The 505601-nt window shown below is 38.0% G+C and overlaps 5 protein-coding genes and 1 pseudogene across 25 annotated transcripts; 4 read left to right on the plus strand and 2 right to left on the minus strand.

Annotated features, from left to right (window-relative positions):
• The first annotated feature begins 102406 nt into the window (after nt 1-102406).
• LOC121475034 lies at nt 102407-103035 on the plus strand (annotated as a pseudogene).
• Nucleotides 103036-141008: 37973 nt separating this feature from the next.
• LOC121475035 (thymosin beta-4-like) lies at nt 141009-162639 on the plus strand. Its single transcript, XM_041728163.1, has 2 exons — nt 141009-141066; nt 162446-162639. Exons 1-2 carry the CDS (start codon nt 141009-141011, stop codon nt 162637-162639), a joined length of 252 nt encoding a protein of 83 aa, XP_041584097.1.
• Nucleotides 162640-178223: 15584 nt separating this feature from the next.
• Nucleotides 178224-186468, plus strand: TAC1 (tachykinin precursor 1). 5 transcript variants are annotated; one of them, XM_041727895.1, is made up of 7 exons: nt 178224-178309; nt 178691-178831; nt 179844-179940; nt 180400-180444; nt 180947-180970; nt 182517-182570; nt 185895-186468. In XM_041727895.1, the coding sequence occupies exons 2-7, from the start codon at nt 178709-178711 to the stop codon at nt 185942-185944; spliced, it is 393 nt and encodes a 130-aa protein (XP_041583829.1). In that variant the 5' UTR covers nt 178224-178309; nt 178691-178708; the 3' UTR covers nt 185945-186468. The 5 variants fall into 5 exon arrangements, with proteins under 5 accessions (XP_041583829.1, XP_041583832.1, XP_041583831.1 ...); XM_041727896.1 differs by lacking the exon at nt 178224-178309 and adding an exon at nt 178330-178449; XM_041727898.1 differs by lacking the exon at nt 182517-182570.
• A 9011-nt stretch (nt 186469-195479) lies between these two features.
• On the minus strand, nt 195480-258564 carry LOC121475036 (transketolase-like). Its single transcript, XM_041728164.1, is given in 2 exon segments — nt 195480-197162; nt 258523-258564. Coding segments are annotated over 2 exon segments (1725 nt in total).
• A 14298-nt stretch (nt 258565-272862) lies between these two features.
• Nucleotides 272863-419202, minus strand: ASNS (asparagine synthetase (glutamine-hydrolyzing)). Of its 13 annotated transcripts, none has more exons than XM_041727290.1 (22): nt 418268-418445; nt 417065-417134; nt 367863-367959; nt 327913-327970; nt 306922-307056; nt 300418-300491; nt 298413-298569; nt 290136-290211; nt 288817-289027; nt 288507-288604; nt 285819-285854; nt 284751-285022; nt 280310-280547; nt 279077-279262; nt 278715-278816; nt 278145-278272; nt 276944-277070; nt 275969-276075; nt 275171-275271; nt 273997-274078; nt 273754-273909; nt 272863-273197 (listed from the first exon to the last, which is right to left on the minus strand). In XM_041727290.1, exons 12-22 carry the CDS (start codon nt 284997-284999, stop codon nt 272988-272990), a joined length of 1686 nt encoding a protein of 561 aa, XP_041583224.1. In that variant the 5' UTR covers nt 285000-285022; nt 285819-285854; nt 288507-288604; nt 288817-289027; nt 290136-290211; nt 298413-298569; nt 300418-300491; nt 306922-307056; nt 327913-327970; nt 367863-367959; nt 417065-417134; nt 418268-418445; the 3' UTR covers nt 272863-272987. The 13 variants fall into 13 exon arrangements, with proteins under 13 accessions (XP_041583224.1, XP_041583218.1, XP_041583223.1 ...); XM_041727284.1 differs by having other exon boundaries at nt 288507-288612; XM_041727289.1 differs by having other exon boundaries at nt 288507-288681.
• On the plus strand, nt 418606-458754 carry C1GALT1 (core 1 synthase, glycoprotein-N-acetylgalactosamine 3-beta-galactosyltransferase 1). 5 transcript variants are annotated; one of them, XM_041727295.1, is made up of 5 exons: nt 418606-418874; nt 442109-442206; nt 443560-443796; nt 446605-447272; nt 453775-458754. In XM_041727295.1, the coding sequence occupies exons 3-5, from the start codon at nt 443577-443579 to the stop codon at nt 453964-453966; spliced, it is 1080 nt and encodes a 359-aa protein (XP_041583229.1). In that variant the 5' UTR covers nt 418606-418874; nt 442109-442206; nt 443560-443576; the 3' UTR covers nt 453967-458754. The 5 variants fall into 5 exon arrangements, with proteins under 5 accessions (XP_041583229.1, XP_041583228.1, XP_041583231.1 ...); XM_041727297.1 differs by lacking the exon at nt 418606-418874 and adding an exon at nt 418969-418997; XM_041727296.1 differs by lacking the exon at nt 418606-418874 and adding an exon at nt 419300-419429.
• Nucleotides 458755-505601: the final 46847 nt, after the last annotated feature.

Consider the following 505601-nt stretch of genomic DNA (forward strand, 5'->3'; position numbering starts at 1 on the left):
GAGACTGATCAATTCAACTCTTACCTCTCTTATCTTAATCTCATGAGAAAATCGCCTCTGAGAAGTCTGACCTCTTCTGAGGCACACAACTTATGTAACAATGAAGGAAAGAGAGATAATCAGCTACTATAAGTCAATGCAGATATAACAAATATTGATGAAACTAAAGCTTTTGCTCTAAAATGATATTTAAGTCCTAGAAAATGGTTTATTTACTGCAAGTTATACTGATATATTTAATTTTAATACAATGCAAAATTGACAAAATTTAATTTAGGCAATTAAAATGAGCTTTTACCTGTGCAGGTTGGTGTGTTGGACAGAATAATGGCACCCTAACGATATTTACGTCCTGAAACCAGAATCTGTGATGTTACCTTACATGGTAAAAAGAACATTGCAAATGTTAAGGATCTTGAAATGAGGAGGTTATCTTGGAAATAATTATGTGTGTGGGCCCAATGTAATCACAAGAATCCTCATAAGAAAGAAGCAAGAGAGTAAAAGTCAGAAGAGAAGATATGACAGCAGTAGCAGAGATAAGAGAAAGAGAGATTTGAATATGTTAAGCAAGATGCTGGCCAAACCAAGGAATGAAGGTGGCCTCTAAAGTCCAGAAAAGGCCAAGGAATCTCCCCTAAGGCCTCCAGAAAGAATACAGCCAACCCACTATGGACCTCCATGCCAAACTTTGGGACAGGAATCCTTATTGAAGCTGAGGGCACTAGAGGGTATGTCCACATCCCTGTACACACTTATCATCTCCCCATCTGAGCCCCTGTTGCTCTCCAGAGCACTTTGAAAGATCAGAATCGAAGGCCCATACAATGTCTCTCCTAGTTCCCTTCACAATCTCAGAGGAAGCTATTGACTGTTCTCTTCTTTCAAAGGCTCTTTTTCTTCCCTCTCCCAACCTTTGGAGACTAAGCGTGCAAATCTTTAGGGGAGAGTGGACCCTTTCCTCTCCCTTACATGTATATTTTAAAGGGAAGAAAATGTGATATTAATCAGCCCAGTAGAGATTTAATATTGAGTGATTTTAAAATCTACATCCAATCAATCCATTCAATACCAATATCTTTATCACCTGGGTTGGTCATTGAACCAGGAACTGGGGGTACAAGGCTATCTCTCAAGGCATCCCATCTTTTACTTCTTAGATGCCATGACTTTTCTCTAGCCTTCAGTAGTCCAGCCTTCTGGACTTTCAAGATAACCTCCTGTCCAGCTTTCTTTACTCAGGTCATATCTGCAATCTCTCCTTAATTATGGCTAAAGCATGTCTTTCAAAAATGGCACTGTCTAATATGATAGCTCCTAACCACAAGCAGCTATGTAAACATATATTTCATAAAAATTAAAAAGTCATTTTCTCAGCCTCATCAGTCATGTTATAAGCACTCAATAGCCACGCATGTTTGGTGGCCACCATATTGAACAATGCATATATAAAATAATTTTCATCATCACAGAAAGTTTTATTGGACAGCCCTGTTCTTAAATGGAAATCTAGTAGAGTATCTACTTCCCTGTTTAATTTTTCTATTTGCCAAGAAGAAAATACACTTTTGTAGATGATATAGCTCCTTTGTGTGCTGGTCCTTAGCACTGTTTAGTGTCACCATCCATCAAACAGTATCAAACACTCCATTGCTGGACCCCCATCCTCATTCCCTGCTCCTGCCCTGCCATTCATCATCCAAGTCATGGCTCCTATTGTGTTCTCTGTGAAGCCTTCAATACTCTTCCCCTTTTAGTGAGAGTTATGCTAATTATCTTTAATTAGCATTTTTTACTCTCGTATGTTTGAACATTTGTCTTTCAGTGGCTTGTAAATACCTTGATGAAAGGAACACGTCCTACATACATATACTTACATACACTACATACATATATATGTATGTGTATATTTGAATATATACATATATATACAATGTATTTTTTAATTGAATGAATTGACTATTCAAATACCATAAAGTGTTGAGAAATATTCTAAATCTCTTTCCTTAGAATTCTTTCCAAATGGATTGTTCCATCTTTGGAGTTGGTAAAGTACAATTCTTACAAGAGGCTACCCAATCACTTATGGGATATGAGTTTGGATTCTGAGGAAAATATAGAATTATACATACAGCAAATTGTAATTCTTTTCAGAAAAATCTATTGACATAGAACCACTAACTAGATCACTAGGTTTCTAACTACATAGAAAGGTAAGTTTTGTGCCATGGGTATAACTTTATAGAGTAGTCATACAAAAAAATGTATCAGGAAAAATTTCCAAATAAAACACTTAGTAGGGCTCAATTCTCTACTTTGTTGATCAAATTGCTTCCTCATCCATGCAGAGCCACCTAGTTTAATTTAGTAATGCAAATATCAGTGTAACTCGCCAAGAAATCGTGGTAAAATCCTTAATCTCTAACAAATGATATTTTCATGGCTAATTTTTATAAGAAACAGGATGTTATACACTTGAGAATGTGGAGTAATGATTGTTGATTTTCTTTATATCCGTGAAATTTACCTTGAAATATCCAGAATTTACAACTAAGTGTTGAAAGATTGAACCTTGCTCAATAGCATATTTCATACTGGATTTGCTTCTTATTTTAATTTGAAATAAATAGAATTGTATAAAAATAATACCTGCTTTTTATTGGAGGCCTCTCATGTGGGCTGGCCCTTTGCTAGATGCCTCATTATACTTCTCTCTAATCTTCACAAATTGTCTTTGATGTAGGTGCTATCACCTCCAGTTTCACATGATAAAACTGAGGCTCAGGAAAGGAAAGTAACTCATGCAATACCACACTGTTGGAAAAATGCCAGAGGCAGGATTTGAAGACAAATAAGAAGCTGAAAGCAAAATTTCATCATCCACTCCACATTTCCTCACAAGACAGTAACCTGTCTATTTATACATTATACTTTGGGGCTTAGATGAATTCAGAAAGTGATGTATAAGATTTTTGAAGATAAGAGAAGAATTTTTCTTAGAGGAAAAATCAAGTAACCAGCTAATAGCAGACTGTAAGGCAGCTGTTCACACACATTAAATTCCATGTATCACCAGAGTTTGCCTACTGTTGGTCTTTCATTGTCATTGTATGATGTAATGTAGAGGAAGCAAAAGCAAAAGAGCAGAAGATGAAGAACCCTTTCCCCTCCTCTTGCTCCCATATGACGATCTTCAAAGTCTTGAAATTTACATGGATGAACTTAAAAAATGTAATTATGTTCCATTACAACATATTGTATACTACTGAAATAATAACATCTCCATTCTATAGGAAAATGCCTGGAAGGATGTAAACAAAAGTGATAATACTAGTTATGAAGAGTTCAATTTTGTCTTTAAACTCTGTAATGTAAAGGCATTTTGATATTATGCAGGGTCCTTTTAAAGTAAATCAAGGGTACAAATGAAAGAATTTGGTTAATCTGAAGTAGGTCTCATTTTACTTTTTTCTAGAAAAAGTGATTAATTATTTCTATCTCATTAGATTTTAAAGAAGGTCAAATTTCCAGAGTCTCCAAGTAAAGATTTGAAGCATAACATTTTTTGAGAGGGAGGGCAAGGACCAAATTTAAGGAAAGAGAAAGTTAGCAAATGCCTGAAAAAAGGCATAATGCCTGAGACCCCTTTTAGCAGAGGGTCAGATAATAAACAGCTTGGAGTGTTGTTTGAAGGATTAATGATGATACACATAAACACACAGTACAGTACACTATGTAAGAATTGCTCCATAAATGGCAGCCCCTATTGAACACCACTGATGCTCCAAGTAGAGTATAGAATAGTGACAAGCAAACATCACTAAACAAAAGGCCAATCTGAGGGGCACATGGGTGGCTCAGTCAGTTAAGCATCTGACTCTTGGTTTCAGCTCAGGTCATGATATCAGGGTCGTGATATTCAGCCCTGGGTGAAGCCCTGAATTGTGCTCTGCACTCAGCATGGAGTCTGCTTGGGATTCTCTCTTTTCCTCTCTCTCCACCCCGCCCCCCGTGTGCTTTTTCTCTCAAATAAATAAATGAAATCCTTTTTTAAAAAGGCCAATTTGAGGGGTGGTTGCATGGCTCAGTGGTTTAGCACCTGCCTTCAGCCCAGGGCTTGATCCTGGAGACCCAGGATCAAGTTCCACATCAGGTTCCCTGCATGGAGCCTGCTTGTCCCTCTGCCTATGTCTCTGCCTCCCTCTCTCTGTCTCTCATGAATGAATGAATGAATGAATGAATGAATGAATAAATAAATAAATAAATAAATAAATAAATAAATAAATCTTAAAAAAAAAAGGCCAATTTGAATCCAAGATCTTGGACACCTATCTAAGGCAAGTAGGCCAACTAATGGACAGAGTCTATGAAAGCACACAAAGCCTGGAGAATCCCATAATGGGACTATGGATTTCCCCACTGGGAAGTGAAGTTCACGAGAGAAAATATGTGCCTTGAGGGACTTGCAGTGCCAATCAGAACAGGGAAACTTATGTGATGGTCAGGAGAAAGGCTAACATGATGCTTGTCTGGCAAACAAACACAACTAATCAAATTGCCTCTTTTTAAGACCCAAGAGCTAAGGATAAGGATAGGCTAGAACTCCAACAGGCACCTAAGTGCCTCGAGCTGCCAAAATTAGAGAAAATCTTGAGCTTATAGCCAAGATGACAGATGTATGCTAATGAAATACTCATACAGATCAACAGCTGTACATGATAATTCTTCTGGTTATTGTTTCTAAAATTTAGGCTAACCTTGTACATACTTCTGGTCTGACACGCCCCCCCCCAAGACTGGTATGTTGCCCCATTTCTCAAGTGACAGGTCCTGCTATAAATTCTCTTTGCAAAACAGTGACACTGGAGCCTCTGGGACCTGCTGCAGAGGACTTGCTGGGACTTGCTTTCTCCTCTCCCCAAACCACTAATATTACTATTAGAAAAAACACAAAATTGATTTAAATGTAAAATTTGCCAATACAAATGACCAGAATAAAAGACGTATTCATTTTTAATCATCATAAAATCAACTCACATTTGGTAAGTGCTTCTTGTATGCAAACCGCTTTCTATTCTTGGCCTCTAGGTGCTGTTCTGAGCTTTGTAAGGGATGCTACTTAACACTAGTGACTGGATTGCTGCTCTTACAGAACGCCGTCTTCTACTGGGGGAGCAGATAATGAGGAATAGAATAAGTAAACAAGATGAATTTAGATTCTGGTAAATACCATGAAGCAAATAAAGCGAGTGAAATTACAATGCTCTACTTTGGATGGTGCAGTCAGGCAAAGCTCCCCCCGCCCCGAGAAGGCTTTATTACTCAGGGCAGGGGCGGGGGGAGGCAAGGCTTCTCTTAAACTTAAATTATGAGCTGAGATCTGAATTATGCAGTGACATGTCAAGTTTGAGGGACTGCTACTTATTGAATGTCTGTGCCCCACCCCCATTCACGTGTGGAAACCTAATCCCTAATGTGATAGTATTTGGAGATGGAGAATTTGGCCGATGATTAGGTCATGGGGCAATGCCCTCATGAATGGGATTTGTGCTTTCTCAAAAAGACCCCATGATGATCCTCCATCATGTGACAATATGGCAGAAAACCAGCCATCCATGAACCAGAAAATGAGCTCTCACCAAACTCTGAATCTATCGATACCTTGATCTTGGACTTCCCAGATTCCAGAATAGTGAGAATGAATATCTGTTGTATGTAAGACACTTAGTCCATGGTAGCTTATTTTATGGCATTTTTGTTATAGCAGCTTGATGGCCTAAGACAGGGAACAAAGTTAAAGGCAGAGGGAAACACTGGTGCAGAGGCTCTTCTTCAGAAGAGTAAACCCTGCATGCTCCAGGAACTAGGGAGAAATGATAACATGGAAAGGTTAGACAAGGGACAAGGGTCATGGCAAAGAGCTTGGCATGGGTATTCAGAGCAGTAGTAGTTACAGGCAGTTTCTAAACAAGGTAGTGACGTGATTCCCATTTCCAAACTATCATTCGGGCTGCTTTATGGCAACCAACTTACAGGGGGCAAGAATAGAAGCAAAGACACATGTAAATCTGGGGCCTGCATAGACCAGGCCAGAGGTCACAGAGCCTAGATTAGAGCAGTGGTGGCAGAGCTGGAGAGGAGTAGGAGGGATAAAATTCAGGCACTCCTGGCTAAGATGCAAGAACTGTGGGGAGATATTGGATTGCTATGGAGGTAGACTTGAAACACTTAGTCACGAGTTGGTTAGGGAGTGTGAATGACACACTGATTAAGGGTGACTTCCTGGCTTCTAGCTTGTTGAACAACTTACTGGATAGGGCAAACAGCATGTTTGCTAAGATGAAAAGAAATGTGGGAGCCAGGCATCTTTGGAGGAAAAATTAATCTGCACAACAACCCTATGAGATAGGCACTATTTCCTTCACATTATAGATGAGATAATAGAGCTTTAAGGAGATTGTTCAAAGTTACACAGCTAGATAGGGAGCAGCACAGGGAGACTAAGCCCAGGTATGTGTGCTTCAGAGCCTGCCCTCCTAACCGCTGCTGCACTGGCTCACTATTGCCACATGTGTCCTATTCACTTGGATGGAGACTTAGGCAGCAGAACCTAATGGCTTAAACCTTCTAGCAGTGAAAATTCTTCATACTTTTAAGAAGTTCATAGGCTTTCCAGAAAAGCAAAAATAATTGGGGAATTCTAACAAAAAGGCTGACTCCTCCTCTTGTAAACAATTTTCCAGCAGTTTTGAGCTATAATACTGGTGATATTACTGTCAACTGCCTTCCAGCCTGCTCTTCCTCTATATGATAGAGGTAACATTGGCCAAATGTACTGAGTTTCCTGATTACCAAAGAATTCCAGGAAAACGCAATGAAAGTAGAATGAAAAATACAAACATCTGCTTTGTTATTAAGTTCAAGTGCTGGTTTTCCTTTAGGACTATCTTAATTCCATGAAAGCCAATGCTTTTTTCCAACATGATTCTTGCCCTGGAATTTTTGTCTTATAGGATATTAAATACAACACACCTGTCCCTCTGTGGTAACAGGAATAAGTAAAATGCTCAATCAATCACCCTTTCCCAGCACTGTGCTCAAGGAGAATCCCATGTTCAGGGTTGTTTGTAGGCTGCTTTGAAAATTACTGACATCTGTGTTGGACAGGAAGATTGCTTATCTTGCTCCCTGAGACCCCAGTGTGTGGGCTTGCAGTTCCAAAGGGATTCTGTGTGACCTCTTGAGGAGCCACTAGCAGTTATTTTCACCTGGGTGTGGGGGTGGTTTTGGCATAAGAATGCTAAGCAGAACAAGAGAAAGTTAACAGGACAATTAATAAACTGTATTACCTTTTTAAAACAGGGTCTATTTTTACATTTATTCCTGCGTTGCAAAAAGTTTCTCATTTAAGAAGTCGCTGTTTTCGCTGAGGAAAGCCTAAAATCTGACCACCTACTTCTCCTGGGGATACATTTCCTATATTCTCCTTGGCGATTTAACCTGCCTTTCAGAGTTAAGTGTATTAAGCAGGGCCATAAAGAAGAGCAACACTTACATGTTCCTAATACGAAGTAGACTCTAGGGACTCGAGGAAGTTGGTGGTGGTAGCTAGCCCGTTAAAAGAGTCTCACTTTTAGCCAATTGTGAGGATGCTGAACTTCAGTTCTTTATCCAGTTTGTAAAGATTTGTACTGAAAACAGAGTTTGGCTGGGATCACCCAGGAAGAAGCTTTGTACTTGATTTGTATCCTAAAATTACAAGTTTACTTTTGATGCTATTTGGACTGGTGAGTCCCAATCTTTTTGCAAAGAAATTAAATCCAAATATCTGGGACAGTTTTCTGGCTCTGGAAAGATTACTTTGCCATCCTGTCCTGGTGTCACTTGGGGGACTTACATTTAAATCAAGTGTTGTAGATTTGGTCATTTTTAATGAAAATAGGTTATTTAATTTCCTTCTTTAATTTATTTGTAAGTTTTAGAGAATCTATGGCAAAAGATAATTACATTTCTTAATTTCTTTTATTTTAAATTTACAGTGAAGACTTCATAGAGATTGATGTCCCTAAAATGGGTCTTTCCAGCTGCGCAGTCTGTGGGGCTCTTGTCCTGCCCACATGTTCTGTGAAGGATAAGGTGGAACAGAGGGAGAAGCCATATGGAACTCATGTTACAGCAGCTTGTTGCAACCAGATGAGCAGCAGACACAAGGGACTGTGTTGCTGTGGTTACTCTCAAAAGGCAGCAAGTACACAGTAACAGTTTGGTATGGAGGATAAGAAACACAAGTGATTCAGATGAGCTATGTAGGGAGGGTGATGGGGAAAAGCTACGCTGAAGACTCAAGATAGACTTCATGACTGTGAAAAGAATGGGAGCATGAAAGTGGAAAGATAAATATCTCACGAATGGACCATCTGTCCTGGAAATCCTTCCAAAGTGGTGAAGAGGGTTGTGTTTTGAAAACAAGATATTTTCTCTTAGTCCTTTCTTCTCTGAAAGGTCTTGGCATATAGCCCTACAGATATAGTGACAGAAATGTCATTAAAGAGGCTAAGCCAGAGCCATCTCCAGCAAAGTTAGTAACAAAGATGGAAAAGGACACCATGGGAGGAGTGGCTTTTGGCTAAAAGGAAGAAAAATATGGGTCCTTCTTACAATAGGGATGAGATCGTCCTGTGTGGACTTAGTAGGAGAGATGATCATTGTGGTTGGGGTAAGCACAGGATTTCCAATGTAAGAAAGCTGAACATACAATCTGTCATTTGAAAAATGGTTAATTTGGGGGTAATGACACTATAAAGTCTGCAGTCTGGAAGGTGATAGGTGGCCTTGGTCCCTAAACTAGGGATGGGGGAAAATCTCCACGACAAATGGTGCCGGTAAGGGTTCAGCCCTCATGTAAATGTCCTCAAGGCTGGCTTTCCAGAGTCAGTTGCATTGATCAAATTGCTGAAAATAACACTTTGCACCTAGAAAAGGCAACTAGAATATGGACCTATGTTGAATAATGCCTGGATTCCAAACTTCTTGTCTAATATGTGTAGATACTAATCGTCTAATCTCTCCCGATCACCTCACTGACAGCAATTCACAGGAAATAGAGCAAAAGAAAGAGATGTAATCTGTGTAGGCCTTGATTTACCCTTAACTACAAGCCACACAAAACTGTCTCAAAACAGATTAGTCATAATTCTTCATTTGCAACATTGGACAAAAATGGGATGATAGTAGTCAGTAAATTACTTCTTTCATTCACTGCATGTTATGTAAGCTTTTTTCTCCTCATCTGTTGATCCAAACAGGCAAGCAATTATGCAAAAAGCATGGAGCAGTCCCAGAGATGGCAGACCTAAAAAGGATGGCTGTAAGCTTCTCCAACCTCAGGGGAAGCACCTGGCTCAGGCTTGCACTTGTGGAATGCTCAATCATCTGATCAGCTCACAGAAAAATCTGACCCATAATCTAATCATAACTTGCTGCATGCTAAGTGAATAATCAACCAGAAGTCAATAGTGAACATTCATCCATTCGCATATATTTATGTGAAAGGCACTGTGTTAAATTCTGGGGATCCAGTGGTGACCAGGACACAGTCCTTGCTTTCAAGGAGCCCCAGTTTATTTAAGGAGACAGTCGAAATGAGCCATAATAATACACTGTCCTAAGTATTATGTGGAGAGGTAGTTCTCAATTCTTTTTCTTCCTGAAAGCAGAGAAATTTGACACACTTCTGTAAGTGTTTAGAATGTGTGTAATGCTGGTGCAGCAAACAGGAAAGAATATAAAGAAAGGGTAAGCAGAGGGCGTTCTGGTGGCAAAAGTGGTCCCTAGCACTGGATTAGATGGTCAGGAAAAGCTCCTAGAGGAAGACATCTCCAAACTGAGCCCTAAAGCAGCTAGCCAGAATTAATTATTCTTGGAAAAGTGTATAAAGGTAGGACTAAAATAAAAAAGGTTAGAGCAGAAGCCTTGAACTTTACCTCCTGGTGAAAGTGAAAACAAAAGGTGGCTGGACTTGAAAATGCCAGGCACAGCTCACAGCAAGAATATCATAAATAAATGAAGATGAAATGAAACATTCCCTCTTCCATTATAGTATTTTGATCTCTTGTCAGTGCCTCCATTGGTTGAAACTAACGGGAAGTTAATAGGCACCCAAGGATCCTAGGTGATGTTGTCCATAGAAATCAGCCCCCAGGACATTGAAAGGGCAGAGGATGGTTCTGGAGAGACACATGGAGAATAACCACACAGCCCTTGATTAGTTTTTAAGTGTTAACACTTGGAAATAAGCAGAGAGTCAGGTCATAAAGCAAACAGAAAACAACTATCTTTAATATTCTCTGAGTGACTAAAGAATGTATTTCAGCCCAAGAATATGATTAGAGATGCTGAAATAGAAAAATTCAGAGGAAAAAAGATGTTTAGAAGTAAAAAATAGAATAGCAACAATGAAAATCTTTATGTGATTAGTTTTATTTTTGGCCTAGAAACCAGAGAAAATGTTGATTTTCATGTCTTGGTTGATGTGGAGCAAAACCTACAGCACATGGAACACATGAGGCTTAGAATTTGGGAGGCAGAAGGGTCAGAAGAACATAAACCCCATTAAAAAAAATGTTGGGCAAGAAAGTTGGATTAACTTAAGTCATGGAATTGGAGCACTGAGGCAATTTTATCTTGTTCTTCAAATCCAGGATGACCTCACTTCATAATTGGGTAACATACATTCTTGTGTTGTACAGGTTTTGTGGTTTATTTAATTTGCTTCTGCAGCCTTTTAAAAGTGGATTTTTAGGTAGGACTCTAGAGCAGAGGACTACACTATGTATGCCTTTTAATTTCAACAGCTTTGAGAATGTCCTGACAGCTGGTGTAAAAGGAGGGAATGGATTTTCTTTGCCTGAGGACTTCCTGAACTTCCTGGGGAAGACAATGACTGAACAAGTTGAGTCTTAACTATCTGAAGCAATATCCCTCAGTAACTGGAGTGGGAGAGGCAAGCCATAGTTTCCCAGTTGGATTATAAGGTAACAAAGTTGAGTTAAACAGCTATATTCAGTCAGATTTTCTCTTTATTTGGCCATGAGGAACATATGCCAATTTTTTAAGGAAATGGAGTTATAACAAGTGCACTGATTAAGAGAATGAGAAGATAAGCCACAGACTGGGTAAAAATATTTGCAAAAGACCTATCCGATAATGAACTGTTATCCAAAATATACAAACAATTCTCTTAAAAGTCAACAGTAAGAAAACAAAAAAACTCACTTAAAAATAATTTAACAGACACCTTACCAAAGAAGATACATAGATGGCAAATAAGGATATGAAAAGATGCTTCAGGGAAATGCTGATGATATGGGATATTCTATACACCTATTAGAATGGCCCAAATCCAGAACATAGACAACACCAAATACTGACATGGATGTGGAGCAACACCAACTCTCCTTCATCGCTGGTAGAAACAAAATGTAAAACAGCAACTTTGGAAGACAGTTTGGCAATTTCTTACAAAACAAAACAAACACATTGATCCTCCCCAAAAGAGCTACACCTCTTGAAGTCCACTAGATATGTAGGATGCAGGTTTTCTCTCCTGGGTAGCCTGAAAGAGCATATAACATGAATTGTGGGAAAATCACTCTTGCATGGAAATTATTGACATTGAAAAGGAGAGCACTTATGACCACCATAGTGGAAGACAGCAGGAGGAGTCTTTATGGGAGAACTCAACACTAAGTGTGACCCAAAGTGAAGGTCACACAGTCCCAGGGGAGAGAGAGTAGAGAGACGCCTTTGGTTGAAAGAAGAGGTGACTTAGAAGAGCCGCCACATTCAGTGTGCTGGTCATTTATGCACAAAGACATCCAGTCAAGGTAATTAGAGCAGTGTAGAAATCCAGCTCCAGCTCTACCTTTCATCTGCCTGGAGAAAGGGCTCCTTTTCCTAATTTGCACAAAGATTCTGAATGGGATGGGGCACTGGTAGTTTCATGATCTTTCAAGAGCACCTTTCAATCAGAAGTAAGGGGATCTTGGGGCTGTTGTTCAAGTAGTTTCACTGGCAGGAAGAGACCAAACCCTAAACCAGAGATTTGGGGTTTGATGTTTTTTACTATTACTCAGTGTAAGTCCTGGCTGAGGAGACCTGGGGAAATGTAGGTCACATACATTAGGTATTAATTTAATTAGAAATCTTTATTTTACTTTTATTAAAGGACTTTAACATACACAAAACTTAGGATTCTTCTTTTTTTTTTTTTTAAACGTAAAGTTAATTTAAGGTGACTTTCCAGATGGGAACGTACATTTTAATTTCCCATCCTTTGTCCCCTCCCTACCTTTTATTTAAGACTACCATGACATTAACTGTATGTGGGAAGTTATTTAATCTGCCTTCAAAGAGCTTTTATAATTTGGTTTTGAAGTGTGGAACAGTACACTTCATTTTAAATGTTCAGAACATTATGTAGCTCTAAAAGAAAAAAAGATTTTTTTTTAAAGCAAAGGTTTTAAATACGACAATTTATTTCCAATGGCATTACATGCTGCCTATTCAGATTGTTTTTCAAAAAACACACACACTAAATATTACAGGTTAATCAGACCCCTGTTCAATATGAAAATGATTAGGGCATAAACATTTCATAATAGAAAGTTATGATTGAATGATATCTTCTGACTTGCTCTGTGGAACAGATAATCAAGTTGTCTTTCAAAGACTGAACCTGCAGTGACTGTTTTACTAGGGAAATAAATGAAATTGATTATATATTCTTAGCAGAAAAGAAGAAAAGAAAAGAAAAAAAACACACACTGTAATTACTTTCAATCTCCTCATAAAATATTTTTCCACAAGTAGAGATTCTCAAAATTGTTAGAAAATACAAGAGGATGAGAGCAAGAGCATATTAATCAGGAATTAGAAGTGGAAGAGACCTCGTGGGTTGGTCCACTCTCTTTTCACCAAGATATGCTTGATGCACGCAGCTCAGTCCAACTTAAAGTGACCTAGGTGAAGGACTCCACTGCTTCCCTCAAGGTAACCCTGCACTGATTTCTTCACTGAGTTTCAGGAGACAATTAGGGCTCCAAGTAAGATTTGCAAATAATCATTTTCTAAAACTGCTAGTCTTTGAAATACCTCTTTGGCCTGAAAATAATTTTGAACCAATTCTTCTTGCAAATCTGACCTGTCTCCACTATTTACCTTCTCCCATGGCCATCTCTGTCACTAGACCCAAATACAAGTATCCGCTTATGTCAAGCACTATGGAGTAAACTTGTGCAGTTTGGTTATGGCAAGAGTGAAGTTGTATGTACTCTGGTTCTGCTCTCCCCACCTCAACATATGAGTGCCTTCCCTCTTTTCAAAAGATAATCTACATAACAGGCCAGTCGGGCCACCATCTTCTCTTTGCCTTTAAGCCACTCACTGCTTGGCCATTCTGTATCTCATTGCTAACCTCCCCAAGACCTTTTCACTGAACGCTTTGGGGACACATTCTCAGTCCTTCAAAATCATTCTAAAAAGTTTTCTCATTCTCATTAAACTGATTAAATGTTTCTCATTCTTCAGTCATCTCTTATCCATGATTTTTGCTATTACCTCATGCCATTTGCATAAAAATGGGACTCATTCTCAATTTGAGCTGAGGCAGAAATAGTCCCATTTTAACAAATGGATAAGCAATAAAGCCAAGAATGTACCTTTCAAAGTAAGGTGCTACTTAAGACATGATAGAGTATTTTGAGATTAGTTCATTCAACCTTAGTCCTTTCCTTCTTTGAGGGTATAAATTGGTTGACCAAAAGGGACAAGAGATCATTTTTCCTCCCCTCCCTTGGCCTTGCTTGGAGGGGTGAGGGTGGGGAGGGAGAGATGGAAGATATACCATTAGAAGCACAGGCTAGGGTTTGGAACAAGTGGGAGATAGCTAGAAGAAGAATATTTCTTTGAGTAAGGAAGCTGTAGCCACATCTTCCTTTGTGAGGGAAATTTCAGGAATTTCTTGATAATATCTTCCCATGAAAACACCTCTCAGTGAGGATCTGCCATATTCAGAAGTACTGTTGTCAGATGCGACCTTCCTTTCCCAGAAAAATCTAAGAGGAGTTGAAGGCAGCCCAGTGTCGGATAGAAGAGAGAAGGAGATAAGCCAATGTTGGGTAGAGGAAGTTTATCCTTATGCCCACCCTGCTGTAGACTGTCTGGTCTGAAGCAGCACCAAAATGGCAGAGGAAAAAGCTTTCCCTTTGAAGCAAATTTAGAGTTTTGGTGATTAACTGTGTGGCCTTTTAATTATTGAACTGATGTTGCTCTTTGGACTCTAATGGCAAAGAGTCTTTGTACTATGTAGCAGTATCCAGAACAAGTTATGGATCTGCTCAAGGGCAGAAGGATTACAATTTGACTTCATCCTCTTCAATTTTTCTTCTATTAATGACTTCCTGGGAATCACCTCTAACAATAATAAGCAACTATCAAAAACCCCAGTATGAGAAGCGTGTGTGGAAAAGCTCTTTCTCTAGAATTTGATGACCAAAATCTCAAATACAAGCTATTTGAATTCAATTTGTAAATTTTTAAAAAAGATTTTATTTATTTACACACACACACACACACACCACAGAGAGGGGGGGGCAGAGGGAAAAGCAGGGTCCACACTGGGAGCCCAACGTGGGACTTGATCCCGGGTCTCCAGGATTATACCCTGGGCTGAAGGCAATGCTAAACCACTGAGCCACCTGGGCTGCCCTCAATTTTTAAATTATTAGAAGTTTGTCCTGATTTCATCCTAATGCAAGACATTATTCCATTTGAGTGGGAACTCTTAATATTTCTTGAGAATCAACATTTATCTTTCAGATGAAAAGCACACTTTTATTTTTCAGTTTTGCTTTACCAAGAAGACTACTACACATTCTGAGCTATCTTTTATTGCATCATCAGTATCTTTTTCAAAAATGTGAGACTAAGCCCAATTTTCTAGATGAAGTCTCTTAGACCTAAGCCTTGATGTATATAAAAATAATTCATGATCTATTTTCTTTTTCACTTTGGGTGCAGCCTAGCTGCTGAATAATTTTATAATTCCTTTTTTTTTTTGCCTATAAAATGAAACAGATGCTGAATCTTCATCCTACAAATAAGGAAGATGAGAGAAGTGATGCCTAGAGTAATGAGTTGGATTTTATATAGTATGTTGAGGAAGTGCATAATTAAACATTATTATGTGGAACTACCTTGCTAGTAGAAGTTCAAGGCCCTGGTGGGCTGACAGAAAGAGCACCAGAAGGGCTGGGACTGCATCTCAAGGCTGGAGCTGCCAATGCCAAGTTGCTAAGCAAAGGAGAAAAGATATGAAACCAGAGAAGGAATGTCTGAGAAGCAGTAGCTGTAAAGATGAACCAGTGTACCAATATGGACTGGAAATTCAAAGTTAGAGATGGGAAGTGTGAGGAGGTTAGGGTTAAGGAAGGACATATACAAGAGCTAGAGCATTAATGGACAGCTAGAAGTGGGCATGCAGCCTAAGGCTGGGTAAGAATCATGTTGGTCCTGCCCATACATATTGAAAGGACCTAGTAAGACTCACTGTACATATCAAGTAATGTGACTAGCTTTCCTTTACTTCTCATGGCTCTTTGTGGAGCGATCATCCTATTACATCTTGAAGTTGCTATTATTTCTTGGGCTGAATTGTGTCTTCTCCAAAATATGTATGTTGAAGTCCTAACTTCTAATACCTCAGAATGTGACCATAGTTAGAAACTGGCCTTTAAGATGTTTCAGTTAAAATGAGGCCATTAGGTACCCCACTAAAAAGGAGAATTACAGACCAATATCCCTGATGAATATGGATGCAAAAACTCTCAACAAGATGCAGCCCCGGTGGCGCAGTGGTTTAGCACTGCCTGCAGTGGCGGTGTGATACTGGCGACCCGGGATCGAGTCCCACATCAGCCTCCCTGCATGGAGCCTGCTTCTCCCTCTGCCTGTGTCTCTGCCTCTCTCTCTGAGTGTGTGTGTGTCTCTCATGAATAAATAAATAAAATCTTTAAAAATAAAAAAATAAAAAAATAATTCTCAACAAGAACTAGCTATTGGGATCCAACAGTACACAAAAAGGATTATGCACCACAACAAGTGAGATTTATTCCTGGGCTGCAGTGGGGATTCAACATCCACAAATCAATCAAATGATACACCACATTAATAAAAGAAAGGACAAGAACCACATGATTCTCTCAATAGATGCAGAAAAAGCATTTGACAAAATACAGCATCTTTTCTTGATCAAAACCCTCAACAAAGTAGGGATAGAGGGAATAGACCTCAACATAATAAAGGCCATATATGAAAGACCCACAGCAAATATCATTCTCAATGGGGAAAAACTAAGAGCTTTTCCCCTATGATCAGGAACATGACAGGGCTGTCCATTTTCACCACTGTGGTTCAACATAGTACTAGAAGTCCTAGCCTCAGGATTCAACAACAAAAAGAAATAAAAGGCATCCGAATTAACAAAGAAGAAGTTAAACTTTCACTCTTGGCAGATGACATGATACTCTATGTAGAAAACCCAAAAGACTCCACCAAAAAAATTGCTAGAACTGATACAGGAATTCAGCAAAGTTGAAGGATTTAAAATCAACACACAGAAACCTATTGTATTTCTATATACCAAAAATGAAGCAGCAGAAAGATAAATCAAAGAACTGATTCTGTTTATAATTGCACCAAAAACCATAAAATACTTAGGAGTAAGCTTAACTAAAGAGGTAAAAGGTCTGTACTCTGAAAGTTGTAGAACCCTTATGAAAGAAATTGAGGAAGACACACAATAAAAATGGAAAAATGTTCCATGCTTATGGAATGGAATAACAAATATTGTTAAAATGTCTATGCTATCCCAAGCAATCTATATATTCAGTGCAATCCCTACCAAAATACCATCAACATTTTTCACAGAGCTGGAACAAACAATTCTAAAATTTGTATAGAACCAGAAAAGACTGAATAGCCAAAGCAATGTTGAAAAAGAAAACCAAAGCTGGTGACATCAGAATTCTGGACTTCAAACTGTATTACAAACCTATAATCATCAAGACAGTATGGTACTGGCACAAAAAAAAACAGACACATAGATCGATGGAACAGAATAGAAAATCCAGAAGTGGACCCTCCACTCTATGGTCAACTAATCCTCCAAAAAGCAGGAGAGAATATCCAATGGAAAAAAGACAGTCTCTTCAACAAGTAGTTGAGAAAATTGGACAGCCACATGCAGAAAAATGAAACTGGACCACTTTTTTACACCATACATAAAAATAAATTCAAAATGGATGAAAGATAGGAATCCATCAAAATCCCAGAGGAGAATGCAGGCAGCAGCCTCTTTGACCTTGGCCACAACAACTCCTTGCAAGACATGTCTCCAGAGGCAAGGGAAACAAAAGAAAAATGAACTCTGGGACTTCATCAGGATAAAAAGCATCTGCACAGAAAGGAAACAGTCAACAAAACTAAAAGGCAACCTACTGATGGGAGAAGATACTTGCGAATGACATAACAGATAAAGGGCTGGTATCTAAGATCTATAAAGAACTTAACAAACTCAACACTCAAAAAAATAAAAAATCCAGATGAGAAATAGGCAGAAGAAATGAACAGATATTTCTCCACAAAAGACACAAAATGGCTGACACATAAAAAAAATGTTCTACATCACTCATCATCAGGGAAATACAAATCAAAACCACAATGAGATACCACCTCATACTAGTCAGAATGGTTAAAATTAACAACACAGGAAACAACAGATTTTGGTAAGAATGTAGAGAAAGAGGAATGAATCCTCTTACACTGTTCGTAAATTGCAAACTGGTGCAGCCACTCTGGAAAACAGTACAGAAGTTCCTTAAAAAGTTAAAATAGAGCTACCTTATGACCCAGCAAATGCACTACTAGGTATTTATCCAAAGGATACAGAAATAGTAATTTGAAGGGGCACATGCACCCCAATGTTTATAGCAGCAATGCCCACAATAGCCAAAATATGGAGAGTCCAGATGTCCATCAATGGATGAATGGAAAAAGAAAAAAACGCGGTGTATGTGTGTGTGTGTGTGTGTGTGTGTGTGTGTGTGTATGAATTACTCAGTCATCAAAATGAATGAAACTTTGCCATCTGCAATGATGTGGATGAACTAGAGTGTATTTATTATGCTAAGTGAAATAAGTCAGAGAAAGACAACATATGATTTCACTCATGTGGAATTTAAGAAACAAAACTGATGAACATAAGGGTAGGGAAGGAAAAATAAGATAAAAAGACAAAGAGAGGCTAACTATAAGAGACTCTTAACTATAAGAAACACTCTGAGGGTTGCTGGAGGGCAGGTGGGTGAGGGGGATGGGATAACTGGATAATTGGCATTAAGGAGGGCACTTGATGTAATGAGCACTGGGCGGGCATTATATGCAACTGACAAATCCCTAAATTCTACTCCTGAAACTAGTAATACATTATTTATTAACTAATTTGAATGTAAATAAAATCTAAAAATAAAATAAAATATAAAATAAAATAAAATAAAATAAAATAAAATAAAATAAAATAAAATAAAAATGAGGTCATTAGGGTGGGCCTAATTCAATTTGACCGATGTCCTAACAAGAGGAAATTTGGATTCACAAAGGGATACCAGGGACACATACATACAGAGGAAAGACCGTGTGAAGACATAGTGAAAAGATGGCCATCTGCAAGCCAAGGAGATGGCTTGACAACACCTTCATATTTAGACTTGTAGCCTCCAGAGCTGTGAGTAAATAAATTTCTACTGCTCACTGAGGGGAGCACTTAACGGGATGAGCACTGGGTATTATTCTGTATGTTGGCAAATTGAACACCAATAAAAAATAAATTTACAAATAAATAAATAAATAAATAAATAAATAAATAAATAAATTTCTACTGCTAGAGCCACCCAGTCTGTAGTATGGTTATGACAGATCTAGCAAGCTGATATAGTCATCATATGGATTTCTATATTATATAGAATCAGAAGATTTATAGAAATTAATTAATGGAGGGAATCCTGTAGATTTAGATTATCCCTTTATCTCTTGTAAGAAGAATTAAATAAGGCTGCCTAAGGATGCCACTGAACACTTACGGTGAAATCTATGTGTAGACCTTACTTAACATACAGAACCTGTCTTCCAAAGCTTGCTTCCTATATATGCAAAAGCACTGCTCAGACTCACTAAAGTCAACAACTACTACTCACTATGTCTAATTAACATGTAACTGATTGGTAAAGTCAGACGATCTTTAAATATATCTCTAAAGTCTTTGGCTTTGTCTGTATAAAGCTGAAAGGTGAAGTAGCACATGCAGTATTTTAGATGCAGATTCCAATTGAGTATAATTACCCTTCATCAGATTACCTACATCCTTAGGCTTCAGCCTCACCTTTGAAAGAGAAAAAATTGGAAAAGAACAACTATCTACTTTATTGGTATTGAAAAGGCAAATGTGATGTCCTAGACTTTGGCTATATAAAAATAAGACTTCTATTCTAGCAAAGAGCAGAGGGAATTAAAGTAAGAAAAAAGTGTGCTTGGCTATGAACTCTGAAACTTAATAGAGCTTTAAAATAAATTCATCATTGACAAGCTCTGAATAATGTATAAGAAATGAAAGAATAATATACAGGAAAAAGGTGGAAAGAAAAAGTAATAGTGTAGAGGAGAAAGGGCTTTATAATTATCAGTTGAAAACAGTTGAGCATATAAATTATGGCTCGGGAGAACAAGCATCCTCTAGATTTCACATGATCAATTTGTAAGTGAAATCTTGGAATACAGGTTATACAAAAGTTGGAGAGTGTCTATATAGTTGACCCTTGAACAATACAAGGGTTAGGGGCACTGATCCCTACTCTGTATGGTCAAAAATCCCTTTATAACTTGGACTCCTCAAAACTTAACTACTAATAGCCTGTTGGTTGCAAGCCTTACCAAAAACATAAGCAGGTGATCAACATGTATTTTTATGTTATATGTAGTACATGTTATATTTTTGCAATAAAGTAAGTTGGAAAAAAGAAAATGTTATTATGAAAATCATAAGGAAGGGATGGGTGCCTGGGTGGCTCAGTTGGTTGTGTCCAATTCTTGGTTTCAGCTCAGGCCATGATGAGATTCTTTTCCCCTCCAACTGCCATCCTTTCTGCTCCTCCTCCTGCTAGTACTCTCTCTCTCTCTCTGGTAAATAATTAAATAAAATCTTAAAAATAAAGAAAATCATAAGAGAAAATATATTTCTGGTATAATATTGTAAAAAATCTGCATATAAGTGGACCCACACAGTTCAAACATGTGTTAAGAGTCAACTGTATTTATTTTTACTTATCTCTCACCCTTTCTTCTCACACATATACCATGCTTTCTACCTTCTAGTTTATAGGTTTCCAGAAAAGATAACTGACAAAGCAGAGCATTTATTAAATATCTGCTGGGCTTAAGAAATTGGCCACTAAGGAGGTAAACGACAGGACTGACTATTGATATGGATGTAGTGTTACAAAACAAGACCTATCTGGTTAAGTGGAATTAACGGAAACTTGGGGAGGTGAAAGGGGAAATGGCCAAGTGATTAGGAAGTTTGTAATAAGGAAGAGAATACAAGGTAGATTCAAACTTTAAGATGGAAGAATCAAATATTCAAAGAAATAAAGAACTTCTAAGAAATGCAGTTTTAACTACACAGTGATGAAAAACTCCGATAATACAGCAAAGGAGAACATTTTTTAAAAAGGTGACATGAAAGCATATAATGAGAGACTTAAACATGCATCATTCAGACACTCATAAATCAAGTAGATGAAAATCATCAAGCACATGGAAGAACTGAATTACAGAAGCTTCATATCATAAATATATATAGAACTGTACAACTGAATGACAGTGAATACACATAATTGTCAAGCACATGTAACACTTAAAAACTGATCTCACAAAGGAAGTCCTGACACACTTTAGAGTTAATATAGAGGCACCTGGGTAACTCAGTTGGTTAAGCACCTGCCTTCAGCTCAGGTCATGATCCCAGGATCCTGGGATCAGCCCCCGACATTGGGCTCCCTGCTCAGCGGAAAGTCTGCTTCTCCCTCTCCCTCTCCTTTTGCCTGCTGTGCCCCCCTCACCCCCCATTTGTGCTCTGTCTCTCAAATTAAATATTTTAAAAAATAGTTAATATACAGAACTTCCCTGACCATAATGCAGCAAATCGGAAACCAAAGATCTTAAAGATTACCCTTATTATGTCCAAAAAATTTTAAAACAAACAGTCAAAGAAACAAAAAAAGGAGAAGATCTTCAGGGAGAGATTTGACATAGCTTCATTGAAGGAAATGAGAGAGGACCCCAGAAATGCCCCTTAATAAGATATTAGGTAAATGAAATGGGTCAGAGTAACGTTTTTGCTTAAAGATTAACTAGTACATGTAACAATGTGGATAGATCTAAAAAAAACCCACAGCATATAAAAACAAGGTTCAGGATGAAATGGAAATGTATGTAAAATTTGATAACATAATTTTTAATGAAATAATGCATATGTGAATCTATCAGTAGAAGAAAAAGATTAAAAACAAGTAAGATTAGAAGACTGTCATGAAACTGACAGTCAACATGATTTTATTTGCAATGTGTGGATTTCTTTCCATGAAAAAAAACAAGGAAAATTCATATATATCATATATGTAATTTAATAACTATTAACATAAAAAGTTGAAAATCAAATAGTTCAAGCGCTTTCAATAATTTATTCTATGTGATTTGTAGATAGGTGACGGTTATATTCCCCTTACTTTATTCTATGATTTTCAAGTTTCTAAATGTAAAAAAAAAAGACATATGAACCATTAAGAATAAGGAGGAAGAGGAAGAGAAAGGAAAGAATGAAAAGATGAGCTCATCTTTTCAAACCTCACATCTCCTGTTTTAAGAGATGCATATGCTGGAGGAATACAAAAGGAGAGTGACAAACTTTCTAGTGTTCAAAAAATTGGTAGCACGAGCAAACATGGGATGGTAATAAACATGTAAAAATAAATTAGTCTGATTACTTTGTTTGCTTTTTAAGTTTTGTTTGTTGTATGTATGAGAGAGTATCTGTGTGTGTTTTCTACTTTGAAGAAAGATCAGAGAAGGAATATGGTCTGTGTGTTGCATATAGTGTGGGTTCACAGAAAATGGAAATAAAATCAAGCATTTGAAACCCATTAAAGTTGTATAAGAAAACAAATATGAAAGGCATAATTAATGTGTCATGTGCCAGGAACAAAATTTACAAAGATCTTAACAAACTAAAAACTAACAAGATACTATTTATGAAGGAGAACTCACTCTCTTTGCTATGTTGGTGAGTGGATGGCAGTGGGGCACATTTTTGTGCTCTATGGAAGATAGAAAGAGAAATGTGTAGTCACTGCCAGGGATGATATTAAAAATATCTAATCGCTGACATGGCACTAGCACCAACCAATTAGAATGGAAGCAAACCATCAGTACACTCATCCCCGCCAAAATCCCCACCCTCATGAAACTGGTGAGGTATTAGAAAGAATAATAAACACACTAACTGTGATCCAAGCCAGGAGGCGATGTGTGTCAAAATACTGTGAAGGGCTAGCAGGGTGTGTGTGTGTGTGTGTGTGTGTGTGTGTGTGCATGTGCACACTGGAGAGGTGTAAGTATGGGTATGGAGGAGAAAGCCTCAAACAATGGATGAAATATCATGAGATGGAGATGGAAAGAAGGACATTCCAGAAAGCAAGGGCAACCTAAAAAATTTGTGAAGGCAAGAAATCATGGAAGCTTTGCTAGGAAGTCCTGGATAGTCCAAGTTAGCTAAATAGGTGCATAAAGAATAGACATCAGGATTTTGCCTAGAGCAGGAAAAGTCTACCTGACAAGCAAATGTGTTTGAATTTAATTATTTAGGTAATAGTGAGTTAGGTAATAGTGAGTTATTAATAGTTTCTTGTAAAGAGGGGCAACCTGACTGGAATAATCACAGAGGTGAAAGAAAATATTCCGTCTGGAGCTATTCTTCTCATCTCTTCTCTTGATGAGTAGAATAAGTGGCTCCTAAAGATGCCCATGCCCTAGTCTCTGGAACCTGTAAATATCTTACCTTCACGTGGAAAAGGGATTTTGCAGATGTGGGTGAAGTTATAAAACCTTCAGATGAGGAGATAGTCCTGGATTATCCATGTGAGCCCAATGTAATCACAGGAGTCCTTAAAAGTAGAGTGCCTTTCCCAGCTGCAGTCAGAGAATGATAGGACTTGACTTGGGAGAGATCAGAGAGGTATGACTTGTGAAAGATTCCACCTTTGTTGCTACCTTTGAAAACAGAGAAAGCTGGGCTATGCACCCAAGGAATGCTGTTGCCTCTAGAGCTTACAGTAGCCCTCTAATGTCATGAAAATGGAGATCTCAGTCCTAGAGCTTCAATAAACTAAATTTTGCCAACAATTCCAATGAGCAAGAAACAGATTCTTCCCTAGAGCTTTTGAAAAGGAATGCAGCCCTAGGCAAACTAGTTTTAGCCTGGTAAAGTACAGTTCATCTGTACTGGCTTTCTGATAGACAAAAAAAAAAGTTTGCAGTCAGTGATTACAGCATTTATAGGAAACTAATACACAGCTCTTTTAGGCACATGAATTCTCTTTCAGTTTTTCCAATGCGTCAGGTACCCTCCAGCATTAGGGTCTTGGCTTGTGCTCTTACATCTAAGTGGTCCTGATCCATCCAGCACCATGCCTTTGCATGGAAGACTCCTTCAGCACTTTTTCTTTTCTCTTTTCTTTTCTTTTTTTAATTTATTTATTTATGAAAGACACACACAGAGAGAGAGGCAGAGACATAGGCAGAGGGAGAGTAGGCTTCCTGCAAGGAGCCTGATATGAGACTCCATCCCAGACCCTGGGATCACGTCCTGAGCCGGAGGTGGATGCTCAATCGCTGAGCCACCCAGGTGTCCCAGCTCTCTGTTTTCAAATGTCACTTTCTAAGAAAGACCCTTATCCAATCTAAATTGATTCCCACCACATCTGCATTCCCTATGGAATCCCAACATCTTAAAGAGTATTTGGCTTATAGGAGATGTTAGTAAAAACTTGCTTAAGAAAGTAGGATTTTTTTTTTTTAAGAAAGTAGGATTTAAAAACAAAAGAAAAAAGAAAGTAGAATTCATCAGTAATGGCACACTTCCAAATATTGATTTGATCATGTAATGTCCACCAGATTTCTTCTATGTAAAGGAACTCTTCTGCATTTGTAATTAATGTATTCTGTGTGGCAATAATATGAGACCCTTTGAACGTCCTTTGAACGTCCTCTCCTTAATGACCTTTGAATTGTTTGTTTTGAAAGTCATTAATGATTTTTGCTTACATCTATTATTTTATTATTGGATGCACAAATGTAATATTTTAATTCTGTCCTTTCTTCTACTTCTATTAACTGCTATTCTTCTATTAAGAAGAGTTTTTGTTTTTCCTCTCCTCTGCCTCCTCCTTTAGTATTATATATAATATTTATATTTATAGATAAAGATATATATAAATGTATATGTATATATATGACATTTCCCTCCTGAATGTGATATGATCCATTTTTGCCATTATCTTTCTAATGGGTAGTCGTCTCCAATCTGATCTGAGCAGTCCCCTTCAAGCCAGCTGCTGTGTCCTTCCCATAAGACTACCTTAGATGTGCCTCCTGACACAAACTTTTCTAAACTCATTTTGTGCTTTATCTGCTCCAGACCTAGAATTGGGGAAGCTAAGAGAACAAAAAAAGTGAAAAATTATTCATAGAAAGAAATTTACCATAAAAGCACAAACTGTTTTTGCCCTTACGGTGAGTTTAATTATATAACATAAGCTTGAGGAAAGTGGGCTTAAAAGCTCTCCGTCAAAAATTTTTACTCAAACACCAGAAAACTGACTCCAAAACAGATGCGCAGTCTGGGGAAATTCTTGTACCCCAAAGCATGATAAAACCTAAACTTCCCTTCAAATATTTCCTTGAAATTGGTATAGATCTGTGCTTCTCAAACTTGAGTGAAGATCAGGACACCTGCCGGGTTTGTCAACACAAGGTTTTCTGGGCTTCTGATCCATTAAGGATTGGGATGGGCCTGACAATTTGCATTTCTAACAAATTCTCAGGTGGTGCTGATGAAGCTGCTGTAGGAAACTTACTTGAGAACCCTACACAAGTTATCCCATGTGATATTATTACCTGTCCCTTTCATGTTTTTAAATCTTTAGAACATATCTCTCTGAATGGAATTCAGTGATATACAAATTATTAAGACAGTCACCCCAATATATCTCATGCCATACACTTGTCTACATCATTCCATCTGAGTGAGAAGAGAGGCAAAGTCAGGGATGGGTAGGGGTTTGGGGGAAGAAGCCTGGATTTGTTCATCTGTTGGCCATGAGAGGGAGTGCTGGTCAAGTTAGTGCTGAAGCCGAAGCTGTGTGCATTGGCTCTCTAGGACTGTAAATTATTCTGTGTATATCTAGGACTGTGTGTTTCCAGAACTTCAAATTTTATTTTTTTAGTGGATCTTTACTCTCAGCAAAATAAGTGTGTTATAAAAGCTTCTACATTTTATTTTTTTAAAGATTCATTTATTCGAGTGAGTGCAAGCGCATGAGCATGGGCAAGGGGAGGAGCAGAGGGACAGGGCCAGAGAGAATCCACAAACAGATTCCTCAATAAGCAGAGCCCAATGTGGGGCTCGATCCCAGAACTCTGAGATCATGACCTGAGCTGAAATCAAGAATCCAATGCTTAACTGAGCCACCCAGGCACCCCAGAAGCTCCTATTTAAAACACACACACACACACACACACACACACACACACACACACACACACAAAATCTCTGACCTGCTTACATTCAGTTTCTCCCTTCCCCTTTACAGCTAATTACAGGAAAGAGTTGACTTTTCCTATTTTCACTACCAGGAGTTCCCTCTCTTTATGATCTTCACTCCTCCACCACCTCTGTATTGCCAGGTCTATGATTTGTTTTCACTTCTCATTTTACTCAATCTCCCAGCAGTGTTTGATGCAATTTGTGCCCTCATCTGTTTTTTCTTAATGCTTGATCTGCTCTTCTCTCTTCTCTTTGGGAGATCCTTCTGTCCCAGTGCTCCCAAACATCCCAGTTGTAGATCTGGAATCTCTTCTCTAGGTCTATGAGCTCCTAGGCTTTAAATATCATTACTATACCATACCATATATACCACTGGCTGGTGCCTGTCTCATCCAGTCCACACTCCACCTAATATTTAAAATCTGAGATATCTAGCCTCTCTTCAGAATGCACCTTAATTCTTGATTAACCTTCTATATTCTGTATTCCTGTATTTACATGATTGTAAAATCTTGCATTCCTCTCTCCTGACTTCTCTTTAAAACTCAATACCAGGATATTGTTTTACTTACGTCTCTTAATTTCCTTTCTTCACAAGTGGCCCTGTGACTGAATACTTTAATTTATCCACGTGCCTAAACTCATTTTCTATAATTACTCCCGATGCTTCTCATTGCTCATTTTATTCTCTGAATCTCATTGAGATGAACTGTATATAAAAGACAGCATAATTGTGTATGGAATGGAGATAATTTTGAAATATGAAGCAAATGGCAATAAAAGGATCTTTCGGGCAATAAAAAGAATATCTCTGTGTATATACATATATGTGTGTATATATAAATATATATGTGTATATATACATATATTTGAAAGCCAGAACACTCTTCACTTAGAAAGATTTTTATACTGAAATTTGAGAGCCTGGGTTTGATGATTTAAAATTCAATGTGCCTCTTTAAAAAGATTCATCTTTTTACATAAAACTGAGATTGCACGTGCATGTGTGACTGATGAGTGAACATCAATGTGTATTTGAATGTTCACCAATGAGAGAGCTATATTAGATCATACTCAGAGATGTTCCTCGGCCTTACAGCTTGATTGAGATTCTAGATAAATTTTTGAAATATAATCCAGGTTTGTAGTGTTGACCCACAAACTCATCTAAAAATCTACATTTCAAATCTACATTTGATTCCATTACTGTCTTCATGATTTCCTATGTAAAACCAGAAATATTTACCTAATATCCTTTGGTCAGTATGCGACAAACAAGGGTCTCCCTATTTTTCCTTTCTTACCTTAGATACTAGGACCAACCCCTGGTCTCTGAGAAAGGAGGCAAGTGGTAAGGCAAAGTACACAGCAGATGTATGGTCAGGTGGATTCCAAACACTGACAAGGAGAAGACAGTGGGATAAAGGAGAATGAACACAGGATTTTGCTATAGAGGAGACCTGGATTTCAGTCTCATCTCTGTCCCTTACTAGCTGGACTATTTTGGAGACTTTATTTAACTTTGAACTTCACCTGAAAAATAAGAAAAGAAAATTTATCTCATATGGTATGTAAAATGGAATGAGAAATTATATAGAAGTACATTGTGGAGCAGTCCCAATGGCTTGGTGGTTTGGTGCCACCTTTGGCCCAGGGTGTGATCCTGGGGACCTGGGATGGAGTCCCACATCAGGCTCCCTGCATGGAGCCTGCTTCTCCCTCTGCCTGTGTCTCTGCCTTGCTCTCTCTCTCTATGTATCTGTCATGAATAGATAAATAAGATCTTTAAAAAAAAAAGTACACTGTGAGGGGTTGTATCTATGTTTGTATCTATATCAAACCATTCACCATCCACCTAGCCTTCTAGAAACATTGCACTTTACCCATTTCTGATAGTACAGAGTGAGTGAACTCTTTTAAGTTTTGTGCACACTGAGTACATATACTATAAATATAAAGGTATAAATAAATAAATAAATAAATAAATAAGTCAACAGATAACCAAAAACCTACTTAAGTAGTAATAACTACTTTAATCCTTCACAGCGCTTCCCATGTACATTTTTTTAATAAATTTATTTTTTATTGGTGTTCAATTTACCAACATACAGAATAACACCCAGTGCTCATCCCATCAAGTGCCCCCCTCAGTGCCCATCAACCAGTCACCCCCACCCCCCCCGCCCACCTCCCCTTCCACCACCCCCAGTTCATTTCCCAGAGTTAGGAATTTTTCATGTTCTGTCTCCCTTTCTGATATTTCCCATTTATTTTTTCTCCTTTCCCCTTTATTCCCTTTCACTATTTTTTATATTCCCCAAATGAATGACATCATATGTTTGTCCTTCTCCGATTGACTTATTTCACTCAGCATAATACCCTCCAGTTCCATCCACATCGAATGCATCCTTCCCATATACATTTTATCATTGCATTTTCTAGATGATCCTATGGGGTCACAGATGGGGAAATTGAGGCTCAGTTTCTGATTAATGTCCACATCTCGTGGCAGAGCTAGAAACCCCCATGCTGGTCCTCTTTCAGTGCTTTGTGATTGTGTTTTTCTTGAAGTGCATGGATTTCACCTAGTATTTAGGTCTTTAAGATTTTTTTTCTCTTCCTAGTCTATATTCAGAAAGACTTTGTCAAATATTCCAGCATAAAATAGTACTATCAGGGATGGAATGCTGACACTGAGACAAGATAACATGATTGTAATCAATTTATTTCTAAAAAAAAATTTAAAATAGAATCATATCAAATGTATAAAAGGAATAAACCATTCTGCCAACACATTTAATTTAGGTGGAAAATATTTGCTTTGCTGACTGGCTGATTAATCACATCAAATAATTACAACATTAAAATAATAATTCATCAAAAAATGATGGCAGCCCTCAAACAGAAATAATCCATTGCCTCTCATTAATACAGCTTGTTTTATTGAGAGCACACTAAAATTTGCTATTTATGTTAATTTATGTTTATCTGAGATTGTGGTTAGTTTAGCATGCATTTTAAATCACTATTTTTAAATACTTCACATAAATCCTATATATTATTGGCCTCCTAGTCTATGTCTATCAAATATGATTAGACTTCCTTGTATATGCAAAATTTCATGACTCAAACTATCATTATCTTCCTGGCAGAAATTAGCCCTCTTAAATGGTCATCTGACTCACTGATTTCCAGAAGTTTTCCAGGGTAATACCCTGAAAGTTCCCCCTTTTTCCTCTACTTTGGTTTCTCCTCTTGCTGCTAAGCTACCTCCTCTGGGAAAGATGAACTCCATGTTAGGAACTCATTCTGGGCCCATCTGGTTTCTCCAGATCCTCAGTGACAATTTCAGTTTCCCTGTATCCCACATACAACTAAGACTAAACCTTACTGTTAAGAGATGCCTGAAAGCCCAGAGACTGGAGAAATACAACTTAGACTGCTGCTAGAATTGTTTATTCTAAGAGACCATGAGACCACTTTCCTGGCATCCTCTATATGATGGGGCTCAGCTCCCTTCTTGCCAAAAGGAGGTGTTAGGCATTTCCATACATTGGCCAAACCACCTCCTATGCAGAGACAAGCAGGCAGTCTCATTCTTCAGGCTCTGCTTATTTTCTGTCCTCGGGTGACTGACACGGGGAAGATCCATTCCCTGCGTTAAATCAACTTCCTTACTAAACAGAATATTGAATACCAGCATCTACTTTCAGGTTAATTCCCAAGAACAGTGAATAGGTACTTCTTTATGTCTGCATGATAAGAAGGGCTGAATAATAAAAGATTCTCCAAGGGTGAATTCCAGCATCAACTCTGAAATATCTAAATATCCTGTACTCTCTTAAAGGGCAGTTTTCCATCTTCAAGTCTCTTAAGATGGAAGTTGTATTTAGGTAGACATGCTACTTCAGTCATAGTTTCAGTGATTCTAGTGAATATGGGTTGCCCAGTTTATTCAATAGTTACTTAAAATCAGATGGAGGAATGGAAGGACACCTGGGTGGCTCAGCGGTTGAGCGTCTGCCTTGGGCTCAGGGCATGATCATAGAGTTCCAGGATAGAGTCCACATTGGGCTCCCTGCATGGAGTCTGCTTCTCCCTCTTCCTATGTCTCTGCCTCTCTCCGTGTGTCTCTTATGAATAAATAAATAAAATCTTTTAAAAAAAAACTCAGATGGAAAACCCTTTTATACTACCAAGAAAAAAAAAAATAACATAAGGCCACCTGGGTCAGCTTTTTAAATAGAGAGAAATATCAACTCTTCTTTTCATATGCTAAAGTAAGAGTGGAGAACACATAGCTTTATCAGATATAAACAAAACAGACTCCAGGTCTCTATGGTGGTCAAAGTCAAGAAGGCAACGAGAAATAAGGGGGAAATAAGGAGAGAGAGAAAGGTAAAAGGTAGTGATATTATTAAATTGTGATTGAAGGACAAGACAGAAGAAAGTAAAATGCCCACCCTTACATTAGAACGCATCACATGTTCAGGACTCCCACAGGAGTAAAATGAAATGGGGAGGAAAACACATTAAAACTAAGAAAAGCACACGGGAGATCATGGCTAATATGATGGGGACCTTGTTTTCCAGTATATGGCCACTAAAAACTTAAAGTAGGGTTATTGGTTTTTTAAACTATGGGCACAAATAAACATAGCTGAATGAATTTAAATCACAATTGATATGATTTCGCATCCCTTAACCAGTACTCATTCTGCTGAAAAAAAAAAAATTCTTTGAAACCAAAATTGTATTTCTAAATCCGTATGTCAGGTCTTTATCTGCCTCAGTAAAAGTTGATAAGATTTTACAGTATCCTACAAGGGAAATTACTCTTTTCTCCAGAGAGATCATCTACTTATTTTGGGAAACCAAATTAGGTATTCTACAGCCACTTTAATATTTTTAGCACAGAGCCCTGTAGCTGAACATTTTCTAAACTTTAACTTTCTGTCTCGAAGTAGTTCTGCACTTAACCTATTCAAACAAAACAGGCTTTGGAATCTGACAAGGCCAAATTTGACGTCTGGCTCTGTCACTTCCTAGGCAGGGGAATTTAGCACATATATTAAACTTAAGGTTCATTTTTTGTTTTCTTTTCTCTTATTTTGGGTATGGGTATGATATGAAGATTAAGTGAGATAACGTATCTGAAATATCTAGCCTAAGATATCTTTATTATGGCCCTTGTCCTCTGCCTCCCACATATACACCATTTAATACACGAGGTCTTTTAAAAAGCACATTCTCATTGAATGCTAAACAAAGGGCTCCTCACGCTATGGCAGTAATATAATTGATACTTGTGTTGCTCTTCTGTGCACCAAACCCTGTTTTAAGTGTTTTACGTATGTAGCTATATAATTCTCATAGCTCACTCTGAGGCAGGCATTATCGTGACCCCTGTTTTATAGATGATGAGACCCAATGAGAGATGTTGACCAACTTGCCAAGACCCTGTACTGCAGCAGGTAGGAGAGCTGGAGTTCTAAGTCCGTGGTTTTGATTCAGAAGCTATGCTCTGATTTTGTAAGCAAAATGCACAAAATATAGTCCAGAGAGTATAACATCTGCTGCTGATCTTAATGCATTCTGGAAAAATAAAACTAGAAAAATTATAGAATTTATTTTCCAAAAATTTGCCTCAATTCAATGCAAAATACATTATTTAGCCTCTGTTTCTATGTGAGGACATGTCTGAAGAAATAGTTTTAAGTATAGGAAGCCTCATATCCCACAGGGCTTACCTTCATCCTTCCAAGTGTTTGTTAAAGTGTAGGAGGTTCTGTTATGGGATGGTATTATATAACCCAAAGAGATATTACAGCTTTCTATACTTAAGATTTTGAGCAAACATGCTAAAGAAAGTAGCCCTGGAAGTTAAGCAAGGCTGTGGCAAATGAGCACCAGAGATAATTCTCATCCTGATTCCTTCATCTGATCAAATTTTCATATGTTTCTCACTTATTCACTCAACAAATATGTATTGGCTGCCTATGTGAGTGCTGATGTCATGAGCCTGCAGGAGGTCTCTACTCTGATGGAACTTACAGTCTAATTGCAAGAGACAGACAGTAACCATAGATCTGTTGCTGGTTATATGCTGAAGTTTCTTTTCTTTTTTTTTTTTTAATAACTCTATATTCACTCCCCAATCCCACCTCCTGTCTCATGGTACCTCAAGTGCTCATTTTCCTCCTCATAGCCATGACAAAGCAAAAACCAAGATTGGAAGAAATCCCTGACCTACCAGCTGAATAAAGATCCTTAGATACTCTTCCCAGAAACCAGAGAAGTCTGAGCCTGGGGGTTGGAGAATGAACATGCTCAGTGGCTGCTCAGATGAGTGAGGATAGAAAGAAGCTTGCAATGGGAAGGGGAAGGGAAACCTTTGGTTATGAGACCCACATAGCATGCAGAAACAATCAAAGAGGATATGTAAGTCCTTGTAGAGCCCTCATGTATGTACAGCCCTATATGCCTAGTAAATAGTAGGTATGCAATAATCATTAACCAGTATAATGATCATTCTCTTTATTATCTTACTATTTTGAGTATGACGAGTCCCCTTAGCCCCAGGAGCCCTGTGCAAGAAATTCCCACGGCTGACCTTTGACTGTTGACTATGTACTCCTCGACATTTCCCAATTGTCTCACTCTTCCAGTCTTGTCCATTTCCTCCTCGGTGCTTGCTCTTCCCGCCTTCTAAGATACTCTGCAAAGTCCTAGCCAAGTGCAATTTATCTCCTGCTTTGGGTTCAGTAAGGCCCTCACTGATCTCCTTTGTCCTGTTGTCAATTGAGCTTGGATCTCTTCTCGTCATATGGATGATCTATACCCATTTCTACACAAAAGTAGGCAGTGTATCTTCAGTCAGGCATAAAAAGGCCTATTTAAATATTGTGTTCACATGAATTTAAATCTGCTGTATCCGTTCAACTTAGAGTCAGCACAAAACCCACCACAAGAGTAAGGATTGCTTGACATAAAGGTTTGAACTGTGTAGATAAAGCTCAAAATAAGAACAGGCACTCTAAGTGTTGTATCTATCTTTTGTGGCAGTGTTTAGGGCTCTTTCCTGAGTTGTGTAGAGGAGCACCCTGAAAAGCCCAGGAGGAAATGATCTAATGCTTTTGATTATTATCTGAGCAGATATAATGGGCTGAATTGTGTCCCTCACTCCAAACTCATAAGTTGAAGCCTAACTCCTAGTACCTCAGAATGCAACTATACTTATAGAACCAACTATAAAGATTAAAATGAGGTCATTTTAGGCTAGATTCTAATCCAATCTGTCTGGTATTCTTAGAAAAAGACAAAATTTGAATACACAAGGACACACCAGAGATGTGCATGCACAGAGAAAAGGCCATGTGAGGACATAGCAAGGAGACAGCCACTGCAAGCCAAGGAGAAAGGCCTCAGAAGGGCTCAAACACACTGATACCTTGATTTTGTACTTTCAGCCTCCAGAACTGTGAGAAAATCAAGTTATGTCGTGTAAGCCACCCAGTCAGTGGTATTTTGTTATGGCAGCCCTCGCAATCTAATGCAGTGCATTAGGGAGTGAATCTGACATTGTTTACAGGACCTACTATTATCAGATTGACATACAGAAATTTCTGAAAAAGTCATTCAGAAAGGAAGCATGATAGAGTAAAACTAAAGTAAATTTTGGCAGACCAGTTCTCAGAAGATAGGTCTTCCAATTTTCAGTTAGGGTTCAGAGGATAATTTATTTAACTTTCATAAACTCCACTTCCCACATCTTTAAATGGGCATCAAAGTTCACATGGAGGTTGTGAGGATTAAGATGTGAAAGTGTCCAGAGCATTGTTCTACATTTACTAGGTACTCAATTAATGATGTCTTCTATCTTTTTCTTAAGGAGAAGAGTCTTAGATATAGTTAGATGCCAGCTAGGCAGTATCTAAGCCATGGATAACATTATCCACATGGATTCTGTGGATATAACTAACATACACTTGAAATCAGTTCATTGTATTCTACTTCAACAGCTTGATAGCTACTTGAGTTGAAAAAAGTCTTTTCTCCAAAACTTATAAAAGACAAAACATTCAAAGTTGGGAAAACATGAAATGTATCAAAGATGGTTCTGGTTTTCCTGAGTCATTGAAGGGACAGATACATATCTCTTTTTATTTGTGCTGGGAATTCTTCCAAATTGCATTAGCACCGAATCTCAACTACTCTGAAGCTAATGCACATCCCCAATGCACTGTTTTTTGAGTCAATCATACAGTTCTTTACCATGAGCCAATCAATTGGCTCATCCTTATTATTTAACTTCTGTCATGGTCTATAGTGGGCAATATATTATATACCAACCAATTACTGTGGTCTCCACTTAAAGTACAAATTGCTTTTGCCTCAACTTTATAGAAAAATTGAGAAAGATATTTAAAGTGTAATGGCTCTTTGGATTTAAACTTAGTGTACTTTGGGTTTGGAGAAAGTACCTGTCAGGAAATCATTGCTGTGTTGAGGTTTGACTCACACATCTATTTCTGTACTAATCTCCCATCAAGGAACAAAATAGTCTTATCTTTACAGTGCCAATCAGCCTGCCCCCCAAATCCATTAGTCAGGTATCATTTTCCACTTATATCTTTATATGGGATTTCCTGTCACCACCACCACTTGATAGAACCCCAAATTACTTGTCTAGAAGTACATGTCTATATATCATTGCTCTACATCACTTTGATCATTGATGAAAAACTGATCTTCAAGAAAAGAGAACACCACAAACATAGGAATAAATGAAACCTATTTTAGTTATGTATTAAAGAATATGTATTTTTTAAGTTTTGTGTCTTTCTCAGTTTATCGCAAGCCTAGAAAAAGCTTTAATAATAACTTTAATAAAACAAATTAATGAAAGCCAATAAATATAAGAAATATCTCTTGTTCTTCCAAGTTCTAAATCATTGAACTAATGATTATTTAAACATCAGAAATTGTGCATGTATAAATGGCTCTGGACTTAAGAAATCTGAGCATCCTTAACTGAACTTGTCTGGGAGGTGGTAAGTTGCAAGCACAAATTTAGCACTCAAATTGGAGCTTTGTCATGAGTAGCTCTTCCATCTAGGATGCTGATAAGAAGTAAAAATGCAATATGAAGGAACACTTGTTTAAGAGATGACTACCAGGATGTTCATTGACACAAAAGACTGAAATATGCAGTATCCTGGAAGGACAAAATAGAGTTGTAACTGAAAGACACTTTAGCTAATTAAATTATTCTTTCAAAAGTGCAAAGAATCAACTATTCACACAAAATCACAGTTGGGTGAGTTTCCTTATGTGTGCCCTTTATAAAAGAAGACTGACAAGTAAAACAAATGAAGTTGGACAAGCTGGCAGAAGAGGATCCAACCTTAGAGGATTGGGAAAACAATCCCATTCACAGGCAAGGATAATATCTTTGTGAAGATAAAGCCATTCATTTTCATTCTTCCTATAAATTTTTGTCCATTTGAAGCTTTGTATTTCTAATGTTTATGTTCTCTGAGCAAGAGAAATTTTGGGGAGAGACAGAGACAGAGAATGTATTTGCTAGATTCCTTTACATCCTCCTTTAGCATATCAAGGTCCAGGACTCCACTCATAAACTTTGCCTAGCCAAGAGTGTGGAGAATATATTCATCTCATCTCTAAGACATAGAAGCTTGCTTTTCAATGACAAAAAAGAAATAGGACTTGCAGTGATAGAGCAAAACTACCTTTTTAATTCTACTCCTGAGAGATTGAGGGAAATGAGAAAAAGTAGATGAGATGAGAAGAGATAAGATACAATAAGATAAGATGAGGAAATGACTGGACACTGTCCTCAGAAGTGAGGAAAAAGTGAGGGCAGTGGGGACCTCCTGGCCTGGTCTCACTATGTGTTTGACGGATGAGTCTGTTTACCAGGAGCAAATCACATCAAAGTAAACCAGGTTGGTAAAGGATAGTTTGAAACCAGGAAAGGATAACCTGATATTTGACTTTTCTACCTGACTCATGGTTTGTATATGGCAGGGACGGGATGCAGAAATTCCTGCAGCCCCAGAGTGGAAGCAATGACAGTGGAGTTGACAGCTATGGTCTGTCATAGCAGAATGAGGGGAAATCTATAGCACAATTGAGAGCCACAGTGAGGCTGGGACAGCAAGGAAGGGTCTAAAAGAGAGACTAGATATTGAATTATGACAGCCACAGACATCAACTATAAATGTGAGCAGGACCAGTACTTGCCAGGTAGATAGATTACATTGTACAGAGCCCCAAGATGCCAGAGGACACTATCCACAAGGACCCAAAGTGTTTCCCCCTACCACGAGTTTGCAGTGCCACATGCACTCGCATTTGTCCAGATAATACTTGGAAAGAAGCTGGAGAAAGAAACAGAAAATAAAAATCTGAATATATTCTTTTCTTAGTGAAACTGAGAGTATCTTAAATTATCAGTTTAAGTTATTTAAAGACATGTGACTGTATTAGTCTTCTCAGGCTGCCATAACAAAATACCACATATTAAGTGTCTTAAACAATAGAAATTATTTTTTCATTAGTGGCTGGGGACAGTCTCAGACCAACGAACTGGAAACTGCACTAGGATAACTGCACTTCATATTCTGAATCCTCCCATGCTTTCCAAATGTCAGCTCTAACCTTTCTATGTTCCTTGTGTGTGTATTATATATCTCTCAATAGATTGAACTGACTGGACAATTTTACCAAATGAATTGTTACTTTATGTAAATGTGTTTGCATCCCAAGAATTTAATGACTCAGGCATTTTCCGAATTTAAGGTTAAAAATAAAACCTGATATTACTGCATGACACAATGCTATAACAGCAGGAAAAAAAATAGATCCCTCTGCTTTGGACTAAATATACATGGTCCTCAAACCAATTCCCACTCTCTTTTTCCATTTTAAAGAAATCCTAACCTCCCCAAAATGTTTTGGCAAAACTGGTCTATAAATAAATCATTGCTCTCTGTAATGGGGATAAATAAAACCAAAGGAATTATCAGCATAGTTTTGTTTTCTCCTCATGACATTATAAGAAGGTGGAAGGGAATGCTTATGGGTATCATGAGAAATCAGGAGTCAGAAATCAAATTTATTATCATCCCTACAGATGGAAAGTTTGGGATTTCTGTTAAAAAGTATTTCTAGATTATTAGCTGCATTGGTGGGAATGAATTTGAGAGCGCCATCTTCTGAAGCTTAGTAATATTTAGAGTTTTTCCTTCAAAATCATCCCAGGCATCATTATGCATTTCTCAACCAAGATCCCTAAGTCTTTCAAGAAGTCTCCATGTCATATGGAGATGCATGGAAGAGTACCAAGAGACTTGTGTTCAAAGTCATCTTTCTACTATTTGCAGGTCACTTTGCTAAGCCTCCTCAATTGTAAAATGGCCCATTCACCTCAATAGGTTTCTCTGAGGCTCTAGAGAAAAATAAAAATTCAGACACAGAGCTAGATACCAAACAGGTATCTTATTTACAGTAGACTTTCAAAGATGTTTTTCTAAGTAGAGAACATATATAGATTGGATTGGATATGCTTAAGTTCTCCTCCATTCCTGCATCAACAACCTTCAAAAAGATCATTCTTTTTGGTTCCACCTGCATTTGTACATCAAAGCATAGAATAAGTCATTCAGAAAATGTGAAAAATGTGAGCTAATGGCGCTAGCTTGGAAGCATGAGAGAGGAAAGTAAATAATTTGTTCAGAGGCAATGACAATTTTAGGATGGTTTCCTTGTCCCTGATATGGTCTTAAGTAATCCAAGAAGCTTGACTGAAGTTAACAGTTTTACATAATTGTGTTTTATTTGGCTCACTTGAATTGCCATTTTGGTAGACTTATTGCTCAACAGCTGCTGGCTCATCTAATCCAGAAACAAGCCAAAACTCAATGAAGAGCCATTTCCTTGCTTTTTTTTGTCATTCCTGTGCTACTAACAATTGAATTACACTTTCAAAATATTTCATATACATAAAAATTTAGAACATGCAATAAAGCCAGCTGCAGAAGACTGAAAGTCAGCTGAAAACGTTATCAAGGCATAAGAGATTTATTTTGGGGATGCCTGGGTGGCTCAGCGGTTAAATCATCTGCCTTCAGCTCAGGGCGTGATCCTGGAATCCTGGGGTCGAGTCCCACATTGGGCTCCCTGCATGGAGCCTGCTTCTCCCTCTGCCTCTGCCTCTCTCTCTCTGTGTCTCTCATGAATACATAAGTAAATAAAATTTTTAAAAAAGAGAGATTTGTTTTGCTTGGAATGGTCATCTATGGTAACAGCATTTTGTAACTGATTTGTTCCTCATTGTTCCTTCTGTAAGGAAATGTACCATTCTGAGTAAAGCCACTGAATTTCTCCTAGGATTAGTGCTCCCTGGTAATACTACCACTCTATGGATTTGGATGGGCTTCAAGTGACTGACTTTCCATAAGAATGGTGGATATACCGGCCTAGATAAGAATAGAATCTTGCCTACTTGATTTTCACGTTAATTCTGCTAAACATCCCAGTAGAGAGTAAGCATGGCAGGATATCCTATTTTGGAGTCCCTAGGATAGGAAAATATTACTTATATGGCAGCATTGCACAAGTCCAGGGGGCACCAATCATATTCTTATATCCATTTATTCTTATATTGATGCACTATTCTTATAGTGGGCCTATAATTGTGTATTTTTCTAGGAAGAGGGTCCATAGCTTCCATCAGACTTCTAAAACTGTCCCTGACACCCCCAGACTTAAGAATACTCATCAGGTTTCAATAAATACAATAGAAAGCGTTTTGTCTTTTTATCTGATTTCTGTTTTTTCTTCATTATGTAAAAAAGCCAATCTTGCAAAGTGGCTTCCTTGCATTTAGGTTAAAAGCTTTGATCTATAGTTAATTGATGATTATTCAGAGGCAAATTATCCATGTGCTTTATTTGTCAGTTTTCGTTTCTTATTACATTTCTGGCTATCTTCGCTAATTGATTATAAGCTTGTCCACCGGAGAGTATACAGAAGACCAATGATGTGAATTTATTAATTATTCATTCTGCTAAAAAGTTGGGTGAAGATATATCAATGTAATCTATTGATTTTCAATGGGAAACTGTTCTATTATTTGACATTTTCAAGTGTTCTTGTTATACGCATCTCCTTTAGCACTGATAATTGGAAGTCAACCTTTCCTGAAAGACAGATATTTATTACCCTACACAAGGCACATGCTCTCTCTCCTGCTTATCCAATAACACGGTCTTTCAAAAACATTTTGGAAGAGAAACCACTAGGTATCAGATGTACAGAAGTGGTTGGTGAGTGACATTCCATAATATCAAGTACTAAAACACATAGGTTGTGTGTGTGTGTGTGTGTGTGTGTGTGTGTGGTTGGATTGGGGGATCTGAAGATATCAAACATTCAGCCTAGAGATCAAGTGACCAATAATTATTCTATGGTAACCCTTTTCCTGATGTGTACTGAGTCGCCTTTTCTCTGTAGTCTGGTACAAAAGAAATAGAGAACTTGCTCATTCACACCAAATAAATGCAGCCTGGAATCTGCATGCAGCCTCCGTTTCTGCTGTAGCAATTTAAAGGAGAATCTTGCTGCTCAGGCAGAAGAAATTCAATGACCTGGTGGAGATAATGAAAGAGCTTTATACTTTTAATCAGATATTGACTGATTACTGTAATACTCTCCTGTAGCAATAGCTGTAGGCATGAGAAATAGGGGGAAAAAATGGAAGAGATTTTCAGGAGGATATGAAGAAAATAAGTGTTTGAGACTTGGAAACTGCAAAACAACAGCAATTGATACTTTAAAAGCTTGGTTTCACTTTTGCAGCCTATAATAAAGCCCACTCTTACAGACTATTGGGTAGCTGATAGAATATGAGCATTCATGAGTGGTTCTCCAATGTTAATAATTGTCCTTGTCTACTAGATTTCCTGTCAATTATCCTAACCAGTTAGTTTATTAGTGGCTCAAAAGTAAATCCTAAAACCACCAGTACTATTTTACTTGATATTTTAGCCTGTGTATAATTGTCATATAATTGTGTCGCTGGACTATAGATGAAATCTATATTTCTTCCTTTGTAGAACATGCAGCACAATGTGTACAGACTTGTGATGGCTATTTTGAATGTGGAAAAACACCAGGAATTATAAGTTGTTGCTAGTTGGAAAAGCTGCTCTGCATATCTCTGAGGACAAGTAAACCAGACTGGCTGTGTTCATAATAAAGAAACAATTCCATTTTGCAAACATTTATAGAATTTTCACTCTCTGCATAGCAAGGTGCTAGGAGACATGATAAATGCATTACTGTTCTCAAAAAGAGTACTGTGAGCCAACAAAAAAGAAAACAGTTTTTTAAAAGAGGTAGATACAGAGTCCTAAGGGATTAATCTAGCAAATACAAATAAAAACATGAATCCATTAAGGAATTTTGAATTTAAGTGAAAATAGAAGGTAGCGGAGCTAGTTCAAAGAAGACAATTGATGAACTAGAATTTATAGCCTTACAGGAGAGAATGTTATACAAGCTATAGGGGTGTAAACAAATAGCCCCTATTTATAAAACATTTAAATTAAAATTACAAAGTACTACCACAACTACAGTCCAGCGTATTTCTCCAACAGCCCAGTTTTCCCAAGGACATAAGTTAAGTGAAGGGTAGAAATTTTTTATGTGTCATCCCCTAACATTTAAATGGAATAAAGAATTACATTATTGGGCTTACTGGAGATGGCTATCCCAAGAGTACATGCTTACTACAACTCTGAAAGAGTTAGGACTCCATCATAAGATGCTAACATTATTCTCAAGTTTGAGGTCTCCTTCCTTTCATTGTTAAAATATCTCTGGAATGCCTTTAGCATGCTTCTGAGAAAAAACATGTAGTGTCACTTTAAAAAAATTAGAAGTTTGTCTGAGAATCACTAAATTTCAGTTTCAGATGCACATATACAATTCCCCATTCTTTCCTATAAATATTTTAAAATCTGGATGACACCCTGAGATACTTAACAGGCTGTCCTCATGGAGTTATAAAGATGGAGTCAATCTAGCGATTCAAGATATAACCTATAGAGTGTGGCCTAAGGATCTAGCCTGTCTCCCCACTGGTCTCACATACAGGTTACCACCATTAGAGTCACTCATTCTCTTAGGGAAAATCTCATAAAATAGCACACAAATGTTTTGATAAAAAGTATGACTGTATATGATGTCAGAAAGATGTTAGAAGTCTCAGCCAGGACAATTAGACAAGCAAAAGACATCCAAATTGGACAGGAAAAAATAAAGTGATTCTGTTCACAGATGACATAATCTTTAAAAACTTAGAACTAATAAAAAACTCAGTATAGTTGTAAAATATAAAATTAAAATACAAAAATCAGTTATGTTTCTATACACTATTAACAAATAATCCTAGAAGAAAATTAAGAAAACAATATCATTAATAATAGCATTGAAGGGAGATCCCTGGGTGGCTCAGCAGTTTAGTGCCGCCTTCAGCACAGCGCATGATCCTGGAGTCCTGGGATCGAGTCCCACATCGGGCTCCCTGCATGGAGCCTGCTTCTCCCTCTGCCTGTGTCTCTGCCTCTCTCTCTTTCTCTCTGTGTCTCTCATGAATAAATAAATGAAATATTTTTTAAAAATAGCATTGAAAAGAACAAAATACTTAGGAATAAACATAACCAAGGAGACAAAGACTTGCTCACTGAAAACTACAAAGCATTGCTGAAAAAAATTAGACATAAATAAATGGAAAGACATCCCATATTCATGGACTAGAAGACTTAATATTATTAAAATGCTTACATTCTCCAAAGTTATCTAGTGATTCAATGCAATCCATATCAAAATCTCAATTACATTTTTTTAATCCCAAAATCCACATGGGATCAAGACACAAATAGTCAAAATAAGCTTGAGATAGAAGAACAAAGCCATAGGCATCACATTTCCTGACTTTAAACTATATTAACAAGTTTGAGTAATCAAAACAGTATGTTATTGGTACAAAGACAGACATATTAATCAGTTGAACAGAAGAGAGAGCCCAGAAATAAACCTGTGTTACACAGTCATCTGATCTTCAGCAAAGATGCCAAGAATACATATTGGGGAAAAGATACTTTCTTCAACAAGAGCATTGGGAAAGTTGAATATCCACATGAAAAAGGATAAAATTGGACTCATCTTAATCATGCAAAAAAATCAACTCAAAATAGACTTTTTTTAAAAGATTTTATTTATTTATTCATGAGAGACACACAGAGAGAAAGGCAAGACACAGGCAGAGAGAGAAGCAAGCTCCATGCAGGGAACCCGATGTGGGACTAGATCCCAGGACCCTGGGATCATGCCCTGAGCTGAAGACAGATGCTCAACCGCTGAGCCACCCTCAAAACGGACTTAAACATAAAACCTGAAACTATAAATCTCGTAGAAGGAAATGGGGAACTTCATGATATTTTCTTGAAAATAATTTCTTGGATACGACATCAAAAACACAGGCAACAATAACAAGTATAGACAAATTGGACTTTATCAAACTAAAAAGCTTCTGCACAACAAAGGAAACAACAGAGTGAAAAGGCACTCTACAGAATGGAAAATATTTGCAAGCCATATAAAAGTGATAAAGAGTAAATATCCAAAATATATTAGGAACTCTTACAACTCAATAGCAAATATAAAACAAAAACAAATAACTCAGTTAAAAATGGGCAAAGGACTTAAATGGATATTTCCCTCAAAGAAGACATAAAATGTACAAGTACATGAAAAAATGTTCTACTAATCAAAAGGGAAATGGAAATCAAAACCACAATGAGATATCACCTCACATCTGTTAGAATGGCCATCATCAAATAAACAAAACAAAACCAAAAATCGGAAAATAAAGAGTTGGCATGGATGTGGAGAAACTGAAATTCTTGTGCATTGTTGGTAGGAATGTAAAATGGAACAGGCACTATGTAAAACAGTATGAAGTTTACTGAAAAAATTAAAACTTGAACTACCATATGATACAGTAATCCTACCTTTAAGTTTTTATCCAAAAGAAATGAATTCAGGTTCCCAAAGAAATATTTGCACTCCGATATTCATTGTATTATTCATAATATCCAAGAGATGGAAACAATCTAAATGTTCACCAATAAATGAATAGATTAAAAATGTATATGAAGGGATATTATTCAGTTATAATTAAAAGACAATCCTGTCATAGAGTACAACATGGATGAGCCTTGAGGACATTAATCTTAGCAAAATAAGCCAGTCATAGAAGGACATATGTTCCCTGATTTTACTTATATGAGGTACCTAAAGTAGTCAAACACATTGAACCAGAAAGTAGAACAGTTTTTGCCAGGGACTAGGAGAAGGGAGAAATGAAGAGTTTATTGGGTATAAACACACTGTTCAACGGGTATAAATTTTGTATCATGCAACTTAAGGTTTTAGAGCTATACTCTATAATATTGTGCTTATAGCTCACAATGCTATATTTTACACTTAAAATTTTGTAAAAAAAAAAAAATTGTAAAAAAGGTAGGATGAGGATTGTATTCCAGACTAAGCACCTAGAGAGAAAAGAACAGAACAGGGTAGAATCGTTCTGAAAAGAGAACTGTGTGTGTGTGTGTGTGTGTGTGTGTGTGTGTGTGCGAGCGCACAGGCGCATGCACACCTGTGTTGAGTGCACAGAACCTCAAGGAACAGGGAGTCACCTCCCTTTAATTATTTTCTAAAATGTACTAATGTCTAATAAGTCCTTGGCACCTTCAGCCTCCTGCTCCATACTGCCCCTTAAAAAAACTGGTCTTTGATTTCCATTGGCTGTTGTTCTTTCTAATTTCTCTACCCTGAACCCTAGCTCTTCCATGAATGACAGGCAGAGAGGAAAGAGCAGGAAATTTGGAGACAGTGCAATTAAAACCTTGGCTCTGGCACTTTACAACTGCATGGACTTGGGTAAATTATTTAACTTGTCTGGCACACAGGATTCTCCCTTCAGGAAATGGGTCAGTAATAATCATGCACAGAACTTCATGTGAATTATATGAGAGAAGTTAGATATAAATATCTAAGTTTTAGAGTTAGAAATAATCTCAAAATCATATTGCCAATGCCTTTCAAATGTTTTTTTACTCGCTATGCCCAAAAATAATTTTTTTAAAATGCTGTACTCTCATTCATTTGAAGTTGGCATCTAACATTTTTCAAGTTTAACTAGTTAAGCCTTAGGTTAAATAGTCACAAAATTAGGCTTTTTGTCATAGTGTAAAAACTGACATTTGAAAATAAAATCATTGGGGCTCCTGTGTGGCTCAGTCTGTTAAGCATCTGCCTTCAGCTCAGGTCATGATCTCGGGTCCTGGGATGGAGCCCCCACCCCCATCAGGCTCCCTGTCCTTCCTGCTTAACAGAGAGCTTACTTCCCCCTCTCCTCCTCTGCTCATGCTCTCTCACTAACTCTGTCTCTCTCTCAAATAAATAAGATATTAAAAATATAAAATAATTAAATCATACTTCTTGGAACCTAAATACTAATTCATTCTAATACCTATCATTGTCTTTTTTTGTCAAATTATCATCCTTTATTTAAAGGAAGATTTCATGGGAACTCTCCTTGCAAATAATTGAAAAGTGGTTGAATTTAACAAAATTTTATGACAATACCAGTAAAGTATACTGATATACCAACAGTTTAGAAATACTTAATTCTAATTAGCATCAGAATAATTTGAGGACTCAGTTAAAAAAAATCTAAGTCCTCTAATACCTGTTAAATTAAAACCTCCAAACAAAAAGCCAGCACATCAATATTTATTTTATTTTATTTTATTTTATTTTATTTTATTTTATTTTATTTTATTTTATTTTATTTTATTTTTTGTATATTTTTTATTGGAGTTTGATTTGCCAACATATAGCACAACACCCAGTGTGCATTCCGTCAAGTGCCCCCTTCAGTGCCCATCACCAAGTCACCCCATCCCCCAACCCACCTCCTTTCCACTGTTCATTTCCCAGAGTTAGGAGTCTCTCATGTTTTGTCACCCTCACTGACATTTCCCACTCATTTCCCCTCCTTTCCCCTTTATTCCCCTTCACTATTTTTTATATTCTTCAAATGAGTGAAACCATATAATATTTGGTCCTTCTCTGATTGACTTACTTCACTCCGCATAATACCCTCTAGTTCCATCCACATCAAAGCAAATGGTGGGTATTTGTCATTTCTAATGGCTGAGTAATATTCCATTGTATACATAGACCACATCTTCTTTATCCATTCATCTTTCGATGGACACCGAGGCTCCTTCCACAGTTTGGCTATTGTGGACATTGCTGCTATAAACACTGGGGTGCAGGTGTCTCAGTCTTTCACTGCATCTGTATCTTTGGGGTAAATCCCCAGCAGTGCAATTGCTGGGTTGTAGGGTAGTTCTATTTTTAACCCTTTGAGGAACCTCCACACAGTTTTCCAGAGGTCTATTTAAATACATATGTGAATAACATGAACAACATAACCAAGCAAAACAACAACAACAAAAAAATGGTGATGAAGGAGAGCAACAATTTTAAATTAAAAGAGACTAAAGAAACATAAGGAGCAAATGCAACACATTGGATACTAGCTTAAACTGGGAAAAATTCACTAATATATTTCTCAACTAGGGATGTTTGAATATACACTATATATTAGATGACAGTGTGGAAAAAGTTGTTAGTTTTCCAATTTTTTTTAGATATGACAATGGCATTGTCCATGCTAACGTACTTAAAAGTAAAATGTCTGAAACTTACTTTTAAATGGTGGAGATGAAAAATTTATACACACACACACATACACAGCAAAAGCAAGTGTGGCACAATTTTAACAGTTGGTGAATTTATTTAAGGGGCTCTTTGTACTATTTTTTAATTACTTCTAGACGTTTGAAATTTACAGATTATGTAATTGAAAGAACTTATTAAAAACATGAACAAGCATTATATTGGGCTGGGGAATTGTATGCTAAACTTGTTTTTCTTCTGAAACTTGTGCTTCTATTTCATTTCCCCACAGAAATTTTTCTTAAAGCATTATACTTTTATGGTTTACAAGATCTAATTGACCACTCGTTATCTTTCTCTCCAAAACATGTTTATAAACTAAAATAAGATTTTTTCTTTAACCCCCCAAAATCTCTAAATATTAAAATAATCTCCCAGATTCAGTTATCACTAAAATTATTATATAATAGATTGAAACAAAATAAAATTTTCCGGAAATAAATTATTTAATGAGATAAATAAGACTCCATTATTCCAATTAGCTCCTCTCCATGGATGAATATTGCTTATTGCTAAAATGATACAGATCTCAATACCAACTATCTTGTTTTTATAAGTAGATTAACAAATATTGTTCACATTTGTTGGTAGATGAGAATGGAAAAGTTTTGTTACAGCAGTGTTATTTAAGTAAATGAATTCCTTTTGAGTTGAGTACTAAAAATCACAAAATGATCCACTCTACAAAACAATTTAATCCTATCCTTCTCCACCTTAATTGAAAGAAAAGAATTAGGAGCCACCTGACTTTCAAAAGGATCTTGTTACTTCGTGATTTGAGTCATCCATTTTCTCAGTTTCTGGGAAGATTACCAAGAAGACTTTGCTAAGACTTATGAAATGTTTATTAATTATACCTTTTTGAAAAATCAGAAGCATGCCAGTCTTCATGGTCAAGGCAGTTAGCCAAATCAGACTTAAATCTTCTCAGAAAAAAACTGACTTTATAATATGCTTCAAAGAATTATATAAAATCTACTAAGAAATAAATTATGAAAGTATTTATTTTGGTTATCTATTACTGCATATGAAACCACCTCAAAACTTAGTGGCTCAAAATAACAATTTCTTATTTTCTATGATTCTGTGGATTAATCAAGTGGTTTTTTTGCTTCACATGAGGCACTGGGATGGCTAAAAAGACCAAAATGGTCTCACCCACATGACAGGCAGTTTGTACTAGTTACAGGCTGGGAGCTCAGACATGGTTGTTGGCCATGTCAGCTCCTAATGTGGGCTTCTCTGTGCATCTACTTGGACTTCTTACAACAAAGAAGGAACCTTCAAGAAAACAAGGCCCAGTGCGCAAGCACTTATTAAACCTTGTATTATGCTTACTGTTTCAGCGGCTAAAACTAGTCACTAAAAACCAAGCATCACTTAAAAGCCATCATTAAAATCAGTGGTCAAACCTCAAGTCAACGTGGAAGGGGACTCTAGAATAGTGATAATACTGGGAGGTATTGAGGGCCTATTGGAGAACACCAAAGAAACAATGTACCATGGTGCCACGGAGCCAGGAGAGTCGACGACATGAGAGGCAACAACATGAAGAAAGACTAGGAGTCTCACTGAAAATTAATCTGGGGGACAAGGGGACTGAGACTCTGACTCCGCCTTAGACTGGACTAAGACCCTGAGGCTTTGTCTCCTCTAGTGTTCATAAAGAGAGCTAGCAGATTGGCTAGAGGAATGATAAACTTTGGGAAGCAGTGAAAAACATGTTTACTTCAAAAGGTAAAAGAATAGGCTACTGACTCAAGGAGGGGGAGCAGAGGAGCTGTATCTGGATAACAATGTGGTCAAGAGTTACTGTGCTGACTCAGGATCTCCTGTATCCCCAGTGTGCCAAGGACTATGAGATTCAGTTCTCAGATAGGCTCCGCAGCTAGTTCCCCACACCATAGCATCTTTTAAGATAGAAAAGTTAATCAAGAAAATTGAAATTGATGTGGAAATAATATCCTTTGAATACTAAATATTCCACTCTATTCTTCTGCAGAATTGCATAGTTTTTAAAGAGAAGTCTGATGTAATTCTTATCCTTGCTCCTCCACAGGTAAGGATTTTTTCCTCTTCTAGATCTGTCAAGATTTTCTCTTTGTCTTTGATTGCTTAGGTTGATTGCTTAGGTGTTGATTTGTTGTTGTTGTTGTTCTTTTGTATTTACCCTGATTGATGTTCTCTGAGCTTCCTTAGATCTGTGGTTTGGTTCCTGTTACTACATTTGGAAAATTCTCAGCTATTATTATTTCAAATATTTCTTCCATTCCTTTCTCTTCCTCTCCTTTCGGTATTTCCATTATACATATGTGACATCTTGTGTAGTTGTCCCACAGTTCTTGGGTATTTTTGCTGCTTTTTTTGCACTTTTTCTCCTTGATCTTCAGTTTTGAAAATTTCTATTTTGGTAGCCTCAAGCTCGGAAATTCTTTCTTGAGCCATGTCTAGTCTTCTGATAAGCTCTCAAAGGTATTTCTTATTTCTGTTACTGTGAGTTGGATCTCTAGCATTTCTTTTTGGTTTGGGGGATTCCCATCTCTCTGCTTACATTGCCCATCCATTCTGAATGTTGTCTACTTTTATCCATCAGAGCCCTTAGCATATTAATCACGGTTGTTTTAAACTCCTGGTCTGATCATTCCAGCATTCCTGCCATTTCTATTTCTGATGATTGGTGCGTTTCTTCAAATTGTGCTTTTTGTGTTTTGGGATGCCTTGCAATTTTTTCTTGATAGCTGCCCGTAATATACTGGGTAAATGAACTGAGCTAGAGAGGCCTTTAGTATGAGGTTCTGTGTTTCTCTGGCTAGAGATAAGGCTGTGCCTTACTGTTTCTTATACTTGTGGTGTCACAGGCTAAAATGTCCTCTGGTCTTTTCTTTGTTTCACCTGTTGTCTTGTAGTGTCCTCAGAGACTCCTTAAACAGGATCTGAGGTTGCAGTTCTTTGAGCTATAGTCCTCTTGTTACAAAGGCATTCCATTGATGTGGTGGCAAGGTGTGGGGGTGGCAGAGTGCTCTACAGCCCATGATTAGATCTTGTATTTTATTTTATTTTATTTTATTTTGTTTTGTTTTATTTTATTTAAGATTTTATTTATTTATTCATGACAGACACAGAGAGAGAAAGAGAGGCAGAGACACAGGCAGAGGGAGAAGCAGGCTCCATGCCGGGAGCCCAATGCAGGACTCGATTCTGGGGATCCAGGATCATGCCCTGGGCCAAAGGCAGGTGCCAAACCGCTGAGCCACCAGAGATCCCCTAGATCTTGTATTTTAATGAACCTGCGTGAGACAATTTCTTTCCATCAGGTTGGCTAGGCTTTGGAAAAAACCCACTTACATTTTGGTAAAATAATTTCCCTTGATGGAAGACCTTATTAAGGAGAATATAGAGTTCTGGATGTATTTTCAAAATGTATTTCCCTTCCTCCTGCTGGATATTCACTGTAAGAATCTAGTAGGACTCCTAGAGGTAAAACAAATAATGGAGGGCCTTCCTAATACTGGGCATCCTCAGAGCTTTTAACTCTGAAGCAGGTCCATGCTGAGCATCTAGCAATTCATCAATTACAGATTAAAGTGCCCCTGTCAATACTGAGCTTCAGCAGGCAGTTTCTGCTCCCTAAAGCTGTGATTCTATATCTCAGGTATTGGGAGGCAATGGCTTGTCCTAGACCTTAATTCTCTGATGGGTCTAAGAAGAGTTGTTGGTTTTTATTTGCTTTTCTTACTGTAAGAACTTCTAAGCTGTTTATATGTTGGACTAGAAATGGAAAGCCCTTGAAATAATTTCCTATTTTTTTTATTTTATTCATTTCAATGAAGATACTGTATAGCTAAAATTATAAGTTAGTATGAAGCAAGAAGTTTGGTAAAAGTCATAGCTTTTCTTCAGTAAATGTGTGTGCACGAGTTCAGCATTTGAAAATAATTCAAAGCTCCATTAATTTTTAGACACAAAGGATAAAATATTACTTACATATTTAACAAAAAACTGAAATAATATTACTAAGAACTAATCAGTTTTACAAATATTTTGTGTTAACAAGAAATAGAAAATATTAAACATTTTATAAGGTAATATAAGAGGATTGATTGTGATTGGTATAAATATTTTATGATATGGTTCAATAACAGGTTTCAAGGACTTCATTGAATAATTCACAGTGTAGCTAAATTACCTAGAATTTGTATCTGTAGTTTTATCCAGTACAGTTTGAAAAATCTAATAATCTATTAAACATTACAATTGCAATTAAGGAATAGCATCATTAATCCCTGCCATTTTGGCTGTTTGAAGCTGCTTTTCTCTCTAGCTAATAAAATGAAATATGAATATAGAGAAAAGTTGAAATAAACCTTTTTGCATTTGAATACAAGATACAAGATGAGGTGGTATAAGGAAAAATTTTTTAAAATTCATTTATGGAATTTTATATGTCTTACCAATGCCTTACCAATTTGGCAAATTACCTAGTACTGCAAAGGCACTGCATTCTCTTACAATGGAGAGAGGATGGCAGAGGTAGGATTAGTAAATAAGTTTGCCATTTCTTTCTTTGCCTATATTCTATAATATATTTGATTTCAGAACTTCCCAACAAGGGCCACAGCACCCCAATTCTAGTATATGTGCTGCCAAAGTGAGCACCACAGCACCCCAATTCTAATGCTATTTTTCACCATTATCAGAAAAACCATAAAGCCAGCAAAACCAGGATGCCCTATAATATGTTGATAAGTCAATAAAGAAAACTTACTCAAAAAATCATTCCAAAATTGCCCTTTCTTTGAGGGTCTGGGTGTCTTTATATCCCAGGGAAATATGTTATAGTAAGATTTAGAGTAGGTAAAGAGGATGCCTTTTTTATATAGAGAAAGCCAGTTGTGCAATAGAAGTGGAAAAGTATATCTACATGAAGCTGGGAAAGTGTACAAGTGGAAATTGAAGAAAAGCAAATCAGTTCTCTTAAAACTTCAGAGCCCACATACCCCTTAAAATGTCTTTGTATATCTGCAGAGCCATGCATACACCAATTTGATGACCACTAATCTAGGCCAACTTCCACATTTTTAAAGTGTAGAAGCAAAAGCTCATATAATTTAAATGATTTGTATAGCAGTACACAACTACTTTGTGGCAGAATTGAGACTAGAACTTTTATTTCCTGTCTGTAACCAACACACTATGTTATTCTCATTTTATCTATGACAGAACTCAGTCTAATGTCCAAAGAAGTTAAGGGTCCTTATCAAGATGTCTTTGTAATCTTGGGCAGAGTGAGAGATATATAAAGCTTCATATACATGTAGATTCTTCATTCAATGAATTTTCTAAATTATTTATTTAACATATTGTTAAAATGTCATTACTTTTAGAAGGAGTAACATCTTCAGTTTTTAGCCATATATATCTCAATAAGGTAGGTTTCCATATGAGAGATACAATAAAAGGAAAGAGCAAGTGCCCCTATATCAGAGTCCAATTAGTACAGCTGAACTATTATGTATTATGCATATTAAGAGAACATGGGGAACAATCTGTACCACTAATACAAGAGTGAGATTTAGAGAGAGAAAAGAGTTGGGGTTTTCAACAAATTGGTTCTTCATAATATGGGCAGAGCTTCAAAGCCTTGGAACATAATGTTTATGCCATGATTACTGAGGAATGAAGAATGCTTGATGACTTAGGACATTTCTCACTCAAGAAGAATAGAAGGGTTGATTAGCAAATGAGGAGGAGAATTCATAAATTGTGAATAAGGCCAAGATTTTATAATGGGATTTGTACCCTTATAATGAGAGGAAGAGACACCGGAGCTCTTTCCACCAGTGAAGATGAAGCAAGGAGGTAGTCAGCTGCAAACCCAGGAAGAGAGTTCTCACTAGAAGCTGAATCAGCTGAAACCCTGATCTTGGATTTTTTCATCTTCAGAACTGTGAGATATAAATCCCTTTTGTTTAAGCTATCTGGTCTATGATATTTGGTTATAAAAGCCTGAGCAGACTATACGTTCAGTGTTTATAACTTTTATAACTTTGGAAAATCCATACTCTCATAGAGAGATACTACAAAATTACCTACAAAAAACTGCTCTACCTGAGTCCTTCAGCTAGGTTTCATCCTCATTATTTCTCATCACTAATAGTTAACAGCTCTATATGCTACTTTCATTAATTTTTAGACAAATGTGTTTGAAAGTCAGATTGCACATTGATCTCTATAAATAAACTCTCATTTATTTCTACTAAATAAATCAGTCCAAATTAGAGCTTGCCACAGGACACCAGTTTCATGTTTGAATTTCAAAGCATATGAAGTTAGAAAAAATACTTCCTGTAATAAATGTTCTCAGGGTTGGGCTAATTCTACTTTTGTAGATTATAAAATACTAGCAATAGTTAGATTTTACACCTCTGATATGCCTATCACCTCAGAATTCCCCTAGCAGATGTGCCACTAATTAATCACATCTCAAGGAAACCACATTATTTATAAATAATTCATATACAGCACATGATTTTGTGGTTCAGAGCACAGGCTTTTCTGGGTGGGGTCAAATCTTAGGCTGATCTTAGACAAGTTACTATTAAATCCCTTATGCCTCAGTTCTCTCATCTTTAAAATGAGAATAACCAAAGGGTAGTTGTAAGGACTAAAGAAGATATGATACACATAAAATGATTAAATCAGTACCTGACTCTTAGTAAATACCCTTGAAATGTCTGCTTTTATTCTATTCTAGAATTGTGCCTATACAGAACAACTATTGGAATGCATGACAGTCATTTGTGCTATCAATCAAATAGAACTCTCTTTCCTTCTAATACAAGGTACTCCCTCCCATCCTTATGACTGAGTAGGGCCATGTTTCTATCTCTGGCAAATGAACTAATCAATGAATTAGAGTATTTAAATGGCAATATGAAATTCTCCAGAGTACCCTTTCTCCTCTACCATGACAACTAGGAAGGTTTGAGGACTGGAGTGGTTAAAGTGAGCAGAGCCTCCCTGCTGCCCTGAGAGACATCTGTTATATGAGCAGAAGACAAACCTTTGTCATTTTAAGCCACTGGCATTTGGGGAAGTTTGTTACACAGTATAACCTTTTCTATCCTGAGTAATGCAGAAAGCAGGCAATTATCTGGATATCTAACTTAAATAATAATATTCTCTATTCAAGTGATTGACATCTTCAGGAATACCCAGAGTGTGGGTAATAACAGTACAGAATAATTGGAAGAATTTTTTAAATAAAGAATTAAATAAAGTATAAGACTCTGGGAAAAATAATATATAAATTATCAAATCTTTGCACATTCAAGGGCATGTGCTCATCCAGTTCTTTTCCAAGAAGAATCAGGGCAGCATTAGAGTTATGCTGGCAGATAAACTTGGAAGGTCTTCCTGATACATAATTCAAAAAGCTATTATGTGTATAGGGGAAATTATAGAGACTGTTTAATTATGGAAATAATTATCTGAACTTTATCTCCACTTCAGATCACGACAAAACCAGTCAACTGCAAGAACTACTACAAGTATAGCTTCAGTGACCCACTCAAAGCTACTTGCTAAGTTCTTCCCAAAGTTCATGTCTGGCATATCAGTATTTTACCCACTATACTCTGCTATTACCTTGCCAGTTCTAAGGCAAGGAGCCCAGAACTGCTAAAGAAGAAGAGGGGAAAAAGCTGACATGCAAGGGCACCTGAATGGCTCAGTCATTTGAGCCTCTGACTCTTGATTATGGCTCAGGTCATGATCTCAAGGTCATCAGATTGAATCCCATGTCAAGCTCCATGCTTAGCATGGAGTCTGCCCGAGTTTCTCTCCCTCTGCCCTTCCTCCTGCACGTGTGTTCTCTCCCTCTAAATAAACACACACACACACACACACACACACACATACACACACACACCACACACAAGAGACCCACATAAAAAGAAAAGAAATGAGGACCAAAGTTAGAGACTGAAACTCTTCTAGTCTCATTCCTATCAATGGGTTACATTGGTAACCTGAACTCCTTCTTCTCTTTCTTTCTTTTGAAGTAGGTTTAGGTTTATTTCTTTAACTTACTGTAGGAGGGTCTTCACTTACATGCTTGATTCCTAGCTATTTGAATTTGGACACTTAACACCTTTGTGCCTTAAGTGTCTTCTCTGCAAACTATAATAAAAATTACTGTTAGAATTAAATAAGATACCAAATACCAAGTGCTTACTTAGCCCATGGCATATAGCATGCACACAATAATTGTTAACCGCTATCATTATTTTCATCTCATTTTCAACTCTAATGGAGTCTTTTTGCCAGAGTACTCCCAAAACACTGGTTGTGTTATGCATGTGAAAATTAGTCATGGAAGATTTTCTCCATCTTCAAAAAGGGGAAGTCACCATGCTTCTTACAGTTACATTAGAAATGCCAAGGTAACAGTTATGTTGTTCACATAAACAGTTGCTAGATTTTTAGATCTTCCATCTAGTTAACCTATACTCTCCCAAAAATTGAAGACTGGACCCCAGGTGGGCCCATTGCAGAGGAGTAACTTAGCATGGTTTCAATGAATTTAGAAAATCTGAATTGTTTTTTACCAACTTATTTTTTACTGTGAGATAAGAAAGTCTGTATATCCCTTTACTGTTGTAGCAGTGCTTTTTGTTGTTGTGATTGTTGAGGAATGAAATAGGGATGAGGCTGTATTCACAATTGAGTCAGAGAGCAGTGTCAAGTGGATACAAGGTGATCAAAAACTAAGTTAAGCAACGAGAAATTTGAAGCAAAATTTGACCATCACCAGGAGACAGAAAGCACTCTCTCTTCCTTAGGAATTCCAGAATCCCAGGAAAGCATATCCAGTGCACTCAGTTACTTTCAATAGAGACTCAAGTAATTGTATTTGGACATTAAAAGGAGAGAGTAAGTTCATACACTAAAGACTTTAGGACCAAATAGCAGGAGCCATTTGTCTGGATTTTCAGAGGGTCGTATTTCACGAGAGAGCCGTCATTTCCTTTAGGAAAGCCAGGAGAATAGCACTTTTACCCTGAAACTAATGACGCTAAATTTAGGGCCCTACATTTGCATAAGTATCTTCAAAACTCTGGGAGGGGTCCTCTCCATGTGTTTGCACAGCCATACATTTTTTGCAAACATAGCAACGGTGTGATATTTTAACTGCATTTATTTAACACTGCTTTCCCTTTCCACAGTGTGAGGTGGCATTGAGGTGGTGATGGGGTTCAGGTCACACTACCCCAAAATATGCCACCTACACATATTGAATATATTAAGCTGAAGTAGTTTGAGCAAATGATGGAAACAGGGATGTTGCTCTGAACTTCTCCTGCCTTTTTTCCCTGAAACAGTTCATAAAACCCTCATGTGAGAGGTGCTTTCCATATACCTGGAAGAAAGGAGAATCCTTATCTCTGAAAACAAAGGGACACTGACAAAAAATCCTAACAGGGCTTGCTAAATTTCCCTCAGTTTATTACAATTACTTCATACCCTTTAATCTATCATACTCTTCCGTGACTGTCCACTCCTCATCAAACCTAGCATAAAACATTCGGGTCTGTTTCTTCAGGTCTTCATTTTATGGCTCCTGTGTCTTACAAAACTTATTCATAAATATATTTTTATGTTTTTCTCCTATTAACCTGTCTTTGTCAGTTTAATTTTTGGGTCTAGCCAGAAACTTTATTCATTTTATTTTATTTTATTTTATTTTATTTTATTTTATTTTATTTTATTTATTTGACAGAGAGACAGAGCACAAGCAGGGGGAGTTGTGGCAGAGGGAGAGGGAAAAGTAGATTCTCCACTGAGCAGAGTCCGATGTAGGGCTTGATCCCAGGACTCTGGGATCATGACCTGAGCTGAAGGCAGACGCTTAACTGATTGAACCACCCAGGCGCCACTGGCCAAGGGCTTTAAGAGAGTTGAGGAAAACTTTTTCTTCCCCTCTAGTGGCCAAGAACACTTTTGGGATCCAGCTGGGGGGAAGCTGAGTTGGGGATATGAGTTTGCCTGTGGTGAAATATGCTCACGATTCACAATCTCTTCCACACATAGTCTGGCTTTCAGGAATGCTGCTCTCCTGCCCCCTTACGTGGAATGCTGTGACAGAAGCAAGGGGTTAGGTCACGTGGGGATAATAATACACTCCACAGTATCTAGAGTACATGGAAAGGAGAAGAAATAGGTTTAAAGCATCAGAATCAGAAGTTAATCTATGTGGAATTTTTTAAATTAGCACATATGAAAAATTGTAAGCAGAATGTCTTTGATACCTAATCAGAGTGGAAGTTCTCTCCTATTAGGTAAGAATACACACAGTAAGGCAGCATAAACACACAAGATTTTTCTTCTTTTCGGATGGAAATTGCAAGATATAAGACGGATTAGAATCCCTTTGTAAGGCATAAATTTGCATTTCCCATACAAAAAAGTGAGTAGACCTATAAGAGAGGTCATGTGTCTGTGCATCTTAATTATCAACAATTAAAAAAACAAACTTTGGTAGGAGTGCCTGGGTGGCTCAGTAGGTTAAACATCTGACTGTTGATTTCTGCTCAGGTCATGATCTCAGGGTCATGAGATGGAGCTGGGCTTCAGGCTCCAAGGTGGAGCCTTCTTAAGATTCTCTCTCCTCTCTCTTTCTGCCCCTCCCCCCTGCTTGTGCCCTCTCTCTTGCTCTCTCCCTCTCTCTCAAAAAAAAACTAAATAAACTTTGGTAAACCCATGTATAGGAAAGATTGAATTACATTTCTATTTTTCTAAAGAAAATATTATAGTCATAGTCCTAAGACAAGGTGACCAAAAAAATGTTGGGTCATTTATAGGGAAACGTTGAAAAGCTATTATTTGGAGGTTTTTGGTGTGCTGTTTTTGTTGTGGCATTTGTCAGTTTTTTTAAATTCTATTTTGTTATGATTTCTTTTCTCAATCTGAATATTCATGTTTATGTCTAACTTTGTATTATTTCTCTTAAAGAGAATGCCTGAAATTACTAAATTTCAGTTCCCACAAAACCTAAGTCAGCCCTCGAATAGGACACAATGCACAAGTTAAAAGATTTCATTTCTCCAGTTATAGTTTGGGCCTGTTTCCTATTCTGTGCCTGGTGGAAATGGCTAATTAATGCCTTTTTCTTTCAAATGTGTTGCTGTTGAAGAAAATTAAATTAATAAAATTAAATCAAAAGGAGAGTCTAAGACTCCTGTTAGAATTGGAAACTAATTACTGCTCTTGAAAAAAAACCATAAGAGATTTTGTGCGTGTATGTATTATTTAGTGCAAAGGGTAATTTTTGAGAACACAAATCATGTATAGATGTAGATAGGTAAATATATATTTGTGATTACTTGTGGGTTCTGTTTTGAAACTAATAATTAGTTTTAATTTCATATTCAAAACAATGAATGGCAATGCAATGTGCTGTAAATGTAATTGGACTATCCCTGCAATGCACACTGGAAGAATAGGCAGTGCGTTCTGTTGGTTCTGATCAGCACATTTGTATTTTTATCAGTTTACTCCTTGGTCTGTACAAATGAGAGAGTAACTTTTAAGAAATAAAAATAAATCTACATGTAGGAGCTAGAGGAACCAAATCATTAATCCTGTTTTTCATTCTAAAACACATGTCATTATCATTTACTTGATAGCAATATACACAGTGCATGAGATAATATTTTCACACTGAACTGACACAAGTTCAAGTCAGAAAAATAACTTTCTAAAAGAAATATGTTATTCATTTATTCATGAGAGACACAAAGACAGCACACAGAGAGAAGCAAAGACATAGGCAGAGGCAGGTTCCCCACTGGGAGCCTGATGTGGGACTTGATTCTGGAACTCCAGGATCACAAACTAAGCCAAAGGCAGATGCTCAATCACTGAGCCACCCTGGCACCCCCAGAAAAATGACTTTTAATAGCTTATATAGATTATCACCAAGTAGGCAACCATCTGTTCAGAATATTACAAAAACAGAAAGGGTTTTTTTCTTTTTTACTGAAGTGTAATTAACATACAATGTTATATTAGCTTCAGGTGTACAACATATTGATTTAACAATTCTACCCATTATTCACTGCTCACCATGGTAAGTCTAGTCACATCTGTCACCATACAACATTATTACAATATTATTAACTATATTCCCTATGCTCCCTGTACTTTTCATCTCCAAGACTTATTTATTTTACAACTGGAAGTTTGTAACTCTTAATCCCTTTTATCTATTTTGCCCATCCCCTCCCCATCCACCTCCTGTCTGACAATCACCAGTTTGTTCTCTGTATTTAAGAGTCTGCTTTTTGTTTCTTTCTTTCTTTGTTTTGTTTTTTAGATTACACATAGAAGTGAAATCATATGGTGTTGTGCCCAAGATTGAGAATCTGAGAAACCACCAAGGAGCCGACACCGATGCAAGCGCACAAGGGTTTATTAGCAAGCTCGAGCTTGGGTCCAAGTATGCCCGACACAGCGGTGCAGGGACTTGGACCCCAAAGTGGGTTACAGCTGGGTTTTTTTATGGGCTGGTCTAGGGGATTTTCAGAAGGGGTGGAGGAATTTCTCAAGTTCTGTTAACATTCTGATATGGGCTTTCAAGGGCATTGAGCTCTGTTCTCATTCTAATATGGGAATTTCTACCACGGGCCTGGGCTCTGTTGTCTTTCTGATAGGGGATTCTCTGCCGAGGACATTCTGCAGTTTTTCCTGTAAAGTTCAGCTCTTATTCACAGGGGCCCAAGATGGCTGTACTTGTGCTAATGCTAAACTTGAGGTGGAATGACCTTGATTTTTCTCAGCCTCCACAATGGTACTTGTCTCTCTCTGTCTGACTTATTTCACTTATATAATACCCTCTGCATCTATCCATATTGTCACTAAAAGAAAAGACTTTATTCATTTTTCTATGGCTGAGTAATACTTCATTCATGTTCTTCATCTTCTTTATCCATCTATCCGTGGACATTTGTGTTGTTTCCATATCTTGCTACTGTAAATAATCCTTCAAAAACATAGGGGTGTGTAAATATTCCCAAATTAGTGTCTTTGTTTTCCTTGGGTAAATACCCAGTAGTGGAATTACTAGGTCATCTGGTATTTTTGTTTCTATTTTTTAAAGAAAGCTCCATACTCTTTTCCACACTGGTTGCACCAATTTCCAATGCCACCAACAATAACAAGAGTTATTTTTTCTCCATATCCTTCCAATATGTTATTTCTTGCTTTTTGGATAGCAGCCATTCTGATTGGTATAAAAATAATAATTATCATTGTGATTTTGATTTGCATTTCCCTGGTGATTAACAACGTTGAAAAAAAAAATAACGTTGAGCATTTTTTCGTCTGTTGGCCATCTGTATGTCTTTTGGGAAAATGTCAATTCAGGTCCCCTGCCCAATTTTTAATTGGATAATTTGTTTTTTGGTGTTGAATTGTATAAGTTCTTTATACACTTTGGATATTAACAACTTCTTAAGTTCTTTATACACTTTGGATATTAACAACTTCTTAGTTATATCATTTGTAAACATCTTCCCCCATTCACTAGGTTGCCTTTTGTTTGTTGATGGTTCCCTTTTATATGCAAAAGCTTTTAATTTTGGTATAGTTCCAAATAGTTTACTTTTGCTTTTGTTTCCTTTGCCTCAGGAGATATATTCATTAATGTGCTGCTAAAGAATTTGCTAGTCAAAATAGGAAAGGAAAGGCATTCAAAGAAAAGAAGAAGAGGAAGAAGAGAAAGAAGGAAGAGGAAGGGGAGTGGTGAGGGAAGGGGAAGAGGAGCAGGAGAAGGGGGAGAAAAAGAAAAAGAACAGCCTGATTCAAAACGTATAGCTGTAAAAATATGGATAGATTGGGAACCAATGTGCCATGAGTATGGTGTGGCTGAGGTATAGACATTACCAGAAGTGGCAGGAAATACAGCTGGAAAGGTTGGCTTGGAAATCTTATTGATCTCTGAATTCTCCAAAGCACTGAACACAATGCCTAATTTATAATTAGTGCTCAGATCGTTAGTAGAATGGATGGATACATGCAAAATCTGAGCAGGCTTATTCATCTTGGCTCAACACTATTAAAATCAGTAATAACTTTAAATCTTCATCTAATATTAATGAGTTGCTTTTTATAATGTTCAAAAAAAATAATTTCCCTATAGATATTTTGAAAAACAAATATCTTGGATTTGTATGTTAGTAAACCTAATTTTCTAGAAAATTTGTTGCTCCTAAATTAATAATATATGATCAATGAAACTATAGCTCATTTTATAATACCATCCTTATAAGAATTTTTATTGGATTTTTTTCTTGGATAATGCCTAAAAATGAATGTTCCTCTGTGGTTGAAAATCTTGTTACAATATAAAAAATAAACTCTTAGCTTCTATCTGATCCCCAAGTCATGCTGAATAGATTATTAATATGATATTCATTTTTATACATCTCATGTTAAAACTCAAATCTAGTGACAGAATTTGGTAGTAAAATGTGAACTGTACAAAAGAAAAAACAGCAATTTGCCTAAGTTGAAACTAAAAGAAAAGAAGGAACTGTAAAGGGAAATCACACCATGAATAATCACATCTTAGAGTACACTCCTTCCTGCTGGTCCTGGGACTCTCCACCCCCACCCAGAGATACCATACTGCTGAAAGCACTAACCCACAAGGAAGATCTCAGGATACTCTTCATCTATGCGGATTGGAGATTCCCTTCCCCAGCCTAGGGTAGCCTGGAATGGGGAAACAGGCAGGAATCAGTGGGCCCCTAGTGGTATGCATTAAACCAAAATGGCACTCACTGCAAAATCTCTGAAAATAAGATTGTCATTGGAACTACAGTCTGCAAATGTATGATAGGATCTGCATGATAAATCTAAACAGGAAACTGCCTGATAAAATTGATATTTTAAACAGTGTCCAGAGCCTACTGCCATAATAACTAAAATGTCCTGGATATAATAAAACATCTTCCATTATACCAAGAACAAAAAAGAAAAAAGAAAAAAAAAAAGAAAATCACAACCTGAATATGAAAATACAATCAACTGACACCAACATGAAAATGAATTTGATATTAAAATTATCCAATAAGAACATTAAAACAATTATAAAAATGATTCAACAAGCAATTACAAATTCTCTTGAAATAAATCAATGAATGGAAAGTCTCACGAAAGAAATGAAATTTTTTAAAAAAAGAACAAAATTGTAGAATCAAAAAGTACCCTAACGGAAATTTTTTGAATCCTCTGTGGAATAGTAAAAATGACAGAAGATAGAATTGGTAAATGTGAGGAAAGATCAATAAATTTTACCCAATCCAAACAGCAGTAAGAAAATAAATTTACAAAAAAGAAGAACCAAGACTTAGGGACCTGTGAGACAATAATGAAAGATCCATCATTCATATTATTGGAGACTTAGAAGGAGAAGAGAAGGGATCCCTGGGTGGCGCAGCGGTTTGGCGCCTGCCTTTGGCCCAGGGCGCGATCCTGGAGACCCGGGATCGAATCCCATATCAGGCTCCCGGTGCATGGAGCCTGCTTCTCCCTCCGCCTGTGTCTCTGCCTCTCTCTCTCTCTGTGACTATCATAAATAAATAAATAAATAAATAAATAAATAAATAAAAGAAGGAGAAGAGAAAAGTGGTGCTGAAAGAGTATTCAATTAAATAATAGGTGAAACTTTCAAAATTTGGTTAAAGATAAAAATCATAGATTTAAAAAAGCTGAACAAACCCTAAATAAGACAAACATAAAGAAATCTATACCAAAGCATTTCAAAATTATGCTTCTGAAAACTAAAGATTAAAAAAAGAGCTTTAAAACAGCCAGAGAGAAGTAGCATATTACTTATAAGAAATACAAATTCAGGACAGCCCGGGTGACTCAGCGGCTTAGTGCCACCTTCAGTCCAGGGTGTGGTCCTGGAGACCCGGGAACAAGTCCCGTGTCAGGCCCCCTGCATGGAATGGAGCCTGCTTCTCCCTCTGCCTGTGTCTGTGCCTCTCTCTCTCTCTCTGTGTCTCTCATGGATAAATAAATAGAATCTTGGGGAAAAAAAAGGCTTTCTCTTAAAAAAAAAAAAGAAATACAAATTCAAATCATAGTGGATTTATAATCTGAAAACTTAGCAGCAGGACAGAAGTAGCATGGCTCCTAAGTGTTAAAAGAAAATAACTGTCAACTATGAATTTGATACCCATAAGATCATTTAGAATTAAAGGGAAATAAAATTCACAGTTACATTCCCTCTCTAGTAACTGATAGAACTACCAGACAGAAAATCCATAAGGATATAGAAGAACTGAATAACATAATCAACCAACAGGATCTAAATGACATATATAGAATATCCCACCCAACCACAGCCAAACATTTTTTTTCAAGCATTCATAAACATATCCTATGATAGGTCATATCCTGGTCCATGAAACAAATCTCAACAGGTTTCAAATAATTGAAATTGTGCAGTGTATGTTCGCCAACAAAGGTAAAATCAAACTAGAAATCAATATTGGAAAGATGATAGAAGAATATCTAAACATTTATATCTTAAGCAAAATACTTCTAAGTAACTATGTCAAAGAAGAAGCCTGAGAGAAAATTAAAATATGCATATAATTGAATGAATATGAATATATAACATATCAAAATATATGGGATACATCTAAAGCAGTACTGAAAGGAAAAGTCATAATACTAAGTGTAGAATTTAGAAAAGAGCAAAGATCTAAAAGAAAAAAATCTAAGTCACTACTTTAAGAAACTAGGGGAGAAAAACCTAGAAAAAAATTAAATCCAAAGCAAGCAGATAGAAAGAAATAATAAGAGCAGATATCAATGAACTTGAAAATAGGAAACAATAAAACAAATCAATGAAGAAAAAGAAGCTGGTTCCTTGAAAAAATAAATACAATTGATAAAATTCCACCCAAACTGACAAATACAAAAAGAGAAAGACACAAATCATTGATATCAAGACTAAAACAAGGGAGATCACTATAGACCCCGTAGCCATTAAAAAAAAATAACTTAAAAAAAAACATAAATAACTTTATGTTTATAAATTTAAAAGCTTAGAAGAAATGGAACAATTCATTAAAAAACCACAAACTAGCAAAACTCAAGCAATAGGAAAGAAATAATCTGATTAGCCTATAATAATTAAATTTAATTTTTAACTAAAAATCTCCTGAAAAGAAATCTCTAGGACCAGATAGTTTCAATGGAGAATTCTCTCAAACATTTAAAGAATTAAAATGGGGACGCCTGAGTGGCTCAGTGGTTGACCATTTGCCTTAGGCTCAGGGCATGAACCCAGAGTCCTGGGATGAGTCCTGTATTGGGCTTCCTGCATGGAGCCTGCTTCTCCTTCTGCCTATGTCTCTGCCTCTCTCTTTATCTCTCATGAATAAATAAATACAATTTTTAAAAAAATAAAGAATTAAAATGAATTTTGTGCCATATCTTCCAGAAGATAAAAGAAGAGATAATACTCCCCAACTCATTTTATAAGGTCAGCATTGCTCTGCTACCAAAAACAGAAAAAGACAATAGAAAAAAAGACAACTAAAAAACCAATATCTCTCATGAACATAGAAGCCAAAATCCTCAACAAGATGTTAGCAAATTAAATCCAATAATATATAAGAATGATACACCATGATCAAGTGGGACTTATTCTAGGCATAAAACGTTGGTTCAACATTTGAAAATCATTCAATGTAAACTATTCTAGCAAACAGATAAAGGAAAAAATAACATGATCATATTAATTGACACAAGAAAAGCACTTCACAGAATCTGATGCCCATTTATGATAAGAACACTCAGGAGGTTAGAAACAGAGAGGAACATTTCAACTGAATATAAAGAAACTATAAAAGTTTTACAGCACATAATATTTAATGGCGAAAGCTAAATACTTCTCTAATATTAGGAATAAGGCAAGGATGTCCACTCTTATCACTTCCATTCAATAAGATATTGAAAAATCTGGCAACTGAAATAAGACAAGAAAAGGAAATAAAAGGTATGTATATTGGGAAGGAACAAATAAAATTGTCATTATTAGCAGACAACATGATTCTCTATGTAGAATCTTAAAGAATCTAACAAAAACTCCTAAAATTAAAAACTGAGGCCAGTAAAATCAACATACAAAAATCAACAGCATTTCTATATACTAACAAAGATTATATGGAAATCGGTATTAAAAATATACTTCTGTTTATAATTACTTAAAAGAAAGTGAAATATTTATATAGGTATGAACTTAAAACATGTACAGAATCTGTATGAGAAAAATTACAAAACACCAATTTAAGAAAAAAAAAAATCAAAGAACACCTAAGTAAATGGAAAGGCATAGTGTGTTCATGAATTGCAAGACTCAACATAATGATGTTTTTCCCCAAAAAATCTACAGGTTTAAGGCAATTCTCATCAAAATACCAGCAAGATTTTTTGTAGAAATAGTTAGGTCTATTCTAAAATTTATTTGGAAGGAACAGGCCCTATAATAGTTAAAGCACTATTAAAAAAAATAGCAATGTGAGAAGAATTACTGTACCTGATTTGAAGATTCATCATATAGCTATGGAAACCAAGGGCCAGGGCATGTAGTGATAGCAGAGAAATGGACAGACAGATCAATGGAATAGAATAGAGATAGACGCACATGAATATGTCTAACTGATTTTTTGCAAAAGTGCAAAAACAATTCAATGGACAAAGAATAGCTTTTTCAACAAATGATGTTGAAGCTATTGAATATCCATAGGCAAAAGTAAAATAAAATGAAATGAAACAAAATAAAAATAAAAACAAACAAAACTCCAAACCCAAACAAAAATGAAAAACAGAAAAAAACAACAGACAGTAACAACAAAAATATTGACCTAAACCTCACACCTTATATGAAGATAAATTCAAAATGTGTTGTGGTCTTAAATGTAAATGTAAAAGTATAAGACAATTAGAAAAAAAGACAGAAGATAACCTTCGGGACATAGGACTAGAAAGGACTGGACCAAGAAAGAGTTCAGTCTGATGCCAAAAGCATAATGCATTAATGGAAAAAGTTATAAACTGGATTTCAGTAAAATTCAAAACTTTTGTGCTACAAAAGACTCTGTGAGGTGTATATAAAGACAAGCTACAGACTGGCAGAAAATATTTGCCAATCATATATCTGACAAAGGACTATTATCTAGAATACATAAAAAACTCTCAAAACTCAGCAGTAAAACAAAAAAAAATTCAATAAAAATGGTAAAATATATTTCTCCTCAAAGGATATAAAGATAGCAAATAAGCACAAGAAAATATGTACAATTTCATTTCACTTCGGGAAATTATATTAAAACCACAATGAGATATCACTACACATGGAACGGCTAAAACAAAAAATTAATGACAACATTAAATGCTGGTGAAGATGCAGAGAAACTGGATCTCTAGTACATTATCTGTGGGAATGTAAGATGGTGCACTCTCTGGAAAAGAGTTTAGCAATTTCTTTTAAAACTAAACCTGGAACTACTATATGACTCAGCAATTGTATTTCTGGACAGTTATCCCAAAAGAATGAAGACATGTTCACAAAAAATTGTATGCACAAATGTTCACAGCAGATTTATTCATAAATTCAAAAAGCGGGAAATAACTCAGATGTCCTTCAATAGATAAACAGTTAAACGGACCATGGTACATTCGTACTTTGCAATAACTATTCAGCAATAAAAAGAAACAAACTATTGATACATGCAACAACTTGGGTTGAATTTTGAGGCAATGATGCTGAGTAAAAAAAGTGAATCCCCAAATATTAGGATTTCATTATTTCATTTATATATTTTTTTATCTATTTATGTAACATCCTTGAAAAGCAAAGTTGTATAGATAAGGGGTTAGTGGAGAGATGGAGTTGGGGGAGGGAGAGGGGTGTGTCTGTAAAAGGACAAGAGGAGGAATCCTCACAGTGATGGAACTGTTCATCTTCTCTGTACCAATGTCAATATCCTGATTATGATATTATATTGAAGTTTTGCAAGATGTTACCATTGGAGGAAATCAAGCAAAGATACACAGGATCTCACTGTATTATTTCATATCTATAATCATTTCAAAATAAAAGTTTAATTAAATAATTAGAATAATAAACCTCTGGAGGATGATAAAGGCAGAGCCTGAACTAAATGATCTCTCTGGATTCTTTCACATTTTTACAAATCATTTTCACCACTTTTGGTGATTCCTAAAGTGGTCACCTTGTATCTTCTCCAAGAAGTGACTCATTCCCCCATTCCTTGTGTAACTTATGACCTATGTGATCTGCACTGGGCAGAAGCTGGTGTGGACACTGAATACCTTTATGGTCTTGGCTCACTTTTCCTTCCTGGGTCTCTGTGAATCAGGTATAATATAAGAGGTCTTAGAGACCTCTTTAGACTCTTTTGGCTTCAAAATCCTAGAATTCTGATCTTTTTTATGTTTTATTTGACTTTTACAACCAATAGAAGTGAAAAGAAGTCAAAAGTCAAACTCCAAGGCCTTTAACACACTTCCCACATTAACTCTATCCTTGGTAGATTGATTCCCAGTAGGCTCGTACACCTTATAGGAAATTCCAAGCCCATTTTCCAAATTACTCTCTGCCTAAAGAGTAATAATAGCATAGCTATTGCTACTGAAAACTGATACCTGAGTTTGAAAAAGAAGGTGAAATCAAACCATGGTCTTTATACAACATGAAGAGTCCCCTGGAGGTGCACATTCCTCATTCATATATACATGGGATCACTTCCTATGCTGATTTTCATCATAGGAACAAAGCAATCTCAGCTGGGATAGCAGGTAGTCAACAACTACCTACATGAAGCTGGATAGAGGAAAATACTGTTCCATTACTACCTGTCATGATTCCTGTTTCCACAGTCAGCATGCCTGGCTACTACATTGTTGTCTTCTTAGAAAAGTATATATTAAATTATTTCAGAAAACCATGTAGCAGATGCTCTGTGTCTGCAGGGAACCAGGGAGAGCAAGCTAGCTGCTTGTCGAAATCCATGGCTACCACCAATCAAATCCCTGTTATGATGTAGGTGAACTTGGCCCAGCTCCAGAAGGCCAGTGAAGGATGTTGACAGGGAATAGAGAACTTGGAACAAAAAAAGAAGTAAAGAGAAGGACAAAAAGGAGAATAGATAGATAGACCCCTGAATGACTCACATTGCCTCAACGGAATTTCATGTTTCATTGATATGAGGCTCTCAAACTTTTTCTTTATTGTTTTTGCCAGGAGTCTCAGTTTTAAACGACTATGTTTTCAATGAAATAAATTACATTGATTAAATAACAACACTTTCATTGTCCATTTTGAATTAGACAACAACATATAATAACAAGGCCTTTCTGGTCAGAACAAGTGTTATAAGTGTTATAAGTGTTATAAAACTGATTAAATTTATATCAAAAGGAGAGAGGAAAGAAATGTATTACTTTGTTTACCTTCATAGTTTTATTATTGATATATATAAAATTTTTGTTTTCTTTTAAATAATGAAATTAATATTAAGACCACAGGTTCAGAAACATGGGATTCTTTTAGAAATTCTCTTTTGGTACAGAACACTCACAATAATAAAGTTACAGCTCTCAAGTTGTCTGAAATGCCCATCTCAGAGCTTTGGGCATGAGGTGATTAATATGAGCACTGCTGGAGTGTTTGAAATAGTTCAGATGTTAGTTCAAATCCCAGACTCACTATTTACCTCTTGTTTCATGAAGGGACTTATCCTCTGTAAATCTTAATTTCCTAATCACAAAACTGGGACAATTATATCTGTATCTTATAATAGATGCTCAAGAAACTATAGCTAAGCCTACTGTTGGATGATCATGGGTATGAACAACAAATGACAGCCCAAAACAGATACATCTAGGTGGGGTAGTGAAGCATTTTAATAAAGTTATTTTTACATGTATTCTCCTTTTATTTCCATCTTATTCTGGTTTTCCTTTCTAGAACCAGGGGTAGAAGTTGGAGCATAAAGGGAAGGACAGATGCAAAACAGGCAAGAGGGACCCAGTGAGTAAAATCTATCCACATAAGTCTCGACTGCTCATGATACTTTGAAACATGATGGTCTCTCATTCTTGTCTTTTTAAGTTGAATTTCTCAAATTTTCACTAGTTTCTCATTGTGGTACTTAAGGAAAGTTCCCAGCCCAATAAACACTCTCTCTCTTTTCCTTCTTATCAGAACTCTGGTTTTGTGCAGGGCAACAATAAGCCCAGTCCACAATACCTCACTCCTCACACCTCCTTACAGATTGAGCCAGAATTCATAGTAGTCTTGAGGTTTAATTTGAGTTGTGCATTTAGAACTTGCAGGCAAGTCTTTCCTATGGTCCTCAGTTCTGACCAATGAGATTTAAGCAAATACCTATTAGGTGGATCTAAGAGAAAACTTTCCTTCTCTGTTTAAAAAGGGATAGATTGAGCTAGTATGCACCTTTTCCTTTCACCATTCGCACACCTTCTTACTGACTGAAACACAGTCACAATGTGTACAGATGGAGCAGCCATCTTCTGGCCAAGAAAACAAAAGGTACACATCAAGGACAGGAGAGCAGGGTGTGGATTACATGCCACTGATGTAATCCTATTTGATATTTTTGTTTAGCCTGATTCCAAGTCTCCTCATGATGTGGATGGCTCTATCTTAGCGGCTTTATATGTCACAGAAGCACCCAGTCCCAAGAACAATGTTCCAAGCATGGTAGACTAGACCAAAGGACTAAAGAAATCTCCAAATCTGTCCTAGAAATCTCCAAATCTCTTGTTTATAATGTCATAATTAATGGTTAAACGGCATGCATCAGTTTCTCCACTGAATTCGTACTTTACTGTCCAGCTCTGATCCTTATTTCTGTATTCAAGCTCAGACATATTTACTCTATTTTCTATATTATAGCCTCTGTTTTCTATAGTCAAGTATTTAAGCCATATAAATTGCTACTAAATTACTTTCTTTTCATCTTGTCTGTAACCTACAAAGCTGCAAACTTTGTGATGCTATATGTTCCAAGGAAGACAAATCTCTTGAGGATAGTTAGGTAAGATTTGCCTACAATTGAACACCTGATACTAAACCTCAAGACTTTACTATCATTTTCTGGTTCAACATCATTAATAGACCATGCACTATTAATGAAAGACTACTCTCTACATTACCAACAGTAGCTTTTTTCTTTTTCTTTTTTTTTTTTTTTTTTTAAGATTTATTTTATTTGAGAGAGAAAGGGAGTGAGTGAGAAAGCACAAATGAGGGGGAGGGGCAGAGGCACAAGCAGATTCCTCAATGAGAGCATGACTTGGGGCTCAATCCCAGGACCCTGAGATCATGACATGAGCCCCAGTCAGTCACTTAACCAACTGAATCACCCAGGTACCCCAACACTGTTTTGTTTTGTTTTGTTTTGTTTCCAACACTGTTTTTTTTTTTAAGTGGATTCCTGATTTTTAGTTATAAAAAGTTTTAACTGCCTTAATTGTGCAAAAATTCAGGAAATTGCTGACCCTCACTTGTTTCCATATGTCAGAGTTTGGGTTCCCACACAAACAGAGCCTAGGACAGGGATGTAGGTACAGGTATTTGGGGAGAATGATACCAGAAAGTAGCTATGTGGGGCCCAAAAGATTGAGATAGAGACCGAGAAGGCAGAAGCCCTTAGTGGGCATGGGATTGGGTAGTTACCACTCTAGGAACCATTCCTCTGAAGGACAGGATGCTTACCATTTATGCACAGTTTGGGGATACCTCTAGAAGAATGAACCCTCCTAATGCCTAGACCATGTCTACCTGTGAACTGAGGGAACCTCCAGAGAACAATAAGACATAAAAAAAGAGTTGTGGCATCCTGAAGTGGGATGATTCTTAGTACCTAGGAACTGTCCACTATAGCTGCAATTGGATTCAGAGTGGATGCAGCCTGGGGCACTGGTCTCTGATTTTGTATTTTCCAAACATAATCCACCACTGTCAGTGGTGACAGTATGTAGAAATTATTGGTGGGAAGTAACCAATAAAAATTTCAAAAGTGCCAAAACATTTGAAAAAATGTTTAATTAATATTAATGAAATTCATCTTGGAAGATATAGCACTATTGGAATTGCTTTATATTAATAGAGTACACTGAAAATCTTTTCTAAAAAAAAAAGATTTTATTTATTTATTCATGAGAGACAGACAGAGAGAGGCAGAGACACAGGCAGAGGGAGAACCAGGCTCCCTACTGGGAGCCTGATGTAGGATTTGAACCCAGGACCCCAGGATCACGCCATGAGTCAAAGGCAGGTGCTCAACCACTGAGCCACCAAGGCATCGCAAGTACACTAAAAGTCTAAACCATCCTTGAGCTAGATCTAATAGGTTTGAGGTAAATATACCCTTTCATTTTACATGTTTTATGCAAAGTTTTTGTTTTCCCTTTCTCTCATCTTTGTTATTGACTCAGTTTTTTTTAAGTAATCTCTACATCCAACATGGGGCTTCAACTCATGACCCCAAAATTAAGTGTAGGATTCTTTACTGACTGAGCCAGCCAAGCACCCACTTGACAATGTTGTGCCCAAGATTGCAAATCCAAGAAACCACCAAGGAGCTGACACCGATGCAAGCACACGAGGGTTTATTAGCAAGCTCGAGCTTGGGTCCAAGTATACCGACACAGCGGAGCAGGGACTTGGACCCCGAGGTGGGTTACAGCTGGGTTTTTTATAGGCTGGTCTAGGGGATTTTCAGAAGGGGTGGAGGAATTTCTCAAGTTCTGTTTACATTCTGATATGGGGCTTTCAAGAGCATTGAGCTCTGTTCTCATTCTAATATGGGAATTTCTACCACGGGCCTGGGCTCTATTGTCTTTCTGATATGGGATTCTCTGCCGAGGACATTCTGCAGTTTTTCCTGTAAAGTTCAGCTCTTATTCACAGGGGCCTAAGATGGCTGTGCTTGTGCTAATGCTAAACTTGAGGTGGGATGGCCTTAATTTTTCTCGGCCTCCACAGACTTAACTTTGTATCTACCTTTTTTAAGGGCTCATTATGGCCAGTATTTCATTTTGAATCATAGCCTTCCTCAGAATGAACTCTTGTCTTGCCCAAATTTAAACAAAATTGTTCAAGAGGGAATCACCTGACTTAGGTCTATTTGCAGACATATGGAAGGTGGAAAGCTGAAGAGTTCTTCCAGAGAGAATTTATCTTCATATGCAAGTACGGAGCCAGTCCTGAGGGCTTGACTGAGTGCCTTAGCCTGAATTCTCCCAAGAACAGAGCCTGAGGTACAAGGTCAGGTCAGGAAATAAGGGGAAGTGACACAAAAAGGTGGAAAGGGGTGCCTGGGTGGCTCCACTGATTAAGCATTGGACTCTTGATCTTGCCTTAGGTCATGCTCTCAGGGTCAGGAGATCTAGCTCGATAACAGGCTCCAAGCTGGGCATGGAGTCTGCTTAGGAATCTCTCTCTCTCTCTCTCTCTCTCTCTCTGCCAGCCACTCCCAGCCACTCCCTGCCCTCCTGTTCACATACTCTCTAAAAAAAAAAAAAAAAAAAAAAAAAAGATGGGAAGCAATGGAATGTAATGATCTGCATGCATATATCTGTAGGTAAATAGATAGATAATAGATAGATCTGTATGTATCTGTCAGCAATCCAACACAAGTTTCTTTGTTCAGGTCTCCTGGAAGTAGAAGACCTAAGTCAACCAATGAGCACTTGGTAATTCAGCACCAGTTAACCACCCTGGCTCCAAGACTTCCCTTTGCTCAATATAAGGAAAGTAATGTTGCTTTAACCAATGAGTAAGTGCCTATTTTCTGCTCACTTTGATCTATAAAAATGTCATGACTTATACAGTTCTTCAAATAGCCTATTTTTTGGACTGCTTTCATTCCATATAAGCCCAACTTTGCATAAAGTTAAAACTGTTAAATAAAAGTCAACTGGATGGGGATCCCTGGGTGGCGCAGCGGTTTGGTGCCTGCCTTTGGCCCAGGGCGCGATCCTGGAGACCCGGGATCGAATCCCACGTCGGGCTCCCGGTGCATGGAGCCTGCTTCTCCCTCTGCCTGTGTCTCTGCCTCTCTCTTTCTCTGTGACTATCATAAATAAATAAAAAAAATTAAAAAAAATTAAAAAAAAAAAGTCAACTGGATGAATAACTCATCTGAGGAAGATTTTTTTAATAGTCATGAGTTCAAATTCAGTCATACAGTTCACAAACCCTGGTATGATATATCTATATTAATATTGATATGTAATTTATAATATAGTAATATAATATATAGTAATATAATAATTACTATATATAGTAATAACACAATTTATTATATATTTATAACATATAATTATAAATATAATTTATAATATATAATATAATTATATATAATCAATAATATATAACATATCTACACGAGTTTATGGACTACATGATTATAAAATTATATATATGTAAAATCTGTGATATATATCTTATATGTATATCCTATGATTATCTTATCTTATGATTATCTTGTAATTTGTGATTATAACTTATGATATATATTTATAATATATAATCTTATAATTGACATATAGCTCTTAAATTTATATAATTTCATAGTCATACCTGACATATCAGGTATATATAGTTATATATGTATATATATATAGTTATATTTATATATGTCTATTTCTTTAAATATTTCCACCTGACTTTATTTTTGGCTGAAACATTTCTTTTGCCTAATGCAGAAAATTTAATGCAGTCACTCCTAGGTGAACTCTATCAATTTCTGTTTTCTCAGGCAACGTAGCCTTAAAATTCAGTCCTTCCAAGCTGCCTTCATGCTCTCTTCCACTGGTGTTGATGCTGGACAGGAGGTTTACTGAACACCTCTGCATAGCTTCTGCCCATTTTGTGCTGGCCTCCATGTCCTCTTCTGAGCTGACCGTCTGCTGCACTGAGGCTGGCTGAGTGGTCCACCCAGTCCCCTCTTTTCAGTCACTACCCTAGAGCTCTACTTGATTCCAGCAAGTTCTCTCTGCCCCCAAGGTTTTATCCATAGCCAATTTGTGGGGCATGTAAAAATCTGACTGCTCTTCTGCCTCCTTCTGGGGGCACCATGGGACTGCAAGACATTACTCTGTCCCATAGAGAGTCTTTGAATTAGATATGACTTTGTAATTTCTAGTCCACTCCTTACTGTTTGTGGGCAGAAGGGGTGCTGAGGAAATCTCCACCAGGATAGGAACTGTTTACAGTTGAAGCAGGAGACTGAGAGGCAATGCATGTCCCAGGAGGAGTCATGGGGACATGGGCAGTGGGGCCTTCCCGGTTATCAGTCCGCTTCTCCACCCACCTGTGGTTCACACCTTTGCTCATATTGTTTGGTAAATATTTTAGAGACAATAAAAGCTGTTGCACTTAAAAATTGTCTAGTGAGTTGCAGTTTGAAAACAAAACAGAACAGCAATATGGTAGTTTTGAATCATTTGGCAGGAGACTGGGTAAACATTTGGATTGATTCCAGGAAGCATGTCTCCATATCCAAAAAACTGATTAACTGCTAGTGACTAGTGGTGAATTGATCCACTTTAATCCAGGACTTCCAAAAACACTTCTGACAGATGAAGAACAAAGAGTTTATATCTTATTTCAGACCAGGCTTCTAACAGGGGTCCCAGTTATCCAAGGAAATCTTTCTTTTCATGTTTTACTGATGATCGTGATACATGAAACTCATGATACTTTGGATGACAGAACACCAAGTAAAATCCCTTTTTCAATATCCCACAGTGTCTTAGTCCATTCTGGTTGATAAAATAAAATACCATAGGGAGGGTAACTTCTAAACAACAGAAATTGACTTCCCATAGTTTTGGAGGCTAGAAGCCTTAGATCATAGCATTGGCAGATTCAGTGTCTGGTGAGAACTGCTTCCTCACTGTTGGCTGTCTTTTCAGTCTAAACACACATGGCAAAAGGGGTAAGCAAGCTCTCTGGGGTCTCTTTTATAAGGGTATTCATTCCATTCACCGTACTCTGCCCTCATGACACAATCATTTCCCAAAGCCCCCACTACCTAATTCTATCACCTTGGGAGTTAGGATTTAAACATGAATTTCGAGGGGACACCAACATTCAGACCAAAGCACATGGTAAGTTTACATGAGAAAGTAACTAATGGTAGCAGGATAATCTTTAGCCTCTGTTGAGTAGAGAGAACAAGCAAATTGCATTGGGCATGAGTGCAGCATTTGAGTGTTTCTAACAGAGGAGGGACCATTTTGAGGTAAATATTCAAACTACATACTGATCTAAAGGCAACTCTAAATCCTGTCTGATAAACTCTCTTACTACATTGAAATTTGAATATAATTGGCTTAAAATCACTTCAGCGTAGAAAGCATGATATATATATATATATACATATGTATATATATGAAAATTATATAACTGTGGAAGCTGGTTAACCTTTGAGATATTCTAATCACAAATACACATACCAGAGGTGGTTAACAAGCCTTTGAAATGCTGTCATCAGAAGTCCTAACCCAACTACCATCAGTGCTTCAATTACTACTATCTGGGTCCTCACTATCAAGTTTATAAATCAGTGCAAATGTAAGAATTAGTATTTCATGATTGGTTTAAAATACTGTACTGATACTTTCTCTATTGCATGAAGGGAGCATAAGAAACTGAGGAGTCTATATCAGCCTTCTTCCTAAAGAGTAATTCTCTAGGTCTAGAATTCCATTTGGTCCAATGTCAACCTCTTAATGAAGTGTTTTGTTACCTGAGCCAATCAAAAATTCGCTTGAGCTATTTTTTTTTTTTTTGAGAGATAGTGTAAGTGCAAGAGCGTGCTAGCTAGAGGGAGAGACAGAAGGAGAGGGAGAGAGAATCTTAAACAGACTCCACACCCAGCGCAGAGTCCCACATGGTGCTCAATCTCAGAACCATGAGCCAAAATCAAGAGTCAGACACTTACACATCTGAGCTACCCAGGAGCCCCTTCGCTTGAGCTGTCTTAAAACATCACCACTTTACAATGTCAGTCACAGTGCATAATGGAGTACTTAGAAGGACATAGAACAGAAATTCGCAGAGCTTATAGAAAAGGATATTTGCTCTGAGGCCCATTATTAGCCTCACTGATAGTAAATGTTTACACTGTTACAAAATTTGGTCTAGAACTTGCTTTCATTGAAACATGCTATCTAGTAGGAAAATTGTGGGAGGAAAGACCTACAGTCATTAATTACTTCTATGTAGTAGAGGATACCTACATTTATAAACAAACACACAAACACACGTTGGGACAACTGTGAGTAGTGGAAATACATGATTTGGTTCATTTCAAAGCACATGTCCTCATCTCAAAAACAGTAGCAGAATACCATGCCCCAGTCTAAATTTTGTATTGTCCCCAGATTGTGCAGTTTTCCCCTTGCTGACAAATTTCTAAAAGCTACCTTTAGTAGCAAATGCCTTACAAATTTGCAAACCCAAATTCATGCTAGTATAGCAATGAATAATTAAGCCAAAAATTATAGAAGAAATTAACACTGAAGATAACCCGGAGCTCTCAGCAAAGTGCTCTCATATCAGGAGATGACTTGAAAACTTAATTAAATCCATATTTTAAGTATTATTGATTTTTCTTATTAGATTTTTCTCACAGAAGCAAAGAAAGTGATGGTTTACTTATTTTCCAGGGCATGAGGTTGGAAAGCTGTGAAGAGAATCAAAGTTGATTTAGAAACTGTAGAAACAGAGGAGAGATGGAGCTATTCCATGTTTATTCTTATTCTATTAGTTGCCTAAATTGTATGCATTTGTTTCAAAACTACTAAACTACTTTATTACATTGTGCTGTGGTGTGTATAAAGAGGATGGTGGAAGAAGACAATGAGCAAACGCCTGATGTATCCATCTGGAGCACCTTCTTCAGGGCCAGCCTGTGACAAAGTATGGACTATAGTTTCTTAGGGCTGGCTTTCCAACTTCCCTTTAAGTAGTCTGAAGGTTGAGGTGACAGATGCTGTCACCACTATTTTGATTGCTGGAGGACTCCCTCTTAAAATAAGTAAACTGACCTGAAATATTATATTCATATCAACACAAAGTCCTGAGGGCTATTTCTGATAAATCTTTGAGTAACTTAAGTGGGTTTCAAGCTTTCAGGTTTACTAACTTTAAGTTGAAAGCAGCAATATTCATCCACATTGACATCAGTTTTAAAAGATGCATTTAGCAAACACTTACTGGTTAACTACTATGTTTGAGGCATACTGTTAAACGCTAAAAGTACAAGTGGTCAAAATGGCACCAGATTACAATTCAACAATTACAATTAATGGTAAGCATAAGAAAAGAGATATCTATGAAGAATTAACCATGTTTGGAATGTGTAGCTCTCCACTTTCCTGAACCTAACCTGTAGGTCTTAATTTGGGCTGCTCACAAGAACTATGTAGGAAGTTGTTTGTTTCAGTCCTGACAGTCATCTCTTCCCCGTCCAGAGCTGCCTCATCAGCATAACCAAAGTGTCAGAGGAGTTGGGAGCAGCCTTCCACAGAGAGTAGAAGATACTACATTTATAAACAAACACACAAACACATGTTGTGACAACTGTCATGGTATATTATGGGTGTTGAGAACCACTGGTCCAACCAAGCAGTTGGGAAAGGAATCTTAATTTCTCCTTATCCTCTCCCTTCTTCAAAGGCTTCATCACCAAGTTCAGTGTGAGCAAGGTGGAAGAGCTACTTGACAAACCATCTTTCACACTTTGAAGATTGGGTTTGTTTCCCAGAATCCAAGTCTCCCTTGAATGCTAATGATCCTGACGGTCAAGTAGATCAGAAGATAAAAATTCAGACTACAGCACAAGTGGCCCAGAGAAATCTGATTAAAGGACAAATGTTGCAACATCAGATCTTAGTTTGCTTTTGCTCTGTCACAATCTGATAAAAGTGATGTAGTTTTGGAATATAGGTGAGGTTTGGTGGGGTGAGGTCCAGAGATGATGACTAAGAAAAAATTCTTGAGATGTCTTTGGTACAAAGTTGTGGTTTTATTAAAGCACAGGAACAGGGCCCATGGGCAGGAAGAGATGCTGCCATGGGCTTGTGAGGGGTGGCTGATTATACGCCTGCAGAGTTGGGGCACATAAGGAAAAGGGAGGTTTCAAAGGATTTTCATTTGCTAAAGAGTACCTACAGGATACTGGATGCCTTGCCATTGTCAAGTTAGGGTTGTCCTTCCCAATTGCAAGGCATTTAACATTAAGACATTGGGAGCTTCCTGGAGGAATGTCACATATAGCTCATGGAGTGGGGAGGTTGAGGGGGGCAGTTTGCAGGGTGTGAGCTTAGCTAACCTTCTGTTCCCTATCAAAAAGATCTCCAGCTACTTCCATGACATTTATTGTAGGAGACAACATACTTTCTATGATTTTACATTCAAATCCTTTAGAGGGTTTCTTCCATAGGCTATTCCCATCCTGGAAATTAGTCTTCCCAATTTATACTTTTTTGAAATCCACTGATGCTTTATGTTTTATTTGCCATTATTTTTAATTTAAAAAATGGTTGAAGTATTTACTTATATTTCATCTTCAGAGGGAAACACATCTGACCTAATTCCTGATTCCTCTTACCAGAAGACATTTCCCTTTGAAAAGCCTCCAGATCACAATGATCCTCTCCCATCACAGCTCTTCATGGTCTTGGTCTTACTATGATTATTAGCACTTGTGTTCTCAGTCCTTTGGGTGCAGTTTAGAATTTGTCATAGGAGCAGGTGCTTCTAAATGCATAAAAACTGCCTTTGTAAAATAAATAAATAAATAAAAATAACTGTCTTTGCTATTATTCTTTCATGTGGTTTTGCTTTGTCTTTCAAAGTAGATGTTAAGCTGTTTGTCTGCTAACTCATTGTTCTACAAAGTCAAGAAGGGGTTGTATCCCTGTAAATTTTACTTCTTAAAAACCCTGAAGTTGAATTTCCCCTGCCTATTGACGTTTAATTACCATTGGTTTTGCAAGTAAACAAGGAAAAAGGAATTATTTTCTGAAATTGTTACTTAGAAGCACACAGTTTTCAGCTTTTTTACAGGCATTAAAGGTTGCTGTATGAATCCTACCATTTCTAAGAAAACACTTTTTTTTTTTTTTAAGTACAGCTGATTTATTCTGTACTCACGTAAAATAAAAATCTCCCAGTATTGTGCTTTTGTTTTTAAGGACATCTTCACAAGTCAGGAAAACTTGGCTGTAGAGTGATCTGTAAAATCTCTCAGTGGGTCATTCTGAAAAGGTTCTTTCAAGGAGATAAGTTCCATTATGGTCTCTGTGACTTAGTTCCTTGTGTGGTTAATTATAAACATTGTAGTATGAATCAAGCATTGGATAGATTTATGATGCTTCATTTCCTTGAGATTCTTCAAAGGCATTTTATTGCCTCATTTGGGGCCTCTATCTGAAAGTTTATCTTAGAAAAAAAGGTCACATAACAGCAAATATCTGGAAAGGATTTTCTGAAATCCAATGAGTTGTTGACTCAAGCATTTTGTTTTATTTTTCTCCCTAATTCAAGGTATTCACCGATTTATTAAGTACCCTAATCCACTATATTATAGGAATTTATAAACTGTTTTCTATGTTTGTACTTCTAATTGCTTAGATCTCAAATAAATTAAAATTGGGGAACAAAAAGAAAGATGTCATAAACTACCAGTTACTCATTCAGATAGAGATAAAAATAAACCAAATGATCAGAAAGTAATGTCATAAAATACCCCTGCCCTGGTGAAAAATTATTTAGATTACAAGGAGTAGAACACATCTGTACTAGCCTTTGCTTAAAAAAAAAAAAAAAAAAGACAGGGGAGGAGATTTAATAGAAGGGCTAAAAAATATCTCAATGCCTTGTGCAGTTAGGTGTTGCAGTTAACAGAGACAGGATCAAGCTCAGAAAGTGAAAAGGAGACTCCATCTCAGGTGTGGCATCACCTGTCTTCTTTGCTTATCTCATGATATCTGTCCCATTTTTCTTCTCTGCAGACTGACTTTTTATGTCTACTATTGACATGGCTGCTTCAGTACTTTTCATGTCATTTTTTCAATTCCACAACTTAAAATGAATTAGAACCTGATTCCTAACTCTCTAAAGAAAGCATCTCATTGGCTCAATTTTTTAAAAAGATTTATTTTTATTTATGAGAGAGAGAGAGAGAGAGAGAGAGAGAGAGAGAGAGGGAGACAGAGAGAGGCAGAGACACAGGCAGAGGGAGAAGCAGGCTCCGTGCCGGGAGCCCGAGGCGGGACTCGATCCTGGGACTCCAGGATTGTGCCCCGGGCCAAAAGCAGGCGCAAAACCACTGAGTCACGTAGGGATCCCCTCATTGGCTCAATTTGTTCCATTTGTCCTTAGGTGTCCGGAGGCACAATGAGCAATGGCCACTGCTTAGAAGATGGCCAGGAGTTGGGCTTTCTAGTTCTGCCAGAGGCATAATTGTAGACTCACCGAAAAGAAACACAGGACAGTCAGCGTGACCAATATAAATGACTCATCAACAGAAGATGCCAGAGAGATGTGGTATGGACAAAGGGCATGAGGGGATGGTGATTATAATCTATGAAACACCTAAGAATAACAATAATAAAAATAACAGTAATAAGAGAAAAGCATTACTTTCTTTAAAAATTTTTATTTATTTATTTATTTGAGGGATCCCTGGGTGGCGCAGCGGTTTGGCGCCTGCCTTTGGCCCAGGGCGCGATCCTGGAGACCCGGGATCGAATCCCACGTCGGGCTCCCGGTGCATGGAGCCTGCTTCTCCCTCTGCCTGTGTCTCTGCCTCTCTCTCTCTCTCTCTCTGTGACTATCATTAAAAAAAAAAATCTGCTATAAACATTTGTGTACAGATTGGATGTGTGTGTTTTAAAAAAAAATTTTATTTATTTATTTATTTATTTGAGAAAGAGAGAGAATGTGGAGGAACAGAGAGAGAGGAACAAGTAGACTCTGTACTGAGCCCAATGCAAGGCTCAATCCCAGGACCTTGAGATCATGACCTAAACTGAAATCAAGAGTCAGATGATTAACAGTCTAAGCCACCTTATCACTGCCAGAAGAGCATTACTTTCTTAATCCTAATTAACTTCTACCATAATAATTTATTTTAAATAAAAATAAAACCAATTCCTTCCTATTTTAATTGACTTGGATTTATTATATCAGCTAGTAAGATATAATTGTGTTCATTCACATTTCAGCTCTGACTTAGAATTTGGGGTAAGGATGAGTGCTGGCATAGATATGTATATGGAAAAATACATAAAATAGCCTTTGCTTGCAAAAAGCTTAGTTTGAGTGGGGAAATAAAAGTTTCCAAGGTGAAACAAGTATAGAAAAGCACATTTGCATATTATCTATATCTATATTTTATTCATTAGTTGATATGAACTGTAAGATCTAGATGAAAACTAAAAACATAATGAGCCTTCCACTTGAACTAATGGAAAGCCACACAATTCAGACCAGCACTCACTCTGATGACATTTTTAAAAATTAACACAATTAAAAAAAAATACATGTTGGCATCATATAGATTTTAAGATACTGAAGAATTCTCAGGCCAAGATTTAGGAGAAGATGAGAAAACAGAGACATAAGCATTTGGAACTGATTTCCAGGAGCATCTGTTGATTGCTAAAGAGGCTGCTTCATCAGCAGCACTTTTGCCAGACTTACTTAGCATGGGAAACAGGAAAAAAAGCAATGTCCCCAACAACTGAGGAATCTGGTACAACCCTGTGTTTGGGTTGGTCCCCCAAATGGCTTAATCTAGAAGTAAGGAAGAATCAGAGGTAAACTCTCACCTACATGGACTATGGCCCAATGTCAAATGATCAAGTTTGATAAAATTCTGAAATTAGATAAGGTAACACCAGCAAGAGATTACACTGACCACAGAGGCACAGCAGAAGCCAAAAAACAAAACAAAACAAAAAACAAAAAACTTTTGATTGGAAGGTAACATTAGCTAGGCCTCAAATTATTTCTACAAGCAGTTTTTCAGATAAAGTATCTGGAACACAATCAGTGATAACCAGGCAATGATAATGCAACCAATGATAACACAGAGGCAGGAAAAAAATGGGTATGAACCAGCAGAAACAATAAATAGTTAGGGAGACCCATTGAGACTTGCCCATGTATTTGAACTAATGGACACAGACTTTAAATAGACTTTAAAATAACTATGTTGGTTATGTTCAATGAGATAATGATGTAATTGAAAATTTGAACAGAAAACTGGAACACACAAAATAATTACATACTTGAAAAGGAACAAAATGGAAATTTTAGAGCTAAAGATCCTAACAAAACTGAGAACTCAACAGATGAGTATAACAACTGATTAGATACAGCTAAAATGAATCAGTTAACTGGGTAATCAGAGGTAGATCAAAAGAAATTATGCAGAGTAAGAACAGAGAGATAAATGAATGTTATGTGCCAAAAAGGGTGTAAAAGACATAGGTAATGCAAATGTGTATCTATTTTCTTTCTCAGAAGAAAAGACAATATATAGCAGAAGCAATATTTACAAAATAATGGCTATGAAAAAAAAAGATTAAAAAATAATGGCTATCAACTTTCCAAAACTGATGAAAGACATCTTCCACAAATTTAAGAATTCCGAGCATGAAAAATACAGAAACGCACACCTATACATATCAAAGCAAAATCTCAGACAACCAAATATAAAGAGACAATCTTAAAAGCAGCCAGAGAAAAAAGAGATACTATATGCAAATGACTAATCATTAGGAAAAGAGATGACTTCTTACCAGAAAAAAATATAGGGATATTTTCAATGAACTAAAAGAAAATAATTGATTCTTATGCTATTGAAAATATCATTCCGATTTAAGCTAAATCCACAGACTAAAAAAGAATTAGGAAATTCATTACCGGTAAAACTACAAAGGAAATAATAAATACTCTCCATGCAGAAGGACATGATCCTAGATAAATCTTACAAAAGCAGGATGAAATAAAAACTAATGAAAATTGTAAATAGGTGGATAAACTAAATTAAAATTAGCCTGTTATAAATAAACCTGTTATAATAAATCTGTTACAATGATATGTTATGGGGTTTAATACACACACACACACACACACACACACACACGTTTTGGAATGATCATTATTTGGTTATCCTTAGAAGCAATCCACTGAAGAGAGATGACAGAAATGGTTCTACTTGAAGCTTATAAAGCTTGTTGATAAGCTTCCTCCCCCACCCCCACTTCACCCACCCTTCCACAAGAATCAGAAGGAAATTTTCCAAAGCAGTCAAGACTGTGACATCCAGGGAAATGGGGTGAGGATTGCCAGCTTGTTTCCCTGAGCAGCCCTAGTTAGCTACAGAGAGAGCAGCTGGCAGGGAAAGGGGTGCAGGAATCTCTGAGACTCCCCGAAATCATGAATCCTGAATCATGCAGTGACTACCCTGACTACGCAGGTATCTTCCACCCCCCCACCCCCCCGCAGGTGTCTTAAAGTACTAGAAAAAAAGAGTATAGCACTGTCTTTAACAACTAATAATGGAAATGGAAATGGAAATGATTCTCTGGAAGCATTTGTATCTTAGAAGAGAAAATATACATATGTACATTTAAGTTTAGAAAACTTTGTTTACAGATTACCAAAACAACATTGATTTTTAAATCATATTTTATGTAGCTCAAGCAAAACATAAATTCTTAATGTTGCAATATGTTTGTCATAAAACAATCATATGGTCTATTTGCAAAGGAACAGTGGTTATAACTGAGATTATATTATTTTTTCCTCTCAGAAACTTCATTTTTCAAAATAAAATGCTATAATCATCACAGTGAAAATATAAGTAGAAAAATACAAACACCTATTTGAACCTACAGCTTTCTTCCATCTTTCTGACTCATTCTTCTCTTCTTTTTTTTTCTTTTTTTAAAGATTTTATTTATTTATTCATGAGAGACACAGAGAGAAGCAGAGACATAGGCAGAGGGGGAAGCAGGCTCCATGCAGGGAGCCGGATGTGGGATTCGATCCTGGATCCCAGGATCATGCCCTGAGCCAAAGGCAAGACGCTCAACTGCTGAACCACCCAGGCATCCCCCGCCTTTTTTTAAAGATCATTCCTCCCTTTTAAATGCAATCATTTTCAAAGGGACATGATGAGGAATACTAAAAGAAAGAATATTGTGATTGTTTAGTAGGAGTTTATAGATGCTGAATACTAAGTTATAGGTAATGCAACGAGCATAGCTTTTCAGAAATACTTTAATATAAGTTTGGCCTAATTCATGCTTCCTGATGCATTAATTCAAACAGACTAATAAAATCAAAACAGATTGTATTTTTAAATTTGTTAAACATCTCTGTAGATACTCCATGTAGATAAATTTTGTTGAATTCTAGGTAATAAGCAGAGAAAGCACCCATTATCTAAGGAACATCATTATATAAAAACCATGTAAATAGGCTAATTGTACATAAAATGCCCTATTTCAGTGAAATAGTTTCAGTGAAATAGAAAATTTTTTACATTTTCCTAAAGAATATTAGGGTTTAAAATAATGATAATTGAGTATCAATGAAGACCCCTGGGGAAATATTTATGGAAATATTTAATGTTTTCTGAACAATAACACAAAAATGTGGTATTTGCTAAAGAGAACCCACAAAGACAATTTCATTCTCGAACTATTGAATGTTTTACTCCTTTTGATCATCCAGTGACTTCGTAATCACTGAGAAAACTGGATTAGACACTTTGAAACAAAGACTTTCTCCTGCAGAATTATCAATGACAGGGACAATGTTAGAGATTGCAGAAAAGCTCTCATCAACTACAACATATCTCAATTTAAAATTCCAGCACTGATATATTGTAACCATGACAGCAAAGAAGCCCTTTCTCCAGTTGTACAATAAAGAGATAGCATGATATCCATTGAAAAGATTAAGTAATGAAACAGGACACATTTCTGTCACTTCTATATCCGCCTGCTGTGCAAGTACATAAGAGAAAAAGAAGCCGTCAGTTTGAACAGCATTTTTCAATCTGGAAGCTTTTAGGAAAATTACAGGGCACTGAAGAATTACAGTTCACATTAGAACTGATTGGTGTCATAGTCAAAAGGGGGATACATTTCTTGTCCTTTTGCAATAGGAATTTGTCTTTCATGAGCAAAGATAATCACCTCCTGTATTCACAAAACTAAAGTTATAGCTAATCAAAGAAATCACCAACTAAAGTAAAGCCTTCATGGGTTCTTGGCTTAATACTAAACTGATTCTAATTTTCATAAATGACAAGCAGCTCTGACTGTGTTGTCAGCCTCTGCACAAGTAATAGTGTTCCTGGACCAAGGTTATTCCAATGTTTGGTCCTGGAAAAATATCTGGCTCCTGTTAATATTGGTAGAAGTTCTGATTCCAAATAAACCAAAATTTTTCATTATCCAGAGTAGCATCATTAGGAAGATCAGATTAAACAAGGCCGATTTCTCATCTTTCCTAGTAGTCAAGGAAAAAATGTTTGAGAATAGCAGCCGCTTCTCTTGAAATCACTGATCACAATTCTTAGCATTGCTTCCTTCTGAATTTTAGCTCAGAGCTAACAGAGAACAGCAAACACATAACTGTGCTATTCAGCAAAGAAAGGAGAGAAAGCTGGCAGTTTAATGATTTAATAATATCTAAATCAATTGTTTACTGAGCACAAGAGGTTTTAACAGTGCAAAATCATGTAAGAAAGGCTTGAGGAAATCTGACCAAGCTAGCGAAGGCATATTTATACCTAATAAATAAAAATACTGGTATACTTGTCAAGCTATCATGCCTAAATTTTGTGAAAGTGTTAAATGATAAGTACATAAACCTACAGGGGTTCTTGGATCCAAAACCTGAATTCTCTATTACATTTGGTAAAGTAAGAAAAAGAATCGTAGAGAAGTCCAAGTCACATTTTAAAACAGGTCAAAAAGCTGTAAAAAATATATTTGAATGATTAAGTTAAATTCCATTTAATATTAGAAATGTGGTTATCATTCTAAAGATACCCTCACAAAGAGAATAAAAATGTCTAAAACAAGTCTATACAAATTACTTGACGGAAAATGGTCAAATGATAGCAACTGAAAACTCTGTTTTCAGATGTGTTGGACTAATTTCATTTTGGTTGCTTTAATAGTAGTAAGGGAAAACTGTTATATGCAATTAGGAATATTGCAGAAAGACCAGGGTGGATCTCTCTTGGTGGGAAACAGCATTTTGTTAAGATGGAGCAATTCAAGATATCTTAATAAAGGGACTATTTACAGAAGTGTGGGCAGAGTTAATAAAAACAGTAAGAGGTGTTGAGGTACCTAGAGATAGCAGAGCAGGAAGCTATTACTATCCTAACCTGGAAATAAGGAAGTAAATAATGTTATTAGAGCCCAAGAAGAAATGAAGTCATGGGGGAGAGGCTGCTCAACAGAGGAGGAATCTACAGACTTGAGTGTCCAGAGCCACTGCCAGAACCCTGAAACAAAGCAGGGAAGACATGGTAAAGAAATATTTCTATCTTGTCTTCCTTTTTCATTTCAAACTTCTGTTGATGGTTTTCATTGGCTAAGTTCAACAGGTTTATCTAGCTAATGAGGGGATCTGGGTAATGCTGGCCCTATACAGGGCAACAATCTGGGAATAGAAGGATAGAAAATGAGTGTGAAGGAAGCAAATGTGGAATAACCAGCATACAGTGTATGTCTATTGGCTGCAAACTAATGAGTAGGTATTTTTACTGACTTGTAGTAATTTCAATTATTCCTACCTCCAAACTTTTGTGGCTATAGGTTAACTCTTTCTCTATTGTTAGATTATCTTATGTCCATTTTTTTACTATTATAAACAATATTGTAATAAACATTCATTACTGAGAGGTAACAGTTACATGAAAGATGTTTTAAAATAAAATTATTGAGGTATATACACTCATAATAAAGCTAACATTGCAGTTAAGTGTACAGATTGGTGGCATTTGACAACTGTATACAACCTTGTCAACACCATACCAACCAAGATAGAGAACATTTACATCCTTCCAAAAATGATTCCTCATATCCCTTTGTCATAAACCTCCTCCAACCATTACTTACTCCTAGCAAGAGTTGATCTGATTTTTATCAGGACTAGAGTTGTCTATTCTGCAAGTTCATAAAATGGCATGTTTAGCCAAACATCTGTGGAATGAGGTCTTGTTGCATATATATTAGTTGCATATATATAGTCGCATATATATTAGTAGAATTCTCTTACATTACTCTTGTGTCATCAGCAATCTGTGTGTGTGTGTGTGTGTCAGTGTAGCTCTATTTTTGTACTCTGTATTCTGTTCCATTCACTTATGTCTATCATAAGAGATATAATTTTACACTCTGATAATCATAGCTTCATAGTAAGCCTTAAAATCAGTTAACCTAATTCCTCCCACCTTGTTTTCTTTAAAAAAAAAAAATCGTATTGGCTATCCTGTCATTTGCATATCTATGTAATTTTTAGAATTAACATCAATTTCTTTAAAAAATCCTACTGAGATTTTTATTGGGTTTGCACTGTAATCATAGATAAATTTGGAAGAATATACATCATAACATTACAGACTATTTTTTTAAGATTTTATTTATTTATTCATGAGAGACAGAGAGAGAGAGAGAGAGAGAGAGGCAGAGACACAGGCAGAGGGAGAAACAGGCTCCATGCAGGGAGCCCATGCAGGACTCCATCCCAAGGTCTCCAGGATCCCGCCCTGGGCAGAAGGCAGCACTAAACCGCTGAGCCACCCAGACTGCCCAACATTACTGACTCTTTTAATCCATGAATATAGTGTATTTTGCCAATGATTTTGGACATCTTTAATTTCTTTCAGCAATGTTTTATAGTTTACAAGGTACTGGTCCTTTACATAATTTGCTACATTTATGCCTAAATATTTTATGATTATCTTGATATCATAATAAATTGTAGCATTCAAATTTTTTCCATTTTTTGTTGCAACTATATAGAAATACAATTGAAATTTTATATGTTGTATGTCTTAAGATCCATTTAGTAGTGCAAATTCATTTATTGTTCTAACAGTTTTTTAGTGTCCTCAGGATTTTTTATTTAGCCACTTATGCTGTCTGTAAATAGTTTTATTTCTTCCCTTCCAATGTGTATACCTTTTATTTATTTATCTTGCCTTATTGCAACAGCTGGAATAGCTGGTAAATATCGAATGAAAATAGTGAGAGAGGGCAGAGAGGGCATCCTCTCAATGTTCCTCATCTTAGGGAGAAGGAATTCAGAATGACACCATTAAGTACGAAGTTTGTTGCAGAATTTTCACAAATGCCTTTTATCAACATGAGATAGTTTTCTTCTATTCTTATATTTTACTGAGAATTTTTACTATACATGAGTTTTAAATTTTGTCAAATATATCTTTTTAAAATCTGTTGAGATCAAAACATGTCATGAGTTACACTGAGTTTTGAATGAAGAAGCAGATCTTGAATATCTGGGATAAACCTGATTTAAGTAGTATTAACCTTGTTTATAAATTGTTGGATTTTATTTACTAAAATTATTGAGGATTGGCCTATGCTTATGAGAGTTATTGGTCTGTAACATCATTTTTTTGGTATTGTCTTTGTAAGTTTTATCAATGTTAGTCTAGCCTCATAAAACTAATTGAGGAATGTTCCTTCCTCCTCTATTTTCTCTACGAATTTATATAATATTAATATTTCTTGAATGTTTGATAACTATTAGTATAACCTTATAAGCTTGGAATTTTCTTTATGGGAAATTTTTGTTTTGTTTTGTTTTTTGTTTTTGTTTGTATATTTTTTTATTGGAGTTCAATTTGCCAACATATGGTATAACACCCAGTGCTCATCTCGTCAGGTGCACCCCTCAGTGCCTGTCACCTAGTCACCTCATCCCCCTGCCCACCTCCCTTTCCACTACCTCCCTTTCCACCACAGTGTTAGCAGCACTGTGAGGGAAAGACACCCTTGAATTGCTGAGTAGGGTTGTGAACTAATACAACTATTACAGAATAGAATTTAACAATATAAAAAAAAAAGAATTTAACAATATGTAGCAAAGCTAATATGTGCATTTATCTTCTTAGCAATATTACCTACTTCTATGAATCTATCCTAAAGATACGTGACAAAAAGATGTATACAAAAAATACAGTAATACATAAGGCTATCTATTCTGTGAAATAGTATTTTTAACAAAATAAAACCAAAAAACAACCCAAATATCTATCCAATGAGCTGCTTAAATGAACTATAGTACATGCATTGAGCAGAGTACTATGGAGCCATTTAAAAAGGAATAGAGGGGATCCCTGGGTAGCGCAGCGGTTTGGCGCCTGCCTTTGGCCCAGGGCGCAATCCTGGAGACCCGGGATCGAATCCCACGTCGGGCTCCCGGTGCATGGAAAGTGCTTCTCCCTCTGCCTGTGTCTCTGCCTCTCTCTCTCTCTCTCTCTCTCTCTCTCTCTCTCTGTGTGACTATCATAAATAAATAAATAAATAAATAAATAAATAAATAAATAAATAAATAAAAAGGAATAGAGAATATGTCTATGCATGTCCTGGGAGCAATGTACAGAAAGTATTGCTAAGTAAAAAAGCAAAGTGGGGAAAAATACATAGTAGTGAATTTTACTTCTGTTTATGAAAGAAAGGGAGAGGAATACATACATTTGTTTTTATACACATTTTAAGTTGAAAGGTAATATAAAAGTTACTTCTAAGGAGTGGGATAAAATATAGTAGAGAGGTAGGATATATACATTTCTCTGGGAGTCAGACACTCTGCAATATGTGCAGCTTCTTATTCCAACTAAGTATGGAATCACTCCTGTATCTGAGACTCAGTTCTTAAAGAAGGAATCACAACATAGGAGAAAGGTCATGTACTCTATATTAGTGACACCAGGGTTAGGATACTGGCTTTTCCTTCACTGGCCAATGCTATTTTGGGCAAGTTACTTAATTTCTCTGGACTTCAGATTTCTCATGTATAAAATGGAGATAAAATTAGCACTTACCATATAAGATTGTGCAAAGGATTAAATCAAATAAAGTGACTTCACAAACCAACACTTCTCAATAGGAATATTAGTGCCCATAGTTATAATCAATTTAGAGATATGGCTAGAAATGTCTTAAAGTATGAAAATATGTGAATGATTTCATTAATAAACATTTTTTAAGTATATTTAAGATATTTTTCTGTGAAGAATGTCACTACTGTAGTCAATTGTTCTTTCTTGAGTAGAAAAAGAAAGCAGTGCGGTTACAGTCCATTGGGGCTGTGAACTCATGGTCAGGAGTGTGTCAGGTGTACGCATACTCATATGCATACTTGTGTTCATTTTAGAGAAAAATGAGAACATGTGTTTTATAGGGTGGAACTCAGCAGTGGAGAATCTGTGAATGCTAGACACTGGATAGCAATCAGAATAGGTCTGTGGATACACTGTGATTACCTCAGTATTCTACACTAATCAAGATGGTCTCCAAAGGAAAAAAATTCAGTGAAGGAGAGAGAAACATAAGGCTTTACAGGTTGTCATAAAAACAAACCATGTAAGTAACTGTTATGTAATTAGCAAATTGCCTTTCTGTGTGACCTAGGGGAATGTCTCAAGTTTTTCTCCCTCCTATTGGTCTTCATTTCCCCAAAAATATCAAAACAAGGAAGTTGGATTAGAGGTTTCATAACATCTGTCTCAGCTCTGCATCTCCTGAGCTGATGATGTAGTAACTCCAAACTTTAAAATTCTCATCTAAACCTTAGAATAACAGGGGAGCAGGCAATACTTAGAGATGAAGGCATTCCCTTGGCATGTGGAAGGGAGGCTGTGTGATTTTCCATCTGGAGTGAAGTCCTGTGAGTTTAATTATTCTCTAAATCTTTTCTGTGAAGAATTACCATGTATGTTTCTGACTTGCGTAATTATTCTTTCTTGGCCCTTAAATTTGAGACTGTTGGGTTTTTGCTGAGTTTGTTCCTAAACAAGAGTCAACCAGTCATATTTTCACAGAATTACATAGAGATAAATAGAAGTACTTAATTTAAGCACTTAAGGTTCCTTTTAAAAAATATGTATATATTATTTATTTGAGAGAAAGAGAGTGCACACATGCGTGTGTGCAAGAGAGAGAGAGAGAGAGAGAGAGAGCACAAGCAAGGGGGAAGAGTAGAGGGAGAGGGAGAAGCAGACTCCCTGTTGAGCAGGGAGCCCAATGCGGACTCCATCCCAGGACCCTGGGATCATGACCTGAGTTGAAGGCAGATGTTTAACTGACTGAGCCACCCAGGTGCCCATCCAACATTCTCTATATTCAATTGAATCAGTTGTCCACACTGGCAGGGCTTTTTGTTTTGTTTTGTTTTTCTTCTCCATATATAACATGTTTCTTGGGCTTGTAAAGTGATACATATGTATAGAACATTTGAAAACTACAGAAAAGAGAAAGTAATAAAAAGTGCTTGTAATTCCTCTGCCCAGAGATAATAAATTTTGACATTCTGGTATACTTCTTACTTTAATTGCCTATCATTTTACAAGGCTTCACATACATTATTTAGAGCAATCATGGTTTCCAAAACCTCCCTTGTCAGCTCTCAAATTTATATCAGGAGACCAATACATTTTCCTTGGCTGAAGTGAACTGAGGAGTTGAAGCATCACAAGAGAGAGAAAAGAGGGAAAATAAAGCTCAGAATCTGTTTCAGTTATGAACTTATTATAGCAAAGGATTAAATGGCCCCCTTCAAAGCCATTCCCAGAAACCTCTCCTTTCATGACCTCATTATTACCTGATTCTTATCTTAAAGGAGAGAAGAATTATGAGAGTAAACTATTAATACTATTGTCAAAGTCAGCATAATTCCTTTTTGTCTTGCATTTGGATAAAATGCCACCTCCCATTGTATTTTGTGGTACCCAGCTAACCCCTCATTACTTTCCCTGATTCTGAGCCCTCTGGGTATCCTCTCCTTGCCACTCAAAACTTCTTCTACACTATTGACTACTTATGTCAGCCTTGGGCAGCCCAGGAGACATGAAATAATATGGATTGATGCTTGTCAAAAGAATAATTGAATACAAAATATTCTCAAGAGGAGACTAATCTGAGCTATGGAAAAATCTACTGATTTTTAAAGTGTAACTTTAACATAGTTATACACACAGTAAAAGATCACTAAGATTCTGCTAAAAACCATTTGAATAAACCAAAATATGTGTATTTGGAATAATTAAACTTATATGCAAATGAAGGATATATCAATGGAATCCATGTTTTCTGGAACCCATGTTTTCAAGAGGAATAAAATAACAATCTGTATAAGAAATATTATGGTAAATTTTACCATATTAAGCAAACTTATCTTGGTTCTTTTTACTTTTAAACTTGATGAGTCACCCAGTGATTTGTTGTTGGTGAGCTTCCCATCATCTGAAAAATTGGAGAACTGGAAAAATTTTCAACTGCCAGTGGGCATAGATGTCAACAATTGCCAACTGGATCATGACAAATATTCAATAGCCAAAAAAATATATATGAATCAATGTTTTGTAATTGGTTATAATTTGTAAAAAAAAAAAAAGTTAACCAGTGTTTTGTATTTTTGAATATGTTTTAATAAAAGTTTGGCATAAAAATGTGTTCTTTTAGGAACTCAATTTAATAGTAGACAATAATAGTTATTTGATATTTTTAGCTTATAATATCAGTAAATCAAAAGTTGCCAATCCTATGCCAGTCTCTCACTTTTATTTCATTTTTTCAGAAAATTTACTGGTCCATAAATCCCAAAATCTGGGACCCACTAGATTATCTGACTTCCATAATTTCTCTTACTTCTCATAGTATACCACTGCATATATCTAGATATTAAATATAAGAAGGATTTTTCTGTAAAACCCAAGAATATTACAGCAGTCTTAACATTCCTTGCAGGTTGTTTGCTAAATGGCCAATAAGAGGTACATGAAAAGTGCTCAGTATCACTAATTATCAGTAAATGCAAATTAAAATCACAATGAGATATCACTCAGATCTATTAGGACAGCTTTCATCAAAATGATAAAAAGATAAGTGCTGACAAGGATGTGGATAACAGGGAATCCTTGTGCTGTTAGTGTGAATGTACACTGGTTCAGCCATTATGGAAAACAGTATGGATTTTCCTCAAGAAATTAAAAATAGAACTACCATATGATCCATAAAACCTACTTCTGGATGTACATCCAAAAGAAATACATGTACTTGTACATCAGTGGATGAATGGATATCAAGTGGATGTATCAAATAGATGTCACACACCTATAGAATATTATTCAGCCAGGAAGAAGAAGGAAATCCTGCCATTTGCAACAATGTGGATGTATCTGAAGGGCATTATGCTAAGTGAAATAAGATCAGACAGGGAAAGATGCATACTGTATGATTTCATTTATATGTGCAATATAAAAGTTAAAAAAAAGTCAAGCTCATAGAAACAGAGAATAGAATGGTAGTTATCAGGGGCTGAGGTGTGGGGGAAATATGCTGGCCAAAGAGTGCAAGCCTTTACTTACAAGATGCTAAGTTCTGGGGGTCTAATGTACAGTTTAGTGACTATAGTAAATGATAACTGGATTCTGTATTTGTAAGTTGCTGAGAGTAAATCTTAAGCATTCCCACTCATATAAACAAAAGGTAACTATGTGAGGTGATGGATACATTAATTAACCTGATAGAGGTAATCATTTCACAAAGTATATGTCTATCAAATCATCACAATGTATACTTTAAATATATATGACAATTTTGTTAACTGTACCTCAATAAAGCTGGAAAAATAAAGCCCTTTGCTTTCGTAGGTAATCAGAATTCTTATCCTGCTGTTTTATCCCATTAATTTATTTAAGAGACTAACTGGATTAAAACTGGCTCTTTAACTAATTTGTTAACTTTTCTTTAACTTCAGAGACCACATCTCTGAAAAGTAACATACCCACCGATATAACAGACTACAAAATACATTATTTCTTTAATCTTATGCTATGAGCCTTATAAGCATTATTACATTTTAGAAGACAGGGCTTAGAAAGGTTAAATAATTTCCAAAATTCACTGTAGCTTCTCCTACATGATTCCCATGCTTCTGTTGCACATATATAAGATTCTATTAAATATTTTTATCCATTCCATTGTGCTTAATATTTATATGGTGGATTCAAATTATAATACAGAAAGATTGTTTCAGTATTTCATGAAATTAGTAATTAAAATTGTCTTTTGTTTCTATTTATATATTGTTTTCATTTGTTTTTGAGTACTCTGAATTCAAATTGGGCTTTCCCTTGTGGCTTATTTTCAACAAAATATTTTCGATAAAATATATCTCAGGATAATTAAAATTGTTATAATGCAATGCATCTTCTGATTCATAAGCAATATGAACTTAAAGAGCTTACCCCTTTTTTAATAGCTTTTGAATACCAAAATATTACAAATAACTATAATTGGGGCATGCATACATTTTAGCCCATTAACTTTGGTGTATTTTTATAGTCTAATAATCTAAATTAAGTTCTTTTTGTATTGGTGAAATACAATTTTTATTTTCTTTATGAAATGATCCATTCTTCCATTTGCATAATCATCTCTTCCATGAAGCCTGCTAAGGGCTTCTCTTCATCCTTGATACTCTTTCCCACTCTTCCAGCATCCATCCCGCTACTCTACATCCAAAATATATCCGAGATGAATTCTTTCCTTTCCATCTCCAATGTTACCACCATCACTCATCCACATTAATGCACAAACTTCCTAACTGGTCACCCTCATTTCCAGACAATTCTTCACACTGAAACTAGAATGATCTTATTGTGATGTGTGTATTGTGATCCTGTTCTTCCTCTGCTTAACATCTACAGTGATTTCCCATTGTGCTTTTCACCATATTTAATGTCCTTCAATGGCCTCAAGTCTCCATGCAACAGCCCCTCTTAATACTTCCACCTCTTCTATTCTCCTCCTCTCCTTTCCTTCTAAACTCCAACCCACCGGACTTTTGGGTCCTCCATCCCACCAAGCTCATTCCTGACTCAGCACCTTTGCCCATGCTGTTCCTTTCGTCTGGAAAGCTCTTCCTTTTGATCTTTATATTGAACTGGCTTTTTCTCATCATTTAGAGCTCAACTTCCTTAGAAAGGTCTTCTTAGAAACATCCCCACCTTATCCCTCTGTATAAAACTGTTTTATTTTCTTATAGCCTTTCCTTTGTGACTGTCTGCTTATTTTGCTTCTTGATTTGTTTATTGGCTTCCTAATGGTTTTGAAACCTAATAGTTTCCCCCACTAGAAGAATGAAAGCTCCCTGAAAGCAGGGCCTTGTCTGCCTTATTCTTGCTTGCCTTATTCACCACTTTGTCTTTCCCTAGTGCCTAAAATAGTCAGAATCTTATTATGACTTCCATGGGCCAGAGTCACTTTTGCCTTCCTGGGCTTCCCCCCCCCCACCCCTCTTTCTCTCTCAGAATATATATATATATATATAAATTGGAGGTAAAAGATCTGTACTCCAAAAGCTATTAAACATTGAAGACAGCACAAACTAATGGAAAGATAGTCCATGCTCATGAATTGGAACAACCAATATTGGTAAAATGTTCCTACTACCCAAAGCAATCTAGAAATGCAATGCAATCCCTATTAAAGTGCCAACAACATATTTTACAAAATTAGAATAATCCTAAAATTTCTATAGAATGACTAAAGACTCCAGATAGCCAAAGTAGTCTTTAAAAAGAACAAAGCTGAAGGTATCACAATCCCAGATTTCAAGATACACTACGAAGTTGTAGTAATCAAAACTGTATGATACTGGCACAAAAATAAACATATAGATCAAGGAAAAAGGATAATGAGTCAGGAAATAAACTCACACTTATATGATCAATTAGTCTATGATATAGGATGCAATAATATACCATGGGGAAAAGACAGTCTCTTCAACAAATGGTGTTGGCAAAACAGGACAGCCACATGCAAAAGAATGAAACTAGACCACTTTCTTACACCATACATAAAAATAAACTCAAAATAGATTAAATATTTATTTTTTAAAAGATTTCTTTATTTACTCATGAGAGACGCAGAGAGAGAGAGAGTCAGAGACATAGGCAGAGGGAGAAGCAGGCTCCTCACAGGGAGCCCAATGTGGGACTCCACCCCAGATCCCCGGAGAAAGCAGATGCTCAACTGCTGAGCCACCCAGGCGTCCCTGGATTAAGGATTTAAATGTGAGACCAGTAAACATAAAATTCCTAGACAGAAACATAGGCAGTAATTACTTTGATATCAACTGCAGAAACATTTTTCTAGTTATGTCTCCTCATGCAAGGGAAACAAAAGCAAAATTAAACTATTGGGAACACCAAAATAAAAAGCTTTGGCACAGCAAACGAAACCATAAACAAAACAAAGAGGCAATCTATTGAATGGGAGAAGATATTTGCAAATGATATATGTGATAAGGGTTCAAAATTAAAAATACATAAAAATTTTATACAACTCAACACCAAAAAACCCCACAAAGAATTCAATAAAAAATGGACAGAAAAGATGAATAGATATTTTTCCAAAGAGGACATACAGGTAGCCAATAAACACAGGAAAAAATGCTCAGCTTTATTAATCATCAGGGAGAAATGCAAATTAAAACCACAGTGAGATATCACCTTCTAATTATCAGAATGACTAGTATCAAAAAGAGAAAAAACAAGTGTTGGAGAGGATATGGAGAAAAAGGAATTCTTATGCCCTATTGGCAGGAATGCAAATAGGTACAGCCACTGTGGAAAACAGTATGGATGTTCCTTAAAAAAACAAAAATAGAAATACCATATATATAGTAATTCCACTACTGGGTATTTACCTAGGGAAAATGAAAACACTAATTCAAAAAATATATGCACCCCTATGTTTATTGCAGTATTTTTTACCATAATCCTGCAAAATATAGAAGCAACCTAAGTGTTCACTGATCAAATGGATAAAGAAGTTGTGGTATACATATACAAGGGAATATTACTCCACCCTAAAAAAGAATAAAATCTTTCCATTTGCAACAAAACAATGTATATGATCCTAGAGGGTATAAGGCTAAGTGAAATATGTCAGTCAGAGAAAGAAAAATACCATATTATTTCATTCATGTGGAATTTAAGAAACAAAACAAATGAACAAAGAAGAAAAAAGAGACAAACAGATTCAAATATAGGGAACAAACTGGTTTGCAGAGGGAAGTGTGGGGGTGGGTGGATAAAATAAAAGGGATTAAGAATATGCCTATCTTGATGAGCAATGAGAAATGTATAGAATTGTTGAATCATTATATTGTACAAGTGGAACATATTATAATGTACATTAATTATACCTGAGTAAAAAAATAAAAATTTGAAACAAAAAGAAATTGGCACAAGACAGATTAACAAGAGAAAATCTAATTATGTGCATGTGAGGAATCTACATAAACATGAGAGATTGGAAAGATAATCAGACAAAATAAGATATATATTTCAGCCTAAAGTAAGTAGAATTGGGTAGAGGCATCCTTTAAAGGAATGAAAAGCCATTCACAAAAAGAAAAAGAGTAAATGTTTGGTAAACAAATGTTTGCTGGACCTTGTCTCTATGGTACACAGAGATGACTTCAATCAAACAGATCTTGCTAGGCTCCTCCTCGTCTCCCATACCTAGTTTAAATCACATGATAGGTATCTGAAACAGGTCCTCTATCTAATTCTTTTAGGCAGTTAGCACAAGGAAAAAAAAACTTCCCGAATCTTCTGTTTCTTAAAAATAATCAGCCTAAAATAATCCACACGCCAAGAGATACATTTTGGGGTGGCAAATAAAAAATATTAAAAATTATATCTTATGATTGTTATTGGTATAAAGACATATATATTAATATCATATATTAAAAACTTTTCTTGGACCTAAAATTTATTTTTTTTCCTTCTGATTGAAAAGAAATTAAAACTTGTTTATGAGCCATGGGCACTGTATCTCCTAATGAAGTCACCCTGAGAACAGTGTCCTGGGCATGGCAGCTGCTCAATTGTTGAATGGATTAAATGGATGGCATGGAATTCAGGATAGTTGGACCCTGCCTCACTTCCACCTAACTGGTTAATAATCATCATTAGTCCTGTATTTGTAAACCAAAAGGGTAAAATCAGTTGAGTTTCCTTTTGTTTTCTCAAATCCTTCTCCAAAATTCAGTGACAGTTATGGTTTGTGCCATATCATTTCGCCTTTTATTACACACATCTACTATCTTTTATTGCTTTTGTGATTGTTTGAAGTGTTAGTCTTATCTCTATGACTAGATTATAGAGTCTTTCAGGACTAGGATTGTATTGTATTTTTCCTTATAATGTTCCCAGAGTCTATAGCACAGGATATGTGATTAATATTTCCTGGTTATTTGTCTGATTACACTTTTAGGTTATTATATACATAAAAAATATAGAAATACATAGTTGAGTACTGGCTCAAGAGAGAAATGGCTTGAAAGGAAGTAGTGGGTGTTCTGAAGCAGGACTTTTCAATCTTTTTCAAGTCATGTCCTGGCACAATAGGAAATGGCCACATTTGCCCAGCACTTGGCTAAATGAATCAGGCTGCTTGAAACCAGAGGTGACTCAGACCCCACCACACCGTTCAACAATACTTTATTTTCGAGGAGGAAAAATAATTTACCTTCTATGTTCTTGGCTGAGACCCCTCTGTAATAAAAGATTAACAGGAGAAAAAACAAACAGATGTTTAATAACATATATACCTCTGGTATACATGGGAGACACCCAGAAAAAAAAAAAAAACTACATAACTCTTAAATGGCCCAAGCTATGACCTCCAATACCATCTCCAGCTAAAGACAAAAGAAGTTGTGGACATGAGGGGTGGGGAGTCAGTTACCAGGCAAAGCAGAATTAACAAGGGTTAAGTAGTTATGCAGATTTTTTTCAAATATTTTATTTATTTATCTCAGAAAGAGACAGTGAGTGAGAGAGCAGGAGCAGGGGTGGTGCAGAGGAGGCAGAAGGAGAGGGAGAAGTAGTCTCTCAGCCGAGTAGGGAGCGTGACGTGGGGCTCAGTCTGGCGACTCCAGGATCATGACCTGAGTTGAAGGCAGATGCTTAACTGACTGAGCCACCCAGGTGCCCCTCGTTATGCAAATTTAAGTCAGCTGCTTTCTCCACTGATTAGAGTTTCTAGAAATGTCGTCATATTTCTTTTCCTGGTACAGAGAGGGGGCTACCCCTAGAAATGAAGATTTTCCTTATTAGTGTCAATGTCTCTTATAAAAGGATAACTTCTGTTGTTTCTTAAAAATAATCGGTCTAAGATAAGCCTTATAACAAACAGACATATCTTGAAGTGACAAATTGTGCTCCCCTGCAGTGCCATAACTGCTGGACAGCCTTCTCTGAGATCTGCCATAATTGCTGATGTAGAATTATTAACTAATTTCCAGTGATATAATAGATATGTCTCCTATCAGCTGGTGAGAGCCAATTGCTAAATTGTTAGGAATTTTGCCAGACCATTGTTAAATAGAACCATTGTTAAAAATTAAATTATATAAAATTATAAATAAATTATATTAATAATGAGTATAATAAATCCTCAAAGCTTTACATTTTGCCATTTTACGGTTGCATCTTTTCTTTCTTTCTTCTTTTCTTTTCTTTTCTTTTCTTTTCTTTTCTTTTCTTTTCTTTCCTTTTTAAGTGGGCTCCACACCCAGCCTGGAGCCCAGTGTGTAGCTTGAATTCACGACCCTAGATCAAGACTTGAACTGAAATCAAGAGTCAGACACTTAACCAACTGAGCCACTTAGGCATCCCAATTTCTTATATTTTATTGTTAGCTATGTTTTTTAAGTTATTTGTGCTTATTATATGCATATGATGGAAACAACATAATGGTGTGCTACTACTCAGGCCCTCCCAACTCCAGTAATGTCAAAATGGTAGATTGAAATTGGCCATGATGAAAGTATTTTCCCCAGGGAAATCAAAAAATACTGAAAATCAGGGCTTTTTCTTTCTAAAGGAAGAAAAGAGCTGTCTGTTAAGTGTCTATCACCATACTACTTTCCTTATCCCTCCTTCTTATATATATTGAAGGGGTTCAGAACAAGTCTCCCCAAAATATGCTACTTTGGCCTGTGGACTATTTTGAGCCAAAGGCAATCAAGACCCAGCAGACTCACGAATAACTTTTACTTCTCCTTTAAATGACCTAAAAGAATTTAGACAGGGGCCTGGCCCAGAAATAAAGCTATTACCAAGAGATAACATTTTTATCTGAATGACCTATCTGTATGGCAAGACAAAAATCTAATTACCAAACATCTGCTCTTCTTATCATCCTGTGAATCATCCTCCTCTCCTTTAAAACCCCAGGTCCCTATTCCATTCCTTAGCTCAAGATGCCATATAAGCCTCAATTGCCCGGGTTGTCCTTGGGTCTCATATTCTCGTTGGCCCCCATACATACATAATTAAATTTGTTTCATCCTGTTAATAATGCTTTATGTTAATTTGATTATTAGGCCAAAGAACCTAGAAAGATAGAATTAAAATTTTTTCCTCCCTAATGTACCTATACCTGTGTACATATCTGTGCATCCATAAACACATATACATACAGCAGGTCTAGATTGAAGATATTCTGAGGGGCTATGCAATCGATAGTCAACAAGAAATGTTAGTAAATGTAGTAGGATCTATGAAATTGGAGTGATCCTCTGGGCAAATGAGCAAAGGGGAAGAAAGCACTTTTAATTCAGCCTTCAATTTGGCTGCTTTCCACCAATTCCTACCCCCAATTCTCTACACCTACAACCAAAACTGTTGTGCTGCTCTTCGGTCCTTGGAACCCTGTTTGGTGACTAATCTGGTGAACTAATTTATACTTAGTTGTTAACAGTACTTTAATGTATTATTTCTCTTAAGTAATACATTTTCATGTCCATAAGACTCTTTCATGCCCTACCTCCTTGAACCAGTGAGAAGAAGCCTATTTAACTTTATTTAGCTTCATATAAACTATGTTGTATTTTGTCTGCTAATTTCAAAGGGTCTAGAAGTTTTGAGATCTTGTTATAAGGTCAGTAACAGAAAGGAGTGATTGCTTACTCACAGTGAAGCAGGCAGTGAGGAGCGGCTATGAAGTAGTAGACCCACATATGAGAATGGGTCTTGCTATCAGCAGTAGTTCATCACGTGGGCTAGTATAATACTTGCCCTTTTTAGTTGCTACCTTTTCCCTTATTTTACAGGTCAGAAAGGCAAGACTCCTAGAAATCAAGGGAATTGCTGAAGATCACAAGATGCTAATCCTAAATTACTAACTGCATAGTAACAATTTACTTCATAACTTAGTGGCATAAAACAATCATGTTATTAGGGTCCCAAATTATGTGAACTTGATATTTGAGAAAGGTTCAGCTGGAAAATTCTGTCTTGGGGTCTCTTATGAGGCTGTGGTCAGATATCAGCTATATTGAAACACTTGGGGGCTAAAGCAGCTAAAAGCTGTCTCCCTTTCTCTCTTGAGAGATATTGATATTAAGATCTCTGTCTCTAGCTATTTTCTGTCTGGAGCCATGTAGGGTGCAGAAGAGAAGAAAAAGAAGTTTCCTTCTTTGCCAGGACCCCTTAAGAAAAAGCAGAGATATTTTGCAAAGTTGAAAATCAAGCATCTGGAGAAAGAAGTTTGCCCAAAAGACACTTAAGCAAGCAGGAAGCTTATAGATTAAAAAAAAAAAAAAAAAGTTAAGCATTATCACAAGGAAGGTATACAGAATTGAAATTTGAATGGTCAGGATGTTAAGAAAAGCTGGCAACTTCCATGTATCTGTGGAATCCAAATTGGCATTTGTCATCAGAATCAGGTATCAATGGTGTGAGCCCAAAGGTTTGAAAGGTGTTGCTGCTTCTTTGTCTTTGCCAGATCTTCAATAGCATCTTTGTTAAGCTCAACAAAGCTTCAGTTGACATGCTAAGGATTGTGGAACCACACGTAGCATAGGGGTACCCAAACCTGAAGCCTGTGAATGTATTGATCTACAAGCGTTGTTATGACAAAATCAACAAGAAGCAAATTGCTTTGACAGACAACACACTGATTACTCAATCTCTTGGTAAATATGCCATCATCTGCATGGAGGATCTGTTTCAGATCTATACTGTTGGAAAATATTTGAAAGAAGCAAAAACTCCTTATGGCCCTTCAAATAATGTTCTCCAGGAGGAGGAATGAAGAAAAAGACCATTCATTTTGTAGAAAGTGGAGATGCTGGCAACAGGGAAGATCGGATCAATAGGATCATTAGAAAGATGAAACTAAGGTATCTACCATGATGATTTTTAATCTGATCAGTTAATAAATGACTGCTTTCAAATTGAAAAAAAAAAAAAGATGTCTATTTATCTACCTACTTAACCTACTTACCTACCTGTCTAGAATAAGAAAGAGTCTCAGAGCTTCTCCACATGAGCCAGTTTGGGCTCCCTCATAGCATGGTGGCCCCCAGCACACTTGGATTCCTTACACAGTGATTCAGATTTTTGTCACAAGTGGGAGGCAAGGGGAGGAGTTACATCGCCTTTTCCAATCTAGCTTCTGAGTCATATAGTGTCACTTCTGTCACATTCTTGGTTACGACAAAGTCACAAATCCACCCATTTTCAACTAGAGGAAAAATCAACTACACCCCTTAAGGTGAGAATGGAAAGGTTCTAGAAAGACATGTGGGATGACAGATACTGTTGTGGTCATCCTTGAAAATACTAGCTGATATAGATGATTATTCAACCAATCTAGAATTCCAAGCATAGTCTGTTTCTAGTCAAACTCTGCTCACTCTGCTGCACCATACACCATTCTCAAGGCTCCAGATGTGTGTTAATGTAGTGGCTGTCCAAGAAAACAGGCTTCTCAGAAAAAAGTAAATGAGGGGAAAAGAAGTGCACAGAAAGGCCACACCACCTTGCCCATCTCCAGGGCCCCACAGTGGTGCCTGCAGCCTATCCACCCCTGTCTCCAAGCTGCAGTGCCAGCTGTCCTGGCCTACCATGCACAAGCAGGGTGCTGAGCCTTTGGCCGCCACTGTACAGGAAGCTGCAATACCCTGAGCAGATATTGTCCATCCTGTGCTCCAGGTTCCAGAAGACAGAGCACCCTGGCACCAGCAGGCTGGAGGTACTCAGCATGCAGACACACGGCAGCCTGAGAGGTGAATTTCCTCTGCTGTTGACAACATGTGCATTCCGAAAGGGTGTTTTGGAAGAGTTGCTGTGATTTATCAAGGGATCTACAAATGCTAAGGAGCTATCTTCCAAGGGAGTGCGAATCTGGGATGCCAAAGCCTCCTGAGCCTTCTTGGGACACCTGGAATTCTCCAACAGAAAGGAGGATTTAGGCCCAGTTTATGGCTCTTGGTGGAGAGGCACTTTGAGGCAGAATACAAATATAAGGATTCAGATTATTCAGGGCAAAAAGTAGACCAACTACAAAAGGTGTTTGGCCAGCTGTCCTGGAGGTGAGGACATATGGGCTTGACTGTGCCCTCCAACGTGTCCAGCTACATGCCAGGCTCACCAATATGATCAATACCTCACAGGCCTGGAGCCAGATGACTTTGTATATACTTTGAAAATGCACATATTTACTTGAATCATGTTGAGCCTCTGAAAATGCAGCTTCAGTGAGAACCAAGATCTTTCCTGAAGCTCAAAATCCTTCAAAAAGTTGAGCTGATCCATGACTTTAAAGCTGAATACTTTCAGATCGTGGGTTACAGTCCTCACCTGACTATTAAAATGGAAATGGCTGTTTAAAGTGACTTTAAAGGAGGTGTTTGAAGGAGATTCAGTCTTCAAGGGTTGGACCAAATGTCCAGGGAAAACTCATTTGCCCTAAAGGGAGAAGGAACTAGGCCAAATATCTATTGGCTGACCAGTAGTTGTAGTTCATTAAAATTTAAGGATGTTGCCTCTGGCAAATGTAACCATAACCTCGAAGGTTCTCTTAGTAACAAAAGGCCTTGATTTTGGTTAACTCAACAAGGATGTGTGAAAATGCTGATGTTGGGAATAAAGTCAGAGAGTGAAAATTTGCCTACTCTTAAAAACATGCACATGCATTTCAATCCCACATTTTTATGAAGAAGGTGAGTGAATTTCAAGAATTACATATAAGCTACTCCCCTAAATTTGAGCAAGCTGAATAACACCAAATAGTCATAAATATATACAGTTGTGGATATAAACATTTAAAGTTATATTTGCTTTATATATTACTATAATAAAAGAGTATTCTGCCAAACGAAACAAAAAAAAAACCACTAAATGATTCACATGGGTTAGTTATTAGAATTAAATTTTAATTACTCTTCCTTAAAGAACTGGCAAAAATTTGGTATAATATGAAAAGGCAATTTTTTTGTTTGTTTCTTTTATGAATTTCCCTTCTGTGGGTCTTCAGCTGTCTTACCTAAAACTATTCTGTGCTGGGATCTTTTATTCCTCATATTGATGATGTCATTGTTTGCAGGAAATTCTTATTTTTTCCAATGCACTTGTTCAAAGTTCACCTTCAGTACTGCAAAGGAGGTATGTCCTCCCTGGAAAACACTTTGCAAAATACCTGCTAGTAGTATTTATAAATGGAAAATTGAACCTTTCTCTATTTGCCTGTCTCATTTTGGTTCTCTCTATATCTATGATCTGGCTTGACACTTTTGTTCTTCCTCTTTGCAAAGGAGAGGTTTTATACTATGTGCCTTTATTGGGTAAAGTAACTTCCTGGTGGGAACCTAAGCTGAACAAGAGCCCTACTGAGCAGAAACTCAGACATTATGTCACCTCCAGTTAATGCAAACACCCTCCCAACATACACACACACATCATGCACTGTAGCTAAATGACAGTTTAATAACTTCTTGCCTAAATATATGGTGAAGGAGGGTACTTTGCCTTAGAACTTTTAGAGCACTATGGGCAGCCCCAGTGGCTTAGCGGTTTAGAGCCACTGTCGGCCCAGGGTGTGATCCTGGAGACCCAGGATCGAGTCCCACATCCTGCATGGAGCCTGCTTCTCTCTCTGCCTGTTTCTCTGCCTCTCTCTCTCTCTCTCTCTCTCAATCTTTCTCTCATGAATAAATAAATAAAATCTTTAAAAAGAAAAAAAAAAGAACTTTTAGAGCACTAAGTGAGATACTGGAAGAGAAACTTGGATATAGGAGCAAGACACAAGAATGAAAGTATAAGACTGGCCAGTTACCAGAAAATACACTGCTAGTTTAGAGGAGGGGCTGCAATTCACAAATGACATTGGGGCTCAAAGGTCACCCCGGTCACCCCAGTCTCATTCACAGTGAGTGGGACCCAATGCCTGTACCACTCAAAGAGCACAGAAGAGATTAAGACTTTGAGACTAAGTGCTTAGAGCAAAATAAACCTGGGTTTTGAATCTCAATTCCACCCCTCTTTGCCTTGATCAGTTAATTTCTGGGGCCAGGTTTATCACCTAAAAAATGGAGGCAAAAATAACTATAATTGTTATAGAAAGCAATTTTGTATAGTTGCTTTCTGGACTACTGTGTCTGGAACATAATCAGCATTTCTTTCTTCTTTCTCCTCTACTCTTCCTCTATCTTCTCTTAGGATGAATCTAAGAAATGGGTTACAACTGAGCCCATGGTGGGGGAATTAACAAGCTCTGCTTTGAGACACTGGGAAGATAGAAGTGGAGACTGACATTCAGCTAATCCAGGAGGGTAGATAGGGAAGCACTGCCTATGACAGCATCTGAAAGTGGCAGTTGGACAATGTAACGACATTTTTTTTTTATAACTACATTTTTTAACAGATACAATGGCAAAATTACGTAAGGACATGTGCAAGGACGATCATTGTGGCTTTGATTTTAATACAGTACTTATAAACTGGAAACATTTTATATATACCTTAATAATACATATATAATGGTTATGCTTAAAAATTATGATATATCCACATGATGGAATGATATGCATCCTTTAAAAAGAATGAGGTGGGGATCCCTGGGTGACTCAGCGGTTCAGCGCCTGCCTTTGGCTGGGGACGTGATCCTGGAGTTCCGGGATCGAGTCCTGAGTCAGGCTCCCAGTGCATGGAGCCTGCTTCTCCCTCTGCCTGTGTCTCTGCCTTTCTCTCTCTCTCTATGTCTATCATGAATAAATAAAATCTTAAAATGAACGAAAGAAATAAAGAAAGAAGAAAGAACGAAAGAAAGAAAGAAAGAAAGAAAGAAAGAAAGAAAGAAGTCAAACTGTATGTGCGAATCAAAATATCTTCAAGATATGTTGTTAAATGAACATGCAAGCTGCCAACGGAATGTGATTTGATTGAGTTAGACTGTTTGCGTGTATAATGTGTTTATGTAAGAATATATATGATGGTGTAATGGATAATTACCAGATAATGGGGGTGGATTTTGTGGAATGGAGTAGAAATGAAAGATGTTCACAGAGGAAGGTGTTTTACTTAAATTCTTGTAAGTAAAGAGTTTTTGCTTGATTTTTTTAAATTAAGCATATATTTCTTTATCAATGAACATTAAAAAACTAAAATTTTCCTTAAAAGCTACATAGCACAGAGAGAGGAAACAAACAAACAAACAAAAATAGCCCCGTGATAGCAAGAGATAGTTACAAAATTAAAATTCTCAGGTGGCATTTTATGCTCACCATTTGCAGCAGAGGCTCCCCTAGAACAGGTTCATGCTGAACATAGACAGGATATAGGATAATGAAAATTATGTAATTGACCTGAAGGAATCCATAGGTAGGATGTTTAAAGAAAATGTCCGGATGTTTGTTCATACTCATTTTAGTGGTTCAGTCCTGGCTGCTGCTCATTAGAATCACCTGGAGAGTTTTAAAAATCTACAAGACTCGCTGGCAAAGATGCTGATTTAATTGGTCTAGGGAAGGGCCAAATGTTTTAAAAGAACCCCAGGCAATTCTCATGTAACCTGGGTAGAAAACCACTCATCTAACACTGTTTATTACCTCTCATGATAATCAAAACGCAATTCTTGACCATCTACTGCCCACCAGCTTCTGTGGTAGCCATGAACTATACAAATATGAAGTGATAAAAAATATATATAAGAATGGGTAAGGGACTGAATAGACATTTTTCCAAAGACATACAGGTGGCCAACAGACACATGAAAAGATGCTCAGTATCACTAATCCTCAGAGAAATGCAAATCAAAGCACAATGACCTATCCCCTCACATCTGTTAGAATAACTAGTTTCAAAAAGATAAGAGATACTGACCGAGTGTTTGCCAAGATATAGAAAAAAGAGATCCCTTGTGTACTGTTGATGGGTATGTAAAAAGAAAGAAATCCTGCTATTTGCAACAATAGATAGATAAATCTTGACAGAATTATGCTAAGTGGAATAAACCTTAAAGACAAATCTCACTTATATATGGAATCTAAAAAAGTTTAATTCATAGAAGCAGGGAGTGGTTAACCAGGGGCTGAGGGCTGGGGAAAATGGACAGATGTTAAGTCAAAGAGTATAAACTTCCAGTTATAAGCTGAATAAGCTCTGGGTACAGCATGATGATTATAGTTAACAATATCTTTTTTTTTATTATTTTTATTTATTTATTTATGATAGTCACAGAGAGAGAGAGAGGCAGAGACATAGGCAGAGGGAGAAGCAGGCTCCATGCACCGAGAGCCTGATGTGGGATTCGATCCTGAGTCTCCAGGATCGCGCCCTGGGCCAAAGGCAGGCGCCTGACCGCTGCGCCACCCAGGGATCCCTAGTTAACAATATCTTATTACAGGGACGCCTGGGTGGCTCAGTGGTTGAGCGTCTGCCTTTGACTCAGGGCATGATCTCGGAGTCCCGGGATTCAGTCTCACATCAGGCTTCCTGCATGGAGCCTGCTTCTCCCTCTGCCTGTGTCTCCGCCTCTTTCTCTGTCTCTCGTGAATTAATAAATAAAATCTTTAAAAAAATTGAATTACATACTTGAAAGTTGTTAAGAGAGTAAATCTTAAATGTTCTCACCATATATACATACAAAATGGTAATTATGCGACTAATTGAAGGTGTTAGTTAATGCTATGATGGTAATCATTTTGCCATATATACGTATTAAGTTAACACGTTGTACACCTTAAACTTACATAACTTTATGTCAATCATATCTCAATAAAGTTGGATAAAAATCAATTAATCAATCAATCATAGGACAAGCCCCCAAATATTTAGGAAAAGTGACAAGATATTTGGATTTGGTACATTTTAATGTTTCTGTAACTGTGCAGTTGGTAGATGACAAGCAGAAAATACTTTAAAAAATAAGGAGTGGCATATAAAATAATATGTTCTATTTTTAATAGTGGATAACTGAATAAAGTAGGCTCAGTGGTATGTGTACCAATTTAAAAAGAACTATCATGTATGTGATAATAAGTATTCCAAGAGCTTGCCTAGTACCTGAGCCATTTTATACCAAATGTGTTCCATGGGCCAGCAACATTATCATTATCATTGGAAGCTTGTTTGAAATGAAGAATCTCCAATTTCAAGCAAACCTACTAAATCAGAGTCACCACTGAACAAAATCTCCAATGATTCATAGGCACATTTAAGTTGAGAAGCATTGTGTTAGCTCTTGAAAGAATTTAAAACATTTTAGACTTCCTTGACCAAATCCTATTTTATTGACATTAACTACAGATTTGGTTATCCTGAAATCAAATGGCTTGCTTTATGGAGAATCATAAATGGTATACATCTCAACCACTGCTGTAACAACAATAACATTAATAGATTGACATTTTTTTAGCAGCTACTATATGCCGGGCACAATAGATACTTTATAAATACTATTTTCACAAAAACTCTAAAGAGGTAGGTATTATTTTTCCCCATTTATTGATGAGTCAAAAAGTCTTACAGCTGATAAATGATAAAACTAAAATTTAAATATAAAAACTGATTAAAAACTCAGTTGTTTTACTATACTCCACTGGCTTTTCAATGCTGATCATAGTTGTGATGCCAGAGCAGAGTATTTACTACACTTTCAAAAAGTTATTAAAAATCATTTTTAAATTATTTCAAAAAATTATTTAAATAATCTCTAATTAATTTAAAGTTACAGGCATTGCAGAACCACACAATAACAAGAGGGGAAAGTTACATCATAATCCATGAGTTGGTCAATCATGTATTATATTTTATTTCACACACACACACAGACACACACACAGACACACACAATTTCACTTTGCATAATTATTTGATCTATCGGTGTATTCAGAAAACTTGCAGTGAAAATATTCAGGCCCTGAAATGTAGCCAAGAAGAACATTTTGTTCAAATTGCAAATAAACATTAATAAAAATAGGTTTATTCAAAAATAAAGATGGAGCTTTTCAATACAGAAAATGTGCAAAGGTATATAGGCTAGCTTCTAAGTGGGTCTTATCTTTCCTGAAAAAATGCCAAAGTAGAAAATCAGTCTGAGATGAAAAAAGCCTTGATATCATCTATCATATATCATAAGATGACATTTAATCCATTTCCTTACTTTGAAGACTGATTAAACTTTAGATGAAATTCAGTTAATAAATGCATATTAGCACAATACATCCCCAAGGCATATCCCTCATAGTAACAAAGCTTCTCCCTGCTGATCTGTGTTAGCTCCTACCTTGGACTTAGGACTTGAACAATTTTGTGGCAAACAGGTGTTGTTCTGGCCAAGTAAAGTCAGTTTTTTCTTATAGCTACTAAAAAAGCAATAGAAGACTAATCACTGACCATAGAAGTAATATATTTTCAGCATGGCTGGACATATCTGGATATACATATGTCCAGTCATGCTGAAAATATTCAAAACAAGGAATTGTACCAGGGTGATGTGAGGAATTTAATTAAACATGAGGTGTCTAAATCCTCTCTTAGATTATGCTTCTGTGGCACATAGGGAATGTTAAAGAGTTAATTGAATTTGGCATTTGTGTTCAACCAGTCGCCACATCTTTTACTTGGCTTTATCCAGAAGAAGAACAAACTCATACATTCATGAAAGGAGGTAGTTTCACAACTTGGAAGAAAGGGGCCACCAAAGTGAGGCTCCTACAGTCTCCCCTAAACCTGGGACATAGGGATGCTATCTCCCTTGGTGTTTAGATTTCAAAGATATGACCCCAAAGTCTTTTTTTTATTTTTTAAAAATGTTTTTATTTTAATTAAATTCCATTTGCCAACATATAGTATAATACCCAGTGCTCATTCCATCACGTGCCCTCCTTAATGCCGGTGGCCTTGCTCTGTCATAAAGCCAACAAAAGGCCTATTTAGTAAAATACTAGCAAACAAAATTCAACAGTACATTTTAAAAAATCACATACCATGATCAAGTGGAATTTATTCCTGGGTTGCAAGGATGGCTCAACATTCACAAATCAATGTGATACATCACATCAATAAGAAAAGGATAAGTACTATATGATCATTTCAATAAATGCAGAAAAAACATTTGACAAAGCACAAGATCCATTAATGATAAAAACCCTCAACAAAGGAGGTTTAAAGGGAACATACCTCAACATAATAAAGACCACATAAATTTTTATCTTAAAAATATTGAGTAAAACGTATATTACAATTTATTATACTATGATTCTCAATCCCCTATTCTATTCCTGGGCCAATACAATACTGGTTGAAATTTAAGGAGAAAAACCATTTACTCTTCTGAATGGAGATTTTAGAAATCTCCATTTAGTAGGCTCTATGCGGAGCTTGAACTCATGACCCTGAGATCAAGACCTGAGCTGAGATCAAGAGTTGGGCACTTAATGAACTGTGCCACCCAGGTGCCCCTGTAATCTCCATTTTGCAATACTCAACACTCATTCATGATTAAAAATAATAAGTAAGTCAGGAATATAAGGAGTCATCTTTAGTCAGGTAAGAAGTATTTATTATTTAAGTCAGGAGCTAAGCAAGGATATCTGCTATGTCTACTCTTCAGTGTTGTTCTGGAAGTCCAAAGCAATGGATAAGACAAGAAAAACTAATAAGAGAAAGAATCCCTCAAAAGAAAAAGATAAAAATCATCACTTTCAAATAATAAGTCTTTCTTCCTATCCAGTCCAACACTAGCAATTTCCCTATTTTTCATCACTTTCTTGGTAGCATTGTTTCTAACTTCTTGGAGATTTCCTCAATTTTATCTTCCATCACTGTTTTAATTTCCAAGAGCTTTTCTCCTTTCTAATGTTCCCCTTTTCCTCTTATCCTGTTTCTCTTAAAAAATGCAATCTCCTCTCATCTCTTTGGCAATATTAGGATAGTTGGGTTTTTTTCTAATGTTTTCTTATGCTCCTTGCATTTTTCTATTTCCCATGAATTTCCTTCTGCCCTGCCCTCCCCACTTTGCTTTGGGCTTATGTTTTTCATTCTAATGGCTTTCCTCAAATGCCTGGTCATCTTGGTGGATCCATTGATAATTAAAAATCTGTTCCTGGGTCGGGGCAGAGTTTGCTGACTTCTGGGCTTTCCTGCAGGCTGACCAAGGCTGACCTCTCTTTTTCCTGCAGGCTGACTCACCATTTTTCTGGGACACCCACAAATCACTGAAAATCTTTCTCTTGGACTCATTTCTTTCTCATTTTTTCTATTTAAGTATTAATCTGGCTTCTAGAGATATTAATACCAAGCAGGAGAGAAGAACTAAGGCATTCCTCATTCAATATGTATACCTTTACTCACTGATCTATTTTCTGGATGTGCCCCTCACCCCTTCCTCAGCTGTGCCAACTTACCCTGAGACCATATCTTGCCTGGTTTAACTTCTCTAGAGTAGAAGAAGAATCCGGCTGCATATGGTGGGAGACTTTTTTTTTAAGAATATTTATTTATTTATTCATGAGAGAGGCAGAGACATAAACAGAGGAAGAAGCAGGCTCCCAGAGGGTAGCCTGATACAGGACTCAATCCCAGGACCCCAGGATCATGACCTGAGCCAAAGGCAAACACTCAACCACTGAGCCACTTAGGTGCCAAGGCAGGAGACTTTTATACACTTTCATCTTCCAAAATTCTCTTGACATCTCTTATTTATTATTTTATTCTCTCCATTTTAATCATATCCCAGTTTTAAAAAGGAGTGGAGACAAAAGGCTTTGTCAGTCTGCCATGTTTAACCTGCAACTCATGCTTGAATATTAGTCCAAAGTCCTTGAATATTAGTCCAATTTCAAGTTTTATACATTCAGCAATTCCTCAGTATGAGTGAATTATGAGTTTTGCAATACCAGAAGCTCAAACCCACAATACTATGAAATGAGCAAGAATAAAAGATGTAGCACCTAAAAGTGTTAAGTTCTGAGAAGCCACTGCAGCCATTGCAAAAACTCTGGCAAGCTCTCAATTTGAGCAGTAAGAGGCCTGAGCAGTAAGAGGCAAAAAAGGGAATTTCAAAGCCAGGTAATCTTGAATCTCTGCACCTCAACAGCAAGGGGTCACTTTTTTAAAAATCTCTTTAATTTACCCTTATTTCATTGAATTATAGATGCCTGCCCTAAAGATTAGAAATGAGGCAGGGCTATCCTACAGAGAAGAACAAGAAGAAGTCCAAAGCTTTTCTCTAAATCCATTATAATTGCAAGATCTGTTAGATGACACCCAAGGCCCTATGCTTAGTTTTGTGTTTTGGACAAAGGTGTTTTGGACAAAAGTAAAAATCTCAAAATTTCAAGGATTTTCAAATAGAGGCCCAGAGATTACCCTAATTCCAGTCAATCACAATTGGATAAGAGGGACTGCTTTAACCATGGGAGAACACAGAGGAGAGCATAGCTGCAGTCAACAGGCGACATAAAACTTACAAGTCAATCACAGAGAATCAAAAACATTCCTTGTTGTCATTTTCACCTTCCCTGAATGTGTTATTGGAATTGTTATGTGGCCTTTAGCTTTCACAGTAAAAGAAGTGGCTGGGACCCAGACAATTATTCCTAGATATGTAGAAATAAAGTGAGGAGGCTTCAGATAATATATAGTTGCACTAAATCAATATTTGTTGGCAGTACATCTAAATATCGAGTTTCCCACTTGATGAAATTCAGACTGCGTAAAGAAGACTAACTGCTACTCAGAAAACCCTTGAAACTTCTGTACATAACTCAATATCTTTTCAAACAAAAGTCACTGCAGGGCTCCTTAAATATCAAAATACTCTAGAATAAATAAGAAAGAATTCAAATTATAAACCTTGAAGCAAATATGATTTTACAGTAATCGTCTATTTCACAAGAATGAATAAGACAGTCCTAACGCTCATTCTGTGGGGAGTTTGGGAAGAAAAAGAAAACAGTCCTCTAGTCAGTAGGACAGGACAGAATAAAACACATCAGCAGCAGCCAAAATCCCCACAACTGACAGAAACATAAAGCTCATATAAATACTAATCAACACAACATGTTAATCCTATTTGTAAAAAGTATTAAGGAAAGATGACGAGGGCTTCTGAAATGATGAAATGTGTGCATTTTAGCTCCAATTTAACATCTAAAAATTGAGAGCATCCCTCTCTTTTATCCCCCATACACTATTAGGCGGTCAATCTAGACATAACTCTTTAAGATTAATTCAGTCTCAACTGTGACATTTTGTCCTCCTGAATCACTTTTCTCTTTTCCCTGTTCCTAACAGTGAGCTGAGGTTTACCTAGTATTCAGACTGTTACATGATTGTTCCACAGGCCACTAAAAGCAATGGAAACAGCCCCAGTTACTATGGGCATTGCTGTCTTAGCCTTATGGGCAATAGCAGCAGGCACATAGACCAATTTTAAATGGAATATTGGCAAGATGTATAGAGATTATCCTGTCAAAAATCAGTAGAAGATACGTTTATGCTACTTACCTGTAGAGAAAGGTATTCTCTCTTAAGCTCATTCATTTTCAACCTAATGTAACCTGGAAAAACCTAATATGGTGCTTCATAACTAAGATAGAAAGTAGGACTTTCACTGGAAAACAAAACAGAAAGACAGGAAGTAAGATATATTTGTTCTCTAAAATTCTTCTTCAGAAACATTGTATCCAATGCTTACTATTCTTTTAGATCCACTTGGTGATATTGCTATCATTTTTTTAATTAATTTTCATAGAGTAGCAGACATAAATCTGACTTTCATAAAATCTCATTTTGCTAATAAATGAAACATCTTTCTCTTTCTTGCAAACTAAGCGAGGGTTGGGGGGTAGGAGAGGTAGTTTCTTCCCAGATTATGTGATTATGATAGCTTAAATGAGGTTCTCCCTTAAGCAGATCCTGAGCCAAGAATGTGGCTACAAGTGATCTATTAAGGATGTGCTATTCAAATAGGCAGTGAGAAGAAGGAGGAGGATTAGAAAGGGGACCAAGTCAAGTAAAGGTGATGTTTCGAGGAGGAAGTCCTAGGCTTGGCCTGATCCTGAGGGGAGACTGATTATACCTCACAGTTTCTCCATATGGAAGCAGAGAGCTGAGCTTTTATACTCCATCACCCAGTTGTTGGTTGCTAATGCCCAGAAGGGATGGGGAGGGACTCTTCTAGGCTCCTTCACCTCTTCATTCTGGCTGCATGGGCAATCCTGTGAAGGTACAGGAGTGGAATGTTAGCAGGGTCAAATTGGGAAGCTGGAGAATTGATCCAAAGGCCTCTAGGCAAGGTACCTTATATCTGCTGTAAAGGGTATTCATGTTGTGTTATTTTAACCTGGAACAGAAAGTTTCCCTTCTTCTTACATCACTATCTATGATCTATATCCTATTCATAATGTCCTGTTGAGGACCCCTGCTTTTGAGATCTGCTACTTGATAGTCTCTAAACTCCAAGTCTTTCACATTACATTACATCTCTGGTTCTGTAACATGAAGCATTTTATGATCAGCCTGTGTCAAAGCCAAGGTATTCCCTAATCTAAGAGTGAGGGGCTAGTTGGGCAATTTGAGGATGAAAGCTCTTTAGATGCTTTACTTGAAGTAGGGCTGAAAGGGAAGAAGATGATTGGAGATATGTCCATGGTCTTCACACTGGCCTTTTGCCAGATGAACTAAACCTGTGTACTGCTGAGTTTGAAGAGAATCCAGATAGCTTCAAAAAGTTCTCACAGAGACTTCTTTGCCTGACTCCCAGAGCGCTTAGGGCCCATGTGAGCTCAAACTTAGCAGGGAAGATAGGACAGAAGGAAGAATAAGTCTTCCTCCCTAATTACCAAGAATGATAATTCCATCATGAATGGAAAAGATCCAAGGATGTTGGCCTCTGGGACATAGTTTGATATTTAATGTCCATATTTCATTCTTTGTTTTTAAAAATGAGTCAGACTATAAGAACTGAATTATGTATTCTCTTCACTTCTACAAACCAAAAAAGTCTTCCCACTTTGCCTTTATTTCCCTTATAAAAACCCTTTTTTAAAAAAGGGTAATGATTATTATTCCATTATGTGTTTACAAAATCTAGGAAAAACTTACAAATGAATATAACACTTAGGAATAATGAATTATTTATTAGATCTTTGCTTGAACTCTGAAGTCTGATCAAAGAAAACTTCTGATACTTATTCTATTAATTATGAATGGCAAACCTTCATGCTTTCTGCTAAGAGTATTAAATGTCACAAATCAGCCCAATTCCTCTTGATTCTTTTCCTCTACATGGCAGGGAAATTTTCCCTCCTCTGAGTTCAGCTTGTGTACCTCACAACCCCACCTGTGAGCTTCCACCTGCTTAAATTCTTCTCAGCCTTCAGGCCAGTAGAAATGCCCCTCCTTGAAGAACAGTTCCCAGGCTTTTCCCACTGAAAGTAATTTTTCCCTCCAATGATTCAGCATCTCTATGAGCTCACCTTTGTACTCTAATCCATGTAGTTAGCTGTTTTCCCATCTCCCAAAATAGATTTTAAGTTCCAATTCATTTTCGCATTTCTATAGCAACTAAAGAAAGGCTTAACATATAGATCTTAACAGATGTTTTTAAGTTGAATTTGCTTATTTAAAGGAATATTTGGGGGGCACCTGGGTGGCTTAATCAGTTGAACATTCAACTCTCGATCTCAGCTCAGGTCTCGATCCCAAGGTCATGAGTTCAAGCCCTGCATTGGGCTCCATGCTGGAAGGGGAGAGCTAGGTAGGTAGGTAGGTAGGTAGATAAATAAATAATTAATAATTAATTAATTAATTAATTAATTTTGCGTCTCTACAACGTACTGGAAAAATGTGCATAAAAAGATGAAAGTGACAGTTCTTGAGCTTCTAGTCAAGGTTTAAAGACAACCATATTAAAAGAAAAAAGGCAACAGATTTTACTAAATACTGTAGAAGGAGTTGAATACAAAGTGCCATGGAGTATCACAACTGCTTACAAGAAGGGTAGTAGGTATCTTCTCCATTAAAGACAAGGAAGATCAGGCTGATGGACATCATATGGTAACCATGGTGGGTTAGGACTTGAAGAGTGCTCATCAGACTCTCAGACCAGTGTTCCTTCTACTTACCGCGGGAGTTCCACTCTAGACAAGAGTTGGAGGGCTTCCCCTTGGAAGAGAGTACACAAAATGGCTATAAGACTCAGGTAGTTTGCCCAGCATGTGTTTAAAAAAACAAGAACCTAGTTTCTGGATGTAGTCAAGTTTAACCTTGAATATGGCCAGAGTATCCAGTCCTGAAAGATCCCCTGGAACAAATTCAAGGACGTGAAATCCCACTAATATTGATTGCTATGAGTTCTTTTCAGTGTGGTTCTCTTTTTTAAAAAAGGAAAATACTCATATTATTTTAGGATATTAAGCTAATTTGTACTCAGGTATTCTAAGATAATTTTTGTTCCTATGGAAGAACCATAATGTTGGTAAAAATACTAGATAGACATTTGAGAGTTTTAAGACTTGTGTGAGCAATTAAAACAGTGATGTGAGCCGTGAGAGAATGACAGAATACAGCCCTAAAGTATTAAGGGAAGCAAACGCTGGAATTTTTTTTTTTTTTGAAAACACACATATCAGAGGTATCTTTTTGGACTTCACAGTTAAGAAAAATAAAGGAAATTATATTAGAAGTAGAAAAATAGCACAAAAACTTAGATTCTCCCTCTTAACATTTGGCTGGAGAAAAGTGAGCATTGGGAGAAAAATAACTATGTAGGAAAAGACACGTTTGTTCACCATCCCTGAGTAGTTTCATGAATTCACCTTCAGTAAATGAAGTCCTGTTACTTCTCTTTAGACTGCTACAGAGCTCATGGCATCAAAGGACCAGTGTTATTCTATTCATAACCCTTTCCATAGTGTTTCATTCTACAAACCTGAAGAGGGCTCCTCCTACTGTTTAAATGGCAGATTACGATTCTGTACCTCTCTGGTGGCAGCTTAAGGTAAAAGAGGACTGTTCCACACTACAGCCTCACACCAGCACTGATTATATCTCAACTTCCTTGTGAGCCTGAAGAATTAGTCACTGTGGATCTTCATTACAACACAGCTAATGAGTAAATAAAATCAAGAGGGAAAAGGATAATTTGGTTAAATATGCACTAGGGATGGAAAAACAGACAGGGACATTAATTCTACTTACAGGGTTTGGCTTCAAATCAAGTCACATCATGACTAGTTATCAGCTGCTATTAAACATAAATCATCAGAGGTTTCACTATAAAACTCTTCAGCTTAGTAAGATGCTGGGAGAACCAGAATATAAGTGTATTTAGGTATCAGTACCAGTTTTTGGTAAAATTCACACCAAAGGTAGTTCATTATAGGTTTCTCCATACGCCTTTATTTAAATGGAAAATCAACCATTACAATCAATAAAGTTGGGCTGATTCTATTGCCTACTTCAAAGCTTTCGGTGGGTGTTCTTTAGCAACTCCCTTCTGTTTGGTCTAAAGGCAAAGGTCATTTTCTCAGGGCAGGTGTGTTCAGCAAGAAAAGAGCTGTGTAACACCCTCTATATGGAAAATTCTCAGCAGAATGAACTTCAATGTTTTATAACCCTGAAACACACTGAAGGCATTCTAGGCAGTGAAAGAACAGTGTATTGGGAGTTTCTTTAATAAATATGAGTCTTGTCAAAATGTAAGGCTACAAAACCAAATAAACACATACTTTTTCTTTAAAAAAATAAAAAAAGACTTATTTATTTATTTGAGAGAGAGAAAGAGCACAAGTAGGGGGAAGGGCAGAGAAAAAGGGAAAGAATCTCAAGCAGATCTCCCACTGAGCATGGAGCCCATCCTAGGACTTAATCCCAACACCCTGAGATCATAACCTGAACCAAAATCAAGTCAGATGCCCAACTGACTGAGGCACCCAGTGCCCCCCAAGAAATACATTTCAAGTCCTTCTGTAAAAGACATAAATATCAGCTGTCTTAGTGCTGGACTGGCCCCAGGAAGAGTTGGCAGCCATCGAGGAAAAAGCAAAATAGGAACATTGGCATGCATCTTCAAAGCACTGTATTTCAATCCTCTTTTCTCCTCAAACCTCTGATCTCATTTCCATCATCCTTACCCTCAGCAGACAATTTTGTCTCTGACTTCACAGAGAAAAGAGAAGCCATTAGATAGCCCTTATTTTCTTTCAAATAAAGAAAAATCTCTCTAAATTTACTTGCATCTGCATATATCCTCCCTCTCTCTCTCCTCTTTAATATTGACAAAAATGTTCTTCTCAAAGGCCAGAGTTCTCTGTGTTCTCTGGGCCCTCCCTTCTCAGCCCTCCCTTGTCTAGGCTCCCCTATCTCTATTCATTTTTAAGGTGAGCCCATCCACTCCCATGACTTCAGTACATTTGGGTCTATGCAGGACTTTTCTAAAGTCCTAGATTACTTACTTATTTGACAACTCCACTTGGACAACCCACTCTCAACAGGAGCTAAACATGTGAATTCTACATGAATACCACTGCCTTATTGGTGATGCCAAACTCAGTAAAACACACAGCCCTCCATTCTGTTGCTCAAGTCAGTTACCTAGAGAACTTGGTCACACTTCCCTGGTCCTTGCCTCCATGTCTAATAAAATACCAAGTTTAAAAATATGACTCAGATTTACCCTCTCCAATTCTGTTATCATCACCATAGAACCATCCACAACCACTGCTCACTTGGACTATTGCATTGGCTTCCTAACTCATCTCCTGTATTCATTTCTGCTGCTCTTCATATAGTAGCTTCTCTGTCCTTTTTAGAAACCAAACCAAACCAAACCATCAAGCTATCATTCCCCACCGCAAACCTGCTCAGTGGTGTTTCACTGCAAATGAGTTGGCATAATGAACATGGTTCTGATGAACTGTCTCCATGCACCCCTCTAGCCTCTTCTAGATCCCCTCCAATTTCTTCAGTGGCTTTCTTTGATCCTTGAATAGGCCTGGCTTCCCAATTCAAGCACTCAAGGGAAGATCTCATCCTCGCTGTTAACCTAACTCCTACTTATCTTTAAGATAAAAGTTTAAATGTCTCTTCATCAGACAAAAATACTCCCCAGTCTTCATTTCTGTACTCTACTCACCCCCTACTGAATTAGATTCTACTCTTGGAATACTTTCAACTTTTTATTCCTTGCGGTCACCAGAATTACATTGTCGTTTTTGTTCATGGGATATTTCTCCTGTTTATAAGTACCCTGGCAAAAAGTATATACTCAGTAAATGTTTGAATGATGAATGAGGAACATCTGGGTGGCTCAGTGGTTGAGCATCTGCCTTTGGTTCAGGGGGTGATCCTGAGATCCGGGATCATGTCCCACATCAGGCTCCTTGCAGGGAGCCTGCTTCTCCTTCTGCCGGTGTCTCTGCCTCTCTGTGTGTGTGTCTCTCATGAATAAATAAAACCTTAAAAAAAAATAAAGTTTGGATGATGAATGAATGTATGTTATGTATGAAAAGCGTTATGTTCCTAAGTATCATTTTTATAATTTTTTTCCTTTTTTTTTTTTTTTCAGAAAGAGAGAGTGCATATATGTCCTGAGAAGTAGGGGAGGAGGGGGAGAGAGAGAGGGAGAATTTTAAACAGCCTCCATGCCTAGCATGGATCTTGATGTGGGGCTTGATATGATGACCCGGAGATCATGATCTGAGCTGAAATCAAGAGTTGGACACCTAACTGACGGAGCCACCTACGTGCCCTTATTTTTATAATTTTTATAATCAGCAAGTAGAAATTGGCTCAAACAACTTCAAATAGTGATTTGAAATTGGAGTTGAGTATATGTATGTGTATACACACACACACACACACACACACACACACACACACACATATATTTCCCATTCTTCTCAAGAATCTTTCCTTTTATTAAGCACTATGCTAAGTTCCATCAGAAATTAGTGGTGTGAACAGCAAAGTAAATTTCTTCATTTCCTGCTACAGACAGAGATTAGGGCATCCTATCAAGTGATAAAAGCATTTGGAATTTCCCTTTCTCAGTAGCTAAATGCCTGCATTGTATGCCATTCCAAACAATGCCCAGTATGGTTCTGGGAAGCTGCTTTTTCCTCCTGTGGTCAGCCTTTTGATCAATCAAAAATACAGTCTCTATCACATACTCTCCTGCCTTAAACAGTAGAAAGAACTTTGGAGGATCTAATTCACCATAGCAATTTATTTCAGAGTGGACCCCAGACTACCTGCCTCAAAATAACAATATGTACAAAAGAAAGTTCTCACACCCCGCCCAGGGCATGATCCTGGAGACCAGGTATCGAGTCCCACGTCGGGCTCCCTGCATGGAGCCTACTTCTCCTTCTGCCTGTGTTTCTGCCTCTCTCTTTCTCTCCTCTCTGTGTATTCTCATGAATAAATAAATAAAATCTTAAAAAAAAAAAAAACCAGGAAACAACAGATTTTGGCAAGGATATGGAGTAAGGGGCACCCTCTTACACTGTTAGTGGGAATGCAAACTGGTGCAGTCACTCTGGAAAACAGCATGGAGGTTCCTCAAAAGGTTAAAAATAGAGCTACCCTATGACCCACCAATTGCACTACTAGATATTTACCCAAAAGATACAAACACAGTGATTAGAAGGGGCACATGCACCCCAATGTTTATAGAATCAAAGCCCACAATAGCCAAAATATGGAAAGAACCCAGATGTCCATTAACAGATGAGTGGATAAAGAAAATGTGATATATATATATATATATATATATATATATATATATATATATCTCCTATATATCTGGAATGTAATATTACTTAACCATAAAAAAAGAAATCTTGCCATTTGCAATGATGTGGATGGAGCTAGAGTATATTATGATAAGTGAAATAAGTCAGAGAATGACAAATACCATACGATTTCACTCCTATGTGTAATGTAAGACACAAAACAGATGAACATAAATGAAAGGAAGGAAAAATAAGATGTAAACAGAGAGGGAGGCAAACCATAAGAGACTTTTAACTCTAGGAAATAAACTGAGGGTTGCTAGAGGGGAGGTGGGTGAAGGGGATGGGGTAACTGGGAGATAGGCATTAATGAGGGCACTTGTAATGAGCACAAGGTATTATATGTAACTGATCAGTCACTAAATTCTACCCCTAAAGCTAATGAAACAGTATATGTTAACTAAATTGAATTTAAATAAATTTTTAAAAAGAACCACAGAGCTACAAAAGGTAGCTTAATCTAGGTTAAGCTGAATTTAGCTAGGTTTAATCCTGAGTTTTTACGAAAGAAAAATACGACATTTTCCACCTGTCATGTTAGACCTAATCCCATTAATTACAGTGTTGACATGAAAAACAGGGAGAGGCTGGGACATGGAGATGGACACATACCCATCCAGTGTCAGGGCACAAAGGAAGTGCAGGTCAACAGACAGGATATAGAATGCTTCAGAGGGGCAGCCCAGGTGGCTCAGTGGTTTAGCACCCCCTTCTGCCAGGGTGTGATCCTGAGGACCCGCGATGGAGTCCCGTGTCATGCTTCCTACATGGAGCCTGTTTCTCCCTCTGCCTGTCTCTCTGTCTCTTTCTCTTTCTCTACGTGTCTGCCATGAGTAAATAAAAAATCTTTTTTTTTTAATTTTTATTTATAATAGTCACAGAGAGAGATAGAGAGAGGCAGAGATACAGAGGGAGAAGCAGGCTCCATGCACTGGGAGCCTGATGTGGGATTCGATCCCGGGTCTCCAGGATCGCGCCCTGGGCCAAAGGCAGGCGCCAAACCACTGCGCCACCCAGGGATCCCTAAAAAATCTTTAAAAAAAAAAAGAACCCTTCAGAAAGGGATAATACATAAACAGGAAGTGATATGGAATAGCCTCTGGTCCCAATAGGTAGAAAAGCTTAGTGATAGGAAATGGCAAACAGGAACTATTTGGAGATACAGATAGAAACACAGGCAGGAGGGGCACCTGGGTGGCTGTCTGTAAGCTTTCTGCTCTTGATTTAGACTCAGGTCTGGATCTCAGGATCCTGGCATCCAGCCCCTCAGTGGGCTCTACACTCAGTAGAGAGTCTGCTTGAGGATTCTCCCTCCCTCACAGGTATGCAAGCACTCTCTCAATAAAATAAACACATAAAACTTAAAAGAAAAATAAAACAGGCAGGGAATCAATGTGGAAGGACATGGTGTTACATTATATTTATGAGAGAATCTACCAGCCCTATATTTCAAGGAGCCCTCATGAACAGCTGACCAGAAGTATATATAAGCTCTGCCTAAGGAGCTAGCCTACATACCTTTACAGGGTAGCAGGCTAATCAACTTACACAAAACAGGTGACTTCATCAATGGAGTTGTGGAATAATTATCACAAAGTGATTTATTTACAGCTTAAGTGAACAAATTTATTTACCTATAATAAACATGGCTACAGATTGTGCAAGTATATTCAGTATCTTATAACTAATGCATTTATAAGATTTGTATTTATAACAAGCTTCATGGTTAAAGGTTACATTTTTGTGGGATTAAACATTAATGAATCAACTTTAAAGAAAGAAATAATTCATGATAAGAAGAAACAGACCGTGAACAGACTTAAACCTGTATAAGACCTTACCCATCCCTCTCCTAAGATGTTCTTTGTTGATGTACTTTAGAGGCCACTGAGACATACAGGTCATACTTGTCTGTTCCTTATTTCACTAAAAGTAGTAATAATCATATTCATTTCCTCCAAAGATCTCTCATCAAATACTATTGTGACCTATGGGTTTTTTTTTCCTTTGTTTTTAACCAAACCTGAATCTCAGGTTTAGGTTCAAAAATCCACATTTCAACGTCAGTGGGATGCACTCAGCTTTTAAGGGGACTGACAAGAGCAAGGCAAGCCCCCCCACCCCCCATTCTAGAATTATACAGGCTAACTAGGCAAGAGGCAAGGCACACTGGGGCAAGATATGAAATGCAGTTGCTATACCAGGAATACAAAAAGAAAAACCACAACTCAAGAGAAAGACAAAGCTCCACTCACCAGAGCTAGAACCAAAGGTAACAGTAGTGCCATAAAAAAAATTTAAGGCTGGAACGGCTGGGTGGCTCAGCAGTTTAGAGCCGGCCTTCAGCCCAGAGCATGATCCTGGAGTCCGGGGATGGAGTCCCACTTCGGGCTCCCTGCATGGAGCCTACTTCTCCCTCTGCCTGTGTCTCTGCCTCTCTCTCTCTCTGTCTGTGTCTCTCATGAATAAATAAATAAATAATCTTTAAAAAAAAAAAAAAGAATTTAAGGCTGAGCCCTGAGTGTTAAACTAGAACTTAATCCCTCCTGCCTAATGTCAAGACTAGGCATAGAAATTGAGACAAGGATTACCCCTAACAGAATCAGGCAGATCCTAGCACTGTTCATCTACCTTTCAACATATTAACCAAAGGTGGGAAATATAAAGTCCTAACAAATCGAGCATGTATGTCATATACATACGCACACACATACACCTGCACACAATTCAGGTCATTATGACCAATTGAGCTAGATGCTCACCATGCCCTCTCCTTCTAAGCCAGTACAGATCACCTTTTAACCATATACATAAAGCCCATAAGCCCAAAGGTAGGACACTAAAAGAAATTCCATTCAAAATTGTTCTTTGTTTCTGATAACCTTTTGAGTCATATATCTAGTTTTCAACACTGAAACTGACTTCTGCGCTTACCATTTGACCTAATTCCCTGACTTTGACCTGCCATTCTGCATCTCCTCACACTTCCTTCAGGTATGCATTTAACCCTTTAAAATGTAAACATTCAGTTAGGCCAGGTTTAGCCTTCCACAAAAGAGATTCAACAAGAAGAGGAGGAGATGCATAGAAAGGAATAGATACAAGATAATGGACTCAAGTGGAACCCAAGTCCAAGCATGCCAGAGACATAGTAACATCATATACTGAGAGTCTATGCAAGGCTAGGAGTCTATAACAAGGCTAGCATTCAACATCAGTGGAATATATAGGCACCAAATATCTTGGTAAAATGGCAAAGCAGGAATCACACTATCAGTTGGAAAAACAGGCATGAGAAAAAGAAGTAAAAAAGATATATGAAATGGATGCTTTCCATGTGTTAGCTGTATAGCAGACATCTGCTCTTATTGGCTGCCTAGCACTGTCCCATGGAATTTGCTTTGGAGAATTCATCCCTCTCTCATTCTTAATCTTATAACTTTGGTGGGATTAGTCTTACCCCAGTTTCCATGAATGAACCCAGATTGGTTTAATCCAATTACTATACCTCTTCTTCCTAGTTACACTGATTAACTTATAGATGTTCATTTAACAAAATCAAAGTCAGTGAGAGTTGAATATCTATATGCTGAGGCTTCTGGAAAACAGATACAGTGTAGAAGAAACCCTTCTTTGGACCCTTGACAGCCTGGACTATGAAGTATAAAGGCATGTGGTCTGGAGTTGATCAGGCCGTCCCACCCCCTCACTCCCATAAAGTAAAATCCTGGAAGAGCAAGAGGGCAATCATTTGCAGCTGGTAGGTAAAGACAAGACCACAGAAAGCAGAACAGAGAGACCTCGACAAAATAGACTCTTGGTGATATCATCTGAATCTCTGATTCAAAAGTGCCCAAAGCCAACATCACCAATGAACTTTTCAGTTATGTAAGCCAGTGACTTTCCCCCCATTTTGCTTAAGCCAATTTGAGTTGACTTTTTTGTCTTCTGTAAATGAAACACTTTTAACTGATACAACCAGAATCTGCTTATTTATTATTGAACACTTCCTGTGAGAGGTGTTGTGCTAAATGTTGTGGGTTCTGTGACCAATGAAACAGGCATGATGATAGTCCTCTAGGATTTAGCCTGTGTAGCAAAGGACATAGCACACAAACACCCCACTTAACCAGCTGTATAAATTATAAACAGTTCTAGAAAAGTAAAGAACTGAGTGATATTATTAAAAATAATGGATGGATGAGAAATTATTTGATCAGGAAGAGAGAAAGTGTTTCTTCAGCTTGGTACTTTACTTGGATTGGCCAGGTGAAATGTGGAGGAAGCATACCAGACAAAATGTGTGTTTTCCCTCCTCCTACCAATCCTAACAACTCCTTTGGTTATAGCAAAAGACTTGTCACAGAGGTACAAATCCAATCTAAATGACAAAAGTTATATCATACTAGCAAGTTGGGTATTTCGTAGGCTCAATGTTACCCTTCCCAGCAATGCCACCATTAGAACCAGTTAGGCAACATACCCCAGTAACTGGTTTATTCATAATGATTACCATGTCAGTAAAAGATCTTTCAGTTTTGAAGTTATGTCTCAGCCTTACAAGTTTATTGTTCAATTTCTGCCTTTCTGAAATGTGTATGACTTTTCTATTTATAATATCACTTGCAGAAGGAGAAGGCAATAACCCAAGAAAGCAGAAGTGACCATTCAATCAAAAGTCTCTGTGCCATTGGGTTGAGCACCAGATGTGGTCCTAGCTCATCTCACTGTGGTAGTTGCTAAAACATTAATATTTTATAGTCTCCTCTTCCCCATTTTAGCTAATTTTTTCTAGTGTGTCCCATGAGCCCAGTGAACACAGCTTGCATTTCCCTTTTCCAATATGGTCTATACTTCTGGTTTATACTTTTCAACAGATGGCATATGTGAAAGCCTTGGGGTAAGACAGAGTCGGATTTCTAGGACATGGAAGTGTATGTCCAGTGGCTGATGGGGGTAGAGAGACTGGCTGGTGCCAGATACTGTCCAGTCTTGGAGGCACACTTAGATTCTGTATTTTATTCTAATGCTAATAGGAAGGCAGTAAAGTGTGTTAAACAGGAATGAGACAAACCTCCTTTTTAAAAATCACTGATTTGGAGTACCTGGGTGGCTCAGTGGGTTAAGCATCTGACTCTTGATTTCAGCTCACAGGGTGGTGAAATTGAGCTCCACCTCAGGCTCCATGCTCAGTGGAGACTGCTGGAATTTCTCTCCCTTTCCTTCTACCTCTCCTCTTCCCCTCTAAAATAAATAAATCTTTTAAAAAAAATAAAAATAAATAAAAATCACTGATATATTTTTTTTCTGATAAATCAAAAACCTGTCAGGGCATTTGTTCCTGTGAGTTCCTTTGAGAGATGATAAAGAGGTTGTACAAACTAAAGTGAGCAGTAAAAGAGCCAGAAATCATAGCTATTTTCTACAGTTCTAAAAAGTAGAAAAGTAGAGAGTACACTTTATTTTACAGGAAAAAGTTATTGTCTGGAAGTTTGGGGGTGGGGGGGGGGTCATTGCTACAAAAGACTCAAATTTCATTTGCAAATTTATAATCGGAGGCATCAATCTTTCCATTCCTGGTACCTGCCATGTGATGAAGGAAGGAAGTTGAGAATAAGAGCAAGTGTACAAATCTGAATATGCCATACTCTTGAAGAAAATATCAGGCAGATGTCATTTTCCATGGGTAGGATACTTCTGGACTTTAGGAAGTTAAATTTAATCCAAGCATTATTTTCTAAATGTCACTTCTCATTGTCCAGTCCATTTTACTGCTGCAGGCACAAATCATTTTTAATAATGAGTAATATGCAGGGTAAAGGACAATTATAGTCCAGAGGTCTTACAAATCAAAGGAATTACACAGATAAAATCCCTGAAGCAAGTCCATGAATCCATAAGTTATGAAATTCAATTTGCTTAAAATGTCACCAATTCATCATCTCCAGTTTCTGAGCTAAGTAAGAGCAGCTCTAGAGAGCGTAATTCTGATCCCAGTAACCACTTCACCCAGTCTGCTGCTATTCGGAGACCTTTTCCCTCCAAATCTAGGTTTCACCGTTCTTTAAAGTTCCCTAGGTGCTGTGTAAATGCATTAGTAACAAGTCAACAATTCCCCCCAAACAAAGCCTTGTTTGAAGTGCAACAGACTTTGCTGCTTCAAAGTCTTAAACCAATTTGACTTAATTTCTGGGGCATAAAACAGAAGGAAGCACACTCTGATCGAGGCACTTTTTTACTGACTAGCAGCCCTTTTCAAGGAGCCTAATGTATCCAACCACAGCCCTTTAGTGCCACGTATTTCCATTATCGTACTTTCAAAATAACACTGTGATGGCCCACAGAGCCATTAAAATGCCCCCTTTTGAAGCAGGTTACTGAAATCCATTACTGTAATGTGTTTTTCCCTACCACCCTCCCGGTATAGATTGCTATCCCTTGGGCCAGGATTTAAGATTATTGCAGGCACACACAAGTAATGCATTAAAAATTCTGACTTAATTAATGAATTAATCTTCCTTTTTAAAGAGAAAGCATTAATGGTATATGTTTTTTAAAAAGACATAAAGCCATGTTATGTTGTACAATAACATAACCAGTTACTATACATTAGGTTTTAGAGGTGTTTTCCTATTTCCTAGAACAAGGTATCCAAAAACCCAACCAGGGCTAGAGCCATTTTTTTCCCCTACATTCGTCTATAGCCTAACAGGATGCCAACAAGGATCCATCAACAAGCATCACGTCAATTCAGGGAAAATGTATCCCTATTTTCTGTCCTAATGGTTACTTCCCTATTTTAGGAAAATGCACCTCATTATCTACTTGATATAAACCTACAGAGTACATTCTAGGATCTTTCTTTCTTTCTTTCTTTCTTTCTTTCTTTCTTTCTTTCTTTCATTTTGCTTATTTGACAGAAAGAGAGAGAGAGAGAGAGAGAGAGAGAGAGAATGAGCGAAAGAGCCACAAGCAGGCCCCCCACCGAGCAGGGAGCCCGATGCAGGGCTCTATCTCAGGACCCTGGGATCACGACATGATCCAAAGGCTAATGCTTAACTGACTGAGCCACCCAGGCACCTCCTAGGATCTGTGTTTCTTAAGCACGTGGCAAATGCTTCTTTTATTTCACTTAAGAAAACAGATCACCTGTAGACACACCAGGGGCCCTCCCAGTCATCACATTTGGGGATTAATCCTTAAAAAAAAAATCCCATAAAATTATAATTTCTAATTGTTTCTCTCAAAATATACAATATGACTCGTAATTATAAATTAACTTTGGCTTCTAAGTTTGCTAAAAAATGATCCTAAGTGTCAGAAGTGTTTGGATTTTGTTTTTATTTTAGCTTTTTAATAAATGACAATGTGATTCATGATACTGAGTCTCTTAGAGAAGCAAGAAGGGGATAGAATTCTGGAAAGGCACACAAGGAGTTTCAAAGATAATTATTAATGTATTATTTCTTAAACTGGGTACTGGTACATAGATATTCACTATAGGACTAATCTTTATTTATAAAGAATATTTTGTATTACTCAATATTTTATAAAACCAGTTTTGAGGGCAGCCTGGGTGGTTCAGCGGTTTAGCGCTGCCATCAGTCCAGGGCATGATCCCAGAGACCCGGGATCGAGTCCTATGTCGGGCTCCCCGCATGGAGCCTGCTTCTCTCTCGGCCTGTGTCTCTGCCTCTCTCTCTCTCTCTCTTTGTGTGTCTTTATGAATAAATAAATAAAATCTTAAACACACACACACACACATACAGTTTTGAATGCAAAGTGCATGGAAATAGACCCTGTTCCAACTTCCACATTTGAATTGTTACAACCTAATTGAAATAAATCAAAGATATCTGTGAAATTTGACAAGTTTACTGACACTTTCATGAAAACCCTATAGGAATAATATTGCCTCTGAAAAGACTTATCCAAAGGTGCCATAAGATACTATTCTAATAATATCATGATACCTCCTATCAACATTAGGGAGAAAAAAAATTACACTTCGTCTCAAAAACATAACTTCAGAAACAACCAGGCACCATCTACCCCACACTGCAAACATTTGCTTACTATGCACCTTTCGAGGAGTTACCTCGTACTTGTTATTATTGCCAATACAGAGACAAATACTCTGCCTTTAGAGTTTATAGTCTAACAGGAAAGGAAGAAAGACATACAAGCAATTAATCTCATACAAGATAACATTAAAGAACAGGGGTGTAAACAGCGTGCTATGGAGTTGCTTGAGGCCTCTCTTGGCACACAGAGTCATGATTAATTCACACGGGTCTAGGGTCAGCCCCTCACCCTTGCAGCTTCAGAATTTGATTTTATCAATGTCCCAGAGTTGATCAGATTCAGAGACAATGACTCATACTCACCAACTCCCAAAAGTCTAAAGAATATAAATCAAAATGCCAATTTATAAATTGGCAATAAGAATTACAACTGCTAGGAAGAGCAGATGTTCTTGTTGCCAACCAGCACACATCTCTCCCCGTGGACAAGCTAAATGACAAGCCCTATATGTGGGAAACGTGCTTGGGATATGAGAAGTCAGAAAAGGTCAGCTAGTAATGTAATTATGTTTTTAAACAGTGTCACTTTGATAACTTGACGTGTCCAGACTCACAAAAGGGCCATGCTCCAGGAAGGACTGCATGGTCCTGTATTCCTAACAAGACACTTTCTCCTCTAGACTGGCCCAGAATGAGCAAGGTCAAAGTCTGCCTTCCTGCCCTTCCTTTTTGTATGCTTCCAGGGCTGACCACATGTCCTTGGGTTGTATTTTCAAGTTGTACTCTTTCTTTGGTTATGTTAAAAATGTTAACCAGGTTAGAGTGAAATATTCTAATGGGGAACTATTCAGCATCTTTACATAGCTATATCCTTTCCCAAAATTCAGTTTATGAGCTAATTCTCAAAGTGCTCTTACATATGGCACATGAAATTGGTTGGGTTTAGGGTCCATGCAGAGGTGCAATAGGAGATGGAACAGGCTATGGAAGTCTGGGACAGATCACAAATTCCTTCATATCTTGAATACTATTCTAAAGAACGGCAAGCCATTGAAGGTTTTCAGGGAGCGTAATGAGCTATTTTACCTCCAAATGCAACAGTCTTTACAAAGTTCTTTTGGGGGTGCCTGGGTGGCAGAGTTGTTTAAGTGTCAGACTCTTGGTTTTGGTTCAGGTAGTGATCTCAGGGTTGTGTAATCAAGCCCTGCATCAGGCTCTGCATTCAGCAGAGTCTGCTTTGGACTCTGCCCCTCCCCTGTGTGCTCATGCTCTGTTGTATGTGCAAATAAATACATCTTTTAAAAAATCCTTTTGAAAACTATTTCATGGGAAAGTATTTCATAATATCTGTGACATTTCAGGTGCACTTCATTCAAGGTGTACATCCTTTAGTAAGAACAAGGTCAAAGGATATCATTTGGAATTTTGTCTCAAAGAAGAGCTGAAACTTACACAGAAAACATGAATTACTTTAAACATTACTTAGAAAATTAATGCATCTATTAGATTTTTCTCATTTGGGTTTGACGGCTAAACCCCAGTCCCTAGACCAAAGATGTCCAATAGATCTATAATGCAAACCACGGACATAATTTAAAATTTTCTAGAAGTAACATTTAAAAATGCAAAAAAATAACTAGTGAAATTATTTTTAACTGTAAATTGTATTTAATCCAATGTGTCCAAAATATTATTTACACATACAATCCATACAAATATTTGTGAATGAGATTTTTTAATATCAAGTTTTTGAAATTCAATATACATTTTGTGATTATAAAACATCTCAATTCAGACTAGTCATATTTCAAGTACTCAGTTGCCACATACAATTAATGGCTATCATATTGCATAGTACAGCTTTATACTATCTATTATCTGCCCCAGGTTACCCCATATTATTAGGCTGAGTTTTAGAAATTCTTAAGGTTGTTTATGGCTACTGAGAACTGAGGGATTAAAGCACCGAATACAACATATAATATAGTATTTAGTATTATAGGAAGAGAGAGGGAGAGGAGAACATGAGAACTCCTTTGAGCAGCTAACTGGTTCACTTACAGCTAATTAGGGAAGCTAGACCTCTAGAAATTCTTCCCTTTGGAAAAGTTTTGAAAACACAAAGGACTTTGTTCTTTGTCCGGATTTTCACAACATGAAAAAGGTTCAAAAGGTAACCTATGCATGTTGAATTAGCCCCAAACTGCTAACTGAAAAATCCCCACTGCAAAAATTTCCCATTCTTCCATTATCCTCTTAACACTGATTAAAGATGAGAGAAATGAAAGCTAAGGCTCACTCATTCCACACATACTGCAATTATGTTGGCCAATCTGATTGCATGTGTATCTTCATATATCCCCCATTCCTTTCCAGCTGCCAAGAAAACATTCTTTTAGGTAGTTCTACCCTCTAAAGTGTTGAGGAGCAAGAATTCTTGGGCCCTTCAATGTCCAGACTAAGAATCAAATTGACTTGAGGCAGATAACAAAAGAAAATCAAATTTAATAGCATACTTATGAGAAATCCATGCAGACATGGAAATTCCAGACTGTCAGGCAAAATGAGGTATATACCTTATTCTGAACCAAGAAGAATGTGGTAGGGGTCTGGGACTTCAGAAGAAAGGAATGCACTTCACAGGGTGATAAGAAGAGCAGATATTTGGTAATTAGATGTTTGCCCTACCATACAGATGGGTCACTCAGATAAAATGTACCTTTGATAAAAGTCCTTATTCTGGGAAAGACCCCAATTTAGATTCTTCTATGTAGTTAAGGAAAGGGCAAGAGTTTCTCTTGAGCCTATGGGATCTCAATTGTCTTCAGCTCATGCCAAAGTGGCCCATCTTGGGGTAGCTTTGCCCTTGGCCCCTACAAAGGAGAGAAGAGTCAGAGTGACAGATAACTCACCTTTTTGTTTCTGTACCTGGATCATCATCAGTGGGTAGACAGTGAGGTGCTGCCAACATTCATCATCCATGGAAAGGATGCTCAGTCTTTAAAAATCACCTTCCCTGCCTTTGCTGAAGAAATTTAGATAACTGTTCTGAAATCATTCAGGACACATGACTGGAGGGCATGCAGGCAGAGAAGAATGGAAGGGCAGGATAAAGAACTTATTTTTTTTCCCTTATTCATTGATGCTGTAGGGGAGGAAAAATACTTTTCCTCCTCTACCTTTCTAGGTTCTTGGCTGAGACTCCCCTATGATAAAAGACAGATTAACAGGGGAAAAAAAAAACCAGAAGTTTAATAACTTGTATACGTCCTATATACATGGGACAGAGACAGGAAAACTGGATAACTCCAAAATGGTTCAAGCCACCACCTTAAATAACATCTCCAACTAAAGACAGAAGAAAAATATTAGGAAGAGCATGGTCCTGGAAAAGCACAATAACAGGGGTAGGTTGTGCAGATTTAACTCACTGCTTTCCCCATTGAGAAGAGTTGTTAGAGCTTTGAGTCAGCGGAGTCAGCCTTCCCTTCCAGTACAGAAAGAGAGACGCCCTTTCAAATGGAGATTTCCTCTTATAAATTGCCTTACAAAGGGATTAATTTATACTTGGTTTTCAGGGCTTTTCCTGTTTCTTAAAAAAATAACCAGCTCAAGAAAATCCTTATGCCAAAGGGTCATATTTTGGGGTGACAATTCAGCTCTTCTTCAACTCCTTGTCCCTTATTTCTCATAACTTTCTTCCTTACTCCTTTCCCTTTGCTTCATCCCAGCCCCACTTCATGCCCTTTGGGATTCCTCCTTCTTACTGAATTATCTGTTTCAGAATCATCTTAAGGCCTGATAATTTCACACCCTTTGGGCCCCCCATGTCACTGTTTTTTTGTTTTTGTTTTTGTTTTTTTTTCTCTCTCTCTCTCTTCTGTTTCACCATCACTCTTTCTCAGCGTCTACTGGCTCTCCTTGAGTGATGGAAAGGAGGAGAGAACTCTGGTTGTATGGATGTGATGATGGGGTGTGTGTGGGGGGGTGTTCCACTCTAGACTGAGGCTAGTTTTATCTATCAGAGAACTAAAGGAAACAAAATTTGTCATCATGAGACCGAATTATCTTTCCCATATCTCTAGATGGTGCACAGGAGAAACATGTCCTCTTCCTATTAACATATTTGGCTCTAGTTCTTGCAAATTAAAACTCTTCTCTTACTGTGCTAAGACTTTCACTGCTTTCCTGCCCTGGATTATATAACATGTCTGTCCACTTTCCTTTTAATCCATGTTGCCAAATGACTTTTTTCTAATAGTTATGATTCTTCCCTTATGTTGGTTTGCAAGACTTGCAGATTTCAGTTCACTCTGCCATACTTCAAAAACAAAACAAAACAAAGAAACAAAAAACAAAACAAAACAAAAAAAAACCTTTTTATTTGAGATAATTTTAGTATAGGTCTGTTTCCTATAATTAAAACAGGCCTGACTAGATTAATCTGTATTAAAATCCACTTGTTTTTCTTCTGTCTAGGAAATATCCAGTGCAGCCAAATTATTGACTTTCAAAGCCACATGATAAAATAACAGAAGAGTCAAATAAGGTCTTTTGAAATTTTCATAGGTACAGAGTCATGGCCACATAAAGGACAGTTATAGTTGGTTTATCCAACATTATGGTAGAATTAGTTTTCAGGTAGCTGTCACTTACTCTTAACCAATAAAACCCTGCTTTTTAAACCTAAAATCTAAATCAAGCTCTAATCTAGCAATGCCTCAAGGAGTTGGAAAAGTGAACAAGTTTGATGGTTTTGCAGCCTTGAGACTGACTTTTTAAGGTGTTCTTATCTCCTACTGACTGTCAAGCTATTACTCATCTCATCTTGTGCCCATCAGAACTCTCGTTTTTAAAAATACATGCTTTTGCCACCTGACATTTATCTTGTAGGCTCTGATTTGTGTTATGGGAAATAGCCCCACAACCAAATTGGTTAGAATTCTATATGAATTACCAGAACTAGTCTTTGAAATTCAGGGACTCACCTGTGAATAAACCAAATGAGCTTAGTGAGTGTGACCTTTTTCTGATAAGAATTTTGGGCACCTACTTTGGCCTATAAGGATTTTTTTGCTTTGTTTTTAGTCTTTTCTAGATAGTGAAAATTGCTAGATAAAGATCTTAAATAATAAGATGTTGCTATTATTATTCAGCAAAATGACCTTTGCCATTTTCCTGTATCTTAAGATGCTAAGTCTATCACTGATTTTAAACTGCCAGAAATACTTTTTGAGATGTATGAAGGATATATGTGTGTGTGTGTGTGTGTGTATAATTCACGTTTATGAATGATATATCCTATTAAGCAGAAAGCTGTTAAACACAATGTTTATAAAATAGTTTGTTCTAGTTCATTTATACAATGTACTAGGCATTTTCTTACCAAAATAAAGAGAGTAGACTGGGGATAACAACCTTGAATACCAAAGATATCTTATTGGAAACATCTGTTTTAATGACACAGGTTAGTTGTCACAGATAAAAGAGGATGAGGACCTAGGACTGGATGTGTATTGGCATCATATGTCCTAGAGGCTGTTAGGAAAACATTAAAATAACTCCTGTCCAACAGTTGACCTATTATTTGTATCTTTTTCATGAGAAGAATTTGCTCATTCTGGTTTTCATTATCTGTTATTTTGGTTCAGGCAAATCAAGGTTTTAATGTGACATAAAACAAGCCCATATATTCCCTGGGTGCCATGAAAGGAAGAGTAAATCCTGTCACTAGATACAAACTAAAATTAAAGTCTACTTTTTGAGGTACCTGGCTTGTTCAGTTGGTAGAGCATGTGACCCTTGATTTCAGAGTCATGAGTCCAAGCCCCATTTTGGATGTAGACATGATTTAAAACAAACAAAACAAAACAAACAAGGTCTACTTTTATGTGCTAATTTAAGAAAGAACAGGGATGTAAGGAAGAGAGAGACATTAACCATACTACCAATAATTCTCTAATGTATACACAGTGGGTTGACAGGATCTAATTACATCAGTCTCCCCAGGTTTTATCAGCTAGATAAACAAGTTAAGAAAACTTTAAAAAAATGGCTTCTTTTCTAATGACAAAAGCAAAACATGATTATTATTAAAACATTCACAGAAGAAAAAATGGTAGAAAGAAAAGGTAAAAACCACCTATCTCTCAGAGAAACAACTATTAGCATTAATATTAGCAACTGTTAATATTTAATGTAAATAAAAACAAGGTGTGTGTATATACATTAAAAAGTAGTTCATATTTTCTTATAAACATCACTTAATTCTACAATATGGACAATGCATTTCAATAAAGACATAGATCTCATTCATTGTAATTGGAGAGAAATTAAGATAAATCTCTAATCTCTTAACAATGACATTCTGGGTATCTTCAATATTTCCCCAAGTAAATAACTCTGATGAACATTCTTTTGCATATCTATTGATCATATCTCAAATTATTCTTTAGGTAAGATGCAGGGAAAGAAGTAGTTGGGTGAAAGCATATATACCCTTACATTTTTTTCCACTTTTTAATCTCTTTTGGAAATATCTGAAATGATCTATTTCCTGTTTTTAAAGGACATAATTTGATACATGACTGTTAAATATTGAGTTATCCCCAACACACCCTACAATCCATTCCTCACTGTCTCATTTCAGACTCAGAGTTATAATAACATTTCTACTTCTCTCTTACCATGCTTATGTGCTGACTCCTTATATCTTTATATTTATCAAAATCAGGCTGCATCTAACACATATTCCTCAAATTTTGTGTCTAAAGTTGGACTTTCCCTTAGTCTCAGCTCTGAAATAATTTTCTTCTCTGTGTGTGCTTTCTTTCATTCTCTTGGTTGGATTAGGATAGTAGCTATGCTATTATCCTTTCTAGAAGTTTGAGCTATCTTGTCTGACTTTTTCAACTACAACCAATAAATAAAAATTTATAAATAGAGGAAAAATATGTTATTTGAATCTTAAAGTACTACAGCATAGATGTTGTTACTTTACACAGACCATACATTAACTTCAACATTCCATTGATATGAAAGTGAAAGTAAAAGAAAATCAACTTTTCCCAAGTCAAATGAAAGAAATTAAAAGAAAAAACCTCTACCTTGTATTAACAGTTGGAATCTTTTATTCTATCACATCTTAAAATTTTACCTACTATAAAAAATATTGGCTTAGTAATATTTTATCTTCAATGTCTGTGCGTTCAAAAACAGCAACTAATTATTTATTTGTTATTTTATATCACCAAGTATTCTATCACAAGATATTGGTTTCCAAAGTTAGATGATGAAAAGAAGACCGGAACATGTCAAACTGCTTATTAATATTATTGATACAGTTGAACATTCGGTTTACTTAACAAAGATCATTAAAAGAAGTAGATTTTTAGTTAAGATGCCTGATTTAGGGTGAGGGTGGAGGAGGTTGTGACAGATTACATTTTCCAAAAATGGTTGCAATAATATATCTGGTTTCAAATTCTCTCAACTAGCCTGGCTGCTTTCTCAAAAAAAGTAAAACCTATTTCTCATCACCTTAAAACTGACTGAACCAATGTTTCCTCAGAAAACAGAAAGTTGTGGAAATGACGTGTATGACTTCTAAGGTCAGTATAGAAAAGGTATTACAGCTCTTGAGACTCTTACCCTGAAAATGAGCACTGTGTTATAAGGAAGTTTAAGCTACAAATAGAAGCCACATGAATGAAGGTGTCTTGGCTGGGTCTTGAGTATCAACCATGTGAGTGTGAACAAATCCACAGATGATTCCAGCCCACTAATGAGTCCCATTCAGCCTTTGATTCTTTAACCCAGTCTGCAAGTTTTGTAGAGCAGAGAAGCATCCTTGCTGTTCCCTGCCCAAATTCCTGACCCACAGAATCCATGAGGTTAATAAAAGTTTGTTACATGCTACTAAGTTTAAAGATACTTAGCTATACAGTAGCAAATAATTAGAACAGAAGAGGAAACCAAATCTTTGCATCATAACTAAGAATGAATTTCTGTACAAATAATCAGGAACCGAATACAGTCACATTTTTTCCTCTATATTAAATTAAAACTATCTTAAATTCCCATTGTCAGATGAGCAGGAAGTACAGTATCTACCTTATGGAGTAAGTTCCCCACTCCCTTGGTTTTATAAACCTTGTTTGTCTAAAATTATCTGAATTTGAAAACTAAGAAGACCATGCTGGTGTCTCATACATTCCATGCTGTTTTCTTATCATCAAGTTGTATTGCTACCACAACTATAGGCCCATTCCATGGGATTTCTCAATGGCCTAACTCTTAGCAAGCAGACAGAAACTTTAAGAGGGACTATTATGCAGACAACTCACACCCGCAGGGCCACAGTGAAACACAGAGCCCCATGGAATTTGCCAGAGTTGCAGAGTCCCATATACCACCATTCCTCCCCAAGACTCCTGCTACCCGAGAGGTTCTGGATCCTGATTACTTCACGATTTGTAAGTGTGTCACATACAGAACCATAAGTACTATCACTAGTTCTAGTCTTAGAAATCCATCCAGAGGTCAGGCTTCTTTTTTCAGTCCTCAAAATGAAAGGGTTTACTCCCCTCCCCACACTAGCAATGGAGGTCTATGCACATCATGACTTCGGACTGCTACTTGGACTGCTTTCTGTTAGCCCCATACCCTATGCCAGTTTCCCCTTTTCTTGCTCTTGACTACAAAAACAGACTACTGCCCTCAGTCAACAGAGAACATCAAGGAATCTCAGATCCTCACAATAAAATAGTAATTTATGCCATTTATAGGGTTTTTTTTGTTTTTGTTTTTTCATGTATAGTTTTTAAAGTCCCAATTATTTTAAAGTTTTTGTTATCCTAATACAGAAAAGTCTAATTCTATTATGTGTGTTAAGTCAGTAATCCAAAGTGTAAGTTCAAGACACCTAAATTGAATTTTATAACAAGCAATACAATGATAGAAGAAAGGAGTTTTCTGCTCAAAGAAATTTATTTTGTTGTTTTTTTAAGGTTTTACTTATTTATTTTATTTTAGAGAGAAAGTGAGCAAGAAGGAGGAGAGTCAAAGGGAGAGAGAGAGAGAATCTGAAGCACACTTCCCACTAAATGTGGAGCCCCATGAGATACTCCATCTCAGGGCCCTGAGATCATGTCCTGAGTCAAAACTAAGAGTAGGACTTTCAACTAACTGAGCCACTCAGGTGCCCCTTATCAGTTATTTTAAGTTTTTTAAAAAAAGAAAAACCAACTATATATTCCTTCTGTTAAATCTCCATTAAAATTTTTTCACTATTTTTATGACCATTTTACCTCTGGAGTGGCTATTTGAAATTACTACCTTAAAAAAGATACTTTACAAATTCAGTTGGGTAACACCAACAAATATCAAAGGCAAATCATCATGCTTACATAGGGATGCCAATTTTGCAAGTGCCTCACGGGGCTCACAATAAATGACCTATCTGGGTACAATAGTAAGGGATTACCATCTCTGTTGTAGGCACAAAGGTTTGGAAAGTTTTCCAGGAGCAGATTATCCATTTCATAGTGTAGAATTCTACAAAGGTTATCAAATATTGGACAAAGGCTAAATAAAGTACAAAGATGTTTCTTGATAAAAGTTCCTATATCTATTTGCTGGGTCTTCTACAGCTTAGTTCTGGAGGTGGGATTTTTTTTTTTAAGTGATTAAAAACATTGGTAGTTTTCTTAACTTCCAAAACAGAATATCCATTGATCCTTTGATGTATGTCATGTTATGAAAAGGGGGGGGGGGTCCTTCTCAAAGGTGAATAGGCCACAAGCTGTAAATATTTATCAATTCTATCATCATAAATTTTTGTCTGCTAACTAAAAATACTTGGCTAAGGAAAGTCATTTTGGTATTACTCTTTTTAAGATATATACTTGGATTATATACTGTCAATGAGATGTATAGATTGGCCACTTTGAGTGAATTGTACTCTTGACTTTTGGCAAGAATACTTATAAGAAACAGGAAGGAAAGTTCCCAGTAAGGTTTACATAATAACACAATCATGGTGAGATTTAGTCATTGTGTATAATACCATAATGGAAACATTGAAGGAGATAGAATATTCCTCAAGGATGGGATCCTCCTCCATCATTACGTCTCTCATGTTCTAAAGAAAAAAAAGAGATTAAATACTATTCCAGTTAATATAATTGGTTATCAACTAGGAAACCAAAAGTAAACAGTCCAGTTGCTCTTTTGAAGATGATGCAGAAATAATCCTATAACCTAATAAACCAGGCACATTCTATTATAACTCAGCAATCATTAAGCTCCATGTACATTGCAGTGCTAGAAGTGGCACATAACAGAGACATCAGAAGAAAGTCCACTGGCTCTTATCTAGTAACTGAATAGCTGAGTAGAGCCAGGAATGTGCAGGAGCTTGAGTAATTATTAGTTTAAAAATAAAATAAAATCACACCACAGAGTCCCACATAAAAAAAAAGACACACAACAGGAGTTTCTAGGCAAGAGCATGGCCAAAAAAAGAATTGGTCTGTTCCAAATAATGAAATACCATGAGTAACCAAAAAATATTTTTGTTTCTGTTCTATTTAGCCCCAATATCCCCAAAATGAATTTTTAAAAAAATACAAGCTCCTGCACATTTCTAGCTCTACTCAGCTATTTAGTTACTACATAAGAGCCAGTGGACTTTCTTCTGATGTTGAAAAGTCAACTTGAGATAAAGGAAGGATAGGCTATTTTAAGTTAAGCTTTTTATCTCCCTGTCATCACACCATATTAAACCTAATTCTTCTAAAACAATTTATCAGTGGTTATTTGAATACTACAACCTATATATAGTTGTGTTTCTACCTTCCTTTTTTTTCTCCCAACACGTTACAGTTCATATCCTTAAATGTTTTAATAAAACAAACACTGTTTGCTTTCTACTTTTACATATCAGTCCAGCAAGTGTCTTGAGTATGTTCTGTATGTCAGATGTGAGGTCAGTGGCAGACAAACTAGGCTGCAGAAACTTATAGGCAAGTAAGAAAGGCAGATATACATCTTGCATTATTTTATTTTATTTTATTTTTTTAGAGGAAAATACATTTTTTATTAAGAATTTACAGATGTTCACAACAGTTAGAAAGGGAATAAAGGGGAAAGGATTATTTTAATATAATGTGTAAAAGGCTGTGTATGAGTTGTCTGAGTGCCTTAAAACAATATAGAAGAGACATTTGGCCTGGTCTGCCATTAAAAGAAGGCTCTCTGTATTAGACAAACATTAAATAAAATCTTGAAGGAAGATTAAAAGTCAACCAGGAAAGAAAAGTTTCAAAGGTCATTCTGAGCAGTAGGAAAAACACATGAAATTATATTGATAATTACTGGAACCCATTATGTGCTACACATGAAAATATCACTTTTAAGTAAAGTGAAAAGATATGAAGGAACATAAGATATATACAGTGTGTTCTCATCAGTCTATATACACTTTTTCTAATGCAACTGCACTTCAAGTTAAGAACCAAACTCTGAAATTCAAAGAAATGAAGGGACCTATTTACAGTCATTTAGCCAGACTTTGAAATGGAATCTATTGTGACAAAACCCCATCTGTACCTCATCTGTGAAACAGGACAGAGAGAGAAGAGTTCTGGAGTGCTCAGTTTTCCATAAGCATGTTTTAAGGGTTGGAAGTCAAAGGAGAAGAGACTGAAATAAGTACAGAGGGTCTTGCATGGTAGGCTAAGGGATTCAATTCTTACTTAGAACCATTATTTTTATTTTTTTAAAGCAGAAGAGCAAAATATTTGTTTAGAGGTACTTGTTTAGAGAAATTATTATCATAGCAATGTGGACGATTTCCATCTATTATCACATGTCTGTAGTACACACTGTGTCAGATTGTGCTGGGCATTCAACATCCTTCTGAGGCTACACATGCATTTAAAGGGAGTTAGACTAGAGGTAAGAAGACCCATTGGAAAATACAGTCAATGATATTGTAATAGTGTTGTGCAGTGACAGATGGCAGTGAAACTTGTGGTAAGCACAGCATAATATACAGAGAAGCTAAATCACTAAGCCATACACCAGAAATTAATGCAGCATCATGTGTTAACTATACTCAAATTTAAAAATTAAATTAAATTAAATTAAATTAAAATATAAAAACATGCAGAAGAAACAAAAGAAGGGGGTTCAGAGATTCAAATTTTTTGCAACTTGAATCTGCATTGCTGCATTATTTTCACCAGCAGCTGATTCACTTCCCTAGATTTGGGAGCTGTGAAGGTAAATAAAAGGATAGATCCAGGTTTATGGTCTATTAGATCAGATAATAGAAAGAGAGTAAGGTAAGGGAGCTGCAATGTTTTTTTGAGGTGGTGAGTGGGTGGTAGATTAAGTATTGAATATTGGGCTTGGGTCTGACTCGATTGGTAAGGGCAGGTGATTGATTGGAAGGAGACTGAAGAATGAAAGGGCTAGAAGACACCCTGAAGTCAACAAAGGTGAGGTGGGAACACAGCTGTGAGTGTACGGCAGGATGGAGGATGACTACAGAGTGTTATACTTGGAGTTAAAGATTGTTGAAATAGAGAAAGGTTGGTATTGACCAGTTTCAGAATGTTTCTGTGAGTTTGGGAAACTAAAGGAGACTGGAAGGAAACATCATTGAGGTGAGGAAGTCAAGGAACTGTGAGATGTCTGTTGACTATATTTTTGTTAGGGAAGAGACTCAGTCTTGTAAGCTTCATTTCACAGAGGAAAGCACTTTCCAGAGTATATCTATATTCGTTCATTCATTTTCTCTCCCTATTTCTCTCTTCTTTCCCACCCCCAATACTGTTTATCCCATCTCCACTTCTTTCCATCACTATATTAGCACTGAAATATATAACTCCAGTCACCAGTAATGCAATCAGTTAATTTATCAGTAAACCACTAGGTAATTATTCAAGGACTGGTGAGTACCCTATTTGGGTACTATTTGTATCAAGTACTTTGAAAGAAAGAAGAAATAAAATAGATGCTCTCTTCCCTCAAGGAGATAGCACTCTAACTAGGCTGTTACATCGCACATACATCTAACAAATCTTGGATAAGAATACATTTTGTATAAAACTAAGAACTAGGTGAGAATAAAGACAATAATGAGATTTATAACAGTTATGTGTGGTTTCATTGAGAGGAGGATGATTTCAGTTTGGGATTTGAACTATCTAAGGAGTAAAGAAGGAAAGGAGACTAAGATATTCAACATCTTTCTTAGTTTTATTTCTTTTGCTCTCAACATTTCCCTTTTCTTTAAGATTTTATTTATTTATTCATGAGAGAGAGAGAGAGAGAGGCAGAGACATCGGCAGTGGGATAAGCAGGCTCCCTGCAGGGAGCCTGATATGGGACTTGATCCCAGGACCCCAGGATCATGACCTAAGTCAAAGGCAGACGTTCAACCACTGAGCCACCCAGGTACCCGCAACATTTCCCTTTTGTAACGGTGTCCTTTCTATTAAAAGGATTTTATAATCATGGAAGGCTCTCAATCAGTCTGACCACAGTCATAGCATTAGAGTCTATTATCCCCCTGTGTCCCTTTCAGCCATAGCCAGGAAGAAACAAGCCTACCTGTGGTTACTTGAAGTAGAAAGTCAACTTGATAAATGTCAGTGAAAACAGTGCACAGTGAGGGAAACAATTAACAAAACTTAAAGGCAACCTACTGAATGGGGGAAGATATTTGTAAATGACATATATGATAAAGGGATAGTATCTAAAATCTATAAAGAACTTATAAAACTCAACACCCTAAAAACAAATAATACAATTAAAAAATGGACAGAAGACATGGATGGACTTTTCTACAAAGAAGACATCCAGATGGCCAACAGACACATGAAAAGATGTTCATCATCACTGGCCATTGGGGAATGCAAATCAAAACTACAATGAGACATCACCTCACACCTGTCAGAATGGTTAAAATCAACACAAAAAATGATTGGTGTTGACAAGGATGCGAAGAAAGAGGAATTGTTGTGCACTGTTGGTTGGAATGCAAACCAGTACAGTCACTCTGGAAAATAATATCCAGTATTCCTCAAAAAGTTAAAAATAGAACTACCTTATGAGCCAGAAACCAGATACTAAGTATTTAGCCAAGGAATACAAAAACTCTAATCTGAAGGAATACATGTACCTCTATTTTATAACAGCATTATTTACAATAGCCAAATTATGGAAGCCGTCCAAGTATCTATCGATAGATGAATGCATAAAGATATGGTACATATATACAATGAAAAACTATTCATCCATAAAAAGGAATGAAATCTTGCCATTTGCAATGACATGGATGGAGCTAGAGAGTATAATGCCAAGCGAAGTAAGTCAGGGAAAAACAAATACCACATTGATTTCACTCACATGTGGAATTTAAGAAACAAAACAAATGAGCAAAGGGGAAAAAGAGAGAGAAGGTGACCAAGAAACGGTCTCTTAACTATAAAGAACAAACTGATGGTTATGAGAGGGGAAGGAGATGGGGGGTGGGTTAAATGAGTAATGGGGATTAAGGAGTGCATTTGTTGCGATGAGCACCAGGTGTTGTACAGAAGTGCTGAATCATTATTTTATACACCTGAAACTAATATTACACTGTATGTTAACTAACTGGAGTTTAAATAAAAACTTAAAAAATAAAAATAAATATTTCCTTTAAAATCAGTGAGGGAAGAGGATACCTGCTGCACAACTTCTATTCAACATTTTTTTGGTTCAGTATCATAAGAAAAAGAAATTAAATATTCAAGAATTAGAAAGAAAGAACCCAAATTTTATTATTCATAAATAATATGAATATTTATGTTGAATAGGTAAGATAATTTATAGGAAAATGTATTAGAAAAAATTTTAAAGTTCCAAGCAAATCATGGACCTAGGTGTAAAATTTAAACTTTAACAATTTTAGAAGAAAACACTGGAGAATATATTAATGTCCTCAGAATAGAGATAATTTTCTAGAACAAAACACAATGAACGCAAACCATAAAGGGAAATATTGATAAGTATTTAGACTGAAGTGAAATTTTAAACTTCTTTACAAGAAAAATATCAAAAGCGAAGAGATAAGCCACATAGTGAAAGATTTTCATCATCTTATAATTGATAAAAATCAGAATCCACCTTCTATAAAGAATATCTACAAAACAATAAGTAAAATGCAAGCAATCCCAGCAATTCAAAGAAGATGAAACCGAATGACTAATAAATGTGTTGGTGACAATTCTTTCCTTCTCTGTAGTAGTTTTATGCCTATGCCATAATTTCATAAGGGGTAGAGTATTCCCCACTTTATGGATATCAGATTCAGTTAAGTGCCTTGCTTTGGTCAATGGGACATAAGCAGAATGTCACAAGCAAAACTTGAAATATCCTTGACTAATGGGGTTTATAACCTTGTGCTCCTGACTTTGGTGCAATAAGACAATCACTAGATAGCTCCCTGGCCCAAGGAGGTTAAGAGACACAGGGAAGAGATATGGATCCACAGACCTGAGTCCTGAAGCAGAGCCATTCCACTGGCCTGCAGACCCACAAAAATAAATGATTGCCTCTAAGTTTTAGGGTGGTTGATTGCCCAACAGTGTTTCAGCAATAGCCAGTTGATACATATATATAAAGATAATCAACTTTACAGTTAATATGGGAAATACAAATGAAACCACAGTGATGAACCATGTCCTATCCATCAGCTTAGCATTGCATAACGCTGAGGCACAACACTGTAGAGAGTAATTTGACAATACTGTGTCATGTTGAAGCATTATAACTTCTAAATATATAGTCAAGAAATCTATGTATTTGTGCACAAGGAGACATATACAAAAAAAATGATTATTATTAAAGCATTGCTTTTAATGCCTTTTTAAAAATCTAAATATTCACAACAGGAAAATGGATAAATAAATTAGAATATATTCACAGTATGGAAAGCAGTAAAAATGAATAAACCATAGCTATACACTTCAGCATTAAGAAAAATCTCAAAAACAATGGTAGGCAAAAAAAAGCAAGCTTCAGAAGAATATAAAAAATATGATTCTACTTAGATACTGTTCTCACCCATGTAAAACAGCCATATATTATATAGATAGATACTATTTATGCATCTTCACATAATAGCAAATTTAGAAGTCAGTATGAGAAATATTATAGTAAAATTTTACGAGGGGCTTTACTGAATCTGGTTGTCTCTTCAAAAAATCTTTTAAAAGGAAGTATAGCTAACAAAAATGATAAGATTTGACAAAACTGGGTGGTGGGTATTTTGTCATATTATTCTCTGGGATTTTTACTGTGACTTAACATTTCATAATTTAAAAGAAAGAGCTTTGAATTATGAGGTAAAAATCCTTTTTTCTGATAAACCAGCTCTGCCATCAACTGGCTAAGTGACCCTTGGCAAAACCTAAGGCCTCTCTGGACCTTTGTTTTCTCATCTGCAAAATAAATGTGTTGAACTAAGAGACCTTTAAATTTCCTTGCACCATTAAAATTGCAGATTACATTAATTTTTCAAACCTTGAATTAACTGCCTATTTCGATCCATTTCTCCAGGCGGATTCACAATACCTACTCGTACATGCAAAACCATCAATAGAGTCCTGTGACCTCAGACAATTAGCTCGGTTTAAGGAATACAAACTGAACTGTGGGAGGAACAGTGCCTCATTCCAAGATCACAAAGGCTCTGAAAGTAAGAATGTTCTCAAAGTCTTGGTGACTAGAAAACTGTTCACATTATTCTAGAAGTTAAACAACAACAAAACAAAGCAAGCAAAAAAGTTATCATCCTACAGAAAAGTTGTCATCCTTATTAATGTTGTTTGGAAATCTGTATATATCCTTAACAGGACCCAACCCACAGCCCAATCTTCTATTCCGCTGTAACAATTGATGGACAATTGTGATCATTTGAAAAAATGTGACAGGCAGGGGTTGGCAAAGTACAGAACTAAATTGGTATCATTTTTCTACTGTAGAAACAGAAAAGTTTCACCCATGATAAAAAGGACATATTAAACCTAAAGATTAAAATGAATTTTCCTAATAAATTTGTGAATTCAGTAGCAGCAAAGTATCATTCTTTCTTCCCTCAAGGTGCATTTTGTGTTCTTCACTCTTTTGTTTCAAATTATTGGGAGAAAACAGAGTTCTTTGGCTACCGAATATATTATGCCTAAAAGTTTCCATTTGCAGTATGTGAATAACAAAGCTATTTATACTAGTGTTTTGACTTTCAGACCTTCTGACATATAAGACTGCTGTTCTAAAATGTGTTTGATGCTCTAAATTTCCTGCAAATTAAGCCAGAAGCCAAGGAAGCTAGGTTTTTTGGAATTAACTTTCAGTGGTTTCCTGGAGACAACCATTTGCAAATACCTACACATGGGCACTGGACAGAAACAGCATAGCATGCTGTAGCCATGTAATAAAATGTTCTCATGGTTAATAAATATGTTTTATAAGAGACACCACACTTAAATCCATATTATTCAATAAAGGCATAACTTATGCTCATTTTGGTCACAGTAGCCGAAAAATCTTGAGAATATTTGATGAGTGGTCCCCTCCTTGTGCATTTAAGAGTCGAAGCCCCTTCTGATCTGAGAGATCTTATCCATTATGATCAGCTGAGAACCTTCCTATGAGAGGAACACCCTGTGGTGAGGACTACTGTGCTCTCCACATCTCAGCAGTGTTATCCTATTCCATTAAATGTTTATACAGTGGGCAACGCAAACACACAGTATTGTACAGCACCTAATAAGAAGGAAAGGGGGAAAAAAACAGAATAAAGAGCTGATGTGCCCAACTTGGGAATAGTCACTCATCATTGTGCAACAGCACTTGGACTCCTCAAAGCTTTTTGAAACTTCTCATCCTCTGTCACATTCCACCTCACAGTGGAGGATTGCAGGCCTTTAAACCATAGCCATGGAGGCGACATCTCTAATTCACAAGTTTGTTCATAATAAGGGAATGCCTTTGTCCCATATTTGTCACCAAACCATTCAATCTGTTCTAACACATACTGCTCACCGAGTATCTGAATAGTGCTAAAGAAGAGAGAAAGTTAATAGTTAAAAGGCAAAGGGGTAAATCTCTCCTCCCATTGCCACCTACCTCTGGGCAGACTGAAATTCCGCTCCTCTCACTACTAGTGCACTTCCTGAAGAACGAAGACATGGCTCAACAAAGATTTCTGCTCTACCTGTTGGAAGTATATATAAGAAACTCTGGAGAGAGACCAAAGGTAAAAATATAAGTCTAGTAGTCATCTACCTGGGGGTAGCCACTGAAACTCTGAGAGGAGAAAAGCATTCCTTCCACTCAGCTTCTAGAAAAGAATATACCAACGGCTGTGCTGGTTCATGGGACCAAAGGATACATCAGCTGGTGGCTCACATTCGGGTCAGTGCAAATCCTATCAAAACAAAAAACAGGACATGTCATCGGTGCCTGCCTTAGGATGGATCATAAGACATTGCTAAATTTCTTCAACCCAATATCTGTCAGAAATAAAAGCTAAACCCATTTCATGGACTTTGGCTGAGAGCGGCCATGTCCATGTGAGAGTACAACTAGAGGAAGTTGTTAGCCCTCTTGCTTAACTAGGGTCCAGATTCCTGCCATTTGTGCTGCAGTGAATAAGTGCATTTGTACTTAGTGCCTCGTGTACGGAAGATGCTAAAAGAATGACAAATCTTTGTAGTCATCTCATGAATTTTTAAAGTGCATTTGAATGGTAAATATGATCATAGTTTAAATTATCTTCATAGTTTGATCCTCAAACACTACTTTAACATAAGACAAACAGCAGTGATAGAATGTGTTGAGAAGAGGTCTTTTATACCTAACACAATCTTTTTTCCATACCACTTGAATATTTGATAGCTTGACCTAAGAAAGGTTGTTCAAGTAAATAATAATAATTCTGCTATATTAGGCTTTTAAAAAGAACATTCCAATTCTCTTAAACTCTCATCAGAAATGTATCTCTGCACAATATGTCACATTGTATATGTGTGTGAAATATTCATGACAACATTGGATATGTGAATAGAAATATTAATCAAGTAATACAGAAGCAATTTTACTGACTAAAAGTTATCTTCCCTTCTGAGGATACATTCAGTACTATCATTATGCCTCTTTAAATGACTACCATCACTACTGAAACCACAAAGTAGAATTTTATTTTTTTTAAAGATTTTATTTATTTATTTGAGAGAGACAAAGAAAGCATGAGTAGAGAAAGAGAGAAGAAGACTCCCAGAGAGTCTGATGTGGAGCTAGATCCCAGGACCCTGAGATCATGACCTGAGCCAAAGGGAGATGCTTAACCAACTGAGCCACCCAGACACCCCAAGAATTTTAAATTTTGAAAACATTTCTATACCCTAACCAATTGATTGTGAATGAAGTTGCCAGCTTCTGATTTCGTACAAGCACATTTGTGGGCTTGTTTTGTCATTCTATTTGATTTTACATTACTTTTAATGCTTCTCTATTGCCTCCTGCTATACAAAGGCAGCTGTGCTCCCAAATGGACTCAACTTCACAGTTACATTGTGATTTCATCTAAGAAAAAAAAAGATGCAGGGATCCCTGGGTGGCTCAGCGGTTTGGCGCCTGCCTTTAGCCAGGGTGCGATCCTGGGGTCCCGGGATGGAGTCCCGTGTCAGGCTCCGGCATGGAGCCTGCTTCTCCCTCTGACTGTGTCTCTGCCTCTCTCTCTCTCTCTCTCTCTCTCTCTGTGTGTGTGTGTGTATATCTATCATGAATAAATAAATTTAAAAAAAAGATGCAAGTAAAACATAGGTAAAATGGAATCCTGGTTTTAAAAAAAGTGAAGGCACAATGATATTGCTCAATTAAATATTTGTACAAGGATACTACTGAGAGTTTTAAGTACATTTCAAGCCCTAGAGAACAAAGGACATTAAATATAATGGAAAAAAATTCATTATCTTTCATGACTCATAACTAGACAGAAGTAGAATAAGTAAGAATAACCAGAAAAACCAAGACATTGATATCATCACTATATATAACTGAAAAATTGTATTTATATAATCGATTATAAGTAAAAATTAATAAACATAAGTTACAGAAACTAAATATAAATTCATATCCTTAGTCTTATTAACAAGCATTGTGATATGGAGCAAGTTATTTAATTTCTGTCTTCTCACCTGTAAAACAAAGACAATGCATGAAAAGTAATTGCATTATAAGCTTCTTAGTTGTAAGAAAACAAAACAAAAACAAAAAACAAAAACAGAAGTCAACTCTAGCTAATTTAAGCAGAAAAAAAATTGTTAAATGTTTTTAAGTAACTACACGAACTATAAGAGAGCCAGAACAAACACTGAGGCTATTTAGCCAGAGCCAGGGCTTTCCATCAGGCTGTAGAGCAGCTAGAGACAGCACCGCCATCCCCACTGGACAGGGACACCATGGTTTGCACCACCAACCTCAGAATCGCTGGGCTCAGGATGCTGTCATTAGAACCTCTGTCACTGCTACTTCTGAGAAGCTGGGTGTATCTTCTATCATCCAAACCAGAATAGATTTTGTAGGCTCTCTTTTCTAGCACAGTTAGCTTCAAAGACTGTAGGAATGTATCCCACTGGCAGGACTTGAGTCACATACCTGTACTTAGCTACATGAAGTCAGAGAAATGAGTTTCTGGTTTCTATAATGAGAGGCCCACTCATTGGGTTGCAATGCTCCTAAACTTTAAAAGGTTGTAAAAAAAAAAAAAAAAAAAAGAGAAGGCAAAAAGAATGGAAAATATCCATCACAGTCTATTCCTTTGGCATTTCAACTTTCTCATATACTCCTCCTCCTTATCTATAAACTTTCAAGCAAATACATCCATTATTGTATCCAGCTCTAAGTCAGGATCTCTGGGATAAGTTTATTTCTCCTTTACTTTATAGTTCCATATTAAATAAGATGTAACCTATTGATTATAGAAATTTCCATTAGCGTAACTATAGAAATTTACAGGGCACAAGGAAAGGGTTAAAAGAAGAAAGAAGAAAGTGTGTATACATAAATGCAGATATTTTTCATATCAGTCCATTTTTCTTCAAGTCACAAAACTATAGGTGATATTTATGATTTTTCTTCTACAATGTACATTGCATATTTTTGTTCCTGAGCCAGCAACACAGCTGGTTGTAGTCTTCACCCCACAAGAGGACACTAAACTGCCCCTGATGGATCTGAGTCCTGCCTGAATGAAGCTTCCCAGTCATCTGTTGACATTTAGCACTGTGCTTGGGAGTACTTCAAGGCACTTGGAAGATGCTTGGTTACATCCATTCTCTGTCCTTTCCTCCCTACCTTCCCTAATTAAGATGAGGTTGCCAGGAGTCTAAGGAGCCTTGGGGCCTAGGACCAGAAGGACTTACTGGGCAAGAATTATGGAGAGATCTGTGAAGTCCACAACCACTGAGGTGTTGGAGTTTGAGACGATATCTGTGGCACTCCTTCCCCCAAACTGTGATTTGTGCAGAGCTCTGTGTCAGCTGTGGTATCGGTGGAAACCAAGTGTGCTGACCAAGTTGTAGCCTCTCATCGCCTCACAACCTTCAAGTACTAATTGTCCACCTCATCTCCTCATTCAAAAATTTTCCACATTATTCTCATCAATAAACTTCAATTCAGGAGTTAGAAGGGACTGGTGATATAGGTGCCAAACTGACAACAACCAGTCCAATGCATCAATCCTGTCTCAACAGTTGCACTAGGAGAATTGTAACCTCAAGCCATGCCCTCATGGATCTTTTCCTAAATTTGCGCTCCTTTCCTACAAAACTTATAGTTAGAAATCTGATTTAATGTAATCTTGAAGTAATTATGTCCAAAGAAATCGACAGAAGCAAACACAAATTCTCTCCAAACCCAAACTATAATTCTTTATGGCCTATCAGCCTCCTGTACTGGCCAGACAAGGGAGATAAATTACAATATTCTGAGTGGTGCTCCTTAGAGATGTGCTATTCTTTTAGGCTTCTATTTCTGTAGGGAAGGGGAACTCTAATAATTTCCTCTCGACCCTTAACATTCTCCATACTCCATCAACCACTGTGCCAGACTGAGAGTAATGCTTGGTGCTGAAAATGTGACTCTGCTCCAGGTTCCTGGACTTTCTTGGTGTAGAGCATCTTGGTTGGCATAGTAATTTTTACAATGTCTTTAGACCAAAAGAAACACCTAACAGTTCTGTGGGTTAAGTAGTTAAGCTTAAACAATTTAATAAATATTTAGGTCCTAAAAAATAAGTGGCTGTCTGAAATTTTTTTAAAAGTATACTTTGTTGAAGGAAAAATATTTTCTTTTATTCTTGAATAAACAAGCCATCGCATTTATTAATGGGATCTATTCATATAGGGCATTGCACAACTTCTCAAATCTTGGAATCAAGTTACAAAATGCCAGTCTCCCTTCCTCTTGCACATTGATTTTTCACGTGGTACTTGCTTTCTACCATAGGCACTACCAAATATTCGGCTTGGCAAAGATATTACATTCTCAAAAAAAACATAGAACTAATGAAACTTTGAGCTACTCTGAGTTAGTAGTTGTCATGATGTCTAATAGATGTCAAATATCACTGTGTTTCCCTCAAAATTTTAAAATATCTTGTTACACCCCTGCCTGTGCTTCCCACAAAGTTTAAGAACTATAGAGATAACCAGTATAGAAATTAAGCTAGTCTCAGGGGCATGAACACAAATCAATCTTATTTTCTCTCACTGATTCTTTAGAATTTACTTCCTAGAAAAATGTTCCCCTATTACTAGAGTTTACTAGGATTCAGACACCATTCTAAGCATGTTACAAATATTAACTGAGTCAATCTCCGTAACACAAAGTAGTAGCAACTCTTATTACTTCCAACTTACAGAGGATGCAACTGGAACAAAGAACAGTTAAGTAATTGGCCAAAGATCAACATGGCTGGTAAGTGTTAATCTAGGATTCAATCCAATCCCAAGTGATCGTCTGGTTCCAAAGTCTAACACTTAATCACCACATCATGCTGCCCCTGGAATGTGAAGTCACTTCATAGTCTGCCCCCATCAAGCAGGAACAGCAAAGCCATTGCCACGCTGGGCACCAGGTGTCACCACTGAAAGCCCTGCCAGCACTTTCTTGGGATATTGCAGATGCAGTAACATCTACTGCGATGCAAACAGAATGGATTTTATTTGGTACCTTTTCCTTTCATTAACAGCTTCTGACTGGGAGAGCCTAAATCAAATGGTCAAATCCCTGCACTCTAGTGAAATGGAAGAAGGGGGAAAGATTTCTATTTCTATAGTGGGAGGTGGAGCCTAATTGGAGTCAGAATTCACTAAATAAAAGAAGAGCACAGGTGTGCAGAAAGAAAGGCAAATGTATTCTGTACAGCACATAACGCTGTGTCTTGCACATATGTAGAGATACACATGAAATATTAGCAGTAATGATTATTCCCAGTAGTTAAATTAAGCAGGGAATGTGTGTTCTTATATGGTATCTAGATCTTACTGTAATGAATCTACATTTATTTAGGCCTTTAACTTCACAAAATGGGCCTTCTGTCCATAATTTTCACTAACACATAGGAATATGTGTGTTACTTCTTTCATTAAATTTCACCAATTTATCAAGCCTACACTGTCACAGACAAAAAAAAAAAAAAGATATAAAAATACATCAACCCACATACTTTTGAACAAGAAAAAAGGTTCTCTCTCTTTCCCACAGTGTATTCCCTCTCCTCCACACTTCTCAGATTCGCAAATGTTGGTCTAAATTTAGGTTTAAATTATTTCTCAGGGCGCAGTGTATTACATTTCAAGATATTATCCACATGTTCATGCTTTCTTCAAATCCATATTAATAGAAACAGGCCCCAAGTCAAGGTTTTTAGACATAGGTAATAACTATAAGGTTCAACACATCTTTGCAGTTGGTGACTCAAGTATTAGGGAAAATTCATACTCTACAAGAAATAACAGAAGGACTCAAATGTTTAGGTGTGTTTATGAGTAAACATATGCACACTAGAAAAAGAGAGAAACCAAATATACAAAAATGGGAAAATGCATATTTTATTGTAAGGCTTCATAAAGTAAATTACTAAATAAGACCAAAAGTTCAACCCACTTCGTATGCTGTCTCTACAGGAGTAATGGCAGTTCCCTCTACGACATGGTAAATTTGCTGGACGCACTTGAATTTTACAGATTTTACATTAAAAAACAGGTAGTGCAAAAAAAAAAAAAGTAGTGCATTAGCTATAGAAAAATGTTTTCATGCCCATTCTAATATCATTAATTAATTTAAAACTCAAAGGATTATCAAGACACTAAAACAGAACGCCCAAGTCACTGAGAGCATCATGTGACTTGAGAAATGACGCTTGAATGCCTATAAACACCTCCATTACTGCTTATGGCGGTCGACTTCCTGTAGGAGGTATGAGGGAGCAGCCTAGAGAAGCAGGCGAGCACTTACAGAAGTAAGAGGTACATTTATTTTCTGTTCTTCTGGGGGAGCAGCTCTATACATAGCTACTTACCACTCCTAATCACACTGCTTGCATGGAAACCATGACCTCAGCAGAACCAGGATGTGCCAAGAGTTCTTTTCACATCTTGCTTCTAACCACTCTCTTCCATCTCCAGCCTCCCCTTCTCCTAAATTCATCTCCCACGATACCTATGACCTACTCAGGTCCTTCCTCCCCAGTGCCACCCTGGATCCTGACTTCCTCCCTCATCATTTCCTCCAGCAACACTTGCTCCCTCGTCAGTTCCTCCAACAATACTCTTCTCTTCCCTTTATGTCTTTTTTCTTTTTTTTAAGATTGTATTTATTTATTTGTGTTTTTTTTTTGTATTTATTTATTTGGGGGAGAGAGAGCACCAGGGCAGTAGCCAGGGGGAGGGGCAGAGGGAGAGGGAGACAAGCAGACTCCCCTGAGCGAGGAGCCCCACATAGGGCTCAATCCCAGGACCCTGAGATTATGACCTGAGCCAAAATCAAGAGTCAGATGCTTAATCAACTGAACTACCCAGGGGTACCCTCCCTTTCTGTCTTTAGAACCAAACTGCTCCCTTTGGGCCTTGCTCTCTGCTCTCCTAGAACAGTGGGTGAACTAATACATTAATGAGAGATCAATTATTAGTGACAAATAATTCTCTGGTAAATTGCTTCTCTAGGATAGCTGCATCCCTAAAGGAGATACCTTAATTTCTATATGGTCTTCTCAGATTCCTCTGGGTAATGTTTCTCCATTTATTGCTTTTATTATCTCACTTGAATGCAACATTTTTCAATCTTATTTTATAAAATTTATGAGCATGTCAATCTCCACTCTCAGCTTATAAGATATGGGAGGGCAGCTACAACAAATTTTATACTCCTCAAACATCCAGCAATGAATCATTGAATTGTATCATCTCTATGAATAAAGCCTGATGGAGCAAGCAGGTTTTTCAGAGTACCTCAAGTCACACTGTATAGGATGCCTCCTATTCTGGCTTTGCATGAAACCCACTATGGAATTAGGCAGTGGGTAGAACTGATATTTAGACTTCCCTGCCTCTGTCTTTCCTCCACAAAGAGTGAAGCTTCTCTTCTCCATCTAGAAGACAGGCTCTTCAGTGTTGGGGTGATATCGGTAATGGAGACAGGCAAGCAGAGAATGAGAAGGAGGTAAGGTTCTTTACAAAAGATTCCAGGGAAAAGAAGAGAGTGAAGATGGATAATATTCTGAAATTTTTTACTTCTAAGAAACTATTGAAAATGACAAAGTAGAAAAACAAGTGCTATAAAAAGTGTTAGATTATTCCTCACCACTCATGTTGTGTAGCAGGACTATATCCAGGAGGCTACTGAGTCATGGTTTTCCTGGTTGTATAAAGTGATGTGTTAAGAAATTACTCCCACAGAGCTGGTCACTTAATTCTAGAAAATAAAATCCCAAGATTCCAATAGCATGGCATATGATATCATGTTACCATATAGAAGGGATTATTTTTGAAAAAATTCCATTACCAAGAAATATGCTTATTTCCATCCAGACATGTGTCTTTGGAGGAAATATGCAAGTTCTAAAATTAAAGCTACCAGACCCTATGACAAGATATAGGTAGTTAATTGTACAAAGAAGAAGGGAGCGATGGGATGGGGGAAGGAGAGAAGGACGAGGAGGAAAGAAAGATCCTAGAGTATCTTTAAGCATTTAAAATATTTCTAGGAGGGACACCTGGGTGGCTCAGCAGTTGAGTGCCTACCTTCGGCCCAGGGCATGATCCTGGAGTCCCGAGACCAAATCCCATATCAGGTTCCCTGAGAGGAGCCTGCTTCTCTCTCTGCCTATGTCTCTGCCTCTCTCTCTCTCTCTCTCTCTCTCTCTCTCATGAAAAAATAAATAAAATCTTTATAAAAAATAAAATATTTCTAGGAGCAAGAATGCCTATGTTTCAGCAACATGTCTGTTATATTAATAATTATTTTGAACTGGCTGAACTCTCTCTGAAAAAGTCTACAAACTTTTAAAATATTACCCATACCTGTGATGAAGGAACTTCAGAAAAGCTGAAAAGGAGTTATGCCTTCCTAGTTGGCTGCTAAGTGCATCAAGGAGGACTGAAAGTAGACTACTCTGTCCAGAGAGGTCTAGCATTCCAGAAAACTTGGAAATAGGAGACATAAAAAAGATCTTAGGAAAGCTCTGTATTTGAAAGGCAGTGAATACAATTTGATGTTCTAAATAAACAATCTATCTAGAGGTGAGGAGAGAGCCAATTCTCAAGGAATCCATTTATCCGTCCTTTGATTCACTCATCTGTTAATCCATGTATCCTTCTATTCATTCAGCAAGTATTTATGGGAAAGCCCTCTACAGGCCAAGTCCTGGAAATGCTGTACTGAGTAAAGCAAACACAGTCAACAGGGTATATATTTTTCATCACATAATAGGGTTTTGCTTTTGCTCCAAGAGAGATTATGGAGAAATAATATATTTTGGTCCTGTCATTAAATAGTTGAATATAGCAGACACTTGATGAACCCCTCAGGGATGTTAATTGGACTCTGTGCCACTAGGAATGTGATAAATTGATGTAATAGAGTGTACTGCCATTAATTATAACTTGCCTCGCTCATAAATATTTCAGAAACCATTCTTTAGTAGAAAAGGGGAAAAAAGGAATAGAATTTTAGAAAACAAAATTTCTTAAACTGAAAGATATATAAAGGAGATTCATCTCCTATTCAGTCTCAGGCAAATCATTCACACAAATGTCAATGGTGACAAAGAATTACCGAACTTTGTTCTCTGTAAGGATTTTACATTCTAAATGTTAGATTTCAAAATAGGTGAAAACCTTAGGAAGTCTCTTAAAAATCAGAAATAAGCAAAAACAAGAATATTCTTTACAAACATTCAAGTTGTCATGACACCCTTCACCTACTGCTTCCCAGTCACGCTCCCTCTTGAACTGATTTTAAATCTCTATACTGCTTTTAGTGTTACTGAGAGTTTATTGCCATAAATTCAATGAACTTAGCCTCTAGATCATGTCTGTCTACTGAGGAAGCTTAAAACCTCAGGCTAGATAGTCCTCATTGATGTTTGTTTAATCAGAAATTCTAGGAGTGAAGACAAACATGCTATTTGTATAAACACCCTCGTTTCTAGCTTTAATTGGTTTCCAGTCATCTATCCAACCATACTTTTCATAGCCCTAACATGGTGCTTAGTCATCCCTTAACATAGGTTTCCCCTATCTCAACGTCTCCATCTTTTCCCATGTTCCTCCCAGCATTTGAAGCTCCCTCTCTACACATTCAATGCCACCTCTTCCTTCAAGATCTAACTCAAACACTTCTCCCCGTGGACCCAAGGTCTCAGGCCTGGTCAGGTTAACAATGGTTCCTCCATAATCTTTGAATTCCTGTAGCATTTTTAAATAATTTTGTTTATTTGAGATAGAACGAGTGAGGGAGAACAAGAGAGAGCACGAACGTGAACAATGGGGAGAGGAAGAAGGAGAAGCTGACTCTCCACTGAGCAGGAAGTCTGGTGTGGGGCTCAATCCCAGGATCCTGGGATCATGACCCAAGCCAAAGGCAAACATTTAACAGACTCAGCCACCCTGATGCCCCTGTAGCATTTTTGTTTGTACTCCACATTTTGATGGCTGGCCAGATATTGACAGCCTCTGTTCTTTGAAGGTGAGGAAGTGTCTTAATCAGTTACTAAAATGTTATAGCACAGAAACACTTTATCCAACACATGCCTAAGTTTTAGAAGGAAAATGAGTCCTCAACCTGTTAAAACACAACAGGAAATACAGAAACTAAAAGGGGAAGGACCCTCTATCCTCCCTTGTTCAAGGTCATTTTTCCTTGTTCCAAGTATGATTGAACTTAATTATTGAATTATTCAAACTAAACTTGCCCTAGGAAATGGTAAAATAAGCAGAATTTGCCTGCAGTACATCTCACCTTTCCTTTTTAACCTGAACTTTGAGTTACTTTTTCTTCCTGGTGATCTCAAAGTAGAACAAATAAATATCTACTGTAAAGATTAGGTAAACTAAATCACTCTCTTGAATGTAGTCTTGAGCCAAGAATCAGGAGAGATCCCCTTCTCTTTGCCAGGCCCCAAGTTAGTTAGCAAATTTTTTTTTCTGGAAAACAGTGAGTAAACATAGTAAACATTCACATCTACACTGCAGTAACCTTAGGCAGAGCTTCCAACAAAACCACTCTATTTCCTATTGAAGGTAGCATTATGGAATAATAACAGCTAAAATTATTTAGACCTTGGCATATAATAGCTCATTTAATCTTCTTGGCCCTTTAATGCAGATCATACTTTTAATGCCTATGAACCTTTGCCCCACACCATCCCAATATATTCACAACACAGCAACCACAGTGACTTTTTAATACCCAAAGTCAGATTATGCTACTGCTCTGTTCAAAATCCTTAGTAGTACCTACTCTCTTGGCTAGTAAAAGCCAAAACGTTTATAATGGCCTTTGAGATCCTCCAGGATCTGGCCCTCCCTTCTCTCTCTGACTCCACTTCCTACTACTTTTTGCTTCCCTTCTCCATGCCAACCATCTGGGTCTTTTTGCCCATCTTCCTACACTGCAGGCACCTCTCCTTGCTCTACTTCATAGGCTCCAATGGCATCTTCCCAAAGAGACCATGCTTTTGAAATTGCAACATCCATTTCTACCCCCACAGTATCCCCTGTACCCTTAATTCTATTTTATTTTTTTCCCTAACAGTTCTCAACATTTAGATATTATATTTTTTGTTTGTGGCTTTCTTTCTTTATTGGGTTTTATTTATTGTTTTATCCCCTTCACTCTGGAATATAAGCTCCACCAGATCAGGGTTTTTGTGTTTTGTTCCCTTGAATTCCTAGTGTTAGAAGAGTGTCTGTAATGTAGTAGACATTCAGTAAATATTCAATGAATAATTTTGTATGGAAGAAAGTGAGGTACAGAGAAGTTGAGAAATTTATGTAAGGACACACAGCTGGTAAGTGGGATTTAAACCAACTCTGCATAATCCAACCACTAAATAACAGCAGAGTGTCTAAGGCTGAATTCCTCAGGGGCAGACTCGCACACCAAGATTTACTACAAGAGGCATGTTAGGGAAATATTCCCAGGAGGAGCCTATAAGAGAGTGGGGAAACAGGCAAGTAGGAGGGGGGAGTCAAGAGGCCTCAGGCAGTCCTGCAGAGTATAATTTCTTCCTGATCCCACTAAGGGCCTCTGGAGTAAGTGTCACACCTCAACTCAGAGGAGTCCTAATCAGACCCAAAGCAAGGAGCTGACCTTGACAGTCATTGGTCAGGGCTGGGAGATGGACAAGGTGGACACTCTGAAGCCCTTCCTTCCAGCTCTCTGTGCATAAGGGCAAAGAAGTTGCTCCAGTAACCTAACAACAGTTAGGGCTTAGTGGGGAAAGGATACCTCAGGATAGGAAGCCTTTGGAGTAGAGGGAGAGCACTAACATGTGTGCTACAGTGGTCCTTCCATGTTACTCATAATGCCTAAATCATGGTCCAAGTCCATGTCATGGCCTCAGACTCCAAATAATCTAGCCTCTGTTAACTGTTCAAGCCACATCTTGTATCATTGCTCCCCTGCTTACTGTGAACTAGCAACTCACTGACCACAGGGCCTTTGCACCTGCTACCATTCCTTCTAGAACATTCTCCATACAGTTTCCTTTTAATCTTTCACAGGCCAGCCAAAATACCCTCAAGGAAACTTTCCTTAAGCACTAAACCATCCCAACACTTTTTATTTCCAAAGGAAAAAAAATCCTTATCATAATCTGTAAATATTTTTTTCTTTATCTGTGTTTATATTCTGTTTCCTCACTAAAATATAAGGCCCATCAAGGTAATGGCAATGTCCATTTGCCTACTGGCAATAGCCCTAGTGCCTGGCACATTATTGGTTCTCAAAATAATCCCTTGAGTGAAAAGAAACACTGAAAGAGAAATCACTAACCATGCAAAGCCATGTAGGTAGCTGCATCTACCTACCCAAATCTGTTTGAGTAGATCTTCAAAAACTTAAATTAGTTATCCAAATAACAAATAAGTCCAGAAAGATAAGGACATATTAGTTTGGTTAGTATTGCCACTTCTTAATTTGGTAATTTTAGCTACAGATAGGCCCAGCTGCTTTTCACCCTTAGAGAAGTCATCAATTTAGTCATCAATTTAGTCTTGTCTTTAGACAAGAGGCTAAGATCGAGAGCTAACAATAAAAAGGCTTTATCAGCCTATAATTTTGCTAGATTAGTTAAAATTACCCAGACTTCAAGCAGAAGCAGCCCAGAAAAAGTACAGAAAACTCCCATACTCTCCAGCCTCCATTAACTTTCTCCTTTGTCTCTTTTGTGAATTAGAAGATAGTGTACCAAATGGAATGTAGATGGAGCATTTTTATCTTTTCTTGTCTCAACAGTGAAATAAAAGCCATCTTCTACCCAAAATAAAAGGAAATAGTAATTTCTTGTCTCAAAAATTCAGTTTCCTGATGCACACAAATTTTACAACAGATACAAACAGGAACACAGAACATGAATTTTAAGAACTCTCTGAGGCCAAAACAAACTTCTAGTTTGTTGTTTTGACTACATAAGCTTCAAAGAATTATTAATGTGCTGTCTGATTTGCCACCAAGAACAAAAGCTTCCAGGGTATGTAGGCTACAAACATTTCCAATTTTCCGATTTTAATTATTTCTGGTAAGAGTAATCTTAGTAATTTCTTTGAAAGAAACACGTATTATCTAATAACACGACTAAGAATTCTTCTACCTAAATTTAAATTTTTCTCCTTTTATCCTAATATTAAAATGCACGCGTCAACTGGGCTTCCATCTTATGTCATTATATATATATATATATTTACATACATATACATATATATACATATATTTACATATACATTTTACGTGTGTGTGTGTGTGTGTAAAATAAAACTAGAATAGGATTAAATTACACCCTTTCTTCAAGGCCAACCTCAACCAGCATCATTCTAGGTAAACTTTCCCATTCCCACAGCCCTAAGTAATCCACAATACCTTTCTTGAAATTCCCAAAATTCCTCTCCCTCTGCCTTCGGGTACTTAGCTCCTTCTGCCACATATTTTCATGATTCTTTAAGCGCATCAGCCTCCTGTCCTCTCTTGGATAGCAGTGCAGTGTATGGTCATAGGCAGTGCTCTGGAGCCACACTCCTGGCCTCCCTGACCAACCAGCATCATGGGTATGTACGAATCTTTCCATGAGTGGTATAAGGAACGCAATGTCCTTTAATTCAACTTAATCTGTGTCAAGGCCTCACTCCACCTGATTCAGAAGTTATCTAACCAATTCCAGGTTTTCTCAATCAATTCAGGGCTCTCTGCCTCCCCCATCAGAAAACAGCTGCTTCCTAGCACTGCATCTGTGCCGGGGGAGGTTGGGGAGGGGTGCCAGCAGTTGTCACCAGCCCCCTCTGGCACCGTGGGAGGAAGAACTTAACTCATCTGCATCCAGTTCCAGCTGCCCGCCATGCTGGCCCACGCTGAGCTGTCTGCACTCCCACTCAGCGGCCTCCAGATATGGTGGCCCTCAGGGTTGTGGCTAGTTTCTCCTGGCTGTCTGTAGGCAGAGTGGCATTGTCCTGGTCATTTTTGTATCATCATAACAAAAAAGTGACAGCCTTGCTCTTCTTATGCATACTCAGATGTACACTATCTTTCCGAGCCCATATATATAAAAACGTAGAAAGCTGAAACACCCACTGTGCCTTTATACCAAAACTACCACCAACAAAACAAAACAGCCAAAACATAGGTGTCAGGGGGACTTAAAGGAATATAATGAGAAAGTATTTTCTGCAACATTTGTTTTTCAATACTAACTTTTAATATCTGTTTATCAAAGTCATACCTGTATAATCATGCCAGTTGCAAGCAGCAGTCCCCAGGCGCATCCCCTCTGCCCCCAGACTCAGCCCCTATCTGTTGCTCCTGGAGCTCCTGAGAACTCTCCAGGCAAGCTGCTCCAGGAGCTCTTTATCAATTCCCTATACTACACATGAACTTCACTATTAACATCCCCCCACAGTACTGCCCCCCCCCCCATCTTCTCTCATTGTCCCAGTTTGTAAGCCTTTCTTTTGTCTTTATTGCCTACTGATACTACCCGGACTCCTTGTTCTATCAAGGAGTTTCTAGTAGTAGCCTACATACCCTGGAAATTTTTGTCCTTGGTGGCAAGTCAGATAGCACATTAATAACTCTTTGAAGCTGCTGTAGTCAAACACAAGCGTTTGCTTGCCATTTAGTATGTTAAACTGTTGGCTTTCTGGTCTCTCAGCTACCCCTCCCCCGCCATCGGCCCTTCTCTGCCATCTTCACCTTCTGTCATCCTTAGCTTAACTGTGTATGAGAAAATTGATAGCATGGATGCTGCTCTGTAACCATCATCTGGTCTTCTGTGTTCTGTCAATACATTGTTCTAGAAAAGGTACAAAATCTTCGGTTAAGCAACTGCCTTTAACTCAGGTGATCTCCCTCTTCCCCTGCCCCCTGCCCCCACTCATGCTCCCTTTCTCGCTTGCTATGTCTCTCTTAAATAAATAAATAAATAAATAAATAAATAAATAAATAAATAAATAATCTTTTTTTAAAAAAGGAAAGAAAAATATCTTCATTTGTCATGTAAGATTCTCATTCCTCTTGAGGATTTTTTTCTTTCATAGGAAAGATGATTCGCAGGTTTATTTTGGTTTTTTACAGTTACTAACTTTGCACAGCTTTGGCAAAGAATGTTGTTTTTGTTTGGTTGGTTTTTTTCCCTTTCAGTTTTATTGAGATATATACTTAGCACTATATAACTTTAACATGTACAACATAAGGCCTGCTTTTTGAGGATTGCTTTTTAATCACCAAAGCCCAGGAGGTTAGAATTCAATGCCACCTTCCTCCCTGTCTTCTGCTCATCCAACCAGGAACAAATGGAAGGGACCGCTGGCACTGGGCCGTATTCGGAAGACCTGCTAACTGTGTCTCTATTAGTCATGCTCCAGGATAAGAACAAGAACACATGTTCTGGACTTTGTGACTGAAGAGGGTCATTTGGGCTAAAACCCCAACTATCAATGTGAAGATGAAGAGATGTGCAAGTGTTAAGAAAAAGAAAACAAACTGTGATCATTACACAACACATACCTGCCTGACCATGTACAGAGTCAGTACTTAATAGCAAGGAAGGCAGTAAATAGAGCTCATCGTCTTAAACTGCCAAAGATTGCTTATATCTATTCTCTCCCATTTTCCAGCTGGATAGCAAGAGCTTAAAAGTCAAATAAGAATCACAAACTGGACTCTGGACTCTGCTTACCTTAACTGTCTTCTCTACTTCCTCTGAAACCACATCTGACAAACCCAATCTGGCTGAGATTGAGAAATTCAATAAGCCAAAATTGAAGGCAGAGATGGAAGAGACAAATCCACTGTTCTGCAAAGAAACAGTTGAACTGGAAAAGCGAACACAGGAATCCTAGCAACACGTTACCAATAGACACTGAACTTTCCACAAGCATTGCCTTCTTATTTTACTCCTTTTAGCCATTTAACTTTGTTCAGATGCAAAGAGATTGGGTCAGATTTTTAATGACAGTGCTGCTCCTTTTCATATCAAAGAATCAAAAACCATGGACAAGGAAGGCCTGTCTCCTCCAGGCAGGTGTGGCTGGCAGAGTAGAAGGTCCTTGAATGTGGGTAAAGCAGCAACTGGGTGGCACCGCAGTGAATTTCAAGTAGAAACCAAGCTAGTCCAAGGTGTCCTACAGCCCAGTTCAACCAGACTACCCTTTGTTGTTGTTGTTGTTGTTCAAATGATTTTAATTATTGAAATGCTTAGTTTTTTAAGTTTGCAAATAAAACATGAATAGAAGTTTAAAACATGAACAGGCATCAGGGTGGCTCAGTCAAAGAAGCATTTGACTTGGGTTCAGGTCATCATCTCAGGGTCCTGAGATAGAGCTGGGGTCCTCTACTCAGTTCTGAGTTTGCTTGTCTCTCTGCCCCTCCCCTTGCTCATGCTCTCATGCTCTGCTCTCTCTCTCTCTCTCTCAAATAAATAAATAAAATCTTTTTTAAAAGGTTTAAGACATAAAGAAAAAAAGTCAGACAACCTGGCTTCACATCTGTGCATCACTACTTCACACTTTAGCATTCCTCAAAGACTTGATATTGATGCAAAGATAAACCATTATTGACAGGATTACAGTACAGGTATGGCTGTGGTTCCAGAGTTTGGGAAAGCGGTGCCTTATAAATGCATAAAATGATCCTAAATGGACCCTGTCTCCCTCATCCACTGTCTTTGTGAGCTTAGGTCAAATTAATCTCTCAAAGCCTCAGTTGCCTTGTCAACAAGACAGAGATAATTACAGTATTCATGTCATAGGGATACTGCAATAATTAAATGAAATAAAGCACTTAGCACAAATCTGGCATTTGGTAAGCACTCAGTAAAAAATAACTATCATTCTTCCCACTATTCTTTATATTCTTATGTGGCCCAGCCTCTCTGGGCGGTGGCTACTGTCACCTTTAAATCCCAGACTTAAAGTGAGCGATGCCTTAATTGTGTTATCTTAACTCATGAAGCCTGTGTTCATAAAATATAGACCAGTGCTGCAGGCTTAGATACAAAATAAGAAAAGAAAAGATACACTGGGTGCATTTAAAGAAAGTGAATGTTGAGTACACTAATTTCATTTACATGGACAGAGCTATCTGCTCCCTGGAAATATTCTTCATAACAAGACACATCTCTGGGCAAAGTGTTGTTTCCCTTAAAAAACCTGAATACTATATTTAGAGTGAACAATACTTATATAATCTTATTTGTAATTTACTGTCTATAATTCCCCAGGCACTATACTATGTGTTTTCCAAACCTTAAGATGTAGGCATATTACACACATGCACACACACACACACACACACGCACATGCACACGCACACACTGACAATCACGTGTTAAATTATACACCCAAAGTCAAACAGCTAGTATATGATAAAAACCAGACCATAAGGCAGATCCATCTGACTATAATCTGTGTTTCATTTCATTATCTATGTTCTTATAAACTCTAATTGATTCTAAGTATGTGTGTATTAGTCACCTCCGAATCTCAAAATTTTAAAATAGCTATGCATTGTGGGTCTTAAAGTAATAAAAGCCCATGACATTAGAATGGATGGGGTGATTTAAAAGAGTTTTCTTTGTAGATTTAGTACATACTTAGGAAACATTGGTAGAGCAAGGTTAAACTGAATCTGCCACTGTAACAAATTTTAAAAATAAAAAAATCCTGGACTCCCTTCCCCTCCATGAAATCTTCTGCTACTTCATAACGTACCCTGGAAAGATGAGAGGGGAATCCACAAGGAAGTAAGTGGAAAAAGGACGAATAATAGCTTTTAAAGGTTTCTCTGAATTCCTCGTTACTGGTAATGCTATTTGCTAATTTTGGAAGAATCAATTCCAAATCTCTTGAACTCAGTTGGCTAAGAAGAGAGGAAGGGAAATTATTAGACCTCTGCTTAAATTACTTCCTTATAATTAAAAATTCATTTGCCCATGATTCTATTGATTCTTGTGGCTAATAAAGATGTAGAATAATAAATTATTATTTTATATACAATTGTTAATCCAGGTAATTGCATCCAGGATAACTCTATTACTGGGATGGCTTTATGACTGATTTTTATGTGTCACTAACAATGATTCATGGCTGATATAAACCAAGCAGAGTGCAGACTGCGGCCCTTTTTACTTTCTGTTTATAGCATGAGCATCGAGGCTGAAATATCAAACTTCCCTATGGCCGCTGCATCAGTGGTTTCAGGTTTCCCTTAAACTTCGAAGATGATCACAATCATATAGTGCTAAATACTTCCCACAACAGGAGCTTATGATTTCCTTTAAGTCCTGTTAAAGACTGTTAAAACCATTGTCCAAGTTTAGGGAAGTCTCTCATGCTTTCTTCCAGATTATGAACCAGATCCCCTAACATCCAAGGTCTTGGGCAAAACTCCTTCCCACTAATAATTTGAATGCCTCCTTGTCTTTTTTTTTTTTTTTTAAGACTTTACTCATTCACTCACGAGAGACACACACACACAGAGAGAGGCAGAGACACAGGCAGAGGGAGAAGCAGGCTCCATGCAGGGAGCCCGATGTGGGACTCGATCCCGGGACTCCAGGATCACGCTCTGGGCTGAAGGCAGGCGCCAAACTGCTGAGCCACCCAGGGATCCCGCCTCCTTGTTTTTTGATCCTCGTTTTCCCTGAAGTCTTCACCACTTTACTAAGGTATCTTGGAATACTGTCCTTCATGTATTCCTTGCTCCTGGTTCCTTTCAGACAAATCTACTAAAACATCAAAGGAATTCAAAGATTTCACAACTAATTAGGCTTATAAATGGTTCTCAAACATCAAAATTCTCAGTGTAAATAGGGACATATGACTTTAGAACAATTAAACATCTCTGGAGTCTTCCCAAGAAACTGTACTGATCATGAAATTCTATTACTAAGGGCATGCTCTGTTAGGGAATTTAAGTATATATGTAAATGTATAATATATAATAATATGTAATGCATTTTATCTATAACACAATATAGATAATACACATTAGGATGTTTATACATGTATTTCTTCTTGCTTTAAAGATTGGATGTTTCTGTACTTTTAAATAAGAAAATCATCTCTAAGCATATGTGGTTTGTACAGTTTTGACTACAAATTCTTTATGGATTTTCTTCTTCTATTAGTTACTTTAATTTTGATATAACTGTTCAATAAGGGAAGTAGTTTTCTGAACTTCTACTTTATTCTACTCAGGTAAATGCATTTTCTCAACAACTGAAGACAAAATGAAGACTTAAGGACTGTTGTCTGCTCTCATCCATGAGACTATATTAAATCACAGATAGGGCCCACAGCGTGGTTATATAGGAAGGGTATTTTCAGGAAAAGACAAATTAGGCAATAAGACAATTAGACATTGCTTAAAATATCTTCAAAAAAGTCACTATGCAAAAGGAAAATGATTTTTAAAAGTGGAAGTGGGAAATAGGACATGTTCATTCATTTGTTCAGTTAACATTTATTACCTACTATGATCAGGTATTATTTTAGAACGGATTAAAAAGTGAAGGACAAAAGTGTATGTGTTCTCTGCCCTTAAGAAATGTATATTCCAATTAAAGATACAGTTACAGGCAAACAATATATAAACACAACTTGCAGTGAAGGTAATGGAATCATAAACTTGGTACAATGATAGAAAATTCAGGATATAGCCTCCTTAGATGCGGTGATCAGGATAGCCTGATACTTAATTTGAGAACTGTACAATGAGAAAAGAGCAGCTATGAAAAGTGCAGGGGGAGGAATACTTTAGCCTGGAGGTCAACAAACATTTGGTAATGGGACAAAGACTATTTCATGTTTTGAGAGCCATTTGTTCTCTGTTGCAACTACTCACCACTGCCATTGACAGTACATAAACAAATGGGCATGGTTGTGCTCCAGTAAAACTTTATTGACAAAAGCAGGCTGTGGGCCACTTTTGGCCAACGGGCTATAATTTGTCAACTTCTACTCTAGTCACACATGATCTGGGCAATGACTGGGGAGGTGTTGCTGTATTCAAGGAACTGATAGGATACCAGTATGGCTAACATAGAAAAGTGGAAGGGAGGGAGCATGAAATGAGCTTGAAGAGGTAAGCAGGACTCAGGTTATTCATGGCTTTGGAGGCCAGGATAAAGACTGGATTTTATTTAAGCAACTTATAGTTTTAAGCATGGTGATAACAAGGTGCCTTTTGTGTTTTAAAAGCTCATTATAATTCTTATGTGGAGAATGGACTGGAAGACTATTGAAGAAGTAGTTCTGGAGATGCCATCATGGCCTGGAGTCACATGATGGCAATGAAAATGGGAAGAAGTGAATATACTCAAGAAACACTTAAAAGTGAGGATCCTAGTTGATGGATTGTATTGGGGTGGGGACATGATGATGAAAGAGAGGGGAAAACTAAGTGTGATGCTCAGGTTTCTGGCTAGAGCCATTGGATTGACTACAGGCACTCAAGCTGAGCTAAAAATTTTCAAAAAGGAAGACTAGAGAGACAAAAGTGTGGCAAGTTAAGTTTAAACTATATTAGGGAATATCTTAAGTAATGAGCTATTGAGATTGCATTTGTCTTAGTAAAAAATAGAAAGTTACTGAAGAATTTTGAAGAGCAGAACAGCTTACCTAGAGATTTGCTATGAACTATGTTGCTGTGGGCAAGGTAGAGGGATGCATATGTCAGGAGGTGGGGAAAATTGTTAATAAATGTTTGAAATCTTATTGAAAGAGATAACAAAGAGCCAGTCCAGGCTTAATAAGTGTTAGAAATGGTAAGAAAGAGGGATGCCTTGGTGGCTCAGCAGTTGAGCATCTGGCGTTTGGCCCAGGGCGTGATCCCAGAGTTCCGGGATTGAGGCCCACATCGGGCTCTCTACGAGGAGCCTGCTTCTCCCTCTGCCTATATCTCTTTCTCTGTCTCTCATGAATAAATAAATAAATAAATAAAATCTTAAAAAAAAAGAAATTATAGGAAATACAAACCAAATAAGTCACACACACACACACACACACACACACATATCTATTTATATTTAAATAAATATGGCCTATATATAAAATATATCATTTGATACTATTTACAAGAAATAAATAATATAAACAATAAAAAATATTTTTAAACATGAAAACATAAAAATAAGAGCCACATTTTTAAGGGAAATGTTGAGTAATTAGGCCAGACGGGAAGTTAGTAAAACTGAGTTCCCAAATTAGCTCTGAGTTCTCTCACACTGTAAAATACAACACATTGTATTTTAAGTACAATAAAAACCAATGGAAAGAGGTGAAAATGTTGGATTATGTAGTTTCCAACTGACATAAGGAGACATCAGTTCCTTGGGGAAGATACACTGAATGAATATATACTGTGTTTAAAAATAATACCCAGAATTATAAAATATATCTCCCAGTCTTTTATGTAAAGAACAATTAAAGACTGACATAAGCTGTGCCAAAACAGCTACTTAATAAAATATATATATACTCCTCATAATTTTTCCTAACAAAAACTTATATCTTACATCCAAATACCTAATTCAATTGAGGACATTATACTGTACACCTGTGATGGTACTTTTTACAGAAAGTAAGAGCAATGGAATCCAAATAATGAGTTTTACAGTGACTTGATTTGATTCAGAAATAAATCTTGGGAAATAGTAACAGATGATCAGTGGTTCCCTCAGACATCCCCCACTCAAACACGAAATACCGTAGTGACATCAACTCTACAGCAGTACAGACAACATGATGAGTAAGAGCTAATGGCATGGACTCTGGAACCAGACAGCCTGAGTTCAAAACCCATTTAGCAGAGACATTAATGGAAGCAGTGTTATTAGAGTGACTATTGATACCAAATGGCAAGGTGTTTGCAGGACTGGAAAAGCTCCAGTATAGATTGTACTTTTGGCTGGCAAGAGAGTTCAAAGTCAATTGTCTGCTACATTAACTATTAAACTACTGCCTAGAGTAAGAAATGAATAAGGTATGGCTTCTCAACTGGATTTCAGAGTTTGACTTTGCAAAATATACTTCCCTGTTTCAGGGGATCTGATGAATCTAAATGTGAATATTTTCATTATGAATCTAATCCAAAACAATTTATTTCTTGATTTTGAACTAGTGTTTCTATGGATGTGCTAGAAACTTGCCATTCTGCTTAGACAATTGAGTTGGTTGCACCTAATTTTAATTGAATTTTTGACCTTTACAGATCCAGTTGAGTCAAACTGGTATTTGATTAGGAGTATTTTCAGTAGACTTCTTAGTCTGGCTCGTTATTTTAAGAATGCAGAGTCATGTTCAATAAGGAGATTATCTTCAGTCTTTTGGCAAGTACATTGGATGTGAATTTCTTAATTGCACCCAGAAGCAATGGAAGGAAAACACATTTATTAAATATTTTTAAAGACTGATATCTTGATTATACATCAGTAGTTCAAAAAACCACCAACTTCTAAACTTTTGATTCTAGAACCCCTGGTGACTAGGAGTTTGTTAGGTGAAAGACAATATCTGTGACTTTTGCACTTCTTCCACAGCAAGTTATTTTTGCTTGCCAGTAGAATCACTGATATTTAGTCTGAACAAAGAATTTATGACAGTTGACTTTATCCTGTTTTACCCCTTCCAATCCCTGCCTCCTTCCAACATTTGCTACTGTGATTCTGGCTTCTCTATGGATATCCAATGCATATTGTTAATTCTCTGCCTTTGGTTACAGTTTCTTTCTAGACAAGGCCTTCTCTACTCATCATCTCCAATTTAAGAAAATTCCACTCTATGTCTCATAATACAGTGCTCACTCCTCTGTTACAGCATCTATTAAATGCCCTTCCTTCCTTTCTTAGGCCTCGCTGGGGCAAAAATTGTGACTCATTCATCTCTAAATTCCCAGTACCATATTTGTTTGGTTAATAGCAAATATTAAATAAATGTTTATTGAGTTGATTCTCCTAATGACATGTAAAGAACATTGGAGGGTTGAAATGATGTGTCCTTTTTCTGGTAACATGTGTACTTTTGACTTTACTATATCAGAAACTAAAATTAGTTTTCCATAAGGAGTGGATTTCTGGACAAAGGAACAGCAACACAAGGACTAAACTCTTAAAGGAGCATCATGAAACACAGAAGGCAGTAATAGATTTAGACACAGCGGATTAGGGTTCCATGATGATACCATGATTGTATTAGCTGTCTGGAGTAGCACTGTTTAAAATCCCTTCTATCCTACCTCAGATGGTGCAGAACCCTGTATCCCTACCTTTGCCTTTATAGTGGTGTCTCTCCTCATTCAGTAGCCAGTGCTTCATAACTCAAGGCCTGGTAACTATAGACTGGAAAGATTCTAAAGAGCGATTGGCACAAGTGTGCTTAAATAAAAAAATATGTCTGAGATTAATAAAGCAAGTTAAAACTCCCATGAGGCAATAAGAAAAGAGAAGTGATCACAACAGCAAGATTTCCCAGGTAAATAACATGGAAAAGGTAAGCGACTGTGTCAGGGAGGAGGGAAGGGACCCGAAGACAACATATTCTTCCAATGTAACACCACAGCAACAGCTATGTTTCCGAGGATTTTCCAAAGTACTGGAGTCTGGGGCAACAAAACAGTAAAGAACTGGCACATCCACTGGGCATAGATGATATCCAACAATTCTACAGACTCTAGTTAGATATATGAACATGGTACTATTCTAGACTTGCTCTAACACCTACAAAATAAAGTAACAATTGTTAACATCAAGAAAAGAAATAAAAATCCACAACCCAGCAATCAAACAAACCAAGAGTCACAATCTAATTATTGCAATATCTTCAAGAATCCATAGCCAGTGAAAGAAACAGAAAATTCTGGAGCAAATCAGAGCCACAGAGCCTCTGTCCTCGTTACCTCAACAACACCTTCCAAAGATTGGTAAACTGACAAAATTCTGTGAATTCTCAATGATGTTATGTATGGAGAAAAAACTGGGTAAGCAGGTCATTATTTTCCTTCAAAACACAAGGAATACAGGTGGCTGAGAGAAACTGGTAAAGCCAAGAAAGAGAACAGAGCCGACTCTTCAAGAGGTGTGCAGGGAGCCTCTCAGGTCACACAAAGATCACAGTCCACGAGGGTCCCTCAAAAGAGAGGAACAGACCTTCCAACCAGAGAACTGACATGGACTAAGACACTGCACAAAATCTCAGGGAAAAGAGCAGTCTAAGTATTCAGATTGCACTCTCCCTTACCCAAGTTCTCTACCCTTTGTCATTCCCCCAGGCTAAGAAAAGTGAGCAGAACACAAAATTCCTAGTCCTCAGTAGAAAAAATATCTCCAGTAGTATAGGAACAGAGCTAAGTCGTCACTCCACTTTCACTTTGTCTGCCCTGAGCCACACAAGCAACATCAAGATGGAGAGAATGGCCCAGAAACTGCAAATATATTATATACTATATTAGGATTCTCTGGAGAAACTAAACCAATAGGAGGCATGGAGGTGGGGGTGAGGGTTGTGCTTGTGTGGAGAAGGAGAGGAGAGGAGAAGAGGAGGGGGAGAGAGAGAGAGATTTTAAATAATCAATTAAGTATTTTAAGGAATTAGCTCACATAATTGTGGAGGCTGGCAAATCTGAAATCCACAGGCTAACCTGGCAGGCCAGAAATACAACATGAAATTGATGTCTTGAGTCCAAGGCAATTTGGAGGCAAGAATTCTTTCTTCCTTGGGGGCCTCAGCCTTTTTCTTTTATTTATTTTTTTTAAAGATTTTATTTATTTATTCATTCATGAGACACACAGAGAGAAAGAGAGGCAGAGACACAGGCAGAGGGAGAAGCAGGCTCCATGCAGGGAGCCCCATGTGGGATTCAACCCCAGGGCTCCAGGATCACGCCCTGGGCTGAAGGTGGCGCTAAACCACTGAGCCACCCAGGGATACCCAGCCTTTTTCTTTTAAAACTCAACTACTTGGGGACACCTGGGTGGCTCAGCAGTTAAGTGTCGACTTCGACTTCGGCTCAGGGTGTGATCCGGGATCCGGGATCGAGTCCTACATCCGGCTCCCTGCGAAGAGCCTGCTTCTCCCTCTGCCTGTATCTCTGTCTCTCTGTCTCCCTCTCTCTCTCTCTCTCTCGCTCTCTCGCTCTCTCTCTGTGTCTCTCATGAATAAATAAATAAGTCTTTTTAAAAAATTAAAAAAATAAAACTCAACTGCTTGGATGCAGCCTATCCATATAATGAAGACTATAATAGTTTTACCCAAAGCCTACAGATTTAACCATTAGTCGCAGCTAAAAATACCTTCATGGCAACACTTGGAGTGATGTTTGACCAAACAACTGGTCAACATAGCCTAGCAAGTTGACACATAAAATCAACCATTAGTAAACACACACACACACACACACACACAGAGCCACCTAGAATAATAGTAATAACATTCATTGCATGGGCTAGACACTGGTCTTTACAGCTCACATGTATTTACTCATTTAATTCTCACAGCAACTTTATGAGGTAAAGTACTAGTTATTATCCCTTTTGACAGATTAGAAAATTGAGGCAGAGTGTCCTTAAGTAATTTGTCCAAGGCCACATGGCTAGCAAGTGGTTTGGTGTTAAATTCAATGTTAAAATTGGTAACAATTGCTCAAAACTCATGCATTCTACCACTGAACTCAGGAAACAGAAGGATATCCCCTCAATTACTTCATACTAAGAACATCTTAAAAAGAACATGATACAATAAAATAAGAGCATGCCAAAAAATAATAAAGCAATAACATGAGATGAAAAAGGAAATTACTAATCCCAGAGAAGAAATTAGAGACTATGCAATGTGATTATGGAAATAATAAGTTAGAAACAGCAAGTACAGAATAGACAAAAGTGAACTAGTGACACCAGGAAGAAAAGGTTAAGATAATCTAAGTGGATGTAGATGAAAAGGACAAAGAATTAAAGCAATTTGGAGGAATATTAGAGACATGAAATATTATTATATTACAATATTACATAAATATATATTAGGATCCAAAGAAAAAATATAATATTCTTAAAGTGGAATTTCCACTTCAACAATATATTCAGAGACATAATACAATATAATTTCCCTAAAATGAAGAAAGAGAATAATCTGCAGAACAAAAGCAGTTCATGACACTCTCAAGAAAATTAGATGTAAGATAATCAACAAGACATATCCTAATTGAATTATTGAACATCAAGTATAAAGAAAGAATTCCTCAGATATTCAAGCAAAAGAGCAAAATATATACAAGCAAGGGAGAAAAACTGTCCTACCTCAGAACTCTCCATAACACCAAATTCCACAAGACAGTGAAGCAATGTCGACAAAGTCCTGGGGAAATGTAATTTTAAAATATAACTAATCAAGATGTTGTATAAGCTTAGAAGCCCCTGACAGACATTTACTAGCATGGAAGAACTCAGGGAATGTAATATGTTTGATTTCTTCTTGAGGAAAAAAACGTGCTTGACAGTGATATCCAGTCAAATAAAAGATGATTAAAAATAAACTCGAGAATGGCAAACTTAGGTTAAAAGGCTGGTGGTGAACAATGAATTTGTTTAAATATAGAACGGACAGTAGATAACCAATGAAAGTATTGTAGTAAAACTAAATGTGAATGTAATAAACCTCAATAGTGTACAAATAATTGTATGACAAAAAAAAATGGGAGGTGGTGGGGAAGGGGGAGATGGGAGGAAGTTTAATACCCTCATCTTTCAAAACAGAGAATAAATATTATCTAAATTCCTGTTGTTTTAAATGTTATATGCTAGCCTTAACTCCTAAAACTTTTTTTAACATTAATAAATTCTTTTATAGAAAAAATATCTTAGGCTGAAGAAACACATTTTTCACTTTGTTTATGTCTATGAAAGTCAAATAAAATACAACTAACTTTCATTAAAAATACTTCTGAAAGTCTCATCTTGTTTTCATAACTTTTATTTATCTATTGCCCTGTTCTTCTAACAACATAATGTGTATAGAAGATATTCAATGTTCTTCTAATGCTTAGAGTGACAATTTTTAGTATGGATTAATTTTTCAAAATATAAATGATTGAACTATTCTGCATTGCTTTATTATAAAGAGTATGTCTTATTTTATAACAACAACCAGATAACTTTTTTCCCTTTAAAAATTGTGAGCAGTATATTAAGACGTTAACAATGATTCATTCTGGGTTGTGATAAAATGGATGATTGTAATTTTTTCTTTGTACTTTTCTGCAAGTTTTTAATTTACAAACACAAATAAGGATTTATTAACTACTTACTTTTTCACCATTCTACTTCTCATATATATATATATCTTATTAATACGTATATTTTTCACAAATTTGATGTTCTGGGAAATAAAACAAATAAAGAGCATGAACATCCCAAATAAAACAAATAAAGAATACAAATATCTGAAATCCTGCAATGTTCCAGGAGAAAGTGTGTCAGTATGTATGATTTCATGAGGAACACTAAACTAGCAATTAATGAAGACATGCAAAAAATGGGAAATGAATTCTTTGACCAATTTTTTATGTCATCATTGTTTGTTACTAAATCCTATGAAAGAGCCAACAGGGAATAAATTGTGAAATAGATGTCTTTATTGTTACTCATACACAACATCAACAACCAAGAAAGGAACATAAAATTAATATTAAAATGCCCCGCTTTAGGTACAGAATTTTACAAGTTAGAGAGGGATATAAATACATTATTGGCTTATATTAAAATAACAACAATAACAACAATAATAGAAATATCAACTAAGAACCTAAAAAGCCATAGTGACTAGAGGGAAGAAAGTAGAGGGACAGGGAGTGAAGCTACATTCTTTTGGATGCATTATGTTTTGAATGTTTGCATTTGGAACTATGTATTTATCATAATGTTAAAGTTAAATTAAATGTAAAAAGCAATCCCTAAAACTCAAGAGCAAACTGAGCAAATGAACTATGTGTATAATAGTTGGTAGCATAATGGGATCCCTGGGTGGCGCAGCAGTTTGGCGCCAGCCTTTGGCCCAGGGCGCGATCCTGGAGACCAAGGATCGAATCCCACGTCGGGCTCCCGGGGCATGGAGCCTGCTTCTCCCTCTGCCTATGTCTCTGCCTCTCTCTCTGTGTGTGACTATCATAAATAATTTTTTTAAGAATTAAAAAAAAAGATTTAATTAAAAAAATAGTTGGTAGCATAACCATACAGATAAAAAAATTTTAAGTGACTTTAAAACAGTAAATTAACCAAATAGACATAATGTGGCATATTCTAAAGACAAAAAATTTGCAAATAAAAACTGTTAATCTGTTTCTAATAACAGTATTGTGAATTATGTTGACATTGTGTATTGAGATAAAGCAAATGAGTAATCATGTTGATGTCACTGGGAACTCAAATTTTTTTTTGTCTGGAAGAAAAGGTGCAAAACAGAAGAAAAGGTGCAGAGGAAGACCATATGATGTCCTGATTTGAATAGAAAGTATCAGTATACATTCTTTCACAATTTTAAACACACCCACACACTCATATACATTTTCAGCTCTATTCATTGAAAAGGTCTTGAAACGATGAGGAACTCAGTGGTAATATGCACCCATAATGCCCAGATTATAATCTCTAATTATCATTTCTAATTCAAAAGAAACATGATCCCTTTAAATGTAAATTGCAGGTCTGAGACAGGAGACATACAACTTAAACCTGAAATACCTTGTCTGACCAAAAATCAAGAAAGTCATTAAAGCCCATCTAAGGCATATCAAAAGTCTCAGGAACCAATTTGAAGTCAGTTGAGCAAATTGAGCATCAATCAGGAGGCTTCCATTTATCCTTCTCTGAAAGAGTGAAATACTTCAAATGTGTTTAAACCCATGAGGTCATAATAATCCTAAATTGGGGGAGAGGAGGCCATATTTGAATATACTAACTTACTAAATCATTATTTTAAAAATTGGTAAAGAGAAGTTTAATCAAGCATTTATCCCATCTTTCCTATATTGACTATGTCTTATAGTAACTAAACAGCTGTTGTGAAAAAAGTTTCCCTTTATTTGGAAGAAATAGTCTAGCCAATAAATAAATAATCAATGATAAAATCAGAATAACACAATTTGAAAGTACTAATGAATTAGTGGATCTAGAAAATGATGATCAGTATCTGCTAACATCTCAAAGGGAGAAACAACCAGGTATCACGCACTTAATGACAATACATGGTCTTGTCAGAAAAACCAAACCTACATGGGATCAAGCTTCTAGGTACAACTACCAAGTAACAGGAAACAGGACAGAGGAACAAGGTAAAAGAAACCATGGAGGCAATCCATCAACTCTAGAATGTAGTTCAAGTTACTGGCCAGTTTTATCCATGAATTGCAAGGGAGTAGTGGGGAGAGAGAGGGGATAACTATAGATTAGGGGTCATTTAAGATATAGATGAAGCAGGGGTACCTGAGTGGCTCAGTTGTTAAGCATTGGACTCTTGGTTCCCACTCAGGTCATGATCCTGGGGTTGTGAGATGGAGCAGTGGTGAGGTTCTGTGCTCAGTGTAGAACCGGCTTCAGGTTCTCGTTCCCCCTCCCACCAGCTCATTCTCTCATTCTCTCTCTCTCTCTCTCTCTCTCTCTCAAAATAAATGAATGAATGAATGAATGAATGAATGAATAAGTAAGTAAGTAAATAAATAAATAAAATCTTAAAAATATATATATGAACCAGTGGACTTCATTAGTATTCTTATTGCAACTTAATAAGTGGAGGGGTTTATTGAAACAATGAGGAACATTTGAACATTAACCAGATAGTTAATATTGTAAGGACGTGCTTTATGTTGTTTTTAGGTAGAATAATGCATGGTTCTCTTTTTATTTTTTTAAACCTTTACCATTTATATAGAAAATTGAAATATATTTACAGTTGAAATGGTATCTGGGATTTGCTTCAAAATAATATAAGAGGGCTAATAAGAACAGTTTGTAGGTAAAACTTGCAAATCGTTTCGAATGAATGATCCTCTCTACTTTTGTATATAATTTTCCACATAAAGAAGTTATAAAAACAAAAATAGAAAGCCTCACTTTGTAAGGCTGGGCCTAAAGAAATGAGGGATGTGGGAATTTCAAAACTCGGGATTATTTAAGAAACAACAGCAAATGCTAGAGGAAAAAATTACTGGTTTAAGTGAATTGAAAAAAAAAAGTCATTTTTATATGCAGTATACTAAAAAATCAGAGTTAATTGAAAAATATAATACTTACTTAACAAGGAGGAGAAAACAACTGCCTCCCTCAAGACACCTCATTTAATTCATTGAGAGATGAAAGAAATGTGTCTGCAAGGTGAAACCGTGGGCTCATGGAAAGCTGAGATTTCTGTACAGATGCTATTTGTCTACTAGTTTTCGTATTGTCAATGACCATCCAATTAGCATCTTCACTACACTTATTTCCATTTACAGGAGAGATCTATGAATGATGTGTAGAGTCCTTCGGTGACACCAGGAAGGCTTCTGTACACTGCCTCGCCGGTTTCTTAGTCTTCAGCGAGAAAGGGTAGGAGAGAAGCCAATACGTCCTCTTCCAAGCCCTGCTCCTGGATGTGCGAAGGAAGAGGGGGTTTTGCTAGCTTGGAATAAAAGACACCCTAGAATGGCACCGACATAAAAGTTCTACGTGTGTCGCCACGTTTAAATTCTCCTTTCTCCAAAAATGTAAAATAAATCTGCTTCCATCGTCTGAAACGCTATGGGACTGACAATCCTTTTGTAACGCTGGAGAAACGCCCGTGTTGGAGCTGATCTGGGAGAAGGATGCTCCGCTCACGGGAGATGCTAGACCTCAGAACACTAAGGCCCTCTGCGGATGAAAGAGAAGGGGGGGAGCCCCCCCCCTTGAAATGCTCTTCTTAGTATGATTTCCGACGACAATATCATAATACCTTAAGTTACTTGGCCGTCCTTAAAAGTGCAACTTCTCCTGACGTCTCAAGGGACGAAAAAGTTGCGGAAGTCCGAGGAATGAGTCACTTCGCTCGATCCTGATGAGTAATTTCAGGTGTCACGGAACCTCGTTCCGAAGGAGAGGGGAGGGGGCGTCAGATCTGCAGACGGAAGAAGACTGGCCGCTCGGGATTGGATGGCGAGATCGTGGTTTTTCCTAAAATTGCGTCATTTCGAACCCAATTGGGTCCAGATGTTTCGGGCACCGACGGGTTACCGTCTCGGAAACTCTCAATCAGACGCAAGCAAAGGAGAAGAGGCGGTTAATTAAATATTGAGCAGAAAGTCGCGTGGGGAGCGAGTCACGTGGTCCTCGAGGCTCGTCGAGCCTCCGATAAATAGCGCGCGGCACCGAGCGGGCGAAGAGCGCGCCGCCGCCGCCGCCGCCGCCGCCGCCGCCGCCGCCGCCGCCTCCCCCGCCGCGGCAGCCTAGAGGGCCGAGCGCCCCGCGCGCGCTCCGAGCAGCCCGAGGAGCCCCGCGGCCCGCCCGCCGCAGTAAGTGCCCGCGCCGCGCCGCGCTGCGCTCCGAGGTGGCGGCTGGCAGCGCTGGAGGGGCCGCCGGGGCGAGGGGGACACGGGGGCCCCAAACGCCAGCGTCCCTCTGTTTTCCACCTGCAGAGCCTCCCGGCTTGGAGGTGCGGCTCGGAGGGTGGGGACTGAGGGAGTTGGGAGCCAAGGGAGACGGGGATTTGAGAAACGCTGGGGCGCGATTCTCTCTCCTAACGGGTGCACGGTGTGCTGTGGGCCCCCCCGCCTCCCCGTTAGGCTTTTTATCTTGGGTCAGTCGGCCCCGACTTGCGTTGTGGGACCAAAAATTACACCGCAAGTCCTGGAGAGCCGTCTCCAGTATTTCTCCCCCGGTCTCTTCTTCCCCAGTCCTCCCAGGAATCCAGCATGAAAATCCTCGTGGCCTTGGCCGTCTTTTTTCTCGTCTCCACTCAACTCTTTGCAGAAGAAATCGGAGCCAACGATGATCTGAATTACTGGTCCGACTGGTCCGACAGCGACCAGATCAAGGTGAGACCCTGCCCCTAGCCGGCCTGCGCCGTTCTTCCCGGCCTCGGGAGCGTTCTAGGAGCCTGGCAGGCCCGGCGACCGCGACCGACCGCGACCGACCGCGACCGCAGGCGGGGAGCAGCGCGGGGAGCAGCGCGGGGAGCGGGACGCAGTGCTAAGGGACGTGGTGCCCTGGGTCCGCGCACGAGCTCTGGTGCGCGCGATCCAAGTTTCCTCCCGGGGACTGCACCGTCGGGTCTCGGGAACTCCTGGAGGAACGATGCCCTCCTGGTGAGCCCGGGGTCCTCCCAGGACTGGAAACCTCCCAAGGCTTCATCCCGGGGTAACGGGGATTTCGACCGCGCATTTGGAAACGCAGGGCAGGGGCAGACGGGGGCGCGCCGGGCCCCGGGGGGCGCGGGGGCAAAGGGCGAGCTGCTGGGGGCTCCGAGCGGCGAGGCGGGTGGGAGCTGACTTCCTGCTTGGACTTTTATTACCGACTCGAGGCCCGGCTGCAAGTTCTCCCTTAGATGGCTCGCGGGCTGTTGGTGCAAGGGAGCGCGCCCCGAGGGAGCAGAGTCGCGCGCTGCAGGTCGCTAGCAAAGCGTTGTCATTCCTTCCCCGCCGCCGACACACACGTGTGTGCACTCGGGGCGGCCACGCGTCCCCAAAGCCGGCGCCTGAATCGAGAGAACCGCAGGTGGCCGCGCGGCACGGAGTGGGGGGCTCCGCGCTCTGCCAGGAGCTGCGGGCGCGCGGGGCTGGGGGGGCCGCGCGCTGCTCACCGCGGGGGCGGGGCTCGGGGGAGGGGCGGCGCGGGACCCGAGTTCCGCGGGGGGGGCGGGGGGGCAGGGAGCTCCCGGGCTGGGACCCCACCGAGCCCCCGCCTGGGGACGCCCGGCCTTCTGCGGCGCCACCGGCCGCCTCCGAGCTTCGCCCCGGGCTGGCGCGCACCGCTGGACTGACTCGGGTTCGCCCCGGGGCCGCGCGCTGGCTGCCGACACCCGCGTTTGTCTGTGCGTCTGTCCCGCAGGAGGAGCTGCCCGAGCCCTTTGAGCATCTCCTGCAGAGAATCGCCCGGAGACCCAAGCCTCAGCAGTTCTTCGGATTAATGGGCAAACGGGATGCTGGTGAGATGGGCGGCCACCCCCCCCCCCCCCCCCGTGTCTGAGCAACCCTCCCAGGCTCCGCGCTCGCTGCGTCGGAGAGCGCCCAGTCTTCTTGCCCTTTGAGAAGAAATTTCCACGCTAAAATGGATACACCCCCGGGGAGCGACTCTGGCCCTCAGCCTGCTAACACACGCACAGGCCCTCGGACGCAGGGAGAGGTCCTGAGAGTGACCCAGATCAAGAGCAGGAAGCGGCCTTAGCTGAGGGCCCCACTGCCGGAGGGAGGCGCGGGGCCTCCAGGGGTAGTAGTCAGAATGGTCCAAGTGCCAGTGGAAACCGATCGGAGACCTTTGGGGTTAGATTAGATTTAGATCAGACGGAGCTCCCTAATGTCTCCTGATAGAAATAGTCAATTTCCTTGAATTTATCACACCATCGGTGGAATGTGTAAATAGTTAATGTCGATTCATCTTTTGTCAGATTCCTCAATTGAAAAACAAGTGGCCCTGTTAAAAGCTCTTTATGGTAAACATTTCTATAAATCTTTATTTTACTATTATGAATGCACATATAGGAAACGTAAAGAAAGCCTTTTATGGGCTCAAATACAGATTCTTGATAATGCCTGTTTAGTAAAGGTATAGATTTGTATCCCTCTTTCCTGAGTGTCAAATGGTGGTCCAGCTTGGAGATGTGGGTTTTTTTTTTTTTTTTTTTATAAGAAAACAGGTGTTGTGGCCTAACAGTTATTATGTTAGGCCTCGGGGGTCTCATAGTCCTGGGTTTGAATCTGTGGCCCATAGAAGGCACTTAAAAGTATTCCTTTTGGTTGCTATTTTGTTTTTATCATTAATAATTTGGTTAGCATTTATGGTATATTCTGCTATATTCCTCAGGATAGTACATGAATGGGAAATATTACATGTTTTAAAAATCAACTTATTTTATAATTCTCTTCTAAAAATATAATGTAGCATCTTTAAAACAAATCTACTGCCTTTGCTAACTTTCTCTTTCTTTCTTCTAGGACATGGCCAGATCTCTCATAAAAGTAAGTTTCAAATTATTTTGACACTTACCAAATGCAAATGTAAATTAGATCGAATTTCATTTTATAGCTTATCTTCTGTTATAATTTAGGACTTAATATTTTCAATTAAGACAGTATAAGAATGGAGGAAACTTCTATTAATTACATCCAGAGCATGATTTTCTTTAAAGCTCTGTTTTAAAGGGATGCATTATGTTAAAAATCCTTTAATTCCTTGCTAAACTGTTGCTGAATTCCTGACCCACAACAAGTGTGAGATAATAAATATTTGTTGTCATTTTGAGCTGCTAAAAAAAAAGAGAGAGCCAGAAGAAATCTTTTAACTCCTATAAATTACCTCTTTTAGATAAGAATTTCAGTCCAGGGATAAAAATCCACCACAGATTCCTCTCCCTTTTCACCCCTCACCATCTCCTACCTCCCACCACTTCTGCAAAAACAAAAACAAAACAAAACAAAAACCAAGCGTTTATAGGCATCTCTTCACATTTCAGTATGCCAGATCTCATGATGATATCATGTATTAGGGTAACCCAGCAGCCGATTAAGAGGATTGAGTAAATGAGTAGAGAATCCATAGTAAGGGTAAAGATAAATAGAAATGCAGTTTTTTGATTCCATAATTGAATGGGGACCCTCAATCTATCAAAGCACAAGGAAATATTCCTTAGGGCAGTAGAGATGACAGAGTTATGGCACTTGATGTTTATTAGATCTGTTTCCCAGTTAATGGAACTGGAATTGACAGGAAGTCCCATGGGTCCATCTCAATCATACACATTTACCCCAGGGTCCTCCCCCAACTCCACTTTTGGTTCACTGGCTGGCAGAGGAGGTCACATTGGGACAACAGTCTTTTTCTCAAGTAATACAGTATAAACCAAGAGACCTTTCCCCACAAGAATTGAAATAGTAACTTTCCTCAAAGGCTTCACCTTTGAAGATAAATCTAATTCATATTTACATTCTAAAGATTTTAATATCAAGGGAATTATATATAGCAAAATTCTATGTAATGAAAATAAATGCACTCCTTTAATGTCAAAATTAACACACTTTTCCAGAAGTATTTTTTAAAATCCAATATAATAAAAATAGTGACCTTCTAGAAGTTTATAATCATCAGGTGCAGGGATCTGACTTAACTAAGGTTTAGTTCCTGAGCAATACAACATAGTAACATGAGGACATACACTTGGATATTTCTGTCACCCATGTGAAATTGACCCCCTAAACCCAAAACTAACTTAAAAAGCCACAATATTTAAAACATTATATATATAAACAGATAAAATGTAATGTGCACAAAGTATACTTGCTAATATGTAGATATAGAATGACGGAAAGTGCTTTCATTGTATTGTTTTATGTCATTTGTAAGACTTACTAGAAATCTTCATTTCTTCAGGCTCACCAAAACTTGAAATGGTTATATATTTATTATATAGGCATATATTTGAAAGCTTGCTTTTCTTCAGTACTAGTTATAACAGTTTATTTCCTCGAAGATATACATATTAAAATACCCCTAAATGTATTTTTCCAGGGCATAAAACAGATTCCTTTGTTGGACTAATGGGCAAAAGAGCTTTAAATTCTGGTATGTATAAAACCATGACTGAAAATAGACAGTATCTGAAATCTATTATTTTCTTTTAAGGCATAGTTTTCAAAGTACTAAAAAGGAATGATAAATTTAAAATGAGTACTTATGGTAAAAAAAAAAAATCTAATTGCAATAAATAAATCCAAGAATGGATTTATAGCTGACTAAGCTAATCTCACCCAGGATGCATCTTACTTTCTCAAAGTACCAGCCTTATCACTGTCTGCCATGTTTAATCATTACCTCACCTGAATCCTTAGGCTAGTCTAATAGCCTTCCCCTTACATTTGTTACATAAGCCACACTTAACGTTCCTGAACTAAGTGGGGAAGGATATATGGGAAATAAGACCAATTTCACTTAATACCAAGGTAATTCAAAAGGCTTATAAGACATTATGTCTGGCAGTCTTCCCGCACAAAAGTAAACAAACAAAACTAGCAAATGTATTTATACTTTATGAAATTATAGAAGCTCAAGCTCGAAACATCCTGATGGATGTTTGAGAGTATGAGAGTAACACAGTCCACTCTAGTGCTTTCAAACAGGAGCACAATGAAGTCACCTTGGGGATTATAATCTGTTCTGGCTGTAAAACCCTCACAGGGAAGGGATGCCACAATCCTCATAACCCATCTTAATCCTGAACAAGTCTTTCCCTTGACATAAAGCATATTTCCTTTCCTCTCTGCAGTTCCTATCTTCTGTGTAAATGCCACATACATATATCTGAAAACCCATTCATCACACCATTTTCAAGGTTAAATAAACACTTTATCATTTTCAGAGACTGATTCTTTTGTAAAGCACATTCAGGCCTTTATAGTGATTAGATTCCTTAGGGACCAGAGCTATTCAGACTCTCCTTATTTTACCTTAAGTGAAAACAGAATTATAGTATTATTCAAGCAATTAATTAGAAAGTAACCAGTTGCCTTAGCCATTCAGAATATTTCAAGTTTCTAGAAAATCTGTAACTAAGAAATGTTAGCTTAATTATCTGGAAAATTCATGCAAAAATGATATATTTTACCATTGGTTCTCTACCTTCCAAATTTAGACACTACGTTTGTATTTCTTTTTCAGTAATTTGGGGGCTGTTCAAGTTTAATTTTTTTTTCAAGTTTGAATTTTAAAGAAGTTACCAGTGTGCCTCATGAAAAACTTTCAATTATTTTATTAACATAATATTATCCTCTACTTTTTGGAAAAGGAATGTAAATTTAAACCACACTGGTGTGGTAGAAATGTACCCTAGTCCTTATATAACTCTTCTTGATAATCATATTAGTCATCAGCTTTTTATTTCCAGAATTGATACAGGTCTCAGAACATGGCTAACTTTACAAATAATATAGATACTGTGCAATTTATACAGACTAAATGCTCTTAAATGTGTGCAAGGTAAAAATGTAATTATAGATAAATAGAATTACTATAATGAATTAGAATCCATTTATGACTAAATCTTCACTCCTCCATTTTAAGAAAATATGAAAGGAAAAATGGGCAAAAATTTAATATACACTCAATCAGATCTTTTCACATGATCAGCTGAGGCAAGGTTACCATTGTGTTCTACAGCTATCTGATTCTTACCCTTTTGTGGTCACAGACCCCTTTGATGCTCTGAGAAATCTAGAAACCTGCTTTGTAGAGAAACCCCCATTAGCTTTTAAACACAAAAATTTGCATATGGTTTCAGAGGGTTCAAGGACCAGATACAATACTCTCCTTCCTGTGAAGAGGATGTTTTGTTCCAGCTAACACTCACCAGTCTCTGGTTACTTTACATCACCATTCACCTCACTTCTCTGAGGAGCAGAACATGTAACCTAAAGTTTGTCAGGAACTGAACTTGTGCTAGGTATCCTCCTCCTAATACAAACAAATCAGGATGAGAAATAGACTGTTTCCTTCCTTGAGAACTTCCCAGTTTGGGGCTCAAACTGTTTTACCCTGAAAGCACAAAGGTGATTGGCATAAAGCATTCAGCTTATTGTGAACCCAGTGCTGGACGCCAACAAGGGCGGCTGCGCAGTGGAGAAAACGGAGAGGTCACCCTACAACCCTCACCTACCTCCTCTCTCAACAGATCTTTCACACTGAGCTAGGATCCCTACAGATCCTCCACTGTTCTTTCTGCTGTTTTGGTTTAAATTCAGTATTTTATACAGGACATACTGAATTTTAAAAAGCAGCATAGTTTCACTAAAATGTCAATCTAAGTGTATAAGTTAACTAAAATGATGAATAATATACTCAAGTATTCTGATCACAGCAGTCTGAGCCTTATCCTTTCATGGTTACAGACCTCTTTGAAATATAATATAATATAATATAATATAATATAATATAATATAATATAATATAATATAATATAAAACTGTGCCTTTTTTCTAGCCTAGCTAGTCAAAGTACTTAAAATTACTTGCTAGCTATATGTTAAATACTTTGGGAGGCAGTGGTTAATCTTTTCACTGGCCATTAGAGTGCTGGGAGGTAAGTTACACTGTTGTATGTGGATAGCAGAATTGCCCTACTGTCAATGAAGTTGTTTTTAGTTTCAAAGACAGTCTGTCATTGGAAGATATCCACAAGGGGATCCCTGGGTGGCGCAGCGGTTTGGCGCCTGCCTTTGGCCCAGGGCGCGATCCTGGAGACCCGGGATCGAATCCCACATCAGGCTCCCGGTGCATGGAGCCTGCTTCTCCCTCTGCCTGTGTCTCTGCCTCTCTCTCTCTCTCTGTGACTATCATAAATAAATAAAAAAAATTTAAAAAAAAAAAAAAAAAAAGGAAGATATCCACAAGACGCCATTATGTACTCCCATAACAGGAATCATCAGACTTCTATGAAGAGCCAGATAGCAAATATTTTGGATTTTGTGAGCCGTGCAGTCTCTGTAGCAACCATTTGGCCTGTAGTTTGTTGACTCTGTCCTAGAATCAGAGTCTCACATTTTGCTTTCCTCCTACTACTATTCCTATTCCTATCATCCTTTCTATAACTCTCCATGGGGGTGTCTGCCACTGCTCAAGAATGTTGTGGAGAATTAAGATTGGAGCTGTGCTGTGGGGGCACCAAGCATATGGCAGATGGCATGAGTAACCAAGCATTCTGTCGTTAGATCACTTCCAATCAGGACAGAGACTGAGGCAAGGTTGGAGGATGTGCAAAGAAAACTCTTAGAAATACTTCAATGAAAGGGGAAAAAGTCATTCATGAGTTTTTAATACATTACTGTGTGTCTTGAAGTTTATTTAGCTCTCTCAGTGAATCATCTTAAAAAACCCTCTGCCTTCTCTTTCTTCTCAGTGGCTTATGAAAGGAGCGCAATGCAGAATTATGAAAGAAGACGCAAATAAACCACCTCATGTGTAATTTATTGAGCTTCGTGTGTGTCACTGGCCAATGAAAGGTAAAATGAGACATGCACCATGAGGAATAATTATTTATTTAATAATAATTGTTTTGAGTGGAAAACTCAAAAAACTTTATTTTTCATATTGTGCCAATACGTGCTGTGAAAGTGTGTTATAATTCTAATATGACTCCCTCAGACGTAGAAATCAGTGGTCATTTCTCAACAAAGCACAGTGTTCAGTGAAACTGAAATATGTTCTTCAAAGAAAGAAATCATCTTCATTTCTTGGAAGCAGTCACATCAGCCACTGCTGAAGGAGAGGAAACACAGACAGGCTTGTGCTTCATCTGTTTTCATGGTGGAAATGTACTAAGATTTGATATCAGACTGTATCCCTGCAGCATGTTTCATGTGTTATGACTTATATAGAGATGTTTTAAAAGTTTTAATGTGATTCTAAGATCTTCACTTCATTGTATAATGTGTTGTGATAGTTAACATTTTAAATAAAAGAAAAAATATCTTGAGAATTGCGTTTTATTCTTTCATTAATATTTATGTCGAACCAGCACACTTTCTTTTAGTAGGTGAAATATATTCAAAGCCATTTTGGCTGCTCAGTAGTGAAACATAAAGCTTCTAAATTTCTCTTTCTTGAAGTAAATGACAACAATATAATCCCAGTTCCTCTCTCTCTCTCTCATACACACAAATACACTTTTTGGGGGGGTTGGGGGTGTAAGGCTCAGTCATTTGGCATGAGATCATTCATGAGGAAAACAATTACACTTTTGGAGTCCAAAGAGCAGTGGATAGGTCCTGTTGATGCATGCCCATGATTTCCTTTTACAAATAGGATAATGATATGTCCTAAAGATGCATTCCACTGGTTATTTCCTTGTGGGATAAAACATTAGCCCACTACCATTTAAACCCTGCTTGGAGCCCAGGTATAAATTCACCAGAGTGTGATTCACACTAGAATTAAGACGCCAAACTCACCTAAAATATGATATAGACAGATGGAGTCTGACTGATAATAGCGCATCACTCCTCCATAACAAAGACAAGAGCACCTTTCTAGCATTTCTAAGGAGGCCTGTGAATTGCTAAGGCCCATTATTCTCTCCAGCTGAAGCATGTGCATCAGGAATAAACACAGAACAATCAGGGGGAAGCTCTTGTGTATTTGTTTAAGGGGAAGGATTGATAAGTATCCTTGAAACTATTTTCAGATTGCAGAGGATGTGGAATATTGACAAGTAGTACAAAGACTCAGGACAAGCATTGTTTGGTGAACTAAAACTCCATGAATTTAGCCTGGATTGGTGACTATTGTTGACCAAGAGTTTGATCAATATTGCTGATCAATGGTTAAAGCCATTCTGGGACAGAAGAACCAAAGCATATAAAACCTTTATATTTTTAAATAATTTGTTTTAAAGAAACTCTAACAGGGGTGCCTGGCTGCCTCAGTTGGAAGAGTAAGTGATTCTTGGTCTTGGGGTTGTGAGTTTGAGCCTCACATTGGGTACAGAGATTACTTAAATAAATAAACTTAAAAAGAAAATCCTTAATCTCATTTCCTTGTTACACAGTACATTGAAATATTACAAATTATAAGTGACAAGCAAAATGGAGATCAGAGTCATCTAGAGCTCCACTCCCAAATAGTAATGTTTAATGCCCTATTTAAGAATAAGTGCAATATATAAATTATATAAATTAATAATTATATAAATATATAAATTATGTAATTAATAATTATACAAATTAATAAGAGATTCTAATGTGAGAATGTGAGAGGAGTCAGTATTAGAGATTATTAGGGGGAATAGAACAAATTAATATCTGACAATGAGATTGATTAAGCAAACTGGCATATTGATACAATTGAATATTATGCCATCATTTAAAATGACATGTGTTTGGGCAGCCCAAGTGGCTCAGCGGTGTAGCGCCGCTTTCAGCCCAGGGCATGATCTTGGAGACCCGGGATCGAGTCCCACGTCAGGCTACCTGCATGGAGCCTGCTTCTCCCTCTGCCTGTGTCTCTGACTCTCTCTCTCTCTCTCTGTGTGTGTATTCTCATGAATAAATAAATAAAAATTTTTTAAAAAATAAAATGACATGTGTTTACTGACATCAAACAACATACATGGTATATTTTTAGGCACAAAGCAATTTTCCTGCAGTATATATACATATATATTTCTGCATAGATGTTATATCAAGAAGAAACAATGTAATGGATGCGTGTGGGGTTCAGAGTCGAACTGCATGGGTTGGAATTCTGGCTCCTTCACTTGAATGGGATGTGATGAAGGGGAAGTCACTTAACTTCTTTCTGCCTTATTATCCTCATCAGTAAAATTGGATTAATCATAGGATCCACCACCATTAAACACTACTCTGCACAGTAGATAGTATCCGCTATGGAGCTGGGCTGGGGATTGTGGAACATGATACCTGTAAAGCTTGGAACACAGTCTCCAGCACACAGCAAGTATTCAGTGAATGTTACCTATTGCCATTGCTAGCTACTCTCCCAAATGCCAGTGAGAAAATTAGCAGTTTTTTAGCAACTGAAATATTTTTTAATAGGCACACTGAAGCAGCAACAGCATGGGATCGTTTTTATATAGCTGCTACACAGATTAAATCCAGGGTTGTATCACAAACTGCTGTGCTCTGTGCTGTTCACTGCTGCACCAGATAGTTCCCTTGGCCCCTTCTGTCTCTGAGATTCTATAAATCTCTGCAGCATGATCTCTCACAGTGCCGCATAAAGACCTGTATCAGGGAGACTTCATTCATGCCTACTTCCCCTCCAGGCCCAGAAAGCCAGCAACAGTGTCAATCCTTATTGGAGAGGAACTTCTTGACGTGTGTACTCATGAAATATTTACTATTATTTCCCCTCTGTCGCACAGTTCCTTTAACAAAAATAAGTTTTCTTCACCTTCATTTTTTCTTAAATATTTTATTCTGGTATGAAACAGCAAAAAGATGAATCTATATAATTAAGTTACCTAAATACTTTATTGCTTTGGGTTTTTTGTCTATTTTCTGGTTTTGCTTTCTCTGGGTTAAGGATGATGGCAAAAACAAATGACACTCAAGCTGAGTAGACAGATTGTAGAGAAGCCAGCAATGGAAGGTGGGTCTCTAGGCTGGCACCCTTGGGAGCCATTTCTAGCCCTAGGCGTGAAGGATCAAGATGAGGAATTGAGGGTCTCAGTGTGCAGAGGACCACCTGGCAGCTGTTGTCTTCAATAGGAGGATAAAACCAACACAGGGTGGTCAGGTATGTCGGTGGGCATGGGGAGGGGTGGATTGGAAAAGTCAGGGAATAAATATTCCAATATTACCTAACTCCTGCTGGATAAACCCAACTAGAAACAGAGGGCTTGGAGCCCTTGATGCTGTCCACACCGGTAAGCAGCATAGACAGGGTATCAGAGCAGGTGGGAAAAGCTGATGGGTGCATTAGGACATAGAAAAGGAAGATATCTGAGGTGCCGGGGTGACTCAGTTGGTTAAGCAAATGTCTTCAGCTCAGATCATGATCTTGTGTCCTCGGATGAGTCCCTGCTCAGCGGGGAGCCTGCTTCTTCCTCTCCCCCTGCCCCTCCCCCTCCCTCTGCTCATGCTCTCTCTTGCTCTGCTCTCTCTCTCTCAAATAATCCAATGGATTATGTATACCATCATTTTGAATCCAAAAGCAAGACTAATATGCTGAAATTCAAATAGAGAAAATTAAAAAGTAAAAATGAATCTTCCTCTGGACAGCCAGTTCTATTCTCTTGGAATATAGTTTCATATGGACCCACCCAAACAGATAAAAATAATATTTTAATTTGAGCACATGCTAAAATCTCCTGTTTTAATACCAAGTCATTTTGACTTTTTAAGTTATATTTTGAAAGAAATTAATAAGGACATTGGGATTTGTGAAAAACAGCATCAGGACTTTGGGTAGACCAGAAATTATGCAGATCCTTACGAAAGAAAGCACACAGAGAGCCACTGTGGTAAGCCATGACCCGCCCTGTCAGGGAATCACGGAGGCTGCAAAGAAAGGTGCCAACCCGAGTAGGAAATGGACTGCTGCAAAACACAGACTTCTCATCAGCATCACTGGGTGCTATGCGGTAAGTGAACAAAATCTAAAAATTCTTAGGGGAAAAAAATATTTAGCCAAACTATCCTTTAACAATAAGAATGAATGTGCAAAAGAAGAAAAACCAGCTAAACCCTGTAAACTTAAGCCTTTATTAAAATCATTACAACAGGGATGCCTGGGTGACTCAGCGGTTTAGTGCCTGCCTTCAGCCCAGGATGTGATCCCGGAGACCCGAGATGGAGTCCCACATCAGGCTCCCTGCATGGAGCCTGCTTCTCCCTCTGCTTCTCTCTCTCTCTGTGTCTTTCATAAATAAATAAATAAATAAATAAATAAATAAATAAATAAATCAGTCTTTTTAAAAAATAAATAAAATCATCACAACAGGACAATTCAAGATAGCTATTCTACTGGAAAGCCTGAGGAATTTTTATATTAAATTTATGAAGGTACAAATTTTGTCTATATTCTGAGAATTAGTCTCAGAAGGTATGGGGAATTTAGGCTGCATTAGTCAGGGGACAGGATTTGGGGACTGCAAGAGTAGAACTAAAGTATTTATAGCTCTTAGGCAGTTTGGATTTAGTAGGAGTGGTGAGGAGGAAGAGGAGAGAACCAGATCTTTCTAGAGTCAGTGCTAGAGCTAAATTCAGCCATTTGGCTTCTTTCATGAATCAAGGACATTTTCAAACAGAGGACCTCAGAAAGTTTACCATCCACATGCTTTGAAAGAATTGCTATATGATATTATTTCAGCAAGAAGGAAAATAAATCTGGGAGAGAGTAATGAGTAAGAAACATTGCAACAAAGTAATCATTTGAAACAACATTGCTGAATTGAAATCAGTATGTGTGTTAAACCATTTGGAAATAAAACTCCCTAAAATGTCAACATGAGAGTCCATGGAGGAAGAAGGAGAGCGTAAAAGGGAATAAATACATGTTAAATTTCTTGTTTTGTTGAAATAGAGTAGAATTTAGATGCATTTGACTCCAGACTTTTGAAAAAGAAAATGTAAGTTACTTATATGAGCTAAAAAATGCACAAGCTGAACAAAAACAATGGATGAATGTACAACTATCAAAACAGAAGAGGGGAAATGTTGCAAAACAAAATCTAACCAAAAAAGTCAAGAAAGCCTTAATTTATTTTTTATTTTTTATTTTTTTTTTTAGGCTGGGTGCCTGGGTGGCTCAGTCAGTTAAGAAACTGACTCTCAGTTTCAGCTCAGGTTGTGGACTGGGGTCCTGGGATCAAGCCCCACATCACGCTCCCTGCAGCATGGATTCTGCTTGAGGATTCTTTCTCTCCCTCTGCCCTGCCCCCACTCGTGCACATGTTCACTTGCTCACTTTCTAGAATGGGTGAATAAGTCTTTGAAAATTTTTTTTAATTTAACATATAATAAAACAAAAAACTATGGTAAGAATAAATCAAAATTCATATTTATGATAAATGTGAGCAGTTTTATCAGACCTATTAAATGACAAAGACTATCAATTTGGTAAAAAAAAAAAAAAAAAAAAAAAAAAGGAAATCCAGCTATAATTATTTACCAGAATCAACCCTGAGAAAAATAATCTAAAAGTACAATTGTTGAAAGTAAAGAGATTCTAAAAATTACCTGCCAAAGTGCTAATACAGTGATTTTATAATACCATGAGACAAAACAGAATTCAAGGTGAAAATTTCCAGGGGATCAAGAAGGATACTTAACAATGATAAAAGGAGTAATCCATTAAAAAGCTTTAACAGTAGTGAACCTTTATGAATATGAAGTATGTTCATATAAAGCAAAACCAACAAATATTTAAGAGGATTATCTTTAATAATCATGACAGACATCACACTCTTTTGGTCACCAACAGAGTGGTCAAGAAGTTAAGAAGGGTAAGAAGAACTGAATAGCATAATTAGCAATCTTCCTCAAATAAGCATACAGAGAATTAAGACAAGTAGACACACATAATTAAGAATCTTCATAAAATAGATATACTTTTAAAAAAATATGGAATGTTCAGAAAATTGAGCAACATGACACAATTGAACTCAAAACATTCTAAAGTACCCATTTCATATAAGCCATAAACACATATGACATTGCAATAGAATAAAAAAACAACATGTTGCCAGAAAATCTATATGGCAGTCAAGTTTGGGACAGATTCTCAAGTAATTCTTGGGATAAAGGAAAAAGTAAAGAGACCGCTTACAAAATACTTTAAACTGAATAACCATGTGAGACATGGGTTTCCAAGACTATCCCCACATTTGGAGGTTTGCTAGAAGGACTCATGGGATTCAGCAGATAGTTGCGCCCATGGCTAAGATTTACTACAGCAATCTAGTAAAGATACACAGTGCGTCATAAGTGAAAAAGGTAAAAACAAATAATAATAAGTGAAAAAGGTGGTGTCTGGAGGAATCTATGTGTAGGTTTCCTTATGCCCTCTCTCTCCCAAGGGAGGTCACAGAGAGTGCATGCTTCTCCCAGTAACAAAAATGCAGCAATAAGTGTGGGATGTTTCTGCTCAGGGAGGCCCATTAAAGACTGAGAGCATCCAAGGTTTTTACTGGGGTCTGGTCATATAGGCACCCTCTACCTAGCACATTCCAAAATTCCAGGCTCCCAGAAAGAAAGCAAATGTTTAGCATAAAGCACTTTATTTGTACAGTTTAGGCACAGTGAGCTACACTTATCGTAGAGGGCAAGTTTTTATATCAGTGAAAGAATGAGTTTACCGATCAAGCTGCCAGATACCAGCCAAGGGCCAAGTTCGCAAGCAGCCCTTTTCAAACCTAACATTCTCAGACCTGCTTTGTGAACTAGCTTTGGCAAAACACATATGGCTTCTGTATCAAAACCTGGGTATGGAACCAGAGAAATTCTCAGGAAGAAATTTATAGCCATAGGTGAATCTCCCTCAAAATAAAAGGGGCTGAAATTTAATGAAAAAGCTTTCACCAAAGGACACTGAAAAGAACAACAAAATACATCCAATAAAAGCAGAATGAAGGGATTAAGTTTCAGCCAGATGTTAATAAGACAAAGATTATATTATAAGAACAAACACAAAAGAAAAAGCTTGATCAATAACATAAATCCTAGTTCTTCAAAAAGGAAAAAAATTTTAAGATAAAACTTGGGAAATCTATAAGAAAAAAGGAAACAGAAGGTAAAACTTGACATTGACAGGAAAATAGCTATAGGTACGAAGGAGTTTGAAATTTCTAAAGATAGTATTGTATAAAATTCTGTACCAATGAATGCAAAAATATCAGTGAAAGGATATTTTTGGACATTACAAGTTATAAATATTGAAATTAGTTAAAATAATTTATCTATAGCTGGAAGAATTTATAGCTGAACTCATTACCCCCCCCACCCACACAGACACTGATACTCAAAAGACTATAGTGCATCAACTAAATATCAACTAAGTAGAATATCAACTAAAATTACAGGAATAAAGGAGTGAAATTTTTCATCTTTTACAGACAGTTTCAAAACTAGGAAAACAGGGCAGATTAATGATCCAATACTATTAACAAGTTTGATCTAACATCTGAAAAAAACTACCTAACTCATTCAATAATACCAACCTAACTCTAAAGACTCAAACTGTTAGAACTAACAAATGAGTTCAGTAAAGTTGCAGGATACAAAATCAACATACTCAAATCAGTTATGTATGTATACACTAACAATGACATATCTGAACAAGAAATTTTAAAAATAATCCTATTAATAATAGCATCAAAAACAATAAAATACTTAGGAAGAAATTTGACCAAGTAGGTGAACAACCTATACATGAAAAATTAGTAAGACATCAAAGAAAGAAATTGAAGAAGACATAAATAAATGGAAAGATAGTCCATGCTCATGGATTTGAAAAATTAATATTGTTAAAATGTCCATACTACCCAAGGTGATCTATAGATTCAAGACAATTCCTATCAACATTTTAATGGTATTCTTTACAGAAATAGAAAAGCAATCCTAAAATTTGTTTGAAACTACAAAAGAGCCAAAACCATCTAGAGAGAGAAAAACAAAGCTGGAGGCATCATACGGCCTGATTCTATAACTATGTTACAAAGTTATAGTAATCAAAACAGTATGATATTGAGACAAAAACAAACACATAGACCAATGGAACTGAATCAAGACCCCAGAAATAAATCCACACATATATAGTCAACTCATATTTGACAAGGAAGCTAACAATATTCAACAAGGGAACATGAGTTCCTTCAATAAATCGTCCTGGGAATATTGGATATTCACATGCAAAAGAATAAAATTGGATCCCTATCTTACATAGCTCACAAAAATTTTTTGTAATGCATTAAAGATTTAAATACAATACCCCAAATTAGAAAAATTCTAGAAGAAAACAGGGGAAAAGCCTCCTTGACGTTGGTCTTGACAATGATTTTTTTTTTTGCATCTGGCACCAGAAGCTCAAGCAACAAAAGCAACAAGCAAAAATCAACAAGTGGAACTACATCAAACTAAAAAGTGTCTGCACTGCAAAAGAGATAAGCAGTAAAATGAAAAGCAGCTTACAGAATGGGAGAAAATGTTTCCAAGTCATACATCCCATAAGGGGTTAATATTCAAAATATATAAGGAATTCATACAGATAAATAGAAAAAAAACTGATTTAAAAATGAGCGGAGGACCTAAATAGACATTTTATCAAACAAGGCATGCAAATGGCCAATCGGGACATGAAAAGATGTTCAACATCACTGTCAGGGAAATTCAAAGCAAAACCACAATGAGATACCACTGCACACCTGTTAGAACGGCTATCATCAAAAAGACAGGAGATAACAAGTAGTGGCAAAGATATAAAGAAAAGGAAACCCTTGTGTACCATTGGTAGAAATGTAAATTGGTGCAGCCACTATAGAAAGCTGCTGGAAGTTCCTCAAAATATTAAAAAGTGAACTATCATGTGATCCAGCAATCCCACTCCTGAGTCTATACCCAAAGGAAATGAAATCAGGATCTCAAAGAGATATCTGCACTCCCATGTTCATTGTGGCATTATTCACGGCAGCCAAGATACAGAAACAAGCTAAGTGTTTGCTTACAGAAGAATGAAGAAAATGAAATATGTACATAAATAATGGAATATTATTCATGTATCAGACACCAGACACCAAATCAGCTTGCACTGTGATCTTGGACTTCCCAACCTCCAGAACTGTGAGCAATAAAATTTGGTTGTTTAAGCCAATCTGTGGAATTCTATTATAGCAGCCTGAATAGACCATGACAATAGAGATAATCACAAATATCCAGAGTGCTGAAGTCTCTAAAGAACAGCACTCAGCTCAACAGATATGTTTAAAGATTAAAAAAAAAAACTTAGAGGCTCACACCCCCTACCCTCCCTAGGCCTTGGCGACAAGGTCCCTCACAGCTTGTGCAATGGCATCCCTGTCAATGCCAAACATCTTCAGCAGCTCAGCTGGCTTCCCGCTTCTTGGTACCTCGCCAACTGCAAGGCGGGAGATGGTGATGCCAGGCTCACCCACCACCACAGAGGACACTGCCTCACCTATGCCACCTTCATAGTAATGGTCCTCCATGGTGACGATCCTGCCCTTGGTCGCATGGGCACTTTCAAGAATGAGATTTCTGTCCAGGGGCTTGATGGTGAAGGGGTCCAACACACAAATGTTGATCTTCTCTTTCTTCAGCAGGTCAGCAGCAGCCAAGGCCTCGTGTAGGGTCACTCCAGCCCCAATCACAGTCACCTGGTCATCCTTGCTCTTCAGGACGACCTGGGCTTGTTTGATTTGGAAATCTTCATTGTTGTTATAGATGATGGCGTTTTCTGGGCGGCTGGTCCGGATGAAGCAGATGCCCTTTGTATTGGCTGCTAATTCCACCGCCTTCTCTGTAGACACCCCGTCGCTTGGGTAAAAGATCATAGCAGTGGGGATGGACCGAAACATGGCCAGATCTTCCAGAGCCATCTGAGACGGCCCATCTTCCCCAATGGACATACCACAGTGGGAGCCACAGAAGTTGATGTTGCTCTCAGAGATGGCCGCCATGCGAATCTGATCAAAGACCCGTGTGAAGAAGGCACCAAAAGTGCTGCAGAAGGGCACCGTCCTGTTGCATGTGGCACAGCCTACCGCGACACTGACCATGTTCTGCTCAGCAATATAGCACTCAATGAAGCGGTCTGGGTGCTTCTTTCTGAAGATCTCTGAGAAGGTGGAATTCTTGGTGTCCCCATCCAGGGCGATGATGCAATCATGGGCATGGCCCAGCTTGGCCAGGGCCTGTCCATAGGCCTTGCGGGTGGCTATCTTGTCCCCAACTTTATAGCTGGGTGGGCTTGGCATGTGGATGTTGGAAATGTTCACAGAAGGGGCATCCTCTTGTGGGGGAGTCATGAGGATCTTCTTTTGGCTCTGGATCTGGTTGTGTATTTCCTGGACAATCTGATCAGCCATGTTTTGGGGGAGGGGCTTCCCATGCCAAGCATCCTTATCCTCGATCCCTGGGATCCCCCGCCCCTTGAAGGTCTTGGCGATGATGGCCGTTGGCTGGTGCTTGGCCTGGCCGAAGGCCTTGCACAGCTCTTCCACGCTGTGTCCGTCCACGATGACGGCGTGCCAGCCGAAGGACTCACAATGCTTCTGGTAGATGTCCACCTGGTGTTGCAGTGGGGTGGGGTCGCTCTGGCCCAGGCGGTTGATGTCAAGAATGGCAATCAGGTGGTCCAGTTTGTAGATGCTGGCAAAAGCCTCGGCCTCCCACACGGCGCCCTCCGACAGCTCCCCGTCTCCCATCACTCAGTAGAGGCGGTAGCTGGCTTTGTCAAAGTACTTGCCTGTGTAGGCCATCCCGCAAGCGGCTCCAAGGCCCTGGCCCAGGGAGCCAGTGGCCACGTCGGTGAAAGCTTGTTTCGGGACGGGGTGCCCGTCCAAGTCAGAGGTGATCTTCCTCAGGTTCAGCAGCTCCTCCTCGGGCAGGAAGCCAGCCTCAGCCCAGATGGTGTACAGGATAGGAGCCGCGTGGCCCTTGGAAGATGTCACCGAAGGCGAAGAAGGAAGCCCCTGCCCCTCCCAAAGCAGAAGCCAAAGCCAAAGCAAAGGCTTTGAAAGCTAAGAAAGTGGTGCTGAAAGGCGTGCACAGTCACACAAAAAAAGATCCACACATCACCTACATTCCGACAACCCAAGACCCTGTGCCTCTGAAGGCAGCCCAAATATCCTCAAAAGAGCGCCCCCAAGAGAAACCAGCTTGATCACTATGCCATCATCAAGTTCCCCCTAACTACTGAGTCAGCCATGAAGAAAATAGAAGACAACAACACACTTGTGTTCATTGTGGATGTCAAGGCCAATAAGCACCAGATCAAACAGGCTGTGAAGAAGCTCTATGACATTGATGTGGCCAAGGTCAACACCTTGCTCAGGCCTGATGGAGAGAAGAAAGCATATGTTCGACTGGCTCCTGATATGATGCTTTGGATGTTGCCAACAAAATCGGGATCATCTAACTTGAGTCCAGCCGGCTATAAATCTAAATATAAATTTTTTCACCATAAAAAAAAAAAATCCTGGTTTCCAGCCAGAGATGTTCAGGAAGTTTGAAAAGAAACTTAAAGATACATCAATCAGCTGTTTTATATTAAACAAATAAACTTTTTAAAAAATTATGAGACAATCCCAGAAGTTTGAATAATGGATATTTGATGACAATAAAGAATTGTTGTTAATATTTAGATGTTATCATTGCATTCAGTTATGGTTAAACAATGTATGAATCACAGTCCTCAACCTCAAGAGGTTCACAGCAAGTGGAGGGAGGGGGATACACAGGTGGAAAAATGATTAAAATGCAAGAAGGCAATACCAGTGAGAAGTAAGAAGTATCCTAGGAATGCAGAAAGGGCATCATCTGAGAGGTATGAGAGAGGGGAATCTTGAAAAACAGGAAGTTTGCCAGAAAAATCAGGAAGGAAAAGCACTTGGAAGCAAGGAATAAATGTGAACAGAGAGAAAGGCAAAAGAAAAAAATTAAATTTCCTTACAAATTACAGTCCATTGACAAGTCCTTGAAACAGGCAGTGACATTCCTCTAGGAACTCAGCTGCCTCGATGTTAATAACTTTGCTAAGGGCAAAAGACATCTTAGCAAAATGTTATCCCCATCCCCAGGATCCTATGAGTCTGCTTTAACATATAAAAATTCGTCTGGAAACTTCCTTTATTTCTAGCAACCCCCCCGCCCCCCACAACATGTATGTTAGCAATCATCCCCCAAGCATATGGCCCACCAATATACATCTGAAGGGTCTCATGACTATGGTTTACTAGACAGTAATAAATGACCTCTTCCTAGTAACAGCTAGCCCCCTCAAGGTCCTGGAAACCTTGCTTCCGAACTTCCTTAGGGACCACCACTACCCCTAGCCTCCTCCCAATGGGAAAGTATATAATCAAATCACCGGTCACAACCCCAGAGCAGCTCTTCCTGCCCATAGGTCTGTCCCCTGCTTTTAATAAACCCACCTTTTTTTAAGATTTTATTTATTTATTCGTAAGAGACACAGAGAGAGAGAGAGGCAGAGACACAGGCAGAGGGAGAAGCAGGCCCCATCCAGGGAGCCCCATGTGGGACTCAATCCCAGGACTCCAGGATCATGCCCTGGGCTGAAGGCAGGCGCCAAACCACAGAGCCACCCAGGGATCCCATAAACCCACCTTTTTGCACCAAAGACATCTCAAGAGTTCTTTCTTGGCTGTCAGCTCCGAACCCCACCATTCCAAACCACACCACAGTAGGATGAGGATGTGCTCCAAGGAGTGCAAATATTTGAGTCTGATCAGGGCACAGAGCAAGTAGGAAGAGACCAGTCTGGAAAGACAGGCTCAGACGAGACCATACAGGGTCTTTCTTGCTTTCGTATCAACACCAATGGAGTATCTGGTTGGTTTTTTAATTATTTTCAGGGGTGGAAAAATGTTGCTGAAGCTCTCTAAATAAAGGACGGTGGCACGCGGTTGGGGGCATGCGGGACCCCCTGGGTATCACTGCATCTCCAGGCTGCCCTTCTCTCCCAGGAGCCTGCCCAGGTGTGGGTGCCAGAAGAGGAAATAAAAAAATTACAAGTAGATTTCTCTTTCTTTCTTTTTTTCTTTTTTTCTTTTTTTTTTTTAATTTTTTTTTTAGATTTCTCTTTCTAAAGATGAAAAGCTCAATGTAACTTGGGAGAAAATTTGCTTTGTTTTATAAATAAAACCCAAATGGGTTGTTTATCATAGAACTATTAAGGCAGCACTGACCTTGGTCAAAGTCATGTGAAAAAATAGTGGTATCAAAGGAAAAGCTTCTTAGACTGAGTTTTATGAGGGAAATATCAGGAACTGCTATATTAAGAAATACTACTTCAGCAGCTTAGCTCTCTACACCATAACCAGGGATCACCAGAGCCACCCAGGGGTTTGTGGACTCAGGCTCAGATGAGACCTGAATTAAAGTTTTTGTGGACTTTGGATACAATGCATCTTTGAGAAAACTTCACAAGCACGCCAATCAATATTTACATCTGCTGTTGCAATAGTTGAGCCATGAATAATTTGCATGATAAGCATTACTTTAATAATTTTGGTAATCTACCTAAATGATGTTTTGAAACATTTGAAATAATAAATAAAGTGACTTTCTGGGTATAGTATAACAAGATTGGGCTTCGTCTTTTTCTTGGTAATCAGAGGCATGAAAACAGTAGGTTTGGTGATAGATAGATAGATAGATAGATAGATAGATAGATAGATAGATAGTCTTTAGACATTTAGCCTTTAAGTACAGCCGCTAACACTTCAATAACAAGAAACTGACTTCCTTTCCTCTCTCCCTCATCCCTCCCTTTTTTTTCCCCGTTTCTTAAGCAGAGTGTATATACTTACATACCACGGCTACGAAGTCACCATTAAGCTGCACTTAGACATTTCATACTAAGAAGTTATGTTCTAATGAGGCAAATTAAACACACCTTCACAACTATTTCCTTTCAAGGTTAGCATTTTTTTTCCCTAGAATTTCTCCACAATTTTGGTAGCCCTATGCCTAAAAAATACCATTGGACAGCAAAGACTATGAAGAGGAACTGGCCTGTTTTCGACATACTGCAAACGGGATTGTTCTCCCACATGTAGTATTATGTACAAAACAAGTCAGACTTGGGAGGACATATGATTGCCTGATGTGCTTTTCTGAGCCTTGAAACCTCTGGGTTGGGATAGAAGATTTCCCCCTCAACTCCCTCTCCCGAATTGCTCTCTGAAGAATGAGCATTTCATTGACAATCTTTCTAGAACAACAAAGAAGAATTAAACATAGAGAGAAAGAAAGCATTTTCTGCTCATGAAGCAGAAAAGAAAAAGCACTTTGGAGATTCTCACAGTAGGAGCTGGTTTGCCTTTCACTGTGGGCCTAGGCAGAAACTTGGCCTCTGCTTTGGGATCTACGGGTGGCCGCCTCTATAGCTTTTTTAATGCTACTGTCTGATTGTATGTCAGTACCAAAATATCAGCACTTTCGCACACATTCGAGTCTGACTACTCTGAGGGGTTTGTACCTGTGGAGCAAAGCTGTGGTGGTATCATACTGTGTTTTCTGTTTTCAGAAGAACCCAGAGTGGAACGTTAGCTATACTATCATTTACATTTAATGGTAGACGAAAGATATTTTCAAACATTCCAAGTAAAAAAAAAATATATATATATATATATATATCTTACACAGACCTTTTCTCAAATATCTTAGTGGTTACATTCGATAAAAAGTTAACAAAGAAGGGGTGCCTGGGAGGCTCAGTCAGTTAAACCTCCAACTCTTGATTTCAGCTCAGGTCAAGATCTCAGGGTGGGGGGATTGAGCACCCCCCCCCGGGCTCCGTGCTCAACAGTCTGCATGTCCCTCTCCTTCCCCATCGGCCCCCACACCCCACCCCGCTGCTCCCAGCACCTGTGTGTTTGACACACACGCTCTCGTCGTCCCTCGCTCTCAAATAAATAAATAAATAGATAGGGAGGGGCAAGAAGGCGGAAGAGCAGGGTCCCCAAATCACCTGTCCCCAACAAATTACCTAGAAAACCTTCAAATCATCCTGAAAATCTACGAATTCGGCCTGAGATTTAAAGAGAGACCAGCTGGAACGCTACAGTGAGAAGAGTTCGCGCTTCTATCCAGGTAGGAAGACGGGGAAAAAGAAATAAAGACACAAAAGGCCTCCGAGGGGGAGGGGCCCCGAGGAGCCGGGCTGAGGCCGGGGCGAGTGTCCCCAGGACAGGAGAGCCCCGTCCCGGAGGAGCAGGAGCTGCACCAACCTTCCCCGCAGAAAGGCCTCCCGGGGAATTGGAGCAGGATCCCCAGAAAGGCGGGGACGCCCTCGGGCTCCCTGGGACAGTACAGGCACCTGCGCCCCAGGAGATGCGCCGAGCTCCCTAAGGGCTGCAGCGCTCGGCGGGACCCGGAGCAGCTCGGAGGGGCTCGGGCGGCGGCTCCGCGGAGGGGGCTGCGCGGCTCCGGGAACAGCTCAGAGGCGGCTCGGGCGGAGGAAGAAGCTCCGCGGAGGGGGCGGCGCGGCCCCGGGAACAGCTCGGAGGGGCTCGGGCGGCGGCTCCGCGGAGGGGGCTGCACCGCCGGGAGCGCGAATCCAACAGCGCAGGCCCCGGAGCACAGGGCGCCGGGACACAGCCCAGGATCCGGCCTCCCCCGGGACAAGCAGAGGCCGGGAGGGCCCAGGACAGCGAGGACGCTCCTGCCCCGAGCTGAGCAGATCAGCGGCCCTGCCCCGGAGCCCCCGGGCCCTGCACACGGAGAGCCCCGGAGCTACTGCGGGAGCTGACTCCAGGGTCCCAGAGCTGCCCCCGCCACTGTGGCTTCCTCCCGGGGCCTCACGGGGTGAACAACCCCCACCGAGCCCTGCACCAGGCAGGGGCAGAGCAGCTCCCCCAAGTGCTCACACCTGAGAATCAGCACAGCAGGCCCCTCCCCCAGAAGACCAGCGAGACGGACCAGTTCCAGGGGAAGGCAAGGGACTTAAAGTATACAGAATCGGAAGATTCTCCCCCGTGTTTTTTTGTTTTTGTTTTTGTTTTTGTTTTGTTTTGTGCTTTTTTTTCTTTCTTCTTGATTTCTGATTGCTTCCCCCACCCCACCCCCTTTTTTTTCTCCTTTCTTTTTCTTTCTCTTTTTCTTCTCTTTTTCCCCTTTTTTTTTCTTCTTTCTCTTTTTTCTTTTTCTCTTTTCTTTCCTTCTCTCTCTTTTTCTCCTTTTCCCAATACAACTTATTTTTGGCCACTCTGCGCTGAGCAAAATGACTAGAAGGAAAACCTCACCTCAAAAAAAGAATCAGAAACAGCCCTCTCTCCCACAGAGTTACAAAATCTGGATTACAATTCAATGTCAGAAAGCCAATTCAGAAGCACTATTATACAGCTACTGGTGGCTCTAGAAAAAACCATAAAGGACTCAAGAGACTTCATGACTGCAGAAATTAGATCCAATCAGGCAGAAATTAAAAATCAATTAAATGAGATGCAATCCAAGCTAGAAGTCCTAACGACGAGGCTTAACGAGGTGGAAGAACAAGTGAGTGACATAGAAGACAAGTTGATGCCAAAGAGGGAAACTGAGGAAAAAAGAGACAGGCAATTAAAAGACCATGAGGATAGACTAAGGGAAATAAATGACAGCCTGAGGAAGAAAAACCTACGTTTAATTGGGGTTCCCGAGGGCGCCGAAAGGGACAGAGGCCCAGAATAGGTATTTGAACAAATCATAGCTGAAAACTTTCCGAATCTGGGAAGGGAAACAGGCATTCAGATCCAGGAAATAGAGAGATCCCCGCCTAAAATCAACAAAAACCGTTCAACACCTCGACATTTAATAGTGAAGCTTGCAAATTCCAAAGATAAGGAGAAGATCCTTAAAGCAGCAAGAGAAAAAAAAGTCCCTGACTTTTATGGGGAGGAATATTAGGGTAACAGCAGACCTCTCCACAGAGACCTGGCAGGCCAGAAAGGGCTGGCAGGATATATTCAGGGTCCTAAATGAGAAGAACATGCAACCAAGAATACTTTATCCAGCAAGGCTCTCATTCAAAATGGAAGGAGAGATAAAGAGCTTCTAAGACAGGCAGGAACTGAAAGAATATGTAACCTCCAAATCAGCTCTGCAAGAAATTTTAAGGGGGACTCTTAAAATTCCCCTTTAAGAAGAAGTTCAGTGGAACAATCCACAAAAACAAGGACTGAATAGATATGATGACACTAAACTCATATCTCTCAATAGTAACTCTGAACGTGAACGGGCTTAATGACCCCATCAAAAGGTGCAGGGTTTCAGACTGGATAAAAAAGCAGGACCCATCTATTTGCTGTCTACAAGAGACTCATTTTAGACAGAAGGACACCTACAACCTGAAAATAAAAGGTTGGAGAACCATTTACCATTCAAATGGTCCTCAAAAGAAAGCAGGGGTAGCCATCCTTATATCAGATAAATTAAAATTTACCCCGAAGACTATAGTGAGAGATGAAGAGGGACACTATCTCATACTCAAAGGATCTATCCAACAAGAGGACTTAACAATCCTCAATATATATGCCCCGAATGTGGGAGCTGCCAAATATTTAAACCAATTAATAACCAAACTGAAGAAATACTTTGATAATAATACACTTATACTTGGTGACTTCAATCTAGCTCTCTCTATACTAGATAGGTCTTCTAAGCACAACATATCCAAAGAAACGAGAGCTTTAAATGATACACTGGACCAGATGGATTTCACAGATATCTACAGAACTTTACATCCAAACTCAACTGAATACACATTCTTCTCAAGTGCACATGGAACTTTCTCCAGAATAGACCACATACTGGGTCACAAATCGGGTCTGAACCGATACCAAAAGATCGGGATAGTCCCCTGTATATTCTCAGACCATAATGCCTTGAAATTAGAACTTAATCACAACAAGAAGTTTGGAAGGACCTCAAACACGTGGAGGTTACGGACCATCCTGCTAAAAGATGAAAAGGTCAACCAGGAAATTAAGGAAGAATTTAAAAGATTCATGGAAACTAATGAGAATGAAGATACAACCGTTCAAAATCTTTGGGATGCAGCAAAAGCAGTCCTGAGGGGGAAATACATCGCAATGCAAGCATCCATTCTAAAACTGGAAAGAACTCAAATTCAAAAGCTCACCTTACACATAAAGGAGCTAGAGAAAAAGCAACAAACGGACCCCACCCCCAGCAGAAGAAGACAGTTAATTAAAATTCGAGCAGAACTCAATGATATCGAGACCAAAAGAACTGTGGAACAGATCAACAGAACCAGGAGTTGGTTCTTTGAAAGAATTAATAAGATAGATAAACCATTAGCCAACCTTATTAAAAAGAAGAGAGAGAAGACTCAAATTAATAAAATCAGGAATGAGAAAGGAGAGATCACTACCAACACCAAGGAAATACAAACGATTTTAAAAACATATTATGAACAGCTGTACGCCAATAAATTAGGAAATCTAGAAGAAATGGACGCATTCCTGGAAAGCCACAAACTACCAAAACTGGAGCAGGAAGAAATAGAAAACCTGAACAGGCCAATAACCAGGGAGGAAATTGAAGCAGTCATCAAAAACCTCCCAAGACACAAGAGTCCAGGGCCAGATGGCTTCCCAGGGGAATTCTATCAAACGTTTAAAGAAGAAATCATACCTACTCTACTAAAGCTGTTTGGAAAGATAGAAAGAGATGGAGTACTTCCAAATTCGTTCTATGAGGCCAGCATCACCTTAATTCCGAAACCAGACAAAGATCCCACCAAAAAGGAGAATTACAGACCAATATCACTGATAAACATGGATGCAAAAATTCTCAACAAGATACTAGCCAATAGGATCCAACAACACATTAAGAAAATTATTCACCATGACCAAGTAGGATTTATCCCCGGGACACAAGGCTGGTTCAACACTTGTAAAACCATCAATGTGATTCATCATATCAGCAAGAGAAAAACCAAGAACCATATGATACTCTCATTAGATGCAGAGAAAGCATTTGACAAAATACAGCATCCATTCCTGATCAAAACCCTTCAGAGTGTTGGGATAGAGGGAACTTTCCTCGACATCTTAAAAGCCATTTACGAAAAGCCCACAGCAAATATCATTCTCAATGGGGAAGCACTGGGAGCCTTTCCCCTAAGATCAGGAACAAGACAGGGATGTCCACTCTCACCACTGCTGTTCAACATAGTTCTGGAAGTCCTCGCCTCAGCAATCAGACAACAAAAAGACATTAAAGGCATTCAAATTGGCAAAGAAGAAGTCAAACTCTCCCTCTTCGCCGATGACATGATACTCTATATAGAAAACCCAAAAGCCTCCACCCCAAGATTGCTAGAACTCATACAGCAATTTGGTAGCGTGGCAGGATACAAAATCAATGCCCAGAAATCAATGGCATTTCTATACACTAACAATGAGACTGAAGAAAGAGAAATTAAGGAGTCAATCCCATTTACAATTGCACCCAAAAGCATAAGATACCTAGGAATAAACCTAACCAAAGAGGTGAAAGATCTATACCCTAAACACTATAGAACACTTCTGAAAGAAATCGAGGAAGACACAAAGAGATGGAAAAATATTCCATGCTCATGGATTGGCAGAATTAATATTGTGAAAATGTCAATGTTACCCAGGGCAATTTACACGTTTAATGCAATCCCTATCAAAATACCATGGGCTTTCTTCAGAGAGTTAGAACAAATTATTTTAAGATTTGTGTGGAATTAGAAAAGACCCCGAATAGCCAGGCGAATTTTAAAAAAGAAAACCATAGCTGGGGGCATCACAATGCCAGATTTCAGGTTGTACTACAAGGCTGTGGTCATCAAGACAGGGTGGTACTGGCACAAAAACAGACACATAGATCAATGGAACAGAATAGAGAACCCAGAAGTGGACCCTGAAATGTATGGTCATCTAATATTCGATAAAGGAGGAAAGACTATCCATTGGAAGAAAGACAGTCTCTTCAATAAATGGTGTTGGGAAAATTGGACATCCACATGCAGAAGAATGAAACTGGACCACTCTCTTTCACCATACACAAAGATAAACTCAAAATGGATGAGAGATCTAAATGTGAGACAAGATTCCATCAAAATCATAGAAGAGAACACAGGCAACACCCTTTTTGAACTCGGCCACAGTAACTTCTTGCAAGATACATCCACGAAGGCAAAAGAAACAAAAGCAAAAATGAACTATTGGGACTTCATCAAGATAAGAAGCTTTTGCACAGCAAAGGATACAATCAACAAAATTAAAAGACAACCTACAGAATGGGAGAAGATATTTGCAAATGACATATCAGATAAAGGGCTAGTTTCCAAAATCTATAAAGAACTTATTAAACTCAACACCAAAGAAACAAACAATCCAATCATGAAATGGGCAAAAGACATGAAGAGAAATCTCACAGAGGAAGACATGGAGATGGCCAACATGCACATGAGAAAATGCTCTGCATCACTTGCCATCAGGGAAATACAAATCAAAACCACCATGAGATACCACCTCACACCAGTGAGAATGGGGAAAATTAACAAGGCAGGAAACAACAAATGTTGGAGAGGATGCGGAAAAAAGGGAACCCTCTTACACTGTTGGTGGGAATGTGAACTGGTGCAGCCACTCTGGAAAACTGTGTGGAGGTTCCTCAAAGAGTTAAAAATAGACCTGCCCTACGACCCAGCAATTGCACTGTTGGGGATTTACCCCAAAGATTCAGATGCAATGAAACGTCGGGACACCTGCACCCCGATGTTTCTAGCAGCAATGGCCACAATAGCCAAACTGTGGAAGGAGCCTCGGTGTCCATCGAAAGATGAATGGATAAAGAAGATGTGGTCTATGTATACAATGGAATATTACTCAGCAATTAGAAACGACAAATACCCACCATTTGCTTCAACGTGGATGGAACTGGAGGGTGTTATGCTGAGTGAAATAAGTCAATCGGAGAAGGATAAACAGTGTATGTTCTCATTCATTTGGGGAATATAAATAATAGTGAAAGGGAATATAAAGGAAGGGAAAAGAAATGTTGGGAAATATCAGGAAGGGAGACAGAACATAAAGACTCCTAACTCTGGGAAACGAACTAGGGGTGGTGGAAGGGGAGGAGGGTGGGTGTTGGAGGCGAATGGGTGACGGGCACTGAGGCGGACACTTGACGGGATGAGCACTGGGTGTTTTTCTGTATGTTGGTAAATTGAACACCAATAAAAATTAATTTAAAAAAAATAAATAGATAAATAAATAAATAAAATCTTAAGAAAAAATAAAAATTTCCTCTCCTGTTATTCATAAAACGATATTCCTTCATAATACACATTAGTGGCCTCTTCCAAGCAGCTGTTAAGTCTGTTAGGTAAAGACATCATCCTGCATTTGCAGCACCCAGCCCCCTCCAACGGGATCCTGATTCAATTCTGTTAGGCTATAAAACATGTGTTCTATAACTCCACAGAAATATCTTCTGATGGTTTTTTAAAAATCTCACTCTAATGGCTCCATTGGCATCCAACTATTTTATATGACTCCCATACATCATGATGGAGGTTGGGTTTGTGTTGCAACATTTCAGAAATATAAAAATTAAGTTGCATTACTTGGGCATAATAGGTCCAAAAGTTTGATTCATTCACTCGCTCATTTATTCAGCCACTTTTTCTTTCATTCATTCATCACATGTCAGTTGTCTTTTAGTTGTAAAACCTTGTGATAAGTGAATTAGACAATGGCACGGACATCAAAGCACTCACTATTTTATAGGAGGTTGAGATAAGCCCAAATGACTAAAGTATAGCAATTGCGTGAGAGAAATACAGATAAAGTATGGTTAGCATGGGACGGTAGATGCGGTTCCCTTTGGCTCTGCGCTAAGGCCTTGCACCTGGGACAGTGCTGGCTCCCACTGCTGAGTAAGCGCCCATATTCAGGAATGGGGGAGGAGAGGAAGGAATGAATGAAAAAGGAGGTGGCAGGCAAGGAACATCAGCTTCAGTGATAGAAAGATCTGGTTATGGGAAGACTTAAAAAGGCAGATTTCAAGAACCAAGATCACCCTTGTGGGTCTTCTTCTGATTGCTCTACATCAGTTCTTTCCCAGATGATAGGGCCTCCATGTGGCTCCAAATCTCCCTTTCTACACCGTCCTATCACAACCACGTGAAAAGTCACCCATGAACATAAGGACAAATGGGCTCCAAAAACTAGGGAAAATTTGCTGAACCGTGGTCCATCAAATGAGGGCTGTCTTTTCAAAAGAGTCACCCTGAGGCTTATGCACTCAGTTCCACGATATTGACATTATTCAATATCATTCAGTTGCCACCATAATCTGCATCAGCTCTTTTTAAGAGCCACAATGGTTACGTGTTTATCCTTTAATTGTGGTTTTGATATTCAGGAGTCCTGATATTTCCTCCACTTAAGTGTACAAATAGATCATTCAGTAAGGTGATTCTTGAATATCTTAAAGAGAAACCACAATTACAGAATATTTCTTCTACATGATGACAAAGCATATAAAGTGAAAAGAAGACTGGTTACAAGGTTACACTACTTATTTAAAAAAATCTTCAAAAAAAAATCTTCAACTACCGACTATAAGGTAATGGCATATTTTTATTTTTAGCAACAGAGCAATGATTTTTTTCCTTCACAATTTGGTTTTTAAATTTTGTTTTATTATCCTAAGAATTTTATTTTATTATCATATCATCATAAGAATTTTATCTTATTAACATAAGATCTACCCTCTTATTGGGACACTTGGGTGGCTCAGTGGTTGAGCATCTGCCTTTGGCTCAGGTTGTGATTCCAGGGTCCTGGGATGAGTTCCACATTGGGCTCCTGGCAGGGAGCCTGCTTCTTCCTTTGCCTACATCTCTCCCTCTCTCTCTGTGTCTCTAATGAGTAAATAAAATGTTTTTTTAAAAAAAGATCTACCCTCTTATCAAAACTCGAAGTGTGAAATACATTTTTGTTGATTATAGGTATGTTATATGGCAGATCTCTAGGGCTTATTATTCTTCCTGCTTAACTAAAACTTTATATGCTCATTGATTAGCAACTCCCCATTTCTCCCTCCGTACAGCTCCTGGCAACCACCACCATTCCACTCTTTGATTCTATAAATTTGAGGGGTTTTTTTTTAAGATTTTATTTATCTCAAGAGAGACAGTGGGTGGGGCAGGGGCAGAGGCAGATGTTGAGAGAGAACCTCAAGCAGACTCCACACGGAGCAGGGCTCCATCTCATGACCCTGAGGTCATGACCTGTGTGGACATCAAGAGTCAGATGCCTAATCAACTGAGCCACCCCGGGCGCCCCTAAATTTGACTATTATAAATACCTCCTATAAGTGAAATCACACAGTATTTATCTTTCTGTGACTGGCTTATTTCGCTTTCTATACTTATCCTTAAGATTCATCCATGTTGTCACATATTACAGAATTTCCTTCTTTTGTAAAGCTTGCTAGTAATCAACTGTGTGAATATACCACATTTTCTTTACCCATTTATATGTTGACAGACATGCAAGTTGTTTCCACATCTTGGCTCCTGAGAATAGTTCTGTAATGAACCTAAAAGTGCTAATACCTCTTTGAGATCCTGATTTCAATTCTTTTGGATAAATACCCAGAAATGGGATTGCTGAACCATATGGTAGCTCTATTTTTAATTTTTTGAGGAAACTCCATACTTTTTTTGATAGTGCTACACCATCTTGCATTCTGACCAACAGTGTGCGAGAATTTGTAATGTTGTGTTTCTAAAAAGCTCAATGGAACTGAAATACTAACAACCCATCCATTGGAACTTCTGAGTTACAGCAATTCAATTAAGAGCTTAAAGTAAAGAGGCTCCTTGATGGGCACCGGCCTCTTATTGAGACAAATGAGGAGTCTGTCTCTTACTGATGGATTTACTGAATGTCCATGAATGTTGAATTGCTGTTATATGTTGGACTCCTACAAATGACAAGTTATTAAGTGTTCTTTATCTTAACTCAAAATTCACTGCAATTTTTAGGATTACTGAACATCTTCCCTATTTTACTTAATATGCATATACTGAACACTGTGTGTATGATAAAGAGGATGAGTAGAAAATCGTAGGTTTTAAGAAGATGGATCAGAAACGAAGCCATAAGCTTTGGTAAAGATGGCAGTTTGCATGTATAGTATGTTCTTCCTCTCCCCAAAACCTACTGAAATTAAGGGAAGAGAAGATATTCGACATATAACTATAATATTTTAACTTAGCTTCCTAACCAAGAAAAATTAAAAAGGAACCCTACTGCTCCTCAGTAAAATGAATTGAGTTGAGACAAACACTGAAGTGAAAGAAATAAGAGTTTTGGTCAATTGAAGAGCCCCAAATCATCTGGCCTCAAACCATCTGAAAACATTTTTCAGGGGAAAATATTGTAAAATATGCTTTTAAATTAAGATAAATCTTGTGATGCTGGTAAGAAAGTAGGAACTCCAGCCTGGGAAATAAGTTTCCAGCCCAATGGCCCAGAGCACCCTATTGGTTCTCAAAGTGTAGTCCCCGGACCAGCAGCAGCATCACATGGGAACATGTTAGGAATGCAAATTCCTAAGCCCCTTCCTAAACTTACTCAATCAGTAACTCTGGGAGTAGAGGCCAGCATCAATGTTTAAACAGAACTACAGTGATTCTGAAATGATAGCATATATCACAATCCTTTAAAGGGCTTATTAATTTCCTCAGTAGTCTGAGAGTCAGCAGCATTGGTAGAATCTAAGGCTCATTCGGAACCTGTAGTTTTAACAAGATACACAGGTGACTCGTATACATTAAAATTTGAATGATCTACAACAGCGTTTTGTAAACATTCTTGACCCACAGAGATTTTTCTTTGTGACACAGAATACACATGCTTCAGTAGTATCAGACCTAGGGGAGGTGAGTGAAATGCTCAGCATGGAAAATTTAAGGAGGTACTATCAGAGCCAATTACACTTGAATGAATGTGCAAATTGGGCTATGGAATATATATATCTTTTTTGTTTGTATTATTATTTTTACTTTTTTTATTTAAATTCACTTTAATTAACAGTGTATTATTAGTTTCAGGAGTAGAATTTAGTGATTTATCAGTTGCATGTAGCATCCAGTGCTTATTATATCACCCAGTTACCCCATTCCCCTCCACCACCCTCCAGCAACCCTCAACTTGTTCCCTAGAGTTAAGAGTCTCTTATGATTTGCCTCCCTCTCTGTTTTTATCGTATTTTACTTTTCTTTCCCTTCCCCTATGCTCATCTGTTCTGTTTCTTAAATTCCACATTTGAGTGAAATCATGTGGTATTTGGCTTTCTCAGACTCCTTTTGCTTAGCATAGTACCCTCTAGTTCCATGTTTGTTTGTATTATTAATAAATCCACAATAAACCTGAATTAATTCTACAATTTATAAAAGAAAAAATTTCCTCTTAGTCTTCAAAACTAAGAAGGGGAGTACGTGAAACAAATACTAAGACTCTTCTTAAGATTGTTATGTTACTAGAAGCCCCAAATCACAGTGTGACAGGCATAGATATATTATAATTTAGGATTTTATTTAGGAAATTTTATTCATTTATAGGAAAACTGGAATCATTGAGTGCAATGAATGATTAGTATCCATTAAGTTGTAGCACAAAACCAGTTTATTGTAAATCAGGAAGCCTGGCTTCCAAAGCAATACAATAACCATGGCGTCATTATTCTTTCTTGGCACTGAGTTGGTATGAAGAGCATCTCACATGTCTTTGTGCCTATAGCAGTGGCCGAAGAGCTTTACACTGGAAATAAATTGTATATTCAGTCTGCCATGCAGCAGAGACAATGTGTCTTGTATGAATCAACTGATCTGTTTTTGTTTTCTTGTTTTGCCTAGTTTGGCCTTGTTTATTTTGTTTTAAATAAAATAATGTGAGGATGATTCTGCTGAGACGATAGACTTAAAACACAAAACTCTTCACTTTTAAAAGACTTACATTAATAAACTCCTCAACTAGGGCCAAGCTATCCGTAAGAGTTTTAATGTTTATTCAGAACGCTGAACCCAAAGGTTTCCATGTGTGCCTCAAGAGTGTAGCACAGGTCAGGAAGCCCAGAAATAGGAATAGAAAGATAAAACCATATCTTTAGTAAGCACTATGGCGTTATTTCCAGAAATTGCACTTCCTCCTTCCCCTACAGTTTTTCAGGTGGATAATGGATTACTCTTTTAGCAATGACTTTCATTTTGTCAGTTATAGGTAGAAGTGGCCAGGAGGGAATTATAGAATGTTTGAACTAGAGAAGCCAGATAAGATCTTAACTCATGGCTTTGTTTAGGGCTAAGGAAGCTGACAACCAGAGAAGTCACATCATTCCTCAGTGGCAGCAATATAGTGAGGAAATAGCCCTCTTCCTTTTCATCTCCAAGATAATTATTTGGTTATAGTTGTGGGAACATGATTTATTGACTTTTCTTAAACTCAGGTTAAAAACTGCTTTATTTTCTCCTGCCATTTAAAAACAACCACAAACTTGGTGGCTTTAAAACAAGTCCTGAGTGTATTAAGTGCTCACAGCTCTGTGGGTCAGAAGTCTATGCACAACATGGAGGAGGCATCCTTGCTCAGGCTCTCATGAGGCTGAGATAAAGGTCTTGACCAGCTACATTCTCATCTGGAGCTCAGGTGGCTGTAGCAGAATTCAGATCCTTGACATTGTAGTACAGAAGTCCAAATTTCCCTGCTAATCATCAGCTAAGAAATGTTCTCAGTCCTAGAAGCTAGCTGCCTGCACTCCTTGTCATGTGATCACCTAATGTTCAAAGCCAACAATGAAGAATTTTTCTCATGTTCAATCCCTCTCACATTTCAACTTTCCCAGACTTTGAATCCCTCTCTCTAGAAAGAACTGTATTCCTTTTTTTTTTAAAAAGATTTTATTTATTTATTTTTGAGACAGAAAGAGAGAATGTGAGCGAGGGGGAAGGGGTAGGTAGGGGGAAGAAGAGAAAATCTCAAGCAGGCTAGCCATTTAGTGCTGAGCCTGAGGTGGGGCCCTATCCCACGGCCCTGAGATCATGACCTGAGCTGAAACCAAGAGTCAGATGCTTAACCAATTGAGCCACCCAGGTTCCGTGGAAGAACACTATTCCTTCTAAGGGCTCACCTAATTAAGTCATCCAGAAAAATCTCCCTTTTTAAAACCCAACTGTGCCATGTTGCATAACTTAATCATGAGAGTGATAACAGACCATATTTACAGGTCCTTCTCATACTCAAGGGTTGGGGATCACATCTTAGAATTCTCCCTACCATGGAACACTTGCAATTCAACAGCCTGTCAGAGCACTGGCCCATCTGTGAGCTCCACTGAGCTGAGTGTCTCAAAGATGAAAAGAGGGCAATCCATGCCTCATGCCACATTTCTGAGGGGCAATGCAACTGAGATTGTGGCCATGGAGATTAATGAGCCACAAATTCTTGCTTACTTGCCAAATCTCAAAAAAAAAAAGAAATCCAAAAGCTCACAGACTTATGTAAAGTATCTAATCTCAATAACATGAGATTATCAGGGGAAACAGGAATGCTTTAAATTTGTTTTGAGAAATCAACCATTCAGAATTATGCTCTCCCTATAAAAGAGCTATGTTCTGATTCTCTCCTTCATCATGAAAATAAAAATGATAACAAATGATGGCTTTGCAAATTGTAAAGACAATGCTCCACTTATGATGATCTTAAGACTCTTCTCTGAGCTAACTCAGTAAAAGATGCACTCATTGTAGAAACAAAATATAGTGCATGCGGCTGCAGACGTCCCATCTGACCATTACCATGGCTACGGCTATTTCACATCTTCTCTTTTTCCTGGACCCTTCCTTAGCCCTTCAGCAGTGCTCCAAGGTCTGTTTGGTATGCCTTGTAATTTTTTTCTTGATAACTAGATATGATGTATTGGTTCAAAGAAAGTGCTGGGGATAAGTCATTAGCAATGTGCTGGTGAGGTGCGAGTGAAGGAAGTGTTCCATGGTCCTATGATTAGGTCTGTCTTTTTAACGAGCCTGTGCATCTGGACTGTGAACTTCACAAGACTTCCTCCACTTTTTTTCTCCCCCCTTAGATGGTACGAGATGGCTAAAGTGGGCTGGAGTTGCCTATTTCCATTTCCCTTTTAGTCAATTAGGCTTTGGTAACATCCCACTAAATTAGGTTGTGTTTGGGGCACCTGGGAGGCTCAATGGCTGAGCCTCTGCCTTTGGCTCAGGGTGTGATTGCCGGTCCGAGATGGGGGCTTGCATCGGGCTGCCCACAGGGAGCCTGCTTCTTCTCCCTCTGCCTGTGTCTCTGCCTCTCTGTCTGTGTGTATCTCTCATGAATAAATAAATAAAACCTTTTTTAAAAAATGGCATCTTTCCCCTCTTCCGGGTAGAAATATTTGGAGATTTTCCTCTGCTATTTGCTGTGAGAAACTAGTCAAGCTCCTGGAGATAAATCTCATAATATTGTGGAGGCCCCCCACAACTAGGCCCCATGGAGTTTTTCCCTCCTAGACTTGTCTACACTGAACCCCCAGCAATTTCTGTTACACTTCTGGTTTTCCTTCTCCAGCTTTGGGTCCTGCCCTGGTATCCACTCATGACTCTGCCCAGGTAAGTGGTGACTCCCTGTATTCACATCTCCAATCTTGGATACACAGCCAATATCAGGAACAAAGTTGCTTTTCCTAAATACTTTAGCTATGATACATTACACACACACACACACACACACACACACACTAAAAATTTTACTTACAACATTGACATTTTAAAGGAGAAGTAACTGCCACTTACGTTTTATGAAAAAAAAATCACAATATGCAACTTCATTTTCCGTTTGGATTTCTTATGCCAGCTATGATCTTTCCTACAGTCTCTTTCCTCATCCATCTACCAAACTTAATCCTTAATTAAGGACCTGGTACCAGTATCAGAGGCCTTATTTTGAATTTAAATCATCATGTCATATTCCCCCATGGCAACTTTACTTTAAACCTTAAATACAAAAGTACAATGAATGGACTGTCCACTGTTGTAGATGCTTGTAGTATCAACCAACAAGTGGGGAAAGTTTTCCGAAAGCATGAGAACAATCCAGACAGACCTGAAACCATAGAACATATGTACCGAATGAGACCAGTACTTAATAAACTCGGCTTTTTTATACTCAAATTTAGTTTTAAAACACAGAAAAAACTCATCGTTTCCTTTGGTTAAAGTTATCAATAGCTCAGGTTTCTAAATACATAGTTTTATTTACAGGTTGTCATTTCCTTTTTGATTTCAAAATGCATGGCTTTCCCGACATCCTAATCTTCTGTCAAATATCAGAAACATTGCCTGAAGTAATTATGCTACTTATTAAAGAAAATGATTATGTTAAACTGAAATGCTTTCTCTAAGGCAGGTTCTTATCATCACCTGTTTACATACTACCATCCAAAGGAATGTATGAAATAGAATAGAAACAGAAGAGGGATATTGTTATGATGTTTGTTTTATAGCACACAAACACCTAACAGCTTCTCCAACAAAATGCAAGATATATACTTACGATGACAGCCTGTATTTGGAATATGCTATAAAACACTTCTCTTAAATAATACTACGTAGGTGGGATACTATAAAAAGAATGTTTTTCTTTTTGTACAATGCACATTGCACAATGTACAATGTTACATTATTTTGAATTTAAAAAAAAAAGAAGAAGCAATTCAGATATGAAGCATTTCTTGTCTCACTCACGCTATTAAATTTATCCTTAGTTTACAAATTACAATTTCAAGGTCTGAGGCTGTTTCCTTTTCAAAAATATAAGCCACTCCCCTCAGAGAAATAAACTACCAAGGTAAATTTGGATCACTGTGAGTGGTTTTATCTAAATAGTACCAAATATTTGTTTCAGTCCTGGTGCCAAAACTATGTTAGGCAAATCAGTCAATAAATACTTATTTAGCTGTATAAGATGCAAGAGTATCTGTTCATTTCCATGCGGATATAGATGCCAGTTCTCTGTTCCTTACAGAGCTAATAGTTGAGTTGAGCAGACAAAATAGACCCCAAAGACAAAAGGGGGCAGTTCAGGCCTAACGCCAAATAAGTAGGAATGGACACCAGAGAAGCTCACAGGAGAGCAAAATTTCTCTTTTTTTATGTGATGTTAATGTATTTTATTTTTAACACACATATACATGTTGATATATTCAGATAGCATTTGTAGAAGAGACACTTGTCATTTTCACCTTTCAATTACACCAATTCCACCTCTTCCCCTACTGCAGAGAAATCTCTCCCACGTAGCCCTGCCGGCGGCCTCCACCGTCTGTTGCTCAGCTTCGGCAAGATGGGGAAACCTGCCTGCCAGACTGCACTAGGCAGCAGATTCCCTGCTATCCCAAAACTTAGCAGGCAGCTTGGCATACAGCAGGTCTTTAATAAAGGTGAGTTTAGGTAATTAATTAATTTATAATTCCATTCTTGCCTAGGTATGAACCATTTCTTTGTTCATAGAATATAGCGTTTTACTGGGGTACCTGGGTGGCTCAGTTGGTTGGGTGACTGCCCTCGGCTCAGGCTATGATCCCGGGGTCCTGGGATCCAGGCCCACATTGGGCTCTCTGCTCAGCGAGGAATCTGCTTCTCCCTCCTTCTCCTTCTGTTGCTCCTCGTGCTCGTGCTCTTTCTCTGTCAAATAAATAAATAAAATCTTAAAAAAAAAAAGGAGTATAGCATTTTACTGCTCACCAGGACCAAGGAGGGACATTACTAGGCAAGGTTCACTGTCTGGTGCATTGACAGCAAAGTAGTAGGGAGTCAAGGAGACAGTGGAATACAAAATACTAAAAGAGCATAAACCTGGAGCTGGCAGAGTGGAAAAGGAGGGTCTGAAACATAAAGAGCAAATTAATGGCATCAAGATCAAGTTAAACTGACTTAAAATATGAGGGAAATTATTGCCCTACCCAAGAAGTGCCTTCTGTTAAAATTATAAAGTCTATCTTATATACATATTTCTATGTATAGAAAACACTAATACAATTTAAAAAGCAATAATAAAATAAACACTCATATGCCCCACTCCCCAGGCCAAGAAATAGAATATTACCGTCTCCAGAAGCCACTTTGTGCCCTTCCGTTGGGCACCCATGGTTTTGAAAATATTTTTTTCCCATGTAGTGGTTTGTCTTGTTCCTCTTTTGACATCTCTAAATGAGAGATAATCCTATTTGGGAGTGAGGAGTGAGGGGGTTGTAATTCATCGGGGAATACCAAAAAAGAAAGAAGAAAGAAAGAAAGAAAGAAAGAAGAAAGAAAGAAAGAAAGAAAGAAAGAAAGAAAGAAAGGAAGGAAGGAAGGAAGGAAGGAAGGAAGAAAGGAAGAAAGGAAGAAAGGAAGAAAGGAAGAAAGAAAGAAAGAAAGAAAGAAAGAAAGAAAGAAAGAAAGAAAGTAATCAAGACAGGCTATAGGGGATCCCTGGGTGGCGCAGCGGTTTAGCGCCTGCCTTTGGCCCAGGGCACGATCCTGGAGACCCGGGATCGAATCCCACGTCGGGCTCCCGGTGCATGGAGCCTGCTTCTCCCTCTGCCTGCGTCTCTGCCTCTGTCTCTCTCTCTGTGACTATCATAAATAAATTAAAAAAAAAAGAGAGAGAGGCTAGAATAAGAAGTCATTGTAGAGTATAGTGTCAATTTATACATAAGGTTAAAATAATCTGGACCAGGCAGCACTTATATTTAAGCAAAGAAGGAACAAAATTATACTTAATTGTTTTCCTCTAAAAGCTTAATCCACATTATTTAATTTCCATTAAATATGATGCTTATTAATATTTTCAAGTTAACTATTTTAGGGGAGGGATATTTTTCTCAAAGAAAGAATGTTGTTTTGTAAAGATTTAATTTATTTATTTGAGAGAGAGTGCAGAGGTGAGGGGCAGAGGCAGAAGGAGAGGGAGAAGCAGACTCTTCACTGAGCAGGGAACCATGCAGGGCTCCATCTCAGGACCTGGAGATCAGGACCTGAGCCACTTAGGTGCTCCTAAAAGGAAGAATGTTTGCCTCTACCTTAGGCCCTTTCTAGAAGGCACTTTCAAAAATTCATAGCAGCATATTAAAACTGCAAGTTTATTTTTGTGGGAGCAGGTAAAACCTATGAAAGCAAAATCCTCATGTCTAAAATGTGACAGTGGCAAGTATCCTGTGACGTAAGGTTTGACTTTTATTGTTTCATTTTCATCCCATTTCTTCATAGTAATGAGCATTAGTTTTCTATTTATCATCTTTTATCAGCCTTTTCCCAGTTCCTTTATTTTTTTTAAAGATTTTATTTATTTATTTATTTATTATTTATTTATTTATTTATTTATTTATTTATTTATGAGAGACACACGCACAGAGAGAGAGAGAGAGGCAGAGACACAGGCAGAGGGACAAGCAGGCTCCCTGCGGGAAGCCTGATGTGGGGCTCAGTCACTCCCTGGGCTAAAGGCACGTGCTCATCTGCTGAGCCACCCAAGGATCCCCCTCTCAGTTCCTTTAAAAATGTTTATTGCATTGCATCACTAGAGTCACACATTAATTCACAAATATTTTGAGCAACAACTAAGTGTCAAGTTCCCTGCCATTACTTATAATAAAATAATAAATAAAATTGGACGCCCTTTTAAAAAAACTTACACCCTGATGGAGAACAATACAATAAGATAAATCTCAATTCTATGTGAGAACAAAGTGTCATGAAAGCAAATAGGAGTCATCCAGCTCAATCTAGCTCAATCTCATTGCCTTATTCTGAAAGTTCTCCAATAATGCTTTTTTAATTCCTCCATCCCCCAGAACCCCTGGCAAACAATGATCTTTTTGCTGTATCCCAGTTTTGCCTTTTCCAGAAGTCATAAGGTTAGAATCACACAGTATGTAGCCTTCTCAGACTGGCTTCTTTCACTTAGCAAAATGTATTAAAGATTCCTCCGTGTGTCTTTTTTTTTTGTCGTTTGATGACCTATTTTTTTATTGCTGAATAATATTCTATTGTCTGGAGGTACTTTGTTTTGTTTATCCATTCACCTATTGAAGGACATCTTGGTTGGCTTCCAAGTTTTAGCAATTATGAATAAAGTCGCTATCAGTGTTTGTGTGCCGGTTTTTGTTTAGGCATACATTTCTAACTCATATGGATAAATTCCAAGGAGCACTATCGCTGGATCATGTGATAAGTATACACTTAGTTTTGTAACAAACTGCCAACTGTCTTCCAAAGTGGCTGTATCGTTTTGTATTCCCATCAGCAATGAATGAAAGCTCCTGTCACTCTTCAACTTCACCAGCATTTGGTGTTGTCAGTATTTTGGATTTTTACCATTTTAATTCGTGCATTGTGGTATCTCGTTGTTTTAAGATCAATCACATTTCTGTTTCAGAAGAAGTAATTGCATTCTCTGACAAAAAGCTTTGCCTAACCTTTCACCACAGAATTTTTGAAAGAGTTTTGAAACTCTCATAAAATTTACATGGGAAAGCAAAAGGCAAATGATAATAATAACCAAGATAATTTTATGGAATAAGAGCAAGTTTTGGGAGGAAAATACTTATATACAATTTGGTGCCTTCTTATGTTTAAGTACTATCCAAACTAGCTGAATCTACTCATATATCAGAAATATATCCAGTATCAAGATTTATCAAAAAGCTATAGTAATTAACCTACTGTGATATTGGCAAAGCAATAAATATGTATATAAAGAGCACAGACTGCCAATATTGAGAATATGTCTACTCATATATAGAAATAGGTTATCTTTGCAGGTTAGTGAGGAAAGCATGGGCTTTTATTTTTTATTTTTTTAAGATTTGATTTATTTATTAATGAGAGACACACAGAGAGAGAAAGAGAGGCATAGAGAAGCAGGCTCCATGCAGGGAGCCTGACGTGGGACTCGATCCCAGGCCTCCAGGACCAGGCCCTGGGCTGAAGGCGGCACTAAACCGCTGATCCACCCGGGCTGCTCAAGGATGGGCTTTTAAAATTTCTTGGTACGACTTGCCATTCATACAAAAAATGTTCATTTGTTCTTCATATTATACACAGCAATAAATTCCAGGTGGATTGAGGGCCAAATGTAACATTTGAAATTAAAGTTTTAGAAGATAATTTAAAAAGAATATCTTTATGATCCTGAAGAAGCAAAGGATATATTACACAAGGTTTAAAAAACAGCACAATTTAAAAGGAAGGTAAATAAATTCAACTACATTAAAAATGTCTGTTTGTTGAAAGACATCATAAATTAAAAGACAAACCACTGATTACTATGCACATAACTGATAACGGGTTAGTGTCTAGAATAAATAAATAACTCCTACAAGTTAACAAGAACCCCCACCTCTATCCCAGCAATCATCTCAGAAAGCTTTAGATGCACTAATTCTATGGTCTAGAATTTCAATTCTTAGGCATTTACTTAGAAAAACTCATGTGTACCCATCAGCAGGAGGATGAATAAAGAATTGTGGAATATTCCGTCAACAGAATACTATACAGTAGTTAAAACAGATTAATCTCAAAAGCACAATGTTAAGAGAATGTTGGAAACTTGTTTAAATGTTGAGAAAGTACATACCCCTTTATTAAAATTTTAAAATATGCAAAACAATACTATATATTGTACACTGATATCTACATATGTCACAGACATAAAACAACATTACTAGCAATGATAAACAGGAAATTCAGGATGGTGCTTACCTCTGGAGATGGGCCTCCGCAGTATGCATTATGTCATTTCTTAAGCTGAGCCACGAATATATAGCTCTTAATAGTTACGTAGCTAGTACCGTTTTGTACATTCAAAATATTTCTAATTAATTTAATTAAAGTTTAAAATCTATAGAGGAAGAAAGTAACAGAGAATACTTAAAATAGAGTGCTGTGTGGAGGACAGGACTTCTGATGAAAAGACTCTTCTTCAAAAACCTAGATAAAGTGGGGGGCCTGGGTGGTTCAGTAGGTCAGCCGTGGGACTCTTGATTTCAGCTCAGGCCATGATCTCATGGTTGTGAGATGGAGCTGGCTTGGGGCTCCGCTGTGGGCATGGAGCCTACTTAGGATTCTCTCCCTCCCTCTCCCTCTGCCTCCCTCCTTCTAAAAAATAAGTAAGGCCCCTACAGTGTACATGTCACACACCGTATGGAGCCCTTCGGCCGTGACCGTGCTCCTGCCTTCCATCACAGTGTTCGACCCCCAGGACCTAGAGCCCTGCTCCTCCTTCCTGAGGACAACCATTGTCCTCAGGACCACAAGCCCTAGCATGCACTGCCCCTACCTCTACTCAGCCACTCCTACCCCACAGCATCTCCGCAGCCCGGCCAGGTCTCTGCCAAAAGGGACCCCACACGACCCGCTTCAGTCCTTCCCACTTTTCTCTGGTACATCTCAACTGGAATGTGGCAGGAGCCATTTTTAAAAGACATTTCTGAAACTATCAGTGACATGGCATTAATAAAACATTCCTCCCAGCATGGGCATTTACTGAATGTTCTCATTACCGAACCTCAGGTGGTATCTGTGCTGTGACTGTTTTACTTGAACAGTCCCTGTTTCTGTACACAGCTGGCTTTCCCACTTGATATTCTGCTTAAATACCTACAATTCTGTGTTTAATGGTTAAGTGCAAAAATGCTCTAAGTTTTATTGCCACCATTGGAACTATTATCCCATCCTCTCTGTGTGCAATACTCAATGCTGAAGTAGCATTGGGTAAAATGGTACAGCAATATATCATCTTTAAGAAGTTTTTTGCTGCAAAACACTCCTCCACTACTGCCAAAGGATGTTTTAGTTTTTGAAAATATCTGAATTCCCAGAAAATTGGCATGGATGTTTCACAGGAAATTTTTGGTCTCAGTTACTCAAATTAAGGAATGTGTTGCACCCAATGTGTACAGAGAAAGAGAAGGTAACCCAAAACCACAAAACAATTTAAAATACAATAACAAAAAAAATGTTATTGGAGAAAAATTGAAAATGAAACTCGACAAAGTTAGGTTTGAGTACATCATCAACCCCAACCTCACACCCACCTCCCTCTTCTGTTCCTCCTCTCACTCCCAGTAACCCCCATCTCACTATGTCCCTGTGTCCTGCTGTGTTCTGCCTCCTGCTGAAATGAATTACCATGGTTGTGCCCCTCTGGCCTTGCTCTTGCTGAATGTTTCTTAACACCCAGAATCTGTCCTTCTTTTCCATGCCACCATCAAACCCACCTCTTCTGTGTCCCACCCACAAAGGTTCATTCCACTTTCTCAATGGAAACTTGTCTTCCCTAAAGGTACCAGTGAGAGATGATGACTCCACATTGTGCATCCATGGACTCGTCTATGAGCTCTAATCCAGACAACTGAAGCTCTGAGGGTGAAATTTTACCTTCTGTAAGAGGCACCATGGGGAGACATTTAGGGGCTGAAGGTGCTTTTTCAGTTTCCCTACATCACACCCCTGGGTAACTGATAACTCCATCTGCTCCCAAGGCTATGGAGTGGGTGGACCTTGCAGGAGTGGACAGAAGCCTACTTTGTCTTCTATTTTTGTGGTTGTCACCCCAAGAAAAATTGGATTGTGCCATGCCACAGGACAAGATGGAACAAATAGAGTTGGTTTCAACACTCTGCTTTTAACTCAGGCCCCAGACTCTGAGTGCTCATCTGAGGCCACACCACACCTGTGGTCTACCAGCTGTGGACTTCTTGCTTGGCTTCCTGTTTGAGACTTTAAAACTTTGGGTCTGATATCCTGTTTTCCATCTCAAGCATGGCTCAGGCTCCCCCAGGCCCATATCACATGTAGGTGCTCCAGGTATTTATCCTATCCACTTTATGCCTGGCCCTGAGACTTCTCTGGTGTTAATCTATCAAGCTGGTGCTTCTCACTGGCCCTCCCAAGCCCCCTACCTCGAGCCCCAACAGTAGTTCTCAGCTCTAACTGTAATTCTTCCATCTCTGATCTAGTGGTCAGGATGAGCAAAGCCAGCCTTAGACATGAGTGCAAAAAATGGCTACCTGCACAATGATTATGTGTTTGATACCATTTGAGGGGCAATTGAATAGAAAAATGGCTAGAAACCCACATTCTAGAGTTGGACCACTTGGGTTTGATTGCCACATGCATTACCTATTAACTGTTTGACATTGGAAAACTTTCTGAACCTCTCCAAGTCTTCCTTTGTGGGAGTCACCATGGCACTTTCCTCCTAAGATGATAGTTAAGGTTAAGTGTGACAGGACACCGGGTTGGCTCAGTGATTGAGCATCTGCCTTCAACTCAGGTTGTGATCTGGGGGTCCTGGGGTCAAGTCCCACATCAGGCTCCCCACAGGGAGCCTGAGTCTCCCTCTGCCTATGTTTCTGCCTCTCTCTCTCATGAATAAATAAATAAAATCTTTAAAAAATTTAAATGTGACATACAAAGACTGTGCCTGGCATAGTAACCACATACAGTAAGTGGTCAGTGCGTTAGCTAAAGCTGCCATTATCACTACAACTAAGTGTTATAGGACCACTGTGCTTCCACTATTAGAGATTCAGTCCTTTATCAGCCTCTTCTCAGACCCATTATACTCATTCACAGAAGAACTTTATTCCTGAGAGGAAGGCAGTGAGTACAAGGAAACCTAAGGGTGGGAGGTGGGAAAATTTGAAGAAAAAGGTATAGATGGGGAAGGAAGCACAAAAGATGAATTTTGCTGATTCCCAGTTGTGCCTGGGCTGATCCCTCTGTGAGGTGTGTGTCTGCTACTAGGGACAAAAGGGGATTTTGTGTGTTGGATAGGTTATAATCATGGTACTTTTGTGTTGAATAACTCAGGGAGTGCCATTCATAGGGGAGATGTGCTAGGAGTGCTATCAAATAAAGCACACTGTAAAGAGTGCCCTCTGGAGTTGTGTGACATGATGGCGCTGAACTGACAATGTTTGCCACACCCCTCAACATCCATTACACACCACCCCACTCCCCTCTGCACTGTGTAAAGCCTTGCTCCAAAGGAAGAATGAGTGATCTAAGCCAATGGTTCTCACCTGGGTGATTTTGACATGCAGGGGACATGTGGTTGTCATAACTGGGCAGGGGAGGGGACTGCCATTGGCAACTCATAGGTAGAGGCCTAGGATGTCACTAAACATCTGACAGTACACAGGACAACAAGTATCTGGCCCCAAATGTCAATAGGGCCAGGCTTGAGAAACCCTGATCTAAGGTAATCATAGCAGTTGTTTCTCCTTGCCATTGTTGAGTTCAGGGACTCAAACCTTCTAACATGAAAAGGACTTGGTATGCAGAGGTGGAAAGTAAACAAAGAGTAGAATTTCACATGAGGGTTGACCTGATGAGGATCCAAGATTCTGTAGATGAAGTGACCTTAAGATAATGAATTAGCTCCATCCTCATTCCTCCCTTTAGGAATTCACCAGAAACTAAATTCTATATGCATTTCACCTAGGTCTGGAGGGAGTAGGAAAGCTGACGTTTAAGTTTCCTTTCTATAATTTATAAAGTATATTTTGTTTCTAGAAAAACATCCATACCCAGCTCCCTATAAAAAGGCTCACTGTCTTCCTAAAACCTACATAGACAAAATCTCAGGGTATGTTTGTTTTTTTCCGCCTCCTCACCTTCTTGGGACTTGCCCCTCATCAAGAATTCATCCCTCCCCTCTTCTAAGCACTGACCTAGGCCATAAACTTCTTAAGAAAGATTCTCTAGCTTCCCTACCTGTCTATTCTGCACACTTAAAACAGTTCCTGGTACACAATGGGCACCCCATAAAGGTTCATTGAATGATCGGATGGGTAAACATATAGATGAATATAATCTGGAATTTTGTTCCCAATTTATTTTACTGTTTTGCTCCTAAGAATTACTAGGCATCTTCATTTTTATACATCTACTGGTACTTGATATCAAATGAGACTTCAATGGATCAATTTCATATTTTTTTCCTAGGACATTTTCCCCTATCTCCTCATATTTTTATTTAATATGCTTGGCAGTGAATCTCTTATCCATCATATTCTTCCTAAGCCTCATGAAATTCACAGAAGCCCTTGCCAGGCTTTCTTTCATCATCTTCATGCTGAAGCTTGTTCTTTCCCACCCGCGGTGTTGGGGCTGTTCCCGCTCCTCCAGGAAGAAGAGCCAGTCCCAGGGCCTGCTCCAGCCCCAGGCAGATCTTTCACCTGCACTGACTCCAGACATGTCTCCCTGTCCCTGGTGGCTGCACACTGATTTTTCTACCCACCATAGCCACTGGGCTGGATCTCCCCGCAAATCCCAGGAATCCCTTCTGTCTGGTTTACATCTTGAATGATTTCCTCCATCCTGTCTCGAAACCCTTCATCCTCTTTAATAAGAGGAGAGAAAGATGTTCTTCTCAGTGCATGCAATTTTTTCCCCCTATTTTGGATTCTCTTACAAATCTACAGAAGATAATGAGGCCCTGCATTCTGTCTGCTTCCTTCCTGTTAACACCTCCCTCTATCTCCTCAAATAGTCTGTGAATAATACAATTTGGAACCAGGTTTATTGCTTAGCCTAAAATTGAGTGCTGATTTCAAAACTGCTTAATTAGATTGTTTTAATAAATATGTATTTTATTTTAACTTTACTTGACTGCACTAAGTGCTAAGAAATTTGAAAAACCAAAAATAATGTAAGTAAATGTCAAATTTAAGGAAAACTTAATATAATGCATGATGTTACAAATAAGTAGAGAAGGGGCACCTGATGGCTCAGTTAGTTAAGCAACTGCCTTCAGCTCAGGTCATGATCTCAGGGTCCTGGGATGGAGCCCCACACGAGGCTCCCTGCTCAATGGGGAGTCTGCTTCTCCCTCTCCCCTCCCCCTCCCACTTTAGCTCACTTGTGTTCTCTCTAATAAATCAATCAATCAATCAATCAATCAATCTTTTTAAAAAGTAGAGAAAATGAGCTCAAGTTAAAGAAGGTTAATGAAGTAGTGACTTGATGTGCTCTGTACATCAGGTGTGAATGAATATGTGTCATTGTCTTCAAATGGAGACTTGTTCCTTATTTCCCTATTTAAGGGGTAGGGGATGGTTTTGCTCTGATAGAAGTACAGGACACACATCATATAATAAAGACTCTGACTCCTTATTTTTATGTTTGCTGACAACTTTTAAGCCTGTTTCGGGTGTGTCCCATACCTGGGCATGCTCAGAAGCAACCCTGGATGCTCCTTCTGTTGTCTCTCTGAAAATTGAACTGCACAAGTTTCTGCCCGTGTGCAGAACATTCCCCATAGCCCCACCCTCTAATCACTATAAAAACCCCCAAGTCGGTCTCTTTTCTTTACTTCCTCAAGCCCTGCTCTCCCCAGATAGTTTCATTATATTAGTAATAAACCTGTTATACCGTGAGTGTGTGTGTATGTATATGTGTGTGTGTGTGGTATCATCAGTCTTTTTTTTTTTTTTAATTTATTTATGATAGTCACAGAGAGAGAGAGAGAGAGAGAGGCAGAGACATAGGCAGAGGGAGAAGCAGGCTCCATGCACCGGGAGCCCGACGTGGGACTCGATCCAGGGTCTCCAGGATCGCGCCCTGGGCCGAAGGCAGGCGCTAAACCGCTGCGCCACCCAGGGATCCCTGGTATCATCAGTCTTGACATCAAAACTAAATTTTACATGGGGGCCCATTCTACTTCTGCAGAGTACTAACAACACATAGCACATTGATATAAAAGAGACATAATCTCAAAGAATAGGCCCCTTCGGCAGTGGTAGGGTAAAGGGAGGTCACTGTCGAGGGCAGAAATTCTTCCAAAGTGTTTAGTAAAACTAGTGGAGATATATTCAATTTATCCATGCTTTCTGCCCTGCAATGTTATTATGAAACTAACCAAGTTCTGCTCTGGATGTTGATGACCATCCCGAGTCTGGCCAGTTTGAATGGGGGGAAAACAAAAAGAAGCAAAATGTGTCACTCCTCATTGCTGTTACATAAAGCAGGAGAAATCCAGCCAGAAGTACACAGTTGGGATACACGTGCTATGGGCAGGAATCATTTTATCAAAGCAGAAAATTTTTCATGCTACCTATAGTCTGAGGTGATTTTTCCCCAAAATTCACAAAAAAAGTATCCATCTCTAAACAGAAGTAGGACATTGTTTGCCTGTAATGCCTCATCCAATTGGCAGGTTTAATGAGATGAATATTACAGGCCCCACAATCAAGTTTATAAGATTAAAATCCAATTTGCCAACTGAGACAGAAGTGTTCATCAATTTGGTAACTATGTGGAAGAGCAAAATCAGTTTGTCAGGCTGAAATATATAGGACACTGCTTTTGACAAAGAGGAAAAAATGTCAGTATCTTTCTCTAAATTAAAGAAAAAAAACTTTAAAATAATACATTTAATTTTCCTTCTGAAATACTTTAGGATCCCTCTAAATACAATATTAGCTAATATGCTAAGAGGACTGAAGCAATGTTTTCTCTTCTTTTCTTTCTTCATCATGGTTTTTTATTCTTTTTTTAAGATTCTATTTATTTATTCATAAGAGATACAGAGAGAGAGAGGCAGAGACATAGGCAGAGGGAGAAGCAGGCTCCTTACAAGGAGCTTGATGCGGGACTTGATCCCAGATCCCGGGATCACGCCCTGAGCCGAAGGCAGACACTCAACTGCTGAGCCGCCCAGGCGTCCCATGTTTCATCATTCTTATATCCTCTACATCCTAGAAGTCAAGAATGGAATGAATAGCTGTGAAAAATGGAACTTCAGGGAATTATTCCTGTCTGTGCTTTGTAATTTCACAAGCCATTCTGTGTCTGGTATTCATTTCCTGCTAGTGGCTGAATGGTTGTCTTTAATGTCTCTTTATAGATGAGAGCCCAGGAGATAGGTAGGCAAAACCTCTCTCACTGATCACCATCAGCCAGCGATTACTGAGTGTCATCTACAGTCATGACAGGAGACAGATGACAGGAAGTTGGGATGGGTTAATCCAGAAGATGTTACACTCCCTGCCAAGTTCCAACTTGCCTTCTGGGACAGAAAGACTTAGAAGAGCAGAGATGGGATGTTTGAGTAATTTTTTTAACTTACATTAATAACCAGTAGCTATTATGTTTTATTCACCTAAGGATTAATATGCCACTTAGCACACAGTAGGGGCGCCTGGGTGGCTACATTGTCTGTTAAGTGACTGCCTTTGGCTCAGGTCGTGATCCCAGGGTCCCGGGATGGAAGCCCATGTCTGGTGCCCTGCTCAGTGGGGAGCTTGCTTCTCCTTCTCCCTTTCATTCTGCCTTTCCCCCTGCTCCTACTCTCTCTCTCTCCCATAAATAAATAAAATATTTTCAAAAAATTAAAAAATAAAGGAAAATGAATGAGTAGCCTTGGAATCATTGGGTATTCTTGTTAACCATCAAAGTTTATTTTATTTCATATTAACATACACTGCTGAATTAAATATTGAGATAGCTAAGTCATTCTAATTTTTTAGAAATTAGTATGGCTAGGACACTCCCCTGCAGGGAGCCTGCTTCTCCCTCTTCCTGTGTCTCTGCCTCTCTCTCTGTGTCTCTCATGAATAAATAAATAAAATAAAAAAAAATAGTATGGCCATCATGACCTAAATTGTGCTCACTGAAAAACTATAAAGAGCATTTGCATACATTTCCCTGGATATTCAGGAAAGAGTTTCTCCAGGCTATATTCTCAGTCTTGGAGGTACCTGGTCAGGGGTTTTCTATCTAGAAGTTTACTAGATACTGCCAATTTGCTCCCCAAAATGAGGATACCAATTCAAATTTCCTCAAGCTGAGTGAAAAGGTTTTCACTAATCCACATCTTTATTAGCACTTGGGCTTATTCATGCTTTTAATATTTTTGTAGTGTGTTGAGTATTGGCTTTTGTTTTTTTTTTACATTTTTGTTGATTTGTGCTGAGGCAGAATATCTTTTAATGTTCTCTTGGTTACTCAGGTTTACTCTTTTGCTCCTCTGTAAATTGTCTCTTAACTTTTCCCATTTTTCAATTGAGTTTTTTAATCTTCTTCTTATTGATTTGTAAAGTTCTTATACATCCTGAATACTAACCCTCTGTTGGCTGTATGCACTGGAAATATATTTAATCGGTTGTCTTTTCCACTTTCTTCAAATGCTTTTGATGCAGTGTTTAACATAATTCAATCCATTGATCGTTTCTTAATCACAGCAGCATTGTTTGTAATAATGAGAAAAATCAAAACAACTTAATACATCACCAGGAAAATAGAAAAATGAACAAATAAATTCAGATATATTCTATATTCAAATAATGAAATGCTATGCAACAGGGAAATAATTGGAAGTACACACATCAGCATAGATAGATCTTACAGATAAAACATTGAGTGAGAAAAACACGTTGAAGACCATAAGCAATAAAAATATATATAAACTTTTAAAAATTTTAAATTATTGAATGTAAAGCAGAAAGAAATACATGAACAAATTCTCAAATCAGGCTTATCATATAGTTCTTATATATTTTCATGTTTTTATCTTTGAAATTGTAAGTTTATGCATAAGCAGCACTGGTGTCTATGTCTTTCTTTGTCAAGCCAGGTCAATCATCCCCAGAAGCTATGTTAAAGAAACACACAGTGGGCACTGCTCCTCTAACACAGATTCCTAAGACAGTATCTTCCAGGAAGACATGGCTGAGTTCATTGCCAGTGCTCAGGGAAAGGAGATTATCATAGCTATGTCACTTTTATAGACATAGAATGATTGATCCCAGATACTGCAAGTAATCAAGTTAGAACCAACTCCACCACATGATTTTTAGTGTCAAATGTACAATTGGACATAGATTTAATTACTTAATTTTCCGGTAAGACAAACAGGCCAAAAATCTAGAGTATAAGGGGATTAAAAACTATTTATTTAAAGTATGGTTTGAACAAAATTAACAGAATTGCAGGGGATTACTTTGGCAAGCTAGCACATCACGCAGAGCTTTAACGACTCCCAGTGCTAGGGTACAAACACTTCTAGAAACATCACTGGTCATAGTATTGTCAGTGAGCCACTGCCAAGTGCCACTGCCACTGATTATGGCTTAGAGAAGATAGTTGTTGTCAAATGAAATGTATTAATCTTGGACACAGGAGATGCTATTTTCATTGTATTAATCCTCCCTTTTGAAGAGTCAACTCATAATTTCTAGTCTTCAGCTAGGGAGTAGGGACATCTGAAAGGGTGAAGAAAACCTTCCTTAACCAAAGGTCAACCTTTTCAATGTTAATGTCAAGAGAAACATAAGAAGGACATTAGAGAAAACAAGAGGGCTATCTGATGCTTCTCTGATGCTTGTGGAACTTTAAACACATACTCTTTCAGCACTCTAGACAACATTTAGATTAATTTCATCTACATCTACCTTACATATTTTCATTTTGATGTCTAAATGCCTGCCTGTGTTGTAGCTTGCTGGACTATGTAGAGAAAACCCTTCATGAAGTAGAATGAAGACAAGCCACAGGTCCATGATCATTTTGGTCCCTGGCTCAGCCCATATCTCCAAGACTCAGAAGCTCTTTCACAACTGCCTCAAAAGTAAGAACTTGGGATGCCTGGGTGGCTCAGTGGTTGTGCATCTGCCTTTAGCACAAGGCATGATCTTGGAGTCCCAGGATCAACTCCCTCTACCTGTCTCTGCCTCTCTCACTCTGTCTCTAGTTAATAAATAAATAAAAATCTTTTTTAAAAAAGTAAGAACTTAGGTGGACCTTAAACATTCATGAGGCCATTGCTTATGGTAGATGTCCAGGCAGCCATCATGGTTGAAGAAAAATCTAAGTCTAGGGTTTGGTGCTCATTGCAGCCCTCACTGTTCCCTGATGATCCCTTCATTCTATGAAGTAGGCACAAATGTTATTACCTAAATTTAATGATCAGCCTGACATTCTCATTCAGGTCTATGAAGCTGAGTGGGCAATAACCAAGAAAATAATATGCTAGAGAAGTTTGAGCTCAGAGATGCTTCTCAGAATGAAAATACATCTGATATAGGTCTCTCTAGCACCTTCATTATATCTGCTGTACACAAGAATATGTAAAAAAGAGGCCAGGATTATGACAACGGCCGTTGGAGCAAGGAAGATATTGAGCAGATAGTCCAGGAAGATGAATGAAGAGACAGGTTGTTCCCCCAAGAACTTCTTTAAATCTTTGCATTCATCATGAAGACCAACAAAGAAGTTGAAGAACGTCAAGGCAAGATCAATAATGATGACAAATAGATAATTCTCGAATAGTGTAACAAAAGCAGTTAGCTAGGCAAGAATCAAACTGCTGAGAAGAAAGAATATGTGCATAAAAGGAGACAGAGATGATCTGAAACCCCATCATTCTCAACTGTATCAGAATGTAGGCAGCTTACCAGGGGGAATGACTAGAAGCATCCTTAGGGTAGATAATTTACATACTCACTACTCATTGTGACCCACCATTGAAGAGGCTAGTCAGACCAGAGAGCAAAAATCAGATTCTACATAATCACAAAATTTGTAGGATTCAAATTTGTAATGAGAAATCCTATGAAAGCTTTTTAAAACTCCTATATGTACAGAGGTATAACTACCTCTTGGATATTCTGAATATTTGAATGTGGGAGCACAGAAAAAGTGAATACATTGCACTTGGTAGTTCTGAAAACAAGTGGAAAATGTAGTTCATATATTGAAGAGTAATGCTATTTTAAAAATAGACAACATATAAAATAGAAATATTGCATAAGACATGCTTTGTAAGGAACCAAAAACAACTAAGTGAAATGTAGCACAATGCTAAAAGCAGTTGTCCTTGGAGTAGAGGATTAAAGTGCTTGCTTGCTTGCTTCTCGATATTTTCTCTAGTTCCCAGTTGTTTTATGCTAAACACATATTTCTTTTATAATCAGGAAAAGACTTGTTTAAATGTTCAAGGTAATTCACAAAAAAGCAAAACGTAACAGCAGAATATAAAACAAACTTAGAGTGATTCCTAAAGGCTGACAATAAAAAGGTGAGCAAACGGACACTAGGAGAGTGCAAACCACAACTTAAGATTGAGACACCTGACAATGTAGAATTGAGGCCAAAAAGCATTAAACAAGACAAAGATGGGCAAGTTTTCATGCTAAAGGCCACATCTACCAAAGGCATAATATATCTATGTACTTAAGTAAAAGAGCAGCCAACTTCAAAACCCAGAAAGCACAAGGAGAAGCAGAATAAACAAAAACTTAATGATATCATGTTGTTTCTCAAGTAAACAGGGAACGCTCATAAAAATGGACCATATGTTAACTCCCAAAGAAAATTTCATCAAGTCTCATCAAGTAAAAATAATATTATTTAATCATGGTGCAATAAACCAGAAGTTCATAATAAAGTTTTTAAAGATCCTTCTACATGGAAATAAAAAATTCAATATGACACAATTCTTGGGCCAAGGTAAAAGTACAAACTGAAATTGCAGAATCCTTATGAAATGCTGATGAAAAATACCACCTACCAAAATCTATGGGCTTCAATTAAGGCAGCAATGAAAAGGAAATGGATAACATTAAATACCAATAAAATGAAATAATAAAAATTAATACATCCAACTCAAAAAATAGGAAAAAAACAAAAAATCACAAGGAATAAATTAATAGCATAAATTAATGCCATTAAAAAGAACACTTAAAATGAAGAAAAAGGTATTTGAAAAGATCAAATAAATTGACAAACCACTAGCTAACCTCATCAAGGAAAAGGGGAGACATCAAGCACATATGCCTAAAATAAGAAATTGCAAGATGGAAGTAACCATCAAAAAACAGGGGAAATTAAAAATCTTAGGAGATTACAATTTTATGCCAACAAACAATAAACACATTGAAAATCTTGATGAAATAGATAATTTTCTAGGAAAATTTAATTTAGCAAAGCTAACCTCAAAAAAGTTTTTTAAATATATATTTAATCATATCACTTCTCCAGAAGAAATAGCAAAAATAACTGAAGAACTATTCCTGCCCCCATGAAAACACAAGTCATCACAAGGGAAATATATCAGCTTTCAAAGATGGATAATATCGATCAATTTTAAGTGTAACATATGTAACATATAGATAAAGAAGAAAAATAAAACTTCTAAATTCTTTTATTGAACTGAGTACAACAGTCATACCAAAACCTGTTGGAGATTATACATATGCACATATAAACAGCCATGGACCACTCCCTCCTCTAACAATGCAAAAATATTAAATAGGATGTTAGCAAACAAAATCCAACAGCAACTTTTTAAAAACATGTCAAAATTAATTTGAGTTATTTAAGAAATTAAAGGAAATATTATTATTGGAAAATCCATTCATATGAAATTATATTAAGGGATTGGGGGAGAAAAGACAATTGATCTTCTCCATAAATGCTAAAATTTATTCAACACAAAACTAAAACCCTTTCTAATAAAATTTAATAAATGATACAGTGAAAAATACTTCCTTAACATGAATTCATGTATATATATATATATATATATATATATATATATATATATATATATATATCTTTGTTGAGTCTCCTTCGAGAGAAAGGAGAATGAAAATATCATTTTACAAATAATGAAATTTGAAGATGGATGAGATATCAAGTGTTATTAAGAAGTTATTGTTAATTATCTTTATTCTAATAACAATGTTGTGGTTATCTAGGAGAATATCTAAGAAGATGCATATTGAAGTTTTTAAGGAATGGGGTATCATGATTTTGAAACTTAGTTCCAAATTATTTTACAGAGAAAAAGTATATATGAAAAATGCTAACAATTGTTGAGTTTTGGTGGTGGACATAGTGATGTTCATTGCACTCTTCTCTCAGCTTTTCTGTTTGAAATTTTTCTAGTAAAATGTTGGAGATTAGATGAAATTTATTAAAATAGTAATAACAGAACTTTTCTTAAAGATTTTATTTATTTATTCATGAGAGGCACAGACAGAGAGAAAGGCAGAGACACAGGCAGAGGGAGGAGAAGCAGGCTTCATGCAGGGAGCCTGATGTGGGACTTGATCCTGGGACTCCAGGATCACACCCTGGGCCAAAGGCAGATGCTAAACCACTGAGCCACCCAGGGATCCCTAAAATAGTAATAACAGAACGTTTCTAACTACTTTAGTTACATTCTTTTGGTTCCAAGGATCAAAGACCCACCTAAGTTACCTGGAGAACATAATTCTCAAGGATGCAGGTGGACTGGACCTAAGATTGGAATCCAACACTCATAGGCACTCAGCTGGCTCTAAAAACTGTTTGCTCTCACTGTGGCCCTGCGAGAGTCTATCTCACAACTCTCTCTGGGTCTCCACTCTCCACTGCCTTCTCAAGTCTCCAATGGACTTCCTTAATTATCTTGAGTTTCAGCTTGCCACATCTAGTAAAGTTTATGCATTTACCCTTTGACTCATCAATCTCACTCCTAGAAATCCACCTCAAAGGTGTGCTGGCAAAAATACAAAATTGCATCTAAACAAGAATAGTAGAATCACTTGTACTAGGGCAAAGATTTTCCATTTTATTTTCACAACACAGCTCCCTTCAAAATGAGACCAGTTTCTGCATTCTGATATGCAGTAACCTCCAGATTATACTGTAAAGTGAGAAAAGCTATGTATAGTATACTAATTATGGTGTGCTGCCTTTTTGAGTATGAAAAAAGGCACATATAAATATATAAAATATACATTTTTATTTCTATTTTCATAAACAATGGAAGGATAAAAACTAAAAAGTAATAAAAACACTTCCCTGCAGTGCGAGGAGAAAAACAAAAATAGGATGGAGGAGCCAGAGAGCAAAGCAAGTTTCCCTAAGTGTAACTTTTTTTATAGCTTTGCCAGGCTTGCTGGAGCCCAGGCTGTAACTGGCAGAGTGGCATCTATTTGCCAAGCAGGGTACAGGAGTCAACCCAGATTCTAGGGAGGGAAATGGCTCCCTCCTCTCCTTGGGGGATGTGACAAAGAGCCTGTGGCCAGTTTTAGTCTGCCACTCTGTTTCTGAAAGAGGGACAACCTGACATTATGCGTTTCTTAAGGTGATATAATAAAAAGTATACAAGAGTAACAATAAAGAAATCTTGTCTTAGAAACTAAAACCAAGATTCTCACTCGCCAGTTTCTGACCATTTCATGGATGGAAGAAAAAGTTATACAGCACAGAATACGGGACCTTCTATAAAACAAATAACCACAGTGGGACTGTTAGAGAATAACTAAAAGGAATATGAAGGTTTTGTTTGGATTCTGATTCAAATAAACTGAACTGTAAAAAGACATCTTTGAGACAATTGTAGAAACTTGAATATGGACTGGGTATGAGATGAAAGGTGACAGAATGTGCCACTCCAGAATATGACTGGAGGAGTTCAGGACATGCCACCCCCAAATATACTGCTTTGGTATATTGATTATTTTGAAACATAGGCCTTAAAAAATGACAAATACTGGGAGGGCCTTTCTCTGAATTCCCCTTATCTGCCTCAGTACAGATCTTCCCAAAGGAACTCATATGTCATAGATTCCATCTTGGGAGTTTCATCAAACAGGATGAATTGACTCTTATAGGAGAGGAGACTGGAAGTCCATGCCACACTCTGACAAACTTTCACAAACTTATACTTCCCACCTATTTTTCCAATGACCCATTCATCTTTCCTAAAATCCTTTTACTCTCCCCAAAAGGCCTATACTCCTTCCTTCTTTCCCCAATTAAGGTGATATTCAAGTCTGAATTCTAAGCCACCTAGGGGAATTATTCATTTTTCCTTGGGGCTCTCCCATGTAAACACGAAGTAAACATATTAATAAATTTCTATTTGTTTTTCTCTTATTAATCTGTCCTTTAATACATGGGTTTCAGCTAAGAACTCAGAGGGGTAGAGGGAAAATTATTTTTCTCCCTTATACTATTAAATCTGTTAAAATGTTAAAAAAAGAAAGAAAAAGAAAAGGAATCCTTATGTGTTAAAGATGTATAATGAAGTATTTAGAGGTGAAAAGACATTATGTCTGAGATTTGCTATACAAACGTAAGAGAAGGAGGTGGGAGTTGGATGAAAAACAATGAACAAAATGTTGACACACATTCCCCCTTTTCAGAGACATCTATTTGGCTACTGTCTCCTTTGACTGCTCATTGCTTACAAGGAGTGGATGGGCATCAGGAGTTACTCTCCTACCTTTATAGCTGAGGCAAGGGGCAGAGTGACGTAACCAAAGTACAGAGTAGTTGGTTCTGGGGGAAATAAATGAATTGTATTTTTGTAAATCAACTAGACTTCATCTTCAGAGAATTGTGTTGCATTAAAAGCAATATTCAAAATAACTTATAATTACTCTTAGGTACCAACCACGCCTCCCTACCTTTTAGAAGTTAAGACTATCCTCTGGAAGATCTGCATTGCCAACACTGATGGGAGCTGGAAATATGTTGGAGAGTCAAAGAATATCCCGTTGATGAAAGATCTGAAGGGCGCCTGGGTGGCTCAGTAGGTTAAGCATCTGTCTTTCACTCAAGTTATGATCCCAGGTGTCCTGGGATCAAGCCCCACCTCAGGCTCCCAGGGAGTCTGCTTCTCCCTCTGCATCTCTCTCTGCTCATGCTCTCTTTCAAATGAGTAAATACAATCTTTAAAAAAAGAAAAGAAAAGAAAAGAAAAGAAAAGAAAAGAAAAGAAAAGAAAAGAAAAGAAAAGAAAAGAAAAGAAATTCCTGAAGAAACAGGAGTATAGATTTATGGCTTTTATGCTGAAAGTGGTGACTAAGAGGTAGGGCTCATAAAAGAATGGGCAAATTAAAAAGAGAAAGGCCTATGAAAGCTGGAGTGCCAGCTAGGAAGTTCAATAATAAAGCCCTGATCTACAAAAGTCAACAGTGGTAATGTAGAGAATGCAAAATATCTGAAAGATATTCCAAAGTGAGAAATTATTTATTTTGACCCTGGAGTTAGGGGTAAGGAGAATATAGTCAAAGATGACCTGAAAAGCATCTGACTAAAATGTAATGCTACCCCAGACAGTTATGGAATAAGAATAGGAACCTCAATGGAGAAAAGGTAGCTACTCAACCAGCCTCTAATTAGTGAGAATTGGGTAAAAAGATGTCTTAAAGGCAATAACTCTTTACATATGACATATGTGTACAAAATTCTCCAATTCCCTTATAAACATCTGTTGAATTGTGAAAAGAGTAGGATTCAGGAGATTCAAACAATTTTCACTATTTTGAGAAGCTAACATTGGGCCAAAACAATCTTAAAATTAATTTATTTTTGTCACAGTTATACACCTGGTGGGCTGGGAGTTTAGGATATCTTATAAAGTTATTTAATCATTCTCACATTTTTTTTTCACACCACTGATTCTAAAAGTTTTACCATCAGTCTAATGATCTTGATCATGGAAAATTAAGTAAAGTGTTTTTTACTTTAAACGATATTTAGTGTGAAATGTTTTAAGTACCCATGGGTAAAATTCAACTGGCAGTGAGAATCATTCCCAGGTTTGAAATGTACAAATCTGAGTCAAGTGATTACCACGGTTGATACTTTTGCTTGCAGAGAAAACAGCAATCTAATTTCATCGGGAAGTCAATGTATTATAACCCGGTGTCAGGATCTGCAAACAGTGATAATATGAGCGAATTGCAGGCTATTTCCCAAGAGAAATGGCTCTAAAGGTACACCTAGCTCTCTAATTTTGTAAACACATATATCTTGTTCCAATTTGATCATCATCTAAAAGTTAACACCTTGAAATTGAGAATGGATCTCCCTGATATCCAGTAGTTTTCAATCTTGGCTACCCATGAAATCACAGGAAGAACTGAAAAAAAAAAAAAAAAGCATCGATAACTATCCCCACTTCCCCTCCATTCTAATCTAATTGGCTCTTGAGGATAGTTTGAGGATCAAGAGTTTTAGATGCTCCTCTGGTGGTTCTAATTGAGAATGTCTACTTTTAATGATTCTTTGAAAGACTGGCTTTTCATTTTTTTCACAATTTGCTGAAGTTATGAAAACTTTAATAGAATATACCACCACTAAAACGAGGGAAAAATGGTGAAGGAATAAAATAAACAAAAACACAATGCAAAGACCAGAAAATAGTTTTTCTAGGAAGTAGGGGATCACAATAGGGAGAAGATTACTTAAACTCCTTAAGTGGACAAAGCCAACACCAAAGACTGCTCTGTGTCAGAAATGTTGAGTCTAAAGGAAGTCGAAATTGTTCAGCATAATTAGGTAAAAGAAGTCTCCCTTTGGCAGAGAAGCTATTTCCTACTGGCTTTGTTATTATCTGATTGGCTGGCCAATAGTTTTGATTCTCTTAAAGTGAGTATTTTGCTGATTATTCTGGCAGCTGAGAAGCTGTTGGTTGGTTGGCTGGTTGGTTGGTTGGTTGGTTGGTTGTTGGCTTCAGGGAGGACATTGGGATGAGAGGGAAGAAATTGAGAGATGGGCTTAGAATAGCCTCCATATGCATGTCAATAGGCCAGGTCCTAAAATCTGGAAAAAAATTGCCAGTGAGAGGCTTCAGTGGCAGGGTTTGGTTGCTAGAGGTTTGAAGCAGCAATATCAAGTACCTTTCTTTTCCATGTTGGAATTCCTTCTTGATTGTCTACCTAGGTCTTCAATAATGCTTTGCTAATAATTAGTACTATTCGTTGTCTATCTTGTGTTCGTGAGGTCTTAAAGAACCAAAAAAGCAAGTTCTGGTCATGTTTATAATGAAGTGGAACAACCTGAAGTAGCAGAAATAAAACATCAAAAGCAAGAGGGAAAGCTCTTGAATTATGGGTGACAAACTGAAATCCTATAAGGACTTCAATGTAATTTTCTGCAGTTATACAGGAACATATCCTGAGATGCGCTATTTAGACATGAATGGAATAGATGACTTTAGAAAGTTTAAGAAATTGAGGAATATGTGCCTCTGAAGGAAGAAGCCTAGTTCCAGATAATTCTAAATGTACTACAGTAGAGAATTCTCAACATCCATATTTTTTCTCTTCTTCCTGAGAACACCTCTAAGCAACATTTCCATCCCCCTTTACTATGAAGTTGGGCCATGTGATTGAATTCCAGCTAGTGGAAATAGGGCAGAAGTAATTTAAAGCATCTTCAGGCTTGACCTCTAGAACTTTTATTATGATTTTCCATGTTCTTTCTCTTTACTCATTAGGCAACAGAATGCAGAGGTTTGTTCCAGTGTAAAAATTTGAGACTACCATAAAGGATGATGGAACCACTAAATAAAAGAGCCTGGCTACCCAAATCATTATGGGAAAAGCTGCCCACCAAACACACTTTGGACTATGAAAAAGATAAAAATATGTATTATGTTAAGCAACTGAGATTTGGGGGTTCTTTGTTACAGCAGCTAGTTTTACTTGACAATATACGAAGTGACTATGCAAATCCAAAGATTCCCATTTTGTACAATGACTTGCCAAGAAAAAATTTTTAAATTTAAAAACAGACCCCCAAAAAGTCCTCAATAAATTTTAAAATGTTCAAATCATGCAAAATGATTTCTGACCAGAATGGATTTAAATTAGGAAATCAACAATAGAAAGAAATCTGGAAAATCCCCAGATATTTTAAAACTGAAACAGATCTAAGAAACTCATGGGTTGAAGAAGTCAAAAGGGAAATATGTATTTTGAACAGAATGAAAACAAAACCCAATTTCAAAATTTGTAAAATGATGTTAAAGCGGTATTTAGGGAGATTCAGGGCACAGTACATTATAGTTATTTCTCTAGTAAATCAGTATCCCATCTCTTCAATTCTGTTCTTCTCTTGCCCGTTATTTCCTTTCTGTCCATCTGAAGATGGAAACTATGATTTGATCTTCTTTGTCTTACCACTATCATAATTTACCCACTAAATAAACATGTGTTGAGAGACTACTGTTGGCCTATAATACTGGTTTAGAGTAAGAGCTTGATAAATAATTGCTGAATCAAAAATGAGAAAATTTTGGCTTGGAGAGAAAGAAACAAAGAAATGAAGAGAGTTGGCAGCTCCACTGCCCAGAGAGTTTTGCTAAATAAAAACATTTCATATTCAGGTTCATCCCACTTATAATCTTTATTTTTTCCACCCATCATCTTGATCTTCATTTCTCTCCTTTTTAAAAGAGGCAGTTATAGAATTACAAATCTAATGTCATTGCATTTAATGCACAGCTCTCTGATATCTACAAAAAGATCTTATCCACCCTCCTCTAAGTACCTTCAATAAGATTATCCAATATATCTGCATTTTTGTGATAGTACAATGTTTTGGATTTACCTTTCTAAACTAATCTGTAATTCTGATCAAAATAGGAATGTATGGGCACTGAGTTTAACTTGAAGTCCTTCCTGTTCAAGTGGTTTGTCCTATAACCAAGAGTCATTTGTAGAAAAGAACTGTTTTCACTCAGTTACTTTAGCCTCAGAGGAGCAAAGATGTATCCCCAAAACTTCCATTTTTATCCTTTTGTAACATGTTAGAAAATAACATGTTTGGGTATATCACCTTAAACATGTTTGTGTTTCCATTTTCTACACACTTTTCTTATGCAGACTCCGTGCATATACACAATTGAAAGCAACACTGCTCTTTATATATCCTATATTAACCTTTAAGGTAAAGCGGTGCCCAATGACCCTGAAAAAATGATTCTCATCACATTCCCACTCCTTTATGATGAACAATCACCTTTTGAATCAACAAGCACATGATTCCTACTTATTTCTCTTGACTATGTTAGTGGACTCTTCCCAGATTTCTGCAGCTCCATTATATCTTCCTTATGACTTTAAAATTGCATATATCATCCAAGAGCTTATATAAAAGGTAGACGGTGCTTGCAGTTTGATTCCCATTGCCTTTCATGATTCCTTCCATTTGAATGGCATCGTTGTCTGCATTCCAGAATGTATCTTGCCAATGTCTTCAAGGAACAATCACCCATTACTGCCACATCCTGCTCTGGAGCTAAAATTTAAAGTACAAAATTTATTGTAACTTTTATTTTGCGATCTCGTTTTCTAAGATGCATTACTTAAGTGTGGACACGATAACAAACTCTGCTCTTAAGCTTTTTTGTCACTATTTGATGTTTTACATATGTTAATTTAATAAGCCTTTTGTGTTCCATGTCTGGTTGCCTAATATTTAAAATGCATAATGTTAAGCATATAAATTCAGCTCCCTCCTTCCAAGGTAGTGTGCGACTCTTAACTAATTTATATTAGAACACGATAAACCTTCCCATTAATATAGCACTTTAGATAGAAGCTGGGTAAAACCAACATCTTGTGTTCAGAATGACAAGTTAATAATCACTGCCATCTGCAGGCAACAAAAACAAAACTTCTGGCTTCTACCAACTTGCTTGATCAAAGGCAATTTCAAATGAACAAAATAATTATATTTCCAGGGAACAATGCACTCATAGATAAAAACAGACTTGGTTATTTCCTGCCCTCCACATTTACATTGGAACAAACAGCACCCAGAGCAAACGGAAGAATAATATTGAGCAAAAACAATTCCACTGGCAACCATGAGGTCACAATCTTTACTAGAGAATATAGAATGGAAAGCAAAATGAGGATGAGAATAGCTATGTTCCCCAGTAGAATTCTTTTGGATCATTACTACTCTCAGCGACAGTCTCTGCTGAGTATCTGTCTGGTGCCCACACTCACCTCAAGCTTATGTTACCCATTATTAGGGCAGGAAATTGATGTGTTCCAATTTATTGTTTGCATATGTAAATACAGTATGGAGAAAATATTATCATATCAACAGGAAACATGTTTTGGCATGTTTTCAAGAAAATATATTTTTTAAGATATACCCTGGACTCCACCCACTGAGTGTCAGTAGAATAAAAATGTGACAATCAAAATGCTGGTGACAATCAAAAATGTTCCCCATTTTATAAAAATAAAAAAATGAAAAATAATTTTAAAAAAAAGAAAATTGAAAAAGAAAAAAATAATAAAATCGTTTGTATTTCAAAAACAAAAATGTTCCCCATATATTTCAAAATGATCCCCAGGGCAACCGTCCTGCTATCTCCCTCAATAAGCAATAAATAATTTCTCTATTATATGGTCAATGATTGGAGACATTTTATTATTTTTTTTGTATACTTTTTTATTGGAGTTCGATTTGCCAACATATAGTATAACACCCAGTGCTCATCCCGTCAAGTGCCCCCCTCAGTGCCCATCACCCAGTCACCCCCTCCCCCTGCCCACCTCCTCTTCCACCACCCCTTGTTCATTTACCAGAGTTAGGAGTCTCTCATGTTTTGTCACCCTCTCTGATTTTTCCCACTCATTTTCCCTCTTTCCCCTTTAATCCCTTTCACTACTTTTTATATTCCCCTGAATGAATGGAACCATATAATGATTGTCCTTCTCCAATTGACTTACTGCACTCAGCATAATGCCCTCCAGTTCCATCCACGTTGAAGCAAATAGTGGGTATTTGTCCTTTCTAATGGCTGAGTAATATTCCATTGTATATATAGACCACAGCTTCTGTATCCATTCATCTGTCTATGGACACCTAAGTGATTGGAGACATTTTAAACCAGAGATGCTATGGGGAGCTGAATCTAGAGAATGATTTGTAAAGAACCATAAAAGACAAATACCCACCATTTGCTTCAACATGGTTGGAGCTGCAGGGTATTATGCTGAGTGAAGTAAGTCAGTTGGAGAAGGGCAAACATTATATGGTCTCATTCATTTGGGGAATATAAAAATTAGTAAAAGGGAATAAAGGGAAATGGAGAGAAAATGAGTGAAAATATCAGTGAGGGTGACAAAACATGAGACTCCTAACTCTGGGAAATGAACAAAGGGTAGTGGAAAGGGAGGTGGGCAGGGGGTTGGGGTGACTGGGTGATGGGCACTGAGGGGGGCCCTTGATGGGATGAGCACTGGGTGTTATGCTATATGTTGGTAAATTGAACTCCAATTAAAAAAAAAAAAGAAAATAGGGGAAAAAAACCATAAAAATATTCATCTCTACTCCTACCTCTTGCTAAATAATGCCTAACGGAGGATCTGATTTATAAACTTCAAAAAGTTAAATTCTATATGACTAAAATATAACAATAATAAAAACAAATGACAGATTAGAAACATATAACAGGGATTAATAAATTTAAAGAATCCCTACATATAAGTAAGAAAAAAACTAATGCCCAATAGAACACTGGACAGAGGAAAACAGTAAGCAATTAAAAAATAAGAACAATGGTTAATAACACAAGAGAATATATTCTACCTCATTAATAATCCAGTGAGCATAAATCATATAAATTAAAACAACATAGAAGCATGGAGTTGAAAACTTTATTTAAGTGAAAAGGCTCAGTATTGGTGGGGGTTCAAAGAAACGAGTGTAAAGAGACCAAAATTCATGTAATCCGTATGGAGGAAATTTAACCATAGCAATCAAAGTCCTCAAATTTTGCAATTCATTTAATCCATCAACCCTACCTTTGGGAATTTAGACTGGGAATATAATCAGGGTTGTGAGCAAAGATTTGGCTACAAGGTTGCTCACTGAATCATTTTTTTGTAGTAACAAAGTACATACAAGTTACATTTTTAAGAACAGGAAAATTAGATTTAAACTATTAATAGAGGGCAGCCCGGGTGGCTCAGCAGTTTAGCGCCGCCTTCAGCCCAGGGCCTGATCCTAGGGACCTGGAATCAAGTCCCACGTGGGGCGTCCTGCATGAAGCCTGCTTCTCCCTCTGCCTATGTCTCTGTCCCTCTCTCTCTCTCTATGTCTCTCATGAATAAATACATAAAATATTTTTTAAAAATAAAAATATTAATAGAAAATAAAATATTGTGAACTAAAAATAATGGCTTCAAAAAATATTAATGGCGTGGAAAGTATTTTTAATATATTATTGAGGGAAAAAGAGCAGGATACAAAATAATATGTTTAATATAATACCCTTTCTGTAAAACATATATATGAGTGTGCATATGTGTATATGTATTTATATAGTTATATATATATATAGTTATATATACATATTATAAGAAAGATACAGAGAAAGAGAGGTATTATAGATCTCTTATAGCCTGTGTATCTTGTATTTCTTTGCAAACTCCTACCTAGCGTGGTGCCTGGCACATAAAGTGTGTATTAAGAGTCTACCAAGTCAATCACATATAAGTTAATGATTAATAAAGGATCATGAAAACATTTACTAAAATATTTATTGCTTATTGGAGCTGAAAGTAATGATTTTTCTTCTTTTTTCTCTTTGCTTATCTTTATTCTCTGGGTTTATTCAATAAATATCTATCACTTTTGTACTTTTTTATGTACAAATATATAATTACATATTACAAATTACATATATAATTACATATGATTACATATTACAAATATGTAATACTTTTGTAATTACTTTTTTTTTTAAATTGTAGGAAGTCATAGGGATAGCTTTAATTTCATTAGAAATTTTTAGATCTTAAAGGGAAAGGTTTTTTTACATATGTTGTAGCAATTTTGCCTTTTTTTATCATGATCAGCTGTTTCTTGGCCATAATTGGAACTACTATAAGTGCCTACTCACCTGCTGAGGAAGAAAGTGTTTCCCTACCCTCTTCTGGTACCTTAGACAACAATAACCCTCTGAATCATCCCACCTTCATAGAGAGCAAGAACAGGGTAACTGGGTAAAAGAGCTCCTGGGAACACTTAAGAGAACAAGATGCTAGTGCCGTTGTAATTCTGAAATGGTGAAAGCGTTATAAAAATTGTGTCAGGCTCTTTGATGTTTTTTTGCAGTGGTTCTTCTTTGAAGTGGTGTGTATCTTACATCAACTGACATCAATTTTACAGTTATAATTTGAGGGACAGTTTAATTGCTTTAATGAAGTTGTAACATTTCCGTCTCCATTACAGTCAAAGCCCCATCAGAAACAGTCAATGATCTCCTACAACAGACAAGCAAGAGTCCCACCTAGTGGCGGCTCACTTCATATGCACATAGTTCTTGGGCACTGGAAGGAATTTGAGTCCAGAAGACATAATATTGTCTGCATTAGGCTCTCTGACCTAATGTGCCTTACCAGCTCCAGTACACTGATTGTAAAGGCTCCATTCTACCTAGGATTTTAGATTCCAGAAATATGACAGTTCCTGTCAGCTCGGGAAACATATAATCCTGAAACTATCACTACCATATGTTACCAAATATAAAGCTCTTATTTATATATGGAAAGATATGGTATATATACACAATGGAATATTACTCAGCCATAAAGAAGAATTAAATCTTGCCATTTGAGACACATGGATAGATCTAGAGGGTATTATGCTTAGTGAAATAAGTCAGAGAAATACAAATACCATATGAATTCACATATGGAATCTAAAAAACAAAACAAATGAGTAAACAAAAACAAATGGACTCATAAATATGGAGAACAAACTAGTGGTTGCCAGAGGGGAGGGAGGGGGTGTAGGGATGGGTGAAATAGGTGAAGGGGATCAAGAGGTACAAACTTCCAATTATAAAATAAACTAGTCACAGGGATGAAAAGCACAGCACAGTGAATATGGTCAATAATATTATAACTTTGTATGGTGGGCAGTCCTGGTGGCCCAGCAGTTTAGTGCTGCCTTCAGCCTGGGGTGTGATCCTGAAGACCCAGGATTGAGTCCCACGTCGGGCCCCCTGCATGGAGCCTGCTTCTCCTTCTGCCTGTGTCTCTGCTTCTCTCTCTGTGTGTCTGTCATGAATAAATAAATAAATTTTTTTAAAAAACTTAATATGGTGATAGATGGTAACTAAGTGTGGTAAGCAGTTCATAATGTATATAATTGTGGAATTACTATGTTGTACACCTGGAACTAATATCATATTATATGCCATATTTCAATTAAAAATAAAATAATTTAAAAATTAAATGTTCTTTGGAGATTGATCTTTCACAGCATCTTTTTTTTTCTCTCTCTCTCTTTAGAGATTGAGGAGCAGAGGAAGAAGGAGAGAGAAAATCTTTAAGCAGGCTCCACAACCCAATCTGGAGCCCAGGCGGGGCTTGATCTCATAATCCTTGATATCATGACCTAAGCCAACATCAAGGGTCTGCTGCTTAATTGACTGAGGCACCCAGGAGCATATTATTTTTAATACAACCCAAATCATCGGGTTTCAGGGAGCCATTGTCCTCTCATTCACATATTCAATCACTTCGTGAATATTTATATAGCACCTCTAATTCCCAGGAACTGAAATTAAGCACAGAAAATGTAAAGATGATTGAGGTACATTCTCGAGCTGAGGAGGAGTTCATAATCTATCATATGACAACTGCACTGGATGATTTGTTGTGAGCTCAGCACCACCACTGTGCTCTCAAAATCCCCTTTCCTGGGTTTGGAGCTTCCCAGAAAAGAAGTTGCTGGAGATTTGGGAGGTAAGAGAAAAAGAAGCTGTGTACTCTAGAGGCAACTGCAGCCAGACTCAGGAGCAGATGAGGGATTCAGAGCACCTCCCTGGTGAGCTCTTGGGGACCTCCTGTGTCACTGTGATCCCCAGAGCCCAGGAGAGTACTTATTGGAGTACAGCATCTTCCTGGTGAGTTTTCTGAGAGCCATCAGCAGTGTTGCTTCATGCCAGATTTTCTTCAGTGTTGGCGTCCCTCCCCTGGATTCCCCTGCCTTCATTAATTCCTCAGCTCTTCCAGTTGGCCTAGGAAGCTCCTCATTCCTGTAGCAAATCCTGTATGCCCAGGAAACATGGAGTGGTTTCTGTTTTCCTGACCAAGCCCTGACTGATTTAGTCACATAGTGAGATAATCCTATAACATAATGATACAGGAATATATGAGGTGTTTATGAGAACTGAGTAGTAGAAAAGCATCTCAGCTTTAGAAAGATCAGGGAAGGCTTCCCAGAGAAATTAGCATTGAGATAAGTCTTAAAGGTGAAAAAAAAAATTATCCAGGTACAAAGGAAGACTTAGAGACTAAAGTATTTAGAAAAAAAGCCAGGTTCTGGAAAGACTAAGCAAAATAGAACCATGTTTAAAGAAAAGTCAACAACACAAGACTGTAAATTACCAAGTTTACAATTAGTGTGTTGATAGAGAATAAAATGGCAGTTTTCTCAGGAGTATCATTTCTGTAAAGCTCATTACACATTTACAACAATGCTGTTGGCACTTCATCTGCCCCATCTCCTTAATCAGATGGGCACACCAAATTCCCCAGTTTCTGTGAAAGCTAGCCACTAACAGCTCATGGTTTGCAGCCTATCCAGAGATTACCTTCAGCTGATGGGAGCTCCCTCACCTGGAAGTGCCTGGAAGGTTTTGCCCTCCTTCAAGGGCATCAGGAGACAACAACTGATTGATAAAGGCAGACAAAAGCCTGGCCCCCTTGCCTAAAGGTAGGATACGTTTGTGGTGCCATTCACTTTCCCCATGGGAATAATGTGAAAATAGACACTAGGAGAAACTTTGTCTTTGCTTAGCTTTCCTCTTGTCCTATCTTTTGCTGCCCTTGCTTCTTAATATATGCCAGAACTGTAGAAGTTTGAAACTGCTTAAGCATCAAAGGTAAGGCATGTATTAGCCTATTCATGCCAGCACATCTTGTGTGCTGTGCAAAGGGAATTTGAAGTTATCTATTAGAACCATGATCTGAAATGTTTGATTGTTTAGAGCATCAGTAAAGAAATTTAGAGCATGCTATATGGATGTGTTTGTCAGTGTACTGATATGTCATACATTTGTAAACGATGTAAAAGAACTGAAATTTTCAAGAGAAAATTTTTAAATAGAAGTCCTATTTTTCTTGCGCCCCAACGGAACATATCCTGCACCTCAATTTAGATGGCATGCACTGCTTTGGGGACCATGCAGGCAGACAGGAAGGTTGGTCAACTTTGCATTTCAGACCTATGATCCCATTAGGCTTCTCCTCTCCAGGCCAGTGATGTGTAGCTCTTTGCTGGAATGGGTTCTAATGCCTGCTCTTGAGGAAGGAGGGAGCAGAGATTACAGGAATACTCTATTTCCTCTTCTGATGGTCATCTTGCCTAAGAAACACACACACACAAGAGTCAAGCAGCTTGTTACCAGAATTTCCAGAGATAAAATCTAAATAGGGATATAGAAGATAGGGATGGAAAAATCAACCTCCCTGCCTCCCACCTGCCCAAAACACATACACACATGTGCTCTCTTAACTTTTTCATCCCTTCCATCTTAATAAAACACTGATCTTACTGCCTAAATCTCCTGGATGTGACCATGGGGACATCCCCTAGGCCACTGAAAAACACCATTTGCATTCACTTCCTGTGCCTCATGTTCCTCTCTTCTCCCCACCACCTCCAGGTCTTGCCTCCCCATGCCTCTATTTTGTTAAACTGCTACTCTTTTCTCAAAAGGTAAGCAAATCTCAAAACTTCTCCTGGTCATGTGCATTTTCACAGTCTCCTGTTCTGTATGTGATTCTATTCCAGCCATCCTCCTCTGCTCAATTTTGCCACTAAGCAAAGGGTTATGGGAAGCTTTTGAACCTAAGAGGGAGCAGAGAGGAAGATTGTTTGGGCAGTCCTACTCCCATTATTGTCTGCTGCTGTTTTTCTCTAGTTATCCCCTAGATTCTGGAAAAGAAAGCCCCAGACGTCTCTCACAGGCATGAATCTCTTCTCCACGTGTCACAGGGTTCCAGGAAGAAATTGCCACCTCCACAAGTAGCATCACTTTGACCTTACTAAAATTTATGGGAATTGGGATGAGAGTCCAAATGGAGTCCCTCATATATCTAAAGGATTAAAAGCTATAATTCAAATAAATACAAAGCTGGAATACAATATGTTCTACTCGCCTACCTTGACAAATACACCATCATAAGGTCAGAATTGAAAAATGGAGTAACTTGTATGTGCCTGGAAGTCGTTATGGTCTTAGGTGGAGCTGTGTGTTTTCTCACACCTTAGGTTATACTGGAAAGCCAGCTTTCTTCCATCAGCCTGACACTGACATATGTCATGAGGGTTGCTGCTTCCTAATTCTGTGACTTGCCTGGGTTGCTGGTGAAGGAAGGAAATCTTCCCAACTCAGACCCACAGCTGAGATAGGGAATTAAGAAAGAAAGTGGGTGGGCAGAACATGAGTTCTGTTTTGGGCAGCAAAATTTGTGGTGCCCCAAAGTTTGGGCATCAGAATATGTATGGAGATGCCCAAGAATTAGATAGGAGTCTGAGATGTGACTTTTTAGCATCATCACATTAAGTCATACGACCTGCTGAGGCTATAATTCTAGTGGCAAACAAGAATGGATTAAAGAATGAGATTGACCCTTCTTTTACTCTAGCCAGTTATTCTGCAGGATAAAAAAGTTTTCATGTCTTTGCATGAGATAGACATGGTAGATGTCTTTTGAATGAGCACAAAATGATAAATAAATCAATCAACAGTGTATGAAGAGCCTACTGTTTCCACAATCCCAAATCAGGCTCTATACCATGTTTAAAACTAAAGAACTATAGTGTCTGACAACTGGGAATCTAAAATTCACAGGTAGAACAACAGAAACAAGACTCCTGTATATGGCAGGTCATATACTCACACAACCTTTATTCTCTACTGAGTGGAGTAGGGGAAGAAAAACTTCTTTCTACCCTTCCAGGTTCTGTGGCTGGCCTAGGAGTTAAACTGATAGAAGACCTATAAATGGAGAAAAACATACTGGTTTTACTCTACATGCACAAGGAAGTCTCTACTGGAAAATGAAGACCCAAAGAGCAGAAAAGCCCAAGTGCTCATAATCTAGCTTGAACAAAGAGTAGTAATTGTTTAAAAAAAAAAAAAAAAAGGAACAAAGATGTAATGGGGAGACTAAAAGAAGATAAGAGTTATTTTAGCAAAATCTGTTTGTATAGATTTCTCTTGACCTCACTTCTCTGTCTCTGGTGATAAGAATGTTTCTTTCCACCTGGCATAAAGAGGGCAGCTTTCACATGGGAGTTTTATGCCCTGCTTTCAGAAACAGGGAAGGTCAGTGTGTTTTGAACCTGCTGTTTTTCAAGTGCATTTGGATCGAAATAATCCTTACATTAAAATGGCATATTTTGGGGTGGATATTCTTATACCCTTCATTCCCTCCCTTTGACACTTCCCTAAGGAGTATCCCATTCCAGAAGCCGAGTTGGTAGATGTTTCATACCTCATTGAACTGCTCTCTTAGTCCTGAGAATAAGTCTGTTCAGTCAAACAGCTGTGTCTTATTTCAGAGGGCCCATCTAAATTAGGCCTGTATATGGTGTGAGTAATCAGGCATTTTATGAGTGGCATTTCTATGGAAACAAGAAAAGCAAAGGTTAGTGATTAGAAGAAACTACAAACTCAGTTTTTATTTCAGAGGGCAGTCAGTTGGGAAGATTTTTAAATCTTGGGCTCAAAACCTCTTTAGATGATAGAATTGAGGACAGACAGTGGCAATCTGGTGAATTTTTTTTGGTTTGCAGTTTGAATGTTTCTTGTGGCAGCATCAGGTGTTCTGATGAACTTTCTGAGTGTCCTAGGAAGCAGCAGGTACAAAGGTTGTTCATATACGATCTGTTGTGATGATTTCATATCCCATTATTCAGCTTCAATTTGCCCAACTTTAACATAAAGAGAGTGATATTTCTCAGTGATGTCAAGTCAGAAGGACAGAAGGAAAACTGGAAATGTTACCTACTGACGAAATGCACAAAATGGCAGGAGACAGTCTACAAAGAGGAAGAAAAGCTCAAAGTCAGTGACCTTGACACTATTCAACAACCCACAATGGTATGCTATAGTTTACTGAAACATAGCATTTTGGGGCACCAGGGTGGCTCAGTCAGTTGTGTCTGCCTTCAGCTAAGGTCCACGATCCCAGGATCCTGGAATTGAGTCCTGCATAAGGCTCTCTCTGCCCCTTGGCACTTCCCTACCCCCAGCTCATGCTCACTCTCTCTCGGTCTCTCTCTCAAATAAATAAATTCTTAAAAAAAAAAAAGAATTTTTGCCCTATGATCACTCTCATTTTTATCAAAGATAATCTAAATAAGACTAATTTGTTAGCAAAATAAATCTAGTCTCCTTAAAGTTAGTCTGATGATTTACAAAAGTGATTTATGTAACAGCAACAATAGTGATTTAACTATCATATAGCTTCTTTTTAAGCCTGCTTTACTGGGACTTTTAATGAAGAATCTCAGATGGAATTTTGAGGCTAAGAAGCTCCACCAGGAACATGCCACCAGACTTTACTTTGATTACTTATACATTAGGGTGAATTCTTCTCGAGATTTGCAAGGTATCTTGAGGTTCCTGAGCCTGCCAGAAAGTAACCTTCTTTACAAACCCATAAGGCTGAGAACCATGTAAGCCAAGTACCAGACCAGTAGTCCAAGAGTTTTTATAAGCATTGGCTTCACAACATCAAAATTAGTCTCTTAAATCTGCCTGGCCATATTGGATTCTGTGTACATCATTTTTAAATATGACATTCCTGTCAAAGCCTTGGTAATATAAATGATGTTTCCAATTGTGTCCTTTCATAAGAAACAGATTCTTCTTGAACTTATGCAAATCACTATATTTCCATGAAAATAAGAGTATTCAATAAGAGTTTCTGAATTCAAGAGGAATCAGCTAGGGATAAAAATAAATGTTTTGTTTTGTTTATTAAGGTATAATCTACTAAATTATTGCAAGTTAGATAAAGTTTAAGTGAAAAGTTTCCACAAAACACTAAAAGAACCCGTAGTGTTTCAAAACAAAAAGTCCTAGAAGTGGGCACCTGGGTGGCTCAATGGTTGAACATCTGCCTTTAGCTCAGGTCATGATCCCAGGGTCCTGGGATCGAGTCCTACAACAGGCTCCCCATAGGAAAACTGCTTCTCCCTCTGCCTATGTCTCTGCCTCTCTGTGTTTCTCATGAATAAATAAATAAAATCTTTAAAAAAAGAAAAAAAAGAGGGATGCCTGGATAGCTCAGCAGTTATACATCTGCCTTTGGCCCAGGGTGTGATCCTGGAGTCCCGGGATCAAGTCCCACATTGGGCTCCCTGCATGAAGCCTGCTTCTCTCTCTCTACCTGTGTCTCTGCTTCTCTGTGTCTTTTATGAATAAATAAATTTAAATAAATAAACAATTATAAATAAATAAATAAGTAGAAAAGTCCTAGAAGTTATGATCATCTTCATCAGTTCACTCAGTCCCATGTATTCAACTCTTGCTCTGCTTGATCTTGGGTTAGCAGTTTTCTGAATTCAGCAGTTTCTTTATTAGAATTCTGGAAATTCTTATCCAGTTCATTAGTATGATTTTGAAGTTATCAGAAACCTGGATATTACAGTACTTGTCAGAGTCCTTTCCATGAATTTCTTTGAAGGTGAAGCACCTTTTGCCTGTAGTTGATTGCAAATGCTTTCAGAAAAGCATTGGAGTAAAACAAAAACTTAGAATGACAAGACTAAAAAATAGTCATGGTTAAAGATCTAGTGAGAGTTCATTATAATGCAATTGACAAAGAAATTTAGTTATTTCTTTGGCATATAACATTCTTGGATAATAATCATAATTATGACTGATTACACAGTATAAAGACTGACATATTTTTATGAATTTGGATATAATTCAATTTGCATACAATATAATTTCTGAAACCTTTATATTGGTAACATATACCCATGTAAATATAATCTAAAGATTTAACATTACTTCTTTTTTTTAAATATTTTATTTATTTATTCATGAGAGACACACAAAGAGACAGAGAGAGAGAGAGAGAGGCAGAGACACAGGCAGAGGGAGAAGCAGGCTCCATGCAGGGAGCCCCACGTGGGACTCGATGCCCGGTCTCCAGGACCATGCCCTGGGCTGAAGGCGGCGCTAAACTGCTGAGCCACCGAGGGCTGCCCAACATTACTTCTTATTTGACAATGTTTCTCATGTATTTTAACATGTTACACTAAGTAGGTTTATTTAATATCTTTTTTACAAGGTCAGAGAACACATTCTTTTTAGATTTTCCAGGGCCCTCTCAGCAATCTCAAAGTCAGTTTGAATTAAAAAAAGAAAAAAAAAATTTACTTACAATTTGACTTACAGAGATTGTCAAAAAAGTCAAAAGGTTTGAACACTTGATCGGGTAAGATCACAGATTATTGTGAAAGAATTCTTAGCTATCTATTTAGCCAAAGTTTTAATAAAAGATTTCAAAGATAAATATAGAAGATTACATGATTGTAAAGAAAATCTTAACTCTTTTAATATTGAGAAAACTGTTTTCTTAAATTATCAAGGACCTGATAAAGACAACATGAAGCACAGGAAATTATTTTAATAAAACACAGACTTTGTGTTTTCTAGGAAGATTATTCAACAGATAAAGTCTTTTATAACAATCCAGGAAAATTTTGTTCTTTTAACAGAGAAAGGAAATTAAGTTCTAGTGTTGCATAGGCACAGTATTGATATTGAAGCTCGTTTTTTAAAAACTCTTATGAAAACTTCACTAAATTTTAGCCAACTTGACCACACAAGACTCTCTTCTCTCTCTTTTTATATCCAGTTAGATTTTTGTCCTTTATTTTCCTCTTTTAAAATTTTTAAACAACCTTTAAATATCCTTACCTAGGAAAAAAATTACTCTTCCCTAACAAAACCCATTCTTTACACCTCATACCTTCCCTTACCACAAAGACATCTTCTTTTTCTTGAAACTTTGCATACAGTTTTTATCTTCCTCATTCTTAGTAGTTTTATTTACATATATTTATTTGAATTCTTAACCCTTAGTAACCCCAATCTCCAGTGAAAACCAGGAATTAAGTAGTCATGAACTGTTACAAACATTCTATAGTAGATTATCAAATTTATGAATAAGCCATTCATAATTTCTAGAGGTATATGCTTCCCCATAGCATAATTTTTCAATGTGATGAAAAACATGTCTACTGACAGACCCAAATATCTTTCCTCTCTCAAATAAGAAGCCAAAGGTAGATAAACTTATATTTAGCAATGAATATTTCAATATTTTATCTTAATCAGAAATGATCTAGACATTCAGTACATATCCATCTTTTAACAGTATAATTGTAAGGTTTAAAGTTATTAAAAGTATTGGAAAATATTTTTAATGAGACACATTATGAAAGATTATCATTGAAAAGTTCATTTATAAACCTTATCCTATTTACAGTTATTTAATTTACTTGTTTTTAATCAAGCAAAAGCTTGAATTACTCATGAAAATTTCATGAGACATTAAACAAAGCTAGTCATGATCTTATTTTTCTTGTTGACAAATGAAGCAAGTATGAGACAAAATTTAGAGAAGCAAAGAGCCTAGAAGTTAAAATACATAGCTGTCCCCTACCTTTCTTTCCTTTTTTTTTTTTTTTTTTTTTTTTACTGCTGTGCTTGACATACTTCAGTTTATTTTTATTGTACATTTTGTTCCTAGGTTGAAAGTTTAAACTTCCGTAACTTAATCATCTAGTAGAGATAACGTAAGTTTATTTGACTGGTAAACCCCAATAGAAAAAGTTGTAAATCTGCATTACATTTCACATTGACAACTCTAAAAACATCTGTTTTTATTAAACCAACAAACTTAAACTAGCTTTTATTTCCTGAAGATTATCCTAGACCACGAGTTTGAAAACCATTTGAGTTAGTCTCTGTATTTCTGACAGTTTTTAAAAAATTTGTATAAGCCCTTATTTTTAAAGCCAATTAAAGCAGAGCTCCTTTATGAATTAATTTTGGCAATAATAACCAGAGGTAGTAAATACATATACACACATACGTATATAGAGATAAACATAAAGACAGATACAAATAGAGAACTTACAGTTTTCATTTTAAATCTCATACATCAGTTAGTAAATTCTGCTTCTGTATTTATACCTGACTTCTATGAGTGGATGTCATCTTTGCATTAATATTGTTATGATGATGATGATGATGACGATGACGACGACGACGACTCTTACTTAATCTGAATTCTATCATTTAGGCAAATGGAACAAGTAAAGTAATGGCTAAAGCTTCTTACCAGGCTTTATGGGAAAGACTTTTAAGATTTTTATTTGCCTTTGATAGGTAACTTTATGGAAGCTGTAGACTAAATATGGGGTGGGGGACCCTGTGGAAATACCAAATAGAAATTTGGGGGGTTTTTTAAGACTCTTTTTCCTTTTTTTTTCTTTTTTCCCCCTCTATTGTCTCAGAGGTTATATTAGCCAAGAATTACTTCTGGAATGTTTTCTGCAAAATTTATATCTGCAAGGGTTTGAGAAATGATATAGGGTTTCTCTAAGAAGGAATTCAAGGGTACATTTGCCTATTATCAGATATCTAGGGTTATCACCATTTTTTTTCTTCAAGTGTAGGATAGTCCAAGGAATGTGTGTGTCATGGGGGATGGACAAAATATGGAAAGGCCTCAAGTTGCTGGGATTTGGTTAGAATAAAGAACATAAAAAATTGAGTCCTTCTGCATGTTTTCTGTGACCTTGTCGAAACTTTTTGGAGGGATGGGGAGCTATCCGTGTTTATGTAGGTTTCAAGCTTGCTTGAGTGTCTTTTGCATTTCTTAATTTTTGTTCTAAATCTGATCTCTGTCACCTAATCTTGTCAAGGGAGTCTTAAATCAGCCAAGGCATTCTCTTGTATCTTTTTCTTCTCTTGTGTCCTTTTCTTTTTTCCTTCTTTTTACTCTGATTTTCCCGTAGGTATTAATAGGATATTTGTTTAGGATGAGAGCTCTCTAAAATTCCTTTTAGATGTAAACACCAAAGTCTTCAAAGGTATATCTATTTCTCTTTTTTAAAAAAGATTTATTTATTTTAGAGAGATAATGGGAGATAGAGCAAGAACGAGCAGGGTAGAGGGAAGCAGGGGGGACAGAGAGGCAGAGGTAGAGAAAGTCTTAAGCAGACCCCATGCTGAACACGGAGGCAGACATGGGGCTCAATCTCAGGACACTGAAATCACAATCCTGAGATCACGACCTGAGCTAAAGCCAAAGACAGAGACTCAACCAACTGTGTCACCCAGGCATCCCAAAGACATGTCTATTTCAATGTGACTCCAAAGCAATAAGCCTTTCTATGACTTAACTGTGGACATAAGAGGCTTCCCTAAAGAAGAGGCAAGAGATGCAGCCCCATTCAAGATCCAGAGTTACTCCTAAAAATAGCTTAAGAAAGTAAAGACCTTCATTGTCATAGACAGTAACAATAGTTTGTGTTTGTGAAAACGTACCTCTGGTTCTCCCATGAATTGTGATGGTCCAGTCACAGACCTGCTCATCTGTTATACTGGGTAGGCAATACTAGGATGAGATTTTGTAAAAGCTACAGAGACAACTAAGGTAAAGATGACAAAGGCCCCTTATGGACTGAGACTCCTTTATTAAGACAAACTTCCCTGAGAACTGGCATGGTCAGGCAAAGAGAATTCTGTGTTTCATTTTGTGTTCCGGTTTCTAACCAGTTGACTAACCACCTGATACAAGTCCAATAATCTGTGCCCCCCAGCTGTGGAAACCAGAGAGAACATTTTCATTAGTCACAAAACCAAGCTCTAAAGAAGGATATATCAATTCTGACATCAATTCCAGCATGAGAGCTTTCTCTCCATACAACCAAGCAGTTCTCTAATTTTTTATAGACACTAATGAGGCATCCCACAAATTTAACTCAATTCTGACACTTTCTACCTGAAGTTGGCGTCAGATCCCCCAGGTTAAGTGCTCAGTCCCACAAGACTGCCCCCACTTTGGATGCCAGTCCCAAATTCAGTTTGTTACCTGTACTTTGACTGATCAGCTATCAATCAGGCCCCATGATCCCCTCCTTGCATTTGACTGACTTGCTAGAATGGCTCAGAGAACCAAGGAAACCAGTTTATTTTCTAGATTGCCAGTTTATTGCACAGGATACTAAAGGATATGAATCAACAGGTAGATGAAGAAATACATATGGCAAAGTCCCAAACTCCAAAGCCTCTGTCCCCATGGAGTTTGGGGCATAATATATGAATGTATTCTGGTTCACCAACCCAGAAACTGTCTGAACCCTGTCTATTTGGATTTTTATAGAGGCAGCATTACACAAGCACAATTGATTGAATCATTGACCATTGGCAATTGATTCAATCTCCTGTGTTTCCCTCCCTTGGTGGGGGTGGAGTGGGAAAGTTTTAATCCTCTAATTACAGGGTCAGTTCCCCTGGTAACCAGCCCCCATCCTCAGATAATTTCTAAAAGTCACTTCAACATAAACTCAGGTGTGCTTGAAAGGAGTTTATTATAAATATCAAGACATGTTTATTGTTCTTATTAGGAAATTTTAAGGGTTTTAGGAGACCTGTTCCAGAAACAGGGCCAAAGACCAAATATATATTTATTATAAATCACATTATCACAGACATACGAACAAGGCAAAAGGAGAATTTCATCTTAATATTTTCTTCTTGGGACATTTGGGTGGCTCAGTGGTTTACAGCCTGCCTTCGGCCCAGGGTCTGATCCTGGAGTCCCGGGATCAAGTCCCACATTGGGCTTCCTGCATGGAGCCTTCTTTTGCCTCTGCCTACATCTCTGCCTCTCTCTCTCTCTCTCTCTCTCTCATGAATAAATAAATAAAATCTTTAAAATATATATATGTATATATATATATATATATATATATATATATATATATTCTTTATAAAAAATGACACAAAAGCCAGAAGCAAAGGAAAATAATGACTATTTCTGGAAGGTGGAAGATCAATAATCAATGGATAGGAACCCAAACCAAATTCCTAGGAATCATAATCCAAAGAACAAATTCTCTCTCTCTTTTTTTTTTTTTTTTAAGATTTTATTTATTTATTCATGAGGACACAGAGAGAGAGAGGCAGAGAGGCAGAGGGAGAAGCAGACTCCATGCAGGGAGCCCGGTGTGGGACTTGATCCTGGGCGGAAGGCAGGCTGAGCCACCCAGGGATCCCCCAAAGAACGAATTCTCAAAAATGTTTTTCTCCTGCCAGTCTGAATTTAAAAATGAAGGAACAAGGAGAAATTTTAACTTCCTCTTTTGTAGATACAGGAGTCTGACATGGTAAGAATTCTTACCTTCTGCCAATTTATTTCGGTCCTAGGATCTCTACCAGCCATTGCCCCCAGAGTCCCAGCAGCCCAACCAGTGCCACCCTGTCCTTGTCCACAAAAACCGTAGAGGAGGAAAAACTTCCTTCCACTCTTCTACCCTTTCTTCTACCCACAGATTCTGTGGCTGGCTTAGGAAACAAACCGACATAAAACAAATGATCAAGAGGAAGGCATACAAATTTTGTGTTGCCTGTCCATAGCAGTTTCCACATGCTGCAAAAAGCAGAAAGGCAAAAAAGCTTCTGTACACTAGGTTGAGCAGAGAGTGGTAATGGTGAAAAAGGAACAAAGATGAAATGAGGAGACTAAAGGAAGATAAGAATCATTTTGACAAAGTCTGTTTGTACATATTTTTCTCAACCTCAACTCTGTTTCTCATGATAAGAATGTTTTCTTCCTGGGATCCCTGGGTGGCACAGCGGTTTGGCGCCTGCCTTTGGCCCAGGGCGTGATCCTGGAGACCCCGGATCGAATCCCACGTCGGGCTCCTGGTGCATGGAGCCTGCTTCTCCCTCTGCCTGTGTCTCTGCCTCTCTCTCTCTCTCTCTCTCTCTCTCTGTGTGTGTGTGTGTGACTATCATAAATAAATAAATAAAAATTTAAAAAAAATAAAAATTAAAAATTAAAAAAATTAAAAATAAAAAAAAGAATGTTTTCTTCCTCCTGATATAAGGAGGGCAGCTTTTACCCTGGAGTATCATCTGCTTTCAGGAAGAAAAAGGAGAGGTCACTATGTTCCTCTGGCACTTGCTGTTTTTGAAGTACCTCTAGCTCAAAATAATCCTTATGCCAGAGTGACCTATTTTGAGGGGTTGCCGGTCCTGCCACCTTCATTATTACTGTGATGCTGAGGAACATTACTTCTTACTCAATTTGCTGAGTATTTTTATCATAAAATTATGTCATATTTTGTCACACACTTTTCTGCATTTATTGAGATGCTCATATGGCTTTTATCCTTTGGTTTCTAATGTGGTCTCAATCACATGGATTAACTTGAGGAGGCTGACTTCTTGCACCCCAAGGATAATACCCACTTAATCACGGTGAATGATCACCCTACTGTGTTGTTGTTTTTTTTTTTTTTTTAAGATTTTATTTATTTACTCATAGAGACACACACAGAGAGAGGCAGAGACACAGGCAGAGGGAGAAGCAGGCTTCATGTAGGGAGCCCGACTCAGACTCCAGAATCACACCCTGGGCCAAAGGTGGCGCTAAACTGCTGAGCCACCCGGGCTGCCCCCTACTGTGGGGTTGAATGCAGTGTGCTAATGTTTTCTTGAAAACTTTTGCATGTGGGTTCATCAGTGATATCAGCCAGTCATCGTCTTTTCTTGTAGCATCCTTATCTGGCTGTGGTATCAGGCTAATACTGACCTTGTAAACTGAGTTTGGGAGGTTTCTTTTTCTTCAATTTTTTGAAAGAGTTTGAAATGGATTGGTGTTAATTATCTTTAAACGTTTGGTAGAATTTACCACTAAAACCATCCAAGTCTGGGCTTTTCTTTGTTGGGAAGTTCTGATTCAATCTCCTTACTAGTCATTTGTTTAGACTTTATATTTCTTTATAATACAGTCTTGATAGGGTGTGTTTCTAAGAAGTAATCCACTTTTTCTAGGATATCTGGTTTGGTAGTATATAATTATTCACAGTAATCTCTCATAATTCTTTGTATTTTTGTGATATCAGTTGTAATGTCTCCTCTTTCATTTCTGATTTTATTTGAGTCCTCTTTTTGTCTTAGTTAATGTAGCTAAAGGCTTGGCATTTTTTTTTTAAATCTTTCAAGAAAAGCAGCTCATGATCTCATTGCAATTTTCTGGTCTCCATGTCTTTATGCTCTGATTTTTGTTTTTCTTCATTTTGCTTATTTAATTAAATTTAATTATTAATTAATTTAATTTATTCTTCTTTTTTCAATTCCTTGAGATGTAAGATTGTTTGAGATCTTTTTTGTTTCTTCATGTAGGCATTCATTGCTATAAACTTCCCTCTTAGAAGTACTTTTGTAGTACCCTGTAGGTTTTGACATATTGTACTTCCATATTCATTTTTAGATTTTTGTTGATTTCCCTTTTCATTTATTCTTTGATTCATTAGCTTTTCAGTAACATGTTGTTTAATCTCACACATTTGTGAACTTTCCAGCTTTCGTCCCATTGTTGACTTTTACTTTTATACCATTGTCATAGGAAAAGATACTTAGAATGGTTTCAATCCTCTTAATTTTATTAAGATTTGTTTTGTGAAATATCATGTAATCTATCCTAGAAATACACTTTAGAAGAATGTGTCTTCTGCTGCTGTTGGATAGACTGCTCTGGTATATATATATGATAGGTCCATATGGTCTAAAGTGTCATTCAAATCCATTAGTTCCTTATTTTCACTATGGATAATCTATCCATTGTTGAAAATAGGGTATTGAAATGCCCTATTATTATTGCATTGCTGTCTGTTTTATCCTTCAGATCTAGTAAGAGTCATTTTATGTAATTTGGTGCTCTAATATTGAGTGCCTATGTGTTTATAATTGTTATATCTTCCTGATGAATTGACTTCTTTATATTATGTAATGACCTTTTTTAATAAAAAGTTTTTATTTCTTTATTTGAGAGAGAGAGAATGAATGAATTGGGTAGCAGAGGGAGAGGGAAAAGCAGGCTCCACGCTGAGAAAGAAGCCCAAAGCTGGGCTTGATTCCAGGATCTGGGATCATGACCTGAGTTGAAGGAAGATGCATAACTACTGAGCCACCCAGCACCCTATAATGACCTTTTTTGACATCTGTTACAGTTTTTGACCTACCGTCTTTTTTAAGTGTGTTATCTTGCTCTCTTTTGGTTTCCATTTGCATGGAATATCTTTTTCATTCCTTTCATTTTCAGCCAGTGTATATTCATAAAGCTTAAGTGAGTCTCTTATAGACACCATATAATTCATTCAGTCACTGTGTCTTTTAACTGGAGAATTCAAGCCATTTATAGTTTGAATAATTTTTGATAGGTGAGGGGTTACTATTTCCATTTTGTTAATTGCTTTCTGATCATTTCGAAGTTACTTTGTTCCTTTCTTCCTATCTTGCTTTTTTTTCTTTGTGAGTCGATGATTATTTGTACTACTGTACTTTGGCTCTTTTTCTTTGTCATTTGTGCCTCATATATTTTTTTGCTTTATGGTTACCATGAGGCTTTTATAATACATCTTATAGTAACAACCTTCTATTTTAAGCTAATAACAACTTAACTTCAATTGCATTAAAAATTTCTACTCATGGGATGCCTGGGTGGCTCAGTGGTTGAACATCTTTGGCTCAGGTCATGATCCTGGGGTCCTGGGATCGAGTCCCATATTGGTCTCCCTGCAGGGAGCATGCTGCTCCCTCTGCCCATGTGTCTGCCTTTCTCTCTGTGTCTCTCATGAATAAATAAATAAAATCTTAAAAAAATAAAAATGTAATACCCATTTACATGCCCCCCACAATTTATGTTATGTAACAATTTATATCTTTTTATATTGTGTATTCATTAATGTAATATTGTAGTAATAATTATTTTAACACTTTTGTGTCTTACCTGTATGTTAGTTTGAGGTGATTTTACCCACCACCATTGCAGTATTAAAGTTAAACTTGACTATATATGTACCTTTGCCAGTGACTTTTATAGTTTTATGTGTTTTCATGTTGCTATTTAGTGCCCTTTCATTTTAGCTTTAACTCTCATTAGCATTTTTTTGTAGAGCAGATCTATTGGTAAGAAATTCCCTCCACTTTTATTTGTTTGGAAATGTCTTTAAACCTCCCTCCTTATCTCTGAATGACAATTTTGCTGGATCTTTGATAAGTCTTTTCCTTTGAGCATTTTGGATATATCCTTCCACTCTTTCCTAGCCTGTAAGTTTTCTGCACATAAATCTGCTCGTTGCCTTATCGGGATTCCTTTGTATTTGATACTTCTTTTATCTCTTGCAGTTTGCAAAACTCTGTCCTTGATATTTTTCTATTTATTTTATTTTTTTTAATTTTATTTAAACTCAATTAACTAACATATAATGTATTATTGGTTTCAGAGGTAGAGGTCAGTGATTCATCAGTTGCATATAACACCCAGTGCTCACTGCATCCCATGCCCTCCTTAATGTCTATCATCAGTTATCCAGTGCTCCCACCCCCACATCTGTCCTTGATATTTGAGAGCCTAATTATAACGTGTTTTGGTGAAGATCTCTTTGTGTTTAGTCTGTTTAGGGGATCTTTGACCTTCATGTACCTAGATGGCCATATTGCTTTCTATATTTGGGAAATTCAGCTATTTTTTTCTTTAAATCATATTACTGTCTCTTTGTCCCTCTCTCCTCCTAAAATTCTCATAATATGAATATTCTCTTATTTGTTGGTTTCTCTTAACACAGGTTTTCTTCACTATTTTCCTTCTAATTTTTTGAGTTTCCAACTGGGTAATATCAAGAGATCTGTCTTCAAACTCACAGATCCTTTTTTCTGCCTAATTGTGCCTACTGTTGAACTTCTCCATTGCATTTTTTTTTCATTGTATTCTTCAGCTCCAGAATTTGTTGAGTTTTTTAAATGTTTTCTTCCCTGTTTCTATCTCATTTTGTTCGAGTATTATTTTCCCCAGCTCACTAGGAGACTTATCATGACTTATTATGTTTTCATGAATCTCACTGAGCTTTCTTAAAATAAGTATTTTGAATTCTTTTCCAGATTACTCACAGATCTCCATTTTGGGAAGATTAGGTCTGTAATTGGAAAAATTGTGTTCCTTTGGTAGTGTTCTGTTTTCTTTTAATCTTTCTGATTGTTTTGCGTTGATATCTGTGCATTTGACGATGTAGTCACCTCTTCAAGCCTTTTCACACTGCCTTTGGTGGGAAAAGACTTTCACCTGGAAGTGGCTATGAGGGTGTTGTCTCAGTGGGATGCAGCATCTTTGATTCCTGAAAAGGTACAATGGCGTAGTTTTAATGCAGCTCCATCAGCTGAGAATAGCATTGGCCAGACTACAGGAATCTTCTGTGGCCAATACTGTAGAGGTCCTACAGGTGTCTGTGGCAAGGAGAGCTATGGGATCCTCAGAAACAAAAACTCCTGGGGTCTTTCTGTTCTCTTTTTCTTGCCTCTGGAAAGACATTCTAGTCAAGGGGATCCTTCTCAGCACCTGGCTAGCATGTTGGCACTCAGAGTAGTATCAGAGCCAGAGTCCTGGGATCAGGTAACATGGAACTACCACAGCACCTGGAGTACAGGTGCAATTGCAGTATTCGGGCAAGCGCAGATCTCCTGTGAAACCAGGACTTGGGACTCAGGGATTCACTGAAGTGACTCTGGCCAAAGGAGCATGGCATGCCACAGCAGCATGGGTCCTGGGATGACAAGGTAACACAGTGGCTGGGGTTTGAAGGATAGGATGCAGTAGCAGCACAGCCTGGAGATAGTGGGTCAAAGTCTCAACTCTGGCCCCAGGGGCAGCCGAAGACAGCAGCAGCAGAACCCTGGTGGTTATTTACTGAAGCCACATATTGGGACCTGGGAAGCTGAGCTCTGAGCAATGGCAGCACAACTCTGGCAATGAGAATTCAGAGCCAGAACCTGGGGGGTGGGGTTCAGGGCAACAGAAGGACCTCTGAAAATTATGGGTCATAGCCATGACCTGGGACCCAAGGGGGCAGCAGCCCAGTCCCAACAAGGAGGGTTTGGAGCTGTGAAGTGGAATGGGGCACAGGACACGAGCCACAGCAGCACCACCAGCTGGCACTGTCAGTTTGCAATTTGCAACCCAAATGGGCTTCATAGCAGTGGCAGCCCATTTCTAGGAATGAGGGTTCAGAGCCATGACCTGGGAGGGCTGGGCTGAGGGCAGACAGGATGACCCCAATAATGTAGGTCAAAGTATGACTTGGAATCCAGGGTGTGGGCCGTACAATAGCAGAGGCTGCCCTGATAATGATGGGACAGAACCACAGCCTGGGGTCAGGAGTGAGATACAAAGCAGTAGCGGTTCTGCTCTTCTATATGGGTGAAATGCCATGGCTTCCCAGTCCTGGAGGCTGGGGAACAGCAACAACTGGGGTGGGGGGCAGATCTCACAGCAGGGGCAGCTCCAGCCTTTGGGAGTAAACACGGTGGAATTGGAGGGGGGATTCTGAGGCAGCTCTGTCAGCTGGGATCAGCATAGGTAAAGACTCTCGAAGACCTTTGTAGCACAGTGATGAGGCTGCTGGGGTTCTCCTGATCTCCTCTTTCCAGTGGGGTAAAATTCTTCTGGAAGGATATCAAGCTGCTCTTGACTGTGACACAAGTAATATGCTTCTTGTACTTTTCTATACAGCCACTCTTTTTTTTTTTTTTTAATCTCTGCAAAGATTTTGCTACTGCTTTGTAGTCCAGAGCTTTCCCTGAACTATTTTCTTTGGTTTACTTGTTTCTGTGTGTGTATGTGTATGGGTGTGTGTGTGTGTGTGTGTGTGTGTGTGTGTGTGTGATGGGTACATGCACACACACGTGTGTGTGAGGGAAGGCAATCACTGGAACCTCTTAGCCTTCCATCTTCCTGATGTCATCTCCTTGTCTTTAACCACTGACAGTTTAATTATAATATGTCTTGATGTGGGTCTTTTTCAGTTCATCTTATTTGAAACTCTCAGGGCTTCCTGGATCTGGATGTCTGTTTCTTTCCCCAGATTGGAAGAATTTTCAGACATTATTTCTTCAAATAATTTGTTGGCCCCTTTCTAACTCTTCTCCTTTTGTGATCCCTATAATGCAAATATTGGTCCACTTTATGGTGTCTCAAGCTATTTCCACTCTTTTTCAACTTTATTTCCTTTTTCCTCCTCTGTATAAACTCTACAACCCTGTCTTCCAGTTTGCTAATTCTTTCTTCCACTTCATCTAGTCTGTTATTGAACCCCTCTATTAAATTTTTCACTTCACTTATTGTACTCTTCAGCTCTGTAATTTCTGTTTGGTATTTATATTTTTCTCTCTTTGTTGAGATATAAAATTCTTAATGTATTGTTCTCACCTCAGTGACTATCTTTATGACAATTATTTTGAACTGTTCATTAGTTAAGGTCTGTTTCTGGAGTTTTATCTTGTTCTTTTGTTGAGATATTTCTCTGTTTCTTCATTTTTCTTGGCTCTCTGTGTTGATTTCTATGCATTAGATAGAACATCCCCTTCTCCCGGTCTTGACAAGCATTCTTATGTAGGAGATGAATCTTATCCACCAGCCCACATTGAGCTCTTGGTTGTCTCTCAAACCTTTGTGATTGTCCAAGCAACCACCTTTGTTCTTAGTGGTGCACAGCTGAGGGAGTGCTAAAAAGAGGAGGATCTTGGTCAGTGCTTAGATGTAGGCTAATTAGAAATTAGGTCCTCCAGCAGCAGTTTAAAAAATACATATATACCTCTTTCAGGGGAAGATGGGGAAATGAGTTTCTGTCTACAACCTCTATGTTGAGGGCAGGTAGATAGCTGGGTTAAGACATTTCTTTGTTACAGTTCCACTGAATCTGTGCATATAAGCCACACTGGCCACCAGAAACAGGCAATTGAAGGATGCATAATCTGGGTAACAGGTAAAAGCCTGGGCACCATACATGTGCACAAGCTCTTTCCAAGGAGAACTGGCCATCCTGAGCAGAGTAGAGGGAGAATGTGGAGATGGCCTTCCCCACTAGATCTGTGTTAAATTAGGAGCCTGACCCTCAGGCTGCAGCTTTTTTTAAAGATATGCAAATGTATCTCTTTTAGGAAAAGACTGAGATGAGTGTTTTGTATGCTATTTCTGTGCTCGACCCCCTGGGTGGATAGCCTTGATGAGTCTTAATGAGCCATTTAAAACTGCTTCTTCATTTGCTATAATCTTGTGGGTCTCATAGACACAAGCCTCATTGACTTTCAGAGCTTGATGTTTTGGGGGCCCATCCCTGAGGTGGAAGTCTTAAAAGTTGAGGAGCCCCTCAACTTTTGGTGTTGGTCTCAAAGCCTGTACTTCTCAGGAATAAACTGAGTTGTGAGTTCCCTCCCAATTGCATGTCACTGTGCTGGGGGAGGGGGCTTATGATGATCATGCCTGTCAGCCTTTCCTACTCATTTTGATGTGGGGTTTTTTTTTTTCTTTGTTTGACTGACATGTAGGAGTCACGCAGCTAGTTTCTGGATTTCTTTCAGAGGGAATTGTTCCTTGTGTAGCTGTAGACTCTGTGGGAGGTGAGTTCAGGGCCTTCTATGTCACCATCTAAGATTGAAACTGCCAAAATCAAGAGATTTAAAAACTAATATCTAAAAATCTAGATTTCTGGATTCTCTTACAGATAAAAACAGCAATATTGCCCAATGAGCAGCTCTGCCCTATACACAGTCCTGGTCTTTCTTTGCCATTGATACAGCAATCCAGTCCCAGCCCAGGCTAGTTTCACCATTAACACTGCCTGGCTCCTCTTAGCTATTTTTTTCACTTGTATTGAGATATAATTGGCATCCAATATTGTATAACTTTAGCTATGTATTGAATAACTTGACATACGTGTATTGAAAATGACTACCACAATAAGGTTAGTTAACAACCATCACCTTATATGGTTACAAAGAAAAAAATTATTTGTGATGAAAGCTTTGAGGTTCCATTTTCTTAGCAACTTTCCCTCTCAGCTACTGAGTGTGTAATTTTGGTGATGGTGTATGACCTATCACAAGGTACACTATGCCAAAGATATTTACAAGGTTATTACCTGGGGATTTTTATCTTTTACCACAAAAAAAAAAAAAAATGCTATACCACAAATTTGTGCACACATGAACTTAGAACTCAGAGTTAAAATGGACCAAATATTCCCCCCAAAATCTTGTGGAACATTATTTGGCTGGGTATTCTCTTGCTCCACCCTGTGGTCTTTTTTTTTTTTTTTTTTAAGATTTTATTTATTTATTCCTGAGAGACACAGAAAGAGAGAGAAGCAGAGACACAGGCAGAGGGAGAAGCAGGCTCCATGCAGGGAGCCCAATGTGGGACTCAATCCCGGGACTCCAGGATCACGCCCTGGGCTGAAGGCAGACGCGCTAAACCACCGAGCCACCCAGGGATCCTCCACCTTGTGGTCTTTTGAGAGACACACCCTAGACCACCCGGTCTGCCAAATAAAGCAGAATGTGCCTTCATCTAGGGATAAAGTAATAGGACTGAGATAAAGCTGTGTTTGGCATGTTTTAGCAGAAATTCCAAACCAGTGGTTCATAAATATGATCTGATCAGTTGATGCATAGCCTCAGAAACCTTGCCACTTTACCCAGTCATGAATCATTCTTTTCTTTTTTCTTTTCTTCTTTTTTCTTTTTTTAAGAGCAAGAGAGCACATGAGAACATATGAGCAGGGTGAGGGACAAAGGGAAAGGGAGAAGAGAATCTCAAACAGACTCCATGCTGAGCAAGGAACCTGAAAAGGGGCTCCATCTCACAACCCTGAGATCATGACCTGAGCCAAAATTAAGAGTCGCTCAACCAATTGAGCCACCCAAGCAGCACTGAATCATTCTTTTTAACTGTTTTCTTCTCACTCCCTGAAATAGACAAACCCAAACCCAAGGTTCTTTCCTCACTTTCCGCTTTTAAAACCCCTGCTCCGGAATTTCCAATATCACGAAAACCTCTATTGGTGAGCTCAACCTGAAAGGATAAAGTTAAATAAGAAGTTACTACTTATGTTAGTAAGAACTAAAGAAGGCACTTCTTGCATAGCATAGTGGTCATTGTATGAGGGTTCACCAATTTTCTACAAGTCATCTGTCCACAAATACAAATCACTTTGCTAATCTAGAACACTTTTCTGTGGTATTCATTATAATCAATAGATAATTCCATTGACCATGAGTTGACCTCTCAAGATCTAGGCTGCCTGCACAGTCCATTTTTTTGGTGCATTAAATGGGGATGACAACACAATGGGTACCTCTCAGGATTATTTTAGAGACCTGGTATGATCTTAGATTAACATTAGGTTGACAGTCATCAGTGCATAAAGTGTTCAGTACAAGGTTTTGTCTTTTGTCTAGCTAGAATAAACAGGGCTAGCTGCAGCAGGTAGTCTAGAAAATGATAGTTCATGTGTAGATTGATTATATTCAAAAGGCAAATAAAAACAGATTTGAGGTTATCCACATTCCTTCTTACCTTTCAAAACATAAAAGATCTTTTCTTGTCAGGACATACTTTTTACAAGTGTGTTTAGGATGGTGGATCAAAGGAAGAACAGGAAAGGCTCAGAAAACAGTCCTGGGTGGCTCAGTTGGTTAAACCTCTGCTTTCAGCTCAGGTCACTATCCTGCGATCCTGGGTTCAAGCCTTGTGTCAGGTTCCCTGCTCAGTGGCAGTGCAGGTGGGGGATTGCTCCTCCTCCCTCTCCTTCTACTTCTCCCTTTCTTGTTCTCTTCTCTCTCTCAAATAAATAAAATCTTTTTTTAAAAGTTCAGAAAAAAATATACATATAAGTTCCTACTGGCCTGTACAACAGTCATATGCCGTTAGCAAGTTAAAACTGCTCACTAATTAACAAAATGTGGAGCTTCTGTGCTGGGATTTATTCTATGAAATCAACATGTTATCTCTCCAATTTGGCATAAAATAATTTGTCCCCACCACTATGTTGGAGAAATGCATTAAGTTGCCTGGAGAGAAAAATCAGTGTGTAGTGGCTGCCACCTTGTGGTTTTATGTATTACATTAATCCTCAGAAATCAAACACGTATTTTACACCGAAACAACCAGTTTCTAATATATACCAACAATTTAAGTATAGTTTTTCCTAACATTATTAAAAATTCTCCAAGTTGCACAAAGAACTATGAACTGATTTCTTGACATCCTTTTATTGGCTAGGTAGAGTGGAAATCAGGTAAGAATTCACATAATATCTCGGTCATATTAGCTCTCGATCACATAAGATCTCAGTTACACAAATGATATGTGCTTAGGTGTGTACAGTAAACATTTTTAAAATTAAAAAAAAAATCCTTCTTCTTAAATTAGATGTACTAGGGATGCCAACTCAGCAGTTGGGCGTCTGCCTTCGGCTCGGGTCATGATTCTGGAGTCCCGGGATCGAGTCCCACGTTAGGCTCCCCGCATGGAGCCTGCTTCTCCCTCTGCCTCTCATGAATAAATAAATAAAATCTTAAAAATAATTTTTAAAAAAATTAGATGTGCTAAATAACTTATAAACTACTCATAAAATGGAATATATAATCCCATTAAAATACACAATTTGAGAAAAATTTGGAATTATATTTTTCCATGCAAATAATTCTATAACCTTTTGAAAGGGGTTAAGTACAACCCTGGGACCTGGATCAAATATCCCACTTTGATTACTTATTAGTTACATGAACTTAGGCATATGATAGAATGCCTGTGTATCACTTTACTCCTCCATAAAATATGGATAAGCTCAATAGTACATACCTCACGGTTGTGAAGATTGATTGTAGCTTTTAGTGCAGTAGTGGTCAGATCACGAAGGGTGATCAATATTCTGGGTAACCATAACTACAATGCCATGAGTCAAATAGTTTTATACTCATTAGCTTTCCCCCTCCAAAGGGCTCCCTGTTTCTCACCTTATGCACAAGCCCTGATTTTCCCAGCTCTTTCACTCCTGCCTGAACTTTAAGGGCCCATGTTTTGCTGGAGACCCAGGGTGAGGGCTCTGAAAACATCTGCCAAGCAGGTAGCAGAATTGCTACCAGTTTGCTGTATGTCTCCCATTCTATCCTTTTTTGAAAAGTAGTACATTTTGTTGTTATTCTACTCCTGCCCTATTATATATTGAACAAAGATATATAAAAGTTTAGTTATAGAATATAACTTTTATTCTTAGTTCACAAAAAGATGCTACCTGAAGCAGACTCCCATATTGGTACAACACCTAGAATCTTAAACTCTGGGCTTATTGCCGTGACAAAGTGGCATGTGGGGGTTGTCACTCTTGAAAAAGGGATGTGTGTATTGGATGTAGGAAAGAAAGTGAGCTGAATAGTTGACTGAAGGGTGGTTCTGAGTCATTAGTACCACTCTCTGGTAGTGTCTTCAAAATTAGGGATGGCCACATGACTTGCTTTGGCCCCCAAAATGTAAGAAAAAGTAATATGTCACTTCAGGGTGGAAGCTCTTGAGTTTCGGTACATGATTCATCATTTTATTGGTCCTCTGCCTTGCTGGTTATGGAAGCTTGTGTCAGGTTTATTTTTCCTTCAGCCTGGGTCTCAGAATGATTATAGCCCCTTCAACGATGAGCAGAGCTTCATAGGCCCAGATGAACATACAGTTTGAGCAAGAAGTAACTTCAGTTGTGGTAATGCACTATTTGCAATCTTCTCATCATCTAATCTATCCCATTTTAGAAAATGCTTAGCATCACTGTGATCTCCTGGCACGTAACCCTACTCTCAACTCCAGCTGAGAGGGGGTCCTTTCCAAATTCACAGCAGAGACCTGGGCTGTAATTGCATACTGTCATGGGAGGGGATAGTCAGGAAAGAACACCACAAAGGCTCTGGAGCCAATCTGTCAAGTAACTTGGAGCTCCAGTACATAGCAATTAGCTGATTGACTTTGAGCAATTGATTTAACCTGTATAAAATAGGGGTCCTAGGACTTACCTGTTCCAATTACTGTCCCTGTGTAAGAAACCACATAAAAGGGATCCCTGGGTGGCGCAGCGGTTTGGCGCCTGCCTTTGGCCCAGGGCACGATCCTGGAGACCCAGGATCGAATCCCACATCGGGCTCCCGGTGCATGGAGCCCGCTTCTCGCTCTGCCTATGTCTCTGCCTCTCTCTCTCTCTCTCTCTGTGACTATCATAAATAAAAAAAAAAAAAAAAAAAAAAGAAACCACATAAAAGGTAATGGTGTCAAATATCCATTTATTACACTCAAGGAATTTTGAATCAGGAATTGGACACAGCATGCAGGGATGGTTTATCCCATGACTGGGGCCTCAGGTGAAGACTCAGAGCAGGAGTAGGAACCATTTGGAAGTTTACTGACATACTTGGTGATTGATGTTGGCTGTTGACTGAGACCTCAGTGGGGGTAGGGGTGGTGGTGGTGAGGTCAGCCCTAACTCTTACATGTGGCCTCCCCTTGTGCCTGGGCTTCCTTACAACATGCATCGAGAGAAAGCATAAGCCAAATCACCTTTTGTGACCTAGCATTGGAAGGCACAGCCTCACTTCTACTGGATTCAGCTAGTCAAGGCAATCTTGAAATCCTGCCCAAACTCAAGAAGGGAAATAAACTCCAGTCCTATTCGCTTTTCCCATCAAGCATTCTTTTTTTTTTTTTTTAAGGATTTTATTTATTTATTCATGAGAGACAGAGAGAGAGGTAAAGACACAGGCAGAGGGAGAAGCAGGTTCCCTGCGGGGAGCTGATGTAGAACTCAATCAAGACCTGAGCCAAAGGCAGATGTTAACCACTGAGCCACCCAGGCATACCCCCCCATCAAGCATTCTTATGTTGACCTGTGCACTACCACTTTGCTCTTCAAAAGTGCCTACTAACTGAATTCATCTTTATAACATATTTCAAAATGTTGTCCCTAAACAACCAATGAGCAAATAAATACGAATCTAATTCTTTTACTTTTCCCACTTAGATTTAGCATGCTTTTTCCTTTTTTCAGAAATGCTTGGTTTGTTTCTCTACAGCAGGGCTCTATAAGTTAGGGCCTACAGGCTAAATCCAGCCCACTGCCTGTTTTTATAAACTTTGACGAGAACACAGCCATCTCCACTCATATGCATATTGTCTATGTCTGCTTTTACAGTCCAGTCATAGAGTTGAACAGTTCTGATGGAGGGCTGCAAAGCCTACAAGACTGATTGTCTCTTAAGAGTCTGCTGACCTCTGATCTAGCATAGCAGTTCTAAAAAAGCTGTTGGCTCAACAGAAAAAGGAGATAGAAATGGCTATTTCACAAAATAGAGCTGTCATGGACATCTACAATGGACCCAGCTGCCTGGCCAGCTGCTGGGGATAGAGAAAGGAAGAGGGGCAAGCTGGGAGAAGGCCACTAAGAGGAGGTGAGGACTGGAAGAGGGCCACGGTGGCACAAGACCAGAGTCTTCTGCAACAGCCAGAATGCCTGTGAGTGCCTGCAAATGTCTGATGGCTTCCCCCAGTCCTAAGCTCACTCTCTCTTATTGGAAAATAATAAAAGCTGCTCAGTTTCTAGTTACCCCTAATAAAGGGGCTATATGAATATAAACAATTACAGCAATGTTTCTGATTTGGGACTTTTATTTTTTTCATGCCCAATAAGCATACGTGGTTGGCATTCACGGCTCCCCTCTTACTCCCAAGCCCCCTACTCTTTATTGCCTTGTACTTGCTAGTGCAGAGGGCACCTAGGCTTTGGCAGCTGCCTTGTAATGGGCCAGAGTGCGGGCAGAAGGGTCAGTGGCATTGATCCACCTCGGCATCCAGTAATGGGTCAGCCAGTCAGCCCGGCCTGGGTAGTGGCGTTCAAAGATTTGACGGTAGTAATAGCCCTCTTTAGTTTTAGGAGTATTGAAGGGAAATTTCTGGGCTGCAGCGGCCATCATTGCATCGTCAACCTGGAAGAGCATAAAAGCAAAATGGTTTTTTAAAGGGCATAGAAACACTTGTATTTAATGTGGCTTCACAACAACAACAAAAGATAACCAAAAGGCATGATGTAAATTGCACAAGAGACCCTTTGAATCACCTTTCACTTAGAAAATGCTAAAATATCCTAATATACGCAGCTGCAGTGACTTTTAAGGAACATTTTTTGTGACTATCTGTAATACATGGTGGCTCTGAATGTAGTACATGGTGGCTCTGAATTAAATGAATAATTCCTTTATTCAGGAATAAAACATTCCTGCCTGCCAGCAGGCACCCAGCAGGTCCCCAATAATGTGTTAAATGGAGGTCAGTGATGGTTGGTAAGTTGCCTCTTTTGCTCTTTCAATTCTAGATACTATTATATAATCCTTCATGCTATTGAAATCTTATGAAATTCTTATAAAAATATTGTTTACAGAGAATTTCTCCAACAGACACAAAACATTTAAACAAAATGGACAGCGACTACAACTCTGTGTCCACCATGCCCTATTCCCAAAAATATTTCTAAAGACATTATACCTGATGTTCAATATATTCCTGCAAGATCCTAAACCAGGAATTCTTAACTGAGGTTATTCCATCACTGAAAGCTTCTTTTGGCCGCCAGAGAATGTCTTTAGGTATCAGATTGGAGTCCTCAAATGTCTCTCTCAGGAGATGTTTTTCTATTCCATTCTGACATGAAAACAAAGGAGCGTCAATAAAAGTTCCAAATATATTCAGTGTCAATGGACAGTTTTTATCTTGAATTGATTCACCTACCTTGGGAATTCTCATATCTGGTGGCAGGGACAAGTAATAGGAAGAAAATCGATGATCCAGGAAGGGGACTCTCAATTCAAGGCTTAAAGGGGAAAAGAAAATCTAAATCAAAATGAGTATTTCGTGCCTGTCCATTTAGATTTTCCTTGAAAGTTTCTTAGCATTCAACCAGTCTCTAAATAATGTTAAGACAATAAAGTCATTTTTTGCAGTCCTCCTGATTGTGCTACACTACTGCAAGAATACCAAAAAATCTTCATTTAAAACCATATTACCTTATCAGAGTGAGACCAACTGTTTGACAATACTTTACTTTCCCCTGTATAAACAATTAAATGCACATCTCAAAAAGTAGAAAGAGTAAGAATCATGAGAGACCTGATCATTGAGAATGTACTTTTCCTATGAAAATGAAAATCAAAATCTTTTCTCGGTGACACCATTTCTCATCCTATTAGAAACTGTAATAATTCAAAACTGTTTACTACTAAATGACTAATTTACATAAAATTCAGTAGTGTTTCATCAAAAGCCACAACATGTTTCCGAAATCCTGGTGACTCTGGTTAAAATGAATGGATGAGATGATAACCATGGATTCAGTTCATTCCCCACATCATAGTTCATTATTTTCCAATCTAAGTGTGATTTAGTAGAAGCAACTAAAACATTGAAAATCGGTTGTCTATCATGTACAATAGAGTCTCATTCTCCAACATGACTGGCCAAAAAGTGACAACTTTAGGCAACCAGAAATGGTATCAGAGAAACCTGTTTTATAATCTAATCAACCTTCTTGGATCCTCACTGCCCTGTACCCACAGAGGGTCACCACAGAATTCAAGGGACATGGCAGGCACTCAACACTTATTCCATAGGGATGTATCATCTTTACTTCTCTTAAAAAGTCTTAAAAAGAGCTACAATCTGCCTTCTTTCTCCATTGTTCTGATGGCAGCAGAGTGGGACTGTAGTAGTAGGTAGTCTAACCCTAAAGACCATCCCTTCCCTCTCCATCAGTGCTGCAACAGCACTAGGAATAAGAGGAGCTTCAATTTCACCAAAAAAAATCATACTTTGCAACATATAACCAAATTAAAACAAAAAAATCAGCTGTTGAGCTTTTTGATTTTTGAGGCTATCTTTATAATTGCTACTCAGACTACTGAGTCACCCGTGGGCAGCTGTAGTGCGATCTGCCCGGAGAACATCGAACAAGTAGAGTTCCTTCAGAAGCCTCTCACTCTCTTCCTCGGCTTTCTCAGGAGAAGGAGCCTGTGTTACAAACAAACAGGTGAAGTTACAAATACACCAATAACTTTGCTTTGTGCACACAGAACAATCTTTATTTCTTACTCTTTCCCACACTCCCACTGTAATGGCAGGTAAGACAAAAAAGCTACACAAGGTTTGGGGAAGGGCGTCCCTGCTTGGTAAAACAGGCCTCCCTTCATACCAATCAGTTCGTGTCAGGCAATAAAATGGGACACTGTGGGCAATAACCACTCTGCCAGAGGATCTCAAGACATATTAGAACCACGATTCTCATGTTTACCCAGTTCTCAAAAATGCAGATAATCTGACACCATCAAGACTTCTTTCTCCCCCAGAAGAAATATAAAACAGAGTACCTCGGTGGCTCAGTTGGTTAAGCGTCTGCATGCCTTCAGCTGAGATCATGATCCCAGGGACCTGGGACTAAGCCTTGCATCAGACTCCCTCCTCAGTGGGGAGTCTGCGTCACCCTCTACCCCTCCCCACTGCTCGTGCTCTTTCTTTTTCTCATGCTAACTCTCTTTCAAATAAATAAAATCTTAAAAATAAAAAATACAAATCAGACAGTATCTGGTTTCCTCACCTACATCACAAGACACTCAAGTGGTAGGGCTATCGTGAAAAGACAGACAATAGCAAACAAATTGTTCACTTTTCCTAGACTAGTGCCAATATCTCTCCATTTCGGAATGCTTACCTTGTGAAAATATATGTAACCCTGAGTCAGTTCATCTGAGCCTTCTCCAGAGAAGATCACCACGCTATCTGTGTTCTTCCGAATGTACTTGGAAACTAAGTACATACCTTAGAAGAGGGACAGAAATTGTTAATGTCAACATAACTCTCTACCAAAAATGCCTTTTGTTTGGCTTTTGGAAACTACTAAGTTTTACTTAGATTGGACTCTGTATTAATGAAGTAGTCTCCAAAATAATGACCTTTTGTCTATAAGCCATTTTAATATACCTAATCCAGAAGTTGTACTGTTATAATGAAATAGCCCAAAATCATTCCAGAATTTCCTATACAGATTTTAATGCTTTTAGATCAAGAATGTCCATCTTAAAACTCTGTTAACCTGAACAATGACAAATACCTTAAAAAGAAAAATCTATAGCTTTCATACCAGTATCACTCTACAAAAATAATAGGAATGGGGAATTTAGATAGTTTAGTTTCAATTTTTTTCCTAACACTCCCCATGCACCAAATTTCACAACAGAGTGGTTGTGAGAGTTTTGTTGTTGAGCCTTGTGATCACTTGGCTGACTGAAAGCTGTGGCTCACTGCCACTGCCCAGCCTCAGGAGACAGTAGCCTCCACATGGTGCTGGCCTGGTGAAAGGATCCAAATTCAAAGTTGAAGTATGGTTTCTACTGAAAGGGTGTTGCTTTCACACCATCACAAAGTCAAACATTGTTTAAGTGGAACCATGGTTAAGTGAAGGATCATCTGTAGTGATACCATAAGTGTGGAAGTGTATGTATTTATTTCTGTCCAAAAGAGATTGGGGGAATTCTTAAATGGTCTTGTCTTAAAATACTGCTGACCTAGGAATTTCATTTGCATTCATTCTCAAGTACTGTTTTTCAAACTGTTGTCTGAAATAATCTTTTAACCCTTATTATTTTTTCAGTATTAAAAATCTTTCTGTTATCCGAAAATACCTTACCTACTGAAGCACGAACTGTTGTAATATCGTAAGTTTCCAAGGAAAATATGACTTCATCCAGGACCTGAATGCCTTCCTCAGAATTAAAGAGGACTTCATGGTGTTCACTCCCAATATGATTTGCCACCTGATTATTTAAGAAACGTCCATACACTTGTTATTTAAAGAAAAGAACTGCTCTTGAGAAGGAAACATGACAGTAGTTCACAGAGCATTATAAGTTAAAAGCAGTGAAAAATAAACCAGGCAAAATAGGGGAAATGATTCTCCAGGCCACCATATACACAGCTCCCTGGTCAGATTTTCTGGCCTCCCTCAGTCTCTGCCCTGACTCAACTAAGAGGTAGACAGCCCATCAGCTGCTTCTACTCCAAGACTTCAACCTAACCATCTATAGTGTGCCCCCTACACACCTAAGTTACCTACCTCCTCTCTCTCTAGTCCAATGGGACCCCACTCTAACCATGGCCCCCTATTGGCCCTCCAGCAATGTTTTACATTACATTCAGGATAATATTCCTAAAGGAAATGCCGCCACCACCACCCTTTTTTCTTTGGCTATTTTGAATTCTATCAGTATTGATAACTTACTTTGAGACTGCACCCTAGCTCTTTCTCATCCATTCTACATAAGTTCTTCTAGAGTAGGAATAAGGTCTCCTGAACACTGAATATATATTATATGTATAAGGTCCCTCCCCACCCCATAATCCTAACACACAGTATTTTATTAAAAACAGAAAAAAAAATAGCTAATGTTTACAAAGTACTTACTACATGCTATGTTCTATCCTATGTTCTTTATATGAATTCTATCATTTTTACCACAAAACTATTCCATAGTAGATACTATTATTCCCATTACATATATGAGGAATTACATGGCAGAGGTAGGATTTGAAACCAACAGTCAGGCTTCAAAGTGTGCAGTCATAACCACTATACCACATCTTTATGTTCAAAAAGAATTATTATCATGGGATTTTTAGGATTGCACGAGCCTTGGTAGAAGTACCCAAAGGAGTGTGTACAACACAGTTGATACTCAACAGGTATTTCATTCCACTTTAATATCCTTAATTTAAACTAATTACCTGAGTCAGTATAGGAGCATAATGAGTATAGAATTATTAATTATTGGCTTGATTTTTATTCTAACAGGTATGTCTTAACTAAATAATGGGGAGAGACAGTGTCTTACCTTTCTAGCTGCTAGTAAATCAGTACTGTCTTCCATGCCAATTGCAAATGTCTGGAGAGGGTACTGAACATGGGCCTCTTTTAGTTGCTTTAAGAGGGTGGCAGCAACCAGACTGGAATCTAAGCCCCCTGTGAGTAAGACCGGAAGTACACGGGTTATGTGCCTTGCATAAGGGAGAAACAGGTGGGATTTATAATCCTGTTAGGCTCCAGGTTTAGAGTTTTACCACTTAAAAATCCCCAAGTTTTATAAACTAAAAATTAACTTTAATAAAAGAAAATTCTAACATATATTACCTGAGATAATGGTTATAGTATTTGAATTGGTTAAAAAAATCACTACACACGATTCTAAAGAATGTATATTAGCTCACTCATCGCAGTGATTATAACAGAACCTGACATTGCTATATAACTATGAATATTAAATGCAGCTTACAGAAATCATTTTCAATCTACAATGGAGGGAAGATTAAATCATAAATATTTTATAGTCAAAACCTCAGGGATAGCTATAAATCATTTAGTTAAATACGCATTAGATATAATTAGGCTTTTTAACAGCCTTTACCTGATAAAAGGCAGCCAATCCTTCTGTCTGTCATCAAGCGTTTCTTAATGGCATTGTCAAAAAGGATCCGGAGGTTGTTCTTCACAGTTTCTATCTCAAAACCTATAAACACATAAAATAAATAAACAGTTCCAGAAAATCTTGGTCTGAATTATTTACTGAAACGTGGTACACAATCATCTGTATCTATCATGATGACATGTGCTCAACCGTGGAATTTGCCAAATCCCAATGCACCACCTCCAAATTAAATAGGAAATAGCTCTTCAGACTCGAACCATTCCAGTGACATGATAGTATCATTTTCTTTTTTCCTTTTGGCGGAGACAGGTAGGGACTAGGCGAGTGGAAATATCTACTACCTGGAAACAGTTTCTCCACATTGTCGTAGAGGGCATGCAGAGGTTCATCTCTACAGTGATGATATTTGACCATTTCCACGGATGCAACTTTGCCATTTGGCTTTAAATCCAAAACTTCATAATGTCCTGGGAGAAAAGGCTCCACTTTTAGAAAAGGAGTCGAAGAGTGCTTCAAGTTAACAAGACCTACGAATTCAAGAAGATAATTTTACTCAAGATACAATGCACAATAACTTTCAGTTACTTATTATCCCCTAAATTCCTGTTTATTTTCCCTTTTTAATATAAACATATGTCCATTAGATCAGCAAAATATGGAAAAATTAACCCAAATACTACTATCTACTTACTAGAGAGGGCACAGTAGTAGAGATATACAGCAAGGCTGCACTGATTTCTAGTAATTCAAATAGGAAAATCTCCAATGTTCAATATCTTCTCCCTAGCTGAAATTTCAAATCAAGAGAATCTATTTTCTATAATAAATTAAATATAAAAAGATACATTAAACAGAGAGATCGACTTGAAATTACTCATTTTATGATATCCTGGGAGTCATTTCTTTGACTGAGGTATTTTATGAAATAGCCATGGTTCCTAGACCTTTGACAGGCAAAATGATCCACTAAGAGATCGACTTTACTTTAAAGTTGGATATTAAGAAGTCAGGCATCTACCTCTTAGTTATTACATACTCTGTAATGTTAACAGTATAATCTAAAGTTCCTCAATAAGTTTTCACAGGGAGTAACCAACCTGACACCACCATAATCTTTGATACAAAATCAATGTTATATTATAAATAGGAATAGCCTATCTAAATGCTCATTATGATTTACAATGTGAATTTGTCAGCCTAGTAATCTGTCTTATTGAATTCAAAAACCAGATTGGACTCAGATCCCATCACTAGCTAGCAGACCTCAACAGAGCCATATAACTTCTATGGGGGGGATGAAGAATAATTTAAAAGTTTTAACTAGGCAATACCATGAATGGATTAGTTTTTGATATATTATTCTAAAAGCTCTGAGACTATGTTGGCAAACCAAACTTCAATAAAAAAATAATAAAAATTAAATAAAATTTAAAAAATAAATTAAAAATAAAAGCACTAAGAAACAGTCATTTGAAAACTTTTGGAGTGCCCATTATGATATTCAGAAGTATAATCTAGAGAAAAACACAAAACCAGAGCAATAATGAAAACCCACAGAAAAATTCTATCATTACCTTTAGCTTCTGAACACACAGCCAAAAATCCATCTTCTGTCATGGCTTTAAACAAAGGCCTGACTCCATAAGTATCTCTGCCCAGGAACACTTTCTTATTGGCAGTATCCAGCAAAATAAATGCAAATACCCCATCCAACATACAAACTGTTTGTTCAATTCCTCCTTTGTTGTATAGATGAAGGATTATCTCACCATCCACTTTGGTCTGGTATTCAAATTCAAAATGGTGTTGCATCTTATAAAAGTAATAAGAAAATAAACATGTTAAAATCTGTGTGCATTCACTAATAATTTTTCATTCCAAGTTGGTTCAATACTTCCGTGTTCTATAAGCATGCACTTTAGTGGAATTACAGCATTATCAAGATATAATTTGTTTGAGGTCACAATTCTGCAAATTCTTTATAACATAGAGCTAAGTCCATGCAAATTTTTGTTGCATTTTCATAAATGCAGTGTATCAAAACAATGCTGTGTGGACAGATAGAAATGCATATTACATATGTGCTATGTCTGTAATACACATATATTTACAGCTGTACGTGAGGCAAATAGGATGTCCCCTTGCCATGACACTAAAAATGTGCTGCCACAACTGTAGTATTTTGGCTTGGGAATATAATATCAGCTAAGGTTTTTCCAGTTCAGTCTCAAAGACCTGCCTGCAAAAATAGAAAGCAAAAGGACAAATATAGTTGGTTCTGGTCCCTGACAAGTAGATGATTCCATCACAACAATAAAGACATGGTGCAAACAAAGCTGCTGGTCCCCAGGGAATGACCGTTAATATTCAGTTTTTGTACCACTGCAGTGGCATTAAAGCTACTACTTCTCACTGAGGGACAAAATGACAGGGAGGCTTTAGTAGCTCACACACCCCCAAGGCACAGCAAAGTGACGGTCCTGACCACTGAGTGCAGAGGGTTTGATTACATTACACCTGGACTCCGTGGCTCTCCAACACCACTGGCAAAAAGACGGTGAAAAGTCCTCAGAGTTCCTCTTTCTGCGAACTTACTCATATTTTAGCTGACAATGGAGAGAAAGTTCATATAAACAAAATGAGGTGGAAATCCTGGATAAGTTTAAACATTAAAATAAGTTTCTAAAATTCAAAAAGAAAATCTATGTTTGTATACATATGACCTATAATCATGCTTCACAATCATGTTCACTCTACGATTTGTGAAACTTCCGTCTATGAGCATTCAGAATGACCCAAAACACGGGTTTTGGCTGCCTCCAGTGACTACAAAGCCACTTCCGGTTCACCTCCCCCTACTCTGAGAGACCATCTGGGAAGATCCTGTCACTAGCAGGTGGGTTTGGAAGCAGTCTTCTGCTGACCCTTCTGGGCTTAGGCATTGGAAAGATGAATATACCACAAAGCATTCAATGATTTCGGTAAGCCACGGCCTCCCCAATCTATCCTCCATTGCCACCATGTCAGCACTGCTCTTTAGCTAAAGCTAGCAGGTAATTTATTGGTTAATGATTCCCATGTACCACTATTCACCCTCCTGAAACCACATGGGTAAAAGCTACACTGGGATAAAAGCCCCTGTCTCTTGCCCCCATCCAGAAATCACACTGCCTTTTGACCTGCTGGTTGTAAGCCCCTAATGCTCCCTGCAGAGACTCTTCTCTGCCCCAGACTCTACTCAGATTTCTCCTCTCTTTCATTTATTCTCCTCCATGCCTAACATACCTCCAGCTATATTTTATTAGCAGGAATAAATTTTCTTTTCTGTAAAAAAAAAAAAAAAAAAAGAGGGGCTTTGAAGTTTATGTTGCAGCATACTTTATATACACCTAAAATGGCCATCCACCTGGACAAATTTCTGGGTGCTCACACTGCATAAGCTTAGATGATTGGTAGAAACAATGGAATGTCTATGCTTTTGAAAATATTTTTTTTGAAAATATATTTGACTAATTTAGAATAAAAACACTTTTGAAACATTTATCATTTTCTAACTTTTCAATAAAAAACATAAAAGCAGCAAAGTTGTTGTTCAAGTAAAACAAGGTATTTCCTGTATCTTTTCAGGTGAAAATCAGGTTAAAATTGCCATAATGCAATCCAGCATTCTTGTGTATATGGTATTAACTTGGAAGGAAGTAGGAAAGTAGTCTTAACTATTTCCTTCCTGTACTCTCACTAGTATGAAACTCCATTCTTAACTTTTCCTGTTCGCCATTTTATCTCTAAGCACCTAGAAAGAGGATGCCTGTGTATAATACACCCTTAATAAATGTATGAAAGGAATCTGAATAACTATAAAAACTTCTCAAATGAGAAGCCTATGATTCAGAGTATTCCTATAAGCATATAACAAACAACATCAAAAGCTATCACCCAGAGAAAAATGTCCAAAGGGTAACTAGAATGTAAATCCTTACCTGGGAATGATAGACCTAACATATCAAGACTCAAAAAGTTTCAAGAAACAACTAACTGTATGAAGTATGAATGCTATCTGGATTCAAACAAAACAGCTATAAAAATATCCTTGGTGGGGATGCCTGGGTGGTTCAGTGGGTTAAAGCATCCCAACTCTTGATTTTGGCTCAGGTCATGATCTCGGGGTCTTGAGATCAAGCCCCATGTGGGGTTCTGCACTGGGCATGGAGGCTGCTTAAGAGTCTGTCTTTCCAGGACACCTGGGTGGCTCAGTGGTTGAGCATCTGCCTTTGGCTCAGGCCGTGATCCTGGGTCTGGGATCGAGTCCCACATCGGGCTCCCTATGGGGAGCCTGCTTCTCCCTCTGCCTATGTCTCTGCCTCTCTCTGTGTGTCTCTCAGGAATGTATAAATAAAATCTTTAAAAAAAAAAAAAAAAAGATTTTCTCTTTCCCTTTGCCTCTGCCCACATCTTCCTACTGCCCAAAAAATAAAGTTATTCTTGGCACACTTGCAGAAATTTAATATGAACTGAATATTAAATGGTACTATTGATTCTTAGCTTTAATAGTATTGGTGTTAGGTAGAGGAATGCCCTAATTTTTAAGAGGAAGTGCTTATATATTTAGGAATAAAGTGTCACATTTACAGTATACTCTAAAATGATTCAGCCAAAAAAATAAAATCAATGCCTAGATATATATACAGAAAGAGACAAACAGCAGATATGGTAAAACATTAACAGTTATACAATCTAGGTTCTCATTCTGTTCTTTTTTACATGTTTGAAATTTTCAAAATTAAAATCTGGGGAGGACGGTGGCAAACAAAAGATTACTTGGAAATTTTAGATTAAAAAAAATTTTTTTTAAGATTTTATTTATTTATTCATGAGAGAGACACACACACACACAGAGAGAGAGAGAGGCAGAGACACAGGCAGAGGGAGCAGGCTCCATGCAGGGAGCCTGACGTGGGACTCGATCCCTGGTCTCCAGGATCATGCCCTGGGCTGAAGGTGCTAAACAGCTGAGCCACCCGGGCTGCCCCTAGATTAAAAGATTTATGAAACACTAGCTAAACAATTCCAGATTGGAAGGTTCTTAGCCAATTTGGCTTCCTGAGGTCAGAATTTCCACTCCCTCACCACTCTCATCCTGAGTAAGCTTTCACCAGATTAGGAAGCTGTTCCAATTTTAATACTGCTAAAAAATCACTTCTTGCACTCTGTTGCATCTGGCTACCCTTCTGGCATGTGACTCTATGTAAGTGCAGTATGTAGAGCAATAAATATCATAAGGGCAGGATTATATAAAACCTACAAGTATGATTACCTCCAAACTATTAAACTCTATACCTACCCTAAAATTCTCCCATCTTACTACGCTTAGAATGATAGTCCAACTCCTTACCAAGTCCTTCTTGATTGAGTCCTGCTGATCCTCCCAACCCCACCTTCCCACCTACTCCCCTTGTCATAATCCCAGGGCTGCTTCCTGCCACAGGCTTCTACACATGCTATTCCCTTTGCATGAAAAGTTCTTTCCAGCGCTGATAGTTGATCACGGTCCATTAGGTATTGGTTCAAAAGTGTCCCTTCCTCTGATCAGGCCTTTTCTGATCATGCTTATTGACACTGAATCTCCCACATCATCCAGGTTTTCAGAACATTTATCATATGTAAAAGGAATTTTTTTTTGTCTTTGATTTTAAATGGAACAAACAAGCTCCATCAGACCTACCTCTCATACTTACTATTATATCCCTAGCACCAAACATAGATTCTAATTAATAATCAAATTCATAAAAGGAAAAAAAATTCTGTTAAAGAATTACAATCCTCAATTTTGCTTTTTTTTTTGTGACCAGCTCATTTGACCTCTTTGTGCATAAGTGCATAGTCTTTATAACTGCAGCAAATGAGGTAATGAACATGGAAACTGAAAAGTAGAAAGCTTTATACAAAATATTTAAAAATTATAACCAACTAGCTCTGAGGTTTAATCACATCCAGATACCTTCTGGTTTTATTTACCTTCTTGTGGTTGTAGATTTCACCGTTGTAACAGAGCCACAAATAAGGATATTTCTTTACTCGAATTGGCTGCATTCCAAACAGCTGGTCAACAACTGCCAACCGATGAAATCCAAAGCAGCAGTTGGTGTATCCATTGACATTCTCAAAACGAAATGCATCTGGACCCCTGTGTGCAATCTTCATAGCACTCAGGCACTGCACAGAAAGGCAGTCATCACTGCCAAAGAGGGCCCAAATCCCACACATGGTGCAATGGAGTTACGGGCTTTCTACGAAGAGAAGAACAGGCCAGCTAAATATTCGATATCCATTCCAAATCTGTATTAAATCTTAATTCCAAAAACTGGCATACACCACTTCAAAGGCTGAAACTTAAACTATCTCGTCTACAGCAATTTTCCATTAGGCTGCCAAGCACACAGGAGTTGAGAATGATTTAATTTATGTATAAGCAGGGCACCTGGGTGGATCAGTGGGTTAAGCATCTGCCTTGAACTCAGGCCATGATCCCAGGTCCTGGGATGGAGCCTTGAGTGGGGCTCCCTGCTCAATGGGAGTTTGCTTTCCCCTCTCACATTGCCCCTCCCCGCCATTCATGCATACACACTCTCTCTTTCAAATAAATAAACAAATAAAATATCTAAAAAATAATAATAATTTACATATAAGTATTCAGAAAAAATGCATGACCTTTACATCTGGCCAGCTGTAGCAGTCTGGCACCCTGTCAAAGCCTGCATATCTCTCACCTTGAGACTTGGTAGGCTAGAGCGCAGAGCAGAGGGAATCATGCCACATTCTAGGTTTACTTTTAAGATAAAGATACATGTCCAGGCTGGCTCAAATCTAGTGAGATTCCCCATCCCACTCTCTACATCCCAGAATCTCAGAGGCCCTCAAAAATCCAAGAGACTCAAAGTACTACCACAGTTCCCTCTGAGGTCTCTTTGACAATTAAATGTCCTGTCTTTACCTGTATGGAGGGTAAAAAAGATCATACATACTTGCTCAAGTGTGATATTAAGATATACAGCTAGTACAAGCATTTCACAACTTCTGGCTTACCTCTAAGTGATCTATTCAAACGTGATGAAAGAAATTCTAAAGAGAAAAAAGAAAGGCATGTTATCTAGGATCAGATAACCTGGCTGTATAACAAAAAAAAAAAAAAAAAATTAGGTTGATAGAGATCCATAATGTTCATCATCAAAATGTTCCAAAAGACAAAAATATTGGAGAATATTTTTGTCTCAAGGTTGCCTTGGTTCATAAGAAAGCAAAGTAAGTGGCACATAAACAGCAACATCATCTCTGAAAAACAACTTGGCCATCCCTATAGGCTAAAAAGCAAACAATTTCTACAAATGTTACCTTGCAATTTCATATTCTCAACTGTGAAATAAAGGGTTGTTTTATCTGGATGCTGCCAGCCAGTTATTTTACCAAAATATCTCGAACTTAGAAACTATTTGGGAATTTTTAATTCAAAATTGCAGCCAATGCCTAATTTGAGACAAAATTATCAAGAAAATTTATACAATTAAGTTACACCAGTCAGTTTGGACCACCCTCTGAGGGTGTTTGTATCTAAGTGAACCAAAGCTTGTTTAGCCTTTTAACAAGACCATATCAAACTGATGAAAAGTAGGGACTCAAACAACTTGGACATGAAGTGGCACATGTCCTATGTAAGTCCCTTCCATGCACTTGGCCAAATAGCTTCTTTTTTTTTTTTTTTTTTAAAGATTTATTTATTTACTTATTCATGATAGACATAGAGAGAGAGGCAGAGACAGGCAAAGGGAGAAGCAGGCTCCATGCCAGGAGCCTGATGTGGGACTCAGGATCACGCCCTGGGCCAAAGGCAGGCGCCAAACCGCTGAGCCACCCAGGGATCCCCTGGCCAAATAGCTTCTAATGGGATTTTTGAGATTTACGGGAAATTCACTTAGATTGAAATGATATGACTACTGATAAGCCAGGTTTCACTCTATATCAGTTAAAAATGGACTGAGACAGTGCTTTGAAAATCACAAGAGGGGGACGCCTGAGTGGCTCAGTGGTTGAGCGTCTGCCTTCAGCTCAGGGTGTGATCCTGGGATCAGGGATCAAGTCCCACATCAGGCTCCTTGTAGGGAGCTTGCTTCTTCCTCTGCCTGTGTCTCTGCCTCTGTGTCTCTCATGAATAAATTTTTAAAAAATCTAAGAGAAAAAAAAAAAAGAAAAAATCACAAGAGGTCATTACTGAATCATTTACCCGACTTCCTAATGCAGCTTAGTGAATCCCACTATTAAGTCTACTATAAGGAACACACATTAAGCACTAAATTAGAGGAGCAAGAAGGAGAACACACATTAATTAGGAAGCACACTTCCTTCTGCAGCAGGAAAAAGCAAATTAAAACTATTACCTATTTTTGTTGGAATCTTACTTGCAAAGGTCCTACTTGCGTGCTTTTTCCTTCTGCTATTACCTGTTCCCAGGAATTTTCTGTATTTCCTCATAAACTTCTAGAACAGTGCTGTCCAGTAGAAACGTGAGCTACATATGGCATTTTAAAAACACCAGTAGCCCCATTAAAAAGGTAAATAGAAACAGGGAAGATAACTTGAAATATGTTAACACAATATACCAAAAATAGTATTTCAATAGGTAATCAGTATAAAAAATTATCAAGATACATTGCCTTTCTCTATTAAATCGTCAACATCTGGTGTGTCTTACACTTACACCACACTTCAATTTGAACGAGTCAGCATTTCAAGTGCTCAGTAGTTAGTTACATGTGGGCTGAATCGGACACTGCTGCTTTGGTGCATTTGATTTCGATGCTGCTTATCAACTACCTCACCATATTGTTTTATTTTTGCATTAAGATATCAGCAACCAACTCCTGGACAGGCTCAAGACTTAATTTATTTTTTGTTTTTTTTTTAAATCTTACAGCAATCTGATTGATCAATGAGAAAAGGGTCATGAGTGCTTTTAAATGGTTAGTCAAGGCACCCAGGGCAATGGCCTATGAAGAAATAATATAGGCCAAGGGCCCAGAAGAAAACGGTCCTTTTATTCAAAAGAGTAACATTAATCTGAAACTACCCTACAGAATAGATATCCATTAAGAAAGGCAAGTTAGTTCTTTTGCTTTTTTCCATGCCACTCCGCCTGTCGCCCTGACAGATCTCTTCTGGGTGAGGTTTGCTCAAGTCACTTGTTGAGTCCTGCAGTCTGGTGGGAGGGTGGGGAGAGGGAGGGGAGGAAACGGGTGGGGCGAGCGGGAGGTGAGGGGCAAGTACAGACCCTTAGGCTTCGACAGACAGCCCGGGGATCAGGACCCGACGGCTGCGCCGCCCGAAACTCCGACTGCACCGCAGCCACGTGCAGCCGCTGGCCGCTTCCCCGGACTGCGAACATCTCCGCAGGCTTCGATGCGATATAATTACAAACTGCAAGATGGACCGGGGCCCGAGCGGGCCGCAGCCCGGCCTCACCCTCTGCCTTTCCCTGGATCCCGTCCTCGCAGGGCCAGGAGCAAGGTCTTCGCTCCCCCGCCCGGCTCCCAGGTGCGCCACAATCGGCCCCGCCCCCTGGAGCGGCAGCAGCCGCAGCGCGGGCAGGCGGCGGCCGCCTCTGGCCCGGGGCGCGCAGCCGGCAGCAGCGCCTCGGCCGCCTCCTCGGCCTCCCGCCCCCTCCCCGGGCCGGCTCGGGCCACGCCGGGAGGGCGCTGCGCTGGGCGGCCGGGCCTGGCTTACCTGGGCTCCGGCGGATGGGTCGGCGGGGAGGCGCCAGGTAGGGGCTGCAGACTGCGGGCGGGGCGGCGGGCCTCCTCGGCTTTATCCCGGCCTCGCTCCTGTAATGCTTGCGGGAAGTTTCATCATGTCTGTGAGCGCCAACCAGCGCGCAGGGGCGTGGCCCACAATGCCAGACCTTGGCAGGGCGGAGCAGGAGCGGGGAGCAAGGAGGGACTGCTGGGTTCCAGCTCCTTAAAGTGTTAGCGCACCTGCTGAAGGAGAGCCTCAGAGGTCCAGCCAGGTGCCCCACTGACACCTAGGGTGACCTTACCTGCTCTTCTGGCAATTAGGAGGTCTTCTGCCCTTGGCTTGTTCTTTGGGAAATCATCGCCAAATTGATCAGTGTCCCCTTCGCAGCAGATCTCCCTCATATCCTTAATTGCAAAGTTTGTAGGTGTACAGGTATCCACTGCTTTTCTAAAGTTCACGCTGTGCCCCTTTGCTCTAACAAAAAGGACCGCATTGGTACCTGTTTTTGCTACCTGAAAGAAATCAGAAGAGGATTTTTGCTTTTAGGGGGGAAAGGCGAGAAATGAAAATAGCGTTCAGTATTTATTTGGCAGCCAGCCAGTACAAAGGCAGCATGGATAGAGCAGCAAGAATGGCACTGCCAAGTTCCCTCCCCAGATCTGCACTCAGCATCAAGGTGCCCTAGCTTTGAACAATGTCTTAGAGCATCTGTGCTTTATCTCTATTTATATCGTGCATTCGTTAGCAGGATGTGTCCTAAGGTGTCAGAAAGGCCTAAGAGAGGTTATTTTGGGGATCTAAGAAAACCCATTTTCCATGTAAAGTAACGAATGGTAACTGCTTCTTCATTTTATGTCATTTCGGCCTACAAAATGTTTCATAGGAACACTCTACTTTGAGATAACAGGGAAACCTGTACTTTAGTTTCCCCTTGACTCCTAAGAGAGCATCTGATACATAGACCCGTATGTATACATACAGAAAGATCTGTCCTATTAATAAATAATGGGGCAGATGGGAAGAGCTGGAAGGATATCATCTTTTTATTAACTATGAGGTAGATTTCACTGTCTTCTACCTCAGACGTAATTAAATTTCTCCCCCGTCTGGGTATCAGATCAGTGAATTTTTATTTTGTGTTGGATCATCATCAAACTTGTGATGCCGTTATATTCGCCTTCAATTAGATTGTCAATTTCCTGGTTGTGTTGACTTGACCTTTTGAGCCTCATTAGCAGCTCAGTGGATACCACTAGGTAGATTCTCAAACCTGTATTCAATTGGATTCAATTCTTCATAGTATTTTGTCATTGACAAATGTCAGTTTCAGGAAAGGATGGAGTTCCAGTCTGAATTTTACCACTAACTACTTCTATAACCATAGGTATGTCCTATAACCTCTTTAGGCTTCCATCTTGAAAGGAAAGTAGAGATTGCCAGAGGTCATTCCAGCCCTAAAATTCTAAGCACTAAAGTGATGAGCATTCTGTAGAACCCTAGCACCCAAGAAGGAAACTTTTTTCCATCCCCACAATATCATGTCTTTTTGAAACTCAAAATACCTTTACAATCTGGATAATTTTACATTAGGCCCAGTTAGAATTATCCAAATTCACTCACCTGCTATTTGTAGATCCAGGATGTGAAATCAGGTTCATCTGGATCCACAGGACATTCTCTTCTGATCGTATTCTGCCTATGGAATAGGTTCACAAGAAGAACTGGGTCATACCAGAGATACTGACAGAAGAGCAAGGATTCTCTCTTATGTTTGCTAAACATGAATGATTTACATTCAGAATCAAATATATGTTCTTTTCCAGATTTCATCCCCACTCTTATATTAGAACATTACCCTAAAATTAGATCTTTTTCCTTTTTATTATCTGCACTAGAGTTTAAAAGGGAAGACTCTCCATTTTAAAGGCATTGTTGAACTGGTACCAGTACTGCCCTCAAATTTGTTACACAGTACATGGAAAGACTCGTCCTCAGAAATCAATTTTTTTCTTTTTTTTAATTTAAGTTTTTATTTTAATTCCAGTTTGTTAACATACAGTGTTAGTTTCAATTGTACAATACAGTAATTCAACAAGCCCATACATCACCCTGTGCTCATCATGACAAGTGTACTCCTTAATCCCTAACACCTACTTACTCCATCCTCCCACCCACCTCCCTCTGGTAACCATCAAATTATTCTCTATAATTAAGAATCTCTTGCTTTGTCTCTCTCTCTCTCTATTTTTTCCCTTGTTTGTTTCTTAAATTCCACATTAGTGAAATCACATGGTATTTGTCTTTCTCTGACTGACTTAATTTGCTTAGCGTAATACTTCTAACCCCATCTATGTCATTGCAAATAGCAGGATGTCATTCTTTTTTATGGCTGAATAGTATTTCATTGTATATATACCACATATTCCTTATCTATTCATCAGTCTATGGACACTTGGGCTGCTTCTATATCTTGGCTATTATAAATAATGCTGCTATAAACATAAGAATGTATGTATCCCTTTGATTCTAGCATGATTGCTTGATCATAAGGTAGTTCTGTTTTTAACTTTTAAGGAACTTCTATACTATTCTCCACAGTGGCTGCACCAGTCTGCATTCCCACCAACAGTATGAGTGTTCCTTTTTCTCCATATATTCTTCAAAACCTGTTTGTGTTGTTGATTTTAGCCATTCTACAGGTGTGAGGTGGTATCTCATTGTAGTTTTGATTTGCATTTCCATGATGGTAAGTGATGGCAAACATCTTTTATATGTCTTTTGACCGTCTGAATGTCCTCTTTGGACATTGGACAATCCTCATTGTCTGTTCATATCTTCTGACTATTTTTAATAAGATTATTTGGTTTTGGGGTGTTGAGTTGTATGTCCTTTATATATTTTGGATACTAACCCTTTATTGGATATGTCATTTGCAAATAAATCTCCCATTCAGTAGGTTGCCTTTGGTTGATTGTTTCCTTTACTGTGCAGAAGCTTTTCATTTTGATGTAGTCCCAATAGTTTATTTTTGGTTTTGTTTCCCTTGCCTCAGAAGACTTATCTTGAAAGATAAGCCTATGCCAAAGAATTACTGCTGGTGTTCTAGGATTTTTATGGTTTCGCATTTCCCATTTAGGTCTTTAATCCATTTTGATTTTTCTTTTGTGTATGGTGTAAGAAGTGGTCCCATTTCATTTTGTATGTTGCTGTCCAGTTTTCCAAACACCATTTGTTGAAAAGACTATCTTTTTCCCATTGAATATTCTTTCTTGCTTTGTTGAAGATTAATTGACCATATAGTTGTAAGTTTATTTCTGGATTTTCTATTCTGTTTTATTGATCTATGTGTCTATTTTTGTGCCAGTAATATATTGTTTTGATTACTATAGGCTTGAAATATAACTTGAAGTCCAGAATTGTGATGCTTTCAGCTTTGCTTTTCTTTTTCAAGATTGTTTTTGCTATTCAGGGCCTTTTGTGGTTCCATACAAATTTAAGACCATTTGATATTTTGATAGGAATTGCATTAAACCTGCAGATTGCTTTGGGTTTAAGCAATGTTTAACAATATTTGTTCTTCCAATCCATGAGCAGGAATTGCATTAAACCTGCAGATTGCTTTGGGTTTAAGAAATGTTTAACAATATTTGTTCTTCCAATCCATGAGCATGGAATGTCTTTCCTTTTCTTTGTGTTATCTTCAATTTCTTTCATCAGTGTTTTATAGTTTTCAGAGTACAGGTCTTTCACCTCTTTGGTTAGGTTTATTACTATGTATTTTATTATTTTCAGTGCAATTATAAATAGAATGGTCTCAAAAACCAATTTCTAAGCCCTAAAATGTCTTTAGAAAATATAAACCAGGCAGCCCCGGTGGCGCAGCGGTTTAGCGCTGCCTGCAGCCCAGGGTGTGATCCTGGAGACTGGGATCGAGTCCGGAGTCCGGTTCCCTGCATGGAGCCTGCTTCTCCCTCTGCCTGTGTCTCTGCCTCTCTCTCTCTCTCTGTGTCTCTCATGAATAAATAAATAAAATATTAAAAAAAAGAATCCAGAAGGTCTATGTTAAAAAAAAAGAAAGAAAATATAAACGAAGTTGGTACATAAAGTCAAAATATATTAGTGTTCCTAAACATCTTAAGTATGAGATTCTGTTTAGAATCACAGAAAAGTTTCTCTTGACTTCACCCCAAAAGATAGTGGGTTTTTAGTATTCTTTTGATAGAGTAAAAAGTACCATGATTAAAAACAAAACAAAACCAATAATATATCAAGACTTCATACCACTCTCAAATAAATTCATACTTTATTAGTCACATCAGCACCAAAATAAACTGATAAATAGTAAAATGTGTAAGACACACTAAGATCTTATACAGTCAATGCTTATAGAGTACACAGGTTTGAAATCCCCCTACAGTACACTGCCAACTAGCTTACAAATTGCCAAGAATATAAATTCCACACAGAGCGTGTAGTGAACACTTAGTAGTTGACAAGCAAGACCAAAGATGGTAGATGACTAAGTTCTAAGGTTCCTTATTGCCCTAAAGTCTTTAGCCAACTGTGAGTTTGCCGTATCCTAATCTACATAATAGGTCCGAAAGCTGAGAACAATGTGGGAAAGAAGGTATTCTATCCACATATTACCAATGTAAAACTAAGAATCAGAGAAGTTGAAGGATTTAGCCAAATAGTCTGGATTAAATTATCAAGAAAGGAATCATAACCTGTATAAAACCCAGAGCCTATTTCCTTTACCACCCTGTCTATGTAGTGGAAGACATATTTGATAGGTTATCTAGGGTCATTTGTTTTTCAGATTATCTTCTACTTGTATGTCCTGAGCCACTCCATCCTTTCCCACTTCACTTTGTGGCCTGGCTCCCTTACCCTCCTCTTCTTATGGAAGTGTCCAAAGGGAAACATAGAGGATGAAAGGGAAAAGTCCCAGGGTAGTTCCTCCTGACTCCTTCACTACAAAATTCCTCTCCTCAAGGCCACAGCTTCTGGCATCTGGCCTTCTCCATACCATCTTCTCCTCAGAGTCCACTTCCTTCCTCTTCCCCTTCAGGCCTAGCCTTAGGGTACTGAACCATCTTGCTTTTCCGAAATTCTGCCCACGCTTCTATAATAACTGTCAATTGGAGTGTGACACCTGCTTCCTATCAGAACCCTACCCAATACATTGATCTAGGATATAATGGAGAATGCTGTGAACTTAACTAGAGTAGAAAATGATTCACATCCTCTCTTAATTATTGGACACAAATGAGAACTAAATTATGTTGGCCTATTTTCCCACATTTTACCCACCCTTGTATTGAAACCTCACTCTAAGATAAGACTGGGAACATTCAACATTTTTTTATCTGAGTCATGGAGGGATCAAATAAAACCCTCCTCTGTCACATAAAACGGTTTGGCTAGTTCTCCGTCTCAAAAGTGTAATTGACAATACAAGATTGCACTTGTTCAGCCCTGAGAGCATTAATTAAAGTTTTTAAAATTCTTTTAAATAACTGTTAAATTGGTTTTTTTCACTGGATTTGTTTTTGGATTATTTTATAGATTGGTCTATTTTCTAGAATTAAAAAATATATATAGTAATAAGACAACCCCATAATGGTAGCTCCCCCTTGGTATTCTTTGATTTAAAAATGTACATAATAATAAAAAAGCTTCATTGATATTAAGACACTTTAAAATAAGATTGCATTTTATTCAGCCCAATATACCTTTGTAAAAGTATTTGTTGATGAGTTTGACATGTTTATGGTCTATAGAAAATGGTATAAAACCATTCAGATTTGCCAACTCTTATCATAACTCCAAAGCTACCCAGAAGCCCAGAGTCACATGTTAGGTAACACTGAATTAGAGTTTCAACTAGTTTATAAGCCCATCCCATATCACCCTGCAAAACAGGAAATGCTTCTAGAGCAAGCCATGTGATTAGCACTTCCCTAAATACTAGATGAATTATCAGCAAGAGTGCTACCTTTAGATCCCAGTAACCAAACCCATTGAGCTTTCCACTGGACATGACCTGCCCACTCAGGGGGGAATTTAGGATGTCACCACGGGTGAGCTCTCAAGGTATAGGATGGAGTCAGAGGAAGACAAAAATGTAGTGGAGCCTCCATCTCTTGCCCTGTCCTGTAAATGTTAGTCACTGGCCTTCTCAGCAGCTTATGAGTCTATTTCCCTGCCATCTGACCTATTTTTTATAATTCTTGAAATGCAATTTGAAATAGGACTTCTGATCTTTACTTCTATACCCTACTTTTCTTCTAATTTCACAGAAATTCCCCGGTACCTACATTTAAATCTGCAGGGTAAACAGTAATATGGAAAATTCTGAAAATTCCAAATTCCAGAAAAATTCATGGATCTATTTGGTCTGTCATTCTAAGATATGTTACTTAGCCTCAGGACAACAAAAAAGGAAATATTAACGCCAATTGGGTTCATATGTGTTTTGTAGAACCACAGATTTCATAGAACTGGGAACTATCTACTCTTTCAACAAAACATTTATATGGTCCCAAATACAAGAATACTGGTATATAAAAAGGAATAAGAAAACACTGTTAAATCTGAAAAAAAAATGAGTCTCTCCTATGAAATATTAAAAACTCCGATGAAATATTAAAAACTTACTGGGAATTTCCACTAATTTAGAGTCAGAATAATAACTGATATGAAGAAGAATAGAGGGCATTGAACATATAAAACACCATTCAAATTTGACTTTGCACAGCAGATGACGTGAACAGAGACTGATATTTAAGATAATATGAAGTCATTTATTGAGTACCTCCAAGCTGCAATGTATTTTATTTTTTTTTTTCACTCTATAGACTAGTCATGGAGAATAATTATTCTTCTTCTTTTGACAGTTAAAAGAAGTGGCTCAAGAATATAAATTAACATATCCAACACTGAACAGTTAACAAGTGGCTGAGCCAAGGGTCTCAAACCCAGCATGATGACTTGAGAACTTCCATCCCTGCCTGAGAAGTTGCTTAACAAGCAGACCAGGTAGAGAGAGCCCTTTCAAGAAACAGCAGTAAGACATGAAAAGTCCCAGTGTGTCCCCCTAAGGTCAGCTAGAGAAAGTACATTTGGACCTTAACAACAACTGGTTTGAACTATGTGGATCCACTTATACATATATTTTTTTAATACAATACTATAAATGTATTTTCTAATGATTTTCTTAACATTTTCTTTTCTCGAGCTTACTTTATTGTAAAAATACAGTATATGACACATATAACATATAAAATTTGTCTTAACTGGCTATTTTATGCTATGGGTAAGGTCAACAACAGACTATTAGTAGGTAAGTTTTTGAGGGTTAAAAGTTATACCAGATTTTCAACCATGTGGGGGAGTCAATTGTGCCCCTAAAACCCATGTTGTTTAAGAATCAACAGTATACAAAACAAATGGAAAAAGCCAATGAAGATGAAAAGATTCCATTTTAAGAGAGCAAGAGTAAATGGAGTAGGGTAGCCACAAGAAATGGGCAGAATGCATGCATTTGGAGAAAAAAGGGCTATTCATACTTTTAGAACAGGAAAGGGGGAAAAAATGATGGTGTGGTATTGGTAAGCCTAAAGGAAAAGGAAAGAGAAGCAGAGAGAAAATAAACAAGTTAAGTATAACAATGATGATAAAGAAGTGCTATGGAGAAGAAAAGGAATTGAGGGAGGATTATAATTTTTAGGATAACTTTTACTTATAGCCCTCCATTTTCCCTAAGAAATAGAAATCACATTGTCTATGGTACTGAAAGGTTTGGGTCATGGTGATGGTGCAGTTTCAAATAATAGCCAAATGTCAACAAAAATTGCTGAGGGAATAAAAGGTGGTCGAGCAACATGGAGGTCCAACATAGGAGGACAATATAAGCATGAATGTGACTGGGGCAATAAGGGAGGGCATATCCTCCAATCACTTGGAGCAATTCAAAACTTGGGGTCAAGGCATAGAGGGGAATGGATCCAGGCTCTGGGTTGGGTAGAGCATGTATAGCATGAAGAAAAGAGGGCATGAGATTGTGCACCTATGAGTATTGATAGGGACAGCCCTTTTAGTAAACTCTGTTATTGTTCAGAAATATTCAGTGCCCCTCCCTGGGGGAGGCTTATACCATTTCTAGCCCATTGACATAAGGGTTAACCACGTGACTTGCTACTGCCAATGAAATGTGAGCAGAAGTGACAGGGGTCTCTTGTGAGCAGAAACTTTAGGAGCCATCGTTATGCTTCATGACATCCTCTTTTCCCTCTGCTAGGAATCTGGCAGTGTTCCAGAGGCAAGCAACTCTGCTAGCCCAAAATGAAATATGTGGAAAGAGACCACAGCTTACCCATGAGGAACATGTTTTCTGCTTACAGGTGTCTGAGATTTGGGGATCTTTTGTAACTGCAGCATAACCCACTCTAACCTGACAAGCAAAGCTTGAATGTTTTAAGTTGGAAGGGAAAGTAGTAAAGTCAGAAGTTAGCTAATTTATTAGAAGACTAACAGGGGCTAAAGGATTAGAGACTGGGTTGTAGGCTAGGGAAGTATAGGAATAAAAGAAATAGATGAACTAGATGTTTTTATGGAAAAGGAATGTATAATTTTAATGTGTAAAATAAAATAGTGAATGCAAGATTACTTATCCCAGGCTCCTGAACACAATCAGCATTAAGTAAACAAACGTCCTCCCCAAATATAATTCCCCTGTTCCTTACCAGGCTATGTCCTGTCTGGTCAAGATGATTATTAGATTAGGAATTAGCAGTCTTGGAATAAAAGGCCCCCCGAAACAGGGTCAAACAGCAAATCTTGAAGCTTGACAAAAACATCCACTCTTCTCCCACCACCTCTCTTACTGCATTGCACCCCAGACCACTGGTATTCTTGTTCTTGAACATAACAGACAATGGTAAATAGGGTTTTTAGCTGCCAAAAGTTGGACTTGTGCTAGAAACCGGATTTACCCCTTTTTTTTCTTGTGGAAGTTATGCATATTGAGGTTGTCAGGGCAGAAAATCATGGTTTCATTTCTTCATTAAACTAACAATATACATGGAGCATCTACTATATTTGGGAACGTGGAGCTTACACTCACCATACAGAGGAACGGAGAAAATCAATGAGATACAGAAGCACAATACATAGGTAAGGGTAAGTATGTGCTATGGAGAAAAACAGCAGAGAAGAAAGATATCATACTGCCGCCCTGTTGTTGCATTATATCACTCTATAATTAGTCTTATATTTGGTTTTCACATGTAGCAAAATATTATGAGCATCTCTCCAAAATGAAGCTGAACCAGAGTTCACATTTCTCAGTGAAAATTCCTCAGAAGAGTCATCCAGTCGTCCTTCCCTGAGGCTTGTCAGATATGCTCAGTTATCCCACCACATTCACCCATTACTACTCTAAACAATACCCACCAAATGGAAAAGAGTTTGTTGGATTCCAGCCATGAGCACAGCTTTGCAGCAGCTGAAGATTCATTACACCCTTAATCTAATTTTGGGCACTGTGAAAGGACCCAATCTAATACTTCAAAGCAAGGGCTTTAACACTATAGTGGAGACCAGTGCTTCCCAGAAGGATACAAGTTCAAATGGCATTCACTACTGCATCTACAGCCCAGAAAGGCTGAAAACAACAATCATTGGCTATTGAAGCTGCTTTAATGGCCTGGAAGCAGGATCATTAAGAAAGTAGCACCTAAAAAAAAAAAAAGAAAGAAAGAAAGAAACTAGCAACTAATAAAAGCTATACTGAGACCACCCAGACCGATTGTGGCAGATCTAGAAATTACAGTTGTAGTTTCTACTTATTGAGGACATTTTGGGTCTTTTCTAAGAGACTTATTTTTTACCTACTGTTAATGTCCAGGCAAACACTGTGGCTTGGAAGTTGGACTCTAAAGGCAGCGTCACCCTCAGGAAATGCTTCAGACTGAGCATATGTCAGCCATCAGGTCCCAGTAGAGACAGAAAAATGCAGCTTCCCAGGGCATCTGGCCATAATCCACAATATCTGGTGGAAACACAGAGGTAAGGAAGGCTGAGAAGGGATAATCAGGGCAAACAAATAACAGCTTCAAATATAGGCTTACCTATGAGGTCATCTCTGTCCATTTGTGTTTCTGAATATAGTATGCAAAGGACTTGATGTAGGGAACGTGGCACCCAAAATATCTGCCTAAATCTCAGAATCTATGAATGTGACTTTACTGGGAAAAGGGTCTTTGCAGATGTAAGTTAAAGATCTCAACACAAGATCATCCTGGATTTTCCAAGAGGGCCTTAAATCCCATGACAAGTGTTCTTATAAAAGATGCATGGGGAGAAACAGAGAAGAAAGCCATGTGAAGACAGAGGCTGAGATGGCAGTTATACAGCTACAAACCAAGGAACACCTGATGCTACCAGAAGATGGAAGAGGCAAGGAAGGATTCTCCCCTAGAGACTTAGAGGGAGTTTGGTCCTGCCAACACCCTGATGTCAGATTTTTGGCTTCCAGAACTAAAAGAGAATTTCTGTTATTTTAAGGCACCTAGTTTGTGGTAATATATTATATGAGCCCTAGGAAATTAATACACTTGGTGATTCTCTTTAGCTAGACCCTACTCTTGATGTCCATCTCCAAGAAGAGGCCCAACCAGCAACATCTTTCTCAATCCTAAATTCCTCTATAATTCTCATGGCCTCTACTTCAGATGTGCTCTCCGCCACATTCAAGGTGTCTCCCTGCACCTCCACTCACCCCACAACTACCCAAATCTGGAGCAAAGTACCTAATCATGAAAGAGATTCTCCATCTTCATGGACTATTCAACCAATTGGCCTCCAACCTTCCATTCTAACACATGCTCCAATTTGGCAACACATTCAAAACTGTCAATGCAATTATCCTCCTGCCCAATGCCCAGACATGTGCAGACAAGGTGAATCAGCAGGTGCCCTTATGATACACCCCCTACAGACACCACGGTTCTTCCACCTGCTCAGCCTCCACAGAAGTGGCATACAGCAAACTGCTCTTTTCCTCCTACAGAATAGCCATTTCCCTAAATATTATTTCTCACTCTACCTTTTCTCAACTCTCCACTCTTTTTCACACAGTCCAGAGCTGAGCGCAATACTTGGCACATATAAGGCATGCAATAAGCACTTGCTGGTTGAATGGGAGCCAGATGGATTTGGAGCTTCCAGAAAGATATTCTAGAAACTAGTGCATGAAGAAATGCTTTAAAGACCTTCCCACTGGCACTGCTGCCACTGGCCTCCTAACACACTGGACAACTCTCTTTAGCTTGACCTTATCCTTGATGCCTGTCACCTAGTGATGACAAAAGCCTGTTTTGGCCTCTTCCTGTTGGTCACACAGGTACAGGTTAAATTTTGCTTCCAGTGAATGCTTCCTGTCAGAATCGTCTATGAAGTGAAAAAGCAAAAAAAAAAATCAAGCACAGCCCCTATTGCCTCTACCTTCTGGCTACGCATATATCCCACTTCTTTTTCCTCCATTTGGCCTCCCTGGTTACAAACCTTAGTTTCAAATTTTAGAACCCTTGGCTTTTAATTAATGTTTGAAACAGCTTGTCCACCTAATGTTGTTTTCACAAGCTCTCATGCTACCCTTTGGGAGAGAAAATCAGAGTAACATAATTATACAGATCAAATATAGAATCCTGGCAACATCACCTTCAAGCTATGTGACCTTGAGCAAGTTCCCTCTGACCCTTAATTCTTTCACCTGCCAGAAAATAAGGCATGAACTTTGCAGGGTTTTGTTTTAATTTAGAAATACTGAGAGGATTAAAGAACTGCAGAATAGCTGAAACAAAATAAAAGTTCAAAATATGATTATTATTGGACTTACCTTAATATTCACATTGTATATTGCAGAAAGGAAGTCTTGAAGAACCCTGGGCAGCCTTGCCCACTCTTCCAGACCTGGAGAGATGAACAGGTCACTTCAACTATACCCAGATGTTTCTACAATTCTACCTCACTAGACTAGGATGGAAATAACCAAGATCATAAGAGAAGTTTGAAAAAACTCGTTTGAAACATAGTTTAAAAAAGTAACTGGAGTGCCTTAGTAGCACAGTCAGTTAAATGCCCAATTCTTGATTTCGGCTCAGGTCATGATCTTAGGGTCATGAGATTGAGCCCCATTTCAGGCTCTGTGCTTAGCAGGGAGCCTGCCTGGGATTCTCTCTCTCCCTCTTCCTCTGCCCCCTACCTCTTGCTCTCTCTCTTACTTTCTCTCACTATCTCTCTTTCAAATAAATAAATTATTTTTAAAAAGAGAAAAAGTATTTTCTTAGCCTTTCATTGTATCTATTAGAAATGTGACTTTCTAGTTTTATATATAGCAGACGTCACTCAAAATGTTTTACAAAAATATATCAGTTGTACAACATTGTGAATGTACTAAATGGCACTGAATTGTACACTTTAAAATGGTGAATTTTATGTTATGTGAATTTTACTTTAACAAAAAACATAATTTTTTAAAAGATGCGGAAACTGATGTCATCAACATCAGAATGTTGACTTGAGGATCATTTTTACAAACACAGATTCTGATTCTGTAGGTCAAGGTGGAAAATGGTTATTAACACCTTTTAAAAAGGTCCCTTAATGATTCAGATGAGCCAGAGTTAAGAACCATTGATTAATAACTTAAAATATCTCAAACTAGACAAGGAAGAGAGATGAGAAATTGCACCTTCTACAAAAAGACAATTATCTGGCTAACATGGTATGATTCTGAGGACATTCTTTTTGTTTCATAATTTCTATTATTGGGGTTACAATAAAGTTTGAGCTATGCATTTACCCACGCAAGTCACACTTTCCTGTGGATCTTCATTCATTTCACTTTTAGGAATAGATATCTGCTTGAGGTCTCAGAGCAAGCAAAAGGTAGGGGCAAGCTTGGGAGCCATGAGGGGAGGAAAAATAATCCCATGGCACCTCCTGGATTCGCTTCATCCAGTTCCATTCAAAAAAATCCCAAAGCCCAGTCCAGCATTACACTGTATCCTGATGGGAGGTAGGTAGTGGGGATGTGAACTTTCCGAGTCTCTTCAGTTCATCAGAGTGCTCTGAGATCTATAGGAGAGAGAGAGGTACAGAGGTGCAACAAAGGTGCTGCATGCAGTGCTCTACTGTCCTCAACCTTCCCTCTGCCTTCTTCCAAGTCATTCCCTGCAGCCCTCCATATCTGCATGTCTGGCATGTGAATGCAGACTTCATATTATTACCTTTCTGATAGCACTTGCCACTACCAGGAAGATTCCACCGTACACAAGAGGATGAGATGAGGAGGAGTGGATGACAGGAAGGGATGGAAAAGGGAGAAAAATATTAAACCTACATCTATGAGCCAGACCATAAGAAAAAAGGGAATCTAAATTAAACAAACAAACAAACAAACATAAACACTCAGAAACCAACCAACTGGCCTCTATTTCTTGTGTTGAAGAAAGGAACTTCATCCTTGCTATTAAGAGGTTGTCCAGTTTCCTGTTATGTAAGAGAAGGTGCTTCCGTATTTCTTTGCATTTCTTTTGGGGATAAAATCACTACTAGGTATGACTATTGTCTTCTACATTTTATTTCCCCTTCATCTTTTAATTGTAAACTCTGACTTTTCAAATCAACTCAATTACTACCTGGCAGACTTGCTATTGCATAAATACTTATTGAATTGTGAAATGGTGAGTTGGAGTGGAATAAATGAGAAGACTAGAATGTTCTCTTTTCACTGTAACAGATTTGATGAAATTTTCCTTGTAGTGCACAGGAAAATTACATTACATTCTTACGTTGTATATTCTTACACTGAATGTAAGAGAAGTATGTCCTACTTCTCTTAGAGCTGATGTCCCAGCTTTATGTTATTGAGTTGAGGAAGGAGTCTGGTACCAAGTGGAGAGCCCCTAGTAGCTCCATTAAATCATATTAACAATGCTACGTTAGGAGACTAGAATATTGTGGTCTACTCCCAGATACAGAAATAGTTTATGATGTGTTTCTTGGCAATTCACACAATCTTCTTGGGTTTCCACATTTGTAAAAAAAAAATAGGGCTGAACTACATAAACTTCCTGATTCCTTCCAGTCTTAGAGCTCTAATTGCTAAAACTAAATGGATGTGAGGTACTTAGGGAATTTGAGTGTAGGAGAAATTAACACTTATTGACCTTTACTCCCAAGAACCCTCATATTTACATTGCAAATAAGATTTTTCCTCCATTTAAAGATAATTGAGAATCAGAGATAAGATGAGACTTGCTCATGATCATACAGTTATCCAGGAATAGACCCCAAATGGATCTGAACCCTGATTCCATTCTCTGCCACCCCACGTAGCCCCTTATTCAGGAGACTAATCTCTATAAGAGGATAGTCCTTTTTACTGCAGGACCCAACAAGCGCAGGTTGTGCAACATTAAAATTCAGTATATTATTTAACATAAATCCTTTTTCCAGGCTTCGCTTGCATTTTTTTATTGGAAACTAACAAATGACCAGATGTATCTTTTTATTATTTTAATTGAAAACAAGGAATTCACACCATAATAAAGATGTATTTTTTTATTATTTTAATTAAGAACACAGAATTCATCCCATTCCCATTTCCGAAAGCCCCTGGTGTCAGTATCCTCATCTTCTCCCATCCCCATGTATGCATCTCCACTCTGTCACTCATGTATTACTCAAGTTTATCATGTAAAATTAATGTCCCCTAGGTATAGAATCTACATCCAGGGAACAGCTCTGGCTAGGAATATTAATTAAGAGCTTTCATGTGAAAATGACCTAGTTCGCATGTAGTTATGAATAAGAGTGTCTTTTCACATCAAAACCTGAACAGTTTCACATAACAATAGTTGTACATTTAGTTACTCATCGAGAGAAATAAGTTAAAAGCCACTTAAATGTAGTAAAGGTCCTGAAACTCATTTTGTTTTCTTCAGCATAACAGCATTTACGTACATCTTAAAATATAACTCTTCACATATGTTCATATTTCTCATAGGCAAGGCAGGGAAGGCCAATTATAGCATGAGAATATAAGGATAATGGAAATTACAGTGGAGGTGACAAGGGCCATGAGAAGTTTTTAAGTGGAAAATGGAATGATCAGATTGACTTTTTCAAAAGCTAACCTTGCTGGCTGTGAAGAAAACTAGCTGCAGTGGGAGCCCAGTGGCAGGAGGTCAACTAGAAAGCAGAAGAGAATGTCAGCAGCACTGGGGTGCAGAGGGACCTCTGCCATAACTTGGGGGATGAGGAACATGGACATGAGGGAGAGGGCAAATCCAGAACATTGAAGTCTTGGGTAATGGGCTGAAGGAGAAACCATGATAAGAAATAAAGACAATCAGAGGAAGAGATATTAAAATAGAGACATTTGGACAGTTAGGAAGAGTTTGGAATGAGGAGCACAGAATATTGAGTTTAGCATAGTATCTATTAAGATAGAAATGCCTGAGCTACATTTATTAGGCAGTTGGATAGATGCACCAAATTGTAAACTCAGGTAATCTGAGAGTTTTAAAAGACAATAAAACACAGTAGACATAACGTCAGCTTTAGAGTTAAACACACGATGGGTTCAATCAAAGCTCTGCCATTACTAATTCTGTGAGATTGGATAAAATTTGGAGACTTTCTGAACATAAACTTCCTCATTTGAAAATGAAGACATGTTCAATATATATTGAAACATACATTGTAATAATCAACTGAATATTTGGTGTGGACTGAATGAGACAAAGCAGATATATCAGTGAGCAAAGTGCCTAGCAGATGTTAGTAATTGTTCTGTAATGTTATATGCTACTTTGACTACATAGGTTATTGAACCACAAATAAAGGTAGGAATTGAAGACAGCGGTTTGGACCTGGTAAACCTGGAAGTACACGAGAGAAGATATTTAAAGGCAGGGCCTTAGGGATGCCAACTCTGGAGGATCAGGCACAGTAGGAGCAGGCAACAATAGACTGAAGGCATAGAAGGGGAAAGGAGACTCAGGAGAGTATTGTGGCCTGGAAGCCAATGGAAATAAGCAACAAGTAGGGGGATGGATCAGAATCATTGAATTAAGAAGTTATGGAGCAGAAAAATAAGTTACATTTGCTCATAAGGAGGTCTTTGTTGACCTGAACAAACAGTACTTTGATGAAAGAAAGAGTAGAAGCAATACTTAGAGACAGCACTTAGCTTTCCTATAAGCTTGAAGGCTTTATTATTAAAAAGAAATATATAATTCTAAGAGAGAGAATATAATCTAGTTTTAAAACAGTAAGGGGTTAATTAATAGTATTAACACAGCTGAAGTGAATCTTTCCCCTCATTTGGTGATCTTGCTGTTATGTTTCCCATCTTAGCAAAAACAAACACGAACATATTCTTGACTCTGTGACACTACCTCTTCCTCTGCCTATTGCTCCTTTTCTCTCTTTACCTTCAATGGTGAATCTCTTCCAATAGTTTATCTCAATTCCCCATTTCCAGTGTTCTTCTGTTCCCTCCTAAACTCACCCCTAAAGAATTTGTCTCCCACATTCTACCAAAATTACCTGTAATCCCCACATTGCAAAAATCCAAAGATCATTCCTCAGTCATCACCTCAGTTGACCTGTCACCAATATCTGATACAGTTAATCAGGGAGAGGAAGAAGCAGTCTCCCCACTGAGCAGGCAGCTTGACATGGGGCTTTATCCCACACAGGGATCATGACCTGATCATGACTGACTAAGCCACCCAGGCACCCCGATCACTGTCTTCACTTTAAATACTTGGCTTTTAGGAGACAAATTCTCTTGATTTTCCTCTTTTTCACTAGCAATTCTATCTCCTTTGCTGGTTCCTTATCATCATCTTAATATTGGAGAGCCCCAGAGCTCAGTCATTGGACATTATTATGATTATTATTATTTTAAATTTATACTCACCACATAATCTATTCTAGTATCATGACTTTAAAAATTTTACATGACTCCCAACTTTATATCTTAAGTCTGACCTCTCCAGAAATTCCAGAATACTCTATCAATCTTTGTTTCAACATATCTATTTAAAATTATTTTAAAAACAATAAATTTTTGAAATGCATATCAACTAAATGAATGCTTATTAGCTTTTTCAAGTATGTGGAACCCTTTACTAACATCAAAAAACTAAACCATCCACATGAGAGTAGTGTAATTGAGTACTGCTGATAACAAAATGTATAATGAAACCATCTACTATTAACTTAGTCTCACCTTACATTCATATTTCATTCATCATTACATTAACTTGAAAATCATTTTTATAGATTTATCAGTTACACTATTTTCAATCTACAGACAATGAGACAGCAGCATCCAGATTCAGCAATTCCTTGCTATATAATTCCCAAACTATCCAGGATCAATGCCCCAAAGATTGAAAACCACAAGTGGATTACTAATTAATTTATATGCATACTCAAATGTTTATGTTCAAGACAGACCCACTATTTAAACTTTATGTAGGTTGGCACTGAGATTCCTGATTTCTGTTCAATACATTACTTATAGCAATTATTTTTTCAAGCATTAAAATTCAGAATGGGAAAAATGTAAAACCTCATGTTTAGCCCTCCAGCTACCAGTCTTCTCTCATGATTTAATAAGGGTACCACATGTGTCTGTTCATACCCTAAACACAGTTCAAAAGGTTCAATAGAAGAAGGTAAGATTTGAGGATATTTAATATACCATTAAATTGCCATGATGTTTTGCTTTGTGACATTTTGACCAGCTAATAAGTCTCATTTCTCTTTGTGCAAAAAAAAAAAAAAAGAACTATTAGCATGGTCCTCAAAAGACAATTCTTGGCAAAAATAAGATGACAGCATGATGTAGGATGTAACTGAAGTATAAAAAACTAAAAGCAAGAATTAAAAGAAAATAAAAGAAAAGAGACTAGTTAGGAGGTGACAGGATAGAATTGATGGCAGGGATGTACAGACATTCCTGGATGTGAGAGAGCAAGACCTCAGCAGGTAAAAGAAACAATAAGAACAGGGACACGCATAAATGGCAACAGCTCTATGTGTGTGGCAAAAGCCAGTTATCCCTGCCATTGGTCCATATTGAAAACAGTACATGCTGAAAACAGCAATGATAGTAAGATAGGCCTGCTGAGGTCAATTCTCCCATGCCCTGCTGTCTCCTAGTTAATCCTCCTCTGAGACCTGTGCAGATAGTCACAAATGCATTTCCCTGTTGCCCCTCACATGATTGGTTTCTTGAGGTGATTTTCCTTCCTTATTTCCACATACTTAACATTCTATGATAATAAAACCAAATGCCAACCTAGATTCAGGGCTTCACCTTGGTACCTGCAGTTCTTGGCGATGCCTGAAGGTGTAGTCCCTTTGGGCCTCTGTTCCAAGATACTGGACTCCTAAAATCATTTCATCTCTTATTGGAGCACTCCATGTAGCACCTGGGGTAAGTTCTGTAGGACTTGGAGACAAAAGGATAAGGAGTGAGTAAGAAGGATTCTAGAATGACTTCCAAATGTCCATCTGTGTGTCAATGGTGATACATTAATAATATGAGAAATAAACTAAGGAGATTTTTTTTTAACTAAGGAGATATTTGAAAGGATGTAGGTTCAATTTTGTCCAGGTCAAAGTCAAAGTTTCTGGGAGGTATCTAGGTAGCAAACGAGTAGTAAATTGAACATAAGGATCAAGATCCCATTACCTGGTATGCATCAATAGCATGAATCAAAACCATCTACCAAGATTTTCTTTCAGTAAGAAAAAGGAGGGTCAGAGCCATCTATATTTGAAATAATTTTTATAGATTCTACTCAGGTGCTCCAAAGCTATGAAACCCTTGCCTCAGGTTCAAGTAAGACATTGAAATTCACAATATATTGGGCAGTATATGTTAAGTTTAAAACAGTGGTCTTGCAGTCAGATCTGGGATCTAGTCCCAGATCTTTCAAGCTATGATTTGAACAAGGTACATGACTTTTTTTATCTTCATGCCAAACAAATATACTAATTTTAAGAATGTTGTAAGAATTAAATGAGGTAAAATACATTAAGAGATAAATACAGTTCCTAGTACATGATAATGTTACCAAAAAATAGTATTTTTTGAAAGTAATAGGAGTATTTGGAGAATGGAATCAATCATCCTATAAAACCAGAAGTAAAAATTAAAGGCCCAGCCTTGCAAATGCCAACATTTTAGGAGTAACAAGAGAATTATTTAAGCAAATACACTACAAAAGTATAAGCAAACAGCCATAGAGAATTCACGAAGGTTGGTGAACTAGAAGCAATGCAGGAAATTATTTCAAAATCATGGGATAGATCAATAGTATCAATATGGGGATTAAGAAAGACTAAAACTAAAATTTTATCATGGACTAGATAATGAGGAATTCACTGGGGATGGCATCCTGAGCTGATTTCTGAACAGCCTTATGATCAGCCATTGGTTTTAGTTTCAGGCTGATTGAGATCTTCTCCAAGAGCCACCATATCATACCTCTGAAATATTTTTGTTCTGGGTCAAGTGGACCATTTCACACATTGGTAGTCAAAAACCATAAAGGAACAGAGAACTTGTAACTTCATCAAGCTAATAAAAAAAGGTCTGATACGCTATTTTATGTCTCTTGTACACATGACAGAATGTAACTTAAGGTAGCTTTCATTATAACCCAGCTCAAATTGTTCCAGCAACTAAAATTTTCTATCAAAAATTAACTAAGGACTCTGGAGAAGATGGCAGAGTAGGAGAATCCTAAGCTCACCTCATCCCATGATAGAACTAGACAACACCTACATCTGTGTAAATAACCCAGAAAATGACCAAAGACTGACAGAACAGAATTTCCACAACTAAATGTAGAGAAGAGGCCACATTGAAGAGGATGGGAAGGACAGAGACATGATTAGGAGCTCAACAGGCCTGCAGATTGGTCTGTGGAAGGAGGGATGCACAGGCAGAGAGTGGGGAAAGAACATATACCCTAAGCATGGGGACCGCACACAGAGAAGACAAACCACCATAACATCTGGCTTTGAAAATAAAAGGAGCCCAATTTTGCAAGTTCTTACAATCAGAGAGGCTTAACACCTGGAACTTTAAAAATCAATGGACTTAGAGGCCAAAGTCTCTACCCTTAAAAAGACACAAGCAAAGCACAACAAACAGCCTCACAGAGATATAGCATAGAAGCAGCAGTTTGAAAAATGCCTAAGGTTTACAGGAGGGAGATTTGTTTACTAATCTCAGAGTATGTGATGGCAGGAATCATTGGGAAACTACTCCAGAAACAAAAATAACTTGCAGGCACCATTTCCCTCCCTTACCCTCCAACCTAAATACACAAACACCTGCAGGAATCAGCACTGTGTCAACACTTGCTACCTAACTTGCTAACACCACTCACTCTGTACCTGTGCATTTTTCTTTGGATCAACTCCATCCAATCCAGCCTACCTTGGTCCAGAAAGTACCAGCATGAACCCCAGCATTTTCTTGTGGACCTGCTCCTTCCAGTATGTATTTGGCTGGAGCCCATCCAAAGATGTACCATAAGCCTGGCAATGTGCAAGCAGTCCCAACAAAGACTAGAACCACTTCAAAGTGACTCCTACCCTAGGAAGACAGGGAATAACCACACATACCCGTCCAACTGAGGCAACAGCAGTGGGCTGGGGGCAGACATCTGGTTTGACTGCAGGCCTCATCCACCAACAAAAGCTTCTCAGTGGCCACAGAATGGCCCACAAACAACACAGGGACCAAATCTTGCCCACAACAGGCAAAGAGAGCCATTGCAAATGACTGGACTGAAGGCAAAAGCAGCTTAGCCACAATAGTAGGGCACATATAATACACAGGAGACATCCATGAAGCACTAGGTTCTGGTGAACAGAAGACATTGCACAGCAGGGCACTACAGGACCTCTTCTCCTTAGGGCCATTACTTTCTTTTTAAAAAGATATTTATTTATTCATGAGAGACACAGAGAGAGAGGCAAAGACATAGGCAGAGGGAAAAGCAGGCTGCCCATGAGGAGTCTGATGTGGGACTCAATTCCAGGACCCTGGGATCACAACCTAAGCCAAAGGTAGATAACCACTGAGCCATCCAGGTGCCCCAAGGCCACTACTTTCAAGAGCAAGGGATGTAGCTGATTTTCCTGACCCATAGAAATATACACAGAGAGTAGACAAAATGAGGAGACAAAGGAATATATCCTAAATGAAAGAATAGGACACAAATACAACAAGAGACCTAAACAAAATGGAGAGAAGTAATATGCCTTAATAGAGAATTTAAAGTAATGATCATAAAGATACTGATAGGACTTGAGGAAAGGGAGGAGTACCTCAGTGAGACCCTCAATAGATAGAAAGCATTAAAAAAGAACCAAAGATGAAGAACTCCATAACTAAAAACAAAAATACACAGGAAGGGGGGCACCTGTGTGGCTTAGTTGGTTCAGTATCTGACTATTGATTTCAGCTTAGATCATGATCTCAGTTGTGAGACTGAGCCCTGTGTTAAGCTCCATGCTGGGCATGAGTCTGCTTCACTCTCTTTTTCCCTCTGCCCTTCCGCCCTGTCTCAGGTTCTCTGTCACTTTCTAAAAAAAAAAATAAATAATAATAAGAATAAGAATAAGAATAAGAATAAGAATAAGAATAAGAATAAGAATAATAGAGGAGAGGGACTACATAGTAGACTAGAGGAAGAAGAAAAATGGGCGAGTGACCCAGAAGAAAGACTATGGAAAACAATTGAAATGAACAGGAGAGAGAGGAAAAAAATAACAAAAAATGAATGTAGACTTACAGAACTCAGCACCACTATCAAGCAAAACAACATTCACATTATAGGGACTCCAGAAGAAGAGAAGGAAAAGAGGGCAAAAAATTTATTTGAAGAAATGATAGCTAAAAACTTCCCTAATCTCACGAAGAAAACTGAGATACAATAACAGTAGGGGACTTTAACACTTTAACATTAATGGGTAGATCATCCAGACAGAAAATCAACAAGGAAACAGTGGGTTTGGATTGGACTACATGGATCTAACATATGTTCAGAACATTCCATCTTAAACAGCAGAATATACATTCTTTTCAAGTGCACATGGAACATTCTCCAGAATAGATCTCATATTAGGCCACAGAACAAATCTCAACAAATTCAAAAATATCAAAGTCATTACACGCATCTTTACTTACCACAAAGCTATAAAACTAGAAATCAACTGCAAGAAAAAATCTGGAAAGAACCGCAAATGGAGGTTCTAAACAAGGAATGGGTCAACCAACAAATGAAAGACGAAATAAAAAAATACATGGGGACAATGACAGTGAAAGCACAATGGTTCAAAACCTTTGGGATGTAGCAAAAGCTGTTTATGAGGGAAGCTTATAGCAAGAAGCAAGAAAAATCTCAAAATAAACAGCTTAGCCTTACATTTAAAGGATCTAGAAAAAGAACAACAAACAAAACCAAAAACCAGTAGAAGAAAGGAAATAATAAAGATTAGAACAAAAATAAATGAAATAGAAAATAAAATAAATAATAGCACAGATCAGTGACATCAGTAACTGGTTCTTTGAAAAGATCAACAAAACTGATAAATCTTTAGTCAGACAGATGACAATAATGACAACAATGACAATGATGACGATGTCAGGAACAAAGAGGACTCCGATAAACAAAATCAGAATTGAAAGAGGAGAAATAACAACTGACACCACAGAAATATAATTATAAGAGAATATTATGAAAAATTATATGCCAATAAACTGGCCAATAAACTGGACAACTTAAGAAGAAATGGATAAATTCCTAGAAACACATAAACTCCCGAAATTGAATCAGAAACAATAGAAAATTTGAACACAGTGATTACCAGCAATGACAATGTATCACTAATCAAAAACTCCCAACAAAGAAAATTCTAGGACCAGATGGTTTCACAAGTGAATTCTACCAAACACTTAAAAGAAGAGTTAATACCTATTCTCAAACTATTCCAAAAAATAGAAGAAGAACAACTTCCAAATTCATTCTAGGAGGCCTGCATTACTCTGATACCAAAACTAGATAGACACTACCAAAAAAAAAAAAAAAAAACAAAGATAATGACAGGCCAATATCTTTGAAGAACATAGATGCAAAAATCCTCGATAAAATACTAGCAAACTGAATCCAACAAAACATTTAAAAATTCATTCATAAAAATAAAAAATCTTTAAAAAACAACAACAAAAAAGAGGTACCTAGCTGGCTCAGTTAGTGTCATTTGGTGGAGCATGTGACTATTGATCTCAGATTGTGAGTTCAAGCCCCACATTGGGTATAGCGATTACTTAAAAATGAAAAATCATAAAAATAAAATCATTCACAATCAAGTGGGATTTATTCCTGGGTTGCAAGGGTGGTTCAATATTCGCAAATCAATTAATGTGATACATCACATCAATAAGAGGAAGGATAAAAATCATATGATCATTTAATAGATGCAGAAAAAGCATTTGACAAAGCACAATAACCATTCATAATAAAAACCCTCAATAAAGTAGGTTTAGAGGGAACATACCTCAACATAATAAAGGACTTACATGAAAAACCCACAGCTAACATACTCAATGGTGAGAAGCTGACAGCTTTTCCCCTAAGATGAAGAACAAGACAAGGATGTCTACTCTCACCAGTTTTATTCAACAAAGTACTGGAAGTCCTAGCCACAGCAATCAGACAACAAAAAGAGGTAAAGGGCATTCAAATGGGTGAAGAAGTAAAACTCACTATTTGCAGATGACCTGATCTTGATATAGAAAACCCCCATAGACTCCACCAAAAAACTACTGAAGCTAATAATTCAGTGAGGTCACAGGATACAAAAAATCAATAAGCAGAAATCTGTTGAATTTCTATACACTAATAATGAAGTGGCAGAAAGAGAAATTAAGAAAAAAATCCCAGTTACAACTGCACCAAAAATTATAAAATTCCTAGAAATAAATTTAACCAAGAAGATGAAATGCTTGTACTCCAAGAATTATAAAATATAAAACATTGATGAAATTGATGACACAAACAAGTAGAAAGATACTCCCTGCTCATGAATTGGGAGAATAAATATTGTTAAAATGTCAATAGCACCCAAAGCAATCTAAATATTTAATGCAATCTCTATCAAAATACCAACATCCTTTTTCACAGAGATACAATAAATTATCCTAAAATTTGTATGAAATAAAAGACCTCGAATAGCCAAAGCAATCTTGAAAAAGAAGAACAAAGGTGAAGGTATCAGAATCCCAGATTTCAAGATATACTACAAAGCTGTCATAATCAAAACAGTATAGTAGTGGCACAAAAACAGACACATAGATCAAGGGAATAGGAGAGAGAGCCTAGATTATATGGTCAGCTAATCTATGATAAAGGAGGCAAGAATATTTATAATAAAACATAAAGGAGGCATTGTATATTCTTGCAAGGGGAAAAAGACAATCTCTTCAACCTGTGATATTGGGAAAAACTGGATGCTACATGCAAAAGAATGAAACTGGACCAATTTCTTACACCATACATAAAATAAACTCAAAATGAATTAACGACCTAAATATGAGCCTTGAAACCATAGAAATCCTAGGAGAGAGCACAGGCAGTAATTTCTTTGACCTTGGGCATAGCTCCTTTTCTAGATATGTCTCCTAAGGCAAGGAAAACAAAAGCACAAATAAACTACTGGGATACATCAAAATAAAAAGCTTCTGCACAGCAAAGGAAACAACAAACAAAACTAAGACAATTTACTGAGTAGGAGACATTTGCAAATGACCTATTTGATAAGGGGTTAATATTTAGAATATATAAAAATCTGGTATAACTCAACACCAAATAGTAATAATAATAATAATAATACAATTACAAAATGAGCAGAAGATATGAACAGATATTTCTCTAAAGAAAACATCCAAATGGAAAACAGACACATGAAAAGATGTTCAACATCACTTGCATTTTGAAATGCAAATCAAAACCACAATAAGATATCATCTGACACCTGTCAGAATGGCTAAAAAAATCAAAAACACAAAAAACAAAGTGAGGATGTGAAGAAAAAGGAACTCTCATGCATTGTTGTTGGGAATGAAAACTGGTGCAGCCACTCTGGAAAATAGTATAGAGGTTCCTCAAAAAATTACAAACAGAATTACCATGTGATCCAGTAATTCCACTACTGGGTATTTACCCACAGAAAACCAAAACATTTATTTGAAAATAATATATGCACCCCTATGTTTATAGGAACATTATTTACAATAGCCAAGATATGGAAGCAACCAATCTGTCCATTGATAAATGAATGGATAAAGAAGATGTGAGATATATATATATATATATATATATATATATATATCACATATGTGTGTGTGTGTGTGCGTGTATACACAATGGAATATTATTTGGCCACAAACAGAGAATGAAATCTTGCTATTTGCAACAACATGGATGGATGTAGAATGTATAATGCTAAGTGAAATAAGTCAGTCAAAGAAAGAAAAATTCCACTGATATGTGAAAATAAAGAAACAAAACAAAGAAAAAAAAAGAGACAAACCAAGAAACAGACTCTTTTTATTTTTTTTATTTTTATTTTTTATTTATTTATGATAGTCACAGAGAGAGAGAGAGAGAGGGGCAGAGATATAGGCAGAGGGAGAAGCAGGCTCCATGCACCGGGAGCCCAACGTGGGATTCGATCCGGGTCTCCAGAATCACACCCTGGGCCAAAGGCAGGCACTAAACCGCTGCGCCACCCAGGGATCCCAAGAAACAGACTCTTAACTATAGAGAACAAACTGATGGTCACCAGAAGTAGGTGGGGGGATGGGTGAAATGGATGAAGTGGATTAAAGTATGCTCATCATTATGAGCACTGAGTAATGTATAGAATTGTTTAATCACTACATCGTATACTTGAAACCAACACTGTGTTAACAAACTGTTTCAACAAAGATGAAAAATTAAAAATAAAAGCTATCTTGATACAACATTTTTTAAAGATTTACTTGAGAGAAGGAGAGAGCACAAGCAGAGGGAGAAACAGGCTCCCCACTGAGCCCTATGTGGGCCTTGATCCCAGGATACCAGGATCTTGACCTGAGCCCAAGGCAGACACTTACCCAACTGGGCCACCCAGGCACTCTATACAACATTTTTTAAAAAGAATTAACTAAGGACAGTTTATTAGTGTGATTCTCAGCCTTTGACTAGTGTATACTCTCTCCTTTTCTGTGGTATAGTTTTGATAAGCAAAAGTCTTATTGTAAATCCTGAGTCTGAGTCTCAATTTAAACAACAATGTGATATATAGCCTTGTCTGGATGTGAAACAATGAAGGTTGGCTGAGGTGAAGTATAGGTCAGAGACTGTGAGCTCAGGGTAGGACTCCTTGATGAACCTACATTAGGTTCTTCTTGAAATCCCCTCTGCATATCCTCTCAGCAAAGCCTTTTTTTTTAAGGGGGACTAAGAGGAGGAAGAGGATGAGAAGTTTAAGAATTGTTAATCTATAGAATTTTGTGTGTTTTTAATGGTGCTCCTATAACATACAGGATAGGCAAAAAGAAAAAGGAGATTAGTGGTTGCCTAGGGCTGGTGGTGATAAGGGCGTGAAGGGAGAAGTCGTTAAAAAGTGGCACCTAAAGGGTACGGCTTTCTTTTTAAGGTGATAAAAATATTCTAAAATTGACTATAGTGATGGTTAAACAGCTCTACAAATATACTAAGAACTATGGAATTATAAAGTTTAAATGGATGAACTTTATGGTATATAAATTATTTTTCAATAATGCTGTTATCAAGAAAACTGGTGTTGTAGTACAGGAGATTATGTGAAAATTCAGTTTCCTTGTTATGACTCCTGTGACCATGATGTTCCTTCCCCAGCCCTCCCCCAACTAAAATTATAAAAACACATGGCATCTTTAGCCTGTAAAGCAGAAAGAGTATATCCTGTGGCATCCCCATGAGACTGAGTGAAGACCTCAAGGAAACATCTATGCTCTTCCGGGAGACTTAGGACAAGTAACATCAGGACTTGGATACACACTGGTAAACCACCCAGTCAATGCTCTGTGGAAAGACCCTCCTTCTCTGCCCCTAATCACACCCTACACCCTCAAGTGTCTCTGGAAGTAATACTAGATAGTCATAATCCCTAGACAGATTCATAAATATATAGGTCTGGATTATAAAGTACAAAGTGGGAGATATTGATGGGGAAAAAATGCAGCTCACATAATAAGCAGAACTTCTTGTCATATATTCTAGAAGATAAAATTTCAAGGTTTCCTTAGACTACTGCACTCAGAACAAACATTGTGATTCTTTCACGGGGTATTTATGTTTTACTCCCCTAGACAAATACTGTGACTTATTTTTAAATCTTAAAACAGTTTATTGGATAAACAGCATAATTTCTTTCATTTATAGGCACGGAAAAGCAAGCTCAGGGGACCCAATGTGGGAGTTAATCTCAGAACTTTGAGGTCATGCCCTGAGAGGAAGGCAGATGCTCAACCACTGAGCCATCCAGGCATCCCTAGGGAGTCTCCTTCCTCAAGGGACACCTGGGTGGCTCAGTGGTTGAGCATCTGCTTTTGGCTCAGGCAGTGATCCTGGGGTCCCGGGATCAAGTTCCAAACTGGGCTCCCTGTGAGGAGCCTGCTTCTCCCTCTGCCTGTGTCTCTGCCTCTCTCTCTGTATTTCTCTGAATAAATAAATAAAATCTTAAAAAAAAAAAGCCTTCTTCCAGTTTGTCAATTTAGGAGGACTATAAGCTATGCCCTCTATCAGTCTTCCCTCTATCCCATCCCCCCATGTCACAAAATCCAGTTATGTCATAAGGACTAGGATTTCCACTTAGAGCTGTACATGCTGTGATAGGCAATAGACTTGACTTAAAGTAGAAAGGAAAGAAAATAAAATATGAGCATGTTGGTAGATGGGAAGAATATGGAAGGGTAGAAGCTAACGTAGTCTCAAACAGTTGGGTGAGTTGACGTAGTACATTAGAGGGGGCTTGTCACATAATCATCATAAACTTATGAAGATTTATATGAACTTATATAGATTTATGTATGTAAAATTATAACAACTTTGTGGCATGTGGCAATTTACGAGGTCTTTAAGGAAAGGGGGACAAAGGGGGCTCCATCTATCCTAAACTGCTCTCAGCCTTCCCTCTGCTTCTTCCTGCTTGTCCTGATATTTCACTCCTGTTGAGGACATTACCTTATGTCTTCAAGGATGGACCAGGTCTCCAAATGAGGCAGAGCCTCTGTTGTACCTGTCAGGCTAACTCTACCCTAAACTATAGGCTGAGAAGCAAGAGTCTGAGGAAGGAAGCAACAGTTGGCAGGAAGGATGAGGGCAGGGGAGAAAAACCAGCAGCTGTGTCTTTGAGCCAAACTGTCAGGACACAAATGAAAATCAGAATAATAAAAATCCAGGGCTTAAAAAAATAAAAGAAAGTGAGTGTCAACATAAAAACCTGCACACAAATGTTTATAGCAGCTTTATTCATCATAATTGTCAAAAAATGGGAAACAACTAAGATATTCTTTAAATGAATAAACAAACTGTGGTATGGCCATACAATGGAATATTATTAAACAATAAGAAGAAAACCATCTACCATGAAAAGACATGGAGAAACCTTAAATTCATATTGCTAATTGAAGAAATCAGTGAAAAGCTATGTACTGTAGGATTCCAACTATGTGAAATTCTGGAAAGAGTGAAACTATGGAGACGGTAAAACTACCAAACGTTTGTTTCCAGAGGTTCAGGGATAGGCAGTAGGGGTGTTTCAGTAAAGCACAGGGCATTTTTAGAGAAGTGACACTATCTTGTATGATAATTGTAATGGTGGATATGTAATATTATACATTTGTCAAAACCCATAGAAATATAAAAAAAAAGAGTGAACCCTCATGTAAACTATGAAATATAGTTAAAAATTATCTTCTAATACTGGTTCATCAGTTGCAAATGTATTCTGTTAAGGAAAAATGTTAGTAATAGGGGAAACTGTGCAGGGATGGAGTATATGGGAACTTTCTGTACTTTCTGCACTATCTCTGCAAACCTAAAACTGTTCTAAAAAACAAAGTCTTTTAATTAAAAAAAAAATCCAGGGCTGATCTGTATATTTCCAAATATCTGCCTCACCCATTACTTGGAGGTTGCCTGGTATGTGGCTCTATGAAACAGGGAGCTCTTGCATTTGCTTATATCACTTTGGGAAGTAATTATAAATTCTTCTTATTATTTCACTTCCAGTCTTATTTCCCATATCCCTAGATTATAAGTTTTTTGACTCATTTCTTTCTCACCGATGATGTCAAACACAATACTTGAAAGAAAATTTTACTCCAGACATATTTGTTGAATGAATGATGGATGAGGACAGTTGGAATCTCTCTTCAGCAGATTTCCCAAAGCTATCCTTTTGATCCCCAGGCAATTCCCTTCTTCCTCTGTGTTCTCAAGCTCTTCTCATTTCCAGAGTTATCATTCCATCATAAATAATATTATTCAGCAGTGTTGATGTCTAATACCTGGATTGTACCTTAAACCAAAAGAACTTTAAAATTCTGAATTTAAAACCCCAGGTGAAGTCCAGACATGGACAATTTTTAAGACTTCTCCCAGGTGATTCTAGTGTGTTACAAATTTCTAGGAGATATTTCCAATAAAATAAATATTTTTATCCATTACTGATACCAGCAGCACCAGCCCAGTGCTCAGAATTAAGAAGATTCTCACTTACTTGTTCCACTCAATCCAGTTAATATCTCTTTAGCATTTTTTTTTAATTTTTATTTATTTATGATAGTCACACAGAGAGAGAGAGAGAGGCAGAGACACAGGCAGAGGGAGAAGCAGGCTCCATGCACCGGGAGCCCGACGTGGGACTCGATCCGTGGTCTCCAGGATCGCGCCCTGGGCCAAAGGCAGGCGCCAAACTGCTGCGCCACCCAGGGATCCCTCTCTTTAGCATTTGATTGAAGATCAGTTTGCCATCACTAGGGATGGACAATATTAAACTAGAAGAAGATTCCTCAGCCTATGCTCAATTATATAACAATTTCATGATGTGATCAGATCTTGCATGACTTCTTGGTATTTTCACATTTATGAAATAAGAGACTAGACTAAATAAGGGTTAAGTTTTCCCCAGCCTTAGAGTTTAAGCACTAAACAGATGTGAGCTATTTGGGTTCATGGTACCACAGAAAGAGAAGTCAAGATTTATTACTCTTTTCAAGTTCAACTCTATCTTTTTTAGACTCTCAATAACCTTACAAAGTAGGCTTTATTCCTGTATTAAAGATAAGGAAACTGAAGTGTAACATTTGGTGACTTTGTATCAAAGTTTTAACCCAAACACATCCAACTCCTGAGCCCAATCTTTTCTCTCACTACACAAGGAAATGATCTATTTAATCCCTTTGCTTTGGTGATGGTGTCAAATGAACAGGTGGTTACACAAGGATAGAAAACAGTGTCCATCCCGTTTTCAAGATAGGAGACAACTGAAGACCAAACCACATTGGATACAGTTTTTTAATGAAATATCACTTTTTTCCTTTTTATTTCATTCCTGCTTCTATACTGAAGCCTACCATAAGGGAAAGACATATTTAAATGTTCTTTCTGATAAGCTATTAAGAATAAAAATTATTAGGAATAAAAAATTCTTCCCTACTTTGGAAAGATCTTAGGGCTAGTAATTCCATGCACACCTAGGTTCAACCCCCGACACCCCCCCCAAAAAAATCAGTCCATTACTCAGCCCAGGAATGACTTTGGTTCCAAGTCCTACCAGGTTTAACCTTGAAACTACAATAGTTAATCATGTTCATTAAAACTTTTAAGTTCTAAAATCCCAAAGAATGGTTCTTGATTGATCATCATTTCATAAAACGTATTGGCAGATCTCAGCATTTATTACTTATGAGACACTCTTAAATATTAAAAAAAAATTGAAGTATCCCATATGAAAGTAGTTGTACTTTTAATATCTCATTGGTTGAGAAATTCACAATGATAAAAATCCACTATATTTTTAGCAATAACTTGAAATTATTTTGTATTTTGTTCCTTATATAGCATGTACATACATCTGAAAAAGCAATCATTCACATATGTGTAAGACAAATCTGATCAGAAAATATAGATGGAGTCATTTGTGAATGACCTTGAAAGAATGCTATGGAGACTGGTAGGCAACAAACACTCAAGAAGCCATGAGAGGTTTTAAAGCAAAGTGACAGGATCAGATTGATTAAAAATATCTGTTAACTGTGCAGGACTAATGGATTGTGGAAAGACCAGCCCAGAAAAATCAATTAGGAGACAGGAGATGTCAGCAACATATACTTGCCATGACATCTGTGAACTAAATGCTGCTAGACATGAAGAACAATTTGACAGGGGATAATAGGAAAGAGTCCGGGATGTTTCCAGATTTGGGAACTATATAGAAGATCAAATCATGAAGTACAATAAAGAATACAAAAAGAAGAGATGTTTTGTATTGTTAGGTTTGGGGGTAGGAGAGGTGGAGGGTGGAATTGGAATAAATGGGAATTTTGAAAGACAGTAGACCACAGGTGTTAATGATGATAGCTTAGGATTTATATGGGTCTGTTTTCAAAACCAAATTCTACCACTTGCTGATTATGTGACCTTGGACAAAACCTGTAACTATGATGAGTTTGTTCCCTCATTCAAAAATAGGGATAGTGATAATATATCACAATATGAATAAAATTATATATACACAGGGCTTAGAGATGTGTTGGTGCATAATGATCTCATGATCAGTGCTAAGTGCAATTATTATTATGTAGATTTTCAAACTATCAGAAATTTCTGAGAGTTGAAGACATGCAAGTTAAATTGAAGAAGCAATTTTCCACCCTGAGATACACAAGAGAAAAATCAAAGCAGGGCTCTATGGATGTCAAGACAAATGAGAGAGAAAAGTGAGAGAACTATAAGAGGCTGGTGACTTGAAGCCAACAAGGTAAGGCCCTAACAGACAAGGGAAGAGCTGAATATCATTCTAGTGTTCACTGAGTGTTGGATATAAGGATGAAAAATTGACCCTGGATTTGTCAGTGGGTTAGGATTTATGTCCTGAATTAACAGCAGTGTGAAGAGACATGAGGGTAGCAGCAATATACGGGGGAATGGGGTGACTTTTTATCAACTTTTAAGAAATTATAATTTAAATTCCAAACAGGAAGACCCTAATGCAAAGCAAGGAATGAGCTGGTTCAACAATGAAAAGGTGGAGGGGAGGGGCATTCCACATACCCTTTTCCCTCCCCTTTCTACTCTACTAATAAATTATGTTAGTTATACTATCAAAATAAATCCCAAGTCTATAATAAGCCTCTTTTCTGGTCTCTATACTACCACCAACCTGGTTCAGATACTATTATCTCCTTCTTGAACTACTAGCCACTTAATTAGCATCCTGGTTTCATGTTACTTCTCTGAGAAACTATTCTCTATGGAGTTATCCAAGGAATCTTATAATTGTGAACTAGATAATATTCCCCTGCCTCAAATCTTCCATTGTTTCCCACTGTGTTTAAAATAGAATCCTCACTATTTATGGGGGGTGTCTATGAGACTCAAGTAAATATACCCCAACTAGCTCTTTTACTGTATCTCCCTTTATATGCCCCTTTGGGTACCAAATTTAGCCCAATGGCCACTTTTCCTTTCCACTGGCAAAGTAATTTCCATTTCTCTTTGCCTTCACAGTTCTACAGCTATCTGAATCATCTTCTGCCTCCACCAACCAGTACCATTTCCCCAATTCCCCATATCTCCCGAACACACTAACACTTTGGCAGCCAGCCCACTTAAATCCTCCCAAAATAACCTTCTGGTGCGCCAGAGAATAGTATAATAATCATGTCCAGTAAGAGCCCAGGAAATCAGAATGGGAGACCCCGGCTGTCTTTCTTCCCAGTGTATACATTGGGGCCTAATAAGCTTTTCTCCCAGAAAACTTGAGGAAGCCACAGTTGTACCATATCCAGCCTGAGTATTCAAGTGGAACAGGTAAAGACCTAGTCACTATAGCCTCCTGTCTCTGGCACTCCTGCTAGCCAGCTACTCATTCTGAATTTAGAACTGTGATATTGACCAAATGTCTTCCAGGCTTGACTCTGAATAAGCTCCCTTGGCAGAGAAGCCATAATGTATGGTAGAGAGGATGCACGGTTAAGTTACTGTATCCCTTGTCTGTAAAATAGTTACATTGATAGATTATCTTGAGAATTTAAAAATAATGTTTATAACACACCAAATGTAGTCCCCAGAATCAGGTAGGAATTTGACAAATGGCTATTACTATAACTAAATAAGATTTGGTATTTGCCCTCTGAATGTACACACTTAGGTAGTGGATCAGAGTCCCTACAGCTAGATCTCAAAGAACTGGAGACCCCCTAGCTTCCCTCTGTTCCACTTGAGACTTGAGGCCACTTCAGACCAGATACTTCCCTGCTTTCCAGATAAGTCACCCACTGTTCTGCCTTACAGGACCACGCGGGTGTGGGGGAGGGAGGGAGTACAAAAAGAAGGAGACAGTTACTGAAAAGATTGTAAAATAAAACTTTTAAAAATATTTCTATCATCCCTTACCAAGATAAATGGATCTTTATATTTTAGGTAATGAACCAACAAATTCAAAGTGAAAAAAAAAAGTTTCTTTATTCTTTTGTGGTTCACAGTGCTGGCTGTGGTTGGATAGCACTTGGAAACCATAAAACAGCAGATTCTGGAATCTTACTCCAGAGAAAATGAGCCCATAGCTCTGGAGAGGAGCCCAGGCATGGGTATATTTCACATTTTCCCTGCTGACATATACAAGTATTCAAAGTACAAATCACTACTGATCTCTGCTCAGAGCATTTAGGAATAGGGGCTTGGAAAGAACAAGAAAAATGACAGTAGGTGCTTAAGATTATAAAATTCTGCACACTTTTTTCCTTTTTGTTTTCTTTCCTTTCTTTCTTCTTTCTTTCTTTCTTTCTTCCTTTCTTTTTCTTTCTTTCTTTCTTTCTTTCCTTCCTTCCTTCCTTCCTTCCTTCCTTCTTTCTTTCTTATAGACAGAGAGAGAGGCAGAGACACAGGCAGAGGGAGAAGAAGGCTCCATGCCGGGAGCCCAATGCAGGACTCGATCCCGGGACTCCAGGATTGCGCCCTGGGCCAAAGGCAGGCACCAAACCACTGAGTCACCCAGGGATCCCCTCATACACTTTATTACAACACTGTTTATATACTAAATTTAGAGAAATTATTATACTTGTTGTTTATAGAAAAAAAAAATGCCTCTGAATGTTTATTAGCTAACAGGAGAAAGGGTGCCTAAACAGGGAAATGGCAAAGGGAGCTGTGATAGATACGGACAAAGAACTGTCAAAAAAAAAAAAAAAGGAAGAAAAGAAAGAAAGAAAGAAAGAAAGAGAGAAAAAGAAAGAAAGAAAGAAAGAAAGAAAGAAAGAAAGAAAGAAAGAAAGAAAGAGAAAAAAGAAATGTCCTAACGAGAAACCTTCTATCCTGCCACCATCACCTCTAAGTCGGCCCAGTCCCAACCCCAGCCAAACATTCTCTTTGACAGCTGTTGAGGAAGCACAGTAGAGGTATGAACTCTGCAAGGCCAAGTGTGCCCCTCTTTGACACAGACACTGAGAAGTCTAGAGGAGAGGGAGCTTATGGGATAGCTAGTCACAGCTTCTCCCTCTGGAACTCCCATCTTGTTTAAACCTACTACTAAGCAAAATCAACATTTTTATTAAGGAGAGGATACAGAAAAATTAGAATGCTCATACGTTGGTGGGAATATAAAATGGTTCAGTTACTGTGGAAAACATTTTGGCAGTTCCTCAAAAAGTTAAATAAGAGAGCTGCCATGTGACCCAGGAATATACCAGAAAGAATTTGAAAACACACACCTGAAGCAGTAGATATACAAGAACATTGGTAGTAACACTATTGATAATAACCAAAAGGTGGAAACTGATCAAATGCCCTTCAATGGATGAATAACCAAACAAAACTTGGGTATACACATACAATAGAATGTATAGGTACACATTTAGGCATAAAAAGAAATAAAGGGACGCCTGAGTGGCTCAGCGGTTGAGAGCCTGCCTTCAGCCCAGGGAGCGATCCTGGAGACCTGGGATCTAGTCCCACATCAGGCTTCCTGCATGGGGCCTGCTTTCTCTCTCTGCCTATGTCTGCCTCTCTCTCTGTGTATCTCTCATGAATAAATAAATAAAATATTTTTAAAAAATAAAAATAAAAAAAATGAAGTATTGATATTTGTTACAACATAAATGAACCTCAAAAACACTATAAAAGTGAACAAAGGTCACATGTTTGTCATTCCATTTATCTGAAATATTCTAAATAGATAAATCCATAGAGACAGAATGCAGACTGGTAGTTTTCAGGGAATTTGGAAAAGCAGAAGAGTGAGAAACCACTTAATGGGCAAGAGATTTTACTTTGGAATGATGGAAGTATTTTAGAGCTTGACAGGAGTGATGGATGCAAATATTGTAAAGAATTTTTTTTAACTAAAAAGAAAAAAAGAACTTTTTTTAACTAAAAAAGAAAAAGAGAATGGAACCCCAAATCACAGTAATGGCTGCAGGAAAGAAGTAGTAAGGATGAAAATACAATACCTTGTAGCAGTATGAATTGCAAGGTATTATAAATTTAATACAATGACAATTTGTAAAGAATCAATGTTCACAAACAAAACTGGTAGCTTCTCTGTGTAATTAAAATGGAATTTAAAACATTATACTGGTTTGTGGACAAAATTTTACTCACCTCTGAATCCTGTGTTTGACAAAATAAGAGGATACTAAACTCAGAAGATGGCTCAGTAAGGATGGCAAGGTTCTGGGGGAAATTATTTTTATGCCTATTTTACAGGGATTTAAAATACTGATGTCTAAGAGAAATTAAGTAATTTTTCCAACTACATGTAATCATAAAAAGTTAATTAAAAATTTCAACTTAGGTTTGTCCAAATCTGGAGTCCACTCTCCTACAAGAATTTTCTAAAATCGTAGAAGACTAGTATCTCATCTATAACACTACCAACCTAGAAGTACTAGAAGTACTGTCTAAAGATAGAATGGCTTTAACTAGAATAAAAAAATAAATATCTTCTCTTAAAAATTAAACAAAAGGAAATTATATATGTCTATCTTTTCCAGACTCACTTCCATTTACAATTTAGAGACCCATTATACAGGCTCTAAGAATTTAGCAATCTTTTTAAACTGAGCCATGGAAGATTCAGAATAAAATCCTCCCCTTCCAAATAAAGGCCAGGGCCAGTCATCATCTCTCAGATATACCCTATAGTATACGTACACTCTTAGCTTAAATGAATACATCCTGGCTCATCCCAAACCATATTAGTTATAATAATTAAAATTGTTTAAAATGTTGACATAGTTGGTATATAAGTCTACCAAAGAAGCAATGAATCCAGTGCTTCTTAACCATTCCAGTTTATGAATTACTTTTATAACGTCATGAAGTTACACAGAGTATATACATCATACTAATTAATCTCTTGAAAATCACTGCTGAGAATATATATGAAAAAATGACCTTAGAAACACTTCAAAAAAATTCCTATTTTACTGATCCCAGAGATACACAATTGTTTTTCAGAGATTCTTCAGGCTACAAACAATAGTATAAGAGCATTAATGCTATAGTCCATGGCCCACAGACTAGAAAACAATAAGCTGGATTCTCATCTTTGGTCTCACCCCTTGGATGCTGGGCCCCATTATGGCTTTCATGGGTCCTGAGCACTTTTGCCCTCATGGACCTTTCCTCTATAAAAAATGTTAAAATGTGTATTTTATAGTTGTATTGGTATACAGAAAAATATATTATTATATGTTAAAATATTTTATTTGACCTAAAAGTTTATTCTTTTCCTTCTGATTTTAAAAGAAATGAAAACATTTTCACTGTGTGTCCTCAGCACTTTCTCTAATAAAGAAGCCAGCAATGCCAGGTGTTAAGAACCTTCAGGATTATGAATATAGCAAGTACTCGTTAATCACTCAGTTGTTTGTTAGTCAGTAACTGAAAGGATAGTCCTATTTTTCTTCTATCTTCAGTCTATGGTCTATAAGGACTTCTTTTTCAGTATTTGAAATGCAAGTTTGAGAAAGCAAAGTTCTGGGCAGCCCCAGTGGCCCAGTGGTTTAGCCCTGCCTTTGGCCCGGGGTGTGATCCTGGGGACACTAGATCGAGTCCCAAGTCGGGCTTCCTGCATGGAGCCTGCTTCTCCCTCTGCCTGTGTCTCCGCCTCTCTCTCTCTCTCTCTCTCTGTGTATCTCTCATGAATAAATAAATAAAATCTTAAAAAAAAAGAGAGAGAGAGAGAGAGAAAGCAAAGTTCTATCATTCATTCTCCACCCTGCCAGTTGTCTCCCACGATTCCTTAAATGTACTGATGGCTTCCAAATAATAATTCAACAGGATGGAAAATTCAAGAAGAGAATTTCTAACTTCCAGATAGAGTATTATATTGCCATGCTCACTTGTGGTCCTTTGAAACTAAGTAGTACTATACCCTTTGGTCTCATGTGCATCCTGTAAATTTGTAGTGGAATTATAGACACAGTCCATCCATAATGCATTTTTTACTTTAAGAAAAATATCTCTAGAAGTAGTGGGAAGGAGAGCTGGAATGTGAACTGCTGAGAAGCAGGAGACCAATGAGGAGCAGAAGATGATGCAGCATCTATGGGGATGCCAGGCATTGCCAGGGCAAGCTCTGTAAGATGTGGTACAAACCTGATCAGAGTGAGGTGGGGGGTAATCAGGCCAGGATGGTTCCCTGGCACCAGTTAGCCGATAGCCACTTACATCAATTCATTAAAAGTCTGCCCTGTGAAATGAATGTGGTCCCTTTAAATACTTTTCCTTTGCCAACTGGTACAATGTCAGATTTGCCAGTAGAGGGCACAGGAGGAAAGAGTTTTGCTTCCTGGTTTTGGTGAATGTGTGTCTTTTTCCAGCACCTGCTCCTGTGTTACACAGCTTCCCCATGGCTAGCAGCCAGCAGCTTCTCTAGTCATCCCGCTCAGAAAATTTGGCAGCAGAATGCCTCCAGTGAACAGCTCTCTCCTTGGCACCATAGAGGAATGATTTCTGGCAAGTTCCACCAGCACTGCACCACAGTGACTTCCCTGCCATCCAGTGAACTGGTTGTGCCCCCTCCAATAAAGTCTAGGTCTCATGCTGAAAGGACTAGGGCCTTCCTTGTGGTCTCTGTCTTAGCCTGGAGGACAGTGGCTGCTTCTTATATCTGCTATCCTAGGTTCATTGCAATTCTTTTTTTTTCTTTCAAGTCTATCTCTTAATGTATCTATCCCCTTCTGTAGTTAATAGTTTTCATATTAAACTTTCCCACCATTGTATGCTTTCTCTTTCCTAATTGGGTCCAGATTAACATACTTCATGAATTTAGGAAAATTCATAAGGATTGTGGTATTACTAATAAAGAGGAAGGAGAGGAAGAGGTTTGGAAGGAAAATAATTTGCTTTGTTTTGTACACATTATAAATAAATCTCTTGACAAACATCCAGGACATAGTCAAGAACAGGGTTTTACATTATCTGGTGCTTTCCAAAATATATTTGTCCTAACACTACCCACCGAGGTGTCTATTGAGATGTAGTACTAATTTAGAGTTCAGACACCTGATTCTTTCTTTAATTTCCATAGATGGTTCTCACATGCAATTGCAATATTTGACTGTTTTGGGCACTTTTTAAGAAAACAGTTTTATAGTTAGATTAATCTGAGTTTAAATCTGTTTTGTTATTAGCAATAAATGAACAATGATGAGCCTCTTCTGCAAAATGTATTTGGTAATATTTAGCTATTTAAATTGTAAGAATTAAATTGGATGACATGTATTTGGCATAGTTTTGGCACATATTATTTTATAAATTATAGGAGTGGTGGTGATTCTTCTGATATATTCTGAATCAACTTTATTTTTCTACATTCCACTTACCCACACCTCCACACCTCATATGCCATATATTTATGTACTTATTCTACAATTCACCTCTCTAGAAAGTAAGCTCCAAGAAAGTGGAGCATTTGTTCTAATCATAGTTGCTTCCTAAACCAAAGTAGAACCAATGTAGGTACTCACCAAGTATTAGATGTGTCAATAAATGATGTAAACCTGAGCAGGACCAGAATTAGTTGCCCTGAAAGAGCAAGAGGGAAATGAATTTACAACAGAGCCAATATCTGAAAAGTAGGAGGAAGATAAGCAAATATATTGTAGGGGAAGATAAAACCTTCTCTCTAGCCTCTTAGTTTCTTTTAATAAGATCTGTGAATTAAACTGATAAAGGACAAATTAACAGAAGAAAAGGCATACAGATTCTGTTTGATGTTAGTTTTTACATGTATACATAAAAAAATGAGCGAAGATCAAAAGAGGCATTTAGGCAGGCCCTCATATACATACCGTTTTAACAAAGGGTAATAAATTATATGGGGGAAATTAATAGAAGATAAGGGTTACTTAGTAAAGTTTTGTTTATTCAGACTTTACTTCCGGTGTTAAGGGCTATTGTTTCCTTTTTGGTATGAGAGAGGGAGACACCTTTATAAAGGGATATTTATGCCCTGTTTTTAGGCAGATAGAGGGAAGGTAAAGAGCACTCCAGTTCTGCTCTTTCTCAACTGTCTTCCACTCAAAATAATCCTAATGCCAAGGTGGCATAGTCTGATCCCCTCAACATTAAAAAGGACAAGTCAGTGAGGCAAGAAGCCATGAGAGAACAACCAGAGGGTTGTAGTAAGAGTAGAGGTAGTCCATCTCCAGAGCTCTGAAAGCCTGATTAGTAAAAATCGCTCTATAATTCTAACAAGCACAACATAGTCAAGACTAAGGAGAAGAAAAGATTTCACTCTAGTACAGTGGTGATCCTAAGGTATTTATAAGAAGATGAAAGGATGCACATGGGAACCATGAATCTGCTCGAAGAAACAAAATTTACTTGTATAGTATAACCCTAGACCTCTGAGGACTCTGAGTTACCAACTCAGGTGTCCAAACCCTCTGAATATCAACGTTCTAAAAATAGTTACCTCCATGTGTGATTGGTAGAAACCATGAACTATTGAAATATCAACCTCTTAAGTCATCCAGCTTATTGTTTGAAATGCTAGCTAAAAAAAAAACTTTTATAATTTGACTTCTTGTGTACTTTTACTACTGGTAAAGAACTCTTGTTCAAAGAGTAGAAATATTTTTTACTTTTTAAAGTCCTGTGTTGGATTTTGCTTTAACTCAGGCCATTATGAATTTGGTTACCACGAGTCTATCTATCTAGATATAACCACTTCTGGGACATTTGGAAAACTTTACTTGTAGATGAAAAAGCTGAGATAACTTTAGGAAATAAAATGTCCCCATGAAATTATCTGATGGTCAGCTTGTCCACCTGCCTAGTAATCTCCCCTCTATTTTGCTACTCCCCTTAAACATGAAAAGACAATAAAGCATATCATAAAAGTGATATAGACTGAGGAAGTAAATACCACATGCAAATGCTTTTCTTCCTTAAGATTCACTGGACAAGAACAGGAAAGACATAAGATGGTAGCCTATTGTGAGGTTACAGTCAAAGGTAGGCTTAGAGGAAAGACCATGTGAAAAGTGAGATTTGCTCATTATAAGGCAGAGGGGACAATGCAACAAGTACCTTCAGGGAGGGCAGATGAAGAAATAAGGTGACAATTATAACCCAGTATCCAGGAGAAAGGGCTGGTCTTCAAGAAGTCAGCCCTCTGTTTCAGAATAGGAAAGAAGAATAAGAATGTGTGCAGTTATAAGTAACCCTAGAGAAGAGTAGAAGAGAAGTTGGAAGATCTTGTACTAAAAGGACTCCATTTTTTTTCTAAGAAATATGCTAAGAATGAGAGGGTTGGGGAAGGGCTTGCAGATATTGGTGAAAATTTGGAATACCCAAGAAAGCAAATGAGAAAGAAGAAGACTAGAGACATGAAGTCATGCAAAGACTGGAAACTATTTATTTTAGTTCAACTACTTGGCAGCCAGGATCAGAAGTGAAGAAAGCAGATGACTGATTAATACAGATTAGTTTGGTCCAAACTGCAGCACAGATAGAAGGATGAAAAGCCAAGGAAAAATGACTTTTCATTAAAGAGTCATTAATATTATGGAATTTAGGTTTGGAGCTGAGAAGAGAAATATGTAAATCAAACATGTTTGCAGAGAAGGAAAATATGGAGGGGCAAAAAGAAAGTAGACAAATTTAAAAACTAGCAATATTGGTGGTGATAAAGCAATGAAAATGTATAAAAATGGAAGATGAAGGTGGGAGCATGGGTTATAACATTAAAGGAATCCACAGAGCAAATGCTAGGGTCCCATGTAAGTCTATCAAACTTCTCAGAAGATGGAACAGTTAGAGGATCCTAAACTCACCTCTTCCCATGGGTACACCCATATAACAACCCACATCAGAAAATGACTCAAAGTCTGATACTACAGACTCCCCACAGCTAAATGTAGAGAAGAGGTCACATCAAAAAGGGTAGAAACAGCAGAGTCATGATCAGCCAATTTTTTAGCAGAAACTTTCCAGGCCAGAGATAATGGCGTGATATATTCAAAGCACTGAAAGAGAAAAAGCTTTAACTGAGAATACTCTACCCAGCAAGGCTATCATTCAGAATGGAAAAAGGGATGGACTTTCCCAGACCAAAAAAAAAAAAAAAAGTTAAAGGAATTCATCACTGCTAAACTAGCCATACACGAAATGTTAAAGAGGACTCTTTGAGTGGAAAGGAAAAACCACATAAGCAGGAGTAAGAAAAGAAAGGAAGTATAAAAGCAGTAAAATAAGATATACCTATAAAAATTAGTGGAGAGATTCACAAAATAAAAGGATTTAAAATGTGATACCATGTACCTAAAACATGGGTGTGAGAGAACTAAAAATTTAGTGCCGTTAGACATGATCATCAACTTAATATAGACTCCTTTATGCATGAGTTGTTATATATAAACCTAATGATAACCACAAATTTAAAAAACTGTAATAGATATGCAAAGAATAAAGAGAAAGGAATCTAAGTATATCACTAAAGAAAGCCCACAAACCATGAGAGAAGAGAGCAGGAGAAGAAAGGAGTAGAGAAGAACTACAAAAATGATTTTTAAAAAACTACATATAAATAAGTATGTAACTATCAATAATTACTTTGAATGTAAATGGACTAAAAGCTCCAATCAAAAGACACAGGATGATGAAAAAAAAAAAAAAAGACACAGGATGACTAAAAAAAGAAAAAAAAGAAAAAGCAATACCCATTTATATGCTACCTACAGGAGACTCATTTCAGACCTAAAGACACATGCAGATTGAAAGTTGAAGGGATGAAAAAGCATTAATCGTGCAAATAGATGTGAAAAGAAAACCAGGGCAGCAATACCTATTTCAGACAAAATAGATTTTAAAACAAAGACTGTAACAAGAGACAAAGAAGGACACTACATAATCATAAAGGGAACTATCTAACAAGAAGATATAACATTGTAAACATTTATGCACCCAGCATAGGAGCACCTAAAAACATAGAGCAGCTATCAACAAATATAAAGGAAGTAATAAATAGTAATACTATAATCTAGGGGACCTTAACACCCCACTTACATCAGTGGGTAGATCATCCAAACAGAAAATCAACAAAGAAACAGTGGCTTTGAATGACACAGTGGACCAAATGAATCTAACAGAAGTTTTCAGAATATTCCATCCTAAAACAGCAAAACACACATTCTTTTCAAGTGCACATGGAACATTCTCCAGAATGGATCACATATAAGGCCATAAATTAAGCCCCAACAAATTTAAAAAGATTGAAGTCATACCATGCATCTCTCTGACCACAATACTATAAAACTAGAAGTCTAGGACACCTGGGTGGCTCAGCGGTTGAGCATCTGCCTTTGGCTCAGGGTGTGATCCTGGATTCCCAGGATCAAGTCCCACATTGGGCTCCTTGTATGGAGTTTGCTTCTTCTCCCTTTGCCTATATCTCTGCCTCTTTCTGTGTCTCTCATGAATAGATAAATAAAATCTTTAAAAAAGATAGAAATCAACTACAAAAAAAAATCTGGACAAAACACAAGTATATGGAGAGTCAATTACATGCTACTAAACAAAAAATGGGTTAACCAACAAATAAAAGAGGAAAGTTAAAAAGTGCATAGAGACAATGAAAACACAACAGTCCAAAATCTTTGGGATGCAGCAAAAACTGTTCTAAGAGGAAATTTTATAGCAATACAGGCCTACCTCAGGAAGCAAGAAAAACCTCAAACAACCTAAATTCACATCTCAAGAATCTAGAAAAAGAACAATAAATAAGCCCAAAAACAGCATAAGAAAGGAAATAATAAAGATTAGAGTAGAAATAATGAAATCGAAAATAAAAAACCAATGGAACAGATCAAGAAACCAAGAGCTGGCTCTTTTTTTGTTTTCTTTTTTTTTAAATATTTTATTTATTTATTCATGAGAGACACAGAGAGAGAGGCAGAGACATAGGCAGAGAGAGAAGCAGCCTCCCTGTGGGGAGCCCAATGCAGCACTTGATCCCAGAATCCCGGGATCATGACCTGAGTCAAAGGCAGATGCTCAACCACCAAGCCACCTAGGTGCCCCAAGAGATGGTTCTTTGAAAAGATCAACAAAATTGATAAGCCTTTAGCCAGACTTATAAAAAAAAGGGAGCACTCCAATAAACAAAATTAGAAATGAAAGGGGAGAAATAACAACTGACACCCCAGAAATATAAACAATTATAATATTATGAAAAAGTATATGCCAACAACTTGAACAACCCAGAAGAAATGGATAAATTCCTGGAAATATATAGCCTCCCAAAACTGAATCAGAAACAAATAGAAAATTTGAATACAAAAAAAAAAAAAATTTGAATGCATTGATTACCAGCAATGGCCAATGTAACAGTAATAAAAAAACTGCCAACCAACAGACTGAAGTCATACCATCCATATTTTTCTGACCACAATGCTATAAAACTAGAATTCAACCATAAAAAAAAATCTGGGTAGACAACTTCACAGGTGTAGTCTACCAAACATTTAAAGAAGAGTAATACCTACTCTTCTCAAAATATTCCAAAAATAAATAGTAAAGGAAGGAAAACTTCCAAATTCATTCTGCAAGACCTGCATTACCCTGATACTAAAGCCAGATAAACAAAAAAGATACCACAAAAAAAGAGAACTACAGGTCAATATCTCTGATGAATATGGATGTTAAAATCCTCAGTAAAATACTAGCAAACTGAACCTAACAATATATTTAAAAACCCATTCACCACAGTGAAGTGGGATTTATTCCTGGGATGCAAGCATGATTCAATATTCACAATCAATCAACATCATACATCACATCAATAAAAGAATAAAAAAAACGATCATTTCAGTAGATGTAGAAAAAGTATTTAACAAAGTACGACATTCATTCATAATAAAAACCCTCAGCAAAGTAAGTTTAGAGGGAACATATTTCAATGTAATAAAGGCCACATATGAAAAACCCACAGCTAACACTATACTTAATGGAGAAGAACTGAGTTTTCCCCTTAACATCAGGAACAAGGATGTCCACACTCACCAATTTCATTCAATATAGTACTGGAAGTCCTGCCCACAGCAATCAGACAACAAAAAGAAAAGGCACCCAAATTGGTAAGGAAGAAGTAAAACTTCCACTATTTGCCAATGACATGATACTAACATATAGAAAACCCTAAACATTCTACCAAGAAACTGCTAAAACTGATAAATGAATTCCATACGGCCATAGGATGTAAAACCAACATACAGAAATCCATTGCATTTCCATACACTAATAATGAAACAATAGGAAGAGAAATTTAAAAAGTAATCCCATTTATAATTTCATCAAAAATAATAAAATACCTAGGAATAAACTTAACCAAGGAGGTGAAAGACCTGTACTCTAAAAACTATAAAATGCTGATGAAAGAAATTAAAGAAGACACAAACAAATAGAAAGATTTTCCATGCTCATGAATTAGAAGAACAAATATTGTCAAAATGTCCATACTGCTCAAAGCAATCTACAGATTCAAAAAATTCCTATCAAAATACCAACAGCATTTTTCACAGAACTGGAACAAATAATCCTAAAATTTGTATGGAACCACAGAAGACTCCAAATTTCCAAAACAATCTTGAAGAAGAAAAGCAAAGCTACAGCCATGTTTTCCAGGTTTTCAGTTATACTACAAAGCTGTAGTAATCAAAACTATCTAGTACTGGCGCAAAAATATACACATAGATCAATGGAACAGAATAGAAAGCCCAGAAACAACCCCCTGATTATTTGGTCAATTAATCTACAACAAAAGAGGCAAGAATATGCAATGGGAAATATATCTCTTCCACAGATGGTGTTGGGAAAATTGGACAGCCACGTGCAGAATGAAACTGGGCCAGTTTCTTACATCATACACAAAAATAAATTCAAAGGTAATGAAAGACCTAAATGTAAGACAGGAATCCATCAAAACCCTAGAGGAGAACATAGGCAGTAACCTCTTTGACCTGGGCTGCGGTAATTTCTTGCTAGACACATCTCCAGAAGCAAGGGAAACAGAAGCAAAAATGAACTATTGGAATTTTATCAGTATAAAAAGCTTTTGCACAGTACAGGAAATAATCAATAAAACTAAAAGGCAATCTACGGAATGGGAGAAGATATTCGTAGGGGGGCTAGTATCCAAAATCTGTAAATAACTTACCAAACAACACTGAAAAAAAAAAACAAAAGCCTAGGCAAGAAATGGGCAGAAAGCATGAACAGACATTTTGCAAAGAAGACATACAGATGGCTAACAGACACATGAAAAAATGCTCCACATCACCTGGCATCAAAGAAACACAAATCAAAGCCACAATGAGATACCACCTCACACTGTCAAAATGGCTAAAATTAACAACTCAGGAAACAACAGATGTTGTTGAGGATGCAGAGAAAGGAGAACTGTCTTACCCTGTTGGTGGGAATGCAAATGGGGGCAGCCACTCTGAAAAACAGCATGGAGGTTCCTCAAAAAGTTAAAAACAGAATTACCCTACAACCCAACAATTGTACTACTAGGTATTTATCCAAAGAATACAAAAACAGTGATTTGAAGGGGCACGTACACCCCAATGTTTAGAGGGGCAATGTCCATAACAGCTAAAATATGGAAAGAGCCCAGATGTCCATTGACTGAAGAATGAATAAAGAAGATAAGGCATATATATATATACATATATATATATACATATATATATATATATATATATATATATATATATATATATATATATATAATGGAATATTACTCAATCGTTAAAAAGAATGAAATCTTGCCATTTGCAATGATGTGGATGAAACTAGAGAATATTTTACTAAGCAAGATTAGTCAGAGAAAGACAAATACCATATGATTTCACTCATATGTGGAATTTAAGAAACAAAACAGATGAACATAGAGGAAGAGAAGTAAAAATAAAATAAGATAAAAACAGAGAGGGAAACAAATCATAAGAGACCCCTAACTATAGGGGACAAACTGAGGGTTGCTGGAGGGTAAGTAGGTGGGGAGATGGGGTAATTGAGTGATAGGCATTAAGGAGCACAATTGATGTAATGAGTACTGGTGTTACATGCCACTGATAAGTCACTAAATTCTATCCCTGAAACTAATAATACAATATACATTAACTAAATTGAGTTTAAATAAATTTTTTTCAAATCTAGAAGATAACACAAGCAATAATCTTTCTGACATTGGTTGTACCAAAATATATGTCTCCTGAGGCAAGGGAAACAAAAGCAAAAATAAACTATTGGGACTATATCAAAATATAAAGCTTCTGTACAGTGAAGGGAACAGTCAACAAAACTAAAAGGCACCCTACTGAATGGGAGAAGATAGTTGCAAATAGCATATCTGATAAAGCGCTAGTAGTATCAAAAATACATAAAGAACTTATACAACCCAACACCAAATAATAATAATAATAATAATAATAATAATAATAATAATCTTATTTAAAATGGGCAGAAGACATGAACAGACATTTTTCCAAAGACATCCAGATGGCCAAACAGACACATGAAGAGATGTTCAACATCATTTATCATCAGGGAAATGCAAATCAAAACTCCAAGGAGATATCACTTCACATCTGTCAGAATAGCTAAAATAAAAAACACAAGAAACAAGTGTTGACAAGGATGTGGAGAAAAAGGAATCCTCAAGCACTATTGGTGGTAATCAACGTGGTGCAGCAGCCACTCTGGAAAACAGTATAGAGGTTCCTCAAAAAGTTTAAAATAGAACTACCCTTGGGCAACCCGGGTGGCTCAGCGGTTTAGCGCCACCTTTGGCCCAGGGTGTGATCCTGGAGACCCCGGATTGGGTCCCACGTCGGGCTCCCTGCATGGAGCCTGCTTCTTCTCCCTCTGCCTGTGTCTCTGCCCCCACCCCCCTCTCTGGTCTCTCATGAATAAATAAATAAAATATTTTTAATTAATTAATTAATTTAATAGAACTACCCTACAATCCATTAATCTTACTACTGGGGATTCACCACAAAAATACAAAAAACTCTTTCAAAATGATATACGCACCCCTATGTTTATTACAGCATTATTCACAATACCTAAATTATGGAGGCAGCCCAAGTGTCCATCAATAGATGAATGGATAAAGAATGGATTTAAAGATAAATGGGATATTATTCAGCCATTAAAAGAATGAAATCCTAACATGTACAATGACATGGATGGAACTAAAGAGTATAGTGCTAAGCAAAATAAATCAGAGAAAGATGGAACGACCGGGTGGCTCAGTGCTTGAGCATCTGCCTTTGGCTCAGGGTGTGATCCTGGAGTTCCAAGATCGAATCTCATATCGGGCTCCCTGCGAGGAGTCTGCTTCTCCCTCTGCTTGTGTCTCTGTCCCTCTCTCTGTGTTGTCTCTCATGAATAAATAAATAAAATCTTTTTTTAAAAAATGAGAGAAAAATATTGTATGATTCCATTCTTTAAAAAAAAAAAAAAGATTTTATTTATTTGTCCATGAGAGACACACAGAGAGAAAAGGCAGAGACAGAAGCAGGTTCCTTGCGGGAAGCCTGATGTGGGATCACGCCCTGAGCCAAAGGCAGATGCTTAGCCACTGAGCCACCCCAGGCGTCCCTAATTTCACTCTTATGTGGAATTTTAGAAACAAAACAAATGAACAAAGGCAGGGGGTGGGGGGAGACAAACCAAGAAACACTTTTCTCTGCAGAGAATAAGCAGGTAGTTACCAGAGGTGAGGGGTGAACTGGGTGATGAGGTACACTTATGATGAGTGCTGGGTAGTATATAAAATTGTTGTATCACTATATTGTGCATCTGAAACTAACATTTTATGTTAACTATATTGGAATTAAAAATTTTTTATAAAAAATATTTTGCTCATGAAAAATAAACTAGAAGTTGGGGGAAAGAAAATAGAAATGGGCATGTTAAGCTAGATTCGCAAGTCATGCTGTCAGAAAAGACATGCAACTCTGAATCATTAGAAATCTTGGCTGCTGGTTTCTCACTTCTACAGAGAAAAAGGAGGGGTTGCCTTTTTCTACCATTTGGTGATTGCCTGGTTTAATCTCCTGCAAACGCCAGTATCTTATTATTAGTTTCTCTTATAAGGATATTCATTCATTCAACAACTACTTATTCATACCTTATCTTGTGTCAAGAACAGTTCTGAGCCCTGGGGACACCGGGAACAAAACAGATGAAATTTTCTGCCCCCTGGAACTAACAGGCTAATGAGGAAATTATCACCTATTCTGGCCATTATTCTCTTATCTTACCACAAGCCCACTTGGTTGTTAACTGTTTGCCACACTACTTGCCTTCTTTTCTTCTGACCAAATTAAACATGTTGCTGGTAAAGTTTGTTCCTTTAACATTTGCCTAACTGATGAGTGGTGACTCCAGAGGAATGGCTAGAATAGTAGACCTCTTTTCAGTATGCATAGAATGGATTTAGTGAAGCTTTCCCTTTTACCCCTAGGCAAAATCAATACCCCTCTCCCTTTGCCGCCTCAAGCTTTTATTTCAGCTGCTAACCCAGCCCAACTGCAGCAAGATTTCATGTAGTTTACAACTTTGTGTCTACCAAATCAGGAATATCTTCTAATACAGAAACTAAAGTACCACTGCACTCATCAGCACTGAGAAGACTCACAAACGTATGCAGTTCACTTCAATGTTGATTTTTCATTATATTTAATTGCTAGGATAGGCTCTCTATCCATAGAGTAGAAAGCACAGCTAGGAAATTAGGAAAGACTCTGAGCTCAAGCCTCAAGCCACTTGCATTCCCTCCTGATATTTTCCATGCTTGCCAAACTTCAAATCCTAATTAATACACTGGTAATATTTCTTTTAGCCCTAAACTTCAAAGCACTAAATAAATGAGAGCTAATGAAATATGGCACCCTTAAGGAGGAAAAATACTATTTGTTAATCTTCAAGAGACCAAATTTATCTAAGTTCAATATTATCTCTTTTTAAGTACTTTATTCCTTTTAAAAATTATTTTTAGTGAGGGACTTGAGGTTCAAAGGCACAACCGTCTGAGGTCAAAGGGTTTATCCCACACTGTTTATCCCACATGTAAACCCAAATCTACTTAACTCCTATCCCAATGTATTGTTCCTGCAGTATGAGACTAGCTTATGTAGGTGGTTTTACTAGGGTAGAAACCGGTTTAATCTTCCCTTTTCTATTACAGGATATAATAGAAAAACAAATGGTCATGTTAACAGTAATAAATTATCATATAATATTATCACTAAATATTTTTTCCTGACTCCTGCCCCATCCACTGATTGGAAGTCATATGTGCTAGAGACATTTTAAAGTCCCTTAAATTGTGCTACTGAGAATGAACTCAGTTCCTACTAATCAATAGCACTTGAGCTAGCATTACCTCCTTCCCCACCTAATGCCTCCACATACTCCCACATAAACCCAAAATTACTATGCAAAAGAATCTGTCTTTGGCCTCAAGATTTGCAGCTATGGAGTACTGGTAGCTGAGGAAATTCTCTAAGATCTGAAAGCAAAGGAAGCTCTGGGGACGCTTTCCTTGGGAGCTGACGTATGGAAAGTCTGGCTACTCTGAAACTGCCAAAGCTAAAGAGATTTCATTTAGAGGACACATAAAGATTGAGCTGCTGAAGGAGCCCCAGATATGGTTGCCCCTCCTATCTGAGTCTTCCTAGCATCAACTGCCAGACATGTGAGTAAAAGAACCTTCAGAGGATTTCAGCCACAGCTTTCAAGCTGCTGTAGTCATAGAGCAGACATGGGCGCTGCACACATTGCAGATTTGTGAGCAAAATCGGTATTAAACCAGTAAATCTCAGGATGGGTTGCTATGCAGCCATGCTAATTAGGGCAATATTCCTGCCTCCAAACAGACTCTATCACATCATATCTAAGAATTTTTTTCTCTAGAATATAGTCACCTGAGGCACTTACATTACAAAGATATTCCCAGGCACCCAAAGTTCTGCTGCTCTAATCTTGATTCCTAAAGACCTTTGTGACCCACTCATGACCTTAAGTGGTCAACCACCCATGCTTACTCCAGAATCTCTCTTACTTTGTCCTCTTCAGAACTCATTACCACAACATGTGCATGAAAAATATTTTCTATCCTTAAGGTCTAACCAACCACTTCATCTTCACTATTCAACCTCAGTGGATATTCCAGTTTTGAAGGACAGTTCAAACATGCCCCTATGAAAGCACACAATAGTCCAGACAGATTCTCTACTGCTGTACCTCCAAAATTAAATATCACTGGTTTACCCACTCAGGCCCCATTGTCTCTTCAGAGGAAAGCGTTGTTCTGCCCCATGCAGATCTCTCACTTCCACCAACACTGGTGACTACCTCAGCTACCCCCTACCAATCCTCCAGGTCCCATTCCTCCTGGACCTGTTGTCACTCAGCTAATTTAGGGACAAAAACCTCTCATATTATCTACTTGCCTTCAGCTCCAAATTTTTAGAAAAAGCAATCTATGCAGGTCTCTACTTCATTATTCATTCTTTCTTTACCTCTTAAAGTGGAAAACAGTTCAAAGGGCACACAGCTAGGCAGAGAGGTGAGGTCTAGGCTAGGCTAATTGGACAGCCACCCAAACACGGCCTGAAGGAATGTAATATCTCTTGAAGACCTCAAAATCTGAAATTTGTTTATGCATCCAAAAATCATCTTTCCAGAATAGATTTGATATGATCCATAATTACACTCGTGCTGATTAAACTAATTTTGATACGTAAATTGAAATTCCAATATCATAAATTATAGTAAGAAATTATACATGCTTTGTGAGCCAAAATGCTTGTGCCCACAAGATTTACTATTGCTTTCTTTCCTCAATTAACAACAGGAATCAATAAAATAAGACAAAATCAGAGAGACAAACCAAGAGACTCTTAACTGTAGGAAACTGAGGGGGACGCCTAGGGGGCTCAGCAGTTGAACGTCTGCCTTTGGCTCAGGGCATAATCCTGGAGTCCTGAGATCAAGTCCTGCATCAGATATCCTGCATGGAGCCTGCTTCTCCCTCTGCCCATGTCTCTGCCTCTCTCTCTCTTTCTCTAATAAATAAATAAATAAATAAATACTAACTGACGGTTGTGGGAGGTGAGGAGGGTAAGGGGAGGGGTAACTGAGTGATGGGCATTAAGGAGGGCACTTGATGAAATGAGCACTGAGTGTTATATGCAACAGATAAATAACTGAACTCTATATTAGAAACTAATGATATACTATATGTTAACTAACTTAGCTTAAATAAGTTTAAAAAGAAAAAAACAACAGGAGTCAAATATTATATACTTTTACATCAATTCTAAATTTTTCCCCCAAAATTTAACCTCTCCAAAATCAGAATACTTCTTTCAATTGACTATGTTTTACAGATATTATCAGCCAGATGGCAGTCATGACATGGGAATTTAAAACTTTCTATTGATTCGGCAGTTCCTCAAGAAGTTAGACCTAAAATTATCCTTTAGCCCAACAATTCCACTTCTAGGTATAATCCAAGAGGCTTGAAAACACAATATGTGTTTACACAATAACTTGTACATGAATGTTCACAGCAGCATTATTTAGACGTCAAAATGGATATTTAAGTGACCAAGGACTTCAAGTTTTCACAGGTGAAAGTATTCATTTGCCTTCATTTCTACAGCAGGGGTTAGCAAACTATGGCCCCTGAGCCAAATTTGATCCCTATCTATTTTTGTATGACCTAGAAGTAGAGGATGGTTTTTACATTTTTAGATGGTTAAAAAATAACAAAAGAAGATTAATGTTAATTATAAATCAAAATTGCATGAAATTCAAATTTGTGTACAAAAATAAAGTTTTTGCTGGAACACAGCCTTGCCCATTTTATAGTACAATAGCAGAGCTGTGGCAGGGACCATACAAAGCCCAGAATATTATTAATGGCCCTCTAAAGAAATTTTGCTTCCTCCTGATATAAACTACTATTTTACAGAAGGATTGGATTCCTAATTTTGGTAATAACAGCACTCTGTCTGGGGCCAGAGCAATGAAGCTCCATCATATTTTATATCTTCTCCAGCTTCTGCTAACCACATTAGCCCAGTAAATTGGGCTACAGTGACACTTTCCCTTCCTGTTCAATTAAGATTGCATGGTTTCTGTGTTTCCTGCTGATGTTAGTATTAAACTCTTGGAGGTCTAGGTGTGCCTTTCTGCTGCCTGTGCGCATAATCTTTTCCCTCAGGACAGTGGGTAGCGACACAGCCAGTGCCCTCTCCTATCCTTCAGACTTTTTGATGGGCTCCAAGTGACTTCCAAATGCTATCATATCCCCGTTGGTGCCTGAGAACTTTCATTTCAAAAACACAATAGGCCTCTCTGTCTAAGCTTCTGGTAGATGAAAAGTGCAGAGGGATTAAAACCCCTAAAAGTAATCCTCAGCTGATAACTTAGAATTTGGCATATACATACTGTCTCATCCCTTGGGCATATAATTTTTGCATCATTTCCAAGAATGCAAGATTTTCTTAATCTTTGTTGGGATTAAGCCCTAGTCTCCAACTATGGTAACTCACTTAATATTACCTTTTATTAGCGGCTTTTTCTTCCCCATTTCACTTCTCCACTTCATGTCAATGTTTCCTGAAATTCCCAAATAATCTGCATGTACTACAATCTTGTGTTAGTTTCTTCTTCTAAGAGAACCCAGATTAACTTTCTAACTAAAATCACCCTTCCTGCAGCCCTTTCACGCTTATCACCTGGGAGGAGTTGTACTTAGATTAACAAACAGAATCCCCAGAAATGTCAAATCTTTCAACAAGGGCCAGGATGAATGCTGACTAGAAGAAAGTTTGTCTTCTTCCCAAGAGAGGTTAAGAACACACTTTCCCTGAGATTACAACTAAGCTTTCCCTAGGTCCCCACTTATGCTATCAGGAGAATAGTTTCCTGCTATCTGAAGCTTTAGCTCATATTGCCTCAGCGTAGATCCATAAGTACAGCTGCCTAATGCACATCATCTGGTTGTAATCAATCTTTATATATATTTTTTTCAATCTTTATATATTTTTATATATATATCTCAATCATATATGTATGATTGATTATATATAAATATATATGTATTTATATATTATATAATATATCATATATATTTATATATTATTTATATATTTCAATAATATATAAATATATATATTTACACACACACACATATATTTTTTATACAGGAAGAGGGAGAGTTTTTTTTTTTTAAGATTTTATTTATTTATTCATGAGAGACACGAAGAGAGAGGCAGAGGCACAGGCAGAGGGAGAAGCAGGCTCCATGCAGGTAGCCTGATGTGGGACTCGATCCCGGGTCTCCAGGATCACGCCCTGGGCCATAGGCAGGCGCTAAACCACTGAGCCACCCAGGCGTCCCGGGAGAGTATACTTAAAATCTAACTCTATATCTTCCCATTTTCCAAACCTTCCCCCAAAACAAATAAATTAATAAAAAGCCTCTTTCTCAGACATTCTTTATTCCCTTCATGGTCTCATCCTCCAACACAGTTTTCCAAGCTTAGAAATCCTCTTGACCATGTCCTCTCTGCTGTGCCCAAGATCCAGCAGATTACCCAGTCTCTGGGGCCAGGGCCAGAGGAATTTCTGCATCACTGTGGCTTCTGACATCATCTTCTGCCTTCTAATTGACCTTCTGCTATTGGCCTTTCTATATGCCATTTGGCACTCCACACTGCTGCCAAAATTATCCTTCAGAAAAGCAATCAATTGAATTCTACCACTTGGCTTTGAAACCCCTTTGACTCCATTTTGCCAACAGAATAAATTTCAATCTTCTTGTAGGTCTCTCAAGGCCCTTAGCAATTGGTCCAGCTCCCTCTAAGTTAGCTATTTTTCACACACATATGACTGATTACTTTTCAGATGGATATAGATGCTGCTGAGATGAAGAAAATATAAACTCATTTCAAAGCTTTACTGAACTCATACTGATTTTATTCACGTATTTTTCAATCAATAGAATACCAAAAAAAAAAAAAAAAAAAAGGTACAGCTATTATCATGTGGAGTTGCAATTTTCTGATGTTAAAAAGTGATTTTCATAGTTTAAAAGTTGGGGCCCACTGGATTTATAGTTTTTAAGTTTCTTCCAGCTTTCAACACATGCTAAGTAACTTTCCTAGTCAGGGTCATTCCAGTGATGTAGACTTTGAGAACAATGGTATGTTTGGGCTGAAAAATAAGCTTGGTTTTGGATTAGTGTGTGTGTGTGTGTGTGTGTGTGTGGTGCAGGTGGCAGTGGGTGGTGAGAAATAGATTAGCCCTGGGCTTATATAAATAGGGCAGGATGTTCTACCTTTTTCACAGTAATTCAATTAAAACTGGCTCCTTTAATAGGCTTCAATAAGGGAATTGGAGAAAATTCATCTCAATTATACACAATTTATAACAATTTAGTCTTCAATAATATCTGCCATAAAATGGGAAGATATTAACAGTCTTCCGTCCTATCGAAGCCACTAGTTCTTCAGGCAGCATCACGAGGATACCACCTTGTATCAGACAGTATCCCATTATACAGTCAGAATGTGGCAACTGGAGGGAGTGAACCCTGGATTCAAGTGTATTTTGGATCAAATCCTGGGAACATTCTTGGGTAACTCTGCGAACTTCAACAAATCACTCTGAGTCTCAATTTCTTTATCTATTATGTGAATAACAAATATATCATATGATACTGTGAGGACTTTACAAGAAATTAAGTTGTTCTGGTGGGTATTAATGTATTTTTTCTTCCCCTATTAGTATTACTAAAATCACCATTACCCCCAAATGCCTCATATGTTTAAGGCTTCCAACTGAGTGTCTAACTTTACTTAGACCACTTTATTTACTTTGCAGATATAGAAACCAAAAGAGGTTATGTAGGTTGCCTCTCCTTATATCATGAACTAGTGATATTTAGAATAACCCTAAAAGCAAATGGGAGAGCTTATGAGAATTGCTGAAAATTATTAATATCAACAGAGGTTAAAAACAAAACCAAAAACTCACAAATGTACATCAGGGAAAAGATTTTCTCCAAAACTACTTGAGTGAAAACCAGAAATGAAAAAAGCAAATACCAAAGATCCCCCTGCTCCTATTTACTACTGTTGGGAGACAATTCTCCAAATATCTGTCATATTTTGCTTATCTTTTAAGCAGAGGCACAAACTACTTTTGTACTCGACAGCCTTTTCAAGAACTTTTGTGGAGTGAATAGTCTTGGGAAGTAAAGACATTATCTCCCTCCAGAGCAAAGGTTTTGCTAACCACCAATAACAAAAGATGCAGGTTCCCCAAACTCAGAGTTCCTCTCTGTAACACTCACGCCTGTGCAGCTGTCACCTAGCCCTGTGGGAATTTGGGTTCACAGAATCATTACAGGAAGCCAATATTTTGGCTATTGCTCTTATCATAATTCAATTCTTTGTCTCTGACCAGGCATCTCTCTTCTTCTGCCAGCATCCATGAAACTGTCAGGCTATCTTGTTGGTTTGCAAGTAGGGGGAAAAATCTCAGACTTTCCAAAGTTCTTAACATTGCTAAGTATTATTAGCTATCAAAGCTGCCTTTAAGCCCTTGAAGCAGAAATTTTATATAACAAGCTCCCCTAGTGGCTTCATGCAGACCACTAGCAACTAAGACATATTCAGAAATAGCAGTAATAACCACTTATTTAGTGTATGCCCCATTACCCTCCCGCCCTTCCTCCTTGGATGTCTTCTAGCAGCTCTGTGCTCCAATTCTCCAGTTTCTAAGCACTTGCTGCTGACTCCTCTCACCTGAGAACTTCAGAGGCTGAACTTGGCACTCTGTACAGAAAGATGCAGGGAGTGGACATTTCTCCCTGGGAGGCTTAATGACTAACTGAAATGGAAACAGGGGAGCCCTGCTCCTCTTCGTCAAGACCAGACAAACTCTGGAAGCATAATTTACATTTTATAACTTCCTGTGGGATCCGCTAAGGCTTGGTCTTGCCCTGAAATGGAACCTTTGGCCTAGCTGCTTTCCCTTTCCTGTCCTGCTTCCCCACTGTATCACTGGTTTCTCCTTGGAACAGATCTTTAATAAATACATGACAAATGGTTGGCCTGGGGGTTTCTTCTAGGAGAATGTAACTAACCTAAGATAACCAGTGATTCTCAAACCTGGTTGTATATTAGATTCAACCATGGGAATTTTTCAAAAACTATGATAGTATCCCAGCCTTGGACAATTAAATCAGAATCTCAGGCAGTGGGGTCAAGGCATGTGTTATCATCCCCAGATGATTTTTTTTTAATCCCCAGATGATTCTAATGTTCAGCTCTGACTTAGGTCATTTGAGTGCCAACATCTTTAGGTAGTTTAATTTCATCACTTGCTATATTCCCAGCATTCAAACAGGCCTAGCAGAAATCCTAGCTAGAATACTGCCCAACCCAGGAAGTGTGTTTTGCTTTTTTTTTTTTTTAAGATTTTTAAAATTTTATTTATTCATGAGAGACACAGAGAGAGAGGAAGAGACATAGGCAGAGGGAGAAGCAGGCTTCTTGCAGGGAGCCCGATGCGGAACTCGATCCCAGGACCCCAGGATAATGACCTGAGACAAAGGCAGATGCTCAACCACTGAGCCACCCAGGCACGGTAGCCCAAGAAATCTTAAAGGCTAATAATTGGCAGCAACATGGCCTGGCTTAGGCAGTAACACAATGCTTTTTCTGGACAATCTTGAGATGGGAAGAGCCAAGGGAAGGTTATATAGACCTGGCAAGCAAGAGCAGGCCACTAGTCCTCCCACTACCCTGAAAAGACCACCACTGTTCATGTATAGTTCCAGATCCAGTTTATAGGTATATCTGGTGACACCACATCCATAATGAGTCTCATCTTCACAGTGATGAGATCTCTACCTCCTAATCTAAGGGTAATTGTAATGGTTACATTTTATGTGTCAACATGTCTAGGCCCCAATGTTTAGTTGTCTGGTCAAATACTCACCTAGATGTTGCTCTGAAGGAATTTTGTAGATGTGATTAATTTCTACAATCAGTTGACTTTAAGAAAAGCAGATTACACTTGACACTTGACAATGTGAGTGGGCCTCATAAAATAGCTTGCATCGGTGTAGGCTCCTTGGTGGTTTCTCCGATTCGCAATCTTGGGCACAACAATGACATGGTAGTTGCCTTGCACAAATTTGTTGCTCCACAGATTTGTGTTGAATTAATGAATGGTGAGCTGGTTGACTGCCCTCCCCACGCACATGCCACAGATTTTAGATGCCAATTCCATTCTGTTCTAGACAAAATGTAACCCTCTTTCCTCTGGATCCACAGCACTTGACATTTCACTTAAAATTATTCCAAACTGGGGCACCTGGATGGATCAGTGGTTGAGTGTCTGCCTTCTACTCAGGGCCTGGTCCCAGGGTCCTGGGATGGAGTTTCACATCAGGCTCCCCACGGGGAGCCTGCTTCTCCCTCTGCCCATGTCTGCCTCTCTGTGTGTGTCTCTCATGAATAAATAAATAAAATCTTTTAAAAAAAATTATTCCAACCTAACCTGCCCTCCAGATCTTGGGTTACATATGGTTGCAAATCTGGGAGCAATGGGCCCTCATCATCTGTGCCTGGAAGAGTTCATTATCTTTGAGCAACAGAGCCTGAGGGTCCTCCTCTGTGGGTCAATCCTTATTCCACTGCCTTATCTGACAAGGGGTCATGTGCTACTCACCTATCTGTCCTGTAATTAAATTGGCCAAAAGGCCAATCTCCCGGGAGGGCCTGGAGCTCTGAGCTCTCCTTATTCCTGTACTTCTGTAGCCTAAGGGAAATTCTTAAAGTGGCTGATGGAAACAAACAAACAAAAAAGCACCTACCAGTGGATGGCAGAGCACTGGCTCCTTAGCGGGGCCTCACAGGTGCTGCAGCTTTAATTCCTCCCCATTATCTCAAAAGGCTATCTCAAAAAGGCAGTGTCTCCCCCACACCCCCACACGCTGTATTTTAATATGAAAAGAGAGGAAAAAAAATAAAGAAGTCATCCCTATCTGTATTTCTAGCGGGTAAACTGTAAGGATTCTAGACCATTGTTTCCACCAGGCTGTGAGCACCTCAGATAGAGATTGCTTTTTCCCACCAGCTCCCAACACAGCACTGGCATTGAGCATGTTCTTGAATGTTTGCTAATTCAAACCAATTTTCCATCTCAGTATTACTTCTCTGGCTCTGATTTCGTCATTACTAAGAATGAAATTAATGCTAAAAAGAAAAAAAACACAGGGTGGGTCTTGGTCTTATAACTCCTTTTTAACATAACTGTAGATAACCTAAAATCTTGGAATTTCCTTATCTATAAACCAAGTGGACTAAATCAGCTCTCAGGACCCTTCTAGTCAGAGATTGAAGCACTAAACATAAAGCAGTTGGAGGCAGGTTATGGTAGAAAAGCAAATGAACCTGTATAAATTCGCTGCAGACCCACTTGACTTCATATAAAACTCACCATAACTCTGAAGTATGTATTTTATTCTCATTTGAAGAAAAAAGTCTCAGATCTTTGATTTGTTGAAGGTCAGGTACTGATAGTATGCCTAGGATTTGAACCCAAATGAGATTTGTTGAAGGTCAGGTAGTATGCCTAGGATTTGAACCCAAATGTTTGGACCCATAGGCCATCCTCCCCAACCTCCACACACTGCTTCTCCAGTGGGAGACTGGCCACATAAGACAGTGTGCTGGAGGATCCTGCTGAAAAAAACAGTGGCTCCTTTAGAATAAAAATAGTTTTCATCTCCACTTTTATCACAGGACATAAAGACAAAGTTTCATAGCATGACTACAGCATTATTAAATGATGTATTTTTCCTGTCTCTACCATTATTCCCTGATTGGAGTCTATTAAAAGAGCCAAGGGCACTTTTAAAGTATTTTACCTGGCTGGAGAAAAAAATAAAATCTTTCCCTGCTTTTTACAAGTCTTAAGTTGCTCCACCATATCCTTCTAACAACTTTGGCTAAGAAAATTACTTAAAATAATTAAACTCTAAAATCCAGAAAAATATTTCATGAAAATGTCTAGTTCATTCCCAATGTTTACATTATAAGAATCCTTTTCCTACCAAATATAAAATTTCAATTCCACATAATAGTTGTGCTTTTTAGTACTCATTGATTGAGAAAATAGGTAATAAAAAAGTCAAAATGAATTCTGGTTTTGAAATGCTTGTATAGTCTGTACCTCTACAGCATCTATAATCCATCTGAAAAATAATCACTTGTGTATGTCTGAAAAATAGCTGATTGCAGGATAGGCTAGGCCAATTGTCAAGGGCCTTGAGGGGCATAACAAGGAGACTGAAATTTATTCTGTAGGCAAAAGGGCATCAAAAGAGGTTTTAAGGCAAACTGACAGGACTGGATTGATTTTTCTTTTTTTTTTCCAGAAGATAATTTTGGTAGCAGTGTAGAGAGCCAATTGTGAAATGGAAAGAACAGTGGCAGGAGTCCAAGAAGGAGATAGGAGAGGATATCGGGGAACCACAGTGACACAGAGATACCTCTGAGCCCAACATTGGAGGACATGGTGAGCAATCCAATGTGAGTAGCATGGGAGAATGAAGGCCCAAAGAGGTTTCCTGCTTCAGAAACTTTTGGAGACTGTTACCTTGTAAAGAATAGGAGTGCCAGGGGAAGTATGTGTATTTTGGATGAGGTTGAAGGTTAGAGTGGTGGGATGGTTGGGTGAGACTGATAATATGGACATGGACTTATATATATTAAGCTTGAAATGATAGGGAACATTCAGGTGATATCTCTTTAGCATGCCATTGAATATTTAAGCCTGATAATGAGGAGAGCTGAACTGGATCTTTTAGTCAGCCGGAAACCTTAGTTGTTATGACAATAGCTTATAAGTTAGACAGGCCTTGATTCAAATCTACTTACTGACAGGCTCAGGCAAAATTCCTGAACTTTACTAAGCTTCAGTTTCCTCTTTTGAAAATATAGACCCTTAATATGCACTTCAAGGGTTTCTTGGGACAGCTGGGTGGCTCAGTGGTTGAGCATCTGCCTTCAGCTCAGAGAGTGATCCCATGGTCCTGGGATCGAGTCCTGCATCAGGCTCCCTGCAGGGAGCCTGCTTCTCCTGCTATGTCTCTGCCTCTGTCTCTCATGAATAAAAAACAAAATCTTAAAAAGGAAAAAAAAGCAGTTTCTTATGAAAGATTATAGGTTTTCTTTTTCTTTTTTTTTTTTTTAAGACTCATTTCTTTATTTTTGAGAGAAAGAGAGATATGTGGGAAGAAGCAGAGGGAGAGAGAGAATCTTAAGCAGACTTCCCATTGAGCACAGAGCCCAACACAGGGCTTGATCCTGAGACCCTGAAATCATGACCTGAACCAAAATCAAAAGTTGGACACTTAACCAACTGAGACACCCAGGCACCCCTATAGGTTTTTTAAATTAAAGATTATATAAATTAATAAAATGCATGGCATATGATAGTTACTAAAAAAATACCATGTGCCAATATGCAGATGTAAGTAACCAGAGTATAGCCCTGTCCCCTGAGATAGTGGAACTTCTCATTCTCAAAAAAGTAAAAGAGAAAAATAAAAGGCAAGGCCTTGGAGATGCAATGCTAGAGAACTGAAGGAAGAGCAAGGAAAAAAAGGCAGAAAAGACCTGGCAATCAAGGGAGGAAAGAGTTTCAACAAGCAAGAAGTGGGTCTGATTCCTAAGGATGGGCCCTACTACATTAATCTTGACTTGATAACAGACTCATGATGCTGGGAGAGTGATGTGAGATTTGGGATGGGAATATATGAGCATATTCCAATAAAGCTGGGGACTTTGAACCTGTAAATTCTGCTGATCCTCTTTTGCCAGCAGAAGCAGCCCTTCCACCTATGTCTAAAGAGCTTAGTCTTTCCCAGCCTGAAGAACCTATAAAGTCTTCTTTTTTTTTTAAATTAATTTTTATTGGTGTTCAATTTACCAACATACAGAAAAACACCCAGTGCTCATCCCGTCAAGTGTCCGCCTCAGTGCCCGTCACCCGTTCCCCTCCAACACCCGCCCTCCTCCCCTTCCACCACCCCTAGTTCGTTTCCCAGAGTTAGGAGTCTTTATGTTCTGTCTCCCTTCCTGATATTTCCCAACATTTCTTTTCCCTTCCTTTATATTCCCTTTCACTATTATTTATATTACCCAAATGAATGAGAACATACACTGTTTGTCCTTCTCCGATTGACTTATTTCACTCAGCATAATACCCTCCAGTTCCATCCACATTGAAGCAAATGGTGGGTATTTGTCGTTTCTAATTGCTGAGTAATATTCCATTGCAATTAGAAACGACAAATACCTATAAAGTCTTCTAAAGCAATTGCCGGGATGCCTGGGTGGCTCAGCAGTTGAGTGTCTGCCTTTGGCCCAGGGTGTGATCCTGGAATCCTGGGATGGAATCCCACATCAGGCTCCCTGCGTGGAGCCTGCTTCTCTCTCTCTCTGCCTATGTCTCTGCTTACGTCTCTGCTTCTCTCATGAATAAATAAAAATCTTTATTCAAATAAATAAGTAAATAAATAAATGAATGAATGAATGAATGAATGCAATTGCCTTGAAGGAAACCACCAATCTTGCTCAGGAGCTACCCTCATGCCTCTCATTACTTCTATACCTGTAAGCGGACTCAAATCCCAGTAGGCCTCAGGAGGGAAGCTGTAAAGCAGGACTCATAAGGTCTATATGCAACCGCCCCTAAAAAATTGCAAGATTTTGTCAATTTATATTGATAGAACCTCAGTAGTACGTATGAGAATTGATCCTAAATTGTACTGGATCAGAGAAGAGGACACATAATGTTGGACTCCGTGAAATCAGTTGATCTTAGGTGAACTAAGGAGGGTTTCTGGAATCAGTGGGTTAGCTCTAGGGGCTGTGAATGGCTTTAAAAGTTTGGTTGGTTGGTTACTGAAACCCGGAGTTAAAGACACTTTGCACTAAATGGATTTGAAGTTTCATAACCCTCTTGGTATACTGATGAAAGGATCCCAAGGCTTAGGGAAACTGATATGCTTAAGTAGATTTATTATGTAATACCCTCTATGTTCCTCAGAATGGTCCAGAGGATACACCTTTCACTAAGACATTGAGATACATTAGGGAAAGAGGCCTAGCATCCGTGAAGAGCTCTGTGATGGCTGTTGTCTTAAGACAACTTTAAAGTTAGAACTGAGAGGAAGAAATGCTGCCATCAAACCGGGGTTCCTGATTCTGATGGGGATGATGAGATCCTGGAGTGGCAGGAGTCACTTGGTGGCATTTAATTACAAAAGATGAGGAAGATGTTACCATAACAAGCAACAGACCCATAGAGCCCTCTGACATTCAATAGTTGATTATGATGTCCCTAGAACTGAAATAAATGATCATTTAATAATGTCTCACTTGATTTGTATAAGCAGAGTGGGGGAAAAGAAGTCATTCCCTGTTTAGCAATAACCAATTGTAGACTCTCAATTACCAGACTTAAACCAGTTCAAAGACCCATAGACCCTTGAATGGAAGGTAAGAAGAGTCTTCTTGAAGTACACTCCTACAAGACAACCAAAAATTTATACTCCAGGTCTTCTACCCAGCCCTGGGAGAGTGGTCTTCAATCTGGGGCAATCTTACCCTCTGAAGGACAGTTATTAATACCTGGAGACATTTTGGATGGTCACAACTGGGAGAGTCCTTCTGGCATCTAATGAGGAGAGGCTAGGGATGCTACTAAACATCCTACAATGTATAGAATAGTCCCCACAACAGAGAATTATGTAGCCCAAAGTATCAAGAGTGCTAAGGTTGAGAAACCCTATTTTTCCCAAAGAACTGTGACCACTGAGTTTCAACAAGTGGAAAGTAGGTCAACATCATAATTTGCAGTGATTCAAGAGGACCAAAACTAAACATTAAGCTTGGATTTGCCATATGTAATAAATTTGAGAGTCACAACACAGATTGAAGTGTGATGTGAGAACAGAATTCAGACAGTCCTAGAGCTCTGAAAATTTAATTATCCAAAGTATTATACAATTTTGAGAGAGAGAGAGAGAGGGAAATCCGGATTAAAAATAGAATATAACTAACCATATTAACAAGTTTTTTAAGAGTTTGTTTAAAGTAAAAATGCCAAGTGATCTCTTTCTTTCATTTACCAAATCTAATTCCATCAGCAACTGCACTCCAAAAGATATTTCAAATGTAACTCTTCTTGTCTCTTTTACTTTTCTTCTGCTACCCATCCTAGGTAAAGCCACCCTAGAAAGCTGCTTTAGCAACATTTTCACTTCCTTGTTCCCGGAGAATCTATTCTTGATAGGCTGCTGCCAAGTGATCTTCTTAAAATGTAGATTACTTGCAATGCTCCGATGCAGCAGAGTCCAGGTGATGATGTAGGCCATAATACGTGAAATGAAATTGGGATCTCTTTCCTATCTTAAAGGGAAGCCCAGAGGTATGAGTAAAGAAAACACTGGTCCAGTTTTGCTCTGCTTGAGAGCACATGTGGAAAGTATTCCAGCTTCCATTCGTGGTCCTGTATCACTTCCACTCGCACACTTGCAGATTACCATTCACAGCAGCAGAGTGATCCATTCAAAGCATAAATCAGGTCACTCAGCATAAAACACACACCCACAAGAACCTGCTATAGCAAGCACCTGATCTAAGTAGTCCTAAGTGAGGCTGGCGGGGGGGGGGGGGGGGGGGGGGGGGGTGTCTTATATATTTTCTCTCTCCAGGTGATTCTAATGTATAGCCAATGCTGAGAACCACTAGCTTACAGCTGTGGTTCTCAAAAATCTAATGTCCACACAAACACCTGGGAGTCTTGTTAACTTCACTTTCTGACCCCATAGGGGTGGGGCCTGAGACACTGTAGTTCTAACAAGCTCCCAGCTGTTCCAAAATTGCCTTCCAAGGACTACATTCTGTATAGCCAGAGCCTAGGAGGGTGAATCACTGCTTCCCTCTATCCAGCTGCCTTGCTCATAATTACTTGCAATCGTATTTTTCACCCTCTACCAGTCCTCCAGTTTCTCAACCTCCTGGACCCACAAATAACTCTGTAGCCAGCCAGCTCAGGACTTCCCATCAGGACCTTGAGGACTGACTTTCATGGACAAAAAAAAAAAAAAAAGATAGAATGATGGTGCCCACTATGAATAGGCCCAGAATATTTGAATGGGAAGCACTATATTTGTTCCCAAGGTACAGGAAGGCTTTTCTCTGGGTAAAATTAAGCAAAATTCAGCCCTGTCATGTCCTATTGGAAAAATGGATCTTCAGTGACAAGTTAAAACCTAATCATAGTACCCTCCTCTAATAAGTATCTAGAGCAGTGTTTAACTTTTTAGTTATTATCATCTCCCTAGAGCATGATTAGACTTTTTTCCCTAATAACACTTTCCTCTATGAAATGTTAATACCACAATTCCTTTGCTTGTCAAATATCAGTAAAAAACCACCTCCAGGGCTATCATAAGGGTTGGAGGTGGGGTCTTTCTCCCAGCAGAGAGAGCCTGGCTCCCATTTGGGGCCTCTCCACTTAGAGATTGACTTAAAAAGGTGGTTGCCTTGGTGATGTTGCCCAAAGAATAGTGGGTTCCTGGAGAGGGGAAATAGTTTCCAGGCTCCTTTTTCTATTTCAGGATTCAACAACTGATGATCAAGTTATATCATATTACAGTACAAACTTATCACAAAAGAATTATTACTTTTTCCTGACTTGAATCTCTTTCCAAATTAGATCCTACCATCAGTCCCAAAGGCCACTTAAGATTCTACCACATAAGAAAAAAAGTCAAAAAAAAAAGTCTTTAAAATATTTAGTGTTTCAACAAATAAAGATAAATATTTCATAAATAAATAATTTTTAGCCATTTTCATCATTAAATTTTTATTTCTTGGAAAGGAGAAAGGTAATGACTAATGATTTTCCTATTAATCAGTACATAAAAAGAAATTTTAAATTGAAATTCTAAATCAGAGGGGCAGCCCTGATGGCCCAGCGGTTTGGCGCCACCTTCGGCCAGGGGTGTGATCCTGGAGACCCAGGATTGATTCCCACATCAGGCTTCCTGCATAGAGCCTGCTTCTCCCTCTGCCTGTGTCTCTGCCTCTCTCTCTCTTTCTCTGTGTCTGTCATGAATAAATAAATAAAATCTTTAAAAAATAAATAAATAAGATAAGCTGTTGATGAACAAGTAAACACCACTACCTCTTAAAAAAAAAAAAAAAGAAATTCTAAATCAGAAGTGCATTGTATATGTGTGGTTCTCAACACTGATTGGTCCTCAAAAATCACCTGTAGAAGATCTTAAAATGAAAGATAGGTGGCTGAGTCAATTAAGTGTCTGACTCTTGGTTTCAGCTCATGTCCTTTATCTCATGGGTCATGGGATGGACCTCTGCCATCAGCGAGGAGTTTGAAGGTTCTCTCTCTCTCTGCTCCTCCCCCTACTCACACATGTGCTCTCTTACTCTCTCAAATAAATTAAAAAAAAGAAAGTTCTTTGGGGCCATAGCAATGTGCTGCTAAGAACATCTTATACTTGTCTTTTGGGGGCATATATACATATGTTTCTGTGTAGTATATGTGAGAGAATAGAATTGCTAAATCATAGGATAGGCATGTGATCAGCCTTTGTAGATAGTTAATTCCAGCCCTCAGCCAAACAGCCTCCTCTGACCAAGTGTGGAGATCCAGTGGTGATGTACACTTCTCAGATGGCAGGGTCCAGAATGTATGGGGCTCTGCAAATTACTAGAGCAGACTGAGGTCCTGAAGAATGGGAGACACGGAGGCAGCCAGAGATGCCAGGCACAGCCCTTTCATGCCCTGTTTGGCTGTTTGAATGCAGACTAGTCATTTCATCCTTTTTTGCAAGTGCCTATGAAAGGGGGTATGGACACTGATGCTGTTAGGCAGATTTTAATTTAGATTAGAGGCTGGAGAGTAGGGCAGGGGATATGAGAAGGATAATGTATTAACACTACATTTGTGTGCCTGGAAAGAAATGTGACTCTGGATAATGGGGATGTTGGCCAATAGGGTCAGTTTTTCAGAGAGAAAGAGCCTTCATTCCCAGGCATTTGGTGGTTGACTGTTCTTTTTTATTTCCCCTTGTCATAAGCCTTCCTTTTTATTCCTAGGCGAAACAAATCCCTCCTTCCTTTGCACTTCTGCTGCACTTGGCACTTCTATATATACCAACGAAACTGCACTGTGCTTTAATGGGTTGAGATCCATGACTTGCTCTAGACTACTGGTTCTCTGAGTATGGTCCATGGAGCACTTTTAGACATGCATATTCATGTAACCCAGCCCAAATCCACTGTATCAGAAACTCTGGGCATGGGGTCTGGGATCTGGAGTAACAAACGAGCCCCCTCCAGGTGATCCAAATGCAGGCTGGAGTGACTCTCAAGCTGTAGCAGACTTCCCTTCGAGAAGAGTACCTGTGACATACACCCTGAGGGACCTGGAAATCAACTGAATGTAGGAAGGTAGAGAAGCCGTAAAAGACAAAGACATTTCCAGTTTGGGAGATTGGATTTATTATACCATGGAACCAAACAAGGAATACAAAGAAAGGAGATATTAGTCTGTTCTTATTCACACAAGGTTAGGAGCAGGTGAGAGTAAGTTTGGTTTCATGCCTATTTTCAGGTGTGTGAGCTACATGCATGTGTTGTTCACAAGGCAGCTCGAAGCATAGATCTGGAAATGTGAGGTGTGACCTAGGGCTCTAACAGCAGTTAAGTCCTGGTGATAAAAAACGGCTGCAGAGGGCAGCCTGGGTTGTTTAGCAGTTTAGCGCCGCCTTCAGCCCAGGGTGTGATCCTAGAGACTAAGGATCAAGTCCCACGTTGGGCTCCCTGCATGGAGCCTGCTTCTCCCTCTGCCTGTGTCTCTGACTCTTTCTCTCTGTGTGTCTCTCATGAATAAATAAAATCCTTAAAAAACAAACAAACAAACAGCTGCAGAGCCACATGAACCTTGCTTTCAGTCTAAGCCCTGCCACCTTTAATTCTTGGAGCTTGGGCAAGTCTTACTTACCCCTTCCTGAAACATCACTCCTTCATCTGACAATTATAAGACTCATACCTGCCCCCCCTCCAAGTTCAGGAAAGACTCAAATGAAATAATGTGTTTGACTCAATTAGTGAAGTCCCTGATTTATAGAAATGGCTGATGCTACTATTTTATATATATTTGCGAGACGCAGAAGAGAGATGGGAAATGCAGACAATGGAGTGGATCTGATGACTCAAGTTGCGCAAGAATGAAGAAACAGGACCAAACCTGGGGGCACCAGCACTGGGAGGGTCCCAGGGGAACAGGCAGAGACTGACGAGAAGGCACAGGTTGAGAGGCAGGAAGAGGCTCAGGAGAGAGTGGGTGGAGGGAATGGATGGACAACTGCACATGTGCCAGGGTTGGAATGAAGACTTAGCCATTTTATTTGGCACTGAGAAAGTGCTGCCTGGAAAACAGCAATGTCCATGGACAGGCCGCAGAGAGGGAAAGCACCCCCCAGCAGCATCAAGCAATCCTTAAATGCTCTAATTTTCATCATTAAAATAGATCTATAATTAGGAGACAAAGGGACTGTAATGTAATCCACCTTAAAATAGAAGAACCTAATCAACAGCATTAATACACATAATGGAGTAAGTTTGCTCAAATCAAAAAGGATGTAGGCATCACCCTTGGTTCTTTCCTTCACATGTCCCATCTGAGTCATCAATTACTTCTGTTGGTCCTATCACCAAAATAATTCTGGAATCCCTCCACGTCTCCGCTTTCCCTCTGACCCATACTGCCCAACATGGTAGCCACTCGCCACCTGTGGCTATTAGGCATTTGAAATGCTAGTGAGAGTTATAAAATATGTACCTAAACATATTTATATTCATGGAGCCCTATGAGGTGGGTATGATTGAAGAGCTGAATTTTAGATTTGATTTAATTTATATAACTTAAATAGCACATGTGGCTAGTGGTTACCATGGTGTACAGTGCAGAGTAGAACATTTATGTCATCACAGAAAGTTATAGTGGATGCCATTGCTCTGGCCTGATCTCCCACTATGTTTCCCCTTGCTTACTGGACGTCAGCATCACTGGCTAACCCTCTGTTCCTTCCATTCCTCACCCACATCAAGCTCAAGTGTTTTTGCAGATTGTTCTGTCTAGACTCTGTGGCCCATTATCTTCACATGACAGCCTTGTCTCAATGTTACCTCCTTAGAAACATTGAGGCCTTCCCTTTCCACACAAATGAAAGTCTCCCTATTGTGTTAGCTTCAAAGCATTCCTGACTAGGCAAAAAGTGTTTTCTATATGGATTATTTGTTTATTGCCATACCCTCCTTTTGGCATGGTATTTTCCCAAGAGCAGGGACCTTGACTCTCCAAACCTGGAGAGGCTGAAATTCTTCTACTTCAAGAGAGCAGAAAAGTGAGCATAGGTGCTTTCCTTAGAAGAAGAAAAATGCATCAAATATGCCTCATGATCTCTGAGTTCTTCAAAAAATAAGAGGCAAGATTATCTATTGAATATTAGCCTCCTAGGGATGAAGAAATTTGAGAATCTGGGAAATCTAGTAAGGAACTGCTGAAAAGGACTTAACTAGCTACAACTAAGAGGAACAGTGGGCGTGATCACTGAAGATGCAGAGGAAGGGTGGAAGTTATAAGCAGTTTGCAGTATTATCTATAGCATGATTTTCCTCCGAAAGATGAACAGCCTGCATGCACTCATCCCATTAAATCCTTATAACAACCTCTGAAATATGTGCTAAAGTATCCCCACTTTATAGGTCACTAAACTAAAAGACAGAGAAGTTAAGTAACCTATCAAAGACCATGAAGCTAATAAGTAGAGGACCTATAATTTGAGCCCTGGCATTCAGAGCCCAGAACCAGAACTCAGCCACATTGCCATAAGTCCTCCCTCCTTATTAGAGTTCACACAGAGTAGGTATTTCATTAAAAATGTCATAAATGTCCATTGCAGGACTCTGAGAATTTCCATCTTTTCCAAAATGGCAAACCAGGCTGAAGAAACAGGATGAGATAGAGAACTTAATAACATTTGCATAAAATTACACAAAGAAAAACTTTTGCACACAAATAATACACATTATGCAAGAATGCATACACAAAAACATTCAATACTTTAGAAGGGTCACATATGGGGGAATTCAGGATAAATGGGAAATTGATCAATAACTAATGAATAAGAGAAGGGCCTTGCATGGATGTACAATGGCAATGCACCATGAACGGAGAAATATAATTCGGCACTCTGCTCCTGAGATCAAGCAACCCTAGGACTGCCCAGCCCATTTCTCCATAGATGAGGACATTGAGAGATGAGAGCAGATGCTTCAGATGCTTTCCTCCTCCCCACAGAGGCCTTGCACCATTCTAACCTCACAGGGCTTGGGGTAAAGTAGAAAAGATTTCTATGCATATGGAACTGCTTATAAATATGTATTTTTTTTAACTCTTCCTAGTTTTTGTCACTCAAAAATATGAATACTTAGCAATTTTAGATGAGGCAAAAAGTGGGCCTTCAAATCAAAAGTCTATGAATATTAATGTTATATACTTTGGTGGTTCTCATCCTTAGAAATGACTCTCAAATATAATTCCATATATTAGGAATCCACAGCTCTGGAGCATAGCCCAGGGATCTGGACTGTGTGTGTGTGTGTGTGTGTGTGTGTGTGTGTGTGAATTATTTTTTTAAGATTTTATTTATTTATTAATGTGAGACACAAAAAGAGAGAGAGGCAGAGACACAGGCAGAGGAAGAAGCAGGCTCCATGCAGGGAGCCCGATGTGGGACTCAATCTGGGACTGATGCTGTGGAATCACACCCCGAGCCAAAGGCAGATGCTCAACCGCTGAGCCACCCAGGCATCCCATGTGTGAATCTTTTTAAAGCAAGCCCCAGATGACTGTCATGACCAGCCACTCTTGGAAAGAATCATACTGCCAACTCAGTGAGTGCCAGTTTTATAGTCAGACATAGAAGAGAGGGACATTCCAGGCATGGACAAGGACAGTATAGCATGGAAAGTCCGGGTGGGTTCTGGAAAAAGGCATCTACTAGAGCTGGGGTTTGTGGAGATTAGCGTTGGAAGCTGATGCAATGGGGTCTGACTCTAGAGTCTCTAGGAAGCAAAGCTGATAGCCCCGCACCTTACTCTGGAGACAGCAGGGGCTTGCACAGGTTTTTCAGCAAGAGGTGACCTGATCTGGCATGATGCCTGTTAGCATACCTGATAGCCATGTGGAGTGGACTGTGGGGTGACAGGATTGATGCATGTACTACATAGAAAGGGAAGAAGGAAGTCAGAAGCATGGACTTTCTGCCCAGTAGATGGGAGAGGTTAAGAATGGTTCTGATGTCTCTATATGTAAAGACTGAGTGGCAAGTGGCACAAATTAATATGAGGTCCCCTGCTTAATTTACAAACTGTACACAGATAAAATCTGGAGGAGCCAGGCAACTGAGTCACCCTAGAAATAAATCCTCTTCCCTTTTTTGAGTCATTAAACAAGAATGTTTATGTATAAACTATTGTGTTCATTTAATCCTGACTCTACCCCTAGGGTGGAAGCCTAGGAGGAATAACTATTGCAGCTTATTTATCCTAAATGCCATGCACAGCAGCTCTGTTTTCTCAGTATCTTATGTTTGATAATCTAATTTACCCTTGGCTCCCTAGGCCTGTCTGGCTTCCCTGTAATTGCTTAGCAAACCTGCCACCTCTTTAAACCGTAGATCAGCCTGGTAAATATCACTGACCTACCAGACTAAAGCAAAGTGTTTGTCATGCTGGTTTTAAGCATCTGTGTGTCTTTATGTTTTAGTACCTTTTCCCTTCTACCCAGATCATTTTCTTCTTGTCTGCCTCCTTAGACTCTTTCTTTTCTTTTTTTTTTTAAGATTTTATTTATTTATTCATGAGAGAGAGACACACACACACACACAGAGGCAGAGACACAGGCAGAGGGAGAAGCAGACCCCATGCAGGGAGCCCAATGTGGGACTCGATCCCGGGTCTCCAGGATCACGCCCCAGGCTAAAGGTGGCACTAAACCACTGAGACACCAGAGCTGCCCAGACTCTTTCTTTTACTCTCTGCTTCAGTCTAGCTGCTTATAAAAGCAACAGTTGCAATTTCTTGTATAAAGTACTGTTCTAATAAGCATGTTACAATTCAGCTCAGACTCCTCCACAATGATGGCTGAGAAAATCCCACTGAGGGGCTGTGTAATAATCCAGCAAAGACACGATGAAGATCTGGACAAGAAGGGATCAGGGAAATGGGAAAATGGGAAGAGGTCAAAGAAATCACAGGGAGACTGCAAATAAATTGAGGGGAGAGACAGAAGATATTTAAAAGATGAGGGATCCTGATTCATGAAAGATGTGATGAAACAAAAGATTAAAAAATAACCACTGGGAGCAGGGGGCACCTGGGTGGCTCCATAGGTTAAGCATCTGCCTTCAGCTCAGGTCATGATGCTGGGGTCTTGGGATCCAGCCCCACGTTGTGGGGCTCTCTGCTCAGCGGGGAGTCTGCTTCTCCCCCACCCTCTGTTCCTCCTCATCCTGCCCATTGTCTCTCTCTCTCTCTCAAATAAATAAATAAAATAAAATATTTTTTAAAAAGTAAACAAAAAATATGCTCCAGGTGATCACAATGATGTGTTTAGAGGCCCCTTCATTGCTTTCCTATAGCTCACCTTATACATTTCCCAAATGATGAGAACAGAGTATTAATTTACATCACATGCAAAAAATACAAAGTCTAGAATATAGCAATGGAAGAAGGAAAATGAAATCAACAAGGAGGGTTAATGTCTTTAGGGTTGATGCCAGACTTATAGAACTTTGTCCAAATGTAGCATTATTTTCTGCCATATTTTATTTAAAAGATTTTAATTGATGCATCCATTTCCCCTCTCTAGGTTATGGATACTCACAGGCATATACTGCTTTCTATTTAACCTTTGTATCCCTAGCAACTGACAGTGTACCCAGCACAGAAGAGACTCTCAAAACATATTTGATAAGTGAACATGGTTGGTTTTCTTGACAAAATGATAATAAAGGAATTCCTCAGCTAGAAAAAAAATTCATTCCAGGAATTATCACTGTAGAGATTTAAAGAAAGCAGGGTCTGTACACTATGTTTCTGTCTCTTTAACCAGAGCAGGCCCACCCAAATATCCTACTATGTTTGGCCTGTAAGATCCAATTATAGAGAAAAATTATTCCAGGAAATTTCTCTGGTGCACTTCCCATTCATATACATATCCACTACTTCTGCTGCTATCCTCTGACTTTCCAAACTCTGGGTTCAGCACCTCTGACTTTGATAGATGGATGCTTTGGGCTCCTTCAGGTTTGATGACACCATATATTCTTTCTGGTTCACAAAACCTCTGCTTCCTACCTGGCTCTTGTCCCTGCTTGCTCCTAGTGATTATGATTTTATTAAGCTCCAGAAATACCTTCAGGATAATCAAATCAACCCTCAGACTGCTAAGTAAAAATGGCAGTGAATATACCATGGAATAAATTAATAGAGACACATGTCATCACTGGGGTAAATGACACTCTTCAGTGAGTCTATCTTGGCTGTTCTTGGAAATGACTTGGGGAAATCTAAAACTATTGACTCCGGGTCCCACTCCCACGGATTCTGATGTGATTGGTCTGTGGTGAGGTCTGGGCGTCAGGGTTTTTTAAAAAAAAAATCCAGGGGATTCCTATGTAAAGTTTTCAAATCATTGCTTTCAGTTGAAAACCAAAGTAGTAGCATTTTCCCCCATATTGCAGAGAATAAACATTACTAAATGACAATAAAACAGTTTTTTAGCTTTGTATTCTATTCCCTTGTCTGAGTATACTATAACATCTATATAAGTATGCAAGTAAAATGAGATAAATTGGGTAGATAAGTTTCAGACTTCTTAAAACAAAAGAATTCCAAAATGTTAATACCATAGGATGGATTCTTCTTATCTAAAGTGAGAACTAGGGGTGAATGTTTTCCCCACTCCCTATCTTAACTGAACATTGAAAGCTGTCAGTGCTCTCAGGATGTGGGCCAGCATCTCCCGACCCCACAAAATTAAGAACTGGCATTCTGGACTGGACTCTCTCCCACCTGCAGGTCATGTGCCCAGGCATTGGCTGTTTTTAGAGACATGAGTCTCCAGAAACATGGGTCTTAGCTCTTAATTGAGGGGGGACAGATGCCAGCCTTTGGGTCTGACTCATGCTGAAGATAAGGAAAGGGAGCCTGGGAGCATGAAGGTCTCCTTCATTAGCTGTTCTTGAAAAAGCTGAGGGGTGTGCTCCTCTTCCAGATGCAGTAGCCAAGGAACAGTGCCAGTGCCAACCCAGCCTCTGTTCCCCAGGCTTCAGAGATAAGGGTATAGTCTCACCCCAGGTACTGGCATTTTCAGTTTTCACTCCTGTGTGCCATTTGTCCCTCTCTCTAGACATAAGGGCTAGCTCATACTTCATACCAACAATAGAGCCTCAATTTCTTGGGGAAAAGCAGAAGTGGGGGTGGGGAGTATTAGTTTGAACAGAGTTGTTAACAATGCCATGAAAATTATCCTATGTTTAGTTTAAATAAGCCATACACAGTATATTTGTCTTTTTTTTTTTTTTTTATGTTCATGATTATAGCTTTCATGGGACACACCTCAGAATCCCCCACCTGGATAGTCTAGGTCTGAGGCCTATCTCAGGACAGAGCTGAGAGGAGAGTGGTCACTAACCGTTCACAACTTGCACCATCCCTAACAGAGACCCCAAATGGGTCCTGCCACAGCCCAGTTCTCCCGGCCCCCACATGGTGTGGCACTGTCTTTTTAGGAAGACTCCTGGCTCTTCTCCAAGGACACACTTGGACAGATGTTGTGATTGCATCTCTACTTGCTGGTGGAAGAAGAGGGGATAGGGCATCCATTATTGGCAGGACCTACAACTTGAACAGAATGAGAGAGGCAAAAAGAAGCAGGCAGGCAGGGGAGACCCAAATATTCTCCACTGATGAGACTGTCATAGAAGAGCAAGAGAAAGCTCCCAGCAGGGCTCGCACGGATTACAGAGGGTTAGCATAAACAGCCAGACTGCTCCTCCGCATCTTGAACAACAGGCCCAAACCGCCTTGTCTGTGCTGTCAGAGATGAACAGTCTCCTTGGCAACAGAGGCACTTGCTCTGCAGGGCTACCAGGCAGGCGTCTGCAGGCGCTGAAGGAGCGCTACTGCTCCTGCCCTTCCAGACTGGCGTCCTCCCACTCCCCTTCATCACTGTCACCCACTGCCTTCGGGGCACTCTCCGTCACTGAGCAAAGTCCTCCCCCCACCCCCCACTCCAAAGCCTGAGAGATTTCAACCCCTATGAAGAGAGTCAGGGAGCAGTTTCACTTCACAATTCCTGAATCTCCTTCGCTGCACTGCACTTCAGTCCCCCAGTGCAAGGAGCCCATTCTGGAGCTTACCATCCTAGAAATGCCCGGAGGCAGAAATTCTGAACTCCTGCTGTCCATGTGCAGATCATCTCCTGGCCTCTCTCTGCTTTCTCTACATTCACACCCACTGTACTTGTTCCCCCAAACGCTAATTCCTTCCTTGCGGGTGAGCCAGACCCTCTGGGCCTCTCCTCTCCACTACTCGGCCCCTTTGTTCTAAATTACCAGCTGGCCAGAAAAAGCAGCAACCCCCATCACCTGCTACCCACTTCCTTTTCTGATGCTTAACACTGGTCCTGCTGCAGTATTTGCCCAGTGGCACACAGTGACTACAGCACCGTTTTGTGGTTTCCCCTTCAGCTGAGCCCTGAGCACTGTTTATAGGCCTTTCTATTTGTTTTTGATGAGTTTCTTCATCTCATCTTCTCAATGGCTCTCAGGTGATTGCTTCACTTTTCTATCCACAAAACTGGCAGCAGCAGCAGCATGATCAATTCCCTGCCTCGTTTCATGCGTGCACACTTCACACTGGATCTCCAAGTCTGCCCAGGTCTTGGTGGGCAAGGTCTCCCCATCTATCCAAACCACCTGGGGAGGGCCTGGCCCCATCTCCCACCTGTGCTCTCTGGAAATTATTTCATTCGTCTTTTTCTTGTCTTCCTCTACCACTTTTTCTTATCTCCCTCTCCACAGGCCCTTCCTCCTGTGTCTACAGACCTGCTCATGTTCCTCTCAACCTAATGTTCCACCCCTTGACCCAGCAGACTCCCTCTCAGCTTGGTAAAGGAGGGCCCAGAGGGAGAAATCCTATATTCCTGAATAAAATTTGATTGGAATATAACCAGGCTCCTTTGTTTACATATTGTCAACAGCTGCTTTTGCCTTACAACAAGTAGTGCAAAGTAGTCAAGAGGTAAAGTGGCTATGACAGAGATCATATGGCCCACGAAGCAAATAATATTGGCTCCTTGGCCCTTTATGGAAAAAATTGCCCACTCCTCCATATCACCACCTGCTTCCCTCTTCTCCACTCCTCGATCCACAGCATTGTGATATTATTTCTGTGCCCCACCATCTTCTTAATCTTCCCTTACTCAGTCACTCAGATGACTCCTAATTTCCTAATTCAAAGGCAGGGGAGATTTTCTTATTCTTTTTTTTTTTAAGATTTTATTTATTTATTTGAGAGAAAGGGAGGGGGAGCAAAGAGAGAGGGTAAAGCAGACTGTGCTGAGCATGGAGCAGGATGTGGGGCCCAATCACAGCACTAAGATCATGACCCCAGTAGAACCAAGAGTCTGAGACCGAACCAACTAAGCCACCCACATGCTCCAGATTTTCTCATTCTTTATTCATTCCTCTGCCACACTGGACATTTGTCTACCACACCTTTCTTGAAATTCTACAGAAAGATCCCAAATTCAAATGCCCAGAGCCAGGCAGACCATGTCAATGAATGCAGGCAATATTGAGATACGAGTATGGGGGGACCTGGAGAGCCTGTCCCCATAGCAATAGCTCCAATACAATCAGCTTTTCCAATGTTTTAAGGGAGGCTAGAAATGTAGATTTTATGTGACATCTCTCTAAAATATGGGCAACTATTTTAAAAAATATATTATGAACCCTGATGAGGCAAACAAAACAAACTTTTTAGCCAACTTGGTCTAACAGCTATGAATTAATCTCCTTGGATTCCAAGTCCATGACTGAATTTCCCTGGTTCTCTTGGAGAATCTCTGATTTTTGCTGTTTGAATTTCTCTGTGAGACAAACTGCTTATGCCTTCCCAGGTATTTATCCCCAGCCTATGGGTTTTTTTATTTGCCACACAGTCTCTCTAGGTGAAATCCCAAATTTATATCTCAGTCTCTAACCTATGCCCCTTTTCTGACTCTCATTTCCAGTACCTGCTGGATTGGTCCACCTAGAAATTCCACAGATACTTCAAAACACACATCAGCCCTCCACCAGCCTTATCCCCTACCCTTTGCCAAACCAACACCTATTTATCATTTAAGACTGAGTTCCTGAGGCAAGGGTGGCTCAGTGGTTGAGCGTCTGCCTTTGGCTCAGGTCATGATCCTGGGGTCCTGGGAACAAGTCCCAAATCAGGCTCCACGGAAGTGATACAGGAGAGCTTGGTTCATGTCCCACAGAGTGGAAGAATCTCATGGACAAAGGAGAGTAAAGATAGAAGCCTATTAAGTGAGGATACAGAGAAAGCTCTCAGAAGTGAGAGGGGTCCGGACAGGATTGCTACTGGGGGCCTGTAGGGTTGGTCTTTTATTGAAAGCCAACCAGAGAACCTAAATCCTTTTAACATGTCTATTGATATCACTATTGAATAAGGACTAGTGATAACATCTTTAATAGCTTACTTCCTTTTTAGGGTCCTGTAATTCTTTGTTGGTCACAAGTAGCTGTTACAGCAGGACCCCACCCCTGGCACCTGGGACTAGACGGTCTGGTTTGTTTATCTCTGGTTTCCTTTCATCTCCACATTTTTGGGATTTTTGTGAGCCTGATTCAGAGCCTGATTCAGATCTTTTCCTACCTAGCCCTGTTTGTCCCTAACTCAGAGGGAAGCGGTTTCTCCCTCTGCATATGTCTCTGTCTCTGTCTGTCTCCCATGAATGAATAAATAAAATCTTAAAAAAAAAAAAAAAAAGAGCTCCCTCCTCCCCATGAAGCTGCCCTTCTTTCTATCTTTCCATGGGAGGACTGGGGTCCCTCTATGTCTTTATAATATTTTGGTAACTATACTTTCTACAAAATATTATAATTATTTGTCCTTGTGTCTCTCTTACTCTCCTAGAGTGTGCAGTGGGCAGAGACTGTGTCTCATTAATCTCTACATTTCCAGCTTCTAACAGAGTGCAGGCATATATATAATAATTTTCTAATAAATGTTTGGCAAATTAATATTTGCACAAATAAGAGAAAGATACACTAAAAATTAAACTGCCAAATTTCCTATGTCTACAGTACTTTTACTAGTGTTATGTTTATTTTATGGTATCTTTGGTACAAAACTAGCATTACTGTTAACCCTTTAGTATTTATCAGGAAAAAAATGTAATTTTCTCTTATGATTATTAAAAATGTTTGTTTTCATGTTATTGTAAAACTTTATTATATGTAGCCATAAAAATAGTAAAATTTAGTAAATGTAAATAAATCAAGAAATGAAGTAGGACTTGCCAAATAAATATATCATTAAGCAAAACATTGTGAGAAGACATATCTTTTAATAAGTGTGAGATTTCCTCGGAGGATTTACTTCTGTACAGAAAAGAAAAAGTAGATTTTGATCTTCAAATCTTGTTATGTGTAGTGATAGTTAACAATGAAACAAGTTTCTCTTAAGCAAATGAGGGCATTGATTCCAGCTTTCTGGGGGGACTTATAATGCCCTATCATGTATTTGGTTTTGCGGCATACTTTTAAGAATCCTATGAGTTTTATCTCTGAGGAGGGGGGATGTTGTGGGGACAAAGCAGGGTGAAAATGTTGAAGTAACAGATTTATTTTTATAAATGATTAATTGCCTGGGACTCCCCACCATCACTTCTTGCAGATTAAACATTAAGGTAAAGTTCTCTTTTTCTACCAGTAGGTGGCAGTATTGCTTCGGGACAAACAACATTGACACCTTACAGTGTGTCATTTTTGAAAAAAAGACTTCTAGATCTGTTTTATCTTTATTTTATTCTTAGACTCTAGGCCTCAGAGTGTCCAATACAAATAACAATGGAACAAACAAGGCACAAACACGATATTTGAAGAAAATTAAAGAAGACTTACCAATATTACCCCTTCATTCTTAGCCTTGCTTTTGAAAGAAATGCACACTAATTCCTCTTCCCCCTCCTCCAATCCAAGGAAGGCTTCTTTCCCAAACCTAGAATGATGATTAAAGTAGAAAAAAGAGGTTCCATGTTGCAAGTGGTAAATTTTCTTCTCTGAGAACCTCCAGATTGGGTTATATTCAATTCACTAATCTACTCCCCAGCCTGGAAAGAATCTACTCTGAATATGTATTCACATAAATCTGTTTCTTACATTGTTAGGTTAGAACTAGAGTCAAACTGCCCAATTTGTTGATTGTCTCTTAATTATTTTAAATTTATTAATGTGTATGTGCCCACATAGGCATCACACTGATTAAGATGAAAACATTTTCAACATCTCAGAAAACTCCCTATGCCCTGTCAATTTTTAGAATTGGGAAAACATTTTATTTCTCAAATGGTGTGTTTAAAACAAAATCAGACAAAAAACTCAAGAGGCAGAAAAGTTGAGGAGAGGAGTTGCCCTACTTTATACATTGGTCAGGGTCTCTGTGGCCTTGAATGGGAACTCTGTGGATAGATGCTTTTGGGGGGATCTGCTCAATGCAAGGCTAGGATGGAACATACCAAGTTACAGTAAGGATGTGGAGCAACTGGAACTCTAGTGTATCAGTGGTTGATAAGTAGACAAAATTACTTGTGATAAGAGAGCAGGGCTAGCTAAGGACAAAGCACCCTCAGACTCCACATACATACATACACAACAAAAATGCAAATGTACTTTCACCGAAAGATGTATACTAGAATATTCCAAGATTGAATGGCCAGTCAACAGTAGGATGCATAACCAGATTGTGGTATATTTATGCAATGTCATATCATATAGCTACAATGAGTAAATAATCCACAAATACATAGAACAATATGGATGAATCCTGCAAACATATCAGGGAAAAGAATATAGATATAAAAAAAAGTGCACACATTATTATTCCAATTCTATGAAGTTCAAAATTAATGTATCCGCTGAAGTGTGGATTGTAGATCCCCTTGGGTAGGGCTAGTGATGGGAGAAAGATTTCTGAGGTGCTGGTAACGTTCTGATTCTTGGTTACACAAGTATGTTCAGTTTGTGAAACTGCTTCAATCTGTACACTTACATTTAGGTAAGTATGTGGTAAGTATTAAAGGAAGTAGATATATTTCAATTAAACTTCAATTAAAGTCTTAAAAATTAAAAAAAAAAAAAAAAAATTAAACTCTCCCCAATTATAAATACAAGTCAGGTCTATGTGAATTGACAGTGCAACTAGATGAAGGAAATCACATTTCCATTAAGCCCTCAAAGATGGGCAAGGCTTCCTACATAGAGACAGAGAATGGGCCCTTTATAAAAAAAGCAATGTAAAAAAAAAGTGATGGTATAAGCAAAAACATAGAAGGTAGAAAGAGTAAGGAACATTTCGAAAATGACAGAATTAACCAAAAAATAAAGTCGATATAAAAAGGAAGCGGGAGAAATATCTCAAAGCTAGTCTAAGTCTAAAGAATTTAGTCTTTATTTATTGAGCAAGACGAAACTAGTGAAGTCCCTGATTTTTGTTTTTGTCTTTTAAGTGAGAAGCAAAATGACCAATTCTCTACTTTGGGAAGAACAATGTGCAGGATGCAGTGGAGAAAGGAGAGGACAGATTGGGTGAAGGTCACATACAAGTGTAATGTGGCCCCTGCCCACTCACCTCTTCAACCCAGTCCTTCACCTAGCCCCACCCAGCTACAAGCCAGTTCCTCCACCAAACCAAGCCCTCCTGGCTTTGGCATAAGGCTCTATTTCCTGGGAGGATCCTTTCTCTGCTCCTTCCATGAGGCTTACCCTGGAAAAGAGCATCCTCCCAGCAGCGTGCCAAGAAGCTCTGCCATAAAATAAATCAAAATCTACAAGTACAAAACTTGTCTTCAGGGACTCCTGGGTGCCTCAGGGGTTGAGTGTCTGCCTTTGGCTCAGGGCGTGGTTCCGGAGTCTGAGGACTGAGTCCCACATCGGGTTTCCTGCATGGAGCCTGCTTGTCCCTCTGCCTATGTCTCCGCCTCTCTCTCTGTATCTCTCATGAATAAATAAATAAAAATCTTTAAAAAAGAAAAAAAAAACTGGTCTTCTGAACCAAAGAGGCTGTATATAAACCAAATAAGGAATGTAAGATACAACAGTTTCTATGACCAAATCACCTCCAAAATCTGAAGGAAAAAAAAACTATTGGTTTTCAATATATTAATCTACAAACAACAAAGTTTCACTCCCTTGTTTCTCAGCACTCCTGAGTCTTATTTACTTTCAGTAATTTAACAGGGTTCTTGAGAAGCACAGAAACTCGTAGTAATATCTACAATGATAAACCACCAGGGATCACCCCAGAGTATAACTGCAGCCCAATTTTGCTAAGTGTACCACATGCTGTGACTCCCCCTTGCCACACTAACAACCAGAAAAATGCACCCTGCTTATGGGCAAGAAATTAGAAATTGGGTATTGAGTCACTGGATTTACCTATATAGGCTGAAATTGTGAAATGTTTGAAGAAAATGTATAAGGGCAAAAGAGAATCATCTGGACATTTTCCAGGGTTCAAAAGGAAATATAGGAAAACTTAAGTAACTCATATCCTGTACATCTTCTAAGCAAAATACACCATTAAGCTTTAAGTGTAGTCCTTTACAAATGCAAATATTGACAATAATGCACATGCCAGGCAGTGGAAAATGTGAGGCGCAAATATTTGTAGGGAGGTTTCAGTGCCAAGATCTAATAATCATGGTGAAGAGGAAGAATGGAAGCCAGCTATTGCCTCTTAGAAGGCAGGGGGGCAGCGGTGAGCAGGTCAAGTGAAATGAAGGGGCAGGAAGGGTGTTGAGTTTGATAAGTTCTTTATCTCTTTTGGATATTAACCCTTTATCAGATATGTCACTTGCAAATATCCTCTCTCATTTAATAGGCTGCCATTTAGTTTTATTGATTGTTTCCTTCACTATGCAAAAGTTTATCTAGATGGAAGTCCCAATAGTTCATTTTTCCTCTTGCTACAACCAAAACACAAATAATCCAGTTAAAAAATGGGCAGAAGACATGAATAGACACTTTTCCAAAGAAGACACCCAGATGACTAACAGACACATGAAATGATGTTCAACATCACTCATCTTCATGGAAATACAAATCAAAACCATGAGATACCACCTCACACCTATCAGAATGGCTAAAATTAATAACACAAGAAACAACAGATGTTGACAAGGTTACAGAGAATGGAAAGCTCTCTTGCATTGTTGGTGAGAATGCAAACTGGTGCAGCCACTCTGGAAAACAATATGGAGGTTCCTCAAAAAATTGAAAATAAAACTACCCTACAATCTAGCAATTGCACTACTGATTATTTACCCAAAGTTTACAAAAATACAGTTTCAAAAGGGGTATATGCACCACGATGTATATAGCAGCACTATCAACAATAGCTAAACTATGGAAAAAGCCCAAAATGTCCATTGACTGATGAATGGATAAAGAAGAAATAGAACATATACGTGATGGAATATTACTCAGCCATCAAAAAGAAAATAATCTTACCATTCGCAGTGATGTGGATTGAGCTAGCATGTATTATGGTAAATGAAATAAGTCAGAGAAAGATAAATACTGTATGATTTCACTCGTGGAATTTAAGAAACAAAACAGATGAACATATGGGAGGGGAGAAAAGAGAGAGAAAAACTATAAGAGGCTCTTAAAGATAGAGAACAAACTGAGAGTTAATGGAGGGAAGTGGGTGGGGGGATGGGCTAGACAGATGATGGATATTAAAGAGGGTACTTGTCATGTTGAGCACTGGGTGTTGCACGTAAGTGATGAATCACTAAATTCTATTCTTGAAACCAAGATTGCACTGTATGTTAACTGGAATTTAAATAGAAATTTGAAGAAAAAAGGGGGGGTAGAAAGGGAATTGCTCATCTTAGAACAAAAGTTTTAGCTGAAGATTAGGATATTAAAAGCTTAAAAATACTGATCCTCAGCAAGTATCCTTAGATTAAATTTGTCTAGGGAGGGTCCCAGGTATGGAGATTTTCCAGGTAATCCTAAGGTATAGCAAAGTTTAAGAACCACTGCAAAAGCAGAAAGGCAGGAGAGTCACACCTATGACATAAGTTCAGGTTATAATACTTCCCTGATGTGAACTCATTCTGTTTGTTACTCACTCACCCCACCCCCTTCTACCACACCCCACCTCATCTCACCTCACCCCACTGACACTTACCTTACAACCATCAGCTGGGTTTTGACCTCTCTAAAGTCAGGTCCCTGGAAGTTTCCATCCTTTCCCTCCTTACTCCCAACCCTCAGCCAGCACAACTTTCTCAGTCAATCAATAAATCAATCACCAAGTTCTGTCTTCTTCTGCACCTTAATTCTCAAATCTGCCCTTTCTTCCCCATCTCCATAGTTTCTACCTTATTCTGGTCATTTGTTTGCTCAACAAATAATTATGAGTGCCTGCTACTCTTTAGGTGTAGTTATGTACACTGTTTTGGTGAATAAAACATAGTCCCTGCTCTGAAACGCTTACAGTCTAATGGAGGAAAAAGCCCATAAACAAGTAAGTGAATAAATTAAGATTATAAATGTGAGTACTGAGGAGGAAACAAGCAGGGTGTGGTGAAGAATAGGGAAGGTAGAGGGAATCTGATTGGACAGGGAAGACAGGAAGGACTTCTAGGAGAGTCGCCTAATTTCATTCTAAACTCTCAGCATCCAAAATAATCCCTGTAATCATTCCTTTCCAATCCACCCTCAAAGCAACTACCAGACTGATTTTTGTAAAAGTCCAGACACTTTAATAAGACTCATGGCCTATTCAAGACCTAGCTCCCACCTCTCAGCCCAGGCTCATGCATCCTTGGGGCTCTAAGTGCTTCAGGCCATCAGCAGCTGCTAAAAGCCATCTTTCAAAACCAGTGTATACATATTGCCCTGCCTACAATGTCCTTTTCATGTCTTCCATCTGCTTTATTCATATTTATCTTTCAGAAAAAATCTTATGTTGCCTCCTATGAGAAGTCTTGTTGGATCTTCCCTAGTTTGAGGGGAGCTGTCACTTCTCTGGGGTTCCAGGGCACTCCATGTTCTACAAAGGACAGCTCTTGCCAGTCTGTGATGTGACAACAATTTTCCTGGTCTGCTCCTCCTCTGACTGGGAGCATCTTCAGAGCATTACAGACTCTGTCTGTACCTTGTTCCTCTCCGTTTCTCATGCCCGGCACAGTGCTGGGCACACTAAGGTACAGCAAATTTGAATATATGCCTGAAATCTCCTTGGAATGCTTTTAGCTTTTTAGCTGATCCTGGTAGGTCCTAGCAGAAAATAGGGTGACCAGCTGTCCCAGGTTACTCATAAATACTAAAGCCAGGAGGTAAAGCCAACTTCTGCCAACAAAGCCCATATTTCGGGATCCCTGGGTGGCGCAGCGGTTTGGCGCCTGCCTTTGGCCCAGGGCGCGATCCTGGAGACCCGGGATCGAATCCCACATCGGGCTCCCGGTGCATGGAGCCTGCTTCTCCCTCTGCCTGTGTCTCTGCCTCTCTCTCTCTCTCTGTGTGACTATCATAAATAAATTAAAAAAAAATTTTAAAAAAAAAGCCCATATTTCTTTCCTGTAACGATGTCACGATTTTCCCTACACTGTTTTTGAAGTCATTGATACTATCTAAATTGCATAGCTAATTAACACATGGTCACATTATAAACCCTTTGAAAATACAGATAAAAGAAAAAAGCCACTCAAATGTCATCTCTCACCACAATCACTATTAACCTCAGGGGAGGTCTTCCAGACATTCTCCCACAACGCCATCATACACAAACATGTATATTTTTGTGACCAGGCTTATATGTGCACAGACATTGTTCTTTCCTATATAGTTTTGAGGTTAGGACTACGTTTTGTTTTTGCTTTTGTTTTTGTTTTTTGTACTAAAAAGAGACTATTCCTTTCTCAGAATTCAAGAACTGTGCTTCAAAAACAGTTGTGCTGTTTGGTCATTTTGTTTTGGTTTTGTTTGTTTGGTTTTTTTACACTTCAGTAGTTGCTTAGAACAGGACATGTTGCTTTTGGACAAAGAGCTCTATTCCTTTATTATATCCTCAGTTTTTCAGGCTTTCTGTGATGTACCGGTCCAAGCCTCTGCAGTCTTGTTCTGAGCAATTCCTCCATCCTTCTTTCCGCTCCAGTACAGGCTGGGTGCACAGCAGCCTGATGCTTGGCAATCATCCTGGGGCTTCACTTCCCTGCTTCCTGGGCCCCAACCCCCATACCCCCACCCCTGCCTCTCTTAGATTACTCTCTCTTATTGGTGAAATCCATCCTCAAGTAACTTTTCTAGAAAGGTATCTTGGAGAAAAAAAAACCCTCCTCAACTTAATAGTTTAGCTGAGCATAGCAATCTAAATCTAAAGTTATTTTCCCAGAATCTTGAAAGCCTCCATATTTTTCTTAGCATTTTATTAAGCCAGTAAGAAGTTTGATGTAATTAATGGTAATTGTCCTTTGTAAATTTTGTTTTCTTTCTCTCTTTAAGATTTTAAGATGTGAGAATTGTGTTTATGTATTTGTATTTTATGTGTATTTTATCTATTGGGTAAAAGGAAATGTATATTTTACTGAGTCAGAATGATGCTTCCCACCTCCTCAAAGATGTACATGCCCTAATCCTCAGAACCTGTAAATCTGTTCTTTTCCATAGCAAAAGGGACTAGGCAGACATGATTAAGGTTACCAATCTAGAGTTGGGGGGATAATTCTGGATTATCTGGGTGGGCCCAACCTAATCATGTGAATCCTTAAAAGCAGAGTGCCTTTTCTGACCAGGTCAGAGCTGGGACAGGAGGAGGAAGAGATGTGAAGTGTGAGAGAGACTTGAGCTGTCACTGCTGGCTTTGAAGATGGAGGAAGGGGATCAGGAGCCAAAGTTTGCAGGTGGATTCTAGGAGCTGGATCCACCCTCAGCTGACAGAGAGAAAATGAGGAACTCAGATTCAACATCTGGAAAGAACTGAATTTGCCAACAGGGGAAATAAGTTAAAAAAAGGTTCTTCCCTAGAGCCTACAGAAAGGGACAGAGCCCTGATGAGGCCTCGATTTTAATCTGGTGAGACCCATACTAGATCATGACCTTTGGAGCTAAAGTTACTAAATGTGTGTGTGTGTGTGTTTTTAAATATGTATTGTTCAATGTCACTGAAGTTTGTGGTAATTTGTTATAGCAGCAACAGAAAACCAATACATTTATATTTTGATAAATGTCGCCAAAACTTCAAGGCTGGATTTATTTATATGTACACCAGTAGCTGTTGAACAAACTTTCTCAAAACCTTCACTAACACGGGATATTTTTAGTATCTTAATTTTTCCAAGCTTACTGTGAAAAATATTTCATTTTTGTTTTCATTTGTAGTCCTCTAATTTTTTAAACAAGGTCAAGCATCTTTTATATATTTGTTAAACATTTTTTGTTTGAAATTATACTTTTTTTATCCTTAGATTTCTAATACTTCAAATTGTTATGACTATGTGTATAAAAATGTATCCTGTTAGGTGTTTGTTAGGTACTTTTAGTTTAATAATTTGTATCTCCTTTCTGCTCTAGAAGTTACACTGCATATTAAACCATGTGCAGAATCTGCTAGCTGCCTAACTCAAAGAATCCTGGTCTTTCTGATCATATTACTGTTGAGTATAAAGGACTACATGTCCTAGCTTTAAAGGACTACATGTTCTAGCTTTTCTTGCAACTAGGTTTCACAAAAGTGATGTAAGCAGAATTATGGGAAAGCTGCTTAAAGATAGTTGCCATAGCTTGGAAGGCCTTTTCTTTCTTTTACCCTGCCTGTCTGCCTGCTTGCCTTCCTTCCTTTCTACTTTCTCCTTCCCACTTTACTTCTGTTTTGGACTGGACTCAGAAAAAATGGTTGCAGTTCCAGCAGCCATTTTGGACTACAAGGTAGCCTTGAGAATAGAAACCGGGACGCCTGGGCGGCTCAGCGGTTGAGCGCCTGCCTTCCAGCTGAGGGTGTGATCCTGGAGGCCCCAAATGGAGTCCCACGTCGGGCTCCCTGCATGGAGCCTGCTTCTCCTTCTGCCTGTATCTCTGCCTCTCTCTCTCTCCCTCTCTCTTTCTCTTTCTCTCTCTCTGTGTGTGTCTCAGGAATTTTTTTTTTTTTTTAAGAGAGAATAGAAATCATGTTCTAGATGACAGAATGGGAAGGAACAGCCTGGTATTCCTGGTGACTCATTGAAGACACCAAAGCACCTCAGAAATACCTACTTGTTTTATGTGAGTGTGATTCTTCTATCTTGTCAGTCTCTGATTCTTCTATGGCTTTCTATTATATAATACAGCTAAATCTTATCCTAATACAGAACCCCAGCACTGATCTGCTATGCCTTTCTTCTATTATCTTCCTCATCTCTCTCTTCTGTTCTATTTTCTAGGTGAGTTTCTTGACTTCACCTTTAAAACTTCCTATTTTTTTTTAATTTCTGAAATTATATTTTCAAAAATTTATTTGGGTGAGAGAGAGAGAGAGAGAGCACAAGCAGGAGGAGGAGAGGGAGAGAGAATTTCAAGCCAACTTGTGATGAACTTGGAGCCCCATGTGGGCCTTGATCTCATGACCCTGAGGTCACAGCCTGAGCCAAAACTAAGAGTCAGAAGCTCAACTGACTGCACCACCCAGGCGCTCCTGCAATTACAATTTTATTTTCCAAGAGTTTTTTTTTCTTTTTCATAGCACATATTTCTTGTTTTGTATATGCCATAGGTTTTACATCTCAAAGGCTACCAACTGGAAAGTCTTTCCCATTTTGAAATACACCTCTGGCCTCTGAATTCTTCCTTCCTTTCTTCCTTCCTCCATTCTTTTCTTTCTTTCTCTCCTTCCTTCCTCCTTTCCTCCCCTCTCTCTCCCTTCCTCCCTCTCTTCATTCTTTCCTATTTTCCCTTCATTATTCTATTGCTTTATCTTGGGTTTTCCTTTTCATGTTGGAGACTTTCATCTGATATCTATTAATTTTTGGTTGCTATTCACATTAAGAATGAAGCGATAATGGGACAAATTAACATCATATGCTCCTGATGAGATGCACTGAGAAAAACATCTACTTGTGTGGGATTCTGCCAAAAGTGTATAACCTGAATTTAATCATGAGGAAACACCAGACAAACCCAAGCTGAATTTCTACAAAATAATTAAAGAGTAGTCATAAACATCAGTATCATGAAACACAAATTGGTGTTTGGCGATTGGTCCTATTGAAAAGGACTAAAAAAAAAAAAAAGAAGAAGAAGAGACATGGCAGCTGAATGCAACATGATCTGCTGAAAAGAACATGTTAAAAAATAATTGGCAAAACCTGAATAAGATCTACAATTAGATAATAGTATTATATCAATGTTAATTTTCTGATTTTGATCATTTTTCTGTCGTGCGTAAGAGAGTGTTTTAAAGAAATATACACTGAAGTATTTAAGTATCACATCTATAACTGACTTTAAAATGGCTCAGCAAAAAATGAAATGTACATATACCCATATCTATATATAGGCCTATCTGTTTGTTAAGAAAGAGAAAAAGGGATAAAGTAAATATGTTAAAATGTTAATACGACAGGAACTTAGGCATAGTGTATATAGAAATTCTTTGCACTTCTAGCTTTTCTATAAATCTAAAATTATGCCAAAATAAGAATAAAATTGTGCCAAAAAAATTTAAAAGCTTTTTTAAAAAGAGAGAATATAACAATAGATTCTCTGGGAGTTGTATGTTCAAGGACTGGCTGATGCTAGGTTTCAATAGAGTTCATGCAGGCATGAAGCCACCTGTGACTCTGGGAATCCTTAAATGCTAGAACAAGGAAGCATTTACCTTGGGAGTGTTTTCTGTAGTCATCTGTTCTAGTTTTTCCTAGGCAATTTCTCAAGATTAATTAAACCTTCCAATTTTTGTCCTGGGCTAAATGGCTGTTTGCAAATCCTTTCAGCCCAATGTCTCAGTCCCATCCCCTATTATATCTACTATGTTAAAATCTAAGGCCTTTCTGGGGCTCTACCAGAGTCAGTCCCATGGTACTCTAGGCTATGGCTTCCTCTACTCTGCTTCATCAAACAACACTCATTAATCTGTTCTGCATCTTCCATAAATTTGTTGAAATCTTTAATTTGATGAAATTTTAGTCTACCAATACATTGTAGTCTACCCTCTTATTCCTTTCATTGTGTCACTTCTGTTTTCATTTTTATATATCTTTATTCCTGAGCATGTGCTTCATCAGTCATCCTAAACCAGAATCTTTAGACAATTTAATGTTAGTTTTAATCTATAACTTATTATTCAAGGAATACATCCTTTTTCTACTTTTTTTTTCTTTTTGGCATATCTGACAATCTGTCAGCTTTTCAAAATTCCATGTTATCATAAGCTTTCTCAGCTAACTATAGGTCATATTGAATTCTTAGACCTTCACAGTTTTTGGTCATACTATTTATTTGATCACTTAATAAAGTTATATATTTATTTCATGTGTGTGGTCTTTTACAGCTTCATTTTATAGATTTGGGCTTGTCAAGGCCAACCTCAATTTATTCCTTTCTTTATACTTTATCTGAAGTAAGGATATGCCCAGAAGAATCGAGTAGCCCAGAACCTCACCTCTCCTTCTCCCCACCATGGATGATTAAATCAGGTATCTACCACAAATAGGCAACCAATCCATTGATTGATCAGAAACCTTTGCTTGGTGTGGCTGGACTAGAAAAGATACCTAGGCTAATCAGATGCCCTCCATTATGAGTTCAAATTATAAAATACAGAGATTGTTGCTGGTCAGGGGTGGGTATTGAAACAGCAAAGTCATGTCAATGTGGTGGTGGTTAAGGCAGCCATTTGCAAATAAATGAAACTGATCTTAAGAGAGATGAAAATGCAAGTAAGTGAGAAAGAACTTATCTTGGTTTTGAACAGCTCTGTAGTTTGTGTGAGGGTCAATTGCACAGAATTCTGTGAAATATCTGTAGCATTGAAACAAAACTTCCTTCCCAATAATAAAACTAATTTGAGTATCTATTTCTTGCAACCAAAAAATAAAAAGCCTTAACTTTATTATCTTCATTTCCTAGTTCTCTTTTTTTTCTAAAACAGAAAGAACTATTTGTTAACAAAGCTATTCATAAAAAATAACATCTATATTAATTGGTACACAAATTAAGTTGTCATAGAATTAGGAGTGTTTTTTTTTAATCCTCTGATGGAATGTGGGGTCTCTTCCCCTAATCCTTGACTCTTTTCAGTCAATTTAATCTAATCCTACCACTGAAGTAAAAATTTCTTTGGGGCAAATTCAGTTTTGTTGTTTCAAGAGTCAAGGATTAGGCATGAATTTTCCATTGTGAACTCTCCTATAAGATTTCCTGCCAACAACACATTAAGGAAACCTAATGCATCCTATAATTCCTCTGCTTCTTTTGTTTGTCCTTCATCTTTCTCCAGAAGCAGCAAGAAAAGATTCAATGACTTCAATAAGTTTCCATATTTGCTACTGTGAAATTATGTCTTATTCCAGTACTAACCTCTCTATGCATCTTGACCTTTGAAGCTAGAGTTTCTTCCTGTTTTTATATCAAATGGATCAGATTTATCATGGGTTTCAGAGAATAAATGCATAGAGTTATAAGAATATCTAGCCAGAATAAAATTACTTAAACACATTTAAATCCTACTTTCAAAAGAGTTATAAAAAAGTTCTACAATAGTCTTCTATTTTTTTAAAAGATTTTATTTATTTATTCATGAGAGACAGAAAGAGAGAGAGAGAGAGAGAGAGAGAGAGAGGCAGAGATATAGGCAGAGAAGAAGCAGGCTCCCTGCAGGGAGCCTGATGGGAGACTTGATTCCGGGACTGGGATCACACCCTGAGCCAAAGGCGTCCCTACAATAGTCTTCTAAAGTGAGTTCCTGAATTCAGGGACCATATTTTTTAATTTGTTCTACATTCCCTCCAAAAAAAAAAAAAAAAAACAGATTCAGAACTATGTAATTTTCAGCTATCCGATTAATGTAGTTGAATTGAATAATTTCAATTACCAGAAGAAAATTTTATTAAACTTTAGTGCCAAGTTTTAAAATGAAAATACATTTAAAACAAAGTTAGGAAATGACATTAAATTTTTAAATTGCAAAAGTCAGCAGTTAAGAGTTATGTTCCAAAATAAGCACTGCCCATCTTCTGTGAATAAGCAGTTTATTTTGGCAAATGCAGAAGTTTGTCTTGGGTGGATTCATAATGATCCATGCCATTGCTGTTCTCTTCCAGACCAGTTAGAGATTTACTTCTTATTTAGCTATCTGATTGTTAGAGCTAAAACAAATATGTGTCATATCATCTTCAAATAACAATTTTCCCAATTTAAAATAGTTTGTTCATAAAAGGAAATTCTGAAAAAGTATAACAAAATTGGTAAAGTAAATTATCCAGAGTTCTACTATCGAAACAGATCTGCTCTTAGTATATTCTTCTAGTTACTTTCTACTCATAGACCAAAGAAATACATGTTAATCACTTTTTGCATAGGATAGCAAGCTCATCTATACGACATGCTGAGGAATTTATGATCTAAATTGTAATGTACCATTTGTCCATGAATTCTCCCAGATTTACTTTTGTGCTCTAGGTCAAAGTTGCCCTGCTGGAAGAAATGCTTTGCCCCCATTGATTTGTACCCCATGTTCGGGTACATGAGTGTTGAAGGAGAAGAAAGCTTTCAAAAACATTGCTTCCCACTTCATGGTACATATGAATCATCTGTTGATCTTGTTAAAATGTAGAGTCAGTCAGCATTTTTAACAAACTCCCAGGTGATGCAAGAGCTGCTAGTCTATGAACACAGTTTTAGTAGCAAAATCCTAATATAACCTGGAATGTAAAAGAATTTGATGGAAGACATTTTTGTCTTCACACATCCATCTACCATTAAGCCATTGCCACATCTCTGACCCATTTCTGGGAAGACATGGGACTATTTCTCATACCTGGAAAGTTTCCCACAGGCTGAGGGTGGAGTAAGGACTTATTTATTGCAATGTGAGTAAAAATATTGAGCAACTATATTGAGTCTCTCCTCTGCAAAGGAAGACTTGTAGAATTCACAAAGTCTCTGTTTATCTCTTCTCCTTTGGTAGCAATATCTCTGATATCTGGGCACAGGGTCTCCTAGAATAAAGGCTACCTTTCCCAGCCTCCCTTATAACCAAATGCGGTCACGTTACCAACTTCCAGCCAATGGGATCTAAGTAAAAGTATATGTCCAGTCATGTTTTGAGGATGGCAATTAAATTATTATTTTATTTGTCCTAGTTAGAATAAGCTGCAACCCAGGTGCAGTTAGCTAAAAGTTTAACTAGAGGTATATATCCCAGAGGTTGTCACTGATGTTCTAGTCAAAGAAACCATATCCTACAGGTGATGAAGTGTTTCTGTCATCAATATCCGGATCAACATCAGACTCACTGCTAATGTTCTCAGTGAATTTCAGAAATAGGATTTTAAGGCTGAAATTAGTAGTCTACTAACTAGTATAATGATGCTAAAAAGGAACACTCACAGGTTAATTTAAAGATATGTAAGATATAAGGTTGACTAAAATCATTTACAGATACTTTCTACCCTTGTATGGATAGAGTAAAAGAATCCAACGAGGCCTGCTGCCCGTACCTTTAAGAACGGTGCCTGAGGTTTGATCTCTAACGATCGTGGGTCAACTTTGGTTTTAGGCTACCTGATGTCGACCACAGAGATAATGGATTTCTGCTTCTGGAATGTTGTCATGCCTGCCTTGATTGAATTTTCCACTCCAGGTAAGACTAGAGATTGGAGGAGATTGGAATTGAGACTTCATGAATTGAAAGACTAGATACTATGAGCTATTCTTATGGTTGCATATAAATAAATGTTTTGTTAATAAATATTTGATTTTGTGGCAGAATTTGTCCTGACACTTGCTTATCACCTGATAGCAAGGTTGAGGAAGCACTTTGAATCTACTGTTATCTACCCAAAAGACCCTAAGAACTGTGTGGGACCCTGTTGGTTTGTGTCAGCTCACAGTAAAGAGAAAGAGGGATAGAAAGAACTGGATTTTCTGAAATCCATGAAGCAAACACAGAGCTCTGGACCTCTCTCCTCCAGAGGTGTTTTTTTATGTCAGAGAGAAATAAGTGTCCAAGTTGTATCGGACATTATCATCTTACATTTTCTGTTACTCACAGCAGAACCTATCCTGATAGTCCTGTATGCCCCGCTCACCATCCCAGGAAAAATCATCCCATCGACAGCTTTTATGATTTCACTTCCCCTCCTCATTCTTATTCTCGTCTGTATTTAAGATTCTCTCTACCACCACCCTCCTCCCTCTACTTTCAGATACTTTGGACTCCTCTTCAATCCTTTCTAATCAGAAATATCTTCTCTTCCAAGGAAGGCTCATTGATGACATTGCTGCCCCCACCAAGGGTTGATCACTCACCCTTACTATTTTAAGGAAGAAAAGTTTCTAACCTAACCATTTTCCAATGACATATATCAGAAGTCAGATACTTTATCCTTAGACTTTACATCTCAGCATATATGATTTTAAAAATAAAAATGATCAATTGTTCAGGATCAAAAACAATCCAAGCCTGTATAACATGCTATGGCACTTCTTGCCATTTTTCATTTATTTTCTTTATTTCATCCTTTTCATTCATTTCACAGATTTTTTAAAGTGGTTTTTCAAGATTAAAAATGCCTCAAGACTATATAAAATTCATGATTACATAACATGGCCTTGACAGAATGCCTTTCAGGCTTATTACCATTCTTTATCCTTCTCTTCATGCTTCCCTTCCAGCTTTTTCAGTAACAGAGAATGGAACTAAATAAAGGGCTTCACATTCCTCAAACCTCTCTTTTTGCCCAGCAGAATACCATGATTTGGATTTGGGGTGATTTCCTAGTTATGTAAAGTGCAGTCCATGATGAAAGCAGTAGAGTGAAATGACCTAGCATATGTTCTAGAGTCAGTTTGAGTTCAAATCCTGACATAGCTATGTGTCCTTAGGCAGGTAACTTAATTACCCTGTGCCTTAGTTTCCTCATCTAAAAAATAGAAATAATAATAAGGCCTCCCTCCCATGGTTATTGTAAGGATTAAACAAGATAATCAACAAAAAGAGCTTAGTGTAGTGTTTGAATGCAGTAAATTTGTAATAGCATCCATTTACTCAACAGGTAATTACTTGCTATGTGCTGCAAGCAAAGTACTGCCTAACACTGTAGTGCACTGGAAGCTGAGACAGAGTGTGTTCCTTCCCTTAAGAAACTTACAGTCCTGTGGGAGAAATAAAACAGCAAAGTAGATTACCACAGTAGAAATGGATATATGTCAAAATATTCTAATAAATTATTTACTGTACTATATTAAAGATAGTTGCAAATTCTTTGTTAATCCTGATACAGAGTCAGATTTCTTCCCTTTGAATCTAGGTTGGCCTTTGCAATTTGCTTAACTAACAATATAACAGAAGTGATATTCCAGGACTTTCACCCAGGTCTGCTTTAGAGTACTCTCACTCTGAGGGAAACAAGCCATCACACAAGAAGTCTAAATATGTGATATCAACATGCTGTAAGAAAGCCCAAGATAGCTATCTGGCAAACCTGCATAGACAGAGCATGAGCTCTGGCTGTTCCAGCCATCCCAGCCCAGGAATCTAACATAAGTGAATCAGCTGTCCTGGCAGCATCTTAGCAGCCCCAGGAAATGCAATGTGGAGAAAAACCAAGAACCCAAATAATAGCCAAGACGGAGCCCTTAGATCTATGGTCCTAGGTCAAGCCATCTCAGCCAACTAACTAGATAGGACTTAAGGTAAGCCATGTAAACTGTCCTTGCTACAGGTTCCTTATATCAAATAGGTTAATGATAGATAGCTGTCTTTCTTATGTCTCTATATGTGCTAGAATAAAGAAAATAGTACGTGCAGAAAAAAGTCAGTTGAACAGTCCTGAGACTGCTAGTCTTAGGAAGGGTTACTTGCAAAATTGGCCCTTGGCAGGCATCTAGGACCTTGACTGGTAAACAGTTCCCTACACCGATATCAAACTTTCCTTAAATGATCAGGATGGCTATGGCTAGACTGCTTCTACAAACAGTATGGCTTATGCTGAGCATCTGCTTTCCTTATAGGAGTCTGGGACTGGGATATGTGGTGAGTAAAGAGTGCTTCTTTGACAGCCCTTGATAAAAACCTTGAGCACCAAGTCACTTATGAGCTGCCCCAGGAGACAACACTTTCCCATGTTATCACAACTCACTGCTGAAGGAATAAGCTGCCCCACTGTATGAGGGCTCTTCCAACTTTGAACCTGAGGTTGCCCCCAACTTCATCCTATGCACCTCTTCTGTTTTTATTTTTTTTTCATGGTAATAAATCTTAACTATGAGTGCAAATAGATGCTGGGTTCTGTGAGACCCTTTCTTGGATCAGAGACCCAGTCATTTGATCTGGCAGGTGACCTTGGGGACCCCTGACACCCAGCATTTTAAAAAGTTGTGAAAGTAATATTGGAGAGTTCTTCAACTTTCTTTTCTTAAAAGGAGGTATCCCTCCTAACTTTCTCATGTTCTTCCTCTCATCCCACCTTCCCAGAATATGCAGATTGAACTTCCTTCCCACCTAGATCCAAAGTGACGTGTGAACATAAACACACCATTGGAGATAATACTTGGCTCTTCAGACCTAGAGAAGCCGTGTAACCACAATCTCACATAGATAGATAGATAGATAGATAGATAGATAGATAGATAGATAGATAGATAGAAGAGTGACTGCCTGCATTTTATTCTTTATCCTCTTGTGTTTGCCTTGTGTACATATAGAACAGGAGTTTATCTCATCAGGCTAATGGTAGCAGTAAAGTTCTTTTCAAAATATTTACCCTAAGGCTAAACTGGTGATAAAAAGTATATTCTTTGCAATTATATAGCAAGACTTTATAAATTTATGGCTAATCGTAAAAGAACTGGCCCCACAATATCAGCAAGAATCTAGATAATCTATAATAATCTATAAAATCTATGCAGTATCCTGCTAATGAAACATATCTATCTCACATTGTATAATAAGCATGACTTCTTTTCAGATGGTCTTCTGGATAAACTTTATGATTTTACTTTGACAGGGATGAATATCATTTCTTTAATATCAGAGAATGATAAGAGCTTAGGCATTATGACAAGCAAAGTCCTTGGATTTGGCTCTAGAAATCAACTGAGCACAGTATATTTTAAGAATTCACACAATAAGCCAGCAAATTGAATATTATATGCTAAGCACTTTAATTCATACTGTAGACATAGGACTGAAATTTAGGAGACCAACTCCTAACCCAATCTATGTTCTAAAGATATGATCTTGATAAATAATTTATCCTTATTAGATCTCTATCACATCAACTGTAAAATGGGAGCATTCACATGAACCATTTTTTTCAATTTCAAACATTCTAGGATTCAATAATATTATGAAATGTGGGAAGATAAGTGCCAAATAAGAGAGTACAAGTTTATTTTGTGGAAGGGAGAGGTTCCGGGAGGTTAGAATAAGAAAATTTAATTGGCCAGGAAACAGAGAGAGGGGCACTCCTCTATATCTTGGTAAAGGTATAGAGATAGAAAATTTTCATTATAAAATAACAATGATAATATTGGCCAGCCATTGTTGGGTATTTACTGAGGTAATATATGTCATCTTATTTAACATCCATAACAATCCAGGTACTGTTATTATTCCTGTTTTACAGAGGAGAAAACTGAGGTACAGAAAGATTCAAAATTTTCACAAGGTCACACAGCGAGTGGCAGAACCTAGATATGAAGCAATCTCACCCTTTTAGAGAATAGTTCTAATTGCTATTATAGCAATAGAACTCAGCAATAAAACTCTCCTCCAAAGCATTGTAGGTTAGATAGAATTGACTAGAAAACTGGAATAAGCAGAAAATAACAGGTCATTACCAAGAAGAATCGTGATAGTTACTTTTCATGGAGTCCCATTTGTGTGCTTTTCATTTATTAGCTCTAACCCTTGCAGATGTTTTTTGTTTTTATTTTTGTTTTAAATTACTATTTTACAATTAAGAAATTTGGGCCCAGCAAGTTCAACTCGTAATAGGTCAAGAGCTGTGAGGTGGGAGAGTTGGGATCCAACGCTGAGTTTTCTGGCTTCAAAGACTGTAACATATTCTACTATGCCATGCTGGATTCTTGGCAAGAAAAATAAAACTATTTCCAGATATTAAAAACAGCTGTATCCTACTGTATGCTTTTATTTACATGAAATTCTAGAACAGGGAAAAGTAGTCTATAGACACAGAAAGCAGATCAGTGGTTACTTGGAGCAAGGGGAATGAGGAGATTTACTGAAAAGAAATATAAAAAAAAGTTTTTTTGAATGATGGAAAAATTTTATATCCTGGTTATGGTACTGATTACATTTATACCATGTTTGTCCAAACTCACTGAACTGTATGCTTAAAATAGGTGCATTTTATTGTATTCAAATTATACCTCAATGAAGTTGACTTTTTTTAAATCCAAATGAATCCAGTATTTGGTCCTTTAGACAGAAGCTTGGGCCAATGGCATGATGTACCTTTTCATATGTATGGATCACATTGCTCTTAGCAACCATTCTGAACTTCTCTGTGGTTCCTTCTTGTATCGCCAAGGCTGAAAAGCTCAAAATCACATTTCTCTGACTCTTTTATAGCTAGTGTTCAAATTGTGAGTTAAATACACTCAAGAGGCTTAAAAGGAAGGAGTGAAACCAGGGCCATTAGCCTGCTCTGTTATTTGTTGCTACTGGCAAGTAAGGTCATGCAGACATTGAGTTTTTGGCAACCGCATCCCAAACATCCTGTGTCTAGCTTCATGAGGATTAGAAATTAGTGGCTGCAAGGGTGACAGTGTTTTCATGATCCTCAGATTACAACTATACGGGATCTGCAAAATTCAAAAGCTTCCCTAAAGACTCTTGACTTCAAACACTTACAACTGTGGCAGGGGCAAGAGCTCCCCTGAGAAATCAGATTAATAGTTATCTCCTGGGAGTTATTTCTGGTGTTTCAGTTTAGAAACTGCTACTCCAGCTCTCTAATGATTTTGCAAGCATTTAACTACCTGTATTAAATCTCCTTCTACTTATAATTGCTGGAATGGCTTCTGTCTTCCCAGAACTGTAGACTGACATTCCTAGGAAAGATGGTGTGGGTTTCTTCAGTCACAGCGACAACTAAAATAATTAGAGGCAGCAACAGAGTAATAGCAACTTTTTTGAGTACTGACTTCCTCCCAGATGAACTCACTAAGGTCCATGCAGAGGACGACAGCTTTATTCCTTTCTCCATCCTACTCAAACTCTGTGGGTAGATTCGTCCACTCCTCCTTACTTTTTCAGTCACTCTCAGATCATAAAAACCCTCCAGTTCATTGCAGTCCTCCAAGTCAACTCACTGCAGTCCTTAAAATGTCCAGTCCAGGGCCATTAGCATACATAACCCGATGCTCTCATCTAATTTAAAGCTTATTTATGCCCTCAGCTTCAGCTTCCTTTGGGTTGGAAAGTCTGTCATTTTGAGGAAGAGAACACGATTGGTTTCCCCTCCACTTCTCTATAAAACGTTTGTTTTCCTTCTCCTCCTTCCTGTGTCCCTCCTCTATTAGGCTGCTTCAGGATTTTCTGGGGTTGTAATGTGATTGGGAAGAAGTAAGACTAGTTTCTAAAAAAGCCTCTAAACTGGTCTGAATATAATGTGGCATGTGAGGCCACTGGGTATGGCAGATTTCCAGTGCTGATACTTTCTCTGCTGGCGTGCTGACATAGCTTCCTCAAAGAAATCCCACTGCAGCCTTCCAGCCTCCAACCCACATCTTTCCAGACTGCACAGTAATGAATCCTCCTCAGTGTCTGTATATGACGGTATGCTCCAACTTCTTTTTGCTGAGGTTCAGTTTGGCAAAAAGCCTTCTTGCACAGTCTTTCCAAAATGACTCTCGGTTATCTCCAACCTGCCAGCCCACTGGCACATGAGAAAATTCCCCACTTCATTGCTCTGCTATCAGTGAGGGAGCATCTGGGCCCCTGCAGCCACCAGGTGGGCAACATCACCCATAGTCTTCCACATTTAATTTCCTAAGGCACGAGTCAAACAGCAGTTCCTACTTTCCCCAAGCTCTGAAGGGTCCCTATCACCTGACTTGGGGTGAGAAGGAAGCACACATCTCCCCTCCCACACAAAGAGCAGGAAAACAACTCTAAAAATACATCTCTTTTGGTTTTATCAGCCTTGGCTCCTTTATCATAGAAGATGAGTGACTGCATCTGCCAGCTCAAGTACCTTCACACTCTGTGAACATGTCTTACAGAGGTGGTTCAGCAGCTCACTTTAGAATGTGGAGGTACTTTGTAATTGTTTGCTGTTTTTGGTCTTGAAGCCATGAAATTTTGGCTGTTAGGGCCAAAACTGAGATGGAATGTTGTTTAATTATCACAACCCTAAAAGGTAATGATTAATGCTCCAATTTAGAGACAAACTGAGGTTCAAAGGGCAGAAAATAAGATTTCAACACAAATGAATATTACTTTAAGGCCTTTCTGTTAAATATTATATGTTTGACAATTATGAACACTAATGATTGTTATGGGTCGGATTATGTCCCCTAAAACTCATATATTGAAGTCTTAAGCTCTGGTGCCTTGGGAGGTGACCTTATTTGGATATAGAGTTGTTGCCAACGTAATTCATTAAAATGAAATCATACTGCAGTAGGGTAAGCTTCTACTCTAATTTGACTGGTATCTGTATAAAGGGAAAATCTGAGCACAGACATGCACACAGGGAGAGAGCAATGTAAAGATGAGTTAAGCTGCCACAAGCCAAGGGACTGCCAGGAGCTAGGAGAGAATCCTGTAACAATCCTTCTCTGATGCCTTTAGAGGGACCATGGCCCTGCTAATACCTTAGCATAGACTGTGAGCCTCCAGGCTATAAAACAATAAATTTCTGTTTTTCAAAATTTAGTTTGTGGTACTTTGTTATGGCAGTCAGAGAAAACTAATAAACCAACTATGTAAACAGTCATGGAAGTATTGAAATTCTAGCTGAAATAAGCATCATGTGAAAGAACCAAGCTGCTAAGAGAAGAAAAGGTAAAAAGGTATTGGAGGAGCCAGAGTAGGGCCTGGTATTTGTTCATGTTCGATGATGGAAAATTGGGCTGATCATTAGTAGCCTTTGAATAGGTTATTAAGTAGAAAGCTTCAGAGCAAACTTTACTTCCCTAGGAACAGAGAAGGATTACAATATTCACCTTGAAAAACTTGAAGAAAACAAAGCTCAAGCCAGGATTTTGCATAATTATTTCTGGGAAAGCTTGAAGAAATTTGAAAGAGGGCCAGCAGGAAGTTATATCTGTATCTGAATGTACAGAACCAGGAATAAATGAAAGGGCAACACAGTATAAGCTTATATTTAATATTTCATGTTCCTGATGGCTTTGAGGAGTACTAAGATACTAGAATATTTTAATAAAATTTGCTTATACCTTGAAACATATAAACAACTATAAAGATTTTTAAATTGTAGTTCATGCAGAATTAGAAGACACATTTGCATGTCCTAAACAACACACACACACACAACTGGTTTAGAGATTTTAGGTTTTCTTTTTCTTTAATTTTTAAATTTAAATTCAATTTGCCAACATATAGTATAACACCCAGTGCTCATCCCATCTAGTGCCCTCTTCATTGCCTATCCCCCAGTTACCCCATCCCTCTACCCACCTCCCCCTTCTGCAACCCTTTGTTTGTTTCCCAGAGCTAGGAGTCTCTCATGGTTTGTCTCCCTAATTTTTTCCATTCAGTTCCCCTCCTTGCCCTTAGAATCCCTTTCACTATTTCTCATATTCCTTGTATGAGTGAAACAATATGATGATTATTCTTCTCCAATTGACTTATTTCCCTCAGCATAATACCCTCTAGTTTCATCCATGTCAAAGCAAATGGTGGGTATTTGTTTCTACTGATGGCTGAGTAATATTCCATTATATATATATATATATATATCACATTATATATATATATATATATATATATATATATATATATATATATATATATATATATATCACATCTTCTTTATCCATTCATCTGTCAAAGGACATCATGGCTCCTTCCATAGTTTGGCTATTGTGGACACTGCTGCTATGAACATTGGGGTGCAGGTGTCCTGGCATTTCACTACATCAGTATCTTGGGGTAAATACCCAGTAGTGCAATTGCTGGGTTGTAGGGTATCTCTTTTTTTAACTTTTTTTTTTTAAGATTTTATTTATTTATTCATGAGAGACACAGACAGAGGCAGAGACATAGGCAGAGAGAGAAGCAGGTTCCATGCAGAGAGCCTGATGGGGACTCAATCCCAAGATTCCAGGATCATGGCCTGGGCCAAAGGCAGATGATCAACTGCTGAGCCACCCTGGCATCCCTATTTTTAACTTCTTGAGGAACCTCCACACAGTTTTCCAGAGTGGCTGTATCAGTTTGCATTCCCACCAACAGTGCAAGAGGGTTCCACTTTGTCCACATTCTCTTCAACATTTGTTGTTTCCTGTCCTGTTAATTTTCGCCATTCTCACTGGTGCGAGGTGGTATCTCATTGTGGTTTTGATATGTATTTCCCTGATGGCAAGTGATGTGGAGCATTTTCTCATGTGCTTGATGTGTATGTCTTCTTTGGAGAAATTTCTGTTCATATCTTCTGCTCATTTCATGATTGGATTTTTTGTTTCTTAGGTGTTGAGTTTAAGAAGTCCTTTTTTTTAAAAAAAGAAAAGATTTTATTTACTTTATTCATGAGAAATACAGAGAGGCAGAGACATATGCAGAGGGAGAAGAAAGCTCCCTATGGTGAGCCCAATGTGAGGACTCCATCCTAGGACCCTGGGATCATGCCCTGAGCTGAAGGCAGATGCTCAACCACTGAGTCACCCAGTGTCCCTATCACATCTTCTTTATCCATTCATCAGTTAATGGACACTTGGGCTGCTTCCATGTCTTGGCTATTATAAATAATGCTGCTATAAATGTAGGGTACATGTATCCCTTTGAATTGGTGTTTTTGTGTTCTTTGGGTAAATATCCAGTAGTGTGATAGCTAGATAACAGGATAGTTCTATTTTTAACTTTTATTTAATTTTATTTAATTTTGCATTTTTAAAATTTAAATTCAATTTGCCAACATATAGTATAACACCCAGTGCTCATCTCATCTAGTGCCCTCCTCATTGCCTGTCTCCCAGTTACGCCATCCCTCCATACACCTCCCCTTCTGCAACCCTTTGTTTCCCAGAGTTAGGAGTCTCTCATGGTTTGTCTCCCTCTCTAAATTTTCCCATTCTTCAGTTCCCCTCCTTTCCCTTATAATCCCTTTCACTATTTCTTATATTCCACGTATGAGTGAAACCGATGTGGATAGTACTGGCAAGTACTATGCTGAGTGAAATAAGTCAATCGGAGGACAATCATCATATGGTTTCACTCATACGTGGAATATAAGATTTTAGGTTTTAGATTTTATTTCCAAAACTGTTGGCCTAAATAGCATAGGTAGACAATTAAATATTAATAAAAATATCTCAAGATTTCAATGGCTTGTTACAACAAACTTCTTTTTTTCACTACCACGGCATTCCAGTATGGATCAGGTGGCCCTCCTGAAGCTTGTAGCTCTGCCATCTGTAATACTTGGCCTACATGACAGGAAGGGAGGAATAGAAAAGACAAACTGGTCTTAATTGTCTTGGTCCAGAAGAGACACACACCACTTCTGCCCACAGATCATTGGTCAGAACTAGTCACATGGCCCAACCTAACTGCAAGTGAGGCTGGGCAAAGTAGGAAAACACTTGGAATATTTAGGGAACACCAATTATCTCTGCCATAAAACTATACAGGGAATAAGTGTATAAAACATGCTAACCCCAAAACTAAGATGTTTGTTAGACAATAAATCCAATGAGAATCTGATCTCATTAATCTTAATGAGGGACACTCTGATGCCTTCCTATCTATATGCAAATTACTACACTCTGGTAATTTGCTCAAATTTAGTGCTGCTCAAGAGCCCCCCATTACTTCTGATAGTTCCCTAAGGAGTCCCTCATGTGTGACCCCTTCCCCACAAACTAAATTGCTCCACATATAAAACAAAAGCAAGCAGGTATGTTTAGGGCAGTCTGTGAAAGGGAGACAGCAGTGAGAGTCCCAGGATTTGGAAGAGATGTGAAAAGATGGAGGAGGATGTCTAAGCAGAGGGAGGGAGGCCCAGTCAGATGGCAGCTGACAGGAGAGGCCTGCAGCAAAGCACATCCCCTTTGTCAGGACAATGATACCCAATATTCGAATTTAAATTATTTTCAATTATTTCCTGAGCTGTAGTCCTGTCTCTCAGACTAAATAATATTAAAAGGCTGCTATCCCAGAGAAGGAGCCTGACCTTCAGGATTAAAGAGGTCACCCTGCACGACAGCAACAATAGCTATAGAGATGTTGGTCCCACATTTTCTAGGGTAAACCCACTATCTGGACCCATATTTTACAATAATTCATCTCTCAGACCCTGTATTCCAAGTTTTGTTTTCAAAAAATAATGTCACTGTGGAAATCATCCCTATAGGAAACTGGAAAAGAAAGGATTTTTCTGGGCAAGGGTAAGGCCCCACAGAGAGCAGAGGACAGCCCAGATTTGAAAGTGGGTCCAGGCAGCCTATTTTCATAACTTTTGCCAGCAATGTTCAACAAGGAGACCAAAAAAAAAACCCAAAAAAAAACCAAAAAACAAAAACCCAAAACAAAAAAACCTTTCTATATATGCACTGTATTATATTTGCATAAGTAAATCCTAGAGGGATACCAAAAAAGCTAATAAAATAGCTACTTAGAGTGGGAAAAGGAGGGAAATAGGACAGACAATTTGCAGGGGTAGGAGTGAGTATTTTCACTATGCACCCTTCTATATAATTTGATTTTTAAACCATGTGAATATATTATCTATTCAAGACTGTAAACACAACCAGGGGGAAAAAGTCTTCCAACCACCACAGCCTTGCGTTCAAGCTGCTTTGGGAGAACAAAAGAATTGAAGCAAAATAAAGAGTAAAGTAGCATAGAAGTAGCCACAGGAAGAACGATACTGTCAGCACGAGCAGGAAATGGGAGTGAGAGGTAACTAAGGAAGTGAAGAGCTCCTGATTCAGTTTCTCATCCTAAAAGCTCCAGAGATGTTTGGGGGAAAGATGCAAGGAAGAGGAAGGTGATGGTGGGCTCTCGCACAATGTAGAATGCAAGGTAGTTGCTCTGTCAACTTGAATATAAGATGAAAGGGTGGCCCAACAAGGGGAGGATTTGAGGACATCCAGGTGGCAGACACTTGGATTATACTAGCTTGACATTCATGGCTCTTGATGATTTGACCTGATCCTTTCTGGGAGTCACTTCTTGACTGGAGCACTTCCCTCATTAAGGATCAGTCCAGGCTAAGTGTTAGCGTTTTATTCATGCAGTGATGAATAAAAAATTAAGAAACTCACAGTCAGATTGATAAACAGGACTTAAATGTTTAAGTTTAATGACTTAAAAACAACCAAGTGTTACTTACACTCTGCTAGGAAAGTGTACAGTTTCAGCAGGGCCACAAGTGAGGAGTGGACAGCTACCTGTGCCTGGAGGATACCAGGTAATGAGGTTTCATGGTCAAGGTAAGCCTTGAGTTAAGTCCTGAGGGTGAATGGATATGCTGGGAGGTGGAGAAGGCAAGGAGGGCATTCCCAGCACAGCAATTTGTGGATAAGCTCAGAGGGATGACACAAGATGGGGTTCCGAATCTGTGCTGTGCAAGCAACTCCATATGGCAAAAATGAAGGAGGTGATAAGAGATGCAGCTGGAGAAGCAGGAAGAGAGGCTTGTATGCCATGGACTTTTATCCTGTAGACAGCTAGGTGATAATAAGGATGAACCAAAGATCCTATAGTCATCTTATAACACTGACTTCAGTAGCAAGAACTGACTGGATCCACTGGAGGGATCTAAGACTGGAAGCTGGTTGGGCTGCCTGGGTGGCTCAGTGGTTTGGCACCAGCCTTCGGCCCAGGGCATGATCCTAGAGTCCCAGGATCGAGTTCCATATTGGGCTCCCTGTGTGGAGCCTGCTTCTCCCTCTGCCTGTGTCTCTGCCTCTCTCTCTCCATCTCTCATGAATAAAAAAAAAAAAAAAAGACTGGAAGCTGGTGAGATGCAGAAGTGACTGTTTTCAAAGAAAGGAAAATCAGAGAAAGCCTAAAATGAGGCATTACCTTCTACCTTACCATTCTGCAGGGACAGTGCTCCCCATGAGGCCTAGAGTCTCACCTGCCAAATTACCTGCCATTCAGAATTACCATGGGGGTCAAACAAAACAATGTATGTAAAGTACCAGGCACAGAGAAAGTACTTGATTATGGGTAAAAACAATTATTCCCTAATACACTATTAGCCCAGGACCTCAATATTCTCACTTCTGGGAAGCAGTGGTGCACTGTGGGTGTTTCAGTTACCTATTGCTACACAGTAATAAATTATCCCCAAATATAGTGGCTTGAAACAACCACCATGATTCTGTTGATCTTATTGGGCTCTTATTGCATCCCTCACAAGGCTGCACTTGGCTGGTACCTAGGCTATGCTAGGAGGTCTAAGGAGGTGGCTTTACCCACAAGCCTGGGGCCTTGGCAGAAATGACTGGAGGACTGGGACTTAACTTTCTCCACATGGTCTCACGTTATTCCATTATCTAACCCAAGCTTTACATAGGGTGGCTGACGTCCATGAAAACAGAAGCTCCAAGCTCTCTTATGTTCCAGAGATTTATTGCTTTGAAACAACCATCCCCAAACAATTCCAACCATTTATTTGATGTATTTGCATATGATTCTGCAACTTGGGCAGATTGGCAACTTAACTCTGTTTCACATGGTATTGGCCGGGGAAGCTCAACAAAAGCCACAGGATCCAGGATGCCAGGCTTCATTCACATGACTCATACCCAGCTGAGGTGACTGAAATGGTGGCAGACCCATTGGACTTCTCTCTCCATTCCCTGTATCATCATTCAGTAATCCAGCCTCAGCTTCCTTACATGGAGGCCACATTCCAAGAGGTCAATAAAGGAATCTGCAAGGCCTCCTAAGGTCAGGGTATACAAGTCATGCCACATCATTTTCACCACACTCTATTGGTTAAAGCCAGTCATGGGCCAGTCCAAATTCAAGGTAAATGAAATACACTCCACCTCTTGATGGGAGGACTAGAAAAGTAATATTGCAAAAAGGTGAGTGCTTTCTCATGAAAGCAGCTGGCTATCAGTTGGAAAGGACTGGTATGGGTGGGAGATCCTCATTCTACCATTCATTAACCATTTTCTCTCAAATTTAGTAAACTTAGGTTGACCTCCTAATATCTAGATTGTCTTTTTAAATATGGGATATCCCCCCTTGTAAGCACAATTTTTTATGATTACCACTAGATGTGAACACATTAAGGTAAAGTTCTATGGTAATCATCTCTCTCTATTCAGAATTTTGCATGATGCCTGGTACTTAGCAACAGAGCACAGTGCTCAGTAAGTACATGTGTTGAACTAATAAATAAGTAATAAATAAACAAATAAATAAATAAGCACCAATATTAGCTCTTTACTGGGCACTTCCCATATATTAAGAACTGTTCTAAACACTGTGCATAAGTTGATAATTCATTTAAATATTAAAACCCTAGGAGGTAGGCACTTCTATTCCCTGTGTTCAGATTAGGAATCTGAGTCACAAGAGGTTGTGGAGTTCATCCAAGACTACACAGCTAGTATGTGGTGGCTCTGGATCTGGACCCACTGGACCTGGCTCCAGCGCCTGGCTCTGAACCACCAGACTTTGCTGCCTTTGTAAAAGTGTAAACAATTGCAATGAAGTCAGGATTGAAAACTGAAGAAACAATGGACCTGGAAAGGGATAATTACCCAAGGCATGAATCATTATAGAAGCATTATAGCATGCTGGTGAAGAGTACAGAGTCTTGAGTCAGACAGATATTGATTTCAAGTACAGCTCCACTAAGTACTACTCTATTACTTTGGATGGGATACTCTCCAGTTTTCTCACCTGAAAAATAAGTCTAAGAATAATATCTATCTCAGAGGACTGTGGTGAAGCTCCAAAGAAAGAGGGCAGGTGCAGTCTTTACATCACTGTTCATACATAATGAAGGCTGAGTGAATATTCCCACAGATAGGGACAGGGAATGACATGGTAAGGCAATGCTTAAAAGAAAAAAATTAGAGTCAGATGCATCGTGCACATTCTCTCCCAAAAAGGTTTTTTAAAAAAATTTGTTCTTCATACAAATGAATCTAAGAAGTTTGAAAAGGAAAAACAATTACAGTCTTCAGTAGAAAGTCAAGAGGAGTACCTGGGTAGATCAGTTGGTTGAGCATCCGACCCTTGATTTCAGCTCAGGTCATGATATCCGGGTTGTTAGACTGAACCCCTTGAGGGGCTCCATGCTGAGTGTGGAGCCTGCCTAAGATTCTCTTCTCTCTCCCTTTCCCACCTTCCCCTATCCCTCTGCCACCTTCCCCTATCAAAAAAAAAAAAAAAAAAGATAAAAGGAAAAGAAAGTCAAATGAGTTTCAACATTAAAAATGTCAGTTTTGGGGCAGCCTGTGTGGCTCAACAGCTTAGCGCCGCCTTCAGCCCAGGGCATGATCCTGGAGACCCTGGATCGAGTCCCACGTCAGGTTCCCTGCATGGAATCCTGTGTCTTTGCCTCTCTCTGTGTGTGTGTGTGTCTCTCATGAATAAATAAATAAAATCTTAAAAAAAAAAAAAGTCAGTTTTTAAATCCAGAATGCTATGTTGACCTTTTGGTAAAGGTAGATTATATTAATAAAGTTTTTAAAGGGCCACTATAAGCAGAAAGAAAAGGCTAGGTAAAATAGTAAAGCATTATAAATCTCAAATCAAGAGGACTACCCAAAAGAGCAAAACACAGAAAATGATTGATCTCTACAAAGAAAGAAACAAAACTCCAGCATGTTAAAAAGCTAATGCCAGTTTTCAAATTAAGTTTCAAGAACACTATAAAGAAAATCAATATGTAAACACCAAGTGATGAAATGTTTGCAACCTATTGACACGGGTTTTATTAAAAGGAGATCATGCTAGCTAAGCTGAGTAAGTCTGTGATTGATATCTGATGAAAGAAAAGTCATAGACATAGTCACTGGGGTTGTCTAAATAACTTTTTTTGGCACATCAATGAAGCCTTTATTAGAAAATAAGCAGACAACTGCTGTAGAAATAGAAAATGATGCATCTTAAATTTCACAAAGATGACAGTTCAGAGAATCCTTTTGTCCTTAGGCGAGGGAGGTCAGTGGGAAAAAGAATATGATTGACAACAGTGGTGGTAGGGGAGAGGTGGGTGGAAGGTTGTGAGGCTACTCCTTTGCTTCTATCAGACATAACAACAACCAAAAAGGGTTTGTTTTTCAAGCAGAAACTAGATATCTTTTTTGCTTCAAATTATAAATGTAAGTTGAGATAGATGATTATAAAACTGCATTAGATGTTTCATAAGATTTCCATAAAAGAATTGGCTCTGCAAGACTCTGGAAGACTAGAGACTCTACCAGGTGTACAGTGTTCTTTTTTTACTTTACCTCTTCATTTTGTAGCTCCAAGATTATAAATGATCCAGCACTATGAGCATTTTTTTTTTTTTTTGGAAAAGAGGCAGAAAAGACAATATTTACTTTAGGTTTAAAAGCATAAGAGTATTTTAGAAAGAGAAGATAAAATAATATACCAGGCTGCTTGACTTTCATGGACTAAAACAATGGGATATTCATTCAATCATTTATTCAGCAAATATTTGTCAAATACATTATATGTGCTAGGCACTGTTCTAGAAACTGGGGAGATAGCAATAAACAAGACAAAGTTCCTGTTCTCATGGGTCTTGTATTCTAACAGAGAAATACAGACAATAAACAAATAGACATATAAAATGTGAATGGGGCCCCTGGCTGGCTCAGTCAGAAGAGCATGAGATTCTCAAGCTCAGGGTCATGAGTTCGAGCCCCATGTTGGGTGTAGAGATTACTAAAAACAATACATTTTTTTAAATGTTTTTAAAGTGATTGAATTTTATGAAGAAACATAACAGGGTAAAAACAGGAGGGGAGAGGTTATGAACTTTTTTAGGTTTTGTCCTCCCCCTTTCAAAGGTCTAACTCCACACAAAGATTCTGGTACATGGTAATTTTTAAATAATCTTTGAAGATCCTGGCATATAGAAGTCTTTGTTGAATGACTACCAGAGCTATTGATGGTCTCTGGTGAGCACAAGTCTCCAGGGTATTTGCTGATGAGCATACTAGAGTCACATGGGAGGAGCCCCATGACAGGTCACAGGGACCAAGGGGACTGAAGAACCTACAAAGGAACATAAGCCTTCTAGGGTCTTTTTCATGGAGTTCCTGCCTGATAAAGACATCCTTCTACCTCCATATGTGACCCCAAGAACACAGGGCTGGGCAGGCTTTTTCATCTGGCCATCTCATGAAGCAATACTCACTCACAGAAATTCCTTTCATTGTGCACAAATCCTGACACTTCCTGGGCTTCAACTAATCCTCAGGGCACCCATTCCCTCTCCTTTAGACCCTTAGACACAAAAGATTTCCTATTTTCCCAAAAACATAATTATGCTATCTTTGAGAAAGGGCCCAGAACTTAGAAAAGCCGGTTTATACCCCCTGAGAAGTAAAAGGGGCCAAAATCTAGAAGCTTTGAAGAACAAAGAGTTTCTTTCACTCTCTCCCAAACTGAATGTGAGTGTATGAGTGTGTCTGAGCTACTTATCTTCTCCTTCAGCCACCTGTTCCTTCTGTAGTGGGCCATCACCTTGCTAAATTTATTATTTGAACACTGGGGGAAACTGAAACAGTGCTGGAAGTCATAGTGACATAACTGAAGCAGGTTTTTTCATATAAACAATAATGAGAGATTTGCTTTTGATCAATGGCCTAATGTTTAATCAATTATAAATTATAGAGCTAAGTCATAGGAGTGTGCATGCCTATATAGAGGCTTATAGTAACAAATCTATTGTGGTTTCTTGCATTTTTGTGTTAAAGGCGACAACATAAATGGGCTTTTTTTTACCAGTTGAAGAATCAATCATTTTTAATTTTTAAAATAGATACTATTATTAAAATGTTCATTGCACTTAAAACATATATTTTTTAAAGATTTTATTTACTTATTTATTTATTCATGAGAGACACAGAGAGAGAGAGGCAGAACATAGGCAGAAGGAGAAGCAGGCTCCATGCAGGGGGCCCAATATGGGACTTGATCCCAGAACTCCGGGATCACACCCTGAGCCAAAGGCAGATGCTCAACTGCTGAGCCACCCAGGCATCCCTAAAACATATTTTTAATTAACATTTCTTCTGAGAGGAATATGGAGACAGAAGCAAACCACATTTTGTTATTATTAAAAGGAAAACCACAGACCCAAAATGGTGTCACTTAGGTTAAGGCCCCAAGTCAGTAATGAGGGCTAATCTAATTGCAATTTCAGCCTCTCCCAGAAAGATGAGTCTTAATGAGGTCGGTCAGGAATTTTCTGATAAGCACCAATGAGGTAATCTGTCTGGGTTTTCTTTGTCCCCCTAAAGGAACATTAGGTAATCTGCATAATAAGATCTCCTGTCCTTTTCCCTATGGGAAGGTGATCTTACCTGAAACAATCCTTTCTCTATTTTGCTTATAACTTTCTTGCTCCACCTCCTTCCAAAGAATACCTTCCATTTCGTACAATTCTTCTGAGAGCTCCTCTACTTGCTAGATAGGATGCTGCCTGATTCATGAATTGTTTAAAAAAGCCAATTTCATCTTCAAATTTACTTAGTTGAATTTCGTTTTCTTAACATTATAAAGGGCAAAATGAGTTGACTGAATTGTTACACTCAGCAAAGGTAGAACTTGGCTAACCATGAAACAAGGGCATTTCCATGTTCAGGAACCAATACAACTTAATTAAAGATAACCGAACAAGCTAGTGGTTACGTTAAGTAAAAAATGAATCAGAAAGTGAGTCAAGGTCAAGTACATAGAAACAAATGATTCCAAGAAAAGCAATTGCCTAAGGAGGAATACAAAATAAGATATCAGGCTCACCTACGCAATAGCAATATGTTATTAGCTAGAAAAGGATCATCTCTGCTATTCAAACATGGCAGTAAGACAAATTTGAAATCATTGTTATCCCTATCTCTGTTGCAACCTCTGAACAGCAATAGTGAAAGACAAAGAAAGAAGCAAAGGTGTAAATCTAAACTCATGCAAATATAAATATACAAAATATAGGTGGAAACTAATATTTGAAGATATCTACTTTATAGTAGGCATATCCATTATCCTATTTCACCCTCCTCAAAACTGAGGAGATTGGGCATTAACTTGTCCATTTTATACATGCTAAAATTGACTCACAAAGAGGTCTTGTAATGGATCTAAGTAATAAAACTAGCAATCAATCAAACAATCAATCAATAAAACTAGCAAGTAGTGGAAGTGGGATTTGAACCCAGGTCCGTCTACTTCAGAAACCCTTATTTATCCTGTTCCATTGACTTGGCCTCTTTTCGGATACCAATTAAATAGGTCCTGGTAAGTGAGATGTAAACAAGGGTTCTGGGAGCCTGTGAATAGAGTGGAACAGGACTAAACTTTGGGCCTCAGGGCCCAAAGCTGTCAATGAAATGAGCCAAGGATATCAAATAACAACAACAACAACAAAAAGATAACGATAATAACATAGCAGATACTGAGCCAGAATAAAGAGCCAAGAAGACAGTCAAAAACAATCTATCAGAAAGATACTAACCAGTGTTCCAAGAAGTACTGGGCTCTTGTTGGACACTCGTACCTTCAAAACAACCCATGAAAAGAAAAAGGAATTTTTAAGACCCAGACGTGTGGGATGGTGCAGAAGGGAAAGCCACCATCACCTGTAAAACTAGACAGTGACAAAACCCAAATAACCACAAGAAGTCAGGGGTAGGGGAGAACTGGGGCCTTCATATCTCTCAGATGAGACAACAGTAGAGGTAAGAAGAATACCAACCACAACAGGAGCAACAGCATCTCCTGGAGTAGAGGGGAGGCCCAAGCGAGGTTGCAGAACTTTCCTACCCATTGCACTGGGCAGTATAGCATAGTGTCTAGGCCTATAAGCATTTCAAGGGCCTGAAAAACAGTTTCTTGCCTGAAAAAGAAAAGAAAGTATTGGGCTCACAACACAAAAGAAGAAAAAAAAAATGGAAAAACCAGAATTCACAAATTTTGAACTAAATATCTAAAGATAATATCAAGTCAAGCAGTCAATTGCTGCTAAACCTTCACTCAGTTATATGGGAATATCTTTGATGAGAAATGGCTTCCTTTTAATATGTTTTATATGACATGGGGTGGAACCAACAAAGGAAGAGGGGCTGAGTGGTGCTCTTGTAACCCAGCCTCTGAAGACACCAGCTGGGGCTATCCTCTGCAGCTTTTCCAGACTTCTTCAGCCCTAGGCCATATACAGGAAGCTTCTTTCTTCCCCAGAGCCATATATAATTATGGCAATTCCATGAGAGGCCTGATCAAAATGGCCAAACATATTTACTTCCAGTTTATCACTTACACTACTTTCCCCTCAGCATATAATAGTTCTCTCCCCTTCTTGATCCCTCTCTTTTTCCCCACCTGAGGAAAAATTATATCCAATAACATATTCCAGTCAATAACATTGACTTCAGGTTTCAGAAGGACCTAAGGAGCTATAACTAATTAGCCTGGCAAGTTTAAGATTTATGTCAACCAAATATAAAGGGAGAACATAGAGGGACAAAGGTTACACTACTTATAAATGACATTGAATGAACTGAAATCATGTAATACTCAGGAAAAGAAAACATAAGGTAAACATTAGAATTTACATTTCTATCAATATAAGATTCATTTTAAAGTATTTAAAGTATCTTTCCTATGATTAGTTCTATATTTGATAATGAAAGATGATCATATCACTGATATATCAGATATGTCATGAAAAAGACTATAAAAAATATGACTATATGATTCTAGTTTGTTTTAAACACCACTGTGTGTTTGTTCAAAGAATGAAAAAGTCTAAAAAAGTGAAGACAAAAATGTTTGCAATTGATAAGAGTTTTATTTGGGTGATTAGAATCGTTTTTCTAATTTTTCTATAATAAACATATTATTGCTGTAAATTTTAAGTTAATGACAGGAAAAGTTATGGCCTAGTCTTCAAGAAACATTTTACTATGAGATACAGAGAACAGGATTAGTTTGAGGAGAAAATTAATGATGCTAAAGGTTTATATTTGAAGAGAAAATTAATGATGCTAAAGGTTTATACTCTGTCAGCAAATGGGATTTGAAGAGAACTTTAGTAAGCTTCAGAAAACTCTGGATCCATTTTCTAGCTTATCCATGGGCCATTTGTGCCTATTGGGCAAATTACTCTGAGAGTTTATTCATCTTGATCTAAAATTTTCCCAGAACTAACACTCTGACTTCACATTTCTAGCTCTCTGGTAACTAGCAATTTGGCTAGCTCTTTCCTTTTCCCTACCAGGTAAAGCCTGAAATTCACAAATTTATTATTTAAACCATGTATCCATCCAACCATTCATCTGTTAAACTAGCATTTATTGGCAAGCTGTTATGCTCCTGGAACTTAGCTGAACCATCCTTTATGATTTCTTGATAGCCTGAATCTTATTTTCTAGGTTTCTGAGTTTTTACAGGTTCACACCTTTTTCTGTAGTTTATACTTAAAAGCAACTTTGTACATGTATAAAATCACTATTTCATGTTTTCTTTCCTTGAGGCTCTTAACTATGTTGCTGTATCATCTTATGCTGAATAAATCTGATGAAAATGTGATTTTACTTTCTCTTTATAAGTAACTTTGTCTTTATGCCTGGATGTCCAAAGAGTTTTTTCTTTCTTATCCAGTTTTACTAGATTATATCTTAGTGTTTACAATTATGAGTTCATTTTCCAAGGTTATTGGGGTGATATTTCAATTTAGATGTTCCAACTTTTTAAAAGAAGATCTTGCATTATGGATTTTTGTATTGTCTTATTCTACTGCTTTCATCTTCTTCTTCCAATATAAATTATGCTTATGTTGGATCTTCTTTTCCTATCTTCTGTAGCTCTCATTTTTCTCTTGAATTCTTTCTCTTTCTTTTTTTCTTTCTCTCTCTTTCTTTCTTTCTTTCTTCTTTCTCTTTTTTCTTTCTTCCTTCTCTTCATTTGTAAACTGTATTTCCCAATTTCTATTTCTGACAATGGTAGACTAGGTTGTCTCAGAACAATGTGAAATTATTTGAAGAATCCTCACTCAGGCAGTGAGGATATATGGGGACTTGATCCAGAAAAGGAAATCTGAGAAGAGTGCATGAAAAGATGAGAATCTGAGAAAAACTTTTCATAGGTTCCAGAGGTTGAGAGTGAAAACCCTCTTGGGCTTTCTCTTAGTTAGCAAAAATAGGTACTAAAGTAGGTCTTTTGTACAAGTGAAATGGCCTAACATAAAGTTCCTAAAAGCAGGGGAAATCTGCATTCCAGTGTTCATAGAACTGTTAAAACTCTCTTTTTCTCCTCTCCACTACCTCTGCATAGCTGCTAAGCCTACATATGTCCTATATGCATCCTGCATTGTCTGTGGTCTGGGTAAGGCAAAGCATAATCTCAAAGGATATTCTGAGGTCCATGGGGATGTTTTATTAGTTTTGGGGAGGATATTGTGCATTTTTCTTTGTTATTCTATTTATTATGTTTTTAGGAAGGAATTAGAGAAATCTAAAAACTATGCATCATGAACTTGCCCTGACCTGAAGTCAACATGGGCTTACTTTTAAATCATGATACTATCAATCAAGGCAACATAATCACCAATTCTTCATTATTCCAGTGTCTTGACTGGGTTCTAAGATGACAGTTACTTCCAAAGTAGTTTCTGCTCAACTTTATTAAGTGTTTATTAGCTTCCCTAAAAGTATTCTTTTGTAAATATAATCAGCCTCTATCTTGTCCACATTCTGGTATTGCTTTCATTTTCCTCACGAACTTCTCTTCAAATTATAGATTCCGTCATTAGCTAGCCTCAGATAGAGTATGTACACATACATTCTGAACAATTTATTCAATGATATCCTTTTTTTTTTTTTTTTTTTTAATCAGGCTTCATTTGAGAACTTTCTTATGCTCCAGTTGCTATATTTTCCTCCTGGGCATGTTTCAAATTGTTCTTTATATTTCAGGAGCTTCAGTCAGAATGCCCCCTTTAATGTTCAGAGGACTTACTAAGTCAAAAATGGTTTCCTCAAGTTCATATTGTATTAAGTTTGCAGTAATTCCTTCCAAATTAAAATTGGCACATTTAAGCCTATTGCCCTCATACTGCTAGAACTGCCTGCCACATTTCTCTGATTAATAGAAGAAAATTACTATATTTCTCTGCAATTTTGTAGACTCTCTCTACTTTTCAGAATGTGTTAAAATGCCCCCTTTCCTTTTCTCTAAAGAAATGAGATTAAATGGGGAATAGGAGAGGGGTGAGTAGCCTCAAGCTGCCAACGATCTACTGTAGGGTTCTGTAGTTGACTCCGGTTTAGTTCAATCAACATTCCAACCTTCCATGAATACGTATGTGCGAAGTTTTGTGTTGAACAGAAAAGATAACTAAGATATTACCCTCCAAGGGAGCATTAGAATTAGATGTAGATTAGAATCCTTATCTATATTAATAGGTGACTTGAGTTAGCTATTTGATCTCTCTGAGCCCCAATTTCCTTATCTCAGTGTAAATCCTACATGATGTAGCTATTGTGAAAATTTAACACATATATAATATTCTACATCATGCATATTTATTATATACATACATATATCTGTATATATGTGTACATATATATAATTTTTATAGCAGCTGTATCATGTAGGAATTTTATATATAGGTATGTATATGGCCAGCAGTGCTCAATAAATGTTTGTTCCTTTTGGATGATGTTACAATCTACTTGTAATTTGTTTGGTTTTTTTTCTACTTGTAATTTGATAAAATTTCTTCCATTTTACTTCTCCAACCACACAAAATGGCTGTTATATAGCCTATTGATTTTCTTAACAAAATGAATTAAACTTTATTATGTTCTATGATGTTTTAAGATTCCTCTGATCTCAAATTGTATGATATTTGTGAAATGTACTGGAATGACCAGCAAGGTTCTTGATCTGAGGTCATAGGCTCCTAAGGGGTTCAGGGAATTTTTGAATCTTCTGAAACTGCATGCAAATTGAATGTGTCCATGACTTAGTCATTTTTGGAAGGAGGCAGTTCATTGCTACCATCAGATTTTTAATGGGACTGAGAAAAAACAAAAAGCCAACAATCATGAGAGTGTTATAAAATCACAGCTGGGACTCATAATACATGGTATACTTCAGGAGTCAGACACTATCTATGTAATTTTCTTTTTATAATGCTTAGCAGAGTGAGAAAGAGTTAAGAACTTAAACTTCTCTTTTAATGAAAATAATAATGGCATTCCTTTCTCTACCAGGAGGGGCATATATAAAAGATATAAAAACAAGAAATGAAAAATAAAAAGGAAGGGATTGAAAGGAGGCAGACCAAACAATGAGGGCAGTGAAAGAGCAGGAAGCAAAGAAAAAGAAGAGAAAAAGAACCCCTGCCACCTTACCCTCCCCCATCTCCCAAACATACACAAATGAAAACAGAAGAAGGAAATGGGGAGGAGGAAAGAGATAGATGGGAAGAACGTAGAAATGCAAAGCAATTGAGAGAGAAATGAAAAAAAGGTGGTTTTCTGTCAGAAAGGTTAGTTTGTTCCCTTCCCAACTGCATCCCTCTCCACCAATAATGTCTTCAAAGCAAAGGCTTCCTAAAGATCTAGTAGAAAAAGAAGTTTCGCAGACTGAATGAAGGTGCAAGAAATCCTAATTTTAGTTCAATTTGATCATAATGCCTTTTGCAAGTCACTATTTTACCTGAATTTTCCTAACCTACAACATCTAGATAGTTGATGCTAGTAAGTTAGAAAAAGTCTCCTATCTCCATGTGAGCTGTATCCCAAAAATTCATTTTAAGGTAATCCAATCTGAAGAATGCATTTTTCTACAGAGATACTGTTAAAAGATTATTACATTTCACAAAAACGTATTTAAAATACAAGCGGAAGAAAAGGGAATTGGCCTTTAAGTCATTGGCTGGGTAAACTGGAGCACAACATCTCTCCTCATTTCTTTTTTCACACTCTAGGGAGCTTTATACTCACCCATGTTGTTAGGTTGGGGGCTATGTCTGCACTTAAAAGATGAAAGTCAGTGATAGTATAAAAGTCCATTGGCACATGAGAAGCAAAACTAGCTAAATTTCCTGATGCCTATTCCTTCTTTCAACTCCTTTCTGTCTTACATGTGTATCTTTCTTGCCCCCATTATTTTTCCACATTTTATATTGAGCACAAATTCTACTTTCCTCATAGAACTGGAGTTCTGATTCTCCTGAACTCTGGAAGACTCTAATGTTTCTGTATACCACCTTCACCTTTCATTTAGATCTGTCAGGCTTCAACTATAAAGGTGGTATACAGAAACATACCACACAATGGTATAACAGATTGAGAGTCTGAATTATCTGCAAGGAGAGTATTAGTCAAGAAGACTTAGAACTAAAGTTCTGTTGACATGTGGCCATCCTCAACACAGAGCTTCAAATCTCAGAAATAGTTGCTTCTATTTTTAGAGGGCCATATTAATTCAGACTCACAAGGCTCTAACCACTGGGGGAAAAAAGACTTAGAAATCACTTATTCCAACCCTTTTTTTCTTTAGAGATAATTACTGACTGGATGAAGATCATTTATGCACATTTCAGTATAGAGATCTTTATAGGGGATATCTTTGTTGATTAATATTTGCTACTAGGGACTAAAAATGTGGCAGTAAATTGAAACATATGTTGAAAGGATACTTCCTTTTAAAATCTTTACCCAATCCACTTATGTCATTATACTTGTTTGTAAAAATAGCTACCATTTATTGAATACTTGAATATGGTAGGCCCTTTACAAATATCCTCTCATCTCACTTAACCAACACAATCACTCTGAAAGATGGGCATCATTACTTCTTGTTTATAGGTAAGAACCATGAGGCTCAAAAAGCAGCTAGTAAGTGACAGAGCAAGGATTAGAATACATTTTGTCTGATATCTACTACCCTATCAGATTGTATCACCATGGAAATATTTGAAAAATATACCAGGAAAATCTTTTGAGGTTGATTCCTATAAATGAGAAGAGGAAGAAGCAGCATTGTACAGAGGAAGAAGCTGGGCTATGTGTAGTCTTTCTATGGGGAACTCGGATGTTGTAATGGCTCTAAAGAATACTACAGGTCTAAGTTGGGAGGCTGAGTTTCTATACCATTATGTTGATCCGTCATTGCGTGTGGGTGCCCTGAAAGGGGTCATGACCTTGAGTTAAGTCAGGTGCCTGCACCTGAGGCAGTTCCCTGAGAGGGCTGTCTGCTGGCAGCACTCCCAACAGCTAGGGGAATAAATCTTTCAGTCCTGAAGAGGGGATCAGAACCATACATCACAGCTTCTACCTCAGGTTTGGTGCCTTTGATGATTTGTACAGTATCATTTTTATTATTTAAGATGTCTGGGTGAGTCATCATGAAATGTCCCAAGAATGCCTCAGCCTGATGAAGATAACCTTGCCTGTCAACTCATTTCCTTTAGACCCCCAAGACCCTCAGTAGAAGACAAAAGTGTTTAGTTAGTTAGAGCTCAAGGAGTTGGGCTTATGTTTTTCTGTGAGGGCAACAAGAATCACAGGAGTCAGTGAGAGAAAATGGCCAGATAACTGAAAAACAGGAGGCAGGTTAGGAAGAACCTCAGACCAGGTTGTGCCCATCCGTGTGAGAGGATGTGATCCTTGTACAAGCAGCCATGGGACTAAATAAAGTCCTTTTGTAGGCTAGATTTAGTCCTTTTGTAGCTTCCTAACAGTGTTTTTTTTTTTTAAATTAGCATTAAAAATGCAGGTCTAGGAATCTGTTTGGTTTCATTTGCATTTAACACCATAAGATTTCTATCTGTGTGACCTTGAGCAATATCACAAAGCCCTCTCTGTCTCAATATTCATCTGTTAAGTGGGTTATAGTACCTTACAGCATTGTTTAGAGTAGGGGATGGTCCCAATTAAACATCCAGTAAATAGTCTGGCACTCATCAGATATTCAGTAAGCAAATTTGGAATTGTTATTGTTGTTAAATTTGTTATCATACTGAGTTAACTGAATATTTTCTGCCAAAGCCACTATTAGCCTAAATTTCAGAGGCAAGTGAATAGAATAATTTAAATGAGTTGTTAAAATCGTAAAGCAATAATCAAGGAAAAGATAGTATTAAGATGCTTTATCCTATTCCTGCAACTTTCCTGTAAAATCTGAAATTATGTCAAAATAAAAACTGAAAATTAAAAAAAATAAAGCTCTTTAACTTACTTTGCTGGGATTATTTGGGAGAGAAGTATGCTCTGAGACCCTTAACTATTTCTATATTGCTTGGCTTCATGTAATTATACCCTTTCAATTTATCCCTTTATTTTTGTGAAAACATCACTCTATTTCAGTCATGGTATGAGAATAAGAAAAAAAGTCTGTCCATATTTGGATTAGAAAGAAAAGGGGAACACTGTATCCATGAGGTGCAGATAAGATGCAAGCAGGGGAAATCAAAGTGAGCAATCTTCAAGAATGAGGTGAAATTGCAGGAAAAAAGACTCCAAAAAGGCATATACTGCTATATTTTTTCTCTTTTCCTTCCTGGAGATATTTCTTTCCTGGAGAAAATGAGTATTTATGAGCACCTACTGTATGCCATGCACAGTATTAGGTGCTTTCCCATTTTATCTTCCACATAAGATAAAAGGACATTGGGAAAAATATTATTGCCATTTTACAATGAGAAAAATCGAGGCTCAGAGAGAATAGTTAGGTTTCCCAAAATCAAACAGTGAGGGAATCACACAGTGAGGGATCTGGGGAGAGAATGTAGCATGGGTTTAGAATCAGAAACAATTGGGTTAATTGTCTATCAATGAGTGAATGGATACACAAGTAGCAGTATTTCCTTATAATGGAACACTATATCAGCAATTACAAGGAATGAACTATTGATCAACAAAACAACATGGTTTAATTTCAATGTAATTATACTGGATGAAAAAAAGTCAGATAAAAAAGAACAGACATTGTATGATTCCATTTATAGAACTCTAGAAAATGCAAACTAAGCTATAGTGACAGAAATCAGGTGAGTGGTTGCTTAGATATGAGGAGGGGTGGGAAGTAGTAGGAGAAAATTTTGGAAGGGGAATGATAGCTATGCTATGTTCAATATCTTGATTGTGGTTATGTTTATATACATCAAAACATCATATTATACATCTTACATATATATTATTGCATGTCAATTATACCTTAATAAAGCATTAAAAAAAACTGGAGTGGAATCCTTTTTACTATTTATAAGGGCTTAATCTCTGAGACTAGTATCTTCATTAGTTGATAATGCCTCCTCAGAGAGTTGGCATGAAGATGAAAATAAATCAGTGAGATTAAGTGTTTAATATAGTGCCTAATATAATATTAAGTGAGAAGTTATATAAGTCCTAGACTTTGAGTTCTTCCTTCTTAGAGCTTTCTCCACTTCAATTAGTAATGCTAGTCATTGTTATTTTTATTTATAGCTAATTTGAACACATCGGTCTTAATCTAAAGCACAAGATCTTTCTGCTTCACCACACCAAACCATGACAAATTTTATGATTTGAGTTCACTGACATCATCTCCTGATGGAGGACCAGGCCAGAGTCTTCTGCAAAAAAAGCTGTTTTGTCTTAGGGCCAATAGTTTGTCCAAATTGTTGCTATTGTACTCTTTAGCCCCAGAATTTTTCTTTAGTTCCTTTTTATAATTCTATTTCTTTATTGCTAATTTTGTTTATACATCTTTTGCCTCATTTCCTTTAGTTCTTTGTCCAGGTTTTTTGTTTCTGTTTTTGTTTTTGTTTCTTTGAGCATATTTAAGCATAGGTTGTTTTCAAATCTTTGTCTAATACCTTCAATGTCGGGGCTTCCTCACAAATGGTTTCATTCCTTTAAATAAGCCATTCTTTCTTGTTTCTTTGTATGCCTTGTAATTTTTTTGGGGGGGGGGGGTAGAACTGACATTTGACTATTGTAATGTAACTGCAAGTCAGATTCTTCCTCTTTCACAACCTATAGATTTAATGTTCTTTCCAAACTATTATTGCAAAGACTGTATTCCTTGTTACATGTGGTCACTGAAGTCTGTTCCTCAGTTTGTGCTCAGCAAGGGTTGTGATAGAAATACCCTTGAATGCTAGAAACTTCCCAGTCTTTGCAAATTGGCTCTGAGCCTGGGCCCCCCTTTAACTTGCCAGTTTTCACTGTGCCAGGGGATGAGCCCAAGGTTTTTCTTGAAAACAGGGTTTTCTTGAGTGTTTTCTGAGTATGTCTTGCCCTGAGCATGCACATGGCTTTCCAAATTCCATTTATATAGTTACTTTTGAATGTCTAAATTTCCCGAAGAAACTCTACCCAGCTTTTGTCTTAGGCAGTCTATTGTGTTTCAACTGTAATCTCTGCCTTGTTAATTAATTAACAAGGCAGATTGTTAACTAACAATCTCTGATTGTTAATTCAGCTTGCAGCATTTTCAAGCCTTTTTATCGGAGTTCTGAGATAAAACAGGACAGAATACCTTGTATCAGAGCTACCTTATATTAGTCTGCTTGGGATGCCACATCAAAATATCATGGTATAGATGACTCAGACACCAGAAATTTATTTCTTACACTTCTAGAAGATAGAAAGTCCAAAAATCAAGGCACCAACCAATTCAGTTTCTGATGAAGATGATTTCTGGTTTGCAGACAACTCCCTTCTCACTGTGTCCTCACATGATGGAAAGAATGAGCTCTAGTGTCTATTCTCAAAAGGGCCCTAGCTCTCTCTACTAAATGAGGGTTCTTATCCTTAGGGCCTCATTTAACTTTTATTACCTCCTTATAAGCCCTAGAATCACATTGGGGGTTAAGGCCTGAATATATGAATTCTGGAAGGCATAATTCAGTCCATAGCACCCCCAGATAGATTAGAACAGGCCTCACAGTAATCTCTAAACAAGGTCTATTTGCTCCATTCAGAACCAGGGAAACAGTGGCACACTGAGAACAAGGGCAGCTGCCATTTTTTGGTTGCTACACTCTAAGACTCTGCCTCTTTATGACTGCATTGGCCTTATGACTGTTGCCCTTTTAAGACTACTGACATGACAAGACTGTCCCCATGCAGAGAAAAGGGTAGAGTGAACTACCTACTCTGTCATCATGCTCTTCTTATTCAAAAGACTGTAATTTTTGCATGTTTTTCATAAGCTTTATGTTATTCTTCAGACCAAAGATTTCACAATGCTTTTTACTTTTTTAAGTGATTTTAAAGGTTTTTTATTTTATTTTTATTTTTTTATTCATGATAGACAGAGAGAGAGAGAGAGAGAGAGAGACAGAGACAGAGAGGCAGATACACAGGCAGAGGGAGAAGCAGGCTCCACGCCGGGAGCCCAACGTGGGACTCAATCCCAGGACCCCAGGATCGTGCCCTGGGCCAAAGGCAGGTGCCAAACCATTGAGCCACCCAGGGATCCCCTTTTTACTTCTTATAAATGAAAAGAACTATTTAGATTTCTCTTAAATACAATGAGATTTATTAGAAATGTATTTTAAAGAATGGAAAAAATTAACCACTTAAACTAACAACAGCAAAGTATAATTTAATAGAAGAATATAGTGTAGGGATCCATGGAACTCAAAAGCAGGCAGGCCACTCTCAGTATGGGAGCCATAGGAAATCTGTGCAAACCTAGAAAATGACTCTCCCCTTTCTGTTTCTGTCTCTCTCTCTGGGAATACCACAGCTTGGGGCCACTATTCTCAAAGTTTGCTTCATTTCTGTCTTTCTCTTTACAGAGTAGATTCCCTTATCTTGGGTTTACACATCTGGGTCACAAGTCCATGTCTAGAATATAGTTTCAGTGTTCAACAGATAGAAACTAGGATTTCTCTCCCAGTTCCAAATTCCCAGAAGAGACTCTGATTGATTCAAATTCCTCTGAGGATCAAAGTCTATGACCAGGAAGGGGTAAGTGTTCTCACATAAACAGAACTCTGGAGACTCAATCTGTAGATGAAAATTATAGAAAAGGGGATGAAGAAGAGGGTGCTTCTCAATGGATGATGGCCATAAAACCCAACCCAAAGTATCTACCACAATTCATTTTTAGATTTGCATACACTTAAATACAATTTAAAAGAAATGAGGAGAAAAAAAGGTGCCACAATATGCAGCTAAGATTTGTTAAGTCAGTTCTTTACAATAAAACAAGTAGCATACACTCTTATAATTTACTGCTTAGGGATTTTAAACTAAAGCTAGCTTCACCTATTCCATTTACAGCAAACGTTTTCTGCTTTTATTGAACCACAAGGGAAAGCAATTAAGGAATATTCTGATTTGTATTCCAGGGAACTAGAGAAACTCAGGGTAAGTAATCCCAGAGAGCCCAATCTCATAAATTGAGAATCTTTCTCTAGATGACACAAGTTCCTCAGTGCAACCGTGGTAGTCTCTGCTTCCAAGCTAATATGTGGCGAGTCATGCTGAGTCCTCTTCTCTTGAGGTTAAAAGTATTTCCTAATTTTTTTTTTCTTATCTCCCCTCTCCTCTGTTCTCCACCTTTATCCCCTTTACATGTCAACCAACTTAGAAAATAACATTAATGTTTCAACCATCTCAAAATCTTGGTAGATTTTGTGATGATGTAGCTACAAGGAATAAAAATTGTTTGCAAATGCTCTTTTAGTTTCTGTCAGATGAAAATACTTTATCTTGGCAGGTTATCTTCAATATGAAATTAGAAGCCCTACCATCACCAGAAAAGAAAGATCTGTCCTTTTTTTCCTAGAATTTTTCTTCTTCCTATTCAAGTTAATAAAGATGGTAGGTAGCAGGAATCATCAACTACAAATAACCTGATGAATAGTTAAGCAAGTAGTTTCAGCTGATGTGGGGTCATACTGAATATCAGAAAGAAAGAACAATACAATAAAACCAGGGAGTTTGGATAATTCATCCATTACATAATCAGGGCTTGAATCTTACACTAAAGCTCTATCTTACTCATCCTCATATATTTATCTCTGAGCTCATCCACACCACCAAACTGTGCATTGTCAATAATTGCATCTCTGGTGTTCCATTAAATAAAGACTTCCCTATGTGCCCAAGTTTTCCTCTCTGAAAGAGAAAGACATATATTCTATAATTTATTTTCTTCCTGTTGGCTGCAATTTTGCTCTAGGATAAACTCTTAGACTCAGACCAAATTATTGGTTAAATGTATGTTTATTACAAAGTATGCTTAACTACCACTGTTGCCACAAAGAGGGGCACACACCCAACTGCAATTACAAATTAATTCATGAAAAGGAAAAGGAAGCAGTCATAATTATGTATTCCTTTTAAAGTGCAATAAATTTTCAACAGGCTAATAAAATGAGATCTGACATATAATAACCTACCATCCTACCATTCTCTTAAATCTTAACTGCTTGCTATGAATGATGCTAGTATTTTACAAAGGTACACAGTAAAGTCGGTAATAAGTTATCACCTCTTGAAAGAAAGCTCTTCATCGTGTATACACCTTAAATATTTAATACTTAATTGCTTAAAAATAAAATAGATCTCATGAGCCTAATGAAATTAAAAGAATGTCAATGCTTTTCAATTACACTTTCACCTATAATCTGATTAACCACCTTTTGAGGTAGGCTGGGATTATTTCCCCCAATTTACAGATAGAGAAATTGAGATTTAGAAAATTTGGATGACTTGCCATGGGCCATTCAGCTAGTCAGTGAAAAAATTGGGAGCATTATCCAGATCTCAAGGGTTCCACCGCTCTATTCACTATATGTTTCCTCCAGAATTGTCAACATTTATAGTAAGATTCACAATGATTTCTCTATGATCACATCAGAAAACCCTTATAGAAAACAGGTGTCAGGGAGCAAAGACAATACTAGCAATGTATGCTATTCTTCAAAGTGAAAAAAAACATATTTCACTTCACTGGTTTGTTCATTCAAACAAGAAATCATTAAACACCTACATTAAATGCCAGCCATTGTTCTAGGCTCTATTATACCCACCTGTATTAGTTTTCTTTGCTGCATAACAAATTATCCCAAAATTTAATGGCTTAAAGAGACAAACCTGTATTATCTTACAGTTTCTATGGGCCAGGAATTTGGGAGATTTTTTTTTTTAAAGATTTTATTTATTTATTCATGAGAGACACACACAGAGAGAAAGAGAGGCAGAGACACAGGCAGAGGGAGAAGCAGGCTCCATGTAGGGAGCCCGATGCAGGACTTCATCCCGGGACTCCGGGATCACGTCCCGGGCCAAAGGCAGGCGCTAAACCACTGAGCCACCCAGGGATCCCTGGGAGGAGATTAATAGGGTGTTTCTGGCTCAGGAACTCTCTGAAGGTCAGTATAGATGTTGATGAGGGATGCAGTCATCTGGAGACTTGACTAGGGCTGAAGCATCTGTTCCCAAGTTCATTCACATGGCTGTTGTTAAGAGTTGTTGGTTCCTCACTGGCTGTTGGTGGGAAGTCTTAACTACTTATAATGTGGGCATCTCTATAAAGTTGCCTGAGACTCTTTATGACTTGACAACCATCTTTCCCTAGCAAGCAGTCCCAGAGAAAGAAGAAAACTGGCATATGTTTTATTCTCCTCTAAGAAGTTATACTGCATCATTTCTACATCTTATTCATGAGAACAAGTCACTAAACACAGTCCAGACTCAAGGTAAGAGGGATTAAGTCCCACTGTTTGAGGGAAGAAACATCAAAGAACTTGTGGACATATTTTAAAACCACTATATCAGTGACTGTAATTTTATATACAGAATTTAATCTAATTATTACAAAATGATTTGTTAATCTCATTGTAACATTTGGATAATTTTTTTTTTTTTTTTTTTTACATTTGGGTAATTAAAGGGAAACCAAGTGTATTAGAGAGTGTTTTTTCGTGGTTGTTTCCATTTTGTGTCCCCATTTTCATTTTATTCTATTAAAAAATTCTACATACAACGCTAAGTAAATGCTGGCTTGTCCTATCTTGCTGTGTTATTAGGAGTTGCATTCATTGCTTATGACAGAAAACCCAAGTAACAAAACCTTAAATAGGAGGGATTTATTCTCCCTTACAGAACAATAAATCCAGAAATGGATGGTCCGGAGCCAATTAGCTGGCCTTCCAGAGCAATCACAAACCCTGGCACCTCTGGCTTCCTACGCTATTAATATTTGTTGGTCTTTGGTTATTATGGTTGAAATATGACTGCTCCACTTCTAGCATCATGCACTGTTCCAGGTGAAAAAAAAAAAAAATGGGTACAGGTCTAATGGCTAAAAGGACATTTCTTCCATAAAGCTTTGAGCCTCTCCTAAAAATACCCATTTTCATTTTATTGATCAGTCACACAGCCAGCCATGGCTTACAGAAATCTGGAGAAGTAAATATGTTTAACTAGACTACACTGTCACCCTGAAAAAAAATCAGAGTTCTGCTAGTAAGGAAGAAAGGATTTTGGTTTAAACAGCTAGCAGTGTGTACCACCCTGCTTCCAAGAAGCCTCAACACACAATATTCTGTTTCAACAAGTTTTGACACACATTACTGAAACACCACACCAGACAAATATACTGTCCAAGATTTATCTGTGTTTCAAACGGGAGAATCTAGTCATTTTGAGTACCATATATAAAGTATATTTTTCAAAGTAATCACAACTTTCTTTTTTCTAGTTGATAACATTGAAGAATTGGCTGACATTAATGTCACTTCTAGGAGACTATCCAAGTAGATAATCATATAGTTGTGCAAAAGTATGTGCATAAAGTTCATCAGAGTTGTTTATTATATTAAAATTCGGGGAAAAAAAAACCAAATAGCAATAGAATACTGGTTATATAAATGATAGTACATCCATGTATCTTTAAAAAATGATATTAATTATGATATACTGTTCAGTGAGAAATGAAATATATACATATTAAAATCCACTTTATGAAATATTGTATTTACATGTCTTTATGTGTTATTTTTTATATCTGAAAGAATGCAGCATACACTTTTATAAATCGTTATCTGTGGATTATGGGATTTGGATAATTTTTTTTTGCATTTGTTTGAATAACTATGTATTCTTTTCATGAAAAAAACAGCTATTTTCAAATACCCAAAGGGTGGGAGGGGCTTACTTGATCTGGTTTTGTTCCTATCAATATTGTTTCCTGCCAGTAATTTTCTGAGTCATGCTGTCTCAGCTTATCTTTGGAAGGATTTCTTATCTTTGCTCAATGGAAAAAGCAAAGTTGTTCCTTACTCATTAAAAATTTCCGTAAGATTAAAATGAGGTAAAGAACCTTGAGTTTATATTTGTTTTGCTTTCTATTTGGAACATTGTGATCTCTGGCAGGGTCTCCTTTTCCTGTTTTACAGTGGGTTGTGGAAGAGAAGGGGATGAGGCTGGGCAATTCACTATACACAAGTTGGAGGAAAGGGAAGAGGATACAGGTAAGGATACAAGGAGAGAAGTCTAGAGGCATGCGCCAGGAGAAGAGCACTAACCTGAACATCAGGATACTTGCACTTCTAGCTTGGGCCTATCAATTTATCTTTCTGACCTCAGTTTCCTCATCTGAAAAATAAAAGGTGTATACAAAAATTTTTTTAAGACTTTTATTTATTTACTTGAGAGAGACAGAAAGCACGAGTGGGGGGGAGGGCCGGAAAGAGAAGCAGCCCCCCCCCCGCCCCCCCAGCATGTTGTTCCATTCCAGGCTGGATCCCCAGGACCCCGGGATCAGGACCTGAGCCAAGGCAGATGCTAAATCAACTGAACCCACCCAGGATAAAAGGTTTAAGGATCACTAGATGCACTTAAATTCTTTTGGTAGATTCTCTTGGATCTGTTAGTGGCATATCATGGCAAACTACACTAGAGCTGAATCTAAACAAATTAAGGGAAAAAGAATAACAATAACTTATATTCATTGTTATCTCTCCGAGGCGTGTTAAGTAACTTGCCAACGTTGCACAGCTAATAGGTGGAGAGACCGAGATTCCAGCCCAGAGCCCAAGCTCCTAAAGGTTATGCTGAAAGGCATTAAAACAAAAACAGAAACAAAAACAAAAAAAACGGACTAAGAAGGGCTTTTAAAAGAAGCAGGACGAGGGATCCCTGGGTGGCTTAGCGGTGAAGCTCCTGCCTTCAGCCCAGGGCATGGTTCTGGAGTCCTGGGATCAAGTCCCACATGGAGCTCCCTGCATGGAGCCTGCTTCTCCCTCTGCCCTGTGTCTCTCATGAATAAATAAAATCTTTTTAAAATAAATAAATAAAAATAAAAGAAGCATCCTCAAGCTAAGGCCTTGCCGATGATGGTGAAAGCCAAGACCTTATTCCCACTTCCTGACTGTTGTGGGGTTGCCTCAATGGCTCACGGGCTCCTTTCTATGATCCAAAAACCACTTTCTGATTCAAAGTCCTTTCGCCGGATAAAAGGAAGACGAGTTTTAGAAGGCCCCCAGGCCGCTCTGGACTTGCCTGACGGCACCGAAGGAATGGGAGAACCCAACCACGTGCACACAGGTTTAGTGGTAGCACCATGTTTCCACCCCTTTCAGGTTCAGGCGTCTGGTCACGCAGCTGCCGTTTGCACACCTCACCTGCCTGCATCTCCTTTCAGTAAGGCCAGAGATACCTGGGGGGTGGGGGAGCGGGGCACAGGAGAAAATGGAGTAGGCGGGCCAGGGTTAGAGCCTGTTCCTCACCCAGAGGTCCCTCAGGAACCTCCAGCCTCAGTCACTGCAGTTTCCCTGCTTTCGTGTCTCTCAGGTCCGGAAGCCAGCGCAAAACCGCCACCGCAAAAGCAGGAAGGAAAAGGCCGGCAGCGCCGCGCCGCAAGCGCCTGCGACTACCGCTCGTGCAAGACCCGACTTCCCAGACCCCTTCGCAGAAGGGCGGGGCGTGAGCTCGGCGGCCAATCCCCGCGCCCGCACGTCGCCACGGCCCCGCCCCCACCGGCCTCCTCTCGCCCCGCCCTTCCCCGGGGCTGGTGCGGCGGCGGAGACGTCAGCTCTAGGAGACCCCAGGGTGGCGGCTGCGCCGTCGGCGGGCCTCGGCCTGGACGCGCTGCGGGGAGGGGCGGAGCGAGCGGGCGGGACGGAGGGCGAGCTGGGCCCGCCTCGGCCGCCGCCGCCGCCGCCGCCGCCGCCGCCGCCGCCGCCGCCAGGGAATAATCTGGGCGGCAGCGGGCGGCCCCCGCTAGCGGCCACGAGCCACTTCTGCGGGTGCCGGGAGGAGCTGAGGCTGCCGGTCTCGAGTCGTCCCCCTCTCCGCCCCCCAGGAGGGGCGTGAGGGAGCCGCGGCTGATGTCAGGTACGGCCGGCGGAGGCGCCCTCAGCTGCGGGTCCAAGGTCTCGGCTCCCCTCGCGCTCCCCGCCCGGAGCGTGCGCTGGGGGCGCGCAGCGGGTGGAAGCAGACCCGGGCGCCGCCAAACAGGTGTCTCGGGGGGTCGCCGCCGCGGCTGGGGACTTGCGGGCTCCTGAGGGAGGCGTGGGGTACTTCCTGCTCCCGGCGCCTCTGCGACTGCCATGGGGGCCGCCTGCTCACCGGGCCGCTATTTTGTGGACGAGGAGCCTCCTCTCCGTGGTGGCTTCTTCCTTTCCGCCGGCTGGCGCCCCTCACCTCCTCTTCGCGCGCTGCCTGCCGTCGGGCGGCAGCAGTGAGGCGCCAGGCTGCGCCCGGGTGGCGGCCGGACCGCTCGCGGGTCCTGCCCGCGGGGCCCTCCTCCCCGCCCCCCTCTGACCCGTGCGTCCGGCGAGACCTGAGGGTCAGCCGCAGCGCTCAGGTGTGGGGCAGCCCGAGTGCCGGAAGAGTGGGCGTCTTCCACAGGTGCCGGGGGACTTCCTCGGGGCTTTCTTGGATCATCAGGTTTGTCCGTGGCTGAATTTTTTTTTTTTTTTTTTTTTTAATTTCACTGCCTCTGGCCGACCGAGCAGAGCCAGGTGCGTTGGACTCACTTGCTGCATTGGAGAAGGAGGAAGGGAGTTTTCTCTCCCCCCGCTCCGCGCTAGCGTGACAGGAGTAGTAGGTGCTGACAGGGTGGCCGCACAGTTTTGAATTTGGAGGGAAATTGTATGCTCTTAAAAGAGGAACGTAATTTGGGAACGGGGATTGATTCTTCCCTAGCTCCTACTCTCTTGCTTTTTAAGATTAAAAAAAAAAAAAATAAGAAAGCACCACGTGCTTTGGAGGAGTTGATTGGATTTATAATCTAGTTCTCTAAATTCGTTCCGTGGGTCTTGTAAACAGATCTTTTTAACGCTTTTCAGATTGGAAACTCTTAGGCTAACCGTGAATTGACTTCGCTATGAATTAGAGTTATAAAGGTAGAACTTTTAACGCATTAAGGTGAATAATTAGGCCAATGTAATTGGGACAGAAATATGTTCATTTACTGAAAGTTAGGCACAGAATGTAGACAGCTCGGCCTGGATGCCAGGAAAAAGTTGTGCAGATTTCAATTTGTTTCATTCTGGTGTTGATTTAGGTAGCGGGGACCAGACTTTTTGAGAGAGATTTAGACAGCTTTCCATACCCTTAGCAGATAAATGTCAAGTGAACCTTATACACATGATGTTCTGTGTTCTAAGTATTGTGTATAGTAAACTATACTTATTTTTCACTAGCCCTAGTATGTATTGATGTGCACTTTTAAGTGAATATAAAGTCTCAAACTACCAAACAGTTAACTCTTCACCATATGTTAAGTAGAACAGTGATTTAGTAAGGAAAGTATGACTCATTTAAAATTCTTCATAAGAAGCATGGTTTTTCAGTACTAGTGGAGAACTATTAAGTATCTCTCTTAAATTTGCCTGTGATTTGTGTTTTTCTGTATCTTTTGATTTAGGCTTCAGCATTTTAAAACTACTTTGTGCTTAATACCCATTTAAAAATAGATATGCTTTTTTTTGGCTTAAGTCATACTAGTCTATATTTCTGAATAAATTTAATATCCAGAAATTCTTCGAATTTTACCACATTCTTATTTAGTAGTACATACAATGGATTAATTTTCACTCATAGAAACACAAAACTGTGTCATTTAGGCGTATGCTATTTACTGTTTGTATATTGATGTGTGCTAAGAAAAAAATTGCATTTTATAGCTTATAAACTTTGTAAGTCATGGTAATTTAAAATAGAGTCTGTGTGATGAAATTATTGATCAGAATTCTTGTGACATTGCAGCTGTAAAAATTAAATGGAAAAGGGACAGCTTGATGAAATTAATTTCAGATACATTTAAAATTTTAAGTTTCACAATACCACCATGTTACTTTTAGGAGATTTGTTGAGATTTGAATAAAGACACTAGTGTACAAAACTATAATGAGATGGAAAGAAAAGTTTGACAAAATTTTTTTTACCCAAAATTCATTAGAAATAAGGTCATTCTTTTACAAGAAGGAAGAAAGAGAAGAAAAAAATGGAGAACTGTTCTGTAAAAGAGAAGATAGCATTTTATTTTAAATCTAAATGCATATCTAATGTGTACTTAAAGGTTCACTTTGCAACCAATTCAAATGGCCAAGGGGAAAATACATACCAAAATGTATAATATGTGAAAATAAGAAATGTCCTTTGGAGGGAGAGGAAAAAAAAAAAAAGATGTGAAATAGAGAAGTACAAAAGAAGGTAGGAGAAACAAACAAAAAAACCTCAAATTATCTAGAACCTCTAGTATGAGCTATCTTGCACATTGAAGGCAGGAGAGGCGATGTTAAGTGGGAGAGATTTTGAGATGGGAAACCTGATCAATTTACAACTAAGGCCGTGTATTAAAACACTTAAACTGATGGAAATAAGAGAAGAGCCAGAATTTGAAATCATGTATGGCTTGGTGTGGTTATTTGTATTCTTGGTCCTTATATTGGTTTCCGAGGGCTACCATAACAAAGTGTAGCAAACTGGGTGATTTAAAACACAGAAATTTATAATCTCAGTTCTGGAGGCTAGAATTCTGAAATCAGGATGTTGTCAGGGCCATGGTGTCTAGGTTCTAGGGGAGAATCTGTTCGTGTCTCTTAGCTTCTCATGTCACTGGTAGACTTGCAGCTATATCACTCCATCCACTCCATTCTTTCTGTCTTTTCATATGGCATTCTCCCTTCTTTATAAGGACACCCGTTATATTGGGTTAGGGTGTACCACAATGACTTCATCTTAACTTGATTACATCTGCAAAGACTCTATTTCCTAACAAAGCCCCACTTATAAGTACTGGGGTTGGGTGGGGGGACACAACCCACCACAGTCACATAATTTATCTTCTACAGTGTTCAGCAAATTTTTAGCACCATGTGGCAGACCAAATCAGAGGGTGTGGTGGCAACAGTGTAGGGGACATGCAAATTTCCTTGTCATTTACTTATCTCAGTGCTTAACTCCAAACTGGGTTGCAGAGAGAAAGCAAACAGGCAGACAAAAATCTCTGTCCTGGAGGAGCTTATGTTCTAAAACGTTGGTTCACAAAATGTGGTTCCTGGATCTGCAGTATCAGCATCATCTGGGAACTTGTTAGCAATCCACATTTTCAGGCTATTTTTATATCAAGCCCCAGACCTCTTGATTCAGAAACTTTTAAAAAAAGACTTTCAGGTGATTCTGATGCAGACTCAGGTTTGAGAACCAACAAACAAAATGGAGAAAAGAGACAATAAACAAGATGAAGAAATAATATGTGATGTATTAGATGTTAATAGGTGTTGTGGGTAAGAATAAGGCGACCAGGGAAGACCCCTTGAGAAGTAAAGGCCTGAAGGAGTTGAGGAGTAAGCCATGTGAGTATGTAGGTGAGTTGTGTTCCCAACAGAGAACAGCAGGTGCAAAGGCCTTCACATGTTTGAGAAACAGCAAGGAGTCAAGAAAGAATACAGTAAGGGAAACGTTAACAGATTCAATGTATGAAATTTCTTTTCCTTTTTGACCTATAAAAACCAAGTACTAGGAAGAAAGATCAGAAGAAGAAGTGTAGAATTAGGATGGCAGACCATTGAGGTTCATCTTAAGGCTTTTGCTTTGTCTCTGAGTGAGATTGGGAAGACACTGGAAGATCTTGAGTGAGTTTACAATCTTTTTAAAAGGATCACTGGCTCAGGGTGTGATCTGGGAGTCCCAGGATCAAGTCCTGCATGGAGCCTGCTTCTCCCTCTGCCTGTGTCTCTGCTTCTCTCTCTGTGTCTCTCGTGAATAAATAAATAAAATCTTTAAAAAAATGAAGAAAGAAGGATGTAAAGGGAAGAGTTGATTGGGAGTCAGTTATAGTAGTTGGGAGAGAAAGAGAGGGAGAGGAGAAGGGAGAAAAGAAGGTGATCAGAAACATAAAAGACTAGTGAAAAGGGCTTTTTTCCCCTCTTACTCTAGTTACTTCAGTCACCCATTTGCCTTCCTCAGAGGCAACTGGTGTTACAATTCTGTGTATATTCTTCCTGAGATATGTAAATGTGATAGACTAGGTTCTAGCAGGTTAGTGGACTAGTTCTTAACTGGAGCTGATTTTGTTCCTTAGGAGACATTTGGCAGTGTCTAGAGACATTTTTGGTTGTCACAACTAGGAGTGCAGCTGGTATCTAGTGAGTAGAGGCCACAGGTGCTACTAAACATCTTACAGTGAACAGGACAGCCAACCACAAGAGAGAATTCTCCAGCTCAAGATGTCACTGGCTTAATGGGGGTTACAGAGGTTAAAGCATAGATGGTGGAGGGAAGATAGTGTCGTATAGACAGAGAAGACAGTAGGAATAGAGGAGCCCACTGCAGCAGGGATGTTTAGTAAACTGTAGATAGTTCAGGATTGCTGAAGAGTAAATACTAGGGCATGGAGTATTGAAATATGAGGCTGGAAACTTGGACAGAGTCTAACTAGATCAAGGAGAACCTATATATATATATCATGTTAAAGGTGCTTAGATTTTGTCTTTTAGGCAGTAGACTCTATGGAGGATTCATGGAGTGATTTGGTCAGCTTTTCCTTTTAGATAGGTCATTCTGGTAAGAGAATGGGAATAAGTTGAGAGAGAACGTTTGAGTGAGGGAGACAGATTAATTATTGTAGTTGCTTAGGGAAGAGAGGAGGGTCTGAAATAGTAGAAATGGAGAGGAGAGGATGGATTAAAAAAACATTTAGGAAATAAAATTGACAAGATTTGGTAATTGGATATGGGGTAGGAATAAGGGGAATGTTAAGAATTAGAGACACTGATTTCTAGTTAAGATAAACAGATGGCTCCTAGTGAAATAGGAACCCATTGGTGAATAATGTAGGTGATCTCCAGTAATTTTAGTTAAGATAAGCAGGTAGCAAGGGAATTAAGGAAGGAAGGTAAATGAGTCACTTTTGGCTATGTTGAATTTAAGATGCCTATGGTCAAGGTAGAAACATTCAGTATATATGTAAGTCAAACTTCAGGAAGTCTGAAAAGGATCAAGAGATCCTCTTGTGTAACAAATGTGGGGATGTTAGTGTACTTTGTTTTTGTTACATCATCTCTATAAATAAAGTCGCCTATCTTAATCTTTGTAAAAAAAAAAAGTAATATATATGTCCTTGATTAAAACATTAAAAGGTTATAAAACAAAAACTCTTCTTACTCATGCCATCTAGTCTTAGTTCCCAGAGATAGTCTTTGTTATAGATCTCTATATACATCTTTCCAGAGGTATATATACAGAAGCATTTAAAAAGCCAAATGTGATTATACAATACAGACTGTAGTACTTTGTCTTAAAAAATAAATATTTTTTCTTACACGTTTTAATGAATGAAGTTGTGTTATGGAAGAAAATAAAAGAGCAAACTGGAGACTAACATACAGAATCATCTCTTTGATGTAAAGTAAAAGATGCAAATACATATATGCTGCTACAGACACTACTTTTTTTGCAAAGATACACAGAGAGATGGGAAAGAAAATGTACTCTTTTTGCTGTGTATACATTTTTTTAATATATGGTTTCAGTTTAGGTTTTTTTCATTTGTTTTCTCTACATTTCTCTGATTTAAAAAGTACCACTACAACATGCTAGCAGAAAGTCATAATATGCCAAATGTGTAAAGATTTTCTGTATTAGCACATATAGATTATTGTTTTGACAGCTGCAGAGTATTCTTTGGTATGGATGTACAGTGTTTGTTTATTTAACTAGTTCCTTATCAACAAGCAAACATCTTACAGCGATGGCAGCTGTGAATATCTTTGCAGACTTCTGTGTGTCCATAGGACAAATTTTTGATGATGAAATGAGGGTCAGGTCATACTCATTTAAAAATTTTAAAATGTATTGCCAAATTGCCCTTCCAAAAGTCACTAAATGTATATTGTGAGAAAGAATGCATGACTGCTAGTTTTCTCTTCCATGTCATTACTGGATGTTACTAAACATTTTTTGCTAGTATATACAGTTTTTAAAAAGTCTCTGCATTTGAATTTCCTTAAGTGAAATTTGAACATCCTTGACCATTGTATTTTCGTCTTCTTCAAATCCTTTATTTTTTTATCTGTTTGTATATGAGATTGATCTTTTGTCTTTTTCATTATGCTACCTTTTGGCATTTTTTGCTGTATAGGTTTTTTTAAACATTTTATACAGAAACATCTTTGAACCAGCAGTTTCACTGCCCGAAGTTTAACTGATGAATAATTTCATACAATTTTCCTAAGTCATAGCTTCTGAGTTTTGAGATCTCAGCTCGTGTTATAAAAATGTAAAAAGAAGAAAATGTTATTTTCTTCTAGTGTTGTTATAATTTCATTCTTCTATAAAGATTTTATTTATTTGGGGGAGAGAGAGAGAACACGAGCAGGGCAGGGAGGGGTAGAGAGAAAAGCAGACTCCTTGCTGAGCAGAATCTGACTCAGGGCTGGATCCTATGACCCTGGGATCATGACCTGAGCCAAATACAGGCACTTAGCTGACTGAGCCACCCAGGCACCCCTATAATTTCATTTTTTTTAATATTGAAATCTTAGAGACTTTTGAATTTGAAAGAGAAAGGGATCCACTTGGCTGATTTTTATCTTTTTCCCAAAAGATTATCAGTATCAGTACTTGAATAAACCATTTATTTCTTGATTTGAAATGCTATATATATTATGTATTTCCATATGTATTTGTTGTTTTTTAAATTGTGTTTTTTGTTTGTTTTTACCATGTATTTGTTTTTTTAATAAGACTCTTTATTTCAGTCTGGCAAAGACCACCAGGGAGATATATATATATATATCTTTAGGCTGACAAAGATTAATTAACTTGCTGCTGTGAGGGAGACCACACACCAGAGGAACTGCCAGCATTTTACTAAATAAAGAAAGGACAGGTTTATTACAGGATTTTGGATAAACGTGGAGTTTAGACAAAATTTAAACGAAACAATATTTGATAGGTTTGAAGTATAGCAAGGCTGTGTGTCAGGGGTTAATTAACATCAAGCCTGGGCTGAGAAGCAAGCCCAAGGTCCTATTTCCTTAGAGCCTACACAGTTAAGATAAATGTGGAATGTTGTGTCTGGGAAGCCCTATATGAAACTTTGACTTGGAAATTAAGGCTGCTGCTGTTTGATGAATGATCCACCACCCATGCAAGAATGGAATGTTTCGATCTCACTGATACGCTTTTAAGGTAGCTTAGTTCTAACGGCGTGGTTGTAGAGAAAGAAAATTTGTCAGCAGTAAATATACAGTATTAATTAAAAGCATTAGAAGTGGGTTTTTTAAAACTGATTCATAGATAAATTGATGTGCCTGTTCACCCTACATATCAAATTATTCTAATTAGTACACCACTATTTATTGTAGGTAATATATTTTAATCTCTGGTAGGCTTGATCTACCCTCCAGCCCACAATGCTCCTTTCGGGATTTTTTAAGATTTTATTTATTTATTCATGAGAGACACAGAAAGAGAGGCAGAGACACAGGCAGAGGGAGAAGCAGGCTCTATGCAGGGAGCCTGATGTGGGAATCGATCCTGGGTCTCCAGGATCACACCCTGGGCTGAAGGCGGTGCTAAACTGAGCCACCCGGGCTGCCCCAAAAAATAATTTTTTACCACATTATTTAATTTTTTAAAATCTTGAATTTTAAGTGGGTCCATTAGGCTTCATCTATCCCCATACTCCTTTCCAGAATTTCCCAGGTATACTCACATACTTATTTTTACAGATCTTTTTGATTGCTTTTTACTGAGTTATTTAACTTTTCAAAATCTTCTTGTATTAAAAAAAATAACAAAAAATAAACTCTTGTATTTTATTTTGGATGACATTACATATATAGATTAATTAGAGAAAATCAACATTGTTATCTTTTTCCAATGTTTATTGTAAAATGCACATAAAATTTACCATTTTAATCATTTTTAAGTGTACATTTCAGTGGTATTAAGTACATTTATATTGTTGTGCAACCGTTACCACTATCTATCTCCAGAACTCTTTTCATCTTGCAAAACTAAAATCTATGCCCATTAAACGATAGTTTCCCATTCCCCTTCTCCCCCAGTCTCTGGCAACCACCATTCTCCTTTCTGTCACTATGGTTTTAACTGAGTGTCTCCTGTAAATGGAATTATATACAATCGGAAAAGGACAAACATTATATAGTCTCATTCATTTGGGGATTATAAAAATTAGTGAAAGGGAATAAAGGGAAAGGAGAGAAAATGAGTGAAAATATCAGTGAGGGTGACAAAACATGAGAGACACCTAACTGGAAAATGAACAACGGGTAGTGGAAAGGGGGTGGGCAGGGTGTTGGGATGACTGGGTGATGGACACTGATGGGGGACTTGGCGGGATGAGCACTGGGTGTTATGCTATATGTTGGCAAATTGAACTCCAATAATAATTTTTTTAAGAAATGGAATTATATAGTATTTGTCTTTTTTGTGACTGGCTTATTTCATTTAGCATAATAGTGTCAGAGTTTGTTCATGTTATAGTATAGGTCAAAATTTTCTTTCTTTTAAAGGCTGAATAATATTCCATTGTAATGCACAAAGTACATTTTGCTTATCCATTCATGGACACTTGGATTACTTCCACATTTTAGCTATTGTAAATAATGCTGCTATAAATATGGGTATACGGATATCTCTTTGAGACCCTACTTCCAATTCTTTTGATCATATGCCCTGAAGTGAAAGTACTAGATCTTATGGTAATTCTAAATCTTTATTTATTTATTTATTTATTTATTTATTTATTTATTTATTTATTTATTTATTTTGGTGGAACTACTATACTATTTTTCACAGTGGCTGTACATTTTACTTCCTTGCATACTTTACATTATAGTGGACAAGTGTTTGCATTTCTCCACATCCTTACCAACACTTGTTATTCTGATAGTGGCCATCCTAACAGATGTGAGCTGGTATCTCATTGTAGTTTTGATTAGCATTTCCCTGATGATCAGTAATGTTGAACGTCTTTTCATCCTCAACATGCTCATGCTTATCAGCCAGTTGTATATCTTGTTTGGAGAAATGTCTTTTCAAGTCCTTTGCCCATTTTATTGATTTTGTTAAGTTTTAGGAGTTCTCTATATATTCTGGACTTTTAATCCTTTATTAGATGACTTGCAGATACTTCTTACATTCTGTGGATTGCCTTTTTATTTTGTTGATAGTGTCTTTTTATATATAAATTTTTAATGGAGTCCAATTTGATTAATTCTCTTTTGTTGCATGTACCTTTGATGTCCTATCCAGTAAATTATTCCCAATTCCAATATCAGGAAGCTTTTGTCTTCTGTTTTCTTCTAAGAGTTTTATAGTTTTAGGTCTTATGTTAAGGTCTTTGAGTTGATGTCTGTATATGATGTTAGGTAAAGGTCCAGTTTCATTCTGTATGGTGCAGTTTCATTCTGTAGGGTGCAGATATCCTGTTTTCCCAAAACTTTTTTCAAAAGGTTGTCTTCTGCTCATTTAATGGACACAGCCCATTTGTTGAAAATCTTTTGACCATAAATTCATGGGTTTATTTTTGGGCTCTCTATTCCATTGGTCTATTTGTCAATCTTTATGCCAGTGCCACTGTGACTGTAGCTTTTGTAGTAAGTTTTAAAATTAGGAACCATGAGTTCTCTGGTTTCATTGCTCTTTTTCAAGATTTTTTTTTTTTTAGGTTCTTTGGGGGTCCCTTGACATACCATATGAATTTTATGATGGATATATCTGTTTCTGCAAAAAAACATTGTTAGACTTTGGTAGAGATTGCATTGAATTTGTAGACCACTTTGGGTAGTATTGATGTCTTAATAATATTCTTCCAGTCTATGAACGTGGGATGTTTTTCCATTTATCTATATCTTCTCTAATTTCTGTTGAGGATGCAAAAAATACTTATGTTTTCATGGGGTAGTAACAAAAGATACCCTCACTTTTGATTTTCTGAATCTGAAATTGTGGGAATATTTTTGAAAATAGAATTACAGCTCAAGACAATACAACTTGATTTTGACTTGGTGGTGAACTGTTACATAATTTTTGGAAGGTTTATTAATTTGTTTCTTATCCTACATACTTCTTTAGGATTCATAAAATTCCATGGTCTTTCTAATGCTAAGGTTTTGTAACCATAATGCAGGGTCGTTAGGTGACAACTATGTCTTAATTTGATCAGCTTAATAAATTAGTAATAGAAAATACTTTTAGAGTCTGTCTCAGAATTAACATGTACTTCTATTATAGTTCATATGAGTTGAATATACATCAAAGGAAATAATATGTAGTTCACATTATATATCTATTTTATGCCTTTGGGTTAAAGAAGTGTAAAGCTTCAAATGGTGGAACCATATGTGATTTTTGTATTTAGTAAATTAAGTGATATAAATATAAATCTGGTTACAAAAATCATTTCAACTGTATCCCTCCGTTTAGTAAAACAAACATTTGAACGCATTTTATAAGCCAGTCTGTGTGTTAGGTGCTGGAGATGTAGAGATAAGAGCCATAACCACTTTTCCTGAGGAGCTTATAGTCTAGTGGGAAACAGATGCACATACTTAATATTATGCAGTATGATGTATACACAGTAGGGGGTGTGAATAAAAGAATGAAGAAACATTCAAAAGAGAGCAGGTAATTTGACCATGGGCAATAGGGAAGAGTGGTCATGGAAAGTTCTGAAACTAAGTAACCTTGAAAGAATTATGCACCTATCCAGTAGACAAAATCGAGGATGGCACACCAAGCAAAAAGAATAGAATAGCCAAAATCATCCATATGAAAGATCGTGGCAGACTTGGGAGGATGGCTGAATGGTCTTTGCAGATAAAGAGTTATGAGACAGAAGAGAGCAAGAAGATAAGCTGGAGCCAGTCTTACGTATCAAGTAAGCAGTATGTATTTGATCCTGTGGCATTGGAATGTATTATGTGTTTTTAACAAGACTGCTGTGTGAAGCCTCTGTGAAGTTGTTACCAAGGAAAAGTAAAAAGACCTGAGCCTAGGGAAGAATGATCAAGGAATGACTATAGAAAAATGTCTTTATGAAGGGATAAAATATATGTGGAGATATAATCAGATTTGGGGTGTTAGGAGAAGAATAAAGAGATAGATGCTTTGCCCTTTTATTTCAAGCCAGCTAATGTTTATCACACTAAATTAAGAATTTAAAGGGATCTTGAGAGTACAACTTTTGAGAGCTGCTCAAGTAATATATATTCATTAAACTTCCCTTGGAAAAAAAATAAACTTCACTTGGAAATAGATGGAAAGAAAAATATTCTTAGTTATCCCTAATTCCAGCACTGATATTAGAAGTTAGAATTAAAATTAGAAATGAGAAATTAACATTTTGGCTTTTTCTTTTTCTTTTCTTTTTTTTTTTTTTTTTTTTTTAAGGATTTTGGTTTTTAAAGCATAGATATATAATAACAAATAAAATTCCGCATTTTTTTTTTCTTTTTTTGCTTTTGTTCTAACCATGGTCCCATGTCATGTACTCTTTAAAGACATTTTAGGAGTTGTAAAGCATTGTATTTTTGTATTCAATGGGTGTACTTTGTATAATTTTTCCTTTTATTGATTCTGACTTTTGACTGAATCTTTCATTTAGCAGACTCTTGAGGGTTTATGTGCAGGCACTGTTTATAAATACTTCTCATATAGCTTGCTAAGATTATTTCCTTATTTTTTTTATTTTATTTATTTATTAATGAGAGACACAGAGAGAGAGAGGCAGAGACACAGGCAGAGGGAAAAGAAAGCTCCATGCATGGAGCCTGACGTGGGACTCAATCCTGGGTCCCCAGGATCATGCCCTGGGCCAAAGGCAGTGCTAAACCGCTGAGCCAGCCAGGCTGCCCAGATTATTTCCTTAGTTTAAAAGTTGACCTCCCTCTGCCTGTGATTCTGCCTCTCTCTCTCTTTCTCTCTCTTTCTCTGTGTGTTTCTCATGAATAAATAAATAAAATATATTTTTTTAAAAGTCTGTGAGCTAAGAAAATCTTAACTTCTCTTTTGATATTTTTAGATCAGGTCACGTGGCAAACTGTCAAAAGTATTAGGTATTTACACAACTCTTAGCCTGCATAGTTTTGTGGAAAGGCTAAGTGAATTTAAAACACTTAGAAGAGGGGCGCCTGAGTGACTTAGTTGGGTAAGAGTCCAACTCTTGATCTCAGATCAGGTCTTGACCTCAGAGTCATAAGTTCAAGCCCTGCTTTGGAGCCTATTTTAAAAAATCACTTAGAAGAGTCTCTTTTGCATTGAATAATTACTGTATTACCTGTTTTTATTTGCTAGATAATATTTTGGATTTGAATGTTATTTTTAATTTGTAATTTGTTATTCAAGTATACAGATGACCAACTGTGGATGTTTTCCCAGGTTCCACACCTGCATCTCCCTCTCTCTTTTTTAAAAAAGTTTTATTTATTTGAGAGAGTGAGAGAGCAAGCAAGGGGAGGGGCAGAGGGAGAAAGAGAATCACAAACAGACTCCAAGCAGAACACAGAATGTGATGTGGGGCTCAATCTCAAGACCCTGAGATCATGTCCTGAACTGAAACCAAGAGTTGTACACTCGACCAACTGAGCCACCCAGGTGCCCCAGACCTGCATCTCTTAACAGCTTGCTCAGTATTTCTATGTCAGTGCACTACTGGCACTTTAAAATAGATATAGTATGATGCACTGAATATTGATCTGACCAAAGTCTGTCATGTTTTTAAAATATCTGTACTCATCCCTTATACTCCTCGGATAGTTTAGCTGGGTATAAAATTGTAGGTTGGAAATCATTTTTCCTCAGAGTTTTGAAGGATTTTCTGCCTTGTTTTCTAGCTCTCGGTGTTGTGTGAAAGTCTAAAACTACCTAGTTCTTGTCTCTTTGCCTCTTTCTCTGCAGGTTTGCAGGATGGTTTATTTGAGGTGAAATTGTTCTGAAATTACAAGATACTATATCTTTGTCGGTCTGTTTTTGTTCAGAGTGTTAGCTATCATTGGATCCTTTAGATCTGGAAACTTCCTAAAAATATTTGATTATTGATTTCCTCCCCTCTTTTATCTGCACGTCTAAACTCATCTTTAGTTATCAACTTTCTTATTTTTCATCACCTTATCTTTTTGTTTTGCTCACTGTGGGGGTGATTTCCTTTGTTCTTCTGTTCAGGTTTTTTATTTTCTTACATTTTAATTTGTTGTAGAGTTCTTCTTGTTCACGTAATTTTTAAAGCTAATATCTTATTTCATGAATAGAATGGCATGACATTTTTTAATCTCTTAGGATATCAATAATTGGGGTTTTCTTAGTTTTCATCTCATTATATCATCTCTTCCAAGTTGCTTTAAATTTGACTTTGTTGGGGTTTTTTCTTTCGTATTACAGACTTTCCTTAGAGTATCTGGTGATTTTTAAGTGGCTATTTACATTTTAGAGTAGATACTAAAACTAGTTAATATTTCTATATACATTGTTAGGGCTGACAGTATTCTTCACTGTATGATGATTGAACTGGAATGATTGATTGTTGAAGCTTTTGGGGGTTCCATATGGCAAAACCAAACCAAGTGATTTTTAACTTCCCAATAATAAAGCCGATGGTGCTAATACTTTTTCCAAGGGCCTATATCCCCTTTCTGTTCACAGGCTCCTAATGCATTTTTATCCTCATTGTTTATCTCCTAAGATTCTTTGTTGCTGGGCTACCCTCACACTGCCAGAGCCAGCTTTGCTAATGTATGAGCTGTGGGAGTGTCTGGGAAGTTTATTTCCTAAGGACAGCCCTTCACCAATAATTAATTATATGAATACAACTCTGAGGTGTGGCTTGCATTGCCTCCAGAACTATCCTATGGAATGGAGTTAAAATTACCTCCCATGGGATTTTGCATGACTTCCTTTCCTTCCTGTACTACTTCCCTACAAGTTTTTCCAGGGACTACTTTCTGTTAAACCACTTTCACACAAAGGACTCATCTCATGGTTTCCTTTCTGAGGACCCACTTAACCATTAATGTTTAGGCTTCATTTCCTTTGATAATTAATGTATTATTTTGGAGTGAGATTGGACTGTGGTTTTTTTTTTTTTTTATGCTATCTATATTTCAGGCTATCTTTGTCAGATGTTGGTATCAAACTTTTTCGTGAAAGAAGAATTAGTTAAGTTCTACTTAACTTCCTGAATGATTCATATAGTACAGGCATACTTCAAAAGTATTGAGAGTTCATTTCCAGACCACTGCAGTAAAGCAAATATTACAATAAAGCAAGTCAGATGAATTTTTGGTTTCCCATGCATATAAAAATTATGTTTACACTGTTGTGTAGCATGTTAAGGTGCAATAGCATTATGTCTTTTAAAAAATGTACATATCTTAATTTACCTTATTAAAATATACTTTATTGCTAAAAAATGCTAACCATTATCTGGGCTTTTGCTAGTGGCATCATAATCTTTTTGCTAGTGAAGGGTTTTGCCTTCATGTTGATGGCTGCTGACTGATCAGGCTGGTGGTTGCTGAAGGTTGGAGTGACTATGACAATTTCTTAAAATAAGACAGCAATAGAATTTGCCACATCTGTTGACTCTTCCTTTCTTGAACGATTTCTCTATAGCATAGATAGAGTTTGATAGTATTTTACCCATGGTAGAACTTCTTTCAAAATTGGAGTCAGTCCTCTCAAACCCTGCCAATGTTTTATTAAGTTTATGTAATATTTTAAACCCTTGTTGCCATTTCAGCAATCTACATAGTATCATCACCAGGAGTAAATTTTATTGCAAACAAACCACTTTCTTTGCTTTGCTCATCCCTAAGAAGCAACTCATCCATTCAACTTTTTTTCATGAGATTACAGCAGTTCAGTCACATCTTCAGACTCCTTTTCTAATTCTATTTATTTTGCTGTTTCTACTGTATCTGCAGTTACTTCTTCTTCTGAAGTCTTAAACCCCTCAAGGTCATCCATGAGGGGTGGAATCAACTTCTTCCAAATTTTTGTTCATGTTAATATTTTGACCTCTTCCATGAATCATGACTGTTCTTAAAGCCATCTAGAATATTGAATCTTTTCCAGGTGTTTTTTTTTTTTTTAAACAATTTTTATTTATTTATGATAGTCAGAGAGAGAGAGAGAGGCAGAGACACAGGCAGAGGGAGAAGCAGGCTCCATGCACCGGGAACCCGACGTGGGATTCGATCCCGGGTCTCCAGGATCGCACCCTGGGCCAAAGGCAGGCGCTAAACCACTGCACCACCCAGGGATCCCCTCTTTTCCAGGTTTTTCATTGAACTTGCCTTGCTCCATCAGAGGAATCACTGTTTAATCACTATAGCCTTATTAAATGTAGTTCCTCTTTTTTTTCCCCAAAGATATTTATTTATTTATTTATTTATTTATTTATTTATTTATTTATTTATTTATTTATTTATGAGACAGAGCGCACACAAGCAGTGAGGAGGAGCAGAGGAAGAAGCAGACTCTCTGCTGAGCAGGGAGCCTAGCACAGGGTTCAATCCCAGGACCCCAAGATCATGACCTGAGCCGAAGGCAGACACTTAATTGAACCACCCAGGAGCCTCATGAAATGTATTTAGTAAATAATAAGACTTGAAAGTTCAGAATTACTCCTTGTTCTATATGGTGCAGAGTGGACGTTGTGTTAGGAGACATGAAAATAACTTTAATCTTGTTCCTCTCTGTTAGAGCTCTGAGATAAGCAAGTGCATTGTCAGTGAGCAGTAATATTTTTATTTTTTTGTGAGCAGCATGTCTCAACAATAGGCTTAAAATATTGGTAGCCTGGGTGGCTCTGGTTTAGCGCCGCCTTCCGCCCGGGGCATGATCCTAAAGGCCTGGGATCAAGTCCTGCGTTGGGCTCCCTTAGTGGAGTCTGCTTCTCCCTCTGCCTGTGTCTCTGCCTCTCTCTCTCTCTCTGTCTCTCATGAATAAATAATAAAATCTTTTAAAAAGTTTAAATAAACAACATTGTAAAATAGATGTAATGTCATCCAGGCTTTGTTGTTCCATTTCTAGAACACAGGCAGAATAGATGCAGCATAATTCTTAAGGGCTGTAACATGCTCAAGATGGTAAATGAGCAATGGTTTCAACTTGAAGTTATCAGCTGCATTAACCCCTAATGAGAGAGTCAATCTGTCCTTTGAAGCCAGGCATTGACATCTAGTTCACAAAGTCCTACGTGGCATCATCTTCCAACAGATAGCTGTTTCATCTACATTGGAAATCTATTGTTTAGGGTAGCCACTTTCAGTAATTATCTTAGATGGATTTCTCTGGATAACTCGGAGCTGCTTCATCACTTACTGCTTAACTTTACACTGTTGTCTTATGTTTATCTTCTTTGCCTTATCTCATGAACCAACCTCTGCTAGCTTCAGACCTTTTTTAATGTGCTTCTCTCAGCCTTCATCGAATTGAAGAGTTAGGACCTTGCTCTCGATTAGGCTTTGGCTTAAGAGAATGTTGTGGCTGGTTTGATATTCTATCTAGACTATTAAAATGTTTCCATATCAACTGTATCAAAATCAGCTGTTTTACTTTATCATTTTTGAGTTCACTGAATAACACTATTAATTTATTTCAAGAACTTTTCCTTTGTATTCACAGTTTGGCTGTTTAGCATAAGAAACCTAGCTTTCAGCCTTTTTTGGGCTGTCAGCATGCCCTCCTCACTAAACTTAATCATTTCTAGCTTTTAATTTAAAATGAGAGGCATGTGATTCTTCCATTCACCTGAACATGAAGAGCCCATTGTAAAGTTACTAATTGGCCTAATTTCAATTTTGTGTCTCAGGGAATAGGGAGGAATTAGGAGGAGGAGAGGGACGAGAATGGCTGATGGTGGAGCAGCAGAACACACATAGCATTTATCGATTAAGCTTGCCGTCTCATATGGATGCAATTCATGACACACGAAAACAATTAGAATAGTAGTGTCAAAGGTCACTGATCAGAGATCACTATAACAAATATAACAGTGAAGAAGTTTGAAATAAGAACTGTGTCAAAATGTGACACAAATTGAAGTGCATGGTGTTAGAAAAATAGTGCTGATAGACTTACTGGAAAAAGAGTTACTACAGACTTTGAATTTGTAAAACATCCAGTATCTGCAAAGCACAGTAAAGCATAGTGACATTAGATATGCCTGTATAAAAATTGTGTTTTGAAAGATTTAAGTATTATATCCAAGAAAAGCCTGGACCTTTTTGAAGTCTGACTCTGACAACATTCTTTATTTCCTTTGTGGTACTTCTTTTAGTTTTTATACCTGAGTCAGCTTGGATTATTTGCTTTTTTTTTTTTTTTTTAGAGAAATATGTTTCATTTAGGTTTTCCAGTTTAACAGCTGTTTATTATACAAAATGTTCTTTTGACTTTTTAAATCTGTGAATGTGGATATAATTTAAATCCTGACTGTAACAAACCAACTATCAAAAGACATTTGTGAACTAATTGAGGCAATTTGACTATAGAAGACAGTTATGGAAATTTGATTACATACTTGGGTTGGATGAGTCCAAAGAATTGTTAATTTTTCAAAGCATTGCTGATTCTGTTAGGCATTTGATAGTGGCTTTTTGTTTCATTAATTTTATCTATTTTTCTATCTTGAATTTTATTGATTTTTGTTATTTCATTCATTTTGCTTGCTTTAGGCTTATTTTTCTCTTGATTTTTGAAGTGGGAGCTTGAGTCAATTCATTTAATTTTCTTTATCTTTTCTAATGTAAGCACTTAGTTCTGTAAGTTTTCCTTAAGCACTGCTTTAGATGTGTCTCTTTCATTGCTATTTATGAGCCCCTGTGTAATTAACAGCACTGTAAATTCCATGAGAACAGGGAAAGATATTTTGTTTTAGCTTTTCCCAGTATTTAGCAGTGCCATATAATTGTAAATGATTTTTGAATTTTAACACTTCCATATAGTAGTATCTCATCTTGGCAGCTTAGCTCAAAAATCTGAAACTTATAAAGAAATAAAATTAGTAGAAATATTCTCAAAATGTTAGAAGAAAAGTACAAGGGAATATAGCAAGTAAAATTTTATGTAATGGAGTTTTCTTTTTAGTGAAAAATGTATTGAATATGAGATGGATTAAGTCTTCAGAATAAACCTTTTGAAGAATTCATATAAAGAAACATTTGAATTGTTATTAGCAAGATTAGTAATAGGAGAGCAGAGGCATGAAAATTTAGTCTGAAACCAGTTCTGGTCTTTCAGCAACTCTTAACATTTTCACAGTCCTTCTTTGAGCTCATGGGCTTTTTTTTTTTTTTTTTACATCTTCTTTACATCTCAAGATTTATCAATAGAGCAAAAATAGTTTCTTCTTGTGCTGGTAACAATATCTTCTTATCTTCCACTTAAAGATACTTTTAGAAAGGGAGAAAGATATGGGAAATTGGTGGGTGACTATAAATGTAACTGTGGTATAATGGGGAAAAAACCTACAAACTTTAAGTGAAATGTGAGTTAGAATCCTAACATGTTGGCTGTGTGGTTTGGGTCAGTTTAATTTCTTTGAAACTCAGTTTCCGCATTTGTAATATAGAGATACTACTATCAAGTATTCCAATTGTTGTGAAGATCAGAGAAAACAAAAGTTTTAAACATAATGCTTCATACATTTGTATGTATTTGTACATACACTCTATCTGTAAGCATTTATACATTGAATCACTATATAAGATTCATCTCAGGTTTTTTTTTGTTTTTGTTTTTGTTTTTTTAAGATTTTATTTATTTATTCATGAGAGAGAGGCAGAGACACAGGCAGAGGGAAAAGCAGGCTCCATGCAGGGAGCCCAATGTGGGACTCGCTCCAGGGACTCCAGGATCATGCCCTGGGCCGAAGGCAGGTGCTAAACCTCTGAGCCACCCAGACGTTCCTCATCTCAGTTTTGTAAGGAAAGTCTTAAGGGAAAAAATAAACTACCAAAAATCATTTTAATGTAGTTTATGGAGAGAAATGCATGTTGAATATGTAAATGTAGCAAATTAATACTATAATCCAGAAAAAAATTATAAGCAGTAGACTGACAACCCTGGTAGGATATAGTATAAAGTACTAAAATTTAAAAGCAAAAAACAAACACTGAAAGCCTCAGACTTGGGGGACTTTATTGTAAATTCCATTAACTTTCTATAAGCCTGAAAATTGAAAGAAAACATGATATCATGTAAAGGGCATTAAAGTCTTATTGAGAAGGTATTAGTAACTGGTAGAATGACTAAAAACCAAATATTAGAGAAGAGGACCATTTATCTACAAAGAGAAAAGATCAATCTGCATCTTTTCTAGCATCAATATGAGAACACCATAAATCAATATTTATGAAGTTTATACTTGGTCAACTTGTGCTTCATTTATAGAGAGTACTTAATAGTCTCAAGCCTGTAAGAGTTTAGAATATAGCACCAATGAGTATTATTACAAAAATTACTTGCCGAAATTCAGCCAAAAAGCATGACATTAATGAAGAACTCATATATAAAGGAACTGTAATAAAAAGACTATTAATGAGCACAGAATCCAATTTAATACATATCCAAGATTAAGCAGTCATGGGAATTACAGCATAATTTATAGATTGTAAACTGTGCAAAATTTTACAGAATAAAAATAGTTCATAAAATTTGAGCATTTGGGGGAGAGTATATGTGCTGATTTCCACACTTCTCACAGCAAGGAATTAATAGGAACTATCTAAAATTGAAATACGTAGTTTTTAAAAAGAGCCTCCAATTGCCTTATATTTTTCAGTCTTATCTTTAGAAAGATCATTGAGGGATCCCTGGGTGGCTCAGCGGTTTAGCGCCTGCCTTTGGCCCAGGGCACGATCCTGGAGACCCAGGATCGAGTCCCACGTCGGGCTCCCGATGCATGGAGCCTGCTTTTCCCTCTGCCTGTGTCTCCGCCTCTCTCTCTCTCTCTCTCTCTCTGACTATCATAAATTAAAAAAAAATAAAAAAAATTAGAAAGATCATTGAGAGGAGAAGAGTCATAAATGTTTAGCTGACTTTCAGAGTTCATTTAGATTGATTTAATTTCCCCCTTTTTTGATAAATTAAGTAAATCTAACTTAATATGTTAAATCTTTAAAATAACATAACTAACATCCATACCAGTTCTGTAAAACTACAGTAAAATGATTAAGAATCTGAATTTTTGATTCACATTGCTAGTATGACCCTGGGAAGATTATGAACCTTTTTGTCAGAGTTTGTCTGTAAAATGAGTTTGATAGTCCCTAGTTTATAGTTAACTCATGTAAAGCTCTTAATAAATACAAGGGTCAACTATTAGCTATAGTTGTCTTTCCTTCCATCTTTGTTATTTATAAAGATGTTATTCATATCTATAATGATATCACCAAATGTTAATAATAGTTATTTCTGGCTGATGGAATTTGGGATGATTTCTATCTTTTCCATGTTCTGTATTGTTTCTTTTTTACAATGAGTAATACAAAGCTGTCCCTTAAAAAATAAAGCAAAAAATATAAAATTTAGTTGTCCCAGCCCTTCTTTTGCATCTAAAATCTCAATTGTTAAGCCTAAAAATCTTTCTTTTTAAAATGCTCCTCAAGTGATTTTGATTCCATATCATGTTTGGAAAATAGTTGACATTGAGAACTTCCTTCCACTTAATTTTAGTATATTAGAAGTTCCTGTAACGTGCAACTTAGTTACACAATGTCTTCCAACCTGGTCTACTTCAGTACTCTTGTTAAGAATCTGAATAGTTGAGAGTGCTGATTTTTGCTAAAAATCAGAGTAAGATTTTGGGTGCATTGTACCCATATGAAATGTCTATTTTATCCCAGGAACAAGAAAGAAAAATGGGAGTAAACAGAAATTTAGTCATAAAGCCACAATCTTTGAAGTTAAGAGGATGGGGTAAAAGCAAGAGGGATGAGCCAGCATATGTTGATTGATAATGCTCTGAAGGAGGAGGGGTAAGAGGATGGTAGCCATCCAGCAGCATCACAAGATATTTTTTAATTAAAAACAAATATTTAATATCAGTTTTCCCTCCACTCACCCCAGAACAGGTGTGTTGCTAAAACAATGTCACCTCAGTGAAGAAAACTAACCATAATTATGTCACTAATTTACTACAAACGATAAATCCCCCATGCTGCAGAAGTAGACTTGTTCTGAAACTCAGTGTCTTTTGGGAAATGATAGGGTAGCAGGTTAGTACTCGTAGTTACTGGAGCTGGATCAGCACTTTCTTCACATATTCACTTTCTTGCAGCTCTTCCCCTTGTCACTCACAGTGCCTTCTGTGGCTTGCTTTCTCCCCTGCTACCAGGAGTAGACTATAGCAGTGGAAAATTCATTTAGACTGTGTCCTTCTGAGACTGTGAAGTGATTATATCTGGTATTAAGGTGAGGGAAGTCACAGCCAGTACAAAAAGAAAATCAGAACCAGTGTGCTAGAAGGGAAAGTGTCAGAGAATCAGAAGATGTGGGGAATTGCTTGCAGTGCGGCTCCTAGATGATATCTCAGTTTAAGTGTTTGTTAATGCTACCTTAACAACCTTTCTTTAGTTTTATTGCTTCAGTCTTATACTGCTAATCTTTTTACATGTACCTTAAGAAATTTGGAGTTATGATATCTTTCACTTTTCTTGGCTTCATGTTTTCAATTCATGGGACTTCCGAATTAACTCTATTGTGGGTTAAGTCTTAATAATACACACTTTTTTTTTTTTTAATTTTTTTTTTTAAATTTTTATTTATTTATGATAGTCACAGAGAGAGAGAGAGGGGCAGAGACACAGGCAGAGGGAGAAGCAGGCTCCATGCAGGGAAGCCCAACGTGGGATTCGATCCCAGATCTTCAGGATCGCGCCCTGGGCCAAAGGCAGGCGCTAAACCGCTGCGCCACCCAGGGATCCCTACACACTTATTTTAAAGAAAGAATTCCAGATTCTTGAATAGTTCTCTTCAGCTTTTTTTTCTTATATAATGATTCAGCAATTCTGTACATTACTCAGTGCTTATCATAATAAGTGTACTCTTAATCTCCTTTATCTGTTTCACCCATCCCCCACTCACTTCCCTTCTGCCAACCACCAGTTCTCTGTATTTTAAGGCTCTGGTTTTGGTCTCTCTCTTTTTTTTAATTTCCTTGCTTTGTTTCTTAAGTTAAACATACAGGTGAAACCCTATGGTATTTGTCTTTCCCTGACTTATTTAATATTACAACCTCTAGATACACCCATGTTGCAAGTGGAAAGATCTCCTTTTTTATGACTGAGTAATATTCCGGTGTGTTCATATATGTGTGTGTGTGTGTGTACATGTACATGCACACGCACATGCCACATCTTCTTTATCCATTCATCTATGGACACTTAGGTTGCTTTAATATCTTGCCTATGTTAAATAATGCTGCAGTATACATAGGGGTGCATATATCTTCATATTAGCATTTTTAATTTTCTTTGGATAAATATCCACTAGTGGAATTACTGGGTCATATGGTAATTCTATATTTAATTCTTCAAGGGACCTCCATACTGTTTTCCACAGTAGTGAAACCAACAGTATACAAGGTTCCTTTTTTTTCCACATCCTAACCAACACTTGTTATTTCTTGCCTTTTTGATTCTGGCAGTTCTGACAAGTGTAGAGTGATATTTCATTGTGGTTTTGATTTGCATTTCCCTGATGATTAGTAATGTTTAGTATCTTTTGATGTATCTGTTGACTATATGTCTTCTTTGGGAAAATATCTCTTCAGGTCCTCTGCTCATTTTAATAGATTAAATGGGGGGTTTTGGTGTGGAGTTGTAGAAGTTCTTTCTGTGGTTCAGCTATTAACTCTTTATTGGATATATCATTTGCAAATAATCTTGAGTTTTAGAGTTTCAAAAGAATCCCTTAAACCAGGAAGGGTATTTTCCCTGGGGTTGCAGATTACACCTTTGCTATAAGGATTTCACTAAAGACCAATCTGAAGAAGGAAAAGAGGACAGTAACAAGGGAGAACTTGAGACCCCTCTCAGGGAAAATAGTAACAATACTTGGTAAACTTATTTCTGCTTTTCCTCTAGGAAATTTTATAGGATAGCTGAGTGGGACATATATACTCTTCACCCATGAAGGCCTACCTTTCTGAACCTTAGAATGCAGTTAAGATAGAGCAAAGGAAGTAAGTAAACCAGTACCTGCCAGTTTCATGTGGGTAATTTACTTCTGCCTTATTTACTGAGCAGCTTTGCTCACATGGTCTTTCTTTTACCTCCACTTCTCCTTGGGGTCATCCTTCTCAAATTACTACTTAGTAGAGGGCCTGAGAATCGAGATGCAAGATGAACATGGTATAGTTCCATGGCCTGATAATTTTATTTATAGAATTAAGGATATTTTTGCATTAAATATACATATATTAAATATGTATTAAGGATATAGTAAAAGGTCACATGCAGTTTTTTGTATATAAATTTTTTTCTACAGTAAATATTGATACAGAAAAGTATATAAATCATAAACATAGAGTTTGTTGATTATCACAGAGATAACAAACTATGTAACCATTAATTTATTTTGATATTAGCATACTTTCTTTTTGTAAGTTTGATACATCTTTTTCCATCCTTTGCTCTTAGCTTTCTGAATATATTTAATGTATATCTCTTATAAGCAACATGTTGGTTTATTTTTTCACTAATCTGGGCTGGCAATCTTTATCTTTTAGAGTTTTCAGTCTTTTTTACATTAACATCATTGGTGATATATTTGCATTAAAATAAACCATATTACTTTTTTTTTCTGTTTTTCACCTATTTTGTGTCTACTTCTCTTTTTTCCTGGTCTTATTATTTTATTATTTCATTTTTTCTGTTTTAGTTATATAGCCTTTTACTAATTTTTTAAATGATTACACTAGCAATTATATTATACATCTTTTAGTCTTTTAAAGCCTAAACATTTGTACTTTCACCACTTCTGGACAACAAAATTATTTTAGAACTGTGTCCTCCTTATAATTTTTGTACCACTTATGTCATTTGTTTTAACAATGATAGTAATAATGTCTCACAGGATATTATATCATATATACTAACTTATATATAATATATACTATGTAATATAAAAGAGAAAAAAGGTAAGTTTAGGTATTTTGACAGCAAAAAAGAACATGGCAAGCAGGCTTGGGTTCACAAAGGATTCTGGTGGGAAGAACAGGAAATTCTGTGTGCAAACACTGACCTATTTACCATATCCCACTCTAACAGTGATTCTCCAAGTTACTACTCATCTATTTTATAGAATTGTCCATAAGGGGGAAAAAAAAAAGAATTGTCCCTAATTGTGTTTTAGCAGCAACTGAAGGGATAAAATATTAGAAATGTTCTCCTATAGGGAAGGAATTAACTTTCCCATCTGGCTAAAAGTAATCAACTTTTTTTTTTTTTTAAGTTATCAAGTCTTTTTCTTTTAACTCATGGTAGGTATTGATTCCTTTATAAATTATAACTTCCTGCTAATTTTTTTCTTACAGAAATACACTTTCGGGAAATGGCCTCTAAATCTTGGGTGAATTTTTTAACCTTCCTTTGTGGATCAGCAATTGGATTTGTTTTATGTTCTCAGCTATTTAGTATTTTGTTGGGAGAACAGAGTGATACCCAGCCCAATATTCTTCATAATGATCCTCATGCTAGGCATTCAGATGATAATGAACAGAATCATCTAGAAGGACAGATGAACTTCAATGCAGATTCTAGCCAACATAAAGGTATGGTTCACTTTATTAAGGATTAAACAGAAACAGTATTTTTCAGTCTGTGTCAGTGTTGTGAGAATTGGAAAAAGCTATTAATGTGAATTTTGTTATACACAGTGTCTTTTGATGAAAATGAGCTTAATTCCTGGTATTTAATGACAATCCTTAGTTCACATCAGGAACTAAAAATTTATTTCAGGGGTAAGATATTTAATTTTGAATTTATTCTTTACTGTCTTTATCTTAGCCCGGTTCCAAACACTGTGAAAAAACATTGACATAATTCAAAGATCTCTGCAAATATGATATATTTGACAAGAAAGAATACAACAGCTCAAGAACAATTGGAATCCTGGGATGCAGAGGGTCCCTCCATTAAGAATGGTTTCTTTATCTTTTTTGGGAGTAAATTACTTCTTTCTGACCTCTCAAGCAGAGGCTGAGGAATAGAGAGTACCACATCCTGATTGAGTTTTATGAACTTAGAAGTACATATACATACCATTATGAATTATGTTATATTGGGTAAATGTTTATATGACCCTGATTCAGCTCTGAGTAGGTGCTCTGTGTTCTTATCATAGAGCAGTTTGATTACTGTACACTTCCTCTATAGCATTGCTCCAGATTGTTAAAGAACTGATTGGTGCCATGCTTGTCTACTACTAACAGGCTATCAGGTCACTGCAGGCACATATATTCGGTACCTACTTGTCCTGCTCCATGGTCCACATCTAAGCTACAAACTATGAAGTCATGGTAGATGTTTTCCTTTGCTTACCAATCAATCCCATTTGTCTTAAGTTCTAACATTCTACTTCTTTACCATTTTTTCAGATTTCCTCTCTCCAGCCATTTCCCCTAGTTCAGGCCTTCAGTTATACCCATGTACCTGGACTCAACCAAACTTCACTATACTGTTTGTCCTTCCTCATTTAAAGACCTATTCTCTGCATCATTTCTGTTTTCCTTATCTTGCTTTATCTCCTCTTTTCTTACCAGCCAAGTTCCCATCCCACTGTTCTATAGGATTTATCAACCACTGCTTTCTTTTTCCTCAGCACATTACATTGAACCCTTTCACATACCTCTGTTACAGCATCTCTCTTAGTATGTGTCAAGTGCTGGTTTGCGTGCCAAGGTCCACTACAAAGCTGTGAGATCTTCTGTAGCAGGACTGTGCTGTATTCATCGTTTCATCTCCTATGCCAGCATATGCCTACAACAAAGTAATTAATGAATGAAAAATTAACAAAATGAGAAAGAATATCTGCCAGATCCTAGCAGCGGGGAGAAGGGTGTCTTGTCTTGTTCTCAAAGTGAAACGTTGAGAATTCCTGCATCTACCATTTTCCCTATGCATCCAGTGTTTTGTCTACAGCCAGGAGATTGGGCTCCTCAAGTACATGAAATATGAGTGCTCCCTGAGTGAAAGTAGAGTGATTTTGTCTGTTTTTGAATTCTGAATTACTGCTTTTCCGAGGGACATGAGAATATTTTCCGTCCATGCCCAGCCTAGCCCAACCTGTGTTACCTCTCTATCAGTTAACTAGAAATTTATGCTTCCAGTGGTTAATTTTTCACAGGACTGAGCTTTTGTAACTCACTGGGTTGATGTTAACCTTAGGGATATGCTTTCCTCAGGATTCTGCCTAGAGCATTACTACAAAAAGTGTGGTTTTGCAGACTCATGCTGGTCTACAACTATGTAGGTATTGAAATTGGGATTAAACAGTTAGAAACTTTCATGGTAATTTAACAGTAATTTTGTCTAAAAAAAATAAGAATTAGAATTTGTATTTTTTTTAGTTTTATTTTTCTAGTAATTCATTTTTAGCATATTTATGAAAGAATGGGTCTCTAACCATTGGAAATAAAAATTGATCCTCCACCAAGCACTTAAGGTCTAGAATCTTAAAATTGGACTCTTCCTTTAAAACAGTGATACTCAGAATGTGATCCTAGCCTTGACAGTCTGAGTTGTTTGTTACTAGTCTGCACCCAAATAAGGAGCTTGCACAAAGATAGAACTCATTTAAACTCACTGCTTAGTTAAGTGGACTTCTTTGGCGGGGGGGGGGGGGGGGGGGGGGGTGTAACAAGACTTCCTTGGTGAAAGAAGTAATATGGTACTTTATATTCTGGCATAAGCTTCCTCCTCTTTACAAAAGAGTACTTTGAAAAACACTGCTCTAGACAGTCTTGGAAATATGACTGCTACCTGTTCTGTTTCTCACTGATGGATTTGCATTTTGGAATGAAATATGTTACTATCAGCAGTAACCTCAACTCTGCAGCATGTTTTTTCCTGTCTTCAGAAGCTTATTTAGAGCTCTGAGAAATTCCTGTCTTGTTCTGTTGAGAACCAGTTGAATCTTTGTAGAATGAAGTGAAAAGCAGAGTGTCCAAGACTGTGCTTTATATGTATACAAATCTCCAAGAGAACTTGTTAAAATGCAGTTAGATTGAGTAGGTCTGAGGTGGAGCCTGAGATGCTGCATTTCTTACAAGCACCCAAGTGATACTGATGCCTGATGCTGTTTGGTCAATGAACCACCATTTGAGTAGTAAGAATTTAAGTCATAGTGGCAATTCTTGCTAACTCCAATGGATCTCCTGGATAAGATTGACAAGAAACCAATAAATCAGAATGTCAATTAATATTAAGTTGAGTTTTGCTTTCTTTCAGCTAAATTACTAATGGTAGAAAGGTAAATAGAAGGGGGTTTTTGAAATTGTTCAAGAAAATTTTTCTTCAACATAATTTATTTGAGTTTTACATCCATGTAAATATAACTCTAAAAATTTTTTGTTTAATAGATGAGAACACAGACATCGCTGAAAACCTCTATCAGAAGGTTAAAATTCTTTGCTGGGTTATGACAGGGCCTCAAAATCTAGAGAAAAAGGCTAAACACGTCAAAGCTACATGGGCCCAGCGTTGTAATAAAGTGTTATTTATGAGTTCCGAAGAAAATAAAGACTTCCCTGCTGTGGGATTAAAAACCAGAGAAGGCAGAGACCAACTGTACTGGAAAACAATTAAAGCTTTTCAGTATGTTCATGATCATTATTTAGAAGATGCTGATTGGTTTATGAAAGCAGATGACGATACGTATGTTATACTAGATAATTTAAGATGGCTTCTCTCAAAATACAACCCTGAAGAACCCATTTACTTTGGGAGAAGATTTAAGCCCTATGTAAGACAGGGCTACATGAGTGGAGGAGCAGGATATGTACTGAGCAAAGAAGCCTTGAGGAGATTTGTTGATGCATTTAAAACAGACAAATGTACACACAGTTCCTCCATTGAAGACTTAGCTTTGGGGAGATGCATGGAAATTATAAATGTAGAAGCAGGAGACTCCAGAGATACCACTGGAAAAGAAACTTTTCATCCTTTTGTACCAGAACACCACTTAATCAAGGGTTATCTACCTAGAACCTTTTGGTACTGGAATTATAACTATTATCCTCCTGTAGAGGTAAGTTTAGAAATTTTATTACTATATAAATACTTAGACTGACTTTTGTCTACTTGGGGAAAAAAAAACTAGCAAATAATATATTTCTTTAGCACCAATAACTAAGAATCTCCTTTGCTCTTTTTATGTAGAGTGTCAATGTATAACAAAAAAAAAATGAGAATATGAGTGTCAGTAGTAGTAATTCAATAAATATTGCTATTATTTATCTACTATTTATTGCTTGTGTCAGGCACTAAAAATATAGCAGTAAATATGGCCAAGTTCCAGTTCTCATGAACCTGATAACAGTGTATTATGAACTGGGTACAGAGACATACAGTAAACAGGCAGACTAGTAAAGATAAAATATGATTTTAGGTAGTGATAAGTGCCGCAATGTAAAATGAAGCCAGGTAAGGGGATATAGAGTGACCCAGAGTGGAGTGGAGTGCCCTAGTGTGGGTGATTAAGGAAAGTGTCTCTAAGAGGTAACTTCTGAACAGAAATCTGAGTGATGTTAGAGAGCAGGCTGTATGAAGAGCCTTCTGGGCTTCAGGAACAATGCATGAAAAGACTCTGAGGTTCAAAAAGACTTAGATTCAAGTCTTTTCCTACTTAATAGTTAAGTAACTTTTAATGGACAGAATTTGCCAGACTTCTGAGCCGGAGTTGCCTCATTTATAAAATGGACCCAATCTACCTGTTTCATTCAGTTGTGATTACAGTATAGCATAGTACCTATCACACTGTAAGCACGTAATAAGCCTCTCATTTAATACCTTAGCCTTCATTCCTGAGGATTTTATCTAAAATACATTATTTTATCAAATATATAGCTAAAAGTTTGAGAAGAATTAATATCCTGTATACCCAGCAACTAGCTTCACCAAATATTAATCTTTGCCACATTTGCTTCCTTTTTTTTTATAAGAAAATGGTATAGATACAGTTGAGGCCTCTGTACCCTCCCCAATCCAGTTTTCTTATCTCCTTCCTGAGTGTTAACCACTATCATGAATTTAGTATTCTTCATTACCTTGCATGTTTGTATCTTTTTTCCCTACATGTTTATTTGTCTATAAATAATATATAGTATTATTATGTAGGTTTTTAAATAAATGGAATTATTCCATATATATCCTTGAACATTTGCCCTTTGTATACAACATTAAAATTTATCAACAATAATATATGTGCTTCATTAATTTAGGCTGCTGTACAATCTAATGTGAGTATACAATAATTTATCCATTCTTCTACTATACACATTTAGTAGGTTGTTTCCAGTTTGTCATTGTTACGAGCATTGCAGCAGTGAGTGACTGAGGAAGACTAGGAATCATGAAACCTAGCTTTTAGATTCAGATCTGTTATTGATTAATAATGCATGTAGACAAGTCATTAGTACTCGACGCCTTCTTTTTTTCTGGTCCTAAGATACAAATAATACACTTCATGTTAACATTCTCATCTTTACAAGCCAGTGTTTTCAAATTTTCTAGGACAGGGGGATCCCTGGATGGCTTAGCGGTTAAGCATCTGCCTTTGGCCCAGGGCGTAGTCCTGGAGTCCCAGGATCGAGTCCCACATCGGGCTCCCTGCATGGAGCCTGCTTCTCTCTCTGCCTGTGTCTCTGCCTCTCTCTCTATCTCATATGAATAAATAAATAAAATCTTTAAAAAAGAACAAATAAAGAAACAAATTATCTAGGACAGTGGTTCTCAACTGCAGGCTTTTTTTTTTTTTTTTTTGCTTCCTAAAGGACATTTGGCAAAGTCTAGAGACATTTTTTGGTTGTTAACCAGGAGACTAGCATTGAGTGGAAGTTGCTACTGGCATCTAGTGGGTAGAAACCCACAGGATTGTAAACCTACTAGATGCTAAATGTCTCACAGTGCTTGGGATAGCTCCCCACAATAAAGAATTATCTGACCTAAAATGTCAGTGACACTTAACACTGAGGTTAAGAAACCTTGACCTAGAACATTTGACCTAATCTTTAGACAATCAGCATTAAAGGAAACATTGAAGCAAATCACTTCTGCTTCTGATGTCAACCACTAGTATGTTCTTGGTACTTATACAGACACAATAGTTTTCCTTACAGTAATTCTGCATTTATTTATTCATTTATTTTTTTTTAATTCTGCATTTAATGGGTGACAAAATTGAGGCTCAGAAAAGGCAAGTAATTTGTCCTGGTAATAGCCTAGGCATTATTATAAACCATGCCTATAAACTCTTGTGAGTTCCATCATGAGCTCCCCTCCATGATTAATATATATCCCCCCAAAGGGGTTGTGGGGCTGAGGGATGTTAGAATAAATATTCTACTGTTGGGATAAAATTCCACTTTAATAAATGAACAGTTTTAAGTTCAGTTCTATGTAATGAGTCTGAAACCTTATGCTAGCATTCTATTGTGGATGCAACAATTTCCTAGACTATAAAACAGATGTATTCCAAGTCTGCTTTGTGATAGTCTGTTTTTGTTTGGTTCTACTGAGGTACTACTTTGAATTTTTTTTTTAAATGTAAACTTTTCTTAGTATAATATGACCCTTAGTATAATTCTGTACCCCTTTCCTTATAAAGATCTATACAAACTTAAGAACATTGCAAGTACATATAACAAAGACATTTAAATGCATATAAGATTTTACTAGGAGTATCTGCTCTATACAGTAATAGCAAAAGGATATCATAATTATCACTGTTTTTGTAAACAGTAAAATATCCTTCTTGCCCTTAAGAGTTCTACTCACAATTTCCACCTACTGATAGGGTATACCTAACAATATATTTTCTATGAGCAAAATAAATATTCTGTGGTATATCTTTTGTTTAAATTGCAGTGGTTTTTGAAATGGATGCCAAATTTATATTTTTTCTATAAAAGTTTATTCAGTTATATTGAAGACAATAAAATAGACTTGGAAGCACCAAAATTGACCCAGCTTTCTATTGTTGCCTCTTCTTCCCCAGGAGGTTCTATACAAACACAATGTGAATCAAACTTCTGTTTGTTTTGTTTTGTTTTTCAAACTTCTGTTATTACTCATCCATCATTTAATAAATTTTCATCTCCAAAAGTGAGAAGAATATTTACTCTTTTCAGAGTTGAAATATTACTCAGAAATACTATTTTCTGAATTATTAACTCTGAAATTACTGCTATTTTCAGAGTTATCCTAAATCTCATACATATACTTTTGCTCTGTAGTAGTCACTACAAACACAGTGTGGAAAATTTTTATTTTAGCAAGTCACTATATGAGATATTACAGTTAAAGAGTTACATTCTTAAGTTGGTTAGTTGTTTAGAACTTAACTTCTTCTTCATACAGTTCCCTTTTCCTACCACCTTCTCACTTCCCTAGAAGTGAGTTTATTCCCTAGGACTAAAGTCTGTTTCCTAGGAATAGAGTTTTCACCAGATAATTTATAATCAGTCTTTATACAGAGGATTTAAACTAGTGTATATGTGTGTAATAGTGTATACATACACTTATATAGATATGCCCCTAAATGTGAAATTGCTTTTGTTGTAGATTAGAAATGACCAAGTAGGATTTATTCTATTCTTCAATTCTATTAACTGTAAGCCATCTGAAACTTACTGATATATGGTCAAGGTTGAGAGCTCCTGATTTTTCCAAGTTGTTAACTGATAATTCCAGTACCAATTTTTATTTTCAGTAGTGATTTAAAATAATCTCCTTTATCACATACTATAGTATTTCTTACAGTAGGATTGGTATCTGGTATTTCACTTCTGTTCCATCATCCTATTTGGTTTTGCCTTAAGTACCATATTGTTTTGAACCTCCTAGCTTTACAGAATTTTGAAATTATTAATCTAAGAGTATATATTCCTTTATATCCTTTATCTTTCAAACTACTTTGGTAACATGCATGCCTTTATGTATTTACCAATTTAGGAACAATGAATGCCTGGTATTATTAAAATTTATTTTAGATGGTTTAGTAAGCTTTATAGTTTTCTCCAGATTTTATATCTTCTTAAATATCTCCCTATGCTTTTAATATTTTTGTTACTATTCTACTTGGGCTGTTTTTAAAAAAATTTTAACTGGTGTATATAAAAGCGATTGTTTCTTAAAAGCATCTTTAAAATCTAGCTCTGTTCTTGGATTCTCTATATCTGATGGTTTTTTTTTTTGTTGTTTTTTTTACCTGAACTCTCTTGAGTTTTGGTAGTAACCATTATTATATGCAAAGAGATATTTTGTTCCTAATATTATAGCTGTTTTCTTTTATTGTCTTTTATTTTATTGCTTATAAATCTTAACAGTATCCTGGTCATCTAGTAAAAAAAAAAAAAAAAACAATAATGCAATAGAGTGAAATGTAATTAATGCAGTAAATCTTATCAAAAATATAGTATATCAGGGTCATATAAAGTTGCTTTCAGAGAGGTTCAACAATTTAAAATTAATTGCTATTAGTCTAGTCTTTTAGTTTTAATACACACTGGCTAGTATAGTAGCTACTAGCCAGGTATGAATGTTGAGTATTTAAAGTATGGCTAGACCAAATTGAGATATACTGTCAGTATAAAATCCATTCCTAATTTCAAGAACTTAGCACAAATAAAAAGAATGGTTTCATTAATGATTTTTAAAATATTGCATGTTGAAAAAAATAGATTTATTCATTTAAAATATATTCAAAATAATTCCCATTTTTTTAATTAAATTTTAAATGTGGCCACTAGATTTTAAACTGCATCATGTGGCTCACGTATATCTATTGGACAGAGCTGATTTGATGATCACAAGTTGACTTATAATTTTACTTTTCAGATTTGTTCCTATCCTTACATTGCCTAATTGTGTTAAGAAGTAGGCAGCAAATAATTTTCCAGTGCTACATGGTTGTTCAGAACCCCACATATTCAGCATTTGTTTCAAAGGGAAGTTCATAGAGAAAGCCATAGAAAATACAGTGGACAATTCCCTGATAATTTTTACTGCATTATAAGCTATCTACTTCCAAATATGTATTATTAAATGTTCAGTATGGATATTCTCTGGAAACTTACCAGAATATCTTTCTTCTTGAGTCCTTGCAAAGACATTAGATAAAGTGTGAAGTTTTGTTGGAGTCACCTGGGTGAAGCATTCTGTAAATACCAAAATAACCTTATAACTGTTTAATTCTAGGACCAGTTTTTAAATTTTTTTTCTGCTATGTTCTTGCTTTTTTTTGTTTGTTGTATTTTTTTTATTATCTTGTTTTTGTCTTTCTTTTTTTTTAAGATTTTATTTATTTATTCATGAGAGAGAGAGAGGCAGAGACACAGGCAGAGGGAGAAGCAGGCTCCATGCAAGGAGCCTGATGTGGGACTCGATCCCAGGTCTCCAGGATCCCACCTTGGGCTGCAGGCAGCGCTAAACCGCTGCGCCACCGGAGCTGCCCTTGTTTTTGTCTTTTTTAAACCTGTTTTTCATACTAACTGTGCTAGGAATTTGTGAGAATTATATATCTGGACAAATGTATAACTCTTACTGAGGGCCACCTAAATATGACTATTTTGTCAAAAATAATGTCAACATTTATTGGTCTTTACTATAGGCCAAGATGGTTGCAAACATTTTATAAACATTATCTCCTTTAAATAGCCATCTTTTGCAGATGGGGAAATTGAAGCTTATAGATATTAAGTAACTTGCCCAAGGTGAGACAATAGTAGGCAGAATTTGACCCTAGTAGACAAACTTTAGATTCAAACTTAGATTTGACTCAGCACTTCCTCTCTTAAATACTACACTGTTTTGGTTGATGTGCAGATGAAGTATTAGGTTGCAGACACATTTTGGGTAAGGCTTTTGTAGTCCTTGAATGCTCCAAAGATGTCTTCCTGGGGTTGAGCCAAACAAAAAGTTATAGACAGAACTTATATATATATTTTTTTAATTTTTATTTATTTATGATAGTCATACACAGAGAGAGAGAGAGAGAGATTGAGGCAGAGACACAGGCAGAGGGAGAAGCAGGCTCCATGCACCAGGAGCCCGACGTGGGATTCGATCCCGGGTCTCCAGGATCGCGCCCTGGGCCAAAGGCAGGCGCCAAACCGCTGCACCACCCAGGGATCCCGACAGAACTTATAAAGAGAAAGCAAAACTCAGAAATGGAGCTTCATCCTTTGTATAGTTGCCCCTTTCATTTGAGAATTCTCAAGATAGATAGATAGATAGATAGATAGATAGATAGATAGATAGATAGATTGTTTTTTTTTTTTTTTTTTGCAAAACCCTATAAAATATGAGAGAATATTATTTCAGGTAGATATATTTTAGCAGTTTTCATGTTTAGTTTTAAATCTAAAAACTCTTGGTTTCTTCCACAGGTCTAATAAATAAGGTGCCTCTGCTTTACCTTGCAGGCTTTAATGCTTGGATTCTGTTAAAATTAATGTTTCCTTTATCAGTATGTGAATATTGTATGTTAACTATGTATTATATCTTAATGCCTGTTTCCACTACTTTTTTAGGGTCCTGGTTGCTGTTCTGATCTCGCAGTTTCATTTCACTATGTTGATCCTACAACTATGTATGAGTTAGAATACCTCGTTTATCATCTTCGTCCATATGGTTATTTATACAGATATCAACCTGCCTTACCTGAGAATATACTAAAAGAAAAAAGTCGAGCGTACAAAAATGAAGATTCAAAAGTACAATGAGAACCCTTGAAAGAAAAACATAAATGAAGAGGTAAAATGTCTAACATTGCACTGAAGAACTTCTACATTTCTGATACAGAACACTGGAATCCCAGTGAGGAATTCCTCCTAAGTGAACATTCCATATTAGAGAAATCTTTCATATGAATGACTGTAAACTGAAGCTTTAAGTGAGCTGTGAAGTCTGTTAAAATGTGTTTTGATACATATATATATATATATGTGTGTGTGTGTGTGTGTATATATATACATATATATATATATATGAAAAACTTGTGTTTTTAAAATGGTGGCCAGGCAGAGGAACTAGAAATGAGATTTTTGTTTTCTATTCTTGACCACATGTATTATTTTCACAGAGAAACTAGAACATTTAAATTTTCTAAAACTACATTGCACATATTAGTAACACATGATGCTAAATAGATCTGCCTTAAAGAAAATTTTAGAAATATTGTTGCTTAATATTATTTATAAACTCAAGATATGAGTTTATATTTGCAGTATGATATAAATGAACCAAACCCACACCCACACACACTCACACATGCAGTTTTTGTCTAATGAAAATTTTCCTGTGACTATAATTGGCAATATTTCTTCCGGACAAGGTTAAAGTAAGAATGGCACTTGTCCTAAAGTGCATTAATAAAGCCACATTTTGAAATTATATGGGCCTTGACTGTATTATATACTTGGTTCTAATTAGTAGTTAATGTTTTACTGAGTCCCCGTTGTCTCTTTTCTAAATATGTTTATTCTTGAATATGATTTTAATTATTAATATTTATTTACTCAAAACATTAATAGCATTCTATAAACATACATTTTAAAATATTTTGTTCCCAAATTTACCCATTGTTAATTGTGGGTAACTAATAAATAGTAAATTTAATGCTATTTGGGGATGCTTTTCTTAGATCAGAAGCACTCTCAGGAATTACTAAGTGACATTTTAAATGGAATATGTAAAACTCTTTTCAACTACATAATTATAGTTCCTTTTGTTATTTTGTTGAGAGTTGAGAATTATGTTTGTGCCTTTCATAACTTGTTTAAAGCAAGGTTAAGACATTCATTTTTAGGCTCTGAGGTGGCTATTAGTTGCATTGGCAAAATAATTTGAATGTATGAGTTTGATCAGAGGTCATTAAAAACATTAGAAATACAGAGTGCTTAAACAAACTGAAATATGCCAGATGTTAAAAGACCAAATAGTTAATTCATGAGCAACAGCCTGAATTTTGATGCTGACTTACTATTTGGGGGTTTGTTTATTGATTGGTTTTTGGTTTTGCCAATGGATAATTCTAACGGAGCAGAATACCCATTCAACACTGTCATCAAAAATATATTCATAAATATTTCATTCTAATTTTAGTGACCTTATATTTAAAGGATTTCTGGAAGGAAAGAATATTTTGCAGACTTTCTATAAGATTATCTTAAATGTCACAAATGATTTACATTTTTTATGTTTATCATCATGCTAATTTTACATGGCTTTCATGCCCTTGAATCTGCTGCTTAGCTAAAGAGTTTATATTTATTGTGCCAAAACATGTCAAAAATCATCTCTTTGGATGGTGTATTGAAAAGATGTTCATCTTGGTGACAATTAGTGGTAATTATGGATTATTCTGTTCACACAGTGAAAAGTCACACCTGTTTTTACCTTAAATTGTCTTTTGTTTTTTTTATAGCACTATCATCTGCCAGAATTTCAAGGCATTCATTCTGTTCTTTAAACAGCTCTTCACCTTGGTGTCGATATGAAGTTATTTGCAGTCCATATATGCTACTTTCTAAAAACCTAAAAATTTACTCCTAGGAAATTAACATGGTGATGAATCCTGGGATCTGGAGTCAGATTGCCTGGGTTTAAATTCTTGATCTGTCACTTATTAGTTTTGTAACCTTGAGCAATTTTAATATCTCTGTGCCTCAATTTTCTCTATTAAGTTAAGGACAGTAATACTACCTACCTCACAGGATTTTAACAAGGATTAAATGAGTGAATATATGTACAACTTTTCGAACACTTGTCTGGCCCAGCCTATGGAGCAATAAGTATAAGGTTTTATTATTCTGTTACCTTAGAGTATAAATATTTGTTCTAAATGAATGAAAAATCTGCTTTAATCAAATTAGATATTGGAGGAAGTATTTCATACAATTCTTAAGTAATTGCTAGTTTTTATCTAATGCCTACTGTATGCCATCTAGTGTGCTTAGATATTCTGTGTGCATTAGTGTTAATCTTCACAAATTGGGTGTTCTTTCTGTATTGTAGATGAGAAAACTGAGGCTCAGAGAATTAAAGTAACTTTTCCACTGTCACAGAGCTAGTAATCACAGAGCCAGGATTTATGCTCAAAGACTGTGTGTTCTTTTTACCATATCACCTTTGAGGTTAATCATTTAGCACTATTTCCAGTTTTACTTACTAACATGTGTGATCTGATACATCAGCCAGTAATAGTCATATTAACCAGGCAAATTGTCGTAGTGGCTCTCAAATTGTGGTTCTTCTTTTCTTTCCTGGGAGCTTGTTAAAATGCATATTTCAAGACCCCAGTCCCAGAAATTCTGATTCTAGCATGAGAACCCTTAGTATACATTCTTACCAGATTCCCTTGCTCACTGGTTCTCAAAGTGTTGTCCCCAACTAGCAGTATTTGCCTCATCTGGGAACTTGGAAATGCATCCTTTCCTGGACCCCCACCTCTGACCTCCTGAGGTGGAGGCTAGCTGTAGTGTTTAAATAAGCCCTCCTGGTGAGTCCTATTCATTCTAGTTTGGGAACCAAGACCTGGGTGATTCTGATGCAAATGATCCTTGGGATGTGCTGATTTATTGCCCCTTAAGTAGGATATCTTTCAAAGATTTAGATAAAGCAAGTTTTAAATCTGTGTTATCCAAGATCATACCATATTAAATGTCAGAGATTTTAAAGATAACCTGAAGGGTCCGTGGATCATTCAGTTTTTGACAAAATTCTTTGGCTTCTTCAGGTTCCACTAATGTCAGGGCCCACAGTAACTAACATATTTAATTCTCCAAGCTTAGTAATTTTACAATTGGGGTGGAAAGAGTTTATTAAGAACTAGTAAGTACATACTAATTCATTAAAAGCATAGCTAAATGAGTGTCCTCACTAGTTAGTAAAAAAAATTTCTGATTGTTAATAAAAAATTTTAAATGGAGGTAGCAGAATACTACTTTATAATATATAGAATGTTTTTCTGCTAATTAATAATATCAAACTTTGATCACTGTCAAGAATCAGTTGACCCTCCTATATGACCTCATACAGCAAAAAATTTTCCCAGGTATTCAGCAGAGCACATAAACCGAATTTCATGGTGATAACTTACTGTCTTTTAAATTGAGATCTTTGTCATTTGGATAAATGGTTTTAGTGTTGTTTCAAAATATAAGGCTTTTGCTATGTTTATGTTTCCCAGGAACAGTATACTGTATTTCAAGTGGGAAGTTCATAGGTGATACAAAGCAGATTTTTGTCTCAGAGTTCAATTATTTGTTTTCAAATATCTTAAATTTCAGAGGAATTTTTGTTACTGTAAGAAGATTCAAAATAAATTACTGGCCAGTTTTTGGTATTTTTTGAAATATGGTAATTGCATTTGAGCATTAAATTTGTTAACGGGTTATTTTCATAACTGTTTCTTGAGTATTAATTTTTCATTTCCTTGAGCCTATCAAAAATACTATCAAATGATAGTATTTTCAGATTGAGACTTGAAAAAACTGTCTCACTTTATGATTAGATCAAGTCTATCCTTTTGTTCTTCATTTAAATTTTCAGTTCATTAGAGTATTCCGTCTTTGACAATTCCTTCTTCTTTGTATTTGTTGCCCTTTATTTTCTTTACAACTAATTTCCATTTTCTAACTATTCTTAATGCTGCCTTTGCAAGGTTAATTTGGCTGTGATTAGTGATTAGAATTTGTATCACTTACTAATAATTTTATACCTATTAACTTTAGATTTCCCTAGGAGATTGGAAGTAAAAAAATCTAAGAATAATGCCTGCTGGCTCTCAGGATACTTGCCCTACTTAAATGTCTACAGTTTTAAACTAATTCTAGATACACAATTATTAAATGAAGTAAAGTTATTTGGATTTCATTTCCTCTACCCCTTTTCTCAAAAACAAACCAAAAAATCTCATTTGCCTCATTTCTCTACTTTATTGTAGGCCTGACAGAAACGCTCTTATGCAAGCTGGGGGACAACCTGTGGTTTATTTTATGCTAAATGTAACCTCTGTTAATTTAAAAATACAACTTATGTTTATATGTTGGAGTTGAAATAGAAGTTTTAATACAGATTTGAATAAAAAAACTTTACAAATTCTCTCCAGAGAAATCGACTCTAAAACTGGCTCCAGAAGTGAATAGTGCTCTATTTCAACTCCTTTTACCTTTTTAGCTCTCTAGTTTTTAGTTTATATCAGTTCAGTTTAAATAACTTTGCAGGGCCCTACAAAATAATAATCCATATGAAGTATATTATTAGAGGGAAACTAATCTTACTGCTAAGCAGTGTGTTATATTACACAGTAAATATTTGTGTTTTGGAATTTAAAAATTATGTAAGATAATAGTATGAATGATTTAAAAATGTGTGGTGACTTGCTTATTTTAAGTGATCCACCAATAAGTCAGAAAAAAATGTATTTTTAAATGTTTCTTAAAGTGCCTTTTGAACATTTTTAAACAATGGATTTAAACAACCACATAAAATAAATTACCATGTTTAAAGCTGTTTTATCTGATTATTTTTAACTGATATAAGAGTTACGGGAGAAACTAAGGGGTAGTTTTTGGGTTATTTTCCCAAAAAAATATTAATTTAAATTATTTTCCCATCTAAGTTATTCAATTTCAAGAGGCTTAAGTAATTTTTACTACAATATATATTATTTGTCTTAAAGCAACAAAATGCTCCACCTCAAATTTTGAATAATAACCTTTAAAAAAATTAGAAACACTCTGTCATCCAGGTAAGTATATGTATATGTGGGGGGATTCTTTTCTATCTCTTGGTATATTTTGATCTATCATGTACACTCAATTTATTCAACTAATGAAATAATTATGCCCAGCATCTACTAGAAATACAGTGGTGAGCAATACCTATAGGATTTCTGTTCTAGAGCCTTAATTCTGTAGCTAGACAATAAATAAGTTAATAGGTGAATGAACTAGATATTTCAGAGAACAATGTTTTCTGAACATTGGAAAAGAAAACAGTGATTTGATAGAGCAATTTTCTGGGTAGGGTGTCAAGGTAGACCTCTGAGGAGGTAGTATTTGACCTGAGACTGGAATGACAGACATTTTGTATACTTCAAAAGTTATTTATATTTATGAGGTTCTTTGCCCCATATGTAAAAATAATAATTTTTCTAACTTTGCTTAATTATGCTCTGCGTATATATAAAGGCTCAGTGAAATGAATTTTATAGGCCAAAATCTTTGTGGTTTTAAGCATATTTCATTCAGAGCTCAGGTCTATTATCTATCGATATTAGATCAGTCTGGTACTTTTAAGATATGAGTGAAAATTGACCTACCTCTTTCTTAAGCAAATGATTGCAGATGTTCATATTGCCCTTGACCTGAAGTCTAGCCTGTCTACCTCAATTTTCAGTAACCTGCCACCCAATATGTTCCTTATTAGTGCATATGTACGTGTATGTGTTTATATGTATATACACACTGTTGTTTGGACTCAGCAGCTTTAGAAAAGCTGAGGGAATGAATGCCACTTTATACTGTTTTAGTAGCAGAGTTGTAAGATTTAGTATATTCAGATAGCCCCATGTTTTCCAATTAATTGTATTTAGTTGTAAGTCTTTCAAGAACTTATGTACCTAAATACATATAGATTTACTACAACCTATTTTAAGTTTTCCAAAGGTATAGTCCTGGAAAGGATACAGAATTATTGCTTAATTTATCTTCTCACTAAAGGGAGGGGCTCTACCTCAAACATATTTTATTTCAGATCTAATAATGTTGACCATATAGATTGTCCAAATAGAATTTCCTATAGTATTTAATTAAGATGAATAAACAGTTAACAACTAAAGTAATCAACATTCTCCAGATAAAGCTATCAGTATTAGCAAAACATAGAAGTGAACTGTTTTTCTCATGAGTTTGTTACTCATTATTGAATTTAGTCTTGCTATGTAGAACTTTAACTACTGTAGTTCTTAAGAACTACATTTGTGTTGCATCATTTCTGCTGCCTAAGAACTACCAGGTGTTTGTACTGGTGTTTCTCATTCTGTTATTGATAGCTCTTTTTTTCCAGGACTAAAAATTTGTGCAAGCATTTATACTCTGTCTTGTATGTTGCCTCTCTATAGTGTAGTTGAGTACAGCTATTTACCTCCTAATAATGAAATACTCATTGTCTTTTTTGTGAAATTCAGTACTAGGATTTCAGCTCTTTGGGTTTTCTAATGAATGTCTAATGACAGATTAACAGTACTTCCTCATTTGTAGAACTGCTAGATGTGCCATTATAGAACTAATTATAGTGCAGTGTCTTATAGCTCTAAAAGAGTTTACAAAGTTAAACCTATCCTGAGAAGTCTGCAAGTTCTCACATTTTAAAGTTGAGTCTTGGGGATCCCTGGGTGGCACAGCGGTTTGGCGCCTGCCTTTGGCCCAGGGTGCGATCCTGGAGACCCACAGATGCTAGTCACAAGTTGTCAAGTTGTGACTCTTGTCAGCTTCAAATCTTTTTTCATAGAACTCACACTAAACCACATTGTCTTTCCTCTTTCTTTTTCTAGAATACCAGAATTACACTCCTGGTAGCAGTTAGGTTGAATTTCACTTTCCATTCATTTGTTGTTAGACTGTAGCAAGTTGGTGATAAAATCCAGAAAGTAGTTTGAAAGAGACTAATGATCCACTCTTTAGTTCTATATAAGACTGTATTCATTCTCTTCAGTGCTGTGTGTGTCAGAGATATAGAAAGGTATGGTTATTTTAGTTGGATTTTTCTTTAGTCAAAATACTAAACTTTAATTTTTCATGCTAATTAGGTGTGTAAAGTAAGTACTTTCATTCTAAAAAAAAGTAATTTTACTCTGAGGTGAAGGTCATTACATGCTTAGAATAATAAAACAAAAAATGATTTATTTATAAAAAGTAATCTTTACAGGGGCACCTGGGTGGCTCAGTCAGTTAAGCCTCCCACTCTTATTTTCGGCTCAGGTCATGATCTGGGGGTTGTGGCAACCAGTCCTGCCTTGGCTCCCTGCTCAATGGGGAGTCTGCTTGAGATTCTTACCCTCTCTGTCTTCTCTCCTCTCGTGCTCAGTTTCTCTCAAATAAATAAATAAAATCTTTTTTTTTTTTTTTTTAAATTTTTAAAAATGACTTTTACAGACCTACTTGCCTGGTTACAGAAGCAGAAAAAAAAGGGGAAATAATTGAATCACCTATATTTCCTTAATCCTAAATTAGACATGTAGCCAACTATTTTGGAGATCCTCAAGTAATCATGGTATTTGGTGTTTTTTTCTCATCCGAAAATTTCATAATCTTTACCAGCTTAGACTTCATTCTCTGCTTTATTGTAGACCCTCGTAGGCTACTAAATCTTTAGATTTGCCAAATGGAAAACTGGTGTTCAGAAGTCAAATGACTCAGAACAAGTGAAGCAGAACTGAGTGGCAAGATTGAACCCGAGTCTGAAGTTTGAAAACACATCAAGATCCATTTATAATATGCTAACTTAGAGGGTAGAAAGACAAAAACTTGTGGGTGCACATAGTTTTAATTTAAGATCACCAGTGACCTCATTTAGGCCTAATTGATGACCTCATAATGTAAAATAGTGCTTATTAAAGAATATTAATAGAATTTTTGCTATTAAATAGAAATTCACCTTCTTACTAATTCAGGAGCTATTACAAATCCTAAACTTACAGCATATTGTCTAAATTTATTCTTCGATAACTCTAGATCATTGCATAGAATTACTTGAAACTCATTTGTCAGGTGTCTTTAAGAGGGTTTTCTTTTTTCCCCTCTGCAGTCCAAAACTTTTGATGTAAAATTACCCAAACTTCCTGTCATTACTAAAACTGAGATAAACAAGAGATAGAGAAACTGAAAATGTGAAGCAGGCATTTTACCCAAAAGCAGTTATTTACATCAGTGAGATTTTTTTTTTTTTTTTAAGAAGGCAGGTTGGTTTCCTTTGACATCATTTTTTCCAGACTCCACCTTATGTTACAGTATGGTAGTGGTTTCCTCCCTAAATTTTATTGCACTTCTTACACCTAAGAATTAAAAATTAGTCTTACTCTATGGCATATCATGTTAAAATTAGGAATTGTCTTGTTTACTACTTCTTTCACTTCTCAGATTCAACCCAAGCTCCATACTCAAAAGGTCAGCAAACTTTTGACTTATTTTGTTGGCTTTAATATATGTCAAAATCACACCCAGGAGCCCAAGGTGTGGTAATAGACATCAAATATACTATTATTCTAATTCTAAGCTAGTCAGTGCACACCCTCTTTCATATGAGAAATAATAACAGAAAATATCTGACAAGTAACAATGGGGCTTCTAGAGCCAAGGGTGATTGAGGTTAAGTTAAATCTTCACTGCTCATGACACTTCAGAGCTATCTTCCAGGAATACTCAACCTCCTCGTTAACAAAACAGGGAACAAAACTCCTTCAGGGACCTCACTCTTCATTTAGTTAAACAGTTTGGATAGAAAAGGGAGCTGTATCTTGAGGCAACACAATTATCTGGGTGACCCCATTTTCCACCTCATGAATTGCGCATCAGAAGAGGTCAGTAATGTGGTTGACCACTTTTTTTCTGAGTCCAGGTAACTAAAGACTAATTTTATTTATGTACTGCGATCCCACAATTTCCTTCGCACTGAATAAAACTGAGCTATACATTTGAGCGCTCTGCTAAACATGTAAAATGGGAGAAGGGTTACCATTAGATACAGGGAACAGATCAGCCCACTGCCACCAGTCAGGACTTTGGCAGACTTCTATACTTTTTATTACTCTAATAGAAGAAACACAATATCTTTCAGTAATGAGAGGAGGGTCACGCTGTCAATCACTGTGAAGGGAGGTCTGGCAAGGCGACAGCAGCTTGAGTAAGGTTTCTGCCTTGAAGAAAAGCAATTTCCAAGTGTTGTGTAGTTCAGGCCTTGGCCTAAGGCTTTAAGATCACCAACTTTATTTTTTCAAAGTCCCTCAGCCCTTCATTTTCCTTCTACAATGCCAATTCTTGTATTCATATGAATGACGATTCTTGCCCTCAAGTACTTTGCTGGTCCTAGGGTTGCAGAGAGGAAAAGGTAGAGTCTTGTCCAAGAAATTCAGTGTTTAGGAAACACCCCTCTAACTTAACTGTAACAGAGCTGATGACAGTGTTCAAATATGTTAAACCAAAATGGGCAGTAAAGGCTAAGGGCTCAAAGAGTAAAACAAAGACGACAGATGTCCGTCCACGAAGAAGGCAAAGAGAGCCTTTTGGAGGCTAAACTATTTTATGAGGTTTGAATTTGAGGAAGGTCTCCCAGTAACTTCTGTAATGAAAAGTTTTGTTGGTAATATTGGTCCATTGTAAAGCCCATCTATTGAGTTCTTGGTTTCATTTATAAAATATTTCAGTTCTGGAATTTCCATTTGGTTATTTTCTATAATTTCCATCTCTGCAAATGTTCTCAGTCTTATTTTTTATGTCCTTAAACATATTATGCATAGACATTATAAAATCAATGTCTGCTTACCCTCATTATCTGGACCACACCCCCCCCCACCATCACCACCACCATGGGTCTATTTCTATCAGTTGTTTCTTTTGATATTCAGTTACATTTTCTTTTTTTTTTTTTTTACTGAATACCATCTTTGGCAGAAACAACACACTGCTTGGTTTTTTTGTTTTTTGTTTTTTTTTTGGCTTGGTAATCTTTTAAACAGGACAAATGAATCTGTGTCTCACCTTATAAAAACCATAAAATCTAGGCTATCCAAAGTCCCAAGAACCCCACTGACCTGCTGACTGGCCTCCTAGTGAGGAAGTAAAGAAGTTACACAGGGTGGTCAGCCAGCGATTGCCTTCAGAGAACCAAATGAGAGAGGAGCCTGCTCTGATTGCTGTGAAGGATTATATTATCTACATTGTACTGACTAGTATTTGGCCCTTCATTTTAGACAAGGATGACCAAAACCCACATGGTCGTAAAAGGACAAACTTACGTTAGTGCCTTAACAGTCCTACTTCAGTGAGGGCTCTATGAACTCAGACTTAGAGAATAAGCATTAAGGGAGTATCTTACAGTCCTTCAGCATTAAGAAGACTTGCAACACTTGGAAATACTTTTTCATCTAGATAGTGAAAGCTAAGAGTTCGACCCTGTGTGCTTCTGAATAGGTACGGCCTCCACTCTAAAAGAGTTTACAAAGTTAAACCTATCCTGAGAAGTCTGCAAGTTCTCACATTTTAAAGTTGAGTCTTGGGGATCCCTGGGTGGCACAGCGGTTTGGCGCCTGCCTTTGGCCCAGGGTGCAATCCTGGAGACCCGGGATCGAATCCCACGTCAGGCTCCCAGTGCATGGAGCCTGCTTCTCCCTCTGCCTGTGTCTCTGCCTCTCTCTCTCTCTGTGTGTGACTATCATAAATAAATAAAAATTTAAAAAAAAATAGAGTCTTAAAATATGAAATAGACTCCAGGTCTGGGCTTTTATTGCTGGAGTTAGAACCTTGAAACAGTTAATAGACTGAGACAACCTAACACCAACAAATCAATGATAGTGCAGCATACTACACTCAAGGAATAAGCACTAACACTATATTAACTTTGTTTTGTATATTAAAGCCACATGCCTGATATGATTTAAGTCTGATAGCAGAATAGGTTGGAATTACTGCTATTCACCATCTTGGTCTTGATCTTAGAGTAGGGAGATAAATTAAGAGCAAAAAGTAAAATTATTAGTTCAATTTTATGAGCATTATACTTGACATCCAAGAGATAATCTTACATGAAGAGATGTTAAGAATAAAAACATTTGGGAAAGGGTTAAATAACATACTTAGTTGAAAATTCGATGATATTTTAGATTCACAGAGAGAGAATTACGTCTCATTTATCTTTGTGTCTTCCACAGAGATTTGCGGAGCATAGGTCATTCGTAAATATTTGTTCAACTTTCATTACTTAAACCTTATAGCATATCTGTATGCTTTGGTCACAGTCCAAGGGGCTGGATTTATCTTTGAAGACTTTTCTAGCCCTAAAGCTAATTATCCTATTATGCCAGTTTTTTTTTTTTTTACATTTTGGTGTGCCCAAGAATCACCTAATGGACTATTATAGTGCAGAATTCCAGGCCAAGTAGGTCAGGAGTGGGGCCCAGGAATCTGAATTTTCAAAGTCATTCCAGATAATTTTAATGCAAGCATTGTGAAGCCTCACTTAGAACCATTGAATTATACTGTATACTCTCGTATCCAGTGTTTGTTAAAATGTAGTGATTTATTGTTATCACTCTAAAGAATATAATTTTTTTTAAGATTTTATTTATTCATGAGAGACACACAGAGAGAGGCAGAGACACAGATGGGGAGAAGCAGGGTCCCTGTAGGGAGCCCAATGTGGGACTTGATTCCGGAACTCTGGGATCATGCCCTGAGCCAAACGCAGAGGCTAAACCAGTGAGCCACCCAGACGTCCCAATAATATAATTTTTTAACCTAGGATGAGTCCCTCTAAAAATGTACATTTTATATTTTTAAATATCTCTTGAAACCAAATTTTTACCCAAGATGAATAGCACAGGAAACCAGAATCTTTCACGTGCATCTTTTTTTCTTAAAGATTTTATTTATTTCTTCATGAGAAATACACAGGGGCAGAGACACAGGCAGAGGGAGAAGCAGACTCCATGCAGGGAGCCTGATTGGGACTTGATCACAGGACTCCAGGAACACTCCCTGGGCCCAAGGCAGGCGCTAAACCACTGAGCCACCCAGGGAACCCTTTCATGTGCATCTTACCCACAGATAGCCTTCTTGATTTCCCACCGCACTTAGGAACACTTTGTGCCCTAACTCGTTAAGAAGTGCTCTTTTCACATTATCCCGATTTCCACAAAAACCAAAGATATCAGGAGATCTAGAAAAGGTTTATAGAATTGTCTTAGATAACTACTATTCTCACTAGGGAAGTTTTCAGATCCTAGTTTAGCATCAGCATGTCAGTTTCAGCCAAATTAACACTTTAAAAGATCCAGAATGGAGGTCAGTAAGTCAGAAGAGCCCACCCCTGCCCTAAGGAGTAGCACTTCCATCAGGGCTGCCTCTTACAGCTATGTTTCCGCCTCTCGTTGTTGACCACTCTACAGAAGACGTAAGAGATGAATTTTGGGGGAATAATTTCCTTGAGTCATTTTTCAGAAGATGATGGGACATTCTTAAATGTTAATTTTAACTTTGAAATGGCTCCATTATTTTGTAAGTGTCATATTCTGGTTAGCTAACTATGGCTGACAGTCCACGCCTTGTTTTGACTACACCCAAATCATGTCTAGTGCATCAGGGAAGGAAATGAATTTGTTGCACTTACTGCCTTTCTGAATTTTTCATCTTTAACTTTTATAACGTTTTGGCAGAGAGAATTGAGACTTGAAAAAAAAATTGAAGCTCATGATGAAATTTGAAAATCCAGTAAATTTATTCTCGCCATATTTTAAAGCTAGATCATTTGCCCATTCTTTGTTTCTCAAACTAAACACAAGAATACGTACACATACACTTGTACATGAGCAAAGATGAATACATCCTCAAGGTTGATGAGACTTGTTCGAATCTGTTGCCAGTCTGAGATGAGTATGCAACGAAGTGGTAGAGAAATGGCCATGGGATTCACACCTATGGGGAAGTAGAACAGCTTTGTGCAGAGGCAGGTGTTGAACTGTAAGGTGGCCCTAACAGAGGCCTACACCGGTCTCAGGGAAACTCTGGAACTGGGGTGGCCCTTCATTCTTGTCCTGCTTGGGGCAAGGCTACCTGGCCTTCATACACTAGTATGTACCTGTCACTGGATGAGGACTGCCCAGGGAAGGGGCATGATCTTGCACAAGGTCGCTTTCTTCAGCCAAGGGTAATTCCCTGAGAGGAACTTGGCTGAGAGCCATCAGCTTCCAGCCCTCCCAGCAGCTGGAGAATGGGTGCCTCAGACTTGAAGGAACGACTAGACCACACGCTCACAGTGTGCACTGCAGAATCACAGTAACAATGTGGACATGAAAGCTCACCTATGACGACTATCTCCAGGCCTTTATTATTTCATTTGTTTTGGCTTTTCAAGATTATCCAGACTTTCTTACTCTCTCCACTCTTTGCATTTTGATTTTCAGTGCTTTGAAGTTTTCCCAAGCTAAAGATTAAAAATCAAGCTAAAACAGTACTTACCTAAGACTCCTAAAAAATATTCTGGGTAACTACCAGGTGGTAGGCTTTGCTCCAAAGGAGCCGTTTTCTGAATCAATTTGGGCATCTGAGGAAAGTCAGTTGAATTTAGGAGGCCAGAAAGTTGGGGGTTACCTATGCTATGTGACTGGAATGGTCCTGGAAGGCTTGTCCAGGCCTGCAACTCTGAGATGGTCTCCATTTATAGCTATATCTGAACCCCCATGGTGCTTACTGTCAGTGTCACTCACCTGGCCCTTGGAATGAACTGTCTCCTCTTGTTTATCACTTTGTGTCTAATTGGAATTCTTAGGCTTGACTGCCTGGTGTCTCCAACCCCTCAAGGTCAGGTCAGACTACTGATTCTCCATTGTCCATGATCAGGGTGTACATGTGAAGCTGACATCACTTCTTTCCTGGTTTTTGCCTAATATGGGAAATACATTATACCTAATCTAGCTTCAATAAAACACATAACAGGTACCAACACTTCACCTGGAGATTGCTAAATCCAGGCTGATAATAAGATTGGAGGATAGGTGAGAACCATTGGGATAAAGGAGTGCTTGAAACTGGGAAGTGCATGGGCAGCTGTGGTAGGCAGAATTTCTCAAGTAGTTCCTCCTCCCCAAAGATGTTTCATCCTAATCCCCAGAACCTGTGAGTATGATGAAGTATCATGATCATGATTCTGTTGTTATAAAAGCACAGTTTACATTACAATAAAGGGATTGTCCTACGTTATCCAGATGGGCTCCATGAAACCACAGAAGCCTTTAAAAATGGAGAGCTTTCTCCAGTGGGGCAGAAACGGAAGTCAGAGAGATTGGAAGCATGGAAGAATGTGATACACTGTTGTTGTTCTGAAGATGGGCAGGATCATGCAAGAAAAAATGTGAATGGCTTCTAAGAGCAGAGTGAGAACCCCAGCCCAAATACAGCAAGAAAATTGGGCCTCACCCTACAGCTGCAAGGGACTGAATTTTGTCGACCCCCTCAATGAGCTTGGAGGTGTCTTCTTTACCCAAGCCTCTAGATAGGAGCCCAGCCCAGGCAACTCCTTACTTTCAGAATGAAACCCTGAGCATGGGACCCAGACTAGCCTGCTTGGACTTCTAACCCACAGAGCTGTTGGTATTTTAAGATACTAAATTTGGTAATTGGTTACTATGGCAATAGAGAACTAATACAGTAGCCAAGACTAGCAAGTCTACTCACTATTTTGAAAAGCGCCATTTCTCTGGGGAAAACAAGATGTGATCTTTTTTTTTTTTTTTTTTTTTTTTAAGTTTCTGCATACAAGTGATATCATTCAGCATGTTTCTTTGTCTGGCTTACTTCACTTAGAATAATGCCCTCCAGATTTATACAAGTTGTTGCAAGTGACAAGACATTCTTTTTTTTTTTTTTTAAATGACTGAATAATATTTCAATATATAATATATATATTCTATATATTCCTAGAGACATTTTAACATATATTTCTATATACATAATATTATGTATATATGTGTATATAATATAGTGTGTGTGCATATATACATCACCTTTTCTTTATTCATTCATCTGTTGGCAGATACTTCAGTTGTTTCCAAGTCTTGGCTGTGGTGAGTAATGCTTCAGAGAACAGGGATGTAGGGGTATGCAGATATTGCTTTAAGATAGTGATTTCAATTCCTTTGCATATATACCCAGGAGTGGAAATGCTAGATCATATGGTAGTTTAATTTTTAATTTTATGAGGAACTGCCATATTATTTTCCATAGTAGCTGTACTATTTTACATTCTTCTTGGGGAAAAAAAAAAAGAGAAACAACTATGTTAACTATGATGATGATGAGATGAAGTGAGGTGAAGGATGTGTTAATTACCTTGACTTTGGTAATTATTCTACAATGTATAATGAATATCAAATCATCACATTCAACACTTTAAATATATGATTATATTCATCAGTTATTCCTCAATAAAGTTGTAAATAAATATTTTAGAAAAAGAAAAAGGAAACTTGAATCTGCCTCTAAAAGCAATCTGGGGTGGGGGCACTAAGATCCAAAGCTTAAGTGTACCTATTTTGTACTGGCTTGAACTTCAACTTTCTATATACCAACTCATTTATTTCTAATACTTATCCTACGTGGCAAATACTTTCATTATCCTAATATTATCTGTGGGCTGCCAGCTGGTGTTCACAAAAATTAACTGATTGGTCCAATGAGGGCTTAATCCTAGCTGCACACCAGAATCACCTAATGAGCTTTAAAAAAAAAAAAAATCCAGATGTTCAGGCCTTACCTCTGACCCACTCAGTGAAATACAGGCCTCTGGCACTTTCTAAAGCTCCTTGGATCCTTCTGATATAACCCAGATGATGTTTGGCAACCATTGGTTTAAAGTGTGATCCATGGAATCCCCTCAGGGCCAGGGCAGACAACAGTGGTGGTCCCCTGACAGCCATCCCCTTCTTCCTTTTCAACAGAACCCCAATTATGTTCAGGTGGCAGACTGCCTAGCCTTAGGGGATACATTACAGTTGTCTCAATTTTACACGCTAGTCATGTTCTCACATTTCACTTTCCCAAATACCCTCCTATCTCTTTGTAGCTAGAGGCAACCAGTAATGGTCTGACCAAAAACATCTAAGGAGACTACTGGGAATGTGGAATTTCTGGGGAAGATTTTACTTCTGAAAAAAGAATGAAAGTACACAAGGAGAGCTGTCTGGTACCATTTCTTGGGCATGATAGCAAAGGGATATGCTACTGGGAGCAGCAGTCCTTTGTGACCACAAGGTGAGACATCTAAGATGAAAAGCTAACATGCTGAGAAGTTAGAGCAGAAGGAAAAACTCTGATGATGTCATTGAGCCACACCAAGCCTGGAACAATTATTAGGAGATTTCTTAATATGTGAGATAATTAGATTATGGAATATTTTGTTATTTACAAGGAAAAACATTTCTAACTACACATAGGACTAATTTAGAATACAAATCAGAATTTCTGGTAATAGGGCCTAGATTACTTGCATTTTGAACAACCACCCAATTCACTGTGCACTGAAGTCTAAATACACTGATCCAGGATTACCTATGCAGAAATTGATGAAGCTGCTTCTAGCTGGCCTATGTTTTTTCCACTTTACTGTGTTGCAAATGAATTGGAAGACATCTGTATTCCTTTCTTGTGACTACAGTCCCCATGGGAATGTTGGTATTAGTTATATCAGAAAATAAGAAATAAGGAAATAACCTGAAGAAAACACATCTACAGATTTTTTGTTAAAGAAAAAGTCTATAAAACCTGTATTTGTATATGAACTGGGAAGTAATGGCTATGAGAAGAGGGGTTGTAGAAGTGTAGGGGAAGCCAAGACAGGGCTCACTTTTCACATTAATTACAAAGGACCTGCTGAAGGATAGTAGTCCCCAGGATCTCTGAAAGGGCTCACCATAATCAGTCTATACAACTTTTTTTTTTTAAGATTTTTTAATTTATTCATTTGAGAGAGAGCACAAGCAGGGTATAGGGGCAGAGGAAGAAGGAGAAACAGACTCCCCACTGAGTGTGGAGTCCAACATGGGGCTAGATCCCAGGACTCTAGAATCATGACTTGTGTAGAAGGCAGACACTTAATTGACCAAGCCACCCAGGCGCCCCTATACAACTTTTCATAAGTATGTTAATTCTGCATATCAGATTGCACCCTAATAACTAGATATATAGAAAAACACAATCTTATCTAAAAAAGCTTCTAGACTTCTCATTTAGAGTGTCTTTGTATCTTCATCATGACCCCTAGAGTTGTCTCTGGTATTTCCCATTTGGAAATTATTGCCTGCGTAATAAGTTGTACATGTGCTCCTGAAGTGAGTAGCCATCTCCCCTTTGTTTCTTGTCCTATCCATAGTCTAAAGCACGGTGCCTTGAACATAATATTCATCCAGTGTCAACTACAAGATCCCAAAAGACCCAGCAGCCTGATGCCTTCTCAAGAACTTGTATTTTGTGAGGCACCTGGAACATATCATTAGATCATTCCCTCAGATGGGGCCCCAAACACAGAAAAGAAAAATACCCTTCTAAAGGGCACAGAGCAAAGCAGCTGCAGAACCAGCTATCTGAATTTATTCCTGGCACTCTTTCTCCAAGAAGGTTCATTCCTCACAATGCCCAAATAACTCTTCTCTAAAATCAATCTCATGAGTGGGAAAAATCAGAGACGGTGACAAAACATGAGAGACTCCTAACTCTGGGAAATGAACAAGAGGTAGTGGAAGGGGAGGTGGCCGGGGGTTTGGGGTGACTGGGTGATGGGCACTGAGGGGGACACTTGACGGGATGAGCACTGGGTGTTAGGCTATCTGTTGGCAAATCGAACCCCAATAAAAATATATATATATATATAAATAAATAAAATCAATCTCGAATATATGTTCCCTGTGGAGATTACATAGAACAGTAAGGTAACTACCCTCAACAAATAACATTCTGCCATTTAACAGAAAAAAATAAATTGTGAGTTTCTCTCATATAATTACAATTTAATGTCCTTGATATAGAGACACATAACTCTTAGAGTGTACATTATATAAAACATAAGGACTAGAATGTAGAAATTTAGTATCCATGCACCATGTTAATGTATCAAAGCACAAGTTTTTACACCCTTTCTCTTTTCCTTTTTTTATTTTATTATTTTTTTTTTTTTAAGATTTTATTTAATCATGAGAGACACACATTGAGAGAGAGAGAGAGGCAGAGATACAGGCAGAGGGAGAAACAGGCTCCATGCAGGGAGCCTGACGTGGGACTTGATCCCGGGTCTCCAGGATCAGGCCCTGGGCTGAAGGCAGCGCTAAACTGCTGAGCCACCCGGGCTGACCTACACCCTTTTTTTTTCACATCACCCTCTTCCTATCCCAGTTCGATATTTTGCAGCAAGAATCAGTATCTCACTAAATGTACAAAGGAGTAAGTCTGGCCACTTCCTGTCTCACATTGGGTGCATCAAGGATTTTAGTCCATAGTGGCTAATAGAAGAAAGACTTGCAAAAATATCCTTAAAATGTGGATGAGATCAAGCCTGATCAAAAGAAGCTGCCATTTCCCCATCACCAAAGAGCCTAGTTGTTCCCTTCCAGAACATCACTCAAAAGTCCTGTTGATCAGTCTGGGATTCCTCCTGTTTTAGAACAAAAAGGCCCCTTCTCCAATTCAGGTAGGATATCTAAGAGCATGGTCTAATCCTACAGATCACCATTCAAGGTATTCCAAAACAGTAAGACTGTTTGAAATGCTCAAACTTTAGGGAGCTTGTATGAGAAGAAAAACAAACCAACAAGCAAACAAATCTCCTGTAGCAAACAGAAATCTGTTGAAATTGCTGCTTTTAGTGGGTTTTAGTGGGATCCAAAGAATAAAGTGGTGTTAAAAATAAAATAATAATAATAATTTTATTAAAAGAAAGAGGAATGTTTTTCCAGATTCACCATGGATGTTTCTCACCTGTGGACAAACTTCGGTATGTGGAAATACAAACAACAAACAAATGAAAGATTCAAAATTCAGTTTTCTATAACTGCTCCAATATCAAAAGGGCTAGCTAATCACCTGAGAGGAAAAGAAATTTCTTGTAATGAATTAAAGAATGTTTTCTTGAATCTGGATGGTACCCTGCTCAACACTAAAACTGACATATTTCCCCTGCTAAATTCTAATTGACAATTCATTTTTTGAGGGATTTGTGGGAAAATAATTTATCACTCTATTTTCCCTATCTCCAGTGTTGTTTATTCATCACTGTATAGACAGACACACTGAGTCTCAGTGGACCAGGGCTTCTTTCACTCCTTGATAGAACCCAACCATATGCGCATGCTGACCTGACAGCCTCTCATTCCCCAATCATCCCTCTGTACTTCTCATGGCACTTGTTAGAACCACCTAGTACAAGCCTTACATATTTTAAGAAGCAGACTGGCACATTTTAGAAAGTAGGGACTCAGTCTGTATCTTTGCATTTCCTACAAGGTCCAGGACAAGGCCCTAGACCTAAGATATAGTTAATAAATGTTGTTTGTGTAAATGCTTGTGACTTGAATTCAGAATGGCCTTCTCCCTATAAGAAGGGTCTCCTTCCCACATGGCCTCAGGAGAAACAAAATGAACCAAGATTGCAATGAGGTAGGCAAAACTGTCTTCAGGCACCTGCCTTGCCTAGTCCTGAACAACTTTCTGACACTGCAATTGCCCCTGCCACCCAGGCCTTTATTACTTACTGTCTTCCTTTCCTGAAAGGTCAGTATAATGGGAAATGGCTGAAGTTGGGTTTCATCCATAAGGAGCTTTAAATTTTATTTGCAATAGTCAAGGCCCTAGCTACCTGAAATCATGAGATTAAATCATTTGCTGAATAAATAACCTTACTTAGTACTGATCATGAGCCAACAAGGCATGGAGATTGAGCCATCAGGAGGCTTACAGAGAATTAAGTGCGTACAAACAGCAAGGTGACATGAGATCTGATTCTATATAAGATTAAAAGTATCTTTGTGTCCTTGGGGGAGAGGGTAATCTTTAAATCCTAAATCTCAGTAAGCCTGGATCTGCAGTGTTGGCTTAGCCAGGAAGAACACCTTGAGGTACACACAGAGCAGGCTTACTTGGATGGCTGGGAGACCTTACTAGCCAAAGCCTGAGAAATGCTGAGCACCTAGAAAGAGACACTGGAAGTATCCCAAATAAGATTTCCTAAAATGATGGTGTTAGCTTTTGTTGGACAAGTGTGAAAGTTTTGCTTAAATATAAATCAACTATGTCTTGATTCAGGAAAGAAATTTATTTCTATGCCAGCAAGTCTTCTCAGGTCTGCATCTCTACAATTGGGGCTTTTTGGGGTGCCCCTCAATGTTTTCAGAGATATTTATGTGTTTCATAAATATCTATATTTATCTATTTCATAAATACTTTCTGGATAAAATAGAAGTCCTTAAGTACTAGTCAGGTTAAAATATAAGCCTAACTGCTAAGGAATTTACCACCCCTAAAATACCTACATTTCATACATAAAATACCTACATTTCATTTCAAGGATAGCATTTTGGTTAGAAATGTGACATGGAAATCACTTAATTGATGAGGTATGATAGGCATGTATGTTCCAACATGCCTTTCTTATGTAATTTTTACAATGTTTTTACCTTTTGAAGAGTTAATACACATGCATGGTACAAAATTCTAAAGGAAAAGAAAATGAAGAAAAATACATGTCTCCCTTGTTTTGATTTAATAACGATGCGATGGGAAGAGGTACAGGGCAGTGGAAAGAACACACTCTTAAAATATAACCAAATGGAGAGAGAATATTAAGTGAATTTTAATCCATAATTTGGAAAAGAAACGTACAGAAGCCATAACTCCGTCTGCAGAGAAGATACTGTAGGCAAAGGTAAATAACAGTTTCTATATATTTCTGTATGTGACTCAATACGTAGTATTAGATGTCAAGTGCCTGCTATGTATTTATTTACCCATTGTACAATCACTCCACAAGTTAGGTTTAATTGTTCCAAATTACTAGTGAGGTCAAGAGTAAGTCATTTTCTTGGGTGCGAATCCCAATTCTGCCTCTTTCCAGAGGGGGATCTTAAGTTTATTTATTTATTTATTTTTTTTGGAATCTTAAGTTTATGAAAAGTTTTGAACCTCACTTTCATCTGTAAAACAGGAATAAACAATGTTGTGAGCTTGTGTGTAAGCTCTTTAGCACAGTGTCTAGGACATGTGAAAACTTAATTCTTTTACTATTATTATTGTGTACTAGAACTGATCAGATTTATGCTGGAAAACAGCAAATTAAAAGGAACCCCAATATAGTTTCTTAATTTGCATTATCAAGATCTAACCCTAAACTAAACCATCTCAGCCCTCATCCTATGTGACTGGAGTTTTATTTCTCCAGAAAATGGGGCCAAAAATCTTACTTGCCACTATAAGTGATTATATTGTAACATTTTGCTCAGTCTCTATGAATCATGATCAAGTTGCAAAGACATCTACCTATATTATCAAAAGAAGAAGAAGGGGATCCCTGGGTGGCGCAGCGGTTTAGCACCTGCCTTTGGCCCAGGGCGTGATCCTGGAGACCCGGGATCGAATCCCACGTCAGGCTCCCTGCATGGAGCCTGCTTCTCCCTCTGCCTATGTCTCTGCCTCTCTCTCTCTCTCTCTCTGTGTGTGTGTGTGTGACTATCATGAATAAGTAAATAAAATCTTAAAAAAATATATTTAAAAAAAAAAACAAAAGAAGAAGAAGGAAAAGAAAGAAAGAAGAAAGAAAGATAGAAAAGAAAGAGAAGATAAAATAGGCCCTCTATCTCCATTTCTTTTCCATAATTCCCTGATTCTATGATAGGATAAGCCTTGCATCCCCCCCATGCTCTCCATAGTCATATGTAATGTCCGTTATAAGGATTTCTAGCCTTTGGTAGGGCAATGCACTACATTTCTTTTTCTCAATAAACTCCATTAACACATAGCCACCTAAAGAGAGGAGAAAACTTTTCTAGAGTCTAGCTGTTTTCAAAGCCAAGTTACGAAGGCCAACTGGGCATCTGGTAGGGACAGCAATCTATAAGGGGCACCAAAACATTTCTGAAGACATAATAAGATTAATAAAACCATGTTGACCAGACCTCACCTCAGAGAGAGAGTAGAGAAAGTAGGTATATTTAGGAAAGACTTTGATAGACTGCTGAAAATAAGAGCTAAGGCCTCCAGGAACATTGTGGAGTAACACCAGATGTTTACCAAAACATCAAGTGGTAGTTCAGTTAATTGAATGCTTACTGTTTTGCTCTTAGGGTGTAAAGGATTGAGACTTGAGCTAAGTACTGCTCACCAGCCTCCCACCAAATCTACCCTTTCTCCATGCAAAACTCAGCCTCACTAAAAAGCAGTGTTGAAAATATTTGGAGATAAGATTTAATAGGATAACAGGGTACTCATAGATCTTGATTTATATTTCCAAATATCACTTAGAATATCACCTATAGAATCTATACCATATCTTGATGTTGGGTGTTACATTTCAATCCTCTACACTAGTGGCTGTTTACTGGAGCTCTTCCCTTCCTAGAAGAGGGAGACATGCCTGATTTTACAATCAAGAATACAGATTTAGCCATCACAGTGAGATTTGTTGGCCCCACATCTTGCTAATGCCCAATTCACCAATACACATAACTAAATCAAGCTCAACTCCCTGCTATTATTTCAAATATTAAAAAAAAATTGCCAGTAATTATGTGTATGTCAGTGAGTTGATTCTATTATATAGAGCTATTCTGTTGTAGCTCCATCTGTCTTGCCACATTGTGAGGTATTTCTTGATGCATGTATAGATAACGACACATCAGCATAGGTAAGTTTGCCTGAGTAGTTAGCCATTAACTGTTAATATGCGGACTGTGGTTTATTCCATAGCAAAACTCCATATCTTTGTCAGTTTTTTTGTGCCATGTTCTAGAGAAACAAAAACCCAGAAATCTCATTCAACTTTACTGTATACTGGAGAAGGATGGAGCTCAACAACTGCCATGTGTACTGTGTCCCTTGCTATTTGAAACACTGAAATTGAAGATTTCTTTTAATCTGAGAAGATACACCTTGTTATCATGTATGTACAAGAGAATGGTTTGATAATAGCAAAACCTCGAGAACATGTCAGTCTGTGTGACTTCAGGAGCTCTGGACACAAATATCCTATTACGTATCAAAATCAGGAAAAGAAGCTCCTATAAGGAGTAAATTTCTGTGCATTACAAATGTAGTTAAAAAGAGATCTGAAAGGAGCACTAAAGAAACTTCTTCAGGTTCTCTTGTTTAATAATAAGATTTATCTTAAAATGTATGAATAATCTGGAAGTTATAGAAAATGCAAAATCTATCCTCCCTCTTAAAGTAGATAATTAGTTTGACAAACCACATGATAATAATGGCTCTAATCAGCTGTTGATATTTTTGCAGTATGGAAGGGAGAGAGTATAAATGAATTCCTCTTTTGTGTACTGTTTCAATTAACTATGAAAGGAATCAATGTGTTAATCTCATCCAAGATTTCTTTTTGAACTTCACATATGTGGGTCAGTTTGCAGTGATAGTACCCCCTGCTCTCTTGGTAAACTGTCAAGCTTTCCTGCATAAATACAGAAAGGAGTAACTACTCATATAAATACACTATCATGCAGTTGCTGCAAGAAATTTGTTTACAAAAACAAAAATGTCAGTCCTTGTATAGTTACAAAATCTCCACCAGGAGATAAAAACCAAACTTTGCTTCTTCTGTGATTTTTGTTAAAGGAACTGATAGCTAACACATCATCTGTTTCTGTGTAGAAGGAGTTGATTTCCGGTGGCATCATGTTTATTTTGTAACATGTAAAATTACGAAAATCAGTAATGTGTTTCTTTTGTCTCTCTGAGAGGGTGGCCTTCATCCAGTTAGCCAGGATGCCCAACCAATTGAAGGGGTAGGGGTGCAGTGATGGAGATTCGGACTTATAATAAGAAAGAATGCAAAAAAAACATTATATTATTTAGATTCTGACATAAGATTATGAAGAAAAAAAAATAAAAAGGACTTGCAAGTCAGGCTATTGCCTTGAGAGAGGATTTTCCAAATACTCTTATCTCTCTTTTTTAACATACCACAGTCCCAGCCTGGATGATCCAGTTTATGAAGTTCTGTGGGCTAGAGAAAAAACCTTTGCTATTTGACAGCAAAACACCAAAACCTGTTGCTACATGGAAGAAGATAGAAAAATGGAAGACAATGGAGAAGAAAAACTAAGCCAAGTACACAGATGACATATGCTCTCTACCCCAGCTTAATAACAGGAAAACTCACACAGGGCAGCGGATGAGATTTCCTCACAGACTGTTCTGCACCAACCTGAAGAGAACCCAAATCATTTAGCTGTACAGAAGGATCAGGAGATGGTTGTGGTTTCCCCACATGGCTTTGGTTTCTATGTGGTGTATTTATAGGATCCTGGAGCCGCTCAGACTGAGGTGGAGACAGTCCCAGTGAGGAGTACTGTCATGGGAGTGAGGTGCTCTGTAGAAACAGTTAACAGAGCAATTCACCAAGCCAAGGACTCAAGAGTGTCTGTAGCCCCTGAAAAATCAAAGTGGGGCTGAGCCAGTCAAGGGGAGACCAGATGACAGAGTGGCTACAGATCCCTCAGATGACTTCTAACCACGTGAAGACCTTGAGGACTGTTCTAATGGTTCCTAACCATTGGCACTAAAGAAGAGGTCCATAAGAAGATGAAAAAGTGAAAACTTGTGTGGGTAATGGATAAGAGCATGCAGATAATGCCAAACCATCAGCCATAGGGACTTTGGGCGAACTCTTTGCTGTTTGATAGCCACTGAATTGAGCCACAGGTATCAACTGGGCAGGAACCAACCAAGGGAAATGGGTCCATCATCCCAAAGACTACTCTCTCAGAAGTCATGAAAACCATATCCATATCCACAGAAGTCATTTTGGAGAGGAGTCAGGGGAACACACAATATAAGACATCAAAGAGGCTCTTTATGTTGTCTTTTTCCCCAAAGCTGAACATTATTTAAAGGGATTGTTTCCTTTGTTCATTTTTTTTTTTTAAGATTCTATTTATTCATGAGAGACACACACACAGAGAGAGAGAGAGGCAGAGACACAGGCAGAGGGAGAAGCAGGCTCCATGCAGGGAGCCCGATGTGGGATTTGATCCCAGGTCCCCAGGATCACGCCCTGGGCTGAAGGCAGCACTAAACCACTGAGCCACAGGAGCTGCCCTCCTTTGTTCATTTGAACTAAGATTTCATGCAGATAAGGGCTAAAAGTTAATGATTCCCGTTACCACCACCAGAAGTCAGGGGAAGTCCACAATATTTTCCATTGGAGATTTTGTGTAGAAAAAGGAAAAACAAACAAAAAGATACCTGGGGCACTTAAGAAGAGCAACCCTCAATTCAATGACAGTTGTCTATATAACAAAAATCTTATTGAATTATGACACAATTAATATATTTTAGCAATGAAAGACTTTGGAATTTCTAGTGATACCTTACAAATGCCAAGAACAGCAGTAGAGATTATGGGATAGATTTTTCTACTTTTATACATCAAAAAAGGTCTTATGTGAATCAGACTAACACCATCTTGGATGAATCCACCATGATGTTCACTCTGTGACCTAAAGCCTCCTTGAGCACCTCTTTCTTAAGTACTTCCTCGGGGCATAATATCTATGATCTGCCCTGGAGATAGGACTATGACATACACCTATTCTCAAACATCCCCCTCCTGGATGGTCTTGTAACATGTACTCTCCATCCTATAGGGCTCTAAAAGCAGGTCTTACAGGAAGGGGAGTTGCGGAGATCTGCTTGTTTTGCAGCCACCTAAGACATGCTTCTGTACCTAAGTCACCTTAATAAGCCATTTCTGGTCAAACTGGATTTGTTGGCAATTTTTTTAGTCTTACAACTCCTTCAGCCTTCAGAGGTCATTTTGCATATACCTTCTTTCATAGAAACCTGGAAACTGATAATGACACCAATATAATTATTTTTAAGTAAAACTTCTTTATTTTTAAAATATCTTTGAACAAAATTTATATATTGTTTTTATAGGGCCATACTTTTAATGTGTTCTTATTAATTTAGTATTAAAAGGGAATACTAATTATTTTTCACTCTATAGTTAAAATTATCTAAAATGTATTATCCTCTCTTTCAGAGGTTTGTAATACATGCTGTAAGAACATAATCTGAAAGCAAAAGGATACCAGTTGTTATCAAGTTAAGGACCAGGGTTCAATATCCAAACTGTCAGTACAGGCTTCCAAAGATCTGGTGCTTATGTTGTAACTACAGCAATTCAGTGCAAAGCTTAATGACCTGATCTAAATGTAACTGAAACCTAATGAAGGCATTCACTTGCCTTTCATTTTAAACCATGTCTTAGATGATTTGATACCATGTAATATGTGTTAAGGAGCAGCTTGAAAAGCTGGGCATTACATAGTCACTCTTATTGATATAAAACAAATGCAATGACTTTTATTAGTTGTAAGAGCACAGTTTGAATATAAAATCATTTCAAGAAGTCATTCTTATCATGAGCTATTAGATCTTGAAAGCTCAACGTGTCTGAGCTATTACTGAGCTTTCCATGTCTGATGTATTAGCTCAGTGTTGTTTCCCTTTCCAGCCAGCATGTTGACTGTTGGCACTGCCTATACATCCATCTGCCCAGTGCAGCTCCTTTCCCTTCTTCAGTGGCAATGGGCCTTGAGGGAAAATGGGGAGAACCTGCACCTGACATCCCAGCTGATCTCTCTCCTTTACTATCCCTCTTTTTGTCCAGTTATTGTATATTCTCCTGCTCCAGTGGAGCACCAGATCCATTTTCAAGATCTCTACCATGAGAAGATGCAGGAAGTGAGGAAAATTCTTACATGTATAGTCTGTTCTCAAAATACACTGGCTACAGTTGTGCAATTAGAAAGATTATCTGGACTCAAAGTTGGTTTTGCTGCCAAAAGTTTGCCTACAACCAGAGCCTGTCAAGGTTTCCACCTTTTTCAGTATAAGGTTCTTCCCCTCAAATACTACTTTCTTGAGTATTTTTGAGGAACCTAAGTCTGCATGGATATCTATTTCATGATAATCCTCTAGGACTTTTTTTTTTAAGATTTATTTGTTTATTTTAGAGAGAGAAAGAGAGAGAGAGTGAGCATGTGAATGGGGGGAGAGGTAGAGGGAGAGAGAGGAGAGAATCCCAAGTAGGCTCCCCACTGAGTGTGGACCCTGACACGAGGCTCCATCTCTTGACTCTGAGATCATGATCTGAGCTAAAATCAAGAGTGGGATGCTTAACTGACTAAGCCACCCAGATACCCCCTTTAGAATTTTGACCCCAGGAATATACACATCCCAGCAATCACAGTCTCTAAGCACAGGTTCTATTCTCCTTGCAGCTTTTGGAGTTTGGGTGTAATCTCTCAGAAATGAAGCTATTAACTGGATAAGAAACAAACATCTCCAAAAATGTGATTCCCCCTGCAGGTTCCTTAAACTCTTTATTGTCCAGACAAATCCTAATGATATATATCCAAGGTGAATTATAGTGAATTAATTACAGACTCCTGAGAATCTAAGAATGGGAAGGCAGCCCAATTGTTCTGATCCCTGAACCATGCTGTTGCATATATCCAACCTACCTTAGGTAAATTTGGAGTTAATTTTTGATAATGCAGCAAATATGAATATAAAACACATTTCTAAGTGACCTTCTTTAGGAAATTTGAGTATATGTTTGTTAATACCAATATGTAGTAAAAATATTATACCTTCTAAAATTTGGGCAACAAATTGAAAAAGTAGTATTTCTGTTCTTTGAAAAAAAGCAAATACATTTTATATATTTTTTTCCTTTAATCAGAAGGAAAAAATAATTCTGTTGATTCAAACTACCTGTTTCAGACTTATACTAGTTTCTTACTCAGAAATGTATTAGGTCAATTTAAGTACTATTCATTATATCAGAACTACCCATGCCCATGTTACTACCTCTTTTGGAAGAAACAACGTGGATCAGATGTCAATTCCACTTTAAATAAAATAAGTAATTTTCTTCCATTTTAATCATTGAAATTTAAGAAAGAAATGAGCCCAATGGTGATATGATCCCATAAGTAGGAGATGAACGTGTTCCAAATGGCAGTGTAGTTCCAAGGAGACCTTTAGGTTTTTATTCCGAGGGTTGGCTCAATACTTCATTACACAGAAAGTGTGTTTGATCAGGCGAGACCTTCAAATCTAAACTCCTCTGTGGTCAAGGGAATGCTAATGACTGTCTGACAGCTTGTCACAGACATTGGATTTTTTTCCCCTAGCATCCCAGGCCAATTTTCCTTTCATCTGGCGGCCAATGTGATGCACACTGCCAGCAGACACCATACATACCTACTATCTTGGGAGAAGGCTTGTTCCCAGCTTTACTGTCATCTCTATATTGCATCTCTATCCCAGATCACTCTAGAATTTATAGGCGTGCTAGTATGATTTTAATTTGCATTTGTTTTTTTTTTTGTTTGTTTGTTTTTGTTTTTTTTTTTGCATTTGTTTGTTACATTGCTTTACATGACTCCTTTCCATGAATCTGTGTCTGATCTCCCCATGACATCAAAGTGCCTGGAAGGTCTGATTTTCTTTGACTCAGAAAAGCACACCAGAGGCCATGCCTCTGATTTAATTTATGACCCGTTAGGACACAGTTTCCACTCTCAAACTCTCCTGCAGACCAGCAAATGATTGACTTATTGAGTGGAGAAGAGAAGGAAGAGCTTGGGAAGAGGTGAGATCTGAGACAAGTCGCAGACCCGCCCTTGATGGGAAACTTTTGCCTCTCAGATGTTATCATTTGTTAGCATCACACAGAGCTGGTCAGCAACCAACATCAACCACCTGCTTTTACCTGGGATAAGAGTATTTTGTATGCAAATAGCAATGATTCTTATTATGACATACGATGCCTAAACATCATCAGATAATAATAACAAATTAGAGGTAGGACAGGGAGGTGCTTTACAAATGCCCCAACTCAGGATACATCCTCATGCTTATCCAGTGGGTCCATGGCAAGGACAGGGGCTGGGGCCTGTCACTTCCACACCTATACACTCCTTGGGGGTATCTAGGCCCAAGTCTCAAAGAGCTGGTTATTTTGTTTTTAAAAAAGTGCAGTGTCCATAAGAATAGTTCTAATAGAGCTGAGTAGTGTCTTGGGGCATCACTCCTACCAGGGCCTACAAGTAGCACAGGGAAGGAGGAAAGCTACTATTGTCTCTCAGCACAAGCACCTGTGATGGGCACCAGAGCAGTTAGTGTGCTAGGAGTCATCTATTGGTTGCTTGTGACAGCTGGCAGAGAAGTGTACACACAGGTTAACATTGAGAGGTACACATACAAAAGGTAAAGGTTTGTAGCAAAACGAGGGCTTAGCAGGTGGCACAGTTGGGCCAGGAATTCCATCAAAATGGAAAGCAAGGAGTGGAACCTCAGGCCTCGGTTCTTGGTTAAATCCTAAAAGTTTCTGTTGTAGTCAATGCATAGGAGTGAATGGGGCAGAGAGTGAGGCCATGAGGATGAACAAGAAACTGAAAACAGTTTCGCTGATACAGGGAGTCAAGAATGAGTGGCTTGTGATACCAATGGTTCCATGCTGACAGAGCATGAGGATAGGAAGCCAAGGACATGCAAACATGTCAAATGGTGATTACTTGAGTCAAGGGCACCGGAATGATCAATGCTACCAGGATGTTGACTTTTTACTCTTTAGAATGTTTCCCCCCCAACCCCCACCCACCTAGAATATGAACTCCTTGACTTGTAATTGCTGTCTCCTCAGCTCCTGGAATACCTGGCACATAGCAGGTCTGCAATAAATATTTCTTGAATGATTAATGAAATTGGCTAGACATGGGCTAGATGTAGATGAGGCCTTTCTGGAGGACACCTTTCCTGAATGTCATCCATTATTAAACCATGAACCAGCCCTACTGATTTAATGCCTAGGCTTGCTGCATAACTATATTTAGCAACACTTCAGACTAGCACAGAGTGAATTCCTGCAATAATACTCAGCTTTTTCCCTGGGTACATGTAGCCTTGGCACATGATCTGGTATTGTCAAATTCTTTACTGTACTTGTACAGGTCTCTTTAATTCAACTCTTTACTGGGGACTCTTAGTTCCCAGCTTACAACCTCTTTGAAAATAGCAATAAATAATTTCGTATAGTTAGCTTTATAAAAAAAAAAAAAGGCATTAGCAAATATGGAGAATCCACACTACATATTCCTTTGGTTTCCTGTGGTCCTTTGGTCAATATGGAATTCTTTAAAAATGTAGAGACATTTTGATAACATCACAATCAGGATTCTATTATATCACTAATGTCCACCAGACTAAATTCCCTCTCCCCCAAGCCCTACACATCATCTAGCCTAACATGGTGACTAGTTCACCAAGCCTAACATGGTGACCAGGTCACAGTCCTCAGCAGATTGGTACTGGCCAGATTAAAGAAAATGCTCATTAATCAATACAACAGGAAAAATTTGAATAAACAACTCCTATTTATCTCAGTCTAATAAGAGGGAAACAGCCTTGTGAACACATGTAAAACCTTAATAGAATTTGCGAATTCTCTTGAACATTTAGAAATCACTGATTTCATTTCCCAGACAAATAGAGTATATTATGTTTTAGCATGGAATTTTTGTGTAGTTAGGTAATTGGGGCATTTTCTCTATTAACCGATTTGGTGTCCTTTTCTCTGTGCTTTCACTATAGTATTCATGAATCCTATTAAATTGTTTTTAAAAGATATTTTTAAAGAAAACAAAGGAACTAAGTCACCCCTGTGGTGAGGCTAGGGATGGTGGTAGAAATGGAGAGGAGGAGGGATTACCAGATATGACTAGATATGTTTTGATTTGCAGGAAGGCTTTCTCACATGTGAATATCCACTCCTGTCACCTTTGTGTTGGCAGAAGGTAGAGCAATTTGCAAAGGAAAATTCTAAGATGAATGTGCTAGAGGAAGAAAATATATGTTTGGATGCTGCTTTTTTCATTTTTTCAGTGATGATCTTTTGGTGCTTTACATGGTCCCTCCCACTTTTTCTGGAGCTGTGGTTGAGGACATGCCCTAATTACAAGATTCTGTGCTATGGAAGCTGCTGTTTATGCCTGAACAACTGCTCAGAATATCACTGTAATTGCATGTCTGCCTTTCTGACTTCTTCAAAAAGGGGAGCATGACTTATATGTTTGAAAAAGGTTAAAAAAGTGCTTAAGGCTAAAGGAAAAATAAAAAGCACTAAAAACTTGCTAGTATATCAGTATAGTTTTGTTTTAAGGTTGTCTTTATCACAGTAGCAATCCTTTGAATTTATAAAATTCTGTAATGTTTTAACCCTTGTGGTGCATACCCCCATCCCCCGCCCCGGAAATATGAAGTGTGCTTGATGGTTATCATTACACACAATTTGCAGCCAAGAAAATAGAAAATAAAATGACTTGGCTTGCTCTCTGTCTTCTCTCTGTGTCCCTGGAGTCCCATCACCTCTTACATGTGGGAGGACAACTGACAAATCATTTTCTGCAGGCTAGACCTCTCTGTAGAGCTCTTGCCTGACATACCCTCCTGGCCGTTGTCCACAGACATCCACCAGGTACCTTGAAATGAGTATGTGAAAACTGAGCTTATCCTTTTAACTCTGATGTTATCTTGCATTTGCATATGAATCTCTCATTGCCTCAAAATAAAAAGTCTAATGAAAAAATAGCTGATGCAAACATTTGAATAAGTATATGTTGGTTTCACTAAATATTTCCAGGATTATTGAAGACCAATTCTCAGCACCACTGCTTATTAGCAACAGCCCCCACTCTTTAGTCAGTACTCATAAGCTATGTAGCCTTAACTTTTGCAAGCCTCAATTTCCCTCCCATGTATAGCGAGGAACAATAATACTTTACGGCAAAACTCCAACTGATGTTCTGAGACACCGTGGTATCACAAATGTAGAAATAATAAAACATGGGCATAAATAATTTTCCCTTTACTCCTCAGGGTTCTTGGCTGGGACCCCCATAATAAAAGACAGATTAACAGAAGGAAAAAAAATTAAGTGCATAATTCATTTTAACTAAAATGAATTTAATTATGTTAATTTTAAATAATTTAAATTTAATTAATTAATTAATTATGGAGCCCTACAAAGCTATGAGACTCAAAAGGCTTTGAGGCTAGAGAAGATAGTGTTCTGGGGTTTCAAAGGCAGAGAGGGCAATTCAAAGGTGAAAAAAAGAAATATTGGATAAACAAAAGCTGTCCTGCCATTTCACCTTTCTCAGGTGAAAAAGTGATCTCTGGTAATAGCCCTTTTTCTGATACAGACACCTTTTCTATTGTACACTTCCCTTACAAAAGGGTAACTTCTATGCTGCTCTCAGAGTTTCTCCTGTGTCTAGTTTCTCAAAAATTGCAGGTCAAAATAATCCTTATGCCAAAAAAGCATGTTTTGGGTAGCACATTCTGCTAGCCTTCACAAATGCATTAGAAAGATGCCAAGATATTGGCTGGAACCCCTGAACTGCTTGCCTTTGGCTTTGGGCAACCTTACCTGCTCACCTCAGTGTACTATCACAATTACCATTTTGTATGTGTTATGATCTGAAAAAGTCATATGTAAAAAGCCAACATAGGGGGATCCCTGGGTGGCGCAGCGGTTTGGCGCCTGCCTTTGGCCCGGGGCGCGATCCTGGAGACCCGGGATCGAGTCCCACGTCGGGCTCCCGGTGCATGGAGCCTGCTTCTCCCTCTGCCTGTGTCTCTGCCTCTCTCTCTCTCTCTGACTATCATAGATAGATAATAATAAAAAAAAATTAGTTTAAAAAAAAAAAAAAAGCCAACATAGGGTCTGCAGAATGGGGGACATTAAAATGGATGTTACTTAACTATTTTGTAAATGGGTGTCTTTTTCTCAAAGTAAGATGATAATATCTCATATTTTTTGAGCATGTGCTATGCATCAGGCATTTTATGTACTATATTTTAACTCATCTAAACCTCACAATGATTGAATGGGCTCAATAGTATTATCCACAAGAAACAAAGTTCAGAGTTTACTAACTTGCTCAATATCTCACAGTCAGTGAATGGTTAACCGAGGGGTTGTCGTGTCAGATGCCAAGTTCTTAACATGGACTGATCGCCTCTTACTGGAGAGGTCTCACATTCTGAAAAGTCTAGTGCTACCGGTGAATGAGAAACTGGTCTTTATACATTTAAGGAAGTCTGAAGACTGTGACTCAGGTTATGTCAGAGACCCACAAGGACTTCATTTCTATGGTCAAATAAATACAGTGCAAATACCAATGAGAAGTAACACATTATTTTTTTTTTAAGATTTTATTTATTTATTTATTTATTTATTTATTTATTTATTTATTTGAGAGAGAGAGTGCACAAACTAGGAAGAGACAGAGAATGAGGGAGAAGCAGACTCCCTGTTGAGCAGGGAGCTGGGACACAGGACTCTGGGATCATGAGCTGAGCCAAAGGCAGATGATTAACTGACCGAGCACCCAGGTGCCCCGAGAAGTTAACACTTTAGATACCAGTAGTAAATAGTCTTTGGTATGAGGTAATTTTTCCTATTTTGCAGAGAAGAAAGGTAAGTAACCTTAGCTCTGGGGTCTCTATCAGGAAAGCAGGTCGGTGTTTTTGCAGCCTCATGGCAGACAGAAATAAGGGAATGGAGGGATACAGAATTCAGAAACAGGGAATGTAGTGCTCTAAAGCTGCTTCTCTATTTTTCCAAGCACAGACGAATTCTCTTTTTAGATAGAATGGGACCAGGGAGATGTGAGCACTTTATAAATATGTAGTCAAAGTAGTTATTATTTCTTTCCATCCCATTCAACATCCTCACTGCCTGATACAGATTAACTGGCAGTTTTCTAAGAAATGACAGAGAATATTCTAGCTAAGTTAATAGATAATATACCAAAGGGGATAAGGAAACCCGTAAAGCCTCAGAGTGATAAGAACAAAATAAAATATAATCATCAACTTAATGATGAAGACTTTTTTTGAATTACCACACAATGTGAGCAATTTTCATCCAATTAACAGTTGCTTTGGATATAGAGTGACTAAGTCAGCCAGCTTCTGGTTTTCCTGTAGGTAGAAAACATATTGCCATGGCAGATGTTTCACAAGCTATCATGATGTAGCTTGATTTTCAGTAGAGAGGTTCCTTTCTTTTGCAGTGAATTCAGTGCAATCCACTTTTAACACAAGTACTTAATGAGTACATACTATGTACAAGGCAATCTGATAGGCCTAAGAAGAGAAACAAAAATAAGTCTCAATACTTCCTCTCAAGAAGATAATAAAAACGAACAATTTGTGTGCATATATTATGATAATCTGTGATAGAATAATTGAGTGAGGACATCTGGTCCAGGTGGAAAAGCTTTGTTTTGCCTTTGGGTTGACACTGGAAGTTAGGCAAGATTCTAAAGACTGAGACAGGGGAAGAATTTTCAAGAAAAGGAAATACTGCCTATTAAAATACAAAGCTTTAAATTATAATGGAGAAAAAAATCACTTTTCTTTTTCTTTTTCCTCTACTCACCTTAGGTCCATTAGCTGGGGCCCTGCAAATTACACAGATTAACAAGACAAAGACAAGCAGAATTTTATTAATTCATGCACTGCATATACACACAGGGGTACTCAGTGATGAATAAGTTAAAGAGGTGGCTAGAACTTAAGCTTCTATAGCATCTTAATAAAGTATAGCTAGTTTGTAGAAAAGTGACAAGACAAAGGAAAGGGACTTTGAGTTTCCAGAGTTGGCAAATTGTGGGAAGGCAAATATATGAAGAATATAATGGAAGATAAGGATTGTTTAGCAACGTTTGTTTGTATTGATTCCTTTGGTGTCACTCTTGGGCTAGTAAGAGTCTAGACTTATCTCTAATGATGAAGAATCATCCTCCGTTTTCTAAGAGAAAGGAAAAGGGCAGAGAATAGTTCTTATGTTTGCTCTTTTCCAACTGCCTTCAGCAGCAATAACCTTATGTCAGAATGACATATTTTAGGGTGGCATGCTCTGAACCCCTCCAGGATATATTGGATTGAATAAAAATAACTCCATGTATTTCTTTTTCATTTTTAGATGTGACCACTAGAAAATTTGAAGTTACACATGTGGCTAATATTATTTTTCTAGAAGTTAGTGCTGGGCCAAGTTATGACACACCTTGAATATTATACAATGTGTGTGAAAGGTGTTTCTCCCTCAGCACCAGATTTTGGCAATGTGAAGTGGATATGATACCATCAGCAAGGTAGGGCACATGCTGATTGTGATGATACTATGCAGGAAATAGGACCAACAATTGGGAGAGGGCTGGAAAACAAACTGCTCTATTTGCTGTTTCAGTAGATGGGTTGGGGTTTTATCTATACTAGAAATAAATGACAAAGGTGCTAATATTGCTGCTATGGTAGTAATAGGAGAGGTAGTAACTCTCAAGAGGAACTAGAGATAATGCAGTACCAGATTTGCTCTGTTTCAATTTTATAGAAAATACTTTATCATTGAAATTTCTGTAGGAAAAACATCTGTTACTACCAAACTCTCCAGACTGTAACTTCCATTTCCCCCTTGAAATGATAATTTTTAATGGAATTCTTAAAAACCGATGGTTGCTTAGGGACCAGATATTGAGTTTTTACACCATCTGAAATTTACCTGAAGTACTTCAGAATAGTGTAATGTGTAGGTGTCTGTTTAAATAAGTTTTAATCTATACCCAAGGAGATATTTGTTAACACCTGAAGTATTCTAATCGTAAATCCGTACTTGAAAAGTGGGTAGCACTTGAAAGGTGCTGCACTCTGGATGACATCTCTGCAAGATGTTCAAAAATTGCCATCTGAATCTGTACCTAAGGGGACTGAAAGGAATAGCATAAGGGTGAAACGAATGATGTGCCATACAAGGAGCTTGGCAGCTAACACCTTGGGGAGAAGCTCCTAGATTTAGATTCTGTCCTGCATTCCTTCTTTTAATGGAGGATTCTCTTGTCTGATCCAATTACAAACTTAGCTGATCTTTAGTCAGAACATGTTCTCATTTTCTGGGAATAAGCCTTTTAGGCAAAGTGCTCTTTGGATTTCCTAAATGATCAGGGAGCCAGAGCTTTCCAGAGCAAGCATGAGTGTCCAAGAGTCAGTTTGTAATAGATATTTGGACATGTGTCTTGGTCTGAGATTTATCTTCATGAGGGGTTATGGAAAGACAGGTAGCCAAGTGCCCATACATCCTGGTTTGCTCAGGGGAACCCCAGTTTATACTTACTATCCAACCTTGATATTAATAACACCCCCTTTCACTCCTAAAAGTGCCTGAGTTTGAAAGATAAATTATATAATTACTCTTTTGTGGTGACTTTAAAATATGCTCACAAATTCTTTGTTATTCCTCCCTTTAAGATGTGGAACCTAATTTCCCATCTCTTGACTATGGGCTGGATTCATGACTGTCTTCTAAGAAACAGCATGAGGCAGAAGCCATGGTCTGTTGACTTAGGTGTAGATCATGAAGGCACTTACTCCTTGCTCTCTTTTGGATCACTCACTCTGGGAAAAGCTAGCTGCCATGTTGTGAGCATTTTGTAAACAAGGAATCTGAAATTCTGTAAAGCACCTTGCCTAATTCCCCCAGCCAGGTAGGTGGTGGTGGAGCCAGCTCTCGAACTGACTCCAAACCCACACTCTTAAAAGAACAGAAGTAGGTTCTACTGCTTTGCAAAAAAGAATGCAGAACAATGATATAACAGAAATTTTGGCAAAAAGCCACCAGCAAATGCAGAAAGACTCCTTCTGAAAGAGAGATTGTAAACCTAAGGTTTACATGCTGTTTTTACCACATATTTTTTCAGAATGCATAATACATTCACATGGTTCAAAACACATGAAATGTATTTCAGTGAAATATCTTTCTCTCACCTGTTCCCAGCCACCTACTGCCTCTTTCTAAAGACAACCAACATTGCTAGTTTCCTGCATATCTTTCCAGAAATACTCTATGCTTGTATAAGGCTATATATACATATACCCCTACCACTGCCATTTTTTTTTTTTTTTACACAAATGATAGCATAGAATAGATACTATTTGGCACTTTATTTGTTTTGCCTAACAATGAATTGTGGATGTCATTAAGTATCAGTACATTCAAAAAGCATTGTTTTTGTAGCTGCATTATATTTTAGTGAATTATGTAACAGGATTTATTGTAATGAATACTCTTTTGATAATCATTTTCATTATTTACAATCCTTTCCTATTTAATTTTTTTTAAGTAGGCTCCACATGGAGCCCAATGCAGGATCTGAACCCATGACCCCGAGATGAAAACCTGAGCCAAGATCAAGAGCCGGATGCTCAACTGACTGAGCCACCCAGGTGTCCCTTTATCATTAAAAAAAAAAAAAAATGCTGTAATGAATACCTGCATCCACATGTTGTTTCTAGATGCAGGTTCCTAGCACCATAGGAACCCACCTCACTGCCCTGACTTGCAGAAGAATCAGTCCAAGGGTATTATGGACTAAACTACCCAACAGCTCCAAGTTAAAACTGTGATGAGTACTGAAACTTTTCTTCTCCTTTTCTATTTTTCAGGGAATGGGATGAGAGTAAAAGAGCAGAGTTTTTTTTTTATTCTCTTAAATAAGTACATAAGTATTTATCCTCTAACTCACCATAGCAGAAAATAACTGAGAAGGTGATTTAAACTTGGCAGGCTTACCAGTTTGGGTATTAAAAATATTTTCATTTGTCTCTACACCAAAGATATAGTAGATGCTTTCTTATATAAATACTTTCAAGTCTTTTCCTCAGACTTCCCCCTTCCTCCCTGTCCTCTTTCTGCCCATTCTCTTCCTCCTCCTCTTTAGATGTCCAATTGTCCAGGCCCAAAAGCCAGGATTCATCTCTGCTTCTGCCTTCTTTCTCACTCGTGCACTGTGGTACAATAGTCATAAGAGCTGGAAGTGACCCTCATGCTCCTTCTTGGTTGGGAGGACAGTGACCAGTGCAAGGCAGATGCTCTTTCTCAGTGGAAGAGGCTGCTCAAGGGACCAGGTCCCTTCCTCCCACCTCCCAGTCACATCTGGCAGCTTCCCAGGAGCCAGGGTTTCCTGAGAGGAACAACTGGCATCCCCAGGCAAGTTCTGCAAACAATAGCCTCCCATGGTATTTTTCCCAAGCCCCCTGCAACAGGCTGCTTCCTCATGTCAGCCCAATAAAAAGGAAGGGTATTGATGAGGTTCAGGAACACACTACCTGAAAATATGGCATCTCGACATATTGAATATTTTAAACTGAAGGAGTTTGAGAAAATGACAGAAGCAAGGTCACTCTGACCTCCCTGATCCCCCCCTTTTTCCCCTGAAGCAGAATCAAACCATCCTATGGGAGGTGTCTGCCCTATACCTGGAGGAAAGGAGCATCCTTATCTTGGAAAAACAAGGCACTTCGAGAAGAATTCTAACAAAGAGTCCTAGCTAAATCTCTTCTTGTTCACTACATTTACCTCACTCCTCAGTCTATCCTATTTCTTCATGACTGCTCACACTTCATCAAATCTAGAATAAAAATACCCAGGTGTAGCTCTTTCTTCCAGGTCTTTAGTTCCTTATGAAAGCTCCCATGATACAAAAACTTATATTAAATAAATGTGTATGTTTTTCTCCCACTAATCTTTATCAGTTTAAACTCTCCCATCCAACCAGGGACCCAGAAGCATTGAGGAAAACATTTTCTTACCCTGCAGCATCAGGGGGCAGTTCCCTCCATCACAGACCCAGCAGAGCACCCTGCCCACAACTCCTCCTGGTGAATGGAAGAATGGAAGCCTCCTGTTCTTCCTTGATGATGCACCTCACTAATTTTCCTCCCAGTGACACTTCTTGGCTAACCCATGCTGTGTGGCATTGTGGAAGTTCTCCTGAACCCTGACACCAGATAAGCGGCAACTACAAAGAGATCCACCTTGTATGACAGGTGACCAATTGGTCCCCACATCCTCCTAATCTCATAGTAGCTGGTTTTTGAATGAACTGGACTTGGTAGGTACAAGCAGAGTGCAGTGTTTTTCCTTCTCACCTGTCCCCTTCCAACTTACACTATGGATCCATTCTAAGCTAGCTCCAATGAAATCTCATGCAAGTTCTGTCATCTTTTCAATGACTGTCACATAAGAAAAAGTCCAGTCCAGCTGACTGTGCTGCAGGGCTAGGGAGAGGCCATGGAAATTGCTGTCACCACCCACCCTTCTACTCCCCATGGTGGGAAAAGTCAAGCAGCTCCACAACTTCCAACAGAGAGTAAAAGGTGATGGACTGATCCAAAAGCAGCATTCTACCAAAATCCTGGGGTTTATAAGAAGATTCAAAAGTGAGAAGCAGCTTCTCAGACTGGGTAAAACCAAGCACCATGGACCAGATCATGTCAACATGAGTGATTAATCAGAATAAGCCAAAGAGTATACGGCTGAATGTGAATCAAACCACTTCCTTTTGGTAACAGACAGTGAGTGGGGAGCGTTTCCACTTGGGTTTCTGAAGCATACCAAAATGAGAAGGATTCCTATATGTGGTACACAACTCTCAGGAGACATTCAGAAAGAAAAGGCTCATGTAACCTCGAAAAATGCATTTTTTTCTAGAATATTTTAAACTCTTGCCAAGGATAACAGGGATGCTCCCAACTGTGACTGATCAATTCACCTAATCACAGGTTATCAAAGCTTAGTGTTCCCACCTAAGAGTTTTAGGAAGTAGCTTTGGTATTTCAAGCAGAACAACTGACTTCCACATTCAGCTTTGGAGAAACTACATTATTTAGCCTAGGCTCTCTTGTTTTCAAACTTTAAAAATCTAAAAATAAAATACTTTGAATTTTAAGGTGCCAATAAAATAGAACTTAGAATTACGTTTATGCTCTTTCTCCCCCATAGGAATATATAATGCAAGCAGTGACTTAAAGGCTTTCACAAGGACATTGTCTTTAGGTTCACCGAACCTGCTTACTTTGTAGAAGGGTTTCTATTCGACTATAGAAATCTCCAGAAGAGGATCTTTAAACATTTAAATTGTCAAGCATAACCCTCCAAACTCTTTTGCCATAATAGTTGGCACAAAGTAGGATATATAGAGATGAAAAAAAAATCCTGACTCTGAATGGCTGTTCAAGGTTCCTGATTCCTCATAAGAAGTTTACCAAAAATTAACTTTCTCACAGTGTTAGCAAGTTCTTACCTAGCTTGTTCTCTGAAATGATTATACACAGAAAACAAAAGAACAAGTAACAACAGGGGTGTCCAGGTGTTTGATTGGATTGATTAAGCCTCTGACTCTTGGTTTAGGCTCAGGTCCTGATCTCAGGGTCCTGGGATTGAGCTCTGCATAGGGCTTCATGCTCAGCATGGATTCTGCTTGGGAGTCTCTCTCTCCCTCTCTTTGCTCATATGCTTTATCTCTCTAAAATAAGGAAATAAAATCTTAAAAATAAAAACAAGAAACAATAACAAAAGCACTACCTAATAGAAACCTTCAAAAATTTATAATTTTTGGTCTAGCTTCTAAAAAGTCCCAGAGGTAAAGGGATTAACATTTGTTCTGCTTTTGCATTTTTCTAAGAACTCAGACTAGTGCCTGATTTGGTAAGGAGCAGTATTATTGGTTTCATCAGTTTTAGAAACTACAAATTACCGAAGCTAAAGGTATTATAATTCAGATGCATTCCCATCTATTTGTGGGTTAAAGATGTACATGATTCATGTTCTATGTTAAGTGAGTGACTAAAATATGTTTCTAAAACATTGTCACATGTTTCAGGGTACTTCAGTAATTACCATTAGAAAAAAACGGTCACCAAAATCCCCCCATGGTAAGTGCATGTCACTTGTGAAGTTAATGCTGCAAAAGGAGACACACGCTCTTTATGTTAACGTCAAGAGCTAAACATCCTTTAAGTTCAACATAAATAAACAACTTGATAGGTCCTGCTCTTTGCTCAGGTTCTCTTGACTCTTCATGGGAGTATCACAGAAAATTCACAGTATTGTCATGTTAGACTATATCCATTGCAGGTCAAAACTCATGCTTGTGCATTAGGTGTATTTTTTACATTAGGCAGCTTCTTAATCAGCCTGTCCTATTTAGACTGTATACTTCATTACATCTGACCTTCTTATAACTACTGTGTGAGCAGTAAGATTCTAATAAGAAATACTGCCTTAAAAAAAATACCATGCCAAGAAAGGTGACCTTTAGTGGGTAGTCACTTTATTTATAGGATCTTTCAAACAATTACATTTTTTATGAACTAAGGTGAATAAAGCACAACTCAAAATTGTCTAAAAAGGGATCCCTGGGTGGCGCAGCGGTTTGGCGCCTGCCTTTGGCCCAGGGCGCGATCCTGGAGACCTGGGATCGAATCCCACATCGGGCTCCCGGTGCATGGAGCCTGCTTCTCCCTCTGCCTGTGTCTCTGCCTCTCTGTCTCTCTCTGTGTGACTATCATGAATAAATAGATAAAATCTTAAAAAAAAAAAAAAAAAAAAAAAAAAAAAAAAAAAAAAAAAAAAAAAAAAAAAAAAAAAAAAAAGACAAAATTGTCTAAAAAGAAAGAAAGAAAAAAAAAACCTCTTAGGGGTAATAGTGAAACTCAAAAGTCCCTACCAATTTAAAACTTTCCCTTGCCTGCTTCAGGCCTACTTGAGGCTGAGAAACGCACAATGGGGAGGATCATTTAACTTTAGGATTCTTTGAGTGTGTTTGTTCTACCTCCTTCCCACCCTTTGGACACTGTTTTGGGCACCCCTGGGAATAAAACACCCAATGATCAGCAGTGAGAGGGAACAGGCACAAAACACTTAAGCTGAAAGGGGCAGCTGGTGGCTTTCAAGGTGTCCCTGGGGCATGATGAAAAACTGCAGCCAACCCTATTTCACTGGCATTCCCATGGGGTCTTTGGAGATCCCCTATGGCTGCTGGCTCACCTGACAGCTTAGGGGGACAAGTAATATATTTTCCGGGTCTCTGCTTGTGACTCCCACTCAGTCCCCAGGCTCTAGTCTCCCCACAGGTTGCCTGTTTGGAGGGGTGCTCCTCTCAAAACGAACTGATCCAGCTGCCTTCCCAGGTAGGACGCCCAAGTCATTCTTGCTCTGCCACACTGTGAAGGCACAGTCTTTTCCTGAGCAACCACTTCTCCTCCCGCCACTGCTGCCAGGCAGAGCCACCGCCTCCTGGCCTTAGGTTCCCAGGCAGAAGGCCGTGACAGTTCCAATGACCCTCAAATGTCAAGGCAACAAGTTCAAGTTCTCTGAATGTGGTGTTCTCTAAGCTCTTCTCATTAGCTTAAAATGAATTGGAAACCACCACCACACCCTGTTTGGAGGAACACAATACCTTTCTGCGAGAAAATCCTCTTGGGAGGCTCTTCTACCTCTCAATGACCCTTTACCCTCTCTTTTATAGTCTAGAAGTGGGTGACGGGCTGATGCCGTAAAGACCATTACACAACCTCTTCCCTGGTTGTCTGTAGGCGGTCCTCTACCTTGCTTTGGAATGAGGGAGTACTTGGCATCTACTATTTTTGTCCTTCAAACTTGGGCCCTCTGCTGAGGTTTCAAAACAAAAAGAAGAGTTGATTTTAACACATTGTTATACTTTGTTTTCAATTCTTAGATGACATCTTTTCTAACACTGTCTACATAGGAAGTTTTTTTCTTTCTTTTTTTTTTTTTTTGGTTCATTTTATTATTACTCAACAGCCAAAAGTTCTCTGAACAATTGCTTTTTTTTTTTTTTTTAATGTAGTAAGAGTTTCAAGTGACTGGGGAGAGAAAAGCAGCACTGTGCTCCGTGGATGACTGGCAAGGAGATGTACCTCCACTTCAGGACTTCAGAGTCTAAGAGGAAAGGATCTTCCCTTAAATACAGAAAATGAGTATTTCTTACATCTCTCTGCTTATCTCTATCCCCACTGCCCACCTTAGCTTTAGACCCCATTCTCTCTTGCCCATGTGGGGATAATCTCTCCAATTAGTGATCTGAGTGGCGATGTATATCCCTTCTTCTGCTGGCACCAAACTATTTCTCTAATATGACTATATTTGTTTCCTAGGGCTGCAGAAACAAATGATCACAAAGATGGTGACTCTAAACCATAGAATTTCATTGTCTCATGGTCCTGGAGCCCAAAGCCAAAATCAAGGTGTCCTTAGGTTTGGTTTGTTCCAAAGGCTCTGAGGGAAAAAAAACCACCCCATGCTTCTCTCCTACCTTCTACTGGAGATTTTTGGTTTTGGTGGCTGGTAGAAACATAATTCCAACCTCTGTCTTCTTCACGTGGCCTTCTCTGTACAACTCGGTCCCATCTCCTTCTCCTTGCCCTTGTAAGGACACTGGTCATTGGATTTGGACCCACTATCTAAGTCCAAAACTATATCATTTCAAGATCCTTCACTAAATTAGGTGTGCAAAGACCCTATTTCCAAATAAGGTCACATTCACAGCTATAAGGATTAGGACTTGGATGTATCTTTGGGGTGGAGGGGGAGGACCATTCAGCACAGACTAGGTGACTGAGAATGGAGAACAGAGAACACGGAGTAAAGAAACCTCAATCCTGGAAGGAGGAGCATGAGACAGCATGTGGAGGCAGACTCAGTGAGAGCCAACAGCCACTAGCAGGCAACTCCTCCCGAGTAGGCAATCTATGTAGGCTGAGCCTCATTCATGCTCTGGAAACCTTGCCAGGACAAATACAGATACACACATAGACATGCACACACAGTGCACACACACTCTTTCCACACATACACAAAACCCACTGTATAATGACCTTGGATTGGAGGTAGGGCTCTGGCACACTTACAGTATGATAGTGGCAAGAAGACAAAGCCTGGCTCCTTGGCTAAAGTGAAATTTGCACCCTGTGTGCCTTAATAACACAAAGCCTACCTTTCCCTGATCTCCTAGCTATGCCATTCATTCCACACAGTGTCCAACGGGAATTTTTCTAAAAAGTCAAATCTAACCTCAATGTCACTCTGGTTTAAATCTGTCAGGGGCTTCTTAGAGCCTTCAGAATATAATCCTGTCAGGTTCTAACTACACAGACTACTCACAGTTTCCCTGAATAGACTCCACTTGCCACCACACTCCTGCACACGCTGCTTCTTCAGCCGGGGGTTTGCTTCCATTTTCTTCACTCCTAAACCATCCAGAACCTATATCTACTCATCATGAGAGCTTTTCCCTTTAGGTGTAGAGGGAGGTGGGCAATTTGGATGAGCAGCACAGTATGCCCAGACTGACCATCAGCATGCAAGTTGGTCCATGGTCTGGGTGTCATGGTGTGCATACTGCCCGGCCAGATCGCCCCTGTCCTGGGAAGCTCTCCCTACACCAAAGGCTGGTTTCCTTGCAGCTGCCATGTGCACATTGCTACCAGCCCTCATTACAACTCCATGAGACTGTGGCCACTTGAGAGCAGTCATCTGGATCTATTTGTTATTGTGTTCATAATGCCTGAGACAAAGTCAGCATTTCTTATGCTTAGGTACCTGGAAATTGAGCAATAACCTCCCAGCTGCTTCCTCATTCTCCACCAAGTAACAGTGGTGCCTACAACCCCTGTTGGACAGCACTAGGGAGAATTGGAAATGGTCCCTGTGCCCTCAGCTCCTTGGACTCTAGCAGCGGAGGGTGCATCAGCATATCGATCTTCTATGGCCTTATGATCCAGCCTCAGACACCATCATCTACACCCACAACTCCAGGTGATAGTGTCCCATAAGATAACTACAATGTGCTTTTTTTTTAATCATAGAGATACTAATTGTTTGTTATAGAAAATTAGTAAAACACAGAAAAACCAGAAAGACCACTTATGTCCCTGTTTAAAATTTTGGTGTATTTATCTCCAGATTTGGAAAGGTAATTCTATTTTTGTTTGCTTAGGTTTGCTGCTTTCGAGAGGATTGTAAGACAGATGATGTTATATTTATCATTTCACATCTGGCTTTTTTGCTGTAATGTCTTAACATAAACATGCCAACTTGAATATAAATTGTTGGTTTATATTGAACTTTTTTGTTATCTCAAGGCTCCACTACCTTTTTTACTTCCTGGTCCCTTTCCAAGGGAAAAAGCTGTTGAAAAAAATGTTCAGGTCATATTTATGTTCCAGTATTTCCTGCTCAACCAGAAATTCAAGTACCAGAAATCTCTGTAGTCTCTCTCATTCTCTAATTCCTCTTGTATTAAACCCATTTCTTAATGCAGGTCTGAAGATTAAAAGAGATCATCTCCTGCAGATTCCCATACATTCCTTGAAGATGGCCAGCACTCAAGTCAGGGAAACTTCCTTTCCTCCCCTATAACCAAGTCAGTCCCAGGGAAGGCAGAGATCAGCAAATGACCAAGAGACCTTGGAAGAGAGCTAAATGGAGTCTCTCATGTCAGGCAGGAGCCTGTGGCAAGCAATGAAACAAGCAATTAAGGAATCGCAGCTAGGAGGTATCGCTGGGCCCAGCATCAGCTGACAGCCCAGAACCGATAAGGAGCAGAACCAGAGGAGGTCTGCGAGGGCCTGAGATGCATTAAATCCCTTTAAAAAGGAGAGGATTTGGGCAGCAAACTGTCAGACTCTTTAGGCCTGACCCCTCTATGTCTGACCACTTAAAAAAGCCAACTAGTGCCGAAGGCTCTGCCCGAGGTTTCTCCGAACAGAACCGAGATCCTTCCCTGCTTGAACAGAAGCAGCAGTAAGTGCCCAGAGCTGACCGGGCCCAGACAGCAGCCCGATCTCAGCTGCCTGCCCAGAGGCCGACTTCTTGTTAGGTTCATTAACTTCTGCACCCTCTGTGATCCTGTTTGTTGTGTGGCTTGTCTTCCGTCCTGCTCTGTGTGCTCCTGCTCTGTGTGCGGTGTAAGAAGCCAAGTTTAACCACATGGGGAAATGGCCTTGAGTTTGGAATCCTGAGCCTGCTTTATAATTGTGATTTAACTTTGCTTAATGATTGAATAAAGCTGACTTTGTGGAAAGACACAGCTTCCATAGCGCTTCCATGTGCGCTTCCATAGCATGCTCATGACAGCCTCCAAGACCTCCTACATCACCTTCTCACTCGGTCAAAATTTTGCTCAGAGCTCCCTGGCTTCGCAGAGTGACAGAACCAGAGCCACTTCTCTGACATCCAAACTGGATTTCTCCTCTAACCTGGTATTTAAATTGAATGAAAATGAATTTATCAGATATTCACAGTTGAGAGCTTTATAAGGAAATTCTTCATAAGCATCTATTCTATTAAACCAAGTTATTTTGCACTTATCCAACATTTTTTGTTGGGGGTGGCAGCAATCAGGGAACAAGTGGGGTAGAGCATAATATAATCCCAGAATAAATTGCTTCTGCCTCTCTCTCTCTTTTTATCTGTCTTCCCCTACCCCCTTTCTTTCATGGGCTCTGCTAATTGTATTTCCACTGGTGATAAGAAATTATGCAGTGGTCCCATCTGTGCCAGCTAAGGCAGACTGGCTCCAGGGAATCCCGGGTTCAAAGGGCAAAGGGCAATTCTTGACCCAATCATTCTTGATCCAATCATTCTGGCCTATTCCAGGCCCTGTGCCTGCTTCCTCCTTATGCATTTATCAGGTTGATGGACAAGGCAAACAGCAATCAGCATATCCTCGCCTATCTGCATGCCCTCCCGGAAGTGGTCAGGAATTCAGGATAGGAATAGAAAGGCAGCTATTGTGCCACTATTGTGCCTCCTGGGCAGGCCCAGGTCACCTGAGACTTGTTCCTGGTAGCCTGTGGGTACTATTACTGTTCCAGAGAAGGGCACAAGGAAAGCCTTCCCTGCTGCCTGAGCCTAGACTCCCCTCACGCATTGGGAGTCCAGACCCTAGAGAGGAACTGGCCCTGGAAGAAGGCCATGCTGGGAGGCACAGCAATGGGTTGGAGTCACCACATCTCTCAGACTTGTCTTCTCACCATGAAAATGAAGATTCTCCTTGGACTCTTTTACCTTGGCTCTTGTAGTTTTGTGAAACAAATGGTTAAAATGGCTATCTTAAGAAGAGGGGGTTGATAGATAGCCAGAGGTGTTCTGGAGGTAACAGTCAGGAGTGCAGGGCAGCTTCAGGACCACCCTGCCCATCCTGACCATCCTGGGAGTGCCACTTCCCTCTCCATGGTGGCTCCAGGCTCCTCTCTCTCCTTCTAGCTTTGTTGGCTTCCACCTTGCTTTTTTTTTCCACCTTTTTTTCCCACATAATTCCTGCTTGCACATGACTTTCAGTTCTTTGGCCCTGATTCCAGCTCTTCACAACATTTGACTGTGAACTCCACTGCCTGTTGGTTAGTTCTATGTGTCTCTTTATTCATCATCCCAAGGCAAGAACAGCAACTGAACCAGTGTGTGGGTGTTGGATTGTGTCCCTCAAAAGAATATACTCAGGTCCCAACCCTGGTACCTGTGAATGTGACCTTATTTGGAAATAGGATCTTTGCAGATGTAATCAAGTTAAAAGAGACCATAATGGTTAGAGTGGGCCCTGAATCTAATATGACTGGTGTCCTTAAAAGAAGAGGTCATGTTTGGACACAGGAAAAAAGATGCACGGAGAGAACGCCATGTGACAACAGAGGCAGGGACCCAAGTGATATATCTGAGAGCCAAGGAACAAGGACTTTTGGCAACTACCCAAAACTCAAGAGGCAAGGAAGGAATCTTCCCTAGAGCCTTTAGAGCTTGATTTCAGACATCTAGCCTCAGAACAGTAAAAGATAAATTTCTGTTATTTTAACCCATCCAGTTTGTGGTAAGTTGTTAAAGTAGCCCTAGGAAACTAATACATGCAGCCTATGTTTTGGTACCAGGTCAACTTCAGAATGTGACCATCTCAGATGTTCTTTGCCCAGTCAGCCATGGCCCAAAGAGTCAGGGTGATATCATCCAGCTGTGGCCACACAGGCAGTAAAGCTGTAGGTAGAGCAGAATCCTGTAGAAGGAAGCATGAGTATGCATAGGTGTTTGCTGGTGTGCCCTCTCTAGTACCAGGTAGGAGGCTTTTAAATTAAATTTCCTTTCTAAAGGCACACACTGTCCAGGATTGCAATCATCTCTGGCTATAGTCCAACACAAGGAATATTTTTGTTACTGTCTTTGTTTACCAAAGCAGTTATTTTAAATATAAATTATTTTCCCATCTGCAATTCCCAAGGGTTAGTTTCTTCAACCAGAAGGTATATTGATTACTGTCCAGAACTGTTCTTGTTCCCCAGTGGGCCCAGTGGCAGTGCCACCCTCACTGGCCAGCATTGAGGCAGAACAGTTCTAGGCTAACCTTGAAGGCATTTTTAGTTGGCACGGCCAGAGGTAGTTACCGTCTTAAGGAGAACTAAGGATCTAACCCAGATGACTGAATAGCGCCAAGTCTGGTCAAGTGAGATAAAGAAAAGAAGGAAGCATTCATTGTCCATGGCCTAAGGGCTTGAAAGCTTGATGGACCCAGGTGACAAGAATGAGGAAGAAAGCAATTTAAAACCAAGACCATGAATGATGAGCATATGCAGGATTTTCTCTTTCCTGCCTAAACAGCATTGTGTGTACTTCCAGGGTGGATGTGATATCTTAGCACAGAGCTGACAGTCTAACACTCTCTATTCCTGAAATTTGCCTTTTTTGTTTGAAACTAACTTTTGTTTTAATGAGTAAGCCATTTTGACATCCTAGGACTCTGTATCTATGGTGATAGCCCTAAATGTTTGTTCAAAAAACTGATTCTTGGGACTCCTGGGTGGCTCAGTGGTTGTATGTCTGCGTTTGGCTCAGGGCATGATCCTAGAGTTCTGGGATCGAGTCTCACGTCGTGTTCCCTGAGAGGAGCCTGCTTCTCCCTCTCTCTATGTCTCTGCCTTCTCTCTGTGTCTCTCATGAATAAATAAAATCTTTAAAAAAAAAAAACTGATTCTTAGGAACAATATCAGACACTGTAAGTCACTGATAGGTTGACTAGAGCTTAGCTTTGCCATTTATCTAGATATAATCTACTTTCTTATGTGCTATATATAACTTGTTTTCATGAATGTGAAAGTTATACTTTACTGCAGACATTTACAATAGAAACTTGTTTTAAAAAATGTTGAGGGTCTGATGTCAGGAGTGGTTTAGAAATGGTTTTCCAATCAGATCTCTGCTTACTCTGTTTCTGTTAGTGCTTCTCTCTTTCCACTCCCTAAACACTAGCTTTGCTCAAACCCTAGCACTGTCACCCCTCCAGGGAAGCCTTGTTTTCACTAGTCCTAGTTCCTCTGTTAAAACAATTCTTAGTAAAATCTGTCAACTTACACGAATATGTTACACTGCCTTTGCATGCCTCTTAGGAAGAAACTTGGGAAAGATCCCCACATAGGGTTGGAGATGCCTTGATCCCGCTTTCAGCCATGCTTCCTGTTCTTGGGGAAGTGAATGGCATTAGCAGACTCTGATTATTGTCTCTAGTTCTTAGGCAAGGTACAACAAGATCAATGTACCACCTCTTAGACCTCTTAGACATAACTGCATTTCTGCAATAGAGAGGAGATGTCATGCTGCAAATTTTTATTGAGAGTTCCTCTTTGCTTAGGCATAGTCCTTGCTTGCTTTTAATGTGTTCCCTTTTAAAAGAAGGGAAAAACTGTCTATACAATGCCTTATATAAGGCAAGAGATTTCTATTATTGTGGACCTGGTGAAGGTAATAAGAGAGTTACAGCACTTTTACCCCAACCTTTCCCTTAGTCACTCATTTACCCCCACAGAGGCATGGCTGTGGCTGGTGGACAGCTGGGGCACTTGGGGTTGTGAAAATCCACTGGCCTTGAGCCACTTGTATGAGCCCACATTTAGCCTCCCACCCATCAGTGATCTGACTGTGATTCTGCTTCCAAGGTACAGACCTGAGAGTGGGTGGTGGTGGCAGGTGTTCTTTTCCTGTACGTGTTCTACCAGTGCACCCAGTTCGACCAGCATGTTTTCTGTCACTGTCCTCTCCGTAGGTTTCACATCATGTGCCAGTCAGCTCTAAGGATGGCTACAACTATCTCCTCGGAGGGCTTCTGAGATTATTGCCCCACCTTGCCAATGAGTCCTTCTGATCAAGATCTTTTCTTGTCTTCCATTAATGTGGTGACACCATGCTCTTCTCGGTTGAACAGATAAGTGAAGGGCATTCTTTGTGTGAATGGGACTGCCCTTCCAGCTTTGCCCACAGATCCTTCTCCTATCCTTGTTGGTGATAATTTATGGAAAGAAATGATGAAGTCAACACTGAAAAGATCATATTCTAGAAATGTGGTGATGTAGCCTAAAAAGTTCAAGAGAAGACATTACTGGAAGACGTTTTCGATATTTATGCTATGAAATTCCAAACGATACGTTTAACATGACCAGAAAATGAGTAATCGCTCACAATTTCCCTCGTACTCTGCATGAGACTTGTATTTGTGGTCATCAACAAAGCATGGTAACAACCTTTGAGAGAGTCATTGGAAAACAGTATTCATGGGCAGCTTGATGGATGTTGCTACATCATGAGTAATGATGCAAACATCATTAAATCATTGGTATCAGGGAATTGTAAAGGTCAGAACAGCTATATTGTTTCAATACTGAGAGGTTCTGAAGAGCCATAGCATCGTAAGAAATTGGCCAGGAATGGTGCATTTGACAGTAAAGAGCACAAAAGAATGATTCCTGGATCTAGACAGGTAGATATATTACAAAGAATCTTCATGTGCAATGATTGGATAACAAATGGATAAAACTTCTTTACCAAAAAAACAAAAAAAAAACAAAAAACTTCTTTACCATTATTCTAAGTCTTCACTGATACATTAATAATGATATCTTACATGGATCCATGAATTTTCTAAGACATTTTTCATTGCTTATGTAGAACAGAGACCTTACAGAAAATGTTTCCCCTAGGCCTCCCACAGCTTACCTTAACCCTATCTTCACTTAACCTTGGAAGAAAGAGGTGACATGATTTCTTGCAAGAACAATTCTTTGGTCTGTAACCTTGATTTCTTAGTCATTTTCAACTTTTTTGTATGCTCAGTCTCTCCCTCTCTGATTGCTTCTTTTCCTCTACTCTTTATTTACACAATTGAGTTTTCCTTTTCTAATGTAATCCTGACTTTTTTTTAAATAAATTAATTTTTTATTGGTGTTCAATTTACCAACATACAGAATAACACCCAGTGCTCATCCCGTCAAGTGTCCCCCTCAGTGCCTGTCACCCATTCACCCCCACCCCCCGCCCTCCTTCCCTTCCACCACCCCTAGTTCATTTCCCAGAGTTAGGAGTCTTTATGTTCTGTCTCCCTTTCTGATATTTCCCACACATT

This window comes from Vulpes lagopus, chromosome 13 (genome assembly GCF_018345385.1).
Source record: "Vulpes lagopus strain Blue_001 chromosome 13, ASM1834538v1, whole genome shotgun sequence".
NCBI classification, from domain to species: domain Eukaryota; kingdom Metazoa; phylum Chordata; class Mammalia; order Carnivora; family Canidae; genus Vulpes; species Vulpes lagopus.

Bases quoted from the DNA above. Each gene is read 5' to 3' on its own strand.
- ASNS (XM_041727292.1), bottom strand. From the start codon at position 284,999: ATGTGTGGGATTTGGGCCCTCTTTGGCAGTGATGACTGCCTTTCTGTG. The intron at 280,548-284,750 runs GTAAATAAAACC...TACTTTTATAAG, and splicing joins AAATCTACAACCACAAGAAG to ATGCAACACCATTTTGAATT. The intron at 275,272-275,968 runs GTAAGCATTCCG...TTTGTAACACAG, and splicing joins GTTACATATATTTTCACAAG to GCTCCTTCTCCTGAGAAAGC.
- LOC121475035 (XM_041728163.1), top strand. From the start codon at position 141,009: ATGGAGGATGACTACAGAGTGTTATACTTGGAGTTAAAGATTGTTGAA. The intron at 141,067-162,445 runs GTTGGTATTGAC...AAGTCAAATAAG, and splicing joins GATTGTTGAAATAGAGAAAG to AATCACAAACTGGACTCTGG.
- TAC1 (XM_041727895.1), top strand. From the start codon at position 178,709: ATGAAAATCCTCGTGGCCTTGGCCGTCTTTTTTCTCGTCTCCACTCAA. The intron at 179,941-180,399 runs GTGAGATGGGCG...ATCTTTTGTCAG, and splicing joins AATGGGCAAACGGGATGCTG to ATTCCTCAATTGAAAAACAA. The intron at 182,571-185,894 runs GTATGTATAAAA...CTTTCTTCTCAG, and splicing joins CAAAAGAGCTTTAAATTCTG to TGGCTTATGAAAGGAGCGCA.
- C1GALT1 (XM_041727294.1), top strand. The intron at 443,797-446,604 runs GTATGGTTCACT...TTTGTTTAATAG, and splicing joins AGATTCTAGCCAACATAAAG to ATGAGAACACAGACATCGCT. The intron at 447,273-453,774 runs GTAAGTTTAGAA...CTACTTTTTTAG, and splicing joins ACTATTATCCTCCTGTAGAG to GGTCCTGGTTGCTGTTCTGA.